Source organism: Lacerta agilis, chromosome 2, assembly GCF_009819535.1.
Source record: "Lacerta agilis isolate rLacAgi1 chromosome 2, rLacAgi1.pri, whole genome shotgun sequence".
Lineage (NCBI taxonomy): Eukaryota > Metazoa > Chordata > Lepidosauria > Squamata > Lacertidae > Lacerta > Lacerta agilis.
The window spans coordinates 72,755,005-73,331,720 of NC_046313.1; the positions used below are offsets into that span (position 1 = coordinate 72,755,005).

Sequence of the window (576,716 nt, forward strand, 5' to 3'; positions counted from 1 at the left end):
AGGAAATGCTTTCCTTTCCCTATTTATAACCCTCTTTTTGTTGTTGATGTGGTTGCGCTAGTTTTCTATTTAACTTCAATCTACTAGATGCCAGTTTTATACTATGTAGCCTTTGCTTCTTCTTTCCTTCAGTTTTGTCTCTACTCAGATATACACAAGTAGAAATCTCACATCATGATGGGCAGAGAACAAGCATAAGGCCAAGCTCCTAAATGTATAGTATTGGGCAATTCCAACCATCTAGAACAGAAGACCTTTCAACAGGAGTGTATTGATTGGATCTACCATTTATGAATGATTCAAAGCCGCTTTTGGTTATGATTTAGATATATGGTGGCCTCTAGTGGTGATACACATGTGCACACCCTATGGGGAAACCAGTGTGGTATCAGTCCATAGGGCAGTGTTTTTCAACCACTGTTCCGCGGCACACTAGTGTGCCGCGAGATGTTGCCTGGTGTGCCGTGGGAAAAATTGAAAAATTCAAGATAATTACTTTATATATAGTCAGTATAGGCACAGAGTTAAATTTTTTAACATTTTCTAATGGTGGTGTGCCTCGTGATTTTTTTCATGAAACAAGTGTGCCTTTGCCCAAAAAAGGTTGAAAAACACTGCCATAGGGCATTTACAAACAATCTTCAACAGCATGTCACAAATGCAGCACTTCTGCTTTTTCCTGAAGTCCCTGTTCTGTTGCATTTATATGATACAAGGTTCTGCGTGTAAGAGATAGAAGCCTCTTTTTGCTGGGGCAGAGAATAGCACTAATGAACATGTATCTAGCAGGTTTTTTTTGCTGGCTGTCTTATGTTGTTTAGATTAAATACCATCAGTCTATTTACCAGTAATTATTTTGCATTAATATGCTGTTCACAACTCTGGGGACCTGTGGGGACCTGTATATAAATAAAACATAACATAGCATTGATGTTTTCTAAAAATCTGACTAGCTGGACACTCCCACAGAAGTGACAGGGAGAAGCCAGCCTCCAAAACTTAAAATTAGAATACTGTACATTGATGATTTACAAAACTGTGAGGCTGTGCTGCAGTAGCTTTACAACTGCTCACCACTTTTTAAATAAAATGGATGTGCTGCAATCTACCAATGCCTTTAGCGAGACATACTGAGTTTATACCTTCAGTAATTTAGGCTGTAATCCTATCTCTACTTTTCTGGCCACAAGACCTATTGAATTCAATAGGACCTACTTCTGAGCACACACATTTAGGCTCACACAGTTAGCTATTAATGTACACACTGTACTTTTAAAGAAACACATTCCTCCCCCGCCCACCAAAATAATAATAATAATAATAATAATAATAATAATAATAATAATAATGACAGCATTTTGCTAAGAGTTGCTAGTAACTCTGTGAGGGATAAACTACAGTGCCCTAGAGGAGAAGAATGTGCTTTGAATGTGCTCAGGTTTACAGCAGGTGAGGGTGGCTTGTCCAAAATTGTCTTGTGCGCCCAATGGAGAATCTGATGGGCCAAGATTGGCAAGTGGGCATCAGGTTCCCCACTCCTAGTATTGTGTGTATGTAGCTACCTGTATTGTGTTGAACCAAAGGTGAACTGTTACGGAAGCTCTGCAGATAACGTCTTGGTAGTCAAGATAACGCCACAATTTATTGGTAGTTGTTGTAGCAGTGAGCTCATATATGCTTCTATTCACTTGCTTTGATATAGGTTAATTGGCTGGCTTTGATGTTATCCTTATCTAGGGACTTAGGGTGCTGTGCTTTGAACCTTGAAAGGGGAACAACTATCTGTAAGATTTGGGTATTTGCCAGCTATGCCCTCTTCTGGTCAGGCGGCATGATGGGAAGTCCTGGCCAAAGTGACATAGGCTGCTTTGTGGATAAAAAATATATGAATGTTCACTGCGGGGAGCACAAGCCATCTCCTTGCTGCAATGTCCATCCCCCATCTGTTAAGTCTGGCTGTTCTGCTGTAAGTCTACACCTTTCTTTAATAAAGCACTAGAACAGATTAGTCTGATGTTTTTGACATTCCTGTTTGGTATCCCTGCACCCAACCATTCCCACAAGCCCTTCTTTCAGCCTGCGGTATAGAAAATGCATCTACATTATGTAATTAATTGCTTAATTGCTGCTTGTCACCCTGCTGTTGCAGGTACAGGAATACTGTCTCCCCTCTCTCCCAGCAATCCTATATGTTTGAATGGTGCCTAGTAAGAAAATGTGGCCATAAACATACCCATTTATTTTTAAATGGGTGTTCTTTAAAATGTTATTTAAAAACTTCCCTGTTAAAAACAAAAGTCTATGCAGCAAACAGCTTTCCTTTCTCGGCCTTGTATTGGCTGCAATTTTGCCCTGTTGTGCGCTTGAATTATTCACTGGTACTCGTGTTTCAGAGTTCAGTCATTCCTTCAGTTCAGCTGCTTGTGCATACTTCAGACAAACTGCTTGACTAAAACGAATCAAGATGTTCCTGTACCTGTTTTGTGAGAGCAGTTATTGTTGATCTCCAGGAGAGGAGTGCAAAAATATGGAGGACATGAGTGCGCTCACATGCAATTGCCTCGAGTCTCTTTGGATAGCATTAAAGGAAACACATATCAGAGGAGAGACAAAGGTGCAGAGAACAGGCATGGGGAACCTCCAGGCTTTTCTATCTGGCCCCCAGGTCTCTCTACTGGCCCTGTACCATCCTAAGCACCACCTCTCACCAGCCCTGCCTGGCTGGAAGATAAGGAGGAATGCATGTGCAGAAACTAGATTACTGCAGAAGGGGAACATTCACATTTAATGCTGTGCCTGATGACGCTGCCCACCATGGGGATGTGGCCTAAAGAGAAGAAGAAGAAGAAGAAGAAGAAGAAGAAGAAGAAGAAGAAGAAGAAGAAGAAGAAGAAGAAGAAGAAGAAGAATTTGGATTTGATATCCCGCTTTTCACTACCCGAAGGAGTCTCAAAGCGGCTAACATTCTCCTTTCCCTTCCTCCCCCACAACAAACACTCTGTGAGGTAAGTGGGGCTGAGAGACTTCAGAGAAGTGTGACTAGCCCAAGGTCACCCAGCAGCTGCATGTGGAGGAGTGGAGACACGAACCCGGTTCCCCAGATTACGAGTCTACCACTCTTAACCACTACACCACACTGGCTCTCAGAGTTCCTCACCCTAGTGTGATTTCTTTCATTTTTGGCCAGTGCAGCTTGTTCTGCAAAGTAAGCAAAGCTGCACCTGCCAAAAGTCCATCTTGTACACCAAGCATATCCAACATGGTGCCCTCCAGATGTTGTTGAGCTCCAGCTCCCATCGTCCCTGACAATCAGCCATTATGGTTGAGGTTGATGAGAGTTGTAACCCAGTCACATCTGGAGGTTTGTGATGGCTATTGCTCTGCACCAGGTGTTTTAAAGATAGACAAGCCTTCTTCTTCTTTGCATCTTCTATCCATTCTGCTTACCCTACAAAGTGGGAATAAGGCACTATATTCTAGGTTAGATCTTGGGGTTGCCAAGTCCCCATCCCCCCCCCCGCTCCTTCAGCTTTAACAGCATTAAATATTAACAACAGGTGATGATGCTCCAGTTTCGCTTGCTGATCTCTGCAGAGGTTGCTGCTGTTAATTGCACAACAGCAGTTCCATCCGAGGTCCCCACCTCTCTGTTAGTTGGCAGCCTTGAATCCCTTACACTGTTTGGATAATAAAGGCAGTGTCACTAAACAGTGAGAAGGCAGCCAGAAGGTAGGAGGCTTGTGAAGCAATTCCACAAGCACCAAAAGCAGCCAAGAGGAAATTGGCAGGGTTTGCTAGGCTGCAGGTGGGGCTTATTTAATCAGGTAACATGGGTCATGCTCAGTAAGCTTATAAAGGCAGCAGCTGAGGAGTGTATACATGATATTTAACACAGGATGCTACAAAGTAAGCTATGCATTTCTGTGGAAGTTGCGGTTATAAATTTAAGGGTGAACAAAACATCCACAATCAGAGCAATTGCAACAAAACAGTGACCTATCTGGGCACGGGAGAGACAATAACCTGACTTTTTTAAGCTTGCAAGGGGAAAGTCATACATGTCAGTTTATTGTGAGGGCCATGCGCAAGGGGAAAGTCACTTTGCTGGAGCAGTTAAAAAGAAGAACAGCTGGGAATAGAGGAGGGGCTATGCATCCAGCTGCTGCTTCTGCTTCTCCATTTAAATTCCCTTTTATTTAAAAATTGCATCAATAACAGACATTGACATGTATTATTTGCTATTATTACTAATTAGGTTATTCCAAAGGAGCTGAAGGTTGCAAGCACCAACATGTTGAAACAGTACAATTTAAAGTTGAATAAAAAAAACTTAAAGAATTGAAAACTATTAAAAACATTTAACATATGTGGTTACACTCTTAGCATAGAGAAGTTAGCTAAGCAGGTGGAATCTTAACTACAACACTGTCACCAAGTGCAGAGTTTTGCTTCTCTGCAATAAGAGTGATGTTTCACCATTCATGAATCATGGCCTGGAAATAACTAACTGATCCCGCTAGTAAAGGTAAAGGACCTCTGGGTGGTTAAGCCCAGTCAAAGGTGACTATGGGGTGCGGCACTCATCTCGCTTTTCAGGCCAAGGCAGCCGGCGTTTGTCCACAGACCGCTTTCCAGGTCATGTGGCCAGCATAACTAAACCGCTTCCAGCGTACGGAGAACCATGACAAGTGCCAGAGCACACAAAAATGCCATTTACCTTCCCACCACAGTGGTACCTATTTATCTATTTGCACTGGTATGCTTTCGAACTGCTAGGTTGGCAGAAGCTGGGACAGAGCAATGGGTGCTCGACCCGTTGTGTGGATTCAAACTGTTGACCTTCTGATCAGCAACCCCGAGAGGCTCAGTGGTTTAGACCACAGCACCACCCATGTCCCCAGGTCCTGCTAGAAGGACTTCCACTATGGCAATGGGGCTTTCCTCTTCTCATACACCCTGCTAAATTGTGTCAGGGTGATATTGGCTGGGAGAACCTCACAGAACAGCACGAGGGGGAAGACTGTTCTGTTTGGAGACCAGAAGCACTTGTGCTAGCAGAATGTTTGTAACAGTGAGATGTTGAATTCCTTCCTCCCTATAGGATTTATTCATTGGTGTGGGATCTTTCCTGCTGATTCTATAATGTAGGAAAGGCTTATATATCACTGATGAGGGACATTTTGGAGTCTGAAGGCTGCATTCCATCATGAACAACCTTCTGGGGACCTCATGCCAGTGGTGGGTGGAGCAACCAGCGTGACATTTACTTTTGTACGTTAACACTTGAGGTTTCTAGTACAGTATAAGCCATGGGTAGGCAAACTAAGGCCCGGGGGCCAGATTCGGCCCAATCGCCTTCTAAATCCGGCCCACAGACAGTTCAGGAATCAGCGTGTTTTTACATGAGTAGAATGTGTGCTTTTATTTTAAATGCATCTCTGGGTTATTTGTGGGGCATAGGAATTCGTTCAACCCCCCCCCCCCAAAAAATAGTCCGGCCCCCCACAAGGTCTGAAAATGTTTGCTGACCACTGTACACAGCCACACACCCCACACAAGAGGCATTATCACAGCTCAGGCCAATTCCAGACAGGCAAAAGCACTCAAGGAGGGTGCGCAGCAGGACCACTGCAGGGTGTAGGCTAGTGATGGCGGATATGAACTGGGAAGAGGTGTTGCCTGGGAAGCCCCCCCCCCTCTTCCAGGGCCAGATGAAGAGGCCTGGAAGTCTGAATCTGGCCCTTAGGCCTGATGTTTCCTCCCTCTGTTTTATAGCAACAGGTAGGTAGCTGTGTTGGTCTGCCATAGTCAAAACAAAATAAAAAATAAAAAATTCCTTCCAGTAGCACCTTAGAGACCAACTAAGTTCATACCAAGAACAAACTTAGTTGGTCTCTAAGGTGCTACTGGAAGGAATTTTTTTTATTTTTTATTTTATTTTGTTTTGTTTTATAGCAGTGCATCTGCTACAGCTTTAGGCCTCGTTCTGCGAAACAGCAGGTGAGATGGTAAACCTATTTTCTGGTTGTACTACTTCAGACTCCAGACTCACATGATTTAATTTATTTAAGACATAGGAATTTCATGCACACAGAAAATCAAAATGTCAAGGGGGAAGGGTTAGTGTTCTCTGACTTGATACTGTTTTTCTGTCCTAGGATTTTGTTTTCTGCTATGTGAATCTGAAACGAAACAAGTCAGATCTGAAAACTAAGCAAGCCTTGATATGTTGATATGTGAGGGTCAGGCTGGATGTGACTACTTTTTGAATCATGTCTTTGTGACTGTACAAATTTATTTCCTTACAAAGAGCAGCTGGGGGAGTCCTGGTCCCTACTGGGACTGTGCTGTGTGGTGGTGGGTTCTTTTCTGACCCAATTCTTTTTAAAATTGCAGCAAATAACCAATTTTCAATGGGTGATTTTCAATGGAAAAATAACATAGGGGAGTTTTAGACACCTCCCAATATAAACTTGGGGAGGGGGCCTCACCACTAAAAAGGGGAAAAAACAAACAGAGATATAGCCAGTAAGCAAAAAATGTTTACAACACATTTAGAGCAGCAATCCTCCATAATGTTACATTATGGTTCTTCATTTTCTTCTTCATAGTTTTACCAATTGTGAAATGAATCACTGCTGGCATGTACGTTGTTTCTCAACTTGGGGAAACAGGCTAGAAAAATAACCACAGGGGGAAGGCAGTAGGTTGTGGTAGAAAGGAGGGGCTTGGTTGAACTACAAGCAAAGCTTTGACTTCTGGGCTTGGAAAATGGAAAGTCGTTTAGTTCAGTGTTTTTCAACCACTGTTCCGTGGCACACTAGTGTGCCGCGAGATGTTGCCTGGTGTGCCGTGGGGAAAATTGTTTATTTGATTCCTATTCAAGAGAATTACTTTATATTATAGTCAATATAGGCACAGAGTTAAATTTTTTAACATTTTCTAATGGTGGTGTGCCTCGTGATTTTTTTCATGAAACAAGTGTGCCTTTGCCCAAAAAAGGTTGAAAAACACTGGTTTAGTTTGCAGTGAGTCATTCCTTGCTTTTTCCTTTCCAGGCCAGCAGGCATCTGTTAATTATCTCTAACACGTTCTTTGACTGCTGCTTGAAAAATGGTTATCATGTTAATCAAATAGAATGAATTATATTTGAAGCTTTAACATTATTTTTACAGGGCAGTGTTGTTACTGGCCTTTATTTCTTTGGTCAATTTTATAATTAAACAGAGGAGTTATCAGATATAATACCGTTAATGATTCTATCTTCTTAATTAATTTTATATAACAAAATAAAAAAAAAACTTTCAAGACTGGCCACTGGATAATTTCTCTCTTCCTATCACCTCCTCCTGTATATGGGTTATCATTCCTGATGAAGAGAAGCTTGCATTTTAAAGCAACAAATTGCCTCCCTCACTACACATACATAGCTACATTTGAAGGCTGTGCGCACACCATGCATTTAAAGCACATGGCTGCCCTCCAAAGAAACCTCAGAAGTGTAGTTTACCCCTCACATAGCTAAGATTCCCCGCACCCTTAACAAACTAGTTCCCAGATTCTTTTGAGGGTGTCAGGTGTGTGCATGCTGCAATGTATGGTGTGTGCATTGAGTGAGGGAGCAATAGCTGCCTGGAATAATCAACACCCTTTCTCAACCCAGTGGCAGGAAAACAGTAGTGTTCAGGCACTACACTTTGCAACCCAGGAAGGGGAATATCCCACCCTGCTGCATGTGTGCATGCTGGTTCCCCATCCCAATCTACAAAAAGCAACAATGCAATTCCTTAAAAAAAAAAAAGCAAGCAAGCTGGGAATCTGCATATCGTGGCTCATTTGGGTATCCAGCATTTGTAAGGAATTTTCTACTATTTGTAGAAAGGAGATATGGAGCAAAGGGAACAGGCACTAATCTCATTCGTTTTTTGTGAAAAACTAGCCTGATTAGACTTCTCAGTGTTTCCAGATAATAAATGAGTCATAGCAATTACTGACATTTAGGAAAGCAGATCACATGTTAATGAAGCTGAAGCCTAGAGTTGAAATGCCCACTGTCTGTACCGAAGAGACTTTTGGGTTTGGTTTATAATCTGTTAAGCTAATCTTCCCTATTGAAGAAGTGATTGCTGCCCCATAGAAAACAATTACGGTGCCCAGGAATTTAGCTAGCTGTGACCGGGCAGAAGTGTTTCAGTTCATAAACAAAAAGGTAATGACAAAAACAAGAGTTTTCAACTTTCCTACTCATTTCAGATATTAAATAAGATTGTAGCATTAAAAAAATCACTCTGCTATTACCGAAATCACATATAAAGCCCATCATTGTTATATCATATTGTAGGTGGTGGATCTGTGGTTCAGGGATCATTGATCCTGAACAGTAACATATTTTACTATGTGAAGGGGTGGGGGGGGTGGGACTTGAATAGTGCTTGACAACCCTGAAGTGTATTCCATTGTTGTTATCCTGCTGGGTTGGGTTGTTTTATGGAAATACAGTGTGTTGGGGGGTTGCTGTGAAGTTACTTGCAGCAGCAGCTCAATTACGTAAATGCTGGGTGGGATGAAACAACTGAGGACTTCAAGAGTTGTCTGGATGGCAGGTCTACCTGAAGAAAAAAAAAAGATAGCAAGTCTATCCATCAAGAAGTAATGGAAAGGTGGACCTGCAATGAAAGTGTCTCAGAGTCCACACCTACACAGGCATCACCACTGCTAGACTAGATGCACGAAGAGAGCGTGTGAACGTGGTCACATGAAGGAAACGTCACCATCTGTTTCCTCACTGCAAAGTTTTTTATTTATTGTAAACCGCTCCCACTGCCATTGCAATTGGCATGCCCTTCCGTTTCTGCTTCGCTTCAGTAATGAGGAGGTGTGGCCTGCAGCAGTGTGCAATTTATTGTGAGGGAACAAAGGAGGAAATGCAGCAATATATTCTTAAGTTTAGCATGTAGTAACAAGGCTAAGAAATGTGGCATCCTGCCACAAACGTCATTTTGCTAGCATAGAAGCTCATGTTGAAAAAGGAAACGATTCCAATGAACAATAAATAGCTAATTAATTTTCCACATTGGGGGGGGGGGCGGCGGAAAGGTGCTGCATTTCCAAACAAAATGGCTTTGATGAGGAAAAAACTGGCAGGACCTCCAAGAGACCATGGCATCTTTCCTTCTGATCATTGTTGTGGAATCCTACCAACTTCTACACATTTACAGAAATAAGAAAGACAGATAAATGGGTTAGGCTGCAGTCCCTGGGAGGGATCACTAGGACTAGAGGATCCTTTGGGCCTCCCTTTCTGCGGACAGTGAGGCCCATCCTGAAAAAGAGAGACTCAATGTCTTATGCTTCACCCATCAGGAGGCTGCCCCTCTTGACTCACCGAAAAGGATGTGCTGCTGCAGCATGCCACACCCCCAACACACACCTTGGAATGAAGGACACACCTCAACTCAACACCAACACCTGAAGCTGGACTAGTTTATATCTTTCCTGCTGGCAATAAAACTGTGTTTAAGGAAAGAAAAATCAGAAAGGGGGAGGTTAGGAGCCACACTCCTTTTGAATTGCTCTGCCCATGTGCAATGTAGGATTATATCCAGGGCTGTAAGCCATTAAATCAGTGTTTTTCAACCTTTTTTGGGCAAAGGCACACTTGTTTCATGAAAAAAATCATGAGGCACACCACCATTAGAAAATGTTAAAAAAATTAACTCTGTGCCTATATTGACTATATATAAAGTAATTCTCTTGAATTTTTCAATTTTTCCCACGGCACACCAGGCAACATCTCGCGGCACACTAGTGTGCCGCGGAACAGTGGTTGAAAAACACTGCATTAAATAAACTGTAATCAGTTACAATAATCATACGACTGATGAATAGATTACATTAAAGTTGCTTTCTGTCCGTTCTCTGTTTGCCTTTCTCCAAACTGCCATTTCTTTGCAAACACTTCTTGATGACCAACAAGAGGAAGGAAAAACAAGCCCAAAGAACAGGGACAGGCCATTTCCTCGCCATCCGTTGAGAGCCAACATCCTGTTCCTGTTCTCCATACCAAAATAAAGCGGTATTGCACCGCTTTATTTTGAGATAACCTGCAAGCAACCTGCATAAATTAAGCACACATTGAATTCTAAGGAATTCATATTTCAGTAGAATAAAATAAATTCTAAGAAATAAAAGCTCCAAAAACACAATTAATAATCATCCACCATCTTGCATAGCATATTACAATTGCTCCAGCAGGCAGACAAATCATAAAATAGTTCACCAAGATCCTCAACAATTTAAAAGCAGCCAAAAGGGGAGAAAGTTTGGGAACCACTGTGTCCAAGTTATCTCCTTTGCCTGCTAGCACTTGCCAGTGTCATATTTAGCCCCAGGCCCCTATTTGGTTGTCCAAGATGCTGATGTGATACCTGGTCACCTGTGATTTGTGTGTGTGTCCAAGAAAAGCGGGATTATGTGATAGGATCCAGAATCATCACACAGCTTTGAATCAAATGTGGGCTACAGAAGGGCTAAACATGATGCCTTCTTGTCAGTGTTACTTCAACACAAGTGGGATAACAATAAAGTAGTCCATGATGATGATGATGATGATATATTATTTCTACCCCACTTATCTGGCTGGGTTTTCCCAGCCACATGAAGAATGATTTCTTGCCATTGGTCAGATACAGACATCCTGCACAAACTGGGATTAAGGAGCAGAACTTTCTGGTCAGAGGACATTCCTTCCAAGGCCCATCTCAGCCCTGGGAGCTCCAGTAATTGATTTGTTTTGTTTTTAAAGGAAAACAAAACAAAACAAAACAACAACAGGGGTGGTTGTAAGGAAGAAGTTCGTTGTTAGACCTGGATCTTGGGACTTTTAGGTTGCAGTCCTACACAGCAGGTATGGAGAACCTGTGTTCTTGAACTTCGGCTCCCATCAGCCCCAGAGTCCCCAGACAGCACCCCCAATGCTCAGGGATGATGGGCAAGGTGCAACATCTGGAGGGCGACAGGTTGCCCCCCCCCTCCCGCTATACACGATTTACACGAAAGTAAATCTCACCGAAGACAGTGGGGCTTCCTTCCCGGGAAGCAGGCACAGAATAGTACTGTTAATCCCAGAGGTGTGGGAACACACCTCTAAATTGGGCGGCGCTGGGAGGATGGAGAGGCTCTGCACATGCTCTGGGGCTTCTTCATTCATGGCCCTCGGGGAAATTACCGCCTCGTAGGGCAGAGCCAGCCTGAAGCAGAAGCAGGAGGGAGGTGCCGGCAAAAGGACGGCTGCCGCTGCGGAACTCCCATTTCGCTCAGGCGCTCGCAGGGACAACTGGAGCAAAAGCAGCAGCGGGAGGGGGCGGGAGGAGGCGTGGCCGTGGCTTTTCGCTTTCGGGCAACGCGAGCCACTCATTTGTGAGGCGTCCCGGTGGGTCGGTGGCTGCTGCTCGCTGGCTGACTGAGGGGAGGAGGAGGATGGCCTGCGCCCGGAGCCCTTTCCTGACCTCCTGTGCCTTCCTCGCGCTCTTTCTCCTGCTGCCTGGCGGTGAGTGACGCGCTACGAAGTTGAGGGGGACTTCTCTGAGACCCAGGAGGAGGAGGAGGAGGAGGAGGAGGGAAGGGCTCCCTGTCTGCCTGGCGTCAACAATGGTGGGAAGGGAAGAGGGACGAGGAGCGGCGAGCTGCCCCGGGAGAGGTTCCTTCGAGGGGTCAGCAGCGGGGAGGCGCAGAAGCGGCCGGCTCTACATTTCAGTAATCAAGAACTAGCTGGTGGCGGCTCGGCGGTGCTCTGCGCATCCGCTATGGATGGCAAGTGGGTGGGGGGGGGAGGCTAAGTAAGGCGCCCTTCTCGGACACTGGACAACTTCTCAGAAAGGGGGTGCATTGAGCAGACATCCAGGGCTGTCGAGGGGAGGAAGAAGCTGGCGCTCCCTCTGTCACACACAGACCTGTTTTCTTTCTCATGTTTGATTAAGGGGCGTTCTCAGTTGGTTGGGCTTCGTCGAGGCCCCACTCGTGGCTCATCATCATGCGTGTATGTGTCTGAATCTCCCGGTTTTTGTTTTCTTAAAACCTCCGAGGCCTCTTTTGTGAGCTTGTTGTCAGCTGTCACTGCCATCGGCCTCACCAAAACCCGCTTTTCGTTCCCAGACTGGCGGCGGGGGGGGGGGGAGCGGTTAACACCCGATTGTCTACGACTAGGTCTTGCTGCGTTTTAGAATTGCGTGTCTGCACCTCAAGATCTTTATAAATAAGACTTATTGTCATAAATAAAAGACAGCTACGGTTTGAACATTAGCAGTAGTTTTAGACAAATGTGTTTTTGTTGTTTGTGTGTGTGTTTTTTTTTCGAAAACCGCCCATTCCACTCTGGCTTAAAGCTATTTGGGGGATAATATAAAGCGTTGGAAGTAAAAGAATATATGTTCCCTACAATTATCTGCCCCAGGCCTATAAAATAGGGAGGGCAAGACACAAATGTTGGAGGTAGGAGGCTTTTGTGTTCCAGTACTGAGACCAAAGTAATCTGCTGTATTTCACTTTATGACAGGGTTGCCCTTGTTAGGAGAGGTGCAGTAGATTTTGAAGCAGGCAACTGAAATCCTAGGAATGGAGTAGAGGGGACTTGGGCAACAATGGTGAGGCAGGCAAGGTTAGACTAGAGTGGTTCACACAAGCTCATTATAGAAGAGGAGGAAGCACTTCTTCTTCTTCTTCAATGGTTGAGGAAGAAGTTACTTGACCAAGAGGTGTTTCACACCAAATTATTAATACAGTTGCTTAAAGTTACACTCTAAATTTAGGCAGTGTGAAGAAGATGAGCAACAGGTACCAATGTACAGGGTGACTTCCAGTAAAAGGGAGATGAATGTATTTGGCTGGATTCAGGTAGGTAGCCGTGTTGATCTGACGCAGTCGAAATAAATAATTAAAAATTGTCCAGTAGCACCTTAGAGACCATCTAAGTTTGTTCTGGGTATAAGCTTTTGTGTGCACATGAAAGCTGAAACCCAGAAAACTTAGTTGGTCTCTAAGGTGCTACTGGACAATTTTTTTAATTTATTTTTTATGTATTTGGCTAGAGGCACTTAAAAGCTAAAGCAGAAATGTGTAACTTGTGGTCCTAAGCTAAACACAGCTGATCAGAGGCTCAGTAAACTTCCTGCTTTTTTGTATAACTTCTACTACACAAAGAAAGCACACATAGTACAACCCAAAGTATAATTAGTATAAGTCAAAGCATGCTGTGCCTTGTTACCCCCCAAAGGCCTTCCTGAGGGGCCAGGCTTTGCATTTCTGGTGTCACCATCTGTCTGCCTTTGTAGGCACTGGGGAACCTTTGGCCTTCCAGATGCTTTTGGACTCCAACCCCCATAAGCCCTAGCCATCATGCTCAATGGTCAGGGTTGATGGGACTTGCAGTTCAGCTACACCTCGAAGGCCAAAGGTTTTCCAGCCCTACCATACACACCCTCCCACTAAAACCACCGGACATTTGTTGCCAGGAACTTCAAAAGCAAGGGAGTTGGTGAGTACCTGGCAAGTCTCAGGGGCATGGTTGGGGGCCTGCATTCAGCTCACCAGGGCCCCAAATAATGCAGGCCTGTGCTAAACATTTTGCTATGCGGAGAACAGAGGGAAGGAAGAGAAAAGGGTGGCAGATGCGGCCATACAGTAGTTAAACATCCATGGGCTTTGTTGCAGTTTTGAGATGAAGAATGGCATGGACACATGTTACATATGCTACTTCATACGTACAGTGGTACCTTGGGTTACAAACACTTCGGGTTACAAACTCCGCTAACCCGGAAGTAGTACCTCGGGTTGTGAACTTTGCCCCAGGATGAGAACAGAAATCATGCGGCGGCGGGAAGCCCCATTAGCGAAAGTGTGCCTCAGGTTAAGAATTGTTTTGGGTTAAGAACAGACCTTCGGAATGAATTAAGTTCATAACCCAAGGTACCACTGTATAAAATGTACATATGCCAATCTAGGCTGTCTTTCAGATGTAAAGCTGCTCTGTGAGCAAAGGGTGGGTTTGTTTGTTTGTTGTCTTTGTCCATGGAGTTTTCTTGGCAGGGATACTGGAGTGGCTTGCCAGTTCCTCCTCCAGGTGTTTGTTTGTTTGTTTGTTTGTTTTAAAAGGTGGGGTGCGAAGGCACAGGAGATTAGAGGCCCGGAGGGTTTCATGGAAAAGATTGAAAGAAGATAGCTGCAAAGTAGGATTTTCTGCTTTGTGGTGTCCATGATAGTGGGAAGCCACCCTTTCTAGCTTTCCCAGCACATTTGATGGAGCACCTCCCACTTTTCTTATATACTTCCCCATCCATGATTTATGTTGTTCCCAACACAGCTTTTTATAACACAGGAAATTTCCATTATAGAGGAATTGAGGCTATGAAAGGAGAAGTTGATGAGCTTGTGGGAGCGCAGCATAAAGGAAAGAACTTTATTTTTGTTTAAAAGGTTTACATGGACTTTTGCTGCAGGGGCAAATACACACTTTAAACCTGAGGCTGATGCCTAAGGGCTTAAGGAGTAGTTGTCGGTGTTTGAACAAATCAAAACCAGGGTCTATGATCTGAAAACAGAGATGATGTGTGTACTTTTGTAACCCAATTAAATATTTAATAAAAACAATTTAAAAATAAGAAGTGTTGAAAGTGAAGGGCATGAAAACAGTTACAGCAACAAAGGTATTTGTATTTAAAAGATTTATGGTCTGTGTTTCTGTTTGTTTTTTTTAAGTGCTTAAGGCAGCTTAGGATAAAAGTTAAGCAATAACTCACCACAGAAAAATAAACATTAGAAAGCTATGAAATGGAGAGAAAATAACAGCTATATATAAGGAAACGTGTTTGATTTGTGGGAGCATTAGAACATGGAGTAACTTTCCTGTAGAAGTGGAGAGAGAGGCTGAAAACTTTTACAATTCTCAGATAATATTATGCTACTAAATAAAAAAATATATTTGTCAGTAGATGTTGCAGGATGGGCTAAGGCTATAATTCTGTATTCATTTACCTGGAAGCAAGTCCCATTGCACAGTGTATTCAAGTGCACTATAAATAATGCAAAAGTCAAGATAAAGTACATTCTTGGTGGAGGGTCTACAGAGCCACTGGAACAGTGTGTGGGGTGGGGTAGGACAGGGCAGTTTGTTTCATCTGTTTGTTGTGATGAAGCAATATGCTTAGTGTTACATTGAATTCCCCCCACTGTTTATTTGTGCTACCTTTGCTCGCACTACCCCCCCATAAAAAGGGCCTGCAGTTTTTAAAATTTGTTTCAGGAATGAAAAATTGTATCATGTCAATTCCAAGGTTGCAAGACTGTTTGTCTTCATATGACTGTGCTTTATACTGCATAAACTTGACTGTAAAACTTGCAAAGTTTGTAGCCTTTTAGGACGGTGTCACTAATCTCTGACCTTGGCTGCTTACTGGAATCATTTTTACATTTTTTTCTAGACCATTCTTGAAGCTATTTAATGCCACAGGCCTCTGAGCCTATATCTGTGACAACACTATCTAATTCTTAATATATAATTTCCCTTTTGTGGGACGACTTCCACATTTTAAGCCTTAGTTTGTGAGGCTGTGAAAAGTGATACCAGATGGAATATGGCCGCAGCTCAGGGGCACAGAGCATAGGTTCAATGTAGGGTTTGATCCCCGGCATCTCCATGCAGAGCTCTGAACAGCCTGTAACCTGGAGAGTGGCTGCCACTCAGTATAGAAGGGAGTGAAAGGCCTCCCTTTCCTTCCAATACACCTACGCTCCTAGAGATTAAAACTGCATGAGTGATATGAGATCATTTCACTGTGAAAATATTTCTTCAGTTGATAAAGGAATGTTCATCAACACCCATGAAACTATCCTGAGCAGCCTATTTGATCTTTTATATGGTACTTTATAACTGGAAATACTATGATGGACTTCTATGGCATTTTAGCGACTAAGTTGGAGTCGTAATCTTAGGCAGAAATGCATGACAAGGCTGTTCAGTTGTGCACTGTGGTGGAGCGTGTCCAAACACAGGTCAGGGGCCCAGGGGCACGCCCTGAGGGAGCCGGGGCACAAGTGGAGCTGGCTGTGGCTCACCTCGCATTCTAACTCTCTCTCTTGCACAGCCTCTCCTCCCTTCCCCCCAGTCAGGCTTGACCCAGGGGGGTGGAGGTGCTGCAGCTGGGCATGTTGCACACCCACAGCTTCTCTCCGCTGTGGAGGAGCTGCATGTGGCACATCCCCACCCAGGAGAGTGGCGACAGCTCTCTGCCACTGACTCTCCACTTTGCCCTGGGTCAGATGTGACCCGGAAGTGGAGCTCCACAGAAGGAAGCTGCCTCCGCAGCTCCAGAGCCAGGGTCTGATGGGAACCTGTTGTGGGGGCTCCTGGTTGTGCCTCCTCCAGAAAATGTGCCCGGGGCAACGTGCTCCTACGCTACGACACTGGTTGTGCAGAGTGGTCTCTGGCCTATGACACTCCTCCTTTAGTCCTAATCTGAAAGTTTTACTGTAGCCAGTACATAATGCAGCATTGCTGGTCTCTTTACCATGATTAACATCAGTACAGAAATAACGTTCACTACCCCAGTATTAATATTGATCAAGGAAGGGGAATAACCACAGGAGAGGGTAGCATGTAAGCCTGCAGCTCACTTCTGATCTCCTAGCTATGGCTAGAGGACCAATAGTGTAAGGCCTTCTATTTGCAGTGTGTTGAATGTTTGGTTGGGGATTTGTGTATTTATTTATTTATTTATTATATTTCTGTACCACTTAATACAATAACACCTCCAAGTGGCTTATATAAAACTGACAAAAATGCTACTTCCTAAAAACCAAACAAATTAAAGCTAAAAATAGAGCACAACCATATGTCACAGATAAAACTGTACAAAAAAATAAGTAAGAGTAAGAGACCATGAAAGCTTGGGTAAACACATGCATCTTAAAGAGGCATTTAAAAGCCATTACTGTCTCTGCTTCACAGATTGCCCAAGGTGGGTGCTACCATGGAGACAGTGACAATCTGCTGTTTGCGGAATGGCCAGCAGGGTCTCCTTGGAAGATCTTAAAAGTTCAGCTGGATCTGTACTGCAGGAGGCAGTCAAGAGCTTTAAATGGCAGCGGCAAAACCTTGAAGTTGGCTTGCTAGTTAGTAATCAGGCAGTGCAGATTTTGAATGCCCTGTGTTATATGTGTAAAGCTGGTTGTTCCACTAAGCACCGTGGCAGATGCATTTTGCACCAGCTGCAGCTTCTGAACCACTGTATTCCCACATGAAGTGCACTACAGTAGCCTAATCACGAGGATAGCAGTGTGTTTGGGCCAATGTAGCAAGACCATCCCTGTCCAATAATGGCTGTACAGTAGTTGGTATGCCAACATTTGCAAAGTTGGTAATACAGGGTAGGTGCTCAAAGCCACTGAGATCACCTGGACCTTTTGTGACAGTGGTGGATCTAACAATACCCCTGAACCATGCATATGTTGCTTCAGAGTGAGTGCAACCCCTACAGGCTACACAACACAGTTTCCAGACTTGGCAACCACCCACCCACAGGGTCTGTTGTACCACGATTTACTGGTCCTCATTTAACCTATGACTTCATCTAGGCACCAGTTTAGGAAACACACAGCCTCTCCTGATTCAAGTGTTGCAGAAAAAATAGAACTGGGTGCCACTTGCATTCTGATGACACCATGTCACACGTCCTAATGAGCACTCCCTGTGGCTTTGTATAAAAAAAACAACACTTGGCCAAAACTGTGCTCTTTGGGACCCTACAGATCAGTTGCCAGTATTTTTACTTAGAAATAAGTTTCATTATATTCAATGGAGCTTATTCTGTAGTACAGGGCCCCCCAACCTTTTGGGGATTTGTAGGTACATACTGAATTCTGAAAAAAAACACCAGTCACAAAATGGCTATTATGCAGCATTTGCATGATTTTCACATAGGTTGTCCCCTAGCCACCATCAACTTGCAGATTACATCTGTCTTTCATGGAATAAATTGTAAAACAATCACTTATCCAAGACTTCCCAGTGCCACCATGCCGAAAGAACATCCATCCAGGTCATTGTCCTCATTGATTTTTACAAGGCATCTCCCCTCCAAGCCACCATCAAATTAAAAGAGGGGCTTATGAAGGTAGTCAAGAATGGGATCACAAGTTGAACCTACGCAATGAATTGAACCCACACAATAGGTTTGACATGTGCCCCAACCCCATGCTCCCCACAGGGAAAAATACTGTGGGGTGGGTGGGTGTGAAATAGATCACAGAGGGAAGGAAAGCAAAGCCACAGGTGTCGATGTACTTTTGCCTCACTGAGTTATTTAGTTGGGGAGAGTTGCAGAACTGCTCCCCAGCTAGTCAACCCACTTTCTGTGGGGCAGATCCCTAAGAAGATTTCCAACCCCTCCCCACAGAGCTGGGTGGAAGTATGATGGCTTTGCTGCTGCTGCTAAAAACAAGGAATGCCTCCATCTTCTGTCCCCCCCCTTCAAAATAAGAAAGCCTATGGGTCTTGCTCCTTTGCCAAAAACAGTTTCCTCTGTTTCATCTCCCCCCACCCTTTTCCCCGCATGGCACCCATAGTCACTTGCATTTCACACCCACACATTTCCCATTTCCCATTTCACAAACCACACCCATCATAGCTCATTGTATCCTTTACTCTGGCCAGAATTTCTAAGGGAAGGGAGGAATTCCAATCAGAGAGAAAGAAGTAAGTAAGGAGAGAAGAGCAGATGAGAGAAGAGATGAAGAAAGCCTCTGGTCAACCAGCCAGTTTTTGTTTCTGTGGGTTCAGGTTTTCTCATGGATGCCAGGGAAAGCCTTACTGGGTGCATATGTACCCACAAGGACCGTATGGTGGGGGGAGGGGACACCACCCAGCTGTAGTGATTACTTTTGGAGGATTGCACCCTTGGGATACCTCTCTTTGGGAGCCACCAAAGCTTTCAATGTGCCTCCCTGTCGGAAGTAAAATGCATGTTTTAGTGAAACTATTTCTCTTTTCTTAAGCATCCTGGGTTCAAAATGATACGTGATGGACTGTAGGAAGGGTTTAACTTGCTCCTGCCAATTGCTCTCTGAATCGAACCCCTGGCTCCCCACTTTGAATATTTAATTGATGATGGTGATGATGATATTGAGACAGACCAAGCTTCATCAGCTAATGTATCTGCTGCTATAATAGGAATATAAGAAGTTGCCTTATACCAGATCAGACCATTGATCCCTCTAGCTCAGAACTGCTGGCACTGACTAGCAGTGGATCTCCAGAGTTCCAGGCAGGGGATCTCTTCCAGCCCTACCTGGAGATTCCTGGGACTGAACCTGGAGACTCCTGTATGGCATGTGTTCAGCCACTGAGTTATGGCCCTATTCCTCCATGGCTGCAATCTTTAGAAAGATATTCAGAGCCTCAGGTTCTTCATGAAATGGGCAGAGTCAAGATGTTATAGTACCTTCTAATCAGCTTGTATCTAATGTGAAATTCCATGTCTAGCATAATTGTACCTATGTTGTTTTCAACTACAGGCTCACCCAGACTCCCTTTTGCACCAAGTTTTAAAGCTCTGTGTCGAAGCAGCGCTTTAAAATTTTGCTCTGGCATTTTTCATGGGAAGACTCTCATTTTAATGCTGTATCAGAGCAAATGGTGTTCCATGGAAAACCCAATTGCCGTTTTCTCTAATTCAATGGTGAAATATTGGACCCCCCAAACCCCACATTCAAACATAGAGCTTGTGGCACAAAAGGCAATCTGGGTGAGCCCTCCTTCACATAGCTCTGAGAGTCAAGCAAGGAAGAACTTTGATTAAAAAGCTCCCCATCTTCAAATGCACAGGAAATAAAGCAGTGCTGTGGTCTGCTTCCTTCCTCCTCATGTACAGGAAGTGTGTTAAAAGGCAGCAGCTTGAGAAAAGGGGAATGGGGGGAAAGTAGCAACTTTTATTTCCTCCATGCAGGCAGCATCTCCTAAGTGTTCAGTGCTGTCTTCCTGGTCTACAAGAAAAACAGCCTGGATTAGACTAAGAATTTATTAAGAGACCTTTGTATGTCAGGAGGAATTAGGAGACAATTGAGGATGCTGCCATTGTGTTTTGAAGTGATAATTTATATTTTTCCTCCTGTGCTTTTCTGTATGGCTTATCAGATCTATAGCAGCTCATTGGCCCATGCAGTGTTTTAGTCTGTTCCTTTAAATTGACAGCATTTCCTTAGGACTCATAGTTGGAATCCAGTGATCTGTACCCCCACCCCCACCTGCTCTGCATAAAGCAACTTTTGTGCAGAGAAACAACAAGATGTTGTAAAAGCAAAGTACAAAAATCTGGCCCATTTGGGACTTAATGTCATTTAACAGACCAGGATAACAGGCCAGAATTTGATTATCTGAACCAGATCAAAGCATTCAATTCAGAGCCTAATTAGACATTTTGTTAAGCATGTGCTTGCATTCAACATGTAATTTTCAGAAATGCTAATAGCATCCCCTGGTGGGCTGATAATTGGGATCGCAGTGGGAAAAGTGTCCTCAGTGTCATGTCTACTTTAGCCCTTATAAAGGATTTAGAGTCCTCTCCAAAGTATGCAAACACTATGGGCGCAATCTCTAGAAATGCAGGCTTGTTGAATGTTGTTATAAAAGGCAGAAGGTTGTTATAAAAGCATGTGTACCCACTACGGGAAACAACTGAAAATAAATAAATGTTTATGTCTGGCCTTGGCATAATTAGCTGTTCAGGGCAGCTAACACAATCAGTACAAAAATCATTAAGCAATAAGACTTACTGCCAGGCAACTGTGTGAAGGACAGTTGCCTAAAAACCATAGATAACAAACCCCAGATTACTTCAGTATCAATAGCAAACTATGACTGTTTGGATGGGCTCCCTCCTTGAAGTCTGAAAGGCCCGCAAAAATCTTCTTCAGGGAGTGAAAATCATTGGGGCAGTATTGCAAAGTTTCTGTGCCTGCTGGCCACTGCTCTTGACTTCTCTAGAAGAAGGTTAGAGCTGTAGTAGACAATCTTCAGAAGTGGGGGGACCAGCACATGGGAGGGGCAGCCAAACCAAATGTGCATGTGTTTGTTAAACATGCACTTGTCAGTATGGGTGGGAAGTTTGTTTACTCATTGGAGTGCAACCACTACCTCCCCCCCCCCCAAACAAGCAAGATCACTTCCAGTATTGGAGCTGGACTGGGGAGGGAATCAAAGCAGTAGGGTGTTGAGGGGTTACGGTAGTTTTGCTCCGGTCCTCCATGCACCCTTGCACACCTGTGAATATTCAGACTGACAGATACATGTTAAACAAACACAGAGATGTCTGACTTGGTCCTTGAATATGCAGTTCCCAGGCCATGAATACTTTTAAATATTGTAATCAGTGCGTTCAACTAAGCCTGGAAAATAACTGGCAGCTGATGTAGGTTTGAATTAAACATTGCTAATTATAGTTGTCTTGCTAGTTTGCTTTACAGCGTTTAATCAACTTGTATCAACTTGTGGAAAGCAAATCTATTTTTGAGTTTCATTTCAATTAAGTTTGAAATAAGCAGGAAGAAACCAATGTGCAGTGGTGGACCCTTCAGAAGGCTTAGAGCTCCTGCTTATCACAACAATAATGGAGTGGGGGAACTTTTTTTCGAGTTTGAGGCTAATGCTGCAATCCTGAACAGACTTACCGTAGTAGAAAGTAAGGCTGATTCTTTACTGCTTGGCATGTTTCCAAGTAAATATATTGAGTATCTTGCTGTGAGGTTCAATCTCTTGAATTACCCAGTTTATGTCTGGCTGTGATATTAGACTGGATGAAGGCCGATTAGCTGAAGACAGAGGTATCATGGGTGAGTGTATTATCTGCCCAGAGAAGTGGTCTTATCCTGTGCTTGATGAGATAAGACTCCCAGTTCCTCCAAGAAAAAGGTTTTCACATTGTGGGATGGCCCTTGATCTATCTATCTTATTAGAAGCATGGGTTGCCTCTGTAGTATAGAGTTTCTTGTACCAGCTAAGGCTTATGGACCAGTGGACATCTTACCTGGACAGAGGGAGCCTGGCTTCAATTAACCATGCTCTAGTAATCTCAAGGTTAGACTAATACAGTGCACTCTGTTTGAGGTTGCCTTTGCAGATTTTCAAAGTTCAGTTAGTGGATTACTCACTGGGCCAGGCCCAATTCAAAATTCTGACTTTGACCTTGGTGGCAGGTGGCACTGTACATCAAGATGCAGATAGCCTTCTGTAGGTGCCCCTACCATCTGAGGTGACTTTGGTAAGCCACCAGGAACTAAGGAACCTTTTCAGTGCTTGCATCCTAATTATGGAGTGCTCACTTCAGGTTCAGAGCATTCTGCCTGGCACTTAACTTGTTATGTTGGACATACGACAGAACCTTTGAAATGTAATTTTAGACCTGTTTGTTGCTTTTACCTGTTTTTTGAGATCTTGCTGCCTTTTAGGTTAATTGTGAGTTTTTAATAATTGTTTGGATCTGTTTTATTTGTAGTTTAATTCTGCCCTAGGAATTTATATTGAAGTGTGATATAAAAATATATAAAATAAAATAGCCATATTATGTTGAGTTCTTCAGGCCAATGTATTTTGGGACTATCCAGAAGTACCACTTCAGCCTGATACCTTGGAAGATATTTTATTTCTCACAATGTTTAAAAACTGATGATACGGGTTTAAATTTTTTTTCAACTGATGATTCAGATTAACAAAAATGCTTGGATCCAGTGAGCAGACTCCCATTCTTGGGATGCTGTCACTGTCAGAAGAAGGTGAAATGTTTTTGTTTTGTTTTGTTTGCAAAATCCTTCTTCCTGTTGGACCTCCTGAAAAACTGCAAGGAGGTTGGGCAATGGGCAGCCCTCCAGAACAGTGTGAGAGATGATGCAGGGGATGCAGGAGGAAAGGAGAAATCAATGACAGTTACATTCTTTCCCCGCTCCCACTTATACCAGTGGGAGTTTCCACTGGATTGAAAACTTTTCAATGAATGGAAGGAGCCCTTCCTTTTGTGGAAGAACAAGTCTGGATTCAAGCCAAAGACTTGTGATATCATGATTGCTCCTCCAGAAGAGCCAACAGCTGCTTTGGGGAAATTATGTGGTGGAAAAAGGCAAGGTTGGATTAGCCACCTCCATTGACACCATTGTTCTCCAGTTCTGGAGCCCCATACAGCAGTTTTTTAAAACAACAACCATGAGACCTGATCACAGATCTCCCACATCATTTTTGTTTGTGCCCTTGACTCAAATTACAGCAGTAACCTGGGAGATGCATCACACACAGAGAGAGACTGCGAGACAGAGAGAGAGAGAGAATACTCAAGGGCTGTCTCAGACACCACACTTTAAGGGCAGAATATAAATGTTTAAGTAATAAATAGTGTTTTTCTGCTCTAGCCGATAATCAAAGCAGGAGAAGGCTGAACTGGTGATGCAGACAAGAACTACATTCAGAAGTTTCTTTTAGCTGCCCAACCCAAGGAGGTGGTACCGGTAGCAGCCATTTTTGGGCACCTAGCTGTTTATGGAGATAGCAGTTCTTTTGTAACAGATTGTTTCTTTCACGATGGATTGTAGAAAAATGTAAGCCATGTAAAACACATAACGCTTGGCAGCTCTCTTCCCCCATATACATTTAACTCACGGGTTTTCATAGATGCTCATAAATACTACTTTCAATAACCTTTTCCTTCTGAATGAGATCATTCTGTTCCTTCCAATGATGTACTATTTAGGGTTGCAATTATGCAGGAGTCAGAAGCTTGTGCGTGTTGGTATATGATTTCCAGGAGATCCAAATAAAAAGAGGCTATGCTGATTTGTAGTGAGTATGTTGTGGAACATGTGTAGTGCAATGACTTGTTTGTTTTACTTTATTTTCAGGTTTCTGTGAAGACTGCATAGCATACACCAATTTTTATGGAATTCTGAAACCAGCAGTATCTTGTCCAGCATTCTGCTGTGGAAGTTGCAACAACCGATATTGCTGCTCAGAGATCATGCATAGATTGAATAAATATGAGCAACTTGAATGTGATCCAGAAAGGTATGACTGGAGACTCAGATCACTGTGAAAGTTTTGCTTGACACTTTGCAGATGAAATTGCTCATATTGACTTGGATGGCACAGTTAAAATTGAGTTCAGTTATGTTCCCCTCATACCTGCGTTTTCTTTCGTTAGGGATAATTTTCAATTTTGTCGACAAAAATCTTTGAAGCGTAATATAGTCTTCAGGTCCTTACCTATCTTGGTTTATAAAAGAGACCAGGTCTTGTGTGCCTGCAAGGGTCTTGAGGATTGAATTGCCTTCATATAGGGAAATGTGGTCCCACCCAAGTTTAAGATGGCTGTGCTAAAGCCATTTTTTTTAAAAAATCCTCCCTTGACCCAACAATGTTAGATAATGATAGTCCAGTGTAAAATGCTCAGTCTTTGGAAAGCTGCTTGAGCACATTTTTGCCATTTCAGTATTTAGGTTCTTGGATGAAATGGATTATCCAGTCATATTTCATTCCGACTTCAGAATGGGGCCAAGAGGATTTGGGTTGCCTTATTTGACAATCTGTGCCAAAAGAATATATTTTTTGCTGGGGGGAGGGGGGTTGAGAATGCATCCCTACCAGTTCTACTGGTCCTCATAGCAGCTTTTTAAATTAAAAAACAACAACTCATTATTGATAATGGTATATTTCTAGACCATCTGTCAGAGATAGGTCTTTAGGGCATCATTTTACAATGTGTCCTTTTTGGGAGGTGGTCTGGGAGGACTTCTGCTCAACATATTGGCCATTGCCCTATGGCAGCCTTCTCAGCCCAGGCAGCTGGTGGTGGGTGGTGTGTTGAGAGACACATTCACCGGCCTCCTCCTCCTCATGCAGACAGACACAGAGTCTTCCTCCCACTCCATTATCAGCCATGCACACTGCCACCCATGCACTCGCCCCCTGCCTTCTCAGCACACGGAAATGGAGAGGTTTAAACTTCCCTTCCCAGACCATGGGAGATCCCATCATGTGCCTCCTACTCTCCAGTTAATTGGTGCTGGGAACAAATAAAGGAGCCATGAGCTCCTCAGCTTTTCCCAGAACCACTGAGCTACAGAGGGAAAAGCTGCACAGTGTGATTCCAATGACCCACTGCATGTCTCCCCGCTGCCTAGAAGTCTGGTTCTGGCAGTCTTGCTTTGTTGTTGTTCAGTCGTTCAGTCGTGTCCGACTCTTCGTGACCCCATGGACCAGAGCACGCCAGGCACGCCTATCCTTCACTGCCTCTCGCAGTTTGGCCAAACTCAGCAGTCTTGCTACCCTCAGGGTTTATAAATTGAAGCTTAATCCAGACAATAGGTTCTCTTGGTGGCAGGGTTAGCCTCTCCTGATGCACGGTTTCTGCTTGTTCCTGAAGGATTAGCGCTCACTTTGAATTTTAAGGTTTGGAGTTTGAGGGGAGTCCTGGACCTGACCTTGCTGCTGTGGCCAAGGGGGATTTGACCCAGTGCCAACTGCTTCCATTTCTGGTGAGGCCAGACCAAATCATAGTGACACATGCTTGGTTACAGCAAGACTGTAGACTACTGTACATGGCCTTTGAAGGTTCCATTTGGTTCAGAATGCAGCAACTCTAGTGCACAGAGGAACAGAGCTTCAGGCGTATATTGCACCCATTTTAGAACATTTGCATTGCTTATTACAAACACAGCTCCAGACACAATTCAAAATGTTACAGTATTACTTATAAAGCCCTAAATGGCTTGGGTCCAGGGTACCTGAAGTACTGTCTCCTCCCATGTAATTTCCCCACACGCTTAAGATCTGAGGAGAAGGATGCCCTCCCCTCTGTCAGGTTGCGCGTGGCTGCTAGGTTGTTTGGAATGTGTGAGAGCCTTTTTTGTGGCAGCATACCAGCTGCAGATTTCTCTCCTGTGGAAGGTTTGCTTGGCTTTCTCTCTCCTAATTTTCTACCACCAGATGAATAATATTCTATTTAGGCAAACCTTTTATGGGCCTGTTAAGTGTCTTACTGTGATGTTTTAGTTACCTGGCTTGATGCTTGACTTAACATGGTGTTGGGGGTTAGAGATAAATGTAAACAATCTTGTTTTGTTTTGCATTTAGGGATAAATTTTTGTATACATGGGGTGCTTCAGCATTTAAAGGTGCATCTTAAACACAGTGGCTTGAATCCTAAGTGAATGGAAGGAGGTTCACAGGAAAAAGGTTATTTGCTCAATTTAGGGTCATGCCCATTCTCCCTGCAGTTCCCTGGGCCCAATTCCACTTTGCTCAGGAGGTCCCCTAACCCTTCACAGATGTTTGAGAGGCAATGGAGGGAGGAAAGGATTGGGAACTTTCACTTAGGCTCCCAGCTAATTATCTCTATTTTCAATGGAAAAAGCTCCCCTTTATGGCTGAGAAGCACTGTTCTCCATGTATGACTTCCCTGCACTAGATATTAATGCAGCCTGAATAACATTGTAAAGAATAGTTGCATGGGATGAAATGATTGCTAAACATTAAAGGTCTTATTTTATACTACAGGTCAGATCTAGCTTTCACGCTCAACTCAGACATGCACAAATCGGACGACTTTGGCTTCGACTCTCAACCCGGGTAAATAAATGGTTTTATGTACACACATTTAACTAACGTGATATCTGTGATACATGCAATTGTATGTGAAAGTCCTTGTATTCTTATCATTCTTTTCTTTGGCGATCACTTGTAGCCGAGTAAGATTGTCTTCCATAAACATGGTTTTAACAATGAGTCCGTAAGTGACTGTGGAGGCCAATTCTGGATCCACACGTCGTTCCACAGTGGGGACATTGGTTTCTGGGTGGGAGTTGATCACGGTGTGGATTTCCCAAATCCACAAAATTCTTATCATATGTTACACTAGAAAGCCCTGCTTTATGGCATATGTAAAAAGCTGTGTTCACAGGGTGCAAGTTTATGGAGTTTCAATATACCTGTAGCCACAATTAGAAATCTTAAGACTACTTGTTGTGGAATACTCTCTTTAAATTCATGTAGTATGATGCTGGTATAAGTTGGTGGTCATGAACTCTGTTTCATGTAAATGACAGTCTTGTGATTTAATGAACCAGTTTTGTGTCGGCATTTGTCTACCAAGCTCTTAGACCTCTTCTGATATATTGCAAAGTGTCATGACTGCTCTTCACTGTTGTCTTTTTCTGTTGAAGGTGAAAACAAAGTCCTGGAGTGGGGAAAACCCTTACAATAAGTGATATTTCATGCTGAGAAGCGAACTTTTTACAAGCCATAACTATTTCTTGTTGAGTGTTAGTTTCATGCTTTCAAGAACAGCAAAGTGGCAATTTCCTCCCATATTAAAATGAACATATGAAATATGTTCATTGGATGAATGTATATCTATGTTGTGAGTAGAGCTCAGGAAGTGATGGATGACTGAACTACTGGTTAGCAAATAGGGAAGCTCACAAACACCTGTGGCAGAAGGCAATCCTCGTTTTGCATGGGGGTTAAGTTCTGGACCCACACATGCATCAGCAGGGCCCATGTAAACTGTTCCGCCCCGCCCCCATTCCACCCCTTGAGTGACATTTTATTGTCACTTCTGGGTTTGGCACCATGCACATGTACGCGATCGCACTTCAGTCAGATGTGTGTCCATTGGTCTTTGCCTGTAGTAATCTTTGATCTAATTGAGATATAGCATAAAGCACATTTCTCATTGTAAACTCCTCATGTAGGCATTTGGGGGCAAGTGATCCTCCACAGCTGTACTGAGGAGGCACTGCTTATTAATACCCACTGAAGGGGGAGGCCCCACCACAGTGTGTGCCTTGTGGTATCTCACCCCCACACTGCCAAATGCATGTTGCTCAAGCGTCTTGAGCTTTCATTCAATCCCATTGGGAAGACAAGGAACCTGCAGTTATTGTGAGAGGAGGTGCCCTTTATCCTTGGTGGCTGCATATGGTGACAGCTTGTTATTACCCCCTGCATCTGATCTGTGATCTTGCAAGGCAGAAATGACCATGAGCTGTGGCATTGGTTGGAGTGGAGTGCCTGGCCCTTGGCAGCAGAGAGCTTACCTGCATGTTGGGAGAAGTACTTCTCCTTTAAGGAGGACTCTACATCCTGCTGTGGATTGTGCAAGGGGGAAGAGGGCCAGAGCAGGATAGTTCAGCTAGGGCACAGTACTCGTACAGGGCAAGTGGCGTAAGGAGATACAGAGGCAGGCGTGGCACTTGGGCATGAACAGCATGTGTTTTCCCTTCCCTTGCTTACCTGTGTGGTGTGCTCTGTCCTGGTACCCTCAGTTGTTGGACTGGAGTGTGATGTTGGCTGCTTCTGCCTGGGGTCCTAACATGACGTAGCTGTTCAGGCTTTGAGACAAGAAATGACATGCTCCCTTGTGTGCCATATGGCCTGCCAATTTGCGTAAGGTACTTCCTTTGTGAGGATACTGTCATTTCCCCTTCTTCTCCCTCACCAGAGCAACCTTGTGAGCTCTTAAATGTACACAACATGAATGAGTCCAGAGAGAGATAAGATCCCATGCTGAACACCTTGTTATCTGAATAGTGGTCTCCCTGTGTGAGTTTTACTGTTTATACTGGTGGTCTGCTATGATAAGGTGATGATTCAGTCATAGCAACATGTCCAGGGTAGGCTTCAGTGTGTGTGTGGGGGGGTGACTCTCTTGAATTTTGTTCAAGTTCCTCTGGAGGGAAATTTCCTGGGAGAAACTGGAGGCAGTAATGCTTCTGAATACCAGTTCCTGGAAAACACAGGAGGGAAGGGTGCTTTAGCGCTTGAATTCTGCTTGATGGTTTTCTACAGTTCAGTGACTGTAAGCTCAAGATGCTGGGATAGAAGGGCCATTGGCCTGATCTAGCAGCAGCTTCTTGTGTTATTAATTAAAATGTACAGGTATATTTTATTATGAACCTTTTCATAATATTCCAAAACAGGATAAAAAAATTACCTTTGTAAATCTGTTTGTAAGTTTCAGTGGTGCTATTATAGACTCTGCTATCTTTTTATACTAATATAGGCTTAGGGGTGCTTTTCTTCTTCTTCCAGGATATTGCAATATATAATTTATAATATATAATTTAGCCATGACCAGTAAAGTGTTTCTAAATCAACCTCTAGGACGCTGCCTTCCAAATAGTTTAGTATTAATACTTTGGGATCTATTTAACAATAGATAACCAGTCATTTCTGAGATAAGATTTCAAATGGTATTCCAATAAATTTGAATTACTGGGTAACTCCAAAATACATGCAAACATTCTGCATGGTAACTATCACACTTCCAGCATTTATCCTGGGGGTATTGGATATATTGCAAGCCTAAGAGGGGTAAAATACCACTGGTACTGGATCTTAGAGAAAATTTCCTATAAAGTTACAGATATAATCCATGGTGGTATTTTGCCCCATAACCATTTCCATTTTAGTCATGTCAGCTCTTGTTGGAACTTGTTCACCCAACACAAAGATCCCAACTTTCTTATCCAATTCCATGATTATTAAGGACATTTTGCAAATTAAGCCTTTGCCTTGATCTGATATTAGTAAGATTGCAAATGCTGTATTTCCTTAATAAGCATGATAACGTCTCTGTTACTTGAAAATATTGTTATAGTTGTGGTTGAAAGTCAGTCATCAGATTAATAACTTCCATATATGATATCTTGCCTGGTTATTTATTTATTTTTATTGAAGCCATTTCTGCTTGGGACCATGGTGACACTTCCAGTTTTAAGTTTTTATTTTTAGTTAGCCAGTCATCTTAATGCAGGCATGGCCAAACTTGGCCCTCCAGATGTTTTGGGACTACAACTCCCATCATCCTTAACTAACAGGACCAGTGGTCAGGGATGATGGGAATTGTAGTCCCAAAACATCTGGAGGGCCAAGTTTGGCCATGCCTGCCTTAATGATATATGTATTTTTATTTTTAAAATGGCATTTTTTGTTTTAACATTGTGTACCACCCTGATAATAGATGCTATGGTGGTATAGAAATACTTTTATAAATTAAATCAATAAATATAACATTTCTTTATATATCATAGCATTTCTTTCCACACTTCACCATTAGGTCCAAGGACAGATTACAACAGTATAATAATTTAATTTTAAAACTAGATAAAATAATGTTAATAATATGGTAATGCAATTTAAACAAGAAGCCAAACAATTGTCCAGTTTAAATTTTGTGTGTAATCTCAGCTGTCAAAGACCAGGGTAAAGAGGGGTGTCTTCAGCATCTAATAGCATCTGTAGAGTAAATAGGCTAGATGTAGCTTTTTGGGGACAGAATTTCACAATCTGAGGGCAGGCAAGGAGAATATGGTTACATTTTAGAATTGCTGGTTTTCCACTTACACAAAAAGATTGAACAGAATGCGTTGAAGCCATTGGGCAATTTGGATGACTCAATCATGCCTTATATTTCTCTGTGGTTCAGGGTGGAAAAGCAATGCTCTGTACCTTTAAGAAGGCTTTTTTGAGCAAAAGTAGGTGTGACCAAGGAAGCCTGCTATGCTTTCCTGCTGATGTCACTGACAACGAAACAGCACATATCCACCAGGCTTCAGTACATCTGCAAGAAAGCAGCCAGTTTCGTTTCTGAGTGAAAAGAAAGTAGAGCACATGAGAGAGAGACAGAGAAAGAATTTGGGTTAAAAACCTTTGCTGAGAACAAAAATGGGGTAAGCTTGGCTTGTTCTGTCTGCAAGCATATTGTCTCATGTTAAAAATGGGCAAGCATTGGGGATATCCTACATAGCTTATGTAATTGCAGAATGTACAGGGATGGTGCCTATCAATTAATCCTTCTTTTAAGGTTTTAGCCAGTCATATGTAAAAGCAAGTAACTTCATGGGAGCAGTGAGGTATGCACATTGACTTCCAAAAGAGATAAATTCAACCTGTGTAATTCTTACAGTATTCTTATCCATTGAGCATGTAAGGCAGATGTATTAACTGAACGGAAATAATGAATCACTCCTTAGCAGCTTGTTACTTCCCCTTCTCTCTCTAAAAAAAAAAAAATCTGTTTGGAATTGATTTTACTGAAGCATTCATGGAACTTTTCGCTGAAGCTGATGCAGTTCGCTGAAATGAAACACTGTTTAAATAAAAAAAGAAAATGTAATTTTAATCCTTCATGCAGGAAGTTGTTTCTGCTTTACTGTTCAAACATTACAACTTTTGAACTACTTTACTTAGATAAAACTGAAATGTTTTGAATGGCAAAAACCATTTAACTTTGTTGTAGTAATGAATCTAAACACAGGAGCATTTATATATGTTTAGATACGCAATAAAGCAGGTTAATAAACACAGATTGCATCATCTTAAAAGTAATAGTAGCAATAATAAATTTATTCTTCTTGTTAATAGTAAATAAATTTTATCTGAAAGGTTTTGAAAGGCAAACTGTGGGGGCCTGCAGTAGAAACTTTTTAGTGGTAGCTCCAAAACTGTAGATTGATTTCCCTGCTGAGGGGCCTACAGTGTTGCCAAAACATTATAGTCTTTGGGGGGGGGGGCAAGTAAAGCTGTACTTCTTCCACCAGGCTTTTGGAGGTGAGAAGGTGTAGTTAATTGAGGTCAGCCTATGGTACCTGTTGTTACCTTAACATTGTTTTTGGTTTTATTTTAATGTTATTTATTTATTATTTTCATAACTCTTTACAAAAAGTGTCTCAAAGTGACATGCAGCAAATTAAAGGTGCAATAAAAACAGCGGAGAGCCATGCATGGTGCTAAAAGTGGCCATCATCCACAAATAACCAGGAAAACTAGGGAAATATCCCACACAACCAAAAGATGAACATCGAGAACAGGCCAGAAAATCAAACCATGCCAAGGTCCAAATTCCCCAAGAGAATAGGATGGTCTTTGCCTGGCACCTACAAGCTGACAGTGTTGGTGCCAGATGAGCCTCCCTGGACTCCCAAAGCCATATGGGGCTCAAGTTTCTCACAGCAAGTAAAAACTGATCCCCCCCCCCGCCACTTCCTGTATTATACCAAAAGTGGGGAAAGGCAGTTTTTGTTCCACTGTGTGTTGACGCTGCATTTAATTTAGTGTTTAAATCGGCTTTAGAAATAAATATTGGCGTGTGTTCAGCATTTTGTACACCGCCCTATGATTGCACGGTGAAGAAGGTGGCGCAGAAGTTTAAATAAGTAAATAATTTTGATGGGATAAATAGTGCCGTTGCAGTTATTTCCTACTTGTGGGCAGTTATTTCCCAACGGGCATCTGATTGGGAACAGAAGGCTGGGCTAGATAGGTCTTAGGTCTGAGCCAGCAGTGCTCTTCTTAGGTTCTGAAGTCCCAGCCTCCATTCCTTAAACCTTGTTCTTTTCTTAAACAAAAAAAATGTGCATTACATTTATATTGCAGTAGTTTGTAGGAAGGCATCCTAAGGGTAGAATTATATGAACCATGTTAATGAATTGAATAACATAAATAAAATAGCAGCTGGAGGAGCGGAGGACAAAGGGTGAAGAAGAAGGAGCTGTTAAGTGGCGGGGGCCCTCTTCCCATCCTTTGGACCCCCTGGGAAACTCAACAAACCCCCTGCACCTGGAACTGGGTGTTGAGAGTGCAGTTGATTGCTCATAAAAAACAAGTCTAGAATGAGAGACTAGGGTGATGTCCACTCTTTCCAGTGGACCTCTTCTCATTTTGAGACTTTTGTGGGTGAGCTGAGAGTTTGTTTGGACCTTGGGTGAGAACCCAGAGGCTGAAAGGAGGAAGGAAGGAAGGAAGGAAGGAAGGAAGGAAGGAAGGAAGGAAGGAAGGGGGGGGGAATGAATTGAGATAGCTAGATGATTGATAGATACTGCTATTAATGTAACATTTTTATACGTAGCTGTGTATTTGTGTAATATTTTGTTTTAAGTTATCAGTGACTTCTTTAGTTTTCTGTACGCTGCTTAAAGATATTTTAAATATATGAAGCGGTATAGAAATTAAAAAATCAAATCAAAAATGTGCAGATATTTTTGTAATGGAGAGACTGCTGGCAAGCTAATATTACATGTGGCTGCATTGCAACATATAGTATGGCTCACAGGACACTTCCAAACGGGTTCTTCACCAACCACTGCAATGTCAGTCTGGAAAAGGACAGCAAGATACATTTTTTGAAATAAATGCTTCCTAATATAGTGGTTTGATACTTTGGTGCCTGTTCCCCAGCATACTGATCCTTATTCTCCATCTGGTCGAACAATGTATTTCCCATGTAGATTATTGCCAATTAAAACTTGGATTGAGAGTGGTGATCATCTGCAAAAAAAACAAACCACTTTGGGCACTGGACACAACCCAGCCTCCGGGTTCTGCATGCAAAAGGCAATGTACAAACACTTGTGTGCATCAGTGGAACTAGCATGTGGTAACACCAGAGCCCACTTTTGGTCTCCAAAAATTAGTACACTCCTGGAGCCCCTCTACTGCAATTTATACCAAACCAGGTACATAGCACCAGAGCAGGCCAAGGCATTGCTATATCGCAGGACCTCCATGTTATGTCAGCTTTAAGTGCCTAGTGTTGGAAAAGGGAGCAAGTGGGAGCCCACAAACTCTTATCAGAGTTTTTGCAGGACCAGATGCCTTTGGGTCTATGAGCTCTAAGCATGTGGTAATCTTGCGTGGGGTATGAGAAACGCATTTGCTGAAGGATTTCCTGCCCATCGTGCTGCAGAGCTGCACCATGCCCTGTAACTGAAAAATACACCCAGTAGCTGCCCCGCAACTATTCTGCAAGTCACCCAGAGTGGCCGGGGCAACCCAGTCAGGTGTGTGGGGTACAAATAAAAACAATGTTGTTCTGCTGTAATTACAACACATTTTGTAATAAACTCAATTCTTACGTAAGTCTGTACTGTTGCAAATGAAAGTACAGTAGGCCACTATAATTCAGTGTGGGAGTGGAGCTGAGCATAGGCCACCTAGAGAGCTAATAGCTTGACTTGTGAGGGCTCATGTATTGTGGAAAGATAGCCAAACTTCCTCCAGTTGTTGCAGCATGCCCCTACCCCTCTTTAAGAAGTAAGTCCCATTGATTTAAATAAGTCTCTCAAATTAGTGTGCTCAGCAGTGCTGTCCAAGGAATACGTGGCTGTTTTCTGATGCCCAGGATCCAAAGTTCAAATTGCTAAACTATGCATGGAACATGCATAGCTTGAGGCTCCTAGCATTACAGGTGCATTTTAAAAAGATTATCCAGTTCTGCGATTGATATAAAATGTGTACAGAATAACAATTCTGCCTTACTCCCAGGTAAGTGGGGTTAGGATTGCAGCCATAGTCATTTGCATTTTAGAGTCAGGCTTTAGAAAGCTGCCTTTAAACCCAGTCATACTGTCCATCCGTGTAGCTCACCATTGTTTGAACTGACTTTCAGGGGCTCTCCATTTTCCCCCAGACAGAAATCTCTCTCACCTCTGCCTGGAGGAGGTGGTGGGTCTCACATTATGGAGTGCAGCATAGACTGTTGACTTGTCTCTTGGTGGTGGGTGGGATGCTAAGTTAACATGTTGCCAGAGTTGCACCTAGCGGTTGGTGAAACTGACCCCCCCCAACCGGGGGCACAAAAATCACCTATCAGACTATGGAGTATATGATGCATATGTGTGTGGCGATGTACTGCCGCTATTGTGGCGGGATCAAACATGGTAGAAACTCCCTGTCCTTCTTGTACAGCAGCACAAATGTGATTGTTACCTTGGGGGGAGGGGGGGTGCGCACAAATATAGCTTTTTGCCAGGGAGGCCAATACAGCTCCTTGCCAACGGCACAAGGGACTCCAAGTCTGCTTCTGCACATTGCAGCTGCTGTCTTCAGGTAAAACAATCTATGAAACATAAATAATTCACTGTCATTGTCAAATGCATCTCATTTGTTTAAAAAAAACACCAAACTTAATGGGTCTGATTCTCAGTTCAAAACTAATAAAGTTATTTCCCCACATACGTGTTATGTAATGGCAATCTGTTCCTTTGTATGTGGGGGGGGGCGCGGATATTAAGTTATGTCATAAACACCTTTCTGCACAATCCTGATTAAACCTATTCCTGGGAACTGCTACGTCCAGCAATGTTCCAGGAAATACTGCAGAATATCAACAAGCAATTCACCAAGTCAGGAATAGATTCAGCCTTTAATACTGAATAGAACGCAACTGTATGGCCAGAGGATATCAGTCCTGATCACTTTCTACTGATGCTATAAAGAATAAAATGATCACATGCAACTATTTAAGTATCCACAACCGGTAACTGTGGCTTCATGGACATTACCCATCTTTACTTTATTCAGTTTAGTTACCTGCCCACAGGGCTGGCCCAGCAGTGCAAGCACCTCATGCAGAAGCTTAGGGTAGCAAATTTAGACGGCTCAGAAAGGCAACGCTAGACTATATTCTGGGAGAGAACAACACCAAAGACCAAGAGCAAGGCAGTATAGGAGAAACTGAGCACACTGGCAGCCACTGGGGGAAGAATTTTTGGTTTGTGTCCCTGGTACAGGGGAGAGGGGCAAGGAATGCATTCTACCAAAGGCAGAAGCAGAAAGCAAGGGAAAGTGGGGAAGAGTTCTCCTTATTGTGTACAAAGGAAAAGGAGTGTGCAAAGCGTTTTGCTTCAGCTGTGTGATCCCATTAATTATCAGCACTGCCTTCCCACCCACACCAGCTGAAGCAAAATTCTTTTTTTAAAAAAACCTGCACGTTTGATGCAAAGACACCTTTAAGTACTCATGATTATTTGATATGTTTTGTATAAATATGAACCTTTTATTCCACTATGGAATATATTTTATGCTTTTAAAAAAGCTTATTATGACTATTATTTTATTGTCTTGTATTTATTACTCCTCTTGCTATAATTTACTTACTTACTTACCTACCTTGATGTTTTGTTTATTTATTATGTTTTTAAAGGAAAAATGGATGTTAAATAAAGGATGGACATGGTCTTAACAAAAAAAAAAGTATTTTAATGTTGGCATGGTTTGGCCTGAAGCTTCACTCTCTTGGGCCTCAGATGGGGGTTTGTTGTTGTTCAGTCGTTCAGTCGTGTCCGACTCTTCATGACCCCATGGACCAGAGCACGCCAGGCACACCTATCCTTCACTGCCTCTCGCAGTTTGGCCAAACTCATGTTAGTAGCTTCGAGAACACTGTCCAACCATCTCATCCTCTGTCGTCCCCTTCTCCTTGTGCCCTTCATCTTTCCTAACATCAGGGTCTTTTCTAGGGAGTCTTCTCTTCTCGTGAGGTGGCCAAAGTACTGGAGCCTCAACTTCAGGATCTGTCCTTCTAGTGAGCACTCAGGGCTGATTTCTTTGAGAATGGATAGGTTTGATCGTCTTGCAGTCCATGGGACTCTCAAGAGTCTCCTCCAGCACCATAATTCAAAAGATGGGGGTTTACCCAATCCTATTAACTAGAGGTGCTTGGTATTAAGCCTTGGCAAAATATGTACTTCACAATTCAGCTGTAGCTTCTCTTTATATAAATGTGGTTATGAGATGCTGAGACTGACCTGATTTACTGACCAGAGTCATGCTGTCCTCCAGCATGTTCTGCAAATGGGGGGGGGGTGGCATTTGGGATCTGTGCAGCCTCTTCTCTTCCTTTGCAATGGGCTATAACAGCAGTAGAGGACAGTTGCTTTTTCCTGTTCACCATACCCTAAGAATAAATCCCCAGATCCTAGATTTCTTCCTCAGGCTCTTTAAGGAGCTTGTGCAGCAAAGAGACAATCAAACTGGAATGCCGGCTCTCCAATGAGACTGAGTATACCTGATGAGCTTCCAGAAAGAAAACAACAGAGTGGGTACACTAATATCACCAGAGACAAGGGAGAAACAGGTTCTTGAAAAACTGCCTATTAAAAAATGGTGGCATTTTTCTGGGAATCCATTTCTTCCTTCTCTGTATGAGCTTTCAAAACTCACCACCGAAGAGCAATTATATGATGACTAACCCCATAATGCACTGTCTGTTTCTCAACTTTGTCAAACCCATTATCCCTTTTGGCTAACGTAAAAAAACATACTCCCTTCAAACCTGGCTCCCCTAATTATATTATTTGAATTTTAAAAAGTATTGAAATACTGTGACATATATATACAAGGTTTTTTTTTGGAAACATGAACACACCGTGAAATCTTCATATGCCATTCTGGGGAGGGGGTGCCCCACTGGTTGAGATGTTGTAATGTATGCATTGTCAACTAGACATCTAGCGTGTGGCCCCTGTAAGAGAAGCAGCTATGATCCAGGAGGTCAGTTCCTAAACTACTGACTCAGGGCTGTTGCCTGGCTGGAGAGGTCGGTTGCTGCTTGTGCAAGCTCCCAGGCTTTATCAGAAATAATGTTTGTTTGACCGCTAACTCTGCTTGTAGCTGAAGACAATAGACACTCAACCTCATTTCCTGCCGCTGTCTCTTCCACCTGGGGACAACTTTCCTCAGCTCCTCCCCTACAGCTTGAACAAAACAACCACAACCACATCCCTTCTTTCCCCTCACAGTTTTAATAACAGTGCTGCTGCCTGGAGATAGAGTGGGTGGGTGGTAGTCTGCTGTTGGTGATGTTGGCTAATGGCCATCTGGTACAGTGGTCTCATTGAACCTGAGATCTGAGTATCATATGCATGTATAAGAAATACACCTACCAGTATATATTCTCTGGCTCCTCATCGGATCATATAATTTTTTTTTCAACTTTTAGAAATAACATCCATATATTTTGACCAAGTTTCCTCATCTAGAATTTGATGATGATGATGATGATGATGGCGGTTTAGGGCAGGGGCCATTTGGCAATGTTGCATACTTGATGGGCAGTAGTAGATTAAAGAACCACTGCATTAGCCTCTAAAATCAGCACCTTAAAGTGAAGAAATAGCTGATTCAGCTTGCATTACAAACGCTGTTACAAGGACTGTGTTTAAGGTGGCCTCCAATAAGTGTGATTCTCCCTCCCTGCCCTTGGTTGCACAAGACGTTTCATTTTGTGGTGGTGTTGCCAGTTCATGGAAGAGTCCATATCGTGCTGCAGCACTTGGCTGCTCATGTACAGTAAATTGTCTCTAAATTTTGCATAACACCAGTAAGCTCTTGCTTTTCACATTTAAGGAAAGGAACACTCAATGAATGCAAGCCATGGGTGTTTCTCCCCATCCCTATTTTGGTATGAGCTTCAGGAATTAGTCAGTACAGTACTGAAGTTGTCAGATGGCTTGCTGCTGCAGTCTCCAAGTCTTTTGCACTCTGTAAAATATTTTGGGTGTGCCTTCAGTTTTCTCATCATGCAGTGGAAAGATTATCACTGTAGCTGACAATAATGTAGTTTACCCACCAGTGTATTAAACCTAAGTGCATTGGCTGAATGTTGTTGAACACAAACTTTTTTTAGCCTGGTTGGCCTGATGTTTGGCAGAAGCATGGAGCAGAATATAAACATGCAACTGAAGATGTAGTATCACTGTGAAAGCTTTAAATCAGGGGTCCCCAAACTAAGGTCCGGGGGACGGATTCGGCCCAATCGCTTTCTAAATCCGGCCCACAGACGGTCCAGGAATCAGCGTGATTTTACATGAGTAGAATGTGTCCTTTTATTTAAAATGCATCTCTGGGTTATTTGTGAGGAATTCGTTCATTATTATTTTTTTCAAAATATAGTCTGGCCCCCCACAAGGTCTGAGGGACAGTGGACTGAAAAAGTTTGCTGACCCCTACCTTAAATGCTTCATTTTGTTTCATTGTGGCCATTTTGTTTCCACCTCATTGGAGCTTTTTATTGTTGTTGGATTCGTTTTAAATAATAGAAGGAAGTTAAAAATGGAGGTTTGATATGTAAAACTCTATCATGGATTCTTCTTAATGTGGGGGAAATGTAATTTTTTTGCCCTTATGAGTAAGAAAATAATTTGAATGTGCTTGGGCAATTCCTGCTAAAATAATAGAAGCCAGAGATAACTGAACTAGATTCCTAGGGCTGGACTGAATTAATTGGTCCCACAAGTGGAAGTTGGGACAACTGGATTTTACCCCTCCTCCCCTCCCCCCATGTGTCCCCTAGATTGGCTCGGGTGGGTCAGAATAATGCCCAGAACAGTACTTGGGAGAAGGAGAGGGGAGATTATTCCATCCAGCAAGCAGAAATGCTTTTGCTGATGAAGCTATCGTGATATCACTATGTTGAAACCCTTCCCTAGTGGTTATAATTAGGCCTTGGTGTGCTCCTTCCCCTAACCCAGTGTTTTTCAACCACTGTTCCGCGGCACACTAGTGTGCCGCGAGATGTTGCCTGGTGTGCCTTGGGAAAAATTCCAGCCAGAATATCAGCTTTGTGTTCAGCCAAACAGGCCCTGGTTGCACACTGAATAAAGTATTTTATAATTTTTCATATTTCTGTTTACTTACTATTTCATAATAAAGTAATTATAAAATACTTTCTTTGTGTTTATTTGATTCCTATTCAAGAGAATTACTTTATATATAGTCAATATAGGCACAGAGTTAAATTTTTTAAACATTTTCTAATGGTGGTGTGCCTCGTGATTTTTTTCATGAAACAAGTGTGCCTTTGCCCAAAAAAGGTTGAAAAACACTGCCCTAACCAATGACTAGAAAACCCAGAATGATTTGTGCAAAACGGTCAACACTAAAAAAACAAATAAATTATGAAAAGTTGCTCAGTGCACGTGATTTATGAATGCTGCTTGGTCACTGAAGGTTGCCCAATTTGGATTTTGCCTGGTGCAGCTTCTCTTTTCATCTAAATCTCTCCTCAAGATCAACTTCTTTTACCATTCTCTACCCTAACTTTTAACTCAAGGGTGAGGAACTTTTCCCTCCTGTCAGTGTCATCATTGCCTCAGTGGTTACAGAAAGGTGGTGATAAAGGTGGAGTAAATACCACGCTGCTTTAAGTTTAGCTGTGGTATGCCTCTGGTTAGAATTCCTAATGCTGTGCAATTCTACTAAGATGAAAGCTTTACTGGGTTTTATGAGGTTAGTCTCAAATAACTACAGAGGATTTAAAAACAACAACAACAACAGCCAGTACAGCTATTGTTCTGGAAAGCAAATGAAAGTAATTACTTTTTGACTTCAGGATGCTACACACCCACACACTTATGGCAGAAGCCTACTAATTTTTTTCTTGGACAGGTGGGGGAAATACTTCTTTTTTCCAAGCCATACAAACAGGAGGAGAAGTAAAAAAGAAAAAGAAAAAAGAAATCAGTTTATTTTTATCAAAACGAAATTGTTCTGAAATGGCATATACTAAGGGGAGGAGCACTTTGAAAAACCAGGGGGGGGGACAGAAAAGGAAGTGGAAGGGGAAAATGGATGAGATGGAAGAATGGGGAAGCTTCAGGAGCTGTGTTAGAAACTGAGGTATGTCTAGGCACACTTTTTATAACAAGAATACAAAGCTGAAAATGAATGAACTGCAGCTAAAATATGGTGTTCCTTTTTTTTTTTTTACCTGGTCTAGTCCTTCCCCTGCCCACCCCCCTAATATTATTAAGAGTGTCTCTTCTCCAGTCTTCAGAGAGTAATTGGAAGTGAGGGGGCAGAAAAAGATCCTTCTTTCCTTCCACTCTGCAGTTTTAATCTGAAATCTTAGGCACAGCACTGCACCCAGAGCTCAGAAACTGCTCACGCCAATGAAATCCCCTATCACAAATGCGCCTAGAACAATGGGAGTTTCAAACACTGTTCAGGAGGTGTCAAGGGCCACATAAAAGGTGACCAGGGGACACCGACCCACCTGCATTGTAGTCTTTACCCATCCCTTCAACTGTGGATTGTAAGACCTCTGAGCAGGAACCATGTTACCTTAGTGTGCTCAGCACACTATCAGTACTAAACAAATGCCAAACAGTCGTGTCTTGTGGCCTGGTCTAATGATCACCCTATGCATAGTAGGTTCAGCACAGAAAAGGAGCAGAGCTAAATATTTGTCCTTGGCAAGTGTTGGTTAATGCATACTGCTAAAGATTGATGGTGTTTGGAAGCCAAGTGAGTTGTGCACTCAGGGACGGTCACCTTGCTGACATACATACATGAAGCCATGTGCATGCAAGTGTGACCAAGCACCCCAACACAGTGTGTACCTGCTCATCCACTCATTAACAACAACAACAACAACAACAACAACAACAACAACAACAACAACAATTTATTATTTATACCCTGCCTATCTGGCTGGGTTTCCCCAGCCACTCTGGGCGGCTTCCAACAAAAGATTACAAATACATTAAAACTTCAGTCATTAAAAACTTCTTTAAACAGGGCTGCCTTCAGATGTCTTCTAAACGTCAGATAGTTGTTTATTTCTTTGACATCTGATGGGAGGGCGTTCCACAGGGGGGCGCCACTACTGAGAAGGCCCTCTGCCTGGTTCCCTGTAACCTCACTTCTCACAGTGAGGGAACCGCTAGAAGGCCTTCGGCACTGGACCTCAGTGTCCAGGCTGAATGATGGGGGTGGAGACGCTCCTTCAGGTATACTGATACACATGATGCATATATATGCCTCTCTGCTGCTTGTTCTTTCTTCAGTATGACTATGCCTCTTCGTGAAAGAACGCTTCTAGATCGTAGTACTGAATTTTTATCCCTCATTTTTTTTATTTGACGGTAATCCATATGATAAACCTCTAAGGGAAATTGCATGTTTGCGCACTGAATGTTATTTTTATGCATTTCCCCCTAAATATAACAAATTAGACCAAGTATTTGATGAACAAAGGATAACAGTGTGATTTATCAGTGTTTTCAGTTATAACTGAAGATTGCCTACAGTTTTGATAGACACCTTAGTTTTCAAATGTGTCTTTTCCTCTTACAGTGGGACTGTCATAGCTGTTGGAGTTTCCATATTCGTACTGTTTGTGGTGACCATCATTTTCTGCTTCACCTGTTCATGCTGCTGCCTGTACAAAGCATGCCGAAGGCAACCACGGCGTAAGTATCACCTATGGTTTACTTTTTACCTTCTCTTAGTAAAAAAAAGAAAGAATGTTGTTCTAACAAGAAATTATTCATGACTCATAAACTTTTTTTATAAAAAAAAAATAGTGCTGTCTAGTGCCATGCGTAATTTTGGGGTGTAGCTGCAGAAAGCAATTCATGTTATTTAGACACATCTGAGATCAAGAGCCTGTTTACCTCAGCAGCATTTTGGACTTGGAGGCCAACAAACAGTTACAGCAGGAATTGTCTAAATATCTGAACAACCAAATAGCCATGATTTTGTAAAGTGAATCAAATATGTAGGTTGAGTTCAGCTAAACTGTAGTATGTTCAGAACATTTTCTGCAAGCACAGCTGAACTTCCTCTCCCCTCCCCTCCAATCTGCTCTGGGGTTTCCTCAACCCCTGGAGCAGATTTGGGGTGGTGTGTGGCAGGGGGTGCAAAAGGAGGATAAGTTCTGATGTGCTTGCAGAAGTCATTCCACATGCGCAGTGACTTAGCGGGATTCAACCCTGTGTAGTGTCTGTTTGTGACTCTTAGGAGGACTAAGATATTCGTGTGTGAGGGGAGGGTAAGCTTCATCATCGGAATAGCTTTAGAATGCAGTTGGTGGCAGTTGAGTTTACAAAAAAATGGGAAAAAAAGGGAGCAAAGGGATTGTTTAGAAATATAATCATCTTCCTTCGTGTGCTGATTGCTTCCCTGGCACTCTTCCAATGTCTTACAGCTGTCGTGACCACAACTACAGCCACAACTGTGGTGCAGGTGCCATATCCTCAGCAGCCTGGGATGCCACCACAAGGTTACCCTGTAGGGATGTATCAAGGATATAATCCCCTGCCAGTGCAACCGCATCAGGGGATGCCAGCAGCACCCTACCCAACGCAGTACCCTCCACCTTACCCCACACAGCCTGCAGGACCACCACCCTACCATGAAACCATGGCAGGTAAGGAGAGAACCTGTTGAGAAGCACGGGGGTGCTTTGTATTGCACCCCACGCTGCAAGAGTTGGGGTGTCTCTGGGTGTTTTTATCTTGAAGTGGAGCAGACACAAGGTTTCTGAGAGGACGTGAACCATTAATATGCTCATTCTACTTCTTAGCTTATTTTTTTCTAGTTCTTTGCTATTTCATCAAGGTTTCCACCAGCCAAGTTCTCATTCCATGCTCACAAGATTTCTTGACAGGAGGGCAACAATGTGCCCCTTGAGGTGCTATTTAATATCTTAGATTGGTGATCCTTGGTTGGGGCTTGTATACTTACTGTATTGTGCTATGGTTGGCTGCAGAGTTAATTGAAATCTTATCCTTTTATGTGGCTGAGACAGTGAGGGGGCGGGGGGGGCAATTATCTTAGATTCTCTGCTGACTTCTATAAAAAGTGATCTTTATTATTGCAAAACTTTCCTGGCATTATATTACACCAAATTTCCTGGTGATGTTGACCTCTGAGCAAACTTAGGATCCTAACTAAAGCACGTTTCTGTACCATTAAACTGCCAAGTTTGTCAGTTTTTGCCTGTTGTACTGGTGGCGTCAAATATGCTAGCATAATGCCACACTGGAGCAACTGTGGCCAGTGGTAGAGGAAGGGGAGCGTGGGGGATGCAGTCCACCCTGGGTGTCATCGTCGAGGGTGTGTGTGACAAAAGGTGTTTTTTATTTTTAAAAAATGGGCACACAAAACTTTTTAGGAGTGACATGGTGGCTTAGGCGCCTGCAGGTTCCACACTGCCGTTATAACGGCAGCGTGGGACTTACGCCTGCTTACTGCCTCTCCCTCAGCTGCCCTACAGGGGGAGGCGGCGGAGAGGCTCCTAGCGTTGGAGAGGCTTGCCCCGCCCCCTCCCCATGGGTGGCTCAACCCTCCCCCAAATGTACAATCCTGTCCTCACTTTATAGTTTGGTCAGGAGTCTAATCGCACTGAGCAGCATACCTGTATAGTCACTCAGCTTTGGGTTACCCTGAAAAGTATGTAAGGACAGAGTCAGTTTTGTCGTAAGAGACCCTTCCTTGAACTTCCATTCTGTTTAAGAGAGATGTTCTCCTTTAAAGGAAAATAACTTTTAAAAGCCTTGATACAATCTGCTTTGAAGATTTTGCTGATGAGGCTGGAAGTCCTTCTTGAGCTCGCAAATAAGTAGATTCTCTTGAGAGTGCTCATAATCAGCCTGGGAAAAAAGCATAGTATTTATAAAATATATATTTAAAATGTTGTCTTGTTTTACAGCTGGAGCTCCTGCGGTTCAGCCACCTTATAACCCAGCATACATGGATCCTCCAAAGCATTAACTTCAAATGGATTTACTGCTCTGTATCTGTGCAGAAGCCTTTTCAAACAGAATCTGTACTTTGGCATACTTTCTTAAAATACTACTCTGGTGCAGGTGGGGTAGAAACCCTGACAGTGTTTGCTTTTTAATGCCTTGAACACCACAAGAAAAAAAAAAGATCTGTCATCTGGATTTGTTTTCCTATATCTGATTTTAAAATTGTTGACACTTTCTTAAAAAGAAAAAGACAACTTCAGAGTAGGAGTCATGGATATGCCATACAATAATTTGAAGTCTAGTGAAAGGGAGTGGTTGACAAGACGAGTAGCAACAAGCGTCTGCTACCATGATTTTGCCAGTAATTGTTAATGCTTATAATATGAGAGGTGTACCACAACAAAATCAGTGTAAAACTGGATATACTTTTTCCAGTCAACTATTACAAAGTAAGAACTAATGAAAAGAAGTAAGAGAAATAGTATTGAGTAGAATGTTTTGGGTTTTTTGGCAAGAGATAGTGTAAGTTGTTAAAGAAAACTTTTCTGTATTTGTGCAGCAATTGCATAGTCATTTGCTTCATTATGCTTTCCCAGTTTTAATTTCAAGCATGTCAGTTTCATAGGTAACTTTCCTTTGTCTAATACTCCAGTTTCCTTTGCTCTAAAAAAAACAACCACCACCAAAAGAAGAGTATTTACTGTACCACTGCATGAACATGGTTGAATGAGATTATTGATCATCTTAATAACATGTCAGACCTGCAGTACAATGTTAGGCTTAGTAGAAGAGCTGGATATAAATACATAAATATTGTATTCTCCTGTTCTGGTCCTAATGCTCCTGTTGAGAGTGCCAGCCAACCATGCTTTCCTCCATGTGTAAGGAAGCTTAGGCATTCCACCCTGCCTCTCCTTTTCATTATTATTCCTGTCTGGCAGTTCAACATTCCGTGGGTACCGAGCATGCTCATAAGGAAGACCCTACAGCATCAGACCAAAGCCTTGTCTAGCACAGCATTTTGTTTTCTGTAATGCCATATGGGAAGCCCACAAGCCACAGTAGTATTCTTCCACTCGTGATAGTGCAGGAACTGGTATTCTGAGGTATACTGTCTCTGATGCTGGAGGTAATATAGCCAACATGACTAGTTGCCTGTTATTTTCTGTATAAATCTTTCTAATGCCCCTGCAGAACCATTTATTTTCTTTATTTGAAGCTGCTTAACAGTGCAGTCCTCTCCATGCATACTTGGAAGTAAGTCTCCTGGAGAGTAATGGGCTTTTCACTCCCAGGTAGCATAGCATTGCACCTTAAATAGACTAACAGAAATTTGCTACCAGCTCTTGACATTTAATGGATGCCTGTGCCTGTCTGCATCTATCCATGTACCAAAATTATCACAAACCACTGTCAGAATTGCTTTCGCTGTGAAGGAGAAATGTGAAGAGGAGGCAACCTGTTTTTCATTGTGGATTGCTCCTATGTAGTTATAATTTGGAGTCCCTGCATTTCTCTATGTGAGCAACCAATGCTTTGAGGAATACTACGGTGATCTTTATGCCTTCTTAAACATCTTTATATAGTTCTTTCTGTCGCATTTTCCTATTCAAGAATTTTCTGGTTAAATGACTAAGGTTGCATCTATCCTCCTGTATAATTACATTTCACAAAACTTTTAGCAGCTACCTTGTAATCAAAAAGATGTAATTTAGGACATATCACTTTCTGAAGACTTCTGTTGCTCGCCTTCATTTCTAGCATGAATATGCACTCTCCCTTAAAATATATCTGGAAAGTACAAGGTGAAGCAGGAAAAGTATACTGCACACACACACACAAAATATTCTAACCAAATTACTACTGAAGCCAGGGATGCAGTAAGTGTGAATAAAAAGGGAGACTGAGCTATAGAATAAGATATAGCCCTCATACTATATGATAGAAAAACTTCAATCACTTTGGCTAGTTCAGTATGAGGGTTTAGGAGTTCAGAGTACCAAAATCATCACAAACCACTGTCAGAATTGCTTTCGCTTTGAAGGAGAAATGTGAAGAGGATGCAACCTGTTTTTCATTGCAGATTGCTCCTATGTACCGGTAGTTATAAGTTGGAGTCCCTGCATTTCTCTATGTGAGCAACCAATGCTTTGAGGAGTGCTACTGTGGTCTTTGTGCCTTCTTAAACATCTTTATATAGTTCTTTCTGTTGCATTTTCCTATTCAAGAATTTTCTGGTAAAATGACTAAGGCTGCAATCATGTACCCTTAAACTAGGAGTAAGCCCCATTGAACTCAATAGGACTTGCTTTTGAGGGAATGTGCATAGGATTGCAATGTGGATCATGTTATGTAGGCATAGACCTCTCTCTTCATGAGATTGCATATGGTCTACATTCTACTAATGTAAAATGAAAAGTTTTAGAAGCTAGCATTGACTACATTTCTTTTCCATGACTTGTAATGGGGAAAAGACCTGTCATGTGGTGATTATTGGGGATGTAGGAAGGCTATATAGATATTGATTTCCATGTGCTGTGTTAAGCTCTACTTTTTGTTTCTAGAGGTATAGTAACAAACTGCTGAAAAGTGTGTCTCTCTCTACCTCCTTCAGGAAAAGCATCAGAGTTATCTCAATTCACCATAGTGCCAGCATGGATTGAAACCCTGTCCACACTTCCACATTGTATCACAAAGCATAGCTCTGTCAACTGCCATTACTTTGCCATGGCCATGAGACAGTATCTTGTGTGTTTATAACCTTCCTCCCCAGTATTAGGTAGAATTTGGTGGGAGTGAGGGTTAGGAAGAAACTGTATATGATCATTAAAAGGTATCAACATTCCTGTTCCATTGTGATCTGTGAAATTTCAGCTCACATGGTCACATGACACCAGTGATGAGCAGAATTCGAGTGTTTGCTTACATATAACAAGTATTTCATTATTTGCAATCCTGCTGTTACATGAGTCTTGTTTAACTCAATAGTGCTTATATGTGAGTATCTGAAGGGGAAATTGTGGCCTGTGAAATACTGTGTGTGTTATATATGTCAATTTAATAAAAAAAAATTGTTTACTGAAGCAGAAGGGAAATTGAATTTCAGCTTCATATTGTAGATTTTCAGTGTTTACTTTTTTATTGTGAACTTTGGAAGTGCCTTTCACAGACTTTTCAAACTGCATTATTGTAGTCGGTGTACTATATATCAATATACAATGCAATTCTTTTTGATATTCTTTTTTTTAAAAAAAATAATAATCCTGATTTGTATGTTGCTTATAGTAAACAAGACAATTCAAAAGGATTGGCATGTTTGCAGCTTTTTATAATAAATATATTGTCAAAACGTACCCACTTTGCATTATTTGTTGAATTCTGCTAGTATTAGAAAAATGGTGTTCGACTCCCTGTATGTAAAAGACAGTGGTTCTGACCCAGAGAAAATTAATTGCACTAACTGAAAAGATTCCAAACCCAAACAGTGACAATATGAATGGAGTAAGGGCTGTCCCCCTGCTTGTTCTGCTGGCTATGCTCCTGCTATCTAAACTCGCTTTCACTTTCCAAAGCCCATTTCTGAAGCCACTGCTCTCTTCTATTCTGCACCCCTGCTTTGCACCCATTTTTACATTCCCGCCATCTCCATGCCTTGTCTCCCCCCTTTATGCATCCCCACCATCCCTGCTTTACTCAAACTTCTGCTTCAAACACAACTTCTCATTCCCTTGGTGTTGTGTAACCTGCCTTCTCTTTTAATCCCCAACCCTGTACTAGCTTCATGCAAAACCAGGAATGTGATGCGGTGCTATAAACACTCCAATAGAGGTTGCATGGTGAAAGCCTTACATTTTTTCCATATAAGAAGATACAGCTCTCAAAGCATCGCACAACCCTAATGTGTTTGCAGATTATTTTGGGTGCCAAACCACTGGGGCAGTCTGTGATAGTGAATTAGGGGCCAGAGGAGCCCTGCTGGGCCCCAAAGCTTTATGCCAAAGGTTTGCAATGTTCTGTCCCCAAGATGTTGTTGGACTCCCAACTCCTGTCAGCTCCAGCCAACATAGCCAATGCGGATTTGGAGCTCAGCAACGTCTGAAGGGCATCATGTTGGCTACTCTGCTTTATGCAATACAAGCTGTCTTTGGGTGGCAAGAGAGACTTGGAAATACTAGGTTCCCATCTAAATTAAACACAAAATAACAAAAGATCGAAGGCGAGGTATGGAGCACTGTGGTAAAGAGGGAGTCAAGCTAAGGGTGGAACAACCTAGGTCAGATTTCATGAAGTCTGAACATTGAGAGCTTAGAGAACTCTGACGGGCTCGGTCACCTATGAAGGCTTTGTCTAAAGCAGGCATGGCCAAAATTGGCCCTCCAGATGTTTTAGGACTACAATTCCCAACATCCCTGACCACTCATCCTGTTAGCTTGGGGTGATGGGAGTTGTAGTCCCAAAATATCTGGAGGGACAAGTTTGGCCATGTCTGGTCTAAAGCAAAGAGGGATACTGATCTAGAGTTCTGTGGGGGCAGGGGGTGGTGGTATAAACTTATCATTGGGTCTGTTGTTGTTCAGTCGTTCAGATCATTGAGTAAGTTTCCACTAAAGGTGATGAGTGAAATGAACAGTGTGCAAATAGAGCATAAGTTTTTAGTGAGAGGTTCTAATTCATAAAAAATAGCTAGTGTGACTGCTAGTGGCAGCAGTGCCTCAAACAGAGCTTCCTCCAGGGATCTAAGTACAGTAGATCAAGTTCTGTCTGGATTGACATGTTTAGGTTAGAGGTCAAGCATGAGGAAGGCATTAGCGTTCTTGCTTTCACTATGGTAAATATGCCTTGTGAAAGTATCTCATCGATCAACCTAACTTGGGGAACCTTTGCTGGACAATGGGCCAAATCTTTATCTCCCCACCCTTGGCAGACCTACAATATGAGCAGTGCTGTGTTGTTTCGAAAGCCCTTGTGCAAACATGTCCATGCTGCTCTTTAAACCTCTTTAAATCCAGAGGTTCAAACAGCAGTGCTGGGAGTGGAGGGAAGCAGTTTCCATTGAAACTACTGCTAATATGGAGTTTTTTTCCACACTCCCACGACCCATCACTTTAAGCTCCTGCTATTCATGTCACAAGGCAAATCTAAAAAAAAAAAAACTGGGGAACACTGGCCTGCGAGCGCTCCAGTTGAAGAACAGCCTTTAACAAAGGTATCATGGACTTTGAAGACACTCAAACTCAGAACGCAAGGGAGAAACGTGCTAAGAGGAAGGCGCGCTTGGCAAATCCACACCGTGATCAACTCCCGCCAGGGAACCAATATCCCCACTATGGAAGGATGTGTGGGTCCAGAATTGGCCTCCACGGTCACTTACGAACTCTGTTAAAACCGTATATAAGGAAGACAATCTTACTCAGCTACGAGTGATTGCCGAAGAAGAAGATGATTCATGTCACACATCTGGTAATTAATTAATTAATATAATAATTTTTTTATTTATACCCCTCCCTTCCCAGTTCAGAAACCCGGGCTCAGGGCAACTAACAACAAATTTAAAACACTTAATTGAAATAAAACATTCCCCACTTATGTTCTAAAGTTAAGTCAGCAAATACAAATTACAACCTTGCCAGTGTGGTGTAGTGGTTAAGAGTGGTAGACTCGTAATCTGGTGAACTGGGTTCACGTCTCCGCTCTTCCACATGCAGCTGCTGGGTGACCTTGAGCTAGTCACACTTCTTTGAAGTCTCTCAGCCCCACTCACCTCACAGAGTGTTTGTTGTGGGGGAGGAAGGGAAAGGAGAATGTTAGCTGCTTTGAGACTCCTTTGGGTAGTGATAAAGCGGGATATCAAATCCAAAACTCCTCCTCCTCCTTTATGCCTAAGCTTTAGGCTTGGGGGCCTCCCAAGGCGACATGGAACTTTCCAGAGTCTAGATTCTAGGAAATACTTAAAACGACTGCAAGACTCTGTAACGCTTTCCTCAACCACTTGAGCTTTTTAGCATTTTTTTTTTAATGGTGTGGGAATTATAGTTTAGCCAGGCGCTGGCATACCACGCCTCTCTGTTTAGATAAGGATAATTAATATATAAGTGTTGGCATACCACACTGGATTGGGTGAGATGCAGAGCTTCATTTGGCATACCATTTGGCTCTGTGGGCATTGTGGGCACCAAGTTGGGAAACACATGTTTAGGCAGAGCAGGAGAACAAAGGAATAGGTGGAAAAGTACTGGAGATCATGAGGTGTTTAGAGGAGGGGGTGAGTGAGAGAGCTGTAAGCATGCATCAAGTCACGTACGCAATGAAGATGTCACATGGGTGTAACCAAAGGAGCAACTTCCATATTTGGTATCAGAAGGCACACCATTCCTTATTTGGTCTTTGGAGTTCTCTGTGTATGTTAATGGTTAACTTAGCTGTGAAGTTTTCAATAAATGGGAGCCTCATGCCTGGCTCGAGGCCTTCCCTTCATTCTCACCCTTCTGTTCGACGCGTCGTCATTTTACCACAACAACATCTGGTGAATCCCGACGCGATCAAGCTTCTACTCACACATTAAGGCAGGCATAGCCTTAAGATCTACCGGTATCAGCTACGGCTCACAGTGAGTATGGGGTCAGGCATAACAGTTCAGGAAAACAAGCATGTGCAGGATTTACAGGATATCCTGGAGAGTTTTGGTCAGGCAGAAGTTAATTTTGAGGATTTAGAGCTTTTGATTAAGGAAATCAAAAATCAGTGTCCGTGGTTCGCAGAGAAAGAATCTCTAGACTTACAGAGCTGGGAAAGAGTGGGACAACAGCTTTTGTGCAAACCACGGGCTCCCATATCTATTATTGCGTTATGGAAGAAGTGCAGGGATGCAATTGAGAATTTGGATTGTACTTATAGCAAGGCGCCATCCCCATCCGATTCTTTGCTCCCAGAAAAAGGGGCCTCTCCCCCTTCGCTCTCAGATTTGCAAGCGTTAAAGCTGCAGAGAGATTCTTTGCTCACAGGAGAGGGGAAAATCACCCCTCCTCCTGTGTCATTAGTCTCCGAGGCAACAGTTTTGCCAGCTAGTTCTCCGGTAGTTTCCCTGCCCAAAAAAGAAACATTAGGAGCAATTAGGATGGGTTTCCGAAAAGAACAGTTGAAAGGGACTCTTACTGCTGAAGAACTTGAAGCAGGATTGCATGCTTTTCCTGTTTCCCAGGTTGTGGATGCCCAAGGGCAAATTCAATATCAATGGGCTCCTATACCTTATCAGATTATGAGAGAGCTGAGGAAAAGTTTAGTGGAAACAGGCTTGCGTTCTTCATTTACTCAGGGGTTGCTAGAGAGTGTGAGCACCTCTTATAATTTGGTACCTCAGGATTGGAAGGATCTTTTCAGGATGCTTCTCACTCCTGCACAATATGTGATTTGGGATTCAGAATTTCAACGAGAAGCTTTGCAGGCAGGCAATAGTTCTGGAGGATTATATCTTCCAGATCAGTTGTATGGTGCAGGGAATTTTCTCACAATAGCACAGCAGGCTGCTGGTATTCCAGAAGTCGCCTATCCTGTTATCTCTCGATGTGTGCTTAAGGCTTTACGCAGGGTTCCAGCATCTGGGAAGCCTGCTAAGTCATTTGCTACAATTAAGCAGGGGGCTTCAGAATCTTTTGCAGATTTTGTGGATAGGTTACAGGAGGCTATTCATCGCCAAGTAGATAACCCTGAGGCTAGTGGAGAGTTGATGAAGAAGTTAGCCTTTGAGCAAGCTAATGCTGATTGTCGCCGTGCACTGCAGTCTGTGACTGCACGTGGGGACTATCAGCTAGCAGATATGCTGAGAGCATGCTCAGACATTGGCACAAATGTTTTCCAAATGGAAGCATTGGCAGCAGCTCTGCGCAGGGGTGGCTTTAACAGACCCACAGGTAATTGCCACAACTGTGGTCGTGGGGGGCATTTTCGAGCACAATGCAGATTTCCTGGAGGGGGCGCTCACAAGAACAATGAGGCAGGAGGTCAGAGTGTTAAGCCAAAAACAGTCTGTCCAAAATGTAAGAAAGGCTTTCACTGGGCTAATAAATGTCGCAGTACTACAGAGGCTTTAAACTGAGAAGCGGGCCAGCAGCAAGCCCAGGAGAAATTGCTGTCGCCTCTGATATTTCTAAGACGAAGGCAGCGACACAAGGTAGTGCAGGTATAGATTTGATTAATCAGGAGGATAAATTTGTTGCCTTTCCAGGGGTTGTGATTCTTATGCCATCCCAGTTAAAGGGACCCCTGCCAGAACATACTGTAGGGCTGGTTCTCCCTCGATCCTCTGCTGGAAAAAAAGGAATTTTTGTAATTCCTGGCGTGGTTGATGCAGACTATGAGGGGGTTATCATGATTCAATTTGAAACAAATCTTCCAATGACTCTGAAACAGGGAGAGTCATTTGCACAATTAGTTATCCTGCCCTATGTACTTCCAGCAGGGGGGGAATCTGTGATGCGGGGAACAGGCGGTTTTGGGTCTACAGACTGTTCACGTTCCTTGCATCCTGGCATTTTGGCTGTGATTGAGGGTATTAAAGAATCAAAACCTAAACGCACATATTTGTTGGATGGCAGGTCCTTTGAAGGTGTTTTAGACTCCGGAGCTGATATCTCAGTGATCAGGAGCGACCAGTGGCCCTCAGACTGGCCCACAACAGAGTCACCTTCAGTTTGGGGTGTCGGAGGAGCTCAGGCAGCGCGCTCCAGTACAAGGTGGCTCACGGTAACAGCTTTTGATGGAACTCACTCCGCTCAGCTGAAGCCAGTAATCCTTCCCATTCATGTTAATCTATGGGGGAGGGATTTGATGAAGCAATTCCATGCTAGGCTAGTTATAGATGATTGAGAATCATGAGTTTTTCTAAACCCACTGCCTTGCCTCTGGTATGGCTTTCCACAAGTCCCATATGGGTGGAGCAATGGCCATTGACACAGGAAAAACAGTTAATTCTTAAGGAATTAGTGAAAGAACAGCTGATTGCCAACCATGTTCAACCTTCTGCTAGCCCTTTCAATACACCTGTTTTTGTAATACGTAAGCGATCGGGCAAGTGGAGGCTTTTACATGACCTTAGGGCAATTAATGCAATTATTCAACCCATGGGTGCATTACAATGTGGTCTGCCTAATCCTAATTTAATTCCACGCAGTTTTCAGGTAATGGTGGTAGATCTAAAGGATTGCTTTTTTACCATTCCATTGTGTGAAAAGGACAGGCCTTTCTTTGCTTTTTCTATACCTGCTCAAAACCATATTGAACCTGCAGAACGTTATGAATGGAAGGTTTTACCACAAGGCATGATTAACAGTCCTACAATTTGCCAGTATTTTGTAGCTCAGGCTTTGAAACCATTCAGACAGCGCCACCCAGAGGCCTATCTGGTGCATTACATGGATGATATATTGGTCGCAGCACCATGCATTGCACCTGAATGGCTGACAGAGTTATCAAAGGATTTATCTGATTTCGGACTGCAGATTGCTCCTGAAAAAATTCAGATGCAGGAGCCATTTTTATATTTGGGCCATAAATTATTGCAGACATATTCTCAACCACAAATTCCGCAAATTAAGATATCAGATACCATGTCTTATGTACAACTACAGCAAGTCTTAGGTTCTATCAATTGGCTTCGCCCTTACGTGGGTCTGCCCACAAGCATGCTCACACCTTTATTTGGAGCTTTAAAATGTAGAAAGGATCCATCTGAACTGATTACCTTAACCTCAGAGCAACAGGCAGTATTTCACAGAGTAAATGATGCCTTAAAATTAGTATGGGTAGATAGATGCCAGGATGGAGTCCCACTGTCTTTGATTCTTATTTCTACAGCAAAAATACCTACAGCAGTTGTAGCTCAGGAAATACCAGGGCATGGTAAGAAAAAGGCATCTTTGTTAATTTTGGAATGGATTAATCTGCCACATACACCAGGACCTACTGTCAGCAGCTTAGCACAGATGTTTGCTGAACTGGTGTTCAAAGGCAGAGAGAGAAGCAGGGTTCTGTTTGGTTTAGATTTAATTAATATAGTGATTCCTCTGCCATTACGGGATTGGGAACGCATGGTTAGTCTCTCTGTGCAGTTGCAAGCAGCTTTAACTGATTATGTGGGGAAGATTTCTTATCATATTCCATCAGATCCCCGTCTGCTTGCTTTTCATCAAATTCCTGTTTCAGTTTATTCTGTAATTTCACAGCATCCTTTGAGAGATGCTCCTACAATTTTTACGGACGGAGGTCCACAATGGGGTGCAGCAGTCTGGTTGAAGCAAGGAAAATGGGTGACTAAAATCACTCCACCACAGAAATCAGCTCAACGTTCAGAATTAGCTGCAGTGATTTTAGCACTTCAGAACTTCCCAATGCAGGATATTAACATCATCTCAGATAGCCAATATGTGTGTCAACTTGTTGTTTCCCTTCCAGGTGCCTATGTTACACCAAAATTAGATGACAATCTATTAAGTTTGTTCCTCACACTGCAACAGTTATTGCAAAGTCGCACCTGTCAACTCTACATTGCACATGTTAGGTCACATCAGTCTTTCCCTGGTCTTCTGTCTGAAGGCAATGCCCAGGCTGACATGGCAACAAGGCAGCAGATATATGATGTTACGCCTTGGGAAAGTCACGCTATGTTTCATCAAAATGCGAAAGCTTTGGCACAACAATTTCGGCTTCCTTTAGAACATGCAAAAGCTATTTTGCAACAGTGCCCTCAATGTTCTCAAATTGCACCATCGCCCTCTACTGGTGTAAATCCCAGAGGGTTGAAAGCTAATGAAATCTGGCAAATGGATGTTACACAATACTCTGCTTTTGCACCTTGGAATCATCTCCATGTAACAGTTGATACGCATTCTCACTACATTTGGGCGACTCCTCAGAGAGGAGAGGCCACAAAGCATGTTATTAACCATTGTATAAGAACAATTGCTGTCATGGGTCGTCCCCAAATTCTAAAGACAGACAATGCACCTGCATACTGTAGCCGTGATTTTGCAGAGTTTTGTACACAATGGCAAATCCAGCATCGTTTTGGTATAGCATATAATTCGACTGGACAGGCTATAATTGAGAGAACGCATAGGACATTAAAAACAGCTCTTGACAAACATAAACAAAAAGGGGGGAATCCAGTTAGCCTTCCTGCAAAACAGGAATGGCTGAATAAAGTCTTGTTTACATTGAATCATTTAAACATCACAAATTTGTCAACTCCAATTGAAAATCATTTTGGTCAGAAAGTGAGTTTCCCCCAGCCACAAGTCAGGTATAGGGTATTGCCTAACCCTGTTTGGCTAGGGCCTGCCCCCCTTTTGACATGGGGGCGGGGCTATGCTGCTGTGCTTTCTCCTTCAGGTCCAGTTTGGGTTCCAGCTCGCTGTGTAAGGCCTTGGAAAGATGGATTGGCGTCAGGGTCTGCAGGATCCAAGGTTTCACCTGACGCCCAGCCTGGCAGCACTGCAGATCCAGGACTCACACCCAGACCAGATGCTCAACCTGGCTGCACTACAACTCCATGATCCCCAGAGAGATCGAAATCGTGTGCCACTACAACATCATCGTGTCACCTGGGGACAAATTAAGGCCCTCTCGTCCCAAGCTGTGGAATTACTAAAAAGCCAAAATGTTGCACCAACACCAGACAATTTGTTGATGGCAGCTTTCACTTGTTTAACCACTAACTCGTTGCAGACACAGGAACATAGTTATGCACGTCATCAGTAATGTGTCAACACGTTTATAGAAGACACTACGCCTCCGTTGAGGAACAAGTTACTTTTGTTGAACATTTGACAGACATTAAGCTATTGAGCCCTCACTTTCTGAGAGACTGAGAAGTATTCTTATTATTGCTATTGTTGAAATTGTTTGAAAAGTTTACATAGTTTGATACAAGGTTTATATGTTTATATGTTTTATATGAGAAGGTTTACAAAGTTAATGCAATTGTTGCACAAGTTTTGCCTCATGACATACATATTATGCCCATAAAAGCGGCACTCCTTACCCTCTCACAGAAGTGACTTTCCACGTCTGACACAGATATGCTGACACCCTTGCTCATCTAACGAATTTGGCCTTTTGCATTTAATAAATTAAAAAGGGGGAGATGTGGGAATTATAGTTTAGCCAGGCGCTGGCATACCACGCCTCTCTGTTTAGATAAGGATAATTAATATATAAGTGTTGGCATACCACACTGGATTGGGTGAGATGCAGAGCTTCATTTGGCTCTGTGGGCATTGTGGGCACCAAGTTGGGAAACACATGTTTAGGCAGAGCAGGAGAACAAAGGAATAGGTGGAAAAGTACTGGAGATCATGAGGTGTTTAGAGGAGGGGGTGAGTGAGAGAGCTGTAAGCATGCATCAAGTCACGTACGCAATGAAGATGTCACATGGGTGTAACCAAAGGAGCAACTTCCATATTTGGTATCAGAAGGCACACCATTCCTTATTTGGTCTTTGGAGTTCTCTGTGTATGTTAATGGTTAACTTAGCTGTGAAGTTTTCAATAAATGGGAGCCTCATGCCTGGCTCGAGGCCTTCCCTTCATTCTCACCCTTCTGTTCGACGCGTCGTCATTTTACCACAACAACATAATGGAAAGGAAAATGGCTGTTTTTACCCACCTTCACCTCTCTGGAATTTTAGGCCTTTCCCCCAATGAATAATTGGCTTCTTCACATGTATTCCAGTGTACTCCAACATTTAGACTTCTTACACAATTTTTAAAATTTATTTTATCCTTTTAACTTTTTACATTGTGCAGAATGACTTGTAAAAAAACAAAGGAAAAAAATCACAGCCCTTGAAGACACCAACGAAATAATAACAGCAAGAATACCAAAATAACATTACAGTGGTACCTCTGGTTACGAACGGGATCCGTTCCAGAGCCCCGTTCGTAACCTGAAAGTTCGGCATCCTGAAGCGCCGCGTCTGCGCATGTGCACGATGTGATTCGCCGCTTCTGCACATGATGTCATTTTGCGCGTCTGCGCATGTGCAAACCGCCAAAACCAGAAGTAACCGATTCCGGTACTTACAGGTTCGGCGCGTTCGTAACCCATGACTAACACAACACGCAGCGTTCGTAACACGAGGTATGACTGTAATTTATTATCCACCCTTCACCCTAAGATCCCAGAGCAGGTTACAGCATTGAAACATAGTATTAAAAACAGTTTAAAACAACTTAATAGCCATAAAAATAAAGTGCATCCTAAGAACATAAACCTCAAACCTCAGCATTCTCCAAAAACAGCATAATGAAGGTGCCAGAAGCATCTTTGTGGGAAGGGAGTTCCACAGCTTAGGGGCCACCACAAAGAATGCCTTCCCTGAACCTCTAAGGGTGGAGGAACTACCAAGAGGACCTTCTCTGCTGATCTCAGCACACAAGAGGCTCTGTACAAAAGGAGACAGATATTTGGAACCTGAATCATTTAAGGTTTTAAACACCAATGTGAGCACCCTGAATTGGGCAAGGAAACAAACTGGCAACCAATGCCGCTGTTTTAAAATAGGGGTTATAGAAGATCTAGGGTCGCGGGTGGCGCTGTGGGTTAAACCACAGAGCCTAGGGCTTGTCAATCAGAAGCTCGGCGGTTCGAATCCCTGCGACAGGGTGAGATCCCGTTGCTCGGTCCCAGCTCCTGCCAACCTAGCAGTTTGAAAGCAGGTCAAAGTGCAAGTAGATAAATAGGTACCGCTCCGGTGGGAAGGTAAACGGCGTTTCCGTGCACTGCCTTGGTTCACCAGAAGCGGCTTAGTCATGCTGGCCACATGACCCGGAAGCTATCTGTGGGGAAGCTCCCTCAGCCAGTAAAGCGAGATGAGCGCTGCAACCCAAGAGTCGTCTGCGACTGGACCTAACAGTCAGGGGTACCTTTACCTTTATAGAAGATCTAAATGGAGGGAGAAAATAAGAACCAGAGCTGGTGGAAACACATTTTTGCAGCTTGCAGCTTGCAACTTACAATACACAAAATCCAATGTATATTTCTTAAATTAAACAGGGTATTTAACTGCAACCCACATGACTACTAGCCCAAGAAACAGAATCAAAATACCCTTAACACTCTTAATTTCATCAGGAATTATGAAAAAATTATCAGTACTTCTATTGTTTAGTGGAATATAATTATTATCTGCTGGTTTACCATCTTCTGCAAAAGGCCAGCGTGAAGTAGCTGCTGCTACCCTTTGCCGTGATTGCATTTGTAAGTGACTGGAGTGGAGTGGTTGAATGTTCCCAGGTGTTTTTGAAAAGGAAGCATATCTCTTATTTTCCTTGTACATGGCTCTAATGGAATTAAACGGCATTGCATTTGAATCCATCCAGCACATAAGATCGTTGGCACGCTGTTGAAAGATGTTTATTAGCGCAATGACATCTCCTTCTGCATTGTGACTGTTCGGAGGATATTCTCTGTAGAATTTAAAATACAAGTCACGAAGAGCATATTTTTTCCTGCTGCCAGGTGCGCTAGGTTGGTATGCAAACTGCTGAAGCTGGTTGTTCTCGCTGTCCAAGGCTTTCATGGCTTTAATAGTATCTGCACAATAGATTTCGTCAAGGGCTAAGTGACCCAGCGCAGAGAGTTCAGCTTTCAGCAAAGGAAAATCATAACCATAGCCGTTGTGTGCTACCAAACAGATTGGTGGGTGCTGCCGTCTTAAGAAGGCTGCAATCATGTGCAAAAGATGCAAGTTAAAGGTTTGCTTTCTGTTCATGGCAAACGCTTCATTTGTCAGTCCTGTAATGGAACTTGCCGCCGGGGTGAATGGCTTGTCTGGGTTAATGCAAACGGACAGCTTATCTGCTAAACGTGGTAAGAGAGGTTTTGGGCAAGGATTGCCGTATTGAGGATTCTCCAAGGAATGTCTAGGCACAGCAAACAGGCACATTTCTGCAATTTTAGGCTGCGAGGGTGGTAAGCCTGTTGCTTCCAGGTCCATAAAAACAAATGTCTCAATGGGTTTGGAGGGAGTCACAGATGTTGGCCACATTTTCAGGTCTAGGAGGAAGAAAGAACAGTGAAAATTTGGGAAAGGCACAAGTTGGCCAGTGCAATGTATAGACCTCATGTTAATACTATGCCATAGTTACCCTTCCTTTCACCCTCTCAGTGTGGCCAAAAATGCTTTAATAAATGAAGCAGACACACAGCGGCAAGCCGCAGATACACGGGAATAAGTCCCATGCTCAGGTCATTCGGGGCTACACTACCGACGCCATTGCACCGCTTCGCAAAGGAGCTGAGCTTCATAAAATCAGAATCCTTGGAAGGACCTCCTGCAATGCAGCAATCACAGCTAAGGAAGGCTGCATGAACCTTCCTACTGGGGGGCAAGAAGGACTCTGTCACACCGATGTAGGGGTTTGTATGGGCTGCGGGCACCAAGCGCCCACTCTACCCTCGAACTAGACCGGAGAGGTTTCTTCTCGACCTTGGAGGGAAGTCCGTGTTTTCTCCTGAGCCAGACCTCCGGGCGCCTCAAGGGCAGGTGGCTCCACAGCGAAGAGTCGCGAGGGCGCCCTGTCTGGAAAGAGCCGCGCGCCCCTTTCTCCTCCCGGGAGCTGAGTAACGCGACAGAGGCCCGAGTTCGTCTTCCTGTGGCTGAGGGCCAGGAAGCGATCAAAGCGGTTCCCAACCCCATGTTAAGCATGGCCGCATTCGCCGTGTAAATGCTTGGGAATCCTGTCTATGAACCCAAGAAAATGGCGCCGTCCTCCTGCAGGGGCCACTGGCGTGAAAGGGAGACGATGTGCCCGCATTGCCGCGTTTTGGGTTGCGCAAACGGCCCTCTCAGAGGAGGGAAATGTTAGGACTGCCAAGCTCGACTCCCACCCCTTTCCCTTCACGACCGCGCCTTATTACTACCTTAACCCCTAAATTCAAGAACAGCAGCGGGACCAAACGGCATTTCCCTTTCCGTTTTGCAAGCGGTCGGACTCGGAGCCTCCCGTTTAAAATACATACTGGAGTAGAATGGCGCGCAGGCAGCCTTCCGCGATGTAGACCTTCTCTCCCGTCCAGCGCCTCCTTCACCCCTTTATGATTTTTATTTTATTTTGATCTGCCATTAGGCGTTGGAAAGCCGCTCCCAAAGTTCCGGATGAAACCGAAAGCTCAAGTTCAGCTCCTCCCTGGCCACAGTATTGCCAAATCAGGATCTCACAAAGCTTTGGAGCTCGTGGAAAAAGAACCATGTTTAAATCTGTGCGTGTTACTGCAGCATCTAGCTTTGCCAGGGTACCGTACTGTTTATAACCTGTTTTGGCTTGGAAAAAAAGAATCAGCAATAACTGTCACTGAATTCTTTGGGGGGGAAACTGCAAGAGGAAAGCAAGTAGGTTGTTCTCAAATCCACAGACAAAATAACTAGCTACAAATACTTTATACAGATAACAAAAAGGGGCTTACATTCAAGGTAAGAGTAATAAGAGAGCAATTGTAGAACCTGCCCAAACTTTATAAGCAGCAGTCACCAGCCAAGCAGGCTTTCAATGACACTGAGACCACTTGTTAGTTGATTGTGGCTCATGCTAATAGCAAAAGGATAACAGGGGACAGAAATGGGAATGGTTTGCTCCCGTTCCACATTTAAAATTTTGTAAGCATATATAGGTCAATTATTTTCATTATGGCTATAATATATAACTGGCAGAGCATTAGAATGAGTCGTGTTATTCAATCAATTCTGTTTTAAAAAGCCTATTTTTTCAGCTTGGTGAAGACTTTTACAATTCAGATACTGAGGTAGCCCTGTCATTTTTCATATGCATTAGGTTAAATATTTTGCTCCCGCTTATTTAAATAAAGGTTAACTGTATGCATTTCTCTGTCCTCACATCTCACAGAAGCATATTTGTTTCTGTTCAGTAGCTAGAGCTTTAGACCTACTACTGGGAAAATCAGAAATAATACGGACATCATAACAAAACAAGTACCTGTTCTCTAAGTTGCAATCCTATGATTTTGGTATTGCCCACTGCAAGCAGAAGCACTTAAAACACTAATTAAATTGATTCTGCTGTAACATGCTTACACAACTTTAAAACTGATTTCACTACTAAGTGCTGGAAGCACAGATGTTATTAAATACACATGTGAGGTCTTGTTTTTAGTGACTCAGTCCCTGACGTAGCATAATTCCTAGAAGGGTAACTCAATACACTCCTATAATTCCCAGACACTTTCCCCCCCTTACAGCTAGACAATTCTTACTTGTGAACAGCACCACTTTGAAACTGATCAAGAATGAGGGCGGCTCCCTCTTGAAATGCAATACTTTAAAGATTTATTTCAGTCGAAGGCAGAAATATTAGAACCAGGCACTCAGGAAGTATGAGATATACTGCTGCATTTCTAGTGGAGAAGTTTATGAAAGAGACCTAGGCAAACTGGGGCAAGGTACTTCTAGGAGATTCGGTGTATGCATTTAAAAGCCTAAGATGAGATCACTGCATGGCAGAAGCAGGACTCTGGCATTCTAACTCCTATGTGCTTAGAACTCTGTGATGGAGAGCAGGGACAAGTGCTCTAGCGCTGCTTCCTCATTTATTGGATACTGTTTCCATGCGCTGCTCTGGTTTTGGTGTTCTGTTGCGCCAGAAGCGGCTTAGTCATGCTGGCCACATGACCCGGAAAACCTGTCTGCGGACAAACACTGGCTCCCTCGGCCTGCAAAGCGAGATGAACGCTGCAACCCCAGAGTCGTCTGCAACTGGACTTAACTGTTCGGGGTCCTTTACCTTTACCGTATGCGCTACTGAGGAGAGCCTGTTCTGTTCACTGAGGCCCTCCATGCTATTTAGAAGCCTAGAAAATCCTGGCTCCGACCCTGCCCTGTTACAGAGTTAAAAACAGGGAAGGAGGATGTACCTGCAGCCAGTCACCTTAAAGCAGATTCTGCAGTGAGAAATACCTTCACAGGTATGCAACATAAGGCTAAAAGTGTCAGAAAGGGTGAGTGCAAAAGTGTGCAGAGCAAGGGATGGGATATTTTACACAGACATGCAAAATCAGAGGTAACTACACCCTCTGCACACACCCTTCTCCCCATCCTAGCAAGTGAGAAGGATTATCACCATTCATGTTCCACACAAACTGAAGCAAGGGCTTATGGAGGGACATGGTCAGGGGGGTCCTGAGGACAAAGCAGAGAGGCTTGGAGGGATGCATTCCCACTTCTGACAAACAGTTCAATCCTATGCTAGTCAATTTAGAATGAAGACCCACTGACTTTAACGAAACTCATGCCCTTGTGAAACATTTATAGGGTTGCAGCCACAGACAGGAAGTTGATTGTATGTTTTAGGAACACAAGCATTCTTCTGAAAATACAGTAAAATACATATTTAAACAGGTTCCCACAATATTCAGTGATCTAAGGAGAACAACATTTGAAGAGCAAAGCAGTCCTTCCCATAAACACAGAAACAGCTTTTTAGATTTTATTTTTAATATCAGATCCATAAGCCACCAGTGTTATATTACAATATATTAGGCTGCAAATTCAGTGAGTAAAGCAGTTAAAAAAAAAAAAAACCAACATACTGCTTCCATTGGAATAGTTCCTGGTTACTGGACACTTGGGACAAGTTTATTATATCCAAATTTGCCTTTTCTAGAAAGTAAACCAATATATTCTTGAACCAAGATTAGCTGCAGTCAATTTCTTGATCCTCAACTTCTGGTTCCAATGGGTACAGTTCATCCAATGCAAGTTCTGAGGGGGGGAAACATGTATCTTATGAGTGAAAGAATTTCCCGGTGGACACCAACTCCCATCATCCTTGACCCATTAGCCATGCTGGCTGGGGCTGATGGGAACTAGGGTCCAGCAACATCTGGGGTGCCAAGGTTTCTCATCCCTGCCTTATAGTGCGGTAAAGAGAAATGGAGGAAAATGTGGACCCTTGTAAAGACTCCCAATTTCCATTAGCCACAACCCATCAGCCACTGTGACCAATGGTCGGAGATGGTGGATGTTGTAGTCCAGAAACATCTGAACAGCCACAGCCTCCTCACCCCTTGTGCTGACAAACCCTGTTCTAGCCCAATGCCTTTGGCACTGACTACAAGCAACTCTTCAAGGTCATAGGTCTTTCCCAGCCCTGGTGCCTCAGGTACTTTTAATGGGAGTAATAGTGTTTAACGTTGCACTACTATTGATCTACAGTTCTTTGTCTAAATTATTCCCAGAGGACCTTATTGTTGCTTCTTCTCTGGCATAGTAACAGCTTTCCTAGTACCATTCCTCGTGTGAAACCCAGGCAGCCATCTTTTTCAAATAGCTAATATTTAGATACTGGCCACATTCCTATGTTGTACTAATCCATGGTTTAGCAGTGCATTCCTGACTTGCAGGAAACTTTGGACTTGTACACTTCCCTCCTCCTTCCTTTATGCACAGCTTGGAGGAATTTAGAAGCTCTCAATTGCACTTTGCATAACGATGATTTATTGAGTTGTCTGGACTGATAAGCTGTGTTAACAGAAACATGTTTAAACCATGTTTTTTTTTGAAGATGACTTGTTTAAATGAACCGTAATTAAGTTTAACCACAGTTCTGAGTCTAGACAACTAAACAAGCTGTGGTTAGCCAAAGGCAGAAGCACATGCTTCTGAACTCCTCTTCCCAGCCATGTTGGAGGAGTGGGTAGTGTGTGGACCCAAGACTTACTGCAGCTTCTTCCTGCTCATGCACATCATGCTAAGCCAGATCCTAAACGTAGAAGCTGCATTATGGCAACTCAGACTGTTGATCCATCCAGCTCAGTATTCCCAAACTTGGGTCTCCAGCTGTTTTTTTTTAGGACTACAATTCCCATCATCTCTGACCACTGGTCCTGCTAGCTAGCGATGATGGGAGTTGGAGTCCAAAAACAGCTGGAGACCCAAGGTTGGGAAACCCTGGGCTAGAAGATATATATATCAGTGCTCAGGGCTCAGCAGCAGATTCACATGCTCAACTACAGCAAAGTGTAAAGTAATGAAGTGGAGTATTAACATTAAAATATGGTCACAATTCATCAAGGAATATAGCTGCAAACTGCAGAGAGGCAATGCTAAAACTGGTCCCAGAATACCATGTACTTCACTTGTATTGCTACGGCATATTTATCTTCCTACCCTATTATTACTACTACAGGAATTGGTAACAGCACAACCCACTGTGCCAATCCAATTCAAAACTGTAATGTGCGCATGCAAAGTGAATGTTTCTCCTTTGCTAGAACCAATGAATTTAAACGCGGCCTTAGATTCATTGGTTCTAGCAAAGGAGAAACATTCACTTTGCATACGCAGTAAATTGGCATGATGTCCAGTGATCAGTACTGAAGTCAGTGAATAATAAAAAAGCTAGGAATCTTAAAGCTGCAAGCCTGTGCACACCTGCTTGAAGACAAGTCCCACTGAACTTGGTACTCAGGTTTACTTCTGAGAAAACATGCACGGCTGCAGGTTACTTTTAATGATATCAATATTCACTAAGATACACATATTTCACGCCAGCAGCCTCACCTTCACAGGCTTTCAGATCTGGAACTTTTCTGAGGATGGCTCTGACACCAGGCATGACGTGATCATATTGATGAAGCACTTCCAGGCAATGTTCATGGAAGAGTTTATCCCTTTGAGACAAACTGTGTAAGAGCAAAACAGTGTCCCGTAAAAACCGAACAACTTGCTTTCCACGCACATCAAACAAGTTTCCTTCCACCCTTCTGACCGTCAGCCATTGTCTATGCATCATTATAATAAGAGCCTTCACTACCTGTAGGAGAAAGCACAACACAGTTCTCAAACATGGCTTCTCCACTGCTGCCATTTTGCAAAGAGAAACTCATGGAGGATAAGGCTATCAATGGCTACTTGCCATGTTGCCTATGTTCTACCGCCACTATCGGAGGCAGCATGCCTCTGGGTACTAGCTGCTGGGAATCCCAAGTGGGGAGAGTGCTGTTGCACTTAGGTCCTGGCTTGCGGGCTTCCCATACGTACCCAGTTGGTCACTGTGAAAACAGGATGCTGGACTATGAGGGCCCTTTGGCCTGATCAAGCAGTGCTCTTATATTCCTATGGAAGTGTACTCATAGAATTAATGAATTGTAGAGTTGGAAGGGACTCTGAGGGTCATCTAATCCAACCCCCTGCAATGCAGGAATCTCAGCTAAAGCATCCATAACTCTGCTTAAAAGCCTCCAAGAAAAGAGAGTCTACTACCTCCAGAGGAAGTGTATTCCACTGTCAAACAGCTCTTACCATCAGAATGTTCTTCCTGATGTTCAGTCAGAATATCCTTTCTATTAACTTGAATCCATTGGTTCGAGTTCTACCCTCCAGAGCAGGAGAAAACAAGCTTTGCTCCATCTTCCATGTGACAGCCCTTAAGATATTTAAAGATGGCTCTCATATATTCTCTCACTCTCCTCTTTCCCAGGCTAAACATACCCAGCTCCCTCAACCATTCCTCATAAGGCTTGGTTTCCAGACCCTTGATCATCTTGATGCAGTACAGAAAAGTAAAACTGTTATTATAAATATTAATGATTCCTAAATCACATGCTATAACAGGAAAGTGTTCCTTTCTAGTAAGATTACACTGATAATGCATCATGGATGGGTTAATTTTTCACATTTAAAATAAATACAGACAAACTTGCTGAAACCGGAATTATGCCGTAAAGGCCTCATTGCATTCAGTGGGTTACCTCAGAGTTGCACTGGCAGTCTGTTCCAACCAGTGAAACAGAGTTGCTGCAGCACTGCGCACACTTGGTCAGCAAGCGAACAGTCTAAGACAAAACGAAACAAAAACCAAAGAACAGACTATGTAGGTGTCAAGATGAAGCAGGGGAGGGGAGGAAGCAAATGTCCTTAAATTATCAGACTCACAGTGCACTCTCAAACTAAGCCTCATTAAATTCAACAGGATGTAAGGAAGTCTGCAATCCTCTGCACGTGTACAGTCGTACCTTGGTTATCGAACTTAATCTGTTCCGGGAGTCCGTTCAACTCCTGAAACCATTCAAAAACCAAGGCACAGCTTCCAATTGGCTGCAGGAGCTGCCTGCACTCAAGCAGAAGCTGCGTCGGAAGTTCGGCTTCCGGGAAAACATTCGCAAACCAGGGTTTGCTGAGTTCGGGAGCCGATTTGTTTGACAACTAAGCCGTTCGAGAACCAAGGTATGACTGTACCTGGGGAAAAACCTTCAAAGCAATGTGCATTGGACCGACTTTAGTATCAGTTTTAATACGCTCATTCAATAGCAAATTAACCAGGGGTAGCTCCAGGTTAGAGGAGGCCCTGCCTGTTAGGCTTCCCACCTGTTTCTGAGTGGTCTCCACTCAACACATCACCCCATAACTGCCCCCTTTCCTCCCATGGCTGGATACGCACAACACAAACCCCACTTCAGTAATTCTGGGCACACATTCCCTCCTCTTTTCCTAACTGGGGTTGGACTTGGCAGGCAGCAGGAGAGGCAGCAGGCTGGGGTGCCCAGCGGTGACAATCCCCGAGGTGCCAGAGGGAGTGCCTGGCTTCTACTGCTTGCTGCCTGCAGCAAGAAGGTATCTGACTTCCTCGCTGCTGGTTTCCACAAAAAAAACCTTCTTCAGGTATGCACATTTAGGGTTAACAAAACCTGCCAAGGAAGCTTGTGGGGCTCAGCACTAAGCCGCAATCCCCCCCATCAGCATTTCCTGTTAAATTAAGAAATTGAACCTTTATTCCAAACTCACACTTTTAATACCACACAGAGATGCACACCCTTTTACCTCTTGTTCCAACTGCAGCCAACACATCTCGGACGCTGACTTATCTGGTCGTGATGTAATATACGTGTACAGTGCCAAGAGGAGACAGGTTTCTATAAAAAGAAATGTGTAGTAATAAAAGTGTTTCTATGTTATCCATTAGTAATGCTAATGCACTGCCTTAAAAAAGTACAAAGTTATTTTGAATAGAAGCTCCCTGGGCCTTTTCATATAAAAACTTAAGTAGCATTAAAAACCACACTTCAAATCCATTTCAAAAGTGCCTCCTAAAAAGAAGAAGAAGAGAAGAAGAGTTTGGATTTGATATCCCGCTTTTCACTACCCGAAGGAGTCTCAAAGCGGCTAACATTCTCCTTTCCCTTCCTCCCCCACAACAAACACTCTGTGAGGTGAGTGGGGCTGAGAGACTTCAAAGAAGTGTGACTAGCCCAAGGTCACCCAGCAGCTGCATGTGGAGGAGCGGAGACACGAACCCGGTTCCCCAGATTACGAGTCTACCTCTCTTAACCACTACACCACACTGGCAATGGGAAGGAGCAATGGGAAGGGAAAGGAGGAATTAACATAAAGGACCAAGACTGAATCCTCTAAAATAACCTTGAAAGAATGTGTCAGGTGGTGATTTGCACTACCTACTTCAGGCATGGGCAAACTTGGCCCTCCAGATGTTTTAGGACTACAACTCCCATCATCCCTGACCACTGATCCTGTTAGCTAGGGTTGATGGGAGTTGTAGTCCCAAAACATCTGGAGGGCCAAGTTTGCCTATGCCTGACCTACTTCATTTGGATGAGCTCTTCTCCTTTGTGCCTGTTCATCTTCTTACTCCACCCTCAAAAAACTTCTCACTTCCTCAAATAATTAACTGTGGGTAAAAAAAAGGATCTGAGGTGGGCCAGCAACTCCTGCTGTAAACAGCACAGCACAAAGGTGACAATTCCCACAGCATTCTTCATGGGTAGCGCCCACCACCTCTCAACACTTCTAAATTGCACATTCTTTCTCTCTCTCTCTCTCTCTCTCTCTCTCTCTGCTGAGGGGAAAAGAAAAAAAGAGTTCAGCCAGTCTTCCTGAACTCCAGTGTAGTACCAGGCTTGGCAACCAACAGAGTGATCCAGCAGCTGATCGCTGGGTCTGGATGCTACCACGATGCCCAAAAAGGACCAGAACCTCAGATCACAAGACACTTATCATGCAGAATCTTTGGCCTATTTAAAGAGCCCAAGGGAAACCACAAAGCAGAAAACAAAATTATGATGGTGGCTCACAGCACCAAACTGTACACTGCATTTGTGCAAATTCTTAGACTTTTTTGGCAGTTCACCTATACATCTGGGGAGAATGCTAGTTATTTTATAGCTACTACAGGCCACCAGAGCCACTGGTTGTTGACACCGGATGTAAAACTCACAGGTACATGTCAGCAACTGCCAACATTTCTTCTTGTAAGCTAGCCCTTCTATTTTTTTCACTTCTTTGAAAGTCTGCTTTAACTGAGGCGCTGGAATGTTAATGGATAGCAAAATATTTAAATGCAGAAGTTCAAGAATGCAGAAGTCTTGAGGCAAGTAATACAGTTTTTTTCAGGCTGTAAGCTTAAAACACACAAAAAATCTGTTGAAATAAACTAGTTAATTTCAGTTTTCACTCCAGCCTTACAAAGTCAATGTTTCGTAAAAGCACTAGGATAGTGAAGGTTTTCTCCCTCTCACCTGAACAAGAACAAAACTGAGCAGCCAGCTCCAAGTGCTGAGCAAATAAAGTTAATAACTGAACAGTCAGATGGACAGCAAACAAGGGAGAGTCGGAAGACAGGCAGCGGAGGAGAGTCTGTGTTTGTCTGTTCAACAAATGCTGAAAGCTTAATAGAAAAATAAAATACAAATTAGAGTAGAGGCAATAATTATTGCAGATAGTACATACTGTTAGAAAATGTCTTGAAGGGTCAAATAATGCTATGCATATTTACTCAGAAGTAAGTCCTACTGTATTCAAGTATGTATGTTTAGGATTACAAAAGTAAGTTTTTTTCCAGAAAGGCAAGATTATTATTAGGAATCAGAACAGGAAAAGTTTGTAGCAGCATATAAAATGTATATATGGTTACATTTTCTTTCTATTATGCATTTAATTTGCATATGGATAATGCACATAAGACTTGAAAGAAATTTTCAGGCAAGAATTGGACACCTCTTAGGAATGTATTCTGCACAAGAACAGTTGTTTTCTAGAGTATTCAGTGATACATAATTGTTATTTGCTTGCATAATTTATATGCATTTCAGCTGGAAATATGCAGGGGTTTCTCAGGGATTGTGCCCCTCCCCTCCAATTCTTCATACTTGCTTAACAATTAGCCTTTCTAATTGTCTTTCTGTAATGAATGGCAGCCTTTTTATATGTAGTGTGTGTGTGTGTGTGTGTGTGTGTTTGCAAGACCTATCCTAATGGCATCCTTTATTCATTTGTTTGTGGGAGGGGGGTTATTGTTTCGTTTTTGTTTTAACTATTTATTTTGTGCTTTTATCTTGTGAACTGCCCTGAGATCTTCGGATGAACGGCAGTATATAAATTTAACTAACAACAACAACAACAACAATGAATTTGAATCTTAGATCAAGGCAGGAAGGAAATAGATGTTTAGAAAAGACATTTCGCTCAAGTTGTATTTTACCTTATAAGTAAATCAACCGTTGACTTTTCAGCTAATTTCACCAGAACTCTGAGACACTGATTCATGATTCCATGTCTTTGGTACGCTGCTGCTGTAGCACATGAAGCCAAGAGCTGCAGCACCTTTTTAAATAGAGGATGTTGGGACTGGTCCACATTAGCAGTATTTAGGTCTGGATTGGGCTCCTGAAGAACGACTCTGCACTGCTTACTGCAAGCAGCCTCATCCTTCTGCAGAATTTCTGGAGCTCCCAAACCACAATCCGGTTTCATGGTAAGGGAGAGCAGTGTATAAAGAACATCCCAGCTATAGGATACCAAATAATAAAGAATGCCCAGGGACACAAGTGCAAACTCTTCCAGGGTAGACAGATTATCATCTACACTTGATGCCACACTTGAGGAGGTCCTGGAAGAGCAAGCGGATTGGTTCCCAGAAGAGCTTCCCGTCTTCATCATTAGGAGGAGGGCTTGGTGGTATGCACCAATATGATGTTCAAGGAGAGGAAGAAGATGTATTGCTCCAGGAATTTTATAGCGCTTAAGGTGGGATATTCTTCGCTCAGTTTCTTCTGAGTTTTCTGCCAATGAGCCTTCATCCACAGCAATCAAATTCAATCCCGTTAAGGCAAGCTTCTGAGCGATTCTCAGTGATGTTTCTTCTTCCTCAGAGCTTGCACTCCTGTTGCTGATGCTTCCTGTAGATCCTCTACGCAAACAGGCGCAGAAAAAATAAATTGCTTAGTATCTTTACCCACTGCAGTTTGCAAGGCTTACAAAGAGCAAGGTCAACCTTTTCTTAATCTAACGTTTCCCCAAGAGCAGATGCCTTCTAACTCTACAATTCTATGATTCAATAATGATCCCAGGGCAGATTACAGCATAAAACATCAACATGAAACACGGGTTTCTCTGCTTGATGAGCTTTTTGGGTCAGCACAGGACGGCAGCAGGCATTACTAAAAATTACATTCTAAGTATCACAAATTGCTAAAAACATACGTATCGAAAGAACTCGACTGCACAGAAGGTCCAGACTGAGCATCAGTGTTACAGCTAAGAAGATAGCAGAGACCTAGTGATGATTCAGGAACGAAAGGCTGTTTCAGCAATGCACTGATTAAAATGGAACCTGCAACAATATAAAAATCCAGTGTTCAAGATGGACATTGCAACAGGAGTGTAAAACTGCCAAGCAGATGTTTTTGCAAACATGGTGCAAAAAGAAAACCAACAGTATTTGCATTTGCTATATATTCCATGCCTTGATATAAGCGACTTATGGTATGAGAAGAGTACCACTTGGACACATACACAGAAAGATGAGCACACACGTACAGCCGTTTCTACATGCCACAGTAAGCTGTAAACCATGGTTTACTGGACACAAGCCAACCAGGCACACTCAGCTCCTACCCACTCATACTGGGAAGAAATAAAACACACACACCTAGACTCACAGCATGACACCCAAACTAGGGATCATATTTGTATATGCTCCCATATTTGTATGAGCTTGGATGTCATGCTTAACCAGCGATCATGGTTTGTTTCCTCCCAGTGCAAGCAAGGAGGAGTGAAGTAAATGTAACTCATTCGTGCCAATGCCATTATGTTCTCCCTTCTATTTGGAAAGAGAACCAAGTCCATAAATTCTGACTACGATAAAGAGGGCAGTTTGCCAGGAATTACATTTTAAAGCAAGCTATATTGCCCTTATCTCTTGTTTTTGCTCTCAGGGGTAGAAAATCTGTAGCCATTAAGAGGTAATTAGGCTACCCCTCCTATCACCCCCAGCCAATGTGACTGGGGAGATGAGGGGAGCTGTTGCTCAGCAACCCCAATAAAGGAAAGAGATAAACCTCAAGATGGGTATAAAAATAAGGCTAATGTTGCATTTCAGATAGAGCTGTGTGTGCGTGTGAGAAATACTCACTGCTTAGTCTACTTTCAGAAGACAGCACAGTTCCCACACAAAAGAAAACCAAATTCAGTCACCCTCATACCTATTTATTGCAACCAATACTGCAGTTGCACTTACAAAACAGCAGGTGCAAGGAAGACAATGTGACTCTTGCCAGACAATCATAAGCGTAACCAGTTGCAGAATGGAAAGAACAGACATCTTCAACATCTATTTTTGGACCAAGTTTGCATACGGCGACATCTGCAGCTGGAGAGAGTCCTAGCCCACATTATGGGAACCCCAAATTCACAATCAGAGTAGTTTACTTGAAATCCACTGCTTAGAAACTACGGTGTTAAGTGGCACATACATTGTTGAAACAAATAAATATTGGCCCTTTTATATTTGGCTTCATCCATCAGAAGAATGGTCAGGGAGGGTTTGGTCAAACAGACACTTTTGAAGCTGCCACAAAGGTAATTCACTCCCAAGTACCATCAACCAGCTATGAGTCTGGTAAGTATAACAACGTTGGCTAGATTAGCTGTGAAACATTAACAAGAATTAATATTTAATGTAGCTTAGAAACTCATTATGGTTAAACTGTCAGTCTTGTTTGTTTATTCCCATTCATACATTAAAGGTTATTGATAAGGTTGCTTCGGCATTATCTGTGGCTCAGAATACTTGCAATTCATAAAAGCAGTGCCAATTTTCTGCCTGGTTTATAACTCAAAAGGGTTTGGGGGCAGCTGGCATTCTGGGAAACAGGGACAAACTCAAAGAGGACTTAGAAACTTATTGCAGGGACTTCACTGCTTAACAACTCATAGCAGTATTTTGGGGCTGCTATTATCATTATGGAGTCATATTTTATGCTTTCAAATATAAGTTGCCAACCCCAGTCCTAAGAAATGTATGCAACTGAAGTATTTCTTAGCTGAAATTACCTTTTCTTTGAGGAAAGATATTAAAACGTGTTTCTTGCTTCACAAGCTCATTTTCTTGGTTAGGCATCTTACTGTCTGGAAAGAAATCTTTGTAGTAATTCAAGCAGTCATATTCAATTCCTTTTTTACTTTTTTCCCTATCTATACTGCCTTGTATCATGAGACAATAGCACTGTTGTTGATGTTTCATTTTCATGCTTTAACTGTAGCAAACAGAGATACATACAGTATATTTAAGTGGGTTAAAAATGTATTTTGCTACATCAGTAAAACAGTAGGGGCTCATAACCATTCCATAGGCTAGATGTAGAATAAGTAAATGTATTTGCATGGTTAGGTTATTTGAAGCCAGCATAAACTGAGAACTTCAATACTAAGGGTACCATTTAAGAACCTGGATCTGGGTTCAAATCCAGTCACTTGTAAACTGACAGGTTAATTTCTGCTTCTGTGGTTTCAGTAGCAGTATGACCTGGATATATTAATAGGTGATCATGCTTATCTCTGTGTTGTGAAAGCTTTACTTTGAATTAAGGTAAACCAGTGCTGTTAAAGGCAGAAGAGCAACCCAGGCCAGTTTTATTGAGAAGAAGTATGTGGATTAGTAATTAACAGTAAACCATACAGTGTAAATACAACAGATTGTGCCAAGCATCCATCTCTAACTTTCTTTTGCCAGCAATCATGTCCAAAGGCCTTAAAAAACTGACACCCTTCAATTAAATTAAACTAAACAATCATGAAGAAACCACACAGATCCCTCTGCACCGAACAGCAAGTTGGATTTCCAAACTTAGAAGCCTTGTCAACTAGCTCATTGCTTTCAATTCCAACACATCTAGAAACCTAGTAAAAATGGCATGATACTCCTGAGTGAACAGCCTCCAGCTGGGGGGAAATTATAGAAAGCAAAGGGAGCAAACTGAAGCTCAGTAAATGTAAGTCTAACAATGAACTGCAGGAATCAATAGATTTTTGTGCCCAAGCTCAATCATTTAATTTAGCTTAACAGAACGTTTGCACATATTTTTGCATTAAACCCAGACAATACAGGTGGAGGTTTATTTTAATAGTTTGGTGCCCTATGGTAGACAAACACCACTCACAGGTAGTCTATGGACTTGGAACTATCAGTAAACAGCAGTAGGCCCTCTGCCAGTGTAACCAGAGGCAGAAGACCCAGGACTTGTTCAGCTGTTCTGCATGGCAGTGCTGACTCTGACTGCTGCTGCACATCTTCCATCCATTTTTGCAGGACCTGCTTGAAGCCAAACTCTATTTTTGCTCAGGTGAGTGACCAGGGTGACATCACGGCAAGATGTACAACGGTCAAATATAACTAACTAAGAATTTACATACCCTTAATAAATGGCAATGCTTGGACACACAACTGTGTTCTGGAGAATGATGGTTTAGGCGAAACCTCGGATCGAAAAGAATCTTTAGTGGGGAAGCTTTTTTTCTCCTGAGTACCTTCTTCGGTTTTTGAAATGTTACGAGGGCTCTTCTTTGGACTAAATGGTTAAATAAAATATCTGAATCAGTTGCAAAATATTATTTTAAATGATTAGGTTATTATTTACATTTGTAAAATGCTCCTTATCCAGGAGAATCCAAGGTCAGAGGAAATAACAACAAAGTACAGTAATTGAAAAATAATTCAAAACCGCTCAGGAGCAACGTGTAAAACGAACATAACAATTCACTTACCTCCCCTAAATACTTGTGTGAATCATTAGAAAATGAAGAACACTTGAATGGGAGAATATGCAGGATAAATTTATTCTATATCAACTAAAATAATTTTCTACAGAATACTGGATGCATGATCCGTAGTGTGTAATATTTTTTCTCATGTTATCTGTCCTCGTCCATAGAAACCCTATTGGATATTACTGCATATATTTTATGCAAGAGAGAGTTCCACAAATGGGTGGGCCAGCACAAGAAAGGCCCTATTCTGGGTTACGTTGACCAAAGGGACCACGAAGCAGGCCTTCCATGCAGATTGCTAGGCCCAACCTGGCAGATATGGATAGAAGGGCACCATCAAGGCCTTGGGTCTCAAGATATATAGTGGTCAACACCTTGAATCGGGCCTGATAGCAAATAGGCAGCCAGTGCAGTTTGCATAGGAACAGTGTCAAGTAGGTTTATTAGTTTATTCTCCAATTATACAATAAACATTAGTTTATTCTCCAATTATAGACTGGAAGATTTTGCAAATTAAAGACAACCTTGTTTTAAGAATTATGCTGTGTGTTCAATGACAAGTCTCTGCACAACAGCTTGCAAGATGAAAGCAGCAGTGCAATTAATTACATTCAGCTATAACAAGGATGAATGCTCAAACTCCTGGTTGGCCCAACTGCCTGGAATTCAGTGGACAGAATTTCATCTTCTTACATCATACCTGGTATATGGCATTGAAGGAGTAACAGGTTTAACTCTTTCACAGTTTGAAAACTTCATTCTCAGCTCATTCATTTCTGCATCTCTGAACTGCAGCTCAGACTTCAGAGACTCCAACTGAAAGAATAAACTTGACATTAGAAACCCAGTGAAAGAACACACACGAAATATAAAAATATCCAACCTTGTAGAAAAACGTGAAGCAGCAAAGAAGAAATTTGCACACCTCATGTTTGTTCATGTTTTCTTCCCAGTTGCATCTAAATCGGTATGCTAGCAAATCGTTATGCCAGTAAAACTGAGTATTGTGTGGTACACAGCACTTTGTGGGTGGGTGCTATACAATGGGCCACCAGCACACTCAAACAAATACCACACGGCTTTTACAGACACAAGATACAACAAAAACGCAAGCCCTTTATTGCATGCATATTGCTTTGTACTTCAGGAAAACAGGATTGGTTCAGAAACAGAGATTTAACAACATTGCCATGGAAAGTTTTTTTTAAATTGTAAATTATAAATTTCAATTAGGAAAGCTGAGTGTTTAAGAATCCAATCCTTTCTTTGTGAAAACATGAGCGATTGGGATAGAGCGTAACAAGAGCTTTGCTAGTGAATTATAGACACCACACTTGCCGTCCATTAGCATCACAACCAGAAATGACAGGGCAGATTTCTCTAATAGAGGTATTTAAACTTAATTCTCAAATGGCATTATTCATCAGTTTAAAATGAAATGTACATTCCTTTTTTTTAATCCCTTTCTAGAAACATAAATTGTAAAAAGAACAGAATTAACAAGAATAAGCCCCTATGTGTACAAAACAAGCCACTAATAATTTTGACAAAACGTAGCTCATTAATTCCTTAATTCAATAGCAGTAATAAAAATATCAAAGATGACATGTACTTCCATCTTTTTAATGTTCTTCTATTTAGCATAGCACTAAAAGTCCTTAAATTTTTGCTTAAAGGGGGGGGGGAGAAAAGGAGGGAAAGATTAAAAAGAACCTTCAAAAAAGGTTTTGTTATGGCACCCCCCCCTAAATTAAATAGTACCTTTCTGGAAAATTCCTTTTCTTTTTCACTTATAATTTGAGCTTTCTCCATTTCCAGTAGTGTGTATGATTTTCGCTGTTCCTCCGCAGTGGATTCCATCTGCTGCATTGAATCCCGTAAAATTTTGATTTCTCCATTTTTAATTAGGATTTCATCCTTCATTTCCTTCAGCTGCAAATTCGCAAACATGATGCAAGCAGAAGAATTGTATGCATTTTGCAAGCTTTATTTCACATACCCACCCCCGCAGTAAAACCATTGCTCCCATTAAGATTAAGAACGTGATGCCAGACACCACCATGTTAAGAAGAGTGGTAGACATCAGACTTCTCACCCCTGGTTCACTTAATCACTGAGGTTTTGCAACAAGCATTTTGTTTAAAAAGTCTGTACAAGCTATCAGAGCTAGGTCCAGCTTCCACATACATCTGCCTCACTGCCCCAGTGCTCAAACAACTCTCTAAATTCCGTAAGAAACAGTAACTGCTGAGCGAGAAAATGAATCAGCCACTTGTCATCCTTATTTATTAGCATAGACAACTATAGGTCCTCCCCCCAATCCCCCTGTAGAGGCATTTCCCCCACAAGATCCAAATCTTGGGTCCACAACTTCAGCACCGGCATATGCCACAGAGCATGGCTGCCTTAAGACCAGAACTCTTTCAGAAAACAAAACAAACCTTTTTCTCGGCTTCCTCATATTGTGCTTGAAGTCTCTCAAGTCTAAATTGGTCTTTTGATGAAGTTTCTTCTGCGCTACTTCCTGTTTACAGAAAGAAACTTGTGAATTGTGATCTCAGGATTTGACCTAAACAATTCAATTCTTTTGTGACTGAGGGTACAGATTAACGATCTAGATCTACGTATGAAGATTTCGGTATAAAACTTGTTCCATGGGATTTTTGCTCCATGGGATCTTCCAAAACAACTAAGCAGTATAAATTCCATAGAGCTTGGCATTTAATTCTGCTTGCACCCCAGTACTCAGAAAAAGAAGACACCATGGCAACCTGTACGATCTGTGTACCAGAACTTTCAGTATTCAGTCTGCTACATGGACTGAAGTAGAATCAACAGTTTTCATGGTGTAAAAAGATCTAAATGTCCAGAAACCACACATCCAATTCTATAGTGCAATCCTAAACATTTCTACCAAGAAAATAAATTCTTCTAATGACCCTAAAGCTGCAACCCTCTTCACACTCCCCTGGAAGCACGTCCCACAGCTCAATGGGATTTACTTTTGTGCACATGTGCACACAATTGAACTCATGGCTCAGGGTCCCTTCTATGATTCTATGACATGCCTATACTGCCAGCACAAATGAGGACCAGAATACACTTTGTTACATAGCACCAGACTGTACCTCTGAGACCTGAAATTCTTAACTGCACTGTCCAAACATTGTGGGTAGGAGATGGGATGGGGAGGGAGGGAGGGAGGGATAAAATACCTAAAGCATATTTGTTGCAGTTTCTTTCCAAATGCTTATGTAAGAAGATGCTAACTTCTTCCTACTGATGCAAATTTGAAACAGCATTTAGACTGCACATACCAAACTGCCCTGTAGATCTGGAGGAAATATTCGATTGCTTAATATGATCAGATGTTTTGATGGTGCTATTTGGATGGGAAGACAGCTCCACATTCTGCTTAGGTTTCACTGTGTTCGCATTTAAAGAAGTGTTTTGTGTCAATGCCTGGGAAGCAATAATATCTATTTCCTCCAAATCATCTGCTGTAAAGTCATCATTGTCCCCAAAGGGATCCTCCAGTTCTTTATGCTCAGTTCCAGTATGACTTTTGTAACGCTTGCTTGGTGGAAAGCCATCTTCACAGTTTCCAGTATTCTTTTGGCTTGTAGCTCTCTGGAGAGATAATGGTGAAGTGGTAACTTTTGCCTGATCCACACCATACAATATGGAGCTGTTTCTCTTCTTATTCCCAAATAAATGGTTCACTGACATTCTGCGTTAGAAATTAGTCTGGCAAGTAAGGGAAATATAAAATGTTTTAAAGTCAACCTGATTTAAAAGCACCAAATTCTGCATAAAAATGATTAAAAAAAACAAAAACCAACTTCCTATCCAAGTGTCAAAATCCAAGAGGAATGAGACAGATCAGCAAGGGGCCGCTGTTCAAACTAGCTTTGAGTATTATTGGCTTCTCTCTCACTAATCAGCATTTATTCCCTACAACAGGTACTCTTACAGCCCAGCTGTATGCATGCTTACTTGGAAATAAGTCCCAATATATTTTCTGGTCCTTACTCATAGCTAGATGTACAAATGACTTGAGTTTACACCTGCTTGTTAGTATGCCCAATGATATGTTAAGCTCACAAAAGCATCCAAGGAAAGATTCTGGTATTTATACAGAATCAGCATCACTACAAACATTTTAAAGCAGGTGTAAAACATTTAAACCCGAGCAACAACTTGCATGTGGATCAGCCTTTCTACTGATTCTAGTGATTTCATAACCTATGGGGTTAGAGTCTTAATTTCAAAAGAATATAAGCAGACATTTAACTTTGTAACCACAAGGTTTTCTTAGCTTTCTTTTAAGAACACTTTGCCTTCTGCACTACAGAGAAAAGTATGAAGGCAGAACTGAGATACAATTTTCTTAAATTTATGAACTGTGAAATTGTGAACTGGAACCCACTGTGTACATTGAAAGGGCCCTACATATGGGTTGGTGACAGAAGAGAGTAAATACTCAGGCACTTTATTACCCAAGTCCACACATGCTTACCCCAAAGCAAGCCCACTGTACAAAGTACACAATATCTCAGACTCTAAAGCCCTCACATTCATAAACTCATCTCTAGCTCAGTTACAGTTACAGGTGGGTAGCCGTGTTGGTCTGCCATAGTCAAAACAAAATCGAAAATTCTTTCTAGTAGCACCTTAGAGACCAACTGAGTTTGTTCCTGGTATGAGCTTTCGTGTGCATGCACACTTCTTCAGATACACTGAAACAGAAGTCACCAGATCCTTAAATATAGTGGGGGAGTGGGGAGGGGTATTACTCAGAAGGGTGGTGGGAATGGGTGATAGAGTCGTCAACAGGCTTTCCACACTTATCAGCCTATCACCCATTCCCACCACCCTTCTGAGTAATACCCCTCCCCACTCCCCCACTATATTTAAGGATCTGGTGACTTCTGTTTCAGTGTATCTGAAGAAGTGTGCATGCACACGAAAGCTCATACCAGGAACAAACTCAGTTGGTCTCTAAGGTGCTACTAGAAAGAATTTTCGATTTTGTCTAGCTCAGTTAGTAGAGTTTCAAGGTACACCCTGAGGGTCATCTAGTCCAACCCTCTGCAACGGAGGAATCTCATCCCATCCAATATGAAACCATATTGAACCCTGCTTAGCTTTGCAAATGTGCTAGCAGTTTTATCACTGTACCACAGTCTACCATATCCTTTTAGCATCCCAATCACCTACCCCATAACTTCAGAGGAAACGACACACGATGTATATATTAGATATGTTGGAAGCCTTCCTCCCACGTTCCTATTTGGTCATGTAGCGTATCACCTGCCAAAAAAAAAAAAAAAAAAAAGCTTATGGCGCAATAAACTAGCTACCTGTAGATGCCTCTGACTTGCCCCCAACAAAAGCACGCAGCTATCCTTCTGCAATGTGTCACTTGAAAATGTGAATTATCTTAACTTACACGCTTGTCTAATATAGCAGCCTGTGTTGCAGAAGATGAGGCATTGGGGAGGGTGCAGAAAATCACCGACAGACCTAATAGTATTCAGAAACAGCATTGCCATCAACCCCGCACCTCCTCCGCCGCAGAAGACACGTGGAGCAGCCCCCCTGATCCGGCGATGCCTTCACCTGCAGCCGGGAATGCAAACTCACCGAATCTGCCAAAGGCGACCTTCCGGGGTATAAACTGGCCGCGCGCACCATCAAGGCGCACAGAAAAGAAAGTAGCCCCCGCCCACCCGGGAAGCGCCTCGGCGGGCCCTTCTCTCCCGCTTGCAAACAGAAGGCTCCACCTCCTGCCCCGGCCAACCAATCAAGGGCCGACTCCGTGCGGCCGGCGACAACAACGTCCAGTCAGCTCAACGGAGGAAAAAACGCAGAGCTCCAAATGAAGGCAAATGCAGAATTGCAAGGACCTCGGCAATTGGCCAATTGGGACTTTCCTGTCTCTGCGGATTGGCCAGAGGCCCAAAGCCGGATGTCCGGGTTGCTTCTGACGCTTTGGCAATCCCTAGTTCACTCCGGTAAAAGGGGCATATTCGTCCCCGCCTTCCAAAACAACAATTTTTTTAAAAAAGTAGAAGCAAATAATGAACAGAAGCACATGCTTGTTTCAAACTCGAGCTTCATTTTGTGCGAAGAAGTTATTCACATATTTAATTTACATTTTTAAGATTGTATGAAAACACACACCAGCTAAGCTGAATGTGTATGGCTTTTATTAAAGTATTTGCTTGTACTGTATTCCTATTCAGAGTATTTTTTTTTATTCCGCCTTTTAATTCTGATATTTTGCAAGGCTACTTTCAATCTAAGCAATAGTAAAACTCCCCACATTATTACAATGTGCTGAAGCAGTATCTGACAACCCTCTTCCAGTCACGTTGTGCTCCTACTACTCTCAGCTAGGGACTACGGAGATACTGTAGTTGAAACAAAATAAAAAATAAAAAAAATTCCTTCCAGTAGCACCTTAGAGACCAACTAAGTTTGCTATTGGTATGAGGTTTCGTGTGCATACACACTTCTTAGTTGTTGTTCTTTAGTCGTTTAGTTGTGCCCGACTCTTCGTGACCCCATGGACCAAAGCACGCCAGGCACTCCTGTCTTCCACTGCCTCCCGCAATTTGGTCAGACTCATGTTGGTAGCTTCGAGAACACTGTCCAACCATCGTCCTCCGTCGCCCCCTTCTTGTGCCCTCAATCTTTTCCCAACATCAAGGTCTTTTTCAGGGAGTCTTCTCATGAGGTGGCCTAAGTATTGGAGCCTCAGCTTCAGGATCTGTCCTTCCAGTGAGCACTATGGAGATACTGAATAATTTAACAAGGGTCCTTTACCACCCTACGAACAAATTTGTCATAAGCTTTTGTAGACTCAAATCCACTTCATCAGATCTGTGTTACTGAGTGTGCTATTTAATCTATGAAAGGGTGATTCTCTGACTGCACAAAGATCTTAGCAAACTACTGAATCAGGCCATTGGTTCACATTGCTCAAACTTCATATAGTTTACAGTAAAGTTTTCAGACAGCCCTACTGAGATTCCAGCGATTCAACCTGGGCCCACAGAGCTGTGGCATTTCTCTTGTCCTGCTCCCCACATTCTGATTATGAATCTCCTGTACGATGCCTAGAAGCCTACAACAACTTGTGGACACTGAATTAATTGCTGTTGCCTCATTAACATCTTCAGGTGCTTTGCAGAGCTATAAATATCCCTCAGTAATGTCACTCAATTCTGAAGAGGATTCACTCCACTCAGTGAATGAACCTGGTGTATAAAGAAAAACTACCAGCTCTCCATTGGTTACATAAAATATGGAGTATCTGTTTTTTAAGTCCTCTTCCAAACACAAGAGTTCCAAGACATGCAGGTGGGTCATAGCTCTACAGCAAACTGCCGCTTGCTCAAAGGTATGTAATTGTCAAGTGGGCAAGAGGCAGGAGATATAGACAGGTTGCAAGTCTGATCCTGTATCAGGCAAAACAAGAATAATATGTCAGGGACAGAAGGCACAGTAATTATTTATAAATTGTAGAGTTAGGGGAATTAGGGGAATAGCAGTATATTTGCACTGGCCATCCTTGGCTGTGGTAATAATCCCTTCAGAAGTTGCCTGCATCAACTTTCTGTTGAAAATGACAGTTCTGTCTCTTCAACTATATTATATCTGACACAATGACCTAGTCCACTTAGAACATCAATAACATTTGTACTTCCCATCACACTATTTATAGCTATCTTAAACTGAAAATACTTTGCAGGCTTCCCTCTTCCATTAGCTGCATATAATAAATATATCATGAGGTAATTATTTCACCTTCCTTTTGTGATGAGAAACCAAGATAGATCTGGACAGAAAATGAGCTGACTTTCAAGTATATACGAGGGTCTTTTACATTGGGGTGACTAACCCACAGTCCACCAAGAAATTTTGGGAGGCCCTTGAGAATCCCAGCATAATTCTGTAGCTTCTTCTTTTTTACAAACAGTGGGTTGTGCGTATGGGTGTGCGTATATGTCCTACTCCGGGTAGATCCATTGAAATTAATGGAACTAAGTAAGCCACATCCATTAAATGCAATAGGTCTCCTCTGGCGATTCCCTCCACAATTACTTTCATTGGGCTTCTTCAAGTGCCTTTGGGCCCTTTTTAGAAGCCAACTGGGGTTTCCAATCTCTCCCTTCCAATCTTTTTTACTTCTGTAGCTTCCTCTGGGTGCTATTAATAAAATTTGTTGAGGGTGTCCTAAAGAACAGAAACCACAGCTCTGCAGAACAAAAATGGGCACATAGATTTGAAGTTCAGCCTTCTCAGTCCTCTAGGAATTTATGAGCTGTTCAGCTGCGTAAGGAACCGTGTACATTTCCCAGTGCTAACACATTATGAAATGCCACAGCCTTGTGTGAGAGTGCCAACATTCCTCATGCAGTATCAGAATAAATGCCTCATTCAAAATACTCGGCAACTGCAGCTTCTACTGTCGTGCCATGTATTTGTGAATTACTATCTGTGAGTCACACTTCCTTCGGTCACGCTCCAAGTAGCACAAGATGTACATCAGCCTAAATAAAGTTTATACACTTGATGATGAAGCCTGCTGTGTAATCAATTTCTCTTATCCAGTAAACCTTGGTAACAGTAATGGATTATTTATTGAATGAACAAACCAAAGGACATAGTAATATGTTATTATTCTAATAATATTTGGCAAATATCCTAAGTGTATTGAATGCTTTAGGTACATTATGTCAATAATCCTGAGTAGAGGGGTGGCATTTCTGTGGTGGATCAGATCAGGTGTGCCTAGTCACTTAAAGCAGGCTGCCAAGACCTCAGCAAAACCAATTATCTTGAAAGGACACTTGTTTTCAAACTTCCAAAAGTGTCACTTCTTCCTCTTGTACACCACCACTGCTAGCAGGCTGGAGTGCTCTCTTCCTGTTTCTAAGCACCTGCAACCTGCTAGCAATGGCAATGTACAAGAGACCCCTCTCCTCCCAGCCCAGCACTGCAATGAGAAGTAATATCACTATAACCACTGTATTATCTTTATTCACAGACTGTACCACAAAAACGACAAATCTTATACTACTATGAAAGCCACTATGGTACAACAATATGGATCCCTATGAATTCACTTGTTTATACAGGTTTCTCTACCCGCTCCTGCAAACCACACCCACATTACACAAAAGCGACAGATCTGGTGAGCTGCCTTGGGACAGAAACAGATCTGGAGCACTGATCCTCACGGGAGTTTCTAGACTTTCACACAGGCCCTGCCACCACAAAAAAAAAACCCCGAGGTGACATGACACTAAAAACATGGTGATCCATGGTTATCTCTTGCTGGTGGATGGGGGGAGGGGTGAATAACGAAAATTCAAGAGACTCTTTGACTTACTACATCCCCTTTTACCCAGACCTTACTTCATTCATCTTGTGAACCGCCCCGCATGTATAAGGCGGAATACAAATTTAATAAATAATAACGAGCCTCTTCCTTCGCTTTTACTCCACAGCAGTCTCCTCTTAGGACACACAGTATGACCCGATAACAATGAGAATAACTTCAGATAATAGGCGTCTTTGCAGCACTCCTGTAAAGCCTCCTGTGCTCGGATTAGTCATGTTGCCCCCGCCCGGCCGCCTTCGCTCCCTCCCTTTTCCCGCCTCCTGGGAGCTTCTAATAAGTCACATCCCGCAGCGGGCGCCCGCGCCCCTCCCCTGTGGCTCCGGAGGCGCCACGCTCCTCCCTTGCCAGCGATTTCCAGGCACCGCAAACCAGACCCACCATCCCCAAAAGGATCGGCAGTCTCCCCCCTCCCCCTTCCAGCCTCTCCGCTCCCTCATCCCACCCCCGCCAGCGGCTGACTAGAGAGGCGCCGGCAGACTGACGCAAGGAACAAATAAACTGGCCCCTTCCGCGCTTCTCCCATTGGTAGAAAACCAGGCCCGCCCCATCCCAAACTTTTCCTGCTGCGCGGAGTTGCGGGGGGGGGGGCGGGTATCATGGAAGAGTGCGCGCGGGGGAGGGGAGGGGGAAGGAGAGACTCCGTCAACTGCCACCTTCCACCGACTTCCTCGTTGTCTGCCGGCCAATCAGGAGGCTGAAATGTCCGCTCGTTGCCCAATCCGGAGGGGCGGCTCGGCGTCGGCGACGCGGAACGCCCGGTTTCTGTGATGTAGCGGCTCTGGGGGCGCCGCGTCATTGGCTGCCTGGTGTCCCGGCCCCTCCCGCTGAGTGTGGCGGCGGTGGGTGGGGGGGAGAAAGGCCGCCTCTCGTCTGTGCGTCTCGATCTGTTTACTCCTCGCGCAGCTGCAGCAGCGCTGAGTGGGTGGCGGCAGCAGCAGCAAGGAGAGTCGGCGGCGCGGATCGGCACCTCGCAGCACCCACCGCTTACCTCCCTCATCTCCTCCGCAGCCTCCCGCCGCAACGAAGCCAATCCCCCACCCCATCCCCCCCCTCGCGTACACACACACACACACAGTGTGGGGAAAGATAAGAATCGAGTGAGGCCGTGAGGGAACTGTGGAGGGCCATGAAGACGGAGATCTCGTCAGCTGCGGGCTTCATCACCCGCCTCCTCCGGACACCCGGCGGCATCGGCGACGAGGAGCTGCGCTGCTTTAGCGAGTCCCTCCAGGAGGCGCTGCGAGGTGAGGCAGCGGAGGATAGGGGCGCCCCCATGACTCCCAAACCTTCCCCCCCTCCCCTCCCAGCGCCGTTGTTGTTGTTGACGACGACGACGACGATGGGGGAGTTGAAGAAAAAAGAGCCCCGAGAACCCCTCAGTCGTCGCATACGGGGGGTAGGGGAGTCGATGCCTCCCTCCTGCCATAAAGAGGAAGCCACCCCCCAAAAAAGAAATAAATCCCCCCCCAACGAACAGAGCAGCCTCTCGTCGCTTCTCTCCCCCCCCCATACCCGGGTTGGATTTAGAAACATCTTTTCCCAACTCCTAACTGTCCCTAATATGGGATTCTTACGAACCACTTTTCTTTTCGCCTTTCCCCCCTCCCCCCCAAAAAACCCCACTTCTCAACGGTTAAGGAGCTTAAATTCGCCTCAGTTTGAGCCTCTCCGACTTGGAGGGGGAGGCTGGCGACCTGTCTCCTTGGCAGCCCTCCTTTACTTTCAGTGATAACACTACTGACGTCCTCCTTATTTGTGTTTCTAAACAGTCTTCTTCCCCCCCCCCTCCTTTTGTCGTTTTCTCCTCTACTCTGTTTTGAATCCCTGTTCACGCAAGACTGCTGAAGGACGGGGACTGTGTGCCAGAGGCTGTAACTCTTCTTTCTCTTTCCTTTGTTCCCCCCACCCTCTGCAGACCATTATAAGCACCACTGGTTCCCCCTGATGCCTTCCAGAGGCTCAGGATACCGCTGCATTAGGATCAATCACAAGATGGACCCCTTGATAGGAAAGGCAGCGGGTATGATCGGACTAAGCCATGAGAGACTCTTCCAGCTCCTGCCCAGCGAATTAACTCTTTGGATCGACCCCTTTGAGGTGTCCTATCGCATCGGAGAAGATGGGTCGATCTGTGTCCTCTATGAAGGCCCTCAGCCAGCAGTGAAGAATGCCAAAGCTCTTGAGAACATGAGCAGCTGTAAAGAGGAGTGGAGAATTGGCAGAGCCAGCCCTTCCAAAAACTACAACATGATGACAGTTTCCAGTTAAAAAAATTAACATTCCCTGTACAATGATGTATGTATGTATCCCGCTTTGATAATGAAGTTAGATGATGTAATTGATATGTTGATTTTCACCCCATAGTCATTAAAGTTGTAGTAGTACTGCCAAATTCTTTGTTTTGTGGCCAAGGGCTAATGTATAAAAACAGTTCTTTAACTGTGTACTTTTTCTGGATTGTATACTGTAAATGAAATTGTACAGTCAAGATGATTGTTTTACAGATTTATATTTTGGAAAAAAATCCTTGGCTATTTGTAATAAAAATGAAATTAATTTAAATCTTTTTTTAAAAACAATGGCTTTTAGTTCGCAGTAGCTACGGTATCCCTTACCACCTCTGCATTTATTAAGCAATAATTGGAGGGGGGTATAGGGAGGAGGCAATGTGGGTGGTAGGAATTAGAAACTCTGACCAACTGGAATTTTTAAACCTCTCTAGTGACTTGGCAGCACAGACTATTTCAGGATCATAAACACAGCTGAACAGAACAAATATGAATTGTCTAATGTAAATATCCAGGCCAGCTGTTTATTCCCAAACAGCTGTCATGCATGGAATCAAATTTCTTGGAAGTAAAGTTCTAGAAATTTACTCCATAGTTCTTTCCCAGTTGTCCAGGAAAATACCTTTTTTAACATCTATTTACACCAATAAATATTAGATAAAAACAGGTCAGTTAAAACAGAAACATATTTTGGTTTATATAACAACACAGTGAAATAATCTAATGTGTACAGTATGTACATTACAGAATGTACAGTAATTGTTGTTAAAGCTTTTCTAGAATATTCTGAATCTAGGACTCTGCTGCCCTAAATGCAAATTATTGTCTTGATCCCAAACACCTTTTGTGGAAGTTCCAATCATTTCAGTAGGAGTTATTTTCATATAAAGATTTTGGGATTAGGGTGCAAATTTAATGTTAGCATGCTGCTTCATGTTTTAAAACATTTTAATCTGTTGACTACTAACTCCCCTTTTTATTTTCTATTTAAACATGTTTGTCATTCACTAAACATTAAACACCACTCAAAGTTACCCTAAGTCTTTCTGCCCTGCCCCAACAGTCTCCAAAGCCAATAACTGATCCAAAACACTACCTTAGATATGCCTAAGGCCTTTTGGTCAAGCTAAGTGGAATTCTTAGTAGTTTCTGAAAGAGAGCAATGTAGACTATTAGCACATCAATAAACCTAGCAAAATATCACATTAGCATGGTAAAAGAGAAAGTTAAGGGGGCAAGTCTGGGCAAATTCAAAGTGATACTTCCAACTTGGCTGAAAAGGTAGTGGGAGTAGGAAAACTGTTTTAAGTTTAACATTCGGATTACAGCAGTCTTTCTCAACCTTGGGTTCCCAGATGCGGTTGCACTACCACTCCCATCATTCCTGATTGCTGCCCCTGCTGGCTATGAATGATGGGAGTTGTAGTCCATCAACATCTAGGAACCCAAGGTTGAGAAAGGCTGGATTACAGGAATGTAATGCCTGTTTTAAGTAAGAGTTACTTCTAATAAAAGCTATTTTTAAAACTTTGGATGTAACATTTCGAAATACATAATGGATAAAGTCTGCTTCTGAATAATATATTTCAAGAGATTGGCTCAATTATCTCTTGTTAGCTGACAAAGCCCAGTGAATTCAGTAGGGGTTTTTAGTAGGAAGACTTTGGACTGCAACTTCAGTTAACAATTCTGTGCATTGATAACAAAACAAAACTTAACTGAAAATCATTTTATTTTTATTTAGTTAACACTGCTTATTTTTATTGTATTGTAATGATTTTTGGTTCTTTCCAATGAACCGAGTCGCATGAAAGTTACAGTGAGGAGCAAACGCTGGAGAGAAAACAGAAAAATAATCCTAATACATCTTTTGTTTTCAGACAGGTAAACCTCAATCTAACTGGAGATCAAAGAAAGGGAGCTGGGGGGACCTCTATTACTGTTAGCAGGCAGGTCTGGTTCTGGAGTTGGGTGGCCTAACTGTGTGTGTGGGGGTGCTATCAAAGCCACATTTAAAAATAACCCACATGGAGCATCAAATTTAGAACATTGATGTTTCTCAACCAGAGGGTTGGAGGAACAAAGATTCTGTTACATTAAAAGGCAGTCATGGCTTCCTCGCATACCAGTGTTGGGAGCAATAGCCCACAGCAGCCCATGTAGATGCTGGAAGGTTTATAAAGAGTAGGTGCTAGGAGAGATGGGGAGGAACAATCTATTCAACTGCAAAAGCCCTAACAGTATCCACCAGGCTTTGGCCAACGTCACTCACAAGAAAATCTCACCCTTCAGGCACCTGTAACAGTCTCTGGATTGCTTGGCATTGGTGCCATACATGTCCTTCAACCATTCATGAAAGAAGTCCTCATCCTTTAGCACTAGGAACTGCCCCAGAACCACATAAGCCTTGTCAAAGTTTGTCTTCCAGCTTCTAAGTACATCTCCAATGCCAGCTGAAGTACCAACAGACTTGTCCCCCCATGGCGGGTGGGTGACAAAGTCCTGATGCTTCTCTCTGGTGGTCATAATGCCTGCAGCTCTAACTGCTTTCTCACCTCAGTTGTCGCTCCTGCGCCACCGCCACCCCCCCCATTCATTTTAGGCTTCTGAATAAATGTTAGTGAGTGGCCTAGGTTGGAAACATTTCTTGTTGGAGCATATTTCCAAGATAATGCTTTAAGCTGTGAGCCTTGTTTTTTATATACTTAAAACCAAGAATATTGATTGGCAGTAACGTTTTTCTATTAGATACGGGTATTATACATTGAAAATCAATAAATTTGAATTTTAAGTAACAAAGGCAATCTTCTGATACCAAGACTGAACATTTTACAATTACTTCCCAAATGCTTTCTTATACTCTCAAAGACAGATCCATGAATGATAAGACCTTGTTCTACCATTACTGATAGAAGTAGTGTGGTTCAGAATATCAACTGGAAACAGCAGGATTAGAGAAGCCCTACTTGTGGTCTTACCATAGGCATCTGTTGGCCACTGTGAGAACAGGATGCTGAACTAGATGGATCATTGGCCAAATTCAGGAGACTGTTTTTAACGTTCCTTGGCAAAATGATTTCTGATGTGAGTTACAAAGCAACAGTTCTGTTATTGTACGTAAGGAGAGCTGGATTATTACCTAATTAATAGGTAACACTCTTCTACTGTATTTGAAACACTCTTCTACTGTATTTAGAAGTAAGTTACATCAAATTCAGTGGAAAAGTTCCATTGGCAGCTGAAGAGTCACAAAAAATTATGGGTGGAGTTCAACATAGTGCGAAGGCAGCCTTTCTGTTAGCGCAAGGATATCTCCTTGTGCCACAAATACCCCCCCTCCCGTGTGCCGCCGAAATACGTTCTAGGAGTTCCCCATACCCTCTGAAGCAGAATTGGAGACCATGCAAGATGTGTGCAGGGGAGGCAGAGGAGGGGAAATTCCTGTTGTGCAAGTGAAAATTGTTCCACTTAGACATTTAGTTAGTTGACTACCGTCTTGTGTTTGTAATATTTACTACCAGTATGTTGTAAATGTGCATGTAAAAGGTACACATGCTATCAATGGGAGATAACCAAATGGGAGATAACCAGCATTAGTCATACTAACAGAAGACTCGTTACAATCAATGGACAAATTGGATTTCATCCTATATGTGTACAAAGAATTTCACTTCATAATATGTATGAGTTTTGAGGAAGTTCTGTCAAATTTATAAGAATATATAACCTTAAGACTGGTCTTAACTAGGGTTTGAAATATATACCTGTACATATGTTACACAGCAGTATGGAATTCCATATGATCATCATTTATGTTTGATTTTAGCCTTGAGACACCAAAAAGTGCTATGTATTACAATGTACTTCCTTAAGTGTAAGACTTTTTTCTGAATTAGATAGCTACCCGGTATTTGTCTTCAAACGTTATGTGTTGTATTGCAATGTTCTATATTAGTTCCTTCGTACTGCAATCCTCTCAGAGTAAGTCCCATTGAATATAGTGATGCTCTTAGTAAATATGTATAGGATTGCACTATCAGTATAATTTCTCTGCTAGTGTTATTGTAGATATAGTTCTAGTAAAATCACACTTTTAAAAAGCTAATGTAGTATAATTATTATAAGCTACTTCATTAAGCCAACTCAGGTTTGTTTAATACACACAAGGGTTGGGGGGAAGATTTGGTACAATGACATATTTAAATCTACCTATCTACTTATATAAAAACTTGCATGAAACTACAGAAACAAAAACAAGATCAATTCTGACAGAAATGATTTTGTGAAAAAAAATATGTGAAAATAAGTGATGGTAATACTTACAACATAATTATTAGTCTTTGTGATCTATCTTGTAAGATCTACACCAAAAACCAGAGAAATGCTGTAATTTTAATATTTATTGGGTGACACCCACTTACGACTGTCCACTGAAAAAAAGAATCTGCCAGCAGAACAAGGTCAGTTTCCAAACAAGGCCATTTCTGACAATACTCTTCCTGCCCTCTGCAGCACCCTGATGCATCTAAAAGCCTGTCCAGATATCTAGAATTTTGATGTGTGTTTTAATCTGTTTTAAGATTATTGCTGATTACATTTTTAAAAATGCTTTAAATAGTTGTTTTTAACAATAATTTTACTGTTTTCTTTTTTGCAAACTGCTTGAGGTCCCCCCCCCCAATCAATCAATACAGACATTGTATGAAATAATGATAAATAAAACAGTTCCAGAGGGCTAGGGATGAAATGGGGTGTGAGTGGGTGTGAGTGTCACAAAAAAAACTAGACCAAACAATCAGCATGGAAAAAGCTGGAGATGTTTTACATATGATGGAAAGTAACAAGGATGTGGATGTTTGTGTGTTTTTAAAACAGCAACTCTGCTAGAATATAAATCCCAACATATTCCAGGGGTGTCTACTGTACCATTAGTATCTGCTGCCGTAGATGTTTTGTTTTTTATTGCTGCTCTTTTTGCTTCTACCATACTGACGATAAAATAATTTGGAAGTTCCACAATATAACTGGATGCTGGATGCGAGTAGCTCTTTTGCAATTGAAAATGACTGGCTTGACATGACTAAGGATTACACAGGAAGAAACGCTAGATCTCAAAAGGCAAAAGCAGAAAGGGCGGGGGGGCACTCAGTCAACAGAAACTATGAATTATCTTTTTTTCTGCAATAACCTGTTTGTTTGGGTTTTTTAAGTCATATTTGGGTAGATCCTAATGCAGTTGTTGGAATTCCATGGAAAATAACTGCATGCAATTCAAAACATGGAACGCTCAGCTGTACGACAAACCAAGTTACCGTAATATCTCTGTATTAGGTAGTCTGAGTCTCTTGGTAGCAGCTTTGTTCTTTGCCAAGGCTGGCATCAGGGGTAAGCATCATTTGAGACCTGTCAAGGTGCACAGCCCTGCAAGGGTACCACGGCTGACCCCCCAAGCCTCCTGCTTCTCTTCCTCCTTGCTGTGCTTTCACTGCCTGTTCACCTGCCTTTCCTGAGCATGCAAGAGGGAGGAGATAAGGCAGCATCTTCCAGTTGCCCTGTGCTTTCCCTTTCTCCCCAATCTGCCCAGGGGCAGAGTGCTAGTAAACAGGCGCTGTGGGCTTCATTGAGGAGATGGCCTCTCAAGGCTCCTCAAAACTTGGAGCCAATACCATTCTCTACAGTCCATGCATCATTCTTCCTGTTTCAGGACTAGGTTACACCTATTTCTCATTCTCATTTACTATAAAATAGATTTCCAGAAAGCAGGTGTAAGTTCCAGAAAGTGCTTTTGACTTCTGCCTTCTCCTTGTCCCTACAGAGACACAAATAGCTTCCTGAACTCACCCTAACAACACAATGCTGTGATTACCTGTTTTGATGTCCAAACCTCAGCTAATGCAGCAGGACTTTTTAATTGATAACTTTTGAGAATTTTTTTTTTTAAACACTTGGTAGCACTGAATTAAGCCAGTCTTTCACATTAACTTGTGGTGGATGTGCCATGGAGAAGGGTATGACTATAGAGACTAAGTTTCTCCTACCTAACAGTATTTATTGCTCACTGGGGGCCTTGCCCTGAGTGCATTGTAGTTGGCCATTTGATTGACCAGGACACAGGATTGGGCTTTCTCCATAGTGGTGGAGACTGTGGAATTCCCTCCTCTGAGCTTTCTGATTGGTCCCCTAACTATTGGCATTAAGATGGAATATTAATACCTTTTTGTTCTGTTACATCTTTGTTATTCCCTTTTTGGTTGTTTTATGCTTCTGCTTTAGCCTGTCAATTTTTTGTTTCTGTTCTTGGATATTATTTTATTATTGAGTGTATATTGTAGGTTGTTTAAAATTATGTTGTGAGCTACACTGAGGGCCTTTGGAATGAAAGGCAGGTAAAAATATTAAATAAATACATAAACAAATAAACAGTATAAACAAGCTCTATGTATTTAAAGCGTTCTCTGTTGTGACTCTGTTGTGACCACTCGAAAAAGTGAACTTTAAATGTACACTATATGCAGAGATGCCCACACAACAGAGTTGGCCAGAGTTTTTAGCAAAGAAACAGGCTACTATATGATCAGTCATAATAATGGCTGTTATCCTCATATCCACTGTTCCTAATTGATATGCCAATCATGTCCAGCATAACAGCAGGGCTGTTATGTTCTCATGTTATCTATATATGGTGACACGGGTGAAATTCTGCAAATTCAGCATTATATTGGCAGGAAAAAATAGCACTATGACAGCAAGGGACAAATTGTGAAATTAAATGGAATACAACAAGAGTGACTGGTGCATGAACACATTTCTGAGATTTTGTCTGAGGGCCTAATAAGGCCATCCTTGTTTGTGAAATAAATAAAACACAACAAAAAGTACACAAACAAATCGAACAATTCCCATACAAATCATAGATCTAAAATAAATATACAAAAAATAATATCAATAACAGCAACAAACCCCCAACAAAAAAACCCAAACAATACCCCAGCCCAAAAGTCTCTTCCACAGCCTCAGCTTTTGTAGCTGGAGTCAGTCAGGACCCCACCCTCCCTGGCCAAGTGGAAAAAGGGCTACAAGGCAGGGAGTACCGGTAGGTCTTCCATGATTCCCAGCCAATATGGCAACACTCCCACATGACTAGACAGCATCTTGACATTTTCTTAAAGTTAGTCATCAGAGCTGTATCAGTCACTTTGTTGTATTTGTGTCTCATGGGGGAAACATGTTTAAAACTGAGTCATTTGCTAACACCTTTAACCAATCCTGGGGATGGTTGGAGTTGCTGATTAAAAACTACTACTGGGGTGCCTGTCCTTACAACAAACAGAAGATAGTTAGCAGTCCCTCCCTCACCTACCCTGCTCACAAACACATCTAGCTTCCAAATTCTGGCTTGTTTGGGAGCCGTTAACTATAGTTCCCACACATAATTGAGGAGCGCTTAACTACAGTATACTGTAGCTTTCTTTTTTTTAATGTATTTTTATTAAAGATTTTGTTGATTCTTAACTATGGCTTTCTGATTCATTTCCCTGCTTGCATAAAGGGAGCAGCCAAGCAGGAGCAGAGTGTGTTTGAGTGTGTGTGTGTGTGTCTGCGCTTGCATGCGGCAGAATTTGATCATGAGAACTGAAACAGAGCACAAGCTTTATAAAAGTACAGTATTCACCTACTTACCTGCCTTCCATTATAGTCCCTATAAAGTAAATCTAAATCCCATTATCTTTCTTAACAGGAATAAAACCAAAATTAGTATTGGTCAGTCATGTTGGATAACGGTCTATCCTAAACGCAGGACTGGTTTCAAATCCTCTAGAGTTCCATTCCTAGCTCTGTTTATTCAAACCACAGATACAGCCTTAGGTTTAAAGATTCTGACCTGCCAGAGCTCATTGGAGTTCTGTGTACAGCTGATTGTTACCAAGTGATTGCAAGTACCGGTAAATCCTGGCATGTGATGCACATATGTTGTTTGCTTGAGGTGAAACAGAGGCTCCATTAATGGAAACACTTATTGTGTAAGATGGATTTCTGCTGTACATTAGTATTTTATTATTTGTACCGAAATATGCAGACTGTGAGATGCTTTGCACGAACAGACATGGAATAAAATACAGGAAGTGTGTTTAAATGAGCATTTAAACGTTGCAAAAAACACACTGAAACAAGATAATAATGCAAAGCATGTTCGATAAAAGCGTTATGGGTTTGGATAAGGGTGGTAGAATTTTTAGAGTCTACTCACCACCTCTAAATTTGACCTGAATTTGTGAATTTCAGCAGCAGCATTAAACATACTATTTTACAAAACAGCTGCCTTATCATTGTAACCCAAAGTCTCTTGTGGTTTGTCCTCCTGTTTTTATCCTCTAATGTGTTTGTCTTTACTGCAGCTGCATCTGTTCCTGGGCTGATGAAATATTACTGAAAAGAGCAGTGAGGCCCAGACCCTTTTTTCAATTGCTGCGTTGAATGATTGTTCTGTTGAGCAGAACGTCCCCCACTTGGTACATGTGCTAGACTAATTATATTGAATATGACTGCATTGACTGCAGCGTGTGCACTTCACCAGCCCAGTGACCTAAATAAAAGTCTTTACGCATCTGTGTCCTTTATTCCCTTTGTATTACTTCCATTTTAGTTTTATTTGCAAAGTGTATGATTTGTTTCCTATAGTGTCTGAAGAAAATCTCTTTTAAAGGACCTCCTTGTATATATTACAGTACTCACAACCATTTTTCTACCATTCTGAAAGTCCTTGATTGAGACATTAAGCTGTTTTGTATCAATATACTATATGCTTTTGGCTACAATTCTATACACTCTCACTTGGGAATAAGTCTAATGGACTTAACTTCTTTACAGTCATACACTGTATATAGGATTGCACTGGTAGTCTTGCCTTGTAGAATCCCAAATTTGCAGAATCCCAAATAGTCTTGTATAACCCCAAATTTAGAAAAATGTAAATCCGATTTTCATTATGTTCTGTTAGGACAGGAAAGGTGTGTCAAATTAAGGGAGGGAAGAAAGAGTTTGTTATCACTAATAACATCAAAATGGACCCCATGGTTTCCAGCTTCTTGTTTCTTGTGCTATTATATTGCATGTATGCACTAAATTTCACATTCCCTGGTGCTTGGAAATGTTAACATTTATGCAGAGGGGTACCTAGGCTCCCTTGCGCCCTTGGAAAGGAGCTGCATGGGCACCCTCCCATCTGTCTGCAGATGGGCAGACAGGCTCCTAGCCACTCTGAGTCAGCATGGAGCGGTATGGTTTTTGTGCTCCCCTGGGCCTGTGCCCTTAGTGGTGGCCAACATAGCCAAGCCTTAGGTACGCCTTGTATTTATGCCACAAAAGCACTACCCGTGGAAATACATGTGTATACTTCCCAACAAATGGGTAGCAAATGCACATTATTGTACAAAAATCGATTGTGCGGAAAGGATTCTGGTTTCAGGAATAGGTTCAGTTATATAGGGTAACTAAGGTGGGAATCCTATTCCCACTTATCTGAGACCAATCCCCGTTGAAATCAGTGAGTAGATATGCATAGGACTGAACTGTAAATAATTGGAAAACGTGTGAAAAAGGTTGCTCCTCCAATGCTTGCTTTCCATTTATGCAGAGCTATTTTTCACGGAGCAAAATTTCTTGCTTCACTTTGCACTTAAATATATTGTGTTATGCAATAAGGCCTATACAGCAGTTGGAATTTCTAGGAGGTGGGGGAAGAGGATTTGCCATCATTGCCCTCCCCAGCATTTCCCCTTTTGCTGGTGTTGGTCTACTTTGGAGGAGAGGAAAAAGGCACCTGTAAGTCATCTAGCCTGGTGAGAAGATCCTTCCCCTGAGGCTCCTTTGACATGTGCTAGCAGTTGGAACTTTATCATTTGTTAATTTTCTTGCTGCGTTCCCTGCTTATGTATTAATTTATTTAAAAAATATATTTTTATTCATTTTATAAGATACAAAACATATAAAATAAATACAAAAACAGACACAACACAAACCACTCTTATATAATCCTCACATTTTTTTCTTTAACATCTTAGGGCAACTTCCCCCGACCTCTCCTTTCTGGGTTTCATTTCCATTCTTCTTTAAGTTTCAAAGATTAACCAAATATCCATTATCTTATTCAATTGCTTATTAGTTCCTTATCCATTGTAAATTCCCTAGATCATTTATTTAAACCATTTATACCCAATTTTATACCAGAAACCTATAGTTACTTCCCTAGGATTTTAAAAATTTACACATTACAATATTTTTTCAAATAAATTTTAATTTCCCCCCAATCTTCCTACACCGTTTCCTCACTGTGGTCACACAGTCTCGCTGTCAGTTCGGCAAGTTTCATAAAATCTATCATTTTCATTTGCCATTCTTCTACCGTTGGTATTTCATGGCTTTTCCAGTTCTTGCTGCTGATGTGGCATACAAAAAGAAAGTATTATCCTTTTTGGGAATTTCCTCCCCTATGATTCCCAAGAGAAAGGCTTCTGGTTTGTTTAAGAAGGTGTCTTTTAACACCTTTTTCATTTCATTATAAATCCTTTCCCAGAAGTCTTATGTATTTAAGTCCAGATTATTTATTTTGTAATACTGAATTTATGCTATGTTTGCTAAATGATTTTTCTCCTATCTGAATTTATTGATATGTGTTGTAAACTGACTTCTAGGCCTCCACCCCAATGCTTTGTACTTTGATAAGATAAGCAATTTTTTAAAGCTGCTTTGGGCACAGCTCAAAGTGGAAAGGTGGCATATTAAAAAACCTCAGCCAATCAGTTAGCCTGGTGTAAGATCCCATAGGCCATATCATTTAGCCAGTAGGAAGCCAGTATGTAAAAAATGATGTAACCTTTTTTAAAATTGAAGCAGGATATTGTTTTCAATTTAATCAAATGGCTTTCTTGAAAGAAAAAGGAAACAATGGATGGCATATCAGATGTCTGTACTTCTACCCAGTGAAAAACATCAAGCGAAGGACCATGAAAGATGCCAGTATGTACAACACACTGAAAATAAAGAACTTTTAATCAGCATGAAAAGAAAACATAGTAATAAACAGTGAGAATTATGTCACAGCAAGGAGTCTTAGGGTTCAGCAATTACTGATCTGCTTTGTGCATTATTCTTGATTGCCAATTCACAGAAATCATTTTTGTCAGTAGCATTTTGAAAGAAGGTGGTGAATAAAAAAAGCAATAAAATTACCATCATGTAGGCTGATAGTGAGAAGCTGAATCTTGCCACCACTCCATAAAGAACGAAAGGGATGTAGCTCTGATTTCATGACAAATACTGGTATTCTCATTGTTCTCTACGAAGAACAATTTCCTGGTTCCTCTGTGATGTGGCACGGGAATAAAACCAGGCATCTAATTTTATCAATAAATCTCTCCCCGCCCCCTCTTTCTTCTTTTACTCTTAGTAAAATTTCTTTAAGCAATTTTAACTGTACAGTATGCATTTATTTTTTCACACACACTTTATTTTTAAGCGCACGTGCAGGAAAATGAACGTTACAGCTCCTCATTCTATGAATAGTTACTATTTCTTTTATGGAACAAGACTGGGTTTCCTTTTCTCTGAATTCTTTTTAAATATAGTGTTCAAACTGTTCAGAAAATTACTATTATAAATGTGCTGTGGGTCAATTGGGGGCAGAGCCAAGCAAAATGTTTGGAAGTTCAAACATGTCTTTGGGACTTTTAGGCTAAAGCATCCACAATACATATTCTGTGAACCACCCTGAGATCTTATGACGAAGGGTGGGTTTAGAAAGAAACAAACAAAACACACACACACACAACAACAAAAAACATTTCCCTTTTTCTGTTTTACCAAAGGCAGTTTGGTAAGAATCACAATCACTATGATTTATGCATAGATTAACAGCTTCATCCTGGCAACAGTCTGCTTTATTATGGCCTTTATTGAGCCCCCTTCATCCTATCCAATCACAAGTTGCTTATAAAATCTCAAATGATTATTTCCACACAAAGCTTATTATTGACTACAGCACTGCTTGGTTCATTTCACAAGTGGGTGTCAGATGTATCTTGAGGCCAGCCACATCACCACTCCAATGGAAAGGCTACGAAAAAATAAAGCCCTGGGGGCTTACAGCCATAGCGAACCCATGACCCCACTTTGTGTTCCCTTGCGAAGACATCAGAAATGGGAATGGGCTACTGGCCAGGGATGGGAATCTGCTAGCCATTGCAATACCAGAGACACAACTAAAACAGTCACAGCTTTTCTGGAACAATCCCTGTGGTGGAATGAGTGCTGACAGAAGCATGCTGCCAACATTGGTCCCAGCAAAGTTGTGTGAGAGAGAAGCAACAGGAACGGTTTTCCTTGTCTGAGTGATGCATGGGAGCCCTGAGAGGGAAAAGGTGAGAACTATGTGAGAGGCCATGGTGGCTGGTCCCCACTGGGATTGGGAGGGCGGAAGGAAGGCCAGCAGTAGGTGGGGCCAGACCCAGTCACAGGCAAAGCTAGCTGATTCTAGTTGCTGTCTCCATCCTGCTCCCTGCTGAGTTCTACAATGGCAATACTGACATTGAGAAGCCGAAAGCTGACAGACAATGCTACCATGTTGACTGAATGGAAGTAAAAAAGCAGAAAAGTCGAGGCTGTGGTAGTATAGTTAGTATAACTGACCCCTGAGGGAGCATAGAATTCTGACTGTGCTTGCAGCTCTTCCACAGTTTCTCAAAAGCAGCTCCATATCAACAGCCCTGCTGCATCAGACCCAAGCCCCAATCTAGTCCAGCATCCTCACAGGAGCTAACTCCTATGGGCCAAGGGGTCTTCAGCCCCCCCAATAAAATCTTTGAGGGGGCCAGACCCCCCAAAGTTGTCGAGTATTGCCATTCAAATGGTGTGCATGCACTGCATCATGTGATCGATTATGTGGGACAGGGCTTACCTGCACCCCCCCATATTTTATTCAAGTTGGCACCCCTGGGCATCCTGTTCTCACAGAGGCCAACCAGATGCCCAGGGGAAGCTTGCAAATGCAGAGGCATAGCATGGTGGGGAGGCCTACCAGGACGATTACCCCAAGCGCAAAAAAATTAGGGATGTGCTTCTGCAGCTGCCTCCCCAACTGGAGGTGCTTTCCGTCCCACCCACCTGCCTCATCTGAGCAGCATGCCGAGCAGGAGTTGTTGAGAGGATGGTCCCTTGTATCTATCTCTTGGCTGCAGGGTGTCCCCACATGCAGCGGTGGCAGCGCCCCAAACCATGGAGGTGCACACGCATGTCCTGCCACTGCTCCACAGCTCCCTCCAGCAGCAGAAGCAGCAGCAGCACTGCATGAAGTTGCTGGTTGGTTGGCACAATACTTTCCTTGCTCTGGGCACTGGAAACCCATGCTATAACACTGAGCAAGCGGGAACTGTGTGTAACAGCGACCTCCCCACCTGTGATTCCCAGTAACTGGTATTTGGAGATATACTGCATGAACACAGGACATTGCTTTATATTGAATCAGACAATTGATCCATCTAGCACAGTATTGTTTACATGGGCAGCAGCTCACCAGGAATTCCGATAAGCATCTTTCCCAGCCCTGCCTGCAGATGCCAAGGCTAGCCATTTGCACGCAAAGGATGTGCAGTACCGCTGGACTTTGGCCCCTCCAAATTCTACTCCCTCTCCCCGTCTCAGTCAGCAGGGACAATGGTCATAGCTGATGGAAGCTGTAATCCAACAACCTCTGGATGGCCACAGGTTTCCCATCTGTGTTTTGAAGACTCCAACAGCTTCTATGAGAAGAGGCACTCACCAAGATATGCTGAACCCTTTGTCTTTTTGAGCTTTATTTCCAATCAATATCATTTACAGTGAGAATATTACCTTAGTCAATTGGACAGCCTTAGCCAAAATGTTGCCCCCCATTTGTTTTGGACTGTATCTCCCACCAGCCCCATATAGCCCAATTACAAACAATAAAACTAGATATCTTACATATAATTTGAACCAGATGCTCAACACCCGAATAGCTGACATGTTGCTTGCACAATGTTGTACACTATTAAGTTTTCTGTGTGCACAAAGCGCAAATGGAACTGCTATTACGGACAGAATTTTTTTAAAAATCAAGGTTTTTCATGTTTTATGGTTTCAAACTTCAGAACCTGTTCAAAATCCATGATTCTAGCAAATAGTAATGATGATCTACTTCTGAGAACAATGCCAGCATACCCCAGGAAATTTCAAAGCTCCAGCCCCATCTCTTTTGCACTTAAATAACATGTAAATAACATGCCCTTAAGCAAGTAACCATGAGAGGAGGAAGCTGAAAAACATTTTATAAAAGAGGCCCAATATTATTTCAACCACTAGGTGGTGCAGTTTAATACTAAACCTACGCCTGAGTTGGGGGCTGCCGGAATATTGACACCTCTCTCATGCCCACCCACATATCCCATGTAAGAAAATGCTTTTCTTACTAGTATCTTCTACTAAATACACAAACTACAAATAAAAAATGATTTGTCAAAACACAGAAAGGGGGAGTGTGTGTGTGTGTGTGTACATAAAAATGTGTTTGTTTGTTTGTTTGTGTACATAATAAACAATGAATAATTAGTGCATAGGAAAAACAACTTCGAAGGATGCTAAACTATTACTTAAACTGTTTACAGCAAAATATGTGGGCAGATATTTTGTTTTTTAAACATGCAGAGGTGGGTGGAAGAATGAACTGAGTGACATTATGTTTAAGCAATGCAAAATTTTCCTCATTTTACCAGTTTACTATTAATTTAACAGACAGAATCATTACTACACTTCTTTGGAAATAAGTGCTACTGAACTTACTTCACACTAAATGTGGATAGGGTTGAGCTGCATGTAGTAGATCTCTTTTCTGCATTGTGTCAAATGGGCTTGTTTCTAGACATGGATGTAATTTGTCAACATACTTGGTAAACCCAGAATTCTATTTACAAATGCAATATCTCTCATATCACTGTTATCACAAATAGTTTTAGTTTCAAGTAGGAACACAACTTGAGTCTTTTTCCATGCAATTGTATTCACAAAACACAGAGTCCTTGATAAGAGCATACACATCCTGACTCATTGTGTGGCTCAGGATTAGACCAGAACTTGATGTTAAAAGTTGGTTTCTGGCTGCCGCCACCACCTATGTTTCTCCTTCCTCTTCTTTTTTAACATTTCATAATGTCATGTGTGACACAACATCATAGATTTTTCCTCGTCCTCCAAGCCACAACTAATGAGAATTGAGGAAAGCTGTGGAAAATTGTCATTAAGGATGCAGTTCATGCTCGTTGAACATTTTAAACATTTCAAAATAATGCTGCTACATTATGGTGAACATGCATATTGTAGCAGGTTGTCTTATTTCTGTGTTGTGTACATGGCATAATGGATTTTTATATATGAAAAATAGCAGTAGTGGCACACACACACACAAATGCTGTTCCAGAAAGCATGAAGAGTTCAGTAGTTAGAATGTCCCACAGGTTAAAAATTAAAATTCAAACAAAGCAATCCCTTTACCTAGGCATGCTACAACCCTTCTCTCCCTTACCATTTATTTTATGGGCACCAATTTTCTTTTATATAGATTATATATAATAATGCAATCCCCTACGGCAGACTGAATGGTATAGCCCCAGTATGGCTGTACTGTGTTTATTGCTGAACATGTACATTTGTCTTAAGACAGACAAGAAAGAGGTTATATAGATTATATATAATAATGCAATCCCCTACGGCACACTGAATGGTATAGCCCCAGTATGGCTGTACAGTGTTTATTGCTGAACATGTACATTTGTCTTAAGACAGACAAGAAAGAGGTGGAGGGAATGATAAAAATTAAATATCTGAAGTGGGGTGGTGGAGGAAATAATGTGACAGGTACAGGCATAATGCTTGCATGAAGCATTAGAAACAAAAAGAGTAATAAGAGGATTTGAGAGAGAAGACCTTGCAACAGTAGCTGACAACTTTAAATACAAAATGGATGAAGAGACAATGAAGTGTAGCGTGTGATGTGATTAAAAGGAACAGGTGAAAATGTCAATATTTCATACAGACAAACTGAATTGAATTAAAATGGGAAGTACTGCAGTAAGGAAAGCTAGAAAGGAGGAAGTAAGTACTGGTATAACACGGCACATATGACCAGACTACAGGCAAAAAGGAGCATTCAGAAGGAGCAAAAAGGTCGCTCTACGAGATGTCATGTCATGAGTCAACTATTTCCACACAAAAAGATAAGGAATGTGGAAGTTAAAGAATATCCTCCAAGTGGCAGAGAAGAGTGGGTAAGAAAGGACATGAGCAAAAGGATCATTAGGGCTTCCATTTTGACTGTTTTGGTCTAAAAAGACAGTATTGTAACACCATTCATGGTTACCATGACACTGGGGTGTATGTGAGCATTCTGCACCAGTCTAGCAGTACTGCCAGAATATGGGATTCGGACAGCAAATAGAGAGTAAGAAAGAGGTGCTAGATAGTCACAGCTGGGGATTTGAACTTGAACCAGTTTATGATGTACCACTTTCTAAGCAGCCTTGACATGTTAGGTGAAACTCTGCTACCACTTTCCAGGACCTGCTGGAGGAATGGTTGGCAAGACTGGGTGGTGGACAAGGATTAAAATCAGATTTGGAAACCGTCAGCATAAGTAGGGTTGCTTTCCTGTCGGATTTTCTGGACTTGGTGAATAAAGAGAGGCTAACAGGGCATGAGCGAAACACAGTAACATTTGTACACACTTACACAGCAATCCAACTCCACCCCTCTTGCCTTTCTTTTTTTTAATGTATTTTTTTTATTAAAGATTTATTGGTTTACAAAAGTATGTGCAATGTCTCTTTTTTCAAGTTACATTTTATACAGATCAGTTTCATTTGTTGAGACATTAGTGTTACAGTAGGAAGAAAAGGAGGGAAGAAGTGGAGGGGGCCATGGTGGGTGGGGTCGGGTGGCGATGTTTCTATTTTACTTAATGTTGTATGTGTGGGGTTTTGTGTCAGCGTCGCTTGCGCAGGTTCTCTTTACTATTCGCTTGTGTTCCTTTGGTGGTGAGAGAGGTTGGGGTTGGACTAGGGTGTGGTTGTTTGTTTGTGATGGGCTGTGGTGAACTTTGTTTTCATGTTTGAGTGGGGTGTGTGTGTATACATATTGATTTGTATACTGTTGGTGGATTCTTGTTGTTGTCTTGTTGGGCTGTGTATGTGATAAAGAGGAGCCATACCGGGGTGAAGGCATCTTCTTCTATTTGTCCCTGTGTCAGTTTCAGTTTATTGGTCAATTTTTCTAATAAGGCTGTTTCCCATACTATTTGGTACCATTGGTCCCTCTTGCCTTTCTTTAGATGTGATTGTTTAGATGTGTTTGAACATGTGGGCTTGCCACTGTCACTAGCACTCTGGGCTTGAGTTAATAAGGGAGGTACAGTTAACAAGAAGCTGTGAAAGAGAATAAAATGGGTAAGTTCAGCTTCGTCCTTAGTTTTCTTCTAGAAACACACAGTAAAGCATGCTGACATGTATCTCCTATACTCAAAATATCAATCTAATTGAAGTTTTAAAAGCTTTCCAGCCTGAGGACAACTGAGATGTGGGGTGAAGAGCCAATGTATTTTTTGTTTTTGTTTTTTTGTTTTACAGGTCCAGTGCTTTCCACATCAGGAATATAAGACACAAACATGGCAAAGTAACACTAACACAATTTGTAAGCATTTTACCACCCCTTTATTACAAGGAGGACATTTTGGTTATAAAATAGGTTAGGAAAAAAATGTGTTCTACAGATCCTCTGAGAAGCAAACTAAACATTTTAGGGACTAGTGTTCTGTGGTTCTTCTGCTGCAAATATTGAATTTATCTGAGACAGTTCATTGTTTGTAGATAAGCCTTATGAAATTCTTTCACATAGGTAGATTGGAGATGCAATAAAATCTAAACATTATCTAAACTGCAGATTCCCGTTTATCAGAGGGACTTCTTTAACAATCTTCGGCTCAATATCATAGTACCCAAGGAAGCAAAGTACCTTGGGTTGGGCTATTGACCCTGGGAAGGTTGTGACTATTCTGTTTACTCTGCTTGATGCAAAGTAGGGTATATTCCTCTGCAAGCAATGTATGGTATGAGAAGCTACAGAACCCATACAGATAAAAGGAGTTTGAACTGATAATTTAACTTACCGTAATGTCAAGGATGTACAAAGGTTTGCTGTGTGTGCTGCTAAATTCCTAAGGTTTACGCATCTTTCTGAAGATCTCTTTCTCAGTCTCAGAATTACCGTAAGTTTCCTGCTTTTATCTGTCTTTATAATACTATTTTATTTGTTTTGTTGCCTGCTTAAAAGTAATCAGCGATAGTTGTATCTTAGGAAGGGAATGACCAAACCTATTTTGGTAGTGGGAGGACGCACAACAAGAAAACCAAAAGGCTCTCTTCTCACAAGGAAACTGACCCAATCATTTTGCTTTTTACTATTTCAGGAAGTAGGCAAGTGCTGGTTTATGGGTAACAACACTAAATTCCCCGGAAACACAGCTCTGAAAATCCTGACTCACATTTCAAAGCATTGTGCTGGTCTCCTGCTCAGCTGATTGAAGACTACTGTGAATGTAAAGAAACATCTTCACTCTGAGAAAGATTATTGTGTGTGTAAATGTCATTGGCAGCATTAGGATTTATATAGATGCACGTATGTTTCAGAGCCTTAATTCATATTAGTCACTTTGGGAGTGTTCTGACTTTAATATTCAATAAATCTCATTTCTAGATACACAGTGTCCCTTGAGCAGCAATGTGATCAGAACTGTACATTCCTGAACCTTTTGGAGCCAATTCATTTAAGACTAAATCACAAAGTGGCACATTACATCAGCTGACTGCAGGTTTTATTACCCCATTCTGTAATATAACCCAAGGGGTCCAGCATTCTTTAGAAACAATCAGCTCTTTTAAAAATAGAAACATACAAGTCATTGATGTGGTGCCAAAAATATCCAGCCTTAGTTCGTGACACAAACACCATTCACTGCATTAAATTATTTCCCCTCAACAACAAAACAAAGAAAGAATACACTGGCTTCCTTTATGCCATCATTTTTTTTAAAAAAAAAGATGGCTTGCATCTCTCTTGCAAAATATAACAACAGCGAGAACAACAACAACAACAACAACAATAACACGTTTTCTTAATTAGCCTTAAGTTCCCCCAAATTTAATGTTTAAAACATTTAAATCATGAACGGCTGTAGTGCACAGGCCATTTTCTGAAAGGTTGCCTCATCAAGGCATTCAGACATCCGGCCAAGTTGGGTGAAGATTATGTTATGGCTATGTAAAACTAAATTATCAAACAATATTGCCAACAATGTCAACCTGGATTCTGCTACACCTGCAGAGTCAACAACTACAGTGAAATTAAAAATGTGCAGCAGAGAAGCCATGGTAGATCAAAATGGGTGACTCTGTGCCATTTAAGTGCAAACTGCTTGGAATTTTGTGCTAGGTTTCCCTCATGCTAAATGAGAACCTGGTGTATTGAGTTATGATAATATTATGAATTTACAGGGTGCCAGGTTCCCTTAAAAACCTGGGTCTAGTAGGTATCAGAATTTAATCAATGCTTTGAGTATTCACCTGGTGACAGACACTGGATTTAGCAAAGTATTAAAATACAGGAAGAACCAGCTTCCTGTGTTCAGGAATTGCCCAGGAGATTACCGGTAGCCATTAACCAAATACAAAGGAAAGATAATTGACCATTAGGAAAGTCAAAAAGAGGGGACCCTCCCCCAGCTCTGAGTTTCTTAGCAGGGCAAAGGCCAGAGTTTTGAAGGAGAGCAGTTACTTAGGATTGCAGTTGGCTGGGATGTGAACTCAGGGGAAAAGGTGACAGTCTGCTAAATGCAACAAGCTGGAAGCAGAGAAAGAGCCGTGGCTGGTGCCTGTTTAAATCCAAGGGTGCTGTGGCTATGGGAGAAGCAGAACTCTCTTGGAGTGTTAATGCTGTGAGCCCCTCCATCACAGGCCCAGGTTGCATATATGTGTAAATAAACCATATGACATAAAGACACCCCAAGCTCTGAGCGGTGTGAGATTCTAGGCATACAGGCACCATGGGTCTGTGTTTCCTTTTGGAAAATGAGGGGGGCATGACTACACTCCAGCCAGAAGGCATTTACGTATAGTCTAGCTGGATGTAAAAGAGGGTTGCTGAATGAAAGGTGAGCAGCTAGGTAAGAGATGGAGGGAAGTTGAGAAGAGAGGGTAGGGGGAAGGCAATTCAAAAAGCCAGGCACCACAAGGAACTAGTAGAGAGTGATGCAAGAGACAGGAGATTTGGCTAGGCCCTAGGGAAACATGAGGAAGTTAGAATAAAAGGAGAGTGGAAAGGAACAAGGGCAAGGGAGGAAGGGAACTACTGGCCCGAGGAGCCAAGGATTAGGCACTTATCAGAAGCCATCAGGGCTGTCCCTCAAGAAATCAAGGTTTGACATTTGCTGAGTTCTCTAAGTTGCAATGCCTTCATCTGGAATTTTTGATCCAAGTGGCAAGACCTCCACTCCATCTTCCAACTAGGGAGCTTATCCTTAGGAGTTGCAGATCCTTACCATTACAGAACTATTGGACTGAAAATATTTCCTGAGGAGTTCCCAAGTGCTGTAACTCAAGTTAAATCATAGAATTATACAGTTGGAAGGGAATCTTTTGCTCAAAGAGATTAATAGTCTCATGCTCTACCAAATGAGCTATCCCAGCAGTTATATTACTATTACATTGTATTTTAGTTCTGTTTTGTTGTGCCCTGGCTTTGGGCTCATTGTGAGGAAGGGTGAGATGGAAATATTTTCAAATAAATGACAAAATAAGGTAAATGGCAAAATAAATAAAGCAGTAGTCTTAAAATAATTTAAAGTCTTTGACAAATGCACGTTTCAGAACATTTCACACTCGTATGCACGCAAACTTCATGCAAATAATTTACTAAGCTGTTGCTGGAGTCAGGTCTAAAAGCATGACAACATACCATTATTCCCAAGTTTCAACATTACATTGCATTCTCCATTCCAGGAAGTGAGTCACAATGCATAGATTTATAGATCTAGGAAAGGGCAGCAGTTGTGTAACATTTTCCTCTAGAACAAACACTTGACCTCATCTCCAGAAACCTGTAGCTTTTAGCCCAAGGTCTGTGTTTGAACAAGTTAAAACTATAAAACTATTCTTTTGGAAGTTTTCACAAACCTTTTTTGTTTTTGCGACCCTACACAATTTGGTGGCATGATCAAGCTTGGTCACTTTACTGCTCACCTTCCAGTCATTTATGAACATGTTAAAGGCACAGGTCCCAAAACTGATCATTTGGGAACCCCACTGCTTACACTCCCCCATTGTGCTAACTGTCCATTTATCCCCACTCTCTCCTTCTTCTTCCTTGTCCTCTTATGGATCATTAACCAGTTCTCTTTATTTATTCCATGACTATTAAGCATATTCATGAATCTTTGGGAAGGGACCTTATCGAAAGCTTTTTGAAAGTCTAACTACACAGTGTCTACTGAATCACCCCTATCCATATGTTTAATGAAACAAAATGTTAGTTAAGACAGGATTTACCATTAAATGGCATCCTATCCATATGCTTAATGACACAAAAGGTTAGTTAAGACAGGATTTACCATTGTTGTTGTTCAGTCGTTCAGTCGTGTCCGACTCTTCGTGACCCCATGGACCAGAGCACGCCAGGCACGCCTATCCTTCACTGCCTCTCGCAGTTTGGCCAAACTCATGTTAGTAGCTTCGAGAACACTGTCCAACCATCGCATCCTCTGTCATCCCCTTCTCCTTGTGCCCTCCATCTTTCCCAACATCAGGGTCTTTTCTAGGGAGTCTTCTCTTCTCAATAGGTGGCCAAAGTACTGGAGCCTCAACTTCAGGATCTGTCCTTCTAGTGAGCACTCAGGGCCGATTTCCTTGAGAATGGATAGGTTTGATCTTCTTGCAGTCCATGGGACTCTCAAGAGTCTCCTCCAGCACCATAATTCAAAAGCATCAATTCTTCGGCGATCAGCCTTCTTGATGGTCCAGCTCTCACTTCCGTACATTACTACTGGGAAAACCATAGCTTTAACTATACGGACCTTTGTCGGCAAGGTGATGTCTTTGCTTTTTAAGATGCTATCTAGGTTTGTAGATTAAATGGATTTACCATTAAATGGCATTTAATCTATGTTTCTGGTTACAGTTTACTGTGGCATCTCAAACCTGCCTTGCTAGAGCAAAGCTAAAAACTAATTTTCTACAGGTTTAACACTCGTTTCAGCTCCTGAGCTGTAAGTTACCTATATTGGCTCTGGCTATAGGAGTTGCTTGCCTCTTTTGGATCTAACTCTTAGCACACAATGCCTTTGCTGTGTGCTTGTTAGTTTTAGCAAATGCTTTCCCACCCCTACCTGGATATGCCTAGAACTGAACATGGAACTTTCTACATGCGAGGTGCTTAGTCTGTCACTAAACTACAGCACCTCCCTTAAACAGTTAATACTGCAGGTGGGGGAATCCTTTTTTTTTTTATTCGCCTATGGAAAGCCTCAATGCCAAAGGAAAACTAGGAACACAGAGAGCTGCCTTATACAAAGTCAGAACATTGGTTCATCTTGCTAAGTAGTGTTCACATTAGCACAACAGGGAGGGCCTTTCTCCTAAGTAGTAGTCTTTCATTTGCAGAGAGTGTTTATGGAAAAACATTCTTCACTTCTCCAGTGCAGGAACTGCAGCTTGAATCGATACAGTCCACTCTGCCACCTCAAAATCTGTGACGCCATTGTTGTATGTATGCAACAGCCATCACATATAGCACAGCTGGGGAAAAGATCTCTTAAGGCATCATAGCACTGCTGCTGGAGTCAACAATATTGATAGACCAAATGTCTGATTTTGCCTAAGGCTGCTTAATATGCTCCTAAATGCTGTAAGCCAGGACTGCAGGAAGCTGCCCTACACCAGTCAGAAACATTGTCCATCCAAATGAGTACTATCTTACCCTGACCAGCAGCAACTGTTCATGGTTTCAACCAGGTCTTTCACAGCCCTACCTGGAGGGTACCAAACTGGCATCTGAGGGCAGGGGCCTCTGAAATGTGGGCTGGAAGCCTTTTAAATATGCAAATGACTTAAAAAAATATTATTTAAACTAGTGTGCAACTGGATATTTTAATTTCGTTTTAAACACGTTATTACACATTCCAAGCCTGCAGGGTAGGTGGCAGAAGATTTATTTAAATAAATGAATATAATAGCGAGCAGACAGTCCTGTCTACCTCCGATTCTAATCAAAGCCAGTGTCTGTCATACTATCCTAAGATGTAGGCCATATTGTTAAATATATATATTGGTTCATCTATATATGAAGAGGCGACCATTTTGCAGTCAATTCCTGAAGCCGGTTTAGAAGGAACGGCGTCCTCTGAACAAACCGCCAAAACCAGCTTGCCGCCACTCTCCCTTATTATATCATGCACGCACACCTGTGAACCACGCTAAGGCTCCTGCGCATGCCCAGGGTCTTTCCGGTCAACGGTGACGAACCTCTCTCTTCCCGAACTTGCCAGAAATAAAGATGGCGCTTGCTACAGCCGTAGCCTTGCGGGAAGAATAGGAGCTGAGGCTGCAGCCCAAATTAAATATGGCCGGTTAAGGAAGTCCCTCCCCTCATACAAACCTATACAGTATATTATTTTCTCGGGTGGGTGACCTCCGCGTGCCCCAAGGCGGAAGGTGGAACTTCCTGTTCCGATCCGGGCGAGGACGCTAGTGTGGGCTGGGAAACAACCAGGTGGTCGGCTTCGTTGAGCGCGTTGTCCGGAGAGGCTGCGCCTCATCTCTGTGTAGGGACTTGTGGGCGGGAGGCCGCGCGCGCAGTGGGACGGGGTGAAAACGGAGGCCGGAGCTGAGGGAGAAGAAGCGGCGAGAAGCAGCAGCAGCAGCAGCAGCAGCAGCAGCAGGAGGCGACGACGACCTCCCGCTCGCCCTGCCGGAAACCAAAACGGAGGGGCCATTGGCTGGGGGATGGAAGCGGAGAAAATGGATGAGAATGAATGGCGATACCACGGGGAAGGCAACAAGAGCCTCGTCGTCTCCCACAGACAGGTAAAAGAAAAAAGAAAAAAAGGCGCCAGCTGCCTCTTGTCTCGCGCGCGTCCGAGGTTAGCTGCCAACCGCTCTCCTGAGTCTCGTGCTTAACGGTTTGAGGTTTTTCCCCCCTTTTTTCCTTTTTAACCCCCTCCCCACCTCCGCCTTCCATCCTTAACGGAAATTTTGGCCGGTCAGTTAGAGGGGGGCGGGGAAGGAGGGAACTGAAGGCCCGTCAGTTCCTTCCGCTTCACCTCTTCAGGGCTCCCTCCGCTGCTCCCCGCTTCCCTTGCCTCGGAAGAGGTGCCCGGGGGAGGCGGGGAGGGGAGGGAGGACACCCCCTCGGAAAGCTGGCCTTTCTCCTACATCAGCGGGTGAGCGAAGTGGTCCAACAGCCTCTCCTCCGCCTCTCGCTCCCCTCAGAAGCACAACGGTAGTCAAATCAGACGCTTCTTATTTCTCTCTTCTGCTGTGACACTTTTTTGGGGGGACGGGACACAAAACATTTTAATACCGTTTCCGTTAAGCGAACGGACTTTGAAAGAAGTTGGTATCTTAAAGTATAACAAGAAAAAACTGTGTAGAGACAACGAACTGTAATCGCAGTTGATCAGCAAATCAGATCTTCGTTTTTTTGTGGGGAGGGGAGTAAGTTTTTGAAACTCCCCTAATGTATAGGGAAACTCACTGTGTACATGAAAGATACATAGCTGAAGGCTCCATCCCTGCCAAAATGGGTGCCATCCCCGATTTGTGTGCCGGAGAAGCATCATATTATTGGATGCCTATGGTCCTTCATACTGTGCATTAATGTGTGTTGCCTTGTGATAATTCAAGCTGAGTGACTTTCTTTGTCAGTGCTGAAAAAGGGCTGGGGGTGGGGGGTGGGGAGAAAGAGTATTAAAAGCAAGTTATCTTAAAGCTGACTGAAAAGGGTCTGAGTCATGGTTGTGGAGCAGATCTCACACCTCTGACAAAATAAGCGCAGAATGGCTATGATGTCTTGGGAGGAAGGCTATTCACTGCACCATGGCAGGAGGAAAAATTCCAAAATGGTGCAGGTCACTATCTAAAAGTGCTGGTGTGTTTGACACAAATGTCTTCTTTCTTGACACATCAAATGTAGTACATTTTATCAAATGGCAGACTTGCTTTCTATTAAGGTGTAATCTAATGAAAGCTCTGTGCTATTGTTTCATCTATTGATGCCCTCCTCCTCCAGTGACAGCTAATGTAGTATAGACCAGGAGACTCATATTAGAATCCGTGCTCAACCACAAAGCTTGCTCTCAGTCTAACTTAATCTCACAAGGTGGTTATGAGGATAAAATGTGAAGGGGGTATGTGGTTCTTGGAGTGGAATAAAAATGTACATGTGATTATTAATAATATAGCATTATGGTACCTTTTTGTGACCAACCAAGAATGTCACAAAAACATGACAGGCTTTCAAGTTCTCCAGAACTTTTCCTCGGGCAAAATTTTGCACAAAGCAGGGGAAAGGGTGATGAGGAAAAGGAAGCAACTTGAAAGAAATTAGGCTGATGCAGCCATGAGGTCACTTTATAGACGTGGTTTCAAGATTAATATTGCAGGATGAAACTGTCCCTCACATGTGCTGCTGTGATATATATACTTAGGGTTCTGGGAGAAAGAAGCAATGGCTGCTTTCCATCTCTGAGAAATTGAAGTCTGGCTTGTAACTTCAGGTTGATAAATAAGAATCTAAGCATCCTTTGTCTCCCATAACCGTCTGTTTTAGTGCTCCTAAAAGAAAGTTGAACGATGCTATTGCTGTCTTGATACTGAATATATTTGGTGTGTACTGGGTTTTAGGGGGAGGGGTAGTACCTCCTCTCATCATGCTTCTTTTGGAGTAGTTTGTTCACCTTTGGTCCCCACCCTGCACTCAGCTCTCACCAGTGGCTCCTAGATGCTGCCTGCTCAGCATGTGACAGCAACTATACCTGAGGAAACGGCTTTGACTAGTGAACTAAACCAGGTGAGGGTAGCTAATGGATCTCAAAACCTTGGTGACTTAGGAACTTCTCCTGTATACAGACACGTTCCAGCAGATTGAGTGGATGAAACCAATAGCGGGCCCAATGGCCAAGAAGGTGGTTTCTGCATGTGCTGTAGAGGGAAGTGAGGGACAGATGGGGCTCATCAATATGGGAAGGTATCCCATCTAGGAGAAGGAAAACTGATCCTAAATTTCCTCTGCCTTGAGGGATATTTTCTGGAGAAGAAATCTGGAGTGGAGTCCTTAAGGCGATTAGATGGTTTCTTGTACACCTTCTGGCAGTGGGACGTGGGTGGCGCTGTGGGTTAAACCACAGAGCCTAGGGCTTGCTGATCAGAAGGTGGGCGGTTCGAATCCCCGTGACGGGGTGAGCGCCTGTTGCTCGCTCCCAGCTTCTGCCAACCTAGCAGTTCGAAAGCACATCAAAAGTGCAAGTAGATAAATAGGTACTGCTCTGGCATTAGGGTAAACGGCATTTCCGTGTGCTGCTCTGGTTCGCCAGAAGTGGCTTTGTCATGCTGGCCACATGACCTGGAAGCTGTACACCGGCTCCCTTGGCCAGTAATGCGAGATGAGTGCCGCAACCCCAGAGTCGGACATGATTGGACCTAATGGTCAGGGGTCCCTTTACCTTTACCTTACACCTGGCAACTCCTGCAGCCAAGCTGGTGCCAAACATATTGCTCTGCTTTCCTTTGGACCACATCATTGAGGCCGAGAGGGAAGTATTGTTGTCTGTGCAGCCCAGGATTTCCATACACACTGTCTAGGCTTGTGCCCCAAGGTCACACTGGTGCTGCTTCAGCAGCATTTTGACTTCACCCCCAGAGGTGTACCCCATTGTCTCTTGAAACAGACGGATGCCAACAACTGAATATATTTACCTGCTTGTTAAAGAATTAGAAATGTGATTTGTGCAAGTAATTGATCCCTGAAACATGGGTCCAGTGCAAATGTAACTGCCCAATTGCCTAATCCTTCCCTCATCTCTTTCTCTTTCAAAGCTAATTGTGGTTAGCATTACAACTAAATTGGCATTTTCAATTTTCATTGTTGTCAACAAATCAGTTATTTTTTTTTTTAAATCATGGTTGCAAACTGTGGTTTGGGTTTACTGTGGTTAGCATTAGGTTTATTGTAAATGTAATGCTCATCATAGTTTGCTCAAAAAACAAAGGAGGGGAAATACCTGCGTGAGAGGAGATAAATTCATGTGCCTGCATTGGGGATGGGGAACCTTTGGTCCATGGGCCTAATTTGGCTTGCCAAGCCTGTCCACATGGTCCACTACTAGGCAGTTTTGGCCAAACCATGTTTTCCCTATGCCTGGCATGTTTGATATCAGATGTGGGGCTTGGACAAAAGGGACTGATGTTTGCAAAGCCCTTTGTGCAGTGCCTCTGAGTAACTATTTTAGTTATTTTTTGCTCCTCCATTGGCAGGGGTAGAAAAAAGGAAACAGGTGTGTGAATAATTGTATATTTGCACAGTATGCCCTGAAATATTTTGTCCCTTGCTGATCCTGTTCTTCTTCTCTTTGTAACAGAGCTTGAACATGCACACGGAAAAGGTCTGAGCAGGTTCTGCTGCTTTTTCCTTTTGTGTTCAAAGTTTATTGATCTGCCCAGTGCTGTTCTCACCCAAGTCTCGGTGTATATAATATGCTGAGCTAGTTTTGGTGCAGTGCTTGATGTTCAGCATAGTTGCACCTCTCTGTTCCCAGCATTTGGATAAGCTGAAGAAGCTAGTTACTAGGATATGAAGCTCATATCTTTTTCTGTGGTGCCAAGATACATGCATATGATACCTAAATACAGTTGGATTTTCAGTTAACCAAAGTAATAGTAACAGAGCTGAAAATACACTACTTCGTGGTAGCTTAGCATAACCAAATGCATGTTCACACATAATGGTGCATATCTGTGTCCTTGTCAATTTCAGCATTAGCTGAACAGCAGTGTGTACTAAAATCTGACATACAACAGGACATTTGGAGTAGTAAGGAATTCAGTGATTATTGTGTGTGGAAATAATGCTAAGCCATGAAGTTCAGTTTGTGCAACTCTGCTGTGCAGACAACTTTTCAGTGTCAAAGCTAGAACTTGGGGCTTGTTATCAGCTTCCTGAATATGGTTTGTTCAGGAGAAATAAAGTGTGAATGCTGTCTTTACAGCCTATCACAGAAAGTACTTAGGCACTTCTCTTAAGCAACTGGTTACATAAATATTGTGAGAACTGTGTGTTGCTTGCTGGAACATGCATAAGACTGCATGTAAGAACTTATAGCCCAGCTACTTCCACAACGTGGTTAATATAAGCACAATACAGGTAAACAGTTGGTATTTATTTTTGACTAGTGAACTCATGATAAAACTGAAGTAGCTCAGTTCCCTTATGCTGACCAACAAATATTTCCTCCTTAATTGCCTGACAGAACAATGGGACTTGCAAAAGCATTATTGTATTCCATTTTGGAAAATAATTTTTTTGAACTGGGGCTGGGGTTTCATATTAGAGGAGCTGCACAGTTTTCTTAATCCAGTTATATTCACATGTTTCCAATACATTGTTAGACACAGAATTCAATTGTTAAATCTGTCTTTTTCAAAAGCAGATCACACTAAATCTCAGAAAGAAATCTTCCTTTCACTTTGATGTTGAAAATAGATGTTCACTTAATTTATAGTATTGTGACTATATGGTAGCTACAGCTTTCTGACAAACTCCTATTTACTTCAATAATTTGAAAAATCCTTTTTTAGTAAGATGAACCTAAGGAAAATGTGAGGCATGTGCCAGTAAGCTTACAATAATAGAAATATTCAGGCAAGCATTTTACTTCCATGTAAGCAAATATGCAAGGGAGAGTTCCTGTGTTTTGCCAAGCCCTGCCTCCCTCAGTGCATCACTTTCACCCTGTTTACAGCCTTGTTTGTGGAGGGCTGTAATCATGTTGAAAGTTATACAGATTTTTGACTTGATCAGTGTCATTGTAACCACATATAATGTAGAAGCAACTGATACTAATCTTATTAAAATCTTGAGTCTGTTGTTAACCCTATAAATTATTTTTCAGAACCAAATTGCCCTGTAGTACTACATAGTACTAGTCAGAGCCCAATACCATTCATTAAATGCTCATTTTTGCCCTTGTTATTTTGGAAACAAGGACAGTATAATAAACTTAAGTTTCCCCAGAGACCATATGTAATGAATTAAGAAGCAACTTCTCTTCTTGCTGAGAGACAATTTGATGCTGTTTGGTAAATGGGCACCAGAGCTTGAATATATAAACTACTTCAATTGCTTTTACCCAATGTCTAGGCTTGCTGATTAAATGTTCACAGAACAGGTGGTCTTGAGCATTGCCAGAATTAGTGTTCCCAAGTTAAGGACAAATTCTTTTTGGTGCTTAAAGCTAAGTTAACACTCCCTTTTATTTTAAGGGGTGCTGCAGTAGAAATGAGTATGAGGGATGTATGTTGTGAAGTCTGCTTTGAGATTTCCAAGGGAGCAACATCATGTGCCTCATTGTAATAGTTCTACACACAAATAGAACATTTTGAAAAGAGGGCTTCATTACATACGCAGCCACTGCTTGAAGATGTTGAGAAACACAAATTGAAGTAGTAGTCTTATTGGACAAGCATATTATCCATTTGTTTGGATCTCTACGATGCGGTGGAAAAACCCATTTCAAACTTGGTCATCAGAAGTACCAATAGCATGTCCCCTCTTCCACACCACCAGAATGATTAGTCTTATAAATCTTGAAAAACCAAGCTCAACTTATCATGTTTTGTATTGCATTCTTGGCACAATGTTAGCAAGGGAACAATACACACAGCCCTGCTGGTTTGAATAAAATCTGGATTATCAGCAGTATGGTAAACATTTTAACTAGCTGACTACAGATGTGGCTTTGAAAAATCACCCTATTTGGCTGTAAGAAACAGAAGAATACTGTGTATTTTGTTCTTGCACTTTTCAGAGTAAATAAGAAAGCAAGTTAGAAAAATAGTTTAAACCTAAAAATTCTTGAAAAACCTGGAATATCAGCAGAATGTTACTTAGTTGTACAAATTTTAGTCTTAGGTTTTTTTTTTTATTAAAAAAACTTGATTTGATTTCAAACCTGGCAAATTCAGTGCCATTTTACTGCAAACAAAGTGAGGAAATCTTTGCTTCCTGTAGCTTTCAAGGAAGTATTGCACATATGCAAGCAAAGGACATAAGGTAAATGAGTTTGAAATAACAAAATTCACTTGTAGTGCCTATTTGTGAAATATTTCTATAAGAGCGTTTAGTTAGTTTCAGTAACAGCTGACAAACTGTAAGTTTATGAATAGTTGTGTTTACTGTGTCTCCTTAAGGAGAAAAGCTGTAAAATAGATGTGCATGCAACCTCTGTTGCTATAAACTAAGCATAGAGGGATACATTATTTCTAAAATACCACTCATGTATTTTACAATCATGTAGTTCAATTTGTATAAAAATTCATAAGATAACATGTCAACAGACAATAGAAAGATAAAAGCAGATTAAAAAACACACAAAATTAGTATTAACTTAAATAATAGCTGTCTGAAACACAGGTAGTTATAAAACTCCCTCTTACAAATGTTTAGATATTTCTTTTTTTGGTCTTCAGGCTAAATACATGTACCCCATGTACGGATTTTCATCTTTTTATTGATTCTAGGATAGTCGTTTCTGTTTTCTTGCACTGAAGACAGGGCAGATGTTGAGCTTAATCAAAGCAGGCACATTCTGATTTTTGAGACAGTCTTTAACATCTGCTCATATTTGCTGTGTAGCAATATTTGCAGAAAATAACCTCTAGGGCCTACCTGATCTCAAACCTATCATAGGGAAGATCTATCCTGGTGGCTAGGGGAAAAGGAATGGCAAACTACAGAGATTCCAGGGAAAGTGCATTCAAAAGGAGGAGAATACAGCAGGTCTTTAGGAGCAGGAGCCCTGTGATTCCTATTGCCTGGTATCCAAACAACTCATTTATCACTGACTTCACTCAGTGGTTATAATATCTGAGAAACAGGAGGAGCCAGATTGCCTTATTTCACAGAAATTGTTACAAGTACCTGCACATTTTGCTTTATAACATTCTTTCTTGGAGTGCTAGACATTTTTTTTTTAATGAAAGTTCATAGTCTCTAGGGCCTCTGGCTAGAGGACCAGTGAAGGCCTTTGTGAGTACCAGGTTGACAATTTCCAATCTAAATGGACTGCTGATCTGATCCAGTAAAATCAATTGATATGTTTTGTTTGTCACCTGTCGCATTGATAACTAAATAAGAATGCACAGAATACTGAGAAAATGTATGCTTGCTTCCCCTAGAAGCAGGGGCACTGCTAAGTACTTAAAGGATTAAGGAACAGGCTTACAACACAAATTTGCAAATTAAGATAGTGGATGGCTGGGATCTTATGGGCACTGCACTTTGCATTGAGCCTAGCTGCCATGTAAACAAAGTAAAAAAATAAAAAATAAAAAGGTAGGAAAGGGCAGGAATCCTGAGGCCTGCCACATACAACAGTGCCCCTGCCTAAAAGGTAAAGTGGTTTACTTGTGCAAATTATTTTACTGCAATGGGTTGGTATAGCTTGTTTTCCAAATTACAAATCTATATTAATTCACTCACTTTTTAAATTAAATTTCAGCGTTGTGTGGTACTACGTTTTTTGAAGTTTCCCCCAAATCGAGACAAGGTGAGACCATTATCATTTGTTATTCCCTTTTATCCTTCTTGTTTCCCACCAAAGAAATTCCAGCTAGTTCTAGTTTAAAAACGAGAATGAATTTTCATTCCCACTTTCTGTGAGCTCAAGGAGGCCTCAGCATTATTTTTTTTAAACCTACAGCAGCTTGATTAAAACATTATCTGAGATCTAAGGATTTGCAATCCTTTGATAAGCTGGACTTTTAACCAATTATTAGACTGGGATATTGTCAGATCTTGATAAACGTGCTTTTTTGATGATCTTGAATGAAAAGCACTGTACAATATTAACTATTCATATGAATTATTTCATTGTAATAAGCAAAAATGGCTCTAGTAAAAGAAACAAAGTCAATGCATATTAGTATTGCAGAAGACTTAGGATTTTAGAACACAGTTTGATAATAGGTTAGATCCCCCTGTGGAGAAGTATCTTTGCTAACCGGATTTTGAAAATCAAGTTTTGCATATGGGAGCAGTAGTAGAAAAACTTGCTGTTTATAATGGCTTGATTCTCACATCACATTAACCCATAGTTTAAAAATATGGTTTGAAATGAACATGCAGCATGCTGTTTTATGTTGTAAACCTCCCTATGATCTTTGGATGAGGGGTGGTATATAAATTTAATAAATAATAATAAATAATGCTGGAGTACACTGCTAAAAAGCCATCATTGTGCCTTTCTCCCACTTCTGCTGTTGCCACTCCACAGGGACACAAGCCAGTGTGTGGCTTGTTGTGACAAAGACCTGGCCGAAGGCAGCTTGCCTCTCTGCAGCGTCAGGAGCTCAGCCACATGGCATTGATGAGCAGGCCTGTAGTGGGGACACCTGGTTGCGCCCCTTCAGAATTTTGTGCCCAGAGCAATTGCCCCTATGGCCTTGCCACGTCACTGCATACAGCAAGAACATTTAAGCAAAGTGTCACTTCTGCCATTTAAATTCATTTCTGACTAATATGACATGTGAAACAGACCCTTTTGTTCTTTAGCTTATGGTGGGTGTTGTGGACTTTGCACATTTAAAGTAATTTTTTTCAGAGGTTGTTTCTAAGTGGATTTAACTGTTATCTAGTAATGCTGCATAATCTGTGTGTTTCAACAGCAATTTATAATTTGTTTTTTAGACACCAGAAGAAATCTTTCAGCATCTTCAGAACATAGTATACTTTGGCAAACACATAATGAAGCAGTTTTTTGGGGAGAAGTATGTTCACCATGGGGTAACTATTATTTCTTGTTTCATTTAGTGTTCTCCTACTGTTGTGTTTTCATTAATTTCTGTAGCCAAGCTGGTTGGTTTGGTTTTTGTATGAAGGAACATTGCATTAAATCTCCATATTTAACTTGCTTTTAGATTGCTCATATAGAACATAGAGCAGTGGACAAAATGTCTATTATGTATCTCTAGGATTAGTTGTGCTCCCCTTTCCAGCAGAGACTGAGCTGTAGAGTAGCAACAGGAGTGTGTGTGGGTTTCCTGTGACTCTATTGAATGTTCAGTTTTAATTCTGCTACTGAAATTTTAAAATACCCTAATTCTGATAGGTTATCCTTCAGTTGAGTGAGGAATGCAGTAAATCTTTACTCCTTTTTTAAAAAAGGTCCTAAAATGTGTAAGTGAAAAGGATCTCTGAAGAAAAATGTAACTTGTATACTACTTCCATATGAAAATTTAAACTGTTGCATATGAAGAATCCCAAAGCTCTATATTTGAAGGAAAAGAGGACCCCCCCATTAGCACGATGCTACCTTTATACCAGACTACTGTTTCTAACAAGGAGAACTCTTCTTTGATGTGTATGTTCTTAATGTATTTTAATTTTTTGTATTGTCTGATTCCCTGGGCTCCTTTTATGAAAAAGGGCAGGATGAATGGATAGCTACAAAGCTGACCTATCAGAAAAACTGCCGTACTCTTACAGGGCCATTTTCTATGCTTCAGTATCAATTGATCAAAAAATTTAAAACTATTCTGGTTGATTGCTGCTTAGATATAAAAAAACAAATATACAACGCCTACTTAAATATTCAGCAGTAACCTGAATATTCCCAAGAAGTGCATATTGCTTAAGATGGGAGTCTCATTTGAGTTCAGTGGAAAGCCTAATCAGCCCGGTGGAGCGCTGGGGACTTTCCACTTAATTTATTCTCCTGAATTCCAGCTGGAGTGTTTAATGCTAATGATTAATGACTTAAGGGCTGTTTGCTCCTGACTGATAAACTTAAAACATGAAGACATTTTTTCAGTCACTTTTGTCACAATTACGGTTTTATAAGAATAGTTGGGCAAGATTGCCAGACAAAACTATTTTTTTCCACCATAGGAATGTCATGTAATTTTTTTGTCTATTTTTATTCCACCTTTCCACCTAAAGGATCCTCAAAGTGGCTCTGTTTCAAGTCAGTGCTCTTTCACTTTGTTGCAACTGTGCAATTTGTTGTGTAAAATAATGTTTCTTTTTTTCTTTAGGAGGTTGTGCAGCTGTCTTTGGACTTTCTGAAGCAGCTTTGTTTAAAGATCCAGTCAGAGAGGCCAGGTAAGGAATTAAAATAATGGCATGATTACTTGCAAAAAATATGGAATGTGCCTTATCTGAAATCTACTTTTTTAAAATACAAAATTGCAAAATGTGTCATACACTTCAATCAGTATTGGAAATGCTTTCTTGCTTGCCTGAAAGAATTGAATTGCCTCCAAGTGAGCAAGCAAGAGAGCCATGTGTGTACCCTCTGCAATTTTGGGGGTAGTGTGTGAGAGTTTTTACTTTTCCTATTTCCTGAAAGGCTAAAAGGGGCTGTTATGTATCCTTAATTCTGGAGGCAGAGTATAGGGGTTGATTTTCTGACCACCCTCCCTCCTTGGAGACAGAGAAACATCTTTGTGCACTGCTTTGGAATGGAGCACCGGAATTCTGAAGACTGTACTGCTGACTGTGAGACTCTTTCCTGGAAGGGAAGGGTGAAGAGAATATGTCACATGCTGCCTCCAAAAGTGAGACGTATTCTGGCTAGATAGATTCCCCCAGTTATTTTTTTGCAAGTGTGTGAGCTCTGTGTTGTCATTTGAGTCTTTCTTATGCACCGGCGGCATAAATGAAATTTGGATGGATTCTGCCCACCTGATTCTCATATTGCCTACTAGTTTCATCTTGTCCAAGGATTTTTGTTAAGGGTCAAAACAGTTTTTGTTCCTGAATAACCCTACAAAAATGATTTTTTTTTCTTTGTCTGTGAAATTAATAAAGGTAGGTGCTGCCCTCAATTACCTGTCTACAGATGCATCTAAGTTAAGCATGACCTGAATAATTCCCTGTATGCATTGCCTCTCTCCATCCATACCTCCAACGGAATGTTTGGAGTTGAGTTTCTGTTTGGTAGCAGGTGTAACCATCTGTTTAACTTGCTGTTAAATTGGGCACTAGTACTTTACTAAAGGAGTGTTTCAATTATGGTGTATATTTGCATTTGGATTAAATTTTTTGGCAGTGAAGCTTGTGCTGGTTAATAGTTTAAGGTGGTGTTTCTGAAAAGTTAGCCATGCAAACATGTTATGTCACCAAGATGATAAAGAATATAATCCCTCTTTCAAAATAAACTTGTCCTCATTAGGGATAAAAAAATAGTACAATGGCCTATTGTTTTGGTAAAGCTGGCGCATTTTGTATTTGGATGCAAAATGATACACAACCCAAGGCCTTGCTAAGAGGGAGAAAATTTGCTTAATATTTGAATGTTAGGTCACTTGGTCCTGGTGAAATTCCAGTTCCTGTGATTAATGGAGCCTAATTTATTTGATCATATAATCCTGTTGGATGAATTATTCACTTCTCTTCTTAGATCTAACAATATTGTGCAGTGTTGCTGGCTCAGATAAATTCTGTTCTAGGTGTCACGCCTATTAAGTTAGCCATTTTCTGCAGCATGGTGCAGATTCTTCTGTGGCCAGGTAAATTTACAGGCTTGCGTTTCTCAAGCAGCTACTTCACAACCAGTGCATAAAATGACAATAGCTTTTCTGCAAAGGTTTCAAAGATGTGCTGGTATTCATGCATATAGTTTCAGCAAACCAAATTCTCTAACTTTGGGAAGCATTTGCAAAAGGAAAGTTAAAACTATGCATGTCGAATGTTATAAAACACTCTGGCTAGAAAATAGTTTATGCTCTATTTATAACTGCACTTGACTGAACTTTTCTCTGGCATTTATGTTGCTTTGGAGAAGGGACACAAAACAAAGTTATTGACCTCTTGTAGTAAACTACATGGAGGCTTTTGACAGAATAATGTTGCCTGCAATTTTATTCTACCCTTCCTTCCTCCAAAGAACTCAGAGCAGCACTTGTAGCTTCAACAATTACTCTGAGGTAGGTTAAAGCTGTTTGTTCCTCATAGTCAGCAAGGACTTAATGTGGGTTTCCCATGTTGAAGTACAGAAGCTTAGTTGTGGTACCGCATTGATTCTTTGGTCAGTTTAAAAGATTTGCTGAACTGCCTCTGGCCTTACTGTCCTGTAGTCACTGGTGGAGGAAGGTTCCTCGCTACCCGGGGTGGCGAAGGGAGCGGTGGCGCGTGGGAGTGGCGAGAGGGGCTGCCGCTTGTCACCCCCACGCGCCGCCGTTCTCTCCGTTGCCTCGGGAGCAGCAGCACCGCACACACCGTGCGCTGCTCTTCCTGGGGCGACAGAGCGAGCGGCGGCGCATGGGGGCGACAAGTGGCGGCCCCTCCCGCCACTCCCCACGCACTGCCCGTCACCCCGGGAGCAGCAGCGCTGCACGGACGGGGTGCTCGCTCGGCCGTGCGCTGCTGCTCCCGGGGTGACGGAGGGAGCAGCGGCGCGTGGGAGTGGCGAGAGGGACCGCCGCTTGTCACCCCCCCTGTCACCTGGGGCATACTGCCCCTACCGCCCCACTAGCGACGCCCCTGCCTGTAGTTAATGTAGTTCTTTCTAAGTAGTGGTTGCTTTTGCAGCGTCTTGTTAATAGATTATGCTTTTAGTCTAAAGATTGTATATAATTCTGGACTTCAAAGAGATCTTTCTGTGTTTGTGGAAAATTTTACAAAATAGTTTCCAGTTGTGCAAATAACTTAATGGCAGTCCTGTTTTATTAGTGCATAGCTGGTAAAAATCAGAACCTCTTAGATGTTGTATGATGCAAACATTTTTAGTAAGTGTAATCACACTAGCTAAGTGCTTTGAAAATGCGGGGTTTGCTGGACCATTTAAGCAACGGAACCATGCCTCAAGGTTGTTGGTCCTGCTTCACACACATGACTTCCTCTGGAATAAAGCCACAAAATACAGTTTGTCATTGCATTTGAAGTGTCCTGCTAGCTTACTGTGGCTGTCCAATTGTCTGTGCACAACAGAGTTGGTGCTACATCATGCTTGATGTAGCAGGGTTTTTTTTTTTGCCTGAATGACTGTGGCACCTTGTGTCTCCCACTACATGTTTTTGGGTCTGCCTTTCTTGCACTTACTTCAGGAGACATGAGTAAAGAGTGATACTTAATTTTGCTTCTGAAGAAGATGGGATTGGGAGAGAATGGCTTTTTCTAAAAGTATTTTTGAATTGAAGAGGCAGGTTGTTTGGGTGAAATGCAAAGTGTTCTTGCTCTTGTATAGGTGAATAGCATGCTTGGAGATCCCTTTTACTCAAGTTTTTAAATGTTTGGCTTGACTGTGCGGGTTCACAAAAGCCACATCAAAGTTGTTTTCTGCTTAAACTCTCAAACATTTGGTGTAGTTCTTCTGTTGGTCTGTATTATTACACTTATAGGGACACTTCCTTTGAAGTCTAGAGTAGCTTACACTTGGGCTCTAAGGTAGCTTCACATCCAAGTACTGACTATACTTTTAAAGGCACGCTTATGTTAAGCAGTGGAACAACATTGTGTGATTTCAGTATATTCACGAAGGTAAATGAAGCAGGAGTATCTCCTGCATGCAGGCGAAGCAGTGTAATGTGGGTTCCTGTCTGTTTTCTATTATTGCATTTCATGGTGGATACAGATGCGGAAGAGACTATTTCTGGAAAAATCTTCTACAGTGTAATGTAAGATAACATTTCCTCTTAAAGGTGGTAAACTGATGGCTGTGAGTTTATTTGTATTGCCCATAACACTTCAGCACTGAACATGGATGCAAACAGTTATTTCTTTTTATCCACAGAGTCTCGCTGTGATAAAGACATGGATGCTCTTAGTGGTTATGCTATGTGCCTTCCTAACCTTACTAGGCTACATGTTGTTGAACATCGACCAATACTTTGTGTAGAGATTAAGGTGAGTCTGTCAGGATTTTAAAAGCAAAAAACAAAACAAAAACAAAAAACAAACCCCTCAACTTTGAACAGCCCCATTTGCCTGGCAGCTGGTCTGTCAATTTTAAATTCTTGGAGCCATTTAAAAGGCCTGTTCTTGTATACTCACTTTGTGTTTAGTAATAACTAGTTGCAGAGAGTATGAGCCCCTGTTTCTTCGGTCTTGCCACCCCTTCAACTCCTTATGGAGCTACCGTATTTTGTCACTCCATAGGGTGCACCGGACCATAGGGCGCACCTCGTTTTTAGAGGAGGAAACAAGGAATTTTTTTTCCTGGTTTTCCTCCTCTAAAAGCCCTTTTTTTGCAAAGGGAAAAGCCCTGTTTCTTTTAGGATCAGCTCAAAATTTTGCAGCTTTTTTTTTGCAAAGGGAAAAGCCCTGGTTTTTTGAGAATCAGCTCAAAATTTTGCAGCATTTTTTGCAAAGGGAAAAGCCCTGGTTTTTTTGAGGATCAGCTTAGATTTCTGCAGCTTTTTTGGCAAAGGGGGAAAAGCAAAGCTTCTTTTGCAAGGGGGAAAAGCAACGAGGAAAAGCCCTGTTTTTATGGGGTTCAACTCACATTTCTGCAGATCCTTAAGGGAGCCGTTTCTACAGTTTCCAGACAGATAATCTAATCAGCCAGTCACATGTCGTTGGGGAAACAAACAACCTCCCTCTGCAGCACATTCAACAATGGAGGCCTGGGCAAGGGGGCGGGACCAAAAGGGAGCCAGGGACTCTTATCTCTCTCCCGATCTCTTGCTGATCAGCTGCTGAGTGGTGTCCTTTCAACACCCCCTTTTCTCTTTGTAAAAAAAAAAAAAAAGCACAACCTGCTTTTGGCCCCTGGGCAATTCGGCTCCAGGGACCACCATTCACTCCATAAGACACACAGATATTTCCCCTTACTTTTTAGGAGGAAAAAAGTGCGTCTTATGGAGCGAAAAATACGGTATTTTGCTGGAAATCATGGGCCCCAAAGTACTGTGAATGTGAACAGTCTGAATTCTGTGTCACCATTAGAGGTACAGTGAAGAGGTGATTTGATATAATAGGTGAAATGTTTTATGCCAGCCAGTTGTTTAACTTCGTATAAATATTTGAACCTGTACAATTAGAAGCTTAGAGCAAAAATAATAATTAAAAAATAATAGACTGTTTTCCCTCATGCTGAGAGTTGCTCTTGTCACAAAGGAGATAGGAACAGACAACAGGACTACAGAGAATGATTTTGGATTTCTATTTGATAATGCAAAAGACATGTATAAATGACCTCTTCTCATATGTTAATTTTTTGGCATTTATGCAAATTTAAATTATTTACAAACCTGAAAACTGAACAGTTAACACATAACTCTTTCTAAAAACCACCAGTTATGCATTGGATTGATTAAATGTTAGTTTAATTGATATGTTTTACAAGTATTGAGGGAGATACTGCTTTGGGATGTATCAGAAATCATTAATGTATCCCTTCTCTCTATTAATCACAGAGCATGAAGAGAAATAATCCTGATGCTCACATGTATCTGGGGTGGTGTGAATATATACACTTCTACCAAATCTTATTTATGGAGAAAGGCTAGATCCAGAGAGAAAGACACTTCAAATGTTGTTTTAGACCCCCTCCCCCAATAGTGACTTCTAAATACAAAGTGTGCTAATAATTTTAATATATTTAAATATTTATTCTTGCAGCCCAAATGTGGCTTCCTCCCTTTCTCCAGTTATGTTTCACAGGAGATAAAGCACAAAGTATGTCGTTACTGCATGCATCAACATCTAAAGGTAATGTCTTATCTACAATATTTTTTTTTCCTCTCCCCCCCTTTGCTTAGTAAAGTGATAGAACTAACATTCCATCTTGGGCACAGTCCACCAAACAAGAACTATTGAAATTGTGCCTATTGCTTGCTTTACTGAAACATATTTTAAGGAGATTAGTACTTGCATATAATTTTGTTTTGTCTAAGGAATAAATAGAGCACCATTCTTAGTTGAGCATTTTTGGGTGTAATTTGTAATTGAAAACTGGGATATCTCAGAGCATGAGACTCTTAATCTCAGGGTTGTGGGTTCAAGTCCCATGTTGGGTGAAAATTCCTGCATTGCACTGGGTTGGTCTAGATTACCCTTGTGGCATCTTCCAACTCTACACTTCTATGATTCTGTGAATGCCTTATGATAAAAATATATGAAAAAACTCATATAAACTTAATATGTCTTCAAAAAGCATTAATGTAACTTCTTATGTTCCTTGACCTATTGTTTTCATTGAGAAACATTTAGATTTATGTGGAGGAGAATTTCCACATCAGCATGGAACTTTCTGCACCTGCAAAAATGCTCTACATTACAGTGAAACTAGAGGGGAAATGCTTTTGTTAGAGAAAACAAAAGACAATCAATCAATCAATTCTTTGTTACGGTCACTGACCAGCACAATAAATTGCATTACAAACAAAAGACAAGTAACTGGTAGCTGATCAAATCTTAACATTTAACAGGTGATTTTACATGACAAATAACATGTGGACATCACTGAAGTTTAAATTTCATGAGCTACTTGTATAATTGAGATCCTAAAGGTTCTACGGTGTAATGTTTGTTGCAGATGTTTTCTATAAATATGTGAATACATAGTTGGGATCTCCCCTTGTACTCATAGATAATGTGTTTTAACAGGTAGCAAAAGGAAAGTGGAAACGGCAAAGTAAATATTGTCCTCTGGATCTCTTCTCAGGGTGAGAGCTGTTACGTTTTTATTAATGGTTTGTGTTTGGTTTGTGTCACTACCGTTAATACTACTTATTTACTGCTACTTTATTTATTTATTTTTAATTTCTAGACTGCTTTATATTTTTAATAAAAATCTTTTCAAGTTTGTGTAGGGCCAGGAGCTGTGGGTGCTGAATGAAAGGCAAGGACAGTATTCCTAGTTTGAGACTCTTCTCTGTTAGACAAAAAAGGTTGGGTTCTGATGGACATATCAAAGGGGCAAGTAATGTGGCAGTGGCAGTTACGGGCAAGTGTAAATGTGGCTTCAGAAAGACCTTGCTGAAGAAGGAGGTCTTGAAGATGATGCCCAAGCATTAGAAGCAGGTTTCTTGAGAATAAAGGTTAGGAAGGAAATAATGAGTACAGATTAGAGGCAGCAAGAATGTTTCAGTGTTTGCCTGGTCATATTTCTTCATTTTAAATAGTCCAATGTGGTTTTCCTTTTAGAAATAAACAGCGAATGCACTTTGCTTTGAGAAGTCTGCTACAGGAAGCACAGAATAACTTAAAAATATTTAAGGTAAGGTGCACTGAAAATTGCAATATGTTTTTGTTCTTCACCATGTCTGTTGAGCCTTATATCCTCCTGTTAGTATGCTTGACTGGGTGACCAGCTGCTAGTCCCACAGACTTAAATACAACAAGGTCAGTCTTTACTGGATAAAAATTGGATACATACTGATACTTATAGAAACAAAGTTATTTATTTATTTCATTTCCTAAAATATTTATGTCCTTTATGTGTAGTTGAAAGTGAGAAAAATCTGTAGAGATAGGCAAGGAAATGGAGGAAGTGTAAATGTGGTTATGTAAAGTTGAATTGAAGTGTGAAACTACTGCCTGTTGCTGTCAAAGAGGACATAGAGGCTTAATTTTTTATCTTAGTACTAAGTATCACTGTACCAATATTTGCAATGTCAGCTACAAAGATCATATGATGAGAAAGATCTGTTATCATATGACTTCAGGTGACTGACCGGTTGGTGTGTTTTACTCAAAATGATCTTATTAGCCAAATTCAAAGGCCTGGTGGGACTAATTAGACCTGAGAGCTGAAGGTTCCCCTGCTGTACTAAGACATATTTTAGCATTTGGCATACATACTTTTGAGATGTGCTATGAGGAGGTGTTTGGAAGTGTTTGCTTCTTGTTTAGATTGACTGCAACTTGCCATGTCTAAACATGGTCCAACTGGTTTAATCTTTGTTATAGTTAGCTAAAATGAGCCTGCTTCAAACCATGTTTTATAAAGCTGTTTTGTTTCAGTTAACCATAGTCAAGATTAACCACAGTTTAGGGTTCAGGCAACTTGTAAACTGTGGTTAATGTAAAATGAAAGAAGTTGCTGATTTCATGACTGAATAGCTATGCAATGTGATCCCAAGGGTTGTTCACTCAGCCTTATTATTGCAGTGCCAGCTATAGATAAGCATGGCATCTCAGCACAACCACTGACTGTCCTCCCAAGTCTCTTTGGTTTATGTGTTGGATATTTTGGTGAATCCTACCACAAAATACACCATGGGAGGAATGCAGTGTCATAATCTTCTGATTGCTCTGTCAGTGCAAGCATTTCAGCTAGCCAGATGGAATGGTTTTCCATCTCCCCCACCCTGCACACTGTTCTGGAGGTTATCCCAACCTCCAGAGCCATTTTGGGGGGGGGGGTGTATTGGGGAGGAGAGGGTAAACATCCATTGTGCAAGCGTATGTCCTAATTAGGTGAATCCTGCCTGCTTTCTCATTTTTTACCCCTGTATTAGCCAAATTCAACAGGATCTTTCCTTCCTAGTGGCATTCAGATAAGGTGTGTGGTGAACATAAGGAATTGTTGTATAAAGGAAGTCTTTATCTTGCACTTAACCTCATTATAAACCAAAATAGCAAACTTGACTAGTTGCACACCAGTACATGGCTGTACATACTGTGTTTTAAAAGTGCAGAGTCTGCTCCTTGAAAAGCTTAATTCTAGAAAATATAAAAGTTCATAAGCAAATGTATGTGTTTTGCATTGCTTGTTCCAATTAAAAATCAAAATGGAACAGTGAGAATTCTGAAATCTGCACCTGCATGGCACAGTTGTAGATTAATGGCATAGAGCCCTGTCTCCCTCTGCTGACTGACTTTAGTTTTTGATGGTACTGTTTGTAATTTGATCTGTTCAGTGGTGAGCCTGTATGTTATCAAATAATGTTTTGAACAAACCTTGCCTTTAATAATTTGTTAATATGCTTTGTACCGATTTATCAGATAATTCTGAAGAAAGCAAAACGAGAGGAAAAAGGCTTGCTTGCTAAATATACATGGCTAAACTAATTCACTGATGTCAGTGGGTGTCTATCTAATTGTTTTTAAGTTGTGTTCTGTGTTAATAACTTTTTTTGTTTAAGTATCTTTTTTCCTGTCTGAGGCTAAGCTTCTCCCTCATGACTTATAATCAGTAGTATCCCACTTATCAATTGAATCAGCTCCTTGTTTTAACTTAGGTTTGTATTTTGGCCTTTCCCCAGGGATCTCAGACTGGAACTATGCTTGGCAGTAGTCCTAGGTCTGAGAAACCAGGTTGCTGCTTAGCTCTTGAAAAAGTGGCAGGGGAGACTGAAATTTGGAAGAGGAAAGCAGCAGCATGGCTTCTTAATCTCTAGCTAAGGTTTGCAGATGTGTTTGCCCCTTCCTTTGCCTGCTGCTTTCCCTTGCCAGATCACACCTTTCTCCTGCCACACTTCAATCTGGCTACCCAGATTGTTCCCAGACTTGATCTGCTGTTGTACATTTAGTTCAGAACCTGACAATATCTATATGAGGTAGGAGAAGCTGAGAGATTGTCCCCTTATGCAAGGTTATTTAGTGGGTTTCACAGCTGAGCAGGATTCAGTCCTTAGCTTCCCACTTTGAAACCCAGTTTCCAAGCCACTAAAGCACAGGACATACAAGCATGCAGTATCTGTTACTCCATACATTTTGCTAATATGAAAAAGTAAAATTTTAGAGGTATGACTTCTTTTTCCTTCCTGTTACAGAATGGTGAACTAATTTATGGTTGCAAAGATAATGAGGACTCTCTCTCTGATTTGAATGAACTTGCTTGCCATCTGAAGCCTTTTTTCTTTCCTTCAAATGGCCTGGTCAATGGAACTCATTGTACACGGACAGTTCTGAAAGAATTAATCCATGTAATAACAATGGCTCTACTGAGTAGCACAGATGCCTGCAAAGCAGGTGATATGAAGACAGTTCCCTCCTCACAAGGAAGGAGTTTCTGTGAAGCTAGTTCTTTCAGTAAAGAAATAGCAAGAAATGGTAAGCAATTTTTGAGTTTCATCTGCCCACCTAGAATTCAAATGATAAAATACTGTACAGCAAGATATGCATTGCTGTCAGTGTGGTTGCCACTGGGTTGAACTGTAAGTAATCTCTGTCTAATCTTGGTTTTCTGGCTTCCCAATAATGTACTTAGCTTTTAAATCAGAAAATCTGCTATGCTTCCGACCTTAATACTTGTCAGGAAAGCATTCAAGTATGAGTCTAGATGCATATTGCAGAGTTTTCAAGAGATTTTTCAGTGTAGAAAACTTAAAGCTAATTATGGGCATCTCACTTCTTCAGACATGTAGAACTTGCATATTTTGTTTCTCTAGGCCCATGCTGTTGCTTTTAGAGCTGTAGTTAATAGAATATTTCAGTAGCTTCTGCACTTCCCCTTCTTGCCATGGACTGCTTGAAAATTGAGGAGGGCGGGATTCAACTAATGAGTCCTGACAGCAGAAGGACTTCTGCTTGTGCATTGGGGCTTTACCCCTCTCCTCCCACGGTGCCTCCCTAAATTATCTCATGTGGGTGTAGGAAAACCTCCAGAACAGCATGTGGTGGGAAATGAGGAGTGCTTGCCCTAATGAGATGATCAACATAGTGCAACATTGAAATGTTGAGAAATAAAAGTGGTAATAAAAATACAATAAAAAATCAATATGAATACTGAATGCACTGTACGTGCTGTTCACAATTGCTGCTCCTGCTGTTCTTCATGGCCACACTTGTAGACCACCTGAATAAAGCTTGCAGACCATTGATGGTCTGTGGACCATAGTTTGGGAACCCCTGGAATATTGCATTAAAAATCTGTAAGGGAAATCTGCACTGTGTAAAATGTGCCTTTTATACAACACTTAGATTTGCAAAGATGTGCATGATTAAAAATCAATTAAATCAGTTTGGTGCAATTTTTCTTCTTCTGAATAACTTGAGGGTGGGGAACTAGGTATTTTCAAAATGTGCTAAGATAATATTTCTTAGGATTGACTCTCTCAAATATTGTACAACTTGAGGCCTTTACATTTAAAAATATATGCCATTTGCAATAGCATTAGCATATCACCACAAATCTTCCCTCAGTATTGGGAGCAGTTTCTCTGTCTCTTTGGAAATGTCCTTTCTAACTAGAGCTGAACATTGAATTACAGTGCTTCATTGTTTCCTTTTTTGAATTGGGGGTACAAATCTGGCTTTTGTTTTGAAATACGTAAATTGGCCATGGTTAATCTCCCCTGCTCCATAATTTTGCTTTTGTTAGTTGTAAGCAGAGAGGTTTGTATATATATTTTTTGTCAAACCAGTTTTGAAAACATACTTTCCTTTCAGGCAAAAATAAAATGGAGACCTCTGGCTTGCCCAAAGAATGTCTCCTCTACAAAACACTCCAGGTTCAGATGCTGGATATGCTGGATATTGAGGGTGTATATCCTTTGTACAACAGAGTGGAGCAATACTTGGAAGAGTTTCCCAAAGAGAGGTAAGATTTCATGGTACCTGTTTTTAACTTGGCAAGTGGAATGGAGTAGAGCTTAGTAAAGCTGCACTGAGCAATGTGGAAGATTGTTGTCAAAGGCTCATTAAGGTTTCTTTAAAATTCGGAGTGCCTGTTCAGCTATTCTAGGATTATCTTCACCATGATACTGGGGATTAGGCCTTGCGGGAAGATGTTGCATTTATTTGACCCTTCAGATCTACCAGTTTAAGAAAACACAGTGATGTCATTCTATGTACAGCTCTGAGTTGTAATATACGGCTTAGCTTAGCGTCTTGAGTAAAGAAGGTGGTCTGTAATATTACAACCTCTGCATAAATCCAGAAGTTATACTGCAGAAATTATCCAGTTTACTGACCCAAATGCCACACTACCAATATTGTTGACAACTGCCCTTTCTTTCATACTACATTGGATAAGTTACAGGTAGGTAGTCGTGTTGGTCTGTCATAGTTGAAACAAAATAAAAATTAAAAAAATCCTTCAGTAGCACCTTAGAGACCAACTAAGTTTGTTCTTGGTATGAGCTTTCGTGTGCATGCACACTTCTTCAGATACACTGAAACAGAAGTCACCAGATCCTTATATATAGTGAGAGGGTGGGGAGGGGTATTACTCAGAAGGGTGGTGGGAATGGGTGATTGGCTGATAGGTGAGGTAAACCTGTTGATGACTGTTAATGACTGCAATTGGTCTTACAGGAAAAAGCAAGGGGTGAGATGGCTAAAAATAGCTTTGTCATGTATAATGAGATAAGAATCCAATGTCTCTATTCAGACCAGGTCTCTCCATGGTTTTAAATTTGGTAATAAGTTGCAATTCAGCAACTTCTCTTTCCAGTCTATTTATGAAATTCCTTTGTAATAAGACAGCTACTTTGAGATCTTGTATAGAATGTATTGTGACTCCTGTCTTATGGTACCAGAGCCTGCAATAAACCCAGATGCCAACTTTGCTACCACATACTCCCAGACAACACCATTACTGGCCCCAACAACATCAAGCATACCACCTCAGGACTATTTAATTGCTAATCTTCTAACAGTGTGTATGCCATCAAATGCCAACAGTGCCCTTCAGCTCTCTATATTGGACAAACAGGCCAAACCCTACGCCCAAGGATAAATGGACACAAATATGACATCAGGAATCACAAGACAGAGAAACCAGTAGGAGAACACTTCAATCTCCCAGGACATTCTGAGACAGTAAAAAGAGAGACCGTAATGGACTGGTTCACAAAAAAATTCACACTCCTCCTCTCTTGAGAGGAGGATCTACCAACAATATTGCAGTGTGGCATTTGAGTTAGTGAAATATGGATTATTTTTGCAGTTCTGGAATACAATATTTGGACTGAGGCAGTGGTTGTAATATTTTCTTCTGCCAAACAATGGGTATCTGATAAACAAGCCAACTTCAAACTGCGGATGGTGATTTCAACTAATCGTTGCTTATTTTAAACCAGGATTCTTTGTTCACTCACAACACTAAGCTCAGTTTCTTTGAACCTGAAATTAAACTCAGTAGAAGTAGACATTGTTCAGGTTCACCCACATAGCACTACATCCAGGGGTGGGGGAACCTCTGCTTCCAGACAACTCCCATTATCCCTGACCATTGGCCATGTTGGCTTGGGGTGATGGGAGTTGGAAGTTGAACACCATCTGGAGGGCCATAGGCTCCTCACTTCTGGGGACCTAAACCAAGGTTTAATATTAAGTGCAACCAGTGGATTCTGCTCACATTAGGAATGAAGGAGAGAGACTTCTGCATTGTTAGGGACTTGCTTCTTTCTAAGTGAGTCAGTGGAGACAAAATAACCAAGTGTTGCTAAGTATTTATATACTGGATTTTTTATTTTTTAAAAAGAATACATGAAGCATGAACCTTTAGAGAAATGGATTGACAAGTTGTTCTGGACTATGAAGAGCATCTTGCAGCAGCACAAAAACCCTTTAAAATGGACATGACAGACTAAACGGAACCCTGAACAGAAGCACTTTGCTCTGCAACATTTTCATTTCAGGATCTATTCCAAAAACAAAATACTAGAATGTTACTTTGGAGATACCTTGTTTTTGCAATGTTAGTTCCATGGCTCATCTCTTGTGATTTTAGACAAAGGTCACTAGAGGGTGCAACAGCCTCACTTGTTAAAAACACAGTATTTTTTGAGCAGCTAGATGTACCGTAAGAAAACAGCAGTGGAAACACATTCAGTGCAATTGTTTAATGATACACAAATATAGTATAATCTGCAATACAGTTATGTAATTCTAGATTTTAGATTGTTCTCTAAATGTTTTTTTTTTTTTTTAAAGGAATGTGCTACAGATAGATGGGCCTTATAATGAATCATTCTATGAGAAGCTACTAGATATCTCAACTGAAGATGATGGAACAGTAGCATATGCACTGACAAAGGCAAGGAGCTGAAGTTCCTTATTAAGTATTAGTAGATGCCATTTTCAGTTAATTATTATACTCGCGTATGTTCTGAACAATTGCTGAAGACGAGAGAGGCTAGGACCTATCATAACAGAAGATCTACATCTAAGTCCTAATGCCATCTTCTCTGTTGGGAGCAGGGGAAGATGGGGGTTCCTGCTGCAGGCGGCCTCCCTACCTTCCAGGCCACCTAGTACCAACTACCCTGTGAAGAAGATACAAGGAGGAGACCGAGACGACACCAGATGCCTGCTCCAGACACACTCATTTTGTTTGGTTTTTTACGTATCAATTTGCATTTCATAAAAGTTGTAAGCTGTTCTGAGGACTCCAGTTGAAAAGGAGGGTATACTTCTAGTAAATAAATACAATTCTGAACATAAGGGCAATGTAGGAAAGTCGTGATATGCCAGATCAGGCTGTTAGTTCATCTGTTCCATTACTGTCTCATCTGACTGGTGGTTATCTCCAGAGTATCAGGCAGGAGTCTTCCCTGTTACCGGCTGCTACCTTATTCCTTTATTGAAGATGCCAGGGATTGAACCTGCATCTTTCAGTATGCATAGCATGTGGTCTACCACCAAGTTATGATCTTTCTAGATTGAACATAGATTCAACCTGGCAGTGAGAAGGAACATCTCTTTGGAAGCCTCTTTATGAGGCCTCCTTCCCCAGGACTTAGGATAACCCGAGGCAGCTGGTACTTGTGAAATGTAGTTCCCCAAGGCATCTGTGCCCATGGTATGAACTAGAATTCCAAGGCCTTCTGATGGGTAAGGTATAGTGGTAGCATTCCAGGTACCAGAGAATGATTCATTTGCTCAGTCCAAGCTGGAGGAAAACAAATCATGCTTAGTTCATAATACAGATGAGGTAAGTACAATTTTTGGTGACCCCACTAATTAGTATGCAAATTCTTAATGCGCTCCAATTCAGTTTGTATTAGCAATACAAGTCCTTTGCCTCTGAAACACATGTTCAAAGGGAACAGGAAATGGTTTCTTTCTTTTAGTAAGTAAAATGCTGGTGTTAATCGCCACCACCCAATCATTTCACTCTGCATTAGAAGTGGAACAGGGCTTCATCTGACCTTCCCACATATTGGGACTGATGCGATTGACGCAACCTGAGTGCTTTCTCCCACATTGCCCTTGAACCAATGAAGCTATCCACTTATGTGGCTTGAATTCTTTATGTGCTTACGTGACTCAGAAGTGATGGACCACTCAAGGGAGCAGCATCATTTGTGTGCTATATAAATAGAGACTAACATTCTAATTGGACACTCCTGTGGCAGGAAGTGGAAGGCAATTTTGAGCAATCCCCCACACTACCCCTGCAGTCTGCACTACCTCTCACATTGTTCCAGGGAATACTCTGACTCTCCAGAGCTTGTTTTCATTTAGCATAGGGTGCTGCAGGTGGGAGGAATTGGTGTCAAAATTGCCCCTTTGTGTCATTGGAGCCTCCAGTTAGCAAAGCTCTGCCAAAGGTAAGTCTGGAGCCAGCACAATGAAACCTAAACATGTTAAAGCTCTAATAAGGCTCCAGGAGTATGTACTGCTTTAATTTTTTATGTTTTATGACTTGGTTTTATTAGCAGCTTTGAGGGAAAGTGGTGTATTAATGTTGAGAATAAAATTGTCTGCTAAATGTGTTGGCTGATATTTCTCTGCTGGTTTTTATTGTATGCTCCAACATGTGGCTCAGTAGAACAGAGGTAGGGTGTAATGTGTCAATTAATTGGTTACTTGACTACTTGGAGTATGCTGAAATATTCCATGAAGTCAATGTACCTGTGTGGCCTACCATTGGCATAATTTAACAACAGCATGAATACAATCCGATTTTTGCTTCATCAAATTCCCAGCCATATACAAATGTACAGGATGTGTAGAGGACCATAAGACCCATTCATGTGGGTAAGGGGCAGCCTCTTGCATCCATGCCAGAGTTGGTGTCTGACCAGGGGAAGGCTTGCATGCATAGGTCTCTCTATATGTATATGTTTCCATGCAGACTGCATGGAAGCCTACACATTGGCTTCATCTGCTTAATGTATGGATGTAGGGGCTACGGCCAGCAGCATGCCCTGCTTCCTAATAACTATTTAGATTCCCCTTCCATGATTAATACAAGAAATGGACTCTCATACCCCAGATAATATATGGGTACAATTAACAGTGGCCAGCAGCTGTTTTCTGGTGTCATATCAACTGGCAAAATGGAAATGGAGGTCAAGATTTATACTGTAGTTTTGCCACACAATATCTTACACAGGTGCAATTGTGTGGCAGACTATAAGAGGCTCGCTTGCATTTGTGATTCGCTGAGTCAGCATTATAATTCTTAAGTAATTGTCTGTTAGATGAGCCCTGTCTTAATTTTGTTGCAGGTCAGCAGTACAGAGTTGCAATGACAGCAAAGGACTGCTCCATTATGATTGCCCTTTCACCTTGTCCAGCAGGATGAATGGTAAGATTATCTAGAATGTTATGCATGCTTCTTGAAGGTTCTCTGTCTGCACTCTTCAGAATGATCAGTATACATTGAAGTTAACGCTGCTTGGTTCAAATTTTATTGTCCATTGATCATAATTGAAGCTCCAAACCCTATTCAACTAAAGCATGCAAAAGTGATGGTGCCTATGACAGCCTTAATTGAAAACCTAGTTATATACTTTGTTAGATGTCTAAATAGTACACATAGCTTGGTCAAGAGGCTGGTGACATATTACCGTATTTTTCGCTCCATAAGACACACTTTTTTCCTCCTAAAAAGTAAGGGGAAATATCTGTGCGTCTTATGCAGCGAATGGTGGTCCCTGGGGCTGAATTGCCCAGGGGCCAAAAGAGGATCATGCTTTTTATTTTACAAAGAGAAAAGGGGGGGTTGAAAGGACCCTGCTCAGCAGCTGATCAGCAAGAGATCCGGAGAGAGATAAGAGTCCCCAGCTGCTTTTCAGCCCCGCCCTCCTTTGTTGAATGTGCTGCAGAGGGAGGTTGTTTGTTTCCCCAGCGACATGTGACTGGCTGATTAGATTATCTGTCTGGAAACTAGAAAAGGCTCCCTTTCCTTAAGAAGCTGCAGAAATGTGAGTTCAACCCCATAAAAATGGGGCTTTTCCTCTTTGCTTTCCCCCTTTGGAAAAGGAGCTGCAAAACTTTTATCTGATCCTCAAAAACCAGGGCTTTTCCCTTTGCAAAAAAAGCTGCAAACTTTAGCTGATCCTCAAGAAACCAGGGCTTTTCCCTTTGCAAAAAAGCTGCAAAACCTTTAGCTGATCCTCAAAAAAACAGGTCTTTTAGAGCAGGAAACCAGAAAATATTTTTTTTCTTGTTTCCTCCTCTAAAAATGAGGTGCGCCCTATGGTCTGGTGTGCCCTATAGAGCAAAAAATACGGTAGAATGCTTGGGATGATACCCATATGTACTGGCCGATGGGCACTTCTTCCCTTGGGGGGAGCTCTTTCATTTTGCCCCTTGCTCTGTCAGCATTGGCCAGTCATTGATTAAGTATGTCTGCTACATTCTCACTCACTTTGCAACAGTTCTGAATGTCTCTAGAAAGGCTCTGGTTTTAATTTAAAACATAATTATGGTAGTCACATTGAAATTTATATATTCAGTTAGGGAAACAGTTGAAACATATAAATAGGGTTTTTTTTCTGGAAAACCTTGTGTGCACATCTACCAACCACTTAAAGAACTTTACTCAACTAAAATTACCAGCATAGCTTCTGCTGCTCCTATGCCAGTAAGGGAACAATGGTAAAGTGTTTGTCCCATGAGGATGGAGTCTCATATTGTAGTTAGCAACTGCACAGATGCACCTTCCAAGGACTAGCCATTAATGCTGGTTTCTATCTGCAGTGTCAGGGGCACATAAATGAACGGAATACTTGACACATTCCTGTACTGGTATGGTAACACCAGAATGAATGACTTTACTTATCAAGGAATCTTAGAGAAATGCCTCATGGGACCACAGCTATATCATTTACATATCAGAATAAAATTTGTGTAACAGGACATACTGCTATATTAACTTCTATGCAGATCTTTATTTCTTCATAATTAAGACCTAAATGTCTTGGTTTAGGGAAAGGATTACTAATACTATATATTCTCCCTGTGTTATAACTGATGCAATATAATCTGGTGAAAACGGTGACTTAAATTTAAGTACTGGTAAGCAGATTGCTAACATCTCAGTGCAGTTCATTTTTACAGCAGTGTTGGTGGTATAACAATTTAGGGATGCTTGGCATAAACTGAGGTGGAAAATGATCAACATGATCAACTAAATTTTCATTCCACCACATTTTGGACTGGAAAAGCTGTATCTTATTTAAGACCACAGCTACTTCAAAAATGCAGCATCAGCTGAAGCTGGTCATGATTAGGTAATGGAAAACTTTTTCATGTGTAGAAGATTTTAAAAGTCCATTGATGTCAGAATTTTTTCTTGGTGCAAGAAGTACTTTTCTTTTTAAATTCAAACTGCAGTGCAGTGCAGAGGCCACTGGTTCTAAACTTCTAAATCAAGATTCCCTTTTCCATCTCCGTCTTGGACCTAGACCTTAAGCCATATGAAAGCATTCACCATCAGTACAAACTTGATAGGAAGATAGTAAACTTCTATTTGAAGAACACACAGGCCAAAGACGACTCGGTGATGTCAAATCTCTTGAAAGAAAATGAAGACTGCACACTACTTCTCCATAAAATGTAACTGGCTAAATATTTATCAAACACAGAATGGGAATGATTAAGTTATGTTGGTTTCTATTTTCAGTTGTGCTTTAAATTTATCTGCCTTTCAGAAACACAGAATACCACTCAGACTACCTTGAAGGAATGTATTTATGGTAAAAGAGTTAGACATATGCACCCTACAACCCTTAGTAAACTGGTTGCTGGGAAAGTAGTTAAGTTTGAATCAATGACTACTATATGAAGCAGAGAAATATCTTAATTTAATTCTTCAATGCAGGGAACCAGTGTTCCTTATGAGGTTTGCAGATGAAATTTTGCAAACCATAGTATGTGAATTGCTGAATAGCACTTGCTCAAATTAATTGTAAAAGTGAACCAGCTACCATTTAAAACAGTATTGAGCTGGAGAGTGGATATATGGTGCTTGCCTAGGTTTTCAGCTTGAATCTTAATATTTTTCAGGTCTTGTGACAAATACGACAGTTTGGTTGTCCCAAAAATGGTATTGTAGTGGCCATTCTCAAAAAGTGATTGGAATACATGCGAGTAACACTTACAAAACAAAGGACATTTAATGATACAGAGAAAACAGCCTTATCAACTAAACTAGCTCTTCCTTACTCAAATAGGTGTTGCTTTTAATAGTTCACTAGAACGATTTAATTATGAAGAAGCTCTTTCGAATGGTCCAGTGTTAGCACAATTATATTCAACTATTGTTTTTTTCAGATATTCTTAACTCCATGTAAAAGAACTATACATGTGCCTCATTTATATGCAGAAACCTTCCAGTACAGCAAGCCATCCTGTGTTTTGCTGCTGTGGGAACATTTGTGAAGTTAAATAGTGGCTTTTATTATCCTGCCCATGAGTGATAGGTTTTGTACTTAATATTTTGTTGATTTCCCCCTTTCACATTAAACACCTGCAACTCTCCCAGAGCTGGGTAAAATAAAGTCATTCCTAATTGAGATGTTCCTTAAAGTGAACTCTATGAATTAGAAACTTACCTCACATTAAATAGTTATTAGTTAGCAAAGAGCATTTTCTCTAGAAGTGCCTGTGCATGATTATTACTGTCTCTTGCCCTATATTGCATACAGAAAATAGGAAATAAGCCTCAGGTTTGGCAGGCTGCAGGGCTCAACTGTTCAGACTCTTTTCCCACTGTGCTGTGCAATGGCAATAGGCTTATCTTATTGTATTGGAATATTACTATTCTTATTCTGGCTGTGTGACTTGAGCCTCTGAATTCAAAATGCTGGAAAGGCAAGTCATGTAATGGGCTTTTTGTAGAACAGGAGAAACTTTCATAGGGGTTGCCTGGTGGCAAGTGGATGAATGCTATCTGTGAGAAACCCAGATTTTAAGCTGCTTTGGCCATTCAAAAATTAGTATCTGTATTTAACTGTAGGCATTTATGTTCTAACTGACGTTTTGTGTGTGTCATCAGTGATCCAGTTTATTCATTGTTTTTAAGGTACAGTATCTATCACTAAAAATCTAAAAGAATACTCTTGCCATTACCAATTAAGCTGCTACAGTTAACATTAAATATAATGGTAACATCTCAAAACTTGTATAATTTGAATACTTGTTCTCATTTACATAGAATTTAATTATGTTTGTGTCTCTAGTTATTCATTCCCATTACTTCTAAAAACTGTCTTGTGATAGCTGTTCAGCTTAATTATAAGATGTGGTTATATAGAGGTCACAGACCTCAATTCACAGGATGTCAAGTAGCCCAACTGCAGGTTAAGGCATTTGTCTAGAATAAGACTTATAACTGGGTTGAAGTTAGTAAAACTGCCATGCCTAATGGTTGGTTACAATCAGTACTTAAATTTGTTAGCTGACGGAAGTGTCAGGTAATATCTTATATCAGGTTTCCTCTTGATATGTAAAGGTTCTGCAAGGAAGACTGTCATTCCCATATTCCTGAAGCAATAAGCAAAACAAGGCCATGGCACAAATAGATGTGCAGCAATACTAATTTGATTTTGCATATTCTGATCAGAACTAACTGATCAGAAGTAGGTAAAATTCTACATTTATTATCTAGGGCCAGGAAGTCAAGTGAGATAAATTGCTGTTTAAGGTGTTTGCTTGAGGACTAGGTTTCCACCTTTTGAGAACAGCTGCAAAGCTTGCTTTTACACAAATACTGTTGCGGCACTCAAAAAGAGCAGGGAGACCTTTGAAATGGTTGTGCTACTTAACTTGGAAAGCAAAAAACAGCAAGTACGTGGGATAAGTTGTATGTGGGTCAATAATCTTGACCTTGCTATTTTCATTATAAGCAATCCTGGGACTAAAGATATATAGCTTACATTTTGTAAATTATAAGTTATGCCTTCTGATCCATTGTAAATTAAAATACCACAAATCTGTTTTATGAAAGGTTTGATAAACCTGGTTTTGCCTTTAATCACTGATTGAGGAAAGAAGTAGTTGCGATATTGAGTGAAGTTTTTTGCATCTTGAAACTTCCTTTCATTTAACTTTCCAGTGTCATTTCTAAGAATCTGTTACATATACAGCTGTGAACAGAAACTGTCACTTTTTATAGACTTGAGTTTACCAGGTTGATCTGAAGAAGTTCTAGGAAATGCTATGGAAGGGGGGGGGGAACCACTTTGATTCAGAAAGTTCCAATTTTTAAAAATAAAATTCACTTATCTATTTGGCATTTTGTATTTAAAATGGCTGTATTTATTTGTCATGACAATTTATATATATATATGTGCCATAATTGTACAGATAGCATGTTTTATGGGTTTGATTTCTAAATGAAAAATAACTTAATGTTTATATTCAATAAACTATAGATGCATATTTTATTGTCCTGGTATTCATTTATCATTGCAAAGTGACTTGATCAGTGTTTCAATGCATGCTTGTATTCCAAGCACATGCAGTAGACTTCTGAAGCAGTATGGAGCATCTGATGCAAAGTTGTTAGCTTCCACTACTGTAAGAGAAGAAGAAAAAATGGAGTTAACAATTCACTTTAAATACTAATAATGACTTGAAATGGTCTAGCATTACAATTTTGAATGAGGTCCAGAATTTATGCATTCATCTGTATTTAGGAAGAAAATACCTTTTTACATTAGCAGTATACAACCCATTTCTACCTCTGTGTCATTAGGATTTGTACTGCTTCTCAGGTGTGGATAAACTAAGCCTGGGTATGTACTTTCAGTTGCCCTCCTGGATTACCTATAAGGGGAGGTAGTTGGTGGGAGTGCATTCTTGTTAGTTCCCTAGAAGTCTGAAGTTTTTGATTATGCTGGTTATGCTACCTTTGCAAACTGGGAGATGGGCTTGGGAGTATATTTTGATTTGGTGGCTTGGATACTTTCTTGAAGGGAGGCTCCCTAAAGAAAAGAGGGGACACTAGAACTATCAGTTCCACCCCAACTTCACAGGCTTTAGGTACACTAAATATACAGCTGAAACTTGAAAAATTAGAATATTGTGGAAAAGTCCATTTATTTAAGCATTTGTTTTCATTAGCTACTGGAGTTTAACATATGAGATAGACTCATGACATGCAAAGCGAGATATGTCAAGCCTTTATTTGTTATAATTGTGATGATTATGGTGTACAGCTGATGAAAACCCCAAAGTTGAAATGGTTAATTTGGGGTTCTCATCAGCTGTACGCCATAATCATCACAATTATAACAAATAAAGGCTTGACATATCTCGCTTTGCATGTCATGAGTCTATCTCATGTATTAGTTTCACCTTTTAAGTTGAATTACTGAAAGAAATGAACCTTTCCACAATATTCTATTTTTTCAAGTTTCACCTGTATATAGCCTGCTCTCAACATCTTGCATGTCTATCACTGTATATCTTTGTCCTGTTCTAAGCTTTGCTAGTTTTAAATACATTTTGCCTCCACACTCAAGAATGTGGCTTGAGTGTAAGATAATAAATAGGTGAACTAGGTACTCCCTACGAAGTTGCATAGCAGCCTCACAGGGTGAATCCATCCCTGGCTTCTGTATACTACCCCATGATGGTTTAAATTTTAATTTCCTGATAATGATTTTCGGTGCAAAGTTTGCAGTCCAAAATGTATGTAGGGAGCAGGCTACTGTACATTAGTTATCTAATGGATAACTAATAGGATACATGCCATATCATAATTATCTAATTATAACTTGCAAACTGTTGCAAACATTTAATATTTATAATTTGTATTGCCTCTGTGGCTTTGCCAAACTGCCTGAGGAGCAACACTGCCAGAAGAAAAAGGAAAATGAGGTGTTGAAGACAGGAATTCTTGGGCATCTGACTAAAGAAAATGGTACAGTGGCTGAAAATCAGTGGCAGGTCTAAAGAAATTGAGTGGAGAAAAGATGATCTCCCTGTCCCTTCCACTTTCCTATCATTTCCTCACTGCAATGGGGATGAAGGAAACCCATCCCCCCACTGATCTACATGGGCTGTGGGTGGGTGTTCTTGCTTTAGGGTCTGGCTCCACGCACAGCTAAAATGCAGCCCCCTAAAGCTATCCAGCCTGAAAAGGGGTCATAACCTGGTTAGATGCTGAACGGGCTACTGCTTAACACAAGCAAAATTAGGTGAGTTACTTTTTTATATAAATAACATAATGTATAATGGAAATTGCAAATATTAATAGCCAAGTTGTAATAAGGGGCAACCATAAACTCTTGAAATGTGTGTTCATTGTTTGCCACCTCTGAAATTTCTTGTCAGATTGGCTAGTCTCTGTGTCATAGAGATCCACTCCTTCAATACAGGAGATTTATAATTAATATTTTTGCTCTTCTGGATAAATTCCAAACAAACTGGATACTTAGAGTGGTGCTGTGGGTTAAACCACAGAGCCTAGGGCTTGCTGATCAGAAGGTCAGCAGTTCGAATCCCATGCGACGGGGTGAGATCCCATTGCTCGGTCCCACCTCCTGCCCACCTAGCAGTCGAAAGCACGTCAAAATGCAAGTAGATAAATAGGTACCGCTCCGGTGGGAAGGTAAATGGCGTTTCTGTGTGCTGCTGTGGTTCGCCAGAAGCGGCTTTGTCATGCTGGCCACATGACCCGGAAGCTGTATGCCGGCTCCCTCGGCCAGTAGCGTGAGATGAGCGCCGCAACCCCAGAGTCTGACACGACTGGACCTAATGGTCAGGGGTCCCTTTACCTTTACTCAATACCAATATTCAAGCATTTCTAAATTTGGGGACAATTCAACCAAAATATGGAGAAAATCAGCTATTGATTGAAAGTAGTTAAACCCTGTAGTTCTTGGATTCCTGTTTATGTAGGAAGTTTGGCAAGATGAAGAGAATCTACGCTGAGTGAATTGAAAACTTGCAGCCCAGTATCTCTCTCCCCCCCCCCCCATTAGTTGTAAGTTGACAGATAATGAATGGGACAATTATCCTTTACAATTCTTTATTAAAAATCAGAATTTCAAAAGGGGCTTCAGGTCTCCAGCCTTACATTCTCAGTTGAAAATACTGAAACTGAGAGAAGTAAACTGGTTATTTGGTGGCTTAAAGAATTTCCTTCTTGGACTACCTCCATAAACTGTGTAGTAGTATTATAGTGGATCCAGTGGAGATTACTCCCCTTAAACAAGGAAGTCACAAATGAAGCAGTAGTCAAGGCTTCATGCCATCTACTATTACAGCTGTATTTTGAACTGATAGCCTTCAGGGAATAACAAGGGCCAAGAAGCAGTAGGAAAGTAGCAGAACATCACATACCAATTGAACTAGCCAGCAAAGTCTTTGTCTGTAGGCATTTAATAAACAGATACAGATTTTGTTGAACTACATATTATATGCAAGTATGACATACTAAACCCACTGGGGACTTCATTAAACTAAACTAAGCTAACCTCAGCAAGCTGCAGCTTGGGGCAGAGAAACAGGAGGAAGGGTGTGTGTATGTTACTTACTAATCACCATAATTGTCTCCAAGATGCTTTTTCTTTGCAGAGAAAAGTCCAAATAAGTTGCTTTTTATTTAAAACAAAGCAAACTTGAGGACTTTATTATTATTGTTATGTATTGTGTAGTTTGTCCTTAAGTGCTGCCAAAAGAATACTGTTATCAAGACAATGAATGTTTTGCAGGATGTACTTTCAGGAATGCAAAGCAAGAAGACTTTCAAAGAGAGAATGAAGCTGGAATTACATGGTTGGAACAAGGGAAGAAATACTTTATACTGTGTAAGCATACCTGACATTGGTATTTTGTTAAGGAGATCCAAGACTGGTGTAACTTTTCCTTCTTCATCTACATATATCTTCCAAACAATCATTAACTCAAGTCTATAAAAGGCAAATGATACTAAATGTCAGAGCTTCAGAGGTCAAATTCTGTATTGCAAAAAACTTCTGTGCAGTTAGCAAATACACACTAGTAGGCGTATACTGCAGCTGCAGAATTTCTGATGCTAAGGAAGAATGTTATTTTTGCTCTTTAAGTCTTTTTCAGCCTTTTCTCTTTGGGCTGCTGATTTCAGAGGCAGGAAAACCCTACAGTTACCCCTTCAAGAGACATGCTTGGTACCAATTGTGTAGTTGCTAAACACACTTTTGTACACCAGGACTACCACCTCTGCCAGATCCTTCTAAGGCACATTAATGCTGGGCAAGGTCAGTTGCAATGATAGCAATTTCCTGTTCCAAGACTTACCTACTTATTGTAATTTATTCAGGTAAAGGAAGGTTGGCTCATAGGAGAAGTGCACTATGAAATATGGAAGGGCACTTACAATGACTGTGCAAAGTAATGAAGGGTGCCTACTTTCTGGTACTAGACTTTTATCATGGCCTTGATGCCTTTATAAGAAATGCTAGAATCGTAAATCCACTTTGAGGATTTCGACATCTTTTTAGCTAAGACTAGGAACCAAATCATTAATTTACTTTAAATGCTGACTCCACCTGAAGCAGGTAAAGGTACGGAACTAACCTTAGTCTGCATTTTGAAGCAATGCATTTTGCAGATTCTAAAGAGATATTATTTTGAGAAATCTTTCTTGCTAAAATATGTGTCCCTGCTCAATCAATAATATTTCTATTGGCATCGGTTTCAAATACAGCAAATAGTGCCATCATGTTTCAATATTGTGAACCTTAGAAAAGCTACCACCACTTTTCCATTATGTCAGTTTCAATGCAGTTGCTGCCTTGGCCTCCTTTGGAAGGAAGGAAAGGCTGTAAATAGAATAAATAAACGAATTCCACTTATAATTTATAACTATGACCATTCATCAACAACTTTCATTAATGTGTATCATAAAGCTTCCTTACCCAGGAAGGTTAGCACTTCTTAAGATCATGTAATCACCAGATGATCCTTCGGGAAGTACTACAACATCAGGATACTTGTTCTATAAAATGTAAAAAAAGAACAATACTATAGCCAGTCTGTAAAGATATCAATAGGTACAATTATACTGATAAGCCAAATATTAGTTATAGCCTCCCCCACAAAACGAAGTATACATAAGTTGAGATTCAGTATGAAGTAATATTGCGTAGACTCTGGGCACTGATTATGGTCCAACAATTGTGATTTTCAGATAATTATACGAAGAGTCGGACACGACTGAACAACAACAACAATGTTCTGAACAATTGCTGAAGACAAAGAGGCTAGGGCCTATCATAGCAGAAGATCTACATCTAAGTCCTAATGCCATCTCTGTTGGGAGGCAGGGGAAGATGAGGTTCCTGCTGCAGGCGGCCTCCCTACCTTCCAGGCCACCTATAGTACCAACTACCCTGTGAGAAGATACAAGGAGGAGACCGAGACGACACCAGATGCCTGCTCCAGACACACTCATTTTGTTTGGCTTTTTACATATCAATTTGCATTTCATAAAAGTTGTAAGAACAGTTTACATCTAGTAAATAAATACAATTCTGAACATAAGGACAATGTAGGAAAGTTGTGATATGCTATTTGTTCATCTATTCATTTACTGTCTCATCTGACTGGTGGTTTATCTCCAGAGTATCAGGCAGGAGTCTTCCCTGTTACCGGCTGCTACCTTATTCCTTTTATTGAAGATGCCAGGGATTGAACCTGCATCTTTCAGTATGCATAGCATGTGGTCTACCACCAAGTTATGATCTTTCTAGATTGAACATAGATTCAACCTGGCAGTGAGAAGGAACATCTCTTTGGAAGCCTTTTTATGAGGTCCCCCTCCCCAGGATGATCTGAAGCAGCAGGTACTTGTGAAATGTAGTTCCCCAAGGCATCTGTGCCCATGGTTTGAACTAGAATTTCAAGGCCTTCTGATGGGTAAGGTGTAGTATGCACTGATGATGATCCAACAATTGTGATTGCACAAAAGACCACTTGAAGAAAAATTATTATGGGTTGGAAATAATGAGACAAGGTGATATTTTGCCATTGCCTCGTGCAACCCTCTAGTATGTCCTCCCCACAACCATCTGTAGCAGATTTTGGTTGGGCATTGGGGGCTGTAGGGAAATTGGCAAAAATGGCCTCCCCACTCTTCCTCCAACAGAGTTGTTCAGTTACTGGATTTCCACGCTCACCAAGTCTGGATTTAATGATATAAAAATAAGATTACAGTACGACAGAATGGCTGCGAATAGTTTGCTCATAAGATCTACAGACATAAAAAATTGACTTATTTATTTTTGTAAGTAAAAGAGGAGTGGGGAGATGTAAATGGACAGAGGAGGGAAATAAGGACTTTAAAAAATATACATAGATGATCAATAACATTCTAATAACAAACAAACAACACCTAATTTTATTTAGGATTAGTTCTAATCTTTGGCTTGCAACTCTGAATTGCCACAAATGCATTTGGTCTTTTAACTGACACTTACCATCCAAAACCATTCAGTTCAAAAACGATATGTACATTCTGTCTATTGACAACCCGTCAAAAAATCCCAGACACACAGATTTAGCTTTCTGAAATATTTTTATTTACTAAAATAGTGTATAATCTCATTAAAATCTATCTAAAAATCAAAATTTTGAACTAAAGGAAAACCATTAATGCATTAAACTGTCCATGGAGGTGCTGGTTAATTCTGTGTCCAGGGCAGTTGTCTACCAGCTCCATCTGGTACGCAGGCCGAGACCCTACCTGCTCACATACTGTCTCGCCAGAGTGGTGCATGCTCTAGTTATCTCCCGCTTGGACTACTCTATGTAGAGCAATGTGCGCCACATGTGGCTACATTTGAAGGCAACCCAGAAACTACAACTACCGGTAATCCAGAATGCAGCAGCGAGACTGGTGACTGGGAGTGGCTGCTGAGGCCACATAACATCGGTCTTGAAAGACCTACATTGGCTCCCAGTATGTTTCCGAGCACAATTCAAAGTGTTTGTGCTGACCTTTAAAGCCCTAAACGGCCTCGGCCCAGTATACCTGAAGGAGCATCTTCACCCACATCTTTCTGCCCGGACACTGAGGTCCAGCTCCGAGGGCCTTCTGGCAGTTCCCTCACTGTGAGAAGTGAGGTTGCAGGGAACCAGGCAGAGGGCCTTCTCGGTAGTGGCGTCCGCCATGTGGAACGCCCTCCCACCAGATGTCAAGGAAATAAACAACTATCTGACTTTTAGAAGACATCTGAAGGCAGTCCTGTTTAGGGAAGTTTTTAATGTTTGATGTTGTTGCTTTTTTATTAATATTCTCTTGGGAGCTGCCCAGAGTGGGCGGGGTATGTATGTATGTATGTATGTATAAATAAATAAATATTACCACACACCCACATTCACTGGAAAAAAAAACGTGCAAGTACAGCAGACACTGCTATGATAAAAAACTTTCCATTATTCTTTATTTTGTGTCCAAGTAAGAGGAAGCAACTACTTCTACAGGGAACTTTATATGAGTGTCATGAAAAGAATTCTGTATAACTACTTGTAGTGATTTTTATGGTAACAGCTCTGAACAATTAGTCTCTATACCAAGGCCAAATACCTGTGATCATATAGAAAAGCCTAGAATGCAGGTTGTGTGTAAAATCTCTTATTCACTCACACACACTCACATACAGAGATATTTTAGTCTGAGAACTTTCCATACATAATAGTTTTCTTACAGTTCAGTTATCTGTGTCTCTATAAAGTTTGTAAGATGCACAAATATGCCTTATTACCCCGTCAGTTACCCGAAACCCTTTCATCCCTTGTATGTGTATTAGATCACTTTCAGTTTACCATGCTTGCAGAGTACTTTGAATTGCATCCCCTTTTTTAACACTTTACAGTACTTGGATTTATATCCTGATCATATAAACAAACAAATATAAACAAACAAACAAACAAACAAACAAACAGAAGTGATCACTGGAGCTATTATTCCTGAGTAATTGCTGCATTAATAAGCATGATCTAAGCTGAAGATCCTCAAATTGCTATCTAATTTTTTTAAAAAAACACCCAACTCACATTAAAAACAAACCACTTTCTTCCTGCTTGATATTTGGCTGGTATACAGAGCAAGAAATCTTGTGAAATGTGAAAAGAAACTAGTTTAAATTAGTTTACACAGATCAAAGCGGGAAGAGAATAAATGGTAGTGATAAAGGGTCAGGATGTTTCTTTGAAGTGCACTGGAGACAAATCATTTTGCAAGATCCTATCTACATCTGGCAAACAGAAATGGCTACCACATGCTCCCTTTTATTGTTGCTTGGGAATACAATACATTAAACTCAGTGTAATGTGTGGACCTTGCTGCTGGAATCCATATGAACAAGAAAAACAAAAGATCTTGCACTGAACTGAGTAGTGACAAGAGATTTATTACAGAAAAAGACAGGTAATTAGTTTGGTATTTTACTACAGTGAGAAAAGCATGGAAGATGGGCTTTTATTATACAAAATTATGATGCTCAGCACCTAGGCCCAGGGAAGTCCACCCTACCCCTTCCCAATAAAACACAGCAAACTGCAGTATGCATATGATTTTGTGACATATTCAAATTGTGGTTACCTAAGTCAGAATAATTGGGTCATGATCTAGGGGTGTTTATGTACTGGACTTTTCTTTTTAGTTTCCTCCTCGGCAGAGTCTTCTATAGAACCCCCGGTGTTTGGAGTTTGCTTACAGAAACTTCCACTGATAATGCAAACTATTTTGCAAAGGCTGTAGGCAAATAAAATGCTAGACTTCCTCAAACAGTGACTATAAAAAGAAGGGTTTTCTCAAATGTTTTCCAACCTTAACTTGAATGGTCAGCAACTGAGCTGGCAAAGGAAGATGAAGGGCAGACAGAGAAAGGGAACCCACAATGGTTTTCTCATGGTTATTTTCAGAAATCTCATTCCAGTACGGAACAAACTGGATGATGGTTAAAGAAAAGAACAAGGATCAAAGGAAGTAAAGAAGGGATAGCATTTTTCTTTGGCTTGTATCTCAGTAGTCAACCACTGAATAAGTCTTGCTGCATCAAGTCCTGTTGGACCAAGCTGTTTTTTTTTATCTTGTATTCTGTGAACTTCCCTGAGATCTTTTGACGAAGGGCTGTATATTTTTCCAACCGTGGCCCCCTTCAGACCTTGTTTCCTTCCTGTGCCCCCACCCCAATGCTATCTGAGGTTCTACCACCCTAACAAAAGCCTGCCCCCTAACAAAAATCCTGGCTACACCCATGCCCCCTCCCAGTCATACGGTAGAAAGGTAGCTATTTAAATGTTTTCTTTGTAAATCATGACTGGTAGCCACTGGTAGCCTTATCCTTCATGGATTTGTCTAAATCTTTTTAAAAGCCATTCAGGTTGATATATATCATAACATATCATAGAGTGAATTCCATAGTAACAGTGCACTGTATTTCCTGTTATCTGTCCTGAAACTTCCAACGTACAGCTTCACTGGATGACCTCAGCTTCTGCTATCATGAGACAGAAAACTTCTATCTACCTTTTCCACAGCATTCCTTATTGTCTGTTTTCATTTCTTTTGTCAAAGTTTGTATTTCTTTTTATTCTCTACATTTAGACAAAACTTCAGTTTTTTAAAGGAAGCCTTCTTGTGCCCAGATAGCTTCCTTTACTCTTTGTGGCCCTGGTCTGCACTATACGTTCTAGCTGAGTAGAGTATCTAGCAAGCATTACTGAGAAATCTGACCTGCTTTGCTTTCCCTTTCAGCTTCCTTTTTACTAATCCCATCACTTTTGGGAAGTTTCCTTTTCTGAACTCAAAAGTTACTGGACTTCCTTGGCAATTTCCCCACATAAATATGTGTTGAATTTGATAGCACTGGGGTCATTATTAGTTTAATAGCACTTACATCTCACACCAAGTACTGGGCATAAGCCATAAATAACTAAAAACCTAGCTACAGCTTTCAGACATTGGTTACTTTGGATGATTTTTGCAACTTCAACTTGCTTGACATGTTCCTAAGACAAAGGAAATGGATTCCCCAACAAAAATATCTAGAATATTCACAAGACATTTTTCAACAGAGACAGAGATTCACATGCTGACAACCTCCGTTCTTAGTAGTCCTGGATAAAAAATAAATAAATAAATGATTGTGTTAGGATTTCCTCACAGGAAGGAACTGAAAAACTTTCACATCCAAGGTGAAAAGCAATCACTCATCTTTGAATGTTTCTACACCTTTGGGAGATAACAAAGAAATATCTGTAGTCCGCATTTGATGGAACAGGATTGAAGATTTCCAATAAGACATATGTTTCAGTTTAGCACACACACACAAATAAACCCAGCTGTGGTATGCATATTTGTTCCAAACAACTTTTGAAACTGTCAGTTTTGAGAGAGATCCTGCCCTTTTAAGGTTTGCATAGAAGGGAGGCTTCTATGATGTCCATCTTTATCCATCACTGCAAGTTGATGGGAAGACCTGTACCTAGTGAAGTTCTCCTGTTAGCATAGAAAAAAATGATTCTGAGAGAAGATATAACAGTCATTGCAACACTGTAGTTGGAAAAGACACCCCTAGCAGTCTATGCTATGAATATCAGAATGCTTTTCGGTCTCGGCCTGGACAACCTACCCAAAGCTTGTTCCAGATCTCATGTAACTGTCCTCAATTTCTTGTTCTCTTTCAGAAGATGCCATATGGTCTGCAGTAGCTGCATATTGATGTGACACCTATCTCTTCTACCTTCCACCAGCTGCTTCCAAGACAATAATACTATCGAGCAACAACTAATTTAACTTATTGCTAATTTAACTTATTAGGCTCTGGCTCCTAAACTCCTGGATGCTCTAGGAACACCTAGCTATAAATATAATGTTCTAAACATTTTGCTAGTGGCAGGAGAAAGCATTTTGAGGCAGTGTATATTAGTTTCTCACTCACCCAAACTGAAAGCCTAAAACTGATTTCCAGTAATTAGATCACAATGCTTTTAAGCTTGATGTGGGACATGTGGTTGGGTGTCCTTCCTCTTATATAGACTGCTGACAGCGAATAGCCGAGTAGTAACTTATCATGGTGTACACACAAGGGATATCTGGTAAGCATGCACTCTTCTGGAAAGTGGAGACTCATCTCGTGTCAGTACAATAGAGATGACTGGTGGTCACATATAGTGTGGTCAATTATCATTTGGTAAATGGTCACCTATATTCACCCCACCCCTCAGCAGATGCAGAACAACCAGAAGAAAGGAGATGGAGAAGAATCATCAACAGAGACTGCAGCTGTCATATGTGTGAATGCATGCAGGCCTCTGTTGAACAACTCCATTTATAGGTAGGTGAGAACACTTTCCTAATCCCTTTCAATCGCATTGATTTTACAGTGGATTGGCTTTTGCTTAAAACAGAGGTGGTTAACCTTTGGCTTGCCAGATGTTGCTGGGCTCATGCTGGCTGGGGCTGATGGGAGTTTGAGTCTAGTAACAACTGGATGGCCAAGATTAGCCTCCCCTAAATTAAAGGGAAATTTTCCATCCAATAAATCTGTGACCTAACTAAATAAAGGAGAAATGGGAAGCTAAACTTTAAAAACAACACTGTGAATGCTACACTATCCGTGAAAAATATGTTTCTCTAGTTTCAGTGCAGTTTCAAGGACTTTTTAAAGGGTAGGCAACAGATTCATTCTACAACTCAGCTGGGTTAAAAAAAGTGCATGTCAAACACCTCAGAATGTACACCCTATTTGTTATTGGAGCAGATGAGGAAATGGAAAGTATTTTTGGTTGAACCAAACACTTCGCTTCATTTGAAAATCCATTATTTTTCCAGGATCTGGTTATACTTTGTAGCAAGTTAAGAGTTTAAATGGATGTTCCTGAGACTTTAGAAACATTAAGTAACTGCCCTGTCGGGAATTGTTTTCCAAGTCTCACAAGCACTGTCAGCTACAACGGATGCCAAAACCAAACTGACTGAGTAAGAAATTTAGTTTGTACTTGCCACTTGATTTTTTATTTTTTATTACCTTTGTGCCTCTCCCACTCCCAACATAAAAGTTGTGTAAAATGTAGAATCTATTGAGTTGGAGATTTTTGCATAATTGTAACATAATCCCAGGGTATATTCTGAAGATGAGCAAGGAGGATAGAAAAACACCTGGAATTTAAATGTACAGTTTGGGTCCTTGGTGATGTGATTGGGAAATCACAGCACATTGGGTTCCTTGATGGAAGAAAGGCCAGATAAAAATGTAGTAATTTTTTTTGAAAGTATATTTATTTCATAAATTTTTTTACACCAGGTTTATATTCACCCAACTCTTTGCTGGATTATGGTCAATATCTATGGGAAGCTGTATATCGCCAACTATCGCCCAGTCTCAAATCTACCATTCTTGGGCAAGGTGATTGAGCGGGTGGTTGCTGAACAACTCCAAGCACGCCTGGAGGATGCGGACCATTTGGATCCCTTCCAATTGGGATTCAGGCCTCATAATCGGACTGAAACTGCCTTGGTTGCGCTGGTCGATGATCTCTGGCGGGCTAGGGGCAAAGGTGAGAGCTGTTTCCTAGTTCTGCTGGATCTCTCAGCGGCCTTTGACACCATTGACCATAACATCCTTCTGGACCGGCTAGAGGGGTTGGGAGCTGGGGGCACTGTTATACAGTGGTTCCGCTCCTTCCTCTTGGGCCATGTTCAGAAAGTGGTGGTGGGGGATGAGTGTTCAGACCCCTGGGCTCTCACTTGTGGGGTGCCTCAGGGTTCCGTCCTCTCCCCCATGGGTGTGGGGGATTCCCTGGTCCTGAATGGGGTAACTGTGCCCCTGAAGGACCAGGTGCGCAGCCTGGGAGTCATTTTGGACTCACAGCTGTCCATGGAGTTCAGGTTAATTCTGTGTCCAGGGCGGCTATCTACCAGCTCCATCTGGTACGCAGGCTGAGACCCTACCTGCCCGCAGACTGTCTCGCCAGAGTGTTACATACTCTAGTTATCTCCCGCTTGGACTACTGCAATGCGCTCTATGTGGGGCTACCTTTGAAGGTGACCCGGAAATTGCAATTAATCCAGAACACGGCAGCTAGACTGGTGACTGGGAATGGCCGCTGGGACCACGTAACACCGGTCCTGAAAGATCTACATTGGCTCCCAGTACATTTCAAAGTGTTGGTGCTGACCTTTAAAGTCTTAAACAGCCTCAGTCCTGTATATCTGAAGGAGCGTCTCCACCCCCATCGTTCAGCCCGGACACTGAGATCCAGCGCCGAGGGCCTTCTGTCGGTTCCCTCACTGCGAGATGCGGGCAGAGGGCCTTCTCGGTAGTGGCGCCCGCCCTGTGGAATGCCCTACAACTACCTGACATTCAGAAAATACCTGAAGGCAGCCCTGTTTAGGGAAGTTTTTAATCTGTGATATTTTAAATGTATTTTAATATTTGATGGAAGCCAATAAATAAATAAATAAATAAATAATATTAATAATAATTTTTATTTTCAGCACAGAAAATCTCATCAGAAAGTGGATGGAACAGCGAAGTGATAGTGCAAAATGACTTCTTAATTCCTATAGTGCTATGCTCTGAAAAAGTTAAAGGTCTATTAATGGCTTTTTCAGGTCACACCCCTTCACCACAATTTAGCATTTTGTAATAGGAATGCTGTGTGATTATTTGCAGTCCATGTGCTATTGCTGTTGGCATGACATATTAGAATCAAAGCAAAGCAATCTGAAATTTGACTACTTAAGCTCTGTACCACAAATTTTAATTTAACATGTCGCAACAAATGTAGCTACTGAAACAGCAAGAAAGAAACAGCACACATAGGGTTTGTGTGACGTTTACTGGAAAAAGTGATGGATTAAGACTTAAACCTCAAGGACTTTTAAATTAAAATCATCTGAACAAAGAATGTAAATTAAAAAACATTAATGTTATAGCTTAAATACAATTAACATAGTCAGCAGTTTTTCATAGAGCAGACTAGAGGATTGTTTAGTATACAGCACATGGAAAATATTAAATGCAGACACCACCACCATCGAGAATTTTATAAGCTACAGAAAGTAACACATCTACAGACACAATTCCTTTTAATTTCCAGAGGGGAAGCTGTGTTAGTTTGTTGCAAAAACAACAATGTCTTTTGGCACCTCGAGGATTAACAAAATAATTTAATATAACATAAACGTTTACGGTCTAGAGTCCCCTATATCAGATGAATGGAGGGCAACCCTCATATTACCTGCAACTGAAGGGTGACCCTTCATGCACAATCAATTATGCCCTATTTAGATTTGTTAGTTTTCAAGGTATCACAAGACTCTCCATTATTTATTTATTTAATGGAAAGCCAGAGTATGAAATTCTATAACCCATTCTATTAACTTGCTGTTTCCTCAACTTTGAAACACAGTGTTGGCAGTAGGTTACCTTACTATCTCACAGGTGCAACAAATGTGCAAAGGTGACAGTCCTCAGAGCCAAGGCTTTCCTGCCCATGGAACATCCAATGAGGCTGGACTCACTGAAAAGGGTTAACTGTAAATAATCTGAAGTAGGCATTGCTTGTTGGATTAAAAACCAGACATTATAGGTTCATTAATCCTGGTTGGTTATCTTAATTTCAACAGCTGTTCCATGCCTAGTATTCTTCTGCTTCATAATTAAGACTGGTGTGTTCCACTGCATTACCAGATTCCAGAAGCGTGGCTGTATTAGGCTGTTGTAGATTAAAATTGATAGTTTTTGTGAGCTAGAGCATGGTTCGTCTGATAGATAACTTCAAAAAGATCTATTAGCCTAGGTCAGGGGTCAGCAAGGTTTACCGGCCATTGGCCGGATCACTCCCAAGGAGATCATCCGTGGGCCTGAGTGGTGCAGCGCGACACCGGAAATTGTGTCTGCACATGTCCGCGGTGCCAGAAATTGCATCTTGCGCATGCCCAGACACCGAAAACCGCACCTGCGCAGAAGTGATTTTTGGTGTCTGGACATGTGCAGACATGATTTTCAGTATCTGCACGTGTGCAGATGCAATTTCTGGTGCTGCTTGGCGAGTCCCTGCACCGTGCTGCGTCGGTTTAGAGCAGCGCGTGGGGAACTCGCTGAGTGGGCGGCTCGTGGGCCAGTAAAATGGTCTTTGTGGGCTGCATCCGGCCCATGGGCCGCACGTTGCCTCCCCTGGCCTAGGTCAGTTTAAATGTCAGTTTAAATGCTAATTAGTCGCAAGAATGTACAAAATATAGCTGTATTGGGGGGTGGGGGTGGAAGAAGAATTAAGATCCAATTTGTGGTGGGGAAGAGTTAAGATACTGGTGCCAAGAAGTTTAGAATTTTGTTCATGTCTTTTTCCATGCTCTTGGGACAAACGCAAATGACAGTAATTACACAGTTTACTGACTCAGAAAAATCCCTTGGTAATAATTGTGGTTTTTTTAAATTATATATAACAATACATTAGTATTATTTGGAGGGAAATATACTATATCATCAGCCAAGGTTCCATCTGCTATTATAAAAGGTTTTTTTAAAAAAGGACTCTTTCTCAGGAAGGAAGGCCACTTCCCCAAGGAGTTACCTGGTAATTCCCCCCCCCTTGTCTCACCAGCCATTGTTATACTATCGTAACTGATGTGGCAAACTGTGCACACATAATCTGCTTAAAAACAGCCTATTTGTGAGATAACACCCTCACCTGGAAACATCCCTTATATCCTCATTGCAAATATGCTTGGATTCACTAGGCAAGATTGTCACTGAGGAGTTGGTGAACAGAACTGAGCAAACAATCATTCTCTGTATAATTCACTGCTTTAAAAGGACAAGGAAAATGAGAGTAGTCCTTCCTTTCATACTCTTAATAGAAATAAGGCACCCTATACTGTAGTCAGGGCTTGAAGTTACTTGTATCTTCCACAGTGGTAAATATAACAAAACTTTCTCAAAAGGGCTGTCACATGATGTCTTTCCAACTGAAAGATACTTTTGACTTATTTTGACACCAAGTGTATTAATGCAGAAGATAATAAATGACAGAAATAACTGAAAGAGATACTATTGTTGCACAAGTTGCCTAACAACCAAAACGGAGATATGACACAGGAATGCTTTTCAATGCTCTTAGTGCAGCACTTCAGTGTGCCCTGAGACTGGGTATAATAGTCAACATCTTGGTATGAAACTATTCTAAAATGTTGTTTATGTACACATTCCTGTTCAAGGCTTAAGTGCACTGGACAAAAGGCGGGTTCCCCCCAACCCAAAATGAGATGCTGTAGGCAGCTTTTAAATAGCTGCAGAAACACTCTGCCAAATTTACTTAAGAAGATTGTACTATGACATGTACTGAAACTTTAGATTTTGTGGGACACAACGCTGTTCTATGGAACATTTTAAAAAGTAGTAATGCTTTTTAAAGACTGGCAAATTAGAAGTGGTTCAGAAGAGAGCTTGGAATATGTGGGGTAGGCTTAGTTTAGTTCTAGAGCAAACTATTTATCAGGAGGCTTACTTTGGTCAGAATCGAGTATATACTTCCAGAGTTACATTACTTCTGGTAAATGAGCCACCACAGCCACTAGAGGGCCATGAAAATTTGTGTGCCAGGCCTTTTAGACTCATCTTCCCATAGAACTTTGGTTCCCATGAAACCAAAGGGAAGCATAGGTTGCCAGATGTGAAATATATTGGTATTATTTTCAGCTCTCCTACCCCACTATTAGGATATGTTTGTTATCTAAAATACATAAAAGGATGTTGGAAAGCAGATTGGAGAACAATTGTCCACTAGGAATATGGATATTAAAAACTCAGTTTTGGGGCTTTGTTGTTGTTGTTGTTTAGTCGTTTAGTCGTGTCCGACTCTTGGTGACCCCATGGACCAGAGCACGCCAGGCACTCCTGTCTTCCACTGCCTCCTGCACTTTGGTCAGACTCATGTTGGTAGCTTTGAGAACACTGTCTAACCATCTCATCCTGAACAACTGAACAACAAACAAGATACAATACTGAAATGAACTAATATAAATGTTCTTACTGTTTACTGAGAAAGTTTTGAAATAATTACTATATTGAGTTTATTAAGCCCTAATCTATTTTTTTTTATTCTGTTTTGGGGACAATCTAGCTACTAACACCAAAGAGAGAGAGAGAGAGAGAGAGAGAGAGAGAGAGAGGGAGAGAGAGTATAGTTTTTAAATGTCTATAATTATACAAATTATATTCTACTTTTTCCCTCCACAAAGGAATTGCTCAAAGTGGCTTACAAATATAAAAGCAATCATAAAAGCACAACTATTAAAACACATTTGAGATGCTGATATTGCTTTCATAGCAATACTTTGGCATATTCTAGAATCGTAAATGCTATTTTTTTGGCTAAAAGAAACTTCAACATTTCTTCAAGAAGCTTTATGAGGCTTGTAGAGCTTATTTTCTTGTTGTTAAAGAGTGTTCAGGTACCTTTTACATTATGCACACATGCCTTAATATTGGAGGGAATTGCTATCAAGGCTAACTCAAACCACATCTGAAGTTACAGATAGTCTGGATGCAAGTCACTGCACTTCTGAATATTATGTGTAACATAATGCTATAAAATTTTCTTGATAAAAAGCTTGGGTAAATTAAAATAATTACCTCAACACTTGGTATTCTGTGTTAGATCCTGCCTTTATGCAACAGATATTGTCTAAAAAGCCCAAGTTAACACTAACATCATTGTCGTGAAAGAAACAAGAACAGCTTTTAGGCTTGAGCAGTTTTTTCAGGAATGCAACCCATTTTCTTTTTGTCCCAAAGAAGATATTTGTGATATGAGAGAGTTTCATTACTTTGTTTTCCCCCAACTCATACAAATGAATTCCAACTCCCTCTCTCTTTTCTTTTTAGTCCCAGGGTTTCATCTGGTAATTTAGTATCACAGGCACTTCACTTTGTATATCTCTTCAGGTTGTTTTACATAGAGCAAAGTAATTAAACAATGTTTTCTCTGTATGCACTTTTGATGATGATCACAAAAACGTACAACAGTCTTATTAACTAATGTGGTGGGTACTGCCGAGATTATTATTTTTTAGATTAGGCATCAGACAGAAATGGAAAATTCCTGAGTTATGGTGAGGATGCCATCATGAAAACAATCAAGTGACCCAGTCTTACATTTGGATGTGTTGCCCAGAGACTTTGAAATCCCTGATCAACAATAAATATCACATCACATATATAATATACTCATATCACCAAAAGGTTCCAATCTTGCTTTGGATGCAGAGCTGCCAGTTGGGATTAGGAAGAGTTGGGGGACTATCTCAAAAAGGCTGAGACAACCAGTAAAATGCCCTGTTTAGTCTGAATATCTGGAGTACAGGTATGGTGAAGAAGGAAAGTATATAGAGAGAACACTTCCCAGCATGTGATTCCCCTTGTTCACAACGCCAGTGTAGGCTTGGGTACTGCATGCCCTGCAAGCAGAAATAACCTGCATGTGGAACTCTGGCCCAGTTGGCCCAGACTTCTGTAGTGAGATTCTAGAGAAGAGACCTTGCCATTTCCTGCTCTGGTTCTGTGCTATGACAAGAAACGTGGGCTTCATATACACGTTTGCCTCTGGAGGCTGAATGAAGATGCCAGTGACACAATGTCCCACAATCCCAATGAAGGCCTCTGCCCTCTGCCATTCTTGCCTATGGCTCAAGGAGTGGCTCATGGTAAGAGTACAAACTCATCATGTAATGCCACCTTTCACAAACACAAGAAGGATATTACAAATTTAAGTGCAAATATTCTGAATAAGTTGAAGGGAGAATTAATACTTTATTGATTATTTCACTATGGGTTGGAGTCTAAATTTATTATCATGGGCTGAATGGAGTTCTACTCATCCCAGCACCACCTCCCATGCTGCTCTGGGATGGTTCAGGGGGGCATTTTTATTTTATCTAAGCAATTTTATCACAAAATCTTCAAAGATTGGGGACAGGGAGGGTTGAGTTTCAAATATGCTGTTATGAAAGAGGAAACAGAGTTTTTGAGAAGCTCAGGGATCAAAGATGAGGATTGGTTAGATGAGGTTTTCAGAACTTTCTTGCTGGGATAAGTGGGCAATATCACCATGTGAAAAATATCAGAAAGCCATAAATTAGCTATTAAATTTCTGTACTTCTTTGAGTTCTATTGAATCTTTGTCTAAAGAAAACAAATTATTCCTCATATGTATGCACTAGACAGTGTCATGTTGAGCTTGAAGAGTCTTACTTTACAACTGAATGTTCACATGCTATGACTACATATGTTTCCTATTTATTCATTGATGAAATGAAAATCTGACTAAAGTGCTTTATTTGATGTTTAGTGTTAAATCAAAAGCATATTCAATGTACTAAACCAAGGTAGAATATGCTTCAAAAACAATTTGAAAACCTGTGCGAAATTTCTGATTCATGTAGAAGTCAGTGTCAGAATATGAATTATATATATTGGATGTGGCAGAGTAGATACGATTTATGTCCTGACACTTCTACATTTTCAACCCAAGGGTTGCATTCCCCTATGAGCAACTTTTCAGGGGCCAAATGCCAGTGGTGAACATGGCCAGAGGCAAAAGTGGGTGAGGCAACTGATGCAACTCTTTTGTTTGAACAAAAGGCTACATTTCAGCCATGAAAAAGCCAGAGGCTTCTACACTCCCTCCCTATATCTCTCCATCTTCCATCCAGGCATTATCACAGTTCAAGTAGACATTCCAGTCAGGCAAAAGCACTCAAGGAGGATGCAGAGCAAAGTCAGTGAGGAACTGTGGCTTGCGAAAGAGGTGTAGCCTAGGAAAGTTCCCAAGAATATGGTAGAAAAGTCTGGAGGAATGCATTTGCCTACCCACCTTCTAGGCCTTAAGTTCCCTGCATAATTATAGCCAGTTCCAGAGCATAATTATAGCCATTTTGGGTGGATGCTACAGACATCTGATTCTATTGCAAATAGAAAATAGTGTTGGTGGCATCCATTTGTCTCAGGAGACAAAGGAGGAGTGCACCTTAGGGGGTGAAAATGGAATCCTGCAAACTGTTCAGTTGGGAAAATTTATATTGTTGGAATGGGAGATTCTGTATCGGTTACTGTTCCAGAAACAGCAAAATCCCCCAAAATAAATAGCTGTTCCCCATGTGTTTCTGGAGGGTAGTGAAAATGATTACTTTAATATTTGCATTATTTTTTTTGAAAAAAACAATTGATAATAGAAGTAAATGTGAAACATTTTATCACATGCAGTAACCAGATCCAATATAACAGTGCAATGTTTTACACATCTATTCAGAAGTAAGCACCACTGAGAACAATGATACTTATTCCCAGGTGGTTTCATGTCCTATTTGTGGGTTTCTCATAGACATCTGATTGGTCACTTTGGGAATCTAAATACTGGACAAGATGGCCTAGACTACAGTATATAGAACTGTAGTCTAAAATAATCATGTACGCACTTACTGGGAATAAATTCCATTTATATCAATGGGTCTTAATTATAAACAAACATGCATATGTTTGTACTGTATTTTTTAAAGCATATAAATATTGAAATTATATATTTGTTAATATAAATATATAAATACAAGTGGGGCCTGCAACAAAATGTTACAGTATGGAGTGTTTCTGTTCAGAGTTGCAGCAACTCTATTCCATTCCTTCTCCAATGCAGTTTGCTGTCCACCCAGCTTTACAGTCAACATTACATGGCCATTTATGCCCAGCCCTCATTAGACTGCTTTTGGTCCTGCTCTTAGGGTCGTCTCCTAAAGTTTGCACTTCTGCAAACCTTGGGGCTCTCCCAAGCCTAGTGATACCTACCTCCTGTGAATGGGTGCTGACATTTTGGCTACATAAGCAATGGTACTCACAGCCAGAATACTGCAAATAGAGGTAATGATATCCATGATTGTAAAAGAGTAATTCATAGGGCAAACAACAAATGACTGTAATGGGAGAAGTTGTTTTTAGTTAAAAGACTTCCTTCCAATAGCATAGTTGTTGTTTTTTAAAGGATTTCAAATGGAGTCCTAATTTTAGCTTATTTGAAGACCATGCAGCGTGACATACAGGTTAGAGACAGAGTAAAAGGTGATTCTGTGGGATATATTTATTCTGAATGTATTTATTAAAGAATGTAAGCAAAATAGTCTTTTATGAAGTGAAAGATGTCCGGCTCTTCATGTTTTTGTATCTGCTCAAAAACCTGAGTCATCTGAATTCAGACTGAAAATAACACGATTCATTTTCTCCTTCGCCATACTCCAGTCCAGCTGTTTTCAGTTTATTTCACTTGAACCAAGAAGGTTGTTTGCAAGCTCAAAACTTGTGTCTGTAAAATTACCAGCCCATTTTCCCCTCCTAAGTCGGTAGGAACTAGAGAACCTCTTGTACACCAATGAAATCCAACCAAAAAATGATTCATGACAAGTTGAAATATATATCATCCTATCCAGCATAAACAGATTCCTTACTACTCCAGAAACCATACTAATTTAGAAACCTAATCTGTATTATTTTCCTAACTTGGACTAAACAGTATGTCTACAGTAATGTAATAGGATTCTTTATGCTTAAATGACACTGCATTATGTACCTTAGAAAAACATTTGCTTTGAATACAGCCTCCTTAAACAGTAACCACATATGTATAAGTATAGGATATTTTAGGTATTGTTGTAAACCTAAATGAAGTAGGAACAAAATGGATTCAGGCAATGACCACACAATGAAAGGCCAGCAACTTATAATTGCGCTGGGTTTGTCTTACACTATGGAATTATGAAGAAGTAAACATGATAAAGCATTCTCTGATGTGGATGCCCCAGCAAACTATGGCCCAGTCCTATAAGCCGCTGTGCAAAATCAGTTCATAGAACCCAGCCCAAGGATTGTAGCACCAACCAAAGGCAGACTTAAATTCTGCTGGGAATTTCTATTTCATACCACAGATGAACTCTGGCATATGTGAAATGTGCATTAAGTAAATTTTAACTGCAAGGATGAAGCATGCCTTTCCTTAACAATGGAAAAGCCACAGCTTATCTGCCCCACCCCAAAAAAATTAAGAGCAAGGAACAAGACTTCTAGACAGGGTTGAGCTCCAGCAACTTTTTCTCTTAGAAACTGTACATCAGGCTACAGGAACAGAGCTGCCATCTTAAATTCAATATGAGTAATGAAGTCAAGTAGGAGGGTGAAGATTACAGAAAACAACACAAAAAATATATTCTTTTAATGAAAATGAAAACCAGTATTTATTTAAGAGTCCCGATGCATTTCAAACCAAAACATTTCTTCAGAGCTGTTCATTGCAATTCACATGTCCAGAAAGCAGATCTGTCTTTTGACAACCTGAACTCCACTGAAGAAACATGCTGGGACTCTTGAAAAAACATTGGCTTACACCATTTTGAATTTCCCCTTTCATCCTTGTCCTTAAAATTAATCCCAATTCTTGTAAAATAACATTTCTTTGCACCCTGCTGTGCCACTGTTTTTCCTTTAGGCCCTGTATGGCACAGTTGTGCTGTAATACTACGCCACATATTGACATGTGATCATCAAGCTGTTCTCTGATTTCTAACAGCCACAAAACAATTCTACAACAGAATGGCACACATATTCTACCTATTTTTGAGACCTTCAAGCACAACCATTTTAAAAGGATTGTTCCCATTTGTAGAAATACTTCAGTTCTCTTGTTTTGCAAAGAGAGCAAGTGTTAGCAGGCATGGCACAGATTCTAAGATAACATATGCATGCTGCTATTATTCAATTGGCTAATAAAAGAGATAGCTGAAAGTAAGGAAAAGGTTAATTGTTTGCTGTACATGGGATGGTAGTCAATGAATACTCTAATTTCATTGTGTGTTTTGGCTTTAAAAATTAAAATGGTAGAGTGGGATTGATTGTAAAACCAAGCAGAATGAGCACGTATCTATTCAAGGATATCATCACCTTTGTTTGTTATTTTATGTTGCTACTGTTTGTGGGGGCTGAATAGTGGTACTCCACAATGAGCATCTGGCGCAGAAAGGAAGTGCGTGTGGAGTTTATCCCAGTCCCTTTGTGATGGCTGGAGCTTAGGTGACAGCAGCCTTGGTGGATCAGGGCATATTTGTATGCCAGCTGTGTATTTTAATGGTTTGAGCATAGTGAATGATTCTTGAGTTCATAGTGTGTGGAGATGGGTGAATGTAATAATCTTTACCTTACTTTTTAGCTGCTGTGTTGACAGTGTTATTTTATCATCTATAATTATTTATAATTGTTTTAAGGATGTTTGTTAATTATGCACAGTGCTATTTTTCTATAAAATAGAACTCACCATGAACACCTCCCTTGTTCTCTAAGAATAGCAATGGTGCCAACCTGAGAGGTGCTCTAACTGAATTTCAGTGAGTTCTGGCTGAAAAAAAGCTTTGATTATATAGGTGGTGACCATTTTAGGCAAATCCAATTGATGCACAGGTCCTTTCGAACCCAGAAGAAGGTGGAATGGGGAGGAACATACTTATATGAGCTCTCTGCCAATGTGTGTGGGGGCCAAGTATCTAAGATGTGGTGTAACTAAGATGTTATGTTACATTGCTGCTGTTTATCATTTGTAAGACACCTTGGAATACATTGTATGGAAAGTGGCAGAGAAATACAATAAACCAACCATATTGTATCAGTCAATCATGAACACAGGTCAGCACAGCTTAAAGGCCAAGAGTCAATTACTCCCCCCAATTTTTCTGTTTTATGCTACTTCCAAAGGAATTCTAATATTCATTGTGTTCCTTTTTCACTGTTAGTAAGAACATCCAATTCATCAAATGTGGTAGTGGGAACAGAATAATGCCTCATCACTGCTTTTGTAGCTTCTCTGCCATGAGCCAGAAGTTCATGGCTGAGTTACCTCCAGTTTTTTCATCACAATGCAGCCAGCTCTATTGAATGGCCTAGCTATGCTCAACGCCCCTTTGCTGGTGTGGAGTCCTACAGACTGAATGGCTTGTGTGTTGCTGCTGCTCAAGTTAAAAAAAAGGAGTGGAGATAAGGAGGAACCTGCTGAGAAAGGAGGCTCCAGAGGGCCCTGTGGATGAATAGCAGAAAAGGAGAACAATAAACAGGTTGCAGTGTTTTCTTGACAGACAAACAAACAGCACAGGATAGAAGAGATAGGAAAGGATAGGAAATTATAGACTCATAGAATCATAGAGTTGGAAGAGACCACAAGGGCCATCCAGTCCAACCCCCTGCCAAGCAGGAAACACCATCAAAACATTCCTGACAGATGGCTGTCAAGCCTCTGCTTAAAGATCTCCAAAGAAGGAGACTCACCACACTCCCTGGCAGCAAATTCCACTGTTGAACAGCTCTTACTGTCAGGAAGTTCTTCCTAATGTTTAGGTGGAATCTTCTTTCTTGTAGTTTGAATCCATTGCTCCGTGTCCGCTTCTCTGGAGCAGCAGAAAACAACCTTTCTCCCTCCTCTATATGACATCCTTTTATATATTTGAACATGGCTATCATATCACCCCTTAACCTTCTCTTCTCCAGGCTAAACATACCCAGCTCCCTAAGCCGTTCCTCATAAGGCATCGTTTCCAGGCCTTTGACCATTTTGGTTGCCCTCCTCTGGACACGTTCCAGCTTGTCAGTATCCTTCTTGAACTGTGGTGCCCAGAACGGGACACAGTATTCCAGGTGAGGTCTGACCAGAGCGGAATACAGTGGTACTATTACTTCCCTTGATCTAGATGCTATACTCCTATTGATGCAGCCCAGAATTGCATTGGCTTTTTAAGCTGCTGCATCCCACTGTTGACTCATGTCAAGTTTATGGTCTACCAAGACTCCTAGATCCTTTTCACATGTACTGCTCTCAAGCCAGGTGTCACCCATCCTGTATTTGTGCCTTTCATTTTTATTTTTGCCCAAGTGTAGTACTTTACATTCTCCCTGTTAAAATTCATCTTGTTTGCCTTGGCCCAGTTCTCTAATTTGTTAAGGTCATTTTGACGTGTGATCCTGTCCTCTGGGGTATTAGCTACCCCTCCCAATTTGGTGTCATTTGCAAACTTGATCAGGCTGCCCTCAAGCCCATCAGAGTGGTTCAGAAAGAGAATATTTTTATGGGGTGAACATAGAAAAAGAGTGTTAAAGGAGAATGCAATTTTTTTTTAAGCAAACCAATGTGGTGCTTTGGATATAGCAAAAATATAAACATTGCCTTCAGTGTGATCTGAGCTTTGTACCCTGCTTTAATTTAACAGAACCAATACTTAATGCCATAAAGTGGGAATTTTTCCTTTTCTAATTGACACTCATTATTCTGTGGCTTCTGGGAATCACTGGGCATGGCTCACTCCACCTGACTGGTTCCCCTGTTTTAATGTTTTTTTTTGCAGTCTTCCAGAACATATCAATACATAAATCTTGCTTCTTTGTGGCATTATTTTGGCTCCAATCTTAATGACATTCAGCCATGAGAAGGAATGACATTAGCTCTCAAAGCAGCATTTTAAAAATTCATTTTGCAGTAGAATTTTGAGGGGTTGCCTCTTCTTCCTCCTTGTTTGTGCTTCATGCTGTTGCCTTCCTTTCCTTCCCTCTTATATTTCACTGGCTCCCAAGTCAATAGCTGGTTAATCTTGTATGGTTTTATAACATTCATGTATGGAAATGTTGCAAAATCATATAAGATTATCCAGCAATTGGTGCATGTTCCATTTGCTATCAGTCAGAGATTCTATTTTGATATAGTTTTAATTCTTGCATACATGTGTTAAAGAAATATATGCAGTGCATTTAGACATTGATTTTTTTTGTTTACTTGCCTTCAAGCTGGGTATCATCTTTGCAATGTAACACCCAAGAAGCTGTCTAGCACTTAAGGAGATTGCAAAATATTATTATTGTAATTTGCTAAATCTCTGAAGATGTGTTTTAAGCCCTTCTCAAATGCATGTACTTCCTTTTTTAAAAAGTCAGGATGACTATACAGCACTAAATCATTATTTGGAATGGTCTAAGCAGACATGTTTTATGATCTCACATCTTAAGTATTGTTTGTTTGATTCAGATCCTTTGGCAATGAAGAACTGGGTGGAAAATTATTAAAATATGCTCCAAGGAATGGCTTGATTTATAATGCGGCTTTTCCTTTTATTTAATAAAACTTTTTGGAGTTTAAAACATAGCCATTAAAATATATTAATTTTCATTAATGAATTTCTATATAAAACTGACATTTTTACACACACACACACACACACACACACACACAGTTGTTTATATATATATAATTTTAAAAAAATCTTAATATATTCTTAATATATTATTATATTATAAATTCTTAATATATTATTACTTAATATTTCAAACACATTAATTTTTTTAGCACAGATCTTCCTTGCCTAATTAACAAAATGATTTTTTTAATTCATGCATCCCAAATGTCTCCAAAACAAAAGTGAAAAAACCCACTTTTGGTTGTTTGAACCATAATTCAAGGCAGTATCAGATATATATTGGAGTATGTGTGTGGAGGTTTTCATTCTTATTTCAGAACTACCGGTATTAAAAAAGAAACTTTTCAGTGAATTGCTTTAAAATGAGGGGGGCAGGGAATCACATTTGCTGAACATTTCTTATTATCCATTTCAATCCAGACATCATGTGAATCTTGGTTATACATGTGTTCCAGGAATGCAATCATATTTTCCTAGCATTCAAATTGTAGTAATTGTCTCTGTGGACAACTAGTAACAGCATCATAATGCTGACTGTTGTTTGGAACAGTGTTGTACAAGTGCCACGGGGACTTACTGAATTGTTCCTCTGATATCACTGATAACTTTCAAGGTGTTTTGCCACCCTGCCACCAGAAGGGATTTTCACGGGAGCTGAAAGAGCCAAAGACAAGGGGTTGTATCCAACAAAGTCACTGTGTAAGAGGAATGTTTCCTTGCACAATTAAATTTCCCCTCCTCTCCTGCCCTGCCCTCCCAAATCTGCTACCTCAACCCTCCAGAGCAGATATTTTTTACTAGGTTGCTGATAGTCTAACATGTCTGTGTGCTGCCAGAGCTTCCTTTGGCTGTTATGAGTGTTTGTTTGTTTGCTTAGTTTTATGGTGTAATATAATTAATTTTAATAGTGTTGCAAGTTACTTGGAGACTTTTGTGAAATAAGTGACTAACAAGAGTAATAAATAGTAATAGACAACAACAACAACACCACCACCACACTTTCAGCTCTTGTGCAAAACCCATTTCAGTACAGTGGTACCTTGGTTTTCGAACTTAATCCATTCCGGGAGTCCGTTCGACTCCTGAAATGGTCTGAAAACTAAGGCACGGCTTCCGATTGGCTGCAGGAGCTTCCTGCACTCAATCTGAAGTCGTGGAAGCTGCGGAGGGCGTTTGGCTTCTGAAAAACGTTTGCAAACTGGAACACTCACTTCTGGGTTTGCGGCGTTTGGGAGTGAAGCTGTTCAAGTACCAAGGTACCACTGTACATTGAAATGAACGTCCATATTTGTGATTACAATAAAAATCAATTGTACTGTTGAACAAGCCTAGATTCACTGGCTAGCAGCATATTGACTACAGCATATTGACTACATGTTATGCTTGTACTTAAATCTGTATATCAGACAGAGGACCAGATCTAGGTCACAAGCTTATATGCTGACAGACCATAGCAGCTATGGTTAATCACTGTCTGGGGTCAAAGGAGCAGGGGACACAGACTTGCTGACAAAGGGAAGGGCAAAAGTTAAGTACTGTACTGTAATGTAAAATACTTCTTCATGCATTTGTATCCATGCCCTTCTCCTAAGGAACACAAAGTAGCATACATCTAGTTTCCAGGCCAAATGCTGGTTAGCTTCAGAGATGGAATTTCCAGAGCATGTTCTGGGACTTGCTGTTCTTGATAAACTGTCAGAGTAACTTTGTATTTAGTTATGGAATTCTCCCTACAGTCAGAATATTGAAGGACTATTTTTATCCTTTCTTCTTCAACCTGTTTTTCTATTACTGGTACTTATTTTCAACATTCCTGCAGCTCTAGAAATTTTCATTCAACTACCGGAAAATGGTTTCTGCTTTCTGCCATTGGTATTAACATGTGCTCATATTCTTTGCATCACTGAACTATTTCTAGCCGGATAGCTAGACAAGGAGATAACTGATCTGCCAACATGTCTTTTAAAAAAGCAAAGCAGAGCAAAGCAACATGAATATTGGGCTTGGACAGTCTTTTGCACATACCAAACACTAAAAACATATGCTACTCCTGGATTCATAAAAAACAGAACTTAATTCCAAGGGCAGGAAAATTACTCATTTTTATATACTCTGCATCCATATTTTTTTTTTATAAACCACAAGGGTGGAAAGGTACTTTACAACTGCAATTTCTATCAGACATTCATCTGTTCATGTTCTGACATCACAGTCCTTGGTACTTATAATACAAACAAAACACCAGGCCAATAGTTCAGATTGTATTCTCATTGACTGGTGTATAAGTAAATAAAAATAATGTCCATGCTTATTGGAATTATAATGAAATTCTATAAATATAGATGAGATCAGAATTGGCCCACTATTCTAACTTACTGCAACTTACAATTCTTGAAACTAGATCTGCTTAACAATACCATCTGAAGTGAGATAAAATCCCCTAACTAGTTAAAACTAATTTTCTCCTTCAGAAATCGGGGTAACTGAAAGGGAGGTGCAAAATTAACTTCCCGGGGCAGTTAAAGCCACTCTTTCCCTATGAGCTAAGAACTAGGGGGATTGAATGGCCCACCTTGGATTTGTGAGGCTGTCTGCATCCCTAGTACCCACATCATCCCAATTTGATTTGGGAAGAAGGAAGATCAGGGGAAAATGCTGCTTTGTGCTAACAATAGTCCCCTGTTTTAGGAGACCAGAGACGTCCTACTCATCTATACTATGTTGGATAAATAACTCAATCCACAATATTTTCCTGCATCAGGAAGCTGCCCATAAGGATCTCTGTGTCAAACAGGTTAGTTTGGGGGTGAAGGGGTACAAGGTAGACTGAGTTCAGAAGGGGCTAAATTCAGAATGTCTGAGAGGCATTACACATCCAACATCCAGAAAGGCATTATGTTTTCAGCTACCTATAATGTGGAAGTAAATGAGTTGTCTTCAGTTTTTGGAAGAGCAGCAATATTTATTTATTTATTTCACAGGATAGCTGCTCCTTATGTTGCTCTTATGTTTATTATGACATTTTATTATTATTTTGCTATTTTTTGTGAACTCGGTTTCCTATTTTATTTATCTAAGATTTGTACTCTAAAAATTACTTAGGAGCCTTACTGGATGGAAAGGCAATATGCATGTTTTAGTTAGAATAATGCAAGATAAGTATTCCGGATTCCTTTGATGAGAATGTATAGTTCACAGGAAGTAAATCAAGCCTAGCTCTACCAGACGTCAGACTGAATTTGTTATTATTTAAAAATTTATTAACATTCTGCTTTCAGTTTATAGTGCTAAGCAGTATAAATTGAAAGAAAGAAAAAAGATTAAAGCAGTTGAGACTATTTTGTGAGGAGTATTTTGGCCTAGTACATTCTTAACTTTAACCTCCACCCACTCCCAACTGACTGATAAATTTCATTTTTTTTAAAAGGTACCCAGAATTTATTTTATCCATAGAAATATTTTCCAGTTTACAATGTAAGAGGCTTTATGAGAAGTTGCCCAGAAAAACTAAACTGCATAGTCTCTTCTAAAATACTGAACTAAACTTCACTTGAGTTTATCAAATAAATATGTCCTTCAGATTCCACCAGTTGTGCTGTCAGCTTTCTAAATTCTAGAAATCCTCACCCATAATATATTTGTGATTGGGCAATAATGATCATACAATCAAAGCTTTCTATCATAACATGTGTAAGCCTATTTTTCAGGTACTGAGTTCGAGAGAAAAAATGGATCTGAATAGCAGCCATCTGAAAAGTCACAAGACATGGTCTGGCCCTCCAGGCAAGAGAGAGAACCTGTATATGTAGTGATATGTCCTTTCCAGGAGGAATTTTTCCATCATGAGCATCTATCTGAGGGACAAGATGGAACTAAAGGCTGGAGAAGATAGTTAAGACAATTTCTCAAAAGACAGTCCAGGGAGATGTGGCAGAAGATTAGCAGTTCTGATGGGAATAAGAAAACAAGGAAAAGCTTGTAAGAAAGGTGAGCAAACCAAGGGGAAGAGTTTTTGTGTTGCACAAAGTCTGCTAAAACATGGATGAGGTTTGAGGGTATAATCACAGTGGGATGGGGTGAAGAAAGGCAAACCAATAAACGTGATTTAGGTTCTAGGAGCTGTTAACAAAAGCAGTGGCTCAGGGAGTTCTATCCCTCACTTCTCCATACTCCATTTTCCTTCCTCAGCCTAAATATCCTATTTATCTATTTGTATCCCATCTAACTGGTATTCAGTTAGTAATTAGCAACTGTTATTCAGAGGCATACCACCTCCAAAAATGCAGTTCATATATAGTCATGGTTAGCAGCCAGGATAACTTGATAATCTGGCTCCCTCACCCTGAAAGCAGAGATGAGCACCCCACCCCACAGTCAAATTCAACTGGATTTAACTGTCCAGGGATCCTTTATCATCCATTAATTTACCTAAACGCTTTCAAAGTCATCCAAGCTGGTGGCCATCACTACATCTAGTAGGAGTGAACTTCATGGTTTAACTACCGGTATGTGCTGTGTGAGGAAGTATTTCCTTTTGTCTGCCTTAAATCCTTCAACATTCAGTTTTCACTGGATGCCCCTGACATCTAGTATTATGAATGAGAAAAATATTTCTCTTATCTAATTACACACAATGTATAGTTTTATACACCTCTATCATGTTACATCTTACTTTTCTACTAAACTAAAAAGTCCCAAATGTTGCAGCCTTTCTTCATAGTAGAGTTGTTGTTGTTTAGTCGTTTAGTTGTGTCCGACTCTTCGTGACCCCATGGACCAGAGCACGCCAGGCACTCCTGTCTTCCACTGCCTCCCGCAGTTTGGTCAGACTCATGTTGGTAGCTTCAAGAACACTGTCCAACCATCTCATCCTCTGTCGCCCCCTTCTCCTTGTGCCCTCCATCTTTCCCAACATCAGGATCTTTTCCAGGGAGTCTTCTCTTCTCATGAGGAGTTGTTTTACCCCTATTATTATAAATTTTCAAATATTCAGATAATAACTAGACTAATATGAAATAATGTGACTGTAAAGATGTTAAACCTTAAATGGAATCATGCCTCTATCCAATAGAAAAGCCTCTTTTAACTCAGTCTATGTAAATGAAATACCAATTTGAACCTTCTCCAATAAGGCTCTTTACACTCCAATAAGGCTCTTTACACTCAAATATAGGCCCATGGAGGAATCAAAAAAAGAAAATCCCTTTCAAAAGCTGATGTAGGTCAAGGTCCAAAGACGTTCCTGGGTGTCCACCAATGTTCTCCACAAACCTAGACTTTCCTAAATTTCCTATCTGTCTAAAGCTTCTCATGCTGTATAAAAAGTTAAGCATTAATGGACTATGTTAATGCTTAATGGACAATGTTAATGTTGTGGTCCCAAAAGGAGATTCCAATACCTTGCCCATGTAACCCTTTTGATCATATCAATTACAGGTTAGTATCAAATAGCAATACACATTATTTTTCCACAACACGGAATGTGTCACAACTTGAATGTGAGCTCTAGACATGTCTTCGTAATCAAGTTTGACATTGTCTTCAAAAACTGTTTTGAAGTATTCCAGCTCAAGGTGATGCTGACATTGCACAGATACACTTGTGGAAAACGGAACAAAACCTTTCTTGTCCCACTTTAAATATGCCTAGTTTCATGTAAACTGAAGTAATAACGAAACCATGCTGACATTTACTTTGCAAGGAAAAATAGGGCTAAAGAAACTTGTTAAAATAAGGATGAACATTTCAGACATATTTTATACATTAAGAGAACACAAATGTGACCAAACTATTTTTTAAGTCAGTGAATCATCTTTTTATGTCTTGCCAGCTGGGCAAGCTAACAAAAACACAGCCAATGTGGCATGGTGTGGAAGACCTCAGACCTCTAATGGGAAAGTTGGGAAACTTAGGTACAAATCCCAGCACAACCATAAAGCTCAGATTAGGTCAGTCACAATTTGTCACCCTAGCCTATCTCATAGGGCTATTGAGGGAATAAAATAAGAGCAGACTTGCTGCCCTAGTTGCTTGAAGGACTGGAAGGAAATAAATCTAACAAACCAAAATACATAGCAACTGCATTGATAAAAAATAAATATAAAACAGTTATGATTTCCTTCCTTCAGGATTCCCAAGGGTGACTGAACAACCAGCACATCAAGCTCCTCACTTTTAAAAGGACACTACATAACATTTACAAATATAGTGAATACAAAAACGAATGCCAACATTTCTTACAGCTTAAGTACTAGACTTTGCAGTCATTGAGATTATTATGAATATATCAATAGTCTTTAATTAAAGCATCCCAACTGAAAATTAGTATTTTCCCAGAGCCATAGGCTCAAATATATTTTCTAAATATATATTTTTTGTAAACTAAGTCATGCTGCAGTTCCTGTGGCTGACAGTACTCAGTTACACAAACTGCAGTTTGACAACAGCGGGCAGAGTGAGTGAGCAAAGCAGGCAACTTGCAACATGAGTGAAAGTACAAGCAAATGACTGGGCAGGCAGGCAGGAGGCCCAGGCAGGCCTTCCCATGTTTCCCTTTTGTTGTTGCAGCCACTACCACAACCACCCGCATATCCACTTGTTTGCTTGCTCTCCAACTTTGTCACTGCTGCTGTTATTACCATGGAAGCAGGAAGTCCTTCTCCACTTCCTCTGTTGCAGGAAGGAAATGGGTTGGTGGGGATTGGGCAGTTTGGGTGTGGAGTTAAAGGCCTGTGAAAGTACATGACTTTGTGGGGGGGGGGTAAAGGGAAGGAGTGGGAGTAGGCAGGGTCAGAGGGCAAGGGTGATAGCCCCTAGTGGACCTAAGGAATAATGGAATAATGAATTATTGCCTCGCTGATTGCATTTTCCTATGAAAAACTAAATACTGATCACTTGATGTCTCTGGTGATATTCTAATAAATCTGAATAAGGATTTATTACTACTGCAATACAAAATTGGTTTTAAAATTACACAGTTATTGCTGAAGCAATAATAAAAAAATATAAGACAATAATGTTTACCCATTTAAACTATTGATATGACTCAAGGCTTTCACATCAGACTCATTAGATTTAAATGTTGTCAATGAACTCAGATTATTCATAAACAGATGTGTTGAAAACATAAGCCCCACTGAGTTAAATGGGGCTTACTTCCAGGTAGGCAGATTGCAGCCAAAGGTTGCAATCCTAAAGGTATTTTCAATTGAATATAGTGGAACTAACCGTTGAGTATTCCTATAACTGTTAAGTTATATTTGTTCAAAGGGGACATACTCTCAGGAAAAGAACTATGAATAATGGAATATATATTCACTGTCTAGCTTATTGTTTATTCTTTTATTATGTAATCCCTGGAATGTTTTGGTGTCAAAGGCTGAATGCTTGTAAAATAAAACAAACAAAACACCATTTTTTAAAATAAGAAAATGCTGAAATGGATACAGGTATAATAATGATCCCATGAAAAATAACTCTGAAAATACAACATCATTGGAAACACATACAACTAAGATTTATTCAGCCAAATAATTGCTTCGGTTTAGGCAGTTAATAACTTCAAATTATAGTAAGTTTTAGAGAAAATAATGTTTATAATGCTTATAAATACAATGAAGACAACTGTCTGACAGAGAGCAGCAGCAGAAACAGAACTTATCTAGCAGATATTCTGAGATGTATGGCTAGGATCCAAGGCCTGCTGATGCTCATGTGAGAGGTTTGTCTGAGTTCAGTGAAGTTGACATTTTCATGGAACATCAGCTGTCAACCTTCCTTTTTTGTGCATTGGGAAACGGCCATAGCTGTCAACCTTCCCTTTTTTTGCAGTGGGAAATGGCGCTGGAATAAGGGAATTTCCCGCAAAAAAAGGGAAAGTTGACATCTATGCGATCAGACCCATTTACCATATCAGAATCTCTTTTTGACATTCCTCTTGGTTTCAAAAGTCATTTGCCATGTTATTGGTGTGTGTGTGTGTATGTATGTATGTATGTATGTGTGTTGTTGTTGAAGAGAAGTCTGGGATCACAGAATTAATTTCATATTTTTACAAATAATATTGTCCAATAACACTTAAAAATCACTACTCCTAAGGTTCATCCTTTCACTCACACACACACACACACACACACACACACACACCCCACTTCCATTGAATACATCTGTTTCTAATATTACAGAATGTCTTTCTGTGTTTGTTCCCCCCACAATTCTTCTATATTTATGGTTGTAAAGGCATTAGAGACGACTCATTAAACAAAAGAATGCAACTACTCATGGTTTCATATATGTAGTCTACTGTGCCAAGCCACTTCTTTGTGCATTTTGCTGACTATTATAAAAATAAATTGGTATGGGTTTGAACTCCCATATGGAGCAACGGGTAATTTTCTCCAATAACATAAGAAGAGCCTGCTGGATCAGGTCAGTGGCCCTGTTTCAGACAACCAGATGCCTATGGGAAGCCTGCAAGGAGGACCAAGCACAAGAACAATCTGATCTACTGAGGTTTCTAACAACTTGTATTCAGCAGCGTACTGCCTCCAACCACTAGGCAGAGCACAGCTGATAACCTTTAGCGCCATGCATTTGTTTAATGCCATCTACATTGGTGGTCATTGCTGCCTCCTGTGGGAGTGAATTCTGGAGTTCAACTATGGCAAATGCAGTAGCAGTAGTGGATGAGATCAAAATCAGCTGATTTTAATCTGATTTATTTGGCTTCAGAGTTCGTTATTTATTTATTTATCAATCAAAATATATACCAATATACCATGAAAATATAAAAGCAGATTTCAAAAATATCTGTATATAATCACATAATAATTTAAAACCAGAAACTACCAACTAGCCCTTATGGAAAGATCTATTCTTAACTGACAGTGCAAGTTGTGCTAGTTGTTGCCTTTTAGCCACTGGTGCAGTTTTAGAGTCAGTTTTCTGTTGATCCCACAATTGCCTGATTTATTGTGGGCAGGCATACACATCCTAGAGTTTTTAAGCTCACTTAATGAGCATGAGTTGGGCTAAATGGTAGGACTATGGCAAAAAAGATCAGTCATGATTCTGTAGCACGTGTGAAAATAGCATGATGGAAGTGAAAGGGGGCATCCATATGAACTGTTAATCTCACCATTCTTTCCAGTTATTGTTCTTTCCAGGTTTGTTTTGTTTGTTTTTGCAGGAGTGGGGGAGTGATAATTCATGCACACAGAGCCCTAGCCAGCAGGGTCAATGGTCAAGGCTACTGAGAGTTTAACAGCAGCTGGAGGATCACAGGTTCCCAGCTCTATATGACTGGCAATTTGTGCGGAGGAACTGGCTTATACAGAAACTTAGCTGTCTGGTGAAGGGACTTGTGCCACCCCTCCGCCAAGCTATTTCAGTGTTGGCCTCAGTGTGTGTATGAGCTGCGCCTAAGATTCCTGCAGAGGCTCATTTAGTCCTCCTGGATTTTTTTTTTTTAATGTTCAACATATCTGTTAAGCTGCTCAACAGTAAGTGCTATTAAATATTAAACACCTTTCCACTTTGGGAGTTGTTTTAAAATAGACAGTAAAAAATAATAGGATGGTGGGGGGGGGATGTACTCAGTACATACAAAGGTTTACAAGCAGACCTCAGTGAGATGGCTGGTGTAAACACTTATAACAAATTTAAATGTATTTCTAAGAATGTTTCAGATGCAGAAAAACCATATGGGTTTGAGGCACTTTCCTGGACCAAGAAACAGAGAGCATAACTCAATTTTTTTATACAAGAACACAACATTTTCACCAAACACAGGTATGTGGTGGGGTAAATAAAGCATGTTGAGTATAACCTTTACTGCTGGTTCATAACTTTATGATTTCCTGGGTTTTTCCTTTTCTTTTGTAAAAAGTACCAGTATTAGAATTATAACATTCCATTGGTTATACAATTATCTGAAATCAGCAATCAGACAAACTCCCTACCATATTAAGCTTCTAGTCAGAGAATTTAAAGGCCTCACTAAGTTTCATCAGTACTTACCCACATGAAATTGTTCTAGGTACAGAGCCATTTCCCCCCAAAGTAACAAATGGCACCTTATCTATCATAGCTTGATACTTTAAGAGCCAAGGAAGAGGAGGAGAAAACTTTCCTAGCAATTAAATGCACTTTTCTCCTTCTTTTATCTTGTGTTAAAGAATTTTCCCCTGTGAAGAGGTAGCTGTTTGGACTCTAGCTGCTGGACAAAGTGCTTTGAAGGCAAACTGTTTCTTCCAATCCCCCCAGTGAGACTCTGACTGGTTGTCTGGCAATGACAGGGAGCCTCGGATGCAAAGGAACAATTAGAAGTGCTCTTTAAGCTCCCTATGTCAGGTGTGGGACTGGTGGGCATGGTGTGAGGGAAATGGCCTTGTATGCCAAACTGGGACTCATACCGGGCCCAATTAGAAGCAGTGATGGGCTGGGTGTGGGACCAATAAACAGAAGGTGAATCCTGAGAAGACAGAGCTGTTAATGTGTCCTGGGTTCTCATGTATGGGAGATGGGGAGACAGCCTGCCATGGATAAGGTTGAACTCCACTGATAGGAGATCTGTCACTTACGGGTGTTTCTGCATTTAACACTCACTGGAGGCTCTGGTGACTTTTTTGGGGGAGGGGGGTTTGCATTTTTCCAGCTATGGCTGGATCACCAGCTATGGCTCCTTTGCAACAGAAATGACTTGGTCACTGAGCTCCATGCTCTGGTGGTATCTAGACTAGATTATTGAAATGCACTTTGTGTGGAGCTGCCCCTGAAGATAACTCTGAAACTTCAATCAGCTGAAAATGAAGTGACCAGATTACTGACGAGGGTTTTGTTTAGATCTTATACAACCCCTATTTTAAAACAGCTGCACTGGTTTCCAGGCCCAATTCATGGTGGTCATGTTAGTGACTCCAGTCCCAAATACCTGAAAGACCACCTTCTTCCTTACAGACCCTCTTGGGTGTTAACATCAGCAGAGGGGCCCCGAGTGGTTGTTCCGCTACCCTCAGAAGCTTGAAGAGTGGTTTCATAGCATATAGTAGTATCCTGTGTGGCTGCCTGCAGTGGCATAGCTATCCACTTGGGTGCCCAGTGTGGCGTGCACGTCCTGCAGCAGGGGGCGGGGCGAGCCGCCATGGGGGTGGGGCACACTGCGTGGAGCCTCTCCGCCGCCTCCCCCTCAGCTGTAGGGCAGCTGAGGGAGAGGCGGTGGGGCAGACGCAAGCCCTACGCTGCCGTTTCAGGCAGCATGGAGCCTGCAGGCACCCAAGCCACCACGTCACTCCCAGGAGAGAGGCGTGGCTTGGGCACACTGCAGGCCCTGTGGTAAGTGCTGGCCCCTGTGTTGTGGTGCCCAGTGCCAGCCGCGTTTCGTTAACATTTGTTGACTGAACTAAAAAGTTTCATGAGCCCAATTAATATATATTTTTTAGAACTCATATTTTTGTCATTTTGTTACCTCCCCTCAGTGATCAAACCCGGGGCAGCCCGCACCCCCTTCCTCTGCCACTGGCTGCCTGGCATCTTCATTAAACAGCTTTTGGCAAATGTGGAAGGCATATCCCTTTACTCTGGCTTCTGCCACCTAAATGTATATTTTTAGGACCCACCTTATTTCTGTGATTGCAAAGTTTTAAACTGTTTTAACATTGAGTTTTAATTGTTGTCACCCACCCTGGGACCTTAGGGTGAAGGGTGTGTAATTAATAATATTGATGATGATGATGATGATGATGATGATGACAACAGTAATGATAGCAATGCCTGCAGACTGAAATTTCCCCTCTGACATAATACGAGTTTGCTACATATCATTGCGTTTAGGATTGCTCATTAAGGATAAATGATCACATAAAACAGACCTAAAGTGAAGCACACCTCAACCTTCACAATATTATAGAATGACACTTTTTTCCTAATATGTCACTGCCTTTCAAGTTCTAAGCATCTATTATGGCAAATTAAATGATGTGACTTCAAACAAAGGATTGCTCAAAGGTTTTGTTCGGTTAGATGTTTTTTAGCATTTTTGAAACTGTGATACACTAAGAAACATACGCCAAACAATGGGAGACTTCACCCCTTTGGCACAAAGAGAACTTGTGAGTAATATATACTTTCCTTTTTTGGTTAAAAATCCACTGTAGCTTCTACAGAGCTATGTGCAAGTGTCATATTTCAGGACCTAGTTACTCTTTAATGGCAAGACAAGCAGAAATGCTAAGATTTCTGTTGTGACTAAATCTATTACTTCAAACAAAGCAAAAGTGGAATTTGTATTCTGAATAAAGCCTGCAGCACAGAGGGGAAAATGAGATACAGTGTTAGCAGAGAAACTTGGTCATTACGTAAGGAAATAATGAGTTCTTGGGGTGCTTCTACTGGAAATTTAAAATGTATGTAACCTGTAAAATATAATAAACCTACAATGAACTAATACTAAAGTGTTTATAAATCAGGATTAAAATACCTGCAAATGATTATAAAGTTTGAAAATAGCCCTGTTTTCTTTTCCTTATGTAAGCATATTGTTAAAGGAACGCTTCCAGTTGTGCCTTGTCAGCCTAAGGACCTAAAGTATTGTGCTGCTTTTCATTTTCTCTAAGTGAAGTTTGCACAATTCTCAATAGCTGTATTAGCAGAATCTTTGCACACAGGGCAGAACAGTGCCTTGTCCCCAGGGAAAGAAACTATTTCAGACCCTAAGGAGTCATCTTACATGTTTCAACATAATTCTACTGTTGCTTTCTTTATTTTAAAGGCAGCCGAAGTTTCTTTCTTTTGCAGCTGGAGATTAAATAACAGCAAGCAGAATCTACTGTTAGATTAGATTACCAGGTAATATATTGCATTTATATTTTAAATTATTGCTTAACGAATGGTAGATTCATGTGATATATATGTAAAACTTTGCTTAACAATTTGAGGTTTAAAGTATGATGTACTTGCATATGATAGAACAAATGTCAAATATATTTGCAGAAAGTACTATGTTTTTAACATCATTAATTTTAATAAGCATGAATGCCACCAATAACAGAGTTATATAGTAAAAGAAAATGCAATGTGGAGTACTGTTTATCCATTTTTATGAATAATAGTACTGTGTTGGCAATGTTTTAATTGCTATGTAGCTAAATTCAAAGCTGTGAAAATATGACATGATAATTAATAACTCCTTGTTCCTAGATACATTGCGTAAAAGTCCTACTTTTACTCTTTGAACAGTAGTTCATTGGAATATCAAATGGAATGTTTATGCAATTTAGCTTAGTCTAAGTACCTTTAATGAAGATCAGTTGAAGAAATTAACCATTTCCATTGCCTTGCTGATAAAAATGTACTAACTATAAAGAATGACCAGAACTCATAATGCAATATTATGGTACCTGGGAAAATATATTTTTCTCAACTGCATTTAGTGCCATTGTGAAGGATGTATTTGTGCAATGCTGGCCAAATCAGAAGTTACTTCTTGAATGTGGTATGACAGAGAACAAATAATAGAATTATAGAATTGTAGAGTTGGAAGGGATCCCCAGAGTCATCTAGTCCAACCCTGTGTAATGCAGGAACTTCAAAAAAATCCTATGCGTAACATGCTCCCAGTCACTGTTGCATACTCCATTCCCTACTGCTAGGCAAGAAGCAAAGTCTGATTCAGCTGATCACATGTTCATCCCCATAAAACACACACCAGGACAATGAAGAATTGCTATTGCCTTCTTACAGATTTTATGTAAGGTTAGTTGGCATGTTATCAAATCTGCTCGTGTCTATACGCACATATATGTGAATACATGTTCACAGAGGTATCAATTTGGGGATCTTTACAGCAGTCAGTTGCAGAACCCAGGAGTTACTCAATAGAAACAATTACATTAGAAATGCCCAAACTTCCTTCCATGCCCATAGGAATTAGCAGGAACCAACCAATCTGAATACAAATGAATATAAAATATTTATTTCAAAAATGCCTTCGTGGATTGAAGAGCAAGCACAGAGATATAAAAAAGCAAAACAAAACAAAAAATAAAAAAATCTTTCCAGTAGCACCTTAGAGACCAACTAAGTTTATTCTTGGTATGAGCTTTCGTGTGCATGCACACTTCTTCAGATACTGTTTCAGTGTATCTGAAGAAGTGTGCATGCACACGAAAGCTCATACCAAGAACAAACTTAATTGGTCTCTAAGGTGCTACTGGAAGGATTTTTTTTTTTTACTATGGCAGACAAACATGGCTACCTACCTGTATAAAAAAGCAAGATGGTTAGTTGCTACACATTATACAAACTACCTGAGTCCATATTGCTAGGCCTGTAAGCATAAAGATTCCTACTACACAGATAGTCACTACATTATATGATGTGAAGATGGATGAATTATAGAACTGTAGAGTTGCAAGGGCCCCCAAGGGCCATCCAGTGCAACCCCCTGCAATGCAGGAATCACAGCTAAAGGAAGCTGGTAAAATGTGGGTTGAACGAGGTAACTGATAGGTGGATTTACAGTTGGTTGACTGACTGAACCCAAAGAGTACTCATTAATGGTTCCTCGTCATCATGGACAAATCCTATATTTGTGCATCTGATTATTTCTGCCTAAGTGTACAACTTTACATTTGTCCCTATTTAAATTCTTTTTATAAGTTGTGGCTTAGTTTTCCAGTCTGTTAAGGTCATCTTGAATCCTGATTATATTTTCTGAGGTATTAGCTACCCTTCCCAGTTTGGTGACATCTGCAAATTTGATAAGCATCCCCTCAATTTCTTCATCAAAGTCATTTATAAAGATGTTGAACAACATCAGGTCCAGGACAGAACCCTGAGGCTCGCCACTTGTCACTTTTTTTCCAGGATGAGGAGGAACCATTGGTGAACACTCTTTGGGTTCAGTGAATAAACCAGCTACAAATCCCCCTTGTCTAGCACCTTGTCAAATTTTACCAGGTTCTCTGCAAGAACATCATAGGGGACTTTGTCAAAAGTCTTACTGAAATCAAGATACATTACAGACATAGCATTTCCCTGATCCACCAAGCTTGTAACTCTATCACAGAAGAAAAAAGAAAAGAAAGAAGATTAGTCTGGCATGATTTGTTTTTGAGAAACCCATGCTTGCTTTTAGCAAACACAGTACCCTTTTCCAGCTCCTCACAGACTGACTGACTATCTGTTCTAAGACCTTTCCTGGTATGAACAAGGTCCCAGGCAGAATTGTAGTGGAGGCATCACCACCATCAATTTCAGTGAGTCTGTTGTGAGTATGAATAACATTGGATATAACCTACAGATTTTAACGAGTCTACCCTGAGTGTGATTTAGTTGGATACGTCCCATATAGTATGTCCTACACTGAAAACAGTCTTTAGGAAAGTTTTTAATCTGTGACATTTTAATGTATTTTAATATTTGTTGGAAGCCGCCCAGAGTGGCTGGGGAAACCCAGCCAGATGGACGGGGTACAAATAATAATAAATTATTATTATTATTATTATTATTATTATTATTATTATTATTATTATTAAAACAACAAAATGCCCCTTGAGAATCTTGGCAATAAAGAATCATGAAAATAATAGATCAGTGCTCCATCCCACATCTTCAGATATTTTAGACTAGAACACATCCTTGGCACTTGGTTACACATCTCACTGCCCAGTTTAAACTATAGAAAGCTGATCAAAAAACAGTGGGCATTAATAATCACTGCAGCAGCAGGGTACAAACATAATGCACTTCAGAGAATTATTACCATTTTCTACAGTAGGCTACTATATCCTACAGTTCCATTAATCTCCAAAACTCATTTTTTGTGTTTTCTATAGGATACAACACTAGAAGGAGAAAATGCAAAAAGCAGCACTATTCTGTTATATTCTGCTTGTTTCTCTGTGCATTGCTGTTGTTCAGAATGAACGCAATGTAATGCGTAGGAGGGCAAGGAGGAGAATGCGCTATAGAGGGTTAAGAAAGAGCTCCTCAGGAAATCATAGACCAAACAAGCAACAAGAAATCAAATTCCCAGTCTTTATTACTCCAATACCAAGCATTCCACTTATTAATATTGATGGTGATATCACTGAAGTATTTGACTCTCTGATTGGTCAGGGTGGACAAGAATCCAGTTACAATATTTTACCAGGTAAGCAGAGAACATTTACATTTTTATTATCCTAACTAAAATGCCAATCCTATACTCGCTCACTTATATACATGTATCTGAACTAAAAAGGACTTATTTCTGAGTAGAAATGCAAAGGTTTGTACTATTATCCACCTATATATATTTACCAAACATATCAATTGCTTCCCAGAATTCTGCAAACCATGTATGTACTTTGCCTGCTATAGAGAAGTTACAGAAGCTGAGCACCCTGTGCAATGCACTTCTACAACTAAGCAAGGGGGACATGAGTGGCACTGTGGTTTAAACCACTAGGCCTCTTGGGCTTGCCAATTGGAAGGTTGGCAGTTTGAATCCGTGCAATGGAGTGAGCTCCTGTTGCTCTGTCCCAGCTTCTGCCAACCTAGCAGTTCAAAAGCATACCAGTGCAAGTACCGGTAGATAAATAGTTACCACTATGGCGGAAGCTAAATGGCATTTCCGTGTCATCTGTCACTCATCACGGTCTTCCGTGTTCCAGTAGCGGTTTAGTCATGCTGGCCACATGACCCAGAAAGCTGTTTATGGACAAATGCCAGCTCCCTTGGCCTGAAGCAAGATGAGCACTGCACCCCATAGTCGCCTTTGACTGGACTTAACCATCCAAGGGTCCTTTACCTTTTTACCTTTTACAACTAAGCACACTCATTTCTCAAGACTGGGTTCTCTTCAATTAATTTTATACCACTGTTCATACAAACATATTCCAAGGTAGCTCATGATCAGAAACAATAAATTAACTATTTCAAATCTTCCTGTCAGAAATCATCAGATGATGTAATAATACATGGTTTCTCCTTTCCCCATTGATTCTTGTCTTTTTAAAACTGGAATTTTACCCAAAAGCTGAGCTAAAACCACTAGACATTTTAGTTGGAATATTGGATCTGTACCATATTTCCAAAGGTTGAAGGCTTTTGAGATATCTGCCAATGATTTAAACCACAAGGTATTTTTCTAGTCTAGTATTTAGAATACAAGTTAAGGTCAGATTTGGAAAGAAGCCTATTTAACAACAGATCCTATAATCAATCATATGTCCATATTATTATTATTTTTAAAAGATCATAAGCATCTCTGGCTTTAGCAGAACTCCACATCTTTCTTTCTTAAAATCTTCTTTTGTGGTTTCTTTTCATGATTCACATTTTAATGATATATATGTAGTGTGTAGACTACAAGCAAGCTTTTTCAATTGAACTAGCGATACTCTCTGTTCCATTACCCCTCTTCCTAGCCTAGTCCTACAATGAGAATTCTTTGATGGTGGCTTAGCGATTAGCAAGCCTTAACACTGCACTGTGGAAACCATCAGTGACCCCTGCAACTAGCTTTCCTACTTCTGTCTGATGGTTATAAGGATGTCTTGCATGTAAGGGCTGGTACCTGATCCTTAACTATAATTAAGGCATGGTGGCTAACCTTTGGTCTTTCATATGTTGCTAGACTATGAATCTCCTGATTGTTGGCATCTGCCTGTCTCGAGAGACAATGGAGTGTGCCTCTGGAGGTGAAGTCAAACTGCTGGAGAATCACAGTGCTTGCTGTGGCTGCAGAGGCCAGAAACACTCCAAATCCCTAGCACATGTAAGGCCGTACTAGGGAATTGGAGACCCACAACAGCTGGAGAACAACTGATTAACAACTCCAGCTCTAAACTGGACAAAATAGGTGTACCGAAAGGTAGCAAGTAACTTCTGAGACACATGTCTGATATATGAAAACAACCAAGCAAGCTTTGTTAGGGTTGTCAACTATTACCATATGCATTGTCCTAACCTTGTATTTCTCAACTGTTGGATGAGGATTAACATCAGGTGCTTGGAAAGTAGTGCATTTCCTTTTAGATTTTTAGGAATGACCACTACCCACCCTGTTTTGAATGGCAAAACTGATTATGCTCCTGTAAAATGCTTTCTACTGTAGTACATGAAACCCAGGCTACCAGGATTGCAAACTATACCAAATAAACAAGAAAAAAACCACAGTAACATCAGTAAAAACAATCTAAACACTAGACATATTAAAGAAGCAGAAAAAGCAGAACCATGAAATTCTGCAAAAGCTTGCTGAAATAAAACTTTTCATTCACTATTTGGAGGGTGGAGTTGCTAATTTCTGTTGGCATATTGTGGATCTCTCTTGAGTTTAGCTAGCTTTTCTAGACTAAGGACTTGGATTGTTGATCAACAGAGGTTAACAGGCAGTGTAGAAGGCCAAGTACCAGTAAGTCTATTTCTGTAGTAGAGTATACTCTGACAAACATTTACACTAATTTAAAATTTAGGTGATCAAAAACTAAGCCTACATGTAAATCTCAATAATGTAATAAGACCAATTAACTGTAGAGGGTAGAGCTACAGATTTAGAGAAACTATCTATGTGATAACAAACCACCTTACAATGTTAAATAGAACTTATTTTGATATAAAATAATGCAATTCATGTTTGGTAATCAAACCACCTGGATAGACAGGTGGCTACAACCACACAATCTTTTTGTCAACTATATCTAAATGAAAAAAAATTCTATATTAAAGTTATTAACAAAAAAGTATAATTTACTTGGCTCTGCCAAGACAGAACATGACCCCTCAACTACTTCATCCAATTCTTTATTATTTCTTTCTTTAATTTATAATAGTCCTTCTTCTAAGAGCTGAATGCAGTTTACATGGTACTTTACACATAAACATTTACTCTTGTTGTGTGCTAGGGTGAGAAATAGTGGCTAGCTTGAGGTTATCCAGTGAGCTTCATGGCTGAGTGCGGATTTGATCATGGGTCTCCATGAGACCTAGTCTGACCCCACACTCTATCTCCCATGTTGGATACACACCAAAGATAGTGTGTAGCATCCTTCTTGTCAATGCACAGTTGTTTTCAACATTGATTTGGCTGGGGAGTCTTTGCTCATGCATACACTAGAGCCCCCACAGAGATTTGTATGAAGTTGGGTATCTGGAAAACCAATCCACCAAATGTTTTAATTTACCAATACATTTTATACCATTTTTAAAACTTGCTTTTGGTTTCCATTTATCAGGAAAGGAAGAACGCTGTTTTGCAAATGGGATGATTATGTATGATAAGTCTGTATGGTCTCCTAAACCCTGTGTTACGTGCCTCTGCTCAAAAGGAAAGGTGTTGTGTGATGAAACCTTGTGCCATCCTCTGACGTGTCACAATACCAAGATACCTGAAGGAGAGTGTTGCCCAGTGTGTATGGATATTGGTACAGTATATAGATTTTTTTGCATACTTCAGACACACAGTATATATACAGGATACAATTTAGTGTAAGTAATGTAATCCTTTGAATATGTGCAACTGCTAAAGGGCAATGAAATTAGGAATTATTCACTAACCTTTTAGTATTTGCATAGATTGTGGTAGGCTGTATATGTACACAGACATTTCCACTGGGGATATCTATAGCTGTCCTGATTGTCCATGATGATGGTGGCATCTTTTTTGCCCCTGTCAGTCAGCAACCAGGCCAATACAGACACTCTTACCCATATGGAAGTGTCAGCAGACATGAACAACAAATCTGCATAAACTTAACTGAGCCACAAGCCCATGAACAGATGTGCCTGCTTTCCTCCTCCCTCTCTCCAGTGACGAAACAAACCACAAAGCAGCTGACTTAACGTTATTATCTGAATCAGGATTTGTGGTTTGTTTCTCCCAAGCAAACATTGATCAGGATGCCTAGAATAAACCTTGGCTTGGTTTATCTTGGTTTGCTTAGAGGGAAATAAACCATGGGCACTGGTTCTGATGTAATACTACATCACCCACTCTGTGCTTGCGTTTTCCTACTGGAGGAAGTGAGAAGCAAAGCAGGAAAGCTCAGGTTGCATGCAGTAGCACATAGCTCATGCATAAACTAATTTCCTAATAGCTTATGAAACAAAATAATAATAATTTTTTTTTCTTCCAGCAGCACCTTAGAGACCAACTAAGTAGTTCTTGGTATGAGCTTTCGCGTGCATGCACACTTCTTCAGATACACTGAAACAGAAGATACACTGAAACTTCTGTTTCAGTGTATCTGAAGAAGTGCGCATGCACACGAAAGCTCATACCAAGAACTATTTAGTTGGTGCCTAAGGTGCTGCTGGAAGAAATTTTATTTTATTTTATTTTGTTTCGAATACAGCAGACCAACACGACTACCTACCTATAACTGGAACTAATAGTTTATGGTTTAGTAATGTGTCCAAACATTGCCACTGTGTAAGCACATGATGCCATTAAATCAAAGGTGGGAAACAAAGCAGGATAATCTACATTTTGCATTTGAATTTTTCCTTCATAATTTTGAGTTAGTAACTGGAAAATTATATAGCCATTGGCACTACTGTTGAACAGGTCAATCACCTGCAACCTAAATGCTACCTTACCCTCAGATATTGAACTGAATTACATCATCTTCTAGATGACTAAGTTCTTGGGCCAGTTTAGCTGTCATTATGGCAAAGGTCTTCATCTTTCCCAACTTTTTTTGTTTGCAGTCACAAGTTGCACTCACTTGAATGTAGCTCAACATATTATACTTCACAAATACCACCATTTAGGAAAAATCCCATTATTGAATTTGTGAGTCACAACATAATCATCCAATCCATTAATTCAACATCCTTGTCTAAAATTTATATATTCAAACAAGGAACAAATATATGATAAGATTTTGTAAAAATAATAATAAAAAATCTTGTTTAAGACTTCAATATTAATTTCATAAGCTAACAACTAGTTCAAAGATTTAAGATAGGATTTCAAGACTCAGAACTAAAAAGTGTTTAGGTAAAATTACCACCTTAACTCAGTCTGTATATATGTATGTGCGTAAACATACAAAAAAACCCACCAGCAAAACCAGTGTAAGTTTCTTATCTTAGAGATTTTATGCACAATACTGTATTTTATTAATATTCTTAACTATAATAGAATAATTATTCTCTTCAAGCACATATATATTAATGCTTGCTACTAAAAACTGTGTTATCATTTTTCTTTATATTGGTATCGACTGTCCACTTTCAACACCATGACATCCTTGCATTCAGAGCTAAGTACTATTTCACTAGGTGACACATCTGAATTTTCTGGTGATAATCTAGAGCCCAATGACCATACTGATCCAGTCTTGTACAACATACAAACACAAGATCAAAATGCTGAAAAGAAGGGAAAACAACTTGAAAAGAAAGAAATTACTATAAAAGATAAAGAGAACCAGCAAAGAAGAAAAAGCCATGAACAGAAGGAAAAACACACAAAGGATCAAAGGGAAGATGAGAAGATGAGAGCAGCAGAAGAAAGGAGAAGAGCATATGAAGAAGAAGAGTTAAGAATAGAAAAAGGACTCAAGAAAGAGGAAGAAGAAAATGAAGAAGAAAGTGAACAACCTGAAGGAAGTGAGGAAGAAGAAAAAGAGGAGGAAGATGTTTTGCGTGGTGATGTATTCAGAATGCCGCCTCGTTTCCCTATTCCTGAGCCTTCTACTGAAGTGCCTACTTTGCCAACCGGATGCTCCATCCTGGACAACACAGTAAGCTGTGTTAATGCCAAACTCAAACAAATACCACCAATCATGGATGCAGAGCTTACAACCATAGAGCTTGTAGGTAAGGAAAAAACTGACCTGTTTATTATAATAAATTTCAAATGCATCCCACATTAATGTTAGCTCTGCTATTTCTATTTGCACCAGACAACTAATGTCCAATGTTCTCATTGTAAAAATTGGAGGAGGGAAGCGACAATGTGATGTAAGTTTTGATATTCCTTGCTTGGCTATATCAAAATCCTTGCTTTGTTGGTTTATGAAGAAGCAATATGGACACACAGTAATGTTTACTTGACACCAAGAATTGTACTAAGCATCTGTGTGATAAAACCATAAGCAAAATGGAAAATGATTAAGAAATGGAAGTGAGTCTTAAAATTCCTATTGCTATTACACACCTTTCCTTTTCCTAGGTAATACTATAACTTCCATCCCAGATGAAGCTTTTAATGGGATTCCCAATTTGGAAAGGATTGATCTTCGTAGAAATAATATCACATCATCTGGCATAGGTCCACGGGCATTTAAAGTAAGAAAATCTAGGGTTTTTTTAAAATTCTTTGTGTGTGTGTCAATGTATAGCAATGGCTGTTTTGCTGAAATTGTTTGTCAAAGAATCCATGAGAATACATTAATGTATACTCTGTAACACTTCACAAATGCAATCAATAATGAAATCATTGACAGAAGAAAGTGAAAATTACTGCTTTCACAGGTTAGGGAAGTGAGAATTAGTGACTTCAATTTAATTTTAAATTCCCCACGTGCTAGTGTAGCCAACGCAGGCCACATAATATCCATAAAGCACACATGAACCTAAAGCAAGCAGTGCTAGAAAAAATATTTTAAAACTTAAAAATCAAAGTTAATTCGATTTCTCAATTTGTATCTTCCCCAACACAGATATTGAAGAATCTGCAACGTTTATATTTGGATGGAAATGCACTAGTACATATTCCGATTGGTTTGCCATCAACTTTAGAAGAACTTAAAATAAACGAAAACCAACTACATGCAATTGATGAATACAGCTTTGAAGGTATATTATAACTATGAATGCAGATGACTAAGGTAATAAAAGCTTACAAATTCATGGCAAGAAAAAAAGTAGGTGGAACAACAACTTCCATACTATTTAAAAATGCATCCTACAATTTTTTTGTTTAGTAACTACAAATAAGAATACTTTTTAACACTACAATTGAATAAACACTAAAATGAATAAGAATACATTTTAACACTATAATTGTATAGACATTCTTGTACTTGGTGACAGCTCATAAATGACAAATGTGATATGTGTCATGCAAATTGATAATGGTAGTGCATTTCCAGTACTTACACGCTTTACAAGAGGGACAACCACCCTCTACTCAGATGCAAAAGAATGTAGCTGTAGCTTTGATTTTTACCCAGTAATCTGCCTAGAGGAAAATTCTAGGTTACATGCTCTTTTTAATTCCACCTACTCTAGAAATGTATGTAAGCTGCCTTAGGATGGCTTTTCCTGAAATTTAGTCTAAAAATACTGGAAGTCAATACATTAATTATTTATTACATAAAATATATAATGCTGGTTGTAAGAAAAACCTCAAAACAAAGTTTACAAAAATAAATTGTGTACTGGTGTTGCTAAAACATGTAAATTACCTGGTTCAGAATGTGAATTGATCTAGCTCTTAATGCTGAAAAGCAATATGAACAGAACATCATTTCACTCAAAATTTGTTTATAGCTTGGAATGCAAAATAATACACATTATGTTCATTATGCTAACTGAAAATTGTTCAAAATATCTTTTTTCTTAAGACCAAATATCTGGTTAGTTTTAAAAGTCTGTTGCCAATGACTCATTTGCAATATCCAGATGCCACCTTTGTGAAATTAAGTACCTTCTGGGGGCATCCTAAAGTGCTGCTTTTGGATGAACCTCCCCTGGCCTAAGAAGGACTGCAGAAGCTCCGGGAAGACCTGAGGCTCCCCTGTTTCTCACAATAGGAGATAGAAATGGGAAAAGGAGATGAGAGATCCTCCTTATGAAGGATAGGAACTTTTATTTGAATCATAGCACAAAGGGTAAAAAATAAGTTTGGTTATCAGACTCAGAACAAGGCACAGTTATATTTTCAATGCATGTGGTTTCTACTTGAAAGCTGGAATAAAAAAATAGTGTATTCTATCATTCTTGTGTATTATATTTATTCCTAATTTATTGAAATTTACTATAATCATAGTTGTGTCTTAGTGAACCAATAACAAACAAGTGTGGAAAATTATAAATTGTATTCAAATAAACATGAAGTTCTCCTGCTATTATTAAATAACATTAGGATTAAAATTTCTCTCTGATATTCTGGAGGCATAGGTCAATGAGAAGAGAAATTGGTTAGAATATGAAATACCAATATTCAGATTCTTTGTTTGCCCTGAATCTTACTGGATGAGCACAAACCACTTCACCATGATTGCTTTATTTTCTAAAGGTTTAGAAAAGTTGGTGACACTGGAATTAGAAGGCAATAAACTCAATGAAGCTAATGTTAGTCCACTAGCCTTTCAACCTTTGAAGAGCCTGTCTTATTTGCGCCTTGGACGGAATAAATTTAGGACCATTCCACAGCGCCTTCCCAATTCTATTGAGGTAAGGTTTTTTAAAATAAAAAAGATGATCTGTTTCCTTTTCCATAGTAGTCAGGACTCCTCTAGGTCAGTGTTTTTCAACCTGTTGCCTGGTGTGCCGTGGGAAAAACTGTGTTTATTTGATTCCTATTCAAGAGAATTACTTTATATATAGTCAATATAGGCACAGAGTTAATTTTTTTAACATTTTCTAATGGTGGTGTGCCTCGTGATTTTTTTCATAAAACAAGTGTGCCCTTGCCCAAAAAAGGTTGAAAAACACTGCTCTAGGTGACCTATCCTGATTTGCTTGCACAAGGCTTACTGTTAGGTTTAGCATTCTGTAAGGTTCTCAGTTAGTTGCTCATGAGTAAGCAGCTAGGACTCCGCTGTTTCCTTTAAAGATTTTATTGTGCAATGTACAGTGCAGAGCTAAAAAGTTCGTGTCTGTATCAAGCGGTGTCAGAATCCGGGAATGGCCCCTTCCGGTTCTGACCCCAACAAAAGTGTTTCGGTATACGAAAACCCTGCCTTCCATCCTTTCTCTTCACCCCACGACGTCTTTGGGGCGACGGAAATTGCGTTCCCCCTGTATCGCCCTCGGGACTGTGGGAGTGCTGGGTCTCTCTTGCATCCCCAGAGCCTCTACTCCCTTTCCCCTGTGAACTCTCCCCCTCCTGGCTGGACGTCTTGCCACCCCTTTCGCTACCAGAGGAGGAGCTGCTGGCAAGGTGGGACTGGGGCTCTCTGTAGCATCCGGAGAGCCCTTCCACCACCTTGCGCTGTATCGGGGACAATTCCCTGAAACATTCCTTATGATTTGTTTGTGAGGCAGGTATATGACAATCAACATTCACTGAAGAAGTGTGCATGCACACGAAAGCTCATACCAAGAACTAACTTAGTTGGTCTCTAAGATGCTACTGGAAAGAATTTTTCATTTTGTTTTAACATTCATCCTGATATGCTTGTGGGGTATTAATATGTTGTCCTGCTAATCACTTGTTTGTTCCATGCTTTTAAATGCATTTTCTACCACTTTCCTAATAGCAAAACCTCATTTTTTAAAAGTGAATTTATTGCACCAAAGCAACAGAGAATGGCATGTGCAAGAATCTCATATCCCCCATCCCCCCCATGGCACAAAATACTGTGAGATTGGAGACAACCTTAAGCTTTGATCATGGGCATGCTTATTCATTAGTAATTGCCAATAATTTCAAAAGCAATGAGTCAGGATTGCAGTCCAAGGGCAGGTTTAGGGACATGGGGAAAATAGATGCAGTACTCAATCACACAACCTGTGCAACATATGAAGGGGGAACTTGGGCTTCTCCCCCTTTCATTTGGAACTAATGCCTCTTAACTAACTTTGTCTGGAAAGTACTTATTGAAAAATAAGTACGGTAAAGCAGCTTTACGCCACATATTCTACATTTTAAAATAACCACTTTAATGTATTATACAATACGCTTTTAACCTATTTCCTTCTTTTACCATGCATTATAAATAGGAATTATATCTTGATAATAACCAAATTGAAGAAATTACAGAAGTTTGCTTTAATCATACCAGAAATATAAACACAATTGTTCTGAGGCACAACAAATTAGAAGAAAGCAGAATAGCTCCTTTGGCGTGGATCAATCATGAGTAAGTGTAAACTTTGTGTTATTTTCCAATCACAACATTTAATTAATTTAAGTATAGAATAAAGAAGTTGTACTACATAGAAGATGGAGGTTCCACAAATGTTTTTCTTGGCATATTAACCAACAACTATTTGTTGGTATACAAAGAGAACTTGGAAGAGAATAGTGTGGTCTTCTTATTGTGCTTCCTTTTGGAGAAGGCAGAGCAGTGAGAGACACGCAAGCTGCTTCTGCTTCCTGTAGAAAGCTCAGGGCAATTTGAAACTAACTCCAATGTCCCCCCCCCCCCCGCCCCAGTCTACTAGCACAGTACAGGGTACTAGGGTATTTTTCATCACTTTGCACAGAGCTTTGGAGGAAGATGGCTACAGTGCAAATACATTTCTCAATTATTGATGTGATGTGGGATATAAGTTAACTTCACAAAAGACTCTTTCAAACATGATGGAAGGACTTTGTGTATTTCCTTCTAACATCCAAAGTGAGAAAAAATACTGATTTGGGGGTTGTGCTGGCTCTTCCTTGATTTTGCACAGAATTTCTGGAGAACAGAACAAGTCCCTTACACTGTTCTATCTTCAGGACAATTTTATTTCCAGACCCTTTCTCTTCAGATTGTTCTGCTCTTAGTGAACTACTAGGGAGTAGAGAGGGCTAACAATGATCATGCTAGCAACATGGCAAATGAATTTGTAGACCTCTGACCCAGAAAACTGTCACCTTAAAAAAAATCAAACTCTTCCATACTTCCCAGGAGAGCTTATTTCTGGATTCTGACAACATATACCACGCAGGTGTCTAGTTTAAGCAAAATTATAAACACCAGAAGCATCTTCCTCTGAAGAGAGACATATTTTAATCCTGAACTCTTGTGTGTTTTTTATTCTTGGTGTTAATGAGATATTTTATTCACTGTAATCAGGTTACATTCTACCAATCTATCTCAGTAGATAGTAGAATCCCCATGTCTGGAGGAAAATGTCCAATTAAAGGATGTGGCTATTAAGTAAACATTATGCTAATATGTTACCTTTTAAAGTAGAAAACTAAAGTACTATAATAATAATAATAATAATAATAATTTATTATTTATACCCCGCCCATCTGGCCGGGTCTCCCAGCCACTCTGGGCGGCTCCAACAAATATCAAAATACAATACAGAGTCACAAATTAAAAACTTCCCTAAACAGGGCTGCCTTTAGGTGTTTTCTGAATGTCAGGTAGTTGTTTATTCCCTTGACTTCTGACGGGAGGGCGTTCCACAGGGCGGGCGCCACTACCGAGAAGGCCCTCTGCCTGGTTCCCTGTAGTTTTGCTACTCGCAGTGAGGGAACCGCCAGAAGGCCCTCGGCGCTGGATCTCAGTGTCCGGGCTGAATGATGGGGGTGGAGACGCTCCTTCAGGTATACGGGACCGGAGGCCGTTTAGGGCTTTAAAGGTCAACACCAACACTTTGAATTGTGCTCGGAAACGTACTGGGAGCCAATGCAGATCTCTCAGGACCGGTGTTATGTGGTCCCGGCGGCCACTCCCAGTCACCAGTCTAGCTGCCGCATTCTGGATTAATTGCAGTTTCCGGGTCACCTTCAAAGGTAGCCCCACGTAGAGCGCATTGCAGTAGTCCAAGCGGGAGATAACCAGAGCATGCACCACTCTGCCAAGACAGTCTGCGGGCAGGTAGGGTCTCAGCCTGCGTACCAGATGGAGCTGGTAGACAGCCGCCCTGGACACAGAATTAACCTGCGCTTCCATGGACAGCTGTGAGTCCAAAATGACTCCCAGGCTGCGCACCTGGTCCTTCAGGGGCACAGTTACCCCATTCAGGACCAGGGAGTCCCCCACACCCGCCCGCCTCCTGTCCCCCAAAAACAGTACTTCTGTCTTGTCAGGATTCAACCTCAATCTGTTAGCCGCCATCCATCCTCCAACAGCCTCCAGGCACTCACACAGGACCTTCACCGCCTTCACTGGTTCTGGTTTAAAAGAGAGGTAGAGCTGGGTGTCATCTGCATATTGATGAACACCCAACCCAAACCCCCTGATGATCTCTCCCAGCGGCTTCATATAGATATTAAAAAGCATGGGGGAGAGGACAGAACCCTGAGGCACCCCACAAGTGAGAGCCCAGGGGTCTGAACACTCATCCCCCACCACCACTTTCTGAACACGGCCCAGGGAGAAAGAGCGGAACCACTGTATAACAGTGCCCCCAGCTCCCAACCCCTCTAGCCGGTCCAGAAGGATGTTATGATCGATGGTGTCAAAGGCCGCTGAGAGATCCAGCAGAACCAGGAAACAGCTCTCACCTTTGTCCCTAGCCCGCCGGAGATCATCAACCAGCGCGACCAAGGCAGTTTCAGTCCCATGATGAGGCCTGAATCCTGATTGGAAGGGATCCAAATGGTCCGCATCTTCCAGGCGTGCTTGGAGTTGTTCAGCAACCACCCGCTCAATCACCTTGCCCAAGAATGGTAAATTTGAGACTGGGCGATAGTTGGCCATATTGGCCGGGTCTAGAGATGTTTTTTTAAGAAGCGGTTTAATGACGCCTCTTTCAGCGGGTCTGGAAAGATTCCCTCGCAGAGGGAAGCATTCACCACCGCGCAGAGGCCATCGCCCAGCCCTTCCCGGCTAGCTTTTATAAGCCAGGATGGGCAAGGATCTAGGAGACAGGTGGTCGGTTTCACTCGTCCAAGCAGCCTGTCCACATCCTCGGAGTGTAACAGATTGGGAATTGATCCCATGAAACATGACTAGACAGGGCTCTAGCACTCTCCCGCCCCGGCCCTGCTCCCACGGTGGAGTCTACCTCCTTCTGAATCTGAGCGACTTTATCTGCAAAAAACTGCAAAAGCATTGCAGGAGATCTTGGGGTCCCATACGAGACCCCGGTGACAAAGGTGTTCTGCTAGGTTGCGAACCACCTGGAAGAGTCTCCTGCTGCTGTTTTCTGCAGATGCAATAGAAACAGCGAAGAAGGTCCTCTTCGCTGTCGCCATTGCCACTTGGTAGGCTCGAAGTTGAGCTCTAGCCCGTGTCCGGGTCTGATTCAGAATGAGTTTTCCTCCGCCACCGGCGCTCTAGCCGTCTCAGCGACTGTTTCATCGCCCTCAGCTCCGGGGAAAACCACGAGCTGTCCGGCTCCATGCAATCGGAAGAGGACGCTTCGGAGCCAGACAGTCAATAGCCCTGGTTAACTCCGCATTCCAGCGGGCCACCAGGGAATCAACTGAAAGGCCATCAACATGGGATAATGCATCACCTACCACTCTCTGGAAACCAATTGGATCCATTAAGTAGCGGGGGCGGACCATCTGAATCGGTCCCACCTCCCTGCAGAGGGGAAGGGTCGCAGAGAAGACCAGTTGCACCAGGAAGTGATCTGACCATGGCACTTCTTTTGTTTCACTTTTACTTAGTGTCAGATCACCAACATCCATAGAGGTAAACACCAGGTCTAAGGCATGTCCGCGGCTATGAGTTGGACCAGACTTATTCAGGGACAGCCCCATGGAGGCCATGCTTTCCACGAAGTCCCGAGCGGCCCCTTGTAAGGTCGTGTCGGCATGGATGTTAAAATCCCCTAAGACAACCAGACTAGGTGTCTCCAGGAGCATATCCGCCACGACCTGAAGCAGCTCGGGCAGGGAATCCTTGGTGCAGCGGGGAGGTCGGTACACCAGAAGGAATCCTGTACTGCCCCTATTGCCCAACTTCCAGAACATGCACTCAGAAAAAACTGGGTCTTCCCAATAGGACGCCTGGTGCAAACTATGACTTCCTAAAAATCACTGCAACCCCCCCTCCCCCGCCCAGATGGCCTGGGTTGCTGTGCGCAAGAGAAACCTGGTGGACAAGCAGCGGCAAGGACAGGCCCATCTGCTTCATCCAACCAAGTCTCTGTTACACATGCCAGGGTCAAAATCCTCCATCCACAATCAAGTCGTGGATGGCAGTGGTTTTGTTAATCATTGACCTGGCATTACACAGCAACACTTTCAGGTCATGTGGGTATACTAGTTAAGACAGTCAGGAAGAGAGCACACAGGTAGCATTTATTTATTTAGAATACTTTTTTACTGCTTTTCGTGCAAAAATTCCTCTGATCATATACAACAGAGATTCATACAATCCAACAATAAAACTACTGACCAATTAAAACATTCAATCAAAGCACACAGGCCGGGACTCTGGATGGAGATGGATAATACTATCATCCTGGCAATAATATATATTGCTTCTTCTTCAAAGGCAAATGCATTTGAACACTTGAGATTTCTGATGTGTCAAGTATTACAATTGTATTAAAAAAAAATTTGACTAGTGAGATAACTGAGAGTGCGGAGAGTGCTTTAACTGCAAAAGAGTACTTTAGCACAGATGTCCTGAACTAATGGAAGAGAGGAAAATTAAACAGAAGGTTTGGCCTATGGATGTGACCATAGTTATTATTCTTTTCTTATACAGACTTGAGCAATCTGTCAGAATCCTGGATAGCGACAGTTATGTAAACATGTTTTGACAAAAGCTATGGGAAAAGAGGTAGGTGGTAGGGAAAAAGTTCTCTTTAGTGTGAATTGTTCTGGAGAGCTGGGATATGCCCTTTGACTTTTTACAGGTCCTGCCTTTTATTAATTAGTGCAGAGTAGAATGTACTGCAGGCTGAAAACTACCAGTTGCTATAACAAAGAAGAGCTGCTGTCAGGTAACCCAAATAATTCACCATTTCTCCTTATAGCCTGCTAACTCTTTATGGCTAGAAAGCAGGATGGCAAGCCCATCCATGCCTTGTAACATGTAAAAATGCCTGTGGCGGGTTAGGAAAGATAGAAAGAAGTACAGCCAGTGTGGTCTAAGTGGTTAAAGCAGTCTTTCTTATCTTGGGGTCCCCAGATGTGGTTAGACCAGTGTTTTTCAACCACTGTTCCGCGGCACACTAGTGTGGCCGCGAGATGTTGCCTGGTGTGCCGTGGGAAAATTGAAAAATTCAAGAGAATTACTTTATATATAGTCAATATAGGCCACAGAGTTAAATTTTTTAACATTTTCTAATGGTGGTGTGCCTCGTGATTTTTTCATGAAACAAGTTGTGCCTTTGCCCAAAAAAGGTTGAAAAACACTGGGTTAGACGACAACTCCAACCACCCCTGACCACTTGTCCTGCAAACAAGAAATGATGGGAGTTGGATGGGAGATGGAGTTTAGAGCAGAACAAACATATGGTACAAATATTCCCCAAATGGTTTCCAGAAAAATAGATAAGACTGTATGCTTCCAATCTTCCTGAACTCTTAAAATGCATGTTATGTATGAAGGCAAAATTAGTTACTTTATCCTCTTACTTTTTAATATCTTTTCACTTTATTTTAGGAACCTGGAATCTATTGATCTTTCTTACAATAATTATATCATGTTCCCTCTTATCTGCCAAAGTCATTGGTGCACCTTGTGCTTATAAGCAACCAAATTGACAGAATTCCAGGATTTGTATTTGGACACATGAGGCCAGGGCTGGAATATCTGTACCTTTCATTTAACAAACTTGATGAGGGAATTGATCCTGTGTCATTCTATGGGGCATATCACTCTCTAAGAAGTCTTCTTAGATCACAACCAACTGAAGTCTGTACCACTTGGAATTGCAGAAATGAGATCCTTAAATTTTCTGAGGCTCAACAATAACAAAATAAGGTAAATAAATCACACCTTAATTGTAAATTCAGTAATGTTAAAACAGAATACCGGCTTTCTATTATAAATGTTCAAACACAGCAAATCATGTTTATGGAATTTTTGCTTACTTCTTTAACTGAACCTTTGAGGCCATGGTGAACCACTAGTGCAAGACATTGTTGATTCAATAGGTCATACTGATCCCAATAGTTGGGATGCCACATTTTAGGTGGTCCTGTTTCACTTCCAGACCAATAGTCACTCGAACTCTGAAGCCCCCTACTAGATGACTTTGTGGAAGACTGATTTTATGAACCACAATTAACCCTGATGGCAAGATTGAATATCCACATTCAGATGCAGTATAGCTCTGAATTGCAGATGCTGAGGGAAAAGCCATGAGGAGGGATGTGGCCTTTCTACTCTGTTTACCCTGGATGGGTACTGAGGGAAACAAATGCTGAACTAGATGGGCCTTTGATCAAATATGGCAAGGCTCTTCTTTTGTTCTAACTGGTTGTTGCTGAGCAGTAGTCATCTGAAAATTCCACAGTGAAGTGTAAATAAGCATACCACATTATTCAGACCAAACTTTCCTTAACAATCTAAGGATGGTGCCTGACATGCACTTAGGACATTAAAAATTACAGTGGTTGAACACCAGACTACATCAGAAAGAAAATAGTGTGCTCCCACTAAGTCTTTTTTCATTTTCTTTTCCATATGAAGATGGCAAACAGCAGTAGGAAATGCTTAGATACATTCTTCACAAAGCCCACAATATAGAAGATCCTTGAATAAATAACTGCATATATTAGATTTATATCACCTTATTTCCAAACAGGTTTACATGGCCTGAACATGTAAAAGCAACATGGTATGAGGATAGCAGCATTCCCATTTATCAGCAACATTTGGTATTCAGAAAGTGAGAGGTTGTCTAACCCTCAAAAGCAATGTCTACAACCCTGGTGCAGGCAGATGTTGTGTAGCAAGGATAGGAAGTATGTGGTACTCTCATTAATAAAAATAGTGTCTAAATTTTAGCCCAGTATTAAGAAATAACAAATGCGAAGGTTGACCAAGTTTTCTAAATGAGTGAACCAAATTTCCTGTTCTGAGGATTTTCTGCAATGCTGCATTAGGTTTCTAAATGTGACCAGACATCAAGACGTGTACACAAACAGAACACATGTATGTTGTAGAGGTACATACTGTGTTCATGTTTTTAGTAGTGTGTGCTATGTGTACAAATGACAAATGCTTGATAGTGGCTTATAATATGCCTAAGCAGAATATCTGGGGGCCCATAAAATGAAAAATTCTGGATACAGCTCTGTGGTTTTTCCACATTTTTTACAATAGTTTCCATCTTGAAAATGAGTTGCTAAAAGGAAATTTGCTAGCAAAATGTAATAGTTAATTCCCTTTAACTATTTCATATATGGTTTTACAGAACAGTCCCTACAGAGCGCATCTGTAGGAGTAGTCGGATGGGAGGAGACGGATAATGAGGAGAGGAGGAGAGGAAGATGATGACAGTGAAGAGAATCATGATTATGAAGATTCACAATTAGAACACCTTCATCTTGAATATAATTACATCAATACAAGGGAACTTTCACCATATGCTTTTTCATGTGTCAGATCATATTCTAGTGTGATTCTGAAACCTCAGAAGAGCAAATAAAAGAACTGTTTTTGCATGTAAATACTATAATTAGAATATTTGTTCTCCACAAGCAAGAAACCCAAAGCACAAATTATAAAAGGTGCCTCAGCCCTATATTTAACAGTATTATTTATTATTAATGAAGGGTAAGGTGTAATTGTAGGAATATCTTTCGGAAGCTGGCTGTGTACATGCCTAGAAATATTATGCTTGCAGCCTATTTTTCACTCCAAGTAAGATAAATATTGCATACCAATGTGATAAGTGAGTACAAGAAATATTATTGAACTTTATTAACCTTCTTATTTTCCTCAAAAAGTTGACTTGGTAAATATTTTCAATGCAATGAATTATAACCCTACAGACAGGGGAGGGCCGTGTGTGTTTGGAACTGCATTTCAAATTAAGAAAATACTGTAAAATGCACATATAAATTAAGACAGTACCAAATGTAGAACATTTGGGGCCTCTGCATACATGGCATTAATGCTAACCTGTGCTGTAGGTTGCTCATGGGAACTGCAATTTAAAACAAACAAACAATGAAATACAAAACAATACAGCACACAACTCATTATATGAGTAACACATCTCACTAAGCCGTGTTACTGAAAAGCTCAAGGAGCAAGGAAGTCTTGGTGGGAGTAGTTGCAAGCACAGTCTGACTATTCCTTTAAGGAGTGAAGGAGGCATGAACCAGAGCTGGGAGAGGGACTTTCATTAATACAGTGACAGCTGTGCCTGAGAACGTAGCAATAGTCTACTATAATACCACAATAAGGGAGAACATGTGCTTTACAGATGCAGAAGGTCCCAGTTTCAATCATTGGCATCTTTTGGTAGAGCTGGGCATGTACCATGTCTGAAGAGCTGCTGCTAGTCCATGTAGACAGTACTGAGTTACATGGACTTATTTAGCACAAGGCAGCTTCCTCTGTTCTAGGAGAATATGCGATGGCATTTAGTTCATGCAAAAATACCTGCTTGAAAACAGGCACATGTTCCAAAGCAGAAGGACACTAGCAATAAGCTCCAAAGCAGGGAAAGCAGTGGCTCCATAATATACAAGCATAGAAAACCTGTAGCAAAGGAATGGCATAGTCTGCCCTAGTCCCTCTTGAGACCAGATTGCCTGGGAGCAGGATAAAAATTCTTTCAAAATAATAGGGAGAGTTGCCTCTATCATAGTTGCTTACCACCCACACTTCTCATAGTACAACTGTCATCTATTACCTCCACTTGCAGACAATGTTGTGAGCATGTCAAATAGATTACGCTCAGAGCAAACTTAGAAACCGTGCAACACTTTGCAGATTTAAAATTATATCAAATACCATGAGGAAATGACATGTTGCTTATTGATAGGATCTTAAAAAGGATAGAATTGACAAGTGACCTTAAGAACATATGAATCTGCCTTATACAGTACTGTGTTGTGTAGCCTACTGTTGCTTGTTCAGACTAGCAAAGGCTCTCCAACCTGAGATACTTTTAACTGAAGGTGGCATATGCTAAGCATATGATACACCCCTGAGCTACAGCCTCTTCACTGTTTGATGCATCCTGATCATTATGTGGTGTGATAAAGAAGCAGAGGATAGAGAAGCTTTCTTCATATACAGTAGATGTATGGTATTTGAGGCATAATCAAAAGCTATGCAACTTGAATTTATCATCAAAGGGCAATGCAAGCTGATGTTTTTGTCATCCACTAATGATATGCAATTTTTGCTTGCATCATTAGCAAATTAAAAGGCAAAATTCCTCACAGAAAGTAATTCCATGCTAGTTCACATGGCAGTATTAAAGCTTTCCTGGAACTGTGAACACTAACAAAGATTTCAAAGAAATAGAATAAGTACTACAAAAAATCATTTTGACTGCACTCATAGTTGCCTGAGGCAATCCAAAGTATGTTCAATGAAAACAAGATAAATTGGAAAATCCACCTCCTAACAAATCTGTGTTAATTGAGGTGGTGACAAGAATGAATTACATGCCTGAGATGTAGCGGCTGGATGGCTTTCCCTAATAATTCACATTCCAGATAATAACTTGAAACCATGGAAAGCAGACATAGGATGACACAGTTGTTCCACTGTAAACATTCTTAGTTCCAGCTGCGGAAGCCGCTGCTGAAATCATCATGTGTACATGTTCTAAAAAGATTTTGATAGACAACAGCTTTTTCTAAATTTGGAGGCTTTTTCCACAATCATGAACTGAATGGCTGTTGTCCCTGAAAAGAAGAGGTGACTCTAGAGTCTGATCACAAAATGTATAACATGCCACCATCCCTTTTTTTCAATAACATGCTCTCACTATTCAAAGAGCCACTAAGAACTGAGGGAAATTAAAACAAGGTGTAGGAGCAGGAACTCTGATTTTACACTACTCCCTGCCAGCTAGCATTTTGCATTACCTGATTGCTACATTATGCAGCAGGGATACTTTGCCAGACTTTATGACACGTGATATTTTACTACAAAATACACTAGCAAAACACACCAGTCCAAAAGTAACCAATGGTTATCAACCCAGGAATCTGACAATGTTATAAGGCGGGAAATAAAATGTTTTGTATACTTGCTTACGATACAATAAGATTTGTGACCTTTTCTCTCTCTATTTGTGCCTTGAAGCATCTTTGTGGTCAAAAATATGACTCAATATCTGCTAATATGTAATCCTCTTGAGAAATATTTTTTTTACCCCTAATCTGAATTATTAGATCACTACTGTGGCTCTCCAGTTGTTGCTAGACTGCAACTCCCATCATTCCTGACCATTCGCCATGCTAGTTGGGGCTGATGGGAGTTCAACAACATTTGGAAAACAACAGGCTCCTCACCCCAGATCTAAAGTAAAAGGAAAGGTGCCTTGGTAAGTGATATATTTTGGTCTTTTTGTAATTCTTACAACGTTTCCAAGTTATCATATGAAGATTTTATTATTTCTCAAATCTCTTACATGTTATGCACTTTTACAGAATGGTATAAGATTGCTCAAATATTACATACTGTATAATGTGTTTTCCAGGAAACATACATGCAGCAGGTAGCATTTTCATTTGCCAATAACTTGCATAATACATGTGCTTGCAATTATGTGGATCTATATATATGCACACAGACACACATATATACACACAGATGTATATTTGGTAAGATAAATAACATAAAAAATCTAATCAAATGATAACGTATTTTTTAGCTTGAATACCATTGTTTGATAGCAATTTTCATACTATAAGGAATATTAGTAATTATAACTGTTTTAATACTATAATAAAGTATTTTCAAAATACATATTGTCTTCATATTGGTTAGTACAATTACTTGAGCACTGTACTAATAGCAGCTGGATAATGGGAAGATTTGGAACCACAGCCTAGCTTGAATAATTTGAATAATTGGGATGAATAGGCACTAAAGGGGAACTGGTGATGAGGGTTACTAGAGTATATAATGCTAAAATCTAGAGTACTGAGGGAAAGTTAGGGTATTAGTAATGATCAGAGATATTTGCAACCAGATTACGGGAATGGAAAAGGAATTTGGCAGCATGGAAATGTAACTGTAATAGAAAAATCAATTATCTGTAAGATGTCAACTGCACATCTTTCACGGATATTGTCTTTTCAGCATAAGCAAACAAACGTTCCATTCTGATGAAAGTATAAGTTCAGAAAAAAATTCCATGGTCTCCTTTGTAATTCTTCCATCACTTCTATTTACCTTACCATTTGCCAGACATTTCTCTCATATTTGGTGAACTGTATTGGTATTAGGGGCGGGGTGGCACTGTGGGTTAAACCACAGAGCCGCGACGGGGTGAGCTCCTGTTGCTTGGTCCCAGCTCCTGCCCACCTAGCAGTTCAAAAGCACATCAAAGTGCAAGTAGATAAATAGGTACCGCTCGGTGGGAAGGTAAACGGCATTTCTGTGTGCTGCTCTGGTTCGCCAGAAGCGGCTTTGTCATGCTGGCCACATGACCCAGAAGCTGTACACCAGCTCCTTCGGCCAGTAACGCGAGATGAGCGCTGCAACCCCAGAGTCGGACACGACTGGACATAATGGTCAGGGGCCCCTTTACTGGTATGGTATTATATGGATTGGCTACTGCAGTGGTAGCCAAAGTGGTGCCATCAGATGTTCCCATCCCTATTGGCCTTGCTGGTGGAGGCTGATGGGAAATGTAGTCTGACAACATGTAGAGGAGATCAGGTTGGCTACCCCTGAGCTACTATGTCTCATGAAACTATCATGTACAACTATGTCTCATGAAAATATCATTGTACAACATTCCAGTGCTGGGTACAGTACACAGTAATGGAAAATAAAGCCTGTTCTTTCTGGAACAGAGGTTGTTTAAAAAAGTGAAGGATGTATGATCTCAGTGTTTATTCCTTCAAATCCCATGTCAAATTGCCCAAGACAGTTAAGTGGCTTGTGATTACAGCAGTCATCCTTGGCAATTTTTATTTCATGACTTGAAGAATATACTGAAATTATATGAAAGGTTAGGAGACCTAGACAGCATCTTAAAAAGCAGAGACATCACCTTGCCGACAAAGGTCCGTATAATTAAAGCTATGGTTTTCCCAGTAGTGATGTATGCACCATAAAGAAGGCTGATTGCCAAAGAATTGATGCTTTTGAATTATGGTGCTGGAGGAGACTCTTGAGAGTCCCATGGACTGCAAGAAGATCAAACCTATCCATTCTGAAGGAACTCAGCCCTGAGTGCTCACTGGAAGGACAGATCCTGAAGCTGAGGATCCAATACTTTGGGCACCTCATGAGAAGAGAAGACTCGCTGGAAAAGTCCCTGATGTTGGGAAAGATGGAGGGTACAAGGAGAAGGGGACGACAGAGGACGAGATAGTTGGATAGTGTTCTCGAAGCTACCAACATGAGTCTGACCAAACTGCGGGAGGCAGTGGAAGACAGGAGTGCCTGGCGTGCTCTGGTCCATTGGGTCACGAAGAGCCGGACACGACTAAATGACTAAACAACAGGAGACCTTTATTTTCAATATTACTGGTTGTGCTTCACTCACCATTATATGATCTATAATTCTTTAGTCTTTCCATCCCAGTCTAGGGAGGTTGTAATAGGTCTGAGCCATTGCTTTAGGCCAGTGATAGATAGTTAGAACATTACAGAAGTGTTCTTTGCAGTAAGGCTACTGACCTAATGACTGGGTGGTACTGTGACTTGATATGGCTGCATTTCCCTTAAAAAAATCAGCTTCACAATTTTGGGGTGGTTTCTGATGCTCAAGAGGCAGCTGTCCATTAGCACATATTTTTCAGTTTTTGCTGGTGCATCAAATGTGCTAACTCCAGGAGCAGTCAAACCTGGCCTACAGTCATAAACACACTAATTACATTTAGACTGGACTACTATAATTATGCCTTATGGCTTATGTAGAGCTGCCACTGAAAATTGTTCAAAAAGTTCCATTAGTGACAAATGCTGTTGCTAAAATTTTGACTGGTGGTACATTTCAGGACCTTCTCGGTGCTTTGCAGTGTGTACTAACATGCTGCTTATTCACAGTAAGCCATGGTTTGTTTCAGACTATGTTTTACCATGATGGGTGAATGGGGCTGTGGACCTCACTGCATGAGAAGGTTAGGTTATCTTCTACTTTGCAAGTGTTCTATTGTCATTTAAAAACTTTTATTGTCCAGCATGTTTTTAATTATTTTTCTGCTTAAACATTTTTCCAGTTTGGGCTTCCTTGCTATTTATTAGTTCTGTAGAGTTTATTGCATTTTAAAATTGTTTTTATATTTTGCTAGTTGTTTTGGGGCATCTCCATGTTTGAGCTGAAAAGTTGGATACTAAACCCTAAATAGATAAACAAACAAACAAACAAACAAAAAAACAGATTCCACTCTGTACATGGGGCTGAGTTCTTCCACTGATGAAAATTAGAAACCTGAGTGCCTTATAAAGAAAGAATGAATGATTGTATCCCAGTTTAATCTAAGAACTGAGAAACCAAATAAAAAAAATGGATGGTAAAATAAGGTCCAGAAACGGCACCCAATGATTCTGCTTACTTCATTTTTTCGTACTACTTTATGCATGTGATTTTGAATCGCTCCCTATAATTATGTTTGGTAATTCTCCCACGGAAATATAAATATTTACAATTCTGGTGAAAGAACAAATGCAGAATAAATTACTAGTTTATTCTATAGTCCACATACCTCCTAATCAAATGACATTTTAGATTTTTGTTTTAGAGGAGGTAAGTATCTGGTTTATAAGTTAAGCATTATTGTTGTATATGTTAGATAAAAGTCAGATATAATCAACTGCATGGTTTCAAGGAGGAGCCAAGTTTTAAAAAGAGTATTATTTAGCTCATGTATGTATGCATGCTCAGTGACCAACACCCTAATGGCTTAGTCTTCATGCTGGTCAACAAAAAGGAAACGAAAATAAAAGTAACATAGACTCTTTGCTTTCAAGAATCATATAATTGTTAGCTTTTGCTTTTTAGACATCTTTTATAAAGCAATGGGTATTTTTTTCCAGGCCACGCAAGCATAAAATATAAACAAGCACTCCATTAAATTACAAAAATGCTACCCAAAAATGTTGTCCAAATACCAACATTATTTGATACTTCTGGGAAGGGAGTGGAAGAGGACATAACAAATGCAGCTACAGTACACCATGTGAACATTTCCTGCAACCAATGAATGACATAAACCAAGCCTGTATTCTGGAAACTTTTGATGATCTGCTCCGATAAGATTCATCCCACTTACTTGTTAATCAAAAGAACTGTGGTTCTAAGTAAAGGCAACTGAATGTTTCCGTGGGGCAGTGCTCTCCCCCAGGGGGTACTCAAGGGTATGCAGCACCAGCACCTCTTTTTGTTGTTGTTAAAAAGTGTGACACTTACTGTAACAACTTCATGGTGAGTGCCGGCACCTATTAATCTAGAAACAAAGCACTGCTATGAGGGTTGCATTCTGGGTCAACATTCACATTGGTGGAGCACACATAAGCCTGCCCCATCCTCATTCTTCCCTCTTGTGGGTCCAGAAAAGGACCCACATGTTGGCGGCCACATATCAATTAGACATGTCTAAAATAGTCGCCACGTGTACTACTGCTTTGAGACCTAGATGGTGAAAAGTGGGATATAAAATTTAAAAATAAAATAAATGACAGAGACACTAATCAAACTTCTTGATACTAATTGTGACGGTAGGACAAGCCAGAACCTACCTATCTGGAACATCCTCTATAAATCTGGTTGTCAAATTATGAAATTCTGCCAAAAAAAAACATGTTCCAGCTCTTTGCTTTTCATTTTTCCTACGACTTACAATAAAAGTTTACATTTATTGAGCGAGTTAGCCTTTCCCCCTTTGATATTTGGCCAATGGGGCTTCAATCTTCAATAAGCTTTCTTTTTATTTTTAAAAATGCAAGCTTATCTAAAAACTTTACTCTTCCCAAGGCTACCTGTGATCCTCATAGCAGAATGCAATTTTCCTTGGCCCGAATTCAAGATTGTATTCACTTCATCACAATGGTGCTCTACTAGTCATAACCTGTACTCTTACTATTGTTTCAGTAATTCTGTGATGGCATTACACCTCTCACACTTGTAGATATGTGGTTTACTTCTCCAGTCCGTTCTTGCATTCATTGTATGACAGAAAATAGTCTCTAGGGAACACCGGCATTTGATATATTGTTTTCTGTTTATTGATATTTCAGTTTGTCCTAACTATTATCAACACCAATATAACTTACCTTAGTACACTAAATATACAGTTGCAATTGAAATTATTCAACCCCCTTTGCAAATCAGGTTTATTATCAAAATCAAACAAAAGCAATTGAAATAGCTCAACATAATGGATGCTTCAAGTGGTTTCTCCATTTTTTTCTGTTTGCAGAAGCTCTAGCCCAAGTATGTTGCACAAACTACATCTCAATATCTTTTCATGGATTACTAAAGATTATATACTACAGCCTCTATCTTTCTTGTTCACAATTTTTCTCATACTGGAATTTAGCCCTCAATATATCAATTTTACAAGTTCCTACATGAGAGTTCACTACTACATTTTCTCCTTTTGCTCGTTCATGATTCTTTCTAAACCTCACTGTACGTCTCACAAATCATGCCTGGCCTTCTTGCTGGAACTGCACGCTGTTAACTTCCTGACTTCTATGTTTTGTATTGTTTAAAAATCACAATAACAGCTTATGCTGTGAGAAAGGACTGACAACTAATGAATGAAACACCAAATCAAAATGCTAGACAGCACTGAGTCATGGCCAGTACACAAAACAATCAAGCGCAAGCATAGCTTGCTTTCAGTAACATTTTCAAATTTCAAGTAGCTATATTTATCATCTGGGTGCAAAACTTTAGAAAAATGTATTCTGCGGTTGAGTGTACAGCTTTTTTTCTGGTTCTCTAACCTAACATACCAGCATATTTTAATACAATCGTCATCCGTCCAACACTTTAAAAAAAGCATTGAATTTACAATGCAAACACAAAAAAAGTTACAGAGAATGAGCTAAAACTTCTAAACAAGGTTTAAGTATGTATTAATAGATAAAAGGGTAAAAAAGCTTCTGTACAGTATTTGTGGTTATGCAAATGTTTACGTAAGTATTTTTTCTTTTGACATCTGGTGAAAGATCAAAAAATAACTACAGTTCTGAAAGAATGGATTTTCCATAGCCAAGCAACATAAACAATGTACAGCTTTTTAAAATAAGCCAGACTGAACTGAAGTAAAAACATATCACTAGAAAACTACGGTATGTCATATTAAATCATCTTGGCCCAATTCAAAAATGAGAATTGGTACTTTCAGGATCTAGTATCATCACAAAACAATGGGGCGAAATCAGCAAAAAATGGCTTGTAAGATGTTCATATGGAAATATCATTTTTAAAATGTAATATGAGTATTTAAAGAAAAGGGATGAAAAGAAACTTGAGATTTTAAAATTTATGTACTAATGCTAATCATATTGCAATAGGTCAGGAACCCCAAATATGGCTATTTATAGACACCGACTGACATATTACTATTGCATAATATAATGGCATTTTTGTATTACACCAAAGTCCAATTGGGGCATACTCTGTCATAATGTCAACTATTTTAAAGCAGTGCTATTATTCTGAATTGATTTGCTAGAAAATTGCATTTTGATTAGTTTAAGTATTATGTTGATTTAACTAGAATCAGCTGTTGTTGTAATAAGTTTTTTTAAAAGTCTTAATATACACAAGGTTTGCTCACTATTATTAGTCTGATTATTGCTTTACTCAAGATATGTAACTTCTCTGCTAAGCCCTTAAAATCATTCAAATTATGGAAGAGACACTTGTTATCTGATTATTTTCCCCAAATGTGACTTCTGTTACTCTACTATAGTAATGTTTGCTGAAATGATTACCCACTGGGCCAATTGTTGCAGGATCTGCCAATAAGACCTGTTGTGCTGGTTGCGACCTGATGGAGGTGAATCAGCCATGGCTGGAAGAATTAACTGTGGCAACTGGGAACAGACAGGAAAACTCATAAGATCTCAGAATCTCATACTGTATTTGAGTGGAAATAAAGAAAGACTGAAAAGGAAAGGACTCACTGTGCAGCTACCAAAGCAGGGCTTTGCCTCAGGAAGGAGGATGAGGATCACAAGTGCAGCTAAACCTTGTCACTTACTATGACAGATGGCCCAGGTAAAGCAAAGTTTGATGGTACAATACAGGCAAAACTCAGTATGCTGAGCTAGAGCTTCACTCTGATTGGCTGTGGGTATGGCTAGCCAGAAAGGGGTAGAGACAACACTTCGAGAGGGAAAGGGAAAGAAAGGTTTGGTTCCTAGCAATGGATTTCATAACAGCATAACCTCTGAGCTGTATAAAATCCTGCCTGAGGGAATATTTCCATCCAGAGAAGCCAGACTCTGAGTGGAGAGTTAGCTTGAAAGATAGTGTTTATTATCTTTCAAGGGTATACAGCAGGGGTCGCCAAACTTACCCGGCCTCGGGCCGGTTCCTCCAGCACGCACTATTTCCGGCGCACTTTCGCGGAGCACCAAAAATAGCTTGTGCGCACACATCATTTCTGGCGGACTTTTGGGTCTGTGGAGGCCGTGCGCATGCGCACAAGCTATTCTGGTGCTCCGCTGACCCGGAAGTATGCCGGAAATGACACTTGCGCGTGTGCGCACAAGCTATTTCCGGCGCTCTGCCGACCCAAAAGTGGGCAGCTGCGCCGCACCGGTAACAGTGGGCGGTGGGGGGCGCTGTGGGCTGGAAAACTGGGTACTGCGGGCCGTATCTGGCCCGCGGGCCTTAGTTTGGGTAAGCCTGGTATACAGACATGTGACGAACAGGGAAGCTCAATTTTGGGAGCAGAGAAGGTGGAGTTGTGAGGGAATACTCTATGTCAGTGGTTCCCAACTAGCTAATTATTGAGGACCCCCTATTTTTCAAAAGCCAAGCCACAGACCCCCTACTTTTGAAAATTTTGATCACTCTATGGTAGTACCTGTGCAAAGCAATTTTTTGAAGAAGATGAGCAAAGGATTTTAGATATACTAAAAAACAGACCATAAAAGTTGTGATATTACCACAAATTGCCTATCCCCAGACAGTAGGAAAAACTTGTCTCCATTGCTCCACTACAACTGAATAAAAAAAGCAATTGTGTCCCTAACTTGTAAGTGTTCTATATCCAGAAGGCTTTTTATATGAGAGAGTATTCCTTATCGAGATGGTACAACTTAGCAAAACTAAGGGCCAGGCTTAGATTTTGCATAGTTGCACTTTTTTAGTTTTGTTTTTTTAAAATAAAGGCACACTCTGCATCTATTCTGGGCTGAGTCATGTACCCAAGAGACAACATTTCTGAGGTGGGGACAATATAGTGAACACACTACCACAAGGCTAGCTCAATTGCTTCAGGCTTTCTGGTTCCCCATATTGGTGGTAAAAATCTGCCTCAAGTAGGAGGAAAGGTGCAGGTTCAGATTCACCTACTTTTCTCTTTCCTGCATCCTGGGATGGGAGAATTACATAAATTCATGGAGATTACAGCTATCAATGGCTAGCAGTCATGATGGACTACCACAGCATCAGTGTCTCTCTTTTTTTTTTTACTATCAATGCTGTTATGTTACCATTTATGTTATCTAAATATGGATAATGCTTTGTCATTCTAAGATGCTATTAAGTGCAGAGAAGTCTTATTTTAAGACACACCTGTACAAACTACCCTGCTGTTAAATTTTCTAGTGAGTAGATTGTCCCCATAAAAGGAACTTTCCCAGTAAACTCATTGGGACAGCCACATGGAATTATCTTCCTTGAAAGGCTCAACATGCATTCTACTCTTGTTTGGTGTACTTCGTGTTCCCTGGGCATCTGAATGGATTCTTGACTATTTCTCAGAACATAACATAACAAGAGCCCTGTTGTATCAGTTCAAGGTCCTTTTAATCCCATGGCTAATCAGATGCCATTGGGAAGCACATAATGAATCTCCATTCTTTTCAATTTGGAGAACAGGGATCATGTATGGGAGAGGGTTGTTGTATCCATTCCCTGCTTACGAGTTATGAGAGCGGGAAAAGACCTTTCCCTCCTGTTTCATAATGTGCTTTTTAAAGTTCAAGCTATAAAATACATTTGTTATGTGGCATGGGAAATTACTATTTTAGAAACATAAGCTGAAGTTCCTTTGAGTGTTCGGACTTTGTTGACCAGTTTGTAGGATCTTGGGCAGTGTGTTTCCAATCAATTTGCTGGAGCATGCTGAAAAATCATAGTATGCTGGCCTCTTCAAACAATCCAGTTCAGTTGGATGTCCTACTTTTATGTTGACTAAGAATGTGTGTGTAAATGGAGTGGTGGTCTTTTCCTCTCTCTGCCTGGCAATCATTAGGTCAGGTAAGGGACTGTATTTGGTGCAAAACTTTAACTAGATGCATTTTGGGAGAAGGGTGTGTCAGCAAACTCACTATGCACCCCAGTGGGCACCTTGCTTGAGAGCCACTGTCATAGCTCTCTCTCTATATGATCATCCTGTAAACCAATACATAGCTGTTTATTTAAATACCTCTGCCTTCAGCTCTACTGATATTCCTTTAAATATAACCAACATAGAATAATTTATTTAATGTTAGGTTGTCCTGGGTAGAAAGATGTCTTCCTTTATGTAAGAAATGGCACACTGCAGAAATTTTATGAGGTGTGTACTTGCACATCAGAAATGGACTTGAATGAACCATATGGGGCTTGCACTGGCTTTGTGCCATGCATTATTAAGCTTCAAATTTAACCACATCTTCTGCTTAGACGTCTAGAATTAAGCTAGAAGTTTTGGCTGTGATACAAGCAGTGATGAAAAACACATGAGTAGTAACAAGTTTTCTTAACATCATTCTTCAGTGCTCAGATAGACTAATCTACAGCAGCAGTTTATTCAAGTATCACCCAGAGTGCCAGAAGGAACGGGAACTTTAAAGCGATTTTTTTTTTTACCCTTTTATTATTTATTGTTCATTTTACAGGCTTGAATCTGAGTTCTATATAGTAAGGAACTGGATACAAATTTCTCAGGTGGATTTTTATCTTTAGAAGAACTTGACAAACCAGAAAGGTATGTTTTGGTTTTTTGTTGTTGTTTTTTTAAAAAAAGTTTTCTCATTGTAACTTAACAATGTGCTTTTATCATTACTAATGTAAGCTAATTGACAACTGTTCAGTATTTTAAAGGATATATTAGATGATTGTACACTGTAGTAGAAATGCTTTTATGTTGTGAACTGTATGAAGAAGAAAAACAGGAAACCTGTACCTTTTGAACTGGTCTAGCATAGCACAGTTATATTTATCTAGGAAAATAGAATCCTATACAGTTTTATAGACATTTAATGACTTTTAAAAATTTAGCAATGTTTCCAGGCATTCAGAATCTGATATTTACAAAAAAGCAAAACAAACTAGAAGAAACTCACTGCCAAATAATTGTTTACAAAAAACATGGAAGCAGTACTGTATAAAGTGCCTCTTCTTTGATGTTTTGAACAGATGAATATAGTTAATTCCCCTCCAAGACATAGCAAGTCTCTGCATTTAAAAAATGTTTTACTTCCAATATTATACAGTAAACATTTCTGCAATGCTTCACCTTTATGCTGTAGATATTATAAACACAAAAGAGCTTAAAATGAATCAATTTCTCTGGGAGAATGTATGAAAGTAGATGCTATGTTTATAACTAACTCACTGCTCAGGATTCCTCTTTTCCTTCTATGGTTTCTGTTTTTGTGCAATGATTGGGGGTTACTAGCGAACACAAGAATTTCCCATGGCTCTCCACAAGGATTTAAATTATTTAGAGACAAGGTTGTGTGGGCACCCTGGAATTTTTAAGCACTTTTTAAATCTGCCTTTTAACCATTTAGAATACACTCCAGTGTCAGCTCTTGAAAACAAGTACCAAATATTTTAATATTATGGAACTATGGAACTATCATTTTGCCACTAGACAACTAAATGGTGTTCACTGCAGGTTTGCATACAACCCAATGATTGTTTTTACATTCCATTCTATAATTGATTATTTTAATATAATTGAGATGCTTTCCATCCTAGTACTTTTTATTATTTTGACTGCACCTTAAATAGTGCATTATTGCACATGAGTTACCTACTAATATCCTGACAGGCAGCATTTTAAAAATACTATATAAGGAAGAGCACTGACTGCTGCACCAAGAATTAATGTGGAAAAAGCACCTGTGTTCTAATCCTAATCTATTGAATAATTTTATTTATAAATATTATTAATTGGTGTGGCACCCTACCATTTATGCAGAAAGAAATTTATCAGAAAGTTTAGGGTATTGACTTGATAGTAAGTCACCTAGGCTGCAATCCTATCAGAACTTGCCTATAAGCAAGTTCCACATCTACTTCTTAGCATAGAAATGTGCCCTCAGTTTCTCATATTTTCCACATATAAAAGTTAATTTGCCTTTATAAAGGGGTCATTGTAGTTTTTCTTTGTACATGTAAACCAGTAGCTTTAGAAGTGCTTTTTAACTGTATACATACATTGTTAAAGCAAGAGCAAATCAAGAGTGTGTATTATTTGGCAAAAGTTAGACAGAAAACATATTCTGACTTCTTTTTATGTTTCATATATACTTGAAGCACACACACCCAATGTCTCAAATCAATCTAACTCAACTTTCTGATTCAAAGTTAATTATTGAAGTTACAACATACTTCTGGCCAAATTGGCAGCATGAAACAATGTTTCCCCCCCTTCTCTAAAATAATGATTTCCTGTGCCAAAATAAAATACTTAGGAAGTTTTTCCCATAAGACCAGTGGGCTTAATTAGGAGTTTTCCTAATGTTAAGACAGTATGTCAACAGCACAGTTTAACAGCATACAAAAGCTCTGAGGTCAGGGTACTTTCCCCCTATTACAGATGTTAATAATATAGTTAGGTTTCAGTGTTATTTCACTCACCAATTACTTGGTTCAAAGGAATGCCATGAGTTTTTTTGCATTTCCATCAGCCATTCAGGTTTTGTGTTTGGAGTTTATCATACTGTTAGGGCCGCAATACACATTATAACTCACATTTAGCTTTTAGACCATAATATATTTTTATATATTTTAAGTATACACCTAAAAATGTAAATGCTGATTTACTCATTGGGAATTGTGTCTGGCTGCAGTTTGCATCTTCATTATATGTGAAATTACTCTAACAGAAATGGGAAGAAATTATTGCTTTGAGGAGAAAACTGAACAATAGTAACAGAGGCCACGGAGTTTTATAGCAAGGAAGGAGAGGTATGGACAGAAGTTTCCTTCACACAGCATACATAGGGAGGGAACTCCATATAATAAAGTAGCAATGCTGCTGTCCCTGCCTCCAACATCAGGTGTTGCATCTTTTCTGGTTAAAACTTTGTGTATCCTAAAGTATGGGGACCTTTTCAGACAATCTGGCCACAGCAATGACTGCACAGTCTGTTTATTTAATTGCTTGCACTTCTTATTTGTGCAACTGTTAAAGAAACAGTAAGAAGAAAGTCATACAGACCAACAGATTTGTTTTAAACATTATTGAAGGCTGCTCTGTTTTGCTGCAAGGGTGCTTAAGTATATAGAATGGCACAGAATAGTTCCTTCAGAGAGGGGGGGAGGAGAAATGTATCCACGGATTCATTATAAAAATCACTTAATAAAGTTGTATCCAACAAAGTAAACTTTGTGAATGAAGGCTATGTTGCAATAAATGTGCCAGCCTTTAAAATGCCACAAGATTCTTTGTTGCTATAAGTGCTATGAATATGGAACAATAAGATAGTCATTTCTTTGAATTAGTTAATTCCAAAATTCCAAAGAATGAGAGTGTAATTGTGTACACACCCTCAGAGGGGCAAATGGAAGCAGTTCATGGAGAGGTATGAGAGTTTCGGTAGCTCAAAAAGTTCCCTTCCCTTGGTGATTTCACTTTACTGATTCAGCAAGAGCCCTGGACTTCTTCAGACAATTTAATACTGTACAGTACTGTCAAGTAACAAAGCACTAGTTTTAATCTTCATGCACTATATGACTGGCTGCAAATTTCAAATAATTCTACACCTCACAGTGTCATATTGGCCTTGTTCTCATGTAATATTAAGACAAACCATGGCATACAAGTATGAGCAACCCAGGGTTAAAAATGCAGCTGTGTTGCTCCTGCCACAGTCATGCTGGTGCTGTGCTATCTGGAGCTAAGTCATGGCTACCTTGAGCAAACCATAACCCAGCTCACAATTTGCCTACCCCAAACAAGCCACAAGCAATAAATAAGAACAAACATTGGTTGCAGCAAGACGAGCCACAAACCTGAGTTTGTCTGTAATGTATAGCCCTAGATAGAATGATAGCTGCAGGACCAGGGAGGAGCAAAGTGGCTTCAATATTTGCTCTGGATAACTGAACACTTGTTTGTTCTTGCTAAGCCAAAGTTTGACAGGTTGGAACATTGGATATTAACATGCAAATAATGCAACACAATACAGTCAATACCTCCTGTCCAAGGAGCTGTTCCTGAGAAGTAGGAATGAAACCTGAGCCACTTTATGTGCACATTGGCTGAAACTCTCTAAAGCCATTAGGGCAAACTCAAGGTCTTTGTAGTATTTTTTTTCCAAACCCAGGCTATGAGGCCATGAGTTCATCGAAGCATCTAAATAGGCCCCATTAAGGAAAACTTACATCCTGGGCAAATGCATTTTTATGGCCTGTAACAGTGAAACACTTCATATTGGAAGTACAAACTTCTAAGAAGAAGTTCCAGACAACAGCATACAAAGAAAGGAAATGCATAAACAAATTACAAACTAGCTTGTATTTTTTACTAGGAGTGTGTTCTCTGAAGATATGAGAGAATATGTGCTTCTCCTCCTCTTGGCCTTGTGCTCTGCTAAACCTTTTATAAGCCCTTCATACTTCACCTTCAAGAACATGATGCTCATGGATATGGAAGACCTTGATGACGACGATGACGACGATGACAAAGATGACGATGACAGAGATGATGACAATTCTCTTTTTCCAACTAGGGCACCCATAATACCCTTTGATTTATTTCCTGTATGCCCCTTTGGATGTCAATGCTACTTGAGAGTTGTACACTGTTCAGATTTGGGTAAGAATAAATCTGTGCTTTATTTTCATTGGATCTATGTTGTTTATTTGTAATACCCACACACTTTTTTGAAATGGCACAATCTGAAGGTGGTAATAGGTTCTCTCTAGAGCCTATGAACTCTAAGAGGATTTCCCAGAAATCGAGTTCAATAAAAGCCTATTCAGTAAATTAATATGTTAACCAGAATTATTTCAACAGCTGCCATCACCAAGGTACTGTATTAGGGTTATTTGGACACCTCAAAAATAAACACAAGCCTCGGGAAAGAACTGCTTTGCCATCTGTTACTTTCTTGTGTATCTCTAGCATAGCTTTAGATTAATCTTCTGCCTAATTAGACATAAAGTCATTTTTAAAAAGCATAACCATGCCACCAGAACAGTCTTTTTGTAAGAGTTCAGTGGGATCTCATCTGTTCAATTTATCAGATGCTACCTTGCCCATGTTGAACTCTCTGATAAAGTGAAACCTGATTCCAGGTTTCTAAATAGAGCTTCATCTGTTACTCAAACAAAGGAGAAGGGGGCACAATCAGCATTAGATTTGACTGATAGTTGGAAGGGGTGATAGCCAACCAATTCATATTTAGAGTAGACCCAGCAATATCAATGGGTCTACTCTGAGTAACATTGGCTATAACCAAAAGTTGGAATTAATGGTTACAAAACATTTTAATTTATTGCAAAACTGAAACAAACATTTCAGCATAATACAAACAAATGGAGATTAAAGGGTCTTTTGTTTGTAGATGAATATTTATTTTTTATTTCTAATTAATAGGTTTGACCTCAATACCAAAGAATATTCCCTTTGATACTCGCATGATAGACCTTCAAAATAACAAAATAAAAGAGGTCAAGGAGAATGATCTTAAAGGACTCACATCGCTACATGTAAGTTTGCTTTCTAGCATTCCTAATATTTGTCTCTATCAAGGACTATGGCAATCAATCATATGTCAAGTTGGTGTTTTCTACCCTGATATCCATTAACATAAAATGTATGGAAAGCAATGTGGGAAAAGATCAATAACACTTACGGGAAAAGTCAGTTATTTGTTATCTAAAGCACAGAAAAAAACACTTTCCATAAACAAAGTTGATCAATATTCCTTGTTTATTGTTTACCTAAACTATAATAAACAATACAACCTTCAGTTCACCATTAACTGACAGATCTTGGGTTGAATTCACCTAAAGAGTCCTGCCAGTAGAAGCATGTGCAAGGACTTTCACTAGTGCAATGGGGCTTACACTCTCTTCTCCCACTATGTTCCCCTAAAATTGGCTCGGAGGGCGGGGTCAGGAGAACCCCCAGAACAAAGAGGAAAGAGAGGGGGGATCGTTCTACCTGGCAAGCTGAAATTCTTGCACTGACGGAAAGACTGTCGTAGCCCATGTTGAATTCCTCACCTTATGTCAGAGAGCAGGTGTCTTTATATGCCAAAGTAAAGAAAATCTCACACATTTTTTGTATAAACTTTCCCGCGTCTTGGATTCCAGCTGAATGGCCAGCTGAACCCCCAACTAACAGAAAGTTCTTGGCCATATAAGAAATACCGGTACATTTTGTTTAGCCTAGCACTTGAATTATAAATAAATTGACTACAGTCTTTTAAGACAAATGAACATTTCATAGCTTAATGTAAAATCCTGTTGTTTACTGACAGCCAGTAGCAAAATATTGTGCCTAGCCAACACACAGCCTTCTGTTTAAATCAAACAGCACACATGTTTTTTTGAAATCTCACTTGACAGGACTGGGGAACTTTTTCCAGCCTAAGGGCTATATTCCTTATTGAGCAACTGCTAGACACATGCCAGTGATGGACATGTTTTACAAAGCCCTCTTGCAGCTGTGGTTATTGTTTCAAATGTCTGAGATTGGTACTGGAATCAGAAAAAGAAATGGAAAAAAACCACCACATTTTTAGGGTGGCAATTCTGCCAGACCAAGAAAGGTCTGTCCATAAGCACAGATTTCAGCCTTCAATTCTCTAGGAAAAGGGTCAAAGTTCCTCTTCCTAATCTGCCTCAAGTTCTTGGGAATAGTCATGCCAGGAGACTATTAGGTCTCCTGATTGAAGTTTCAGCCGCGTGAAACTTCAGTCTTACCTGATGCTCAAGGGGGAGGGCAGACATAAAGCAGTTCTGATTCAGGTTAGTTAATGTCCAGTTCTACTGGAATTTACTTAGAAGTTGTGATTTTTCTATCGCCACTGCAAAAAAGGAAGGGGGACGTAGGCACTATTTATGGTCAACCTGCTTTGACTAAGCCATTCACACAAACTTGCGTTTGAGAGGGAGAGTAACACTGGGAGTAGAGCTAGCACATGATGTCCATGAAGTTTGATATAGAATTTACTTTGGTGGCAAATGAATTGCCATTCCACCCTGTCAAATATTTTATAAACACCAAGCGACAACAGAGCTACATGGCATTTAATGCTACCGCTGTGGTGTATAGCATTCAGTGTTCTAATTACAAGATCTGCCAGCTGATTGGTAAGAGATGCACAGATGCACACACTGTGGTCTCATGGTTCAGGAGGGCTGTTGGGTGGTACAGATCCAGAGAAACTGGATCCTTTCCCATCTTAAGTACCACAATAAATATGGACCATAACCGGGATTCTGGGAAAGCACTGCCCTGCATAATTTCACTAAGCAGCATCAGCAGTTGTGGGACTGTTCCAAAATACCTTGCAAAATTCAGCTCTAAAGCTATCCATGGCATAAGACTTCTCTCACAATCAAACACAGTTGGGATACAACCTACGTTTTGAAAGTACATCTAAGTGAAACTAAATGTTAATTCTTATTTCCCATTCTTAAGTACTGATTCCACTCCCTCTTGTTACTTGTTACTCCTTCAAATCTAAACACACACACACACATACAGCCATAGCTGTCAACCCTCCCTGCTGTTTCCCAATGCTATAATAAGGGAACTTCCCGCAAAAAATGGAAAAGGTTGACAGCTATGACACACACACGTTTCATTTTGGAGCTTTCTGACGGTAGATGGTATTTTTGAATTCAAATGTGCAAAATACATATATGCAGTTTTTAAAAATACGACATCTTCTAAATGTGAGACGTAAAATAAAATAAATATTCTAACTTCATCTTTTCACATTTTGCCTAGGCACTTGCATTGAACAACAACAAAATAACCAAGATACACCCCAAAGCCTTTCAATCAACAAAAAAGTTACGGCGTCTCTACTTGTCCCATAATCATTTAACTGAGATTCCAGCAAATCTACCAAACAGTTTAGCTGAGATAAGAATTCATGATAATAAAGTGAAAAAGATACACAAAGAAGCATTTAAAGGAATGAAGGCTTTACATGTGTTAGGTAAGTGGTTTTTTTATTTTTATAAATCAAGCTGTTGCATAACACCAGGGGGAAAGTAAACTACAGTATTATTTCATTCATCAGCAATGTGATAGAAATCAGGGATTAAATGAGCCCTAGATGAAAGGAAGGCTCAGAAACAGAGCTGAGACAGAGCTGTCTGCATGCAAATGCAGCCATGGGGTTTCTGCTGAACAAATGGTTCCCAAATAATAGATTATTTTTTCTTAGCCCAAGCTTTGTAGGTAGAATTCTGATTCCTTTTTGACTGCCTATTATCTTCTACTCTACCCAGCAAATGCAAACAAAATAGTTGCTTTATAGAGCTGAGAAAAAACAAACCATCACCTGCACATGGGAGTGAATTGTGTGGGAATGATTTATTTTTCTGGCTACAGTTCACACAGAAACAAGGCAGACAACCCAAGTTACTGCGTGGTTCACTCATACATCCCTACCCCATCTGAGCAAACTGTTTGAATTTGTGTGTATTAGACCTTGTCCCAGCTGGCTGAGTTTTTCCTACTATGCTCTCCTGCTCTGTGTTACATGCCTAAGTGGTCAAACTCCCATCTGCACCAGGATGACAAATACTGAGATCATATTCCTAAGTGTGGGTGATCCTAATTTTCAGATGACTAGTTTGTTTTTATTCTTTAAATAAGATGTTTTAGAGAGGTGATTCACTTTGGGCAAGTAAGGTCAAGAAAAGTGTCTTGCCAGGTTACTTAAACATTTTAGAAATATGACAAACTGAATGTAAGGGGATAGTACAACTGCATTCCACCCTCACTGTGGAAGATTCTGTCATTTCCCAATGGAACAAACTGAGGAGCTGATATATTGCATTGTTTTCTTATAAGAATGTTTGAGGAAAGGTTTGTCAGCTAAAATAAAAAGTGTGAATTTCACCCTGGCACCCTATCTCCTCCATCCCTTAAAAAAAATAAAATCCAGGAAGGTGCCCTTCCTTATCACAGTCATATGGAGACAGGTTCTGTTTACTCCATGATGGGAGGCACACTGTACATAACCAAACATTATTTTATTTATTACATGTATATACCACTTTTATCTTCCAAGGATCTCATTAATGTGTACATGGTTCTCCTCCCTGCCCCATTTCATCCTCACAACAACCCTTTGAGGTAAGTTGGGCTAAGAGATGGTGACTGGCCGAAGGTCACCCAGTGAAATTAATGGCTGAGTGAGGATTCAAACCCTGCCTCCTCCCGGGTCCTAGTCCAGCACTCTAACCATTTTGCCACACTGGAACTGAACCATAGCTTTGAAAATAGATTGTGCTGTTTTGGAGGTTCCTGGTTTAAAATAAACTCTCACACTGGATAATTAAAAACATAAGCAGAACCCTGCTGGATCCATAGACAAGTGCTATTTAGACCAGCATCCTGTTTCCCACAGTGGGCAACCAGATGCCTATGGGAAATCCACAAGCATGACATAAGGGAAAACAACTGGTATTCAAAACAAAATAAAAAATAAAAAAAAACAAAAAACCCTTCAAGTAGCACCTTGGAGACCAACTAAGTTTGTTCTTGGTATGAACTTTCGTGTGCACGCACATGGTATCTGAATGCACATGCACATGGTATCTTGGTAGCTCATACCAAGAACAAACTTAGTTGGTCTCTAAGGTGCTACTAGAAGGATATATATATACACACACACACACATCCTTCCAGTAGCACTACATATATGTGTGTGTGTGTGTGTGTGTGTAGAGTTTTGACTATGGCAGACCAACATGGCTACCTGTAACTGGAACTGGTATTCAGATGCATGCTGCTGCCTAAGGGGATTGCAGCTTAAGGCTACAAAAGCAGACTTAAGGTGCAGACTTACATGTCTATGCAGAAGTTTCAAAGAGTAAGATAGCATATGTCATGATCTTGAGGAGATACAGCAGAGAGTATAAAGGACATTGACTACTCGAATTTGGCAGAAAAGTAAACTGAATCCTGAAGAAGTGTGCATGCACACGAAAGCTCATACCAAGAAAAAACTTAATTGGTCTCTAAGGTGCTACTGGAAGGAATTTTTTTATTTTTTATTTTGTTTCGACTACGGCAGACCAACACAGCTACCTACCTGTAAGTGAATCCTGAGAGTGAGGTACATTTCTATTGGACCCTTTTCTGCCTCAACACTAGGTTGCGCTGCATAACTCATCATAATGAGCTTCACCAACAACAGAATTAGTGAACAGACTTACATGTCTATTCCAAATTCCAAGGAGTAAGATAGCATATAGTCATCAAGCCTAGCAGCCAATGACAACCTTATTCTCCATGAATTTGGCGAATCCCCCTTTAAAGCCATGTAAGTTGGTGGGTATCACATCTTGTGGAAATTAATTATTTTCATCTTTGATAAATGTTTGCTTTATGAAAGGTTGACTGAAGTTTTTGAAAGAATTGTATGCAACTAGGAGCAAGTGTTCCCTGACTTTTTAGAAGCTTTGATGTGCATTGTTTTGGTTTTTGGTTGTATTCTCCTTAAAAACAATGCACGACTTCAATAATTTCTGCCATGTGACATGGCTTAATTTCTAAGCAAAGAAACACTGGAGCTCAACTTTGTCTGGGAGTCATGCCTTCATATGGAAGCCACAACCCATACCTATAAGTATGAAGAGAACATTTTAAATTTCTGAATGAAGGAAATCGTGCTACACATGTTTAAAGACATTCTTTCATTTCTTAATGCTGTACAAGCCCCGGTTGAGGAAAGGTGTCTTAAAAACTACAGCCTCACGAGCCACAACTGTTATTCTTTTGGCAGAGATGAGTGCAAATCCTATTGATAATGAAGGAATAGAACCTGGGGCCTTTGAAGGTGTGACAGTCTATCATATAAGAATTGCAGAAGCTAAATTAACCTCTGTTCCTAAAGGTATGATCTTTTTTATTTTTAAATCAAGTTTTTGATCTTACATTTTCTCATGTACATTGCTTTCTAATTTTGAGTTTGGTATTATGCTGATTGAATGAAAAATAATGGTATACTTTTTTAATTACAATGCATAATAAACATCTATAGTAATCCCCTCTTTTCAAAACATCTATAGTAATCCCCTCTTTTCAAAAATGAGATCTGAAAGCACTAACACACACAGGATTCAGAAGCCTATAGACACACCAGGGATCACCCATAGAATGGCTAAAATATGCAGTTATCTGGGCAGATAGCAAAAAACTAGGGAGCACAAATTTAAAGGATGTACATTTTTATCTTAAGTGCCTTAAAATTCTGAGAAATCCCAGAAGTAGGTGTTTCCTGAGGGTCACTACTGTAGCTACTCAAATGACTTTTTATCTAGGAAACCTGATCATTTTGAAATACAGATAAACTGATAATACATTATCTCCTTTCATGACTCAGGTTCATAGAGGTGTCACTGCACAGTGGCAGAGGGTAAAGCTGTAGAGTATCCAAGTCCCAGACAGAGGACTTGTCTGTCTTGTTGGACAAGCAACAGCAAAAAGCTGTTATCTTGGGATCAAAACCTGGGGCAATGTATTGTGGGAACTGGGGGCAAGACTAAGGCAAAACTAAGGCTAACCAGCAGGCAATCTGAAACATTGCTTCAGTGCTTGTTTGAAGCCAGCTGACAACTGAAATACTCCTTTAGAATGGTACATGTTGTTAAAGGCCATCCTGGCAGCCAGTCTTATTAAAGAGCCAGAATTCTCATTTTGAAGTGTACACTGACTCTAGGATTAGCACAGTGGTGAAGGCATGATGCCCAGAGCTGGGCCACCTTCCAGGAAGAAGTAATCAATATTCTCAGGAGAAGTCAATGAGGAAGTATGGTCTGTTTATGTTACTCTTCCTCTTTAAGCAAGGAAGAAACCTCAGCAACCACTTCTTGAGATGGTCTAGGCGGGAGACCACCTCCTACCTTTCCCAGGCTCTTGATGTCCCAGGAGTTCTCTTTTGCTGTTGAAATATCTAGTAATGAGCCAGTGATTCATACTCACTATGTAGTCACTAAAGAGGCAAACTTCTCTGACATTATAAAGACAACTTGAAGGAATTCATAGAACTCTACAGAAAATAATTTCCTAAACTAGTTATAACAACTTAGTGAGGGAAGAGAACTACTAGCTCCTTGTACCATTTTTGGGAAATATTTGCCTTCTAAATAAAAACTTTTGGGGAAAGCAAGAAATCCTTTCATGACATGCCATAAAACACAGGAAATCAGCCTGAATTGAAATCCTCTTTCCTTCCCAGTTCCTGAATGAACATGAGTAACCACACAACTTATGCATGTTTACCCCAAAGTAAGTCCCATTGAGTTTAGCAAAGTTTACTCCCAGTTACTAACTGTAGGATTGTAGCCTTAGGTGATCCTAAACCCACCTAACTTTTTATTGAAAAAACTCAGTGTCATAATGCAATGTAGCATAAAATGTTAATGAAAAAACATTACTTCTCCTTTCTGATTAAAAATTAATATTGGCAGGCAAACAAGTGTGAACAAACATTTTGTTTAATTTACCAACAAATGACCAGAAAAAACATGAATGCATACACTAGAAAAATATTAGCATGCTAAAAAGAGTAGGGAAAGAAAACTATTAGTTGGTATTTTCATACTAGTGTTGCCAGAAGTAATAGCACTGGATATTTAATATTTTCCTAAGCCACCATGGAAATTAGAAGCATGCTTGAGGTCATGGTACTGCACAAAAAATGATAACTAAATATAATAAACAGAAAGCTCTTGGAATCTAGAAGTACTCAATGCTTTCCATCTCTAATTTTAAAGCACACCACAGAAACAACTTTTGGCTATTCCCTGAATACAGAGGCCAACAGTTCTGAAGTATGGGTGGCTGCTTAGATTTAACTTGGAAAGCTATTCTGCAGATCAGCATGAAAAGAACACAACAAGGATACTATTATGCTTACAATTTCCATAGCCTATGCTATCATAATATCCTTGACAAATATAAAATTGCAACTCCTACATCCTTTGGAAAAATCCTACATGCGGTGATGATTATCACATATTTTTATTAGAAAAAAAATTAACTTGCTCATCAGCTGCTGAGAAATTGCACATAATGTCTGTATCTGGTTTTGTCCATTCTAGGAAGTACTAGGGCAAACTCAAAAGTCTAAAAAAAGATACATACTAAAATTATAGCATTACCTGTATGAATAAAGTGGGTTATGTGGGTATAAGGCGCTATGGTGCAAGATGCTGTCTGCAATGTCATGCCTGTATGCATGTAAAGCCACCCATAGACCTACTTTATAACCCTAGGACTAAGGAAATCCTATTCCTGCATCCCAGATTCTTCAAAATAGGATCTCAACAGGCAAGAATCAACATATTGTTGTTGTTATTTAGTCATTTAGTCGTGTCCGACTCTTCGTGACACCATGGACCAGAGCACGCCAGGCACTCCTGTCTTCCACTGCCTCCCGCAGTTTGGTCAGACTCATGTTGGTAGCTTCAAGAACACTGTCCAACCATCTTGTCCTCTGTCGTCCCCTTCTCCTTGTGCCCTCCATCTTTCCCAACATCAGAGTCTTTTCAAGAGAGTCTTCTCTTCTCATGAGGTGGCCAAAGTATTGGAGACTCAGCTTCAGGATCTGTCCTTCCAGTTAGCACTCAGGCCTGATTTCCTTAAGAATGGATAGGTTTGATCTTCTTGCAGTCCACGGGACACTCAAGAGTCTCCTCCAGCACCATAATTCAAAAGCATCAATTCTTCGGCGATCAGCCTTCTTTATGGTCCAGCTCTCACTTCCATACATCACTACTGGGAAAACCATAGCTTTAACTACACGGACCTTTGTTGGCAAGGTGATGCCTCTGCTTTTTAAGATGCTGTCTAGGTTTGTCATTGCTTTTCTCCCAAGAAGCAGGCGTCTTTTAATTTTGTGACTACTGTCACCATCTGCAGTGATCATGGAACCCAAGAAAGTAAAACCTCTCACTGCCTCCATTTCTTCCCCTTCTATTTGCCAGGAGGTGATGGGACCAGTGGCCATGATCTTATTTTTTTTTATGTTGAGCTTCAGACCATATTTTGCGCTCTCCTCTTTCACCCTCATTCAACATACAGGGAGATATATTTTCCATTTACCATCCTTAGTAAACTTAGGCTTGGCACTCTCACCCTAGCTTACCTTCAGATTGCTGTTGTGATAAAGTAAGATAAATTAGAACTATGGATGCAATATTACTCATTTATTTGTGAATGTTAAATCAAAACTATTTTACAAAAAATTGTTGCCAATTAATTTGGTAGCTATTTTAAACAAATCATGTATGATTTTTAATACAAAAACCATGAGTGTTTTAGAGGATTCACACAGGATGAAGTGTCTCTTCTAAGATGCATACTGACTGCTACACATGCCGGAAACATCTTTTTCTAAATAAGTGCTTTTCTTCCAAAACTACTATTTTAGTGAATGGAAATACAGCAATCCTAACTGGGTGAAGTGATGGACTATCCTACGACTTGCAAAGCCCTGCTGGCTTATGGTGGTTAGGTCAGGAGGTGAAAGAATGCCTATTTTTATTTTGTTTCCAAGACTGCCTCTGATCCTCTGTTTCAGAGTCTACCACCATCAAATCTTTCTGCTGATGTATATGTGACCTCCAGAGCATATTACACACACACACACACACACCAGCCCTGTGGAGAAGTATGATTGCCCCATTTTACCCCTTCTAGCCAGCAGATCTAGGGGTTAGGATTGCTCTCCAAGTCACTTATTTTAATTAATTGATAGTATGCATTTCTACTTAGAAGTAAATCCCACTGTGTTCAAAACAGTCCATAGAAAATGTACATAGGATTGCTGTTCAACAGTACAAGCCTATATATGTCTATTCAAAAGCAAGTACAGGATGGGTGACACCTGGCTTGAGAGCAGTACATGTGAAAAGGATCTAGGAGTCTTGGTAGACCACAAACTTGACATGAGTCAACAGTGTGATGCAGCAGCTAAAAAAGCCAATGCAATTCTGGGCTGCATCAATAAGAGTATAGTGTCTAGATCAAGGGAGGTAATAGTACCACTATATTCTGCTCTGGTCAGACCTCACCTGGAATACTGTGTCCAGTTCTGGGCACCACACTTCAAGAAGGATACTGACTGGGCACCACAGTTCAAGAAGGATACTGACAATGGTCAAAGGCCTGGAAACAATGCCTTATGAGGAACGGCTTAGGGAGCTGGGTATGTTTAGCCTGGAGAAGAGAAGGTTAAGGGGTGATATGATAGCCATGTTCAAATATATAAAAGGATGTCATATAGAGGAGGGTGAAAGGTTGTTTTCTGCTGCTCCAGAGAAGCGGACACGGGGCAATGGATTCAAACTACAAAAAAGAAGATTCCACCTAAACATTAGGAAGAACTTCCTGACAGCGACAGCTGTTCGGCAGTGGAATTTGCTACCAAGGAGTGTGGTGGAGTCTCCTTCTTTGGAGGTCTTTAAGCAGAGGCTTGACAGCCATCTGTCAGGAATGCTTTGATGGTGCTTCCTGCTTGGCAGGATGTTGGACTGGATGGCCCTTGTGGTCTCTTCCAACTCTATGATTCTATGATTCTATAAGTCCCATGGAGTTCAATCATGTTTACTCCCGGACTATAGTTTTGCAGTATAAAACTTAAGCAATCATTTGAACAAGATTTTTTTTAAAAACCCACCCTAATAATAATTTGACCTAGGCCTTTTATCTAATAGTAGGAAAGGGAATGACAGCATAGAAAAATTCTAGAAACTTGTTGCAGCAATTTCTGCACAATATTATTTACAATAGTGAGACTTTTTCTATCAGTTGCATTAAAAATAACCTCCTAATGCTAAAGGCAGAAGTCCTACAAATGAAACAGAACAAACTATTTTCCTCAACACAATTAATACATTGCTTCTTGAAACTCTTTGTGTCCAGCTTAAACACTTAATGTGTGTTTCTCCCTAATAGGATTGCCTTCCAGTCTATTGGAACTTCATGTAGATGACAACAAAATTTCTGCAATAGAACTCGAGGATTTTATTCGTTATAAAAACCTTCAAAGGTAACACTTAATATGGAAAATTCTTTCCAAACATTTGATATTATGTAAACATTTCAGGATTTTCTCATTTTTAAAACTATGAGGAATGGCGCACTGATTGAAACAACCAATATTTCCTAAAAAAAATATTAAGGGCACTTTGAGGTGGAACATTTCTCAAGTGATTCAGTGTGCCTGGCATCTGATCAATTATGTAGGAACGGGGCTAGTCCTTCGGTTCATTCAAGTGGCATTTAACATAGTCAAAAAGCTGACGTCATAGTCCAAGAAACAGGTCACAGCAAGCTGTTAAATTTCCACACAGCACTTTAGCCATTTCAGCTTCTATATGGGCATTGCTTAAGGAAGGGTGTAATCCATTTGATTCACTCAAATTAATTTAAACCTTGCTTTTTTTACTTCACTAAGATATGGACAGTATTTTGATTATATTAGTCTCTGAACTAAAGTGCCTAATCTTTATCTTGTAAGACTCACCACACATAAAGTCCTTAAGAGCTATTGCTAAGGGAAAAAACCCAGCACTGACCATGAACTTGTTTTGCTGTTTAATTTAATTAAATTGAAAAATATGAAGAGCAAATGGGAACTTGAGCCAAAGTATGGTGAGTAAGAGACAGCTTCAGCACAACTGAGAGAAAAAAGGAAGATTAATGACCTGGTGAATAGTAGTTCTCATTATTTGTTTCATCAAGTAATTTCAGAAGACAGTGCCCAGTGCAACTGATTATAGGAAGACAGGTTTACCTATCTTGAGAAAATAATAAAATGATTGGGGGGGGGGGTGTTGGAAGAAAACTCAGGGCAATGGCTACAATTCAGAGGGCTATACAGTACGTTCACAGAGTACAGAAACTGTTGTTTGAAAGAAACAAGTCAAGAAACCTGTGTACATAACCAAGCCTTATGATCTCAAACAGAATTGCCAGTTTAGGTTGCACATGAGGTCAGCTAGAGATTTGGATTACTTCCAGATGAGTATTGTTGCAAAAGAGAGAGCAGCTGGCTGAAAATAAGACATTTTTTTCTGTCCAGGGAGCAGCATAAGGAAGGCTGAGTTGCTATAGAGAAGGGAGGGGATGGAAGAAGCCTTAGAAAAATCCACTGTCCTTTCAAAAAACTGGATGTCTTATCAGAATGATTAGTTATTAGGACTCCTTCTGTTATAGGCATCAGATTAGACAGCCTATATATAATTCTACCTCTGTAATTAGCTCTTGCTTCAACTGAATATGAGATTTGAATCAGATGCTAAGTATAGATTCTTAACAGAATAAAGACTAATGATGAAAACAGAAAACAGTCAATATCCACTACAATGCTCTGAAACATACTTTTGTATACTTTCTAACTGGGTTTCTCTTTGCTGGAGGTATCAGCATCAAGGTACTACTTATTAGTTCTGCAAGTGCCCCTCTTTTCTCTAAATTCTCTGTACACTGCACAGGATTGAAGGAAGGGTAGGTCACTGGCAACCAAATCATGGGTTTGGCTAGTAAGTCAAGACTTCTTAACCACTGTTTCTATATGTTCATTTCTCTATACAGTATGTTAAATGGTTTCTTAGTGTTATCTTAAACCATATTGTCTCAGGTACTCTTTTTTAACATTTATCTTTAGGTTGGGGCTAGGAAACAACAGAATCAAAGATGTGGAAAATGGCAGTTTTGCCAATATGCCAAATATACGAGAAATCCATCTAGAGAAGAACAAACTAAAAAAAGTGCCTTCTGGTTTTCCAGATCTGAAGTATCTGCAGGTAATACACAATGCAGCACTTTTAAAATATTATTCTCTTCACATTTTCGTCCTACGTATTCAGTGTATTGTCAATCTATACAATAAATGTATTTTTTAAAATGTGTTGGATTCAGTTATTAAGCCCACAGATGGGGGCAGGAAAACCTAACTTTCTGCTCTACACAAAAAAGGAGCCTTTGCCCAAATTTCACTCTCCCTTCACCCCCCACTTAGCAGGGTCTTCTGACTCTTGGGGGGATGTCATTTTCAGGGGGCTCTAGGGACTGGCAGGGAGAAGGATGACAACTTCACTTTCCACCTGTCCCCAACTGTGTACACGTATCTGGATCCAGCCAAATATATTTTATGTTTTTTTTTATTTTTAAAAATGGTCAAGATGTGGGTTTAATGTAAGTATGCACTCATGTGCAGCAATTACTAAAAACTAAGAGTTAAGTCCCAGTGTAAATGCAATACTGCCTGACTGCCTGACATGGATACATGATCAGGAATAGAAGAAAAGTTTACAAACTCTTCCATTTTCCCCATCTCAAACTGGTATATCCACCCCCTTTTAATTCAAAAACTATCCAAAACTATTATTATTATCACCACTGATAAATCTGCACTTGTGTTTTCATTATCATAGTGACTCTGGCAACCCAATTTCCCCCAATTTTTACCTTTTGTCCTCAAAAAGCATATCTAAGAAGTATCAATATAAACCTCACTTTCCCCTTTGAATTTTAGATGCAAATATCTAAGGCTGCAATCTATACACTCTTACCTAGGATTAGCACATATTTCAAATCTTCACATGCAATTTAATGTAGTCATGGGATATGTCAAATATTTATTTTTTCTTTCTGTCCTCTTACAGGTTGTCTTTCTTCATTCTAACAGTATTTCAAAAGTGGGAGTGAATGATTTTTGCCCAACAGGAGGAAGGCTGAAGAAGACATTATATAGCGGCATAAGTTTATTCAACAATCCTGTTAAATACTGGGATATCCAGCCTGGAACATTTCGCTGCATATTAAATAGAAACAGTGTGCAGATTGGAAATTATGGAAAATAAAGGTGTATATTCAAAACATCATTCAAATTGCAATGTTAAAACCAGAAATATAATACTTGAAATCTGTTGAAGATGGACAACTTTATACTGTCCAATTGCTTTATAAAATACTAATGTAATATCCCATAAAATTCTTATCTTACGTTAAATTTATATATCTTCCAGAATAAAAGGCCTCCTGAACTCCTGAAGTGGAAACTTATCATTAGGTGTTTCCTATCATTGTTGTCTAAGCTATGTTTATAGACTTTTTTCTTAGCAGAAAATAATGCAAAGATTTGAAACATTTTTTTGATTAACCTATATTTTTTCTGTATTGAAAATGTATCCTGTAAAGGTATTTATCAGATTTCAAGGGGGAATTGTGAACTTTTAAGTTAACAAAAGTAAACTAAACTGGCTAAGAAGACATTTTAAAAGGTACTGTAGTATTAATTTGTTGGTAAAATACATCAGGTCAGGTTAGATAATATGTATATCTTTGTAGTAAGCTGAAAGGCAAGATTGATACCATACACTTACAAGCCTCAAAGCCTTTAGTATTTATTCATGTAGTTTCTCCCGAAAACTATATATTCTGTTGGTAACAAAGGTGTATGTATGCTAAATATTAACAATGTAGAAATCCTGTAACTTTTTTTCTTTTTGTTTTTAAAGGAATGATAAAATTATCTGCAGGCCAGTACAAATACACCATTGTTATATACTGTAAAAATAATTACTCAAGCTGGCAGTTTGGGGCACAGTTAAAAGACTTGCAGTCATAGGGGCCTAGTGCTCTGTTGCAAAGGGATTTTTTAAAACAAATGGACAGGGATTCCAAACATGTGCAGCATACCAAACTTAGTTTACAGAGGGAAAAGGAGTAGCCCCTGTGTGCACAGAGCTGTGTGTGTACACCACAGCCACTGGATCACTGTCATTGTATGCTGACCTTGTATTCCATATTACATCTTGAGTACTGTTAGCTTTGCTGAATCCATATAATGCAAAATGTGTTTGATCATGATTGAATAACTAATGATGGGACTCTATAAAAGTGGCTATCTTGACTATAGATTTAATGTTGTTCCTATAAACAGGAAGTTGAGAATTTAAAATTTCTAAATGGTGTCCATTAAAATGCTAGATTGAAACCTTTAATATTGTCATGCTGTTTCCTATTCAGTTTAACTAAAATAGTAATATTAAAAATATAAAACTACTTATTGTAAACTTTGCAGCCTGATTCTTGGCATGTTTTATCCAGAAGCCTGTCCAATAGATTTCAGTATGAGTTAATTTCTAGTATGAATGTCTAAGATTCCTATATTAGATTTTGAAATTTTACTGATTTCTCATAATCTTATTTATTTACTGTAGACTGTATCCAACTAAGTTAGAATAAAGCCACTGAAATCAATAGCCTTGATTAACTTAAATCTATTGTACAATTCATTTATATTAATACTTTTATCTAGCCTTTTGGCCTAATACCAGTATTTCTTCCAAGAGCATTTTTTATGATATGCTGCTGTGGGACAGGTGGGGAAAAAACTTTCCTTTCTGTGTACCTCCTTCACTTTATGTAGCAAATCCTGTGTGTGGTTTGCCTCCTTGCACTCATGGTGTTGTTACTCTCTTTACAATAATTTAAATATATGGCCCTTCCTATCAGTCTCATTGACAAGGAGAACAGGTGAGGTTCCTACAGACTGAAGGTGGGCAAATGTTGTTCTCATCTTTAAAAAAGGGGGGGGGGAGAGACCCAGGTAACTACCAACCAGCGAGCTTGACATGGATACCAGAGAAAGTCCAAAACAGAAAATTCAACAGTTGGTCTGTGAGCATTTAGAAAATGATGCTGTGATTACTAAGACCCAGCATGGGTTTCTCAAAAATAAGTCATGCCAAACAAATCTGATTTCTTTTTTTGATGGAATTACAAACTTGGTGGATCACAGAAATGCTGTGGACAAAGTGTATCTTGATTTCAGTAAGTCCCCCATGATATTCTTGTGAGGAAGGTGGCAAAATGTGGGTTGAACAAGGTAACTGTTAGGTGGATTTTTAGCTTGACTGACTGAACCCAAAGAGTACTCATTAATGATTCCTCACAATCCTGGAAAAAAGAGACAAGTGGGTGCCGTAGGGTTCTGTCCTGGGTCTATTGTTGTTCAGTCTTTATAAATGACTTGGATGAAGGAATTGAGGGGATGCTCATCAAATTTGCCAATGACACCAAACTGGGAAGGGTAGCTAATGCCACAGAAGACAGAATCAGAATTCAAAATGATATTAACAGATTGGAGAACTGGTCACAAGCTAAAAAAAAAAAGGAATTTCAATAGGGACAAATGTAGGGTTCTGCACTTAGGTAGGAAGAACTAGATGCACAAATATGGGATGGGAGACACCTGGCTTACTAGCAGTACATGTGAAAACAATCTAGGGGTCTTGGTGGACCACAAGCTTAACATGAGTCAACAGTGTGATGCAGCAGCAAAAAAACCACAATGCTATTCTAGGCTGCATCAACAGAAGTATAAGGTCCAAATCAAGGGAAGTAATAGTACTACTCTATTCTGCCTTGGTCAGACCACACTTGGAATACTGTGTCAAATTTAGGGCACCACAATTTAATAAGGATGTTGACAAGATGAAACGTGTGCAGGAGGGCAACCAAGATGATCAAGGGTCTGGAACAGGCATAGGCAAACTCGGGCCTCCAGACATTTTGGGATTACAACTCCCATCATCCCAAGCTAACAGGACCAGTGGTCAGGGATGGTGGGAGTTGTAGTCCCAAAACATCTGGAGGCCCGAGTTTGCCTATGCCTGGTCTGGAAACTAAGCCTTATAAGAAACACTTGAAGGAACTGGGCATGTTTGGTCTGGAAAAGAGGAAGCTGAGAGGAGATATGGTAGCCATCTTCAAATATCTAAAGGGCTGTCACATGGAAGAGGGAGCATGCTTGTTTTCTCCTGCTCTTGAGGATAGGAATCGAGGCAATGGCTTCAAGTTACATGAAAGATTTGCCAATTGCCAGACCTTCTGTCACTCCTGATTTCATGTGTGTTTTCCTTGTTTTCGTTTTATTTCCTTTTTACCTTGAGCAACAGCTGGGTAGCCTAGAAGTAGTGTAGGCTGCTACCTGCCCCACCTTCTTGCTTTCCATTCCCCGGAATGCCTCTGAGCCCCACAATGCTCAAGGAAATTCTTCATAGGGAATGAAAAATGGAAAGAATGAGGGTGGAATAGCCTGTCTCCAAAACTCTTCAGAAACAAAAAATGAAAAGGGAATCTGCCATAAATGTGTGTTCTGCTTGGTTGCTTTGGATTCACTTTTTTGCCCACATTTTTGTTTGGTTGTTTGGGAGTGAATTGTTTTGCCTGCTTTTGGGGGGTTGTGTGTGTGTTGGCTGTTCTTTGGCAAGTGTTGGCTGCTTTTGTTTTGCTTAGTTGCTTTGTATGTGTGCATGTTGACTGCTTTGTTATTGCCTGCTTTGTTTTCAGGAGTCATTCTTCGCCTGTTTTGAGATGTGAGTCTGTTTGTGTTGCCTGTATTTTCTTTGTTTTTGCTATGTGTTTTGCTAGTTTCAGCATCACGAGTTTTCCCTCTTTGAAATAGGTATAGAGTGGTGCCTGTGACAGTTTCTTAGATTTCCAAATGTGTTCTAGCAATACACTAAAAGTATTTCAAAATATTGCAAATTTTACTCTGATTGGTACCAATTATTATTATTTATCCATCCTTCATCCAAAGATCACAGGGAGGTTTACAACATAAAATAATAGCAGCAACACAATCAAATAAATGAAAGTTTATCTGGATTTACTTCTACTTTTTGCATTTTGTTTTTACTGTTCAAAAACTGTGGGCTCCATTTGCATGGACCATGCAACTTAAGAGATATAAAACAGCTACAACCAAGATGATCAAGGGTCTGAAAAACCAAGCTTTATGAGTAATGGTTGAAGGAGCTGGGTATGTTTAGTCTAGAAAAGGGGAGACTGAGAGGTGATATGATAGCCATCGTCAAATATCTCAAGGGCTGTCACATGGAAGAGAGAACAAGCTTGTTTTCTCCTGTTCTGGAGGGTAGGAATCGAGGCAATGGCTTAAAGTTACAAGAAACGAGATTCTGACAAAACATCAGGAAAAACTTTCTGACAGTAAGAGCTGTTTAGCAGTGGAACAGAGTCCCATGAGAGGTGGTGGACTCTACTTCCTTGGAGGTTTTTAAGCAGAGGTTGGATGGCTATCTGTGTCATGGATGCTAAAGCAGAGATGCCTGCATTGAGGGGATTGGACTAGATGACCCTTGGGGTCCCTTCTAACTCTGCAACTCTATGATTCTAAGTATGTATTTAACCCCTGTGTGGACAAACCCTATGTGCATGCCAACTGAAGACTACAGTTGATGCATCTGAAGATTTGGATTACAGTCCACAAAAGCTTGCATCATAGCTGGTTGGTCTTGAAGACATCTGTTGTTTGATTACAGATTAAGCCAAATTTTAATTATTATGTACAACATACTGCAGGATTCTAATTACCCTAACATAATCTGGAGAACCAAAAATTTCCATGAAACAGTAGCTGGTACGGATATCTCTCTGCATTTATTTTTATATGGTAACTTTTAAGATGTTTTACAGTTAGCTGAATTCCTGCGTGCACAGCATTCCTACATATTTTTATTTTGCAGGAAACTCAGGAATGTTGTAAGAATTTAATCAAACAATTACAATGTACATAAATTTTTCTGATACCAAGCATCTGAGTAATGTTACAGCAAACACTTCCTTCAGTTGCTGTGCTCTTGTCCTTTGCTGAACTAGTGTCCTTACCAGTGAGTTAGAGTAGTTGCAGCATGCCAATATATTCTGAAGTGAATGATAAGAATCCAGCTTTTAAAATAATTCCTTCAGCCCACACTTAATGCCATGAGCACACTGCTTTGTGACTAGTTTCCTGCTTCTGATTTATATATGAAAATAAAATGTTATCATAGTACTTCCAGGATTGCCATATAGGCTTAACACTAAACCACCAAGACAGAACTTGCACATGAGAATAAAGTGGTGGCTGTAAAGGTAAGAATAAGCTATACTGTGCTCCATGACAGGGAAGGCAAGCCATACAGGCAACTCTAGGCAGGAATGCAAGAGAAGGGAATTTAAAATGGATTTTTCAGGTACACCAGAATGAGACAAAAACTTACGGCTGGGTCTAAGTTGGCACATGCTCAATGTTATTGGAATGCAGAAGGAACAAAGAATGCTCAGGGTTTGGTGTTTGTTTGTTTTTTACAATTAGCATCAAACCACAGTTTGCAACTATGACTACAAGTAGGTTTGAACATTGTTTTCAGTAACTACTGTTACTGAAATTGCTTGTGCAAAATTAATGACAACCATGTTGTTGTTGTTCAGTCGTTCAGTCGTGTCCGACTCTTCGTGACCCCATGGACCAGAGCACGCCAGGCACGCTTATCCTTCACTGCCTCTCCCAGTTTGGCCAAACTCATGTTAGTAGCTTCGAGAACACTGTCCAACCATCTCATCCTCTGACGTCCCCTTCTCCTTGTGCCCTCCATCTTTCCCAACATCAGGGTCTTTTCTAGGGAGTCTTCTCTTCTCATGAGGTGGCCAAAGTACTGGAGCCTCAACTTCAGGATCTGTCCTTCTAGTGAGCACTCAGGGCTGATTTCTTTGAGAATGGATAGGTTTGATCTTCTTGCAGTCCATGGGACTCTCAAGAGTCTCCTCCAGCACCATAATTCAAAAGCATCAATTCTTCGTTGATCAGCCTTCTTTATGGTCCAGCTCTCACTTCCGTACATTACTACTGGGAAAACCATAGCTTTAACTATACGGACCTTTGTCGGCAAGGTGATGTCTTTGCTTTTTAAGATGCTGTCTAGGTTTGTCATTGCTTTTCTCCCAAGAAGCAGGCGTCTTCTAATTTCATGACTGCTGTCACCATCTGCAGTGATCATGGAACCCAAGAAAGTGAAATCTCTCACTGCCTCCATTTCTTCCCCTTCTATTTGCCAGGAGGTGATGGGACCAGTGGCCATGATCTTAGTTTTTTTGATGTTGAGCTTCAGACCATATTTTGCGCTCTCTTCTTTCACCCTCATTAAAAGGTTCTTTAATTCCTCCTCACTTTCTGCCATCAAGGTAGTATCATCAGCATATCTGAGGTTGTTGATATTTTTTCCGGCAATCTTAATTCCGGCTCGGGAGTCATCCAGTTCAGCCTTTCGCATGATGAATTCTGCATATAAGTTAAATAAGCAGGGAGACAATATACAGCCTTGTCGTACTCCTTTCCCAATTTTGAACCAATCAGTTGTTCCATATCCAGTTCTAACTGTAGCTTCTTGTCCCACATAGAGATTTCTCAGGAGACAAATGAGGTGATCCGGCACTCCCATTTCTTTAAGAACTTGCCATAGTTTGCTGTGGTCGACACAGTCAAATGCTTTTGCATAGTCAATGAAGCAGAAGTAGATGTTTTTCTGGAACTCTCTAGCTTTCTCCATAATCCAGCACATGTTTGCAATTTGGTCTCTGGTTCCTCTGCCCCTTCGAAATCCAGCTTGCACTTCTGGGAGTTCTCGGTCCACATACTGCTTAAGCCTGCCTTGTAGAATTTTAAGCATAACCTTGCTAGCGTGTGAAATGAGTGCAATTGTGCGGTAGTTGGAGCATTCTTTGGCACTGCCCTTCTTTGGGATTGGGATGTAGACTGATCTTCTCCAATCCTCTGGCCACTGCTGAGTTTTCCAAACTTGCTGGCATATTGAGTGTAGCACCTTAACAGCATCCTCTTTTAAAATTTTAAATAGTTCAGCTGGAATATCATGACTTCCACTGGCCTTGTTGTTAGCAAGGCTTTCTAAGGCCCATTTGACTTCACTCTCCAGGATGTCTGGCTCAAGGTCAGCAACCACATTACCTGGGGTGTATGAGACCTCCATATATTTCTGGTATAATTCCTCTGTGTATTCTTGCCACCTCTTCTTGATGTCTTCTGCTTCTGTTAGGTCCTTTCCACTTTTGTCCTTAATTGTGGTAATCTTTGTACGAAATGTTCCTTTCATATCTCCAATTTTCTTGAACAAATCTCTGGTTTTCCCCATTCTGTTATTTTCCTCTATTTCTTTGCATTGCTCGTTTAGAAAGGCCCTCTTGTCTCTCCTTGCTATTCTTTGGAAATCTGCATTCAATTTCCTGTATCTTTCACGATCTCCCTCGCATTTTGCTTGTCTTCTCTCCCCCGCTATTTGTAAGGCCTCATTGGACAGCCACTTTGCTTTCTTGCATTTCTTTTTCATTGGGATGGTTTTCGTTGCTGTCTCCTGTATAATGTTACGAGCCTCCATCCACAGTTCTTCAGGTACTCTATCCACCAAATCTAAATCCTTGAACCTGTTCTTCACTTCAACTGTGTATTCATAAGGAATTTGATTTAGATTGTATCTTACTGGCCCAGTGGTTTTTCCTACTTTTTCAGTTTAAGCTGGAATTTTGCTATAAGAAGCTGATGATCTGAGCCACAGTCAGCTCCAGGTCTTGTTTTTGCTGAGTGTATAGAGCTTCTCCATCTTTGGCTGCAGAGAATATAATCAATCTGATTTCGGTGTTGCCCATCTGGTGATGTCCATGTGTAGAGTCGTCTCTTGTGTTGTTGGAAAAGAGTGTTTGTGATGACCAGCTTGTTCTCTTGACAGAACTCTATTAGCCTTTGCCCTGCTTCATTTTGATCTCCAAGGCCAAACTTGCCAGTTGTTCCTTTTATCTCTTGACTCCCTACTTTAGCATTCCAATCCCCTATAATGAGAAGAACATCCTTCTTTGGTGTCATTTCTATAAGGTGTTGTAAGTCTTCATAGAATTGGTCAATTTCAGTTTCTTCAGCACTGGAAGTTGGTGCATAAACTTGGATTACTGTGATGTTAAAAGGTCTGCCTTGGATTCGTATCGAGATCATTCTATCATTTTTGAAATTGCATCCCAGTACAGCTTTCGCCACTCTTTTGTTGACTATGAGGGCCACTCCATTTCTTTTACGGGATTCCTGCCCACAGTAGTAGATATGATAGTCATCCGAACTGAATTCGCCCATTCCTGTCCATTTTAGTTCACTGATGCCTAGGATGTCAATGTTTATTCTTGCCATCTCATTTTTTACCACATCCAGCTTACCAAGGTTCATGGTTCTTACATTCCAGGTTCCTATGCAATACTTTTCTTTACAGCATTGGACTTTCCTTTCGCTTCCAGGCATATCCGCAACTGAGCGTCCTTTCGGCTTTGGCCCAGCCGCTTCATCAGCTCTGGATCTACTTGTACTTGTCCTCCGCTCTTCCCCAGTAGCATGTTGGACGCCTTCCGACCTGAGGGGCTCATCTTCCAGCGTCATATCTTTTATATGCCTGTTGTCTTTGTCCATGGAGTTTTCTTGGCAGGGATACTGGAGTGGCTTGCCAGTTCCTTCTCCAGGTGGATCACGTTTGGTCCAAACTCTCCACTATGACTTGTCCATCTTGACCTGTCCATAGCTTCCCTGAGCAATTCAAGCCCCTTCGCCACGACAAGGCAGTGATCCATGAAGGGGATGACAACCATACTTATCTCCAAAACTGTAATGGAGGGAGTGTGCCTGCACAAGAAAAGCCATGTGCGCACGGGTGGGGTACCTATCTCCTAACTATGGTCATGTTGGTAAGTATTATGTCTGCACTAAACTTGGGAAACTATGACTTCTACTTAATATCACCCATACTTATTATAAACAAATCAGGACAGAATTTTGTATCATTAATGACTCTGCTACTTATTCTAGACAAAACAATTTCACATCAGCACAGAAGGTATAAGAGGAATATATCAATGTGATTGTATACAAGGTGGACCCGGAAAACAAAACTAATTTTTGTGGTATCTCATCACCAAAGAAGAGGGACAATGATTTTTGCCCCTCCCTCTTCACTTCCAGTGGTACTCTGTCATCTGATCCAACTAAGGAGATATACACATGGAAACACATTTTCTAATATACTTTAAAAGAACTGGGGAGGCGGGGGGGGGAGAAGAATTGTGCTCAGAGAATACCTTAGGGTACAGGTTTTCCAAGGCCAATAACTCCATGTCCCACAATTCCTTAAACTGGAATGGGGCAGTTTTCCTCCTTACAGTTTGTAAGGATCTTTTAGTGTGGGGTGGGGAACTAGTCTCAGAAGAGGCATGTCAGGGGAGCTTCCTCCACAACTGTTTGAACTTCAGGATCATCCACCTCAAGGATGGGAAACCTTAGGCCTGGGGCCTAAACATAACCCCTCAGGACTCTCCCTTCCAGGCCCTGCTCTGAGCCCTACTCAAGTGCTTTTGGCTGGCTGGAATGGGTCCTTGAACTGTGTGATAATGCCTCTTGCTTTTGTGGATGGAGGATAGAGGTGTAGGTGGGTGGGTGGAAGACTCTAGTTTTTGCATGGCTGCAATGTAGCCTGCTGCACAAAGGTAAGAGTCCATGTTTTGAATAGTGTTGATATTGGGTCATAAAAACTTTGACCCAAGTAGTGCTGCTGGCCGGCACTGCAATCAATCACCTTTACGATCGTCTCCGACATCAATGGCGCCCAGGCACACTTCTGCTGCGTCCCGAGCGTTCTCCAATTGCAGAGTTAAGCACAGCGTCGCGATGGCTTTTTAGGTCTGCTTCTCCGTGGCGTCGTGAAATAACTTGACAGACGCCAGTGCTACTAAACTAAACTAGGCTTTATTTAGTAGCACACACACACAAGTCCTACAGACTTGAGCTGCATGCTTGCAGCAAGCTCACATTCAGCAGTAACACAAAGCAATAAGGCAGAATGAATGCAGAGAAGGGGAAAGTGAAACCAAACCTCCCCTTTTCTAGACAAAGGAAAAGTGCCCGTATTACAGTGGGCAAGGCTAAACTCCCAGGATCAGAACGCCTCTTGCATCATTAACTCTAAGATGCCCAGAAAACCTGACACCCCCTCTCGTTCGCAATCCTGGGTAGACATATATACATTTCATTCAACATTTAACCCATCACAGAAAACTTCGTGTTTCTGGAAACTCAAGGGCTTTGTGAATCCATCGGCAAGATTCATTTCGCTAGGACAATATTTCAGCTTGACCACATTTGTCCTAACGCTCTCATGCACATTTTTGAACCGAATATCCAGGTGTTTGGTTCGTGCGTTGAATTGACCAGATTCCGCCAACTTCAGGCATGGCTGGTTATCCTCCCATATGGTGATGGGTAGGTAACACTTCTCACACACTTCCTGCACTAGGCACTTGTAGAATTCAAGCTCTCGACACATTTCTGAAAGAGCACTGAACTCTGCCTCAGTTGACGATAGAGCAATTAAACTCTGCTTTTTTGACCTCCAGCCAATTACAGAACCTCCAAATTTTACCACTATTCCAGAAATTGACTTTCTGTCTGAGCCGCAAGCCCAATCAGCATCTACCCAACATTGAAGCTGTTCATCACCTTGGGCTGTCAGTGTGAGGCTAAACTCTTTGGTCTCTTGCAAATATCTAAGGACTCTTTTGACCCCATTCCATGCCATCACACTGGGCTTTGCTGCCTCTTGGCTCAGCAGATTAACTGCAAATGCAATATCGGGCCTGCTCCACTGCGAGAGATAGAGCAGGCTTCCCAGAGCAGATTGATATACCTCTTGGTTCTCAAACTCTCTTTTTTCAACAGACTGGTTATCAGTTACAAAACTCGTTTCCATTGGTGTCCTTGCACCTTTGCAGTCTGCCATATTGAATTTCCTGAGCAACTGATCAATCTTTGCGCTCTGGTTCAACACAAAACTGCCATTTTGGTCTCTGTGAATCTGAACCCCTAGATACATGTTCACAGGACCCAACTCCTTGAGTTTGAAGTGCTGCCTCAGCTTACTTGCAAACTCCTGCACCTGTTTGTTTGTGTTGGCCACTAGAACAATGTCGTCGACAAAGATCAGGGCCAATTCTTGTTGCTGACCTTTCCCTTTTATGTACAAACAGTTGTCCGCATGGTTTTTCCTAAAGCCTAGCTTCTCCAGCGCTTGGTCGAGACACTGATTCCAGTTTCTCGCGGACTGTTTGAGACCATAAATGGAGCGGTGTAGCCTCCATACCAGACCTGGCCTGTCGCCCTCAAAACCCGGAGGAGGTAGCATATAAATTTCCTCCTGCAGCGGTGCATTTAAGTAGGCGACATCAATATCAAAATGAGCAGCTTCTGCGCCTCTCTGCGCTGCTACAGCAAGAAGCAATCTCATTGTTTCACTACGGGACGTGGGTGCATAGACTTGTGAGTAATGCACTCCTGGCCTCTGGCTGAAACCTCTTGCCACCAATCTAGCCTTATATTGTGGCTCTCCACTTGCAGTGGGTTTCAATCTATAGACCCAGCGACAGCTCACAGCTTGCTGTCCAGCTGGCAGAGTTGTCAGCGTGAAAACTCCAAGAGATTTCATGGCACTAAGTTCTTTCTCCATTGCTTGTTGCCACTTGCGGGATTCTGCCTGAGGTAATCTCTGCAGCTCAGCGAAGCTTTCCGGTTCGCAGTGAGCAAAACCAGCCCAAACATTAGTGGCTTGGAACTTGTCAGGAGGTTTCCCCTTGGTAGTGCGCTTGGAACGCCGTGGCACCACCGGTGACTCGCCACCTGACCCAGACGTGCTGGACTCAGCCTGGAAGTCCCTGGCATCTGGTGAACCACCAAGCGACCTACTGCGCTTGCTATGTCCCCCTGGACTGGGCTTCCCAGTTGGGGACCTAGGAGACCTACCTCGCTTGCCTCTCCTAGCTGCTTCTGGAGATGTGGGTGCACTCCTTGGTTCTGTCTTCACCTGTCTCTTTGGGATTGCCCCCTCTGACACTGCACCCTGGTCGTGTTCGGGAATGCGGCCCGAAACACCAGCAGGTTGACCACCTTCTGCACCACTGGCAGGTGTAACTGGCTGATCTTCATAGTCAAGATCGCTGAACGGATCTGTGAGCACCTCAGGATTTCCATGAATCCTTTTCCAGCCTTGCTGCTCACAAAACTCAGCGCTCCTACTGATTATGACTCGTGAACGATCGCCATCTGGGAAAGCAAATCTCCATGCTTTCGAACCTGTCTCGTAGCCACAGAAAATCAACTTTTGTGATCTTGGACTGCCCTTTCTACGTAAATGTTTGGGGATAAGAACCCAAGCTTCTGCCCCGAAAGTCCGAAAATAGTGGACCTTGGGCTTCTTTCCATAAAGTAGAAAGTAGGGCGTGGTCCCTATCACGGAACTGTATGTCCTGTTAAGAGTGTGGCAGACAGTTCTCCAGGCTTCAGCCCAATAGCATCTTGGCAAGCCTGAGTCAAACAAGAGAGCATCTACTGCCTCCTGCATTGTTCTATTCCTCCTCTCAGAAACACCATTCTCTTGAGGAGAATAAGGAGCAGTTTTTCTATGCTTGATACCTTTGGCACGAAAGAAATCCTGCAGCTTAGATGCAGTAAATTCTGTGCCTCGGTCTGTCTGAAACGCTTTCACGCGGGTTCCAAATTCCACCTCTACTGCTTTCACCCATTCTATAATCTCCTTCGCTGTTTGCCCCTTGTCTTTGAGCGTGAAAATCCAACCTGCTCGACTAAAATCATCAGTGAGACAAAGAACATAACGAGAATTACCCATGCTTGGCACCCCCATTGGACCACAGAGATCCGCATGCACAAGCTCGAAAGCTTGCTTGGTCACCCTATCAGACGATGGGTAGCTGCAAGAATGCACTTTGGCTCTTTTACAAGCTCTACAGTCTAGAAACTTGGAGCACTCCTTCATTTTACAACCATCAGTGCACTCTACCTGCTTGCGCACGTATTTCCAATTCACGTGCGAGAATCTGCGATGCCATAAATGCAAACACTGATCATGCGTGGGTAAGTTGGCATACTGAGCTTGAGTCTCCTCAGAGATGCCATTACTTGTTTCAGCACCCTGCGCCCTCTCTGTGGCGCTGTTGTCAGTTTCCAGCATATACACCCCATCATGGCCTTTCACCTGGACCAATTGTTTCCCATCTTTGGAGATGGTGCATACCTGGTTCCCAAAACTGACCAGATAACCTGCATTGTCTAAAGCTGAAACAGAAAGTAAACCAAATTTCATACCATCTAAAACATACACATCAATATCACCATTAAGACAAGGCATGAACATAACACCAGTTTTGGTAACAGGTCTTGTGGTTGAATCAGCCAGAGTGACTGCAGTTGCATCTTGGATCGGCCTGCAGTTCCGCAACTGGCTGCTAGGTGGCGCTAGATGTCTCCCCGCACCACTGTCGATAAACCAACGCAGCTTGGGGGTAGCAACTGTCTTTCCAACCAAAGCATATGCAGCTGCTTTGCAGTGGGCTCCAGCCCCTCCTCTGCTTGCTCTGGAAGGTCCTCTTCTCCCACGACGTGGTCTTCCTTTCATCTCCCGGTTGCCATGGAAACCATATTTGAAGTCAGCCTGATCGCAGTCTGCCTGAAGATGTTTATCAGAATTGCACAGATAACAACGCTTAGCTGCAAAAGCTTTAACAGAGCTCTCAGCGTTTTCTCCACTCCTGGGCTTAGGCAAAAAGCAACCCCCCTTAACAGCTTTCCCTTTCTCTCTCTGCCTCCGGTCCTGTTCGTCCTGCAGCCTCCCAGTAACATAGTCCAGATTCAACTGGCTTGCAGGCATGGACTCCAGCGTTAGGGAAAGAGTCTCATAACTGGGATCTAGTGAGCTCAAAAGGATATAGACCTTTTGTTCCTCTGAAAAAGGAACATTCAGCTGTCTCAACTTGTTGAAGAGTGCCAGCATTTTGGCCACATGTTGACGCACACAGCCTCCTTCTTGCAAACGTAACTCAAACAGCTGTCTAGTTGTATGAAGTTTGGCACCAGCTGACGTTCTTTGAAATACACGCTTAAGACACTCCCAAATTTGGTGGGCATTAGTGGCAGCGTCTATGTGCACCATCAGCTCTTCCTCTATGCCCATGACTATGTGAGCAGTAGCCCTCTGGTCTTTCTTAAGTGCTGCAGCAGCTTCAGCAGCAGGGGCTTGAACTGGTGGGCTCTGAGTACAAGTCCAAAGATCTTTAGCAATCAGAAATATCTCCATTTTCTTGGCCCAATCTTGCCAATTCCTCCCATCCAACCTTGGAAAAGGTGGCACGAAACTCTCATGGGACTGCGCCATCTCCCCCCTGGGGCTTGAGGTAACTCACGTGGCTGCAAACTCAGCACTCGCCTCTCAGCTCCCAGCTCCGGAAAACGGCTTCTCTTCACCAGCGAGGTTTCCCTGCTTTGTGCCTCAAAAGCATGGCCCAAAACAGTCCTCCAGCTGGGCTATCGGCTGCCGGCCCCGCAGACATGCAGACCTCCCGTCCTGGCAATCAATCTCCTCAGGACGCCTCGCCATCAAAGCGTAGCTCCTTGGCAATAAAGCAATTAAGCCATTAAGCCATAACCTGTTTTGAATAGTGTTGATATTGGGTCATAAAAACTTTGACCCAAGTAGTGCTGCTGGCCGGCACTGCAATCAATCACCTTTACGATCGTCTCCGACATCAATGGCGCCCAGGCACACTTCTGCTGCGTCCCGAGCGTTCTCCAATTGCAGAGTTAAGCACAGCGTCGCGATGGCTTTTTAGGTCTGCTTCTCCGTGGCGTCGTGAAATAACTTGACAGACGCCAGTGCTACTAAACTAAACTAGGCTTTATTTAGTAGCACACACACACAAGTCCTACAGACTTGAGCTGCATGCTTGCAGCAAGCTCACATTCAGCAGTAACACAAAGCAATAAGGCAGAATGAATGCAGAGAAGGGGAAAGTGAAACCAAACCTCCCCTTTTCTAGACAAAGGAAAAGTGCCCGTATTACAGTGGGCAAGGCTAAACTCCCAGGATCAGAACGCCTCTTGCATCATTAACTCTAAGATGCCCAGAAAACCTGACAGTCCACATTAATTGCTCTACTCACTTCTTGCTCTGACACTACCCCCCTTTTTTGTCTCTGACCCTGCCCAGAAATAGCCTTTATAGCATGCAGGAAGGTTGTCCATGAGCATGTGCAGTTCTCAAGTTTAAAAATATTCTCCATCCCTAATTTAAGGGATCCTTTGCAGTGAAGAAATTGAGAATATGCACCTAAGGACCACTGATTCAAAAGAAACCAGTAACCAAGTGCTATTGCTCTTCTGCCTTGATGCAGCAAGTGCAGGCTTACACTTGCCTGCTTCTCTATTCTGTCAACCTAATAGCCAGAGTGTACCTTTACTGTGGAATCCCCAACCTGTCTTTTTCTCTGTTTTGGTGTCCCAGAATGTCTGCATGTGGGGCAACCACTTACACGTCACATCATACATGTTATTTCCCCCCATAATCTAGTAATATATTCAAGACAAAGGCTTTTATGTTCAATTTTTGTTGTTGTTTGTTTCTAATTTTGGTGAACACAGGATAGGAAGACATCCTTCTGAGATGTGAGGTGCACTTATTTGATCCACAAATGTTGTAAAAAACCACCACAAAAATAAAGGCTACTCTTTTCTAGTTCTAGTTCTTTAGTGTAACAGCACCACCTAACTGTAGAATAATAAGCAAAGTCACAATTCCTGCACTTTTAGACCTAATTATGGACTTACAGTAAATAAAAGCAGAAATAAACCAAACATCTACAGTATATGTATATGGATCTTAATGGCAACTTCCTAACATTGCTGTGACTCAGTTAACAGAATGTCAACCAACTGTTTGGTTCATTTTTCTGAATCTATTCCTGCTGTCAGTTTTCAGAATAATGGAGAACTGATTGTTCCTGTTAAGTAAATAACTGCAGTGCACTCAAAACTAGAAGCAGTGCCATGTACTGCCTCAAAGCAGCCTTCCAGTCTGCCATTCACCTACTGGTAGTTACTGGCACATCCATTTGCACAAATAGTACTTTGTGACCTGGTGCCTCAGATTGGCAGAGGCAGAAATACAAAACAGTAGGCTCAATGTGCAACCTTTTTTTTTTTTTTTGTATGCAACCTTAAAGGGGCTATTTCTAAATTCCAAAAAGCAAATGGTGAAGGTGCTTGGTTTTTCTGTACACCATTAGTTTCTGCAAGGGTCCTCCAATAGTATAGTAGAACATAGGGAGTGGGGTCTGACAATGACAGTTGGGTACAAGGCTTTTCTTCACAAATGTAGTAATGCAACTAATCAAACAGTGGCTCTGTATCTCTTATTTTAAAGAACTTTGCAAATATTTCATAGACTCATTTGCTTCTTTAATTACATTCACAACATTCTGAACATGAGAAAAATGTTCATCATATCAATCTGACAACTACAGATGTAACCTACAGAGGCACAGCAAGCTGTCTTATACCCAATCAGATCATTGTTCCACCTAGGTAAAAAAGGTAAAAGTAAAGGACCCCTGGACGGTTAAGTCCAAAGGTGACTATGGGGTTGCAGCACTCATCTCACTTTCAGGCTGAGGGAGTCAGCGTTTGTCCACAGAAGCTTTCCGGGTCATGTAGCCAGCATGACCAAATCGCTTCTGGCGCAACAGAACACCATGATGGAAACCAGAGTGCACAGAAATGCTCCGTCTACCTCATCATTGTCTACGCTGACTTGCAGCAGTTATCCAAGGTTTCAGAGTCTTTCCCATCCCTCCCTGGAGAGAACCTGGTACTTTTGTCCCTTGTCCACAAGCCTCTTGCACTTGCAATAGACTGATGTCCCCCTGGGGTTCATATATAATATCTCATTGGCTTAGCAATAACTTCTGATACTGTGGTAGACTTATCTTGCTCCCACTGGATGAAGAACATGAACAGAGATTATGATTTCTACCAGAACCTTTAATACTTAAATTGGTACAGTACATAAGCAAAGCAAAGTTCAAATGTACAACACTTGGCTAGGCAAGCTAAGATGCAGATCCAGCAAGCAACATGCCCCCTGATATCCCATTATATGGGAATGGGGTGGGCACAACTTAGGGAGCAAGTGGGCCTGTTTCTTAGACTAGGCAAGCAAATGGACACTCCTTCAGGAAGGTTGGGCCTGACCAATCTACTTATGTCTGAGCTGGCGTCCCCATGACCTAGGTGATGGAGGAGGCATCAGCAATTTCTCCAGATCAGATGAGATGGGTGATTCCTCTTTAGGGATTGAACCAAAGGTGGACTCGGGTAGCTCTGGAGGCAAGTTGATCTCATAAGCAGAGTGTCCAAGTCAGACCCTGTTGACTCCAGAGACAGAACAGAGACCACACATCTGAGAAATGGGCAGGGAAACAGGCAACGAGATAGGACGGAGAGGAATTCCCCCACTAGGACTTTCCCCTGTATCCTCTTCAACCTTCCCCCCAAAAACTGTGGCAAAAAGTCAGTCCAATCCCACTTGGATCCAGGAGGTGAACCCATAAGGCTGTTTCAGGCAATCCATGCCCACCTCTCCCACACCTATGCCACACGTCAGGTTGGGTTTGGCAGAAAGAGGATTTGCAAGGACTGCCAATTGGCAGTGCCTACAAAGCCCCTTGTGCAACACTTCCCAAGCACCCAACAACCAGCTGATTGTCAGGTGCTTAGAAGTGTTGAGCACAGAACTTGCAACACTTTGAACACTACTTTCCAAAAACTCAACAACCAACTGACTGTTGGGTGTTTGTGAAGCGCTGCACACAGGGTTGAGCAAGCCCTTTAAATTATCTCTTTCCAACTTTGCAGGTCAACTCTGACAAGTGTCAGTCACCTGGTATCATTGATAATACCACCTATCAAAGTAGGCCCACAAAGGGGGAGGGGCAAGCAAAGGGATAAAGATCTGGCCTGCTGGGCCATAAAGCTTTGCAATCTTAGTCTACATTGACCAACAGCAGCTCTCTGGTGTTTCAGACAATTTTTTTCAAGCCCAGAGATTAAATTTGGGCAGTTCTCCATATAAAGCATGGAGTTTATCACTAAGTTTGGCCCTATCCCTATAGCACTATGGCGGTGCTATGTTAACACTGTCCAACCATCTCGTCCTCTGTCGTCCCCTTCTCCTTGTGCCCTCCATCTTTCCCAACATCAGGGTCTTTTCCAGGGGGTCTTCTCATGAGGTGGCCAAAGTATTGGAGCCTCAGCTTCAGGATCTGTTTGTATTGTCTTGAGATGTTTGTATTGTCATATAAAATGCATTCAGAAATTGTTTAAGTCAAAAACTGATCCTTAATACTTATGCACTAACCTGTATAAATGTTTAATTAATATGCTTTTATCTGCGAATTATTTTAATGTATTTTATAACTTTTTCACATTTAATAAACATAATTTAAAATACAATTTAACTAGTCCCTCAGGTCTGAATTATGATGTATTTTTATCTTCTTTTGCTCTTCTGCTTACTGCAAAAATAAAAAACTCAGTCACACCATAGGATGGCAGTCTAATCCCACTATATCAAGGACTTCTTAAAAAAAGAAAAGAAAAAAAGAATGGAATGCAAATAAACAAGTTTCTGAAAAATGAAGGATACTGTTTAGGTGCAAATATCACATTCTTTTACAAAGCAGTTTGATATATTAGAATAAACTTCCACACTACAGAGGATCCTGGTCCACATGAAGTAGCTCTCCTTCTGTGTATCCTACAGCTTCATTTTAAATTATATTATTCCATATAGCATTAGCTAAAGATTGATGATGAAGTAATTTCTACAGAAATGTGCTTTATCCAGTTAATCCAGTACCTAAACACATTTACTAGGGAGTAAACCCACTGGAGACAGCGGGGCTTGCTTCGAATGAGCCTCAGAAATAACTGGAAGACAGTGCAGTTCTAGAAGGACTCATGTAACACACTCCTATCAGCTCATATCTGCCAATAAACAAGCAAGCTCATCCTGAACCAACTGACCTGGCTCCCATTCATGGGCACAGTGTGACGACCCTGGCTCAATTATTCCTGATAACTTTATTCCAAAAATCACTAAGTGGCTTAAACGTACATCAGGTTACACATGACACAGTTCAGGAGTTCAAAGCAGAGCTCTAAGAAACATAGCTAGGCAAAAGCTAAGACATTGTCTCAACACATGACACATACCCTTTGCCTTCCTTTTGAAGAGCAGAGGGGGCGCAGTCATTTGCAAATTTTGGGTCCAAAGCAACAGAATTAGGCAAGCAAGTGGTCACTCCGGGTCCCACAGCAGTGTCACGCCAGCATCTGGCTGTGCATTTTCATCCCATTCCTCCCCTCTCTCTTCCTATTCCTGCCAAGGAGTCTCCATGAGGCTCATGATACCTACTGAACATGAGGCTCATGATACCTACTGAACTTCCAAATAGACTGCTCACATAACTTCTTGATTATTCTACTATAGCAGTGAGCATTTGGGGGGCAGCTTCATCCTTAGCCAACCCTCTGAGGGCCACAGGCAACCCATATTGTTGTTCTCTCGTACACATCCTTCCTCCTTAGCTGATCCATGCATATCATCTGAAGATAGGGGTTATCACCCTCTCAATGATCAAATCATTTAGCTGATGATCAGGCAAGAAGCAATTTGCACACACTCCAACAAGGGGGTTTGCTGACTATGTGGTATAGGAGTGAATATTCATTATATTCATCTTGTGTATATACTTCTCTGGGACATCCCTGCTGTACATGTCTATAAAGCAATGGCATTGAATGCACCTGCCATACCGTTCAGGATGGCTGGGGAATATTTTCTTTATTTATATTCCTAGTCTCCCTTACCCATAACATTGATTATATTTTAGTTTTTATAGGCCTTTGAAAACAGTGGTCTCAAATGCAAAGGGTTATTGTTTGTACTATATGCTGGTAATTATCATAAGTGCTGGGATATTCCTATGTGTGAGGTGTGGTTTTCAGTTTGGCAGCAACACCTCCAGGCCATGCTGGTTAGTGCTAATGTGAGTTGTGATTAAAAACATCTAGAGGGCAACAGGTTGGGAAAGACTAAGCTAGATGGTACACAAGGTGATGGCATGGGAGAAAATAGTGGCTGATCATAATGCTAAAAAATCTGCATCTGGTGAGGTGGCCGACATTCAAATTGGGACCCTTTATGTGCTATATAGGCACAATATTAGATTGCAACAAGGACTGAAAGCAACAAATCACATAAGAACAGCTGACTCCCTATCTCCAGAAACATTTCAACACTCACCAGAACACTGGCTCATAGCATTCCATCAGCTAAAATGCCCCCCTCCTCCAGTTAAACAAAACCATCTACCATCTACCCTCCTGAAGAATTTTGGAGGCTTACACATTATTTTGTGATAGGTTGGTTGGTCAAATAACGACATTGTCAGAATACCACTTTTTTCTTTAAAAACAATCTAAACATATAATGTGATAATAAAGCCAGTTATAGAAATCAGGGCTTAGGGGTACTGAAAGTGCAATTCCAATCTTTCAGGAAAAGGCTAGGCAGCTTTCTGGTGGTTCCTGTTAAGGGTATAGTTTAGTACTCTTCGTGATTTCCTACCTTTTAAAAAGGATCAAAGACCTTGCAGTTCATGCAAAGAAGAAATTGAAGGTATATGGAGCTGCTTTAGATTAGATGATTAGGGAAGACAATGTATATCTGGGTTTGTGCTCTTCCCCACAAAAGAAAACCCAAATGAAGATACAACAAGAAAAGCTGTCCTTCTCTGAATCACAACTTATTTGTTGTAAGATGAAATAAAAAAATGCCAACATTATTTCTTCAACGTAAAGAAGGCCAAGGAATATCTCCAACAGTCTGTTGCAGTTATTTCCAGCACCATCAAGGACTTATGTTTTTCTTTTTGGCTATTTTCTCTTGGTTTAGTGATAAATCTACCTATTCCTGACTAATGTAAAATAATTTTATAGTGAAATGTCATATTTTGTTTATTGCAATAGTAGGGTTATTGGCAGGATTCCTACCACCCACAAAGAATCAACCTATGGAACGATTACTTATTATGCCAAGAGAAATTCTGCAAGTAATTTTTATTGAGAACTTATGAATGCACTGTAAACTGGATACAAAATGATAAAACTTCTATAGGTCAAAATGAAAAGCACAGCTCATCCTCCCACAATAAGAATGGAGAAAATGAGTCAAGGACCTTCTTATTCTTCGAAGAGGAGTAAAACAAACCATACCCAGAACCAGCAATTTCTTTGAGGTTTTCAAAGTATGGGTAGAGATCAGGAAGGATCTGGCCAATATGAGAAGTATGAAAAAGATGCACATCAACTTCCGGCGGCGACGCCATCGCCGGGTGGTCGAAGGCTGCTTCGGGTCCGAAGCGCCTTGTCCATCCCGGGGGTTAGGAGCCGCGCTACCGCAGCGCGCGGCTCCGGTTGGGGTGCGGGAAGAGCGTCCCGCACCCTGGGCTCCCCGGCTGCGCCCGCGGAGGCTCTGAACCCTTCCCTTGCCCCCCCTGTAAAGGGGGAGTGGGGGTGAAGGGCAAACGGAGCCGGGCTTCGGGGACATGCCCCAACCGGGATGCAAATGCGGCGACAGAGCCCGCGGTGAGCGTCCAAGTTCTACCTGTGAAGAACGGAGCTAAAAGAACCCGGTGGTCGTGAGTAAAGAATTTGATTAGAAATCGTGCTTTTGGAACGATCCGGGGGGAAGGAGAATGGCAGCCTGCCCTCCCTCCCTTCGAGCTCAAGAATCTAACCAATTTGAGTGATTGCTGCTACAGAACTGGTTATAATGTATTTAAAATTGACACAGGAGACTGGCAAACTTTTCTTTTGGGAAGTTAACTAGAGGAAAATATCTCTTTTTAAAGTTGCGGTATTTGCGCTCCAGCTCAAGAAAATGGCGATGAACAAAGAGGGGAGTAGAAATATGACACCCGCTTCCTCCTCCTCTGCCAGTATGCTGGGTTTCGTCCTTGAACTGGCACTGAACTCTGGACTAACGGACGAACAGAGACTCACTGCCTTGAAGGTGGAACTGCTTTATAGAAAAGTCAAAGTCTTGTGTGGGGGTCTGAAATGGAACCAATTGCCCACAGAGGAGGCTTATAAAACTTTTGATACTTTAGAAGAAAGCCTTGCCAAAGAGCTGAGAGGATGGATGCAAAGATGGAGTGAAATGAATGAGCTACTTCGGAGAAGAAATTCGCCTTTTGGGGGTGGCAGCCCCAAGGCGACGTTAAGATTTCGTATATCCAGTCCCCGAGGTGTGAGCTCGGGGGCCAGGGACATAGAATTAAGGTATTTACAAGAAGAAAAGGAATGTTACAAAGAACCGAAGAAGCTGAGAGATGATGAGAGGGACACCTCTGAACTCGCGGCAAGGAGAGGTTTGGACTGTGCCTGGATCTGTGGACGCTTGGAGAGGGAAGAGATATGGAAGTTCAGTGCCGATGCCATCAGGAGAAGAATAATGGACAGAGGGGGTGTGGGGTGAAGTATTAAGTAAAACTGTAAGCAGCCTGATATGGTAAATTGAAATCGGAGGGTGAATACTGTCAACAACACTTTGTTATATTCTTTATTTGAACATGAAAGGAGATATTTCAAGTTTTTACGTTACTAGCAGCAACCTTAAGGATAGAAGAGATAGATTAGATGCGAATGATTTGCGAAGATCTATGAGGTGGAGTATAAGCAAAGTGAATTTAAGTGGATTAAGTTTATGGATTTAGAAGATTAAATGGTGAGGTATTATTTTGATGATGCATTTTTAGTAAATGTTGAAGATATAATTGAATGTAATTATACAATTGAAGTTAATGTTTTTTTTTTTTGTAGGAGAAATGGTTATAAAATAGATCAAGGATACAAACTCGAAGGTGAAAAGGCAGGGGAAGTCAAAAGTCAAGATATGGAATTAGAAAAAAAATTTTTTCTAGAAAGATGCAATAAGAAAGCTTGACATTGTATGTATTTGTTTTATCTGTTTTGCATTTGTTTAATTGTAGGTGTGGGTGTGGGTATATGTTTGTTACAGAAAAATGCCAATAAATTCTTATAAAAAAAAAAAAAAAGAAAAAGATGCACATCTTACATTTTTGCCATCGTACATCAAAAAATCCCATGCTAGTACACAAAGGATGCTGCTGCATACTGCCAAAGGATACTGCTGAAATGTACTTAGAACAAGCCTAACTTGAACAACAAAATCGTTTGCTGGTTTATATTTTTTCACAAGTAAATTAGCTATTTATTGGAGAAGATCAGCAGTAGCACAGTATATAGCATGCCAGATTTTTAGGGGCCTTATCATGCTACTGCTGGAAAATATGCAGCCAGAAACATTTGTTGTAATACTAAAATTGATGGCAATGACTTACGTTTATATCACAATATCTCATTATGACACAGAATGTTTAAATTTAAGCTATAAATGCTCCCTAACGCCACTTGAATAAGTTCCTTTGCAACTCTATCCAACAAGAGATAAAAGCTATTAAAAAAACTGCTGCTACCATTGGCTGATCTAACTAAATGAGGTGAGGTTGCAAAAGTTACAAGTGATGCAAACAGTGAACTACTGTTCAGCAGGAAGAGATCTGCACCCTAATAGTTTCACCTATTATATGCTCTCTTGTTTGAAATTGATGTTCTAGAGCTATTTCATTTGGGCATTAGGTCTGGTTTTGAAACAGAAGCTGTCTTGGTCACCCTGTGGGATGACAGAAGTAGTGCAACCCTGATGATTCCCCAGAGGCTTTTAGTACCACCAGCTATGGTATTCTTCTAGACATGCAATCTGGAACAGAGGATTGGATGGTACTGTATTTCATTGCAGTGGTTCCACTTCTACTACATTTCATGAAGGTGGTGCTGGACTATTACAGCTTTCCCCTCACTATTCAATGTCTACACAAAAGCAGAGAAAATTAATCTGGGGTGTGGCTGAGATGCGTCAAATTTACCGGTAAATCTAGAGAAGACGAAGGTACTGTTCATGAGTAATTCAACTGCTCATTAAATGGTTCTCAAATTAAATAGTTTTGAATGGGCTTACACTCCCCTAAAAGAGCAGGTTTGTAGTTTGGTGGTTCTCTTAGCTTTTAGCTTTTTCACTTGCAGCACAGGTAGCCATGGTGACAGAGAGTGCCTTTTATCAGGTTTGGTGGATAAATAAACTAGTGTTGCAAAGTTATCAGTGCTCTAGTAACCTCCCAGGTGGATTACTACAATGAGTAATCTGTGGGCTGCCTTTGAAAATGCTCTGGAAAAGAAATTTCAGTTACAGCCCCGCTCCCAAATGACAAGATTATTAATAGGAACTGGTATATATCAGCACATGATGTCAGTGCTTGGTTATATGCACTGGTTTCCAATCTATTTCTAGGCCCAATTCAAATGCTGTTATTAACCATTAAAACCCTAAATGGCTTGGAGACAGAATACCAGAAGAATTGGCTCCTTCCATATATACCTCCCCAGACCTTAAAAATCTTCACCACAAGCCATTCTCATAGTTCCTCTTCCTAATGAGTTGAGGCAGTTAGGAAAGGACATTTTCAGTAGTTGCTCTCATTTCAAATGTTAATTTTACTGCTGGTTTTCATTGTTTTATTGCTCTCATGTTGCTTATGATGGTTTCATACTGACTTTTGTGCTTCTATAGTTTTTCTGTATTGTTTTTAGTTGTGATTGTATTGGTATCATTATAAATTTGTGAATTGTCCAGAGAACATGTTTAATTGGGCAGTAGATAAAAAAGCAATAAAGAATACAATACAATGCAGTGTCCTATTGAACACAATGGGATTTACTTTTGAGTAGAAATTTATAAGATTGCATGGTAAATCTGTAATAAATGTAATAAATATGAGAAATTGTTCTTTGATTTCCTCCTGCTTTTCTAATTAATGCAAACATTGATAGCTGCTGTTCAGTTTTTAAACAAATTGTTGAGTATTATTTTCCTAGCTAATAAAAGTCACCAGAAAAATGCAAGTGCAAAAGAAGCAGATAATTCAATAAGTGTTTTTAATCTCTTCTCTTTTAAAACTATTATTGTACATACTCTTAAGAAATATGGTTACTCAGTGGAAAGAGACTGAGAAGACTTTTTGTGTTTAGTAAAACTTAAGAATATGCTTTCTATTTGTTTCTGGGAAGACTCTAGGTTTCAGAACAAAGCTGCTAACAAGAAACATATGGGAAAGTTTTGCAGTGAACAACTGGCTTCAGCTCCAAATGCCACGTATCACATTCCAGTGTCTCAGACAATCTGGGAAGAAGCTTGTAACATTTACCTTACTTGTTCAATCACACAACAGTGCACATACCATGTCAATTTTTAAAAAAGATTATTATGCAGAACCACTAAAAAATTAACAAACTTCTAAACTGACAAAGCTGGAAATACTACTCAGATATTCAATTTGAAGTAACTAGCTGGCCAACATAAATCTTCAAAAATATTCAATAAAAAATAGCTCAGCTACATGAGCTGCCAGGAGCCAGACTTGCTGCAGTTTGTTTACAAAATATGAATGTATCAGTACAAATGTGACTTAAGAGTTTTTAACTATATAGTTTCTGGGAAATAAGGATAGGCTATCATTCCCTGCTTTTTACTTGACACCAAGTTAATACAGAATATTCTTAAGAAGCATTCTAGGGAAAATGTTCTTATTTTAGCTCACAATCAGGCTCCAATTAAACATGATAATACCTTCTTCTTCTTTTTTTATTAAAGATTTTCTTGGTTTACAGAAGTGTGTGCAATGTCTCTTAATATTTTTCCATGTAACATTTTTACAGATCAATTTTGGTTGTTGAGACATTAGGGAGAGAAGGGGGAAAGAGGTGGGTGGGATGGGGGGAGGGTGGGCTGGGGAGGTGATGTTTCTATTTTCCATAATATATGTAGGATTTGGTGTCAGCGTCGTTTGTGTTGGTTCTCTGTTGTTTGCTTGTGTTTCTATGGCTGTGAGAGGTCGGGATTGGCGTAGGGTGTGATTGTTCATTTGCGGTTGGCTGTGGTGATCTTTGGTTTCCTGTGTGAGTGGGGTGGGTGGGTGGGTGTTTTGGATCAGGTTAGCCATATTGATTTGTATGCTGTCGGTAGATTTTGTCATTATCTTGTTGGGCTGTGTGTGTGATGAAGGGGGACCATACGGGGGTGAAGGTGTCTTCTTCTGTTTGTCCCCATGCTAGTTTTAGGTTGCTGGTTAATTTTTCTAGTAGGGCTGTTTCCCGTACTACTTGGTACCATTGGTCCATGCTTACTCCTGACAGGTCTTTCCAGTGTCTGGTTATGATGTTTCTGGCTGCTGAGAGCAGATGGATTATGAGTTCCTTGTGTTGTAAGTGGGCATTATTGTCTTGGAAGATGTTTAGTAAAGCCAGTTCTGGGGTGGTTTCTAGCACTTGTTTGGTTATTTTGCTTATTTCTCGTATGGTTGTTGTCCAGAATGTTTGGATTTTGGGGCACTCCCACCACATATGGAAGTATGTGCCCATGGAGGTGCATACTCTCCAGCATTTTGGTGAGGTTCCTGGGTGTATTTGTGCTAATTTTCTTGGTGTTAGATACCACCTGTAGGTTAGTTTTAGGGTGAGTTCCCTTCTTTTTGTTGAAATGGATTTAAAGGGGGGTTTAGACCACATTCTAGTCCATTGGGTGGGGTTGATTTCGTATCTTATGTCGTCCTCCCATTGTCTTTTGATTGTGTCTAGGGGGTTTGTGGGATTCTTTAGTAGTATTTTGTATATTGCGGATACTATTCCTTTGCCGTGTCCCTTGTCATTAGGATGAGGTTTTCAGAGGTTGTCAGGGGTCTAGTTGCTGTTGATTTTACTGTTGGGTTGTTTAAGAAGGCATGTAATTGGTGTTGTGCTAACCAGGGCATTTGGGTGTCTTCTAATTTGTCCTGTATTTCTTGTGTTGATAAGGGTGTGTTATTTTTGTAAAAATCTATTAGGCAATGCAGGCCTTTGGATTGGCAGGTTTTTGTTTGGAGGTTTTGTGCTGCATGGTGGAATAGTGGGTGGTATGCCAGGGGAATTAGTGGGGATGGGGTTGGGGATAATTTGCCTATTTCTTTCTAGTAGCACCTTAGAGACCAACTGAGTCAGTTGGTCTCTAAGGTGCTACTAGAAAGAATTTTCGATTTTGTTTTGACTATGGCAGACCAACACGGCTACCCACCTGTAACTTGCCTATTTCTGTTTTCCATGCTTTGAACATGGTTTGTGTGTACCTGTTAAGTGTTGTGGGGATTTTTCTTAGTTTGTTTGGGAGGAGTGGGTATGCTGTGGTGCAGATATTTTCAATTGTGTTCCTTTCTAGATGTATCCTTCTTTTGTAGTTTCTGTAACTGAGCATATCAAGTGAGTGTGGGAAAAGTCTCTTCCAAAACTCCAGCTAACTAAGGAAAATGTATACACCCATAAAGCATAGCTTCTCAGTTTAATTCTGTCGAACTGCATTATTTCTAGTTTTTAACATTTAGTGTGATGGACACACATTTCCAATAGTAATACCTGTTTCAAGCAATTATCTCCCCACCCACTAAATCCTTGTTAACTAAAAAGATTAACTTTTTCTCATTTAAATGTGTGCATACCAGCAAAACACAGGTCTTGTTCACAACTGTTTACTCTTGCTGCTAATTGTGTTCAATAACCATCACACTCCAACAGAGTACCCTTAAAATCTTTTTTTTAAAAAAATTATATATACAATAAGAGGTATAGCATCCTGGTTCATACATGCTTTCATCAAATTCCTTCTATACCATCATTGTCCAAGTGACATGCTGTCTGTGCCTCTGAGAAGTACAGTCAAGATGACAGCCACTGATTCTATTCAGGAGCCATGTATGTTTCATAAAAAGGTCAATCTCCATGTATTGATGAGCATGAAGGCAGATGTTACCATCATACATCCACTAAGAATGCTTAGCCTTGGAAGATTATATCTTGAACCATTTCTACCCAGCTTCCTGATTCAGATACTGAAATAGCTTTTGTCACCCTGATTGATGACTTGTATTAGGAGAAGGACATGGGGACTAAGACTATGCTAATTTTTCTTGCTCTCTCAGCAGCTTTAGATAACATAACCTATAGTATCTTTCTAGAATAACTTTGTGGATTGGGAGTTAAAGGCATGACACTACAGCGTTCCTGCAGCACCCTACAGTTCCTACCCATTAGACTAGTTCCAGAAAATAGCAGTGGAAGTTCCTTGGAAGTTGTGCCATGGCGCCCTGCAGGGATCCATTTTGTTCCCTATGATATTTAACCTCTATATGAAACCTTTCAGGGAGGTTATAAGGGGGTTTGGGGTGAGGCTTCCCCAGTATGTTGGTCACCCCCAGCGCTCTCTTCCCTTTCTATTGAAATCAGGTGAAGCTCTACAGGTGCTTAATTGATATCTAGAAGCACTGGACTGAATGAGAGCATATAAACTGACACTGAATTCCAACACAAAAAGTGTTGTAGATTTGCAGTTCTTGGGAGCAGGCTATTCTGGATGCATTCCCCACAAAGGAGTAGATGTGTAGACTGAGGGTATTTCTTCATTCTAACTTTTCAGTGAATGCCCAGGTGACTACAGTGGCATGGAATGCCTATTTCAGCTGCAGATCAAAGGCAGTCACTCCTGGACAGGTATAGCCTGGCCACAGAAATCCATATCCTTGTAATTTCCCAGCTAGACTATTGTAATTAATTTTATGAGGGGTTGTCCTTGAAGATGGTTCATAGAGTGGAACAAGTACAAAATGCAGCTGCAAAGGTGTTATATGATGTCATACAGCCATATACTTGCACTGGCTGACTTTTCATCACAGAGCTCAATTCAAGGTGCTGCCTTTGATGTGTAAAGCCCTAAACAGCTTAGGACATTGCCACCTAATAAATTATAATGAATTATTTGCTTCATAATCTTATATTTGATGAATTTTATAGTTATGATAGGCAGGATAGAAATGCTAAATAAACAAATAATTCTTTTAAATTATTTTTTTTAATTTATTAAATTATTTTGTGTATCTGAAGAAGTGTGCATGCACACGAAAGCTCATACCAAGAACAAACTTAGTTGGTCTCTAAGGTGCTACTGGAAGGAATTTTTTATTTTATTTTATTTTAAATATAAACATGATTGATGACACCAACATTTCCCAGAGAGATATTTATATAGGGCACACACTGTTTGATCACAAGAAGAGGTTTCCTGTTATTGATATATTTATTGTTATGATGTAGAAGTTTATAAATAAATGAATGAATTAATAAATTATTGCTACTTTGTGATAAATTCAAAATACTGTGAATCTGTAGAGTTAGCATTTATCACAAAATGTAAGAATATCACTAGTTTGTCATTTGTTGCTTTGAAGACTTTCCCAACTCCTACTAAAAATGGCCAGTTAAAAAAAAGCGTATTACTCAGCATATCACAGATTTGCTACTTTCAAACTTTTGCTCTTACTTTTTTATTTCAGCATTTGAACTAATAAAATCAGATAGAGATATCTGAAACATGATGTTCTTATGTTAACTACAAGTGTTTTGTTTACTATGTGAATAACAAACCCTACACCAAAGGATAAATGGACATAAATCTGATATCAGGAATCACAAGACAGAGAAAACAGTAAGAGAACACTTCAGTCTCCCAGGAAATTCTATACAAGATCTCAAAGTAGCTGTCTTAATACAAAGGAATTTCAGAAATAGACTGGAAAGAGAAGTTGCTGAATTGCAACACATTACCAAACTTAAAACCATGGAGAGACCTGGTCTGAACAAAGCCATTGGATTCTTCTCATTATACATGACAAAGCTATCTTTAGCCATCTCACCCCTTGCTTTTTCATTTTAGACTAATTGCAGTTAACAGTCGTCAACAGGTTTTCCACACCCATCAGCCCATCACCCATTCCCACCACCCTTCTGAGTAATACCCCTCCTCACTCTCTCACTATATATAAGGGTCTGGTGACTTCTGTTTCAGTGTATCTGAAGAAGTGTGCATGCACACGAAAGCTCATTCTTGCCTCTCAAACCCTCCCTGTGACACAATCAATTAGGCTGGTTCATACCTGGAGCCTAATGAAGCCAATTGGTTGACACAATTCTACAGGGGAAATTCTATTATGAAAATGTTTGCACAGCAACCCCTAAATTCCATACCCTCCTGTACAAAAGTATGCATAACTGAATGTATAACAGTATGTATAAGTTTCATATTCTTGGTGTCTCTATTCCTGCATCCATTTCCCTCCCCTTTCTATGTAATCTTCCCTGTTTTATGTATGGATTGCAAATCTCTTGAGACAGGGACATATCCATATATATTAACATGTTGTGCATATAGTTTGAGCTACGGTATATAAAATTAGAATTATTCATGCTAATGGTTAACCTATGGATAGTATAAATGAACTATGAAATACAAGGCTAACCTCAGGAATAGACATGGTAGTTCCTAGACATCCATATCTACTTTGCCATCAGGACATCACTAAAGAGTACAGATGGTGAAAACCCCATGTTCTATATGGCCAAACGAAACACAGAGCCTATTTGAAGACCTAAAACACTGTTTTAGTAGCACCGTAAGAAGTTGTTCCATCTGCTCAGTGTCATCCAGAGGAGCTCTTTCAGGTGACTAGCAGGCTATTCAGTCTGGTCATGTTGGACTGTCCACCCAGAGTTAAAACTGCCAAGAGCCTGCTGTGATAAGCTACATCCTTTCCAGCTTGAACAGTAATTAATACAGAGTCTATGCCAGAAAGATCATTAGCTACCTCTTGTTGTGTTTATCTGGATCAGTTTCAGTCTTTTTCTCTCCAGTGCTGGCAGGTTGCTTAGTATGAGCAAACATAAGCAGCTAGATAGACAAAAGTTTGCTGTCAGAGGAGGCAACAACAGCTCTGTTATAGGGAGTGGGACCTAAATGTGAGTAACATCTTCTGGATACACTGTTATTGTTCAAAGCATGTTTAACAGAGTGATCCGATACATGTCTACTTAGAAGTAAAGTCCCAATGAGTGCAATGGATCCTACTCCCAAGAAAGTGGGCCTATGATTGCAGCTTTAATTTGTGACATAAATAGACTAGGAAGACTAGGAAAATTAGAAGAGCACGTGAAGATTTCTGGAAATCTTGTGAGTATGCAGCATTTACTCTGTAGTTCCATTTCTACCTAATAAGGTGGTCCCAATAAAGAGTTGAGCCATTAACCCGTGTCTATTGTACTGAATTATGCTGAGATGTTTAACAATAGGGTTGTATTTTTGTGTTTTGCCTTCAAGTAAAGATGGTCCACCCAAGCTAACTAAATAATCTCTGACCAATCCGAAAGATTAACAACTGGTAAGAAATAGATAAGTCTGCATTATCTGGGAAACTCTCAAGCATCATTTCTCAAACTTGGGTTCCCAAATGCTTGACTAAGTTCCATCATCCCTGGCCACTGCCATACCAAGATGATAGAGGTTGTAATCACTGGGAAAGAGTGCTTTAGAGTTAAATTGCAAACAGATGTTAACCACCTTCTTCAATGAAGGAGAAGAGGGACAGTTAAAAGCAGAAAATATCACCAGCACTCAAACAGATTTTATATGGTGGGTAGTAATGACATGTATAGGATCACAGTGTTAAACATGCTTTGAACCATTTGTGTATCCAGAAGATGTTAGTCACATTTAGGTCCCACTGAAATCAATATAAAAAGTGAGTCGTGACTAATTTATTTCAACAATGATTATAATCCAATGAAATGAATTGCTGAAATGCATTTAGCTTGATGTGGTGGTAGATTATGACAGTGTGTTACAATGGAGCAATCAATCCAGGTGTGAGTCATAGACTAGTCAGGAATCACAAATCAGAAGGAATCAAGTGATGTTCATGCTTGTACCAGCTGTAAGATTTAGCTTATAACAAGAATGTCAAATAGTTAGCAATGTAAATATGTTGATATAATTTAAGTGTCCTAAAAAGGAGAGAATGGTAATATACTTAACTGGACTTTCAGGCAGTAAACAAACTGAATGGACACAAGAATTGGCACTGACAAAAAAACAAACAGAGTTGGATGGATCATGCTAAAAATAATCTTGAGCCACCCCTTCATGTGAAGGAAATTCCTGCCACACCTCAAACCAAACATTAGAGAAAGCAGGCTAAAGCCATATAATTTCACTAGGGTAAAAGTATACTCTTATTTGAATAAACTATTTTGTGCAACAAGCAGCATTTTAAGCTTCTCCGGAGGATTTTTGCAGTAAATTACATTTCATCAAGTACTCATATTCTGAACTAGATACTTCTTATATGGTGACTATGGATTTTAAGGGAAGCACCATCTGACACTTTTTAAAGCTTGCTGCATATTCATTGGCTGAAAACTACCAAATAATTTTGAGGTAGGAAATTATTTGTTTTATTATTGGCAATGTGCTTCAGATTATTATACGACCTTGTTAACCAATTATCATGCTCATTGATTATATACATTTGGTGTATATCCAGTGTCATTTCATCTAATGATATTTGTCATGTAGTTTTATCCTTGGAAGCATCCAGTGATACTCAGTGATACATACAATCTTTTGCTCAAATGTATACGGTTAGACATATTTATGTATAAATATAAATAAATTACTCTGATTATTCACTAAATTCAGGAATTAACATTTGGTGATCTCTTAAAATGTTCTTGACCATGTTACATAGATATAACAGAAAACAGAACTCTGGCAACCGGAAAATTATGTAATATTGCATAATCCCCAATAAACAGTTAACAGTCTGATCCTATGTTTCACTACCCCCCCCCCCAAAAAAAAACATTCCATCTTTTGCCAGTCTACTTTGCTGAAATATTTCCCCTGCTCTGAGGAAATGGTGATCTCAGTTCTACTGTGCCTATGTAAAAAAAATGGGGGGGGGGAGGATCAATGCTTTTGGGATACAAGAAGGTAGTTCAGGTAGTGGTGAGGTTGATGCAACCCCATTCTATCAGTGCTGGCAAAATGTTGTGCCAGCATTTTATTACATCTTGGTGGGTTGGAAAGGCATGCTGAGTGGAGCTGTTTGTTTGTTTGTTTGTTTGTTTGTTTGTTTGTTTGTTTGTTTATTTAAGTTATATAAAACCTTTTCCTCCAAGGAAGCCATTTTATCTTCACAGCAACCCTGTGAGATACCGGTAAGTTAGGCTGAGCGATAATGACCAACTCAAGGTGACCCAGTGAGCTTCATGGCTGAATTGGAATTTGAAGCCTGGTCTCCCCGATACACCACACTGGCTATGTTTCACTAGACTAGCACCCCAGATGCTGTTTTAGTTGCAAAGTTGCATGACCTTGTCTTCATTACTGCCACTTATGTGAGGATCAAGTTATTAGTCTGTTATTCAGGAGTAAGAGTAAGTTGATTGAAGTAAATAATACTTTTGACCTATTCAATCAATGTGACACAACTTTCAGTTGTTTTTCACAAACTAATATAATCACTTCATTAACAAAAATGAATTCAACATCAGAAGAATTGAATAGCAAATTAGGAAGCATGAGAACTGGGAAATATATGTCAACATTTAAAAGCTAATATTGTACAGCCAAATCAAGATAAGGAAAATATGAGATATGAGGAAGCTGGGCTTGAAACAAGGGAGAGTGTAGGCAAACGGCCACCATAGTACCAAAGCTTGAGAAGAAAGAAGTATCGTCTTCTTTTTGTACACAAAAAGTAAGTTTTTTACCTCATTCTCTTCATTTTTGGAAGGGAAGGTATTTAAAGTGAAGTGGAAAAGACAAAGGGGAATGTTGCTAAGGAGAAAAGAGAATACAGCCTTAAAGAAGAGTCCCTTGGGAGCTGTGGTATATTGGATTTGTATGAAGAATGTAAGGCAGAGTGTTGTGTGACTATATTACAAAAAAGTTGTTTAATATGCTCAGAAGGATTCCACTAATAATGGTATCACAAAACGTTGTAAGATCAGAGCCCTAGTAAATGCTATAGAAGTCTAGACAGCTTCTTTATAAAGAAATAATAATACAGATTGTTTAGATTAGGATATCAATTTTCTCAAGTCACCTCAACAGCTGAATTAGGAAATATTTTTTTCGTTTTTAGCATTTGAGCTAGTACAGTAGACATTTACTTTGAAGACAGAATACAGTAAAATAAATATAGCTGTGATCCCAATATTGTCTTTAAATTGTTTTTTAAAAAATATGTTTACTTATTTTGATTTAATATTTTATCTTTTAATGTTGGAAGGGTACTAGTAGTTTTTCATGCATTATTGATATTTAGACAAAAAGCATGCTTTGTGATATTTGCCAATGAAAACAACTAACTGCACAATATTGTAGTTTTATATTTTTAACTCATAAAAACTTCTCAGCTTGACTTTAAATATACTGTATTCTGAATTAGACTATCTAAGCATATTTCATAATACTGGTCCTATTGCAATATCAGATTACCAGTATATTCCTGTTTCTTGGACCATTTTATTTTTGTGTAATGTCTCCTCTTGAATCAACTGGAAACTGAACATTACTTTTTTGCTCTATTTACAAGTAGCAAGGCATTAAATTTCTAGTGTCAGGGACATCAATTCAGCAGTGGCTGGATATCACTTTATGGGACAGGTTCAGCTATAGAAAAAAGAAAACCATAATTATGTTACATAATTTTCCGGTTGCCAGAGTTCTGTTTTCTGTTATATCTATGTAACATGGTCAAGATTATGTCCGTGCTCTACTACCTCTAGGTTACATTATAGCAATGCATTATACATACGGTTGCCTCTGAAGACAGTTCAGAAACTTCAGCTGGTGCAGAATTTGGCAGTCAGGTTTCTCACTGGGGCAAAATAGTTTGAGCATATTACACCAATCCTGGCCTGGCTGCACTGGCTGCCAATTCGTTTCCATGCCCAATTCAAAGTGCTGGTTTTGACCTATAAAGCCTTAAATGGCTGAGGACCACAATACATCAAGGACCATCTCTCCCATCTGAACCGACACAGACCCTTAGATCATCATCTGAGGCCCTTCTTCAACCAATTGTTTCCTCACTTCCTGCTTTTCATCCACTACTTAATCTGATCTACTTCCTTTAATCACCCTGACATTCAGCCATCAAAAACACACAACTTTTCTAACTTAAGCATTCTGTTAAATTTCACCACATTCCCATAGTTTCATTAGCCAGTTTTCCTCTTCACTCCAAGTATTTTAACAATTGTGCACATTCATAATTACATTTTATAGCTATGTACTTTGGGCATTGATAAACAAGTAGTAAAGGAACCCAAGAAAACATAAATATTTCCCTGGACCTCTGTTTCCTTTATCCACTCTTTCCACAGATGCCTCTCTCAGATTAAGCAATGGGTGAGCAGCAGGAAACTTCAGTATATATTCTGACCCACCACTGCCCCTGAACTCTCTGACCTAAGCTTCAATAGTTCCTGGGATCTCTTCCAAATCATTTTCTAATCCTCAACCTATTACTTCTGTCACTATAGCTGGAGTGAAATTTTAATCCAAACCCACAACTTTCCCTTACACCACAGAAGCTAAACTATGAATATTCCTTTACTTGCCATCACTTTAATGTTTGGGAAGGGAAATAACAAACATTTTATGTCAACAAATCCTCTCCTCATACTGCAAGGGCAAGGTACCTGAAAGAAAGTGGCCAACAGAAGCAAAGGAGTGATTCGCAAGAACAGGCAATTAAAATGTCAAATTGATGCACTTTTGACTACATTTTGATTTATTTATGTTTGCTGTGAAGAGTTCATGTATTATCATCAACAGTTCTTAGGTTTGCAGTTGAGCTCTGGATTATCTGGAAGACTTGAAAATAGTTGCTAGTTAAGAGACAGCAGATCTCTTTAATACTTAGCTAAAAGTAGTTGAAAAACATTTCAACTATTTTATAATAATTTACCAAGAAATGTTCTGATTCAAACCATACACAGTATTTTAGCCCCAAGTCTAAAGTATGTTTTTAGTCTCAAAACCGTACAATGTTTAATTCTCAGACAAAACAATATTAAAAAATGACAACATAATTTTGCCAATTGCACAACAGTCTTATTAATACATTTTGTTTTGTTTTGTTTTGTTTCCACAGGATATCAGATCAGAACTTGAATATGGGAATCCTGGGTCAACTGTTAACTATCACTCTCCTCTTTGAAGTCTCAGTGTTCTGCCAATATGACTATGAGGATGACTATGATAATGAAATGGATAATGAATATCCATCCATTTTTCATCATATTCCTAGCATAGAATACGCCATTCCTTATCCCAGCACACCTGCTCAGTGTGCCAAAGAATGCTTTTGCCCACCAACTTTCCCACTAACAATGTACTGTGATAATCGTAAACTTCAGACTATACCAAGAATTCCCAGTCACATCCAACAACTCTATCTACAGAATAACGACATTGAAGCTGTGCCTGTGGAATCCTTTGTTAATGCTACTGCCCTGAAAGAAATTAACCTCAGCCACAACAAAATTAAGTCTCACATGATTGACACAGGTGTCTTTGGCAAGCTTTCAAATCTAGCACAACTCCATTTAGAACACAATCTGCTGGAAGAAATTCCATCCCCTCTACCTAGAAGCTTAGAACGATTGCTCCTGGGTTTCAATCAGATTTCCAGGTTGCCCAGTAAAGACCTAGAAGGTTTAATAAACGTGACTATGCTTGACCTCTGCAATAACCACCTTGAAGATTCTCAACTGAAACAAACACATTTTTCAAAGATGAAAAACCTAATGCAGATCAACCTCTGCAGCAACAGACTTCAATCAATGCCTCCAGATCTACCATTTTCACTTATGCATCTTTCCCTTGAAAATAATTCAATTTCTCTCATTCCAGATAATTATTTCCAGAAACTTCCAAAGCTTACTGCTCTAAGAATGACACACAACAATCTGCATGAAGTTCCTTATAATGCTTTTAACCTTTCTAATCTTGTGGAACTCAATCTTGGGCACAATAAACTGAAGCAAGTATTCTACATTCCAAGAACCCTGCAGCATTTGTACATAGAAGACAATGACATGGAAGGTTGGTTGAATTACTATTTTAAAGAGTTATTTCTGTAATGTTATCCTTTGTTTTCAAAGATCTAGTCTCTGTAAAGTTAATATTAGTTTTTAATCATTCGTCATACTGTTAGCTATGTATGGTGAAAGAGAAGTTAAAGCATAAAAGGTGGAATATCTACCCTATTCTTCTAAAATATTTTTCTAGGAAGTTAGAGCAAGGCAATGTAATATGAAAAAATGTAAACAAATAAATTAAAATTTAGTGCTAAGAGGAAGGCATTTTGGCAAACCCTCACTATGATCAACTCCTGCCCGGAAACCTATGTCCCCACTGTGGAAGGACGTGTGGATCCAGAATTGGCCTCCACAGTCACTTATGGACTCACGGTTAAGACTGTGTTCATGGAAGACAATATTACTTGGCTATGAATGATTGCCAAAGAAGAAGAAATTTCCTATATGCAGTAAACAAAATAAATAAGTGGATATATGTAGACCAATACAAGTTTCTCATGGTCTCTCAGACTGTTGTGTAAGACTAAGGTAGATGGGTAGAATGAAACAAATGAGAAAGTGGAAAACTTCATAGTTTTAAAAATAAAGTATGAACTGAAAACCACAGTCTTTCCAGCACATCTGGTTTCTGTCTTTGGTTGAGTTGATTAAAGCTAAAGTTTGAGTGGGTAAAGCTGAAGTCAAATTATTATTATTATTATTATTATTATTATTATTATTATTATTATTATTTGCACTCACTAGTTGCTTCTTCTTTACAAAAGTAAATAAAAATCATGACAAGACAGAAGTAATATTAGTAAAGAAATGTGATTCTTTGTGAAAGATAACCCAGTGATTACTAGCAAGCCTATCTAACCCTATCAGACCAAGCATATAGCTTAGTTCTCCTGAACCTAGTTTTAGTCCTATATAAGCAGGGGTCTTTAATAAAATACTTCATCCAATACACTAGCTGGAGCTCATCTTTTGATGGGCCTCAGATCATATTCAGCCAAAATTGTAGCTATTGCAGGAGATTACAGGGTTGTTAAAGGTGCACGTGTTGAGGTTTAGGTCTACATGTATCAAATAGGACATTTTTTTCTCTCTTTCAAATAGGACATTTTTTCATGTATGAGTTGCCTTGCGTCAAGGTAAAAAGATTACCGGTAGTAGTAAGAAAGAGGTACTTTTTGCTAGTATTGCTGAGGCTCCCCCAGAAGAATTTCACCAATGTTCCTTCTGTTGTTTTAAAAGAAATGTATTTGTTCAGGCTCAAGTAGAAATAACTTGAATGGCATGTACATGATGGATCAGGTGAGGACATAGGAGGATGGCACAGACTTCCCATTTCTTGCAATGTCTCCATGTGCTTCCATCTGCAACATTGACAGGGGTAATGACTCTATTGGTATCTGCAGGGATCCACCAGATGTGGATAGATACTACATCTGTGATCAGACTGTATCCAGCAGCTGTCTAAGCTATTTTAAAGCTGCTTTTTAGTATTCATTGAGAATTTTAATTATTATTGGATTGTTGTATGGATGTTCTAATATTGTCTAGCAACTAGAGTGAAAGATGGCATCTTATTGTCAGCATATGTGAGAAAGATTTGATTTTATCTTATTTTATGTGAAAGTTTTAATATACATTTGAGACAATACTATACTGCAGCAAAGACACAGGGGAAAAGAAAAAAATATTACTTTATCATCACCCACATAGCAAGTTGCAAACCTCACACCCTTTATGACATCTGTTTGAGGTTATTTCTGCATGGGTTGTAATGAAGAAAGCAACATGCCATGTGAGTTGTCATGATTGCAAGGTAAGACTCCACTCAGCCAACCCTGGTGGTAAATGCTATTGCGTGAAAAATGAAAGGGAGGGGGGGGGAGCAGCAGTCCATATACCTTATTATTCTACAAGCTTTGTCACCTGCTTAGCAGATACCCATTATTCCCAAATTGATTCAGCTCAGACTCCATGCAAAACCATAGTTTGCACCAGTCATAGTTGAAAATCTAAAGTACATTTTGACCTCTAAGACACAACCAACCATGGTCTAGCACTGCTTAATTGCTTTCATTTAACATCTTAGCATTCTGTCTCATAATAGCACTCTTACATCCATGGTGCAATCTCTTTCATTACTACAAGCTCCAGTTATACAATGTTAGTTCTTAGTTAAATCGCAGGTGGGAGCAGGGAGTCACAAAAGCTTGAAAGCAAAGGTTGCTACAATACATAATATTAAAAACCTCACAGAATTAGATGTTATACTTCTTAAAAAACAAACAAAGAAGTTACAGTGTGATTCTATACATATCTACTGAGAATTAAATCCCACCAAGTTCAACAGGGGTTACTCCTAGGAAAGTGGATACATAATTGTAGCTTTATATTGTTAAAGTGAATACCGTAAGTGGTTTCATCTTAACTAGTCTGGCATAACTAATCATACAATTCTATACATTTCTACTCGGAGGTAAACATCACTGACATCAATGGGACTTGTATAATGTATCAATGTATAAGAATCCACTCTCAGCAGTAAAAGTATATTTTGACTACAGATAACAAGAAGGGAAAAATCAGCTCCTTTAAAAACATTCATTGGTTGGATTATATTGAGTACCATTTTTGCTTCTATGATAGCAAATCAGCATTTTAGAATTAATAGTTCCACCTTTTTAACACATTGCTTTATCTTTTTACAGTAATCAATGTTACCTTAATGTGCCCTACTATTGATCCACTGAACCTCAATCACTTAACCTACTTACGAGTGGAACACAACAAGCTCACCACTCCGATAAGTACATATGCCTTCTTCTGCTTTCCACATATACGCAGTATTTATTATGGTGAACAAAAAATTGGTGCCAACCAGCAAACACAGCTGAGAACGCCAGTGTTCCAAAGATATTTAACACCAGAAGAGTATGAAGAAGCAGAAGATCACGAAGAACAAGATCATGATCATAATCAAAGGGAAAGGGATGATGATTACTTTGACCCTTATGTATATTAAGAGGTTATAAGGTATAGTAGTATTATGACAATATATTTTCTTATAAATAGAGAAAATACCCATTTAAAAAGCAAACAAAATCATTTTGAAAATGCAAAATATTTGTGAGACCTGTGAAACAGGTCTGCATATTTTAGCATTTATTTATCAAATTTCAATCTACAATGAAAAAGTACTTCCCATATTTTCAAACCATACAATGTTGGAACAGAAAAAGATTCTAAATATCTTACCTGCCCAATTAGAAACTTTCAACTATATATACAAACACACAGTATCAACTTTGCTTGTGTGATATATTTCTAGCTACAGATATCATTGAACTTACTGTCTGCATTATGGAATAATGACATTTTCCTAGGTATGCCATATATAGTACAAGTTAAAAGCACGGTCACAATCCTAGGGAGGCCAGTGTAAAAGTCATCACTGATGTAAAAGGATCTGGACTGGAATTTAAGAAAATGTTAGGATTCCATTATGAGAACCAGCTACAATCAAATAATTAAAAGTCCACAATTACAACAGGTTTGGCCAGAATTCAAATTTTGCTGAATTATAATTAACATTTTTTGTTGTTGTTTTGAACCAGGATCTGTTGCAAATGGAAGAGGCTTTTCTGGGGTTTGCTGGTGGCTCATCCACGAAGTGCTAAACCATAGACTTTCACAATGGTTTAGCATGACATGTGAACCAACCCAGCATTCCCTCTTTGTACATAACTTTGTAACAGACAAGTAATTATGCAAACCTGATGCTTGTCAGCAACACACATAGATTTAATTATATAAGCACCTAGATTATAACTATGTAATGTTTAGTTAGCTATATATCTAAGCATTTACAAATAAATGTACAATATACTTTAAAATGTAACAGATCTCTTCTAGCAGATTATCTAAATAAAGTTATCAGTAAAAACATGCACTGAAAATGTGACATTTTTTATTCATTTTGCCCCCCCATGGGGAAGCTTTATTCTGTTTTTCTAAATAAATTCTGTTTCTGACACTGCAGCGAAATACTCGAGAAGCAATACCATTTCTGAAGAAGAGGTTGCTCAGCATTTAACAGATGTTTTGTATTCTTAGGGATTACTTTTAATATATTAACATTCCAATGTAATACATATTCAGTTTCCTTTCTTTTATTGCTTTCTAAGGCTCTGAATTGCAAAAACAAAAAGATATCCAATAGGAAAAACTACCAATAGATGTAGTTCAGAGTTAATAACAAAGTTCATTTTAGCTATACCAGACTATGCATTTACATTGAGATATTAAAGAAATAGTGATCTACCTACCTAAATATCTTCCATTCCAGAGAAAAGGTCATAGATGCATTGGAACAACCGTATTTTTCTTAGTACAGTTACTCGGGAAGTAGTGACATATCATAATGTGCTGCTACTTCCAGGGCTGTTTTTCAGTAAACATGGCAAGCATCACACCTTCTAGCTGCTCCAAACAGCTAAAATTGGGTTTTATTAAGAAAAAAGGGCCAGGAAGCCTTCAGGCCACCTTATTTTTAAAAAACCAAGTAGGAAAAGATCAGGTCCCTGGGCTTCTAATCTATTTTGCATATATACATTACAGTCAAAGCATGTTTTGTCAGATGTGGTCACAGGAAGTTTGCTACAAAGTGTGGAGTGAACTGAAGTCCTTTCCTCTACCTTTGACCAGCTCCTTTGCCTGTGCCGGCATAACCCATCTTTTGTGGTGCTGCATCACTTAGTATTGACCAATTCACACTGCACATGGCAACAGTATTTTTTGAAAAAATGTCATGCCTTTATTAAAAAATAACAATCCAGTAAGACATGTGAAATAGAATGAATTTTAAAAAGAGAAAAAGGAAAGTACAAAATACAGGGTTCACAACTATTACCTCGTAACTTTAAGTACATTCCTAAGAGATTTCAAAGTATTTGACTTACATACTCTAGGGTGCACTGTGCTGAACACTGCAATATCAGCAAATGTTGAGTGGATACACTATTCCCATGGAGTGGATTCAGTATTTAAGGTGGCGGGTGGGGGGGACAGTAGTCCAACAATGCAGGAAGAACACCAAAGTGGTTCCCTTCTCATTATACAGACCACTACAATTAGTGTCCCATAATTCAGAGTATTTGGTGTCCCATTGTTACGCCTGTATGCCTTGACCCAATAAGACCAGAAGAAAGATTCAGGCAGCAAAGTTTCCAAAAGCAAAGTTTCTTTATTGCAATAAGGTGCATTCAGTAAGCAAAAGGCAAATGCACACCCCACCTCCTGTGGGGCAAGCTTAAGTACTCTCTATGACATAGTAAAGCTCCTCCTAAATCCCTCCTCCTGGCCTATCAGAACTAATATTATAATACTGCGTTAGCAAATCAGAACATTTCCTTTGTCCGGCTGCCTTTGGCTGTTTCAAGCTGCTTTAGCCGCCAGGAGGTGCTATATGCTATTATTTCAGTGCCTAAATGCCTAGCCGTTGACCCCCAACTGCACCTGGGACCTTATTTTGGCTTCTGCTGATGTTCACAGGAAATGGCTCGGTCATGGGGTTGAGTTGTGGTTAGCTCTTTCCCTGAAACCAGACTTCCTCTTGAAAAGAGGAAGTCTGTGGTCGGCCGTTTACTGGCATTCTGCTGATTTGCTAAGTTTATCTAAGAAGCTGCAATGTAAGGATTTTAGCTGGCAAAGTTGAAGCAAAGTTCAAGCAAAGTTGAATCTCTAAAATGGAGTGGGGGCATCTCCGAAATGGGGTTCAGGGGCTCGTATCTTGGTGCCTCATTTCCCCCCTTTCAATCGAGAGGAGCAGCTTGTTCTGCTTCCTCTTCAGATTGACCTACTGAGATTTCCTCTATAACTTGATCCATCCAGTGTTCAAACACCCCTATAGGGTCTTCAAAATGTTCATCAGGTTCCCATGTATCATCATCTGGTGAATAACCTTTCCATCGTACTTTGTATAGTATTTTACTATCTGTGGTTTTCATGTCCAGGATCTTCTCCACTTCAAAGACATCCGTATCATATTCGTTGATACCTCTGCCGCTTTCCACCATCCCTTCTCCTCCTGCAGCCACCTTCTCCTCAGCCCCACTCACAACAGCTGCCATGTATGAGGCGAACGTTGTAATGGTGTCCTTCTCCAGTCAGTCCCTTGGACTGTAAGCAGTTGCGTGGCAACCACAGGTATATTTGGTAAGCCTGCGGTTCCTGTACATAAAAGGACTTCCCACCCCCCTTTGGTGACTCTGGGTGGCGTGTCCCCTGGTGTGAAAGCTTCAAATCTCCTTGTGACTACACTGGAGAAAGTCGAATAAGAGCCAGTGCCTCACCCCAAGTTCATTCCTCGAGGACTAAATTCTGGTTTACTGTTACAGCTGAATATGGCCCATATTTCTTATGGAGGGTGATGACATTTACTGGAGGACTGGAAGGGACTAATGAAATTAGTGTGAGAAGAATAGGATCAGTGAATATTTTACCTATTCTGACTTCTTGAGAGCAGTTGCAATGTAGCAAATAGTCAGGAATAACTTTCTAACAGTAAGAACTGTTTGGCTGTAGAATGGACTCCCTATTCTCTTTTCCAGTGAAAATACACCCATAGGTATAAAAGACTAGGCCCTCCCCCTCTGGTTCCCAACTATATACACGCAAGGGAATAGAAAGGGATATTGTTACTTTGACAAAGTCAATTTCAAGGGGTCAACAGGATTTTCCCTTCCAATTTCCCGTCCAATCCCAACAGCCTAGACCAACATTGTTCACACCTCTAACACTCCCAATCTATAGAGTTATGCCCTGTCTAACAACTGGTCGACAAACCACTAATAACAATGTCCTTCTGACCAATTTTTCTGATGTGGTTCTGCTGGAGATGGTCTCCGTTGCATAAACTGGAGGTTTCCGGTGGCCCGTGCGTCGAGTGACAGCGTCCAGTGTGCCACAGCAGGGGCTACTTCAATTCGGTCTCCCGTGCGCTGGGCGTCCTTGCCGGTCAGACGCAGCAGGGGAGACTGGTGCACCGTGCGTTGAGTACCTACTCCTGGCTAGGCACAGCAGGGTGTCGACTCCAGGGGGTCACCTCGGCCTTTCACCGCCGTTGGGGTGGATAGGAGAACCGTGTATGGACCGTGTAAGAAGGTTGCGCTTCCACTCCTTTACCCACAAGCTATAGCCAGGCTGGAACTGATGGACTGGCTCAGCAAAGCTGCACGGTGTTTGCTCGAGGGCCCACCTGCTGAGGGAACAACAACTCACAGACACAGAGAGACAGACAGACAGATAGAGAGATTATTTGTTTGTGGAAGGTGATATGCTCTTCCACCTGTCCAGTCCAGCTGGTTTTTCACGAACAAATGGAGGTGGCCTCCCATACAGGAGCTCAAATGGTGACAGTTCAAGTCTCTTGGTGGGGGCGCTTCGAATTCGGAACAGAGCTATAGGGAGGACATCTGTCCACTTCAGTCCGGTCTCTTGGGTTAATTTGGCCAATTGGATTTTCAAAGTCCGGTTCATCCTTTCAGTTTTTCCCGAACCCTGTGGCCTATAGGCAGAGTGCAGTCTCCACTTTATCTGAAGTTTCTTGCACACTTCCTGCACTACCTGATCGATAAAGGCTGGTCCATTATCACTCCCTATACTCCTGGGCAGTCCGAACCTGGGTATTAGTTCGGTTAGAAGTTTCTTAGTTACTTCCCTGGCTTTTTCAGTCCGTGGTGGGAACGCCTCTACCCATCCGGTCAGCGTACAAACAAACACTAGCAGATATTTGCAAGTCCTTGCAGGTGGCAACTCAGTAAAATCCACAATCAGATTCTCCATAGGGCTGTATCCCACATGTTGTACACCCGGTGGGGGTTGCATTCCTTGCTTGGGGTTGTTTTTGGCACAAAGGATACACCTCTGGGAGATAGCAGCAGTTAATTGTGAGAGGTTAGGCACATACAATTTTCTCCCGAGATGTTCCCTAGCAGCGGTGCCACCCAAGTGTGTGGACTCATGGTAGTTTCTCACAATTTTGCTGGCCAAGTGTTGGGGCACGAACACTCGGTTGTCTGGGAGGAGTAGCCATCCATCTTGCAGTCGGGCTCCCTCCTGTTGTGCCCATTCTTGCTCTTCAGGAGAATAGTGAGGTTCCAAGTCTTCAGTGGATATTTCTGGGATGAGTGCAGCCACGGTTGAAGGTGGTGATTGCATAGCTGCTTCTCGGGCAGCCTTGTCTGCCTTATGGTTGCCTCTGGTGACCAAATCCTTGCCTCGCCCATGTCCTTTGCAATGCATTACAGCAATCCTCTCAGGGGCCCACACCGCCTCTAATAGACTTTCCACTTCTTGTCCATACTTCAAGGCTTTTCCATGGGCTCCTATCAGACCTCTTTCCTTCCATAGAGCTCCATGCGCATGCAGGGTTAAGAAGGCATACTTTGAATCTGTATATATACATTCGCCTTACATCCAGCTGCCAATTGCAGGGCTCTAGTGAGTGCAATTATTTCGGCCTTCTGGGCAGAGGTTCCCGGTTGCAGAGCTTCTGCCTCTACAATCTCATCGTTGGTCACCACAGCATACCCAGCCCTCCTAACGCCATTGGATACAAAGCTGCTCCCATCTGTGTAATATACAACATCAGGCTCTTTCAGGGGTTCATCTTTCAAGTCTGGTCTGCTAGAATAGACTTCGTCCATCACCTGGAGACAATCATGGTGTTCTATTTCCTCGTCGTCTGGTAGGGGCATCAGGGTGGCGGGGTTAAGGGTATTCACCACTCTTAGGTGCACTCTTGGGTTTTCACACAGCAGGCCCTGGTATTGGGCCATTCGGGGGTTTGTCAGCCAGTAGCTCCCTTTGTACTCCATGAGGGTGAGAACAGCATGGGGTACATTTACATACATTTCTTGGCCAAAGGTGAATTTATCTGCTTCTGTCACCAAGGCTGCAGTGGCTGCCACGCCATTCAGCTCATGCACATACAGTTGGAAGGGTTTCTCTGGATTTGGCAATCCTGGGGCTGGGGTCTCCATTAGGCATCTTTTAATAGTCTCAGAGGCCTTTTGTTGTTCTGGTCCCCACACAAGGGGTCTTCCTTCACTCCTCCTGTACTATCATTCAGGGATTCTGGTAAAACACTGAAGCCAGGTATTTAGCACCACCCTGCATTTCCCTAGGAAGTCCCACAACTGCTTCCTAGTGGTGGGCTCTCTTATGAGACATATGGCTTCTTTCCTCTGTGATGTGATATATTGAAGCCTAAATACTTGATTTCCTTCAGATACAATTTATGCCTTTCTCTGAGAGGCTTTGTATCCTGTCTCCCATAACAAGTATAACAGTTCTTCTGTAACTTCTTTTCCTTTTCTTCCAAGTTTTGGCCATCTTTACCAATTTTTTTTTTTAAAATCCTTGTGGCCAGAATCAAAGGGGTTTGAGTAAGCCAAGATTCAATAATCAGTTCAAGTGTTTCTGGGCTCCTTCTGCCGCCCATCGTGGCAGGAAAGTGAGAGTAGTGTTTTACTGAGACTGGCATAGCCTAGGACCTTACATTAAGAATTATATGCAGGATATTTTTGGCCAACTCTGGGGATTATCTTCAGCCCACACCCCTGGTGGAGCTTGGAGAGTTTCAGGTATTTATTCTGTCACTTTTCCCAAGAGTAAATGGATGGGATTTTGTGATCAAGGCTGCCAAAAGTTCCTAAGAGTATTCTCTAGGCGCCATTAGTGACAATATGCTGGTCACTCGTGGAAATAGCTGCATTTCTGGTCCTTTGGGGACAAAATAATTTGTGCCTGTACCTTGAGGGGACGTCTCTTTCCAGTGAGGGCACTGGGTATTTGGGCATATACAGGAACTGATGGGTGAGGTGGCATCCTTCAATTTGACATTCCAAATGCCTCCCTGAACAAATCACTTGTGGCTCCCACAATGTTCACTGATTCTAGGCTTTTGGATTGTACAGGCGTGGTTATAACAGAATACTGGGCTCCCAGCGAAATATCTCTGGTTGGTCCCTCTGGGGTATCTTCCTCCAAGCCCTCTTCCTCTTTGTCCTCTTCCTCTTCCTTCTCCTCTATTCTGGGACCATTCTCACTTCCAGTGTGTCTCCCTTTTCTACATATGACACACTGCTTCCTTCCTAGCAACTGACCTTTTCACCGGCCTCTTCCTCGGGTCAGACCCCTCTGGCCTCACCCGGGTCACCAGTCCTAGGACGCTTGTTGCTTGGCCTTTCATCCTTACATACTCCTTCAATGCCTCTTCTACTGCTTTCTTCCAAGCGGCTGACCTCTTCACCGGCCTCTATCCCGGGCCTCTGGGCCCCTCTGGCCCTCCCGAGTCGCCGGTCCTCCTTGGGCCAAAGCTGCCGCCATAACTGCCGCCTTCTCCTTCATCCACTTCCTCTTTTCCTTCTTCTCCTCCTCCCCTCTATAGTCATACACTCGCTGGGCAATTGCCATCAATTCACTCCGGGACTTTCCTTGAAACCCATCCTGCTTTTGTATCTTTGTCCTTATATCTTTAGTGGATTGTGCGATAAATGAGCTATTGACCATCGCCGCATACTCGGGGAGGTCGGGGTCAAATGGAGTCCAGATTCTATAGGCTTCCATTAACCGTTCCAGAAAATCTCCAGGGCTCTCATCTGCCTTCTGGGTCACAGCCGAGACCTTGGACAGGTCTGTTGGCTTCCTAGCTGCCCTTCGAATACCTTGTAGGAGAGTTTCCCTATATGCTTTCAGGGCGTTTCGGTCTCCATCATTGTTTGCGTTCCATTTGGGATCAGACGATGGATATCGAGTGGGCCAATCTGTTTCTAACACTCTCTGTTCCTTCAAGTGTTCTAATGCTTGTTGATCTATCCTCCTTCTTTCCTCTGTGGTAAAAAGGGTATTCAGCAACTGCTGGCAATCTGGCCAGGTTGGTTCGTGGGCAGCGAAGATAGATGCCATTAAATCCACCATAGCTTTAGGTTTTTCACTAAAGGGTGGTGTGTGTACCTTCCAATTCATCAAATCTGTGGTGGTAAAGGGAACATACTGCATGGTGTACGTCCGAGGTGGGGGTCCACCATCGACTAAAGGTGCATCAGGTGGGGGTGGATTGTCCCATACCACCCGAAGGGGGGCAATTAGGTCTTCTGGTGGTGCTTCCTTGCACCTTTTTGCATAGTCTTTCAGTGCCTGATTACGGGCCCTGCTGTAGGCTGCCGCTGCACTTTTATGCTTAGGATTGGAGGACCTGTACCGGCTTATCCTTTCCCTTAATTCTCTGAGGTCTGGGTATATTTCTTCCAGGGTTTGGGTGTTAGGGACCTTCACCCTATTCCCCTGTCCCCCTTCTGCCCCAGCCGGTGGGTCTGCGTTCTGAGGCTGTTGTACTAGGGGCGCATAAGGGGGTGGCCGCGGAACCATAAGCTCCTCTTCTTGACTGTCCAGTACTGGCGGGTGTTTTGCTAACTTCTGTACACTGCAGATCTTAGCCCTTGGTGGCAATTTTCTGCACCCTCGCAGCCAAGGGGGATTATGGTCTGCAGCATCCTTCCACGTTGAGATATATGGGATCTGGTCTGGATGATTGTCAATTATAGTCCGCCATAAGGGATTAATGAGATTCTCATCAAAGCTTCCCTCGGAGGGCCAGCCTGTACCCTGTGTTGGCCAGTCTACTTCACACAGGGATCGTAGGCGTTCTTTCCTCAACGGGAATCCCCAATCGTCGCCCTCTGTGGCTTCCTTCCAATGGTCCAGAAAACACTGGAGGGGAGTCCCTTTGCTGGACCCTCCTCCCATCCTGGGCTGCTGAGGTACTCCGCTCCTACCAGGGTACAATCACACACCTTTCTCCACGTCCTGTCAGTGGCCAGGTGAGCTCTCGCTACCTGAAACCGCACCTCGGGACCACACGTCGCTTGGCTAGTGGCACTAACGCCCCGGCCTCTCATGCATACACACAATCACTGGAGTACCTTATTCACACACCACACACATATACCTCCCAAAGTTTTCCCCCTTTTGTCCTTTCTTGCCTACCTACACATATCTATGTATCTACCTGCCCTACCTGTCCTACCTGCCCTACCTGCCCTACCTCTGCGTATATGGGTTCGCCAGAGGACCCCTTACCTGCTGGCTAATACCATACGCTGGGGAGAGATCAAGTCCCCCTTCCTCTAATTAATATAGAGGGTCAGTACTCACCAAAAGCCGGCTGTCTTCCCTGTCTCCCCGGTTCTTTGTCCGTTGCCACTCCTTGCAGGGCGGAGGGGGGTCAAGATGCCTTCTGATCCCTTCCAACTCTTAAGACTGAGGTGGTGCGCGCAAGGTCACAGGGCTGTTGACCAACACCTGCCGCCCTACCTGGAGGCAAGGGGGCTGCCTCTGGTCGAGGGCTTAAGGCCCGATCCGAGTCCTTGACGGCACCAGAAATGTTACGCCTGTATGCCTTGACCCAATAAGACCAGAAGAAAGATTCAGGCAGCAAAGTTTCCAAAAGCAAAGTTTCTTTATTGCAATAAGGTGCATTCAGTAAGCAAAAGGCAAATGCACACCCCACCTCCTGTGGGGCAAGCTTAAGTACTCTCTATGACATAGTAAAGCTCCTCCTAAATCCCTCCTCCTGGCCTATCAGAACTAATATTATAATACTGCGTTAGCAAATCAGAACATTTCCTTTGTCCGGCTGCCTTTGGCTGTTTCAAGCTGCTTTAGCCGCCAGGAGGTGCTATATGCTATTATTTCAGTGCCTAAATGCCTAGCCGTTGACCCCCAACTGCACCTGGGACCTTATTTTGGCTTCTGCTGATGTTCACAGGAAATGGCTCGGTCATGGGGTTGAGTTGTGGTTAGCTCTTTCCCTGAAACCAGACTTCCTCTTGAAAAGAGGAAGTCTGTGGTCGGCCGTTTACTGGCATTCTGCTGATTTGCTAAGTTTATCTAAGAAGCTGCAATGTAAGGATTTTAGCTGGCAAAGTTGAAGCAAAGTTCAAGCAAAGTTGAATCTCTAAAATGGAGTGGGGGCATCTCCGAAATGGGGTTCAGGGGCTCGTATCTTGGTGCCTCACCATATTTAGTGTATTTTTTTAGGAGGATAAGCAGAAAAAATGCTTCCTTCTCTTCCTTTTAGGAGGCAGTGGCCTGCTGCAGTGTCTCACTGTGAAAAGTGAGGTTAAAGGCAACCAGGCAGAGGGCCTTCTCAGTAGTGGTGCTTGCCCTGTTGAATGCCCTCCCATCAGATGTCAAGGAAATAAGCAACTATCCTTCTTTTAAAAGACATCAGAAGGCAGCCCAGTTTACGGAAGTTTTTAATGCTTAATGCTGTATTGTGTTTTTACTATTCGATTGGGAGCCGCCCAGAGTGGCTGGGGAAACCCAGCCAGATAGGCGGGTTATAAATAAAAAATTATAATAATAATATTATATTTCCTTGTGATTTACCAGTGAAGCCAATCTGGATCAGAGCACAGGTCAGTCTAGTACAGCATTCTACATCTAGCAACTACCAATGAGATGCCTCCAGGAAGCTCACAAGGGAAGCTCACAAGGTAGCAGCCCTCCCTTGCTGTTAGCATTTTGTAATCGTCACTATTTTAACCTGAAGGGTGAAATATTATTAACCATCAGTTATGAAGCACCTACATTTTAAAAACAGCTAAAAGGTGTGTGGGGGGGGTCTGTCCCTGCCTGCAGGTATGCAAATTAAAAGACATGACACAAAAAGGATGGGGAAAGAAGTCTCAGACAAGCAAACTGAGGGCTCAATTTCTTAGTCACATAGCTGTTGTTATGACAACCAGTATAAATGCAAACAGTTCAGGGAAGGAAGGAGCCAAATGGCACCTGGTCTTTCAGCCAAGCAACAGCTGCATCTTTCCATGTCTCAACTATGAAACTGGAAACAAGATGCTAAGAGGGCAAAAAAGCTACAGGCCGAGAAGACTGATCTACAAGTAGACAACATGTGGTGCTCCATATACTTTTGAACTCCAACTCCCATTAGCATTGCCAACAGTAAGAAATAAAGGCAGGAGTTGTAGACCCAAAACATATGAAGAACACCACAGTGGTTACTCTGTAGATTAATACAGTGTTTCCCAAATTTTCAATAAAATTAGAGCCACATTATACACTTATTTTTAAAGTGCGTAAGAATGATACAAGGAGGTATTTAGGTTTATTGCGCATGAGCATCTACAACATACTGCACCACACAGAGGTGGTATATACTGTCAGATGAATTCTCTGTACACTAGTTGATGGAAATCACAAATGAGGAGAGGACTATTGTATTCAGATCCTGCTTGTGGGCTTCACATCAGCATCTAGCTGGCTAGCGTGGGAATTGGATGCTGGATCTGAGTGGGCCTTTGGCCTGCTCCAGCCACAGCACAGCAGCAACTAGATTTTACTGCACCATACAAATAAAAATAACTTATTTCAAAAACAGGATAATTCTTTTGTCAGAAATCTGTTTCACCCCCCAGAGAAGCCCAGCCCCTGTGTATTTTAAGCATCACTGAGCTGCGTGCAATTTGAAGGAGGCAAACCCAGAGATCACTGACTTCAGCAGACACACAACTGAGAACTTCCTTCCAGTGGCTAAAAATTCTAATGTTTCTCTATAACAGCAATGACTGAATTATACCAATACAGTTCAGAGATGTGGCAGACACCCTCATTATGACTACACCATACTAGCACAGAGCTTTCCAAACTGTGTGTTATGACACATTAGTATGTTGGCTGCATCGTGTAAGTGTGTCATGCGAATGCTCCCCATGCTCCTCCCAAGACTGGTTAGTTTAACCCCCGGGTTGCTAGTAAAACTGTGTGGTGAAATGATGTATGTCTAAAAAGTGTGTCACCAACATGAAAAGTTTGGAAAGCTCTGTATTAGCAGTTCTGTTACAGTATACTCATTTGTCCTGGCATACACTTTGGAAATTACTGAGATAATAAATGCATGTCTACAGGAGTAACAGAGATGAAGAGAGGCCTTGGCCCCTTACCTATACAGTTAAACAAACTGAGAAAATGACTGGGGAGTTCTTTGCCTTATAGGCAGAGCCTTATTAAAATCACAATTTGCATCCAAATTTGAGGGGATGAGCTTTCCAGTTCAATTTACAGTCTACCTGCCAACATACAAAGAAATAAAATCTCAGAGGATCATATAATAAAAAGAGTCAAAAGAGCAACAAGAGTTATCTGAGCAACAACAGGTTCAATTTTACTTTTCTTCTTAAACACCACAGGTTGCAATCAAAGCAGTGCTCCTGTAAAGTGAATGCTCTATCCTCTCCTCCCCTACACAGTTGTCTGCCCATCCAAAAGCATATCCCAAGGGTCAAAAAGTTTCAGGAATGGCCTGCAATGTTGGGTGGGTGAATTGTGCAAGAGCTGCCTCCACTGATTCCTTACACCCACTCCTGACAACTCTCTCTTCCCACCCCACTGTCAGTCCTTTCCCCAGGAGTGGCTTTTGGAGGAGGATAACGCTTGAGTGAACACTGCTCTGGCTGCAACCTATCATGTTTATCTTGGACGGTCTATATATTAGCTTGAGTTGTAAAAGTGGCATAAAAGTGAGAGAAATTGTCATCCGTCACTGAATTTAAGAGAAAATGAAACCAATGATAGGAATAGTTGGACTAAAAAACTTTAAAATTCTTCTGGTGCCTCAGTATTAATATTGACAGGACACATAGTATTTTAATATAACATGCCCTGATTTTCAGTTTTGCTACCATTATTTTCCATCTGCACAGTGAATTCAGGGGAAAAATTTATGTTCAGAATGGATCAAGTTTCAAATGAAGACTGTAAACCAGCAGATGTACTTAAAGCAAAGCTTCCAACTCCAACTGAGATGGCGTTCCACAGCAAACAGCTGGTGTCTGAACTCTGGCTTTTCTTGGAGCAATAAACATTCTACAACAGCATAGCTTTGGGCTTACAAAACTAATCCAAATGAAAATATTCTCAGCTGATGCATCTTCTATTTGGAGTCCCAGCTAAAAGTAACATACCAAACCACAGACAAGTTTCAGCAGTGATGCCTTTCAACAATAAATGCTGTTTGTACATTTAGGTTCTGTTTATCTTCGCTGGCTGTGTATAAAATGGAAAGGTTTCTCCTCTTTTAAGAGGTATGAAACATTGGAAGCATTTTTCATATCAAGACATGAATCTGAATTATTTTTCAATGAAATGTAATTTTTCTGCCATATGTCATTTTCATATGCAAATCTGCTTCTATTACAAACTGTATTCTCAGTGAATATACATCACACTGTTTTCTATAATGAGCTATTAAGGTTGGAATGCTCTCAAGATTTTCAAAACCTACAACCAACTAAATTGCAAACTAAAAGCTTGAATTTCCTCTGTGTGTATCTTGAGTTGCAAGTTTTAACTGCACAAAAAAGTGGAATGCATATGCCTAAACTGAAACGGAAGTCAGCTCCTTTGTCTTCCATTAAATGCTAAACTAAATGAGAAGCATATGACTTTGCTTAAGTCTTTATTGCATGAAACTGCAGTTGGTCCAGTTAAAGCTTTGAACGATAAGAGCAACTATATTAGCATATTAAGTTGAATCTTTTCCAATTTATTAGGAGAGCCGGACTGATTTATCATTTTGCATCCAAGACTGCATGCTGACCCAGCCTTATTTACCCTGCAGAAGGTGCTTTTAAAGTTTGACAGTTTTTGTAGTAGTATCATTTCAGACTGCTGAAAATAATCTCACTCTTGTCTAGCCATTTGGAATTAATGCAGAGAAAACCTTATTGAAACAGTCACACAAGAGATCTCAATCAGTGAAAACGGTAGGTGTTATCTTCCAAGAAGTTATCTTATCAGTTTTAACAAGTTATTGTAAAAGTTTATTATATACTAGATCACATATGTTAAAAGTTATAGTATTTTTCTTCAATTGTATGCATGCTATTTTTTATATTTAAATACATTGTTATTACTTTGTTGCATATTTCAAAGTTTAGCTTGCTCTACAAAATAGTCCTTAAGACAATGAAAAATATTCTTTTCAGTCCCAGGCTGGGCTCAGCCCTGTTCCTTTTAACTATTTCATCACCATACATACAAAATCTAAAACAATGTTTTGTATGTATTTCTATCAGCACTTAACTCACAAAACAAATCTGCAATGTATCAAATTTGTACTTCTATTTTTCTAAATGTACATTGTCAACTTTTTAACATTGGAAATATTAATAGAAAGAAAGCTAAGAGTTAATCATTTTTCCACGTTCCTTAAGCATTAGAAATCACTGCCAACTAGACCTCTACGCTTTAAATATTGTTTTGAGAGATTGCTTTTTTATTTCCAGTCACAAAGAAATCATTCTGCTTAGTCCTTCCAGCTCAATTCAAGCCTCAGCCTCTCAAAATGAAGACGTTGCAGAAATTTGGTCTCTTCTTTTATTTTTTGTTGCCCTTCGTGAAGTTGGCACCACCTAAACACTCAGCCACATTTTATGACCCTGGTTTGGCTGCTCTTGAAGAGACGATATTTAAGCAAAGTTATGAAGACATAATATTTAAGGAGGATTATGAAGACAAACCACAGGATGCAGTAAAAAATCAGGTATTTGACAAGTTCTGTGTTTATGCATGCAAGCATGTTCCATGGGTAATTATGAAAACAAGTGGAAAAAATAAGGATAATGTAAAGTTAGCCAAAATAAAATCATAATATAGTTACACACAATTGTTTTATTTTGTTCCTTTATCATAGTGGAACTGTTTGGGCACATAGGAATGAGCAATGTGACATACCTATGTGGGCCACAAACAATGGGTGTGAGCCCATGTTTGCCTTAATGCATGACTTTCCTCCTCTTTTACCAATTATCTGTGTCATTGTCATAAAGAGTGACCATTCTGCATTTATACACAAAAAATCAAGTGTGGTTCATTGATCTACCAGAACTCATTTTCTGGTCTAGACAAGTCTTAGGCTTATCCCAACCCCCCAATCCCTTTTGTATAAAATAGGTTTAACAGTGGCTATTTTATGAGAGCAACATTCATAAATACTGTAAGGAACTTTGTCCACTATATAAATGATAAACAGCTATACAGTACAATCCTCAATTTATTCAAACCAAAACAGAGCATTGTACTTTAACAAGCCTTATAAACTGCCACTACATTTAATGCATTCACAATGTGCTGCCCTATTCAATAGTATTAAATACCTGCCCTGTGACCATTCAGTGATGAGCAGGCTACAAGTAAAAATAATCAATAAATCAGTATTTGAAATTATATTGTCTAGAATGTAGTACACATATGCAGAAAACCTATGGTGGATCAAAGCCTCATAACATGATGTTCAGAGCCAATGCCAAAAAGAAATAATAGGTTTTAGCATTTATGTTGTTGTTGTTGCGGTTGGGCATGTGACAAAGCTGGATCCAAAAGCACGCCCATAGTGCCTACTTGCTCTTTCAAGGGAAGTGCAACTCATCCAGGGCAGCAGTATTCATAGAATCATAGAATTGGAAGGGACCCTGATGATCATCTAGCCCAACCCCCTGTAATACATATGGGTGTCAAACCTGAAACTGTGGCGTTTTTAGCACCATGCTCTAACCAACTGTCACAGATGGTGGCAATTTAGTTATTACATTATCTGCAAATGTATTAAGTTCTTAAGTGTTTATTCCTTAAAGATGTCTATTTACTATTTTTAAAATTGTTTACCTAAAAAGGATAAAGTGTAACATTTTAAGTATAGTAAACTCTGCTTTGCACCAGTAGATGGCGCTTCAGTAAGATGAACTTCAGTTTACAGTATGTATCATGTGAATTTGTTTTATGCAAAACTAGTCCATGTAACGTAAGCTGCGTTTAATGATGTTTTAGGTTGCTATATCCCACCCTTGGTCCTTAAGTGAAGGTTGAGTAATACATTTAATAGTAAAAAGAAGAAGTGAGAAAGGGTTTAAAGAAGGGCAGTCAAAGTGATTAGAGTACTAAATGAGGAGAAGCTAATGTTTCACTTAAAAGAGAACCAAATAACAGGGGTGATGTCAAGGAACTGTCCCCGGTTCAGTGCAGGGTGGTGGAAGGGCTCTTGGGATGCTACAGAGAGCCCCGGCCCCACCTGACAAGCAGCACCTTCTCTTCCAGCGGAGGAAGCAGCGATGTCTCCAGTGGGGAGGGGCAGGCAGCTCCGGGTCTGGAGAGCAAAGGTTCTGGGGATGTTGGAGAGACCCTGCACTCCCCTTGCTCAGGGGGCGAGGAGGGAGAAATGCCATTTCCGGTGCCCCAAGTGCGCAGAGGGGTGAAACGTAAGGAAGGGAGGCGGAGATTTCGGATACCAAAATTCTTATTTTGGGGTCACTGCCGGAAGGGGCCACTCCCGGATTCTGCGAGTGACTGATACAAACATGTACTTGTAGCTCTGCACTGTAAATAGTATGCACAATAAACCTGTAAAAAGACAGGTCGGAGTCTTGCCTGGTTACTTGCAAGCAACCCCACAGACCTTACAGGTTACAACTGAAGCATATTAAAATAAAGACAAATTGCTTTTCTATTCATAATACTAAAACAGGATATGAACAACAAAATTAACTCAATGAACATTTAAGTGCATAAAAGACTTAAGCTCTTCTCATATATTCCATACATTTTTCCTGAATTTTTGCAAGTAGCACAATAGTTTGTCACCTCATATTTTAATACCACTTATGAATTTCTTGTCTTTTAATTCATGAACAGGAACAGCATCAAAGCAGCAATACCCAAACTTGGTGGCACATTTGCATACCTTGAGGGGGACTGGGTTATGATTTATAATTATTTATAAAACAGCCTGAAGGAAAAAAGACCCAGTAGAACAAAACCCTGCTCACAAGTTTACAGTAAATTAAATTAAGTCACCTTGTTGGATCCCTCCACCATTCCATGTCCCTTCAAAACATGACTACATAAGGAAAACCCTGCAGAAGATCTAGCTTGTCCAACATTCTATTCTCCAGTGGCCAACAAGATGCCTATGGGGAGCTTACAACAACTGGTTTTCAGAGGCATGCTGCTCTCAATGCTGGGGTAACATAGCCATTTCAATTAGTACCCCTTGGAGCCAGGAAGCTCCCATATGGCATTTGTTCCCCTGCAGCCCCATTGCCAATCTATGGGCAGTGACATCCTCCTGAGGAAATGCATACTAGGATTTCCTCCTATGTAACTGAAGGCACAAAAAATACCAGAAACATCACTGTTGTACAGAAATAGCTGTAACTATCCATAGTCATGCTGCTCTGAGATTTTTAAATAAGGCAACTCCCAATTTACACAGGGATTACATTCCAAGACACTGCGTGTTTAAGTGAATTCACATATATTAGAGTTACAGGTAGGTAGCCGTGTTGGTCTGCTGTAGTCAAAAAAAAAAAAATCCTTCCAGTAGCACCTTAGAGACCAACTAAGTTTGTTCTTGGTATGAGCTTTTGTGTGCATGCACACTTCTTCAGATACACTGAAACAGAAGTGTCAGAAACAACACTGAAAAAGCCGGCAAACACCCCATTCCTTTTTGTGATGTTTTGGGTCACTTCCAGGTTCAGTGTGATACACATGTACACAGTCACACACACATCAGTCACACCTAAAATGGCCACTGCCTCTATTAATTAGTTTATAAATGTTTCATATACTTAAATAATAAATGAAAATCAGAGGACCCAGCTGATGTGGTGGGGGGTGATCCTGCTTGACAACTGAGCAATATGGAGTTGCAAAAAGGATGGTCAGCTCACCAGTAGTTGTCTCAACTATAATGCTGATGATATGGAGCAAAACAACAATCAGTAGTTTGTCCAGCTTCAAAGTGTTATTGTGGTATCCGAGAGGCTTTTATTCCCTCATTTCATTTTCCCAGCAGATCCCAGGAAAGGATTCCAAAATTCCAAAATTCTGATGGAACTACCAAGAGGGGCCCCCTCTGCTAATCTTAACACTGGGGAGTGTCTGTAGGGAATGAGGAGGCCTTTCAGATATTTGAGGCCTAAATTGTTTAGGGCCTTAAATATTAGCGGAAGCACCTTAAATTGGGCCCAGAAAAGAATTAGCAACAATGCAGCTGTTTTAGAACACGGGTTATATATGAGTAGTAAAGGCAGCCCCAGCCAGTAATCTGGCTGTTGCATTTTGAACCAGTACAAGTTTCTAAGTCATCTTAAAGGGCAGCTCCTGAGTGCACTGTAATAATCCAACCTGGAAGTTATCAGAGTACTGAGTACTGTGGCCAAGTCATCTCTGTCCAAACGAGGCCATAGCTGGCAAACAAGCCATAGCTGGAAACAGGCATTCCTAGCCACAGGGGCCACTTAGGCCTCAAGTAACAGTGCTGAAGCCAGGAGTACCCCCAAGCTATCAACCTGCTCCTTCCAGTGGAGTGCAATCCTGTCTGGAACAAGCCATGTTCACCTCTTGGACTCAAGAAATTGGAACATACAACACCTTTGCTGGCCCACATCCAGCCTGTCACTGCCTCCATACACCATCCCACTTCTAATTAGTCTGAGTGTTCATTGCAATTCAGAATTGCTAGCCATGGTTTGATCCCAGTTACAGGGAGCATTAAACCCACAACCTCCCAGTTCAGTCATCACAGCAAACTACCAGCCAGGTTATCTTGTATTAAGCTGGGTGTGCCAGGGAAAGAAGCTCACACACAGTGCATGCGTGATCTAATAAATCATGGTTGTTGGGCTAGGAACATGACATCTGATCTGCCCACTAGCAAATGGAAATAACAAAGTATTGCTTAATTTAACTGTCTGTATTCAACATGAGGTGTCACATGAAGTTACCCTATCCCAGAAGTACTGCTGAATGTTAGATTTTGGTGTGGTTTTTTTAAAAAACTAGATTGTTTCCAGTGCTCCAGTTAATGTTCCAGACAATGTGATTTATTAACTTTTAAAGGTTTTACCACCACTATTGAAAAATAATATATTAATCCCTGCATGTGTTTTTTATAACTTCCTACATATAAGGAAAGCAATGATATGCTCCTTTTCCATGAAAATGAACTGCAAGTGCAGAGAGATGAAGAGATACTTAGTGAGGGATCAACAAATTTAACAGGTAAGTTTTTATCACATTACAGTATAATATCAAGCTTAAAACAAACAAACAAAATAGTTACCATAAATGTGAGAAAGTATGCACACTGACATAAGCATCAGAATTCAACTTGCCACTTGCTTGGAGCAAGTAATGATTGCCCTGAATGAACCACAAAGTGCAAGATGCACTGGTCTCCCCTTCTCCCCTATTTCTATTGCTTCTAGTCAGAGAAGCATGTTATGGCAACTGTGTGCACACTCACATACTCCAGGCTTTAAAAATTGTACTATTTTTATAAGCCTAGACAGCAAGCACATGCTCACAGATACCACAGAATTGCATTTTCCCAAACAAAAAAATGATGCCAGAGAAAGCAGAAAGCTCAGCAACAGATCTGACTTTTCCACTAGTGTTAGTGCTGAGAATATGTGATCAATCAGTGTTGGGTCTAGCTGCTTCAGAATCATGACTAAGTTTTCTCAGTGCCAGAAGAACAAGGCATGGAGAACAAAAATACATGGTACCTCGAGTTACAAATGCCTCAGGTTACAAACTCCGCTAACCTAGAAGAGTTACCTTGAGTTGAGAACTTTGCCCTAGGATGAGAACGGAAATCATGTGCCGGCGGCACAGCAGCAGCAAGAGGCCCCATTAGCGAAAGCACGCCTCTAGTTAAGAACAGTTTCAGGTTAAGAACGGACCTCTGGAACGAATTAAGTTCGTAACTAGAAGTACCACTGTAGGCAACAGTGAAGTGAGTAAATTCCTCTCCTTGAAAACAAATGAGGAGGATTGAACCCATTTGTCAAATCAAATTTCATTCCAATATCCTAAGGTTTGAGATATTACAATTAAAGCAAAGGAAAGGAAAATAAAGACTATTTCTCATGATCTGACTATTAAACTTGGAATTCTAGTTAACCTACATTTGTTATCCTTTCATCTATCTGTATTTTTCAACCCATACAACAATAAGGAATGGAGTTGAAAACATTTTATAAAGAATACATACACTATCTCAAATTTACAAGATATGGTAAGTTTCTATGCTTCAGAAATCTAAATTCTAAAATTTACTAGGTCAAGTCTGTTTGAATAAAGTGCTATGTTGACTGACACTAAATTCAAAGCTGTCAGAAGGCCTCATGTGACATTTATAACAAAGAGTAAAAAAAGTTTCCATATTCTAATGTCTGCAAAATGCATGTAACACAATTTGAATGTAGCATTTACACCCCATAATGTGTGCCACTAGGACTGAGAGACAATCAATCGTCCAACATTCCACTTACATAGAAACAAAATTATCTTATTTCAGATTTGGCTACTTGTCTGCTGTGTGTTTGTTTAAGTGGTTCAGTTTACTGTGAAGAAACAGATATTGAAAGTGTTCCAGCTCTGCCAAAAGAAACTGGCTATCTTTATGCACGTTTCAACAAAATTAAGAAGGTGAAAGTATCTGATTTTGCTGAAATTCGTAAGTATATACTTGATTTAAAACTACATACTTCTTGACTATACTAAAAGTTTGAGCAAAGCATTAAAAATACATTTCATTACCTTTATATTCATGTCCATATACTACTACTGCATATACTACTACTACTGAAGGTGAATTACATCTCATTCATAAAATTTTAATTGCAACCATCTATATTAGTAAACAAATAAACACTGACCAAGATCACTATATTCCTTTTAAGTTCATTTAATTTATTATTCTTATTTTTAAAACTTATTTTTTCAGATAAATAACCACAGGTATTGTATGAATCACCATCTTGGAAGAAGCAATCCTTTCCCACACAAGGGACTATCTCTTTACAAGATTGCTGTGGCCACAAAGTCAGACCTAGATAACAACTAAGAAAGAACATTTTAATCTTCATCAGTACCATTTTCTTCATTTTCATATACATGTATGGTTAATTAAGTATTTAATTGATTAATTAATTAATTAATATTTCTTCATCAATGACAACCCCAGAAATAAGATAAAACAGCATAGTACTATCCTTGAACAATGCCCACTGAATGCAAAAGGATTAATCCTAGAACTCCTTTCTGCAAGTTGAACACAGTGCTACTCTAGGAGGAAGACCAAAAAAGAATACATGCTCATAGACTAGCAGAACAACATTGTTTAAGCAAGCAGGGAGCAGACACTGGGTACCCTTGAGCAGCCTGATCAAATGTCAAAATCTCAGCAAAAAGGGATAAAAAAATAAAGTACCGGTAGCTTTAGTGCTGCGGTTTAAACCTTCCTACTGAGCCCAGCACCCAGCTCCTGAGAGGGCTGCAGAGCAATCATTTGATAAGTGGTGAAAAGGAGATAACACCACTTATCAAATAACCTGAGGAGGTGAGCCTGTTTGTGCACTTTTATACTGAGTGTGGTGGTGGGGGGCTTCTCTTTCCTGACAGCCCACGGGCACAAAGGAATGAATGCTCTCTTCCACTAGTCTGCTCACTTAGCTGCATGCAATTCCTGGTCATCTGTGGTTACCACGCTAGTGCTTAAAAGGATGAATTAGACATTTACAATTGGTGCTGCCACTGTAAAGGAAGAACATGGGAGGACATTGAAGGCAAGCTTAATTTTTCTCCTTGTGATAGTTTTCAGATAAACTATCAACCCAGGACTCCATAACCAGGCTGCTATGCAGCTTTACTAGGGATTTAACAGGTGATTGCTTATGAAAAGCATCAGAGCCTATCTTTTCTTTCTTTCTTCTTTTTTAGCCACACTGAAAAGAATAGATTTGACTGGAAATATGATACAAGATATTGAAGATGGAACCTTTGCAAAACTAGTATTATTAGAAGAACTTTCACTCGGTGATAATAGACTTGCCAAGCTTCCAGCTTTGCCTCCAAAGCTAACTTCACTGAAAGCAAACAATAACTTTATTAAAAGCAGAGGAATTAAAGCAAATGCTTTCAAGGTAATAAAATTTATTATTACAATTGATTCTTATGTCGTGCTAAGCCAAACCATGGCTTAGTGCAACATGTATGCTCCATGAGAGGACATCCTGGCCACTTGGCTCCTCCTCAGTGTTTTGCTGCTGTGCTACAGTGAGCCGTGGCCTGGTGTGTGCACGTCGTCTGAACCCAGTCTTGTGGTTTAGCTCTTCAGACTATCTAAGAACTATACCCAATATTTGTCCTATAGTTTATAGTTTATGCTTTGGGAAGCTTTTCTACTTCTTCAATACAATATTGCATGGGATCCCAATCCAAAGGACCATAAAACTAGTTTTGCATCCCCAAGAGGGCTGTCAGCTTGTTTCTTAACACAGCAGCCCACCATGCTACATAGCATCGCACCATTTTTTGCTCAAAATATCCAAAAACAAGTTGTTAATTCATTAATTTTGGCATGCTGAATGGCTTGTATATACCCAGTGAAATCTTTGATTCTCTTCCATGCTCCTCTCTCCCCATCTACAGCATCTATCATATTGATGTTGGTCCAAAAGTACTGAAGGAGATCACTTTTTTTAAAAAAATGTGGGGTTTTTTTAGATTAAGTAATATATTTATTTTTACTACAGGCTTCAAACATCTTTTAATGCAACTAAATAGCCCAATCCCTATGAACAGATTATCCAATTAAGTAACCAATTATCTTGTTTAAACTGCTTGTAAAACAGTTTCTTTAACCCTCCTTTTCTGTTTCTCTTTTACAGAAGCTGACCAACTTGTCATTTCTCGACCTAGGACACAATTTACTCGAGTCTGTCCCACTTAACTTGCCAGAGAGCCTGCGTACTCTGAATCTTCAGGTCTGAAAACATTTCGTTGCTGTTGCACAAAGAAATGTGTGTGTGTGTGTGTGTGTGTGTGTGTGTGCTTACGTGCGCGTACATACACATACTACCAATGGCCCAAGAGAACTCAGCTTTACATTTTTTTTTGCTTAATTTTTGTATTTTAAAATACTTTAGCAGAAAGGTGGTTTATAAATTAAGTTAATACATAAAATAAAACAGAAGCTGTGCACTGCAAGCCTAAGCAAGGGAAACAGTAACCTGCCCAATAAAGAATACTGTTCTCTGGTAACTTACAGATTCTTCTGAAGGGATATGTTACTGTAGGGACTCCCATTTGTAATCTATAGGAATCTTCAAGTTTTATTTTTCTTCATGTAAAGAAGAAATTTTCAGGGCAGAATACCATGCAATAGACAAACAATGTTGTATAGGAAGAGCCTTGAAGAAGCCAAACATTAGTGTAAGGAGTTTGGAAAAACCATGACCTATATAAAATGTACATATTTATAACAAAAATCATCATAGTGCTGTAGAGAAAAGTATTGGATAGGATATGAATGAAAGAAAACAGGAAACTAGTACAATATATCTTTTAACTACCGGTAGCATTGGATCTTCAGATTTTTCAAGTTCACTGTTTTGATTTGCAGTTCAACAACATAACCAGCATCACAGATGAAACATTCTGCAAAGGGAACAATCAGACCCGTTACGTTCGGCAACGAATGGATATCATAAGAATGGATGGCAACCCAGTTGTCTTGGGAAAGTATCCCAATGCTTTTATGTGCCTGAGAACCTTGCCTATAGGCACATACTTTTAATTATTAACAAAACTGAAAATGGTAAAAAGTAGGTAAAGATTACCATTTTATCACTGTTTCAATTTGTCTTTCCATGTTAGTATATTCACATATGTATATTCAACACTTTTAGCCGTTATAACTTCTACCTTAACTTGGCGAAATTGCACCTTCTGATTTAATAAGCCTGAGCCTTTTTTATTTCTAGAACTTAGACTCAAATATAAAACCAGTAACATATTCTTTTTTCAAGGGACCCAATCTACAGGCAATGCCCCATCTATGTGCATTCAATATGTGCACGACCATGTATATGCGCATCATGCTGAACCCGGAAGTGGCCCAAAAACATCACAAAAAGAGGCAGAACGGGGCGGCGGAAAACAGGGTGTTTGCAGGCTTTTCTTTTCAACTGTGTTTCAAATATACACTATTTCACTGACACATGCAGTACCTCGGAACATAACCCCCACGTAAATGGGGGCTTGCCTGTATACCAAAAGAATAAAGAATTTTTTTAAAAAATGCTTTAACACTGTGTGGGGAATAATCAGCTGATGTAGAGATAAGGGGTAGCATTCTCATGTGACCAGTATAATGTGTTTTATATAGGAAACACATAATGCACAACATGGGAGAAATGAGACAGACTTTGCTGAAGCAGAATAAACGTTTGTTATTTTCTAGCAAACATAAAGTAGCTGAATTTAAGACACCAGTTTTTTGTCTAATGGCAAATTGGACACAATATATTGGAGATAAAATGGAGGCAACAAACAGCTTTTCATCTTTAATCAGTAACAGAACTACAAATAGATCTGAGGATGTTTCCCATTGTTTAAAGTTGGCTTCTGAATCTTGGCTTGTTGGGAAATCATTAATCACAATTCCCAGTTTGCCTTTAAAGCCAACTTCTTAGTTTGCTTCTCCACTCACAGAAAGGGAAGTGTGAAGAGATAGCAAAGGGTCTGGGTTAAGGTGCATGAACCTCATACATATCCTAGCTTATTAAGCCAAGATTTCATCATGTGAATGAGACCAGTCAGATTGAGTTGTTTAGATTTCTGAATCAGAAATAGTCAGCACCTGAAACTCATGCTTTGCAATATTAATATTGCTTAAAAGATACCATGCAACATAGTCTATGCATTGACCACTGTTACCAAGAAACTATTACCGGTACTCACTTTCTGAAAAACCCTGAAGAATATTAATAACTGAAAAATTCATAATGCACCTTATTGACACTCTTTAAGCTCTGTCAGTATATTTAGAAGGGAAATGCATCCATTTTGGTAATATTAAGTACAATCCTATACAATTCAAATAGGTATTTACAGACAACCACAATCTTATGCACAATTCTAAGTTAGTCCTATTGAGCTCTGTGGAATTTGATTCTACCCTGCATAGTTCTTTGCAGTAAGAATAAGCAATAACTGTGAATTTTTATTGTATTTAATATATCACTCTCCTCAAGCCACCACATGACTATTTTTAGATTGTGGTATATGTGTTGTGATCAGCCAGAGTTTAAACCCTTATCTCAAAACAGAAGTCATTTGGGCTGGTTTGAATATAATTGTCCAACTTTGTGCATGTCAGCTGAAGACTTCTTTATCAGTAAATTCTGATCTGTGATCTCTTTTTTTCATACCAGATGTTCTTTTCTGATTTAATTATTCACTAGCATTGAAGATTTTTACAGCTATTAAGCTCTGCTCTAGCTATGCTGCTTTAATTGTACTATGTATCCAATCTCATTTACATGGCAAAATCTTTAGAGATTACTGTTTGTTGTTAGTTTGTGTGTGTTACCTATTGACTAAAACTCTAACATGTCTAATAATACAAATCATCAGAAAGAAAAAGTAAGATAGAGGACATACTTCACTATTCCTTTGTAAGTAAATGGTCTTCTATGACTGGGCAAAAATGGTAATACATCTTTGGCAAAATATGTGGTTGGGCAATGGCACCAAACCTCACTTCCATTGTATTACCTCAACTCTTTCCCTGTTTGAGCACTTTCAATCTCCACCTACAGCCAGGTAGATTGAAAGTTTATTTGATCAGAGCATCTTCCTCACTCTTATGTTCCATGATTTGCCACTCCTTCTACTACATCCTATGACAGACAAATTGAACTCTTTATTTGCTCTCCACTAAAGCCTTCTCCCCTTCCCTCAATAGGCATATTGGGGGATCCTCAAATTGTTGTGACCCAGTCCCCAGTTCTCTTCTATGCCAATTCCAGAGTTACCAGACTCTGAATCTGTGACTAACAGTTCAGACTTACAGATTCGTCTTGTCAGCCTACCAACCACACAATGCTCTTGACTCTCCCAGAACCTCAACAGAAAAGTTTCAACTCAGCAGTCCACACAACCATAAAACATTATTTTTGAGGAACTGAGATTTCTAAAATAGCACAGAACCAAACAACCATGAATTTATATTTCCCCCAAAACTTGCAGTACCATTAAATTAACTCATATTTCAAAAACCAATGTCATTCAGTTTTCTTTTGTTCCATAATGCAACTGGTTAACAGAGAAAAAGGAAGGTTTGAAAGAAAACATAACTTTTCAAAACACTACCTTGAAATGGGTCAAAGTGCGTTTCCGATGATCATAGCACTCAGTGAAATAGGAGAGGCATTTGAAGAACAGCAAGAGATTCCCACTCTCTTCAACTCTAGAAAACAACATTATGCCATTAAAAAAAATATTTTCTCACACACACACACATATATCTTTAGAACATCATTAGATTATCTTTAGGCTCTCTGTTGGAAAGAACTTGCTAAAGCTGTTCAAACCAAATACCACATCATTTTATGTATCTACTGTTTAGGGTGATTTGTTTTACTGTTTTAAACAGATCTTGAGATGCTTAGTCCTGATTTGGATACAGTGCTAATCCATAGTTTGTTTAGTTTAACTATAATTTGTTTGTACATCTCAAACCATAGTTTGGGGCCAGCAAACCAGTACTGTAGATTACAGTTTGGAGTTGCTTTGTAAAACTCCATTTGCATTAACTGTGGTTTGTAATTACATCTGTGTTCCATATCCTGATTTAATTCTAGTTTGTTGCATTGCTCCACGAATGTTGCACACTCGACTACACAGACACAAGTGAAGAGTTGCTGAAAACTAATCTGCTTGCTTGGTTAAGAAACTGTTACTGACACTTTCACAAACCTCACACACCCTATTCACTCTGGCTGGCAGCTCCATTCCCTACCATCTCATGACTGTCAAGCTTCCGACAGCAATGATGGAGTGGGAAGGCAGGGAAGAGACCACAGGCACTTTTACTTATATCTAACAAGGAATACATATCAAAAGCACACATTTGCAAGCCCTACCATCACCAACAAACTCTGGGCAGGATTAATCTAACGAGTCCCATCAGCAACTCCTGAAATTGATTAAGGTGAACAAAAAAGAAAATGCTTCTGAAGTTCTCCAGCCATGTGAGAGATGGGAACATATAAGCCCAAGGGTCACTGCAAATTGTGCAAGTCACGCTAAACCACTGTTTACAGTCACATGAAAATGAAGCCATTAAAAGAAAATTGTAACTTCACACATGCAAAAAACAACAACTTATGAACCACAAGCTACATGTGATAACTTTTAATGATGTTGAACAAGGAAATGTTTCAGAATAGTTGGATTCTACATTAAGTCTTACCCCACCCCCCAAAAAGGGTTTTTAGAGTACCAAAGCATGATTACATTTTTGCACCCAGACCGGAGTGGGAGGGTCGGAAGCAGTGACCCTTCCAGTTAAGGCAAAGAATGCTTCATGTTTTACCCTCCTCCACTACCTACAATTGTAAGAGTCTTTCAGTGCTTAATTGGATCCAGATGTGATTTAATACTCACTTCTGGCACACTACTGATGGACTCAAATTTCAGTTGGACTGGTAGGCAAAAGCCAAGTTTAAATGCTTCATACTGCATCAAGAAAGCAGCTTTTGAAATAATTACATAACAAGTTAGTTGTGTGATGATGATATAACAATCAAATCTAGCATGAAAGCCAAACACTCGCTTATAAGGTTTTTTTTGGGAGGGGGACTCTTTCCCATCATTATTTGGGTGAATGTGTCACGTCAATTATGTTAGGCAAGAGCTGGTATGCCAAAGTAAACCCAGTCTGGTTTGCTAAATATCAATGGGCACTATATACATATGAAAACTGTTACTGCATAAAATAAACACGGTAAATCACTTTGTGTAACCCATACAACAGATTATACTAAACATTGGATGCCACTTTTTATGTTGCTCTCAGAAATGGGCAGAACTTCTGAGATGCCACTGCCTATTTCCACAGATGAAGGGAAAGAGTCAACTGTACTGCAACCGGCAGAGAAATTCAAGATCAGTTAGGCTCTGGGAAATACCACATGCTGAAATTCCTGACAAGAAAACCTACATTTATGTACTGCAAAGATCCTGAGCTTATTTTTTTCATTTATCTTTACCTTGTTTTTGCAGCCGAGCATGTTTCTAAAGGATCTAAACAGTTAAAAAAATAAAAATAGCCATATTGAGGGTTTTGTGTTTGCTTTTGACTTCCATTTGGTTTGCTTTGAAAGGGAAAGGAGGGGGGAACTATGAGCTGTAAATATTATTTATTCCAAGCCTGCTGTTGTTACTGGGTGAGGGGGAGAGAAAGCCTTCCTCAGGTGTATTTTGAGTGGCAATTCTCAAAGGCAAGGGATGCTGTAGTGACTTCCTTCACTTTGAGAATTGCTTCTAGAAACATGCCCATAGTGATTCCCCACAATTCACTGGACCAGGACTAAATCATATTTCTGACACTTGATTTCCCTACACAAACTTCCTCTTTGACTGTCACTACCCCCATTTCTCCTGCCAACCTAGCAGTTCGAAAGCACGTCAAAGTACAAGTAGATAAATACCAGAAGCGGCTTACTCATGCTGGCCACATGACTCGGAAGCTGTCTGTGGACAAACGCTGGCTCCCTCAGCCAGTAAAGCGAGATGAGCGCTGCAACCCCAGAGTCGTCCATGACTGGACTTTACCCCCATTTCTGCAGTTATTTTAAAGGGGAAGGAGAGAAGAGTTTAAAAACTCACATGATAAGTTCTCTAACCTACATATCTTACATATAAAGTATTTGTGAGTGTGGTAGCAATTCAGCTTCAGGTACTTTTAGGGGAAACTATCTGGACACATTCCAGTCTGGGTTCAGGCCTGGTTTTGTCCCAGACTTGGCCTTGGTTGCCCTGACTAATGACCTTTTCTCAAGTAGAGATAGGGAACTAAAATCCTGCTGCTCCTGTTATAGGTCTCAGCAGCCTTTCATATCACTGACCATGGTATCCTCCTGGACCATCTCTGTGAGTTGGGGATTGGAGGCACTGTTTTATGGCTGTTTTGCTCTTACATATTATTGTTTATCTAATTTCTTATGTGCCCTTCACCTATAAGTTTCCAGGGTGCATTTCAACAATTTAAAAATACATCATCATCATCATCATTATTAAGTTTACAGTTTTCCAATAATCACATGTAAATCAATACATACTCAGTTTGACTTCTCTCCTCCCCTTAAACATCAGTTTAAAACAAATCACAGTCAACAAACAGGGTGGATACTGAAAATATGTGTCTCAGCTGTCAAAGGCCAAGATAAAAAGGTGCCCCTTCAGCATACGGCAGATACATACTTGCATGACATGTCTCAGAGAATAGCATTGGGAAACTATGTGTCTATAATCTGGCAACATAGTTGCAGGGTACCACAAAGCACTCTTAAAAAGAATTCCAGGGTTGTTTAGCATCAGTATGAAGCCATTGGGAGCAGTCACTGGGAAGTCTGGTGTACAATGTCATCACTGTGCTGATGCCACCAAGACTGTTTCTCCATTAAAACTGAGTCAGGAGCGGCTGGGCACAAGCTGAACCAGTGCCTGGCAGCAGTGGTGGGCTGGACAAGGGCTGATAGACTGAAGCTAAACCTAAGGCAAGAGACACTGCGGGTGAGTGATTCCCAAATCCCAGATTGGCGCACCTTTAGAATAAGGTAGTTGATTATCAAATATAAAAGCTGTATTATCTTGTATAACCATATATGCCAGCAATTTAATTAAGATAGCAATTATATACCACATGTGGGTGAGGGACATCAAGCCCAGGGGCTGAATGTAGCCCTCCCTATCCCACTCTCCCTAGGCCATACATCCTCACCCCAGGCCAAGTCAGTCACTTGGTGTGAAATGCTTTTGCCTGGCTGGAATGTGTCCTTTGACTGTGATAGTGCCTTTTGGTTACCTGAATGGATAAGTGTATAGACACACCGCTGGAATGCAGTCTGCTAAACTATGAGCCACATCTGTTAATGCTGGCCCCACCAACCACTGACATATGGCCCCTGGAAAATTACCCTCAAGGGAATAAAAGTTACCCCTTGGGCAAAAAAGGATTCATTGCCTTACTTTACCATGTAGCTGAATGTCTCACTGAACTCAGTGGGACTTGGAACATACTTTATGTTGTGTGTACTGACATTGTCCAAAGCAAAGATATTCCTCTATATATTAGTAGAAGTCTTACCTTGATACAAGCTTGCTGAAATCCAAATATTCGTCAGATTCTATCACAATGCTAAGGTCCGTAACAATAGCCGAAACACTTTTGTTACACTGGTTCAGGGAAAAAAAGGTTTTAGGTAATAGATTAAATAAGTAGAAAATACTCAAATGCAGGACTAAAATATTATCAAATTACATTTTTTTCCTATATATAGTACATAATAAATCAAAGAAAGGGGACCATTAAGAGAAACTGCAATATGGCAGAAATTTGGATGTCTTATGTTGATCTCTGCATGAGTTAAGGCTACTTCAAATTCTCTTCAACATTAGGGAAAACTAAGATCTGAAGGCACATGAGTCAGTCATGCTGCTGATGCCAAGGAGGCCAAGAATAGGGTTTTCTACTTCTGTAGTAATACAGAAGGTGTCAAACTTGCACCATAGTGCTGGCTTACCCTTCTACCACTGTAGGGTGTGCATTTGACAAGTGTTAAACTACTCTTGGAAGATCTGGCAATGATTACTGCTGTTTCCTCTGGGATGCTTTTAAGAGATGGTATTTTTGGTGCAGGGCTAGAATGTATCCTTCCAAGTTGGGAAGAATTTTTGATCTACTTTGACTTTATTTTGTGAAGAACCATGGAACAGCCACTTCTTTTAGAAACATAGGAAGCAGCCCTATACTGAATCAGACTACTATTCCACTGGTTCAGTATACTCTACTCTGACTGGCAGCAGCTCTTCAGGGTTTCAGATGGGGGGCCTTTCTATTCCTGTCAGGAGTTGAATCTGGGGCCCTCTGAATGCAAAGTGGATACTCTGAGACAAAGGAACAGCAGTAGCTTGCTACCTACCAATACAAAACCAGTACCCAAGTTAACATTACCACAGAAGTAAACAACTGCTCTCTGAAAAGCTTCCATGTGCACTCTGAAGAGCAAAACTTAGCAAGGGTGAAATGTTTTAGGCAAACTAAAATCTTCAGAAGCTGAAGTTACATATTTATATCCAGGTGCCATCTTGTGGTTGAAAGAGAAAATGACAAATGCAATGTCCCAGTTGTTGAGGAAAAGCAATTTTATTTTAGATTTATATCCCCAAAGCAGCGCAAAGCATTCATGAGCTACCACAAGTCCATTCTTAAAAATATAGAGTAACTGAAGCCATACAAACAAATGGACATTTTAGGAGATAAGTGAACAAGTTAAAAAATTACTGACTTACATATGCCTCCTGTAGTGAGGAAGAAGAAGAAGAAGAGTTTGGATTTGATATCCCGCTTTATCACTACGCGAAGGAGTCTCAAAGCGGCTAACATTCTCCTTTCCCTTCCCTTCCCTTCCTCCCCTACAACAAAGGTGAGTGGGGCTGAGAGACTTCAAAGAAGTGTGACTAGCCCAAGGTCACCCAGCAGCTGCATGTGGAGGAGCGGAGGAGCGGAGACGCGAACCCCGTTCCCCAGATTACGGGTCTACCGCTCTTAACCACTACACCACACAGAGATCAGTCCCATGGAACCAGAAGCAGGTCTCTCTCTCTCCCTCTCTCACACACACACATTTATATCCCACTTTTCCTCCAAGGCTAAGACAGGAGACACTATTATAGTACAATCTGATTGTACTATTCTAAAAGAAAGACATCTCTGGTAGAACCTAAAATTGGGAATCATTTTGGTATTAAGGTATTAATTTATGATAGTGTTGTTGTTGTTGATGATGATGATGATGATGATGATATGGTATTATTCAAATATGATGTTTGAATAAGTCTCTCAAAATAAATGTACCTATGGAATATTGCCATTATTCTTCTAAAGTTTTGTTGCCTTCTCTGCATCTTCTACTCTGCGATAAGTAGTGTTGTAAATAACTTGTGCAAAGGAATTTCTATCCCATAGTAGGCAAAATGATCAGCACTGAGGTATGCATCAAAAGTGAGGAAGCAGGGAAGGGCCACAGCTCAGTGGTCGAGCATCTGCATTGCATGCAGACAGTTCTGGGTTTAATTTCAAGCATTACAAAGAGTAAAAAAAAATGGAAAAAATATAGATCATATGAAGTGGATCTCCTTGCACACTAAGATTCACAATCTGCATGTCTCCAGAATCTCATCTATCTCACTATGGGCAAGTTCCATGGGATAACTGGGGAGTGGGGTTTGTTCTGTTCATTAAGCAACTCCACTTTTTGAATATAAATAGTGATAGCCACCATGACTTTAAAAGCTTATTAGACAAATTCAGAAAGGATAAGGCCAGCGGTCAGCAAACTTTTTCAGCAGGGGGCCAGTCCACTTTCCCTCAGACCTTGTGGGAGGCCAGACGATATTTTGGGGGAGAAATTGATGCAAGAGCACCATGAGCTCCAGCGGCTGCTTACCTGTGTCTTGAGAGTGGCAGGGGCTGGCGGCGGCAGGACAATGAGCAGCGTGCGAAAGGGCTCCGGAGAGGGGCTGCTTAAAATGGTGGCCGCTCAAGTGCTGCTGCTGCTGCTGCTGGCACCAACAAAACCCAGCCCCCTTCCTCTGCTAGGCAGGGTGGGGAGAAGCCAGGAGGAGGGAGGTAGGAGGTGCCACCGCAGCATGAGGAAAAGGGAAAGAATGTGTGCGCTGGTGATCCATGTGACGATTCCTGGACCGTCAGCGGGCCAGATCCAGAAGGCAATTGGGCCTTATCTGGACCACAGACTTCAGTTTGCCTACCCATGGATAAGGCTATCAAGAGCTGCTAGCCATGATGGTCATGAGATATTACAATCTTCTAGAACTGATTATGCTAAAACACTTGAGCAAGATTCTTTAGATGAGCTTAGATATCACATACTTTAAAAACTAAAGGTTTGGGGGGTTTTATTTGACCTCTTGTTTCAGGCTATTGTTTCCACAACATGTGGAGAACACACTAAAACACCCATACAGCTGGTTTCCAGGGATGTCAAATACACGTGTAACAGCAACATGCAAACAGTCAACCATTTTCACGCCCTTCACTTTGCTGCACTTCTACCCCCTTTCATTTTACTTAAGGAAAACCTATTACTTCTTTTTACTTTCCTTCATTCTCTGATCCTGGCAAGACACAAATAGTAATTCATGGAATTACCACGTAAATGGAAAAGTCTTAGGGAAAGACCAACAGATTACATCAACTCAACCATGCTGCAGTTTGCCACTTATAACGGACATCATGTGAACAATTTTTGGTGTTTTAATTTTCACAGAAAAATTACTTCATTTCAGCAGACAACCTAAAGCTACAGACAGTATTATCATACAATTCCACTGTACGAAAGATCTACAGGTGGATAACTAGGGATAGCTGAATGCCCTCCCAGAAGGTACATCTTCTGCTTACATTGTGATATTTTTAGCACAAGGTGAAGTTTTATTTATTTATTTTCCAAGTCTTTTTAATTTTTAGAATTGTAGAGTTAGAAGGGACCATGAGGGACATCTAGTTCAACCTCCTGCAATGCAGGAATCTCAGTTAAAGCATCCATGACAGATAGCCATCCAATCTCTGCTTTGAAACCTTCAAGGAAGGAGAGTCCACCACCTTCGGGGGAGGGAGGTTTCGTTCCACTGTTGAACAGCTATGCCATCAGAAAATTCTTCCTGATGTTTAGTTGAAATCTCCTTTCCTGTAACTTGAACCCATTAGTTTGGATTCAACCCTCTGGAGCAGGAGAAAACAAGCTTGCTCCATCCTCCACGTGACCCTTGATCATCTTGGTCTCCCTGGAATAAATTTTACCTTCATGCCAATGTAAGACTAGCCAGTTTCCTTCTTTAATCAGGATTTGATATTAGAGTCTGGAATCGGTTAACAAATCTAGGTTAAGTGGGGACACTATCTAATCTTAATAATAATAAGCATTAATGTATCTCTTAAGTACAATTAAATGTAGGAGATAACTTCACTCTAGAGGAAGAATGTTACCCCACAGCCTAGCATTGACTATCTAATCACAGTTTAAAAAGCACCAGCATTACAACTGAAATGCCCCACTGAGGGCAGATGTTTGTTGTAAGGCAAATGCTGCACATGACAGACTACTAACCAATGTCAAGCAGGATTATCACAGCTACAGTTGCAGAGATAAATTACAGGAAAGTGCTATTTTGTGCTGTATTTAAATAGTAAGTGTAAAAAATAACTACAGTTGCTAGGTAAATTACAATTTGGTGTTTCTCTATCAGAAACCTAGGATGTCATATAAGCAGAGGCTCCTGTTTTAATGACTATTTCTTATAGTATGTAGCTTTATAGTATATTTCAGAGCAGAAGAATAATAATCTACAATACTCACCTTGTTCATGCATCACAATCAACCATAGTTAATAGTTTACCATGAATGAGCAGATGGCTTCCGATTCAGCTCCCCTAGCAGGAGCAGAAACAGCAAACAGCAATCCTTGGTTTAGTGTTATATTCAAAATCAGCCCAAAATCAGCCAGAAATCATGGTTTGCAATTCCCACTCATGCGGGGGGTGGGGAGTTGAAGCAGAAGCCATTTGCATGCTCACAGTGATACATTATCTCAGTGCTACTGAGATATGTGAACAAGGTGAGTATGACAGACCTTAGATCTACATTATAAAATAAAAAATAAAAGTCTGAATTTCAGTGCTAGTTTATGAAACACTGATGTACTTATATTTTTCTAAAGGTGAACCAATTTTTCAATAAAAAAAACAAATGGTGAATCTATAGTAATTTATATTTTGATGCTCGTGATTTTTCATTATGAAAAGATGAAAAATGCTGCCATCTACTGGCAATTTAGACTTACTTACCTTGTTCTAACTCAACCCTCCCATCACATTCCATTTAGGTTACAACCCTATACACCAGTGGTTTTCAACCAGTGTGTCATGGCACCCTGGGTGCCTTGAATGATGGTCAGGAGTGCCATGGACAACACTGGCCTCTATCCCTCTTTCCTTCCCTCCCTCCTCTGATGGCCTATCCTGTCTCTGCTTCCCAAAGGTTTGAACAGCTGTTTATTGCAGCAGCCCTGGCTATAAGCTACTCAGGTGAATGTTGCCTCTGGACAGCAGCAGCAATTCCTCCTGGGAGGACTCCCAAGGAGAGAGGAGAGGACGCTGAGGGAACACTTCACAAGGGAGGGTGTTCAAAAAAGGGTGAGAGGCTGCCAGCTTTGCAGGCAACGGGTGACCTAACTGGGCTCTTGAGCCCTAGGGGTGCCACAGAAAGAATGCAGTTGGTTATGGGAGCCATGGACTCAAAAGTTTGGAAACCTCTGCTATAGACACTGAAATAAGCAGCTGAACTCAATGGAGCCTACTTCTGAATAGGCAAACAAAGGATTGTGCTCTTAAATGGAACAAGTTACAGTTACAAAAATCTTTCATGTGTTTCTAGATTAAATACACATAAAAACTCAGGGGTGTAATATTTACTCAGAGAAGACCCATTGAAATTAATGATCATGTCTAGCTTAGGTTCATTAATTTCAATAGTAAAAGTTAGTTGAATACAACCCTCAGTGCTATTCATTGCATTCTATCAGAAGGAGAGATGGGATGGCACCAGTTAAATTTGGCTCTTCTCCTTCAAACTGACTTCCATGCAAGTTGGTTAGTGTTACAAAACTTTGTAACTGTAAGAACTGGTGCTAGAGGTTTCCCTCATTTTCTTCTTTCCTCTTCTTTCCTTTTTCATTTTGTATCATTTTACATAGTTGGCCTGAGGGTGAGTGCTGCCATATCTGTTAGTGACCATATATAAGCCACTCTGGATGCCTTTTCAGCTGAAGAGTATTTAAATTAAATACTGTAATGAGCTTTCTTTTTAGTAACACACACGTGTACACACCAAATACTAATCATTAGCAAGGAAAAGTGATGTTATATCTTTCATGCTGAAGGAAAATGCTACTAGGCTTTCTAGAAAAGTAGTTACCAAAAGCATCAAAGTGACGCTGTGACCAAATATAGATGGTTGCCAAAGAAAAATCAGACTTCCTAATATATACCTGTTTGATATGAATGTCTTCTTCCTTTGCCTGATTTTCTTCTGTGAGTTGAAATTCCAACTGAAAGGACATTGAATGGCAATTTCCTGATAGCCTGTATTTGTGTGTAGTTCTAGTTCCACCTACCACAAGTAAACAAAAAGAGACCTTTATTAAGGTACTGATATCTGTTTACAGTGGTACCTCAGGTTAAGAACTAAATTCATTCTGGAGATCCGTTCTTAACCTGAAACTGTTCTTAACCTGAGCTACCACTTTAACTAATGGGGCCTCCCGCTGCCGCCCCAGTTGGAGGAACTTGTGGACCCTCCAGGTGTTGCTTGTTCTGAACTGCCATCTTCCCTGACTATACTGGCTGGGGATGATGGGACCTGGGAGACCAGAAAACATTTAGAGGACCCCTATAGCGTGAAGTAGCCACATTCATTCCAAACCACACCAAGGAACAATCTGTACTGACAACGGACTCACAGTGAGTTCCCCAATCAATGAAATGGCTAAGATCAAGTCAAGGTTATGCCTAGCCACATGTGCTGGGCCAACAATGTACTGAGACAGCCTGTCATTGTCATGGAGGCCATGATATCTAGAGCCCAACAGCTTGGGGCAGCCTTAGTATGAATACTGAAGTTCCCCATGACCAAGTTTTGAAGAAGCTATTCAACATAATTTTGGAGACTACTCCCACCAGCTTGGTCAGGGAGATTGTAGTACACTGGGATGAACAGTACATTAACAACATCTCTGATCTGTCTCTCTGGCCCAACAACACATACAATCCCTTGAACCCAGACAATGCACATCAGTCTCCACCTAGAAAAGGGGATGAAATTTTTATACACTATGGTGAACCCCTCCCCACCATTCATCTCTCTGACATGGAATGATGTTGCACCAAATACACAGGTGAACACACCTGGGTTAGCAAATGGCTACCAAGCTCATCTGTCCAAGTCTGTTATACATACCAAGTCAGCTTGGTGATAGATGTTGTATTCTGGGCAGATCTGGCATTAGTCAGCACCACCAGTATAACCAGGGTGTTGGCCTGACCAGTATCCCCCGATTCTAAAATACATAAGGAAAACCAGAAAGGGGCAGGCTTTCATTTAACTATCCCTCTTCCTCTCCTCTGCAAACTTTCACTCATCTCCACACCTCCACCTATCTGCTATCATGAGGATATGCAGTCCCAATACATCTTATGTAGAATTAAAGACTATACAGAAAACGGAAACTACAACTTGAGGATTGGGACAACAGGTCACTCATAGAAACCCCAGATGAAGGATCTCTTCAAATATGATAAGGTATGACATATGACAGAAATTTACAGAAATTAAGAATGGGTGAGACATAAAGAGTCAAAATACTTACTTTTCTCCACAGGTTTTCTAGAACAATGTGTGAAGCAAATGCCTGTAAATTTCATCATGAAGAAGAGATCAGACTCTAAGAAGTCAAGCTGAGTTTTCAAGTCTGCAGAAAATTCATAGTGCCTTAAGTCTTCTTGAGATTTTCCTTTAAATGATTTCCTGATAGAAAAAACTTCAGCTGTCAGCAAGAAAATGAGAATCCTACTACCAGCATTGACATACTGGCAAATAGCCTAGTTTTTGTGTAAAGTATTTCAATACACATCTCCCTAGGATTGTTTTACATAGCACTAGACTTACTTTGCACTGGACTGGCTCAAACCTAATGAACTTGGTCCAATAAGCCATATTTTATTCAATTAATAATGAACTGTGTACCCAGACACTCCCTTCTCTCTTCCTCTCCTTACAAGTTTGGCTTTAGCACCTGTATCCTAGATTATTAAATCTAGGAATTCCAACAAATCAGAATATCCTGGTTTCATATTCTGTTTTTTGTGAATCTCATCTGTATTTCTCATCTGGGAAGTCGCAAGAAACAGTGGCTTAAGAAGCCTACAGGAACACAAGTTGTTCTTGTTGCAATAAGCCATGAATGAAGATCATTATGTTAAAAATGAGCAAATTGATCATTTTAGTTTTAAATCTAACAAATATAATTTGGCAGGTTGTACACAACAGTACTCAAGCCCACCTGTTCTTTACACTGTTGTTAATATTTATTTTCCTTTTCTAACTGATACCATGCAAAAGCACATCCACTGTTGAAACAAAAGGTCATTTCCAGTTTCAAAGCACTAGCTTCCTAATCATTGCATGTACTGGCTGCCACTAAGATATCTGTAACAGATGCCCTTTTACATTTGAATAATAGAAAAAAGTTCAGTTTTACATTGCCTGCATATAGGATAAAGATAATTTTCTATATTACTGTCCAAGCCAAACTCAGAACCCTTCAAGGATCAGTCTCAAACTGCACATTATTCAGTTGACTTTACATATGAATAAACATGGATTGGGCTAATTTAATAAATAGATATATTTACATACATAGCCTTCATTATCTCCCCATCAGAATAAGCAAAAGATCCATGTAGACTACATTCATATTCTTCTGTTAACATCTTAATTTCTTCTTCCAAAGACTGGATTTCATTTTCATAAATCTTAATATCATTATTATTCATTTTTCACACCCCAGGCTTCCTATAGAAAAGAGAATGAAAACAGCAGTTTGGTAAGTAATGGGTTCCCCCCCAAAAATAATTGCATTGAAATTAAGGTTAAATTCTCAAACTTAAGTGGAAAAAGTAACATTTATTCATTGGCTTTCTTATCAGACATTCTGGTAATCACCCCTAAAAGCTTTTTAAGGTTGGTATGATTTTAATTGTTTATCTCTTAATATCTTAATGAAGAAATTAATTTGAAGTGAATTTGAATTTTGGGGTACAATCCATGTACCTAGCTCATCTTAGTTGACAGAAGCAAGAATGAGATTCAGCTTAACTATTCCAGAAGTTTATAATATGCGGTTAGATTGCCTGAACCAAATGTAAGATGTCCTGAATACCCTCAAGATCATTGGGTATATTCTGTGGGGCGCTGGCATTAGATACAGTGCTGTGATCTGAGAGTCTAAAATACCAAACCACACATGCCAAGTGCATTTCTTTATTGTCAGTCTTTGCAAACTTGTCCTTTTTTATTTTATCCCCCCCCCCAAAGTATCATGAAGGTAGAAACAGGGCAAAGGAGAGAGCAAAATGTGCTTTTCAACATATGCACGCATATACGGTACGTCTAATGGGGGCAGAGGTGGGCTTCCTTTATGACCACCAAATGCAAGCCCTATTAAGGGTACCAGGCTTCACTAGCGTTTTCATCCCGAAGGGTTTTTCTTATGCGGTGCTTTGCCATCAAGGCATTTGTTATGTACTGAGGCATTACAGTACACTAACACCACCGTCCCTGCCATCAACATTGAGGGAGTCTTTTGAGGCGGGGGCAAGAAATATTTGCTGACGGAGAGCTTGGATGAGGCGGAATGAAGCGGTCCTCTCAGGCGGCAGAAATGCAAGAGGCGGCCCCGCCACCCGACCCTGGAGAAGCTCCGCTTTGCCGCTGGGGAGGCCAGCATGGAAGCTCCCTCCCCTGCTGCAGGGGCAAAATATTTCCCTCAGGGGCAAAAATGTCTCACACAGGCCGACCCCGGCGAAGCAGGCGCCTCAACTGTGGGGCCATTTGGCATGGAGACCCGCCGCGACTACGAAGGGTGGGGAGGGCCAGGTGACAGGGAACGGCACATGCTCAGAGGCACTCTCGCCAAAGGCAACAGGGGCCCCTGTCGTCCAACACAGCTTCTTCGGCGACTCCCGACAACTCTCCCCTGGCCCCACTGCCCCGAGGCTGACGGAAGCGCGGCAACGTACCCCTCACGCCGCAGCAGAGAACTGCCCTGGCTCGAGCTCCTCCGACCGGGCGTTAGATCTGAACTACCCGCCAAACAAAGCGCGTCTCAGACGCTACCATCGCTTAAAATATGAGGAGGGAGGGAGATAAAGAGGCTAGTAAGCTTCGTCATAACCCTGGGGTTGGGTTAGGTCTCACCACACCCCGCCACGACTCTTTAGAAGAGCCTTGCCGCGAACAGAAAAAAAAATTCTGCGGAAGAGCCCATAGCCCTCTTTTTTACACACTCCCCTACCCTCCCTTTCTCCCTCTTCAGGATGTCAGATAGTTCAGTCCAGAAGTCTGCCGAGTATACTTGTCCGGCTGGGAAACAGTGAGCTTGTATGGCACGTAGAGATAGAAAAAGGTGTAGAGCGGTGCAGAGCTCTAAAACGGGAACACGCGCGCAGCATCTGCTTTGGGCTGTTGGGAGAGGATTGGAGGGAGCGGTTCAGGTGGCCGTTTTCTATGGCTGGTACCCAAGCTGTGTTTTGTATAGATTTTTTTACTGAGTCAGGTGGGAAAACGTCCACAGCTACAAAAGGACAAAACGGGTACCTTTCAGCGCCCTTCCATTACCAACCTTCCCCCCCCCTTTCTACATCAAGAGCTACTTAGCAAAGTGATGGTCACTGCAGCGTCCTAACTCCACGGACCTGAGACGATTAAGCCCCATTGAATTCATTAGGCGCCTACATCTGATAAGACATGGTCAGAACTGCACTTAATAACACTGAGCTATACATTTCAGAGCCATGACAAGCTTATTTTCAGCCTTGCTCCCCTCTACCACCTCGGGAAAAACAACACCGACTGCAGGGTCGTTACGAAGAGCTGCTCTAGAGCAGTGTTCCCCAACCTTGGGCCTCCAGCTGCTTTTGGCCTACAACTCCCATCATCCCTGACCACTGGCCTTGCTAGCTAGGGATGATGGGAGCTGTAGTCCAAAAACAGCCGGAGGCCCAAGGTTGGGGAACACTGCTCTAGAGGATGGCCATGTAAGCCTCTCTATCTGGCCGGGGTGAGAGGAGGCAGGCAGGCAGGCAGGCAGGCACGGTTCCCCTTTATCACAGCTACACGGAAGTCGTTTGCCGCAACCCAGCTCCCCTCCCCCACAGAAATTTGTTTCTCTACTTCTTTCGGTGAGAGTGGATGCAATGTGTTTAGTAGCGGCGCGGAACGCGATGCTGTGGAGCGCGCGGCGGAAGTGGATCGAAGGGGAAAGGTGAGCGAAGAGCACCCAGTGGAGACCACGCTGTGAGTAGCGCTGGGTGGCGGCGGGGGGAGAGGGACTCTGACGTCCCAGTGTGGACCCCGAAGTTGCAGGTCCTCCGCGGGTGAGCCCTGAAGCCCCTTCCTTCTCAGTCGGGATTGTTCGTCCTGGGCGTGGGGGAAAGGCAGCGGATCTCTTTATATCCCTTTTTTCACTGGTCTTGATTCCCACTCAGAGCCTGGTGGCTGTAGGGGAGGGAAAGTAGCGCAGGGAGAATCTAGAATTGTGGGGTAGGGTCCCCGAGGGTCATCTCTTCCAACCCCATGCAATGGAGGAATCTCAGCTAAAGTATCCATGACAGATACTTACATGGTCATCCAAACTGTTTGAAAATCCCCAAGGAAGGAGAGCCCACTACTTTACGAGGGAGTCTGTTCCACTGCCGAACAGCTCTTACTGTCAGAAAGTTCTTCCTGATGTTTAGTTGGAATATCCTTTCTTCGATCCACTCGTCGGGTGCAAGAGAAAACAAGCTGTCTCCATGTGACAGCCCTTTAACTATTTGCAGGTGGCTATCATATCTCCTCTCAGTCTCCTCAGGCGGTGGTGATGGGGTCACCTGCAGACTAGCCCTGAACTTTTTAGCCCTGTTGGTTTCAGCGTAGTTTACTTGAAAGTGCGTTTAAAAGTATTGTATGTACTGCAGTTTGATTCTGATAAGCACGTATGCAAAGGATTGCAGGAGAAGTAGGGTTTAGGTTGCAATGGGGTTCAACATGCTTGAGGTTTTTTAAGTTCTTAAGTGAAACAGTGACAGCTGTGTTGTGCTTCTCTTTTCCTTTAACCTGTGCTAAATGGATCAAAACATTAGAATGAGTTGTGTGTTACCCTTCTAAAACTAGAAGTGTATCCCTTTGAGGGGAAGCCACTTCAAAGCAGGCTCGGTGGCTTGCAGTTGGGATTTTAAACTTCTAAGCCTTTGAGCTTCTTAAGCCCTTTGAGCACTGTTCAGTATGTGCCTGTATTTATCTTAAAATTTTAATTTGCTTTATACTTTGCTTTTCAAATTGTCAAGGCAGGCAGATATTGCTTTCTCCAGTGAGAGTGTCCCATGAGTGGAGTTCCGCTCATGGGAACTCTGGATCCAGCTCCTAACAACAACAAGAACAACAACAAGAACAACATCAATGAAAATAGAGTCCACAAACTGAACAAAACAGCATTGAAGGTGGTTTGTTTCCTATCCTTGGTCTGGATGTGCTCTCCTTAATTGATTTCATCTTAAAAACCCTTTTGATGATAAAATATACATTTCTAGTGTTAAATGTTTGTTATTTTACAGAAAAGTTAAAACTGAAAAGACCCATGGTAGACCAGGACGTATGCTGAATTTCTGAATATGGAGGAAGCACCAGTTATAAAGAGACTATATGTTGGTGGTCTTGGCCATACAATTTCTGAAACTGAACTGCAGGAAAGATTTGGCAAGTTTGGAAATGTGACAGAGACAGAAATTGTGACCCGGAAAGATGAAAAAGGTAATACAGTGGAACCTCGTGTTACGTACTACCCTCCTTACGAATGCTTCGGGTTACGAGCTCCACTAACCCGGAAGTAGATGCTCCCGGTTGCGAACTTTGCTCCGGGATGCAAGCTGAACTCATGTGCTGGCGGCGCAGCATCAGCGGGAGGCGCCGTTAGTGAAAGTGTGCCTCATGTTTAGAATGTTTTTGGGTTACAAATGGACCCCCGGAACGAATTCAGTTCGTAACCGGAGGTACCATTGTATGTTTAAACTCTTTGAAGTTTAAACTCTTTAAAGTCACAACTGATCTGCAATAACAGCTCTTATGCTGCAGTTTTTTAATTGTGCCTTTTTGGAGTAAACATAGTCTCATTCTTCAACAGGGAACCCTACAAAGACATTTGCCTATATAAACATCACCCTTTCAGAAAAAGAATTTAAAAAATGTAAGTACATGACCTATAGGTGTATTTTTTGGCAGTGCAGTGTTCTATGTTTTAAATATCTGCCAGATGCCAGAAGCAAAACCATGACACTCACTGAAATCTGTGGCTGAAATTTACAACTATTTCAACTCTTAACTTGTCTGTTCACCTTTAATCAATGTGTTTTGCTTAATTTTTTGGCAAACCACTTGTAAAAATGCAAGTACCTGTGTGTATCCTTATAATACAGATAACTCTACTATCATCCCACAGGTAGCTACTATTGGAGCACTTTGAAACAAACTTTTGAATAAAAACAATTACACATCTTATTCATAGACACCTACCGTTTGTGGCATTTGTCTATCCTTATGATCATAATTGCACTGAATTCCTTACTGATGTGTTCTCTTTCTATCAGTATCAGTCGCCAAGCATTCAAGTTTTTCCTCTGTCACCTACTCCTCTAAAACTTCTCTAACCTTGACTATCAAAACAAAATAAAAAATCCTTCCAGTAGCACCTTAGGGACCAACTAAGTGCATGCACACGAAAGCTCATACCAAGAACAAACTTAGTTGGTCTCTAAGGTGCTACTGGAAGGATTTTTTTTAATTTTTATTTTGTTTTGACTATGGCAGACCAACACGGCTACCTACCGGGTACCTGTAACTTGACTGTCAAGCTATCCTTCCATTCTTTCCCATCATTCAGGTGCAAGAATCTTGCCAGTGTGGCTGATCTTGCCAGTGTGGCTTCAACCTATGTTCTGCAGTTCCCATATTCACCTTGTCTCTACTAGACCAGCCTGGAGCTCTCCTGATGTTGTTGGACTCCAACTTCTACCAGCCCTAGCCAGCACAGGCAGTGGTCAGGGTTGATGGGAGTTGTGGTCCAACACATTTGGGGGGCTCCAGGTTGGGGGAGGCTGTGCTAGATCACATTGGCTCTTGCTTGTTTCCTTGATCAATGGTACTTGAAATAAGTTCTGCCCCGGGCTCCTTTGTGAGGAAGGGTGGGATAGAAATTAAATAATGAAACTAATACTTTAAAACAAGGGTGGTGGGCCTTTGGCCCTCTAGATATTGATGGACCACACAATTGCCATCATCCAAATTGTTTGGGGTGAGTGGGGCTGATGCAAGTTGTAGTCCAGCCATGCCTGGTTCCCCACCCCTGCTTAGAAGTTGTTGAAGAGAATTGCTTAGCATAATGGATGAATTAATAATTCTGTTTCTATTTCTTTTTGAAAAGGTGTATCTGTTTTAAATAAGACAAAATGGAAAGGTGGGACGCTACAAATAGAATTGGCCAAAGAGAGCTTTTTGCACAGGTAATAATTAGTATTTTACAGACAAATTTCAGTGAAAATGTTGGATGAGGCATCAAATGATTTTCATTATTCTCACAACAGAAATGAATAATGTGTTGAATTCCCCCCCCCCCTGGTAGATGCTGATTACCGGTAATTGGTATTGGGGATGCACTATAACGTAGAATGTGATCATTCATTTGTGTGGAGGGAGGAATTTGCATGAACTGAAACTAGTAGGATGTTTACAGTGTCTGTAAGTAGAAGCAACCAGCATGAAAGTTCACAAAGATCTTTGTTCTGTTTTCTTTTATCTGGAAAACTGTAATTGTATGCTGCCATGTAGACTGGCACGAGAGCGTCAAGAGGCAAGTATAAAGAAGGAAAAGCCAGGCAAAAATGGCATGACAGATGTCCTAGAATCTATGAAGAAATCTGGATTTACAGATTTTCATGTGAAAGCAGTACCAGGAACAGAAGTACCAAATCACAAGGTATGGTGAATTCAGTGGAATACATAAGATTTGAATGCCTAGATAGGGATAACCAACGTGATGCCCTCCAGATGTTCATGGACTACAATATCTGGAGGGCTTCCCCAAACATAGACAGCTGTTTATAGTCTACCATTTTATTTAAATACTGCTTTGTAATTGTATTAATTTCCCCCCAAAATAATGGTGTATTTTCTTTCCCTTTTAATAGGACTGGGTTGTTGGCAAATTTGGCAGAGTTTTACCAATCCTCCATCTTAAAGGTCAACACAGAAGCAAAATATCCTTTTCTAAAGGCCGGGTAGATCTTAAATGGAGGCAGGTTATCATTACCTGGTTATTAACACTGTCTGCAATGTGATAATCCAACTGTGCCATATATCTTCTTGTCTAGAATAAAAGAAGCCAAACAAGAACAATCCATTGAAATATTTAATCCATAGTAATGGTAATGAATAGTTTTAAGAATGTGACAAACAGTTTTTAGAAACCCTTTTTATAAACATATAGCATATGTGCACTCTTCTAATATGTGTGTTCCCAGGCATTCTTACAATGGAGTCATAGTGACACATTAATAAGCCTTTACTTTCCTGCCAGATAGTGTTGCAAACCTGTTTATAATTATTTATCTGCAGTATAGTGTGGGTTATTTGTTCTGCTAATATCATTATGTGATGTACCTTCTCAGCTAGAAAAAGAGGTGCCAGAACTCACCATGAACACCTCCCTTGTTCTCTTATAATGGCAATGGCAGTAGTGGGTTGCACTTGAAGGCCTTGTGGTTTATTTCATTTCTCCAACTCTCTGGAAGGAGAGTTGAATGGCAAAGAAAACAGTGTTAAATTTTGGTTTTGATATGCCACATTCCTCTATAGGTCACTAGAATAGAATAGAATATATCTTCATTGTCATTGTCCCCTTGCGGGAAACAACAAAATTCCTCACAACGAAATTCCTCACCATATTCCTCTATTGACAGCTAACACAATTGCAGCTACCTGCTTTAGCTTTCCTTTTTGGAATGCTGCCTTATTCTAAATTAAAACCCTTAGTCCACCTAGCTCAGTATGGTCCGCACTGACTGGCAGCAGTTCTCCAGTGTTTCAGACTGGGATCTTTTCAAGCCTACCTGTTAATTCCAGGGGTTGAACCTATCATTGAGCCACAGCCCTTATTAACACACGCACACACACATATGGCTCTGTTTGGAACTTGAGTTTTTTGGCTCAAGAGAGTGATTTGTTTTTCCTTAATTCAGGCAATTACATCATAAAATATGACCCCTCCAAATATTGTCACAATCTTAAAAAACTGGATCAAGACCTTACAGAGATGGTTCCTATTTCCAAGCTCACGTGGCATTTGGAGGAAGGCGATGACAGCATGAGCAAGAAACGGCAAGGGCACTTTCCTGCATATAAGCCACCTAAAAAGAAAATGAAAATGCAGGACAGGGACAGTGTGAGCCGGACAGAATTGCATTCATATGGCCAGTTTTCATCCAAAACAACAAGCATGGCTGCAGGCAAACTAGTTCAAAGCCACACACCCAAAACCAAAAAGCAAAGTAAAGAGCACTCAGCGCATCAGAAGCTTGGAACTGTTTCAACACCTTGCAGGAATAGAAACCGTCTGTCTGAAAGTGATATTGATTCCGAAGAAGAAATTCGAGCCATAATAGAAAGGGAGAGAGAAGTGCGTCAAGATAATCCTGATACCAAACAGGAAGAGAATATGGAAGTTGTCAGAGAGGATTTCGAGCTGAAATATCGCACTCATTGGTCCTTACAGGAAGCACAAGATGCCAAGCAAGCGCACACCGGGTGTAATGGAGTGCTGAGGACTACTGACAATCAGTCTGGTTATGATTCGGCCGACACTGATGAAATTATAGCTGTAACTAGAACACCAAATAATGAGAAGAAGGAAGCTCCAAAGGAATCTAAGGCAGACACGCAGGGAAAGGATGACAAGCCTAAGATGCATGCTACAAATCCCGGATCTTCTGTCTCAAGTGGTTTAATATTGGATAAACCAAAAAGGGGGGGAAGAGCAAAGCCTGAGAAAGCATCAGATTCTAAGGCTGCTGCTCAACAGAACAGCATCAGTAATAAGTGCAAGGCTGGGGAGAGTGAAAGTTCCGATTCATATCTTGACACAAGTGAGCCTGAAGGGGATGAAGATTATGAAACCATGATGCAGGGTTGTTACCGGCTAGATCTTACATTAGAAGAATTAGAAAGATTAGCCAGTGAAAATACCAAAACTATAGATAAAGATACTGCAAGTAACCAAAATGACACTCCGTGTAAAAGTACTGAATTTCCAGTTAACAGTACCGGCAATATTGCAAAGAAACCCAAAGAGATCACTACCCGGAAAAAAGGCATTTCTCCTGAAGAGATAATTTCTGCCATTTTAGAAGGAGGAAGTTCTGATGAAGAGAATGTGAAGAGAAAGAAGTTGAATTTGAAAGTTCCGCCTTTCAGAGGAATAGGGTCATTAAGTCAAGAGCTGACTAAGGGTGAGTTGGGCACACAGGCCAGTCAAGATAACCAGACTTCTTCCGGCCTTGTTGACCTGGAAGCTTCCAAAAGTGTTTCACAGTGCTCCAGCTCTGCAAGCAAAAAAGTTAACTGCAAATCGTTAAAAGAAAGTAGCACGGACTCTCTCAGAGGAGCTTGTATTCTAAAACCAGGGGAAGATTCTGACTACAGTAAACTCTGTGCAAAAAGTAGTGAGGTGGAAAGCAGTGGTGTGAGTGTTCTATCTGAAAGAAAGAACTTGAAAAATCTGAAATCTCTTTGCAATGAAACAAAGATAGAGACGAGCGTTAAAGGTTCCAGTTTTGCACACTGTAAGAACATAAGAAGCCAAGAGCCCGTCCTGGATTCTGCCAAAGCTACAAGCATGTCTGATAAAAAGGAAAAACAGCTACAGGATAATGAAAAAAGGTTGACTGCTCTACAGGAGAGGCAAAAAGAACGAGAACTGCAGAAGAAACTTATTCAGGGAGCGTTAACCAGTCTGGTAGTTTTTATGTTTATATTTTGATTATGATGGGAGAAGTTATGATATAATTGGGGTGGAACTTGGGAAGGGGGATAGTGGTTGAAAAATGATTCCTGCAAGTGGTCATAAAACCTTGAATTTCACAATTTAATTATTATGCCTTAGATTGAAAAACAAAAAGAAATAATCATATTAGTAAATAATAAGAAACAAAATCTGCCACTACTAGGGAGCTGCCATTGAAAAAAATAAATCAATGGTATTTGACACAGAGAAAGTTATCCATGATAAACCGTAATCTTTCCCCTATATGTTGGAGAAGCTGTGGCATGGTCAGTAGGTATAAGTGTTTTAGAAACTGATATGCCAGGAGGTCAGTGAGATCACTGATCAATGGATACAGCCATCTCTGACTTGTTAATGATTAATGTAAAGGATAAATCCTCCCCCCCCCCCCGTAAATACTGTACAGTGGTACCTTGGTTTACAACCATAATCCGTTCTGGAGGTCCATTTGTAAACCAAAACAGGTTGTAACCCAAGGTGCGCTTTCGCCAATGGGGCCTCCCCCCAAAAATTGTTTGTAATAAAAAAAATGGGTTGTAATCCAAAAAAAGTTTGCAAACCGGGACACGCACTTGCGGGTTTGACGTGTTTGTAATCCAAAACGTACGCAAACCAGACTGTTTGCAAACCAAGGTTCCACCATATACACACTCTCAACTGTGGACCTTTTGAGTTATTTCTTCATTTTGAAACCCAGTAAAGAAAAACCCTGCAGAGAAAACCCTGTAAAGAAAAATATAAATGAGAATGAAAGTACTGTATTGGCTTGAATATAAGCCTCACTTTTTTCCCAATTTCCAACCATGAAAAGTTAAAGTTTGGCTTAAATTTGCAACCTTACAAAAATAGGCTTTTACGATATCGCTGCTGAAACAGAAATACGGCAAAATGGAACAAAAAAATGTTTTATTGCCGATTTGCAAGCTTGAGACTTTCATTTGCCATTTGCAGGTATGAGTGCCTGCGGAATTGTATCAACTGAATAGCGATTTTAGCAATAGTATGGTAACTTTTGCGGGCTTGCAAGATCAAAGGCTTAAATTGGCTGGGAGTTACAGTTCTACCAACTGCAGCGATTTTCAGCATGTAACCCAATTTTAAGAGAGCGGCTTATATTCGGGTATTTTATCATCCTCCTCCCCCCCCCTAAATTTTAAAGGTACAGCTTATTTGCGGGTGTGGCTTATATTTGGGTCAATACGGTGTTCACATTATCAGTATGTATAGTTGTTGAGCTGTCTTAAACTTGTTAACTTACACATTGCATCTGTTTTGTTTTATTTTTGATTTGTCTCTTCAGAAAAGAATATATTTATTCCTCTATTAAATGTCACTGTGCTAGATTCTCTTGGAGGTTAGGTGGACATCTAATCTGATAGCTCAACTGTCCCTGTTCCTTGTTCAACAGTGCTCACATTTCGCACCTCAGCACCACTTCAGATTAAGTCCAGAGTCACCACCACTCTGGTTGGCTCCATGTCCAACTGCTCTAGATATGTGCAAGTTTTTCTTTTGTTCCCCTGTTGAATATTTTGTGTACTGCTGATGTTTCATCTTCCTAATTATTCACTCTCTGGTTTTGTAGGAAACTCAGTCAGCAAATAAACAGAAGCACATAGTATTTGATTCCGAGGATGAAGCTGAAAGTAAAGATGAAGTACAAGAGAGCACGAAAGGAGGGTCTTCAGGGCAGCTGCTGGGAAAAGTGAGAGGACTACAGAATTCAACTGTATTCAAAGTGATTGCTATAAAATTTTAAACATGCATTTTGCATGGCCGACTGGAGAGAAAAATAAGTATACACATGTCTGGGGTTGGTTTTTTTTTAAAGAAAAATGAATGCTTCCCACTACTTTCACCCCCCGTCCCAGACAAAATTTAATGAATTTTTCTGAGATACACATCTAGAGTAACAACAATAAATTCTTAAGGGTGATTAATGAGTACAGGTAACCTAGTAGATATTGAACCCAAATGAATAGACATGGTAAAATGTATTGACACTTTCCACTATCCTGAGTAGGAATAGGCAAACTTTCTACAGTTCACCTTGGAATAACTCAAATTACAGGAGTGTTTCAGGGGGGGAATCAGAAGAACATCAGTAAATTTTCTGAATCAATCCAAGGGCTTGGAAGCAGAGGCTTTCTACCTGACTCTTTTAATGGGTAAAGGGTGGTAAGGGGCAAAATCTGAGTTGGGGAGGGCACACAATTATTTGCCATTGTAATTTCTTCCCGCTCACCCCTGGAAAAACTAGGGGAACACTTGCTAAAGCATTAGGAATTGTTTTTAGAATTAACTGATTAAGATCCCGTACTTGTTACTCTGCCCAAGGAATTTACTACTAAAACCTCTGGAAAGTTGTTTGAGAGCAGTGATGATGAATCGGAAACAACAGATGAAGAAGATGACAGATTCAAAATCAAACCTCAGTTTGAGGGTAAAGCTGGAGAGAAGGTTAGTAAATCTACTTAATGCATTTTTCTTTTAGCTTCCTCGTGTATTCCTATAATGGAACTTTATCCTAAGCATATTCTGAAACAGTTCCAAAATGCGAATGTATACAAAGGGCTTCCAATCAGCCCTTTATAGGTATAAATATTGTTCTTTTCATAACTTTTTATCCTAAGAAATAACAATATTTTCCTGACATTCTAATATGTCTCTGACAATAAATGGCATTTCTCTCCCTTCATGTCTGCTAATCTGCCTCATCTCTGCTGTAACGGGATGCTTATGAACACTTCATTTAGCTTGCACATAACACTATGCCCAAACTTTTGGCTTAGCATGGGCAAGCAAACAGTGCAGTGCATGTTTAGAAAATCATTCCACTTCATTCTCCCCCTGGTTCTGCTGCTGCCACACTACTGAGAGATAAGCTATGGTTTGGTTTAGTGTTGCATGCAAACTCAGGCTTGCTTCAAATCTTAAGCTGGTTTGTTCTTGCTTTACCACTGGTGGGTTTTTTTTGGGGGGGGGGGACAAACCACAAGCCCTGTTTTGGATGTAACACTAAGCCAAACTGCAGCTTAGTTCCCCATAGCACAGCAGTAGTAGGTAAGAGGGAGAAGTGAAGCAACCACAGTTTTAAAAAATGTGCACCAGAGCACTTGCTTATTCATGCTAAGTCATAATATGGCTTAGTGTTAATACAAGCCAGGCCTGCCTCTCTCTCTCTCTCTCTCTCTCTGTATGTGTGTGTGTGTACACACAGAATAACAGTTATCATTATAACCACATAGCAATTATTGAAGGTAGAATGAACATCTGCTGTAAACCAGTAAGAATGAATACCAACTTTCTGTTTGCTGTTGTTTCAGCTTATGCATTTACAGTCACGATTTGGAACAGATGAAAGATTTCGTATGGATGCTCGTTTCCTTGAAAGTGACAGTGAACAAGAAGGTTAGGTGCTTTCCTATTGATTGCTCTAGAGAAAACTTCATTGAAACAATTTTATATTCTGTAACCTTGTGATATTTATTGTTCCTTCTTTACTACTGCTCACCTTAAATGGTTTAAAAGGCAATTAACAAACACTGTGTCTGTGGCCATAGTGATATGGATAAAGGGAAAAGGAATATACTACAATTGTATAGGAATAGTCTTCACTGCCACCTGCAATCCTTTGGAAACTTGCCATGTCTGACAGAATATCAATAGATCTACATCTACACCATGGGCCAGCAAACTTTTTCAGCAGGGGGCCGGTCCACTGTCCCTCAGACCTTGTGGGGGGCCGGACTATATTTTTTTTTGGGGGGGGGGGAAATGAAAGAATTCCTATGCCCAACAAATAACCCAGAGATCCATTTTAAATAAAAGCACACATTCTACTCAGGTAAAAACACCAGGCAGGCCCCATAAATAATCCAGAGATGCATTTTAAATAAAAGGGCACATTCTACTCGTGTAAAAACACACTGATTCCCAGATCCTGCCCCTGCGCCTTAGTTTGCCTACCCATGATCTACACATTTGGAAGGCAATTTTTTAAGGCTATCATAAGATCATAGATTGCCATGATGTAATAACAGTCTCTTGGGGCTGGGCAATAACATTGGCTTGTCAATGATTTGTTAATTCAGACAGCTAGGTTAAACCGTGGATTGCACGGCAGTTTCACACCATTTAATATCATACCATTTGGCAGCCCACTGCATAGGTTCAGATGTTAAAAACAAACAAACCATGGTTTGGTGTGATGTTTGAATTCAACCAATATAATTTGGTGGCGCTGGCAACGAAGGCTATTCAAAGGCTCCTTTAATTGTTGTTCCTTTTTCTCCACTTAGATGAATCAAAAGTGGAAATAGATGAAGAGGAGGAGCTCACTTTAGAAAAAAAGAGAAATCTTGACATCTTGAAAAATCTTCTGAATATTGGTGCAGAACTTTCGAAACCTCGCAAGCAGACAGCAAATGCTAAGAAGTTCAAGTATGGGTATTTCTTTTATCAGATGAACTAAGGCTTGTTCTACACATACAGGAGAATGAAATGTTGGGGTGTACTACACATTTTCAGATTGCTGATGGTTCACATTAATAACTCCCTGAATGCAGAAGGCTATCACAGCAGACCAAGGCCTGAGTAGAACCCTTCAGCCTAAGATTTTCTGTTTATAGGAAGCTTTCTGTATAAGGAAGCGAAGTGAAAAACATACATTTTCCCAGCTTAGAATAGAACTACTGCTTTCTGCTGCTAAAGAGTGGCTTTTTTCTTCCTATGGAATGTGATTTTAACATTAACTCACTAAAATAACACAAATTTCTCCTATTTGTTAATGTTTTGTAGCCATCTTTGAGGTTGGTTATTATTAATTACTTTTATCAGTTGTTATATACAATAAAAAGTCTTGAAGTGACTAAGCAATATAAAATGCTACACATAAAAGCAATTTAAAACAAAAAAGAAACAATGAATATAAAATGTATAAAATGCTCATCCAGCAACAAATTAACAAGTCTTACCCACCTCACTCAAAGGATGATCATAGGAGGCAATTAATCCAAGGCCTGAGTAAACAAAAATGTCTTATCTTGGCATCTAAAGACTGACAATCTCATGCCTTTTTAAGTGATACCATTTTCTGTGTACCATTATGCATTACAGAAATAGTACAATATCAGGAGTTCAGTCATTGCAACAGAGCTAAATAGCTGTATCTAAGAATACTACTACTTTTATGAAGGTTAAAAGTTCATACCGTGTTTGTTTCAGGAATATAGGCTAAAAGTCTGCCTGTATTCCACTTGGTTGTAAACTGGTGCCTAATCCTTTTGGATTGGAGCAATCAAATCAAGAATTGGGGTTGTTGAAGGGAAATAGAAAGGGGGAGAATGATCAGATGCAGGTTAGGAAGGGGGCAGGAAGAAGGAATGTTGGGAGTCAAAAGAATAAGAAAATGAAGGAGGTGGGAAATACAGGAACAAATAACAGAAGGAAACAATGAAAAGTGAAAACAGGCCCCAAGTGTACAAAGAAGTCAGCAAAAGAAGGGGAAGAGAATATACATAAAGGTGGAACTCACACAAGCACACCTGCACCTTTTGTGGGATGTAAGCACAGAGCAGCCAAACACAACACTCCTAGAGAGGACATGAAGGTAACTCAGTCCTCCAGGCTTAACTTCCTGTTTACCTGGACTGAGTTACAGGAACCAGAAGTAGGTGTGGTCTTACCTGGGAACAACATCCCAAAGATCACTCTCCATTTTGCCTCATCCTTTGAAGAAGCAGCATGCTCTCTCTCAGCCTGCAGCTGAGAGAAGCAGAGGTGAAGCCTGTTCCCTCATGGAAGCAGCTTCACTGCATGTAAATACATTTATCTAAGTTTGTCTGCCTCCTTGAAGCATGTACTGTAACTCATGGATGTCTGTAAGTAAACTCCTTTTATATCTTATAATCAGTATTGTGTCTTTCTACTTTTAAGAGGGAACAAGGGGAATATACCAGGAATATAGCTGGCTTAAGCAAGCCTATGCAAACGTTTTTCTGCTGTGTTTTAAAAGGGAATGTAAACTCTGCTAAGTTTGGAGCTTGCTCACACAAGCTGGGATTGAGATATATAAATAATATATACTCATCCACACTCCTAAACATTCCCACACCTTTTCCTCTCACACATTTTCCAAAGAGTCACCGGGTGTTTTTGGAGAATTCAGGTCAGTCTCCACAGCTCTCTGGGCACTTGCTGTAGGTGAGAGAGACCTTGCAGATAGACATGCCTTTGATACATCAAACTGAGGCCTTGGAATTCTTCATATATTCAAAGTCCATGTTGGCATCTTCAGCCAAAATTACATCATAAATCATAGCATGAAAAATATCCTGAGGTGACATTACAGGAAAGATAAATAAGTCAGCATCAAACCATTACAGCTTTGTGTTTAGCCTCCGGCTGGTCTTAGAAAAACAGCTAAATGTTGGTCTGATGTTAGCAAGAGGATTCCCCCCTCCCCCCCAGTACAGTGGTACCTTGGGTTAAGAACTTAATTCGTTCTGGGGGTCCGTTCTTAACCTGAAACGGTTCTTAACCTGAAGCACCACTTTAGCTAATGCGACCTCCTGCTGCCACTGCGCCGCCAGAGCAAGATTTCTGTTCTTATCCTGAAGCAAAGTTCTTAACTTGAAGCGTTATTTCTGGGTTAGCGGAGTTTGTAACCTGAACCATATGTAACCTGAAGCGTATGTAACCTGAGGTACCAGTGTATAGGATCATAGATTTATGCACATGTACTTTTAGAAAAGAGAGGAGACATACTTTAGTCCTAAGTGAATGCCCCAAGTGTACTATGCAGGACTCTCAAGCAGTGCATGTAAGAGCATATTTTGGCATATATCCAATTCATCTCTGCTAGAACTGCCATAGATCATTGTACAATAAAACAAGCAAGATCTGGTTTTAGCAACAAAAATGTTTATAAATAAATATTGTCATATAATGGGATCTCGGAGCCATTGGAGGAATTTTAAACTTTGCTCATGACATCTTGATTTACTTAGCCGTTTTCTTTTATAGAGATATGAACACCCTACGCTATGACCCTACAAGGGAAGATCATGCTGTATTTGAAAAGAAGCCAGAAAACACTGAGAAAGAAAGGTAATTTATTCCACCAACTGCTCATTGCTAGGAATCTGCTAACTTTACAGAAGGTGCTGGATAGACTAGCTGTGATATGAGAGCTGTCGCTTGCTAGTGAACTAGGCCTTACAGAAACATCAGACTCCTGTTTTAGATCTTAGAGAGCGACAGTGATATATATAAAAAACCAAGACTGGCCAGCCATCAAATGCTGAAATGGAGCAATGTGCTGCTTCTAAAGATGGGGCATGACTTATGTCAAGTCCCTTGCTATATGAAAACACAGCCAAAGTTAGAGAAGCAATAGTACCAGACTGAGGGCTTTTGCACACTGAATGTTCCAAAGTAAATGGGTTGAGAAAAATGCTGCATTCCTATTTACCCTGCTGTAGGCTCTTGACAATATATAAATCACCTGTATATTATTAATCTGTTAAATATGAGACACTAAAATGCACTCACACTTAATTCCTACAGTAAAGCTAAAAGGAAGAAGCAGAAGGAGGAAGCTCAGAAACTGCCCGAGGTGTCTAAAGAAATCTTTTATGATGTCACTGTGGATTTGAAAGAGATACTTGGATCTACAAAGTGTGATGAGAAAACAGAACAAATACCTTGGGATAAACATGAGGATGTGGAAGAAGCAACTCCAGCTGAGGCAGAGACATTCATATTCAGTACTGGAACTGACAGAGAAGAGGAAACCAGCGGTTTCAGATTTTCCTTTTTTGGTGCTGAAGAGGAGAAGCCACCAATGAAAGAAGGTACCAATGCCTGTTCTAAGGCTGCAACTTCAGCATGCAAGCAGAGTGTTACTTAGCTCATGTTCATGGCCTCATAACTTTTGAGAGTTGACAACCATAGAGCACTTCATCCAAGGCTTCCCTTTATGGCGACTTAGGGATTTGAGATCATTCCAAACACTGTGACTCATCTTTTTGATGGGGATGAATCATTAGGAACCTGTTACACCAGTATTGCAGCATCTGCTTGAGCTACCTGTTTCTTTCTAGGCATAATGCAAGGAGCTAGTGATTACCTCTAGAGCCCTTAACTGTCTGAGCATAGCATAACCAAGAGACTGTACCCATCCCTGTGTTTCATTGTGGGTCATTCCACGCCAAATCACCTGGTGCCATGTGCTCTCACAACTCAGATTTTCTTCACACACACACACACAAAATAATTATGTGTAAATACCTATGAGATAACCTTTTTTGGTCCAAAATTGGATTGTTGGTTGCCCGTAACCTGTGAGGTGATACACTGTAAGTCCACTAAAATACACCCGTAGAGAGTAAGATAGCTTCTGCGTGCCCACAATCCCATATGTGTATTTGCAACTCTCGTGTTGGTCAGCATTCTGAGCATGACTCCTCTGCATGTTGCAGAGAAAGGGTGGGGTGGGATAGCTTGGGAATGATTTCTTTCAGGTGGAAGTTTCTATGTTGGACTGCTTTCTTCATAAGCTGTCATCCTCTGTCCTTTCAGAACCCTATGTAATTGAAACAATAAAGGCTTCAAGGGTTGCATGGCAAGAGGATCCACGTTTTCAGGACAGTAGTTCAGAAGATGATGAGACAGAAGAAGTTGAAAGAGAAGATGTCGAAGAAGTGTAGGTGGTCCTTACAAATGATATTTATTGAGAATCCGTAAAGCAGTTGGCTATATAGGTCCCAAATATCCGACATTCCCTAGACCACTCACAGCCAAGCTTCTCAACCCCTGTCTAATCTGTGGTGGTTTGCCCCTTCCACCGCATCCCTTTGTGCCATATGCAGGCCCTTCTTGAAACATCTCAATGTTCAGGAAAGGAGGGCAGGGCAAGGTTTAAAAATGTTGCATGTTGCTTTTAAGAATGTATACTTGTTCCTCAAGTTGAATGTGCTATTCATGTGTTCCTTTTGGGGACTAATGATGTTCTTGTTCATTTTTTAGGTCTCCAGCTCTACCACAGACTAATATTAGATTTTTCTTCTTCTCCCGAGATGATGATAGATTAAAAGGTAGGTACAAAGGAAAAGGAAAACAGAAGTCCCCCCCCCCTTAGACCCTTTACTGAACCAAATAAAGAATTGGAAATGAGAAACTTCATGGTTGGCATGCAGACCTATTTTCCGCAGTCTATTTAACAATCTGAAGTTCCCGAGGACTCATATTTTGTCTTTAACTTGGAATTGGTGCCCATTGTGTCAGGGTAGATGTTAAAGTGTTAGGCCATAAATCTCAAGATGGTCTTTGCTAATGCTTTCTGAGATCCTCCTTTGGCTTGTCACTTGCATACCCAAAGAGTTTCTCTTTCCCATTTTCTGTTTATTAAGGTTCATATATATTATGATGTCATCTTCCTTTCTGCTGACCATATTTTGAACTTTATTTCAAGATAAAGTGTTGTGTTATTGGGTATGAACAGGAAAAAGGGCAGGGGGCCGAATTGGAGGGTTCAGCATCAGGTGCACCCTTAATATAGCCATCTGAGGAGGAGATACAACTCAAGTTTTTAATATATCTTTTTAATTTGTTTCAGTGGAGCAGCCTGTGAGCCTTTACCTTACACGGTGAATGGGCAGGCTTTGAAAATTAGGCTCATTGTGCTCACAATGGCAAGTGTGAGGAGGCACCAGCCCTCCTCCCATATTTGAAGTTGTAGAAGTGAGCAGGGATGCCTGCCACTCCAAAATTGGGAGGGAGGCCGGAAGTGATTTGGTAGCACCTGCAGCAGCGTCATAGATGCACCAGGCCAAACCAGCACCCCTTGCCAAAGGCAGCCTTTCCTACAATGGCGCAAGAAAGGCTGGCAGGCGGGGCATGCTTAGATGGCACTGGGCCCAGTAGTAGCCAAGCTGGCACACGCCCATCTCTGCCAGTCTTTCCCCTGGGAAGGGCTGAGGGTGGGTTGGACACTTTTGATGGAAGGGAGCCAGTGACTCATGCCCCCTGGCATGCTCACTGCCTGCCTTTCCCTCAGGAACAGCCAGCAGGAGAGTGTAGCGACCACTGACTGAACTCATGCATGGCCCCTTCAAACAGCTGCTTCTGACACATCTTGCTCCCATCAGTCCTTCCCTTGGAAAAGGCTTGCCTTAGATGCTACTGTGTGAAGGTGCTCAGAGAAGGCCTGGAAGAAAAGGAGGAGCTATTGGAGGCTGGGGTAGGGTGTAGGGGTGGTGAAGGGCAGCTGGATAGTTCAGTAACCAGCAAAACTACCGTAAAATTATAGACCCCTAAAAACATGGATCGTTATGCCATGCTTTCAATGCACATGGTTCTTCCTTGTTTATGCTCTTCTAAACTTCTGATTTTTTTAAAGCTGCTTTTCACATGCCTGTCAAAGAACATTAAAGTATGTTATTTGGCAGTAAAAGTTAGCTTGATTAGCACTGAATTCATATGATTTGATTTTAAAACAATATGCTTTAGCTTGGGCAGGAATTGCCCTTCCCCCCTCCCCAGACAGTACTTACAGGATGGTGTTAGATTGCGATCTCTCCTCCCTGGTGTTTTTAGTATGTTTTGTTGCTGACAACATGGTTTTTAAAGAACAAGCGCAGTTTTGGGAACGCCATATGGCTGAGAACAGCATGTGATTCTCTCAGGCTGTGGACAGCACAGATAACCTTTTGTCATTTACAAGTATGTAATTCATGCTTAACGTAGCAGGCAATGGGGTGGGAGGGAGGAAAATAGGCCACAGCAGCATGTGAGTAAGTAAACACTATCATGGCTTCAGCTATCAAAGCCATCAAGCATTTCATCTCAGGCAGGAGTTGGGATCGCTGTCTTACAGTGATAACTTCCTCCCTTCATACTCCTGCTGAATGCAAGATATTTAAAAGAAAATACTGGAGTTCTTCTTTGTGCCTGTTGTAGAGGGTCCAAAGCTGTTCTGTAAATCTTCTAACCTTGATGAAGACAGAGATGATTGGGAAAGTCGACGCCAAACATTACTTGAGGTATGTTATCTGAAGAGATTATTGGTCTGATTTAGAGATACTTGTGGAAATAACAAGACTCCTGAACCCTTTTTTGTAAAGTTATTTTCACAAGCTTGGTCATGCAGATCACGTTAACTGCACGCAACTAAAATATGCAGTTGAACTATGACCAATTCATTCAGGGGCAGGAAACCTGTCCCTGTTGTTGGTGTCAAACAACATGACTAATGGGCATGGATTATGGGAGTTGTAGTCTGTTAACACTGTAGGTTTCCCAGCCATGCCCTAGTTCATTGTATATCTGTACTATATTCATGGTTATTATAACTAAAAGGGACGGCGGGTTGAATCTAATGATTTGTGCAAGCAGAGAGGAAAGTTCCTCTCCCTCTCCTCTCTTCTCCTCTCCTCCCACCCCAAAATGTGCTACAAATATTTGGGGGAACCCATGGAGTACATTTGAGAGGGCGGAAGTGCAGGGGCAAGCAAGGGGAGGAAAGGGAGGGGAATTCAATTGCACAAGAAGGGCAGGGCTTCAGACAAAGCTCGAGGGCTAGTGGAAAGGGTTTCAGGGGCAAACTAGGTCCCCTAGGCTCCAGGTCAGCTTGCCAGGTCCTTGGCCGCTACTGTACCAATATACATCTGTCAAAATAATCATGGTCACAAAACCCTTCTAGGACTACAATGGACCCAGAAAGGTACCTTATCTTAGTGCAATTTAAACAGAGGTGCTGAATAGCTGTGGTGGATGCCTATCCTAATTTAACCAGGGACAGAATAAACTTGCATAATTCCTACTAATACTTTACAAACAGTTGTCTCTCCCTGTCTGTTGTGGAGCAGGCCAGCTGGTAAAACTGACAATATTTAAAATGTTAACTTAGAATAACGAACTTGAAATATTTTCAGGATTGTCGGAAGAAACATAAAGATGCAAGAAGAAAAGTTAAAGCAAAACACTGAATACAGCGGCCCTGCGAAACAACAGTGATACAAAAAACACTGGGTGTTCAAAACTGGGATAATGGAAGACGTCTCAAGAAATACTTCTGTGGGTTATTTGAAAATTGGTGCTGAACACAAAGTGCCGTGAAATCTGGGCCTTGCACAGGTTGGGCATCTACTTTATGAAAAGTAGCTTTCTGGTTTGAGAAGAACCATAAGCTGTAGGCAGATCTCCTTTGATTATCCTGCATTCATTTACTTACCTAGTTGCAATAATAAAGTAATCCAGAATAAAATATCAACTGGACTATAAGGGTGGAGTCCTACTATGCCTACCACCATTTTTTTGGATATAAGACTCTATGCCACAAATACTGTATATTCTGGCGTATAAGACTACTTTTTAATCCAGGAAAATCTTCTCAAAAGTCAGGGGCCGTCTTATAGGCCGGGTAGAGAATCTGCGGTCGAGTATATCTCAAACTCTATATTTTAACTGGAAAAGTTGGGGGTCGTCTTATACGCCCAGTCTTATACGCCGAAAAATATGGTACTTGGAAGCGGGGTTTTTTTATATATCATGCATAGCAGAGGGTTGGACTAGATGACCCTCGGGGTTCATCCAGCTCTACAATTCTATGTACACCAGAAAGTAACATTTGGGAGAGCAGATAGATGTCAGTGTGAATTGATACACCTTCCTAAAACATGTAAGTGTAAGAAACTGGCTAAGGAGCAAATACACAAAGGTCTTAAACCTCTGCAATGTTAGATACTACATTTAAAGTACAAGTGCAATTAAAGTGGTGGAGAAGAATAGGACAAAGGTATTCAATTCAAACTGTACTGGGAGCATGTGCTGTTTTCTGATGTGTTCCATTACTTTACAGGGAGTGAGCCCCCTCCCCCAAAACTTGGTGTGACTTCCTTGGGATAAACATATTTCGGACTGGCCTACTATATTGCAGTCCAAAACTATTTAAATGTGAGCATTTTCATTGATGGTAGTGGTGGGTTGATCACATTTTTAGGCTGAAATCAGTTTCATTGTGTTGGATAAGCAGCTCCCAACTGAAAATAATGCTAAATTCTTTGCTGTCTTGCCACAATGGCTGTTTTCACATAAGGAAACTTTTAGTTTCTGTTGTAAAATAAAACTGTAAATTATATTTTTTCCCAAAATGAAAATTGTATCAGTAACGTCAAATATGTAAATAATTGTATTTCTAAATAATAAAAATTGATAATTTAAAGCATGTGCCTATAACTAGTCATCTCATTGGATCTGTGTGGATGTGCTGTTTTGAGTAATGAACCACCCTGCACAGGAGTTTTCTTCCCCCCAAACATTAATCCATGGCAAAATTAACATCATCATCACCATCATTTTATTTGCATGCCGCCTTTCCATAGTTAAAACAATGCTCAAGGCGGTTTACAACATGACAAGAATTACATAATTACCAACATAACAAAAGTCATAAGCAATAAATAAAACACATCAAAAAGTACACAACCAAATGGAAAACAATTTCCGCATAAATCATAAAATCTAAAACTAAGAATACAGCATTAATATCAACCACAGTTTAAAATGACATAGATAAAAAATAAAAGCAATTAAAAAAAACAAATAATAAATAATAAAATGCTATGGCAGAAGGAGGTGCACAGTATGGAAGATAGCAAATGCTATTTGCATTTAAACTAGGTGTGTCCTTGCTTACATGCAATATTAGTGCGATTTTTCATGTGGTTGAATGCTTTCAGTGTGAAGAAAGGGTAGCTGCTCAGCCATCAAGGAGACGGCATCGGAGCTAAACATTTAAAGATGACAGGACTGGTCCACCCATGAGGCAAGGTGTGGAGGCCATCTTACGCAGCAGGATCTATAGGGGCAGAAGAGCCGAATGTTGATCTTTATTTTCCCCCCTCCCCTTGTTTCTGATGTAGAACTTCACTCATCCCTTCTTTTCTGGCAGGGAGAGGGGCACCATGTTGTGATTTGCCTCGGGTGCCAAAATAACTTGGGCCGGACATGGAAGACAGGAAGGTCAAAGTTCTCAAACTGTAAACAATGGAGAAGGGTAGGGGGTGGCTGAAGGCTAAAACCATGGAAAGGAAGAGTTGAAAATCCAGTTGAAAATAAGCTTGAAAACCCAGTGGTGGCATATCGTGACTCCTCAGAAGGCAAAGTCCATTGGATGATCTTTAAGAAGTGGGCACACATTTTTTCACTTCCTGTTCAGAGCTATTTTCTAGAAATAGTAGGCATATTGTACTTATCATGTCCTGCAGCTTAGAAGTAGTTAAATGGCTGAAGAGCAATTTTCAGCATGGTACTCTTTCTTTCATCAAGTTCTCCATGGGCATTTTAAAAACAAAATGCTAATGCGTAGAATACAGTTCTACACAAACAAGCAGAAGGAAGCTGTGAACTGCTGTTCTTCCCCCAAGCCAAGAAGGGGGACTTTTAGCAGTGCTTAGTCTTGTTTCCTTTACACTCAGCTTGTCTTTTCATCCAAACTTGGGATTATGGTTTTTCACTAATGTCAGTTTTTAACCAGGCAGCTTCAGAACACACGGTTTGAAATTGGATTAAAAAACTGACCATAGTTAGTAAATCCTACATTCGGATGAAATGACAAGTCTAGTTGCAATGAGAAGGGCAAAATATATTTAACATTTTTTGTAGAGTAGGTCAAGATACAATTGTGCCAATAAAGAAAGAAATTGCAGTTTTGTCTTCCCTAATTTTCAGTGTTTGTGAGTCTTGCTATAGAAAAAGAACACTTCATAAATTCTAACAAAATAACAGTTTCAAAGCAGATAATGATGGCTATCTTGGACAAAAATCAAACATTATGGTAACTCTTATCATGAATAATAAATTGTACTCCAGCTGCCTTTCTAAGCACTTGGTTTGGGGGGGATTTGTTCCTGAGGCTATTCTTATTAACCAAATATGTGAAAATTCTCAAATATCCCTTACAGAGTATGGTTATAAAGCACAGTATGGTTCCCTGAAAAAAAGAACCAATGGTAATTTTAATGACCGGTAGATAATACAAAGTGAGACAGCTAAGAAGTAACGATTGTCACTTAATAAACTCCAGTTTGTGAAACCAAGATAATCTGCCATGCCGGCACACTCCCCTGTTTTATCTCTTCCTTTGTGTGCCAGCTTTGGTTTGGGATTGTGGATCATTTAAACCAAAGTTTACAGGTTTGAGTACAGTGGGAAACTATGGTTTATATGCAAACAATGTTCAATGCCAAAGCCCATATGTGAGGGGAACAGGATGTGGCACCATATGGACATCCTTCCTATCCCTGGGTTAGTAAAGCATGGTTTAGTATAGCCAATATAGCCTAGTATCTAAAAAGCTTAATTTTCTTCAGCCATATTAATTTTCATTTTTTTAATGGTCATTAAGTAAGGAAAAGTAGCTTACACCAGTTTATTCTTCAGAGAGCGCTATACTGTATTGCTAATTCACTTCCAACATGGAATGGGAGGCTCGGAGAGGCATATGGCTCACAATTGCCAAACCATCATCTGTTGCTTTCTAACAGATTGATAAAAGACTTGTTTTTAGTTCCCTCCAAAGTGACAGTGGAAGTGTATGAATTCATTTGCTTCTCTTACAAGCTCCCATCTACCCAGCAGCTGCATCATGCAAAAAATCTTGGGTCATGGCTGAATGGTATATGGACCAGGAGGATTTCACACTGCGTGAGAAATCACTGTTATATTTACTGACATTTGGCACTGTCAAAGTGGGTAAAGAATTGTATTTAGGTATTTCTCACCCTGTTCCAAGCACTCATTCTTGCATAAGTGCTGTAAAATAAACTAGGCTACAAGATAGTAATTTGTGCAAGGCCTCATAAGCTGTGTGCCTGATATATTCAGATCCTCGCTATCTGATTTTACTGTGTTTTCTGTTCTAGCTTTGTTTTCCTACTCTTCAATCCCCATGGTGCAGAAAGAAGAAAATAAAGAAAGAGAGGAATTAAGAGGATCTGCTTCTCCCCCCACCCACTTTTTAAATAGCATTTATCTAGCATCCAACTTATTCCCCCCCCCCCCAACCACATGTGCACACCATATAAATAAGCTACTTTTATTTATGGGCATAGTACAGGATGTAAATACACCTGTTTAGATACAACTGTGGGTGTTCATATATGGCAGACGTCCCCAATCTGGTATCTTCCAGATCTCTTAGACTGCAACTCCCATCAACCCTAGCCAGCACAGATGAAGACTGTAGTCCAAAACAGCTGGGAGGATGCCAGGTTAGAGAAGGTTGATATATGGTATTTTTCTAGTGATGCAGAAGGTTGGCCTATTTTACATAGGGTTGTGTGAGCTATGCTTATTTTTCCCCTCCAGATGGTGTCATAGAGCAGGTTTTAGAAGCCAAACTGAAATGTTGTTGTTGTGTTAAAGAACAGCAATGATCTCAATGTCCTACAGCACACCATAGGCGTATTTTTACTGCCATAAACCTAATACTCTTCAGGCAGTCTTTTTTTAAAAAATTTACTTTTAGATGTTGCCAGCCCCTGCAGAGATGGCTCAAGCATGAAACCCTCTGGTAGATTTAAGTCAGCTCCTCATTGGAGCACCATGTTGCAGAATTTATAGCTCTCAGTTTTCAATTATCCATGCATTGAATTCAAAGTGAGCTATATGATCAAAGAAAATTCTGCCTAAAGACACATTTTGTCCACTGGAAAATCATGTTACAGTTGCAGAATAATCAAAACACTTTCTATCTGCTGTTTTAAAATTTTGAGTTGGTGAAGAAAGTCTGACTTCCCTTTTTCACTATACAGAGGTCTTTGCTCTCTCTTGTGCAATTATACAGTTGTTGCAAAAGCCCCCAACACACAGTCAGCAGTCTACCAAAAGCATAAAATGTTCCCAAAAAAATGGTTCGCCTGCACCACATTTTAGATGGTTTGCTTCTAAAACAAACAAATTCATTATGACTTACTTTCAGCTTCATTGATGTGTGTTGGTGTGAGTGTCTGTAGGAGCTTGGAAGATGGATGGCAGTTAATGGATTGAGGATGAATCCACACAAGACAGAAGTACTGTTTCTGGGGGATGGGGTGGGCAGGTGTGGGGGACTCCCCAGTCCTGAATGGAGTAACTGTGCCCCTAAAGGGCCAGGTGCACAGCCTGGGGGGTCATTTTGGAATCACAGCTGTCTATGGAAATACAAGTCAATTCTGTGTTCAGTGCAGCTGTCTACCAGCTCCACCTAGTGCAATGGCTGAGACCCTACCTTTCTGGGCACTGTCCCACCAGAGTGGTATATTCCTTTGTTATCTCCCACTTGGACTACTGTAAGGCTGTGTGGCTACTCCGTGTCACTCGGAAAGCAGCTAGACTGGTGACTGGGAGTGGCCACCGGGACAATATAATACCAGTCCTAAACTATCTACATTGGCTTCCAGTACACTTCCGAGCAAAATTCAAAGTGTTGATACTGATCCTTAAAGCCCTAAACAGCCTCAGCCCTGTATACTTGAAGGAGTGTGTCTACCTGCATAGTTCAGCCCGGACACTGAGTTCCAGCTCCAAGGGCCTTCTGGTAGTTCCCTCACTGCAAGAAGTGAGGTTACAGGGAACCAAGTAGAGGGCCTTCTCAGTAGTGGCACCCATCCTATGGAACGCCCTCCCGTCAGATGTCAAGGAAATAAACAACTATCTGACTTTTAGAAGACATCTGAAGGCAGCCATGTATAGGGAAACTTTTAATTTTTGATGTTTTATTGTGGTTTTAATATTTTGTTGGGAGCCGCCCAGAGTGGCTGGGGCAACCTAGTCAGATGGACAGATTATTATTATTATTATTATTATTATTATTATTATTATTATTATTATTTTATTTTGTAGTCGCAATGACTAAATTGCAGCTCTCTTGAAGAGCAAAGTCATTTAAAAGGTTTGCCATCTTGACCCTTCTAATCTTTTAAGACTAATGCATGTATTATCCGAGTTGATTGGATACTCACCAAGTTGATAATAGTTTTGCTTAACCATGATTTGTTTGCCACATATGTTTGCTAAGCTACCAAGACATAAGGCTAGAGAAGCTGGGAAATAAACCAAGCTTTTGTGAAATAAGCCTTGGCTTGTTTGCTAGTCTGTAAAACAACTCGTGGTTTGTTGCACAAACCAGAGTTAAAACAAACCATTGTTTATTGTTATCTATTCTCTTTGATTTCCTCCTCCTGATGATGATGATGATGATGATGATGATGATGATGTTGATGATGGATTGGAGCATGACTTGGTTCCATTGGCATTGGTAAAGGGTTGGGCAGCAATTTTCATCAATCCCTCTTTTCCCTTACAGCTCCTTGTTCCTCTATAATAAAACTCAGTGGAACAGTCTGGGAGGCAATGCTGGAACTGAAGGGAGAATCAGCAAAAATGACAACCCCATCCCCTTCCTCCAGTAGGAAGCCTCCACTGGATCCCAGTTTCTTCTCTGAAAAGAAGCTCTTCTACTCTCAGAGTTGCAAGGCTGGATTTAACCCACAGTCTTTTATTGTATGAACAAGTAGTATGCTCTGGTTTGTGACTTCTGAAACTGAAGTCAATGGGTTAGGTTTTAAGTGTGGGATAGGATTATATTTCCTGTTTCTTTTTATATCCCTGTTTTGGTTCTGGTTTCCTAAATAAGTCTTCCTACTGAACAGTTCTTGTTTTGGCTGCAAACTCCTCAAAACTAATGCCAATTTTTACATGGACTCTGCAAGATGTAAACAGAATTAGATGCATGGTGCTTACAAAGAGCTATATTGAAGTTATCCTTCCCATAACTCTGTAAAGTAGGCCACCGCCCCCCTTTAATAAAAGGAGGGGGGCTGAAGCTGAGACAACTACCTGGATTTTCCACATATGCAGAAGACTGACTCTGTCCTTATCACTGGGCACTAAAAGCCAGTCTAAACAAACAAGGCTGCTGTCATCTCTAATATCTGAGCAGGTTTGAGCTCAAGCAACCTAAAAGAGGGGGGAGTGATTAAATAGCTTCTTAATTCTTTTTTAAAACTTCTGCCATCGTTTGAAAACAGTGAGCAGGGAGGTGGACTAAAAGGGAATAAATTGCCTGTTTGGAACTTCTCCTCCTTCTATTCCTCAGCTGCTTCATATGAAATAGAGAAAGGATGCAAAGCCCTCAGATAGTCCAGAGTTGTTGTTGTTCAGTTGTTCAGTCATATCCGACTCTTCGTGACCCCATGGACCAGAGCACGCCAGGCACGCCTATCTTTCACTGCCTCCCGCAGTTTGGCCAAACTCATGCTAGTCACTTTGAGAACACTGTCCAACCATCTCATCCTCTGTCGTCCCCTTCTCCTTGTGCCCTCCATCTTTCCCAACATCAGGGTCTTTTCTAGGGAGTCTTCTCTTCTCATGAGAAGTCCAGAGTACATTTCCATAATATATTTCACTCCTGAAACTATTTGTTCTCTTCAGCATGGTGTTCCAGTTTCAATATAGTAATTTAGAAGCAAACAAGCAAACACCAATATATGTACAACATTCACCATCAGCCGAACTTGTTGTTGTTGTTTAGTCGTTTAGTCGTGTCCGACTCTTCGTGACCCCATGGACCAGAGCATGCCAGGCACCCCTATCCTTCACTGCCTCCCGCAGTTTGGCCAAACTCATGTTGGTAGCTTCGAGAACACTGTCCATCCATCTCATCCTCTGTCATCCCCTTCTCCTTGTGCCCTCCATCTTTCCCAACATCAGGTTCTTTTCCAGGGAGTCTTCTCTTCTCATGAGGTGGCCGAACTTAGCCTTCTCTAACTTGCTCATAATGTTCTATTCATCTTAAAGATAGATTAGTATGTATCAGCATGGGCTCTGTAGAATAGGAGGGGGACATGGAAATGGGTGATGGCCCATGTGCAAGGGAAAGTTGCAAAAAGGATGAAGGAGAAGGTAGGAAAAAGGGGGGCAAAGGTGATAAAGGTGTCTGTGTCTATGCAAAAGAGACTTCACAATAGGAGAGATGATAAGGCATGGAAATAGGGGTGATCTATGTGCAAGGGAGAATTGAGAAAAGCGGGGGGGGGAATAAAGGTGAAAACTGGGGTGCAAAGGAGGTTGCCAAAAAGGAGGGATTTGGAAACATTGGAATGGGGTTGAAGATGAAAGGGTCAAGAATGGGGGGGGGGGGGTGGCAGCTGCATAAAAGGGTGCTTAGTAGTTGCAATGTGTGGGAGAAGGAAGATGCAGGAGGTTACCATGGAGGTGGTTTGTGTGCTAGGAGGAGTTGCACAAAATGAGGGGGAAGGCATGGGCATGGCATGAAGGTGAAAATGGGTGCAAAGAGGCTTTATAAATGGTGCTGGGAACATGGGAAGTGAGCTCTGTAGTTGTGTGGAGTGGGAAGGGAAAGCTCAGTGGCATGGCAGCGGGGGTTGACAACTGAAGCAACAGGGACACAACCCCTTGTTTTTTTCATGCAAGTAAAGTGTGTAAAAGTAGAGAAAGTGGACAGAGAGGGGTTTTTTTTTTACCTCCTCTGCTCAAATAATACTAGAAGACAAGGCCATTCAATGAAGCCATTCAATGGAAGTCTTGCTTCACACAGCACATAGGTAAACTATGAAATTCACTACCCTATATTTAGTATTAGATTTAGTGGCAGAGTTTGCTTTAGAAAGGAACTGGACAGATTCATGAAGGACAAGGCTATCAATGGCTACTAGTCACGCAGCTCAGGCATGAGTGGCAGTATGTCTCTGAACACCAGTTGCTAGGAACCACAAATGGCGAGAGTGCCCTTATGCTCTTGTCCTGCATGTGAGGACTGGATGCTGGACTCGATGGGTCTAATTCAGCAGGTCTCCTGTTCTGAAGCACTCTGCACTTTCAGCTTGCTTTTAATTGCCAGGACTGAGTAGATGGAGCACACTTAAAACCCACTCTCTAAATGTTAATGGTGTACAGCTAGAGAGCATAAAAAAGAAATAATTTGACCAGAGTGTGAGGAAAAGGGAAGGCCTTCTTTTCCTGTTAAAACGAACCTGTGAAGTGATTACTCTCTCAATGTTTGGTTAGAATTTGCCAGCCAAAGTCCTAGCAAAGAGCCAAGCTTCCACCTCTTAGGTTATTTTCCCACTCCCACTTTCCATAAAGCCACTGCCCTGCCCTAAGAGCTAATTTTCAAATGCAGCTCATAGCAACAGGCTTCACAGTCTCCAAATGGTTGGAAGGGAGAGGAGAGAGAGAGAGAGAGAGAGAGTTCAAAAGACCCTGTGTATGTACATAGTATTCTTCAGCTCCTTGCTTGTTATTGGTCTGAATATACTACACTCCCCTCTTTCCTCGCCCAGTGTGATCTGTGCTCGCAACTCACTGCCTGGATCTGGGCCAGCTGGAACACACCTTCTTTTTCACACATACCCAGACCCAGGAGCCAGCTCTGGCCTACAGGGTGGAAACTTGATGCTCTTGTCAGTGCAGCCACAACTTGACTTGCTGGGACTGGAGCAGAGGAGGAGGAGGAGGAGGAGCAGCCAAAGGCTTCCAGTGCCCTTCACGCAGAAGTAGTGGGGATGTGACAATAGGGGCAGGACCAGTGGGGAAGCCCCACTTTGCCCCTCACACCATCGTACATCATGTGAGAGTGAGCACCCAAACATGGCTTGTATCGTTTGCAGTAAGTTTAAGAGCTATATAAGATATGTAGGTCATCATTCACCAGCTTTAAGAGTGATCAGACTGTCAAGGCCTCGCCCATAGATTACGGTAAGTGCAGTCTCCTTGGGGTAGGAAGAATGCAACTATTAATTACACAACTATTAATATTACCTCATCAGTGTGCATTGCACATGAAAGAAAAAGAGCACAGGTTCCTTCCTTGTGAAGCTTGAACTCTGAATGTTGAGAGTGGAGAGAAACAGCAAAATTAGTGAGAGAGAGGCAAGGATAACAAGGCCTTAAAATGCACTGCTATGTCAATTTGAGACAACATAAGAGGAACGGTCCAGTTAAAACAATATACAGTATGAAGAGAGGTAGAATAGAATCTATAAATATTGTTGAGCCACTAAAAGATCCTTGCACTGTGTTCAGTACAGGAGCTGAGTAAATCTAAATTTCTCTTGCCCTTCCCATTCCCCACCCCCAGTCGGTTCCTGTAGCAATTCCAGTTCATCTAGTCCTGTCTTCTACAAACAATTTTGTATGAAAGGAATGCAGGAAGTTCAGTTAAAAATTAAACCGCCAGCATAAGCTCTAGATTGTAGTTGCACAATAAGAATGCTTGTATTCATGGAGTAGCATCTGAAGCCTTCTTGAAACAAAACAAAACAACAACACCCTAAACTACGAGGAAGCAGAAATTAAGAATTTGCGCTATTGTTTATTAATGCACATTACTGTTTAAAGAGAGGGGTCTTTGTTAGATCGTGGATACATTGCATGCCATGCAGACATGAATGAAAATGCTGGTTCTGGCTTTTTCTTTTCTTTTCTTTTTAAATCACAGATAAAAAAAAAGCTTGATTAAACTAATAATAATCCAGTAGCAGGGTTAAAGCATCCTACTGAATAACAGGCAGAGCAATTCTTGCCCTTTTTGCAAATTGCAACATTATAATACTGTGGCTGTTAGAACTCAGGACTGGCTGGAAAAGGCAGTGAAATATTTGCTGAACATTTGGATTCTGCCTCTCTGCTTCTTATAAAAACACTTGTCTTCTTCAAACTAGCCAGTACGAAGGAAGCAGCAGGAATGTGTTCAAGCCTCTGGGATTCAATAGCACTTCTCCCACATATGTGTCATTCAGAACAGGGAGGGCAGATTTTTAAAAAACAAAACTAACTCCTACTTTCAAGAGTGCTGCTGAGCTGCACACAGCTTGTGCTATGGCTACTTGCTGATTTCATCTGACTACACTCTTTGATTGGAGCAGCCTTCCCTCGATCTCTTTCCCCCCCCCCCCGGCTTAAAACTAAACTAATCTAAACTAAAATAATGATCAAACAATCCCCCTCTCTATTATTTTAAGTGGAGTTTTGATCTGATAAATACATGAGCCACACTTCTTGGTTGATTTAGAAACAAAGCAAGGCAGGAGAAGATTATACAACTTTAACACAAAAGATTTGCAGCTTCAAGGCTTTGCCTGACAAAAGGCTTTTTCTGGCAAAAGTGTAAAGCAAATGTTTTTTTTTGTTTTTTAAAGAAGAAACCCTTAAGGATAGAGCAAATTGCAATTGGTTCCAAGCCATGTTGAAAGCTTTGCAGTGCCACACTGCTGAAGAAAGGAAGCACATGCATTAGCCTACTGGTAGTTTTGTTGCAATTACATCCTGTGGTCAAGAGTCTAAACTTGTCCTATGCAGCAACAGCTCTCCCAGTTGATTAAAAAAGAAAAGGCAACTGGAAATCTCTGAGGCACTAATTTCCCCTCTTTATTTTTAGTCATCTTAGTCATCAGCACACACACCCATTCAATGAAAAGACATGCAATCTGGGCCACAAACCCATGAATAAGCTAGGAAAAAAGGGAGTCCCTTCAAGCCAATGCATGCCTTGATTCCATGGGCACAAAGCAGCTGGAAATGGGTGACCATTAGGGCAGGTGACAACAATACAGTATTGAAATCTGTTAAAAACAAATTATAGTCAAGAGAATAAGGTAGGTGATATATATGAGGTGATTTTTTTGTTGGGGGGGGGGGGTGCCAGATCCCTCCAATCAAGCTTTCTAATTTCGGGAAACAGCCAAGCTAGCTTCCTGGTGAAACGATGGGGGATTAAGGGGCTCAGTGCAAGACAGCAAATGTTTTCCCTTTTGTTCTTCTGTCTCTTTCAGACCAAGAGAACAGAACAGCCTCCATAGACTTAGACTGCTTTAGAACTCCTCCTCCATCTTTTTTAAGAGGTGTAGTTTTGATCAGAGCAGCGACATAATGGGCAAATGAACCTCTCATCATACATCTACTTCAGCACCCGTCGGTTGCATTGTATTGGTGTGTTTACTTTTTAAATTGATATTTCATTTGTGCTGAAACAACTTTCCTTCTACCAGTATATTTTCAAAACGTATAACTGAAATATTCACACAATTGCATTTAAAACCACAAATTTCAACATGCATTTAAAATAAAAATAAAAATGCTGCGTTTCCAGTCAGTGCCATTTTAGCAGCCTGGGTTGTGAAGTTTGGGAGATTTAGCTGGGTAGGGTTGCTGAACTTTTAATTAGAAACTAACACTTTTTACCCTACCTTTGGTGGTTTTGGTGGATCCAAGGACAAAATTCAATGCAAAAGCTGTATTCCGCTGCATGTTCACCTAAGATGTCCAGACAAAACTCAGTGGGGAGGATTGGCCTTGCCCATGGCTCTTCTGGCAACTGTTCCAAAAGCAAAGAAAACGACCAATCCATTTTGTTGTTTTGTTCTGGGAGGCTGGCAACTCTGCTAGGCGGCTGTTCCTCAGAATTCTAAATAAGCAGTGAAAGGTTCACCCATGTGCAGAAAAGAGAAGAACATGGATGAGTCATCCAAAAAAGAATCCAAATATTATCCAGTGGTTCTGCCTAATTTTCCAGGTACAATTTTCAGCATGACAAAAATCTGGAAAAACCTACATGCTTGTATCTAGGCTACAGCAGAGAGGGGGCGTGTAGATTACCATTACAGTGGTACCTCGGGTTACAAACGCTTCAGGTTACAGACTCTGCTAACCTGGAAGCAGTACCTTGGGTTACGAACTTTGCCCCAGGGTGAGAACGGAAACCGCGCGCCAGCGGTACGGCAGCAACAGGAGGCCCCATTAGCGAAAGCATGCCTCTGGTTAAGAACAGTTTCAGGTTAAGAATGTACCTCCACAATGAATTAAGTTTGTAAACCAAAGTACCACTGTGTTTCTGAAAAACAAATGGGGTGTGGGTGAGGCCTGGGGAAGACATTTCCAGTTAAATTAGTAGGGCTTCCATGTACCAGTAGATATGCTTGGCATTGTGACACCAGGAGGCATTTTGGGAAAATGCCAGTTGTGATGCCTTGTCCTCGAGGGTCCACCACAGTCTGTTGCTGGTTTTTCTTCTGTCAAACTTTGAAGGCTCCCCCTTGTAAGAATAAAGTCTCTGTGGAGTGGAGTTGTTCCCTGTGGCCTTTTTTTGTAGAAAGCGGCAGTCAAGGAAGCTTTCTTCTCCAGGGCACACATCTCTGCAGCAATGCAGTCTGAATATTTGTGGGTTTATCGATGGCTCAGAAATATTGGGGCTGACATACTTAGGGAAACTGGTGATGATGCAAGCTATCCACCTACTCGCTGCCTTTATAAATCTATGGGGGAAGGTGAAAATTATCACTAAAGAAATGTCTGTTGCATATCAGTATTTATGACAAGGGTTTGGGGAACCTCCAGCCTAGTGGACTCTTCCCAAGACATGCCACCTCACTGCCTCCACTTTGTGCCCCCTACAAATGCTTTTGCTGGACTGGAATGTGACTTCGAACTTTGACCACCTGTCTTGTTTGCCTGGATGGAACCTGGAGAGCCGTGTGTGTAGAAAGCTACTGTACAAAGTTAAGGGTTGGATGGATACACAGAATACCTTTAATGCACACCAGATGCCCATTTAAAGCACATAACTTCTCTCAATGGATCCTCACAGTTTTCCCCTCACAGAGTTACAGTTCTCTGCATCCTTAACAAACTACAGTTCCCAGGATTCTTTGGGGGAGGTTGTGTGCTTTAAATGGGCATTGACTATAATTTAAATGTGTTGTGTGGATCTGTCCTTAGTTAGCATTGTCACACGTTGTCGCTCTCCCACTTCATAACCTCCAACATCCCACTGATCAACATCCCGCTAGTTTTTGGGTCCCGAACTCTCATGGGATCCATCTGACTCGCCCCAGAATACCGGACCAAAAGATGGGACACTTTGGGATCCAGTCAGAAGCTGGGATGGCTTCTGTAATTCTGGGGTGTCCCGCTCAAATTGGGACAGTTGAGGGGTTTGAATTTTTGCCCTGCCCAATTTTGCCTCTGATTCCACCCAGTACTGGCATGTGCCCCCCAGAAGTTTGCTCATGAGAGAATAATAATACCTTTATTGTCAATGTACAACCTGTGTACAATGAAATTAACCAAGCCTCCCCCCCCCACAAACACTCAATCTCATTGCACTCTGTGTGCTTGTCACACAACACACCAACCCCGAAAGTCAGTTGCACTATATTATTTTCCGTTCAACAGCCTAACAGCCCACGGATAGAAACTGTTTTTTTTTTTTTTTTTTTTTTTTTTTTTTGCTTGTTGGTACGACTGATTATACTTCTATATCTCCTGCCCGAGGGTAGAAGATTACAAAGGTGCTGGCTAGGGTGTGAATCGTCCCTGAGAATTTTTCTCACTCTCCTAAGGCATCGATCCCTTGCAATGTCATCTAGCTGGGATAGCATGTGCTATGTTCACCACCCTCTGTAAAGACTTTCTGTCTGTGGCTGTGATACAATATGAGAGGGCATTTTCTATTGTGGACCGGTAGAAGCAAGTCATCAATTGTTGTTTAACATTGTTCTTTCACAAGACCCTGAGGAAATGGAGTCTCTGTTGGCCTTCAGGCTACAAAAACATTCCCAATATAAGGGAATGTTCTCTACTGGCTATAGAGTGCTGCCCTAGAGGGACCTTTGGGCCACCACCCCAGCCAGACTCTTCTAATGTCCTTCTTTTCGACATGCTCATCTTCAGTAGAAGAATGCACTCTAAGAATGTGCCTTTTTCACCTAATTATCCCTTGTAACAGACTGCCTGCTAAACAAAACAGCAGAGCCTGTTGTTTTTGCAGAGGCTTTGCATTTCAAGGTTAAAAGACCTCCTGCTTCAATCACAGGTCTGTTTGCATTTGTTTAAGGAAAGTCACCTGGCCAAGGGGTTTAAAGTGACAGCATGCTGCTTGAGAATAAAACATTTAAGAAGCAAAATGCTGGGCTGTTTCTTTTCATTACTCAAAGCCTTTAAATAAACCCACCCAGCCATTTCCTGAACACCACTGCTTGCGTCAGGCCTCCACAATTCTGTTCACTGCTCACAGACATTTGAGGGTTGTTTCTTACATTGTTAAATTATTTGAAAGTTCATGTTATATGTTTTCAGTTGCTATCACACAGTAAGGAGCTTATGAGTATGGCTTGAACCTGCCCTCAGGGGCGTAGCAAGGGGGGCGGGCCACCCTGGGTTCCATAATGGAGGGGGTGACAAATTATGAAGGAAAAATTATTTCTGGGGGGGGAAATGGAATTATTTTTTTTAAAATGCCTGCTCTGAAGGTCTTATCTTACTATACTAGGGATTATATAGCTATACTAGTGGGTATCAAGCCCTTTAAATAAATGGGTGCTAGAATCCACATCCATTCCTTCCCCGCTTGTTGCCTGGCAACTGGGGAGCGCAAGCCGCACTATGTGTTACTTCCACGGGTCTCCACCCCCGTTCTGTGCCCCCCTTTTAGAGCCCAGGCTGACCTCCCCGATCACGTCATGCAGGTATCGGAAGGGGGGCTTGCTGAGAAGGCGCTCCGTGAGGGGCGGCTTCCGGATCACTCGCCCCAGCAGCTCCTGCGTGTGATGGACCATGGAGCCCTGCATGGCCACTGCCCCCGCAGCCCAGCCCAGGAGAGGCGCAAAGCGGAGGAGGCCCCGGCAGGCTCCCGGCACACCCCGCGCTCGCTATGCGGGGCGCGCGCCCTCCAGCCTCTCCTCACCGTTGCTACCCAACTCTGCGGCCCTAGCAACAGAAGGCCGCTCCCCCCACCGGCACCGGCACCTTCCCACCCCTGCAGCCCAGCGCGCAGACTGACCGCGCTCTCCCTCCGCTGCGGGGGAGGTGGGTGGGGAGGAGAAGGGGAAGAGGCTGCTGCCTCCACCACCCATTGGGCCTATCCTGCCCTCTCAGCCCAGCCCCTTCCCACCCCTGCAGCCCAGTGTGCAGACTGACCGCGCTCTCCCTCCGCTGCGGGGGAGGTGTGTGGGGAGAAGGGGAAGCGGCTTCTGCCTCCACCGCCCATTGTGCCTATCCTGCCCCCTCAGCCCGGCCCCCCACCAGCCCCGGCCCCTTCCCACCCCTGCAGCCTAGCATGCAGACTGACCGCGCTCTCCCTCCGCCGCAGGGGAGGTGGGTGGGGAGGAGAAGGGGAAGTGGCTTCTGCCTCTGCCACCCTTCCTTCCTCCCTCCCTCCCACCTTCTCCTCGTGCCGACCTTTCCCGAAGTGTCTCTGCGTTCAAAGTCCCAATGGCTGTCTGTGGGGCATATATATGAAATTTCATGCATATCGGTTAATATCTTGACCCTCCTCCACCAAAATAGCTGTTCACTTGGCTGTTTTCCTATGTCATAAAGGCTGAAATTTCAGTTCAGAGAATATTTTACTGTTCCCAACCCTAACCCTGTGGAAAGCCATCTAATTAGACTTAATTTGATTTTGAGATGTTTTTAGGAGGTAATATAATTATTGTTTGATTTTTATACCAATGTTATAATGTTATGTATCTGATGTTAGCCACCCTGAGCCTGACTTTGGCCGGGGAGGGTGGCATATAAATAAAAGTTTTTTATTATTATTACTTGTTATTATTCCTTTGTAAGAAAATATGAAATAATGTAAAACCATTTTTTTGCGGGGGGGGGGGATCAATGGGGCGGTTGATAAGAAATTTTCCATACCAGGTACCACCTGACCTTCCCATGCCTGGGGGGGGGGCGGGGTGACAAAAATAAAATTGCCCCCGGGTACCAATTTACCTTGCTACACCCCTGCCTGCCCTGGTGTTTCTGTATAACAGCAATACACTGGTATCCATTCTCTTGCATATTGTATGGGAATAAAACAAGACCGGCATAGCGTAGTTGGGGCACCCAAGTATTCAAATCCTGAGTTGGTCCTCTCAACATAATGAGATTAGTTCCTAAAGTCATAAAACGGCTAAAAATATTTAGTTCTTCATCAAGTGTTCTGTTGCTAAACCACTAGAGAAAAGTACGACCATAATTCTCAGCATTTGCATACAGTGGTACCTCTGGTTACGAACTTAATTCGTTCCAGGGGTCCGTTTGTAACCCGAAACTGTTCTTAACGTGAGGTGCACTTTTGCTAATGGCGCCTCCCGGTGCTGCAGCGCCACGGGTGTGCAACTTCCGCTCGCATCCTGGGGCAAAGTTCGCAACAAGGGGCATCTACTTCCGGGTTAGTGGAGCTCGTAACCCGAAGCATTCGTAAGGAGGGCAGTACATAACACAAGGTTCCACTGTATACGAAAAGCAAGCTTTTTTTTATGTAGGCAAATTTTACTTCCAATCAATATGTTCAGGATCATGCTAAGGGGTAGACTGTTAACTAAATAAATGGCAATGTAGCCTTTGCCCAAAGTCAAAGGCTGTGTCTTCCAATGTGTATAGGGATTTCATGAGGCAGACTCAAACCAAACCAAATAGAAAATTCTTTTCAGTAGCACCTTAGAGACCAACTGTGTTTGTTCTTGGTATGAGCTTTCATGTGCATGCACACTTCTTCAGATGTGTGTATCTGAAGAAGTGTGCATGTACACGAAAGCTCATACCAAGAACAAACACAGTTGGTCTCTAAGGTGCTACTGAAAAGAATTTTCTGTTTTGTTTCGACTATGGCAGACCAACACGGCTACCCACCTGTAACTCAAACCAAACCAGTACCTCTTTGGGGAGCCAATCAGTCTTAATGCAAATCTAACTGTGTAGAGCATGAAGTAGAAACAAATTTCCAAACATATCAAATTAATTTAAAAAAAGCAAAATCAGTACCTCATTGTAGAATTGCACAATCAAAAATCTCTCAAGAATTATCCCAGAGAAAAACCACACACACTTTGTAATATTTTTTGGGATTCTTCATTCATAATCCCTGTGCTCATTTCCTTTTTGTGGTATCAATTGATACAGCTTTCTACCAGTTCTGGGCATAAAAACATTACCTACAATCAATAAATTCACCACCACAGCTTCCGGGGGGGGGGGTGAGTTTTTGTTTCTTAAAAAGTGAGGGGAGAACACAATGTATAACTGCCACAACGGCATCCCATGAGCCACTATGAGAACAGGATGCTGGAATAGATGGTTGTCAGGTCTGATGCAGCAGGGCTCGTCTTGCATGCCTTGTGGCAACACCTAGTTCATAAACAGATTACATTTACAAATATGTTAGGGTTATGTTGGTACCAGAAGCTGGAGTTAGCTCATCTAGTGGTTTAACATTTTGTAAAAATTTAATCTGCGTTAACTCAAGTGCATTTACCTTGGAAGTCTTTAATGCATCAGGTCACTAAAAGCACAAGGCCTTTGTCCTTCCAGCTCATAGAAATAGTTGCATCCTGTGTGCACTTTGAAAATTTTGACTGGGGCACTTGTGTTGGAACTAATTTGACCCAGACTGTCTGGAAATGGTGTTGTCAGGGCAGGACATTAGGGCAGAAGTCCAGGAGGAGCAAGAGGAACCCCTCCTCCAAATGCAGCAGGGTTGGTTTGCCACATTTTAAAGTAAGTGAAGTAAGCAAAGTAATGTACATTACTGTTTTCAGAATACCTTCCCAGCTCAAAAACAGTCAGTTCAGAGTTTTACATTGCCTGACTGCACCCCTGCTGTCTAGGAAAGTAGATATATAGATAACCTTGTTCCGCTATAGATATCTTCCATTTGTAGTTCGGCTTCCTTTCATGAAAATTATCCTGTAAACTTACGTCGATGCAATAGCTTTGTTATTGTGTTTTACAAAACTGTGGAGTTCCTGAGAGCAGGAATAGCCCAGAAAAAGCTTTTGTACCATTTATCTAACTTTCCATATAAAAAACATTGAGAAAATCCTTTTGCTAAAACGTTTTGAAAAATAGATTGAATTTGCCATAGCTCACCATTGCTATCTATTGTCACATTTGCATAATGCATTTTACAACACACTTTAAAGGTTTTATTTGCAGCTGTATAGCTGAGTCCATAATAATGAGCACCCTCCTTGGGAGGTCTGGAGGGTGGCAATTCAATAAACCTTTTGAGTCAAGATCTTTCCCAATCATCATCCATACTGGAATTGTTTAAAACAAGTCTTTACTGTTTTGTCTCTTATTTGCCACCCTGAGAGGAAGGACAGAATATATACTAACTAACTAACTAACTAACTAACTAACTAACTAAATAAATAAATAAATAAATAAATAAATAAGATTTAATTTTTGCATGTTGCGGGCATTCTGGGCAAGCCATGGCAGAGACATTATTTTCATGTTTCTGGCACTGACCTTGGGCAATGAAACTGTGATGAGAAATGCAGCCTTAGGATCCATAGAGGAAAGGAAGACTAGAGGGAGGCTATCCAAAGCAGCCTGCCCAGGTGCCTCTCAGCAGGGAGCCAGGCATGGAAGCAGCAAGCCTTGTTTAATCAGCCAACAGGGTTTGTAAACACAGTAGCCCAGCCAACTTTGGGGCTTTCCTGTGTGCCTATTCTACAAATTGCCCATCTTACTCCCTTACTCTTCCAAATTCCCTGCAGTTTTGGCCATCGTGTAATTTCCCTCATCACAAAACAGATGTACCGTTAATTTTTCTTGGTTTAAGGATACCAACGGCAGCTCGCCCAGTGTTTTGTTCTATCTATCTATCTATCTATCTATCTATCTATCTATCTATCTATCTATCATCTATCTATCATCTATCTATCTACTTACTTTGTTTAAAAGAATATTCTCACTCCTATGGAAGATGGTAGCAGCACACAGCAGGGTGGGGCAGGCAAATCTAAGGAGGTGGTATGTATAAAGGCACATATGCCTGTGCCAGCTTTTCAGTATGAATGCTGGCAGCTGAGAAAGCTCAGCCTAGGAGATGGGTTGCCACCTGGCAGATTCACTAATTGCCCTATCACTGTTGCATAGTTCAGGACAGCTGCCAGTTCTGGCACTGAGAACCCCAGGAAATTTCGCCAGCTGGTGCCTGTCTGTACACAGGAACACAGGAATCTGCCTTCTACTTCTTCAAGTCAAAACTTCTCACTCAGTGCATCGCCTACACTGACTGGTGTTAGATCTCTAGGGTTTAAAACATCTTTGCCAGCCCTACCTAAAAAAGACTTTTGAGGGACTGAACCTGGGGCAAGGCATGCTAACACTGAGCTGAGGCTCTTCATTCACCTTTGCCACTTATGGCTACCTGTCCCCCGCCCCGCCCCCCCCCCGGCCACAGAGCACGTGCTGGTATCATTAATACTGTATATGGATGCTGGCCAGGTGGAAAACAGGCTGCTTCTTGCAGCAGCCAAACAGTTGCCCTATACTAGTCTCTTCAGCATACCGCCTGCAAGCAGATCTGAGGGTGCTTTCCTGGAACAGAGTCAGAGCACAGTTATGTGCATGGGGATAGCCCGGGGGGGGGGGGACAGGGGGCAGCTCCCCCCCCATCAACTAAAGCAATAGAAATACTTAACTAACTGACCATTCATGTCGGTCCTGGCTCCCTTAACAAAAGTCCTGCTCCCCCCCAAAAATCCTGGCTACTCCCGTGGGTTATGTGAATTACATGTGATGCAAAGAAAGTGGATAGGGAGAAGTTTTCTCTTTCTCTCATAACACTAGAAGTCAGGGACAACCAAGGAATATGAATGTTGGAAGATTCAGGATAGGCAACAGAAAAGGCTTCTGCATGCAGCAGCACATAGTTAAGTTATGCAATTCACTCTCACAAGATGCAGCTTAGACAAATTCTTGGAGAATAAGGCTATCAATGGCTACTAGTCATGACAACTGCGTGTATACCAGTTTCTGAGGAGCAACAGTGGGAGAGATATCCTGATCTTGTAACTGAAATAGCAGCCTAAGCATAGCAATTTTCCATTATATGCTGCAGTTCCTAAAATGCTTAACTCACAGACAGCATCAGAAACCAGAAGTAACACCAACCTACTGTATATCTCAATCATAATAACGGAAGAAAATGGAGTATAGCCAGGGCTAGAGGCTGCAAATGAGTGTAATGAGTGTTATGGAATAAAGCAAGAGTAAAAGAAGAATCAAGTTCACTGCATTTTGTGGGGTGGGGGTGCCTAATTGCCACTTAAACACATCTGCTACGGTAATGAGAAACTATTAAACTTAACAGCAACACTTAATGAAGATGAGACAATTAGACAAGTGCAAAATACCCCTTACCTTTATGGCAAATACTAAAGCGCGTTACATCTACATTAGTTTGTTGCTTCTGTGGCAAAAGCCATAATGGATTAAATAGAAGAACAATTAAATGATAAAATAAAAATCCTGTTGGAATACTGTATTGCATGAGTTCCTTTTCTCTCCCTCCCCCACCCTTTCTTTCTCCCCTTTAACCTATACATTCATTATAGTTAGCATGTCGCAGGTTGCTAGGTTATGTGGGCACAGCTTGCCTGGTAAAAAGATTTTTCATAATGCCTGCATGATTGTTTGAATGAGGAGCACTTTCCATGAACAATGAGATTTTGCTAGGCTGAGTAATTTCCTGCTGTCATAAAGTTCTATGTGCACCAAGAGGTTGTATATAGACTCGGATTTTGGAAGCCTGAGATACCGGTACATACAACTCCTGGCGAATGAGGGAGATCTGTCCCAATGTACTCTTGATATGGGTTGAGCTTCTATCAATCCATTTTGTCGTCTTAAAAATCTCAAGAGAATCATTTTATAAAATACGGTGAACTCCTCTAGACCTCAATAGACATCAATAGAAGTTAACATGTATTTCTCAGGGAGGCAATTTGTCAGTCTGTTTACAGAGACACTAAATTTTAATGGTAGTTGTTACATTTCTGTTACAGTCATCTCTATTTATTGTCCTGTAACTTCAGACTCATTTCTAAAGCACATCCTGCAGGGAGAGATATGTGCCAAATTGTGAAAATGTAGAGAGTACTCATGGAAATAGAATGTCACAATTATGCTCACATCCCCCTACATTTAGGGCCAATAAATACATGTCCTTGCATTATCTTTATTCCTCTTCTTTTTCAGATGGCCTTCAATACTGGGACTATGGTGGTTTGTGAGGGAGAATGTAGCCCTAACACAGTCGCTATGAAAATTGGTCCCACTGAAGGTGAACGTTGTATTTTTGGTTACAGGTAGGTAGCCGTGTTGGTCTGCCATAGTCAAAACAAAATAAAAAATAAAAAAAATTCTTCCAGTAGCACCTTAAAGACCAACTAAGTTTGTTCTTGGTATGAGCTTTCGTGTGCATGCACACTTCTTCAGATACACATGCATGCACACGAAAGCTCATACCAAGAACAAACTTAGTTGGTCTTTAAGGTGCTACATGTGCATGCATGTGTATCTGAAGAAGTGTGCATACACATGAAAGCTCATACAAAGAACAAACTTAGTTGTATTTTTGGTTTACCTCCTTGGGTTTCACTGAATACAATGCACCTTTAAAAACAAAAACAGTTGAACTTAAATAAGTGCAATAAGGATTCTTTTGTTGCTTATTTTCAATAAAACATTTTATGTCTGTGAAGTAACAGTACTTACATGTAATAAGGAATTATTATTAATTGCAAGTATTAGAAAAGTTTTCTGGGGTTTATTGTGGTCTGCACTGTTTTTCTCCTGCTACATCTTGTGGATGTCCAATGAAGCTGAACATTGAAAGATTCAGGAGAGACAAAAGAAAGCACTTCTGCACAAAGCACATAGCTAAACTATAGAATTTGCTACCACAACATGGGATTGTGGCCACCAACTTGGATGGTATTAAAAGAGAATTAAGCAAATCCACAAAGGATATGTCTATCAATGGCTACTAAGATGGCCAAGATACCAGGGATGCGGGTGGTGCTGTGGTTTAAACCACTGAGCCTCTTGGGCTTGCCGATGAGAAGGTCGGCGGTTCGAATCCCCGTGACGGAGTGAGCTCCCATTGCTCTGTTCCAGCTCCTGCCAACCTAGCAGTTTGAAAGCACGCCAGTGCAAGTAGATAAATAGGTATCGCTGCAACAGGAAGGTAAACAGCATTTCTGTGCGCTCTGGTTTCTGTCACAGTGTTTTGTTGTGCCAGAAGTGATTTAGTCATGCTGGCCACATGACCCGGAAAGCTGTGGACAAATGCCGGCTCCCTCAGCCTGAAAGCAAGATAAGCGCCGCAACACCATAGTCGCCTTTGACTGGACTTAATCGTGCAGGGGTCCTTTACCTTTTTACCTTAAGATGGCTATGTTCTACCAGCACTGTTGGGGGCAGTGTGCCTCTGAGTACTAGTTGCTAGAAATCACAAAAGTGGAAAAGTACTGTTGCACTCCAGTTCTGCTTCCCACATTTATTTACCTGGCCAGAATGCTGGACTAGATGAGCCATTGGCAGACTCTTGTTTTCCTATATTACTTCCTATATTGAATTTTTTAATATGCTCTGATGTTGGACTCAGTGGGCTACAAATTTTGACGTTACATTGTTTTGAATATCATTTAATTTTGTGTGGGGCGAAGGTTTATTTTCCCAGGGCATTTAAATTTAAAAGGGCTTTTAAAAGCTGGACAGATTTTGCAGACAATTCTTGAGCGTGGTTTTACATCAGGTGTAAAAATATGTGTGGTCAAAAATAGCTTGGTTCACTGAGTTCTGCATACTGCAGTAAGTCCTGCGAAGTCATGGATCTCTAAAAATAGATGATGAGTTAAACGGTTCAGGGGGTCTGTGCAAAGCTACCAGACTGCCCTAGATGATGAAAGTGTAATACTCTGTTTCAAGCTGTGACCAATGCAAGCTGCTACATTTGGACATACCAGCTGAGGTCTATCTAACTTCACCTTTGCCATTTCAAAACAAAATACAGATATAAGGCTTGAGTGCTACTGTTGAAGATGGAGGCTTCTTAGCTTTAAAGCTACAGTTAGGTAAAGGTAAAGGGACCCCTGACCATTAGGTCCAGTCGTGTCCGACTCTGGGATTGCAGTGCTCATCTCGCGTTACTGGCCGAGGGAGCCAGCGTACAGCTTCCGGGTCATGTGGCCAGCATGACTAAGCCGCTTCTCGCCGGAGTGGTACCTATTTATCTACTTGCACTTTTGATGTGCTTTCGAACTGCTAGGTGGGCAGGAGCTGGGACTGAGCAACGGGAGCTCACCCCATCGCAGGGATTCGAACCGCCAACCTTCTGATCAGCAAGCCCTAGGCTCTGTGGTTTAATGCACAGCGCCACCTGCGTCTACTTCACCTTTGCCATTTCAAAGCAAAAGACAGATATAAGGCTTGAGTGCTACTGTTGAAGACGGAGGCTTCTTGGCTTTAAAGCTACAGTTATGCCAGAGCAGAATCAGTTGATTAAAGGTTGATTTTAATTATTTTTCAACACATGCTACAGGACAAAAGGCTTTACTTATTTATGTATACTAGGAATGTCTTCTACAAATGATGGTAGGTCACAATTAAAATAATATTAAAAACCAACGTCATAACATACCAATATAACCCAATTTGATAAAAGTGCTTAAATCTACTGCAAAAACTGTGCATAAAAAGGCCCGGGCAAATGAAGAAGTTGTAACCTGGTGCCAAAGAATCACAATACATGAAGCATTATATATGCAATATACTTCATTAATCGTGGACACCCCTGATCTATACTAAGACTGCACTGTGAATAATATGGTGTACCCTCAAAGCTTCTGTTTGCCCTGGAAAGGAAACAAGTTTTTCCCCTCCTGAGGCATATAACAGCTTGGGGGGGTGGGGAACCAGTTCTAGTTTAGAAAACAACATAGGGTGGAAGGGTTAAAACACACTCCCCAGGCTGCAATCCTGCTTTAGACTGGAGGTCCTGTTGCTACTATAACCAACAAAACGAAACAAAAACATGGCCATGCACATAGCACATCATCTAGTTTTGTGCCGAAATCCTACTGTTTTATGCAAGTAACCCTTGGGAGAATAATCCAGAGCTGGGATGACCCTACAGAGCAGGCCTTGTCTCTGTGTCCCTAGCCTTGGGAGATCAGGAACCCAAGGAAGGGCTTTTGAAGGTGGTCTAAATCACAGGTTCCCAAACTGTGGTCCATGCGCTTCACTCAGGTGTTCCACTATGTATCTGTGGATTTGTGGTTGAAAATGGAAGACAGCACATCCAATGTGCTGAATAGTCATTTTGATTTTTAATTCTATTTTATTGTTTCTTTTATTTCATATTTTTCATTTTATTGCCATTTGGGTTTTATTGTCAGGAGCCAGCATCTATGGGGACATGGAAAAGTGGGGCTCTCATGTCTAGCTCTGTCTCTACCCTACTTTTAGCCCTTAGGCATTCAGGTAAATGTCTGACTGAAGCTTGTGCCTGGTAGAGTACAGGATGCTCACATCCCCAAACACCAGCTAGGGAATCTGCAGCAACCTTCTGCACCGTCTGAAGCTTCTGAATGAATGTCAAGGGCAGCCCCCTTAATTTTACAAGTCAGGTTGCATTAATCAAATCTGGAATTTAGTGTAATGTGGTCCAGCATGTCTAAGAGAGGAAAACAGTGATGGGGCTGCATATTCACCCTGGGAACCTACATTGTGCCTTCTACTGAGTTAGATCATTGGCCTATCCAACTCAATATTGTCTAATCAACACTGACCAGCTGACCAGGGTTGTAGGCGGAAGTCTTTCCCAGACCTACCTGCAGAGACTAGGGAAAGATGGAGAATCTGTGGCTCTCTGAATGTTGTTGGACTTCAACTCCCATCAGCCCAGCTACCAATTGTCAGGTATGATGGAAACTGTAGCTCAACAACATATGGAGGACTACGTTAGTCACCCATGCCCTACAACACATGTTGCTGACTTAATGCAATATATCTATTAGCCAGATGGACGGGCTATAAATATTTAGAAAGTTGTTGTTGTTGTTGTTGTTGTTGTTGTTGTTGTTGTTGTTGTTGTTGTTGTTATTTTGTTTCCTTTTTCTGAATGGTCAAGGAAATCAGAATGACTTTATCAACTGCAGCTCCTTTCTGAGAAAGCAGCTTTCTGCAAAATCCATCCTTATTTTTCTCATATTTCAAGTAAACTTCCTCTACCTAGATCGGTTGAGTAAACCCAACCCATAAAATAAAAAGGAAACAATGAACTGTAGCATAGTAGGTTAAAATGTGTAACTTTTGGAGGCAAACTGTTACTAAGGAATATACATGTTTTAGACTGTGTGTGTGTGTGTGTGTGTGTGTGTGTGGAGGATTTTGGTAGACCACAATATTATGCAAAAACGGCAGGATCAAAAATAAAACATTGTTCCAAGCAATAGTGTACAGAACTAGCTGAAAGAATAACAACAACAGTAACAATCTCATTAGACGAATACCAGCAGATTGACATCTGATTGTTTTGGAGTTTAAAAAAAAACTTTTGCAACAAGCCTGGGAAATATTAAGGTGACGGGTATTAGGCAGCAGCATTGCTGAGCTGATAGCAGATTGTGCTACAGATTAAAACCATAGATAGCTGCATTTCTGACACTTGCCAAGACCAGCCTTACAGTGAGGCAAATTTTAGGAGCAGTTTGTGGTAAATATTTGCAATAGGTGGTACATTCGCTGCTGTGGATTATCCTGTTGCACAAGACTGTGATCCTGATAATGGACAGTAACAATGACTTCACCCACTCACCCAGGGCAAGTGTGAAGAAAGATCGCATCTGGTTAAGCCAAGTGTTGGGTAGCTACTTTTTAACTCTTGCTACTTTTGTCAGGAGGGGAAGCGGGGGTAAAATCCTGTCAATTTGTGTCAAGAGATTCCGGTCATATATTTTTGTGCTTTTATATTGCATATTGTGTTTTCCTATTGTAAACCATCCTGTGATCTTTGGATGAACTGTGGTATAGAAATTTAATTTATTATTATTATTATTATTATTATTATTATTATTATTATTATTAATACTCGGGGAGCAGAGAATAACAGGCAGTGATAGCAAGGACCCAGGAGGCTCCAGATAATGACAGGGGGGCTCTGTCAGGGGCGGAAGAAGGGGGCGGTGGGGGTGGTCCACACTGGGTGTCATCACTGAAGGGGGGGTGACATTCGGCGCGCCTCCCACTCATGACTCCCAAGCCTACCCTGAGCCATCAGGGGAAGGGGTGGAGCTTCCCCCTTTGTTTTCACAGCTCGGGGGAGGCTTAGGAGCCGGGAGAGTGCAGTGCGCTGTTGCCCCCTGCTCCTGGGCTGCTTCCGGGGGGGGGGAGCCTCCCACGAGCTGTCGAAAGGAGCTGTCAACCCTCCCTGCTGTTCACCACTGCCATAATAAGGAAACTTCCCTCAAAAAAGGGAAGTTTGTGCAACAGGGAAGGGGTATGCTTAGGTTCATTAGATTTAGATAACTGTGCTGAAAATGCCATACATTGTTTATGAAATTTATATTCCACCCTTCCTCCCAAAGGAGCCTAGGGCAGCAAACACGAAAGTGATCTGGCCACACAATACGATTAAAAACCAAATGAGACAAAAGTATATTTTAAAAATTTAAAGATACCTAAACACACATGCCTCAAAAGTTGCAAAACCTAATTTCCTAATCTAAAGTCATTTAAATTATTGATTTAGCACTATTTCCCAAATCCCAGCGACTGTTGTTCTTAGCTTTTAAGAAACAGTAGGGAGAGTGACAGGCATGAACAGGCATAGGTGAAGCTCCTGCCCACACAAGGCTTCCCACAGGGCCGGCCCAGCATGTTTTGCTGCTGAGAGAAAATGGAAGGTGCCGCCTCCTCTCCTGCCACCTCTGCCACTGCCCCCAAGAAAAAGGTGGGGGGAAGGAGGCCGGCTAGGGGTAGGGAAGCAATGGCATGGAGAAAGAAGAGGAGGAGGGGGGAGTCAGCAGCAGCATGGAGAATGCATTGGTGAATTGGTGTCAGGGGTGGGAGCGGCAAGCAGCACACCACTTGTGGGCCTAGATCTGCTGCTTCTCCCAATGGTCCTATGCCTGTCACACTGAGGCAACTGCTTCACCTTGCCTCATGGGTGGGCTGGCCCTGCTTCCTGAGCACATATCTGAAATTCAAAGTGTTGTAGCATATAGCATACTTTTCTTTTTCTAAGCGATAACTCAGGCAATCACAATAGTATACAGGGCTTGCTGCACAAATGTAAGGCCACTTCTGTTTAGAACGGGTAAGTGGCACTTTGATATTTATTTAATCATCCAGTTTGCAATCTAGTGGGTGTCCAAACAACTACTTCACAGTTCATTAAAAAACTACAAAAGGGGGCACAATATAGAGCGCTATTACATTTATTAAAGAAACCCAAAAAGTAGACTTTCACTGATAGCTGTCTACTCCAGTGAAATTCCATAATATGTACCATTTCAAGCACTGTAGCGCTCTTGCATCTTGCTGCCATTTATGGTCTACATTTGAGTGCGTTTTATTAGAAAACTGCTACCTCACAATGCTGTAACCTATTATGATAGTAAAGGGATGTGGGTGGGTGTTTAACTCCTGCAGTTCCAGGAGAGGAAGAAGCAGCAACTAGTATCCCAATGGATTGAACTCTTCACTAGGTAATCCTTGGTGGCTGCCTGAGACAGCAACCGCACTTCCCACAGCAAAAAAACAGGAATTTCACAACTAAGTTGCTAATGCTCAGCTGTGTGCTATACGACTTATTTTATAAATATGGGACACATCTACAAAGTTTGCTCAGTTTATTTTGTGCTCTCCCCTTCCACCATTGCACGGAACTTCTGTGGAACTGCATGGAATTTGCCTGAATCAAACCATGCACATTGCAAAAGGGAGTTATGGAAAAGCAGGGGGAACTCTGGCCACCACCCACATACATAAGGCAAAGTACTTTGCATATCTCTTAGGTGCACACTTCTTAATGCTGGAAAAGTGGCAGCCTGCCAATCAGAACTAGATATACGCTGCCCACACTGCAAGGTATGTATAAAAAGGCTCAAGTTACACTGATACATGGCAATATCTCATGTGCTTTTGTGCTCAGGTTATCCTATGTGGAATAGGTCATGTAAACTAAAGTTTCAGAATCAATGGCTCCACTGTTACTTTCCCTGCTGCTTGTCAAACACTCTTGCTTGCCATGCAGGAAACCACGCCAATGCCAGGAGAGTTCAGGGAATGCTCATAGACTGTTGTGTGCCCGAGAGAGAGAAGTGTGCTAATCTTTAGCAACACTTAGGACATTTTAAGTTTCCACCTTCCTGTCCTAACTCCAAGCTCCCAGAACTAGCAAACACCTCCTCTTGCACATTTTGGCAAGCGATGACCGCTATTGCTTTTTTAACTTCCAACTCTAGTTTACCAACTCCAGTTGCCCTGGTGACCAAAACGTTTCCCATCAAGAGACTGAAGGGGGGGGGAATCAAGTAACCATACATTTTATTGGAAAAATATTTTTCCCCCCCTGCAACAAACAAGTAGTATTTGAAAGCACACTAAACAAATAACAAGAGGTTTCTTAAAATCTGACACCTCTTCCATGTGCCAGCAAGCTGCTACAACTTGGAAGGGTGGGAACTGGCTTGTAGGAACTGGATGTTTGTGATCTATTTATTCCTCTCTGCAGCACGTCCAAGTGTTCCCTCGTATGTGCTTCCTTGCTGATCATATGAGCAAACTACTACAGTAGTTGAGCTGAGAGATCTTGTTTCTCCCTCTAGTGTTCAAAGCTGGATCTTGGAGTGCCAGGTAATTTTCGTCCCTCCATTTTATCAGGAGTGTTCATGGTGGGGAAAAATGGCCGAATGAGAATATTTCAATTTTGAATTGTATTGCTTCTTCTCCAGTAGAGGATAATCGCTGTGGGACTTTTGTAAAGGTGGCTGTGTTCCTTTATCCTCTGGAGGCTCTCAAATCCCTCCCACCACCTTTGTTCCTCACTCTGTCTTGCCTACTGCCTTGTTGAGTCAGACATAATGCTGGCTTACTTGTATTCCTTTCCTCACACTGTGGCACCAACATGCAAACCACACTTTGGGTGTCTCCTGTTGTAATGTTTTGCTTCTAAGAGGCAGGCAGTCAAGCTGGTCTATATACCCCTTTGCCACTTTTTTATTTTTAATGGTGGACTGGGCACTTGTGCTACTTCCTTCCCATTATGACAGCCCAATGATTTCGTGATGTCTCTTATTTAAATATCTGCCCATTATTCAGCACAGATCAGCAGAAAAATGAGTTCACCTAATTTTGGAGCTGCCTGTTTCACAGAATGAGTACTGGAAGGCTTCCAGATCCCCTTCCCTCCTTCCACGACACTGGCTCTGTCTTCCCCTCTCCCATTGCATCTTCCCACCTCCCACAGAAAAAGAGGTGGGGGGAAAAATCACAAGTCACATCTCATTTCCTTTTATTATAAAAAGTGTACTTTATTTACAGTCATAATCATAGAATTTTGCATATCAATTGGCCTGGCCCCACTTGACAAAAACGCAAAGGGGTAGCAGGGAAGTTTTTTTTTTTTTTTTTTAATGCCCCAATACAGAGCATCTTTCTCTTTTAACTCCCTTCTCCATCCATTCCCAAAATTAACTAGGAGTTGAAGGCATGTGGGATGTAGCTGCATTCTTCCTGATTATGCCATCATAAAAAACACACACAAATGTTATGAGAACACAATGTGTCTTACATAAATACTGTTATCTCTTTTGACCACATAATTTTTGTTCTTTGCATCTGAGCAGCTTCTCTGAGCATATTCTATAAAAATGACAAATTCAGCCAGAGCGCTAAAACAAATCTGGGTTTAGTTACCATATCCTTCCCCCTGCCCACCCCCAGTCAAAATCTAAAATTTCCCTCCTCAGGGCCAGACAGACATATTTTGGCACCTGAGGTGAACCACAAAATGGCGCCCCCCCCCCACTTCTAGGGAAGAAGTGAGGGAACTGTAGGGGAATGAAGATCTGCATCTGTGGATGCTGTTGCTTGAAGAAATTGCCTCACCTTGCCTGGGGGGGGGGCCTGGCCCTGCCTCTCCCAATTATAATCTTTAATAATAATGGTGTGTCCAAAGGGTCTGGTTAACACCATTGACCAGAGTTGTTGCAGTTTCCTTGGGCAGGAAATAAAAATGAGGATCCAATAGGATCTACGACAGACCGGAGTGTCACCACATGGGGGGACAGAGATGGCTATTTGCCCACATACAACAGGGGCAAGTGTGGGAAACAAAATCCAACAAATCCTACTATCTTCACAGGTTGCCACCTTAGCAAGTGTTTATCCACACGCCTTTGTGGTAAGTTGTGACTGTTGACCATTGGTCCAGTTTTGGGGGGGGGCAGTCAAGTAAGAGATTGGGGAGTTTTCAATACACTGAAGCATACATTCATACCACCACAACCCACCCCAGCTACCCAGGCGGTGTGGCTCCCGAGATCCACTCGGACGAAAGGGGATGAAAAAGAGAGCGTAACGGGATGACATTTAGCCCGGCCACACCCCTAACGAAAGAAAAGAAAAGAAAAGAAAAGAAAAGCCCAGGCAGGTCAGGCGATGCTGCTACAAAACTCGTGAAAGTCCCTTTCCATGAAGATCTCGCTCTCGATGACATCGTCCTCGGAGGGAAAGTACTGCAAGCTCTCCTCTTGCAGCGCGCCCTCCAGGGATTCTCCGAAGAAGCGCAGCCCGGGCGCCTGCGGCGGGAGGCCGCCGTCGTCGGGGGGCGGCAGCAGTGCCGCCGCCGTCGGGGCCCGGGAGGGCGAGGGCGACCCGTCGGCGCTCGGGCAGTCCATGAGCGCCCCGCGCGCGTTCTCCAGCACGCCCAGGTACGAGTCCATGTCGAGAGGGTCCATCTCGCAGTCCGAGCCGCCGCTCTCGGTGCCCACCGAGTCCGAGCGGAGGTGCATGAGCTGGTACTTCTCGCGCATCAGGAACTGGTTGGTGTTGCGCGGCGCCCGCATGCCCGGCGCCCGCTTGCCCATCATGTTGACCGGGCGCAGAGACAGCAGCACCCGCGGCCGCGTGGGCCGGTAGCAGCGGGGCCAGACCTTGGCTTGCTGCTGCTGGTGGTGGTGTTGGTAATAGTGCTGGCGTCCGTGCGCCCTCGAGGAACTGGGGTTCCTGCCCCGCCTCCGGTGGTGCCAGCTGGGCCTGCCGCGGCCGAAGACCCTGCGCGGCTGCCCCCTCTCCTTCAGCGGCTGCACGCGGGAGAACGCCCCTTCTGGCACCTCTTCGCCTCTCCCGGCCTGGGGGGGATCCCAGAAGCGGACCCCCTTGCCACACATCAGCAGCTCTTGCCTTCTCAGCATAGCCAAGGACACTCCTCTCGCATACTCCCGGGGCAGCTGCCAAGCAACCCCCCCAAAAGCAGCAGCCCTCCTCTCTTCCTTCTTTCCCCCCCTCTCGCTGCTTCCTTCTCGGGTCGGTTTCTCCAGACGCCCTTCAAACCTCCAGATCCCCACACTGGGCTATCCTCGCCTAGGTTCTACCTTTTCACAATCCGCTCCGTTTTTTTCTTGACCAGAGCCTTTTTGCAGCGCATAGCCCAGCCGATAGGCTGCAGGCTGAGGGGCAGCTTGACCACCTCGAAGGCTATCTGCTGCTGCTGCTGCTGCTGCTGCTGCTCAGAGCGGGTGATCTCGCTCCGGAGCTGCTAGGTGGGTCCGGGGGTGTTTTGCTCAAGTCCAAGACCCCCTTTCTCTACAGGAACTGGATTTTGGTGCCTGAGACGGTTGGGAAAGGAGAAGGGGTGAGGAGGAGTGAAGCGCCACTGGGCAGTGCCTACAAGTTCCGCTCAGCTCAAAGCGCTCAAAAAAGAAAGCACATACCGAACTCTCCCTACTCGTTTCAGCCTCTCTGTGTTTGAACGCTTTGCCTCGCCCACTTATATATATAGTTTGGAACAATCCAATAGCGGCCACTGTAGAGGGGGTGAGCCGTTCCCCACAATTATCTACACAAATATTCCCAGAAATATTTCCAGAGCCTTAACTGGAGGGAAACAAATAAAATGCAAAAATCAGACAATCTGAGGGGAGGAGGGAAGATGCTGCTGTGAGGTTCCTTTCCCCATTTTTTTTTTGTGTGTGTTTGTGTGAGGGTGTATATCTATATCTATGTTGGTTTGGTCCAAATCGCAAGGCAAGTTATTTTCTCCTGAGCTCCTTATGCACAAACCGTACTTACGGTTGCGTTTTCTTCCGAGAGCCGCGTCTTCGAGGTCTCTTCCGTAAAGTGCTTAGCTGTCGGTAGAAGCGCGAGCGAGTGGGGTAGGCGCGTAAAATGGCTCAAAGTGGGTCGCTGAACCCGGCAGACGCGAAAGGAGTGTGGCGGCCCGAGAAAGTTCACGTCCGCATCTCGGTAGCGGAGAGATAGAGCCGTCAGAAAGCACAAGTCTGCGGTTCCACGCCTAGGACGGAAGGCTGCAAAGCGCATTTTCAGTGACATTCAAGGCTCGCATAATATACATATATATATATCTACAGTACTCAGTTGCTTCTTAACTCCTTCTTGCCTCTTAGCCTCATATCAATGGACCTCTCCACCACCCACCTAACCCCCATGTCAGCTGTCAGACGGTTCCGCCATCCTGTCTCCTTGCCAGGGCAGAGAAAATGGTGGACTGTGTTCCTCGAAGGTGGACATATTTGTTTGGACGTTTCCACTTGCACCCCGATTTGGAAGCAAACCCCTTTTAGTTCAGCGGAGCTGACAAGGAAACATGTTTAGGGATTGAGGGGAGACCGATCTGCTCTCTTTCCAGAAACATGAAGCAGCCCCGGCGGGGAAGCAGCTTCCACAGGTGCTTCCTGAAATTATTTCAGTGAAATACATAGTGTTTCCCTCACCAATGAAACATTTTCTCATAAACTGTCAGGCTAAGACTGCAAACCTATATGCGCACTTGCTAGAAGCCAGGGTAAACCTCACTGAACACAACAGATATTTCTTCTGCGTAAACAAGACGCTGAGATTGGACGGCACGGGGTACATTTTCGGGGGCAGCTCAGTTTAAGAAAAGTGATCAGTGCTGCTCATCTATCATCGCTAAGGTCAGGTTAATGTTACTTTTTAATAATGCGTGTTGTTGTTCTTATTCTTAAAATGACTGCTATATATAGTACAGTACTGTGTAGTAAATTCCTTGCAATGGCGGCGGGTGGCAACGAGAAGCCGTAGAAGATGGATGGTGTAGCAGGAGGAAGAGGATGGGTCAAACGTTTCCCTATTTACAAGAGTGCAGCAGCGCCAGCGCGAATCCAAGGGGACGCGCGCGCAGCCAGCTCTTCAGGCCTTGTTTATAATCGTCACGTGGAGCAGTTCTTGCACACACCCACCCCGAGAAGATGAGTAAACAAACAGAGCTGTCTCACTAAGAGACTTCAAAAATAGGAGTTTATGCTTTGTTGTGTTCCTTTAATGTGGATTAATTTTATTATTTTGCAGGTGTTGCAGTGGGATGGGAGGGTCTTGATGATGATTATGATGATTTAGATTCGCCACTTTTTGCTGGGTGCACTGAACGCACACCTTGTTTCTTAATGGTAAATGACTACTTTTAAATCTTGGGCATTGCACTTATGGAAAGCAGGAGGACCATAATAGCTGCAGGGGATATGTGAGAATCTGGCTCACTATCCTAATTATTCGGTCGTCCTCGTCCCCACTTTTTTTTTTTTTAAGGAAAACTATCTCATTACAAATTGATATATGGCAAAATGTGAAGTTTATATGCTACCCACTGGCTCTCAGCCAAACTCTAGTTGTCTTAAATGTCCCTTAGGGCTCTTCCAGATGTTTTTTGTGTAGCTCTATAGCTGCTGGGGTTTTTTCCAGACTTATCCACGTACTTCCACATGTCATTATCATTCCATCGCTATTCTGGAACACTGCATTCACCAAACCAATTTTAATTCAATTGCAAAAGATCTGGCATTTGTAAAATATCCAAAATAGTTCTGAAATGTTTGCATTGTGGGGAAGTTTTGTGCAATTGCCCACATTTTGCATAGCTGATTCGTGTGTGTAGTTTGAGCAGCTCTGTTTTGCCCCTTCCCCTCCACCAGACTTTTTGCACAGGAAGTTATATGTAGCTCAGACCAAAACAGTGAACTGGAGAAGTTATTGCCATCTGATCTCCTAATCTCCATCATGAACAGAATGCTGGAATAGCAAGGATTAAACCCCACACCCCATCCAAAGGACTATCAGTACCTTGTGCACATGCTCATAACTCATTTACTGGTTGGAAGGGCAAATATTTACTTATAATTATCACGATTCGTAAGAGTGTTAGTGTTAGTGGTAGGTTATTGGTAGGTTAGTGGAGGAGCAGGGACCCCCCAAATCTGTGGGTGCCATATTTTTCATTCTAGATTCTTGGGTGCTGGGGTTTAATCAGAGCTTTGACAATTAAGGTAAGCTGACAGGCTGAGCTTGTTTTTCTGCAAGATAGAGGGGCAGAGGGAGATGGTGGCCCTGCCATTACCGCATCACAAAAGCCACCTAGAAGACAAAAGACCCTGCAAGGGCAACATGAGCGTGATGTCACACAGGGGGGGAAATTGTCCTTTTACGCAGAGGGGCAAGGTGTTCTGGGAACAAGGAGGGGGAATGTAGGAAAAAACTCCATGTGGCACTGGCTAGAGGAGGCTGCACTGTGAGACTGTAGGCCATGATTGCCTACTACTTTGGCCCCAAGCTTGCTGAAGCTGTGAGAGGCAATGAGGGACACTCTTTGAACATAATGTTCTGCACCCCTTCCATTGAAGGCATCAATTGTAAATATGTAGGAATAAACCATATTTCTAAGACTCTGCAGAATCCGCTGTGCCTTGGTTTTCCAACAGAAACCCAACCTTGGGTGAGTGCCTGGAACCCCCTGGCATCCAGCTACTGCTCGGCAGAGATTGGCCGCGGTGTGCAGCTATGGGCTAGATTCCAGTAACTGGCCTGAACAATGACTTCCGTTAGTGTAATGGGACTCCCCCACTCTCTTCCCTCCGTGCCCCTGCACTCCCACCCCCAATACATTGTCTCAAGGGTGTGCTTGGGAGAACCCTCAGAACATGCAGGGGAATGAGAGGGGAGAGAGTTGGTCAGGCAAGCAGAAATTCTTGTGCTTTCGGAAACTTTAGCATGATGTCAAATTCCTCCCTACATTTCCACAGGAGGCTAGACGCTAGACGAAAATAATTCGTTCTGCGAAATTTTTTGTCTAGCGGGTTTTTCGTCTTGCGGAGCGGCAATGACAGCCGCGCTCCGCAAAACGGAAAAAAAAGACGAATTTTTTTCGTCTTGCGAGGCAGCCCCATAGACTTTTTCGTCTAGCGGGGCAGCCTTCTGCTAGACGAATGCCTTCGTCTAGCGAGTTTTTCGTCTAGCGAGGCATTCGTCTAGCGGGGCACCACTGTATATGAATGGATTTTGCTTCACATTCCAGAGTCTTGCTAGTCCTCATATTGATGACAATAAAAACATTTGTTTGTGTGTGTAATACACTGCTCAGTTGGCTGAGCAATGGCACGGGTGTTTGTAATGATGTATGATATACAAATATGGTTAATGTGATAAAATCCTATTCTTTGGCATTGGTTGGATTAGACGATCTCCTGGTCCTCTCTTTTTCTCTTCCATGTGAATATTTCAAATAAAGTCACAGGGATAACTTATATCACCACAGGGAGTCCAAAATACATTCACCAGCTGAATAATTCTGAGAGGCCTAGGTTAAGACCAGGCATAGGCAAACTCGGGCCCTCCAGATGTTTGGGACTACAATTCTCATCATCCCAAGCTAACAGGACCAGTGGTCAGGGATGATGGGAATTGTAGTCCCAAACATCTGGAGGGCCCGAGTTTGCCTATGCCTGGTTAAGACAGTACCCTTCACATATTTTTTCATGTGAGGAAGAAGTGTTTTGCCTGAAGCAAAACAGAAGGCAGTGTCATGGATATAACTCAAGACACCTTGACTCACCCCACTGGTTCACATTGCCACCTCATCCTGTTTCTTCACCTGGTGAAGAACTACAAATATGAACTACAATACAAAGCATGACTTATTACCAATCAGCCACCATTGACTAAAAAAAAGAAAAAGAACAATTTTCAGAGGAAAGGATCATCTACTGAGAAGAGCCTGTCATTTGTCTAATCCAGGCACCCGCAACCCGCAACCTGCGGCCCTCTGGATGTTTTGGCCTACAACTTCCATGATCCCTAGCTAACAGGACCAGTGATCAGGGATGAAGGGAACTGTAGTCCAAAACATCTGGAGGGCTGAAGGTTGGGGATGCCTGGTCTAATCTGTGGAGTGGCAGTAGAAAATGAGAATCAGAATTGTGTGGTGGTTTAGCATCTGTTCAGATCTCTGATGAAAAGTATGTGTATTCATTTAGAATCAAAATGTGTCTGACGTACCAATTGCAATTAAATTAACCAAATGCTGTCGCTTATGGAACCAAAACAACCACAGCCACATACATGGAACCATCAGCAGCTAATTGATTGTAACCACCTAGTTTGCAGAAGTGCACAACATCTTTGGAAGAAACCCTCAGGAGGGGATTGAAATGAATTGTGACTATTGATGTGTACACTACTTCTCAAATCAGTGGTGGGAGTGCACTGGATGTCGGTACATGGGAGTGTGTACACAGCCTTGGTGCAATCTGAATGTGGGTTCTTGAATGGGAATCAAAACCAGTCTCACCTTTTAATTTGCAATATTAACAATGGAGCACATTGCAGGGCTGCCATAAGCACCTTTCTCAACATTACTCTCCAACCTATAATCAGGGTATAGCAGTGAAGTATACTGCAAGGCTGTTTGTAGACTACTCTCTGCAATGTGCAGATAAAAGGATCTCTGCCTTTCAAGCCTTTTTCATGTCCTCTTTCCAACAGTCCACACATTCACTTAGCAGTCATATTTATAAATCAAGTGTGGAAAAGCCAAGTGATGCACATAGCTGTGTGCACCTAGATTTAGCCTGGGAAAGGCACTCTGCATACTCATATCCCTGCTTTGTTGTTTTGTAACCTCTGAGACAGACACCTGGCATTCAGCATTCCAGGGCTAAGCTTTGATGTCAGACCTGTAACTGTCATCTAAGCTATGAATAAACCATGTGTGTATTTTGTCACATGGAAAGTAGTGGGATGAGAAAAGGTGATGTCATTGCTTACCTTGTGAATGTATATTTGCATAGACTTTGTAACAGCTGCAGATCAAGAAGTTTGTACTGAAACCTCATATTCATTCCCTAAGGTCAGGATAGCCACTGTGGCACTCTCCAGATGTTGCTGGTCTACAATCAGGGGCGAATGAAGGCGTGACACCCGGGGCAGGGCGTCGCTACGTAGGGCACATGTGCACCGTCGCTATGTACGATGCATGTGCCGTACATAGCGACGCTGCACATTTGCTGTACATTTGCCACTCCAGCGCCATATGGACAGTGCTGGGATCCTCTGCTCGCGGCTGCAGCCACGAACGGAGGATCCTCTACATGCGGCTGTAGCAACGACGGAGGGATCCCACCGCCATCTATACGGTGCTGGAGCACCGGTGCCGGCAAACCGCTATGTACAGTGCATGTGCAGACGTCGTTATGTACAGCGCATGCGTGCGACGCCACACATGCGCTGTACATAGCGGTTTGCTGCCGGTGCCGGGATCCTCTGCTCGTGGCTGCAACCGCAAACGGAGGATCCTCCACATGCGGCTGTGGTGGTGCAATGGCTGCTCACGCCACCACAGTGGGGCGAGCCCCCACGGGGTGCCTTCTTGTCAACCCCCCAGCCAGTGCTGTCAAGTATCCCGTTTCCCCCGGGATTCTCCCTTATTTCAAGCAGTTTCCCGCTGCTCTCCCTTATTTTTTATTTCCTTTAAATTTCCCGTTTTTAATGGAAGCAGCTCCTCCCTTGCTGGCCAGGGACTGGGTGGGAAGACCTCGCTTACTTGGAGAGAAAAGCCTCAGCCCTCAAAGCAAGTGGGAGCCTTTTCCTGCACTTACAGGGGGGTGTATTCCTCCCCCTGCATCAGCCCCTATCCGTTGCCGCCGAGCCCCTCAGCCGCCCAATAGGGTTAGCTGGCAGGCAGAGCCTGGCTGCCTTTGAGCAGCTGCTGCTTCCTGTCCTGTTTTGATGGGATCAGAGAAGAAGACGATGGGGCTCCATCGTGCGGAGCACATGGCTGCCCTCCTCTTTGCTCCGCTCTGAGCCTGAGCCCGCTTGGAGTATACATTGCTGCTCCGGCCACTTTTGCTTCTGGCTCTGCCCACCACTGACATGTGACTGTCCCCGGGATAGGTGAGACTGCTGATCCCTTATTTTCAAATCCGAAACTTGACAGCTATGCCCCAGACATGGCACCCAGCGTGCACTTCCCCCCACACCCCCGTTGTGACGCCACTGTCTACAACTCTTTTCATTCCTGACCATTACTCATGCTGGCTGGGGCTGATGGGTGTTGGAGTCCACCATGTTGGATACCCCTGTCCTAAGAAGTGTCTGTGTTAAAAATGCTGGGAAGCTTTTGGGTCTTCACACACCCTCCCAACCCACTCATTTTATCCTAAATATGCCAAGGGTACAATACACTCTCATAAACTTCAAGCCTGATATTTCCCCCCTGCTCACTCTTTTCTTTTCTTTTTAAATCTGCCTGGACAAGGAAAATTAAATTAAAATACACATTTAATAACATTCCTGGGGGAAAGGCTGGGCTTAATTTGGGGGCAGGGTTCTATCAGGAAAACTGCTTCTTAATATTAGAGTGGAGCCTGCAAAAATGTGAGTAAAAAGGTGCATCTGAGCATGTTCAGAGAACCATTCCTTCACCCTTGAGTAACCACACCCTGTGCCTAGTCTAAATACTCATGGCTGGCTTACCACATTTTAAAGTGAGTGAAACAGTGTACATTACCAACTACCGAGTTGGGAGCAAGGGCAATACAGTCTTGAGTCTAAGCCTCCTTAACTGCCCCACTGTATGTACTCTGAATTAAGGAGTAGGTCTTCCAGGACTAATTACGTGACATATATTCAGACTTTGGTGTCTCCCCTTTCAACAAATTAACCACTGGGAGTGTATTTTTCCTTGAAACTTTCCAATAGATTGCAAAGTCATAAGGCTTAACATTAATATTGCTCACAGTACTTGAGACTTTAATGGGGGATGCAGAATCATCAGACTCAGCTGATTTGGAGAAATTATCCTAGAGTACCTAACTATAGGAATTTAGGGAAACACTGTGTTCATAATTGTCTGCCTTAGGGCTGGCTCATATGTCACAGAAAGGCCCATATGATTCAGCTTGACTGCCTGAAGCAATGCATGTGTACTAAGCACTCTTCACCTATGCAGCAGTGACTTCCTAGCGCTGATTCTTGCAGCAGCAGAACATTTTTCAGCCACCATACAGGTAAGATCGTGTGGCATCCAGAAACAACTATGCTCATCTGCTAAGATTTTTCATGTAATGGTGTACTGTACCCAAACAAATATAATTTGTTTTAAAACGTTTAATCCGTGGTGTTTGACAACTTTCTTTGCTGCTCATGTGATGATCATATTGGCCCACATCGCCCTGTCCCTCCACTGGGAGTCCCTTGGGACTGCATATCTTCCGGAGAGTGGTGGGTGCTGCTTGTAGTCTGAAACACAGAATAACTCTAACTTAAACATACGTGTTTGACGTTTATGGTTTGCACAGAATGTGAATCCTAGTTTGGTGTCATCTGCAGATTTGATAAGCATCTCCTCAAGTCCTTCATCCAATACATTTATAAAAATTGTTGAATGACAACAGGCCCAGGACAGAGCCCTGCGTCACCTCACTTGTCAACTTTTTTTTACAGGATTATGAGGAACCATTAGTGAGCACTCTTTGGGTTCGATTAGTTTTAACCAGCTGCAAATCCACCTAACAGCAGTGCTTTTTTCTGGAGGTACTCAAAGTTACGCAGTACCGGTGTCTTTCCCCCCCTAAATGTCAAAAGTGTGGCACTTACTGTAACAACTTCATAGTGAGTTCTGGGACCTTTTGTTCTAAAAAAAGCACTGCCTAACAGTAACCTTGTCCAGCGCATATTTTGTGTCTTTGAACTCTGATGATTCTTCTTGCTTGTCTGGAAAGAAGACAGAGGGGTGTGTGTGTCTGTAGAAACTAGCCTATAAGGGCACATTTACATTAATACTGTTCCACACACTTCTGCCTCTTGCTCCACTCACCATTGGTATGTGACCCTGTGGGATAAATCAGCCTCATATAACCAAATGCTTAATTCTAATGAATGCATAAAGCAGTTAAAACCATAGAGTAAGCTGTCCTGCCAGGCTTAGCTAGGTCACACACCCTCACCTTGGGAGGTAGTATTACCAAACTCTCTTCTTCCACAATGTGAACCCTAACAGTAAGGAGGTCTACAATGCATGCTCTGAGCTTAGATTGTGTGGCTTAAGCAAGCCATCTTTGTGTTTCATACAATTAATTTAGAAACATTTACCACTTTGGAACTAACCTAGGTTTTGCTGCCTGTCTTTTCTTGTTGCTGTATGGAATAGCACATGAATCTGACATTTGAAAAGTTTGTAAGTAAACAATTTCTAACCTACCAAATGTGTGGTCTCTTTCTATGCTAAGGGAAGTGGGGAATTTTGCAAGCAACATAGAAGGGCTATTTTAAAGGTCTAACAGTCTATATTTCCACACTTTATTTTGCTGCATGTTTTGTGATTTTAAATCTCTGCTGGGGCTCTCTCACAAAAAAAGTACTAACCCAAAACCTTGATCTAAGCATCAGGGAATTCTTCTATTTTACCATATCTAGTATTTATTATATTAACCAAATACAAAAACCCAACAGCTCCCAGAATAAAATGTGGCCCTTTGGTTGAAAAATGTTCCTCACCCCTGGCCTATACAAATTGTCAGTGCTTTTCACTAACTTTGAAATATTTATGAAAACAGATTTTTATAACTGAATCCAGAACTTGGATAAAAATGAATATATGAAAAGTCCTTCTCAAGCGGATGTCTATAGGACTGTAACAGTACAGTATTGAATGATTACCCAGTGAGGGAAAATATTGCCCTCTAGTGGTCTTTCACTCAAAGCTGATTGGCATAGTATTAAGGTACCAGGGTGTGCCTGAAAGCATAGAGTGAAGCTGTAAATGTATGCATGCTTTAACTCTGTTTTATAGCTGCGCTGTAAAATGCTTTACAAATCTCTGCAAGTACTGCATTAATGAATGTAAGTGCTGGTATTTTATTAAGAGAAACCCTGTGCTCAGGTTTTCTGCATAGCCTCACTTCTAGAACTTGGGCAGTTACAGTTTTAGTGCATGCCATCTCCAGGCTATTGCATTTTGCTTTCGGTGTATGATCAGCACCTTCAATTTCTTCTTGTTAAATGGCAGAAGAAATATTTTCCTAACAAACCACAGGATTTTGTTGGAATTAAGATAACTACATTCTATGTATGGAGGAATACTGAACCAGAAACAGAAAGGAGGCAATGTTTTTATTCTGCCCAATTGGCTGTTAGAACTAGGTGAATATTTACAAATCACGTGGGACTCTCACTTCCAGAGTCAAGACTGATGGAACCAGGTACCTTGGTGAGGTACGGTATGTTTGCACCTTACTTTTAAAATTACTATACTTTACTACTGACATTAATGTGAGGGGTAAAGAACTGCATTTCATACTCTCCCCTGAAATTATAGTAGTAACAGAAGCCACTGTACTATAGAGGGAAAAATTCTGGACCTTGATCCAAGATGACTTGTGTTCCTCATTTGAGAAGTGCACTGTTTAAGCCTAACCTACCTGTCAGGTTTACTTTAAAGGTAAAGTTAGATAATCCCACCTTCTAAGGAATACTGGATTATTTTCATTTAAAATTGAAGAATTTATGGAGGGTGAGGTATGTAGTAGATACTGTTGTGCCTTTCTGCTTTGATATAGGCTGAGAAAAATATGCCACTTTTAATATTCCTTTGCATTAATTATGTCAATGCTGCTTTTGAAAGTAGACACTTTACCCTGAGGAGCTGCCAATGTGTTGTGAGCTCCAACTGTCACAATTCCTGACAACTGCCATAGTTGGCTGGGGCTGCCGCTATAGTTGGCAACATTGTGCAGGGCACCACAATGCCTATTCTTCATTTACCCCAACTATTTCCCCCTAGGAAGGCAGAAATAGCTACAAAATACTTTACCTGCTTTACCTCAGCAATTGTTCCCCAGAAAAAAACTAATGTACTGTAGTTCCAAAGTGGTTCACTCCCTTTTAGGCAGTATAGGGAAAACAGCAGCAAACCCTGAAAGATAATCTAGAAATAAGTAAACACTGAACACTGATGAAGCCTGAGCCAGAAGGATTGTTTCTTGATTACTTACAGCAGCAAAATGCTGCTGTGAACACACCCTAGATTACAAACAGGCCATGCTGGTGTTCAAATTACATAAAAGACAAAACAGCAAATGAAACACATGTTGATGGAAATTTAATATCAGTGATAAAAAGAAGAAATAATGTTTGTACATCTCTGCCTATTTTATTTTATTTTGCCTATAGACAGCATCTGTTCCTCCATATAAATTTTCAGTATTTCATCTCTCCACATCCCCGCCCCGATGAATCACAATGCAGGCAGCCACTAGCCTGTACTAATCTCACTGTTAGCAAACGTCCCGCTGGGGCAAGTTGTGAGACTGACCCCCCCAGGTAGGGACGAAGCCTGGGTGCACTCTGAACTGAGCACCTACCAGCACTTTGAACTGAGCACAGAAACCAATTGGCAGTCTGTACAGTTGAGGTTAGATTGGAGTTATATGCTCAAACTGTCTTGACCTTGTGAGCAACCTGACCACTGCCTTTTGCGCCAGCGGACACAGCTTCACATATAACGTGCTGCAATAATCTAACCTAGAGGTTACCAAAGCACAGGCAGCAGAAGTCAGGCTATCCCCGTCCAGATAGGGGCACAGCTGGGCCACCAACCAATCTGATGGAAAGAAGTCCGTTCCACAGGGCCACCTGAGCCTCAAGCGACAGGAATGGATCCAGCAGTACCCAATCTTCAAAGGCAGTATAACCCCATCAAGAGCGGGCAACCTCCCATCCATCTGGTCTAGGAAACCACCCACTAACAGTGCCTTGCTAAGCTTGCTTCAGTAATGGAGAGCCAATAAATTGAAGTTCAGTCCATATAAGATTGAGCTTCAGTTTATTGGCTCTCCACTGCATCCACTGCCACACCTGCAGATGTAAAGAAGTAGAACATTCTGTCATCATCATATTGCCAACAATGTTCTCAAAATTCATGGGTAACCCTATTCAGTGGTTTCATGTAGATGTTGAACAGCACTGGAGATAAAATCATACCCCGAGGAACCCCACAAAGAAGGCTCCATGGGGCCGAAGAGCACTCTCCAAGCATCACCCTCTGGAAACAACCATCCAAGTAGGACCGGAACCACCACAAAATGGTGCCACCCACCCACAACTCAGTTATGTATAAGAAATTTATATATAAGAAAGCATACCGAGTGACTTAACAGCATAGCAAGAGATCATTTTGAAATCCAGAGATTTTAAACTGCAACAGAGGAAGACTGCAATGTAAACTACTGACATTGCAATTGATCAGTTCTGTATCACTTATGGACTGAATCAGCAGAGATTTTTAAAATCACACTTCATATGTTGATTGGCTTACAAATGCCACAATTTCTTTATTTTTATTTTTTTAAAAAATAATTTCTATATACCGGTAGAAACAATCCTTTAGTTATTCCCATTATCCCATAAAAAACCCCAAGTACGTCCACTTGTTATTAGTAGGTAATAACAAAACTTTAATTCGGTAGCTGCCAATTAAAAAAGTGTCGTTTCACATAATTTCTGTATTATTATTCAACAACTTTTTTTTTTTTAAATAATGTTAGTTTTCTTCTGTGGCGATCACTTGTAGCAGAGTAAGATTGTCTTCCAGAAACACGGTTTTAAAAGTGAGTCTGTAAGTGACTGTGGAGGCCAATTCTGAATCCACATGTCCTTCCACAGTGGGGACATAGGTTTCTGGACGGGAGTTGATCATGGCGAGGGGTTGCCAGACATGCCTTCCTCTTAGCGCGTTTTCATCCTGAATTCGAGCGTCTTCAAAACCCATGGGCATAGCCAGGATTTTTGTTGGGGGGCGGGGGAGGCAGAACCTCAGCTTCCTATGTATTTTATTTTTTATTGATTTGGGTGGGGGCAGCTGCCCTTCCCTGTCCCCCCCCCCCCAACTTGGCTACGTCCATGAGTGGTGTAAATTTTTTATGAAACAATGTGTAGGTGCAGTCCCACCCGTGAGCTTATCATTAGTATTATCAGTTTGCATTTTTCTGTTGCTAACTGCCCGTAGGATCTTCCAATGAAGGGCGGTACACAAATTTAATAGATAGATAGATAGATAGCAGTATTATTTGCAATATATATCATACATCCTCGCCATCTATGTCTTGCATAAAACAATCTGGGTTGACGACGGAGAGCCTTGCAGGGCCCTGCAGCTATGAAAGCAGCCCCACGCTGCACTGAGAGCCGATCTAGTTCCTTCATAGACATTCAAGGCCCTTCTTTTAGGCGCTTCCCCCCGGCTTCGCTCCATTCGCCCTCCGTCCGCCCTTCGCAGGCAGCGCAAGAGAACTCGCAAGCCAAGTAGGACGTGCGCGCCCTGCTAACACTTTCTTATCTCTATTCTTCAACCGCTACGCGCCTCCCTTCCCCTTCCCCCGAAACCACGGCCAGGATTTATGGTTGCCCGGAAACCCTCCGGGCCCAATGGGAGGCCGCCTTATTTGCAGCCTGTGCACGGAGCGCCCTGAGAGGCTGTTGCGAGTGGGCGTGCCGCGCCTTGCTGTTGCCCCTCCTCCTCCCTCTAAACTTCCTGTCATGCTTTCCCTCAGGTTGCATCATTTCTAGCCGGTTGGCTGCTGGGCCTACAGCCGGGTGAGTCCGTTGAGCTGGAAGGGCAGGTGCGTTTCGGGGTGGGGGGTGGGGAGGGAAGCGGGTTGCGAGGTGGAGGTGGCAGGGAAGAAGGGGGTTCATTCCTCGCACTTCCCGCCCCACCTGCCGTTGTTAGTGAGCCTGGCTCAGTGGCTCCCCGCCGCTCCCGGGGTTGACAGCTGTGGGTGTGATTCTGCCGAGGGCGGGGAGCGAGTGAGAGTTTCTAAAAAAGCCCCCGATATTTCCTGCCTCAGGATACTTTGAGGATGGATTGAGCCCAATCTTGGGTGGTCACTATTTAATCTCATGTTTTAAGGGAGCAGCAAAAGAGGCTGATTCCCCATGTTAAAAGTGCTGTAGTATCTAATCGCCAGCAAATTTGCCGAATAAACGCTGGTGTACTTTTAAAAAGCTTTCGTCTTCTTGTGTTCCTCACGTGGCTTAATTTTGCTTGTTCCTTAAAGAAATGTTACGTTTTTAAACATCTTGATATTAAGGTTCAAAATGGAGCTTTTGTGCTTAAGCTGATCCTTGGCCTAAGCATGCATTCATTCATTCATTCATTCATTGTGTGTGTGTGTGTGTGTGTCGCTCCTCCCTTTACCTGGGTTTATGAAGTTTAAAATGAACTTAAGGATGACTAGAAACGCTTTGCTCTTATTTCCCCTCTCCCCACAGTAGCTTTCCCTTAAGGGTTGCTCTGCATTGTCTCCTAACAAGAACATACTGTACTCATTAGGAGGAAGAGATGGGTTCATATGTATGGGTTGATATGTATGTGTCTATGATAGTGAAGTGTATGTGTAACAATTCACATTTATGTAGTTCAGAGTCTTCAAAGCCCATTGCATATAATTAGTAATAATTATAGCAATGCTGTAAGAGAGAGTAATACAAATTTCATATACAGGTAGGTAGCCGTGTTGGTCTGCTATAGTCAGAACAAAATAAATTTTAAAAAAATCCTTCCAGTAGTACCTTAGACACCAACTAAGTTTGTTTTTGGTATGAGCTTTCGTGTGCATGCACACTTCTTCAGAGTTCAGGAGGAAGGAGAATGGGGCAGAGAGAGTTTTTTTCAGATGCTTTTTAATGAACTCATACCATCTGTATGTGTAGAGTTAAACCTGCTCTTTTAGCAATTAACTTCCAGTCAATGAAAGGCTTGTCACCTCTGTTAATTAAACCCTAAAGTTATAGCTATCTAGTAAAAAATATATTATAAACATAATCAGATGGTACTAGTAGCATGAAATATACTATACTTCGAAGCCTTACATTTGTACCAAAGCACAAATATATTCTTGAGTATAGACACAAGCCTGACTTTATAGTAAATGAGCAAAACTACACAGATTCACTATCCGGATGAGAACAGGGAGACAACAGAATTAATAAGTAGTTCATGACTTTGTTTTTGTTGCCATTTTGTGAAACAATGGAGTGTTCCTCCAGAGGTGAAATCAGACCATTGGAGAATTGCAGCATCTGCTGTGACTGCAGAGACCAATAACTTGTAACTGCTGCCTCCTGTGTTATTTCACAAGCCTGGGCAGTGTGTATGGAGGTCCCAAGCTGCCCAGACGACAAGACCCCCCTCTCGGCCTCACTGATGTGGTCCAGAGGAAATTAGAATGATACATTTGGTAACTGCTTGGCTGTAGGAGTTGCCAGAAGGAGGTGTACAAGACAGTATTCAATCATCTTAGGGACTCCACTCTGGATTTGTGTAGTGTTTACTCCTTAGCCTTTTTCTCTCTCTAAGATATCCCACAAGGCAGCGGAGGTTTAGGACCAGCGTTTTCCTTCTCCTAGATGGGCTACCTTACCAGGTTGATGAGCCCCGTCTGCCCCTCACTTCACTCTACAGCACGTGCAGAAATCATTTTCTTGGCCGTTGGATCCATTATTTGCCTCATCCACTCAATCCACCAGAGCCTGTCTTCACATGCAGGGGAAGTTCATAACTCACTGAGGGTTTGAGACCCATCAGCTACCCTCACCTGGTTTAGCCAGCCAGTTAACACTATTTCCTGGGATGTGGCATGCTGACAGCTTCTGGGAGCCACAGGTGAGAGCTGAGTGCAGGGTGGGACTAATGGTTGACAAACTACCCCAGAAAGAGCATGCACAATGTATCCCTCACCAGAGGTACTTCCCTCCCCTAACACCCCATACACCCCAGTTGATGTCAACTACTTAGCTTAAGGCCTTGAAAAGTTGTCCACACAACTGCCTACTTCTGAATGATAATCTGTTTGTAACTTGTGTGATAATTGCATCATGAGGGCAGAGCTTCAGCCAGGGAGACAATATGTACATCTTGTTGGATATCTGTCTTCTCTGTCTCCTGCATATGCTTCTAGGTATTTATTCCCTGGCATTGTGGGTGTAACTTAGTAGAAAATTTGTCAATATTGAATTACAGTTGCATCACATTAATAGCCAGCCAGTATTTGTGTTAATCACCAACTCATCCCCTCCCCCTTCCTCCTTTGAATCCACTGCCTTGTACAGAGAATTTGATAGAGGGATGGAGACAGTCTTTTATTTTATGCCGAGATGGGCAACATGCAGAATCTGTGTCAGTGCCTTGCTGCATCTGCCTGTTCTAAAGTCCAGCAGAAACTGAGTGACCCCTTTCCCCAAGTTTCCAAGGACTTGGAAGAGTAGTATGGTTGGTTTCTTGTATCTCTTGTATGCACACGAAAGCTCATACCAAGAACAAACTTAGTTGGTCTCTAAGGTGCTACTGGAAGGAATTTTTTTATTTTTTATTTTGTTTTGACATTTATCAATGCAATCTTGCTGGCAATTGAAATACTTCCACAAGTTCTCTCATTAAAACAAATATGATTTTGTGGAAATATGAGACATCCAAGAAGCTGTGCGTTGTTTGCGCTGTTTCATATTTCACATTTTAGTGGAAAACCGAACAAGTTGTGTTTTGTTGCTTTTTGGAGATGGATAAATGCCAGGAGGTGTTCCTAAATGTGTGTGCTTGGAATAGCTGTGGCTGCAGTGGATATCCTGTGATGCAGTTCTGAGGTATAGTTTAGTATGCCACCCATTCATGAACACGTATGAAACTTTTTAAAGTTTGGGCAGGTGGATTTAAAGAACATAGTGTACAAATATAATTTTTCAGTTTTCAGAGGTTAGCTGTTTTTGATGCCCATCTCCTGGGCTTTTGTAGTCCATCCATGTAGTATGTATCTAGTATTTCTGACTAGGACTTTTGTCTCTACCTGCAGAAGTGTCCATAGGAATAGTTCCAGCTTTTGACAGATTCGTTGGGTGAATCCTGCCTACAACTTAGAAATTACACTCATTAATAACTTCTTTGTTTCCTGTAGGTTTGAAGGCCACTCTCCTATTGATAGGAATCCTCAAACCACGTTCTTTCCCACTGGATGTTATTCTCTTTAAAAGTAGTGAGTAACATAGCATTTTCAAAAAAATGTTGAATTGCTTTATTATATGCACAGATACATTATTGCAAAGTTCAGAGATGTGTATGTATATGGAGAGAGACTAAAATAAATATGACCTGCTGGAACCTTCCCACTGACAAAGAAGTTTATACCTGTAAGGTTGTTAAAAAAGGAGCCATTTGGAATGATCATGCTTTACTGCTAAAATATTTCTTGAAGATTAAAAAGTCCTTTTACATCAAATGAAACACTTTGTGGCATCAATTATCTGTCAAAGATGTGAAAGTGGTTTAAAGTGATGTGAATCCATGCCTTGGCTTTAGTTCTTCATCCTCCCCCCACCCCCGAACCCTGTCCTGCCCATCGAAGAGTGCAGATCTTTAATAACAATAGAACAATTAGAATCTTTTCTATGCACACATATCTGGGAATCAATTTATTTTTATTTGGTTGATAAATCATTTGCTTCTTTCTTTTCAATCTGAAGGCTTTCAGAATAACTTACAATTTTGAAAAAAGAGACAATGCATGCACTTTTGTAAATCAAGAAAATCTTCAATAAATATTATTTTTAAAAAAATGAAAAACAAAGAATAACTTACAATTAAAACATAACATCAGTAATAACATTAAGATAGCTGGATCATTTAAAAGAAGCAAAGCTCCAATGAAATTCATCTAAACAGATCTAAAACAATTGCCACTGAAAGGCCCAGGCAAATAAAATAATTCTTTACCAGGCAGTGAAATTACATTATGGTTGGTGTTAGGCAAGCCTGCTTGGGGAGCATTCTGCAGCTGGGGTGCTACAATAACCACCAACCATCTTCACTCATGATATCTGAACTTGAACTCTGAGAAAGGGCCACTGTGGAGGATGTTAGAACATGCTCAGATTCATGCAGGAGCCAGTGGGACTTGCTTTTGAGGAATTCTGCACAGGGCTATGCTTTAAAAGGTAGCATGCTGTGGTAAGCTTAAATATGTGCCCTGTGGTTGCTGGACACTGTTATCTCCATACAGTGCTTCAGTTAGTAAAAGAGGGCAAAAAATAATACTCTGACTTACGCATGGAGTCTGATACTTTAGCAGCCTCCATAGCCCTGTCATTGTTACATTGTATAGGTATTGTAAGCAGAATTCTTTCTAGCTTTATGAATGTTGAATATAGCAGGGTGGATAGAAATCAATGATTAAAAAAATAAAAAAATAAGATTTTTAAAAATTTAAATTGGATTTTTAAAATAAAATGCTTTTGGAGGAAAAATCTTAAGATAGTTTTCTATTTAAGTTGCATTATAGTCCAAAGGCTATTCATCATGAAAGAAGAATTTGTTTTATATTTTTCATGTGTGCTAAAACTCAGTCTAAGTTTTTTTAAAAAACTGTTTAACCACATCAGTTAACAAACATGGATACATATGCTATAATGTTATTGTTTTAGTTAAACAAATTGTTTAAATTGTTATTAAGGTAATGATTATTTTTCTCCTTCCAATAAAGTACAGCAGAAAAGTTGTCCAAATATAAACAGTTAACGTATTAAACCTTAGAATAATGTCATAATTATCTGTCTATGTATTTCTAATAGTATAACCAAATCAGTAATTTTTGATATAACTGTAAAAACTACTCTGAAAATTTATTATTCCAAAAATGAAACATTCATCTGGTTGTAAATATTAAGATTATACTAGCCAGAATGAGTCTTTCTGTAAAACAAATGATTTAAATCAAGTCTTACTGACTAGTGATTTAAATCGTGATTTAAATCAAACCCACCCTGCCTACTGGAATATCTAATTTATTTTAAAATGACAAATTCTAACCTGATCCACTAAGCAGCATAGGGACACTGAGGGACAAATCAAACAACTGCAACAGAGGGGCAGTAGATGGGGGCATATAGAAAGTTGCATTTAAATCTATGCCTTGATTGTTCACTATCCATATCATGTGTGCACCTGCAAAGCTAGGATGACCTCTACTTTTTATTCTGTCAAGCTTGATAAATTTCTTTGCTCATTAGACTTTTGTCAGATGCTGTCCCATCCTTCACACCTCATGAAGTTGTAATCTTAAGTTTCCTTACTAAGGAATAAGTGAGTACAGTGAACACTGATTGAGTGAACATTGAACACAGTGGGTGGAATTCAGTGTTGCGTTAATCATTCTGTTAGTGCAAACGTTTCTGCTTGCCAGAGGTGGAACAGTCTCTCATCTCCTTCCCCCATGCGCTGTTCTGCAGGTTATTCTGACCGTTCACTGTGGATGTGCGGGAAATTTAAGAGTTGCTGAGGGGAGCCCCATTGCACTAGTGGGAGTCCTTGTGCTGCCTTCCAATAGTGCACTGGGTTAGTTGAATCTGGCCCAGTGGCTGCATTCATACATAGCATTAAACTGTGGTTTCATGCTATGTGCACAAGTAGGAAGAAGCCAATGTTTCTTCTCCCTGCTCTTCCTGGGAGGGATGACGGAAGACTTCAGTAGAGTTTAGTTTCACTTTCCATGAAATTTGGCTAACTGTTATGTACAAACCAGATATTGTGGTTTATAAAGCTGGCTGGTTTAACCAGAGTTTGCTTGATCTCTGGCTCATATATCACAAGAAACCAGGTTTCTTCAGGGGAAACTCAGCTGCAGTTTTAGTCTTGGCCCTGTGGGAGAAGCAGAAGTTTAAGCCCAAGCAAATCTCATGGCTTCTTGTTGTTCATGTACATAGAGCAGGGCCGTCTTTAGCATATCCGGCGCCGTGGCGCGAAGAGCCCTCAGGCGTGGGGCTGGAGGAGGTGGGCAGCGGCTGGAGGGCAGCTCCTCCGGCGGGGAAGAGGTGGAGGCTGGACGCGGCGGCTCCCGGGTCAGCTGGCTGCTTTGCGCTGTGGTGGCCACAGCAGGCGGAGGCTCCTGGTGTGGCCCTGCATGGCGGAGGAGGGCGATGAGTGATGCTGGGAGTTGCCATGTCCAGCCTCCACCTCTTCCCTGGCGCCCTCCAGAACTTGGCGCCCTGTGCCACTAGCCTCTATGGGTAAGATGCCCCTGACATAGAGCAGAGCATGTAGCATTATGTGCTCATAGAATCAGGGAGACTTATTTCTGCTTCAACACTCATAGGATTGCCCTGCAAATAGCTCTTGGAGAGCCAGTGTGGTGTAGTGGTTAAGAGGGGTAGACTCGTAATCTGGTGAACCGGGTTCATGTCTCCACTCCTCCACATGCAGCTGTTGGGTGACCTTGGGCTAGTCACACTTCTTTGAAGTCTCTCAGCCCCACTCACCTTACAGAATATTTGTTGTGGGAGAGGAAGGGAAAGGAGAATAATAGCCACTTTGAGACTCCTTCAGGTAGTGATAAAGCAGGAAATCAAATCCAAACTCCTCCTCCTCCTCCTCCTCCTCCTCCTCCTCCTTCTTCGAGTCCAACAAATGTTGTACAAGTAGAGAAAACTACTTTTAAATGACCTTTTGAATTCTTATCAAGGTACAGGCAACTCTCCGTTTGTACAGAGCTTGCTTTCTGGATCAGTGTGTGCATCAGCGGTCACACGTGTCTTGGTCATGCGCAAAATGGTTATTCCCTGGATGTGCTGGAATGTAGCAATGCAATCCTGACTTCTCAACAAAGTTGCTATATGAAATGATACCTAGGCATTGCTGTGTAACATGGTCTCTGGGGGAAAACTGGTCTTAGCTTTGTGTATTACCTTGTTTCATGTAGGAAAATCATGGTTCAGCAAGTTGCAGAAAACATAAACTTTCCACAGGAGGAAGAAAAAATATTGCAGCTTTGGGGCAAGCTTAATTGCTTTCAAGAATGCCTAAAACAGTCAAAAAATAGACCGAGGTAAGATATATTTTTGCTCTTCGTTGTTCCTGCAAATGGGTAACAGCTGGTTTTTGTTTTGTTTTGATGTTTGAGATGAATCAAACTTTGGAGAAAGATATATGTTAGTGCAGGGCAATAGCTGACTGATCATTTGACTCATGTAATCCTAAGAGTAAAAATATGCATACTTGCATAAAACATGGCATTTTGAAAACTTCTATAAATGATCTAGTTCACTGCTCACTTGACTTATAAAGTGTTATAACTTAAGAACTATAGAAGATAAAGCTGTTTATTCTTTTTCCTGTGTAAGAGATATTTTTGTTTCTTAATACGTCTGGTTTATTTTCTTAATCTGTGTTTTTAATTTTTTTTTAAATATAGGTTTACATTTTATGATGGACCTCCTTTTGCCACAGGACTTCCTCATTATGGACACATACTTGCAGGAACCATTAAAGACATAGTAACTAGATTTGCTCATCAGAGTGGATTTCATGTGGACAGAAGATTTGGTTGGGATTGCCATGGTTTGCCAGTGGTATGTTGAATGTTTTCTCTTGTGTCTTCCCTAGATATAGTTGTTAGTACTTCATTCCTAACCTTTTGCTGTCCTGATGGAGAACTCCATGTGAGGTGTTTTTTTGTTTTACATTTGCAAAGGCTAATTTTTTACTTTGAGATTGCTTGAGTCATAGATAGAATTCAAAGACATGATTTTGATCATTGTTTTATTTGTTGGAAATAATAAAAATTCTCATTTTCTTTTTTATGAGCTTATTTTTTTGAATTCCTTCATGAATACTTTCCCTAACTTCTTAAATATGTCCTGTTCATTGATCAGGATTTCAGAGTGTTATCCTGGTATCACATGTATACCATGGAGTTAATTGTAAAGTAGTAATTTTAAAATATCAGGCTCATGTTTAGTAAATTTGAGTACTGGTAAGCGACTTATACTCAAGATGTAAAAAGTAAATTACAGTGCCCAGGGCATAGCTGAGACCTGGTTTTTATTGCAACTTTCAATTCAGCATCATGGTCTTTTGGGTGGTCTTTTGGGCTGTGAAATCAAATATTGCTGATTTTGAAGCTATTCCTGCTGTGTGGGACTTATGCACTAAGAGGAGTTTTGCCTTATTGTTTGGCACAAAGCTATAGGCCAAGTACCACAGATCCTCTTGGTTGATGGGCTTCAGAAAGTTCTCTGTTATAGTTAACAAAGCTACCGTTATACCAGTGTAACCTATTCTGAGCACCATAATGCATTTCAGGAGTATGAAATTGATAAAACACTGGGCATCAAAGGACCAGAAGATGTTGCAAAAATGGGAATTGCAGAATACAACAAGAGTTGCAGAGGAATTGTGATGAGGTACTCCCAAGAATGGAAAGTAAGTGCAATATAGATATATATTTACCCTCTTTCTCCAGAGCAATGGTTACAAAACATCAAACATGTTGGTATGCAGGTCCCCTTTCTTCCTTTTCATTCTATATGCATGTATTTATTGACTGGGATTTGAAAAACTAGGTATGGCTAAGAGTTGAACTGTAGTCTCTCTCTCAATATTATATCACAAATTACTTTTAAAATTCTGTTTTGTTTCCAAAGTGGGCCATGTGATTTGGTGGGATGCTGTTCAGAAAACACAAATGTGAAGCCCTATTGGGCACGCAGAACCTAATTGCATGATTTAAATCCTAGCTGTTAAAAAGAGATCTGCCAATCTCTCTTGATGGATATTCTTGTTTAAAATCTGTTTATTGAGGAAGGTGTATATCTTTTAGCAATCAAAGAAGTAAAGGGTAGTGGCCATGAATAACTATAACCATGAATAATTATAGGGTTCACTAAGCTGTTACAGAGTCACAATTTAATGTATTTGCAGATCAGTGTTACAAGGCTTGGACGGTGGATTGACTTTGACAATGACTATAAAACTTTGTATCCAGAGTTCATGGAGACTGTGTGGTAAGTTTACTTTGGTTTTCTCTCCATTCACCATAAGCCCTGCCTCCCCTTCCACAGACTATCATTCCTGACAGGCTTTTTGCCAGTTGATTCATTTATTTGAGACTCCTGGCACCATGGAACTGAGTTTATTATAATTAATGGCGGTCTGTAATATTTTTTTAATGGCTTGTTGTTTTTTACTGTTATGGAGGTCTTTTTAAATAACTTGTAAGCTGACTTGGGCACTTCTTAAATAGAAAGGCAGAAAGTATGTGTAGGTTTCATGCTGTATGGTTACTGAAATCTTGGTTTTTGTTGAGATTGTCCTGGGCACTAGGAAACCAATTATGCTACAGGTCAGGGGCTGTGATTTTGCTGATCCTGTGAAAAGACAGTGCCCTGCTGTACTGCACCAGGTGAATGAAGCACTGTCATTTGATATTGTGTAGCCTGAGAAATGTAATGCTACATGAGATTCTGCTTATTAGAGGCTGAACAATAGAGCAGTGTAAAAACAGTCCTGATGTACCAAAACATCTTTATGTGGTCTCTGTCACTGCAGGATAATGAGAACAGTGTGAAAGTGAAGTAGAAAGATTTCTGAATTTGAGTGTCAGCTTTCAATATCTGAACTTTTTATGTGTTTCAGGCAGTGTGTTAAATTCCTTTATGACTTGTACTAGGATACTGTTGCAATTGACCTTGAATGTTTCCTCTGTGAGCCCAGCAGTGTGTAAGCATTATCTCTTTCCAATCTAGTTCAGAGTTTTGCTTCCAATTATGACCAGTTGATGCTGGGAAGCTTAGAAACAAGCAGAGCTTGAAGGTGGCAACCTTTACCTGTTTGTGGTCTGCAGCATCTGATCTTCGGAAGCACACTGCCTCTGAACTTGGAGGTTGCATTTTACTGTTACGGCTAATAGTTATGAATTTGTGCTTTGGTGGAAGAGCTCCCTCCTCTGCATCTTCATCCTCCATGCACCTCTGTTCTGCACACTTTATTTTCATATTAAATATGTCCATCTCTGTTCTCCATGCACACCCCACCCGTCATTAGATGCTTGAGTACCATCAGGGAAGAAGGTGGGCTAGACATAAATATATAATAATAATTGTATTCTCAGTTGGAAGGTCCCCTTTAAGCTACCCCACACAGCTACTTTGCAATTTCATCTTGAAATGAAAGGTGGTATAAGTTCTTTTTAATAATAAATAATCTGATCCATATTTGCTCCCTACACTTGTCGGAGACTGGCAGGGCTCTAAAGAGTGTGTAGTGGAAGCAGGGGACCAGGGGACTGACCCAGGAGGAGGGGACTAGCAGTTTATGGGGTTTGATGCCACTTGCAAGGCAGAAGCCAGGACAGGGGGAGGAGGGAGAGTCAGGGCAGTCTGAGATGGAAGAAGGCATGCAGGATGTGGCGGAAGAAGCAGGGGGCTATTCAGCTGACATATGGGTCAGTAGACTCCCTATCTTCCCTTCCCCACTGTCTCCTAGAACCAGGAGGGGCTTGAAGCAGGAAGTGCAGCAATGACTTCCATGCAGGAGAACTCTCAGTTTGCAGGTGTGCAACCTGGCTGGGGAAGGTATATAAGCTGGAGGAGGGGAGGGGTCTAACTTTTGATGCAACTGCTCCCCAGAGCTCAGATCTGTGGGGGACAGTTGCTTAGCGGCTAGAGGCGTGTGCGTGTGCGTGTGCATGCAGGCATACAGAGCACCGTGGGAGTTGCTGCATATGCTTCTTTTATCAATAAAGACTTAATTATCAGACGTGAGTCTTCCCTAGCTGGAGTGGGCCTAGACAATACTGCATGACTTTATTTCCACATTGTCCTGTGGGGCTCATTCCAAGTTTAGCACTTACCTTGTCTACACAGGAGTGAGAAGCAACCATACTCATGTGTGGGAGAAAAAAATAAAAGGGAACATCCGGGAACATCCAGGAACATCAGTTTAGGGGGTAGCTAACCTGCTCCCTGCCCTGGTTACCCGAGTTGTTATTTCAAGCCTTCCACTATCAATATACAGCCTAACCCAATCCTAGATTCTTTTTCATTATGATGCTAAAAAACTGTTACATAATGCAGATGCCAGCTGTTCAAAGGTGGAAAAGTCAAAAATAGAACTATGTATTCCTGATTTCTAGCCTTGCCTAAAGTAGTCTTGCTTTGCAGTGATTCTGAACACTAAAATTACTAAGCAAACTATGCAAATGGTTTTTAGATGATATATTAGGAAAGCAGTCTCACTGGTCTTGTAATGCTCTCTCCAATATTTTCTTGAAGTGCTGGTTAAGTTGTATCTTATTGCAGTAGGCAGCCTTTCACATTTTTACTTGCCCACTCAACATGGAAAACACCAGTCTGACTCCCTACCTTGCAGCTGCAGGTGATTGGTCCTAAATTTGTGCAGTGATCTCTGCTTTCCCCCCAGCTCCGAGTTTGGGAGGAAGGTTGGTAGTTGCTTAGCCATGCAGGGCCAACCAGGCAAGCTTGCTGCATTAGGGTTAGGGTCTGAAAAAACTCTTCTGCTGTAAATAGAATTGTATCTAGATAGCTGAAATTCATGTAAAGTAATAATAATCTGCCTACACTGATGGTGAAGGGACAGTAATGCAAGACTACTGTAACTGTAGAGGTATATGTGCCTGACATTTCTAGCAAGTTTCCGCACTATGCTAGGTGCCTTAACTTGTTTTCAGAGTTAATATGATGAACTATGACTAATAAGTGGAAAAATTATCTTTAGCAGGCTTGCTATGAAGCAGATCTCTGTGATAGACACTTTTGAACTCCTAAAGGCAATAAGTCTTTAAAGCAGATTAGTTACAATATAAAAATACTTGATAGTTTGGTAACCTTATGTCTGAGCTGAAGAGCCTTGCTTTCCACAAATGTCCTTGATTGTTTTCTTATGTAAACCATGTCACCTAGTCCACATATCCAGTAGTCCTGTACACCAAATGTTGGCTTGGGTCTCTTCACTGGGTTCCAGCTTGATGGTAAGAGCTGTTAGACAGAGGAGTAGATTCTCCTTCACCAGAGTTTTTTTAAGCAGAGGTTGGATGGCAATCTGTAACGGATGCTTTAGTTGAGATTCCTGCCTTGGTTGAACTCGATGATCCTCAGGTTCCCTTCCAACTCTACAATTCTGTAGAAATTAAGAAAATGCTAAAGAATACCTACCCCTGCCAATTGCAGTTCTCTAGTATATATCTAATATGCACTTCAAAAAGATTATTGAGTCTCTACAACAGGGTTGTAATTACTGATGCCTATTTTAATTCTCTGGCATGGAAATGGTCACAAATACAACAAATAAATGAAATACTGAACCAGTTCGTACATAATGCTAAGCCAAACAGTGGCTTAGCCTGTGTGGGTTTGTGGAGAGGAACAGGAACACTCCTCTTCTGCCCCTTTTGCTGTTGTGCTACTTGGGGTTGACCCATTGTTTGGTGTAGCATGTTGTCCACATCTGGGCTTGTGATTTGTCTTGCTCCAGGCAAATCAAGAACTGTAAAAAGGTTTGTTTTTTGGTTTACGGCTTAATGTTTGTCTTGAGGAGACAAACTGTGGGTCTGTGATTTGGACAGCATGCTAAATTTAACCGTGGCTTAGCTTTGGGTAGCTTGGAGGCAGGAGGACTGGGCAAGGAGTGCTCGGCTGTAGCCTCATCTCTGGAATCCTGCCTTCTTGCAAGTTAGCACCAAGGCATGATTCAGTTTAACAGTACGTGACATGTGAGCCATTGCTGGATCACTTGAAAGTTATTAATGTTACATTTTCTCTCTGAAAGATAGACATCTTGTAAATTCAGCTTTTTCTTGTACTTGCAGAATTGAACTGTCTCATTCTAATGGCAACACAAACATTTGTGAGCTGTAAAAATGAAAGATGGTGCGGGAAAAGGAAGAACACTTTCCCTGCACTTGGAAAAAATTCCACAAGAGGGAACCGTTGACTTGATTTTGGCTTAGCAGTTCAGTCATTTGGTGCTGCAGCTCCTGAATTTTGTGTGTGCATGACATTTATATCTATTTCTTCAGAGTGGATTTCCCTCACTAGTAATAGTTACTAGTTTTTTTCCCCTTTGGAATATAGAAATAAAATATAGCAACTTCGTATTTTAAAAATGTGCATTACTGTGTCTACTCTAATAATAATACAGTATCAAACCAAAAGCTCATCTAGGCCAGAATTCTGTTCTTAGAATGTCCAACCAGATCTCTGTGGGAAATTCACAAGCAGCATGTGAGCACAAGGCACTCTTCTGTTTGTGTTCCTCAGCATCTGGTATTCACAGGTATACAGGTATTCCACAGTTTTTAGCTATGCACTGTGTTAGGCCCAGCCCACCCATGAAGTGGGATGAAGCTGCCACCTGGCATCAGTGCCAATTTCCACCAAAATATTAGGCAATTTCAGTGATTTCTGGCCAGAAATCAGTCCTGATACTGGCACTGCTTCCCTTCTAGTGGCCGAGGCAGCAGGGTGGGTGGTGTAGCAGGACGGCAAAGTATTAAAGTCAGTATACCAAATGAGAGCATGACAAGTTACAGAGTTAGCCAGGATGAATAGTGAATAGGCTCCAGGGTTAATAAAGCAAATACATTTTATAATTTATTCTAGGGTGACATAGCATCCTATAAACTCCCCTCCTGCCTTGTTAAGGGGGACTTCTGATTGTAAGATGAGAAGCGTTTCTGTGATGATTTCTCTAGGTGCTTGCAACATCTGTATTGTTTGACGTTAGAAATCTCTACAGATGCTATAGCAACTTAAGACAGATAGCTTGAGTATTCATTACTTTTTTAAAATTGTATTCCAATGCAGTTGCTGCTCTATGTTCTGTGCTTTAAGCTCATGATAAGATACTGAAGGGCAAAATGCTTTAAAAAAGAAGACGACGAATAAGTTATTTACAGTAAACTCACCCAGGAGGAAAGTAGTTCTGGACAGAAGTTCTGTGCCTTCTTCCTACATGTGGTCAATTGACTTCTCTCACTATTATAATCTTTGAAAATAAAACCAACTTGTTCTGTTTGTTTGTTTAAATTGCTATTTATTTATATATTTATTTATTCACTTAGGTGGGTTTTCAAGCAGCTTTATGACAAAGGACTGGTATACCGAGGAGTTAAAGTCATGCCTTTTTCAACAGCATGTAACACACCCCTTTCTAACTTCGAGTCTCACCAGAATTATAAGGTATGTAGGCTTGTTATGTTATTGTGTTTCTTTTTTTAATTGTCAGCCTGATCTAAAGCTGAATTAATATTTTAGATTCCTTTGCAGTGCTGCTGTTACCACTGGACCAAGTGGCATAAGTCCATCTGCCACCATACATATGTCCAGGATGCCATAGACCAGGGGCCTCCTAATGACTGTTAGTGGCAGCAGGCTATAGCGTGCTAGAAAGCATTGCTCCACATACCTGAAGCAGTACCCTGTAGCTGCTCTGATGCCCCCCGTGGCTCTGCAGCCTAACAGGTAGCATCTGAACAAAATAAAAAATAAAAAAAATCTTCCAGTAGCACCTTAGAGACCAACTAAGTTTGTTTTTGGTATGAACTTTCCTGTGCATTCACACTTCTTCAGATCTGAGTGGCTCAGCTCATTGCCATTCTTTTTGCACTCTGAGGAAGTTACAGAGTTAAAGCAAAGCAGTGGCAGGCAGCTTTAGGCTTCCACAAACAACCTGGCCTGGTCAAGCTGGCTGCTGCGCCAACTATGTCTGAAATTGTGGTGGTGGTAAGGCTGGGCAGCAAGTGCAGGTATGAGAGTGGAGGGATAGATAACAACAAGAAGGCAGGCAAGGTGCATATGTATGCAAAGGTTGGGGCAACCACAGCACCAAGGTTGCAGAGAGCAGCACCAGGGTTGGGGAGAGCTGCACAAGACAGTTTGCTTGGTGCCCCCTTAAACCTGGCACTTCCTGTGGTGCTCTGTCTCATATTCTTGGGTGGTCTAAATAACTGAGCTTCTTAGGCTTGCTGATTGGAAGGTTGGTGGTTCAAATCTGTGTGAGGGGGTGAGCTCCCATTGCTCCGTTCCAGCTTCCGCCAAGCTAGCAGTTCAAAAGCACACCAGTGCAAGTAGGTAAATAGATACTGCTATGGCGGGAAGGTAAATGACATTTCCATGCGCTCTGGCTTCTGTCACGGTCCTCCGGGTACTAGTAGCGGTTTAGTCATGTTGGCCACATGACCCAGAAAGCTGTCTGTGGACAAACGCCAGCTTCCTTGGCCTGAAAAGCGAGATGAGCGCCACACCCCATAGTTGCTTTTGACTGGACTTAACCTTCCAGGGGTCCTTTACCTTTTTACCTTGTATATTGGCTAATTTTGGTGACTGCTTGTACAGAACATTATAGCATCTTGCTCCAGTTGCATACTGGGCTCTTGTGAATTGTCCATCCAATCTGCACAGTCTTCAATAGATTCTTCAATAGATAGAGAGCCAGTGTGGTGTAGTGGTTAAGAGCGGTAGACTCATAATCTGGGGAACCAGGTTCGCGTCTCCGCTCTTCCACATGCAGCTGCTGGGTGACCTTGGGCTAGTCACACTTCTTTGAAGTCTCTCAGCCCCACTCACCTCACAGAGTGTTTGTTGTGGGGGAGGAAGGGAAAGGAGAATGTTAGCCGCTTTGAGACTCCTTTGGGTAGTGATAAAGCGGGATATCAAATCCAAACTCCTCCTCCTCCTCCGTCTTGTAGTATGTTGAGTATGATGTGGATTTTGTGCTATATTTCTGTGGCCTGATGATGTGGAAATGCTTTCCTCCAGGTGTCACTGACACCCGAGGTGGTGGATGGTGACCTAAAAGAGAGACTCTTTGGTAGACAACTATTTGTTGACGAGTATTATAAGAAATATCAACTTGAGCTGCTGCTTCTAACCCATAATTTTTTTTAACCTGCTTGGGATCCAATAACTTTTTATTTTGGCCAGCTTTTAGGGAATTAAGGTTACTGGCACCCTGATTGTATGTGTGTGTAGTTGGAATTTTGAAGATGCTGCTGATTAGATTTTGAATAGTTGCTTTTTTCTAAACAGCTGATTATTTTTAAATGTCAGCGCCTACCCCCAAAATGTGATGTTTTTAGGATTTTGTAATGCTGCAACAAATCCTGAACCTGAAGGATAGTGTAGACTAAACAAAGTAAATCTGCAAAATGGTATTAATTTCTCTTCCATATAGTGAGCAGCACATTATATGAGCTTCAGAGTAAACATAGGAATTGAGAGTTCTCTGTTACACTCTACTGAATAAAATGTGTTATACTATCACTGGTTTTCCTGCAGTGTTCTGGAGTGTTTCAGTTTTTTGGAGTGTATACTGTCAAAACTCAGAATTCTGAAAACAGGCTTCAGCTAACTTTTAAGAGAACAAAAAATAACCTTAGTGGTTCTTTTCTTTTTCCATTCTGTATGTGAATTCAAGAACTACAAAAACAAGTTATTTAACAACAAAAAAGAGTGATGTTCTTAAGCTTCCTGGGGTCCTCTGAAATGCGTATTAAACTGAACACAAAGTGCACAAATGGCTCTTCCCTTGTTCTAACACAAAGCTTGTATTCCTGAGAAGTAAGCTTATTTTAGAAGGCAGTGGAGAAAGTAAAATAGCTCACCAGTATTCTGCAGCTGAAGTGTTGTTCATCCTGCAAAATGCCAATAAAAGTTCAGTGAAAATTGCTCAACTATATTTAGTATTTGTTGAAACAGTGAAGGTGGCTGGCAGCATACAACATTGCTCAGAGACGGAACAGAATTGCTAGCAGTTATATAATAACAATGGGGAAAGCATGCTTGTGTCTTGGCTGCTGAGTGAGCTTCATGCTCACTGAGTGAACTCCCTCTGGAGTAATTCTTAGTTCTAACATAAATAGTGGCAAACACTAATGGAATTACGGTACCAGAGTTTACTCAGGGTGTGAAGAAGGAACCAGGGAGAGATGGCAGTGCAAAAATTAATATATTGCAAGGTCTTCTGATGCTGTGCCTTTGAAGATGGCTATCCAGACTGTCAAAAGTGCTAGAAGAAATGGGAGGTAGGGATGGAAGCTTCTCCAGCTAAACAGTTTTTAATCTGGGACTCAAACAAATCATTGACACTCTATCCTAACTCTTACCTGAGTCCTGTGAGCCTGAACACTGTATAACTTGGCAAACAACTGAACGTCGGAAATGAAAATGTTGTAAGAAAACCAAGGGGGCATGAGGGAAGAGGGAGGCAGAAGGGGGTAGACTGTGCTGTTTTATTGTAATCATGTGAATACCCTAATAGGTTATAGGTAAAAGTACAGTACAGTGCTCTTGGATTCATGTCAACCCTAAACTCAAGACTTGTAGAATTTGAAGCAGCTCCATACAGATAAACAAAAATAGTTGTTTAATTTGAAGCTACAAATTAGCTCCATGCTTATCCGGAGTGTACCTCTGCTGTACCTCTCTGTACAATAGCCATATTGTTTGTATCTAGCTATATTGCTTGTTTTGGTTAATCTAGGTAATGGTGTTTTGCTTCCGGTCTCCATTTAAATAGTTAAAAATAAATATAAACAGTATTCAGATAAAAATCTGAATAGGTTGTTATTTTTTTAAACGGGGCTATTTATTAACAATCCAGTAGCCTATGGAGAAGATTGTTTTAAGAAAGTTACTTGTTGCCATAGCCGTTGATAAATGAATCATGCTCTGTAATGAGTATTAAGAATATTTTTGGCCATAAACGTTTGCTTTAATTATTTGCTCCTTTGTGCATAAAAAGGTTAACTTTTTCCACGTCGCTTCTAACTTTTCTAATCCTGTATTTGAGGATGTCCAAGACCCTTCAGTCATTGTTACCTTTCCATTGGAAGAAGATGAAGGCATCTCTCTAGTTGCTTGGACGACAACCCCTTGGACTCTCCCTAGCAACCTGGCCCTCTGTGTCAACCCAGACTTGCAATATGTGAAGGTGGAAGGCAAGTGCAAAATATGCTATGCCGTACAGTTAGTGCTTTCTTTGAGTGGTTTCACATGCATGCTTACTTGCAAGTATGTCCCAGTTGGTTCAGTGGGGCTTGATCCCAGGTGAGCATGCATAGGATTGTCGTCATGGTTTTGCAAACGACAACTTTTGTAACCAACCCATACAACATGTTTCTCCATCCTGTCCACCTGTATGTACTGCTGTGTTCTAGAACAGCGTGTACATTGAGTTGACTTGCCTGGCAGCAGCAGGAGTTGTTTCATTCAGTCAGATACGCAAGTGGCTTACTGCAAAGCTGATGTAACTTTTCACTTTTGTTCTGTCATCTTAATAAAAACAAAAAACCTGAAAGTAACTTCATGCTGTTGTCATAATAAATCTCAGGAAGGCAGCATAATGGTGAGAGTACAATGGTTACATAAAGTGCTTCACTCCAAACTCCTGTAGCTTTTGTTTAATTTATTATGATTTATCTAATTGGTTTGCCCTCTGATTTACCTACCCATGATGATTCAAGCTGCCTTCTAATGCTAAAAGGATAATTGGAAAATTTCCTTGTAAGGGAATCTCTGGTGCGTCTTCTGCTGAGCTCTGTGCTGCAGGCTAGGACAGTCCCCTTCCAATAAAGATATCATTTCCAGTCACAGCTAACCATGGGGAGCAACAGGAGTGGTACAGCTTCTTTTCAAGCATGGGTCTCTCTTGGCCCACAAAATAAGCAAAAATATGCCTGAGATGAACTCTGCACAGTCAACAGCCATTACCTAACTTGGTACATCAGTTTGCCTGGGCTGAACCCTGTAATCTGTTTTCAGTGTCCAGGCTTATCCCTGGAAAGCATGGATTAAGAATATGTTAGATGCTCTTGAGGAGGTGCAGAGTGCATTCCCCTCACTAGGGATGGGGACCCTTTGGCCCATGGGGCTAATTAGGCCTGATAGTGATTTCAATTTGCCCCACCAGGCTGCCCATCTGCCCCACACCTGACTTCATACATTGATGCCAGGTGGAGGTGTGCCTGCGAAGAATCTGGAGCCTTAAGTTGCACATACGTATGCATATCATGTAGAGCTGTATTGATTCAATCACAGAGTTGCAAATGAAACTTCCAGAGGTATCTCCTCAGCTCAGATGAAGCAGTTTCTGAAATTAGTATCTTCCACTCTTTGTTGCTCATCACTTACATCCTCTGCAAATTTGGCCTCAGTAGTAAATTGGGCCTGGCCTAGTCACTCCCTAGAAATTTTGATTTGATGGTTCTCGAATTTAAAGCAATATTCTGAACAAAGCCATAATGGTGGAAAGATTTGCTTCCTCCCAAATTAGCACACATCTATTCTTCACTACTGCTACGCTGCTTTACTCAAGGCTTTTTGAAAGCCTTTGCAAGATTTTCTCAGTCTTGCAGCTCATTCCAGCAGGTAGACACCAGGTAGAATAGATGTGTGATAATTTGGGAGGAATTGCAGTGTTCCACAAAGATGGGAGGAGTTTTATCTGTATGAAATACGGGGTTCTTCCCTTCTCTCTACAACTCCAGCAATTGTTTCATGAAATTTCCCCCCCACAAATTTTATTAACCATATAGCAGTACCAAAAATATTTGATACAAAAGGAAAAGAAATGTTAGAAAAATACATAAACCAGCCTTGTAAATAAGCCCATAAAAGTTGCTAGTGTACATATTCTCAGGAGGACCTAAGAGTGCCACCTTCCTACAGCAGCCAACTGCATTTCTATATTGGGTGTAGAGAAGGGGTTTTTACTCCTCCTGACAGCCTGCTTGGTTTCTCTGCTGTGCACAGAGAAGGGATGGAATACTGCTGTGGTCTTCTGCCAGCCTGCTCCTTGCCTGCCTGCAATCCCTTGTTGCTCTAGTTACCAGGTGAATGCTGAAATGCAAGGCTAATACAAATCTATATAACAAATTGCAAGATAGCAGCTGAAGGCATATTTTTTCCAACTACATAAAGTCGTTAGAATCTCCCACTTAACTTTTGACCATTAAAATAATTTTTTTTTTATTATTGCACATATCCCACCTGTCCTTCACGGAGCTAAGACATTCATGGTTCTTCAACATTTTATGTTTGCAAGACCTGCCCAAGGAAGGTTCGGCTGAGAGCTTTCTGTAAGAGTTCAGCAATTGAATATTAACATCCGTGGATTTCCTCCCCAGATAAAAATACAGGGAAGATTTTCATTTTGATGGAAGCTCGACTGGCATCCCTGTACAAATCTGAAAGTGAATATGCAATACTTGACAGGCAAGTAGATAAATTAGTACATACATTCTAAATTCCACATTCTATAAATAATTGCCTTGCAAGGTAAGAGAAAAGAAGAATTGTTGTTTTTTCTTAGTCTGATGCCATAATATATGAAATTGCTTGTATGTACGGCAGTCTCTCAAAAGAGCTGGTATCTGCCATTGAAGATTGCATTGGATTTGAAGTTTCATCTGTAGTAAGCAGTGACTTTATTTTATGCAGCTTTTTATTGATAATGTTAGAGTGTGAACTTGCTTTTGAAAAGTAGGGTTCTCCAAGTCTCAATCAGACTCAGACAATAGCATTCTGGATCTCTTTTATGGTCTTATTGTCACAACTGTTTTAAAATCAAGGCTTTTAAAGTGCCATCCACAAAACCATCGAAGTCACTGGCAAAGTTCCCATTTGTTTTAAAGAACTAGGATTGCACAATTTTGTGTCTGCCCCAGTTCTGTTAAGGCCATCAAATATAAAAAAACCACACATCAAATGACCAAAGATGATAGAATTTTGTTAAGATTTGCAACTGTCACAAACTCTGAAGAATACTTTCCTAAGAGTGTTCTTTTGTCATTCACTGCCTTTCCTGCTGCAATGTTCTCAAGCATCTACAAAGTGAAGCTGATTTCATTTTCCAGATATAAGAAAAAGTCTTACCTGAAATATATAGAACAGCAGAGCTTTATCACAGAATCATAGAGTTTGAAGGGATCCCAAGGGTCATCTAGTCCAGCTTCCTTCCAGCCAGTTTCTAGGAGGTTGAGGAATGATTTGCCGGAATGTAAACCACCCCCACCCACACAAAACTATGTAGATTTGCAGCTTCTAGTCCATGAAAGCTTATACCGTAATAAATTTGTTGGTTGTTAAGGTACCACAAAACTTAGTTGTATTTGCTGCAACACAGACACGTGGCTGTCCCTCTTTTAAAAAGTGTAGATGTGCCAAGTATTCCTACTCATCAGGTCCATTGGCTGAAGAGGCTTAGCTTCCAGTGCCTTGCTGCTGGTGGAGAAAGGTTTAGCTAGCAGGGTGGGCACTTCACTGTGGAGGCCCCTGTGGAAAACTCAGTAGGCTTAACACTTCTGCCAGTAGAGTTCCTGTGAGCAGTAGCCCTGAAATAGGGCATTTGAGGTGAAGGTAGGACAGAGAGGATTGGATCCAAGGCCCATTCATTCTTTGAGGAGGCCTGTGAAGTGGGCCCTTGCTTCTCACCAGCACAAGCAGTTCCCAGCCACTGAAACCAATGGGAAATTTTGAAGAAAAGATGTAGGAGGAAACGTCCTGCTGTGTTGCCACAAACTGGTAGGACTTAGGAAGTGGTAGTAGACCTACCACCTTGCACCCTCTAGACCCCCTAGGCCTGCTCAGTTAGTGTCTTTCTTGGAGTTCCAATAAGTTTTTATATCATTGTAACTTGCTGATGGATATTCTGTTGCCTGTTGCTTTGGTGTTTATGCAGTACTTCCATGCAGTTTTATTTTTATGTATATTTTAATGTCTTGTTTTATTATGTTGCGTATGGCTCCTATGGCAGAAAAGCTGTTTATAAATATTGTACATAAACAAAACTTCTTAACTACTGTTAATTTTGGGGGGAAATGTGTTTCAGGTTTCCTGGTGTTACTCTTAAAGGCAAGAAATATAAACCTCTTTTCAAGTATTTTATCAAGGTGAGCAGTATGTGTCTTTATTATTATTATTATTATTATTATTATTATTATTATTATTATTATACTTATTTATCTCCTACCTTTTTCCTGGGACTCAAGGTAGCTTACACAAATTAAAAGAACACAGATAAAATAAAGAAAATAGAAACATAAAATATAATAGTTAAAAAGTAATTAAATTCTAATAAAATTAAAACTATATAAAAACAAATCCTTTCAGATTTGATGCTTTAACTCCATACTTTTCTCAAATGGTGTCAGTATTGTTCAGGATTATAAAAGTAATGGAAAAATAAACCCTTTTGATCCATGAAGGATCAATTTATGCAGATGAGTTTGGGGAGGGAATGTGGGATCTTATGACCCAGTCTCTTAATTAATGAGACTCAAATTTACTGTGTTTTGCAACAGAACAGTGTTGTACTGGGAGTATCAGTCTTTGCCCAGGGCTTCCCCTGATGGGACTCATTAGTTGAATCCCATCCAATAACTCTTGGCTTCATTAAGATATGAAGGTTGTAATCCTATACACATTTGCTTGGGAGTAAGTTCCATTCAACTCTGCATAATTTACTCTTGAGTAGATATGTATAGGCTTGCTGTGTAAAATACATTTAGAGTTGCTTTATGTGCTTTGCTTCCCTTTGTGGAACAATAGAGGGTTGTGTCCAAATAATAATTGGAGCAGATCCATTGAAATCTGTGAACAGTGACTAACTTAAGTTTATTGATTTCAGTGGAACTACTCAGTTCAGTGCACCATGATCTTCGCATTGACAGCTTTAGGACCTTTTTAATCATCCCGAGTCCTTACCGCATCTTCTCATGAATATTCCCATGCCTTGTTTGAGATGAAGGATCAGGGAAATTGTGGGTTTATCATATGCAAATGTATGCATGCCATCTTTGCATGTCGGTTCTATGTGCTGTGTCATGTGTGCATGCAAAGACCCACATTCCACCCTGATTAGAAATGGCTATTTTTGATCTGAATTGTCCCTCAGTTCTGGAGGGTGTCTCATAGATATCTAATAGAATAATAGAGTTGGAAGGTACCCTGAGGATCATCTAGTCCAACCCCATGGAATGCAGGAATATGCAGCTGTCCCTTATGGGGATCGAACCTGCAACCTTGGCATTGTCAGCAACTCACTCTAACCAGCTGAGCTATCCAGGAAGCTTTTGTTTGGTATTCATACTGCTGATCTCTCTCTATGTCAGTTTATGTAGCTCATGTTTGTAGCGGTTGGTTTTATGAACAAATTCATATGTAACCATTACTAGAATGCTTGAACAATGTTTCTGGCTTGTCATATTTTCCATGCCAATGTTTTGTACATTTTTTTTTATAAAAAACCCACTATATCTCTTTTATGCTAGTGCAAAGAAAATGGTGCCTTTACTGTAGTGACTGACAACTACGTGAAGGAAGAAGAAGGTACTGGGGTTGTACATCAAGCTCCTTACTTTGGCGCTGTAAGTTTAAAGTCACTTATGTGCTTTTATGTCAAATATGTTTTGATCTTGTCTTAACTCGTTTAATTGAGAAATTCAGATTCTTTTTTGATCCAGCAACTTGTCAGGAGCACACTGTACACATATTCTAATGACAATGAGTACATTCTTGTTACCTACCAATTTCCATTTGCTCCTGACACAATGCAGAAACAGCATCATAATTGTATTGGAACTCTTTGGTGCAGTACATCTTTTTTGAAAAGAAGATAGCCTAATCGTAAGCAGGCTGTGTGTCCACTGCATTAAAAAAATTAACTCTCAAGGTGACTGCTGCCTTAGTTCAGCCATGGTTTGTCTTAGCATATTGTCTGAATTTGGGCTCATGATTTAGCTCTCTCCAAACTTTTATAGCAGACACACAGACACACAGCTTACTCATAGTTACTCCAAACTAAATACGAACTTTGTCCAAGGTTTGTTTTATGGTTTATGGATTGCATTTTGTTTGGGAGAATTAAACCACAAACCTGGGCTTGGACAGTGTGTTAATCCAAACCATGGCTTAACTCAGCACAGCAGCAGAACAATAAGTGGGGCACAGCAAAGTGGCTGCATGTTCTACTCTGCAAATCTGGATGGTACTGATCCATGGTTTGACATAGTGCAATGTGCAAACCACGAGAGAGCATTCTAGAAGCATTAAAAGGGGAACATGCAAACCTGAGACTCATTCAATGCTCATTCGCAGAATGCTGAACCATGGTTTGCTCTCAACAGATGCCAACAAAAAGACACGTGTTGAAACTCTCTAATCTGAGAACTTGAGATGATATTATTATTATTATTATTATTATTATTATTATTATTATTATTATTTGCAATTTCTTCAAGAATGGCAAAATGCTCAGGCAGTTTGATGTGATCATGGGCCCATTGTGTGGGAAGCTGCCTCCTACCAAGTCAAATCATCTAGCTCTGTATTGTCTACACTGCCTTGTAGTGGCTTTCCAGGGTTTCAGATGGGAGTTTTTCTTCCAGGCCTACCTGGAAATGCCTAAGATTGAACCTGGTACAGTCAAACCTCAGTTCCAGAATGGCTCCATTTTGGAATGTTTCTGCCCCCAAACACCAAAAACCCGGAAGTAAATGCTCTGGATTGTGAACATTTTTCGGAAGTCAAATGTTTTTAGGAAGCCGAACATCTGATGCGGCTTCTGCTTGAGTGCAGGAAGCTCTTGCAACTAATCAGAAGCCACGCCTCGGTTGTCGAACATTTCGGAAGCTGAATGGGCTTCTGGAATGGATTACGTTCGACAACCGAGGTTTGACTGTACCTTCTGTGAACAATCACATGCTGTACCATTGATCTACAACCCTGCCCTAGTCACTATTACCCACCACACCCACTCCAAAACATGGGAAACTGCAAATTAAGGTGACTAAATCTTGCAAGTCTTGGGACTGGCTCATATCATGTAAAATCTCTTGATTACTCATTATTTGATTTGCAACTGTATCTGCATTTGATTGGAAAGTATTTGTCTCCTGAGGTAGTGTGCAGAATGTGGTGCTTCTTTCTGTGGTGTTTGATCATTTACACATGTGGGTAACCAGTTGATGCTGCAACCATGAAGTGAAAAACATGTGTGAATGAACCAATCCTCAATGTGACAAGATACTTTATAACGCAAGAAGCAAAGTATTTCACAGTGTGAAGAAAAAACTTATCAGGTTCCTGTTGAAGTTGGGGTATCTAGGGAATCCAGCAGAATTTTGAAATTCAGAATGCTGCCTTAGAAATCAAAAGACACACATTTGAATATTTAACTTTGTTTTTCTCACATAGGATGACTACAGAGTCTGTATGGATTTTAATATCATTCGGAAAGATTCAGTACCAGTTTGTCCTGTTGATGCCTCGGGCTGTTTCACAGCAGAAGTGACAGACTTTGCTGGACAATATGTGAAGGTTGGTTGTCTGAAGGAAGCTAGAAAAACTCAGTGTCAAACATTATTCAGAGACTGAAGAGATGTGTGTGCTTTGTTTCCTACTGCTGCTTTTTGCCATAAATTTTGTCAGTGGTATTGTTTGTGAAAACGGTGAAAATTCCAGATGAACCATTTCCACTCCAGCACTTCTTCATTCAGATCTTTGCTCACTTCTGTCTAAACAAGCTATAATCAGAAGCCTGGGTCTGTTCTTGGCTTACCACTCATGGTCTGTTTGGAGGAAGAAACATTGAGTCCAGTTTCAAACATCATAGCAAGTCAGTCTCTAGCTTGTTTCCTGGCAGCACAGCAGGAGTGTGGAAGGAGCAAAGTCAGCACTGTATTAGCTGTTCTTTCACGTTAAACCATAGTTTTAACTATGGTTTAACATTACATAAAAACCAGCTCAGCATCTGTGCTAAATGCCAGATACGTTATTAATCTCATGCTACATTGGAACTGGCTGTTAGCTTGTAACTTCTCTCTTTTTTTCTTTCCTGAAGCTGCCACCCACCTGGAGAAATTCTTTGTATGGGTTATCATTATTCTAAAATAATATTTTGCTTTACTTAGGATGCAGATAAGAACATCATCAGATTCCTAAAAGAACAAGGAAGACTGGTCCATACCAGCTCTTATAAGCACAGCTATCCTTTTTGTTGGAGGTACGGAGAAGAATTAACATACTATTTAAAGGAAGCATTTTGATTGGTAACTTATTTGTGAAAAATATGTCCTGTTTAGATTGTCTTTTATTTGCTAGACACTAAGACTAATCTATGCAGTTAAAACAAAATCGAAAATTCTTTCTAGTAGCACCTTAGAGACCAACTGAGTTTGTTCCTGGTATGAGCTTTCGTGTGCATGCACACTTCTTCAGATACACTGAAACAGAAGTCACCAGATCCTTAAATATAGTGGGGGAGTGGGGAGGGGTATTACTCAGAAGGGTGGTGGGAATGGGTGATAGGCTGATAAGTGTGGAAAACCTGTTGACGACTCTAAACGGCTGCAATTAGTCTTGCAGGGAAAGGCAAGGGGTGAGATGGCTAAAGATGGCTTTGTTATGTATAATGAGATAAGAATCCAATGTCTTTGTTCAAACCAGGTTTCTCCATGGTTTTAAGTTTGGTGATTAGTTGCAATTCAGCCACTTCTCTTTCCAGTCTATTTCTGAAATTTCTTTGTATTAAGACAGCTACTTTGAGATCTTTTATAGAATGTCCTGGGAGATTGAAGTGTTCTCCTACTGGTTTCTCTGTCTTGTGATTCCTGATATCAGATTTATGTCCATTTATCCTTTGGCGTAGGGTTTGGCCTGTTTGTCCAATATAGAGAGCTGAAGGGCACTGTTGGCATTTGATTGCATACACAATGTTGGAAGATGAGCAATTAAATAGTCCTGAGATGGTGTGTTTGATGTTGTTGGGACCAGTAATGGTGTTATCTGGGTTTATGTGGCAGCAAAGTTGGCATCTGGGTTTATTGCAGGCTCTGGTACCAGTGTCCATGTTGAGTCCTGTTTTTGTATTATTGTGGGTGAGGAGCTGTTTGAGATTGGGTGGCTGTTTGTATGCGATGAAGGGTCTTCCTCCCAGAGCTTGAGAAAGAGAACTGTCATTGTCTAGGAGAGGTTGTAGATCTCTGATGATGCGTTGTACTGTTTTAACTTGGGAGCTGTATGTGATGACTAGTGGTGTTCTGTTATTTTCTTTTTTGGGTCTGTCTTGCAGCAAGTTCTCTCTGGGTATCAGTCTGGCTCTGTCGATCTGTTGTTTAACTTCATCAGGTGGATATTTTAGTTCTAAAAAGGTTTGCTGTAGATCTCTTAGGTGAGAGTCTCTGTCTGTAGAGTTGGAACAGATGCGGCTGTAACGTAGGGCCTGGCTATATACAATGGATTGTTTGGTATGTTTGGGATGGTAGCTAGAAGCATGTAGATATGTTTGTCGGTCAGTTGGTTTGCGGTATAAGGTGGTGTCTATGTGTCCATCCTGTATTTTTATAGTCGTGTCCAAAAAGTGTATTTCTTCCATAGATTGGTTCATAGTTAGGTTGATGGTGGGGTGAAAGTCATTGAATGTCTTGTGGAAGGTGTCCAGGGTCTGTTGACCATGTGTCCAGATAATAAAAATATCATCAATGTAACGCAGGTACAAGAGAGGTTTGAGTGGGTAGGAGTTTAGGAAACGTTGTTCTAAATCTGCCATGAAGATGTTGGCATACTGTGGGGCCATGCGGGTGCCCATTGCTGTGCCGTTGATCTGAAGGAACAGGTCCTCACCAAATTTGAAGTTGTTGTGGGTAAGGACAAAATTTGGTGAGGACCTGTTCCTTCAGATCAACGGCACAGCAATGGGCACCCGCATGGCCCCACAGTATGCCAACATCTTCATGGCAGATTTAGAACAACGTTTCCTAAACTCCTACCCACTCAAACCTCTCTTGTACCTGCGTTACATTGATGATATTTTTATTATCTGGACACATGGTCAACAGACCCTGGACACCTTCCACAAGACATTCAATGACTTTCACCCCACCATCAACCTAACTATGAACCAATCTATGGAAGAAATACACTTTTTGGACACGACTATAAAAATACAGGATGGACACATAGACACCACCTTATACCGCAAACCAACTGACCGACAAACATATCTACATGCTTCTAGCTACCATCCCAAACATACCAAACAATCCATTGTATATAGCCAGGCCCTACGTTACAGCCGCATCTGTTCCAACTCTACAGACAGAGACTCTCACCTAAGAGATCTACAGCAAACCTTTTTAGAACTAAAATATCCACCTGATGAAGTTAAACAACAGATCGACAGAGCCAGACTGATACCCAGAGAGAACTTGCTGCAAGACAGACCCAAAAAAGAAAATAACAGAACACCACTAGTCATCACATACAGCTCCCAAGTTAAAACAGTACAACGCATCATCAGAGATCTACAACCTCTCCTAGACAATGACAGTTCTCTTTCTCAAGCTCTGGGAGGAAGACCCTTCATCGCATACAAACAGCCACCCAATCTCAAACAGCTCCTCACCCACAATAATACAAAAACAGGACTCAACATGGACACTGGTACCAGAGCCTGCAATAAACCCAGATGCCAACTTTGCTGCCACATAAACCCGGATAACACCATTACTGGTCCCAACAACATCAAACACACCATCTCAGGACTATTTAATTGCTCATCTTCCAACATTGTGTATGCAATCAAATGCCAACAGTGCCCTTCAGCTCTCTATATTGGACAAACAGGCCAAACCCTACGCCAAAGGATAAATGGACATAAATCTGATATCAGGAATCACAAGACAGAGAAACCAGTAGGAGAACACTTCAATCTCCCAGGACATTCTATAAAAGATCTCAAAGTAGCTGTCTTAATACAAAGAAATTTCAGAAATAGACTGGAAAGAGAAGTGGCTGAATTGCAACTAATCACCAAACTTAAAACCATGGAGAAACCTGGTTTGAACAAAGACATTGGATTCTTATCTCATTATACATAACAAAGCCATCTTTAGCCATCTCACCCCTTGCCTTTCCCTGCAAGACTAATTGCAGCCGTTTAGAGTCGTCAACAGGTTTTCCACACTTATCAGCCTATCACCCATTCCCACCACCCTTCTGAGTAATACCCCTCCCCACTCCCCCACTATATTTAAGGATCTGGTGACTTCTGTTTCAGTGTATCTGAAGAAGTGTGCATGCACACGAAAGCTCATACCAGGAACAAACTCAGTTGGTCTCTAAGGTGCTACTAGAAAGAATTTTCGATTTTGTTTTGACTATGGCAGACCAACACGGCTACCCACCTGTAACTGGAACTATGCAGTTAAGTCAGTTGTATTAAAAGCTCTCTTTGTATCTGTAAGTAGATCTCACCTCTGGCACACTGTGTGTATAATTTATCACAACTTTTAGTGAAAGATTACCGTAACTATATGTCAAATTGGGCAGAGGCTGCTTTTTAGAATGGAAGCTGCCTTTGCCGACTTACCCTGAGTCACCCATGCCCATTGCAGTTTCCCTCTTTTACAGACCACATGTTTTGCGAGGGTCCCACTCAGTGGGGAGGAGGGAGGCAGGTATTTCCTTTTCCTCTTCTGCTTTTTTATTGCACTGTATTGGCTACAACCCATAGTGACACAATTTATTCACAAATAACTGCAGAAGGTTCTCATTTCAGTTGCCTGGCCACAGTTGTTCATGCCCTTATAATCTCGTGGCTGGACCGTTGTAATGTGCTCTATGTAGGTGCACTCTTGAAGATGGTTCAGAACATGAGTGTCTGCAGGGGCAGGGGAGAAACAGTTGCCTCCCCTGAATGAGCAAAAATCCTGTTTCCCAGCTTTGATTTTTAAAAAAATGTTCTACAGTCATACCTCGGGTTGCGCTCACTGGGGGTTGTGTTTTCAGGAAGTGAACGCGCCAAACCTGGAAGTACCGGAACGGGTTACTTCCAGGTTTCAGTGCTCGCACATGCGCAGAAGCGCCAAATCGCAACCCGCGTGTGTGCAGATGCAGTCCTGCGGGTTGCGAACGTGCCTCCCGCACAGAACGCATTCGCAACCAGAGCGTCCACTGTATAGTACTTGTAGAAACTGAAATATGAGAAACTAACTTGCTATCCTCTTTCACTATTTTACCTTGTCTCCCCCTCCCCACAAGAAAAAGATTCTGTGAATGCCCATGTGTCAGGGAACTGCCATCAGGTCTGTTGGGATACAGAGAGCCTCCCTGACCATTGGGCAGCTGTTCCTCTTCCAGTGCGGGAGGCAGCAACACCTCAAGTGGGGAGAAACGGGGAGGGGCTGGTTTGGCGGGAAGAGGGCTCAGCGATGCTGCGGAGAGCCCCAGCGCCTCACCCAGCCAGGAGAGGCAAACACGCAGTCTGGAGGGAGGAGGGCTTGGTGATGCTACTCAGAGCCCCAACACCGACTCCCGTTCGGCTGGATAAGAGGGAGGCACGCCACTTGCCTCACCCCAATTGCGCAGAGGGGTTAAGTGCAAGGAGAGCAGGAGGAGACTTGGGGTGCCAAAGCTATTTTGCTGGGGAAGGAGCCGGAAGGGGCCACTCCCGGATTCTTCTAGTGATTGAGATGGACATGAACTTTGTTGCTCTGCACTGTAAATAGGTGGGCTGCTGCGTCGTTACTCATGAGACACTACCCCACGGCTCTTACAGCATGGTTCAGAAACGGTATGCAGTGCAAAATTCAGCTGCAAAAGTTAAATAGTGTGTGCGCCAGATTTTTCTCCCATTGCAGCAATTCTGCGAGAGCTGCACTAGCTGCTGTTATAACTCGACTTTCGTTAATATGTCCAGTGGTGGCATAGTTTTCAGAAAAATAAAAGTTCTGGCTCAGAGGAATTTAGCAGTAGGTGTATAAATATAAGCTGTGTTATATAGTTCAAACCAATTAAATCTCATGTATCAATTTATTTTGCCCTTTGAAATTGCAAAAAGAGTATCAAAATTCTTCCTGTGAAGTTATAGATCTTTTAAAGCTAGTTTGGATTTGTATTCAAGTGTAATCTGTCTATATTCTCTAAGACCTTTAAAAAGAAGAATTAATCAATCTTGTTGAATCTCCCTTATTCCCAAAATTCTATAATTGGCTAGGCCTGGGAGACATTTTTTCATAGCAAAAGACTAGTTGTGTGTGTGTGTGTGTGTGTGTGTGTGTGCAGTCCTTTAAACTTCTAAACTTTTAGGGAGAGCTGTAGAAAGTGAAATAATTGCCCCAAACTGGTTTGGCATAGTAGTATTGTATCAATCACTTTTGCTCAGTTTTAATTATGTTTTCCACGTGCTGAACTGAACAGAGTTATATTTGTTAATAGCAAAATGTTTTGAGATATGATGTCAGTTGGTACATTGGGATCTGGCCCATATGTAATGCTTGCTTCCTGCAAACTCTGGTTTGGATATTAGAAACATGCCTTTGGAATGTATGTATCTTCTCTTCCTTTTCCCTTCCATATCTAGCACACATTTTACCTTTGTCAGCCCTAGCTGCAGTTTAGTATTTGTTCTACACTGCTAATAACAAGGCTCTCTCTTAATCAGGCTATGCAATTCTTCATGCCCTGGTTTCAAATTCTGGTTGATATGTAACTCTGCTTAGCATTTGCAGGGAACCATTATTATGCCTGTACAAGGCAAGGGATAAATGATGAAACTAAGCTTCTTTACATATATAGCTTTGGTACTTTTGTTCTGTTTAGAATTTCAGTATGCTGACAAGAGAGATTGCCAGCCTTCTTGAAAACCATTAGCTTTAGATTACGTAGAATTACATGTTTGTATTGAAAGGAGGCAGATAATATTTTCGCTTTTGTTGTATGGGGTTTCAAAAGCAAGTTGTCTCTTTCTCCTCTTCATTCAGTTTAGTATGCGCTATACATTGAATTTAAATTCTTTCTTGGTGTTGAGAAATGCATTTTAGCTTTTCAGCAGCTTATGTCTGAACAGATTAGCAAATAGCCCATGGCATCTTAAAGTATTGCAGAGTCTGAATGCAGGCACAGTCCCTGTGTTGTCTTTAATATAAGAGGTTAATAGTGAAAACTGAGTTTAGGAATAGGAAGCTGCTTTACACTGGGTCAGAGAATTTCTCCATCTATCCCAGTATTGTTTACAGCAGGCATAGGCAAACTCGGTCCTCCAGATGTTTTGAGACTACAATTCCCATCATCCCTGACTACTGGTACTGTTAGCTAGGGATGATGGGAGTTGTAGTCCCAAAAATCTGGAGGGCCAAGTTTGCCTATGCCTGGTTTACAGGGACTGGCAGCAGCTCTGCAGGGTTTCAGACAGGGTTCCTTTCCAATCCTCCCTGGAGATGCCAAGGATCCCAAAAAAATCCCTAGTTCAATAACTAGGGATCTTTTGCACACAAAGCATGTTCTCTGCCACTGAGCTATGGCCCTTCTTCTTAAATGTATTATTAAACCTTTTTAATTTTATGTGTGTATGGGGCAGAGGAAACCTTTCAGAAGCTTTAAGGAAGAACATTTAAAGGAAGATGAATCTATACTTTTGCAAGGTGTCCTCTATGATTCTCCTTGATGCATGATTCAGTAACTGTATTCTTAAGTTCCTTGCCAGGTGGGTTTTAAATAAAAGACTTCCCACTTCTTATGGACTAAATTGGAATCCTCATGTATTCATGTACTCAGATAGCTTTCCTTTTCCCCTGGGTAATATATTGGAGTTCTATATTAGTCGCCATTTCAGTGAGACTCTGGAGGCAAGGGGCACAGTCATGCTGTACGTGGAAATCAATGGGAATTTTGCTACTGAATTTTAGAGGGGTAACTTGTGAAGCTGGTGCAACAAGTATTGCAGAATAGCTAAAGAGCATGCCTAATTTTCTTTTCATATCATTTATTTTAGGTCGGATACTCCTCTAATATACAAAGCTGTGCCAAGCTGGTTTGTCCGTGTGGAGCACATGGTGGAGAAGTTGCTGGAAAATAATGCCCAGTGCTACTGGTAATCTCCTCAGTTACTCTTTTACTTCATAGTTTCATTATTGTCTTGCAGCTATTTCTCCCCCACTTCTGTTTTAGTAAGGAACTCTGTCGCTGTGTAGCTGACATCCCCTACTTGAATTTAAGCTGGAAAAAGGTTTATTGAACTTAAGCCAGACTGTAAAGAAAGATTTCTGCAGTCAATCCCACCGAATTTAACCACAGTTTGTTTTTACCTATGGCTTAAGTTGATGTGTGAACTGATCCAGTAGCCAAGTACACTTGGACGGGAAGATTACTTTTAATTTCTCTGAGGACCATACTAGAAATTCCAGTTGCATTGAGTCCATTAGTATTGTTGCATGAAGCTGTTGATGCTCACATAGCTACTATCCATGCAGCATTCCTGTATCTTCTCTAACATTTGGTTGTCTGTTTTTCTAATGAGGTGTAGACGTTTGCCAGTAAAGTCTTGAGCATTTCTGACATTTGCTTTGATTGAACAAGGAGTCTGAATTCCAACTATTGTGTCAGTAGATGGAGATCTCTTGCTCCAAATGCTGCTTCTTTCTTTTGATGTCTCTACCTATCGGCCAAGGGCACGTGTGTGCTGCCAGTGAACTTGGTCTTTGGTCTTAGTCTTACTGGGCTTCAATTACGAGTCAATCTTTGGCAGCCCTTTTGTGTTGGAATAATCTTTTCCACCTCTTCTACAACTCATGATGCAATGGAAATAAAGACGTGTACCATTTATGAAGGGTGACAGAAAGTAATGTATACAATTGGGCGTTTTAACAGATAGATATTCTTGCAGTCTGCGACTTACATAATGGGGTAAACGTCTGAGAGTGTCAGAGCTCTCTTCCCTTAAGATTTGGGAGCCTGATAAATATAGTAGTATTTAAGGGGCAAATTGCTTTTTTTGCTGCTATTGTTTCTTGGGGAAAAGCTAAAAGAAAGAGCCTAAAAATGTATGTGTTGGTTTCTCTGCAATACTGTTAACATGAATAATTTTTCATAGTCATATTCTTTTCATGGAAGCTAAATTTAAGTAGGGCCTTTATGTAAGTTTCCATAAACGCTTCCAGTGTGACTTTCTGGCTTGGTGTAAGCAAATGCATGGTTCACATTTTTATAAAGGCTCCATAGCAAGCAAGTGCAATCTTTGGTACTCAGTGCTGAGAGCTGCTAATGACCTTACGGGAAAATAGTTGTAAGCTTGAAGTATTTGTCTTCTATGTTAATTGTTGTCTGCTGCAAGCTTTTACTGTCTTGAAAATATACACTGAAAATATGCAAATGATAGTGCATGATTCTCTGAAAGAAAATTATGTCTCTGTGGAAAAGGTGGCAATTGAGCTTTTAATTAACTGGCTTCTAGGATTTCATTCTTACGGGATTGTATTAGGCAATAAACATTTCAACTGCCTTTCCCAAAATGGTGCACTCCAGATGTTATTGGACTCAAACTCTCCTCAGGAAATGCTCAGAGTCCAACAACATTGGGGAGGGCTGGTTTATAGTGCACCTTTTTCATTTATTTTGGCTGTCATTTGATTTCTGCTTATTCCTTTTAGTACACATTTAAAGTCACATAACAGGTGGTACAATGCTGAAAGTCATAATAGCAATAGATTTGTGAGAAGTGTACAAAGATTTAAGTTGTCTGCAGCTGTGTTTTTCCAAAAGAGCTTAATTAAATCCATGCATGTCAGAATGAAATAGGAACCTTTTCACCAAAAAATTGTTGGTGTTTGTGGGGTTGGACAGAATTTTTAGCTGGGTAGTTCTTTTGTCCTCTTTGAAGGTGTCTTAGATTTTTGTCTGCTAGCCCTCGAGAGAGGAATGTCCAACGTAGGACAGTTTGGAATTTAGCTGTCATTATTAGTATGGTTAACACATCTTGTCTAATTGTTGGGATATCTTCATTATTCAAGCTGTTTAGTGATGCTAAACTCTCACCTTGATTTTGAATATAATAATTTTTCAATATGAACCCAAATATCTAACAGAAAGAGCTTGGTGCTCAACATCATTTCCCAGCATTCCTTGGCATTGTTTGAACAGTTTTGTTGATAGTTTATTTCACATTGCACACAGCATAAACAATGTTTTCTGGTATTGAGAGAGGACTAGATTCTGGTTTGATATTAGGCCCGTTACTTGCTATCAGGTTTTCAAAGTCTGTTATAGTAGCCTGCTGAGCTGCTCTCTTTTGAAGTTGAAGCTGTATGATAAATTTGCATGTGTAGGTATCAGAGTACGGTGCCATGTTATATGTAAATGCTTTGGTTCAGTATTGGTACTTATTGAAGGGTGCAAAAATGTCTGCAGATCTATCTGATTTAGTGCCATGAAAAGGTCCAGTGATATTCTCTATTTTTCCCCAATGGGGTTGTTGAGGGATTTACAGAATTTTAAAACTAGGGATGATAAAAGAGGGGATGCCTTTATAGCATCCTTTGGAATTGGTATGATGCTTGCACTGCCTTTAGAATCCTTGCTGGCTGCTAGGACTAGATTTCTCATAGGAATACTTCCTACTCCTTATAGGCACTGCTTCTGATGAACTAGATTAAATGTGGTTTGACTAATTTTATAACCTAATTGAATTTCTAATTTGTTTTTAATGAGAGAACTTAATACTAATGTATTTTGGAACTTGCATATTTTAAGAACCTAGCAACAGTTTATCTTAATTTTGACAAATGATCCTGCTGTATCTTCCAAGGAATGAATAAACAAAAGGAAGTGGTTGTAACTGATAATAAAACGGCACCGTGGTGCGCTGTAAAACCTTTCTGGTGAAACCCTATTTTAAATGTGTCAATTTACTATCTAAAATCCGGAAGGTTTTAGATGTGGGAGAAGTGTGGCAAATCAGAATACAGGACCAAAGATATCTGAGGAAATCACTATGCTCACTTCACCTGTTTGTTTGTATCCTGTGAAATGTCTAATACATCTACTGCAGGGATAGGGAACTCTAGATGTTGTTGGACTATAGCTCCCATCATCGCTGACTGGGAGTGGCCGCTGATACCATATAACACTGGTCTTGAAAGACCTACATTGGCTCCCAATACGTTTCTGAGCACAATTCAGAGTGTTGGTGCTGACCTTTAAAGCCCCAAACGGCCTTGGCCCAGTATACTTGAAGGAGCGTCTCCACCCCCATCGTTCTGCCCGGACACTGAGATCCAGCGCCAAGGGCCTTCTGGCGGTTCCCTCACTGCGAGAAGTGAGGTTACAGGGAACCAGGCAGAGGGTCTTTTCTGTAGTGGCACCAGCCCTGTGGAATGCCCTCCCGTCAGATGTCAAGGAAATAAACAACTATCCAACTTTTAGAAGACATCTGAAGGCAGCCCTGTTTAGGGAAGTTTTTAATGTTTGAAGTTTTATTCTGTTTTTAATGTTCTGTTGAAAGCCTCCCAGAGTGGCTGGGGAAACCCAGCCAGATGGGTGGGGTAGAGTTCTTCTTCTTCTTCTTCTTCTTCTTCTTCTTCTTCTTCTTCTTCTTCTTCTTCACCATGCTCATTGGGGCTCATTGGTAGTTGCAGTCTAACAACATCTGGAGGATTACAGGTTCCCTGTCCCGGAGCAACTGCCATGAGCTTGATTGGTAATTAACTAGAAAATAAATAATAAAAATTGCTGTGTTCAGAAGTGCTCTGATCCTTTCAAACTTGATCGTTGGGAATGAGCCACATGTGTGTGTGTTCCCTCCTCCTTCTGTATTCCCGGATTAATAGAACCAATCACTTTATTTCAGCTTTAAGCTCATATAAAACAAAACTAAGACAAATATACACACACAGTTAAAATTTAAAAATAATGACAATAAAAGCCTTAATAAAGATACAAAATTAAATATGGGAATTATAAGGAAATTTCACTTTCCAAACAGCAGTCCATTACGTCGCTTATATGTCAGAACAGAAGTTAAAAATTTCGCCATTTGAAGAGTTGCATACTGATCTGTATCTTGCAATAAGAAAGCAAGATAAAAGTCTGCTGGATGCCCAGGCCATTTATGGATTAATGGTAACAATAAGTTCTTCCAAACAGCACAATATAAAGGACATATAAGCACTATGTGTTGAAGTGTTTCGATCGATCTATTATCACAGGAACATAAAACCGAGACTTGACCCCTAGAAAATCTTTGAAAAAGGGTGTTTGAAGGGAAAGCATTGAAACGCGCTTTGATAAAAGCAAAATGATGACTAGCAATAGAGAGAGATGATAGGTAAGATGCCACATGAGTTGGTGGAATGATGCCCAACTGACGCGGGGAACATAGCCCCCCACCAAGCATAAGATTACGCTGCCACTCTATGTCGTCCAATCTTTGATTAATAATTTTCCTTGCTAAGGTAAGATCATAGTCCAAGACTTCTATGGGCGAGATTCTAATAGATAAAAGTTTAGCATGTATCTTACTGGCCCAAGGGCTATTAAACTCATCGTGCCAGAGGCATTGGGCTATATAATAGTTAGGTAATCTAAACCAAAGTGTTAGCCAATAACTAAAGACATATTTCCACAGAAGTGTCTCTAGGGAAGGCATTCTCAGTTCAACACGAATAGCCGCGTTACTCACACAGGAAGGGACTTTCAAGAGACACCGTAAAAAATGATTTTGTATGATCTCAAGAGGAGAAAGATTTGCCAGGGCAGCCCAAAGTGGAGCCGCATAAGTGAGTGTGGCAATTACCCTCACTTGGTACACCTTCAACCCTGAGGGCACATGCAAGGCACCATCCGTAAAGTAAAATTGAAGAAGTGCATAGGACACGGCTTTCGCTTTTTTAAGGAGAGATTGAATCTGTGCCTTCCATCTCATATTTTGTTGAAATAAAATGCCTAAGTATTGAAATTTAGAAACTTGTTCCACAACTACACCATCCAGCTTCCATATGTATTGTTTCCAGCTTCTAGAGAAGATCATTATTTTGGTTTTAGAATGATTAATGGTTAAATGTTGATTTGACAGTACGAAGCAAAACTCTTCATTGCTCTATTTAGGCCTACTCTAGAGTAGGAAAGAATTACTGCATCTTCTGCGTACAAAAGCAGCGGGCATCGATGATTAATAGAACACTTTCTGGTTAATTTGGCAAACTAGTTTGGAAACTCATCAATGGATGTTGTGGTAAACAAAAACAGCAAGGAGGTGGGAGTGCTTTGGGGCATGGTTGAAAAGTCCCACTGTGGGCCGTTTTGTAAGTTCAGAAATGTAGAAAATGTAATTTCAGAATTAAAACAGGAACTTTTATTTCGTGACTCAAGAAATTGTATGTATGGGATAGATATGTTTGGGGGAGGAGGCCAGTGATACAAGTTTGTGTCGGGTCTAAAAGACTGCACTTGGGCCTTGAGCTGTACCCCCTCTCCTCTTGATTTAGAATAAAGCAACTGTTCTGGAAGGCTAGTTAATTCATGTGTAAGGGTGACTTTGTTTATTTCATACAGTCAACTAAGTTTTGCATTTATTTTTTAATATAATATTTGTGATGGTTAAATAACAAATGACCTTGTTCAATGTAGGCCATTGTGCAAAAGAATAACTTGCTTGAAGGAAACTCCATCATGTCGTATTAAAGTTGAGTGTGTGTAAAAGTGCACACTCAGATTTGAGGCCTAATTTAACTCTGTTATTGTATTAGTAAAATGTCTTGTCATTTTGATGAGGGACAAAAGGAACCTTTATCATCTCTCTACTTACCCAAAGGTAAGATTGCTAAACATCAGACACAATAAATACTGTAAGAGCACCACATTTTCTTTCTGTGCAGCCTTCCCTTGGTGCCTTTGCTGCACCAGCAAAGGGAGGGGTGGGAAAAAGAAAAGTCTTACCTGTGACTCTCTGTAGTAGCAAAGCTGGCAGGCCCACTGCAAGTTGGGATTGCTGTTGATGTAACTGTTACAGCAAATAGGAGAGGCAAACCTAGAGAGTGCAGGGTCAGCTTACCTCTGTTCCGCCTCACCTCAGCTCTTAGTAATAATGAAAAATGTTCCCAGATGCTCAGTTTTTCAATTAAAGGAAAAAGATATGTGTGTCCATAAGCTACATTGCCTGCATTGTTCCACTTTTGGATCTCTTGTTAGCATCTATTCACGGTTTAAGTAGCTTTTATCTGTTTTAAGCTACAGGTGCCACCTGCCAGCATCTTGTAGCTGAAAGCTATTGTAAAGGTTGCAAAGTTCATTTTCCACATTAGCGAATTGTTCAAATGCTCTTCTTTTATCTTAATTCAGTTTTCCACTTGGGTCTCTTTAGGTCAGCACAAAGTGTATAAGTGTAATAAATTGAGGCTCTAGCACTTTCAAAGGCACTTAGATTCTTTCAAAGCAAGGAAATTCATGCGATTGGAAAGCTAAATTGCTGAGTTCTAAAAAATTTTTTTTCCAATAGTTGTGCTGGAAATTTGACTTACATTTCCTGAAAACAAAAAGTAACTTAAAACTTCATAGAAAAGTCACAGAATGAGACCTATTGCCCAAATATTAAGCAGCAAGCACAAAACATACTCTGCTGGGTTTATATACAGTGACAGTCAGCAGAAGTATTTTGTTTATGTTTAGGGTGTTCATTTTGGAGGATAACTTAGGGACCAAGTTATTTCCTGGCATCCTATTATTGTGAGATAGCATGTGGGAAATATGAAGCAAGGATGAAAGAGGTGCAAATGCCCAAGGTTGTGGAAGCCTGGGTTGTAGGATGATATAGCAGCAACATGGTGTAAAGAACCTGAATCTCATATCTCTTCTGAAAGTGCATTGCAATTTGGTGAACCAAAGGAGGCACATGAAACAATGCTCTCCAAAACACTAGATCAGCATAAACTTGTTTGCATCTAAAATTATTTTGAGTGTAGGTAATATCTTGGTTCACATGTTACAGAAAAGCAAGGTTTATTGTTACCGGTACATGAGTGAGCCACAGTGACCTTCAGTCTCCTCCTTTCCATATACGAGGGGTGAGCCAGAAACGTTTACTTTTATAGCAAACTACAAAATTGGAAATCGGAGAAAAGTGTGTTGATTTCTGATCACTGTTGTGACCTTTTATTTATGACTAAATGGTCCAGAGAAGTAAACAAAGTACACACTATCAAAATTACAATATTCCAACATAGGGGTCTATATATGCCTAACAAGTTCTCTTGATTTTGTTTATTGTAAGTAAGATTTTCTTTTTAAAACTTAGGGTTCCTGACTTTGTGAGAGAGAAGCGTTTTGGAAATTGGTTGAGAGAGGCACGTGATTGGGCAATTTCACGAAATCGATACTGGGGGACGCCAATCCCATTGTGGGTCAGTGACGATTTTGAAGAGGTGAGTAAAAATAATTTAAGTCAAGATAGCTACATTTTATTTTATTTACTGTGATTGTGCTTAGAGTGCAATTGTAGATCAGATCAACTAGTAAAAAGGTGTGATCCTCAATGGCTTAAGGCTTCCATTGCCATTTTGGGAAGATTACTAATTGACTGCTTCATGCTTCGGCTGCTTTCCCCTGCCACTGCTAAAATGGAGGCATTGCTGGATTTTACTGCAATTCAGAATGGTGACATGTCTTAATGATGCTCAGTTACCGGTAGCTAGGCACCACAAAACTTGCAAAAAAGTATATTGTGAATGAACACAGTAGGTATAAGACACTTCTCTGGGGTACATCTGTTTCTGGAATGCATGCGATCCTGCTGTCATGGTAATTCTGGGAGACAGTTTTACTTTCGAGATTGCTGGTGTGTCAAAAGCATTGAACGATTCTTCCATCAATATCTGTAGCTTGTTTTTTAAAAAGCATTTCCCCCCCATATTTAGAGTTGGCATACTTATTTAAAACTTGCTAGTTAAAACTTTTTCCATCTTTTTTCTATTTGCTATTGTCAAAAACAATCAATCTGCTGATGAAATCCAATGGACACCTTTTAAAAAGTTCTAACTAGGGAAGGAAAAGTTTTGTCTGATTTCAAAATGACTCCCATTTATAAGAAGTTGTTTAATTGGTATTGCAATCCAAAAAGTAGTCTTAACACAAAAGAACCTTGGTTCCCAGAAGTAATGTAGGAGATAATAGAAGGGATCTAATGTACCTCAAATAACATTACAAATAATAAATGTGTGTTACAACTGGCACTATGAATGTTGTGATGCAAAAGGACTGTCTGGCATTTTGTACTTGGGCTGAATACAGTTATTAATGTTTTAATCTGCTGTTTTGGATAACAACAAAAACTAAAATTAGGTCTTTTGTTGCATTACTAAAACCTTAAGTAAAATCACAATTTGGTTTGAGGCCTTGCACAGATGCCTAAGTTGCATTCAACTCCACCTAGTATAAAGAATTAGTTGGGAAAGTTAACATTCAGCGACATCTATCGACCGCCGTCGTCTTCTCCTGATTATCAACCTGCATACAAATACCTACTTGAGAATTAGGTTAGATAATAAGGGGTTAGTTTCCAATCCGGTTGCCACCACTAGGGGGGGTAAGACAGGGCTGTTTGCTTGCCCCTGCCCTGTTCAATTTTTATATTAAATCGCTAGTGGCTCATATGGCCAATGCTGTTTTCCATCCCCCAAAACTAGCAGGTCGAGCTTTGAATGTCCTCCTGTATGCAGACGATGCCGCCCTTTTAGCTATCTCCCCCATTGGGCTGAGGAGGATGCTTTGAGCACTTCATGAATACGAGATCCAACATGAGCTCCAACTTAATTATGCCAAGACCAAAATAATGGTCTTTGCTGCTCGACCGAAACTCCATTCGTGGTCGATTAATTGTATTCCTCTAGAACAGGTTAGTTGCTTCAAATACCTGGGCCAGGTAGTGCGATCAAACAGGTCTTTCCTGGCACACAGAAAATACATAGCCACAAATGCATCTAAAGCAGCCTTGCTGATTAGATCCCTGTATGCCAAGAAACAGGCACAAACAGTGGAAGTTGCCCTGAGACTTCCAAATGAAAGTCCTTCCACTACTACTGGTGGGCATTGCTTTGGGTTCACGTAGAGACTTTGTAAGATTGGAATCTATCCAATCGCAATTCCTCTGGGCCATTCTCAGGATCCCCCCTCCTGTTGCGGGTGTGGTCATGAGACTAGAGACCGGCTGCCAAGCCTTTAGGTATGTGGCCCTGAAAACGAAATTATGGCTATGGCTCAAGTTATGCTTTAGACCGGTGGGTTTGGCCCCTCTGATACTGAGGGGTAATTTTAAATCACCATGGTAAGGGGAGGTGGTGGAGGAAGTGCAGAAGTGTGGACTGTCCTACCTTTATATAGAGTCCATGACATATAGACATGCTAAAGCGATGATCGCTCAGAGATTGGGGGATATCGCCAGACACGAGGACATAGCCCGCGTGAAACCTGGGATGTTTCTGGGGGAGCAGGTATATCGGGCTGCACCAGCCCGTTACCTGGCGGATATCCACTATGTGGAATACCGCAGACTTCTCACTGCGGCCAGACTGAACGTTCTTGACTCGGTGGTTTTGAGGGGAAGATTTAGAGGAATTCCATATGATCAGAGAACGTGCCATTGTGCTTTAGGAGAGGTAGAATCCACAGAACACATTCTACTCAGTTGTCCCTTTTATAACGATTTAAGGCAATATCTCATAGCCCCATATTTATCTCAGTTTAGCTCTCGATTAAGAGAAAGGCAGGTAGCATATCTGCTGAATAAGCCCACTGGGAAAATAACCTTATCTGTGGCTAAATTCCTCTTCCTGGCACTCAAGTGTCGGAAGCGCAAAATTGAATGTCTCGATGTGGGTTATCTGTACGAGGTTTACTAGTGCTATCCTATTTTAATTGTGTATCCCTCTGATGTTTTTTTTTTAGTTCTATAATTTTGCATTGAGAAATGTTTTTTCTTTCTTTTTGACTATCGGTCGAATAAAGGATATGTATGTATGTACATCCAAAAGGTTAAAAGCTTATTTAGTGGAGTCATGGGGCGGGGGCGGGGGAAGATATCCGCTTGGTGACAGTGGTGAAGTTAAGGAGAAAGTGTGTTGGTTTGGGTAGTTTGTTTGCCTCCATTTCTTCTTACAGTACTTGCCATTGCCTGTGCTATCACAAGATTAGCACCTGTGATATTTACAAACACATGGAATATGAAGTGATTCAGCTTTGCTAAAACCAATTTACAAATATTTCAAACAGCTGCTGGGCTTCATAGCATTCAATTAGTATAAGAGGTTTAGAAGTGTAGTATCAACTGACTTTTCCAGTTGCATGCTTCAGCTATGAACTATTTTCATTAACAAATCCTATTTGATATACTGTATTGGACTTAACAGGTGGTCTGTGTTGGGTCTGTAGCAGAACTGGAATTGCTGTCAGGAGTGAAAGTGACTGATCTCCACAGAGAAAGGTAAGTGATTGTAACAAAAGCAGGCCAGGATCTGTTGTAGCTCAGAAATAGCTCTGCTCATTTGTGGATCTTGAATCCATTTCAGAAATGCTACCCTGATTTTAGAGTCTAGAAACTGGTTGCTTGTCCAAACCAGAAAGGACTATCAGCCAATTCTCTGGAGATGGTCCTGCTGCTGTGCTACACCTTAAGTTACAGAATATCTTTTTTCGATACTTTCCCACCTCAGTTTCCCCTAGCTCCTGAATGAGAGCAAATCCAGGAGTTTAATTTTCAACCTGGTGGCGAGATACTACCAACTAGTTTATGACACTGTTTAGAGCAGGGATGGATAAATTGTGAATCTTTAAGATCTTGATTAATAGCCAGCATACCTAGTGGACAGGGATGGTGAGTTACAGTACAACCTTATCTGGAGAACCACAGGATTCCCACCACTGGCTTACTGAGTTCAGTCTGGTTACCTTCGGTTCAATCTGGTTTCTCGTGTGTACCTATATATATAAGTTCTGGAGTTTCTCCCAACCCTTCTGTAGCTGCAGCTTAAGCAGAGATTGGAACAGGCTTTTGGCCATTTATCTGTACAACCCCCACAAAAAACTCCTGTATAGTAACAGTTTATTAATGGAACCCCATAATATGTTGCTTTAGCTGACAGATTCAGACTCTGGACTGATGTGGATTGTATAAGGTTCTTCTGCAAAAGCATTTCTGATGTGGTTTGAAATGCAGTGTTTTATTGGGAAGCATAGGCTATTTCTAGTGTTAGTTGACAATCATTCTTTGGAAACTGACATGGAGAGATATGTGGGACATTAGGGTAGCTTTCAGCAATTTGTATTTGTTAGCAATAATTTAAGTATATTGTATTTGTGCTAAATTAGTGAAACCCTTTCAGTTCTGAATTATTTTGGAAAATCTATGTAAGCAACTTGAATATGTTAGATATAGAAGTTTGGAATTGACATCTGTTTCTGTAATTGGTTTCCTTAAGACTAATTTCCAACTTGTAGAGTGGAAATTCAGTGTTTAAACTGTTGCTGGATTATTTTCCCTTTAGCGTTGATTATATAACCATCCCCTCACGTTGCGGCAAAGGTGTATTACATCGTGTTTCAGAAGTGTTTGACTGCTGGTTTGAGAGTGGGAGCATGCCTTATGCCCAAGTCCATTACCCATTTGAGAACAAAAGAGAATTTGAAGATGCGTTTCCTGCTGACTTCATTGCTGAAGGCATTGACCAAACCAGAGGATGGTAATTCTTTGTTATTAGTCTGTACAGGGTTTTACAGCTGCAGAGCACTGGGAAATCTGGATAACTTTAAAGCAGTACTTGAAATATAATTTGGCTCATGTTTGTATAGTGAGCACTGAACTAACGAAGTTTCATAGACAGAGATTTGTAAAGAAAGAAAGAAAGAAAGAAAGAAAGAAAGAAAGAAAGAAAGAAAGTTGTTATTGAATGATTTCTGTGAAATGTGTGTTGGAACCCACTAGCGGGTCACAGCCTAATCCAAGGTGGGTTGCAAACAGGAGCACTACTGCCATGCAAATATATGGTAAAAGATTAAGAAAAGGGCCCCCAAATCCATGTTTGGGTTAAAAGTGGCTCTTGGGTCTGAAAGGGTTGAAGATACCTGCAGAAGCTGATTGAATAGGTAGGTGGCTACAGAAGACCCATGGCAAAAGGCAGTAATATGGAAATTAAAATTGCTTCACCACCTACCTAACAAAAAATGTGACCTGGAATCCAGAGAGAAAAGAACCTGACTAACAATACTTGATGAAAGACTTGGCCATAGGAAACCTGGCTACAAAACTTGTAATAAGCGAATAACTTTTAGGTATTATTTCCTGGTCAAGGCAAGCCTGAATGTATTTTGTGGGGTGGGGGTGGGGGAAACCAGCAAATGGTATCTACATAGTACCTTGCTCTTTACAAAATGAGACAAGTTGGCCCATTCTGATACAGCCCAACAGAGAATTACATGGTGGTCTAACTCACTGTAATTCATGAATACTAGACAGAAAAGCCCAGAGAAATTTGCATTTGATTTTCAGGTAGCCTCAAATCAAGGCAACTTTCAGGGCCACATCTGCTTAGTTTCAGCAGTAGAACTGCATTGTATGTTTTCATAACCTTACACCCTCATTTTAGCTGATAAAAACAGTAAGGAAAAGCTGGATTATTTCAGTTGTTGATTTCTCTCACTGAGGGTAAAGAGCTAGGTGTCATTTCTTTTACTTTTGGCTTTCCTTTTTCCAAATATTGTATTTGGTTAGCTAGTTTGTTCTTAATGTCTGGATCTGTGCCCCCAGCCCCCCAGGACACCCCCAACTATTATTTGATTACCAGAGTAGTGGAACTCTTGACAGCAATGGGCATTCCAAAAAGACACAGAACGCAGAAAAGTCTTTAGCAGAGATTTACCAAGGCTTACAGCTTACAGTTCATTGCCAGATCCCCAGCAAGGTACAACTTGGCTCCTGTTAGGGCAAAAATCCAGTTTCAGCATAAAAAGTACACCACATAAATATAAAATGTAAAAAATGAAAGCAAAGAATAGAAGTCAGTAGAAGAAATGAGAGTGAGAAACTGTGCACTGACTAGCAGATATACCCTTCCCAGTGGCCTTGGCACTAAGGTAAGACTCAGCCTGTAAGCATGCAGCTGTGCTGTGAGAAGAATGGAAAGTTACAGATGCGCTACAATATTCTAGCATGTTCCGGCTTTTACTGGCAACTTCTGCACACACAAAACTTCACTCCATTACATGGAGTTAACTTTCCAGTGATGTAGATAACTTCTTTTAGGAACTATTATACATGGGAAAACAAAATTTAAATTTCTAACGAGCCTCGTAATCCCAGTGCAATTCTGTTCCTTTACTGAGTACTATAATCAAGTCCCAAGTGAAAGATGAAGGTTTGTGTGTATATATATATATTTGTGTATATATATTTGTGTGTGTGCAGGCTTACACACCTCTACCCTGAAGTGACTGTAGGACTGTGTTAAGCAACATTTACAAATGTGATGTACACAATGCTACAGAGTCACATTATGAAAGAAAGGTTCTGCATCATTATGTCACTCAGTCTTCTTTAACGCAGGAATATTCCTTTCGACACTGTAGCTTTGGAAGGAGGACTGCTTTGTTTGATAATGTAGTTTGTTACAAGATTAGAAGCTAGCAATAGGGGGGAAATAATATGTGAAGATTTTCCAGAAGATCTGCATAATAAAATGACACTTTTGGATAACTATCACCATGTATTTCTTATTAATGTCCCCGGGGTTTGAAATCTGCTAAAAGGAGTCAATTAAAATTTGAAGGCATATAAGGGCTTGAAAGTGTGCTATTTTAGCATTAACCTAGAATCAGCTGCTAACTATCAATTTGTTTTTCAGGTTTTACACGTTGCTCGTGTTGTCCACAGCTCTTTTTGGGAAGCCCCCTTTCAAGAATGTAATTGTAAATGGCCTAGTTCTTGCCAGGCAAGTAATATTGTTAATACCATATCTTGCTCTTTCCTGAGGTTCTGCTTGAAATGTAGTTCTAAGCTGCAAATATTTCTGTGTAATCCTTCATTGAATAACCAACCTTAGCTGAATGACAATTACTTTACACTGAAGGCCCAATCCCTTCCAAAACGATACAAGTATATATATCGTTGGGAGTGGGTCGAATAAAGTAAAAAGCTCATTATCACCCAAGACATAAATATGGCTAGAAAAGAACTATGGTCGTTTCTCCACCTGTTCCATTGTTCTTCACTTTGCAATAAGGCTGTCATGGAAGTAAATATAATTTGCTCTGAGGGGACTGGCACTTTTTATCATAAAAATGGTAGACTGATTTCCCAAGAGTATTTGTATTAATTTTGAGAACTTTACCAGCAATGCATCCTTTGTCATAGTTTCCATCGTTAATCTTTTCTAGTGATGGGCAAAAGATGAGCAAAAGGAAGAAGAATTACCCGGATCCAGTAAACATTGTAAATTCTTATGGGGCTGATGCTCTAAGGTAGGATCCTGCTATTGTCCCCATCCCCCCGTCCCCGTTTCTATTAATGTTTGTGGGTGGGTCCTCTGCTTAGGTATATCCAGTCAAAATTTGGCTTTTGCTACTTGCTTTGGCTGGTGCAGCTACTGCTGTTCATGCAGTAGCAATGTGTGTGTGTGTGTGCGCGCGCTTCTTCTCAGAACTTTGTACAACTTTTAGAAAGAACAAAAGAAGGTAGATACAATTGCAGAACAACTGTATACGTCTTGAACAAAAATACTTTCATAATATGCAAAAGGGGGGAGGAAGTGCTGTGAGGCATCTCAATGGAATGGTGAAGTTGTCCAGATTGTAAAAGCTTCCCCAAAGCTTTTGGTTCACCACTGGTATAAACAGAATGCTAGACCGAATGAAGAATAATGGATTGTCCAGTACTGCAAGCAACGTACAAGGCAGGCCTCGCATCACCGTCAGCTCCCTTTAATTTCCACATTGAAATATCTGTGTGAATGTGTGGATGGGAGCAAAATACTGAAAAATCTTAAAAATACTGAAAAACATTATAGCAAGGATGATTGGATTGGTGGAGTGAGACACTGGATAGGATGAAACCCCATTAGGCTGGTTCATATGATCTCACCAGCATTTTGCGTCTCCGGGGCTCCTGATTATACATGTGTGGGTGTCGTCTTGTGCATAGTCCTTAAGCCTGGGGATTGACTGTGTGTTGTAAGTGGCAAATTGATTGCACAGCTTGGGTGTCTATGTGTGGGAATTTTCATTCGTAGGCTGTGTATCCCATCTCTAGGCTTTCCAGGTCCACACAGCATTATATGATTAATTTCTTCCAGGAGTTGGTAGGCTCTAAACCAAATATATAGCCAATTGTATTCTGGGTGCCTTGAAGAACTTGAGCACTTTTTGGTGTGCATATGGTTTGAATTATTAGCTGTATTTGTTCACCTTAAAGAACATTGTCTTTCTAAAATATATATCTGGCAAGATAAAATATTGTATGTCAGACTTGAGTAAATTTTATTTTCTTTACCTAAATGAAAATCCCCAGCTCTCAAGAGCATTCATTGCTGTCCTCATTTTTCCAGCAAGATAAATCTGTTTTTGCTTGCTGCCTGCCTGATATGTGTACACTAAAAGTCTTATTTATACATACTCCCACACACAATGCAAAGTAGTGCTTGCTAGGTTCATTTAAGGAGAGAGCTCCAGTTCAGATGTCTGAACTTATTTGAAGTGTTTGATGTCAAGCACTTGTGTTCTGTTTATAGAATAAACTACTTCTGACTTTCTTGTGGGTTTTTTCTTTTTTACTGAGCTAATTTAGCTTCTGTGGAAGAAGTTTTTCCCTTCCCATATATGCAAATTTTGATTAAGTACTGCAGAAATATCCTCTGCAGCTTACTGATAAATGTGGTATTTTTGAACAGCTGCACATTTAAACTGCTTAAGGAAGGGAAGAACTCTAAATGAGAGTAACAAGTACTGAGTGAGTTTATTAGTGGCCTTCTTTTCTCTTTTGGTTCCTTGGCTAAAACTTTGCCTATTAGGGATAAGGAATCTGTGGTTCTCCAGGTGACATTGGACTACAGTTCCCATCAGCCCATCCATTGGGCGAACCACCTGAGACTCATTAGAGTGGGAGTTCAACAGCATCTGAGGGTAACAGATTCCCTAGTCGTGGTCCCCATCCCAGTTCTCACATTATTGCTTTGCATGGAAAGTTATCACTTGGTGGGGCAATAAGAATGTAAGAATTTTGCTCTGTTTGTTAGTCTTGGAGATCAAATCAAAATTGAATGGGGAAAATCTCTCTTCGTTTGAATATTTTCAAGTTTGATATTTTTGGAGGATTATCTCAGAGTTAAAAAAATGAATTATGCACATTAGCGGATATATACTTTCAAAAATATATATAGCTGAAGTGTGACATGGAATCAGAACATGAAAAAGGGTACAAGGTTAGATGAACTCGGAACATAGGTAAAAATATTCCAGTGGATGTCTGGGAAGAATTGTGGAACAGTCTCTTGAAGCCCATTCTCTTGGAATACAGCTGCATGGGAAAAAACAACATTATAAAAATGCGCAGGTGGTAAACAAAATAAGCAGCTACATGTTTGAAATCTCAGGGCAGAAAATGACAACTTTCATTACATGTGATAGGAAAATTAAGAAACAGCCTTGGCTTTGTTCAGTGTGGTGCAAGAGCAAAAAGGAGCAAAGTGACTGCAAACTCCTCTCCAAAGAACTGCACACTTGTAGTAGTAATGTACGGAAGTGAGAGCTGGACCATAAAGAAGGCTGATCGCCGAAGAATTGATGCTTTTGAATTATGTTGCTGGAGGAGACTCTTGAGAGTCCCATGGACTGCAAGAAGATCAAACCTATCCATTCTCAAAGAAATCAGCCCTGAGTGCTCACTAGAAGGACAGATCCTGAAGTTGAGGCTCCAGTACTTTGGCCACCTCATGAGAAGAGAAGACTCCCTAGAAAAGACCCTGATGTTGGGGAAGATGGAGGGCACAAGGAGAAGGGGACGACAGAGGATGAGATGGTTGGACAGTGTTCTCGAAGCTACTAACATGAGTTTGGCCAAACTGCGAGAGGCAGTGAAGGATAGGCGTGCCTGGCATGCTCTGGTCCATGGGGTCACGAAGAGTCGGACACGACTGAACGACTGAACAACAACAGCAGTCCTGGCAAGCCATAGTTTGGCTTACCGTGTCATGCAAACTAGGCCACTAACTACAAACCCTGTATCCCTGTTTTAGGTAGTTTTAACCATATTCTTTAGCTTTGGCTGCAATCTTATGCATGCTTTCCTAGGAATAAGCCCAGTGGGACTTCTATCCAACTATACATACATAGGGTTGCATTGTCCAAAAGCCATCTTGTCATATGGAAATGTGAAATGATGGGTTATGGTAATTTGAGCACAGTTCTTTAGAAAGGTTTGCTTTCTAAAGATCTATTCAGCAGCCTAATAGAGTAAGAAGAATGGACATAGAAAATATCCAGCTAAATTGGACTAATTCAACAAATGGAAATGCCTTTTTATGTAGTTGCAGAATTTTGGGGGTGGGTTGGGGGTTACACCTCTGCTAATACTGCCAATTAGAATTGCCATTTCAGCAGTGTGAGTTGTATCTTAGCAACATCTATAGATTTCCTGGCACTGAATAAAGTATTAGGACTTCAACGTTATTTTGGGTGCTGGGTGGAGGATTGTTGAAATTTAAATTGTGTGTATTAAAAAAGGATCTGGTGTGTTTTCTTAAAAGCCATGTCCAAATTTTCATTACTCTGCTCTGTTTGTGTGTGTGTGCTGCTGTAGGCTGTACCTTATCAATTCTCCTGTTGTGAGAGCCGAAAACTTGAGATTTAAAGAAGAAGGTGTGAGAGATGTGCTGAAGGATGTCTTCTTGCCCTGGTACAATGCATATCGCTTTCTCATTCAGAATGTTGTCATTCTTCAACTTAAGGTACAAAGCTTTGCACTGCCAAAGAAAGTTGTTTCTCTAGTCATTACTGTATTATGCTTATCAATATAGGATCTCTAGTCACACGGTGTGCTGCCAACATATGTATTTATTCTTCATGATATCTGTCCTGCTCATCTGATCAAATGGGCTCTCAAGATGGCTCAGGCAACATGTGTTGCTGCAGTCAGTTGTGGTTGTAGTTTATCATTCTTGCATTTTGTTGGAACCAGAGATGTAGAGCTTATAGTGTCAGACCATCACTGGGAAGACCCACATTCAAATCCCTACTCTGCCATGAAGATAATGTGCTGACCTTGATTCTTAATGCCATCATCTATTTTATTTTAAATTTAATGGGGGAAACCTTTATTTGGAGGGGTGGGGGAGAGCATCGGCCTTGCACACAGAAGCTTCCAAGTTCAATACTTGGCATCTCCAGGTAAGGCTGGGAATGTCACCTGTCTGAAAACGTGGAGAACCATTTCCGGTCAATGTAGATACAGTGGTACCCCGCAAGACGAATGCCTTGCACAACGAAAAACTCGCAAAACGAAAGGGTTTTGCGAGTTTTTAGTTGACTCGCGAGACGAATTCGTCTATGGCCGTGCTTTGCCAGACGAATTTGTCTTGTGCAGTACCACTGTAAGCCGGCATCGGACTGTGCCGCGTTTTAAAGCTGCAGCGAGCGAACAGCAGCGCTGCTGTTCGGCTGCTGCAGCCTTAAAACGCGGTGCGGCGCGGCGCGGCGCGGTGCCTGTCGGAAGGGGTGCCGGCCGATCACGCCCGCCATCTTGGGTGGACATGCGCAGTCGACCCAAGATGCCGGGCGCGATTGGCTGGCACCCCTTCCGACCGGAGCCGCGCCGCGCCACATTTTAAAGCTGCAGCGGCCGAACAGCAGCGCTGCTGTTCGCCCGCTGCAGCTTTAAAACGCGGTGCGGCGCCATAGCTGTAAAGTCTTACCTTTTGGCTCCGGTCGGAAGGGGTGCCGGGCGATCGCGCCCGCCATCTTGGGTGGACTGCGCATGTCCACCCAAGATGGCGGACGCGATCGCCCGGCACCCCTTCTGACTGGCGCCCCCGGACTTCCCCCCCCATAGGAACGCATTAATTAAATTTTAATGCGTTCCTATGGGAAACGGTGCCTCGCAAGACGAAATTTCCGCAAGACGAAAAGTCTTGCGGAACGAATTAATTTTGTCTTGCGAGGCACCACTGTACACAATTCTGACCTAAATAGACTAATGCTCTGATTTGGTATAAGGAAGCTTCCTGCTTTTTTGTGAAACTGAACTGTCTCTCTCCCTAACCTATTTTACATGATTCTTTTGGAGGACAAATGTGAGCAGAGGTTCAGAAGAATTGTTTATACCACCCTGAGCGTCTTAGAAGCTGAGGTTAAAAGTTTAAAAATGATAAAGAAGGAGGAAGGGGAAGGAAACTCAAACTCAAGTAGCCCAAGTCAGCATTAATTATGCAGTTTGAGAGTGTAGTCGCAGACAAAAAAAATGTAGGCTGCAATTTATGCCCACTTACCCCAGCGTTAGTCTAAGAATCTGATTTAGAGCTCACTTGTGTTGAGGAGTTGTTCAGTTTATTGGTGCACCAGTGGCTTCTGAAATGCTAATTTACAAGAGTAATTGTAAGTAAAGTTAGAAAATTCTGATGCCAGAAATTTCTGATTTGATGGCACTGTATTTGTATGTCTTACCCTTTTTATGAAGACCAGTTTAGATTCCTAAACTGCTAGTTTAATGGCAGCCATTACTATTCTAGGTTGGGGGACAGTGCTCTCAGGAAAGCAGAATGGGAATGGAATGGAATATTTGATAAACATTTATTTCCTCTTCCCTGTTTCAAATGTGAAATGTTTAGGTTAAGAATGTATATTCTTCATTTAACATGTTCCAAAGTCTATAGTCCTCATTGACTAGAAAGATTTCATTTTATCCAGTGAGATTTAATAAATCTGTAAGCCTCCTGTAATATATATTCTACATAAAAAGTGGTAAAAAAGTAATACTTTATTTAGGATTGTGTTTCATTCGCTGGATTCCAAGAATAGCAGTATATCTCTTCTATGACTGCATTGTAGCATACATAAGATTAAATGATCGCTAGTCATTGATATCAGCTTATTTGAAGCAGTTCATAACTTTTACAAAGTGCACTTGGCAACCTGAGGGAAGACTTCTGACTTGTCAGCGATGCAAATTTCAAAACTCTTCTGGTCAGTCAGTACTTAAATCTTAATCTGTTCTCTCAGCAACTGTTTCTAAATGGTTGCCTTTCAAATAATTTACTTGAAGAGAGAACACGGGTCCTTTGAAGATTGGTTCTTTGGTAAGGAAAGTCTCAACAGATACATTATCTTAGTGAATACACTATGTTTCCGATGGGAAATTGATAACTTGAAGAGCTTATAATTACTCACCTCTCATGATACATGAGCTTTTCAAACCACCATGGAGCCCTTGCTATTAGAAGCAATAAAGGCAGCAGACTTCAATAAATAGTAATGGAAATTGGTTTACATTTTTAGCAGTCACCTCTGTAAGGAGAGCTTTGGAGCTGCATAATTAATCAGCTATTTCTGAGGGTCCCCAGACAATGTTCCTAATACTGTTCTTCAAACTGCCCTAATATTTTACATACTCTGAACTTAGTTTTGGTGCCACTGTATTGTTCTTGTGGTCTTCAGTTCCTGTGAGATGTATTTGCTGTCATAGGCCCTGAGTGGGGAGGGCTGGAACCCCCAAGGTAGAGGATACTAGAGAGCGTTCTAGTGGTGGTGAGTTTCCCTCGCCGTGTACCTGCAACTTGAGGCATTAGCTCCTTTTTCTTAGTTGTAGGAAGCTTGTTCTGGCTTGCCACTAACTCTGCCTCTGAAGTTGTCAGAAACCACATATAGTGCTGCCTGTCCCAGGGAGGTTGCTGCCTCACCTGTCCTGCCTGCCTCTTATGAGGCAGTGGCGCCCCCTCCATCGCCTAGACCATGGAGATGCCAGCACAAGCATGAACAAGCATTGCCCACTCTAAGGACCAGAACCATTTGCTGCGCTAAGTTATCCACACCCCATTCCCTGGCATTTCAGTGGGGTATTGTTGGATCTGTGCCTTTGCTTGTGTAGTTGTGGGCAGCACCTGCTGTGCCTTTGAACCACATTACTTCATTTTGTCTGTGCATCGCACTGATTGGAGCATTAACCACAACCTGGGTTAAGAGTTCTTCATCAAATGGGAGCCCAGGACATTTGCATAACTAAGTTGTGCTGGTAATTGCACAAATAGGAAGCTCTCCCCTCGCTTAAGTTATAGCAATATGGCTCAACTGTTTGAGTATCTGTGGGTGGTTATATATAGTATTAAGGTGAATGGTGCCATAAAGAGGGGCTCTGACCACTCCCTCATTTCATGCAAGGAGCAAGCAGTAAATCCTGGCAAATGTCTCTACATTGCATTTAACCTTTTAAGCTTGCTTTGAAATTACCGTCTGCTAAACTATTTATAAAATGTTATTATGTACCATAGTACTAAAGTGAAGTGCTTTGTACCCAGCTAATGGGAGCAAAGTCCAAATGAGAGGTCCTCAAATGAGAACCCAGAAAGCAGCTATTTTTTGACTGAAGCACTTTTCAAATTATCCTACCTTATTAAAGCAATTGAAACTATTGCTATGTGATACACTTGCCAAGAAATTTGAACTGATGGTATCATCCTGAAAACTACTACCTTCTCAGTGCAGCATGATAAGTTGAACAGACTCTCGGAGTGGCATTCACCCCAGATGGCTTTTTCACTGAAAGAGAATAAATCTGCAAATAGCTGCTGTGTTTGCCTGCATGAGAACATGTCTAATGAATGAATAACATTTGCAACTGACTTCTTGAATGACCCAAGAACTGCAGGAGTTCTCTTTTCATTTGACATTGTTGCACAGTCAGAGGCATACTGGTTCAATACTGGTCTGTACTACTGTGGTAAACCAACTGGAATTGGAAGAATTAGGGTGTGATCCTGCAGCTGACATAAGTGCAGCTCTGCTGGTGAAGAGGAAAACCTGATGACAGGATGGCACTTATATCACCACAGTCCCTGGTAGGCATGCGGAACGCTCTGCAGGCATGTTCGGCCCACTCGTTATGTTCTGCCAGATGCGTGAGCCAAGCAGAGTGTTCTGGGATGGTGAGGCTGTGGACTTGTAAGATCCTCAGCCCCCGCACTCCCCTGACATGCCCCTAAACAGATCCCAAAACTACATCACCCCCTGAGTTGGCTTAGTTAATATCTTCCTTTTGCAGTAAGTAGAAGGGCAAGTGTGAGGAGAAAACAAGGGGAAAGAAATAGAAAAAATGCTCCCCAACCACCTATAATGATGTTATGGTTACCCCAACGTCAGATTCTTTCCCACCTCCACAACATATTGCTCTGGCTCAAGTTAAATCTCTTTTTCCACCTCCATATTCATAGGAAGATGGCAAGGAATTCCTTTACAATGAGAATACAGTTAAAGAAAGCAACAATATCATGGATAAATGGATTCTTTCCTTTGCACAGTCACTCATTCAGTTCTTCAAAGCAGAAATGGCAGGTGTGTATGATTCCTCAAATTTCAGGATTCTAATTACATTCATGTTGGTGCTGCAAGATTATACAGTAGAAATATACTGATTTCTGTATCCGTGGTTGTATTTACTTTTTGTGGGTTGTTTGATGTGGATTCATCAAAATTACTGAGCCCTAGTTAGTTATGCCTATTCATTTCACTGCATCTACTTAGAGTAGGACTAACTTTGGATACAACCCAATGTTTGTTTATAGATTTGAACATTTTTGCTCTCTTAACATGAGTTTGAATCTAAGGTTTGAAAAGGGCTTTCTTAACTATGGATAACATGAATAAGGGACTCATAGTCAAATCCATTCTTTATGGTGATACATTTTAAATGTTATTAAGGTATTGTCATAGGCTCCAGCTGGTTTTTATATCTTCTAAGATTTTGGTAAGAAAAAGAGACTGAAGCCAAAAGGTTAATGGGACATTACAGCTTGCTATTTTCCCTCTCACTTTCAGCCTACAGACTGTACACAGTAGTTCCTCGTCTCGTTAAGTTTGTAGACATTCTTACCAACTGGTATGTCAGAATGAATCGCAGGAGGTTAAAGGTATGTGACTTCTGTTTCCAGGGTGTATACATGAGAGGTGGAAGTAGTTTGCTCCTGAGTTAATTCAGGTTCCCTTTAAAGCTGACTACCTTCTTGATTTGTGTGTTGAAGATCAATACCATTTTGTGTAATTATTGGCCTAATCTCTCTTACGTCTATGACTACTTCTTGAGTAGGGTGAAAATGGAACAGATGACTGCATTATGGCCTTAGAAACCTTATTCAGCGTTCTTCACTCCATGTGCAGACTTATGGTAAGAATTAACTACGGTACAGTCATTTATCTGGGATGCGGGTGGCGCTGTGGTCTAAACCACTGAGCCTCTTGGGCTTGCCAATCAAATCTGGGTGAGCTCCCGTTGCTCTGTCCCAGCTCCTGCCAACCTAGCAGTTTGAAAGCACATCAGTGCGAGTAGATAAATAGGTACTGCTGTGGCGGGAAGGTAAACGTCATTCCTGTGTGCTCTGGCTTCCATCACGGTGTTCCATTGCACCAGAAGTGGTTTAGTCATGCTGGCCACATGACCCAGAAAGCTGTCTGTGAACTAACGCCGGCTCTCTCGGTCTGAAGCAAAATGAGTGCCGCACCCAGTGCTAGATTTATGTATAAGCTAAACAAGCTATAGCTTAGGGCTACACTCTCTTGGGGGCCCCCAAAAAAATTAAAGGGAAAAACCCACTGGATGTACATTTCCAAAATAAAAGATAAAAAACAAATAAAATAAAACCTACATACAGCAACAGTGTTTTGTGTTGTGATGTAAGTAATGGGCCCCACCTGCTAGCCTGCTCTCTAAAATATCACATATAAAGGGCCCCATTACCTTCAGTAACTTAGGGCCTCATCAAACCTAAATCTGGCCCTGACCGCACCCGATAGTCACCTTTGACTGGACTTAACTGTCAGGGTTCTTTTACCTTTTATCTTACCTTACAATCATCCTCTTACAGATTTAGGTACAGAAGCGTTGCTTTTTGATATAGTCCAATGAAGGTCATGACACTCAGCTTGTAACACAGAGAGGGTTCTTGCCAGGGCTGCATGTGTGTTATGATTCTGCAGGAGCACATAATGTGGAACTGGGGCACAATCCAGCTCTCTGACAAGTCTCTGATTTAATTAAGGGAAGGAGAGTGGGGGGCAAGTTTCTTTAGTTAGGAAGAAATGCTTGGCCGTGTCTGGTGAAATCTCAGTAGTCAGAAGGCTTGGAAGGTTCGCTGTGTCCTGGCATGGCAGGACAAGGACTAAGATGGTGCTTGTTAAGATTTCTGACTTGAATGCTATTCACTTTCTTTCATTCCTCTGTTCTGTGAGGGTATCTAGAGAGCTTATGAGATATAGGTTGCCTTCCTGGTCTCTGAAATGAGCTATTCTCTTTGCTGAATACCTATCTGTAAAGAGGCCAGGTAAGAAGCACAGCCATCAGGTGGTATTAAACCTGATGTAATTTGGTTCTTTTGATTAGCCAGAGGAAGTTGTTCAACTGGAAATAGTTTCCTGATGGAACTCTGCAGTAACAGAGAATATCTGGGGCTATATCCAACAGAATTCTGTGCATACAACAAAACTTCCTGTTCTCTCTAGCCCTCTACATACTCTTAAGACTAGCTCTGAAGAGTTGGAGGATCCTCTGGAGCAGATTTGCACTGGCGTATGGGAGGAGAGGAAACGGAAGTCTTCTTGTATAAGTGAAACTCTGCTTGTGCAGTGTTGGGTACAACCTATGAGTTTTAGCAATTTATAATTCATTTATAATTACTTCAAATTATAGAATAGCCAAGTAATGAAAAATTGTCATTCCAGGCACCTTATACTCCATTCATCACTGAACTGATGTACCAGAATTTGAAGACTCTTATTGATCCTGCCTGCATTCAGGAGAAGAACACAGATAGCATTCACTACCTCATGGTTCCTCAAGTTCGGTGAGCAACTCAGTCAATGGTAGTGGATGCCCAAGTTTAAGGTTTTATGGGTCAAAGCCAGCACTTTGAATTGGACTCTGAAACGAATTGGCAGCCAGTGCAGTCAGGCCAGGATCAGTGTAGTAAACTCAAACTGTCTTGTCCCAGTGAGTAACCTGGCTGGCAAATTGTGCACTAGCTGTAGTTTCTGAACCGTCTTCTGAGGCAGCCCTCTCTTTTATGCTTTATCTATAAGGCAAAATATTAGAGTTCTTAAAACATGTTTTTTCCAAATTCATTTGTAAAACTGCTGTAGAATCTGCAACTTTATTAAATACCCATACCTGATGCTGAATTGTAGACTGAAGTGGATGGTTGAAGATACTGTGGTTCCATAGAAAACCAGTTCTGATAAATACTGGAAAGGAGTAGATGAAAACATTTTACAAGGTGTAAGCAACAGCCAGGGAAAAGGTTTTAGTGATCAATACAATTGAAGGAAGCTGATCTGTTTTGTTTTGTTTTGCTTTGTTTTTGTTTGAGGAAGAAAATGTGTTTATATATTGAAACAAAAAAAAAAAAAATCCTTCCAGTAGCACCTTAGAGACCAACTAAGTTTGTTCTTGGTATGAGATTTCGTGTGCAGGCACACTTCTTCTTCACTATATATAAGGGTCTGGTGACTTCTGTTTCAGTGTATCTGAAGAAGTATCACGAAAGCTCATACCAAGAACAAACTTAGTTGGTCTCTAAGGTGCTACTAGAAGGAATTTTTTATTTTTTATTTTGTTTAGACTACGGCAGACCAACATGGCTACCTACCTGTGACTGTTTATATATTGGTTTTTTGATGTTCTGACCATGTTGCAGTTTGCAGTTTAGCAGAAGCCCCAACACTTGTTTTCTGGATATGGTTGGCAAATAGGTTTGGATATGCTTTGAATATTTCTTGTTTTCACCCGGGGGAGCTGTTTTTGGTATCTCATTCAATTGCATTGTCATTAATCAAGAGAGCTAAAATCATTTTCTCTTGTGATACAATCCAAACAGTTTAGTGGTATATGAGTTAAATCTCTTCTATCAAAGCTGGTGGATTTTGCAGGGTATAAATGTTCTTTTGTTTGCAGCACAGAAGGTACATTGTCATTACAAATGCCCTTGAACTAGTACTTTGAAAGGCACATTAGAAATATGTTCAGTTATTTATAGGAATCTAACTTAATTTTTTTTAGTCCCAGGTGCCACCTTGTTCTGTCCAATTAATGATGCCAAAGATAAATGTGATTTGTGAATGTAAATTACATTTAAAAAATACTGCAACTTGACTTGCTTTGTTAGAGAGTTTATTTGTTTTTAATAGCTAGTCTCTAGTGAAGCAGTTTTTCCACCTCCCAAAAGCTTTGTAGTAATTACTGAGTCTGTTAACGGGTTGGGATACCATTTCCCCTTGTTTCTGTACTATATAATGGACTTGCCCATGATGGAAAGCAGTCAGACTGCACATGCCATGGTTGTCAGGCTAAAGGTTTAAATTTTATTTTGCTTTCCTTTGGGCAGCTTTTAAGTAGTTAAGTTTATCATTTTTACTGTCTCCATTGTTGAAATGAGAATGTGTCCAGTTTCCTGAATTCGCTTACAAACTAGCTGTTCAGTATTTGCTTTATGTGTATACTGAGGGAATTTCAGTGTGTTTCTATCCTGCCTTACTGCACATAGTTTCAAGGCTTTAAGGTTAAATAATTTAATATAAAAACTATTAAAATATATTTTAGTATAAAACAATAAGAAGATAGACCCAACATAATTAAGCATGAGCATCGGTTAAGGCAAAGTTAATGCATTAAAGCAGCACTAGAATCTGTAGCATTTATCTTTCCACCCAGTCCCTAAAAAAGTGGATCTTGGGTTCATGGTCCAGGGGTTGAAGGTCCAATCATTGGCTCATTCATCTGGCTTCAGCAGAGAGTCTCCTCAGAAGTTCTCAAGGAATGAGCAGGTTCTAGGTCCATATTTTGGTAACCTTACACCAGGCAGGGGTGGGGAATGTTGGACGCTAGGGCTGAATATGGCCCTCTAGGCCTCTCTGTCTAGCTCTCAGTACTCTCCATAGGCCACACCACCCTCCCCATCTCAGGTACTTTCCTCATGTCTGGAATGTGTTCTTGAACTTTGAATTGTGGCAATGCTTCTTGCTTGCCATGATGGAGAGATGTGTGTGGATGTAGAAACCTCCTCCTTTTGTATGGCTAGAATGTATTGGATACTGTACAAAGGAAAGTGTTGCATCCATTGCACTGTATCACTTTTTTTGCCTCTGGCCCAATCCACCACTGGCAGGAAGGCGCTAGAAGACTGGCTTTGAGGTGAGGCTGCCTTTCAGACTGCAAAATGTTCCTCACTCCTATCTTACACTTTAAACTTTGGGGAACAAAAGATTATCAAGCAAATGAAGATGGCTTTGTCATCTCACTGTGAGTTCTGAAATAAGCCGTATAGGTACCAGCTGCTTTACAGAACTTGGATTGATTAGAATCTCATAATTCTATTTCCTGTCCGGCTGTGTGGAATTTTGAATAGCAAGCAAGTCCCATTTTCATACATCCAAACTTTTATTTTAAGGCTCGTCCATAATTTGTTTCTTTTGTGTGTGTAAGTCACCGTTCCAGTCTGCTTCTCATCTTCATTTTTGGATAGTTTTATTTGCTAGACAGATCAATAATTTTCTAATTTAAGTTATGGTTAATGAATGGAATAAGAGGCATTGGACCATCTCATAAATATGATGGATTTTTTTCCGTATTGTGTGGCTGAGTGACCAATAAAAGCATTGATTGCCAATGAAAGGCTATTCATATTTCAGTGGTCAGGCTTAACCTCCAGAATTTTTACTGGTTGCAATTCCTTTTAATATTTAGCAACTTAGTTACTAGAATATTACTTATTTACCCTCCATGTGACATAAAGTTCTTCGTAATAAGTAAAAAAAAATATTGAAATGCAAAATAAAACATAAAACCGTTAAAAAGCGGGGGAGGGTGATGCTACATAAATAACGCAAACCATAACTTGCCACACACTGAAAATCCAAACAGACTTAAAAGGAAAACACAGCCCCAAGGCCCAGATTTTACCAATTTCAAAGGCAATCTACCGTGGACAGGCTATTCCATAACTGGAGTGCCCATACTAAAAGGGCCCTCTTCCTGATGACTGCCCACCTTGCGTCATTTGATGGGCACACTGAGCAGGACTGCCAAAGAGTATCAAGCTTTGGGTAGATACATATGGGAGGAGAGGTGGTACCAATCTGTCTAGGGATTTAAAAATTAAAACTCGCATGGACTTGGGAGCCCAGTGCAGCTGACAAAACCCTGTTGTAATATGGCCCAGTCCTGGCTAATCATCTTGCAGCCCTGTTCTGGACAAGCTGCTGTTTCTGAACTGCTTTTAACAAGAGTATCAGAAGCAAACTGGCAATAAAGTGATAAAACAACCATTAAGCTATGTCTTAAAAGCTTGAGATAATGAAAAAAATATTCACTTAGCACCTAGAAGCTGCTGGTACAGTAGGGCAGAACCTTCCGCCTGACACCGACATCATTGCTGCTTACCAGAGTGGGGGCAGGGCAGCAGTGTAGATGCCCTGGCAGGGTCACTGGATTGGCACAGCTGCTGTGTTAGCAGAGCTCTAACCTCAGCACTGCTCACACTGTCCTGGTAAGTGGCAGTGATTACATTTTCAGGAGGGCAGCTCTGTGACATCACCCCACCCCTCCAGCTACTCCTAGTTTGTCCTAATAATTTAATGGAATAGGTTAGGCAGAAAGAGAATTGACTTGCTCTAGTTTATAATTTTCACGGGTGAGCAGGAAGATTCGAACCCAGTCTCCATAGTCCATATCCACCACGGTGCACTGACTCTCAAATTGGCATTTGTGTTTGGTGCAGTCTTTAAGATGGTCAAAAATGCTGCTTCTGGCAATTCTGCCATACAAGAGGGTCCCAGCAAAGGGCTTTTTCTTTTCAGCCAGGTTTTAAAGGTAGGTTATTATTTTTAAAGGGGTTAGCTTCATATGTAAAACAAGTTTTAATTTCCCCCCCTTTTGAATCTAGAGAGGATCTGATTGACAGAAATATAGAAAGTGCCGTTTCCCGAATGCAATCTGTTGTTGAGCTTGGGCGGGTAATCAGAGACAGGAAAACCATTCCAGTAAAGGTAAGATGTTTTTTAATTTCTCTTACATCAATATCCCATAAGCACTTATTGGTTGTGACAGAGAAATGCATAGGTAAATCAATGAATTCCAGAAAATGAACTATAAGTATATCTGTTAAATAGCCATGGTTTAAATAGCCATTTTGCAATAGATCTTGGATAACTTTTTCCAGACTGATGATATTGAATTTAATTTCAGTATCCACTGAAAGAGGTGGTAGTTATTCATCAGGATCCTCAGGCGCTGGAAGATATCAAGTCCTTGGAAAAGTATATACTTGAGGTAAGATAGAAGAGCAGAAGGCATTGCTGCTAGAACTTAACTTCTTATCGGTTTTTATTCAGATTGATGCCACGTTTTTTGCCTTGCAAGTCAGTCAACATAACAGCACACCATGATCCAGCCTGCACAGGAGAGTGGCAGATGTGGATATTGCCCTTGCAACTTCGTTGAGAACGTTTTTGCTTAAAATTAGGTGCCGCTTTGCCACCCTGGGTTCCTTGGTGGTGGGAATATAAATTCAGTTAAAAATAAAACAGAGTGGGTTGTATCCAACCAAGCTGCCCTGTTAGGCAAGAACTTCCACCCACTGGTGGAGGAAGGGGTGTGTGGTGGGTGCGGTCTGCCCTGGGTGTCATCCCTGAGGCGGGTGACATTGCCGCCCCGCCCCCCTGGGACGCTCACCTTGCCCCTGTGGGCAGCTAGCCCTGTCCCTGGGTGCACAGCATGTGCGCTGCTCCGGGTGCCGGAGCAGCTAGCTCCGCCTCTGCTTCCACCTGCACAAGGGGACTGCTTCCCCATCTATACTGGGGTTTTTATCAATCCTCCAAAGCAGATTTGGAGCAAGGAGTGGGAAGAAGAGAGGGAGGGAGAAGACCACCCATTTGGCAGGTGGAAGTCCTTGTGTGTTGGGATGAGTTTGTTGGATATATCTTTCACACACATACACATACCTTATGACTCAGCCTTTGGATTTCATTTGACACAGGACTACTCTTGTGTGCTGCTTTATATTGGCTTGGCTTTGGACTCCCCTTGTTATTGCTTAATGCTGTCCTGTCTTGGACATGAGCCTGCAGTGGACTCTTGTGTGTTGTCTTACTCCAGTCAAGCTCAGGCACAGAGAACTAACTCATTTGGTGTAGGAGAAAGTATCAAGATCTAAGTGTAGGCAGGGGTTAATCAAACACATGCTTGCTTGAAAAAAAAGATGTTATTACTGAGGACTCTTGATTACATATGAGGACTGCAAGGACCAAACTCAGCAGAGGATAAATTGTGACATCTGTAGATTATGTATAATACAGTTGACTTTTGGCCACATATTTTTCAGAGATAAATACTTCATGATCATTGATCATTCACAAAATCATGAAAAAGGATTGTATTGCAGCATCGCAGCATCATTTTTCATTATGCCTTTCTGAAGAAGCTGCCCTCCTAAAACCGTCTCATTCCACTAAGCTAATTTCAAAAGGGCAGTTTTGGATTTTGGTGCAAAATAAGTTTTTTTTTAAAAAAGCTGTTGGTATGGATGTGGTGGCTTTCCTTGAGTTTCCTGGTGAAATGGGACAAGGTGGAGAACCTAAGTAACACTCCTGCTCTGTGGCTGCTTATGGGTGTCTGTGGACCTGCTTCCACCTGCGTCCTTTTGGAGTGTGGCTGATGGAAACGCAAGAGGATCCACTCGCTTGTTGTGTAAAACCTTGTTGCTGTCAGTTCTTTGTGATTCTAATACCAATTGCGAAAGCACAGTTCATTTAGCAGTAAGTGGAAGGAAGATTAGTATGTGGATTTTCCTGTTGAAAAAAAGAAGAGAAAAAAAGAAATGAGATGGAAAGAAAGCGCATAAAATGTTTTGATTGTTTTGTACTAGTAAATTGCTTTCAGCTAAGCATTGCTTCAGAGGGCTGATAGTGAACTGTTCTGATCTGGAAATGGAGCCAATTTTATCCTTTATTTTAGAGATTAAAGTGTGGCTTGCCAGACAAAGTGACCCCTTGTGTGGTTTCGTGTATCGGATTCTTAGAGCTCAATGCCTCATAAAAGACATGGAACTCTTTATAATATTGTGTGTACATTTGTTTGGCCAGACAAAAGGTCTCCCAGGCTTCCTAAGAAGAAGAGCAACACGGCAGAAGTATGCTAAAAAAGCTTTCAGATGCAAAATAGGAAAGGTGGTTTATTTTATCAGACCATCTCCTGTTTGGTTTGTACAATTTTATTTAACACCAATGTTGCATTAGATGGAATTAAACAGTAGATAGTTCTTAGTTACTGAAAAGTGTTCACTATTTAGGAAAATATTAGTTTGGGATTAGTTCAAGGAGGAAAAGAGGCCTGTCTTAATTCTTAAGATTTAGTGTCAGGAGTATAACGTATTCCTGGACACCGCAGAGTTAGACGCAGACTTTTCTGGAAGCTTCTGGCTGTTGTGAAATTGACTAGACAGCTCAACGCAGGAACTCAGCAACTCACTGGATAACTATATACAGTATTTATTGATTGAAGCAACTAGTATCCATAAGTTACTATTTACAGACTTTACAAAATAAAAGAAACAAAACATAAAATCTTTCCTCTCTGTCTCTCTCTCTCTACACTGACCACGTTCTCCACACACTAACAACTCACCACAAAGCTCTCACACAGAGCTCAGTTCTTTAAGAACTCATTGACCAATCACAGGTTGTTGCTAAGGGTCTGAGAGAGAGCAGATCTGGGCTTTCTGCCAACTAGTAATTGCTTGGAGATAGACAGCTGAAATTCTGCACGTATGCAACTCTGAAATCTCTAACATTAATAACAAGAGCCAAGGACAAGGGCTGAATGGAATAGGGGCAATCTCAAAGGTTTTATGGGTTATGGAGTGAGGAAACCTTGAGTAGAGTAGGACTGGGGTCTTTCGAAGGTGTAAGGTGGAAACTCAGGGGTGGGAATAGGTAAGGATGTTTGGACAATAATTTGGTGGGAGAACTTTTTCTTATTTAATTGCATGGATGGAAGCTCTATTTAACTTGTATAGCAAAGTATTTTTGTATAGCCTAACAATCTAAAATGATTTAATCATAGTACTGTTCAAACTTTAAGCACACATACATCAAAACTGCAGACAGCTGTTTTTTGTTTGTCCTACTCTCTGTAATATTTTGCCGTTCAGCCTGTAAAATGGTTTGTTAATCATGACTTCAAGTGATGATTATTTTTAAAATTATTTATTTTCATTTTATTACTTTTTTTTTTGGAAATGCACAGGAACTTAATGTCCGTCAAGTGACATTATCAACTGAGAAAGATAAATATGGAATCCGCCTAAGAGCAGAACCTGATCACATGGTGCTTGGGAAGCGTCTGAAAGGTGCTTTTAAATCTGTTATGGCTGCTGTGAAGGAATTGAAAAGTGAGCAGTTGGAAGAATTCCAGAAGACTGGTTAGTATCAGTGGAGTATGTGTAGTTTGTCAGAAAAGTGTGATGGGGTTGACCTTGGAAACGGACACAAAATAATTTTTATTTTCAGGTATGCAAACCGATCCATTTAGCTGCTTGGGTTTCTTTTCTAGTCTAAAAGCAAAAAATAGGCAGAGATTTAAAAGCTATTTCTCTTGTTAGTATATTGTCAAATGTTTATAGGTTCCATAAACATATTGGCAAATAACTGCAAAGAGGAGAAAGGTTAAATCAATTCTGCAAAATGAGGAAATGTTCAGGGAAGCGCTTAGTCAGGGGTCTAAATGTCTATAAAAGAATCCAAACTACCTTGAGTGGAAAATGTTTTTATAGTTCTCATATTTTGCTTTCAGTGTTCTTTGGATGGTCTAAGCTTTCAGAACCTGGAATACTTTGTTCCAGTTATTCTGCCAGAGACTGAAGAGTTGGAAACTGGATTTTCAAAGTTACTGAGGGAATTTTGACAGGCGGGAGACCCCACCCTCCTGTCAATTTCTTATAAACATCTGGCCCTTGGAGCAAAAATGTTTGTTCTAAACACAAGAAAGTCAGAGAAATACATGGATATGGATGTTGTCATTCAGACAAAAGACAGAAAGCATCAGTACATCAAAATGTTGACTAATTGCACATTTTTGAAAGCTTGGAATGCTTGCTTAATATGAAATAGGTAATTCTCTGGTTTAAATGAATCAGGCACCATTGTTGTAGAAGGACATGAACTGCATGAAGAAGATCTCCGTCTGATGTACACCTTTAACCAGACTGAAGGAGGATCTGTCCAATTTGAAGCACATTCTGATTCTCAGGTATTGAATATAGTGATCAGTGACAATGATGGGAAATCCAGATGTTCATGTTGCTAGCACTAGTTGCTGTGGATCAGTGCCTCTGCAATATAGAACCTATATTTTGGCATATCTGCTCGAGATGGCAGGAAACAGTGATCCAAAGAGTTGCTTAGGCTCGTGCAAGGATTTATAACTAACCCAGGGGAATATTTGACATAGAACAGTTGGCTTCTGTTCCGTATCATAAATGGACATAATCGTATTATAGCAGTTGCAGGAAGTGTAGAACTGAGCAGATAAATTGAAGAAGAGCAGAACAAAAAATGGCTGGAATTTGGAGAAGGAGCTGTGTCATTAGCAGCAATAGCTTAAATGAGGAGGAGCGCTTTGCAAGTCTAAGCAATGACATCCTCAGATAAGTGTCCTCCATAACTGCAGGAAGTTACTGTTTTTTCTGATCCTGTGGCTGGCTATTTCACTTTCAAGTAGCTATGCCCAGCTAAAATCTAAATACCTGCAGTTTGCTTAGCACCCCATCACTACCACCACAACCTGTATTGTCACTTCTGACACCAGGGCAAAAAGTTAAGCCCACCAGGCATGGGGTTGTCCTAGTGTGCCCCATTGTGCATGTCTCTAGCAGTATATATATTGTAACACTTCAAAAGAACAACAAAGATTGAGTTAATAGTAACTAGCTCTAACTTGTGAAACACAGTTTCTCTTGTCTCAATCCACATGAACATGCCCATGATTGTTGTTATAAAAGAATGTATATATAGCACCTGCCTTTTTTCTGGCCAGGTTTTGGTTCTCCTGGATGTTACTCCTGATCAGTCTATGGTCGATGAAGGCGTTGCACGCGAAGTAATAAATCGCATCCAGAAACTTCGGAAGAAGGTTAGTAAATTGGGGTAATGAAGCACAAGAGCAGTCTCCCCTGCTGTATTCAGAAGCATGCTGCCTCTGACCATGGAGGCAGAGCACAGTTGTTGTGGCTAGAACAGGATAGCCTTCTCCACCATGAATTTGTCTAAGCCTCTTTTAAAGCCATCCAAGTTGATGGCCATCACTGCCTCCTGTGGAAGCAAATTCTATAATTCAAATAGGTGCCGTGTTATGAAGTACCTTCTGTTGTCTGTCCGGAATCCTCTAGCATTCAGCTTCACTGAATGTCCACAAATTTTAGTGTTATGAGAGAGGCAGAAAAACGTTTTTCTACCCACTTTGACTGATAGCATGCCCACTCACTGTTGGGCCTGGTGTCACTACCCACAATGCTTCTGTGGAGGAGTCTACCTCTTTGGGGATTTCTGGCTTGTTGAATTCAACGCTTTTTTTGATGTATAGAGTGACACCACCTCAAGTCTGTTGTTCCCTGTCCTATCGAATTTAGATTCAGAGATAAACTCGTGTCCTACCAGTTCTCTCCATTCCATCAGGTTTTTATTATGCCCAGTAAATGAATGCCGTCCTCTTAAGACCAAGCACTCCAGTTTGCGCATCTTGACATGGAGGCTTTCTGGCATTAGCGTATAAACACTTACAAACCGTGACTCTCTTCAAGTATATTTGGCGATTGTGTGTTGGCCTGCGGTGCTTTGGCCTCTCTCAGTTGTTATCCTGTGTGCCTGCACTCACAATGTCTAGATTTATGCATGAAGAACAGATGGCTATAAAAGGAGACTAGAAAAGATGATTTTAAAAATGAGCATGACATAGGTAATTGTGTGTGAAGGTGACTTCTCATTTTATTAAGATAACAAGAACTATAAATGCCATTGCTCAATCAACTGCAGATTCCTCCAGAACAGAATTGTGTTCATTTGGTTAATATTTTTTAAATCTGGGGACAGTATTTGTTGGTCAGTTCTACTTTTTGTTTGCATTCTTAAATAGAAAAAGTAACTGCTCATTGCAGAATACCTTTATTTTTGTTTTTCTTGGTGAAATCTTTTTTATTTTGAAGAAAAATGTTTTGTAGAGTGCCATTGGACTTTGGCTAAGACATACTAACATGTGATGTGCAATTAGATGCTTTTCTGCTTGCCTGAATATTTGCTATAATTATGCTTGACTTTTTAAATGTGTGTTTTGTTCTGATTATGCCAAAAAACAGATTTTACTTTTTGGTTGCAAATATTTGGCTATAGGTAATCTTTATTGCTCACTCAATTGGGTTGCTGATTTTGTTACAGCGCAATCTTGTTCCGACGGATGAGATTACAGTGTATTACCGTGCTCATCCAGAAGGTGATTATCTTGATACTGTTATTAAGGAGCATACAGATTTCATTTTTGCAACAATAAAGGCTGCCTTGAAGCCATACCCAGTGCCTACCTCAAAGGAAGTGCTTATTCAAGAGAAAACCCAGGTAAAAACAAGCAAGAATTTCTTTGGAAAATATTCACCTCACCCCATTATCTGAATAATGCATTGCCTCACATTAAATGTTTATTGGACCAGACTCGGTATATCCATTTCAGATGTTCATATTATATGACAAGCTTTAAGTTCAGGAAGTCACAGAAATCATCCAAGTGGTTTCAAAACTGGTCAGCATGGACTTACATACCCAGCACTAAAAACGCTCTTGGTTTTCTGCATTTCAGCTAATCATCTGTACCATATGAAATTAAAACTCAGAAATGCATGTTGTAGGTTACCTTTTTGATTGTATCTACTGATTTCAAGTAAAGCAAATTAATTCCAATGACGCTCAGGAGTCTCTTTTAATGCAGACTTGATAGGCCTTAATCCACAGGGGTAGTATCTGTTGAAATGTTTCTTAAGAGCTACATTACTGTGCTTATTTTAGCCACTGCCGACATAAAAAGTGCTTTCTCAACTCCCAGAGTTTATCATGTGGGTGTCACCTGTAAGCTGGGTATTTCACAGGAACACCATGTTTTGCAGATGCCTCCTTTATGAGAGCAAAGAATTGTGTAAATGTAGCAATATGTATTATTGGGCATAGGTTATGGCTTATAAATACCGGTAGCACATCTCCCCATGCAGAAAATGCCAGCTCCATTACTCTTCCAAGTTAAGTCTTTTGCTTGGCCAGTTGGATATATTTTACTCACCTGAATATAGAGTGAATGCATCTGGGTAGCACAGTATAGAAGTGTGAAAAGACCATAGATTATTTTTTCCTTTTACATCAAATAGTAGATTGTTTAAAAATAGAACAATGCATGTCTTGAAATTATTTGAAAGATAAAAGGTAGTCTGTGAAGTTGCCTATTTCTTTTAAGTTACACAATGAACTTAAACTGCACAACGTAACTGTTATTTTGTGTACCTTAAAGGAAGTAGTCATTTACTTTTCTGGTAATCTATGAAGTTGCCTAACAGAAATGTAAATGTCTTTGTCTATTGATATGACCTTGGTAGATAGAAAGCTAAACTAAGCCCCCAGAATATAATCCCTGTATTACTTCATTAGCAAATAACTTGGAAACATAGGAAAATAGTAGTGTATAGTCATTTAATAATTTGTTCATACAGTTAAAATGAGGCAAATCTGCAAGATGTTGGTGACAGTCCCATTCATTGTGATGAATACAGATTTAAATGTAATTTAGTAAGAATAATAGTTTAATGCAAGATACTGAGCAACAATGTGTGCAGTTCTGGGACAGCCAGGAAAAGCAAATTCTACGTTAATTTTACTGGTGTATGTACAGATGGTTGATCTAAATGGAATAGATGAGTCTTGCAATTTTGTCATATTTTCATTTTCTCAGGTCAAAAGCTCTTTAGTTGCTTAGGCTGCAATACTGTTTCAATTAAGCCTAAAAACCTTAAACCAGGCATAGGCAAACTCGGCCCTCCAGATGTTTTGGGACTACAACTCCCATCATCCCTGACCACTGGTCCTGTTAGCTAGGGATGATGGGAGTTGTAGTCCCAAAACATCTGGAGGGCGAGTTTGCCTATGCCTACCTTAAACAACCTACTACCTTCTGAAAAATAAAGCTATATATGAAAAAGGGGGAAAGTCCGAAGCAGTCCCAAAACCTTGCTTTAGAACAAATACTGATGCAAATCAGGGTGCAATGAATATTAATGAAACTGCAAAAATCCCAAACAACTACCTCATTTTTTGGTGACTTTCCCCTGTCCTTTCAGCCTCTCATGCTCCATTCCATGTTGCTGAAGACAGGGTTCCCTGGCTATCTATGAGACTGTGGGGAAAATAAGGACAAGAAACCCTACTTCCATTTAGTAATGGAATGGTAATTTTTCTGTCAAAGGATTCAAACAAAATTAATTTCCTCTGGTTTTAACATCTTTAAAATGCTAATCTTCAGCAAAATACTATGCAGTCTTTAAAGGCATTTTTACAGGTTTAAGTCTACAGGTTTCAGTCCTATGTGCACCCAGATAAATGAAAATATAACGTTTTGGGGGGAATGGGCCTTAACACTTGCATGGTAGCTGTGAAGGTTTTTGTATGTGTAGCTTTGCACCCACACTTTCTTACTATTCAGAATTCTTAATTCAGCTTTGAAATGCGACAGTTTCCTGGTGGCTAATGGGTAGTAACAATTGCCCCCTAGTGGCCAACATTAGCAGACCCAGAAATGGCATTTCATAATGTTATCCGCATGTGCTGCTGTGACTCCTTTCCGTCTTCCTCTGATTGGGGGAGAGGCTCTTTTTCTGCATTTAACTTTTTTGCAGTCTTAAAACTTTTTTTTGCTGGCTTATAAATTGCAAATATTATATTTTTAAGGTCACCAGGGTTGCATCTGCTAACATACTGTACTGTATTGCAGTCTTTTATTATGAAGCAGCGTTAAATTACACCTATTGTCACTATCATCCCTGCAGCATTTCCAAGTTGTAATAATTCTGAGGGGAAATAGTTTGAGTGTCTCCTCTTAGAGTATTAATTTTAAGAAAATGTAACTCTTGTTTGTTTAGCTGAAGGGATCAGAACTGGAGATTACACTAGCCAAAGGTGCTCTGAATCATCGCATTGAGCCAGCATGTGCTTATGTCAATCTGAACATCTCTGTGAATGGGAGAGAGCAAGGTAGGAATTCCTTAAACTATTTCTGAAAGTTACTGTCATTTGTCTTCTTTGAAACTGCTGCATCAAAAATCAAAAACTGCTTTTAAAAAAATGTTATGGCAAGGACCCAAAGGGTAGCTCACACAAAGGGTTTGAATATCCTTAATAAGACTTCTTCCTTTTGAAGGCTTGACCCCTGTGCCAGATCGCAAGCAGCTTTTGGAAGCTGTTTCCATTTCTCATGTGCCTTGTTATGTGCAGTGGAGAGCAACCGTTCAAGAAAAATCAGTTTCAACCTCCTTTGACTCCGTTGAATTAGTTTTACATATGTTTTAATCCTGACAATTTTCTTTTAAAAATCAATTTAAATATTTTTAACAAAGTCAACCTTGAGAAATGTGTTTAGGCATCTTAACTATTTGAACCATTGTGTTTGGTTATTTAGTGTCAATTTTAAAGGTTTTGTTTTTTTAAAACCCCTGATATAATTGAAATGAAGTTATAATTCCTGGATGAGATGAAAGAATTGTACAATCGAAGTAACTTGCTTGGTAAATGTATTCACCCAATAGGTGTGTATTCACAGCCGGGGGGGGGGGCGGCTTTTTCAGCCTGAGAGCCTTGTTCTTTTGTGGGGAACCTCTGAGGGCCTCGTGCCAAGGATGGGAGGCAACGATGGGTGCAGCAATGGATGTGGTTTTTGCCTTTGTACAGTAGCCTACATTCCAGCCAGGCAAAATCAATTGAGGGACATATGGAGAAGGAATGGGAAGGGGAAATGGCATGGGAGAGTCCCAAGAGCCACAGTATAGGTGTAACAGTATTGACAACAATTTGATTAAACAAAATTGGTTTCTTACAATTGCTGCTTTGTGCTTCTCTTTCCAGCTGGTACGGTGTTGCTGGAAAATCCCAAAGGAGATAATACATTAGACTTCGCCAAACTTGTTAACACCATTTCATGCATTTTTGGTCTTGAAAATTCAAAGTTAGCGGTTTTCAATGGAAAAACAGGTGGGTAGTGGTTAAGTGTGATGGGGGCTCATGTGCAAGCAGCACACACTTCTCACAGTCTGGGTGTGTTTGCATGTTTTGGGGAAACTATTATTACTGCAGTTTTATAGCACAGGTGACACTTGCTTTAAAATTAAAATCTCATTGGAAGTATGCCTAGTCTTGGACCTGTGTTTTACTTTACTTTTTGACAAGAAGTTTATACACTGTTGAAACTGGTTATAAACAACTCCAGAATTGTATTTTAAAAAGTCCTGCTGAAGGCTGCTTCTGTAGTAAATTTGCTCAATTTCAGATGGAATGTTCAGGAGAGTGCTTTTTGACTCCTTATTTGGCTTCTTAAACCCAGAAGAACAAGTTGTGATAGCATTTCAAACTCTGATATATTCAGAACGTATGTGGTTTGCATTCTAAAGCCGTCATAAAGCCATTTCTCTGCTGTTGCCTCTTTGAAGTGTTTTGTCATACGGAGGTTTGAAGATCTCCAGACTTGTATATACAGAACAATTTTGTTAAAATACACTTTAGGTTTTAACTTGTTCCTCTCTTAAACAGGTAGACAATAATTTTGACACATAAAACTTCCCAGCAACAAGAAACAGAACATGACTGATGCAATAAAAAGTAACAAAAGGATCTAAGTAAAAAACTTACACTATGTTCATATTGTGTTGCGTGACCATTGTTACCCTTTAAAAGTATTTTTTATTTATTTAAAGAAACTGCTGATCCTATAGCAACACATGGAAAGCACATAGACTCTGTGGAGGTTTCCTGAGCCCCCTTGTTGCTGGTGTCCTAGCTGTCAACTTTTTCTTCTTTTTAAAAAAGAATTTAAGAGAAATTGAATACGCCATAGCAAACAGTTTCACACTAGTACTTTGCTTAAAGGCTTTCATGCACCTTTCAGAAACATGTTTTTGAGTATACTTTGCATAGCAAAGTATTGGGTTCCATGATCACTGCAGATGGTGACAGCAGTCACGAAATTAGAAGACGCCTGCTTCTTGGGAGAAAAGCAATGACAAACCTAGACAGCATCTTAAAAAGCAAAGACATCACCTTGCCGACAAAGGTCCGTATAGTTAAAGCTATGGTTTTCCCAGTAGTAATGTACGGAAGTGAGAGCTGGACCATCAAGAAGGCTGATCACCGAAGAATTGATGCTTTTGAATTATGGTGCTGGAGGAGACTCTTGAGAGTCCCATGGACTGCAAGAAGATCAAACCTATCCATTCTTAAAGAAATCAGCCCTGAGTGCTCACTGGAAGGACAGATCCTGAAGTTGAGGCTCCAGTACTTTGGCCACCTCATGAGAAGAGAAGACTCCCTGGAAAAGACCCTGATGTTGGGAAAGATGGAGGGCACAAGGAGAAGGGGACGACAGAGGATGAGATGGTTGGACAGTGTTCTCGAAGCTACTAACATGAGTTTGGCCAAACTGCGAGAGGCAGTGAAGGATAGGTGTGCCTGGCGTGCTCTGGTCCATGGGGTCACGAAGAGTCGGACACGACTGAACAACTGAACAACAACAACAACAACAGTGTCACACTTTACAGAAGTTTTATACTGCTCACACATACTTATCTCATCGGTTTTGTTTGGTAGCTTTTACCATGGATATTAAGAAGAAGATGAAACAGCAGTTAGGGGTGAGCCTGAGTGAGGGGAGCTATTAACAAAACATTTCTCCACTGTAAAAAGTGCTTTCCTTCTCAGTGACGTATGTAGGTGGCTGCTTCTTGGTAAGCCCTTTGTATTCTGATTGTGGTGGTAGAAATACTCCATTGTGAGCCTGTTCTTACAAGCCTGATTGGCTGCAGCTTCCTCACCCTTCAAATTTGCCTTCTTCCTAGCAACGGTAATGATGCAGCCAATCAGATTTTGTCTATGTGATGACAGCCAAAGCTAACTCACAGTGAAAGCAGTGCCTAGTTGTATTTGGGGAGAGATCTATTGATTGTGCAAAAACCTGCCCAATATTTAGTTTATCTCCTTACTATATAAAACTAAATTGTGGTCTGCACCGGATGTTGGCAGTTTTAGCTTATACATATGCATTGTAAATATAGGGTTTAGGAAACAGGACAGTTAATAGAATGATTCCACATTTTTTCTGCTTTGTGTTTAATAACCTAATGTTGTAAACAGAGAAAGCTATACATGAAAAAGATGAAACGGTCAGGTAACAGGAAAGCACTTTTCATTTTTTAAACTGTTAATTAAAGTGATTTCTTGTTTGCCTGGATCATCTTGAGCTGTATTGTTCTCTCTGCTGTGTCAAGATGCATGGTGCCATTATCTTTGGAGTAGAAAACAAACCTTGCACAAAGAGCAATGTGCTCATCAAGCCACATGAGCACGAAGCAATACAGCTGAATCTGCTGTATCATCACTTAGTGATGAGGGTCATTGGGAAGGTTTATCTCTGGTCCACTCAGCATTTTGAACCAAATGTTCAGCTATAGCACCTTTGCTGAATATTGAGCTCATATTCCAAATTATGTATCTGCTTATGTGGTTTTGCTTGGCAGACAAAGAGAGGCAGACTAATTTCCATGTCTTAGAATGTGCTTTTTCTAAATATAAAAGTATGGACAAATAAATTTTGCTCCACATACTTCCACACAGCTATAGAAAGATTATTTTTTTGTAATTAATGCACTTGCTTTAAAATGCAGCTCTGTAAGATTCTGTAACACCTCTTATTTTATATTTATTCAAATAAGTTGAAGATCTATTCAGCTGATTTGAACTTAAAATTATCCTTTCTGTATTGTCACTCATATATGTGTGTGTGCATATGTATATATATTAACAAGTTAATTTCAGAGTGTTTGGAATACTTGCGATTTATGTTCACACAGGATGGCACCAATAACACCTTCTCCAAAATGTCATATCAGGCATGAGAGGGCAAAAGGTGTGGGAATTGCTTTTTGAGTGGTGTGTATTGACAGATCCCCAACCCAATCAGATAATGTGTAGATTGTCTGAGTTGTGTAAATCCTAATATGGCATTTCTTGCAATTCATTGACTGATAATGATTGGGTGTGCCATCCTTATTTGCAGGTAAAATTATTCAAGCACTAGACATTTAGTCTGATGCTGTCAGAATTTCCGCCTTCTGCAGATGAGAAAAGCAAATAAATCCTTTTGTGTAATACTTCTTAATGCAATAAATGCATTCATAAATGTCTTCCCCATTGTTAGCAGTCTGCATTGTCCTTCTAGACAGCACACTTTTTAAAAAAATCAAAAGGGGCAAAATAAGCAAGAAGGCTCTGTTAGAGACTTCTTTGGGAGGCAGGGTGGAAGATAACTTTAATAAATAATTAACTTTAAAAAATGGTTTCTAGAAAGATTTCAGGACAGCATTCATGTGGTCCCCCCTCCCAGAATCTTGTGTGATAGGTTAGGCTGGACAGTAATGATAGACTTGCATGGAAATCTTAAGTTTTGTTTTAACCCACCTGAACAATTTGGTGTCCTCAGCAAACCCAACTATCTCACTGCTCACCCCTATTTCTAGATAATTCACGAACATTTCTGAAAGCACAGGTCCCAATATGGATCTTTGGAAAACTACACCCTCCATTAGAAGAAATGTCCATTTATTCCTACCCTCTGCTTCCTGTTCCTGTTCCTTGTCCTATGGATCAGTAGCTTCCAAACTTACTTAGGAGTCTTGGGTGCGGTACTTTATCAAAAGCTTTTTGAAAGTCTAAAGTGCACAGTGCCAATAGGATCACCTCTATCTATATGCTTGTTGACCCTCTCACTAAGATTTTAGAATTCTTTTGAACGAGACTTCTCCTTGCAGAAATAGTCTTGACACCCTGGTAACATAAGAATGGCCCAGACTTTGCAATGTAGGACATCCCTATCTATGCACATCAATCCAGTCCAAAGATGCTTTCTAATCTTTATTCTCTTTATGTCATATACATTGGGGATGGCAAAACTGTGGCTTTGCGGATGTTTCTAGACTAGAAGTCTCATCATCCCTGATCATTGGCTACGCTGGCTGGGGCTGACATGAGGTGGAGTTCAACAGCACCTAATGTCTACTGCACTATAAATATTCCCAGCAAGTGAATACAAATAATCAAACAAAAATGTTTCCAGTTCAAGGATGTGTATCTGTGAACTCCATACACACTGCCCAGGCTTGCGCCCTGGAGAGGTCACTTCGGTGCTGCTAACACAGCAAAAACAATACAGGAGGTAGGTGTTACAAGTTACTGGTATCTGCAGCCACAGCAGGTGCTGTGATTCTTCAGCAGTTTGACTTCACTCCCGGAGGCACACTCCATTTGTCCCTCGAGACAGATGGATGCCAACAATCTGTGAACTGCATCTGAAAGCAAACTTACTGTAAGCAGTATCAGGTGATAACTGGGAGAGTTGTTGCATGTTGGTTTGCTTATAGCAGCCGGGTTTTTCTTTTCAGAACTGAAAAACCAAACAGACTTGCTGAGTCTCAGTGGAAAGATGCTTCATGTAACTGCGGGGTCAGTGCCAGCCTTGAACAGCCTTGATGGCTTCCTCTGTCAGTATATCAATTTACAACTAGTGAATGCAAAACCACAAGGTAATTATACTGATCATATGATACGAGATCAAATTATTTATTGCAACTTAAATCTTGGGCCTTGTTTGAAATCTAGCTAAAGGCATGGCTGCTTCCTGTTTCCAGTTGCTGTGGTTACATATGCCCCCATCACACGATTAAATAGGCACAGGTCATGCTGTTTCTGCCTCTCCCCAAACAGTAATACGATTAAGGTTTTGACATGCTGGAGTTTCTTTTGAGAGAGGGAAGGTAAAGAACTGAAGTGATATTGCGGGGGAAGGCAATAGTAAGTTGGATCCTGGGCTTTTCATAGGACATATGAAGACAAAACGAAATTATCTCTAGAGTTGAGAATAGAATTAACAAGACCAGCTCAAGGATGTACTGGAGAGCAGCTGTTTGGGATGTGTGCAAAACAGAGGCATTTACTCGACAATCCCATTGCATGTACTCATAAACTTCCCATGTCCTGAGCAAGTTCAGTTATCACCTTGATCTTGTTCTCACAAATTCTGTAGATGTTGTACATTTATGCTAGACATATTGTATTGCCATATCATTGTAGTTTTAATATAAAAGCATTGCAAGATCCTTTCTTAACACTAGGCAGCCAACTTCCAGCCTTGCTCAGGGTGTGAATTATGAATGATAGTGCATCCCCATACAATCCCATGTGTTTAATGGGGCTTACTCCTGGGTAAGTGCACATGGGATTGCAGCCTGAGGCTGGCATCAGTTTTCTAGGAGGGTGTAGGAGAATTGCATGACTGTGAGACATAAGGAAAACTTACATTTCTTTTTCGCTGCTGAGAATCATCATAACCTGTTTCCTGCAGAGTGTCTGAATGGATTGGTGGGAACTCTTCTAATGGAAAACCCGGTTGGTCAAAATGGACTCACATATCAAGGGCTTCTGCATGAAACAGGGAAAGTGTTTGGACTCAGAAGCAGGCGGCTAAAATTGTTCCTGGATGAAGCGCTAACAGAAGGTAAGCAGAGGGAATTGTCCTTATGCAACTCACATTTACATTGCTTCATGCTGTGATAAGTCTCATACTGCTCTTAGTGTCTCTTGTTGTGTTTTTAATAAAAAAACTCCTAGATACTTTAATAAAATCAGTGTTAGAAACAAAAAACAAAACAAACAAAACAAACAAACCCCAGCACGGTAGAGAGAAGGCTCAGCTACAACCTTTTTCCATGATGTAAATGTCCAATGTTCACAGAAAGATTTTGTGCAGAGGAGCAGTCAATCATGTGAGCCCCTACTAGTGTTTCAGACAGTACTGTCTTCACACATCTTTTACGTACACTGGCCTAGTTCTCATTGGGGTGATAGACCAATCTGTTAAGGCAGAGGTTTTCAACCTTTTTGAGTGCATGCCTCCCTTGACCAACTACAGTCTTTCTTCAGCAACCCTGTGGGTTACCTTGTAAAAACTTGTGTTGTTTCATCATACCCTGCAATCCTAACCATCCCTACTCATAAGTAAGCCCTACTGAATTCCCGCCCCCAGCAAAGTACGGGGCTGGGGTTGGATCAAGTCACTTGTGGCCAAAGCAAGAAGTGACAAGTCCTTACCTATTAAATTGTCCACTGGTATCTCACCATTAAATGAAGTATTTAACAGAATCCCAGTATGGGAAAACTAGAACCTTAAAGCAGAGTTGCCGACACAACAGCTGTTAGACCAAGCACCAGCAGCGAAGCTTAGAATTCCCTGTGGGAAGTGTGTCTTACAAATGTTCACAGCTTCCCATTTGCAGCCCAATCCTATGTGGGTTTATAAAAATTAAGTCCCACTGAGCCCAACCAGACTTACTGCCTAGACAGTTATGAATACAGTGGTACCTCGGGTTAAGAACTTAATTCGTTCTGGAGGTCCATTCTTAACCTGAAACTGTTTTTAACCTGAGGTACCACTTTAGCTAATGGGGCCTCCCGCTGCTGCCGTGCCACCACTGCACAATTTCTGTTCTCATCCTGGAGCAAAGTTCTTAACCTGAGGTACTACTTCTGGGTTAGCGGAGTCTGTAACCTGAGGTACCACTGTACACCATTAGATTGGCAGCGTCCTCCCCCACTTCTCCCACCAGCCCTTACAAACCAGGTTTGCAGGTCACCCATCTCTCTTTCATGACAAGTGAAGGTTTGCTGAACCTCAGTGTGCCAACTCCAGGACACCTCAAGAGAAGTGGAGTGTGCCACTTGTTTGGGTCCTTCCCCACCCCCTAACACCTTTGCCTTAGTGCCAGCATTAGAAATAAGTAGGAACCCTGCAAGTTCTCCATGCCTGGGGATCCAGAGCTATTTCTCCACATGGTTCGCTTCACCCTGCCCTGTGCCATCATGTTTTCTCTCTGTTCACCATGGTTCCATCACTACCCCACGAGGACTGGTCCTGATTCCAAGCTAGAGCCGCCCCAGAAACTCAACAGACTATAACCCTGAGTTCAAGGAGGGAGCCTGGCTTGCTGTGGCTACTGCAAACCAATCAGGCAAGCCATGCTAGTTTGACTTGACCAATCCAGTTACTGCTGCTTACTTCCGGTTTAACAGCCCCCCCCCCCCCAATAATCAACCACTCACCCCTTCTTCCTTTGCATATGGCATGTAGAGAGCAAGGGGGCAGAACAAGGCATGGCTCTGCGTGGCAGGGAAGAGTGTGAAATGACAAGCCTTTTGACCAGTAAATGACAAAGGCAGTTGCATGGTAGGTGGTACCACCTGAGTAACAGCAGTGTCAACCAATTGGAAAGAAGGATAGTTTCTCTCCCATATCACCACAGCAGCAGTCCTTATGAGGCCTGTCAGGCCCCTGTCCTAATGAAAACAAAATTAAGATCTGAAAATACAACAGGTGTTCCAGGCTCCCTTAAGGTTTGCAACCCTAGTGGTATTGTGGAGACTGTTTTCTCAAATAAAGTGGTTACTGTATGCTTATTTAAACACGTAAAAGCATCTGAAATTGAGACATTTTATCTCATTAAACTTAAAGCATTTGAGAAAGGCATAAACAAAACACAGCAACTTGTGTAAATGGAAAATGAGGCAGTACTTGAAATCTTGATGACCTGAGAAAACGTGAGAGGAATTGAATATTGCATTTTAATGCTAGAACAAAGTTGATTTTCATCTTCTGTCAGTGTTGCAGAGCAGAAAAAAGTTATTACAGTAAATGTTCCATGAAGATTGTCTGACAATTATCTCAGTAAAATGACTGACTTGGTAAAATAACTGACAAACACTATGATGTATAGTAATTAGATATTGTCCGCTAGAAATATGTGTATATCTCATTCAAGAAAATATCCCATTCTTTTTTTTTTATTCTACTACTACTTGAGGAACTTTTGCTGCAATTAAGCATGTCAGTTAACTCAATCAGGAACATGACGTGAACTTCTTTTAAAGTGTGCTGTACATTTAGTAACAAGCACTTTAAAAAGTAAAATGCATTTGTCTTAACAGTAAGAGCTATTGATTTATCATATTGATGAGTGTGTGGATATTAAAATCTAGCATTAAATTGGCAGTGGTTATTTTGAGAATACTGCCAGTGATCTTGTTTGCATGACGTGGGAAGCCAGACTGTGGCTTGGTTTTGTTCTTTGCTGCAGCTCATTGTTAGGGAGATGAGCCATGAACCTGGGTTTGGACTGCATGCTAAGCCAAACCTTGGAATAAAAAGGGCGGCGGGGGGGGGGGAGCAAAGTAGTTGCAAGCTTGTCTCCAGGAATCATTGTTTCATTTGCAAACCAGGCCACTGTTAGACATAACTTTATATTTATTCATTTACTTGAAGTCTCATGAAAAACATTTTGTAATGAACCATACTGTAGTCCTCAGAAACTTATGGACATGTCTAGGGGAGAAATTGTTGTTGGCTTCAAGCAGGGTTTATGGATAAAATGGAATGGCGGAGCATTTGAATGATCCTTCGCAATGATGGCACAGATGGATGTTGGTAACAATCATAACAGTCATAGATGTAACTCTGGTAACTGCTGCTTGCCCCTACTTCAGCTGTCAAGCTGGATCAAGAGATTACTTCCCCATTTCCCGATATACAGTATAAGGTATGGTACTTTGCAGTCACAGAGAACCTGAGTCAGGGATGAGGTGATGTCTTGCTCTATGTCAAGCTTTTCATGAAGTCAAGCAGCATGAATCTTGCTGCCTCTGTCATTTGTGTTCCAGGCACAAACTAAGAGAGAAAGAAAGACTTTTGACACATCATGATATATATGCATGATCTGGGATTCTATTGTTAAATGTGCAAGGGCTTCTGAATGCATAGGTTATGGGGTGGGACCAATAAGTGCAGTCTTATCCCACTCTATCTTCACTGTACAGATGATGTTTGTTTGAACAGAGCATGTCATTTTGCTCCAAGCATCGAAGGAGGTTGGACCAGTGAGTGAAATTCCTGCTGTTTGTGCCTTTCTCCAAGGCCCAGCATGAAATGAGGCTTACCCCCATCTCATCCCCTATGTTCTTTGCATATATTAGAAAATTCAAGGGACTTTGGTGCTAATTATAGCCAGTCTTTTATAGCATCAGCAGTTTTGTTAACAGTTTGAGGTTTGACAGGAGATTTACAACAATTGCAGCATCATAGTTAATGAAAACAGCATATGTCTTGAAATTTGCATTGCAAAATAGGTTGGGGGGAATGAGTTGGGTGTGAAATTCAGGCTCTTATCACAACTACATGGTTCCACTGATTTTATTTTTTATTTTTTTTCCAGTTTGTGCAGAGGCATAAATTGTCCAGTTCAACTGAGAAACAATGGCACCTTATCTATCCTGGCATAAGATTTGTTGTAAATTGATAAATATCTGCATACCAAATGAGTGAGATACGGACTTCTATAGGTGGAGAGGAGGGTGTGGGACAGCAAACATTTATCAGCTCGGGAATTTAAATGCTAATGGTATTCATGTGGCAGTCTGGTTGTATGAATCTTCTATTACAGTCAGATGGTGATTTCTAATCCTCTGAACATGATACTCCAGAGACAGGTTTAAAAGATGATAAATCTTATCTGACACAAACTGTACTTGGTAGGACACCATGCTCTCCTTTCTGGCATGAGGCTAGCAAATTAATTTTTCAAAACCTGTGAGACCGCAGAAATAACAAAAAGAAAGTTGCGCCACTTGTTTCTAGGGCCCAAAAGAGAGAGGGGGGGATCTACTTGTTGGTCTAGTGCTGAGAAGGTCCAGGTTCTGACTTGTGGCCCTTATGAAGGCATGAACTCATGAAAAGGGATGAATGGAAGCTTGCCCCATACCTGGTAACAACATTAACATCTGTAGGAAGCTCTGGTGGTGCTGGAGGACTAGATTTTCCTGTCTCTGGCATGCGAGTTGGAGCTATATGCTGTGTTGGACCTAATATGCTCTTCACCACAGATATCTTTCTGTGCTGCTGGTTATGATAACAGAAGAAGCCGAGTGATGTAATTTATCTGTTTATAGATGCTGTGTCTACCCAAGGTGACAGAACTCATTAAAGCATGGTGAAACCAATGTCAGGATGGCCAGCTTTGCTTTATGAAGCAATTGTGCACATATTGCAATGCGAATCATTTGCGGCTATGATTTGTTTGCTGCAGGCTTATCTTGCGTACTGGCATATTGCTAACTACACTCTTTAAATAAGTAAATTCAGAGGCAGGTTTTATGCTTTTACCTTCTGTATCTTTCAGTTCATTTTCTATCAGTTTCAGTTGGCCTGTTCTTTAAGGCTGGGCTATATCAGCTTTTCAACCTCACAGTGTATCACCAAGCAAAACATCACGGTCTGGTGATATATCGCAGTGTTGAAAAAACAAGCTGCATTGGCCTCAGCCCCCCCCCCACCCCCAGCTGAGTGTTAAACTGCCCCTGCCCCCCAGTTGAGCGAGCCCCATGCCTCTCTGGCTCCTGGGTCAGGTATCGGGGCTCGCTCAGCTAGGGGAGCAGGAGCAGTTTAAAGAAGCTAAGGGTAGACTAAGCTGTATCAGCCCTGCAATACAGCTTGCTCCTCCCTCTGTGGTATGAGGGGTAGAGCGATGGCAGTTTCACCTGGCAGTATATCTCAGGTGAAACAGCTCCTCCTCCTGAGTACCTCTGCTACCAAGAGCCCGATGTTGAAAGCGGTACTGGTAGTAGAGGGACTTGGGAGTGGTGGCGGTTTCACCCGCAATATACCACCGGCTGAAGCTGCCATCACGTTCTCTCAATACATCGCCTAGGCCTACTGTTATTTGAGTCACCACCTGAATTATTTCCATAACACAAATTGAAAAACATTAAAACTTCAAGTATAATATTTGAGGGAACAAGTGATATATTTGAAGTGGCATATTGTTTAGCTTTCTAAGAGGATTCCTAATTTTCATTTTTGGACTACAAAATGGAGATGAGCTTTAGCTTATAGATCTCATTTAATTTTTCAGGTAAATGAGCAGCCTACTGCAAAATTTAGGTTGGGTCTTAAGCACACTGAGGTGCAACTCTACAGCTGGCCAAAGGCCAGATGAGGCTCCATAGGAAGTGCTGTGAGTTCCACAGCTGCCATGAGGACTGGCAACGTTGCCATGGAAAGTAACCACATCAGCCAGCCCATTCAATCCACATAATCCCTTCTATTCAGAGGTTACCAATGGGGTAAACAGACTCAATGTTTCAGCTCATATGCTGTTAAGGTGACACATGTATCAGGCCTATAACTGATCCAAGTGGATGCACCTGTTTGCTGTCTGGGTTTACCAGTACATCTATCTTGTAGATTCCTGGTGACGCTTTCAGAGTAGCTTGATGTCAATGTTAAGATAAAAGGACTTGCTGTGACCTAGGCATGTGTCTCTGACACCAGAGCAGAATTGGAAAGGTAGGGAACATTAATATAAAACCTGTTAAGAAGTCCTCATTTTGATTTTGTTTGGCACCTAACAAATAAATTGTAACTCTTGTTCTAGATGATTGAAAATCTAATTCCATATTTCCCATATTCCATATTTTTCTTCAATATGATAAAGCTTCATTAAGAAAATAACTCTTACTGTGTTGTAATACAAAAAGCTGATTTTTTAAAATAAAAAATGTATGTTATGTGAGATGGATTGTTTTTATGCCCTGTGTATGTTGCGACCCAGCCTGGCACCATTGGGTCATCAACGGTAGGATGCAAAATTTAAAAATAATGTTCAACATTCTCTTTTCTTTCAGAGATTACAAGGAATACCTCCATGAAAACTTTAAATACGAAGACGGTGTATGTTCATGCTGCACCAACAACAGCTGAATGTTGAACACTTTGGACTTTTTCACGGAGCAATCTGATTAGCAATTGGGATCGAATCCCCAAAGTGTTTAGGGTGATTTGAACAACAGGAGCGCTACATGGAATGTGTTTCTATCAGTGCATGTGTAATATGCTGCTTTAGGTTAAAATACAGTGATTTTTTCATTATGTTACGAGATATTTAAAAGCTATGCAGAGTAATACCCAGTCTCAAATACTCAGAAGGATCTATGCAGTTGCCTGAAAGAAATTGAGATGAGTACCTCAGTATTGCTGTTCTGTCTGTTCTTTATAGAGAGGCTATCTTCAGTTTTTCAAATGTTTCTGTTTCTGCATCATTCATACTACACTATGTTGGCTTGAACCCTAATTAAATAAGAGTAACCTGGTGTATTTTCAGCAATGCTGATAGGCTATTCATGAAGTATGTATTGACACACATTCTCTAATATCCATGATTTTGAACAATAAATTGCTTTATCTAGATGGCTGTATTACTTGATTTAATGGTTAACTAAAGAAACACTACTTGTCTTAAAGAGGAGTGTTGGAGGGCCATGGATACCAAGACTGCAGCTAGGTAAATATTGTTTGGTTGGTTTTGTTTATTTTTTGCCAAGTAGGTTTGATAGAATTTAGTGTGCTTTGCTTTTGCTGATTTTTAAAAAATGCTTTCACTTTGTGAATATTTCTTGGTTCTGAAGATGGAGCAAAACAAAAATTTTTTTGATTGGCATCGTGAATTCAGAGCCAGGGGATTGGTGGTGGAATGACTATGCATGGTCAGAAGGAAAAGAGGGAGCGGACTCAGAGGAGGAGGTGCCAGAAGCTGAAGAGGCAACAGGGTTTATTGAGCAGGAAGAGGCTGGGGCAGAGAGCAGTTCCAGACTCAGAAGCAGAAGAGGAGGGGACCCAAGAGGCAGCAATGGGGCAGGCAGGCTGCTGAAGAAGCCAGGGAAGTTTCCCCTCCTGCTGTGACCAGCTCTCCTCCCTGCTGGTCTCCCAGAATATGTGGAGAAATGAAGAGGGTGGAGCAAATGGAAGCAAGATGAAGGTACCATAGGCTGTTGGGGAAGGAAACCAGGGGAGGATCCTTAGAGAGTGGAGGGGAGGCAAGGACCTCCAGTCCTTGCAGCTGCCTCATCGGGGCAAGACATACTGGGAAGAGTTGCTGTGATCATTAGGCCTGCACTGTTTTGGCTGCTTTGAATAAAGAATTCACTAACATTGGTGGTTTTTTTATTGCTTATCTACTCCGGGCTCTAGCTCCTTACAGAGATCGCCCTGCTGGGTGTTGCAGCAGGCTGGTGGGATGGGGCAGCTATGGTTGGAAAGGACACAGGGGGCTGCAGTCTTGTCTGCTAACCCAATGAGTCTGATGGGCTGCAGCTGTGGATAGGAGTGGAGGCAGGTGGGGAGAATTTAAAGGAGAGGGAGAGCTGTGGTTGGGGAAAACAGACAGGCAACAAGCAACAGAGGAAGCGAAGCCACAAACTTGCCCTAGGCCTCTTTCCCCTGAAGCTAGTATGTTTCTTGGGTGGAGCGTTGTCTGTCCAGTGTCCACCCCTGCAGATCAGCCTAGCCCAAAGGCTTTCAAGAGGAGGCTGGCAGCAACAAATAGGAAGGTCGCTTCAGCAGGACAACAAATGGAAGGTATGTTTATTGCTTATTTAGCCACAGAGGCCAACTGCTCTCCTGTTATTCAGTCTGTTTACTGTATTTTTCGCTCCATAAGATGCACCTGGCCATAAGACGCACCTAGTTTTTAGAGCAGGAAAACAAAAAACAAAAAAATTCTGAATCACAGCAAGGCGCAACTTCCATCCTAAGCCTCTGCAGGGATCACTCTCATCCCATGGAGGCTTGTGAGGCTCTCCTCCTCCCCAAGCAGCACAGGCCCCTTTTCCAGCCTCCTCCTCTCCATCCCTTTCACCCATACTCCTCAGGCGATGTCGGCAATTTCTCCCCTTCGTTGCTGCCTCTCCTTTGGATTAATGGCAAACTTATTTTGCTGTAATGACCAGGATTTCTGAAATACAGCAACCCCACATGCCTATAGACTGCCATTTTATTAACTTTGCGATTTAATAAACCCATGAACATGAAACTGATAAGGTGTGGAACACATTTTAACTTTTTAAAAGAAATTTATTACACGCTATTTTTTATTTATTTAAAAAGCTCCATTAGCCATACACATGCTATTCAGATGAGGCAGAACTGTTGTACATTGAATATGGCTTCAAAGTAATGCTGGGTTGGAATTACCAGGGTTACCAGCGGCAAAAGATAATCCGTAACAAAACCCTTTACTGACTCAAAGTACATATGATGCTGCTACTTGCCAAAAATAGACTTTACCCTGCAGAACAGAATACCTTAAATGGAGCAAATCCTTCAATTTACATCCTGTATAAAATACATCCAAAACTGGCTCCCTAGATTTTTACCTAAGATAAGTAGCTGGTATGCTCTGCAATGAAAAATAAACCCCCAAACATCCGTTTAATTTTATTCTCTGTGTCCACAGGTTTTTATTATTATTCTGATGGCTTCAGTGAGAAGCAAAATGCTAATGCTATATGAAACATTAATTTACTCTGAGAGCAATATTCTTTCTGAATTTCGACATGTTGGAGGACAGGCTAGCACAGAAGGAACCTGTTTATGCTGAACAATCCCTTGCCAGCCAGATTCTGGGTGTTATACTATAAATAGTGGTAGCATATAGGGGACCTGAGGCAGGGCCTCTCCCCTTCCGGAGATGGGAGCAAGGAATGGGGATGTGTTCAAATAAATGTGAGTGCTATTAGCACTGTTCTTTTAACATAGAAATACCAACAATGCCCTTGGTCCTTTATACAAAATGTAAGCCACTAGGGGCCACTTCAAACATGGGAACCTGCTGCTTATTTTTCTCTCAATGTATATAAATACACTGGTTATGATCATGGGGAAGAAAACTCACACATGTTCCCAATGACTAGGAAAAGTCCCTTCCCAAGGCTGCTGGAAGTTGTATTTTCAAAAATGTGGAATCACCCACCAGAGGGTTTTTGTTTTGTCCCAGAATACCCAAGTGTAACCTGCATAGCATCTATGAGAGGAAATTCAGAAAATTGGACCCATAATGAAAAGTGATAATATAAGTAATAATAATAATCCACTCCTGGCAGATGTGGGCTCTACATCTGAGCCACGGGGGACTATGACTCCCCTAAAGACCCCCGTGACAGGGATGTATTGTGGGCATCCCTGTAGATTCTTGCTTAGTAGATTTTGCAGTCAATGTGATGCTTGCAAGCCACCTTGAAGATCTTATGGATGAAAGGCAAGCTGAAATCTTTTAGATAAATATTGGAAGTTTGCTGACTTCTGAACCAGGTCCAGAACTGATGGCTATAGATCTCTGGTGGCTTGCAGAGAGTGTTTGTTGCTGTGTGTATTTTACACCCATGTTCAGAGACTTAAATTTGATGGCCCACTTGACAAGGCATTGTGAGAAAAGATGAGTAGGATGCCAGAAGATCTCTCCCACCTATATATCATAAATGGTTCACTTTGGTGGGGGTGAGGTGAGGGCAGGGCTGTAGCTAGGGCGTGGTGAGGTGGGTCCCACCAGGAGCGCAGGCGAGGGGGCGCAAAATCGGCTAAAAATATGTACATAAATATGTCTATAAATAAAAATATTGATTATTGCCTCATAAGAAAAGGTTTTAAATAGAGGATGAATTGAATGGGTGGAGGGGGGTTGGAGGAGAGGTGGAAAGAAGAGCAAATTTGTCCGCGACTAGGGGGTGCAATCTGGATGGTTCTGCCAGGGGTGCAAGATCACCTAGCTACGGCTCTGGGTGGGGGCATAGTGTGTGTGTGTGTGTGTGTGTGTGTGTGTGTGTGTGTGTTCTGACTTGCTACAACCTTTTAAATGTCACCTGTTTCCTTATTCCATGTAGTGAATTTTGTATTCATATTATATATGTATGGGAGGCAAATGTTCCAACCTTCAGATGGAGCTGGAAGGTGCTTCTCCTCTCATTTCAGTTGCTATGCTAATTGAGAGCAATGCAAGGCTGAGAGGCTATCATTTCAAGTGACAGCGCTGCACAAGAGCTCATCTTTCAAGGAAGCCAAAGGCTCTCTTTCTTGTCAAGAAGCATCTTCTGCTAGCAATCCGAAAGAGGCTCCGTGGGTTAAGCTAAACTCACCCCATAGTTCTCAGGTACAACACACTACAAAAGGAAACCTTTTAAGAAGCCATTCTGCTTGGTTCTGGGGCTGCTATGCTGAAAGATGCAACAAAGGAACCAGCTTCTCTTCTTTGTGCTGCTTTTTAGTTGCTAGCCATCCAAAGAAATGCCTTTTCTTCTCATGTGTCACACAAGTGCAGGGAACAACCACTTACCTGGGTTTCTCAATTAACATTTTACAAAGCAAGGGTAAAAATATTAACATGGATAAGTGTTGCAAGTCATCTACTGTTGCAAGGTTCAGCTGCTTCTGGGTCTGAAAGCAATGTAGACCATTTCTTTCTACTCAGATGAGAGCTTATCCATTTCTTTTTTTCAAGAACTTGCATTTATTTACATCCACAAAAAGCAACCCAATATTATATTCAGAGCATCTCCTTCCCCCAACAGAAAAATAAGGGTGCTGGCCTGGGCTATCCACAGGAACATATCCCCCCCCCCCACCTGCAAGGCTTGCTTCTCAAAGCTCCACTGACACAAACCAGCTCATGTCTCCTCTTCACTCAGCAACATGTTGGGTATCCCTTTAGTTATGGGAAACTCACGCTTCCAGTCCAAATTCATTCTCCCATATATACTGTTGTGGTTAGAGATCTCAGAGAAGACTCTACCTATACAGACAAATCAAGATCTCACAGCAAATGAAACTGATCTGCAGAAAACACAACTTGAAAAAAGACACAATGCATGTACAGTGGTACCTCGGGTTAAGAACTTAATTTGTTCCGGAGGTCCGCTCTTAACCTTCTGTTCTCATCCTGAAGCAAAGTTCTTAATCCGAGGTACTATTTCTGGATTAGCAGAGTCTGTAACCTGAAGCGTCTCTAGCCCACTGTATTTTTGTAAATTAAGAAATCTTTAATAAAAATATATTTTTTTGAAAAAAGATTTCAACTTAAAATGTAAACCCTGTTTTGAACTGGCATTTCTCCAAAGTTGCATTCTTATAGCTATATTAGAAGAAATACTAATAAATTATGTTAGATATTTTTATTTCTTTCCTCATTTTTAGGTTTTCTTCCCTGCTCACGCCTTCCAGGAAAGAATACAATTATCTTATCTCCTGGGTTCTCCTGAAATGTGCCAAAGCCTTTTTTCCTCCCCACCCCTTCTCCTTAACTTAACCTACTTTTTATTTTTTTTGTCAGTGCCCTCCATGTGTTCACCTAGATTAGGACTGAAAATAGTTACTTGAACTGCCCTGAGATTCTTTAGGATTTACGCGCTTCAATTAACCTCCTCTCAAGAGGTGTGTGTTGTGTGAATCAGCTCTCTTGCCCCATTGCTGCCACTTCCATTTTGGACATGATTCTTTCTCTCTCTCTCTCCTTCTCTCTCCACCCCCCTCTCCCCGTTGCAGAAAATACTTCAAGCACCAGGCATGCCCTTGTTGTTGTAAGCGTTTTTTGCTTCCACTCCTGGCAGCAATCCCATGACCTTTTCTGTTCACTTTTTAACTGATGCAATAATACAGCATCCCATCCTTCTCATCTCATTGAAATATAAACTGCATCCAGCAGCCTGGCAGAGCTGAACTCTGCTGAACAAGCCCTTTGCTCCTGATGGAAGAGCATTAGGCACTGAGGGAGGGCAGGGAGGAACGAAATAACTTTGGCTATTGGACCTCTCTGAATTATGCAGCAAGAGGAAAGAAGTGGGGGCATAGCCCACGGATGATGAGGTCGTTACAGGGGGCAGGGGAGAGACTGGTAGGGCATGGGCTCAATGAAAGGACAGTTCCACATGGTGTGCCCACTCCATCCTCCTCTTTAGGCATCCAGATTTTAAAGTTAGTCCTGATCTTGGGCTAAGTGGTCTGATAGTTGTAGCTCACCATGAAGTTGTCACAGTAATATAAGTCACAGAGAGACTTGGGGCAGCACTGGACAGATGCCTGTTGAATACAGAGGTGCAAAAAACTACGGCAAGCTGCCTCCTCTGGTTCTGGTGCAGGTCAGATAAATGCACCTTCGCCTCTCTTGTTCTTAGATTTAGGCAAATGGCTTGGGCAGCTCGGAAGGACCTTTGCACACTTTAGTAAAAATTTATCTTCAAACACATTTTTGTATACAGTTTTAACTGGTTGTGGTGTTCGTACAAAGCCCCCAATCGTTTCATGGACTATTGACCTGTACACCACTACTTTATTCTTCCGCTGCCGCCAATTTTGGGATGACGACGACAACCCAGGGCTCCCCAGTGAAGTACTGAGTCTCAGTCAGGTAGAGTTAACAATGAAGATTAAAGTTTGTTTCAAACACAAACAAGTTTTTAAAATATATTCAAAATGCTGTCACTCTATTCCCTCTCAGCCTTGTCCCTGTCTCTAACTCACTCTGACTCCTCTATCTCCCATCCCAAAAGAACTAACCAAACTAACTTTCAAAACCTCTGGGCTGAGCCTCAAAATCAGGTAGGCTTCACCTCCGGGCTTTCTTACTGGTCAACCTATTAACCCTTTCTCTCCCCAATACAAACGTATCCCCAAAGAATAGGCAAATGCCACACTGATGTACACATTTTTTGCAAGCAATTGTCACTATTTATTCTTAAATTTTTGTGATTTACTACAAAGCGTTTTGTCTGAAAGTGACTTACAATCGTAAAAAGCAAACGATACCAACATCAAAATTCATCAAAAGATTTAAAAAACACTATTAACTAAAAATGCTCATCCTGAAATAATAAAAAGGTGAATGACCCCTGGATGGTTAGGTCCAGTCAAAGACGACTATAGGGTGCAGCGCTGACCTCACTTTAGGGCCCTGCAGTAACATAAAAGTCACACATCCCAAACCATCCAAGTAAAAGAAGAACACCAACATATTGGGTGTTCCACTAAAACTTCCCCTAAAACAATGCATTTTTGTATGTTATGTTCAATATTAATTTTTATGGGCACCTTCCCTAAATATATGCATGTTTGTGAACATTTTTTGCTTGAAGAACATAACTTGCAAAATTCAGATAAATGTGACTTTCAAAGGAAGGTTGTGTTTGAATTCTCATCACTGGCGGAGGAAGAGGAGTGCGGGGGGAGCACACTGCCCCCGGCAGCGCGATCCCGGTGGGGTGCCATTGCGGCTGCCCCCCACCCAGGCTGGGTGCCACGCCCCCATAGGTGGTGTGCCACGCCCCCAGGATGGGGGCCAGCCCAGCCCCCACCTGCTCTCCGTCCCCTAGTGCCGGAGCATGAAGCTCCGCTACTGATTCTCATATCATTTTGGTAAGTGAAAGTTTGATAGATTCTCCATTAAATGCGAATTGAACTGAATTTCTCCTCTAATCGTAACATAAATTGAGCTGGACCCTGTCTGTTCCCTCTCTTTCAAAACATGTCTACCCAAAAATCTCCAGTGAGCAATAGGAAAGCTAGGGTATTGTGCCTGAATAATCCACTTTTTTTGTATGCATTTACCTATATAGAGAAACTGAGGAGTGAATCAGTAGGATGTAAAATTATTTTCAAAGTGGACAGATAGGAGTCAGGCCTTCTTATTCCAGTCCTCTTCACCCTGTGCCCAGGCTGAGTATTTGTGAAAGAGAACATTCAGATGAGCAAAACAAACAAGGTGTTTATTAGTGTTTAAAATACTGGAATAGTTAGGTGACTGATTTCTTCCACCCATCCTCTAAGTTACCTCTTATACTAAGCAACTTTTACAAAGAAACTCAACTATCCTGAGTTTTGTTTGCCGCTGTTCTATGTTTAATGGCACTTGAGTTTCATTGTAAGAGTTACTTGGTATAAGAGGTAGTGGGGTGTGTGTGTGTGTGTGTGAGAGAGAGATACACACATACAACTTTTCACAATGACAGAGCAGAAAGAAAACCCACATACTTTTCATTTTGGATTCCTCTTAAGTCATTAATTATATAGGTTAATGCTTAACATTGACAAAAAGGCATTTAACCAGTTGTAGGCTTTGGTGTGGTGTAAAAATGGTCTAACTTTTTAAAAAAATTCTAACCTTTTTCTTATAAAGGTTTCTTATCATCACTTTTTGAATAATGGAAAATAAAATAAAATGAATAAACAAATAAATAAATAAGGAAACAACTTTAACATAGTGATCTATCTTTAGTGCTAATTTTATTCTTCAGCTGTGCTGTGACTGAAGAGGGTGCGCCTCCAGTTATCTTAGGTTTCTCCTCCATTAAAAATGTTTGCATAACCAATATAATTACAGTGTTTATGTAACTAGTGTGGGGGGAGGGGGGAGAATCTCATTTTAGTGTGCTATGGTTGCAATTATTCTCAATCTTCCTCTGCCCAGGATCCTAATTAGGGGTCATGGGTGTCTGCAGAAGATAAGAATTGAAATTCCTTGAAGGTGTAATTAATGATCAAATAAAATAATATCTAGATACTTATTTCTATTAAGCCTCTGTTGTGGAGATCAGGGAATTCTGTAGAACTTGCCCTAGTTTTTCACTTTCTTCTCAGTTTTCTCACTGGTTTAAATTACAGCTATAAAAATCTTATACAAAGTAAGCTCTGAGAGACTCTATACGCATAACTTAAACAGCAGCATACAAGTATCTACAGAGCACACATTTTTAGGCTAATAATTTTCAATCATTAGCAGGACCCACAACTTGCATATCAAACACAATGAGAAATCACTTTCAGGGAAGGAGGACCTGGCTGCAACTTGTATTAAGCAACTATTGGTAAAGCTTAAATGCCCTTGTTAACAGCCAGTGTTAGTTAAGCAATTGCCAATTATTACTGTATGCATTTAATTTCCTTCTAACCCAGTGGCAGAACTTGGGGTCTCAAATTTCAGTGGCAACACCAAAATTCGGTGCCCACCCTTCCTCTTGCCTTCCATTCTATATCATAGTTACTGCGCCTCTGCAGCGTGTCCAGTGAGACCCAGCCAATCGTGCTCCCCTAAATCTGCCTCTGTTCTCACCTCACTGTCTACATACCCCCAACAATTACATATGCCATTATAAAATTTGTTATCCTTTAAGGTGCGATTAAACATTCTAGCTTTTGGGGAGGGAAGCAAAGAAAATGCATTTAAAAGGTCTTTGGAACGCATATCGTTAACACCAGCAAACAAGATCACCTGCACAGGTCTACTTGTCTGGCACAGAAGCCAATATGGCAGAAGAGGGAAGCAATCTAGCACAAATGAGGAGTGGTGGCACCAGCACAAAGCAGGGAGTTGCTTTATTGTGGTAAAATGCTTATTGTTTAGGTCACATTGGAAAACCACCAGAGCAATGTCTGTTTTCTGATTGACACAGGGTGACAGAGGAAAATCCTCTGTCCACTCTGCTTTAAAATTCCAGTTGATGGAAGCACTGCACACGCAAAGGTTGCTGCTTCCATTTTCTTCTCTGCCGTATGATGTGATCTCACAAAACTAGCTAATGTTACAGTGTCAGTACTTCTCCTCCTCTCGGGTTGCTGTTGATGACCAGCGCTGCAGAAGGTAATTATCATGGGAAGAAATCTTTCCATTGTTCAGTGCTAGTTTTTCTTTCACCAATTGCATAATGCCGAGGATCAAATGGCTATTGCCATGACAGGCACTTGCGTCTCTTCAACTGCTCCTCTTAACAAACTCCTCCCATATGATGCTCCGGGTTCCCCAACCCTGTTCCCAACCAATATAGAGCATGCTGGACCACAGTGCCACTTCTCTTGACACTTCATATATAGTATGAGGACCATCAGCCACTTAGGCTTTGTGCACACCATACATTCAAAGCAAAAGCAGCATCTATATCTGTATCTTCCTATTAAGTCTTAGAATATTGCCTCCACATTTTGCTTTGTGACTTTCTTTGCAGATTTATGGTTTACTCACTTTTTAAAATGAAAGCTAAGAGTCTAGGTCCTTTAATGGGGGGGGGTCAAGTGGGGGAGAGAATGAATGTAAATATGAGCTATATTTTTTATTTTTTGAGATTCAACTGTCAAACAGACTTAATTCACTTTCAGTTCACCTAGCAATTATGGGAACTGCTTACAGGTGTAAGATTTCTTTAACTAGTTCAGTGCACTTCATTGAAATGGACTTGTTCATTCCAAGCACTCAATGTGGTTGAAATTCTTTTTGATCAAATGCTCATGCTTGCATTTTGTTAGTATGATTTGTATTCATGATTCCTTTGCACATGTTTCTAATGCATTAGGCTTAAGCAAGACAAAACCAAACTAGAATAGAGCAAATTAAAAACACAGATTTGTTAGGAAGACTTCCTCAAGTTTAACACAACTGAATCAAAATTTTCCGTCTTTCTTGCTTGTGGATGAAGACTCAGAGAGATACTGCAGCATATTTATTAACGCTCTTCCTCATTTGTTCCACCTGCTCCTCTTGTGTAAATTGCTTGTGCATATTCCATTTTGGCAGTCTGTCCAGCTTGAGAAGCTGTTATTGTACTGCAAACGTATTTATTTTTATATAGGCATTTCTATCCTGCCCTTGCAGTGTCTTATGCACTACACAGGATAACTCACAACAAAGCAAGACTACAATATCATATAGAATAATGCATTCAAGAAAAATACACTAAAATATAAACAAAGTTAGGAGCTGAGGGGTCAGCACCATGTTTTGAAAAGACATTGGTGCTCAGCAAGCAAAAGCCTTCCAAATTAAATATGTCTTCACCAGCTAGCAAAAGACAACAGGATGAGGTGTTTCACAATGTTGGTGCAGGCACTGAAAAGTCACTGTCTCTTGACATTGTCAACTGCGCATGCACCCTTGGTTTACCATGTTAGCATGATGAGAAGGCTGCAGTCACATAAATTACAATGAAGGTTATGTATTATAGTTGGAAAGTGATTTAGGGATGTTTTACTTGGTTACTGCCCAGATTGGTAGCTTTCCAATTTCTTTGGAAGTTTCTATGAGTGTTTGTGACATCAATGATGGAGTGGCTAGAATAATAAGCTTGGTTCTGACGCCAAGTAGTAGCTTGTATTACTCCTCAAGCTGACATTTTAAAACATTATCTTGTGAATTTACAGTTTAAATACCTAACCCTGTTTCCAGTGCAGCCAAGTAGTACATCTCTTCTATTAATCAGAACTTTCAAATTATTTGCAGCTACCAGCTCTCTTCCCCTCCATCACAATTTTATTCTTTTCCATAAAAAAAACTCCAAAATCCATTGTTGAGTAATACCTTTATTGGGAACAGCCAAAATGTTTCAAAAGTGTGACAAGCTTTTCAGCTCTCTAGAACTTTTAATCAGACAAGACGTCCCACAAAGCATCAAGTGTGAAGGGGATGAGGAAAAATGAAAAACAAAAAGGACAAAAATTAAGCTGGTGTAGCAGCCATGAACATAGCTTGCAAAGGCCAAATCTGTGCTATACATTAAAAGCAGTATCATACCACTTCAAATATTTATTGTTGTTGTTGTTGTTCAGTCGTTCAGTGGTGTCCGACTCTTCGTGACCCCATGGACCAGAGCACGCCAGGCACGCCTATCCTTCACTGCCTCTTGCAGTTTGGCCAAACTCATGTTAGTAGCTTCGAGAACACTGTCCAACCATCTCATCCTCTGTCGTCCCTTCTCCTTGTGCCTCCATAATTTCCCCCAAAGAATCCTGAGAGTTGTTTGGAAACCCCAATGTCATGAGTCCCAAAGAAGCATTGTGAGGGGGCTGGTTGGGATGCTAGGAACTCTATGAGGGATAAACTGCAGTACCCAGAATTCTTTGAGAGAATGTTCTAAATGTGCTTTAAATGCATAATGTGTACACAACCAGAGTAAGTTTAGTTCAAAATTACAGGGGGAAATGGAGGGAACACAAGGCTGCTGTTTTTAATCCCCGTTCTTTGCAAAGAGAGGCCTGAAGGCTTTATCAATTATACCCAGGTCAACAACAATGGTTGTCAGGGACGGTATGCATAGGGATCCCAGAAAGCAGGTGTGTGTGGTGGGGGAAACTAGTAAAGTGGCTGGTTTATCAGCTTGGGTACTTTCAGGGAATACGAGGTAAGTGGCAATTCTGTAAAATGGTCTGATTGAACAGCCATTACATTCAGTGCTACATCTGGGGGGGACATCAGCACGAACTAAACCTGCAGATACAAATTCAGATCCTGTAAAATATATGTTTTATATGTGGTTTTAGTTCCTTAGACTATTATCTACTCAGAGCCTTTGGGAAAGGGTCACATACAGCTGAAAATAAAGCAGATGAGGATGGGTGTATAGAAAATCACATCTGAAAAGCAAACAGAATCCTAATTTTTGCAAGTTTTGATAGCCTGGATTTAATGTGTGAAATTTTTGTGGGTCATATTGAGAAAAGATCAGATAAAAAGGGTGGTGATTTGAGTATTGGGTGGTGATTTGTTTTCTGAGAGCTGATGCTCCAGTTTATAAATGATTTCTACTGTTATATTTTTGTATAGTCATGTAACAGTGAGATTAAAGATTACCTGCCACTTCTTGTTTGCATTTTCTTGTTAAAATACACCAGTACCACATCCTTTATCTTATCAAGTGTTCTGACACAGCTATTAATAAGTCTTCAGGGTTTCTTAAGGATCTGAGTCTATAGTGCACCAAAGAAGTCACAAGCTTGCTGCTCGTTTTTCTTACTAGCATCTCCTTCCTCAGCACACTGAGTTGGATCCAGACTTAGGCTCCCACTGGTCAGAGCATATCGTGAGTGGATGTTCCCACCAGCAGAGTGGAGGGCCCCCTTGAACAGCGTGGGAGCTGGCACTATAGACTGTTGAGGGAGTGGGGAATTGGCAAAAGTTCCCTTCTCCATCAGTGATGTGTGGTCCATGGACTAGTGGAACCATGCTAGTTCCTTCTCTCTCTCTCTCTCTCTCTCTCTCTCTCTCTCTCTCTCTCTCTCTGTGTGTGTGTGTTTTGAAAGCATTGTGTTTTAGTAAAATAAACCCCCAACCCCAATCTGCCAGAACCTGAAGGATCAGCAGCTTCATGCAACAACCAATAACAACAGAATCATAGAAAGAGAGATGATGAAGAAAGGGGTGTGTGTGTTAATTTTTTTTAAAATTTGGGGGGGGGGGCGGGAATCCACCCTTCCACCCTGGGTTGTCTTTTTCAGAAAACAAAGCCAAGCCAAACTTTTCTTCTTTTTGCAAGCTGCTATGAACTGGCAAATTGACTGTCCGGGGATGCTATGGACTCTCCTTCATTGAAGGTTTTTAGGCAGGGATGCTTGAGTGGAGATTCCTGCCTTGCAGGCAGTTGGACTAGATGACCTTTGGGGTCCTCAACTCTACATACAGCCCTGTTTCCCAATGAAAAATTTCCCTGCACGCCACTGTTCTCCACTCTTTGAGGGGCAGCCAGCAGTGTTCTGTAGACAGAAAGGGCTGTTAAGTCTTCAGAAGCCAGAGCCTGGATCAAGTCCTCATATTCATAAGAATTCACCCTGATCCAGCTAGAGAGAGCAACACATGTCAATAATTTTCTAGACTTTAGAGTTTGATATGATATGGAGTGCATATCTACTTGTGAGGCCACCAATGGCTGGTGTACTGGGACCTTCAATAATTTGTCAATTTGTTCAATTATTTGGAATACTTATATCCCACTTTATACCCCAAAGAGGCTTACAAGAGATTTGCACAATACAATCACATTCAAGTGTTAGCATCAGGAACAGAAATAATGCTGTCCATATAGTACCAAGGTTACACAGCATTTCCTGTCCTTGTTCTTGGTCCTGCCTGGTTTCACCCTTTGACCACTAGGTAGCAATTCCTCTGAGACAAGGGAGTAAGACTGAGCAGATAGAAATTGCTCAGCTCATGACGAAGGCAAGTCTTCCCTTGCTGGCAGCTGGCCGTTGCCAGATCAAGAGTTCTGACAGAGGAGTTTGGTTCACAATTTTTCTACACTTAAATAAGACATACCATCTGATAGCCACGAACAGCTCTAAAAAATATTCAAATCACCAGAAATATGTCAAAATGTGTCTTTATTAATAGCTGCATCCTTCATCTGATAGGATGAAGGATGCTTGTTTTGTTATATCTAAACAGGATAATATAAATGAGAAGTGACAGGTAATATTCAATCCCCACTGTTGCATTGTTATATGTGATATAAAACATTTCTTCTCTCTCTGCCTCTAACTCAGTTGGTCTCTAAGGTGCTACTAGAAAGAATTTTCGATTTTGTTTTGACTATGGCAGACCAACACGGCTACCCACCTGTAACTTCTCTCTCTGTGTTGGTCTGTCTGTCTTTGCACAACTTTGCTCCATCTAGGACTGGCGTTGTGAGGTGACCTTTCCCAGGCAGCGCCAGGATTGTGGGTTGGGGAATAGTATGAAATTTTGAAGTGTTGGTCTTTTTCAACCTTGGGCCCCCAGATGTTGTTGGACTACACTACAACTTCCATCATCCTTGGGGAGCAGGACCCGTAGTCAGGGATGATGACAGTTGTGGTCCAACAACAGATGGGGATCTGAGATTGAGAAAGGTTGGCCTAATTTGTGTGTCATGGGGTGGGAATGCACCATTTGGGTTGTGCTTCAGGTAGCAAAATGTCTTGGGCTGGTCCTACAGTCACCTGGTCCTACAGTCCCCTGGTCCCTGTGTCCTGTGTGAGTGACCCTTCCTACAGTCCCCTGGTCCCTGTGCCCTGCAAAAAAAAACAAGCCAAGGACTAGAAGTAACTGAATTAAGACTCTTCCTCTGTCTAATCCTGACTCCATTTCCCACTGCTTCCTCTCTTATTTTCCTGGTGTTCCTGTTCCTTAGATTGCCAGCCCCTTGTAGGAGACAGTGATCTTCTCATTCTTTGTACAGCATCATGCACATGATGGACAGTGCTATATAAATGAACAACAACAAAATCTATAGGCCACAACTGCGCCCATACATTTAAAGTAGGATCATACCACTTAAAACAGCCATTGCCTATTGTTACCAGGTAGATGCCTTCATCGTACTCTTTTTGGCACCTGCTAAGTACTCTTCTGTTTAGGCAAGCCAGATTTTTAGAAAGTTGGCATAGTAGTTTATTGTTATTTTAACTTTTTTAAATTTTAAATTATTGGTGTTAACATTCTTGCTGGTATTGTTTTTTGTTTTACATTTTTTGCAAACTGCTTTGAGAGTTTTTTTTTTTACAATCAAGTGGTGGATAATTTTTTTTGAAATAAATAAAATAAAAAATCTTCCCCTAAAGAAGTGTAATTTGTTAAAGATGCTGAGAGTTGTTAGGAGCCCCTATTTCCTTCAGAGACCTACAATCTTCAGAGTGGTTTTAATGGTCAAGCCCTCTTCCTAGAGAAACTCCCCTAGGAAGAGGGGAATATGGGTCTCCTAACAACTCTCAGCGCACTTAACTTCACTCCCCAGGATTCTCTGTGGGAAGCCATGACTGCTTAAAACTACTTTAAACGTAGTGTAGCATGGTGTAGTGGTTAAAAGCGGTGGACTTGTAATCTGGTGAACCGGGTTCGATTCCCTGCTCCTCCACATGCAGCTGCTGGGTAACCTTGGGCGAGTCACTTCTCTGAAGTCTCTCAGCCTCACTCACCTCACAGAGTGTTTGTTATGGGGGAGGAAGGGAAAGGAGATTGTTAGCTGCTTTGAGACTCCTTAAAAGGGGAGTGAAAGGCGGGATATCAAGTCCAAACTCTTCTTCTTCTAGTGCAGATGGGGATTGGAGTCTGTGTTGATTCATAATATAGCAGTGAACAGACAAACAAAAGCCAATATAATGTCCAAGTTTGAGGCTTCCCATAGGCACCTGGGAGTTACGAAGCTGGCCTAGACAAGTTTTTGGGCAGATATACCAAAGCTCTTCTTAACAGAACAGTGTTTCATTCTGCAACATTCACAATACAATTTCTCCAAAATGTACTTCTGCATTTGCCTGCATGGGCAGAAGAAATCCTCCTCTTAACTAAAATTCTAAAATTAGAATGTTTACATTTACAAACTCCTTTAAAGAAAAGAAAAATGAATTGCATGACTTTGGGAGCATTAGATAAAACTGAGGCAACTTGTATTCATTAATTGGTGGTGGTATTTTTTTTTTTTAACACACTGGCAAAGTGATTTCACATGATTTGGCTCCTTTTAATCAGCATATTACTTGTCTGTTACCTGATGCTCCAACTCATCCATAATGTTGGCTGCATGCCATGGCCAATCACTCTTCAGTGCATTGGCATAATTCTATGTGTGATGAGGAACGGCATTGTACAGATGGAGCACAGGCAATATATTTTCTCTTACACGTTTCTCTCAGTTGGCCTTGGATCTTCATGTAGTGTGAGAAACCTGTTGGGAAGTAGGCTTGTTTGGCTCACAGCAACCATTTTAGGAAGTCTGAGCTTTGATTAATTGGATTGCAGTGTCCTTCAACCCAGCTTTATATTTTCTCTCTAATAGCAGTTACTGAATTCTAATTGCCAAGGACTTTTTTTTCTCCCCCCCCCCTGTCTTTCCTAGAAAGCCTGTCCACTGTTAATGATGGTTTAAGGTCTTGATTAGTAACGCATAAGGTTATAACTGTCTAGGTGAATTGCCACCCTGGGTTTCTTTAGGAAAAGGGGACTATAAAATATATAAATACATATAGATATACGTAAAGTGTTGAGAATTAACAGCAGAATCCTCTTTTTATCTGCTAAAGTAAGCGTGTACTGGATTGAAAGCTTAAATAACTTAGATGTAGAGATGAGGCAATTATGAGCCATCAATTTATTTTAGTAAACAATTATGTATAATAGGGATGTTTGGGTTGTTAGTTTGGTACCCACAAGTGCTAACACCACCATTTCAGTGTAAAAGTGAAAGTGTTATTCTGTCCATTCTGTAGACTCTCCCAATTAATTGTTCATGCAGCTTCCAAAATTTAAACTGTATGCAGTTAAACTGCCCCCTGGTGCTCTTTAGTGCATGGTCCTGCCCGTAATACTGAGGATGGAGAAAACTTTTCAGGGCAAGTGTCTTCATAAGCTGTGATTCTCTGAATAATTAAGTACCTTTGCTTTGGGAATTATTAAGTACCTTTTTGAGAGAGAAAGTGGAGCGTAGCACTCAATTCTGGGCTGTGAAAATTGGGGCCCCCAAATGTGGAATGGACCATTGGTCTCCATGGGGTTGCAAGACTTTTGCACAAGACAGCTAGGAGAAAGAAAGTAAGGGTTCATAGTATCTTCAAAATTGCAGAATACAGTCAAGTTTTTTTTAATCTAGCCTGTTTTCACTGTAGTACCTCTGTACTATTTCCCCAAGAAGCTCAGGACTGCACACACTGGGTTTCTAATTTAATTCTCATTCAGCAGTGAGGTATGTCAGACTGCAAGACTGTGTAAGTCTTCTGTTGCTTTCTTTGAAGGCTTGTTACCTGTCCTTTTAAACAAAACTGTTACAGACTGAAAAAAAACCCACATCATATTTGCCACCATTCTTCCTTTGGTGGATAATAAGAACCTTGTTTCATAAAAGTTTTATGGTGCTGGATTTGAATAGTGGTTCCTTCAGACCGTACTTGTCCTATGATATTTTTGTAAGGTCAACAGAAGTGCTTTGTACAATATGCTGCTGCCTTTAGTTTGCTTTGTCTCCATTTTATGAGTGAAGAATTCACCCTCACACTGTTTTGAAGATCTCATTAGCAAAAAGTTTAAAGAGAAAACAGGGCAACGTTTTCACATACATCATGGCCTCTATACTGAGGAATCGGTAAGTTTGAGCCGTCAGCCAGAGTATAATTTGATTTTTTTTCCTAATTCACATTCCACTGCAGTTATAATTAAAAAGAATATTAATCTGCACAAAGTACATGTACTTCAACACCCTTATTACTGCAGAACTTTGCAATAATTATGGAGTAACTTTAATCAGAAACTTTATGTTAATCCATGCTGGTGCAGCTCATTAAAATAATATGAACATGCAGTCTTTGAAAGTTCACAGTACATTTGTATTTGTGTTGCTTTGTTCTGTTTGCAAAATGAAGCTGGTCTGCCTTATCAGTACAATGCTGTCCTGTGCAATAAATAAACCGTTTTCCCCAATACGGTATCTGGCAAAGAGCTACACAGCTGGAGTCTGTTCCTTCCCTTTCTTGTCTTACATAACAGAATGTACAAGTAGGTTCAGTTCCCCTGTTTGTTTCCATCTTACAAAATTTATCTACCTACCTATCTCTGAACAGGCTCCCCCAACACTTGTCTCAAATCTCTGTATTTGATGCAAGAGAATTTGTTTTTAAAAACTCACATTAAATGTTGAAAATTATTTTCTTTTTAACTTCTCTCCCCCGCCCCAAAAAATCCAAAATTAGATTTGAAGCTTAGAAAGTACATACCAAACCATGGGACACACGGCTGCTACTTCAACAATCCTGGAAGCATTTCATAGGGGAAACCAACAAATGTAATCTGTGTGCCATCAATAATTCCTTACCAATTGTCCTCTGTATAACCATACAGTGCAGATAATTACGTTGGGGGAGACAGAGAAACCTGCAGATGTAATCAATCAGAATTTGGGCCAAAATATTATGAGCCATGTTTACAACTCCTAGCAGTAGTTATAAGCTACTGATTTTGAACTAAGTTCAGCTTAAGGCCTTTTATATGATATGTAGACATCCAAGCTGAGTCCTTTCTCTGGCATAGGATGGTAGTAATGTTGACACCTCTCTGCCATTAGTAATAAATATCATGCATTGTGTGTGGTGATGCACTGCCACAAAATTCAGTAGAATCTAATGGTCTGCTGGTGAAGTAAGTGTATGCCCCTAGCTGTGGTACTTGAAAAATCCGTGCCTTTTCATTTGGAAACTATTACTGAATGATACGCTCTTAGGTTATCACATCCATCATATTATTGCCCTACTCACTACATAAGGAAAACAGACTTTCTTAGTCCACGAGGTCCACACTATGTATATATCTATGCTACCCTATAAAACTGCTGAGAAAGTTAAAAAGCCACTGCTTCAGACATTTACTCCCTGCTTCTCATAGTAACCCATTCCATTCTCTGTCTCTGAAAGATTCTCCCATCATCAGTCAGGGAGGATCAAGGGAAGCAAGAGGACTAAATAAGATTTTAATCTGTGACTCAACTAATAGCTCCTTAAAACCCTACAGACCATTTGCCCTTCAAGTTCTCTCCAATGCCTTGGAGAACATTTTTCCAAGTCCCTGATTGCCAGGAGCATCCTTGATTGGAACCTAATGTTAAACTATCACTTTGTCCCTCATCACTTTCCCACCATTGCCCGTTTTCACTCTCTCTCTCTCTCATTGCTCCTGGCTGCTGGGGGGTGGGGTGGTAAAAATCCTTCAAACGTTTTCCTACTGTGATTGGGGATGCATATCTTGTTGCCAACATAACATTCTTGTTTTGCAATAGGCATTTATTCTAGTTCCATAAAGCCCAGTGTACCAGGCATGGGTGCCTATGAACCTGTCAGTCCCCCGTAGTTTATTTCATCTTTCTCACAGATCCCCATAGATTGCCTTATCTCATCTTCAGGGAATGCATGAGTGGCAGAATGGTATGCACCCACTAGTCCCCATGCCCACAGCAGCTACAAATTCAGCATCAGAGTTGAATTTCAGTCATGGAAATGTAAAGTTATTACGGTGTGGATCACTGTGGCCAAAGCTCTAAGAATGGCCATAGCTGCTGAACTAGCTGAAGCTGGAAAAAGGTGCTCCATGTCACTAGGGCTATCTGGGCCCTTCGTGACAGCTGAGTCGAGGCAATACTGGATATGATCTAAATACTGGATATGATCTAAATCAGGGGTCTCCAAACTAAAGCCTGGGGGTCAGATGCGGCCCAATCACCTTCTAAATCTGGCCCGTGGGTGGTCCGGGAATCAGCGTGTTTTTATATGAGTAGAATGTGTCCTTTTATTTAAAATGCATCTCTGGGTTATTTGTGGGGCATAGGAATCCATTCATATTTTTTTTCAAAATATAGTCCGCCCCCCCCCCCACAAGGTCTGAGGGACAGTGGACCAGCCTCCTGCTGAAAAAGTTTGCTGACCCCTGATCTAAATTGCATGAATACAATTACTGCATTTTTTTTTAAAAAAATGTAAGTAACAGTATTGAAGAGCCTGAGAAGTCACGCCCCCACAACATGATTAAAATACCTCCCAAACGTGCTGTTTGAAGTGGTAGGGAACAGAGCCTCCAGTTGCCTCCAACTGCATTTCTTTAGTCTGCATTGTCCACAATAAAATTGATGTTTTGAACCACTTTGCCATCCATAGTAGTAGCTGCAGCAACATCTAATTTGCCCAAAGCCAATCTGGGTTTCAGTAATAGTAATGTTCTTTTTTTTAAATAATGTTGATATGAGTTGCAAGATCATAATTTTTTAAGGAAAGCACTCCTGGTCAGAGGTTGAAAAAGCGAGTGCTAAATTACATTAACAGAGCTGTTTATTTGAATTGTAACTTTGCTTCAGTATGATTTAGATTCTTCCAGAGAAGCCTATTAACCTTCTCTTTTGGTCCCCTGGCACAATTCTGCCAAGGTTATTCCTTTACTTGCAGTCTTTTGTGAAATGAAATTTACTCTGTGCCCTGTTGCTGCCTAATCTTTTTCGGACATGAGGGATTCATTCTTGAGATGCTTATTGGGAGCTTTTTTGTAATGGGGTTCTGTAGGAAACAGTGAGTTTAAAATACAATGAACATCTCCAGCAACTTTGCATTTGAAAAGCAATATAGTTGGAAAAGTTAGAGTGAAAAACTATTGTTATACCAAGCTGAAGCATTGTCATCTTTAGCCAAGCGGCACAGGAACAAAGATGCTACATTCACCCTGGCGACATGCCAGTATTTCCCTGGTTTTGTATGGATGGAAATTGGAAGCATACCTTACTACTGCACCAGAAAACGTTAGAAGTTCCCAGTCTCCTCCTACGACAATGTGCAGGCATCCTCTTAGCTACTTTGAAGTAGACCCGTTAATATTTTCATCAGCTTGCCTGCCCTCATCTTTGCCCGACCAATAAGAGATCAAGAATAAGTCTGTGCTTTCTGGGCAATGGATGATGCTTCTGGGATTCTCTGAGAATTAAAGGACGATTCCAGTGATAGTATGAGTTATATCAGGGAACCCCAGTGTGGTCTTGCTTCCTCCCTTAGGATATTGTTGCTGTCTTACATTGACAGAAAGAAGGACAAATATGGCATGCGGCCTCCTCTTTCCACTGGACATAGCCAGTTTCAACTCTTCTTGTAGAACACAGGGATCAGCAAACTTTTTCAGCAGGGGGCCTTATGGGAGGCTGGACTATATTTTGAGGGGAGGTGGAAATGAACAAATTCCTATGCCCCACAAATAACCCAGAGATGCATTCTAAATAAAAGCACACATTCTACTCATGTAAAAACACCAGGCAGTCCCCACAAATAACCCAGAGAAGAATTTTAAATAAAAGGGCACATTCTACTCATGTAAAAACACGCTGATTCACGGACTGTCCGGGGGCCATATTTAGAAGGCAATTGGGCCGGATCCGGCCCCCTTAGCTTGCCTACCCATGCCTTAGCACATAGTTTGGGAATCACCTCTGCAATTGTAATTTCTATATAACGTTTACTGGGGCAAAGATTTTGTCTTCATTGTTCTGATGTTTGTCCTATAAATGTCTGTCAAACCTTGTTACAGCTGCTTCCTTAATTGGTGCCCTTCTAGAAAGAAACATTGTCCCAAGCAAGAAAACGACTGTCATTTAGAATGTGTTGATTTATGCGTGTTCTCCTAGGATCAACCCTTAAGTGCCTTCAGTCTATTGAATCACATGTTCTGTAGCTGTCGCATATGGACCATTTCCTGAAGTTAGATTATACCTCAAGCAGTATGTCTGCATCTAGGTAGTTAACAGTAGTTTAAAGAAGGGGACAGCATGGGTATTTTAATTTGCAGACCAATTGGATGGGGTATGTTGATTTCAAAATATGTTATTTTACAAGTATGCTAGCCATGTAGCAGCTTTGGTTTCCTTTAGTAAAGTTAGTGTAGGCCAGATTCTCAGGTTTTCAAAGATGCCTGTGCTTAAGGAAAATTCAAGCAGCCTTAGTTTACTTTATAACCTTGATACACACATTCAAGAACACTGAGATCCAGTTCCGATCTCACTGCGAGAAGTGATGTTACAAGGAACCAGGCAGAAGGCCTTCTCGGACGTGGCGCCCACACTGTAGAATTCCCTCCCATCATATGTCATGGAAATAAACAACTATTTGACTTTTAGAAGACACCTGAAGGCAGCCCCTTATAGGGAAGTTTTTTTTTAAACATTTGATGTTTTCTTGTACTTTTAATATATTGGGAACCACCCACAGTGCCTGGAGCAACCGAGTCGGAGGGGTGGCATATCATTATCATTATCATTTGATGCAGACACCATGAGTTGATAAAACATTTCGCCCAAGGCCTATCAGGCCATTTGGATTCTCCGTAAAGCACACCCCTCCCCAGGCCGCAGTGTGGGTGGTTTTCCCACACAGGGTACCAAGTCAAGGTAGCACAAAACTGAGAAGATCTATAATTGAGAAGATCCATTTTGGGGCACCAAATTTTGGCCTCACTCATATTGCCAAAGTTTGCCCCTGCCAGGACACTTTCACTACTCCTTCACTCTGCCTGACTGGAATGTGTCCGTGAACCGCGATAACTCCGCTTAATTTCCTTGCCCCCCTCTGACCATTGACATTTGATGCCACCAAAAGTTTTCCTGCTGCAGAATATGGTTCTCAGGCTGAAATGTTTCTACCTGCTTTCTATTTACTGGTTTTTTTTGGTAGAGTTTACCCTGTTCCCCAACAGCTTGGTTATTTCATAAAAGTTACTTTAGTATTTTTTCCATAAAGTAGAAACAATTTATTCATGCTGCTTAGTACTTTGAAGAGTCACCCTGAAGCATTTAGCAGAAAGTGCTGGCTTATTTGGTTGCTTGAAAATCTACTGCTGTATACTTGTAAAGCCAAAGGTTTTGTTCATGAACTTTGTGCACATTCATAAATTGTGCATAGTGGTGTTTTTTTCCTTCTTCCCCAGAGTTGTGAATCAGTTCTGGAAAGCATAAAAACCTTCTCCCAATGTTCATTTATATCATTGTACATGAAACTGGATAAAGGAGAAAGCAAATCTAGCTATGAGTGTCCAGTACATTTCTTTAAAAAGAAATAAATATGACTGCCTTTCTCTTGGGCTCAGTTTTCTGTGTTGCAAATCATCAGAACAAGGATTGTTCTGGACTTTTCCACCTAGTGTGGCATTTCTATGTAACTTTTTTTTTATATATTCTTGCACAGCTCCTGAATCAGTGCTTTTTGGTGCAAGATCATCAACTTTTATGTCAGGTTTAACAAATTGTCTCAGCATGAGGCTGCTTGCCAAGGAGGTGCCAGATTTATTTTAGAGAGAAATCAATCAGTAATTTTTAGTTCCTCTTATCTCTCTATCTGGGATCATTGCCCCAGCAAGGTCATCAGCTAGGTTACAATTTAGGTTGTGTTGATGTTTGGTTACACCAGGTGGCTGGTAAAGTCCACCTTACAGTTGTAAGTTGTAAGTTGTACTGATTCTGTTTCAAGGGCATTGAGGGTCACACGGTGTGCTTATATACGCTTGCTGCAGTGATAGTTGGCTCTAGATGTATTGGCTTTGCCTTGTATTGATGCTGAATCAGAGTTGATGCAGAATGAGGAGAGAGTTCTATGAAATATTTTTCAGGATCCCAATACAGTATAAGCAAATAATCTAATAGTCAGACAACATGATTTTGTTTTTGTTAGTGAAAATCATACGTTTACAGAGTTTCTGCTCATTTCCCACTGCAACCCTCAACCCCTACTAACAATAAAATATTAATGTAAGAAAAGAACAATGTGCACCTGATTGATTAATAGGTCAAATTATGAATATGTCTCAAAGATACTATACAGAAGGTAATAATTATGCTATATTTGCCTAGATGATTAGTAAGGGGAGTCAAAATTTGTTCAGCGCACCATCACCAAAGAAAGGTGGAAACTTTAATGCCAAATTGTCCGGTATAGGAACCTTTAGCCAGAATAAATTTTAATATAATATACCTGAAACTGGATTTAGAATCAATATTTTCTAGGCTTCAGAGTATTTAGTGCTGGCTACTTGTAAAATAAAATCAATGATTTTATTTAAATTAACTCGTCACTTCTATTAATTTGGTGTGAGGAAATGCTTTCTTAAATAGTAAACTGCATGGATCTCTGATGTAGGAGGTGTATAATAAAAGCACCAGAGAAGAGAGTCTGTACCTTACAGGACTGAATGTTTCCACAGGTGTTGCCAGAAGGTGGGAGATAAGGCAAATGGTCCCCAGAAGTAGCTCGCCCCCATCACTGGACTTCTTTGGTTACTTGAAGGAAAGGCACATGTTGCGTACAGATTATAAACAAATCATAAACTGGAAAGAAAAATAAGCCTATGTGTGTTTGCTTGAAAGCTTACTTCCAAAAAAATATGTTCAGGATGTGGGTATTAAAATAGCATGGTCCCACCAAATGCACTTTTGTCGTTTGCGCTCCCTTAATTTTTTTATTGGTTTTGTCACTTGAGATTCCCATGTCTTTCTTAGATGGATTTAGATGGGAGAGAATGAAAAAGAGCTGTGCTGGGAAATGAGGCCCCCGCATTTTAACTTCTGAAAGGCTACTCTCTCCTTTCCCTTCACCTTCCTGATTGCTCCAGATGATTAGAGAAAGGGGGGGGGAGAGAGAGAGATTGTTTGTAGTCATAGGGACTAAGGCATTGTGCCATTAAACAACATAGCCTTGTTTAGCATCTCAAACCCTCTGCTAAATATATAATGTCCCACATGCAACCTCAGTACTGTATTGGTATGTAGATGTAGAGAAATGTGCAGATGTATAGAAGGTGACCCAGAGACCTTCATGTTAATTGGTTGGGATCTACAGGGCTCCTATGTTGTGAACCAATTATTCCATGAAGTCTCACAATCATTTTGGATGATATGTGTGTCTGTAACTGAAAACATAAGAGGATCCCTGCTGGATCCTTCTATGCCCAGTATCCTGCTCTCACAGTAACCAAACAGATACCCGTGGGAAGCTCACAAGCAGGACATGAGTGCAACAACACCCTCCCCACTTGTGTTTCCCAGCAATTCATATTCATTTACATACTATCTCTGACACTGAAACATAGCCACTGAAAACCTTATTCTCCATTGGTCTAAACCCATACTAAAACCATCTAATTTGGTCGCCATCACTGCATTTTGTGGTAGCAAATTCCATAGTTTGACCATGCACTGTGCGAAGAAATACTTGATTTTGTCTGTCCTGAATCTTCTAATATCTTCACTGAATGGCCCCAAGTTCTAGTATTATGAGGGAGACTTTCTTTACACCATGCATATTTTTATACAGGCAAGTTGCACCTTACACTTACTATACTTACACAATTGCAGCTTCATAGAAGGGGACGACACAGAGGATGAGATGGTTGGACAGTGTTCTCAAAGCTACTAACACGAGTTTGACCAAACTGCGGGAGGCAGTGGAAGACAGGAGTGCCTGGCGTGCTTTGGTCCATGGGGTCACGAAAAGTCAGACATGACTAAATGATTAAACAACAACAAAAGTGTTGTCAAAAATAAGTGATTTCTAATTTAAAAAAAAAAATGCTGTGAAAATTCCATGTGCAAGGGAAAAGGGGGGCAGGAGAGTGGGAAAGAATTGGGCCATCAATCCCAGCAGTCTTTGTGGGAGTGTTTGGGCGTGGTTGGGGAATTGAAGAGAGAGCGGAGGAGGAAGCAGTGAACTTTGGAGGTAGTTGGAGAGGGACAGATTTGCAGAGGAGTTTGGAGAGACATTGAAGGAGGTTGGAGTGTGGAGGAGGTGGTTTGAGATGGTGATCAGAGGAGGCTGGAGAGACTTGCAGAAGAGTTTGGAGAGACCATACAAGGAAATGCTTGATGAGCTCAAGAGACAACAGCGGCAGCTGCCAATTACCACGTTTCTCACAAAAAAGCCACCAGTAGCAGCACCAGATGTGCCCATGCAACCTGCCTCTGGATCTGAACCACAGCACACCCAAGCACTTCTTTTGGCGATTGGTCAATCACCCTTGTCCTCTTATCCTCTTGTCCCCTGAAGCTTCATCCAGTGATGAAGAGGAGAAGGAAGACTCAGAGCCACATTCATCCCTCATAGTAAGTACAGTGGGTTTTTAAAATGGCTTTTGTTGGTTTCATTCAGGCTTTACACTATTTTCCCTATACACATGATGACCGGGAACATACCTCCCGTGTAAGATGTGAGTTACCTGTATATCTCTATTACTACATTTTTTTCTAAATTCAAAGGGAAATTGCTTCAGCCCTTGATCATTTGGGTTGCCCTTTTAAAAAAATACTTTCCAGGTTTGCAATGTGCTTTTGAAGCAAGGTGACCAGAACTGTACGACCAGAACTATACACAGTATTCCAAGTGCAGTCTCACCATATATTTGCATTATGACATTGGCAGTTTTTTATTCAACCCCTTTCTTAATCATCCCCAACACAGAATTCACCCTTTGCACAGCTGCTTGGCACTGGTCTAGCTCCATGTGTGGTATGACTTGCCATAAGGAAGCTTCCTATGTCCCCAAATTATTATGATTATTTGTTAATGGATTTATGTGACAAATTTGTATACTGCCTCTACCAAATGGTGTTACTTTATTGCAGAGACAAATAAAAAGTAATTTAAAAAGTAAAAAATAATAGTATTAACCTGGGCGATGCAGTTCTTTGCTATTTAAAATGCAGATCTCACAAATGAACATTCACTGGATGCATGCTTGCTAATTCTCCTGGTCTCTACTTGTCCTCCTATGAAGCCATTGGGTAGAATCTGGGACAAGGAAGCAGGGAATGGAGAGAGAGAGAGAGAGAGAGAGAGAGATCCTGTATTTCTTTCCATTCACACTATCCCACCTGCATGACAAAATAGCACTGCCATCCTGATAGACCTATTAAATCTGTGATCAAAAGATGATCTCCAAACCATCCTAAATATCTTCACAGATGCTTATGAAAAGCTTGGCCTATCACTCAACATCCAAAAAAACCAAAGTGATGCACCAACAAGCACAAAACAAATCCAACTCAATGGTGCAATGTTGGAAAGTGTCAATCACTTCTCCTACCTGGGCAGTTATCTTTCCACAAGGGCTGACACTGATGCTGAAATCCAGCATTGCCTGAGCTCTGAGAGTGCAGCTTTCTCTCGACTGAAGCACAGAGTGTTTGAGGATTGGGACATTTTCAGGGAAACCAAAATGCTTCTTTACAAAGCTGTTGTGCTACCAACCTTACTGTATACTTATGAAACATGGACCACTTACAAATGCCATCTCCAACTAAAGATTCCATCAATGGTGTCTTTGTAATTTTTTACATATCACTTGGGAAGACAGGCAGACTAATGCCAGTGTACTGGAAGAAGCAAAGATCACCAGTGTCGAAGCAATGATTCTTCAACATCAACTTCGTTGGACTGATTATGATGTTTGGATGCCTGATTATTGTCTTCCAAAGCAACCACTCTATTCCAAACTTTAAAATTAAAAGCGTAATGCTGGTGGTCAACAAAAGAGGTTTAAAGACTCTCTCAAGACAAATCTTTAAAAATGTAGTATAAACACCAACAACTGGGAAACACTGGCCTGCGAGCGCTCCCATTGGAGAACAGCCTTTACTAAAGGAGTCATGGACTTTGAAGACTCTCAAACTCAGCACATTTCTCCCTTTCGTCCTAAGAGGAAGGCACGTTTGGCAAACCGTCACCACGATCATCTCGGAAACCTATGTCCCCACTGTGGAAGGACGTGTGGATCCAGAAGTGGCCTCCACAGTCACTTACAGACTCACTTTTAAGACCGTGTTGATTGAAAACAATCTTACTTGGCTACAAGTGATCGCCAAAGAAGATTAAACCTGTGCCAGTCATGAATGACATCATGGAGCTGTGCAATTATGCCGTAACCAGTAGATACATCTTATTAGCATTTAAACTGAGAGTATCAGGGGTGGAGACAGGGGGAAAATATTGTCGATCATCTCTTTTCCCAGGAAATGACAGGCTACTCACTATGGAATCATGACATACACTCATATCCAGCAATCTTGCCTTTCCTTTCTGGCTCCCCAAATGGAATGTGCAGCAGTAACTAGGTCAAGCAGGCCAGGATAATAATAGACACTGGTGAAGTTACAGCAACAAAAATTGTTTTCAGCATAAAATGCTTATTACTGTTCTTATTTCACATCTTTGTTTGGGAAGAAGATGGTTTTAACAAAAAGCAAGCAGATGAATGGACAAACGACACATAATGTTAAGCACATAATGTAGTTTGGTGTTACATGCATAATTTGTTCCTGTGTATAATTATTTTAACTAGAGGGAGTACTTACAAAGGGAAGATCAGGACCAGGGCTAGCAAATGATATGTGTAGAGGGGGGGCTAGCTCTTTCCTACCACACAATGATCCCAATCAAAATGGTACCTCCAGCAGCTGCCCTGGAATGGAGGCTTACCTCCTGGAGCTAAAAGCAAGTTTTGGGGGTTGTGGTGTTTTTTGTTGGGACTGCGGTGTGGGTGGGTCACACAAAAGGGTTAAACTCCTCCTCTCCATGCACTGTGGTACAGATCCCGAGTGGCCCCCTTGCCACCACTGCTGCTGCTTACAGTTCTAAAAATGGTACACACAATGCCAAAATATACATTTAATATCACTTGTACTTTAGCCTTAAGCTGCTGGTATGACCGGAAGTCAAACTGAAACACCCCAAGTCCTTTGCTTTTCTTACTTTCCTAAAAAATAATAATCATAATGGAGCAAACAGAACAGAATGCATCAAATTGAAATATACTTTAAATATCTCAGACACTGCCTATTCCACCCACTCTTTTAGTGCTTAATTTTTAAGATGAATTGTGCTGGAGCTGTCTATAAATACTTCCTCCTGTAATGGAAGTCACCAACCTTAATTGGTGAAAAATACACAGCACTGACAGTAAAACACTCTGCACAAGCTACTCTTTATTATTGCTGCACCCAAGCAACAGAAAGCAAGATTAGGAGCTTTGTATTGGGAAGATCTAGCAATCTAGCACATGTTAAGCTGCCAAGTGTGATTTAGTGTTTGATGGTATTTTTCTGCAACTAATAAGTAATATATTCCTGCCTACTTTCACCATTGTTAACTTATGGAATATTTGTTCCTGCTTTTAACTGCCAGAATATCTATCATCATCATCATCATCATCATCATCATCATCATCATCATTATAGATTTTCTTAATTTATAAAAGTGTGTGCAATGTCTCTCTCTTATTTTTTATTTTCCATGTATCATTTTTACAAATCAGTTTTGGTTGTTGAGACATTAGGGAGAGAAGGGGAAAAGAGGTGGGTGGGATGGGGGGATGGGTGAGGTGGAGAGACGATGTTTCTAATATATGTAGGGTTTGGTGTCAGCGTTGTTTGTGTAGGTTCTCTGTTGTTCGCTTGTGTTTCTTTGGCGGTGAGAGAGGTCGGGATTGGTGTAGGGTGTGATTGTTCATTTGTGGTTGGCTGTGGTGATCTTTGGTTTCCTGTGTGAGTGGGGTGGGTGGGTGTTTTGGATCAGGTTAGCCATATTGGTTTGTATGCTGTCGGTAGGTTTTTGTCATTATCTTGTTGGGCTGTGTGTGTGATGAAGGGGAACCATACTGGGGTGAAGGTGTCTTCTTCTGTTTGTCCCCGTGTTAGTTTCAGGTTACTGGTTAGTTTTTCTAGTAGGGCTGTTTCCCATACTACTTGGTACCATTGGTCCATGCTTACTCCTGACAGGTCTTTCCAGTGTCTGGTTATGATGTTTCTGGTTGCTGAGAGTAGGTGGATTATGAGTTCTTTGTGTTGTAAGTGGCCATTATTGTCTTGGAAGATGTTTAGTAAGGCCAATTCTGGGGTGGTTTCTAGCACTTGTTTGGTTATTTTACATATTTCTTGTATGGTTAACTGCCAGAATCTTTAAGCAGTCACAAAATTTGGTCTCAAATACATTTTTAAAAATGACACATTTTAATTACTACTACGCTGAGCTCTAGGAATACTTTTCTCCCACTGCCACTCTATGTTATCTACATACACAACAGTCCTGTGATATAGGTTAGGCAGAGACCAAGGTCACCCAGTGAACATCATAGGAGATCTGAATTGGAGTTTCCCTAGTCCTGGACTGACCCTGTAACCACGACAACATACCGACTCTCAGTTGACTGGTTCTCACATTGCTAGTTATAGAGAAAGTAGCTAATTTGGGCTGATGTTATGGCACTTGGGATCACTGCATCCCCCAGTGACATGCAACATGCAAGGGTATCATGAGGCTTCATCTTGCTTTCCTCTTCTTTCTGACTTGAGTTAAATGGATAGATGCTTGCGGTTCTGTATCAAGATAAACACCTGCTCCTAAATAAACCTTAGGAATAATGTTACAGCAAGGTATGACCTGCCTTACTGCATCCAAATAGTTGTGACATTTCTCCTGGACATGCAATATTGCTAGGTCTTTCTTCAAAAACCACGTTTGGAGCAAAGGGATGCTAGGGCCTAATATGTACCCTGAGAACTGCCTAAAAGCAGCACCCTGTCCCTGTGACTACTTCTCCCAGTCACAGGTGCTGCCTACGTTAACATGAGGGGATAGCGCTCTCTCTGTACATGCTCAGAGGAACACTCGTTGCTACCTCGAAGCCTTGAGATTGGGTGCTGTGCTGGGTGCTAAATTCCGGCGAGCCCTTGCTTGCTGCTTCTGTTTCCCCGACCACCTGCGCCTCATCCCGCCTCTCCTGGAGGAGGAGGCTGCCTCGGCGTTTCCCCCGAGGAGAGCGCTAGCCCGCTCGTTTCGTGGCAGGGTTCCCTTTCCCCCTCCCCCGCCTGCCCGCCCTCCGTCCCGGCTTTTCCACACAGCCCAAGACTGGCGGGGGAATGCCAGAGCGCAGGAAGACGAGCGCGGCAGCAGGGGGAGAGCTTGGAGCAGCTGCAAAAGCGCCGCGCGCGCGGTTGGTGGAATCCCCGCGCGCTGCCGCTGCCGCCGCTTCTGCCGCTGCCTGTGAGGAAAAGAGCGGCTCCCTTTTATCCTCTCTGAGGTGACTTAGCAACAGCTGCTGCTGCTGCAGCAGCAAGCATCCGCGCGCCCTCCCGCCTCAGCTAGTCAGCGCCAGCAGCGGCGGCGGCTTGACTTCTGAGGCGCGCTTTCTCTCATCAGTTGCCACCTCAGGTAAGACGAAGGGAACTTCCCGCGCTGCCTCTGTCTGCTCGTCACACTGTGAAGCATTCTTTTCTTTCTTTCTTTTAATGGTGTGTGTGTGCTTTCATCATGTTTGTGTGTTGTTCTCCAACGGGACCTTTTCCTCCAGCTTCCCATCCTCCTGTTACAGGTGCTTCTGGCTGGCGGCTTCTTTTTGCCGCAGGTTATTTCCGCCCCCCACCAACCCCCGAAAGGTGCTCCTGCCGGGCTTTGTCATAAGGTGACCTTGAGCTGCTAGGTGGGCTTTTCAGGCGGTGGGGCCGGGATTCGCAGTGCGACTCTGGCGGGGTGGCCCGGCCAAGTGAAGGGCACAGGGGAAGGACTCTGGACTTGGTCCGGGGAGGCTGGAGAGGAGGCGAAGATGCCTGGGAAGGGCGCTCTGGATCAGCCTGCAGCCAGCACGACCCGAGCTCTGCTGGGAAGCTGCTCTCTGGGAGACCCAGGCTATCCTCCTCAGGATGCTGACCTGGGGGTGGGGGGGTCCTCAGAAACCAGTGGGGCTTGCTTCTGAATAAGCAGGAATAGGAACGAAGGGTGTAAACCTCTGAAGTCTAGGGATGGATGTGGGGGGAGATGTGGTTAAATTTATGCAACAAATTTGTGTGTGTGTGTTTAAAGGAAAAAGCCAAGCGCCTCAGACCATGTTGCACAAGGAGAAATGGTAAGGGACCTTTCATGTCATTGGGCGACTAGAACAATATTCCGCTGTGGAAACACTCTGGAAGGGCAAGGATGCAATTCCCCTTGAGAAAATGCCTTTGGATGGATACACCAGCAGAGCTGTAGCTAATTCAAGGCTGCCCTTAATTTTATAAGCACAAACTGGATTGATAATGGCAGGGTTCTTCTAGGGAAGGGAATTTCCAGATGGCAACATCTCCCCGGCCCGGTTTTTGAATGGATTGTTGTTACTTTAAGGCAATTTGTGAGCCTGGCAAATAAAGGCATTTCAGGAGCTTAACCTTAGTAGCTGATCAAGCGGCATTAGAGCAAAACAATTTAGAAATATTTTTAAAGAATCGTTAAGAGTTTTACAGGCTGCCATTCTTCGATGGGAGTAAGAGAAGCAAGCGCACAGTTATTGCAGGCTGGGACTATCTCTTGCTCGCAAGGTCAAGAACAAAGTAAAACTTTGTCATGGAAACATAATGTTCTGTTCCCTGTTTCTCAGTGCAACTGTATGCAATAAACAAAGAATGTAAAAGTGGCTAATGAGGCATCAAAACAGCATATTGCATTGCAGCTTAGTTCACTTCTGCAGTAAGTAAACCTGGCACTGCCTTTCAGTGTGGTATAGTGGACCAAGGTGAGCTCATTTCAAATCTCTCTATCCAGCCAGAAAACTCTTCAAGTGACCTGTCTCTTCCTCTCATTTACCACAGGGTTGTTGTGGAGATAAAATTAATTTGAATTACTTGGAGGATGTGGGGATAGTTTTGTAAGCATTTTGTAAGCAACAGTATTGTCTTGCATTGACAAATCAGTAACCAAATTGGAAATCCACACATATTCTCACCTTTTCCAGTGACACATCTTATTCTCTGTGACTCTGTGTTCAAAATACTGCTCTGCCAATAAAGGAATGTCTTTTAATGGATATTGAACTTTGGAAAGAACTGTGATAATACTTGCCTTGTATAGAAAAATTGTAATAAAAGTGTACTTTTTAATTAGTAGTTGCAGAACTGGAACTGTTGCCCCCCCCCATTATATGCATATAATGTATATTCTTATTTTGAGAAATGAGTGGATTGCATTTTAGGCATTCCCCTCCTTAATGCAGCATTTGGTTTTCAATATATAAATATACTGTGTTCTATATCAATACTTAAAAGTTTTGTTTTAAAGGCCTGTATAAATTACTCTTTACATACAGTTTATAAAGGACTACATCTATGCTATCCATTATTTTTGAATTCTAGTAAAATATCTTGCTGGAACTAACACTCACGACCTGAGCTTTATTTTTCAAGGATAGTATTCATTCAAGAATAATCTGTGCAAATGTGGACTTTTATATCAAACCTGGCCTAACTTCTCTAGGCTCCATTGGAAGAAAGTGGTATCTATGTGTAGAAGCACAACCAGCTCCCTTTCCCCTCTAGCTACACAATGATTAGTCCTTTTGAAGGAAGGATGGCTGCTTAAGATGGTGACAGGAACATAGGAATCTGCCTTATACTATGTCAGACCAATGGTCCATCTAGCTCAGTATTGTCTACAGTTACATAGGATCATAGAATTGTAGAGTTGGAAGGGAGGGACCCTGAGGGTCATTTTGTCTAACCCACAGCAAGGCAGGAAACCCAACTAGCTCCTGGATTTCAGCTGGGGTGTCTTTCCTAGTCCTACCTGGAAATGTCAGGAATTGAATCTGTGACCCACTTGCAAAGTAGATGCTCTACCACTGAGCTATGTCCCTTCCCTTCCCTGCTGCATCCTGCCTAGGGAGAAAATGATGTCTAGAGATAGTTGGCCCCTCTTTCACTGAGCTGAAACAAGGGCTGAACATAGACAAGCAACTAATAACTTCAGATATATGGAGAAGTGTGCACGTTTCCTAACTGTATTTATAGCAGTACAGGCAACAATTAATAATTTTGAACTATTTTGTGGTTGAGGGCTGAACATAGACAATCAACTAATAACTTCAGATATATGGAGAGGTGTGCACGTTTCCTAACTGTATTTATAGCAGTACAGGCAACAATTAATAATTTTGAACTATTTTGTGGTTTCTATTGTTTCTGACTAGTTGTGTTCATCTCTTGCTATGATGTAAAGGTATTACATTTTGTCACTACTTTCAATTTTGCTGTTAATGGAAGTCTATGGTCTTAAAAGTCCACTGATAATGTTGTATGTATCATATTCTATATCCTTTATGCAATATTTATAGACAATTTTCTTTCTTATGCACAACTGGATGTTGCTATTTCGTTTTTAGAGTAGTTGTGCCTCTTCTATGCACATGTGCTCACTACTTCAACAAGAGGAAGAAGAGAACCTCTCCAGTGCAAATTCCATTACATATTAAAATCAAGATTAATAACCAATTTATGTGCCCTTATTATAAAACAGAATAACTAGTGGGACTTCACACATCACAATATAGGGTTGTATCCAATGAAATAATTGCATTTGGGTGTGTTTGTGGAGAGGAGTGGACTAAGAGAGAAAGGGGAAGTTCTGTTGTGCTCTCAGAAGTTGTTACATGTGCACAGTTATTTAGTTATTTAGTATAAAAATACGCTAACACAGAAATAAAAGGTAACAAAACCAGAATATCTCACAAATGGTGTGTGTGTGTGTGTGTGTGTGTGTAAAGAGACACAAAACTTGATATTGTGAAATTTGAAAAGAATGGAAAAAACATCCAGTCATGAAATTCTGTTGCTTGGAGGAATATCTTCAGTGTTGTTATTCATGGATCACTAATATAGACCACCCAAACTTTACCAAAATTTAGAATGCATTGCAGAAAAATAATAATAATCACCTCACCTTTATCTTAGTACCAATAACCAAGCATTTACATGGTAGAAAATCCTATTACATGGTTAGCTGGTCCATTCATAGTCTCACCAAATATCTGTATTCAAATTATGGTGAATTTTCAAAATTTGAAATCTAGATTTTGTAAGTTGACATCAACATTCAACTCTTGAATTTCAGAATAAAAAAAATGACACCAATGTTCAAAATCTTCCTGTTTTGCTTAGTTCAATGAGTAAATGTCATGTATAAAGATTACTAAATTATTTTGCAAGTCATCTATCATATACCGTACTCTCACATATCGATTGCTACTGCATGTCATATGTCAGACAGTGTAAAATCTTGGCAACTACACATTGGATAATGACAAATGTTAACTGTGACTGTAGGCCAGCTGTCAAACACCGCCAAATCTTACTGCTACATGTTAGATTTCTTTCAAATGTGATTGCTGGTGCCTGCTACCTAAAAAGATTGGACTAGAGTGCAGAAATCTTTAGGTGGGAAATGATGGTGTGGAATAATTGAAAACTGGAGAATATTCACCACTGGAATTAATCAGAGGAGAACTTTGAAGTTTGTTTGTTTTTAAATTGTTTCCTCTCTGAATTTATGCAAGAGTTGTGTTGGTATTCACCAAACGTTTCCTGTTAGCACAAGGATCCACCACTTGTGTAATAAGGTTCCCCTCCTGCATCTCCTTCCCCCTGTACTCTCCCAAAATCTGCTGTGGAGGTTTGGGGGAATCCCAAGAACAGATTTGGGGAGCATGTGGGAGGGGATGAGAGGGAGGAAAGTCTCACTGTGCTAGCAGTAATCCTTGTGCTAATGGGACCTGGAGTTAGTGATATGTTGAATACAACCCTTGGTACTGGCAAGAACTCGAACTTAGGTTGGATCCATATTGAACATGGATACCTTCAAATGAGACTGCTTGACTGACTGTAGCTTTGTAAGTGTTTACTGGAATTGTATCTTTGCTAATGATTAATGATAAACAGGCTTTTTGTATATTGTGCTTTAATGGCCATTAAAACATTGTTCATTAAAACTTTAAAGGCTTACTTCCATTTAATTCACATAGCTTTGAAATTATGATTGATATTATTATGCATTGATATAAAATGGCTGTTTCTTCTGGAGCTGATATTCAGAATGTTAATATTTTATTTGAAGGCAAAGACTATTTCACATTCATAATTCACTCACTGCAAATAAGATGTTATTTTGCAATGAATCTCATTCTCGGCATGATTCATATGCCTTTTAATTATAGCACCAACTCATAATCCCAACAGAGTTCGATGAAAAATAAAAATGGCAAAGCATTTTGCACATTAAAGGTGTTATGAACAATAAGTGATAATACTCTATTCTGTAGTGCTGAGAAATGTTCAGACATCATACTGATACTGCATTGGTGAAGCATCACATGTGTAGTTGCATATATATTTCAGTTGACTGTCACAGTGTCACATAACTCTGCTACTACTATCAGCTACATTAGCTACCATTAAAAAAGTGTACCAGAGCTGCACAGTGCAACAGCATGGCACATATTTGGACAGAAAATGAATGGATAGGCGGCCAAGCCTGCAGACGGATCATTTACATTCTAAAGTCATATTAGCTTTTATAAGGCAAGCTTCATTGCCACAACCTTATATTGGGATTTCAAATTATAAGAAGCAGAACAAGCCTTGTCATTGTATCTATGTTATGTGGTATGCCACATGAAGCAACACTTCAGTGAGTTTGGGATACTCAACTCCACAGTGCTGCAAATATTTTATTGATTCATTTCTGTTTTAGCCTACCCCATTTCAAGAGACTGGGGTGACCAGTCTTAGCAGGTCAGAACCCTTGAGAGCTCACCTGGCATATGACTAGGCAGGCAATTGCAGTTCATCAAGTGATAAAAATACAGCCCATCCCATAAGTTGGGAGACCTTCTATGAAAAGTTGTGAGATATAAATGGGGAGGAAACCCACAGAACCTAGGGCAGCTCACAAGTTACAGAGCCAGACTGAACTCCCTCATCTTAATCTCTGCTTCCTCTCCGAGGAATCTTAGTCTTAAAAGTATAGTATTGTAGTCTGAGGTTTTGCAACCCAAGTTTCCTGTCCAGTTAAGTCTGATGAGATGGAGATAGAAGTTATGGGTGGGTATGGTCCAGGCACCCTGCCTGTGAGGTCTCTGCTAATGGGTTCTGAGGTGGTGTTGGAGACAGCCTTGGAGGTGGTTACTGGTTTTTCTGACAGAAGTACATACCTAGGAACACCTCTGAACTCTCTTGCATCCATCCATTGATGAAGATGACATAGGACAATTGTTATACATTCCAACAGTGTAATGTGGAATGTATATACACCATCAGCTGCAAAAAAATAGTATCCCCCCCTTTACTGCTATTGTTGGCAGTCATAATAAAGGTAAAGCTTCACCCCTTCTAGATAGTTATGCTCCTGCAGTTCATCTTCACTACTGTTTCATTGGAATAATAGTGGCAGCATGCAGGAACTCAAGACTACTTTGCAAGAATTCCAAACCATGGCTTCTTTCATGTGAATTCCCCATTAATCAACTATGTTCAACCCTACATAGCACTGTTTCTAAAATTTGTGTTAATAATAGAATGTTGTTGGTTTTTTGGCTTTGCCACTGGTATTAAATATAAATTATGGAGCACTGGGAAATGGTTGGCATACAAGTTCTGATGATATTGTGGCTGGCTCTTGTATTAGGGCTCTCGTAGCTTGATACAGGATGCTGCTTAGTTAGTGCAGTTGAATACAGAATAAACTCTTAGGTAAAGGTAAAGGTAAAGGTAAAGGTAAAGGTAAAGGTAAAGGTATCCCTGACCATTAGGTCCAGTCGCAGACGACTCTGGGGTTGCAGCACTCATCTCGCTCTATAGGCCAAGGGAGCCGGCGTACAGCTTCCGGGTCATGTGGCCAGCATGACTAAGCCACTTCTGGCGAACCAGAGCAGTGCACGGAAACGCCGTTTACCTTCCTGCTGGAGCGGTACCTATTTATCTACTTGCACTTTGATGTGCTTTCGAACTGCTAGGTTGGCAGGAGTTGGGACCAAGCAATGGGAGCTCACCCCCTTGCAGGGATTCAAACCGCCGACCTTCTGATTGGCAAGCCCTAGGCTCTGTGGTTTAACCCACAGCACCACTCATTTCCCCGAATCTTAATCTTAAACTCTTAAGATTGTGCAATCCAAGCTGCTGAATTAGAGATTGAATGGGTTGTTCTGTTTGTACAAGGACTTTCACATGCACAGTGGGACCCCCGTCTTATCCCTGCCACACACTCCCTGTTTTTGGTTTCCCCCCAGCCCTCTGGAGCAGATTTTTGGGGCTTCAGAGAATAAGGAAGTTCCATTGCCCAAGCAGAGGATTTTGTTGGATATAGCCTTATGTGACTGCATTGCAGGATCTGTTTATGCATGTGACTTCCTATCCGACTAGGCATAAGTAAAGAATCCTGCTTCCACATTTATATAGCAACATTCTAATCATTAGGGTTGTATGTGAGGGTAAAAAAGATGGATGGGGAACTTGTGGCTTTCTTGCTGCTGTTTGACTGCAACTCTCATCATCCGTGATCCTTTGCCATTCTGGCTGGTGCTGATAGGAGTTGGAGGGCAATTGCAACTGGAGGGTCACAGCTTTGCCACCTCTGGTTTTTCTCTATTGATGGAGTTCTCAAAATGTATTTAAAAAATGAATCCAATGACGCAGATAATAGAAAATGAGTTTGAGGGCACCAAGTTAGTGGATTTGTCAGCGTTGCTTATTTCCTGTAGAAGAAATATTATCCTGTTCATTTTTGCCTGAACCTGTAATGTTCATCTCATATGTTTTCCTTGAATGTTCACTGTTAACATTTATTGCTCCCAAGCTGAAATGATCATAAAGCATTTCCAGAGAAGGACAGTTCCTTTGCTGTTCTCTCTTGACTCTTGTGATGGAACTTGCTCTCAGTTTAAACAGTATCATTAAAATATGTTTGCATTTAATGTTTAATGTTTTTTTTTAAAAATATATACAGTAGTTGGTTCAATATTTTTGTTTCGATTTCAGAAATTTTCTGGCTTTGTTGCTGCAAGATTTTGTTTTGAAATTTGTTATGTTCCAGGGGAATATAAGGCAGCATTACAGTAAAACAGGGGTGCCCAGGTAAGCTCCGCCCTACATCAATGATCACATGACGCGACACGTGCACACCATTTGAATGGCAATGCCCACCAGTACAAAGTGGAAGAGTTTTTACATTGGTTAGGCTATTCTTCCATATGCTGTTAAAATAAGTAGTAGTGTTAGCAGAAAATTGTGAGCAGTAAAATGTGTATTACAAGTAAGACGTGCACACTAGCATGATTTGCAAACAACAACAACAACAACCAAGCAAATGTGAGAAGATGCTTTTTCTAAGCAGTGTTTTGGATAGAAATCACTAAACGGATAAGACATGATGAATTTCAGGAAAATGTCCAGAGCAGTTCTTTTTCATTAATGCTGCCACAGTTGTGCCATCTTTTCTCTAGAGGAGTCACCAAGTCACCTTATTCACTTTCAGATGGCTTTTGATGGTGTTGGGACCTCTTTTGTGTTGATGATTCTAATTATATTGTGCACTGTTCTGAGCTCCCTAATTGGAAGAAGAGTGGTATAAAAATACAATAAAAAGGAAAATAAAAATATTTCCACAAGTATTTGAAGAGTCCTGGGTGTGAGGGTAAACTTATGCTGTTTGCTGGCCTTATTGTATTTTCCCTTCATTTTAAAAAAAAGTGTTTAGATTTTTAGACTGGTCTTGCGCGTCACGTAGAGTATTTAATCTTGCATGTTACCTAGAGTATTTAATAGAAAGATGATTATCAAATTTTGAAATTAAACAAATGAATTAAAAAGCAATATAGTTAAATTATATTGCCACTAAATGTGGTTTTCACAGTGCAAAAATCAAGGTGCATCCTGTATTTCAGACATATATATATATATGTGTGTGTGTGTGTGTGTGTGTGTGTGTGTAGGCATGCATTTTCCAAAGTTGGATATATACATCTTACATTTTCTTTTAATCACCTCATATGTCAAGATTCCCAGTCCATCCCTCCATGACATCCTGGTTGATCTTTATTAGGCTGCATATCGGTTTACTCCACCCAGTTTCATTCTACATAAGATTTTAGTTGTTGTAAACTGCTGCTCACAAGTCTATCTCTACTTGGAAGTTTATTTGACTATTATACCTTTTTAGATACTCTCCAAAGTGTTCCAATTCCTCCCTTATTCATGTCTCATATTGATTTCTTATCTTTGCCGTCATAGTAGCAAACTCTGTGTACTCTATCAGCTTATTTTGCTACTGTTATTTTGTTGGGATTTCTTTCTCTTTCCATCTTTGTGCATACATATTCTAGCTGCTCTAGTCGCACAGAGGAAGAGAGGGAGACAAATGTCACCATTTGTTATACCTAGTGGAAAGGCCTGTTTTTTTGGGGGGGGGGATGTAAACCTAATCATCTTTTTAAGTGTCACATAAATCATTTCCCAATATTACTTCAGAAAATAAAATTTAAGGTCCAGTATGTTTTGCTTTATTTGGGTTTTAGGTGTACAAATACTAAAGCTAGCAAGAAAAGGTTTCGTTGCAGGAAGGAATTCTGTAGATGGATGGAGATGGAAGGTATTAGAGGGAGGTGCTACAGCAGGGGTCCCCAAACTAAGTCCCGTGGGCCACATAAGGCCCAAGGGACTTATTTATCCGGCCCGCGGTGACCGCTGCCGCCTGCTGCCACTACCTGCTCTTACCGGCGCTGTGCTGTGTGGCTGCCCACTTCCGGGTCGGAGGAGCACCAGAAATAGCTTGTGCGCATGTGCAAGCATTATTTCCAGTGCACATCCGGGTAGGAGGAAGCCCGTGCACATGTGCACAAGCTATTTCCGGTGCTCCTCTGACCTGGAAGTGTGCTGGAAATAGCGTGTGTGCACGCATATGGGCATGCATTCCCCCACCCTCTGGCCTGCTGCACAATCGGTGTTGGAGACACCGGCCCGAGGCATGGTAAGTTTGCTGACCCCTGTGCTACAGGATAGCTTGATGGGTCAGGCAAATACAAAAGGAGAGATAATAGATTTGGTACATACACACATGATGGGGAAGAGCAACAGCTCAGTACTACTGCTGAACTACTTCCTATGTTCTCCAGGAAAACTTTCCCTAAATTTAGGAATGCCTGGTTTAATTGATTTTTAAGTGTCATCGCCTCACATTTAATCAAAAACCAATTAAATCTTGGCAAAGCCTCAGCAACAGTGGCAAATCTTTTATTGACTCACAGCAGAAATAAGGATCATTAGATAATGCATGCTTACTCTGTGGATGCTGAATTTATTTCTGAATTATAACTCAGAAATAGTACATCCCTGGCAGTTCAATTATCCAAATAATTGTGTCTGTTCCATTTTACCATCACTGTTGCATGTGGAGGACTGTATAGCCATATTTCCTGTAAAACCACTTACTTATTAAAGAATAACCACATTTTGGAACAAAGCTAAGAGAGGCTAGGGAACCCATCTTTCTTTCTACTTGCGTGTTATTTATTTTACTTTTATATTGCATTCTTTAACCCCCTCCCCATGACTTCCCTTGCAAGGCAAAAATAGAAGTACCGGTAATTAAAAAAAAGGCAGAAATGTTAAAAACAGAAAAAGGAGAGACACACACTACTGCAGCAGCAGCAAAGTAAAATTATGCATAAATAAAAAGAAAGTACCAGCTCCATCACCCAGCAGGAATGTTAAAGCCATGTTTAAACCTGGCAATGGAAAGCCTGTGGAGATTAGCTACCGTAAGCAGCAAAGTACTCCACAGTTTAAATACTTACCACCGATATGTAGCCTCTTACCCTTATAGCTCTCATAGCAGTAAAGCATGTTTACCTGTAAGTTTTTCCTAACAGGCCAAATGGAGGTTTTCCTTGGTTCCAATAGTTTGTGTGTGATGGTGGGGGAAGGGTTAAATCCCTGCTCCCCCAGCACCACGATCTTGATCAAAACAGATCCACATTTTTTTGTTTTCATTTTAGACAATGGTTAAAGGAAACAGGAGACCTGATGGTGACACATCTCAAATTCATTTGTCCAGGGCCCTTAGAAAAAGCCCCCTTTAAGACAATCATTTTGATGGGTCCTTTTGCATGAGGAAATCCTCATGACGTCTGTCTTGGTTTCAGTTTCCTGCTTGTACCAGGAACTCAAAGGTTCTTTTCATGGTGCTGGGAACTAGTATTAGTAAAACAGCTTGTCATCTTAGTATGTGTGGTTATTGTATCATGATAAGTATAAAGAATTGTGCGCCCCTAACAATTTTGGGCCTGTGGCAACTGTCCCTATCCCCCGACCCCTACTCCACTGTCCTAACCCAATCCAGAAACTGCACAGGAAATCTACTAGTAATGCTAGTTTTACTGGATATGTTACAGATAATCTTACAATCTGCTGTAATTGTCTCCTACCCCATGTTTATATGTGGTATGTATATTGTTGCACACCATTCCAATCTCCAAGCGGTGTGAGATTCCAGAGGTTCCAGGCGCTTACCCAGGGTTCATGTGTCCATTTGAATGAGGGACAGCGGAGACTGTGGTGTCTTTTTGATATACAGTGGTGCCCCGCTAGACGAAAATAATCTGTCCTGCGAAAATTTTCGTCTAGCGGGTTTTTCATCTAGCGAAGCGGCAATGCAAGCCGCGTTTTCGCTAGACGAAAAAAAAGACAAAATTTTTTCGTCTTGCGAGGCAGCCCTATAGACTTTTTCATCTTGCGGGGCTGCCTTCCACTAGACGAATGCCTTCATCTAGCAAGTTTTTCGTCTAGCGAGGCATTCGTCTAGCGGGGCACCACTGTATGATTTATTTGCACATATATGCAACATGAGCGTACGATGGAGGGGATCACAGCATTAGCACTCCAAAGGGTTTTCGTTTCCTCCATAGCTGCAGCCTTGGTTTGCAGCAGAAATCTGGGAGAAGTGTACCTAATTAGCCACTTTATTTATTTTCTTCAATTTCACTGCAATTTACTCATTTTATTTTCTCAATTATTTGAACTAAAAAGTTATTAAAAACAAGGTAAAAGCAGCAAACCAATGCAATAAAAACAATCCAACAAAAAACAAACAAACAAACAAACAAACAAACAAACAAATAGTGTCAGGATTCTCAATACTTATCAATAAACAGATATCAATATCAGAGGTAAGGCATAACAAAAAATATATTTACTTGTTTTTGTCAAGGTCAAATGAACACCCTGGCATTTCACAACATAGAAGTCCTTTGTTTCTAATTGATGGTAATTTTGCATGAGTTTCTTTGTCATTTCAGATGAATATGCAAACTCATCCATTATATGACTTGTATAAATGTAGAGGTATACAGATAAATAAAAAAGCAGTTAATTTTAAAATGCAGTAGTTCAGTTTGGGGACAAAGCTGAGCCTCAATAAGGCCTCATCTTCTGCAAAATAATATTTTTTAGCTATTTAACAGTGTTAGCCAGAAAACTCAGCATAATATTCTGCAAATATTTGTATAAAATTGTCAGTTACTGTTAATAGAAATGTGTGCCCTCTATTTTTGTTTTACACAACTTAAGCCACATTGCAATATGGAGAACTTTAAAGTTTGGGGGCAGAATATTGCTGAAATGGCCTGCTTTCATATTGTTGGCATGAATGGAGGAGATAATCCTTCAATTTGAGGGAAAAAAAATAGAATCATGTGTGCTTGAAACAGGATTTTTGATGTGCAAAATCAATGGTTGAGAAACCCCTAGAACCTTTTAGTTACCAGGAGATAGCTGAGCTTTTGAGCAAGCCACTGAGTATAATTAAGGTCCCAAAATAAGACTTTTAGAAAACACTCTCACACACAAGCTAATTTTTGCATCCTTTAATAGCAGTCCTCTTTATCAGATCTCCAGCACAATTTTCTCTGGAATATAATTGAACTGATCTGGTCAAATTGTTTGGTTTAAATATAGCCCATAGCAATTCATGTAAAGCCAGCCAGTGAATATTTTTCTGGAGGAAAAATATCCTCTCCTACTCCAAGGCACAAAGGAAGGTTTTCTTTCTTTCTTTCTTTCTTTCTTTCTTTCTTTCTTTCTTTCTTTCTTTCTTTCTTTCTTTCTTTCTTTCTTTCTTTCTTTCTTTCCCTCCCTCCCTCCCTCCCTCCCTCCCTCCCTCCCCTCCAGTTAAGAAGGTATATGTTTTATTTATATATCTAAAAATTTGCAATATGCTTCTTTTTATTTGGCAATGCAATGGTAAATAAGAAAACAATGCATTATAGGCTTGGTTCAGACATAAGAAACCATGGTTTGACTGTATGAGGAAAAGCTTTGTGCTCATGCACTCCTTTTTTTCACATTTCAATTAACTGATTCCTGTTTAGTTAAGCCATATATTCATAAGGCAAGAGTCGATTGCACCAGGGGCCAGTATTTGGAATTCTGTTGGACTGGATGGCCCTTCTGGTCTGTTCCAACTCTATGATTCTATGAGTTTTGCATTAGTATTAGTTACAGGTAATGTGGGTTCATATAATGTATCAAGTGGACCTATGTAAAATTTTAAACTGAGCTCCACCAGTGGTGAAAAGCACCAACTTTGTTCGTCATTGGAGGTGGAGGGAATTGTGCCAAAAGGAGTGGGTAAAAGTGTTCACTCGTTCATGTTGAGGGCAGTGTGGTGATGATTGTTGTCTGCCTTGATTGGCTTTGTCTGCCTTCAAGGATGCCAACTATGGTCTTGCTTGGCTTTGTTTGCTTTCAAGGAAGGTACATATTATGGTGACATCATCACATTCATTATGTGTTCCCTGACTGGCTATGATCATCTGAGAAAGGAGAAAGCAGCTCATCAAAAATAGAGAGGGGAACAATGGCAGTGAACAACTAAAAAGAGATACATAATAAGGATGATGAGAGGGGTGGTTTCTGAAAAGCAATGCTTTCACCCTGATAAACAATATGGTGGAAACAATCTTGGCGCTATGACTAATGTTTGGTCTGTACCATGGCCTTTTTTTTGGGGGGGGAGGGCACACGGGGGAAAGAATCCTATTGTGCAAAGACAGCGCTTGTTAGGTGAATCCCACCCAAAGGTTCTTTAAAAATTCTTAAGCCATTAAAGCAAAACTTTTCAGCACAACCGTGAGCATGTTCACTGAGAAGCTAGTCTCAATGTGTACAATGGGGTGTACTTGCACGTGTAAATGTGCATAGGATTTCATCCCTAAGCATTGATGTAAGCAGAGTAAAGATTGCACTCTTGATATGTTGGTGTCTGAGGCTGGATTGCAGCACAGGATGTTATGTAGCATCACTCAGCTCATTCAACACAATATTCCAGGTTTTAATGTTGAGAATCACATTACACTGCATATATCTAAACTGATTGACCACTACTCCTTAGTGTATAGTGTGTGTGTGTGTGTGAATTCAATTATAAAGCTAACTGTATCAGCTTCATATATTATGGGGTGGAAGCAAGTACATTCTAAACTTATACTTTTAATAAGCTCAAATAATTTTTCCACCAACCCACCTAGTGAAATGAAAGTGAATAACAGGGGTTATTCACTTACATTTCCTCTGCTCTGTTCAGACATGGCCTGTGCTTTAAAGCTCCATGTCCAAGCACTCTTCCTCCCCCCGTGCTTTCCCTGGAAAAGCCACTCTTTAAAGTTCATTTGGAGCAAACAGCAATCAGTGGAAAACCCGAATTGATGTTTGCTCCGATTGAGCACCAAAGAGTGAATTTTTCTGAGGAAAGCTCTGGGACAAAATATCCCACTTTTAAGCATGGACCTGTGCCTTCAAAGAGCAAGGCAAAAGGTACGTGTGCATAATGCCACAGTAGGACGATAGGTCTACTGAGATAGAATATATGTAATATTTATTTGACCTCATTAGGTTCCTCTTTAGAAAATGTGCATCATTTGAATAGCTGTTTCATCAAACATTCTACCCCGTGTAAATTCAAATATTGAACAAAAATAGATACAAGGTTTATGAAATTGTATATAAGTCGAAGTCTAATATGCTGCAAGGACTGACGCAAGCCAAATGCATATTTATGTAGACTAAATCACACATAATTCAATGGAATTTACTCCCTAGTAACACAGTTACTATGGAGTAACCACCATTCAACACAATGAGATTTATTCTTTTTGCATGTAGCACATTGCACTGTTTTTTGTATGATGAATCAGTTGTGTGAATTTGCCCTCTGAGCAGTTTGGAACAGGCCCAAATAATGTGAGGAAATGCTGCACTGCAATCTAACTGCAGTTGTAGGAATTACATTCACTTCAGGCAGAGGGCAGGGCTGCCCTGGGCGGGAAGAAAGAGGGAGCATAGTAGAGCGCAACGAGTCTTTATTTCATTATATAAATATATTTAAAATGCCTTACTTGTCCACGTCTAATCTTGCCCCTTTCTAAAATTTATTTATTGGTGTGTGTGTTTCTTTTTGTAAATCTATCAAAGAATAAAGTAAAATAAAAATGGGATTAAGTGGTTTTCTCTGGACGGTGGAGTGTGTGTGCCCCATGCCCTGTTGGTGTAATGGTGATGGGAATGTTATGTGGTGGAGAAGGAGACAAAAAATGGGTGGTCAAGGAGGGTCAGTTGGGGGAAGTGAGAATTGTCCCTATTTTCATCTGAGGAATTGTCGGGGTATGGTTGCTGGAGCTCCTCGTGCACGGCCTTGGATTGGTTATGCACGAGGTACCAGTTGCGGGGAAAGTGGCCAGCGTTCCGCGTGCTTTTGAGCACGGTCGCCGGCCAAGCCTCACAGTCTGAAGGATGATGAGTAAGCCAATTGAAGACTCTGATGGTGTGTGAGTTCCTAGTTGCCTTCTTTAAAGAAACGTTGCCTCGTGAAATAAAATTTGTACCCTGACTCTGAATAGGCGGACCGATTTACAGAAAATTAAAATTTTACTTTACTCCCCCGTTAACCCCAAAGGAAGACAGACACCGGTAGTATCTTTAGTGGCTTCGGCAGAACCCGCGTAGGCTCGTCCCCTAAGCTAAGTTCTCCTAAACTTAAAGACCCTGCGCGCCCAATCTTCCGCGAGGCTAACTAAATAAACTAAAACCGAAATATCTTCCGCGGGCCTAACCCTAGGCTAACCTAAAGAAAACCTAACTAAGGCTAAACCGAATGATCTTCCGCGATCTAACTCTAACTAAAGAAAAACCCATCCAACCCGTCCAGCCCGCTCCTAGCCCCTTAAACTAAACTTGACTTCAACTAAAACCCAACTAAAAAGAACATAAGAAGAACGTGCGATCTCGTGCTACTCTCCTACCTAAGCGGGGTGCCTCTGCCTTTTATTAAGGAACAAACGTGACATCATCATAAGTACTTTAACCAATAAAATCACTGTTGCTGCCCTCCAAAAAGGCGGGAAGCAAGTTTAACGCTCATTAACAACTTTGAACATGACCGGATCTACAAAATAAAGGCGGATTAATCTTGTAAGTGAATCACACTATTCATTCATGCTTTCACTTTCACTTTTGCGCGCAATTATACCAAAAGTAGACCTTAAAAAAACCATAAAATAACCAATAAAATATGAATCCATGGCGGATCCATGAAACGTATTCCGACATATCATCTTTCTTTTTTTGTTTTAAATTAAATTATTTTTGATTTAGTTATATAAAAAAAAAGAAGGTTAGAGATATCATAAGCATTTATCTAACACAAACATTACCATTTGTTTTGATATAAACCTCGACATGAAAAGGCAGAGCGTCAACAGTGCCAACAGTGTCCACATCAAAACTGTGATATAAACACTGGCAACACTATCAACATCCATCCCCCCCATAAGAGGAAATACTTGTACAATAATGTAACAATAAAGTCATGAAAATAACAAACCACTAGCCAAACATAAAAAGTGATCGATCCGATACACTGTAAACCTTTTTAGGTATATAAATACTTCAATATGTAGTGTAACACAACAAATCATCTTATAAGCATATATACTTTCGCGTGCAGCGTAAAACAACAAATTACTCCCCAAACACAAGAGAGGACCTGATGCAGGTCCAAAATTAAAAATAACGGATAACGACTGCCCAAACATAAGAGAGGTCCCGATCCGGGACCCAAAATTAAAGTATAACTAGAGCTGGGGCTACATGGCCTACCCAGACCCCTCCCCCATTTTTTTTTAATTTTTTATTTGGAAAACTTAAGTAAAATGGATAAGGCAACATAAAGGGTGTGTGGCACTGAGGCTACAGAATCGAGGGAACTTTCAGGAAGACAGATTCTGGACTTACCACAGCGACCACAGGTAACGGGGAACTAGGGTCCGATTCCAGAAAGGGGATTTAAGGCACCTACGTACAAGTGGTTTGCGCCACAAGAGGGGATTTAAGCTACCTACATAAAGGTGTCCCAGCCAGGATGAGGATTTAAACCATCTACACAAGGGTTTCCAGCGAAACGATATTAGATTTCAGGAAACAGAGTGAAGGGAAAAGCTGGGAACCTGGTTTACTGCCAAAGGTAGCATATAGAGGGGGAATCTTTAAAATAAATAGGGGTACCAAAAGGGTAGGACGCCACCAGACTTGACATATATATCTTGAACAAATCCGAGAATGACCAATTCTTTGACCAAAGGAAATATAAATGTTACCACATTTTGAACTACAACTTTTGCAAGCACAACGTGGAGATTTAGGATTATTGAAATAAAACATATATATATAAATATATCTATGACTAGAACTGCACAAAGATGATGCTTTGACCTTACATAAACATTTCCATATCATCAAAATTGTGACGCTCTAAATGGAAACCATTTCAGAAAAGCTTTGCATATATAAACATCCATATCATTAATTATCAAGCTATAAGGAAAACACATGTAACATGCGAGGCGGATATTTCAAGAAGCATACAAAGGCAAATATGCAATTTTTACAAGTACAAGACAGGTTTAGAACTGCAAAATGGTGTTGGAGAGGAGGATGAAGACGATGAATGAGTTGCCGGTCGTCTTCTTCTCCGACTACACATGACCATGTAGAAGAAATAGTCCTGGAACTCAGGAAAAGTTCATGGAGCTCAGGAAAGTACTGAAACATCGAGCTCTGAAGAAACAACGATACCTGTAGAAGAAAGGAGGTTAAGCAAGCAAATCAAGGTGATCTGCTAGTGAGTGCAGGTATGGGAATAACTGGAACAAATCTAGGCAGCCAGGAACCAAGGGGCTGCCCAGAGGCAAACAAAAGGCCTAGGCAGTAGGAGGGTAAGGCAAACTGCCCAGAACTCAACTGGTGCTGTTAGTTGAGCACTTTTGAAGAATTGCTGCATTTGACAGGAAGTTGAGAAGTTAGCGAGTAGCTAACAACCAGAGTTAGACATCACGGCTTGTGATGAAAAGGGAGCATCGAATTTCACGCAAAGTTTGTCCAGCGTGTTTCTTAAGTGAAGAATGGAATTGAACACACAAACAAGGTGTGGAAGTAGGGGTTTTTTCCGCAGAAGTAAGGACAGTCCTCCGCTGAGAGGATTAAGCAACAAGGGGTTGTCGTTGAAGATGCAGGCTGGCAAGTACCACGCAGGGTTACATGACTTGACCTTCAGGTGAAGAGTTCCTTGCGGAAGACAGTACTTCTGAGCACAAGGAGGAACCGTCTGAAGAGCCTGTAGTAGAGTTCTTGGTTGATGCAGGAAAAGATACTCCAGAAGAATACCTGGGGAGATGCGGAGCATATTTGCAACCAGGTAGAGAGCAACAGAAAGCAGGTGAAAAGGGTTTGCGGTTTTGGTTGGAAACAGGTATGCTGCAAGAAGTGATGGCAGCAAATTATAGGCACGGTGAGTACCATTCAAAACCGGCCAACAGAATGCCCATGCAAAAGACAGCACGGAACATAGCAAGGAACATCCCATGGTTGGCGATTGGATCATTAGAGCAGGGGAAAACTTGAACGACATGAGAGTGCTTGAAGAATCTGCTGAATAGAACTTGTAGACAGGAGAATTCACCTTACCAAGCAGTGAAACTTTCCAGGGGGACTTTGCAATAGGCTTTCTGCAAAGAACAGTTTTAAGACTATCAAGGGAACGCTCTAAGATCAATGACTGTGGAGCTTTATCCATGAGGTACTGATGGAGAGTAAGGGGTTGCATGCGATCCTGGTGTAGTAGCTCTTTGATTAGGGCCTCTGCTGCAGCGAGCTTTTCTGACGTCAGCGCCCATTGGTCGACCCATACAGGGGGTCCTTCCTTCCAGGTGAGTGGAAGAGCATGTACTGGCGCTGATGCAAAGGCCCACATCAAAAATGTGTATGGACAACAGTTCTTGCCTTAGACAATAAGTCTCTACCCCAAAGGGTGATAGGCACATCCATAACAAGTGGACGGAGCTGCACCATGGAGCCTGAGTCTGACTGGAAGGTAATCGGATGCACGCTCTGGTGGGCGGGTTCGAAACCTCCGACTCCAAAGACTTCCTGGGTGACAGTCGTTGCCCACTGGTCAGGCCAATCCTTTCTGGCGATCACTGTGACATCTGCGCCTGTATCAAGAAGACCCTTGATCTTTCGTCCACCCATTTCTAAGACGAGATGAGGGCGTTCTTCTGTAATCTTGATTAGCGCCATTGCTGCCTGAGGAGGCAAAGAGTCTACAGGAGCTGTAGGTGTAGAAGTAAGCAAATAGAGTCTGGCAATTTCCAAACCTTTTGTTAGGACACAAGGAACAGTTGAAAATCCTGGAATCAGCAACTGCGATGAATCTGTGATTCGAACTAGGCCTGCAGTCAGTGTGACTGTGGCAGGGAGGCGATCCATCCTAGGCAGAATAAGGCAAATTGAGGTGTCTGGGAATGGACCACGAATGGATGTTGGCAATTGCTGAGCAAACCATGGATTTGAAAAATAACAGTCCTCTGTTAAGAAGAGTGGTATACCTGGGACAGAAGATTCTTCTTGTTCTTCATTGGCAGTGTCTGAAGACATCTTTTTGGCTTCGGGTTTTTTGCACTGTTGAAGTTGGCAACTCTGAAGCTGCTTGGCGTTGAGTTGGCAAACTTGAGGTTCTTCCGTTGGTAAGAGTTGCTGATGCTGTTGAACCTGTTGACATTCAGGCAGTTGTGCATCAAACTGGCAGGATGGAACTTCCTCTTTGACGCGAGGCAGTGATTGTGGCGGGCTGAGCTTAAAAGCTGGAGGTGACACAAAGGTGTGGACATTGTTAACTGGAGTGATGTTTAAGCTTCCACAAGAGGGAGCTGGCTCACTCACTTGTATTCTTTGGCCACATGGAAAGTGATCATCAGCTGGGCTGCAACTTGAACACTGCTGTTTCATCAAGGGCAAATGTCCTTCGATGACAGATTGACCTTGACTCAATGGTGAGTAAAGCTCAGGTGCTGCGAGGTTGACCTCAGTAGGATGTTTTCTCAATGTAGAGGGCAATTCTGCGATCAGAGACTTGACTGTGATTGCTTGCTGTGAAGCAGGGTTGACATCAGCAGGAACTGAAGGGCGGTCAGCAGAAGGTGAACTGAATGCTGTGTTCTCTACTGGAACCCTTTGAATAGGTAAGGCAGATGATGAAACCTCTGGAACCTGAATGCTTGATGAGGTCACATCTTTTCTCTGGACATCTGAAGAGTAGATATCTCTCTGGATCACTCTTTTTTCCTGATGACCTGGATAAGGAGTAGCGTTGTTCACCTTTCTGGGATGGTTGACCTTCATGATGTTCTTGAACTTGCACCCTATTGTTTTACCGGGGCCGGGGCGCGGCCCGCAGAACCGTTTCCCTGAACTGGAGATGAGGTAGGTGATGTGTTTTGTGGATTCAAGCGACAATCATTTGCCCAATGAAATCCTTTCTGACAGATGGGACATCTCTCTGGCGGCTTGGCAGAAGGCCTTGGCGTTGTTGTGCACTGCGACCGGAAATGCCCATCGCCTCCACACCCATAGCACTTCTTGACTGGCGTAGAGCTGTCTTGACGTGGCATCTGTACCGCAGCTGCCAAGAGCTGTGCTTTGTAGGAGTGGGTACCGACATTCTGGCAGACGCGTAGCATCTCAGTCAATGTGGCATCTGGACGAGCTGCAACTGCTGTTAGGGCATTCTTGCAGTCATCATTGGCATTCTCAAAGGCAAGTTGTTTCGTCAGCATGTTTCTGGCATGACGATCTTCTATCTGGCGTTCCACTGCAACAATCAGGCGATCCACGAAGTCCCCATAAGGTTCTTTTGGACCTTGCCTAACTGCAGCGAATCCTGATACTGAGCTAGCATCTGTGCGATTGGGTAGTCTGCGCCAAGCTTTGACTACAATGTCTGCTATGGTGACAAGTGCAGCATCAGGTATGGCTAGCTGTTGATTGAGATTGGAGTAATGTCCTGATCCTGTGAGCATATCTTCTGTGGCAAGTGGCGTTGCACGTCTGGCTGCTACTTCTTTCCACTCTTGCAGGCACAGAAGAGCATCTGTAGGTGACAGGAAGGTACGAAGAATCAACTTCCAATCAGATGGCAGAAGTCTACTAGTGGACAGTCCTTCAAGTAAACTTCTAGTGTAAGGAGCTTGAAGTCCATTTTCGCGTATGGCTTTTCGCAGTTCACGTAGTGTTTCAAAAGGAATGGCTTGATATCTTGCAGGTTGTCCTCCATTGGCACGAATCACTGGAAAGATGTGCATTGGATCAGCACTAAAATCTATTTGTCCCAAAGCTGCTTCTAAAGCTTGAGTTCTGCAGATGGGTTGCATTGCTGTTGGATCTGTAGGTGGCATCAGTGAGTTTAAATCTTCTTGATGCTTTCCAAATGATGGGCCACTAGATGGCGCTAAAGAGTCTTTGACATCTGGATGCCTTGAAGATGGCTGACTATGAAGACAAGATGGCTGACTTGAAGTTGGACGAAGACAAGATGGCTGACTTGAAGTTGGATGAAGACAAGATGGCTGACTTGAAGTTGGAGCATAAGGTTGTTGGCTCTGTACTGCAAGTCCTGGCATCTGGATCATCATTGTTTGGCTTTGCTCTTGTCTTGGAATCTGCATTGGCATTGGAGGTGCTGAAGGGTTGGTAAATTGCTGTTGTGCTGCTTGCATTGAAGCTTGGATTGCTGTTGATTGGAAATCAGCTTGCTGCAAAACTGGAGCTGCTGGCTTGAGCGCGGCCTGCAGGGCAGCAGGGTTTGCTGGCAAAAAGGCTGCTTGCTGCTGCTGCTGCTGGATCGCTGGCAAAAGCGCGGCTTGCGATGGAGGAAGCGGGACCGTTGCTTGGAGCGAGGTCCGCGGCTGCTGCTGACTTGAGATTGCTGGCTGGTAAAAGGCCTGCGATGACTGCTGAGCGACTGGCGGTGGGGCAGTTCGCGGCGGGGCTTGAAAGGCCGACGGCGTCTGCTGCACCGGCACAGGCGGCAATGAATCTGGCAATGACAAATTGGACAAGGGCGAGTGCGTGTACGACAACGGGGCCTGAACTGGCTGCTGCGAGGGGGCCGAAAATGGCACAACCGCAAGCGGCAGCACAGGGGCACTATTAAAAGCAGTATTTCCTAAATTCACTGTTCCATTAAGCAAAACATTTCTTGGAGCGATTTGTTGAAAGCAGTTTCTTACTTTGCTCCATACTAATTGTACAGGAATTCCGATTTTCGGGTTGGCCATAAATTCTAACCCGATCCTTTCCCATGAGGCTAAATCTTTCGTTCCCTCCTTAGGGACCCAGGGACAAATTTCCCCAATGGTTTTAACTAAAAGCTCTACTTCTGATTCAGAGACAGGGTGACCATTTCTTTTCAAAAGGTACAATAAGTCTTCACAAAATTTTACTTGAGCAGTTGAGAGTGAGGAGCCCATTTTTTAAACACTTTTCCAAAACTTTTCCTCCCCCACCCGTAGGCTTCTACTAGGGGACACCGGTTCTACCCGTAGGCTTTGACCGAAAAACCTGGCACCCGTAGGCTTTAGCCAGAAAACCTCCGCCCCCACCCGTGGGCTTCTACTAGGGGCTACCGGCCCTACCCGTAGGCTTTGACCGAAAAACCTGGCACCCGTAGGCTTTAGCCAGAAAACCTTTCCCTCCCACCCGTAGGCTTTTCGGGAGACACCGGCCCTACCCGTAGGCTTTGACCGAAAACCCTGGCACCCGTAGGCTTTAGCCAGAAAACCTTTCCCTCCCACCCGTAGGCTTTTTCGGGAGACACCGGCCCTACCCGTAGGCTTTGACCGAAAACCCTGGCACCCGTAGGCTTTTGCCAGACCCTTCCCACCCGTAGGCTTTAGGGAAGACCTTACTCTGCCCGTAGGCTTACACTAAACTCCTTGCCGCTCTACCCGGGGACCCCTTGGGGCAAAAATACACGCGGGCGGCTTCTATTTACAACACTTTGGGCAAGCGGTGGATTCGCGCTACTGCAGCGAAATCCTGGATAAACCGGGCCGTTATACCTCACCTCTCAATGTCTGTTTCCGAGCCACTTCCGATATGTTGCCTTTAACCGGAGTCTTCGTGGAAGCGATTTTTGACTACGCTTTGCCTCAGAGAGGGCACCACTTGTCGGGGTATGGTTGCTGGAGCTCCTCGTGCACGGCCTTGGATTGGTTATGCACGAGGTACCAGTTGCGGGGAAAGTGGCCAGCGTTCCGCGTGCTTTTGAGCACGGTCGCCGGCCAAGCCTCACAGTCTGAAGGATGATGAGTAAGCCAATTGAAGACTCTGATGGTGTGTGAGTTCCTAGTTGCCTTCTTTAAAGAAACGTTGCCTCGTGAAATAAAATTTGTACCCTGACTCTGAATAGGCGGACCGATTTACAGAAAATTAAAATTTTACTTTACTCCCCCGTTAACCCCAAAGGAAGACAGACACCGGTAGTATCTTTAGTGGCTTCGGCAGAACCCGCGTAGGCTCGTCCCCTAAGCTAAGTTCTCCTAAACTTAAAGACCCTGCGCGCCCAATCTTCCGCGAGGCTAACTAAATAAACTAAAACCGAAATATCTTCCGCGGGCCTAACCCTAGGCTAACCTAAAGAAAACCTAACTAAGGCTAAACCGAATGATCTTCCGCGATCTAACTCTAACTAAAGAAAAACCCATCCAACCCGTCCAGCCCGCTCCTAGCCCCTTAAACTAAACTTGACTTCAACTAAAACCCAACTAAAAAGAACATAAGAAGAACGTGCGATCTCGTGCTACTCTCCTACCTAAGCGGGGTGCCTCTGCCTTTTATTAAGGAACAAACGTGACATCATCATAAGTACTTTAACCAATAAAATCACTGTTGCTGCCCTCCAAAAAGGCGGGAAGCAAGTTTAATGCTCATTAACAACTTTGAACATGACCGGATCTACAAAATAAAGGCGGATTAATCTTGTAAGTGAATCACACTATTCATTCATGCTTTCACTTTCACTTTTGCGCGCAATTATACCAAAAGTAGACCTTAAAAAAACCATAAAATAACCAATAAAATATGAATCCATGGCGGATCCGTGAAACGTATTCCGACAAGGAATGTTGGAGGGCCATGAGGCACACACATTCAAGACTGAACCTCCGGTTAATAGGCTCAAAATTTTAAATAGTGAAGGTTTGTTTATGAACACGAAGACTAATTGAAGTAATTTTAGCATTCATGTTTAGAATTATATATATATTGTAAAATACTTCTTAATTTTTTACCAGATGAAGTGCTGCATCTTTTAGCTTTATGGAGTGAACAAAGTCAGAGGCATTTCTAACCTATATATAGCATATGCAAGAAACAGGAGAGGGAGATCCATACCCAAGGATTTCCCTCTTGTTAAGTGGCAATCTAAGTTTTTTGTTTTCATCACAGATGTGACCTGTGTGCACAAGCCTATTTTAGCCTTAATCGTTAAAGAAGAGGAATGTGTACAGAGTGCTAAATTGCCAAACATAGAGTATGGACAGCTTTAGTAAATGAAAATGATTCCCTTTATAGAAAAAGTAATCATTAACACTATACTCTACATTTTCTGAAAAGTCAAATTTCATTAGACACCAAGAAATGTCTGATTTAAAGGCTTAAGATTATCAAATAAACCATGCCTGATTTTTAAACATTGGGATATTAGTATGAGAAAAGTCTTCATGTAAATCTGAATGAAAGAATTTCAAAGCTACTCCTGAGGAAGGTTGTTTTTTTTTTTTTAAAGGAGGGGGAGAACCTCCGTTTGGATTTGAAGCAAACAAAAATGTTTTGGTGAAATAGGATTAGTTCTTAAATCTCAAGAAAGCTTGTGGAGTCATGCAAAATAGAAAAGAGAGGTTTAGCCTGCATAGAAACAGAATCACATGAGCAAAATATTCAGACTTTCATTCATGTGATGCTTGGTTGTTGTTGGCAACAAATCTTTAAGAGGAAAAAAAAGTGCAGCATTTTTTTTTAATAGCTCAGAGGTTCAGTTTGCTTGGCACTTTGTGGTGCATAAAATGTAACCATTGTCGGGTGGGTAAGGAAAGCTTAAAATCGAAACATGGTAAAAGTGAATTTGATTCAGTCTTGTCCTTTCTTTTTTAGAATGTGTAGTCATTTTCATTAAAACGTGTAGCATCAGGCCATAAATACATCAAGTACACAGAAAGGGAAGAACTTTAGGAATGATCATGTAAAAATATATGCTGCTAGGGACACACATAAAAAGCAGTTGAAAGTGTATAAGAAATCACAAAACAGTTTCATTTTCTTATTGGCAATTCCCACTTTTATTTTCTGAGAGTTTCTATGGATGAGCAGTAGTATGGTGTAGTTGTAGGGAGGAGACTAGAAGCTCCTGCTAAACTGTGGTTTGAGAAAGCAGGTTAGTTTTGCCCAAGTTGGGCATGCAAGGAAAGGAGACAGGTGATAATAGAAATTGGAGGTGTGTGGCTTGTTCCATGGTTCATATAAGGCCAATATGGTTACATATGGACCAGGCCAATAAGTTGATTTGAAACATGCTAGCTACTAGTTATTGTCTGATATTTTCACAAGGAGAGTTGTTGGGAAGAAAACCTCTCTTTAAAGTGTCTCCATCCTGTGTTGGAAATGATAGCTTTTTCTCAGAGTTGTAGGAGGCATTACTGACCACTGTTTTTTCTAAACAGCTTCTGGGAATATGATTGAACAGTGGCATCAAAACAATAAAGAAATAATAGAGCACCTTATTTTCACAGGTGTTTCAGGGTTCCAAGGCAACATAGGGACATTTTTTTCTGTCTTTGTGCACTGTAGAAAACAATATTTCTAACATACAACCTACAGATGACTTTTAAAACAAACAAACAAACAAACAAACAAACAAACTGCAGACTGTCTTCAGAGCTACTTGGAAATGCTGTCCTCCTACTCTGGGATTCTAAGTGGTTGTTTCGATTGATGTTTTGTTTTCTTTCTTTTGATGCCATTTTAAAAATACTATTATTTGTATTTTATACCTGTTAGTTACCAAAAGCACTATTTGTCAGAAATGCAGGATATAATAAATGCTATATATATATATATATATATATATATATATATATATATATATATATATAAAACAAAACAATAACCTCAGATTTGTAGTTGAAAATTCATGTTAAGTGGTGCTGCCTTGGAGCTGGTTCAGAAACTTCAGCATGTGAAAAACATGATGACTATGACGTCTGGTGCAGTTTATAAAGAGCACATAACACTGATTTTGAAAGGATTGTGCTGGCTGCTGATTTGATACTGAGTCAAATTCAAGGTTTTTATGCTAACCTATAAAATCCTATATACCCCAGGGCATAGTATACACCTTCCTGTACATTAATATCTATGGGGGAAGCCTTTCTAGAGGCACTGCAGCAACCTGATGGAGAATTTTGGTTGTGGTACCTCAGTGGTAAATCTTCTTCCCATTTGAAATAAGATAGGTGCCAGCTTAAGACATACCTTTTCACCCAGGTGCTTACTGGATATTAGTGCCTGTGCCTGTCTGTTATTATTTTAATAATAATAATAATAATAATAATAATAACAATAACAATAATAAAATTATTTCTACCCCGCCCTTCCCAATCCAAAAACCAGGCTCAGGGCGGCTAACAACAAATATAAGACAATGATTAAAACAACTTTAAAAACAGCTAAAAAACAGCATAAAAAAACCAAACATCAGTGGGATCACCAGGGCTAACTGGCCAGGTTAGTCATGCTAGGCCAGTAGGGAGACCAGCAAATTTTGATATATTTATTCCTGCTGTTTTATTATATATGTCGTATTTTCACTTTTTATGTAACCTGCTCCAGGATTGCTACTGTAATGAAAAGTAGATAATAAATATATTAATTAATGAACAAATTAAATGAAATTGGATGCTGATTGAAAGGCTGCTCATACATGAACACTCCTTTTCGTTCTATTGAAAATAAATTATGGGTGTCAGGTCAAGCTCAAAAAAAAAAATCATTTATCTGCTAAATTCTTTTATTTGTAATTTTATTTGTATCATTTTAAATCCTTATAAACCACACTGGAATTAATTGTAATGATGGGCAAAATAAGGAGGGGGGGTTTTAAAGTAAATAAATAAAATTAAACTCTGGTTGGGATTAAGAAGTGGGTCCTAAGGAACGGACCACCACAAAATTCTCCCCAAATCCCAGATGGGGACTGTGTGACGACATCAATGCTTGAAATAATGCAGAGTGCTCCTAGAAATGAAGTGGGAACATATCCTCTGTGTGCCCCCCACCACCATAACCAAGTCAGGGCCTGAAAGAGAGACTTGTCTTTGGTTTATTGTTTTCTATAACTAGGTCTCTCTTCCCTTTCCTTTCTACTTGATTTGTGTTTTATTCTGTTTCCTACCTGGTTTATGTGTAGTTCTAAAGCTGTTCACGTAGCAGATTCAATATGTTTTCAGCCAGGGATTTCAGTTAAGATGATTAGTTGCTCCACTACAATGCTAGTGGACAAGATTAACACATGTGAATCACTATATGAAATAAGGCTTACGCACATTCATTTTGGGCAAGTGTTAAACTACAAATTATATTCCAGAATGTAGCCTTTCCTTTGTTTCCTCTCAGGACAGAGGATTACATTCAGGCGTGGAATTAAAACACACACAGAGCTCTGCTTGGTATGTGAAAATTGCTTGTTATTGTGCTAACAGAAATAAGAATGCTCCATCGTTTAATATAAACTTTTTAAGAAACTTTAACTGTGCCTTTACAAAAAAAAAATCATCACAGTGAAACAAAAATTTTGAAATATAATTTGTAAAGCACTTCCAGTCTTCTGTTTATAAATACGGAACAATTCATAATGTTGGCGATTTTGAAAAGCTGTACCATTGAAAGCCAGAGTGGGTGACTTTTACATTCTTCTAAAATACACAAACTAAAAATACATTGAGTTACATTTGCTTTTGCTTCCCTTGAAAAATTTACCAAAGCAATGCTATTTTAGCAACAAATTTTCTAAACAACTAAAATTTGACGCAAAATTTACTTTATTTATCAAATTTATTTATATCTTGCCCTTCCTCCCAATGGAGTAGAAATAAAATAAAAACATATTTAAAACTTAAAAACATATGAAAGAAATGAAACGTAATAAAATATAATATTGTTGCATATCACCCCAATCTCCAAGCGGTGCAATATTCCAGACCTTCCTCTTTTTCCAGGGCGTTCTTGCAACACAGACACAGTTTTTCCACCACAGCAAACATGCAAAAAGCACAAATCAACAACATTATTTTTTAATAAAACATAGCCAAGACCTGTGGGAAGGATCCCTGCAGCAAATACGTAAACACTCCCAGAAAGCACAAATCCCTGCCCACTCACTGGATAGGCATCAGTGGAGCATGAGATTGAATAATTGATATAAGGTCCTAGTGTAGATTTTATAATCTCAGACAGTTTGCCTTCTCTGACAAAGGTAGACTGAGAGAAAAGAAACATAGGTTAGAAGCAAGCAGTGGAAACAACTGGCCTCCTGATTCAATTAGTGGTCTACGCAAACCAGGATCCTCTCTCCAACAGCAATGTGTGATAACAGTTTCCATGCACTGAAAAAAATATGCTGAATTATTACCCCCTCATTGGAACTCTCCAGTTGTTCGAATCTACTGTTCTTCATGTTAGGATAGCATACATAAATATCACTTTCATTTTTTAATATAAAAAAACTATTTAGGAACCTAAATATTTTGTAAATATTTTGAGGCTAATAAATTATTGAATAAATTAACTGCTCCAACACCATTGGGGAATAAGGCTGTGAACCAAGAAATTAGAATATGCAGTGCCAGAGCTGGAAGCAATCTGCAGGTGTAGTTATAAAATATGCATGACTTCTTGGCTCATTTCACAAGAATTAGCAACCATTAATATAATTACAGTTTTTAGGATGGTAAAGACCTTGGTTATACTCAAGCCTGGGCCAACCACAGTGCTGTTTGTTTGTTTTTTTTAACCCAAGACACTACCGGTAGAAAACAGTATCTGATAGTCACACTACTTTCATTCAACTCAGTGATACCTCTAATAATACCTACTTTATTTCACACAAGTAATATATTCCTATATCTCTGATTTGCCCACTATCCATTATTATTCCACAACTAGTGCTGTCAGATTTTCTTCTCCCTTCCGGTTCAGCCCCCATCATGGCACAGATACTTCCCCTGAATTCTTTTTGCCATAGTTGCACATCAATGAATGAAAAAAAATGGGGGGGGGGGAGGGGAGTAGACTTGTGTAAAACCAATTGCTGTGGAATGGAATATACTGACAGGAGCCTGTACATAACACCACACACACATTGGAGTGAGCACTTTACTGGCAAAAACAGTATCTGCACAGGAGTGTCAGGCCTAGTGAGCACAGCAACTCGTGTCTGGCAGGTCTTGCCCCCATGAAACAATTGCTGAGACCCCACCTCCCCACATCTGCTTAAGTCCCTTCTCCAGGGTTTCCCCCCAACAATCTGAGACTGCGGCGTGCCTGTGTGAAGCTACCTTCGCCGCCCTCTTCATGCCTTTCCGGGATCTGGGACACAAGGGGGGAAGGGGAGCTTGTCACAGCAGGAGGGGGTAATACCCATGCCTCTTCACCAGCTGGACTCTTCCTTCCTCTTCTGTTTCAGTTTCTGCCTCTGATTCTGGACTTCTCTCTACCACAGACTCCCTCTGCTCACTAAGCCCTGTTACCCCTTAAGTTTCCAATACTTCCTCCTCTCAGTCTTCTATTTTTTCTCCCTCTGACCAGTCATAATTGTTCCATCACCTGGCTCTCAGTCTTCTTCCCCTGGGGGTTCCCCACCTAGTTCCTCCCACCATTCCTCCCCATCCAACCAGACCATAACACATACTAGCCCAAAACATGAATGAATGCTAGCATGGATTGAGGAATGCTCATGCTTACTTAACCATAACTCTTTTTCTGTTTTTGATGAGTTTAGAGGGATTTGCATATGACTCCTAGGTGGTCTACAGCTAGGCAATTTACAGGACCATGTTTGCTCTGTTTCAGATATAGTCCTGTGTTGCATGCCTGTTGACCACTCTCTGAACCATAATAAACATAAATCAGCTTTCAAAAGAAACATGCATCTACTTGTGGTTAGCAATAATTTTTAAAAATATTTTATAATTTATAGGAAACACAAAATAAAGAACAGCAAGTATTAAAAAAGTAGGAAGCATAGACATGAGGCAGGCTTGTAAAAATACAGCCTTTATTTAAAATCCTTCCACAGCTGCCATATCTTTTACAGTCATATAGGGATACACCATGTTGGAGTTAGGCAACGATTCCCACCCCAATAGTGTTGCCAGGTTTTTTTTCTAGCAGAGCTCCAGTGCTGTTTTCCAGCTGCATGTTTTCTGGCATGAAGATGCAATGATGATAATTACTTTACCTGTTGAAATTCTATCTTCTAAAGTGGGTTATGAAGCCCCAAATTTCTAGTGTTTTTAAAGGAGCAACTCATTGCTCCATTTGACAGATGCATTCTTTCCCCTGTATGCAGCTTCATACAACTTTTCAAAATACTCAGGATATTTTCAAAATACTCATTACTGTATACTGTATTACAATATTGTATTCCTTAAGGGTGCAGTTAGTTCTAAGGTAGTTTAAACATGCATCCAGTGCCCTGTTGGGCTCATCCTGGCAAGGCAGAAATGAAGGTGCTCTTGCATTCTATTAAGTAGTGGGTGGACATAGCAGACGACACAGTGATTCTCCAAGCAGCTCTCTTTATTCTCAGGCTGGAACAGAACTGAACTGAAGGGCTCAGCCAGCCTGCTTATATAGTACTCAGTAACATGCAACAGTAACAACTCTCTCTAGCTACCCAATCTGTGAACGGCACTCTCAACCCTTCAATTGCATGTTGTGGACCTGAGTGAAAACTGCAGCCACGGTGGGCAGAGTGAAACTATATACACAACACCCCTAGTGGCCTAGGGTGAGAACTTCAATACAAAACACATTCCTCTGTCCATTTTGCTGGTTTCTTCTTCAAAAACATCTAACAGGAGAGAAATAGATCAGCCCCTGAGCTAATCTAAGCAAATCTCCTTGGTTTAGGGGCATTTGGGGCACTAGGATGACTTTGTACCCTGTACTGCTCCCTCTGACATCAGTTGGACCAAGGGCCTGGAAATTGCTGTGGCAGCAGGGTGCTCTCCTGTGGCTCCTGGGATACTTCCAAGGCGTGTGTGTGTGTGTGTGTGTGTGTGTGTGTGACAGTTTATTGTTTTCGTTTGCTGCTATGTTACACATTTTTATATTGTAAACTGCCCAGTGATCTTCGGATGAAGGGTGGTATAGAAATTTAAACAACAAGTGTTGCGTGAAGCTGTACTGTCTGTTCTGACTTCTAGCCAATCAGTTTCATTGGGATGACCATGAGGTCTAATATTTTGTATGTGAAAGAAAACACTTCTATCTACTTTCTTCACATAATTTGGCATCATTTATGAAATTCACCACTGCTCATCCTTAACGCCAGATCATTTATGAACAACTTAAAAAGCTTTTTCTTAAGAGCAAAAAACATAAAACCAATATAGATATGAATGAGCATTGGTTTTACAGGAGACAGTTGGCCCTGGTGCCAGCACCAGTTTATTAATACAAATGCACAGATTGGTTTCATAGGATCTGCACCTTTCTGGCCCCAGAAATAATGCTGGAGAGTTTACAGGAACACCTGCACTGTTCTTTGGGGACAAGTGGTAGAGGGGCTCATTGACATGGTGGCAAGAACTGCCCATTGTAACCAGTGAATTCTGCAACATTGTCCAATGTCAGTCTCTTGGGTGGGAAGATGGATGGAAATGGTGTGTTGCCCAGCATCTGTTCCTTCTGTTCCCCTAAGAATTAATTCACAGTTCCAACTGAAGGACAGCTGGCAAGTTAGAAATGCTTTTTTTCCATTTTGGAAGAAGGGAGAGAGGAAATATTAGGGTACCTGCATTTTTGCCCAGTGAGACAGATGGGAAAATAGATGAGACTGATGTATCAAGGAACAACAGGACTGTTAGTTATTCTTAGTTATTTGTGCTACGATGTCCTTTGAAGGCACCAGGTCCTGATTTACCATATGAAACTCAATGAGCACAGTCACCAGTTGATACTGTATATTGTGTATTGTGCAGGCAAATAAGGGTTCCTTCAGAAGGAAAGGTATCCTGGAAGGATTTATCGATCAGTGGAGGGTTGATGGAAATATTTACCATCCAAAATAACTGGGTTTTAAAAAATTGTGTGTGTGTGTGTGTGTGTGTGTGTGTGTGTGTTTGTGTGCAGTGGGAATAGAGAACCCTGATTCGGTTTGGTTTTGCTGTGCTTAGTAGTTGCCACCAGGGGGTATTAGAGTTTAATGCAGTCTGAAATCTGAGATGAAGTACTGAAATTTTTCACAACAAATGATCCTAAACTTTTATCACTTCTTGCCTTTGACTACAGTAAAGAGGGCCAGGTTCTTCTGGAATGTATATAGCTTCCATGTTGAAATGATAGCACTTTCAAACTCCTCTCCCATTCACATTTATACATATCACTTGATTTTTTAAATGACTCAATGCTTGATGAGTAGCAGCAGGATGCACAAAACGACTTCATTGAAAGGTAGTGTTTGGAATGTGATGTATTTGATCTATGGTGGCCATTTCATACATGGAAGCCAATTACTGATGCTGCAGACACGTAGCGAGTGATGAACGGACATTGGACTGGTGAACCAACCCTTTATCTGAATATTTCTTAGATGAATAGCCATTTCATATTTTGAAATCATTCTGAAAAACATCATGTTGTATTTGAATGATCATGTAAGAAGAACTTATTTTTCTTATCTATGTTTGAGGCTGGAACAGAATTGGTCATAAAGCTTAGCCTTTGCAATGCTACTGCACCAGCTCTATGCTTTGTGATGTGGGCCAAGTATAACAGACCAGTTCAGCTGCTGTTCAGAAAAGCATGTGAAAGTAATTACTTTCTGCCTCTAGTTGGACACACACAAACACATGGCACTAGCCTACCAATTTTTCTTCTCATACAGCTGGGGGGGGGGGGGAGAGAGAGATTGAAAAACAACAACCCAACTGTTGATGTTTATCCTATAAGCTACTGCCCCTTCCAATTCTTCTGATGCTACATAAAACGAGGGGCAAAACAAGGAAATTAACAGAAAGGAACTGTGATGTGATAGAATAGGGCAGGCATGTCCAACAGGTAGATCATGATCTACTGGTAGATCACTGGATGTCTGTGGTAGATCACTGGTAGATCACTGGCTCCCCACAAAGAAGCTCAGCAACTTTGGCTCCCCTTAAAAAAGCTCTACATCTTTGCCCTGAAGCCCCCAAAACAGGGCTTTCCTTCCTAAAAAAAAAGCTCAACTTTGACCTGAACCCTCCAAAAGGGGGTAGATCACTGCCAGTTTTTAACTCTGTGAGTAGATAGCAGTCTCTTGCAAGTTGGCCACCCCTGGAATAGGGGGACCTTTTTTGAGGCTGAGAGCTACATTCCAGCCTGATGGGGGCCACATACTGGTGTGAGGAACACCAGATGCAAAAATAGGCAGAGAAAAAATACAGTTTTAAACCTTTTTTTTTTTTTTACTGTAGGCTACTTTCTACAGACATCACAACCCTCTATCCTTCATCCAGGCAATCAAGAGGCATTATTAGAGTTCAAGGACACATTCCAGCCTGGCCAGAAACACTCAAGTAGGATTCAAAGGGTTATCTAGTCCAACCCTGCAATGTAGGAATCTCAGCTAAAGCATACATGACATAAGGCCCATGCAACCTCTGCTTAAAATCTTTCGAGGAAGGAGAGCCCACCACCTCCTGAGGGAGTCCGTTCCACTGTTGAATGGCTCTTACCACCAGAAAGTTGTTCCTGATGTTTAGTCAGCTTGCTACCTATTTGGAGATAGGCTGTGATTCCTCAGCATTGTTCATACGTACTGTATTGTGCCAAACTTTTGCAGTATTCAATAGTAATTATATAAAAGTTATAATATTTAGTAATCATGATGAACTGAAGGATATCTGACTTCATAATATTTTAAGGCAGGTGTATACAATAGTTTGAAAACTTATGACGATTGTGCTTTTGCTTTTGTCCATTTATCATGCTTTATTGTTTATTTATGGCTTATGTGTTCATGCTGAGATCTTTAAAGCTGGCCATAAAATGGCAAACTAGGAACTGCTACCCTTAATCCTACCATAGTTTAAATCTTCCCAGAAATAAGTGTAGCACATTCATTAATGTCCTACTATGCACTGCTTTATAACCTGCAGCTTTCAGTTCATTAATATGGAGAGAATGAATCCACACCAGAGAATAGCAGTGATTCTTATCTCCTGCTTAAAAGCATATGCCAGCAAAAATGAAATGAAGCTGTCAAAAGCACAAACTTTAGTGGGTGTTATTCATCTGCATAGAGGACAATACCTCTAAGTGTTTAAAATATGTTTCTGGAAATGCAGAGTCAATTTGTCATGCAAATGAACTCGTTAGGGAAGTCATATTTTTAGAATATTAGAAAAGGCAAACATCTTCCCTCACCTCAAAATGCTCCTTTGCACATAGAAGCATTTGCATAAAGGAATAATTTAACTAATTGGATTTACATTTTTAGTATCCTAGATTTTGTACAACAAGATTTTAAATTCTGTCCTTGGTATTGAAATTATATTATTTCCTTTGGTAAAAGTTTTCTGTTTTTGTGACTGTACCACACCATTGCATCTAAATACTGCCCTTCCAAAGTTCTGCTAAAGCAATGTTTTCCTTCTTAGAGAAGCACAGAGAGGTTCACTTACCCACAGTAGTTTAAACAGAGATGCTGTTGATAATTTCCTGCAGCAAAACAAATGACTTCATTGATGTATGGGAAGCTTCAAGATGGTAGTTCAACAAAACCTTTGCATTCTGAAATGCAGCAAACACTGAAAAAACCATGAACATGTAAACAAATAATGGGATGTCAGGAATAAACTGTTGACTACTTTAACAGAATAAGAAATGTTTCTTCCCCCATCTATTATATCAACATTTATTTAACTGCACTTTTGATGGAGCTAAAATAAACAAAATAAATAAACAAAATTCCCCGCATTGGGCAAAATGTGGAATCCTGCATTGCAGCGGGTTGGACTAGAAGACCCTTGTGATCCAACTCTATGATTCTATAAAAATGTAGCATCTTTGTGGTTTGGAGTACAACTCTAATAGCAGAATTCTATTCAGGTCTACCCCAAAGTAATACCCACTGAATTCATTGAGGGAAGAAATTATAGGATTGCAGCCTAACAGTATTGATTTTATTTGCATTCTGCAGAACACAGATTTCATGTGGAAACAAGACATGACATGTAGATTTAACGTAATGCGCACATGTCTAATTAGAAAGGAAAAGGCTGGTTGCATTTTACATGAGGATTATGGTACTTCGGGGGGATGGGCAATGAAGGTTGTTTCATAGCCTTTGTCTCCCATCTTTTCTGTATTATTACCTGAAAATAAAGATAAATGGTAAAAAAGTAGTCTGGTATATCGCATACATGTTCTTTGTGTCAGCCCGGCATATGAAACTGACGCCTCAGTTCTTTAAAATCTGTACTTGCCAATAAAGTCATTGATTTCAAACTGATTTGTTGCCAAATGAATTTTAGTCTAACTGCCTGTTCCTGTGCTTCATCACTTCTTATTGTCTCCCACAACAGCAGGAGTCCAACTGGTAATGTTACATTACCAGGTAGGCTTACCTCCAGTTCATCATCAGCCTTCAATATTGCTGTATCGGCAAGGATTCGTGGCTTTTGATGCATTGCAGTGGTGTACTGTTCCAATAGGATATGGCTGTGGGAGAAAGAGGCAAAACTATTTATCTGTCTTTTGCTAAACAGTTCTTCCCCAGTTTCTGGATTCAATATTCTGCTTTAGCTGCTGTGTATTTTTACAGCTAAAGCAGGTTGATATGATGGATACTATCTGACTATAATCAACTTTGAGGATCGGATGGGGAATTAATTGCTGAGGAACACTGTTTGCTTAGGAATAAGCAGGAAAAGCCATTTTTTTTTAAAAAAAAGTGTGATCAACCAGTTAATTGGTGTAGATGCAGATAATAAACTAAAATTGCTTAGTAATGCAGCATTTCTGCCTTCTCACATATAGCACTGGCCCATGAACATACCTTGATATGAAGTGCATGGTGATGATGATTGGCAATATAATCCTGTATATAAGCTCAAAGCTCATCTTTGCATTTCAGCTAATGGCTATTTAATTTTTCAAGAATAAAACATTGTTCTATACTTAGCGCCTAACTTTAAATTGAGAAATAGTCGTTATATAAATTCTTTTTAGGTAAATACCATTGACAAGAGGTAAATAAGTTATCTTCAGTTGGAATTGTCATTTGAAAACACCATGTATGATTCATTTATCTGCTATATCGAGTTACTGGAAGATGTGAAATATGCAAATGTTTAATAATGCATACCACTGATATTTAATTCCAAGGGACTTTCCCAATTTGAATCTTGCAGCCATACGTAGCAGTCAGCACAGAAGGCTTGTCATATTTTGCATCTATTAATAAATCAAATAGCCATAGGGGTTACAAACTGTCACCTAATCATTTTGTGTTTGTTCTGCAAACAGAAATTGATATGTATAATCTATGTTCAACATAATTTGTATACCTATCCAACAGAAAATCTTACTAAACAAACTGTTTTATACAGTTTAGATGAAAATATTTTGAAGAGCTGTGATCTAAAGCAGACTATTTGTATTATCATTACAGTTGAATCAACCCTCAATATCACATATTGAAAGGAGGAAAAGAAAAGGAATTGAGAAGTTGATCTTTGGACCTGTTAGTTTTAATAACAATTAATTAAAATATCACTACTTGAGAGCAATAAATTGTATCTTCTTCCCCCGCTTAGGAGACTATAGTCACTAAGGGATCAGCACCCAAATGTGCTTAACACCATTGGGGAGGGGAGCAAGAAAAAAATGGTGAAGTACATTCAAAGTTGGAGGGTCCATCCATACTGTCATTTAATATGGATAATCAGCTTTCTCCATTAATTCTTCACAGGTCCATGTAATGTTCTTTTCCAGATATCTGCCTCGCACACTTGCCTCTGCCTCAATCTGGATTTTCTCATACCTCTTGGATATAATGTGGGTCCATGTGATGAGCAGGAAACTTCGGAGTACAGAAAGCAAAACTAAAAGCCTACAGGCAGGGCCTTATCAATATCAACTTTCTTAAGTGCCTTGTTTACATTAGGTACTTTGTAAATAATAACAGTGCTTTTCAGGGAGTACTCAAGAGTATACAGTACCAGTTCCTCTTTTTGTTGTTAAAAAGTGTGACCCTTCTTACTGTATCAACTTAATGGTGAGTAGGGAACCTACCGTGTTTTTCTAGAAAAAATGCACTGAATAATTTCTCACATGGTTCTGCCCTACACCTGGAAGTAACACACAAGTTATACAGGAAATGTTTCATGTAGGGGGAAGAATTGTCGTTAGGGTTAGTTTAATCTGGACAGTGTGCCAGTTGCCAGTTTGTGAGAGCCAGAGTGGTGTATGCTCTAGTTATCTCCCGCTTGGACTACTGCAATGCGCTCTACGTGGGGCTACCTTTGAAGGTGACCCGGAAACTACAACTAATCCAGAATGCGGCAGCTAGACTGGTGACTGGGGGCGTCTCCACCCCCATCATTCTGCCCGGACACTGAGGTACAACGCCGAGGGCCTTCTGGCAGTTCCCTCACTGCGAGAAGCAAAGCTACAGGGAACCAGGCAGAGGGCCTTCTCGGTAGTGGCGCCCTCCCTGTGGAACGCCCTCCCATCTCATGTCAAAGAGATAAACAACTACCTTACATTCAGAAGACATCTGAAGGCAGCCCTGTTCAGGGAAGTTTTTAATGTTTTCATGTATTTTAATCTCTGTTGGAAGCCGCCCAGAGTGGCTGGGGAAACCCAGCCAGATGGGCGGGGTACAAATAATAATAATAATAATAATAATAATAATAATAATAATAATATAACATGTAAAACTCAAGTCAGCTGGTAAGGACGTTATATGTATTATGAAATATTTGCATGCTTATTTTAGAAAACATTGTGATGTCCCCAAGGTAAAACATCAAATGTGCTAACAGTGCAACAAGTACACCCCATGGGTGTTATTTCTGTAACACAATTTAATTATCCATTTTTTCCGGAAGGATTTGAAAGGAATCCTTGTTTGTGGCAGTGAGAATTGTTCTGCTGTTTTTGAAGGAGTGTTTTTGTTGCAGGACACACACAGTTAATCACAGTTGTCATTTATTGATAAATTATCTGAATATATTTTTTTTAAAGCAATATTTACTGTGGCTTTTATATGTACCACAACTATGGTAAATAAGTAATTGATAGAGTAATTTTTGCATTTTTTGCATTTAAAGCCAAGTGGTCTGAATGAACCAGTATGGTTTCTTTCCCTGTATTTTTTTTTTTAGTTTAGCCAACTTAAAGGGTCAATGAGATGCAATTACATGGAATTTTCAAGATTCTCATATTTTCTTATGAAACTGTTAATATTGTGGCAGTAAATCTTAGTCAGAACCTGCCGAGCTATTAAATGGAATGCTTAAATCAAACACTGATATCTGCTCCACTTCAACTGGTCCTAGCCCCAGATTTTGTCCTCTTCTCTTACAGTATGATTCAACATGTTTATGCAGAAAGAACTTTTAAGCTTAAAGGTATAGTTATTATACATATTATTAGCTAATGTTTTTGGCTAAAAGTCTCACAAATCATTGTTGCATCAAGGGACCCACATTATATCCCAGTATTAATGTAATTACATCAAAATGCTTTCTTTGTGGAAATAGTTGGTGCTTATGCAGTGTGCAGAAGATGGTAGACACCAACATGTTTCTTCTGAAATAAATAATGCTTATATCCTAGCAGTAATAAATAAAACCACCCACAAAGCTGTGATAAATGTGTTAAGTCTTTCAGGTGCCACAGGTCTCTTTGTTGATTTTTCTTCAATGGATAGGTAAAGTGGCTATCCCTCTGGAATTTATCCACAAAACATCTCAAGTGAGACCTTTAGCTTTCGCCATCCACTGAATAATAAATAAGCGTTTTATTTGCCCTTCCAAACTGCTGAATGTCCTCAGACTGGAATCATACCTATATGCACACCTAAAGTCAGTGCTGTTAAAATATAGTTTTCAGATGTCAAGGAAAGCTGGTGACTCCATGAAATTTTAACAAATGTGATACTTGAGAGGCTTTGTAGTTGGGAGCGATCATTTATCAGGCAATGCTTTCAGGCACGTGTTAAATTCTTCAGTAATTAAAAATTCACAGAGGTGAAAAGATACCTTGTAAATATTTTATTTTATTTTTATTTCTTTAAAACAATTTTGAAGGCATTCATATATCTCAAATAAGATTATTAAACTTGGAAGAAACTGTGTGGGATCACTTTTTTTTAAAAAAAGTGATCTAACTTCTCTCCATCGCCATAAAAAAGGAAGAATTACACACTGGTGAATTGGTCTTTCAGCATATGTTTAAAAGTGAGTATGTTCATACAGTGCATTCTTCTATTAAGGTGCAGATCAAATGATAAACTAAAATGCCACGTGAATAGTAATTTGTGATTGTGTGCTTAAGACAATATTTTCACTTTCTGGGAATGGTTGTGTGTGTGTCCAAGTCATAATTTCTTATAGAGTCTGAGAGCACCTGTCAGTCAGTTTTACAGAGCTGTGGTTCCACTTTACACTGAAATGACTCCTTAGGCTTCCCTTTACATCAGTGAGAGAGACCTTCTACTGCACTGTATTTATACTTAAGAGCCTGGGTATGTTGTGATTCGGAAGGGTCAAACAATTACTTCTTGCTGAGCTAAATAACTTTGGGTCCATTTGCTTGGTCAGTGACTCTAGAAAGTGCTCTTTGGGATTATTCACGCTTGTTACCTAGCAAAGTGTTAAATATATAAAAGTTTAATGTGCATAAAATGTTACGTTTGAATGCATAAAATCCCATGCAGAGAGGTTTGCATTAGGCAAGACAGGTTTGTCTCTCGCAAATGTGGCAAGGAGAGGGTTTAAGGCTAATTGATGACTCATCCCAGAAACCCAAGCAGTGATCTTTCACAGCAGGAACAGGAAACATAAGAACTCAGTTTCTTAGTCCTTGGAACCAGCAGCAGGAGATGTTCAGCTTAGCAATCCTGAGCAAGCAAAGATGTTTCTTTAGGATCTCTCTCTCTCTCTGGGCCCAGAGAGAGGAAAGTTTATTGAATGGTATTAAGGACTGAAAAGAAGACAGGACACTATCGCTAGTTTGTTTAAGAGAAATGTGATACGTTATATTTTTGCCAATGTTTATTTTGTAACTATTTTAAGACTGTTTCCCATAAAGCTTTGAAACTCATTCTTTTGTTAGACAGCAAATTCATTTCTGCTCTGCACAAGGTCCAGATCAGGGATTCCACTTGGCAGAAACACTAACACAAAGCAAACTCTAACAAAAGCCTCAAAAATCTCTTGGAGGTGTTTGGCGCATTTTGTAAACAGGAAAGCCTATTTATAAATAACTCTAAGAACAACATTATGACTTTTGGTAAACACAGTCCTAGGTATAGAATCATAGAATCACATCATTATAGAGTTGGAAGAGACCCTGAGGACCATCTAGTCCAACCGCTGCAATGCAGGAATAGGCAGCTGTTCCATATGGGGATCAAACCTGCAACCTTGGCGTTATCAGCACCACACTCTAACCAACTGAGCATGGTGCATAGATCAGCAAACCATAGAACAAACTTTGGATACCTAAGTATACTTTTTAGTGAAACCTCTTGGAAGTGTCCTATGGAGGCAGTCAATGACAAAACACAGAAAACCATAAGGGCACTGATGAAGTTCTATTACAATGCTTGAAATTTCCCTAAATATATTTGGTAGCAAAGTGATTACACAAAATGATCTATGGTGTTGAAATCCAGGGCTTTGATTTGAACTCCATCAAAGTTTTGGAAACTCTGCAGAATTTTTTATTTTATTTTTTGAAACTATGCTCTCTACCATCAGGAATATCAGCAGCTCTTCTTTGTACAGAATCTGAGTTGCCAACAATTAAGACAAGAGTGGGCTATGTTTGGTTAGAGCATATATTCTATGTCAGAAATGCTTTGGTGGTGTTTCCTGCTTGGCAGGGAGTTGGACTGGATGGCCCTTGTGGTCTCTTCCAACTCTATGATTCTATGATATTTTAAAAATTGCTACTATGCCTCTTGAGCAGTTTCCTGAGCTATGCAATATGGAATTGGTTGATTACCAAACCTAGAAAGCAGCTTGTCAATAAGACTATTTTATATTCCAGAACTGAGCTCTGTTTTAACCTTGAATAAGTGTCAACTAAGGGATTAGAATACAGAAGGGGGGAAATGCCTTTATTGAGCTTTCCAAATGATGCCCACTGAAGTCTTGGATGGCTGCTACAATAAGGTCCCATTCACAGACATATTTTTTATCCCCTTATTGCTTTAATGGCTCGACTTATATATGTATAAATATATGCAGTTTATGTTTTTGGTACTACTAGGTATATTAGGCAGATCATACCACCAACTGAAGCCAGGGCCAGTTTAAGACCTTTAGAAACCACAAGCACTTAAAATATTTTGGTGCCCCCATATACAGGTATATCTAAATTAAAATTTAAACAATAAAAAAGCATAAAATATTTTTTTATTTTACACAAGGAAACAAAACCTATAGTAAGAAGGAAAATAATTATAGTGGAAATATACAAAAATAAATGTGTGTGTGTGTGTGTGTGTGTGTGAGAGAGAGAGAGAGAGAGAGAGAGAGAGAGATTGACTCAGCTGCATCATATGTTCCATGGCAAATCTGGCAATGGAAAATTTGTGTGCTTATTTAGCTTAATGGTTAATCCATTCCTGATTTAAACCCAGAATTCCAGGCATCTTTTTCTTATCAACAGATAATGTAATTCAAGGCTTTTCACATAAAACATGCTGCAAGTGCTAAATGTTGAGCTAATATTACTTTTATTTAATTGGATTTTGTTTCACAAAGTTAAACATTTATTATGTGCACCTTTGCTTGACCTTACATTTTCAAGAGTAATTTTAATATATCTGCTCCTTGACTATATTGGTTTAATTTTCAGATCATGAAAACTGCACAGATGTATGATTTTAGGAATGACTGAGTGAATGTATTTTTATTTTTAACTGTGTTCTGTGTGGCAGACTGAATTGCAATTCTTAGTGGCAACTGGTAAGCAGCAGGCAATGGTGAGGACTATACAGTGAGAGATTTTACTTTCTTGGGCTCCATGATCACTGCAGATGGTGACAGCAGCCATGAAATTAGAAGACGCCTGCTTCTTGGGAGAAAAGCAATGACAAACCTAGACAGCATCTTAAAAAGCAGAGACATCACCTTGCCGACAGAGGTCCGTATAGTTAAAGCTATGGTTTTCCCAGTAGTAATATATGGAAGTGGGAGCTGGACCATAAAGAAGGCTGATCGCCGAAGAATTGATGCTTTTGAATTATGGTGCTGGAGGAGACTCTTGAGAGTCCAATGGACTGCAAGAAGATCAAACCTATCCATTCTTAAGGAAATCAGGCCTGAGTGCTCACTGGAAGGACAGATTCTGAAGCTGAGGCTCCAATACTTTGGCCACCTCATGAGAAGAGAAGACTCCCTGGAAAAGACCCTGATTTTGAGATAGATGGAGGGCACAAGGAGAAGGAGACAACAGAGGACGAGATGGTTGGACAGTGTTCTTGAAGCTACCAACATGAGTCTGACCAACTGTGGGAGACAGCGGAAGATAGGAGTGCCTGGCTTGCTCTGGTCCATGGGGTTATGAAGAGTTGGACACAACTAAATGACTAAATGAAAACAAAAAAAAAATACAGTCAGTTGTTGCGGCCCTTGATCAATACCAAGTTCCTGTGATGCTACATCCCACATATGCTTGTATTGGCTGGTCTGGACAGGGGATAACATTTGCATCAGTGCAGGATGCTGTAGGCTGGTGTGCAGATGAAGTCTATTGTCTAGGTTTTCATTGCTCATTGGTTAGGGGTAGAGGCTGGGAATTATGTGAGGGGAATGGGAAAGTGGCAGCAGTCGATGGTAACTTAGGGGCCAGAGTTTCTTGAGTAACGTGTCTTTGTCATTTCAAAAACAACCATGAGTCTTGTGGCATCTTAAAGACTACCAAATTTATTGTGGCACTTATTGAGGAGAAGGGATGCCCTTTATATTCCCTGAGGATATTAAATATGACAAATAGACTTATTAATGCAATAAAGTAAAGAGAGATACATGCTCAGTAATCAACATCGCCATTTACAGTAAATAAGACACTTTAAAGCTGCATCTCGTGGAAAGATGTCACCAAAGTTTGTAATTACTTGGTTCAGAATATGAATTTACCCAGCTCATAAAGCACAGTTCTGTGAATCAAGCATGATATCCTGTAGAAGCTCTTCTCCTGGTTACTTCTCCCCTGGAGTAGGTCCCACGTTGACAGATAGTAAACTGCAATTGTGGTTAAGCCTAAGTGCTTAGTTAAGCAGAAATATAATGGGGCCAGTGGTGCAGTCCTAGGTTTTGTTGCCAAAAAACTCCAATCAGATGTACTACTGTAATTTGTATAGGACCGAGGTGTCAACAAATAATCCAAACATGCTAGGATATCAGGATGGCAATCTAAATACTTGAAATGAGCAGAGCTAATGGATTCTGGACCAATGAAACCCCGTTAGCCTGCAGGATGACGTTTTTATGATGTAGAACAGTCTTTGACTATTTTCCATGTTCTTTGAATTCATATCTATTTAAATTTCTTATCCGCTCTCAGTAATATGTAAACATCTTTCAGCTCCAAGGTTTACTGGAAAAGCTGTGTGATTTTAAACTCTCCTGTAATTGTACATTCACTGCAGCTAACAATACACTTGCCTTGCTTGCTGAGCCAGAGAGATTGCTCAAGCAGCACTTTAACCGTAAATTATAAAACCTTCAGGACAAAGCAACCTTAAAGGAACTTCAAACGCTTGATCAAAACACAGAACAGAGCTAGAAAGGCTGAAATGTATTTTTTATAATAGGCTAACATTTCTTTGTCAATGCCATTCCTCTACCTTTAATAAATACATCTGACAGGTTAAAAGGTATGAGAGCAGATCTCAAATATATTCAATAGATAGTTATTCAGAACCAAAGTCCTAAGGGAGCATTAATGATTTTAATATACAATACCAATTAATAAATACTATGGTCATATTTTATTGTGGAAATGTGGCTGAAATCAGGCCATGTTTTGTATGAAGCTGCCTTATACGGAGTTCTGTCTTTGGTCTGTTTAGCATAGGAATATTGATCTGAATGTAGAATTTGTATTGTACTTCTTATAGTGATTCTATTTCATTGGGATATTTAAACCACTTCAATATTTCTGTTGAAATATGAAGCAGTATATAAAACAAACAATAATGGCAGCAGAAGTCTCAGACAGAGGCATTCCTTAGCACCAGCTGATACTGAATCTGGGGTTGCCTTACACCCTGCTACTGAGCTGGAGCCCCTATCCTGGCATACTTTGACCAAAACCACTTTTCTAGCTTTCAGGCTTCTCGGCCTTTTGGCTAAGATCAAGTGTAGAAATGGCACCAATTCAATAAACATTAAATCCACTTGGATACACGTAGCTGTGTGGTGTTCTTTTTCATGTAGTTTTGAAATAAATTTAATTTAGTAATTAAAATTCACTTTCAAATCCAGTCATTTCTCCTGTGCTCATAGATTTTTCATTAGGATGGTAGACAAAGAGAACTTGGGCTCCAGTCCTATGCACATTTCTGCTCAGCTAAGCTGAATAGAACAAAATGGGTTTACTTCCAAGTGAGCCTGCCTGTGATTGTGCTATGCAACAAATTTATATTTGATTAAATTACTGTTGGTGTAACATATAATTGCTATCTATCTAGTTCATTCACCTAATGAGTCCCTTCAATGCAAGCCCTCAATGAGGGCTTCTGCTTGCACAATGGGGCTTTCCCCCCTCTCCTCTGCCGCTCTACCCCTTGCATCTTTCTTTCTTTCTTTCTTTCTTTCTTTCTTTCTTTCTTTCTTTCTTTCTTTCTTTCTTTCTTTCTTTTCCCCTAACAGGACTCAAGGCAGCTTACAGATAAAAACAAAAATCACTAAAAACATAAAAAACCAATAATTAAAAAGCAATGGAACATTAATATAATTAAAATGATATACATGTATAAAATCTGTTTAAAATATACAAATAATTAAAATAAAAACAGCATGGCACTTGCCCTTTCATTAAAAGCAGTCAATTTCCTAAGCTTGTTGGAACCAAAAGATATTCACTTGCCAAAGGAAGGACAACAAGGAGGGAGACAGCTTAGCTTCTCCAGGCAGAGAGCTCCAGAGTCTGGGAGCAGCCATCAAGATGTGGAGTTAAATGGCAACAATGTGAACATACCCTTAGTGTTTGTCACCTATAGTGCCCTCTTTGAGACCAAAATACTGGTTATAAATATTGTAATTAATTAATTACAGTTAAAAATGGAACAAATTCTTTTTATGGCTGTGAATGAGCTAAAATGTTTCACTTTTCCTCTTTTGTTTACCTTTAGGAATGCTGCCTCTTAGCATTACATAATAGCATTATTTTTTTTTAATAACTGCAAAGCAAAACCTCATCTTAATTCTTTATAAAGTATAAGCAAGCCTATACTAGGCCTTAAGCTTCAATCCTCTACACACCCACCTGGGAGTAAGCGCCATTGAAAATAATTATATTTCAGAGTACAGTACAGGGTACAGGATTGCACTGTTAATTATTACTTTTCAAGACCGCCTTTAATCTTTATTCTTTAATCTAACAGGAGTCATATACCACTGGAACACCATTTTATAGTGAGCTTTCCTTAAAGGATCTTGGAACATAATAAAAACCTGCACAATTGTATTATGAATCTTTCCCCAGAGTCTCTCTGATTTATTAATATCTAAATCCCTTGTCTATAATATTTTATATGGATCTTTGCTAGGCTTCAAGGTGGTAGTCAACTTACATAATTGTGAAATTTGTCCTCTCCCTTTCTTTTTCTTTCTCCTTATTAAGATATATAGTTTTTTGTTAATTCCTGACAAAGTTCTTACATGGCAGCTGAAATTTTCTACTTTAAGCAACTTGCCAACTTTCCCTTTATAGATTGTTCTACTTTAATTGAGAGTGCAGCTCCTTCTGGATACCAGTCACTGGAAACATTCTATTGTATTCAGGTCCCGTTTGCAGACTTCCCATAGTCATCTGGAAGATGGGCCTTTCACCAGATTCAGCAGTTATTTTTATGTTCTTATGATCCCAATAACATGTACTTTGAGTAAACCTGTAAGGTATTCAGCTTGTGCAGAATGTAGCCACCAGGGTTCTGTTGGGTGTAATGTCAGGGTTGAGTCAGATGAGGAGGAGTGGTGGCAAGCCCCCCCTGACAAGGCAGCACCCACAGAGGAATCTGAGGAATTCGTACCTGGGGAAGACTGGTGGCGGCACTCCTCAGAAGAGGAGGAATCCGACAGGGAGGAGGAGGGAAGACCAGAGCTAGAGGAAGAATTGGGTCCAGAAGCAGGTCCCAGTCAGGAGGGGAATCAGCCGATCCCCTCTCCTCCTCCCTTCTCAGCTGTAGAACACCGAACTGAGAAGTGAAGGTGGCAACTAGATACAGCTGTAGCTCATAAGAAGCGTGGGAGTGGACCGGCTTCTTAGGGAAGCTGGCTGGCCCATTCTGCAGCGTCTGCAACTATTGTGCTGGGCACATGGTTGCTTTTGCTCGTCTTGTTCCTGTGCTCCTGGTTTGTTCCTGACTCCTGGCTTGTTCCTGATCGACTTGGTTTGTTCCTGACTCCTGGCTTGTTCCTGACTGACTTGGCTTGTTCCTGACTTGGACTGTCTCTGACTTCGGCTTCTCCTGACCCCAGTACTGATACCTGACTTCAGCTGGCTTCTGACATGGACTGTTTGACCTTGGCTTATCTCACCCTGACTGCTGCGCTTCAGCACGCCAACTTGTTGGTGCCCTAACATGTAACTAGGAGGATGCATATAATATCAGTTCTCAAAGAACTGCACTGGTTGACTATGTGTTACTGGACCCAGTTTAAGTGGTCAATGTTACAGACAAAGCACTAAACAACTCAGGACTTGAAGAAATCATCTTTCCTTTGCCTGTTGGCCTGAACCCTGAGATCAGCAAGGAGTTGCACCTCACTCTTCTGCTGATGGGTGTCACCCATCTGGTGCTATCATTAGACTAACTAGGCAGCTGTTTAGGGCACAGACCTCAGAAGGGCATAGAACTGAATTTTGGGAGCACAGTTTTATACAGAGTAGTTGTTGTAACTTATTTCTGATAATATTTTACTTTTATATTTTGAAGTAATGCATACATTAGAATTGGTTTTTTTAATGTATATATGAAATCATTAGACGTTTTTGAAGTTTGTAGAACATCTAGCCCTTTTTTGAACCTATCCTGAACGAACATTTATGCAGAGTTAAAGATCAAGAAACAATGGTTCACTACCTAGGTAAATATATTCAAAATGATCTTATACAGCTTTCAGCACGTACACTCCCCCCCCTGAAAACTCAGCCAAATACTACTCATTTATTATGGACTGCAATCTGATATTAGTCATATTGAACAAATGACAATGACTATGTTGTGCTGATGCAATCAAACCATCAGATAATGAGATGTCTGAGCCTGAGGTTATCATAAGAGAACATTTCATAGGATTTGTTCCACTAAAGGAGACTACAGATGTCTTTATGATAGAAAGCTTTATTAGACAGCTTGAGCAAATGGAATTACATATTGAGAATCTTCATGGTCAAGGTTATGATTGTGGGAGTAACATGAAAGGCAAAATAATGTACAAAAGAGAGTCCATGTGCACCTGCAATGCACACTCTTTAAACATGGTAGTCAATGATGTCACTAAGTGTTGTCTGTTTATTCAGTGTGATTCAACAGATCCGTAATTATTTCTCTACATTGACTGAGCATTGACGATTTTTAACTAGCCATATATCAGACTTAGGCATAACCGTTAAGCCATTGAGGTGGGAGAGTTGGACGGATGCTTTGAAACCACTAAGATATATTGATGGTATATATGATGCTTTCTTAGAGATTTTTGATTACACAAGACTAAATGGTTTATCTGGAAATACTTCCTGAATTGAAGCTAAGGCATTTGCTGATGAAATTTTTAGCTTGAAGTTTGCAGCATCCCTTGTTGCATGGTACAACATCCTTTTTGAAGTCAATCTTACAAGCAAGCTACAGTCATACCTCGGGTTACGGATGCTTCAGGTTGTGTGTTTTTGGGTTGCGCACCGCGCCAAACCCAGAAGTACCGGAACGGATTACTTCCGGGTTTTAGCGCTCGCGCATGTGCAGATACACTAAATCGTGTTTTGCGCATACACAGAAGCACTGAATCGCGGCCCACGCATGCGCAGACGCGGTGTTGCGGGTTGCGAACACTGTGGGTGTTTGCAACCCGAGCGTCCACTGTATTAGAAAATAAGGGAGCTGATTCAAATTCAGCTACATGCCAATTTCAAGTAACCAAGAATTACTGCTGCGGGAATTACCTTGTGGGCTGCAGGTATGATAAGGGTTTTTAACAAGTTTTGAGAGATCTATCTACTGAGATTGCAAAGGAGCTGGGAATACTACCAAACTTTGAGACAGAACAAGTTGGAAAAAGGAGAAATAAATGGGGGTTTGGGTATGAGACTCAAGAAAAGGAACTGCAAGATCCAAAGCTGAAATTTAAAGTAGTTTTAGACTTGGTCATATTATCTGTTGAAGAAAGATTCCAGCAGCTGCAAAAATATAATTCCCTGTTTGGTTTCCCACATAACACTGGTTTTGAAAGACCTACATTGGCTCCCAGTACGTTTTCAAGCACAATTCAAAGTGTTGCTGCTGACCATTGAAGTCCTAAATGGCCTCGGCCCAGTATACCTGAAGGAGCGTCTCCACCTCCACTGTTCTGCCCAGACACTGAGGTCTAGCGCCAAGGGCCTTCTGGCGGTTCCCTCACTGCGAGAAGCGAAGTTACAGGGAACCAGACAGAGGGCCTTCTCAGTAGTGGCGCCTGCCCTGTGGAATGCTCTCCCATCAGATGTCAAGGAAATAAGCAACTATCTTACTTTTTAAAGACATCTGAAGGCAGCCCTGTTTAGGTAAGTTTTTAAAGACTGATGTTTTAATGTATTTTTAATCTTCTGTTGGAAGCCACCCAGAGTGGTTGGGGAAACCCAGCCAGATTGGGGGGGGGGCAGAAATAAAGTATTTATTTATTTATTTATTTGATATATACAGTATTAAAAAGGAAACTACTGCAATAATTTGGAAAAATCGTTGACACACAATTAAAACAAAGATACTGATGCTGAAGATCTGTGTTGTGAACTTGTAGCAATAGCATGTAGTTAGCTTTGCCTAGGGTGCAAAATAGCCTGGATATGGGATAGGGCTTTCTCTTTGTGATTCTCAAACTATGGAATTCCCTCCCCATGGAGGCATGGGTGATCTCAAGCTTCTGGTATCATGTAAAACAAAACAAAACAAAACAAAACAAAACTGTTCACCTTGACTTTTGGAAGAGGTTGAGTGCAGAGTTTCTTTGTGCAATTATTGACTGCTGCTGAACTATGTAATGCTTTTTATTAAAAAAAATCTTGGTAAGTTATTATTGTTGTTGTTGTTTGCATTATATTTTATTCATAGTATATTGTAACTTTGTGTTTTGAAAGAATAGTTTTTAAACTATCCTTTCCTTTTGTCCAACTGTTATAATTAAAGAACATGGGAACCTAGAATCAGCCAGTAGTAATCATAGTGATACAGACCACAACTGCCCGTGGCTAGCCCAAGTTGTGATTTTCCTGTGCCTGGTTGGCACTGGTGAGCAGAATGAATATTATGGCTATTGGATTAATACCGGTATTAGTTGAAAGAAAAAACACTGATACTGAGATACATTACATTGCAGAAGGGATGTGGGTGGTGCTGTGCTCTAAACCACTGAGCCTAGGGCTTGCCGATCGGAAGGTTGACAGTTCGAATCCCCGCGATGGGGTGAGCTCCCATTGCTCGGTCCCAGCTCCTGCCAACCTAGCAGTTCGAAAGCACATCAAAGTGCAAGTAGATAAATAGGTACCACTCCGGTGGGAAGGTAAATGGCATTTCCGTGCACTGCTCTGGTTTCGCCAGAAGCGGCTTAGTCATGCTGGCCACATGACCCGGAAAAACTATCTGCCGACAAATGCCAGCTCCCTTGGCCAGTAAAACGAGATGAGCGCCGCAACCCCAGAGTCATTTGCGACTGGACTTAACTGTCAGGGGTCCTTTACCTTTTCCTTTACATTACAGAAAGTCAGCCCTGCAACCAAATTTAACCTCATGTTTTTCCCTACCAAATCTTTAGAAACCCAGCATGGAGTAAAAGGGTTTTTATTCTGAGAGTGGGGAAATGGCCATTGTGCCAGAATAATAATACACAGTTACATGAATGTGAATCCCTCTGATTAACTGTGTGAGTAAAGATTGAAGCTGTCCTATACCATACTGTAGCAGGCATATTTTATGTAGCCAAACAGAAGCATAAAAAGCAGACAGCACATCTCATAAATTACTTGAATTTTCATGTTATTTTGTAAGTATGTATACTGCATATACTATATTATATAGTGTAACTCTGGAAGTAAGAGACAGTTACCGGTACTTCCAGAATAACTTTATTTCATCTGGCTGGTATGGTCACTCTTGTTCCAGTGAATCTTTAAAAATACCAAGACATTTTCTTAAATCAAGGTTTCTGCACCATTAAATGTTTCTTGCAGGCATGTTACTTGATACAGAGAAATTATGGAGGTTGTTCTCTGCTGTACTGCTCCCTATCCTTCTTCCCAGTTCCTCTTGCTGTATGTCCTAAATCCTACATTACTTTACAAGTTCAATTATCTCCTCAGCACTTTATATAAGTTCAGACTTTTGAGGCTGTAGGCAGGAAAGACACAAAGCCTGGATGTCCATATAAATTAAGAGAAAAGTATCCAAGTTGTGTAAGCTACATAGATCACTGTAAATCACAGGATTTTAAAGCTGTGCTAAATTCTTAGGGGACTCATGTTATTGGGCTGACAGAATGAGAAGGTGAAAGCCATTCTGTTGCTCCTGTGCTACGGAAGTTGAGCGATGAATCTGTGTAAAATCAAAGCAGTCTGTGAATTTTACCAGGCACAATATTTCTTATCCTACTCCTCTGCTCCAATTTCGGCACGAACAGGGCCGTCTTACCTGTAGGCACTAGGGGTACGGGGCACCCGGGCGCCAGGCTCTCAGGAACGCCAGGCCGAGAGTCCGGGGCCAGAGAGTTGAGTCCGGGAAAGAGCCCGCCTGTCAAACAGAGCCCCGCAATGGGCTCTTCTTCTGCGGGCGGCTCTGCGCAGCAAGTTGGGGGGGGGGCAACCGAGCCAGTGAGATGCTGAGGCGGCCAGCCGGCTCCACCCTCCTGCATGCCTGGGACTAGGCAACCTGGGGGAAGGGTGCCAGGTGGATCTTTGCACCCCAGCGCAGCATATGCTCAAGACAGCCCTGTGCACGAATGCATGAATGTCTCACTGAATTCAGTGGGATTTACTTCCAGTTAAATATGCAGGTGATCAGCCTATGAGTTTTTTGCTGGATCAAGTAAGCCAGATTGATTCGTATACGAAACCCCACACATACACTGCACAAATATAAATTTTACCCCCCTCCTCCCCCATCTTCTTCCTGACCTTATACTGTACTGTACTCAGCACTAATGTCTCATAACGAATGTAACTGATCTGTGGTAAAGACTGTACAACTTTAAAAAAGAGACAAGGCATGTGCTTTTGTAAACCAAGACAATTAATAATAATAACAATAATAATAATAATAAACTAAACTAAACAAAACACAGAGGAACAGCTAATGGAGGGTGTAAAGCAGGGCAGGTATAGGTGTGACATGGGGGAAGTCCTCAGAGCCAGATGGAGAGACCTGCATTTGGGTTCCCCATCTAAAGGATAATAAGCTGCTACGCTCAGTTCTTGGGCAACATTCAACACCTTCTGAACAACATTCTGAATAACATTTGGTTTCTGTTAGGCAGCATTCAACACCTTCTAAACAACTTTCTGAATAATGTTGGGTTTCTGCTTTAATTCTCCATAATTAAGATGTCTTATTTATGGCAATTCTAATCATATTTTATAATCAGGTCTGGGGACATAGCTATTACTATCTTATCAACTTACAGCCCATATATGCAGTATACTGAGGAGGAAATAACCCAACATTGAAAAGTGATGTATAGACATAGAATTAATTATCAAGAGGGAAGTGTTTGCATGAATATGCTTGTTTTCCCCCTTCAATTGGTTTAACTCAGGGATTGGGGACCTATGGTTCTCCAGATGTTACTTGACTAGATCCCTGACTGTGGGGATAATTTGGAGCCTAACAACATCTGGAGGACCACTTAAGAATGAATTAATTAAAACAATGTACATGCTTTAAGCTATCTTTTTTAGATGATTATAATTTTAATTAACTTCACGTACACATTCTTATTCCCCTGTCCCCTTTTCTGGCATCTTAGAGGCCAGAGGAAGAGCAACTTGGTAAGGCAATTCCAGTAATAATACTAAAGGAAAATAACTTCAACTTTATAAAAAGGAAAATATGATCATTAGCATTATCCTTAGTGTCTTACATATCAGCTTTTGAGTTTGCTGAAAATTCAGCTGTGGGAGCTGATAAGCTGTTCTGGCTATAAGCCAAGGAAAGGATCTCTCAAACATTTTTCCATCTGCCCCTACAGTAAACTAAATCTGTACTAGATAAAGGACTTCATTTCCCACAGATTGATTATTTTCATCCTTGGAGAGAAGCAGCCAAGTCCATTAATTATTCCTGTTTCCTATGTCAGTGGAAAAATTGCAACAAGGAAAAATAATCTTTTTTTTTTAAAAAATAATCTCACAATTTCTATTATTTTAGAGGTATGTATTGCTAAGATTGTGTGTATTTTGTTCCATTTATTTCTATTTAATTTAATCTGTGCTGTGTTTTAAAAGATTGGCATCATTTTATACCTTCCATTAACTGCTGACTGCAATCCTATATCCCAGGGATGGCTACACTCTTTAGCCCAAAGGCCACATTCACCACTAGCAAACTGTCTGGCAGTTTTGAAGCCATCAGAGAATAACTTTTTTCTAGGGAAAAAACCAGAAATATGCATTATGTATAACTTGGTTTACCATAGAATTATCATCTCTGGTACAGTGGTACCTCTGGTTACGAACGGGATCCATTCTGGAGCCCCGTTCATAACCTGAAAGGTCCTCAACTTGAAGCGCTGTGCCTGCGCATGTGTGCGACGTGATTCGGCGCTTCTGCGTATGCACGTGACGTCATTTTGCGCATCTGCGCATTTGCAAACCACTGAACCCGGAAGTAACCCGTTCTGGTACTTCTGGGTTCGGCAGGTTCATAACCCGTGACAAATGCAACATGCAGCTTTCGTAACATGAGGTACGACTGTATATTAAAAGTACAGTTTATTCACACAATGATTACAAATTGCATTCATTTTTTATTGCAACAATTGGAGCTGTGAACTGCTAAACTGTAAAAAAAACAACTAGCATCTCTTTGGTTTTGCATCTTTATCAGGAGCTTAATTATAGAAACATAATAGAAAAACAATTATTCATTCTGAAAATTATTTTTATCTTCTCTAGTCTTCCACATTGTCAAAAGGTCATGAAAAGAGTTGAGAAAAAGAGGGGAGGAACAAAACTGAATCAACACTACTTGGAATTTAAACAGTCTCTTTTCAGTTTCTGATTCTTAATATTTGTTATATCAGCTCTATTATGTGTCTGCCGATTCTGCGATACATCAATGGACTTTTAGGTTGTTGTCTTTTGCTGCTCTTACACATTTGGAACTCATTGTGCATCTTACTCTTATATATGATAGAATTATCTATGGATCTTGGCAACCATGTTAACCACAGGATGTCATGTAATTTGAATACAAGTCTGATAACCAGATAGTATGAGTTTACATTTCATTTTATATTTCAAAAAGTGAACATCCAGATGCAAGAGTTGTTGAGCTTTTTAAAATGAAATTCTACACTTCCATACAACCAGATTTTCATTGACATTACAGCATTTTTCGCCTGATGCCCGAATCCAAGCTATGTCCGGACATATGGCAATCCTATTATATAGTTAATTTCTTATAATAATCACCCAGTTAAAGATAATTTGACTATTATTGCACAAACATCTTTAATCAAAATGGTAAAAAATCATTTATTAATATTTACTCATTTAAGTCCATTTATGTGCCACCCAACATCCATAGATCTCTGTGCAGGTACAGTGGTACCTCGCTAGACGAATGCCTCGCTAGACGAAAAAGTCGCTAGACGAAAGGCATTCACTAACGAAAGGGTGACTTGCAAGACAAATTTTCCTATGGGCGTGACTCGCAAGACGAAATCCCCCCCGTCAAACAGCGCTTCCCCCGTTGGTGCTTCGCAAGACGAAATTTTCGCTAAACGACAGCACTCGCAGAACGAATTAATTTCGTCTTGCGAGGCACCACTGTACCAATAAAACTGCACAAAACCAAGCATCACAGTACTGTACATAGTAAGAAGCTGTATGATATAGTTATACAAATAATAATAAAAAGGTTAAGATAAGTGAAATGAACTGTCAGTATAGTTCATGGAGTTAGAAGCTTCAAAACGAAATACAGTACTAGTTCAATAAACATCCACGAGCCTATTTAAGCCATACACTTAGACACAGTAATGAATTTAATTATACTTCAAGGTACTTTTATCTTAAATGTATATGATTCTGTTATAATTTGGCCCCACCAATATATATTATTTTCCACAGTCATCCTAAGTACACTTGAAAATAAGGCCCACTAATATCAATAGGATTTCAAATATATGTATTTAGTATCTGGTGTGCCACTATGCCTATCTCAGTAAGAAATATTAAGAAATTCATAGGAATGACATCACAGGGCTCTTTTATGGAGAAGACTGAGATATTAAATAAATAAATAATCAGACTTTCGTTATAGCAGGAGAGGTACAATAGATTGAATCAAACAGCCCTCTTGGATCTGGATAAAATGGAGATTTCTGGGTCTCTCTCCTAGCTGAGTCCCCACTTGCATACTTTGTTTCATTGAGAAAGGCTGAATGTGTAATTAGTTGCCTCAGTGTTGAGGATCCATCAGAATAGGAGCTATGTCTCCACTCCTTCTCTCTCTCTCCCCATCAACAGGTGAGCATTCCATTTTCAGTCTGAATTTGGTTCCAGCTAAATGGGGGGGGGGAACACATATACATTTATGGAAATGAATTTGCTGGATCCTGTGCTTTTCATAGATACTCATAACTGCGGCTGGGTACATCTCCAAGAGGAAGACGTAAAATCTGTCCAGCTGGAATCTAAATTTCAGGAGCCTGTAATGAGAACGATAATCTGCAGAGAAATTTACAGTAGATGTGCAAATGACCGTCCTATGGATCCATATGACAGACATCAGTTCTTAACAATGAATGAGAGCTGAGTAAATTGGCTTCATAATACAACATTGCCATGTAATTTGTTTGTTTCGTATAGCTCATAATAATGTAGTTTTTGCTCAGTCTAAAACTAATTAACATTTTACCTGGGAGATTTAAGGCTGCAATCCTATAGCCGCTCACCTGGGAGTAAATCCCGTTGAACTCATGTATAGGATTGCACTGTACGTGTATCTGACCAATGCAAAGTAAAATTGGAAAAAATAATGTTACATTGGTTTTTAATGATGCCCTGAAGTAATTCCGTTGTGCTTCTCATTATGAGAGTTTACAGAGGGAAGAAAGGCTATGTCTAACACAGATGAGCAATCACATTATGAGTGCAAACAGCAAAGAATCCTGAGGCATCTTTGAGACTCTTAAGATGTATTGTCACATAAACTTTCATGGACTAGAGCCTTCCTTGTCAGTGGACTCCAGTCCATGAAAGCTTATGCTACAATAAATCTGCTAGTCTTTAAAGTGCCACAAGACTCTTCTCTGTGTTTGCTACAACAGACTAACATGGATACTCCTTTGAAATTCACATTATAAAAATATATTTCAAAGGGTTCACAGGCATGTGCATGCTTGTTTTGGGTTAATTAGAGTATGTATTATTTCATAAATGTATATACTTCATTTAAAAAATAAAATTCTTCCCAAGGCAGATTACAGATTATATATCAGACTAATACAAATACAGTTAAAAATAATGTAAAACAGCAGAATCACTTTAACACAGTATTTATCAGTTACAGGTGGGTAGCCGTGTTGGTCTGCCATAGTCAAAACAAAATAGAAAATTCTTTTCAGTAGCACGTTAGAGACCAACTGTGTTTGTTCTTGGTATGAGCTTTCTGTTTCAGTGTATCTGAAGAAGTGTGCATGCACACGAAAGCTCATACCAAGAACAAACACAGTTGGTCTCTAAGGTGCTACTGAAAAGAATTTTCTATTTTGTTTCGACAGTATTTATCAATATTGTTAATACCATTGAACCCAGTGCAGTACAGCAGAATACAAGAACAGAGCAAATTTTTGGCCTTGTTCAGAGCATCCAGAGTTCGCCCCTGTCCTGAGCTCTGCCTTCATCCCTGTTTCTCTTGCTTTTTTCTAGACCAGGGATGGCCAAACTTGGCCCTACTGATGTTTGGGGACTACAACTCCTATCATCCTTGACCCCTGGTCCTGTTAGCTAGGTATGATGGGCGTTGTAGTCCCAAAACAGCTGGAGGGCCAAGTTTGGCTAATGCTGCTCTAGACCCTCACTGGGTTAGTGGCTTCCTATTGAATTCCGTAATGTCAAGCACCCTTTAATTACTGTTGTGTAATCATGTTCAAGATAGTATAATGGTATATTTTTATCCCTTTTAAACATATGCATATGAGTGATGTGTGGCTTCTAAGATATGTTAGTCTTTGGGAATGTGGGCTTGGCTGTGGTAGTTCTTTAAGATTAATTAATGTTAAAGTCAAGCATGTGATCTGTATGTGGTGGCAGAATCATTAGAAGCTTCTTCCCTGTTGTTTCTTTTTAAAATATGCTTTATCTTCTTGCATTTTAAAGAATTTCACTTTTCTTTTAGATTCCTGTATGTTAGGTCCCCCTCCCCTTCTTGTTTTACTTCTATTAGCTGTGCTGTTTTATTTTGAGCTTACCTGTTTGGTATTGTCCCAAACTTTATGATTTTGTGAGCATTTCCAGTTATATTTTGATCTTGAGTAAAAAATTTTTTTTTACTCGTAGCACTGTTTTGGAAGCATGGTGCTTGTAGTATATAGTATCAAAATAATGTGACGCGCTAAGATTAAGAATGCTGAGTATGAGTAATTGGTGAAATTCGACTCCATTAAAACCAATGGAGGCCTTGCCATTGAAGTCAAAGAGAAATAGACTTTATCCTGTATCCCTTGGTTTGTTATATGGAAAATACATTTAGATTCTGGGCGGGAGTGGAAGGGTACACGGTGTACTGATTTCTGTGTTCAGAAGAAAAACTTAAGGCAAAAAGGGAAATGTTTTCAGTTGTCTCTGCCTACACAGCCTTTCATTTTCATTAAAATTCAGCCAACTCTCTGTGCTTTATGATTTGTATAAATGACTGACTTTAATTTGACCTCCTGGAATGTGAAGTGATTTCAGACATCAGTTAAATGCAAAAGATGTTATCATTACTGAAGTGTATGGGAAGTGGGAATTGACAAAGCATCACGATTGGAGAAACACACCTGCTTGAGCTCTAACATAGCAAGCTGAGGTAGCAGTGGGCATGACAGGTCTCTCCCTTTGCCTTTATAGAGTGTTAAATGAAAATAACTGTAGTTACGGGGAGCTATCTATCTAACATGAAGACAGACATTTATTATCCCCCGAGTAATTATAAGTCTGATTTGGGATATAATTTTAGCAGTAGAGTGTCCTGGATTTTAGATTAAATACATTTTTGTGTGAAGCTCCTCATTCCCAGATTCTTCTTTCAGGGAGCCCTTGAAATGTTTGGCCTTCAGATCAAAATGTTTTAAGAAGCGTCGTCACCTTGAGCAGCAGAAAGAGGGCTGCAGCCAAAAGCTGACACAGCAATACCAAAATGTGAGCACAGAAGAATTGATAGGGTTAGGTGTCTGGCAGAATTTGGGTGGCAGCAGCTAGGAAACTTTTATTAAGGGGTGTGTGTGTGTGTGTGTGTAATCCCACCACAATGCTTGCATTTCATTTTTTTTTTATAAGATTTTTATTATTTTCCAATAAAACAAGAGAAAGACATAACATAACATAAACACCAACATTAACACAATAAAAAACACATTACATAAACACAATCGACAAAGAGAACAATTAGAACAAAACCAAAACCAATACATACCTAAACTGGAACACCAATCTATCTCTTACTACTTAACAAAATCTAGTTTCTGATCTTCTAAAGGGACCTCCCCCGCTTTCCCTCCTCTGCCTTCAATACTAATATACTTTGGTAACATCCATTTTTAACATTACAATTCATTATCCAACCTTTTATACTATCATAAAAACTTAACATCTTATAGTATCATGAAATAATTCTTAAATCAATCTTATACTTCTTTTCACTTAAGCTGCTGCTATTAGTCAGTTACATATCTCTTCACTAATTCAAAATTCCCAAAATCGTAACATCAAAATCTTAAAACTTAACATCAAAATCCTAAAATCTTAACACACTATCTTCAGGGTACCATAAATCCATCCTAATTCAATTTTTATCATTTTCACCCTATTCCCCTTCTCACCATTTTTCTGCTCTCTCCCATGCCCCCCCACCATTCATCTTTACATTCCCCTCTGTTGTCCTTGTTCAGTATCATCTTATAGTTTATAAATCTCCTCCTTGGGCGCCTCAAGAGGCACCAGCTCTCCTCTCCCAGCAACTCCATTTCGCAATTTTGATTTCCTTCCACTTGTGTCTTCAAAAATCTTCTCACCTTCATCTCTGGACTCCCACTCCAGAGACTGAATCTTGTAGCTCCAGTCAAAACATCAGCCCTGTGTCTCTCACTACACCAGGGCCGTCCATTTACCTGGGGTTGCTGAATTAATTCGTCCCATTTCTCCAGCACCTCCCCCAGTTCCCTGGAGAAGTCTGCTTCCAAATTATCAAAATTCTCCCAGATCTGGCTGGTCTCTCCTGCTCCACAACAAATTTCTTTGAAATTACGCCCTAACCAATCCATTTTCCGATTCACAAACTCCAATTGCAGAAGGATTGTTCTTTGTTCCTGGGTAATACCCGGATCTAGAATCAGTTTAAAAGCGAAAGCAAGCATGGTTGGAGAAGACAAAGGGTGTCAAATGTCAGTAATTTTCCATCTTGCGTATTAGTTTTCCAGCGCCATTTTCCCTGAGACAGGGTGCCAAAAATAATTCCAAAAGCCACAGAAGAGATATTTCCAAAATCTTCAATCCCTCAAGTTGGGATTTAATCCATCTTCTCTGTCAAAGTGCTTCGTAGCAACATTGTATCTAGTGATGCAGCTGCAGCCGCTTGAAACTTAATTACCTCCTCTGCACAACAAAGGAGAGGGACGGGCTTCCTTTTAACATCCCTCCCGGTTGCCAATTATTCAAATGTAAATCCAATTAGTCCCGTACTTACAGCAGCCGGGGTTCTTCTTTTTTCTTTGAAGTTAGCAGGAAAAGCTTGGTGCTCAGGTCTGGCAGAATCGCTGCTTTGATCTCCTGGGGGGGTGCATCCGCCTCTCCAGTCCCGTGTCGGAGCTCCGCTCGCTTGATTTCCCCCCCTTACGAGGGTCAATCAAGAGCAGAGACGGCACGTCTGGGACCCACGAGGCCGCGGTCCACAGGACGCTCTTCCCGTGGCTTTAAGGGGCCCTTGGCGCAGACAAGGAGACCCCTAAAACCCCCCGGGGACTGGAGCTGATTCAGCTCCACTCCGCCATTATCCGGCACCAAACCGGAAGCTCCCACAATGCTTGCATTTCAAGCAGTCGCTTCTTGAAAATTCGTGGATTCTTTAAGTCTTGTTAGAAGAAGTATGCACAATTCATGGGTCTCCAAGATGTAAGCAGTCTACTAGCCCATCTGTTTGGGCTTGCCAGATGTTTGACAAATTTTGTAGTTCATGGTAGGCAGTGAAATCAGAAGGGATTGTATTCAACTAGGTTTAACTCAGACCCACTGAAATTAATTGCCCTAAATTAGTAGTGGCTAGTAGTGGCTAGTAGGTGCTGGAGGAGACTCTTGAGAGTCCCATGGACTGCAAAAAGATCAAACATATCCATCCTTAAAGAAATCAGCCCTGAGTGCTCACTGGAAGGGCAGACCCTGAAGTTGAGGCTCCAGTACTTTGGCTACCTCATGAGAAGAGAAGACTCCCTGGAAAAGACCCTGAAGTTGGGAAAGATGGAGGGCACAAGGAGAAGGGGACGACAGAGGATAAGATGGTTGGACAGTGTTCTCGAAGCGACTGGCATGAGTTTGGCCAAACTGCAGGAGGCAATGGAAGATAGGGGTGCCTGGCGTGCTCTGGTCCATGAGGTCAAGAAGAGTCGGACACGACTGAACGACTGAACAGCAACAACAGTAGTGGCTAGTTATCTAATGAGCCTACTCTGAGTAAGATTTACACTGAATGGAGCCCAACAAAAGGCTTTGATAGCGACACTATACATGTCTGATAGTGGTCTGTATATTCAGATTGGTGGGTTATAAATTACAGGCAGCCCCCTGTTTACACGAAGGGTATCATTCAAGACAGAGGTATACATGAAGTTTATAATGCAATATAGATATATTCTCTTTGTGAAACGGGCTTTTTTTAGTGCTTTTGAATGTTTCCTTTTACATAAGGTAAATAAGAGCTGCTCGTTCTCAGATATTGCTTTCATTTTTAGAACAGACAGAGTATATTAATCCTGACACAATTTTGTGTCCAAGCGGGAGTGAACATTGCTTTTAATTATAAATTGATTTTGGATTATTCTGCCCAACCACTTCCAACATTTTAACAACAATAATATATGGAAGAAACCGCAAAAGTTTTTGTGTCCTCTAGCAGACCTTTCTGGTGGAAATAGGATTTATTGCTACCAAATGCTGAAAGAGCTCTGTGTTAATAGCAGACAGTAGAAGTATTATCACTTCGTTAAATTTTGACAGAATGAGCTATGGGTAGGTGTTAGAGGTGTTGATGGTGATTGTTCTTCTGTGAAGAATAAAGGGAATGGTAAATCTGACTGTAAAGCAATGGAATGAGAGATTACTCATTCCACTCACTCAGTAAAAAGCACCCCTAACCCCCCCAAACCCTAAACCAGACTAGGTAGTCTGTAAGCCACTTTACACATTGCATTTTTTTGATATTCAATTATCGCATGTAGAGAAATTCCACCATTCATTCATTCATTCATTCTCTTTCTCACACACTTACCCCCATTCACCACCTGCAGCACCCCATTTATGCCTTATCCATTCACCACAGTCTCTTTCTCACCCACTTTACTCCCATCCCTATCTCTCTGACACACACCTATTCAATTATAGACAATTCTCTCCCTCCTTTTCTATCATTCTTCCCTCTTTCTTCCCCTCCCCTCCCCTCCCCTCCCCAACTGTGACCCACCCATTGAAAATATCCCCCTATCAGATAGTGGAAAATACTAAAATAATTCACCCAGTTGTGACCTAGGATGAATTTCAGACCAATTCAAAATGCTTTGGATTAATGAGAAGATACATGGGACAATGCCCTGTAAAGAGAACCACAACTTTATATAATTTCACTAATTTTAAATGCTATGGCATTAAAAATGATACATCCATTCAGCATACATTACTTCTCTCTTCTGCTGCAATATGTTATTTATTAGTAGTTCACATTGCAAGCCATTTCTAAAGATTCAGGCAACTGGTAAGACAATGCTAAGGCATAGAAAGCTTTAAGGCACAATATTGTCCCCAAACTTCCTATAGTAGCTGGCTCGGTGTCAACAGAAAGGGATGGCTACTATGGAACTTGAAGTGTTTTTTGATTGTTGGAAACGCTTCAAACCAACTTCTGCACGCTAATGGTGTCCAGCAAGCTTCCTTCAGCGCACGTACCTCTCCTGTACGTTCTCCTTGCTTGCTTCACCTGTGCTATCAGCAGAGTTATCTTCTTATCTTCTCTCACGCAGCGGGGTGTGTGTGCATGCCAGCATATTACAGACAACAGAGTCCGGCTTCTTTCTAATCTAGAAGCTTTATTTTACAAGGCATAAATCATTACATTCCGGGAGAGACGCAAGCCATGTTGGTGGCTTCTCCCTTCTCCCCGTTCTCCGGACAACAGAAACAGAAAGTATCACATTACACAGTACAACAGTACACAGAGCATCCGGTGACGCTCTTCCTCCTGTGGGTGGGACAACCAGTTGAGCTTGTTAACTCTAAAAGCTCCAAACCTCTACACCCCCTCTTGTCCCGCACACAGGGGCGTTGTAAGCTTGCAGCTTACCTCACACAAACCCTCACAGAACTCCCCATGACGTTGGAAGCTCAGGGGCTTCGTGAACCCAACCCTCTGGTTCACCTGACCAGGACAGTACTTCAGCTTCTCCAAGCCGGTCTGAACGCACACGTCTCGAAAGAGAACGTCTAGGTGTTTGGGTCTGGCCTTGACTTGTCCAGACTCTGCCGCCAACAAACAGAGTTGGTTGTCCTCCCAAACCATCACGGGCAGGCAACTCTGAACGCAGATCTCTTGGACCAAACACCTATAGAACTCCAGTTCCCTGCAAAGCACCGACAACGCACTGTACCTGGCTTCTGCACGAGAACGAGCAATGAGGCTCTGGCACCGGGACTTCAGCCCGCCTAGAGCTCCTCCACACTGTACAACCATTTCAGACACAGATTTCCTGTCCTCGGAATTTGCCCAACCGCCGTTGCACCAGTGCGTGAGCTGGGGCTCACCGGTAGCTGACAACTCCGGGCAAAACTCCTTAGTCTCCTGCAAACTCTGGAGCACTCTCTCCATGCCATTCCAGGCATGCATGCTGGGATTTGCAGCCACCTTGCTGAACAGATCCACAGCAACTGCTATGTCAGTTTTGCTCAACCGTGAAGGAAACAACAGCCTCCCAGGAGCTGACCTAAACACCTCGGGGCTCTCGAACTCAGAGCGTTCCCCGGTCTGACTGTCCTCACCTAGACACGTCTCCATGGGTGTTCTGACATTAGCACATTCAGACACTCTGCACTTCTTCAACAACTGCACTACCTTGCCAGTCTGATTGAGCAAGACACTCCCGTCTTCGGCTCTGTCTACCTGCACACCTAGGTAAACACCAACAGGGCTTAGGTTCCTGAGCTGGAAAGACTGACCAAGCTCCTCTGCGAACCGTTGCACCTGTCCCCTGGTCTCCACCAGGTAAAGCATGTCCGCACTGGACTGCAGAACTAGCTCCTGCTCTGGACTTACTCCTGCCAGAAACAGGCAGCTATCAGCACAACTCTGGCTGACACCTAGCTTACTCAAAGCTTCTTGCACGCCTGAGGACCAATCTCTGGCTGACTCCTTCAAGCCAGTGATTGCCTCGTGCAAACTCCACACCTGATTTGGCCCGTTGTCCTCGAACCCTGGTGGAGGTACCTCGTACCTCTTCTCATCCAGGTCAGAATCCAAACAGTCATCCAAACCAAAGTGGCTTGCCTCAAAGCTGCTTTGAGTTGCGACCGCTAACAGCATGCGCGTGGTTTCGCTTCTGAGAGAGGGCGCGTCCAGTACCTCGGAACAATGGACCCCCTCCTCCTGAGTGAAACCTCTGGCTACTGACCTAGCCTCGCACTGCAACTCACCAGTTGCTGCCGTCTTGAGTCTGCACACCCAACGACCTTCTGACAGCGTCGTGGTTGTGCACACACCCAAAGACCTCATTGAGCTTACCTGCTCTACCATGGCATCCTGCCATTTCTGGGCCTCACCTTGAGATACCCATTGAACCTTTACAAGGCTTTCCGGTTCACACTGAACCAAACAAGCACTCACGCTAGTGGCCGTGAACCTTTCGGGCAGAATCCCTTCAGTGGATCGTGCAGACTGCTGTGATACCACTTCAGATTCTCCCTCTGCTCCAGTTGCACTGGATTCCACCTGCACGTCCTTGACGTCAGGCATCTGACCTACAGACTTGCTGCGCCTGTGCATCCTAACTGAACCACCCAAGGATGACGTTGGCGCGCCTTTGGGCTCCTGCTTCACTGCCAAAGAACCCCCCTCTTGCACCAGGACGAGACCTGCGCCAGGCTCTCCTGGAGAAGAGTTGCCACACAAAGAGTCGCCAAGCGTGGCCTGCCTCCTAGTCCGTGACATAGGAGTTGTGGGTGCACTCCCAGGCTGCTGCCTTGGAGTCACCACTAGCTGCGCTGCACCCTGGTGATGGCCGGGAACTCGGCCCGAGCCACCAGCAGTTGCCAAAGCCACAGCAATACCCCCTCTTGGGGCTGATCCACCTGGACCACCACCGCCACCAGCAGGTGGCGTATCTGCCTGTCCAGCACTGACAGGACCATCCAAAACATCAGGGCTTCTAGGGATGTGTTCCAATCCATTCTGCTCAAAGAATTCAGCACTCCTGCTGACTAGAACCTGGGTCTGGTCACTATCTGGGCTAACTAACCTCCAGCTACGCAAGCTGGGTTCGTACCCACAGAAAAACACTTTCGGAACCTTGGTACCACCCAGTTCCACCCAGAACCCTTGAGGAAGCTCTGCATCCAAGAGCATGTCTTCTGTGGCAGCATGCAGCATCCTTTGCTGCCTCTCTGCAAGACCACATACCTGTGAAGAAAGCAGGTTAGTCACACTGTGCTTACTCCCCCTCTCACTGAGGACCTGGGAACAGCCTACTCCAGTAGAAACCTGCTGTTCCACTGCAACCAGTGGTGCTGCCTCAGTTGCCTCCTTGAGCAACGCAGACCACATGTGGTGAGAGAAAGCATCAGCCAAACACTCAGAACAACACGCTCCCCCCAGGTTAGCTTCTGGCATCCCTTCAGAAACAGCCACATGAACCAGGGAAAAGGGACGCGTGGTTTCCCTTTCAGACGTGGGGTAGCAGGATGTCGACTCCTCGACCTTGCAAACCCTGCAATCAAGAAAGCTGTTACATGCCCTTAACTTGCACCCTTCAGAGAACTCAGGCTGCTTCAGCACACTGTCCCAGTGGCGACTTGCCAGCCTTTGGTACCACTGACATAAACACAAACGGTGCATGGGCACATTGGCGCACTGAGCAAACATTCCATCAGTGCCACCTCCCCCTGTTCTGGATTGAGACTTCTTAACAGCAAACAGCCCGTCCTGGCTGCCTTTCACGCGTAGAAGCATCTTCTGGCCCCTGCAAGCAGAACAGGTGATAAGCACAAAACAAACAGCAAAAACATTGGACAGAAGGTTTGACATAAACAAACAATACACAGTTATGTCAACAACCAAAGAAAACGCCAGTTCTGTCCCTTGGATCTGTCCCTTGACTGTTAGCAAAAAGTCAAGCGTTTTCTTGCCTCCAACAGTCAGTTCTCCAAACTGCTCTATAGGAGACTCGCAGTTCCTCACATGTCCACCAGGAGGAACGATGACGATGACGATGGCAACCATCACACGCAGCTCACCAGGGTTGGCCTTCGTTGCCACGGCAACTGCACGACAACAGTAGGCATCCTCTTCCGCCTGGGCTGTGGTAGAGCTGTTGCGATTCTCATGGCCAGTACCACACGTCATGTCCTTGGCCTTATCTTCAGCCATGCACGTCAACAAAAGACCAGGTGCAGGCTACGTGCCAAAACACAGATCCACAATCAATGCCTTTACGCTGGCTTCAGACTTGGAAACAGCCCCTCCCTTTCTGGGAGCAAAGCCCACGGCGATCTGGCCCCCCTCCTGCTTTCCATGGCACTGTTGCTTCTCAACAGCCATAAGCCAAGCTAGGGGCGAGCTTTCCAAAGCCACTGCAGCCAGTCCCTCAGCCCCATGAAACTGGGCTAGGGTCTTCTTCCAGGCTTCACAAGCACTGGCCAGACCTTCCTCCTCACAGGCGTTGGCCAAAACATCAACGCTCTCAGGGAACAGTCCTCTGCATTGAAGCTGTGAGGCTGGAGGTGCTTGCAAACAAAAGCTTCCCTCCTCCTTGCTGGGAATGCTATGGCTCCCTCCATCTTGCCCAGGGGTAGCGTACTCACGAATCTGTAGCTTCTCACCCGGCTCCACAGATGGGGGTTTCACCAGAGAGGTACAACTGCTTCTGCAGCCCTCGATCTGGGCCTCCCTGCTGCCTTCCAACCTCTGGCAGCAGGTTTTAGGCTCCTGAGCCATTCAGCAGACTGCTGAATGCTCCTGCTGGCAAAGCAAACTTCCCTGGATGCTCCATCACAGTCCAAACCAGGGAGGCACTTCTCAGCTTGGCACACACGTTCTGGATCCTTGGAACTGTCCCAGAATCAGCCCAGAATCGGGAAAAGCTTGGACCCATAACCTGAAGTGTTTTTTGATTGTTGGAAACGCTTCAAACCAACTTCTGCACGCTAATGGTGTCCAGCAAGCTTCCTTCAGCGCACGTACCTCTCCTGTACGTTCTCCTTGCTTGCTTCACCTGTGCTATCAGCAGAGTTATCTTCTTATCTTCTCTCACGCAGCGGGGTGTGTGTGCATGCCAGCATATTACAGACAACAGAGTCCGGCTTCTTTCTAATCTAGAAGCTTTATTTTACAAGGCATAAATCATTACATTCCGGGAGAGACGCAAGCCATGTTGGTGGCTTCTCCCTTCTCCCCGTTCTCCGGACAACAGAAACAGAAAGTATCACATTACACAGTACAACAGTACACAGAGCATCCGGTGACGCTCTTCCTCCTGTGGGTGGGACAACCAGTTGAGCTTGTTAACTCTAAAAGCTCCAAACCTCTACAGAACTTAGTTTGGTTAAAGGGAAGCATGAGTACAAAAACCGTGTTTCTTAGCAGACTTGTTTTGTTTACAAAGGAAGCAGGCCAACAAAGTGCAGCATAATAACAATCACATAACTCATAGAATCATAGAATCATAGAGTTGGAAGAGACCACAAGGGCCATCCAGACCAACCCCCTGCCAAGCAGGAAACACCATCAAAGCATTCCTGACAGATGGCTGTCAAGCCTCCGCTTAAAGAACTCCAAAGAAGGAGACTCCACCACACTCCTTGGCAGCAAATTCCACTGTCGAACAGCTCTTACTGTCAGGAAGTTCTTCCTAATGTTTAGGTGGAATCTTCTTTCTTGTAATTTGAATCCATTGCTCCGTGTCCACTTCTTTGGAGCAGCAGAAACCAACCTTTCTCCCTCCTCTATATGACATCCTTTTATATATTTGAACATGGCTATCATATCACTCCTTAACCTTCTATTCTCCTTAGTTACCAAAGAATACTGGAAACGGTAGTTAAGGTGCTGAGAATCATTGATATCTCTGGGGTGAACTACAGTTCCCAGGATTCTTTGGGTGTATGTGCTTTAAATGTGTGGTGGGTACACAACCTTTATCTCAGGCTGCATACCCACCATACATATTTGGGTTGGTGCACAAATTCTTTATTAGTTCATATTCTTGGCATCCTATAAAAGTTTTGATGTTATAATCCCTAATTTCCTTGCTCTCACACAGTACCTTATAACTCTCCTTATAACTATAGTTAGCTATAGTTGCTCTGAGGTCTGAATTTACACTTGGCTGCAGCAGCTAGACCAGGTATCTTCAACCTTTTCAGATCCAGGAACCACTTTTAACTCAGACATGCATTTGGGGACATATTTCTTAATCTTTTAGGACATATTTGCATGGTGGTAGTGCTCCTTTTGCGACCCACGATCAGGCCATGACCCACGACTGGGTCCCAACCCATCAGGTGAAGATCAGTGAGGTAGACTACTGGTATATACTGGCTTGCATTATGCTCATCACTTCTCGCTAATGTGAAGTCATAATCTAGTTATATTTTTTACAGCTCATGTGATTAAATTTAAGTTAAACCCAGCCTCACTCAATAAGCAGCAAAACATTTGCTTTGGGTTGGGGTGTATATGTCTAATTTGCACCCTGCTGGCTGAACTGGAACTATAACAAAACATTTAAAAGATTGGCATATAAGTAATATGATCACTCCTAGGTAATCAAAACAGCTGCAATCACAAGGATACTTGGATATACAGAGAGTTGTGCTGATAAGCTATCAGATCAGCTGTTGTTCTTGATAAAATAAAAAACTGTCAGATGGGATTCCAAATTCTTTCCTTTAGCACAGTGTGTGAGCTAGAACAGTGTGTGTGTATTTTGTCACTGATTATTCGCAAGCAATATATCCTGGTGAAATATCAATTTAGAACAAGGCCTGTCATTCTAAGCTTTTATTGAAACTTTGAAATCTGTAATATATCTATGTTTCAGTCAATGTAGATCATTTCTAGCAAAGCATAACTGATATTAATCCCTTCTGTGCTGTGGATTATATACAGGGTATGATTTAAGATCATACGAATTCTTACGCTGGACCTAGAGTCATCTCTGCATACAATTTTGCTTCTATATTGTTGATGAAAAGTTCTATGTCACCTTAAACCCAGTTCAAATACTCAGTTCATTACCTGAAAACCAGACACTTGCTTGGTAGACTTACAATAGCCATCATTTTTCATTCACAGTGTGTGATCTCTCCTCCCCTTCCGTCCCTGATCTGTCATACGGGTTAATAATACTGCCCTATTTTACTATTGCTGGAATTATTGAGATAATGTATGTGAAACTCTTGACACACCTGAAGGTCGTTTTATTGTACTTTTAAAAAATTGTATTTCACAGATATTGCTCCTTACCAGGATGCAGGTACACTGCAGGCAGCCCAGATGCTTCCAGGGGAAGGTAGCCCCCACAACCACTACCCTTTTCTGGCTATGGGAGTGGAGCTGGCTAGGACTGGAGCAAGACCCCCCCCTGCAGCCACAGGGGTCTGGCTTAATGGACTACAGTATAGTGTAAACATAAGTTTTATTTGCACTGGGAAACCCAAAAATTTGTATGATTTGCTTTATTGTGATATTCGCTTTATTGTGGTGGTCTGGACCTGAACCTGCACCATCTCCAAGGTATGCCTGTACTGGCTATTGGATGATATATCCTCCAACTCTATGACAGCAAAATCTGGGACACCAGCTTCCTTGACGTCATCTTCCTGTTTTTGCTTGTGAGAACATGGTGGCCATTTTGGGAGCCATGATTTTATGTTGTAATTTTCTACTGAAAAGAGGACCTTTTCTGGCATGGAACCCCAAAACATGTATGTTGGGTTTCCAAGATTGTGGCCACAGAAAAAGTGCTCTTTTTGGGTGTGTGTGTGTGTGTAAATCATGGTGCAAGATCACGCAAGATCATGGTGCCCAAAATGGCCACCATTCTCTCATGAGAAAAAATGTGATGTCCCATTTTGGGGCGACACTTGCAGGGTATGGAATGAGCCTGCCAAAAGAATTACGATACTTTAACTAAGGGTTGTAATTGAGGAAGTTGTGTAAGACCCAGATGAAAGAAAGCACTTCTTCACACAAAGCACAATTAATTTATGGAATCCACTGTCACAAAATGTGGTGTTGGCCATGAGTTTTGATCCTTTAAAGGGTTAGACCAATTCAAGTGGGTGGACAGATTTAACTTCATGGAAGATATAAAATGCAATCCTATACACAAACCTGGAGGTTGGTCCCATTGACATGAATGGGCCTCATTTCTGAGCATGGTTAACCATTAAAACTAAATGAGCCCATTGTGTTCAGAGAATGTATTTCTGAGAATTAAGATGCTGTGGACATGTTGTTGTTGTAAGAATAAATTAGACCAGAATCAGAAAGCACTTTCTATATGCTGAAAAAATGTATATAGAAAAGATAAATACTGAATTTTAGAATCCTTCCCAGCACTTTGGCGCCCCTCTTGCTTTTCTTTATGTAAAATTCAGAAGACATTATTGTTAAAGTCTTGCTAATATGAAATATAGTTTAGCCTGTAGGCAGATATCTTCTTCAGTACTATATTTAAATACTTTTATTTGAGCTCTCTTCTCTTTCACTCTCATAAAGAATATGAAACAGTATTCCCTGAAGGGACGGGGTTTTTTTTTTGTTTTGTTTTGCCTTTTCATTAACCAGTTTAGTGCACTTAGTCTTTTCGCCTGACTATGTACCACACTTGGCTTGAGTACCAGAGTTTTTGCTAGGCCTTCTGCCAGTGTCAGATAATATGTAATCCAAACTAAGACTGTTGAATGATTGCTTCCCACCGCCATTCCCAGTTTGTCATATGGCTCAAAATCTGGATCTTTTACTGCTCTTTGCCAGCCTCAAAGCACAAGAATCTAGTGTTCAATAGTATCAGATGTATCCTACTGTTAACAGCATTTAAACTACTTAACTAAGTGCTGATATTAAGTTGGCTTCCCTGCTGTGCTTCACTACTGACAGGCTTAGGAAAAAAAGTTTATTTTTAGAAAAGCAATTATTTTACTTTGAAAATGCATAGTGATGAATGAAGGGGAGAAATGTCTTTACTGGTCACAGTGAAAGTAGAGTGACTGCAATTTTCACATATATGTTTTTTTTTGTAGAAATGAAAAATAATAATTGCAAATATATGGCAGGGGAGAAATTCTATGCCCACTTATGTGAGTAGGTTTCATTGAACTCAATAGGATTTGCTTGTACAGGATTGGCCTGTAAATTGTTTATCTTTTTAGAAAGTGTTTGATAGGTTAAACTAATTTGTTTTCAGGATCATTTAAATTCCTGGGAGTTTACCTTAGTGAGGACCTCACTTGGAAAAATCAACATACTTCAGGTGGTCAGAAAGGCCCAACATTTTGTCTGTGTTGCCGTGCCAAGAAGTAAGGGGAATTTTGCCATATGTACAGAAACATAAAAGGGTAAAATGAATGTCTACATCCACCCTTATTATTCTTTGATATTTGCCATCTCCAGGCTGGTGCATGAGAGAGTCCCAGATTTGACTGTCTTCCAGTAGCAGGACGGATTTAGATCTGGTGGTTCTTTGGCAGGCCCAGATCTTCTCCAACCCAAAGTACTGGTACCTCATTTTTTGTCCCTCTGCAGACAACCTTAGATGGTAACATTGCTACTAGTTGTGTTGCCTGGTGTGCTTTCTGCCACTGCCGTGAGGGCTTTCACGGTGGCAGAAGCTTCCTGCAAATAAACAAGGACATCTATTAGATGCTAAACCCCTCCAGAAGTGCAGAGGGTGGCGGCAGGGGGTGGTGGTGGTTAGGACTGCAGTCCTTGTCACACAAAGGTTTCATTGACATTAGCGGGTCATAAATTAGTCACGACTAAACAGACCTATTGACTTTTACTTGGATTTAAGCCAAGCTTCTCACCCTTTATGGAGAAAATCCAATCACCTTATTTCAATTCACTATTCTGTTTTAAAGTAAATTTATGTATGATTTTGAGACTATCTGAACATTGAGCTGATTATCACCAAGTACTTGAGAAAAGACTCTAGGTCATTATCTCAGCTATTAAAAAGATATTTGATTTTTTAAAATTGACTCCCTTCTGCTCATGTTGCCTTTAGAAAGTAATTTGTACCGTACAGAATAGAAGGTTACATTAGAAAGCCCATCCGTTACCTTGGCAAGAATAGATTTCCTGTTGAGCTTAACAAATGTGAGCATTATATTGTTGCGAACAGTGCATTTGGTTGGAACACTGAATGGATTGCTGTAATATCTGCATGTACGGAGTCAAACATTATGGGCCACTTTATTTGTGAAACAGTGACGAATCAAACTCTGATTTGCTTGCTTTTGCAAAGCTTGCTTTTTTCAGAAGTGTATCGGGGACTGGGCCCTTCCATTAAAAACAAACACTTTGTCCAACCTTCTTTCTTTGATTGCATTTGCTTATATTGACAAATAATATTGTGGCATCTGGAAGCTTCTGGGAATTATTTTTATACATGAGTACAGAAAACAAATGGAGGTGCTAGAAGTGTGGAACTTTTTATTCCGAAAGAGGGGAAAGATTTGAAATCAGGGGAGGTTGGTAGAAACACTGGTTAAGCTGCCATACTTCTTCAGGCTTCAAGGCAACATTTGATTTGATAGCAAATTTAGCTTCAAAATCTTTTCTCTCAAAACTTAGCAACTGTGTGTGATTTTTAAGCCAAGGTACATATTACCAGTTGTATGAAGATCAAATAGATTATCTGAAGCTGTTGAAAAGATGAGTGATTTATGATATGCAAAGGATGGGGGCAGTGCAATTAGCTTCCACTTAACAGTACCAGGATAATCATAAAAAATATGTTGCTGCAGCATAAAAGGAAACTGCAATATATCTAGTTCAGTTATGAAAATTAGCTAAATGCCTTTGTAATAAAAATGCTTATATATAAAAGCAAAATGAGGAGTTATTTTTAATGCAAGCCTAATCTTTTCAGAGCTCAAGAGAGCAACGTTAATGGCTTCTAAGGAATGTTATAATTATGGCAGCATTTATTGTAGACTTCAAGATGAATAGCACAACATTAAATGGTTTCAGGAGTCTTTTAAGCAGTCAGCATGGAAATGCAAGCTTAAAAACTACCAATACACATTTTAATCTTCCCCATAAGTCACTGAATGAAAGACATACTAGATATATTTTTTAATGTTTTATTAGTCTTTGTTTCCATATTTGAGTTTCTATTTACACTAATAAAAATTAACTTGTAATAGATTCTGTCTATCAGAGTATTTCTGGAATGAACTGATTTATGCTTTCCCTTCACTCTTCACATAAAATATAATCAGGTGTGAAATATAGCAAACCTTTCAGTAAGTTGTCCCTCTTGGTTGTATTCAAGACATATCTGTTTATTGAAGGCATACCTATATTTTAATATCCAATAATGAAAAGGTCTGTAATCATGCATACTTAATGTTTTATTCAATAATCTTTTAAAAAACTGAAAAGAAAAAACAGCAAACAAATTTATTTCGCAAGCTGTGACTTGAATTAACTTATCATCAGTGATGTAGGATTTTAGCATTTTGTGACCAGTAGGAGGCTGCCTTCAGTAATACAACATTTACATATCATCTACCAGATAGATGGACATGTGAGCAATAGAGCTATTAGTCTTTTTTTTTAAAGGAATGTATCAACACATACATGCATAAATCAGCTTTGCTGGTTGAGATAAGGCTACAGATTTGTGAATGCATTTATTTCAAAGTCCCTTCCTTGATGCTGAGGGAACATTTCAAAAAGTTTGATCTACTAAAAATGTTCTGTCCTTTGCCTGAGGTGCTGCATTCACAACTCTCCCACTGTGAGAAACTAGATGATCTCTCCTACATCCCAGCAGTACTTTCCTCAAGTGCCTGCCAGTGTGTTATCTTTTCCCACTTAAAAGACCACATGCTTCAAAATAGTTCTATTTCTTTCTCCCACTAGACTAGACTCTTTCTGAAACAAAATGGGTAATATGCCTCCAAGTTTATTTCTAGGTCGCTATTTTCTGATCTTATGGCGAGGAAGGAAAAGTTTTCTCATTCTATTTTGCCTTTTCTTTTGGAGAAAATATATTATCTAACCTTTATAATGAGTATTTATATTACACATTAGGAAAACCCCACATGAAATTTCGTATCACAAGCAACAAATTTTAAAATTATTGTCAAGTTATGAGGAAAATGTTGATTTCACTTTGTCTTAGTGGTAGCTTTCTTGCGAGAGATCTGATGAGATTTGGTCTGGGTATTGAGAATTTTATGTCTTCCTCACAGAACTACATTTTTTGTGTTTCCCTGGTAGAGGGTGTAAGTTCTAAATGGGTGATCTGTCATTCACCTATAGCTAGGCCCTATATGCTTACCAGGGTGATCAGATATTAACATGCTGAAGAGAGGAGTTTGCTTTATTTAGCAGAGTTGATGGAGACGTTTTCCTTTTACAATACAATAACTTTCAAAAGCCTGTTGTGATGATACATGTCAGTTTGCAGTCTTTTTCAAGATAAGTTAAACATTTTTCTTTGTGTTCCATGTTTTTTTTTGATAAGTCAGTGTTCCCTGTTAGCAGTGAGTGAACATAAAATAAACAAATAAGTCTAAAAATATATACGCTTAGCTGATGTCAGCCTCTATCAGAATCAGAATTTTGCTGCAGAAAAGAAAAAGCCAAAGGCAGCAGCAATTACAATAATTAGAAATGCTGTTTTAGAATGCTGTTGTGCACTTGCTCTTAACTGCAGCACTGCTGCTTTGATGGCATTGTTCAGTGAAACATATGTCGGAGCTTCACAGGAATAAACATGGAAACAGACTGTCCGAGCTTGTGTTCACATTTTTCATTAGGTCTAACAGTCTGGTTACAGGATTTTCACACTGTCCGTTTCACTTTCTGACATAATAACCATCCTTAGGCACTTCCATACTTTGTGTAACAAACATTTTTGCTGTAGGTATCCTGGTGGTTTTGGAAGCAAATGTATGGCATGCAGACATCTTATAAATCCATTTTGTACCTATAGTGGAGCCCCAGTGACTCATGGTTACTAAGCATTGTGCAGAGGTGGAAAGACATGTAATTTACGTAAAACACATATAAGTAATTCATGCTTTATGAGCTGAATCCATTTGCAGAAGGTGTTTGGATTCAGTGAAGACACCTGCTCATGGAAGGAGTGCCAGACCATTTCCACTAATTTTCCCTGCAGACCTCTGTGCCACTTGAAAATGTGCTGTAGATTTTTGGAATATCCTCTGAAACAGAAAGGAAGTTGGCACAGTGTGTTGCAGTGGAAGAGAGTCAGTGCAAATCATATCCTTTCCTTCCATGACCAGAAGCATCTGCTGAATCTGAGCTTCTGCGTTTTCTGTGGAAGACATTCAAGGCTGGCTCCAGAAGGTGATGAAAACAGGCATTTGAAAAAGGATCTATGGCCACAACCAGGAGCACCTGGTGCTGTGGAGCTGGCTATTAAGTAGTGGGTGGACACAGTGATTCTCCAAGCAGCTCTCTTTATTCTCAGGCTGGAACAGAACTGAACTGAAGGTCTCTGACAGCCTGGTTATATAGTACTCAGTAACATGCAACAGTAACAACTCTCTCTAGTTACCCAATCTGTGAACGGCACTACCAATCCTTCATTTTCATGTGGACCTGAGTGAGAACTGCAGTCACAGTGGGCAGAGTGAAACTATATACACAACACCCCTAGTGGCCTAGGGTGAGAACTTCAATATATAACACTGGCCTACTTGCAGTAGTGTCAATGCCACTTACTAGGATGGTGCAGGGCAGTGTGGGTGCCCCAATGAAGCCTATCCAGTACTCTCAAAGATGTGCTCTCCCTTCCCCAACTTCAGCAACTTCAGAATTCTGGTAAGTGGCAACATCACTGCTCCACAACAAGGTTACACTGGCGAATCTTGGCCCAGCAGTGCTGATATTCTCACTTTGCACTGAGCACATTAAAAGGTCAGAGGCAGAGAGAACTCATAGTTTGAACCATGCTTTTTTCCAAGTCAAGGAGGCGCACCAAGAGCATTTTGCATCAAGACAACCCCAATCTGGGAGTTGGCTTCTGTGGTGGCACACTGGGAATTGCTTCCTCCTTAGTACTGTGGTGTCATCAGAGCATACCTTCCAAAAATAGGGACATCCAACCACACTCTCTAACATTTCTCCAATGAGAATAGCTCAACATCAAAAAAACTAAGATCATAGCCACTGGTCCCATCACCTCCTGGCAAATAGAAGGGGAAGAAATGGAGGCAGTGAGAGATTTTACTTTCTTGGGTTCTATGATCACTGCACATGGTGACAGCAGTCAAGAAATTAAAAGATGCCTGCTTCTTGGGAGAAAAGCAATGACAAACCTAGACAGCATCTTAAAAAGCAGAGACATCACCTTGCTGACAAAGGTCCGTATAGTTAAAGCCATGGTTTTCCCAGTAGTGATGTATGGAAGTGAGAGCTGGACCATAAAGAAGGCTGATCGCCAAAGAATTGATGCTTTTTTTGACTTCCGGCGGCGACGCAATCGCCGGGTGGTCGAGGGCTGCTTCGGGTCCGAAGCGCCCTGTCCATCCCGGGGGTTAGGAGCCGCGCTACCGCAGCGCGCGGCTCCGGTTGGGGTGCGGGAAGAGTGTCCCGCACCCTGGGCTCCCCGGCTGCGCCCGCGGAGGCTCCGAACCCTTCCCTTGCCCCCCCTGTAAAGGGGGAGTGGGGGTGAAGGGACAACGGAGCCGGGCTTACGGGGACATGCCCCAACCGGGATGTAAATGCGGCGGCAAAGCCCGCGGTGAGCGTCTAAGTTCTACCTGTGAAGAACGGAGCTAAAGGAACCCGGTGGTCGTGAGTAAATAATCTTGGCAGAAATCGCGTTTTTGGAACGATCCGGGGGGAAGGAGAAAGGCAGCCTGCCTCCCTCCCTTCGAGCCTAAGAAATTAACCAATTTGAGGGATTGCTGCCACAGAACTGGTTACAAAGTATTTAAAATCGATACATGAGACTGGCAAACTTTTTTCTTGGGAAGCTAATTAGCGGAAAATATCTCCATATAAAGTTGCAGTGTTTGCGCTCCAGCTTAGGAAAATGGCGACGAACAAAGAGACAGGGGAAGAAATATGATACCCATTTCCTCCTCCTCTGCCAGTATGTTGGGTTTCGTCTTTGAACTGGTATTGAACTCTGGACTAACAGATGAACAAAGGCTCACTGCCCTGAATGTGGAATTACTTTATAGAAAAGTCAAAGTCTTGTGTGGGGGTCTGAAATGGAACCAACTGCCCACAGAGGAGGCTTATAAAACTTTTGACACTTTGGAAGAAAGTCTTGCCAAAGAGCTGAGAGGGTGGATGGAAAGATGGAAAGAAATGAGTGAGCTACTTCGGAGAAGAAATTCGCTCTTTGGGGGTGGCAGCCCCAAGGCGATGTCAAGATTTGTTATATCCAGTCCCCGAGGTGTGAGCTCGGGGGCCAGGGACAGAGAATTAAGGTATTTACAAGAAGAAAAGGAATGTTACAAAGAACCGGAGAAGCTGAGAGAGGAAGAGATGGATACCTCGGAGCTCGTGGCAAGGAGAGTTTTGGACTGTGCCCGGATCTGTGGACGTTTGGAGAGGGAAGCTGCAAGGAAGTTCAGTGCTGATGCCATCAGGAGAAGAATAATGGACAGAGGGGGTGTGGGGTGAAGCATTAAGTAAAATCTAAAGCAATCTGTTATGGTATTTTGAAATCGGAGGGTGAACACTGTCAACAATAGTTTGTTTTATTATTTGTTTGAACATGAAAGGAGATATTTCAAGTTTTTATGTTATAAGCAGCAGTTTAAAGGATAGAAGAGATAGATTTGATGAGGATGATTTGTGAGGATTTATGAGGATGTAGTATAAATAAAGTCAATTTAAGTGGTTAAAGTTTATAGATTAAGATGATTAAGATTAAGATGAAGATTAAGATGAATGTTTTACTTTATATATATAATTAAGTTTAATTTTTTAAATGAAGAGGTTAAAAAGTAGATTGTGGATATAAACTCGAAGGTGAAAAGGCAGGGGAAGTCAACTGTCAAGATTGGAAAAAGAAATTTTTTTTTTTTGAGATGTCTAATTAAGAAGAAAAATCATGGCAATTTTTGTATTAGATGTGTAATTGTATTTGTTTTGTATGTGTATAAATGTAGGTGTGGTTAAGGTTGTATGTTGTTATAAGTAAAAATGTCAATAAATTCTTATAAAAAAAAAAAAAGAATTGATGCTTTTGAATTATGGTGCTGGAGGAGACTCTTGAAAGTGGACTGCAAGAAGATCAAACGTATCCATTCTGAAGGAAATCAGCCCTGAGTGCTCACTGGAAGGACTAATCCTGAAGCTGAGGCTCCAATACTTTGGCCACCTCATGCGAAGAGAAGACATCCTGGAAAAGACCCTGGTGCTGGGAAAGATTGAGGGCACAAGGAGAAGGGGACAACAGAAGACGAGATGGTTGGACAGTGTTCTCGAGGCTACCAACATAAGTTTGACCAAACTACGGGAGGCAGTGAAAGACAGGCATGCCTGGCGTGCTCTGGTCCATGGGGTCATGAAGAGTCAGACACGATTGACCGACTGAACAACAACAACAAAGGAAAAGTGGGACATTCTGGGATCAAATCAGAAACCGGGACAGCTTCTGTAAATCCAAGACTGGCCCTGTAAAATAGGGACACTTGGAGGGTCTGCCGGAATCAGCTTCATGTCTGAGGGGACTTTCAGTGGGCTCTGGTGGTATATTTGGTGACGGTGATAAACGGCGGGTGGAGAAACAGCAGCACTCTGAACAGCTTTGGCCAGATGGGTATAGCTGTTACTTTGATTTTCTACATACACGTAGGCCAGTGATCTCTGGGAAATTATTATACAGGCTTTTAAGTGCATTGATTAGGAACATTTTTAAAAGGGCCATGCTCTTTCTGCCTTTGGAAGGACTGACTGATCCTCTTGTTCTCTATTCAAGTTGTTTATTTCTGTATAAAATGTTGGCTTTATCCTGAGTTGTTTTAGCTACTGTTATTTTGTTGTTGCAATCGTACTACATCTTGAGGGTCCCTTATACATGGCAACACAGGATAAAATAAATAAATAAAGGAAATAAAAAACCTCAAATTTTCTTGGAGTTACAAACACCCCATTCAAAAAGAATATACATATTTTTCAATGTGACATCAACAGCAAGAAGAATAGATGGAATATGGGTGCCGAAAGAATTAACAATAAGAATAGAAAAAGTAGAGATCAGGCCTAAAACTTTAACAGATCATAGCCCAGTAGTATTGTTCTAAACAAAAAAGACCAAGTGTTTAACAAAAGATGGAGACTGAACGTCTACTTACTAAATAATGAAAAAATCGCACAAGGAGTGTGTAAATTAATGAAAGAATACTTTGAGTTAAATGACAAAGGGTCATTATTATTAGAAGAAAGGAATGGGAAATTAAAATTAAAGGATTATAATGAAATTAGACCTCATTTGAGTAGTTGGCTGCAGCATTTCCAAATTAATCAGAGGTTCCAAAAAGATAAGAAAATAGGATTCGAAAAAGAAATTTCCAAATTGGGTGAGATATTGTTAGGAAACAATAAGAAATATATAAAAAAATTATACAATTTGTTATTGGAATGGGAAACAAAGGAAGAACAAATAAAGGAAACTGTGTTAAAATGGGGGCAAGATTTGGGAAAAATAATTATGTTAAAAAATGGGAAAATATATGGCAAAGAGATGTTAAATTCACACCAAATTATGATTTACAGGAAAATCTGATGAAAATGCAATATAGATGGCATTTAACACCGGTCAAATTAGCGAAAATTTATAAAGGCACAAATAATGAATGTTGGAGATGCAATAAGGAAATTGGCACATATATTCATATTTGGTGGCATTGTAAAAATATTAAGGGATTCTGGGAAATGTTATATAAGGAATTAAAAAAGATGCTCAAATATTCATTTTAAAAAAATCCGGAGTTATTTTTATTGGGAATGTTGGATGATGACATTCAAGTTAAGGATAGGTGCATACTTATGTATGCAACAGCAGCAGTGAGACTTCTCATAGCAAAAAATTGGAAAGCCCAAAGAGTACCTAATAAAGATGATTGGCAAATAAAAATTATAACCCATTATAATTTGGCAACAAAAATTGGTGAAGTTAAAGGAATAAGTCAAGAAAAAACGGATAAGGATTGGAAGCCATTTAAAGATTATATTATAAGTTATGTGGGAAAAGCTGATCTTTTGGCAGATTTGTGAAGGCTCAAACAAATGAATAAAGGAGAGAATATAAATTATAAATATAGGTATACATACAATCAAAGAAAAAAAATGCAATATAGGAAAGGCTGTAAGCCATCACAGGGTGGTGGGGGGTGGGGAGGAATGGGTTAATTGATTTTCTTACTTTCTTTTCTTGTTTTCTAAATTATGTGATTTCTTGTTTTTTAAGTTATGTAATTTTTGCTTTTAAGTTATGCCTTTTTTGTATTTTCAAATTGTCAATAAAAAATTTAAAAATTCTATGAAAAAAAGACACACAGGCCCTTGACCCAAATACAGTGGTGCCCCGCTAGACGAATGCCTCGCTAGACGAAAAACTCGCTGGACAAACGGCATTCGCTAGCGGAAGGCTGCCTCGCAAGACGAAAAAGTCAATGGGGCTGCCTTGCAAGACGAAAAAAAAATTTCGGCGCGAAAACCTCCGCGCTGCATTGCCGCTTCGCTAGACGAAAAATTCGCTCTACGAAGACACTCATAGAACGAATTCTTTTCGTCTAGCGGGGCACCACTGTATGCTCATTCATATGGATAGATGCAAATAAAGACTTTCAGGGTTCGCAAAACCCCCCCTCCAATTTTCTGGAGAGCTATTCTTTGTACATTGCCCTACAGCAAGATTTTTTTTTTTAAAGCTTGCTTTTAAAATGTTCCTTGTTACTAGTTTTCTATATGGACATTTTTTTAAAAAAAGTGTTGTACATGTTCCAGTTCAGTAAGTTCAGCTAAGCCTTTTCTGGCTTGCTTGTATCTCTTGAGAAGAAGTATGCTGTAATATGCATTTTAATGTTTAGCGTTTCAATGACATTTGTACCATATTTCTTGTACACAGGTATTAAAAATTAGAAGTTGCTGGCTATGTTATATGCAGGATTCTCTCAAAACCTGGGAGTCCAAACAGATTCGTTTTAATTATAGCCATGCAGAAGATTAGCCCTTCATTACAGGTCTTATGAGTATGCTTTGAAGAAAATTAACAGCTCAGAGTTGTCATTTCAGAACTAGAGTTTTAGAAAAGTTGCACAGTTCCCAAAGACCTAAAGTTGCTATTTTCAGAAAACTCTCAGCTGATTCCACTAAAACAACTAGCACAAAAGTCACCCAAGTTAAAAGTCATGCAAGTTAATAGTTGAACTATTTCTGTGTGAGAAATTAATTCTACTTTTTTGGGGCAATGATTTCTTTCATCTCTAGTTTAAATGAAAAGCAGGTTTTGAGGGCAAATTTGCTCTTAATCATTACTATTACCAGGAATGTGAAGGCGTTGGAATTATGTGAAATACATGTAGTAGAAAACAGTAGAAATAAAGTAGCTTTCATAATCTCGGCAATATGCGTACAGCTTCAGGTGTTTTTACAAGCATCCAGAACCTCTTCCTTTTTGATCAGGTTTATAAAGTAGTGACAATCACCACATGTATATGAACATGTCAGTTCCAAATGGGTCATCTCTCTCTAATTGAAATGTTCTCAGTAGCAGGGTCAGCTGGTGATCAGCTACGGAGCACCGTGACCCCAAGTAGTCTGTATCACGTTGTAATACATATCTGCTTGGTCTCTCTTGTTCTCTCTGCCTGTATGAAAATCCCCTTAAATAAATTGCATAGAGTGTGGTGCTGATAATGTGAAGCTCGCAGGTTTGATTCCCCTATGGGACAGCTGCATATTCCTGCATTGCAGGGGGTTGGACTAGATGATCCTCAGGGTCCCTTCCATCTCTACGATTCTATGATTCTACATGGGTTTTCAGAAATTGAGAGCAGACCATTTACATTTACATATTTTCTAGAAAGTAAGGCAGCATTTAGCAGACAGGAGCTTATGAATACTGTAACTAATGCTTTTGAAAGTTCGTCAGTCTGTGGGAGAATTTCAACCTTGCATAAAAGGGCATGAGAAAATTTCAGTTCTATTTGGACCTTCAAAAAAAAAAAAGAGAAATAATAAAGTTTTTAAAATGAGGAACACAACATTCTTTTGCAATTTCTTCCTGTTACCATTGTTTGTAACTGCCATATTAACAGGATAAAAGTATTAGCAGCTGATGACATCCCCCCCCCAACA

The 576,716-nt window shown here is 41.0% G+C and overlaps 12 protein-coding genes and 1 non-coding gene across 19 annotated transcripts; 10 read left to right on the forward strand and 3 right to left on the reverse strand.

Moving 5' to 3' along the window:
• The first annotated feature begins 11,404 nt into the window (after positions 1–11,404).
• Positions 11,405–47,693, forward strand: SHISA5 (shisa family member 5). Its single transcript, XM_033140749.1, has 6 exons — positions 11,405–11,548; positions 23,929–24,091; positions 26,582–26,653; positions 41,942–42,057; positions 42,795–43,016; positions 44,301–47,693. The coding sequence occupies exons 1-6, from the start codon at positions 11,479–11,481 to the stop codon at positions 44,360–44,362; spliced, it is 705 nt and encodes a 234-aa protein (XP_032996640.1). The 5' UTR covers positions 11,405–11,478; the 3' UTR covers positions 44,363–47,693.
• A 10,640-nt stretch (positions 47,694–58,333) lies between these two features.
• On the reverse strand, positions 58,334–60,613 carry LOC117041708 (three-prime repair exonuclease 1-like). Its single transcript, XM_033140750.1, has 2 exons — positions 60,355–60,613; positions 58,334–59,388 (listed from the first exon to the last, which is right to left on the reverse strand). Exon 2 carries the CDS (start codon positions 59,378–59,380, stop codon positions 58,379–58,381), a length of 1,002 nt encoding a protein of 333 aa, XP_032996641.1. The 5' UTR covers positions 59,381–59,388; positions 60,355–60,613; the 3' UTR covers positions 58,334–58,378.
• Positions 60,614–62,817: 2,204 nt separating this feature from the next.
• Positions 62,818–80,077, reverse strand: ATRIP (ATR interacting protein). 2 transcript variants are annotated; one of them, XM_033140751.1, is made up of 15 exons: positions 79,974–80,077; positions 79,628–79,720; positions 77,725–78,154; positions 76,849–76,931; positions 76,169–76,339; positions 75,108–75,223; positions 74,054–74,208; positions 72,695–72,769; positions 70,841–70,970; positions 69,840–70,547; positions 68,878–69,026; positions 67,166–67,257; positions 66,097–66,180; positions 64,907–65,159; positions 62,818–63,106 (listed from the first exon to the last, which is right to left on the reverse strand). In XM_033140751.1, the coding sequence occupies exons 3-15, from the start codon at positions 78,134–78,136 to the stop codon at positions 63,039–63,041; spliced, it is 2,496 nt and encodes an 831-aa protein (XP_032996642.1). In that variant the 5' UTR covers positions 78,137–78,154; positions 79,628–79,720; positions 79,974–80,077; the 3' UTR covers positions 62,818–63,038. The 2 variants fall into 2 exon arrangements, with proteins under 2 accessions (XP_032996642.1, XP_032996643.1); XM_033140752.1 differs by lacking the exons at positions 76,849–76,931; positions 79,628–79,720; positions 79,974–80,077 and having other exon boundaries at positions 77,725–77,964.
• A 4,809-nt stretch (positions 80,078–84,886) lies between these two features.
• On the forward strand, positions 84,887–86,384 carry LOC117041711 (protein BTG1-like). Its single transcript, XM_033140753.1, has 2 exons — positions 84,887–85,066; positions 85,738–86,384. Exons 1-2 carry the CDS (start codon positions 84,949–84,951, stop codon positions 86,088–86,090), a joined length of 471 nt encoding a protein of 156 aa, XP_032996644.1. The 5' UTR covers positions 84,887–84,948; the 3' UTR covers positions 86,091–86,384.
• A 23,472-nt stretch (positions 86,385–109,856) lies between these two features.
• On the forward strand, positions 109,857–140,070 carry IPPK (inositol-pentakisphosphate 2-kinase). Its single transcript, XM_033140758.1, has 13 exons — positions 109,857–110,298; positions 117,987–118,034; positions 119,174–119,269; positions 120,520–120,586; positions 124,218–124,330; positions 126,047–126,136; positions 127,034–127,092; positions 127,574–127,646; positions 130,147–130,426; positions 131,765–131,915; positions 134,255–134,357; positions 136,776–136,856; positions 138,890–140,070. Exons 1-12 carry the CDS (start codon positions 110,218–110,220, stop codon positions 136,851–136,853), a joined length of 1,239 nt encoding a protein of 412 aa, XP_032996649.1. The 5' UTR covers positions 109,857–110,217; the 3' UTR covers positions 136,854–136,856; positions 138,890–140,070.
• A 1,839-nt stretch (positions 140,071–141,909) lies between these two features.
• CENPP (centromere protein P) lies at positions 141,910–312,382 on the reverse strand. The gene is made up of 9 exons (XM_033140764.1): positions 312,297–312,382; positions 310,915–311,070; positions 309,866–310,023; positions 308,489–308,610; positions 302,508–302,596; positions 298,508–298,604; positions 146,404–146,483; positions 145,325–145,416; positions 141,910–142,073 (listed from the first exon to the last, which is right to left on the reverse strand). The coding sequence occupies exons 2-9, from the start codon at positions 311,049–311,051 to the stop codon at positions 141,955–141,957; spliced, it is 894 nt and encodes a 297-aa protein (XP_032996655.1). The 5' UTR covers positions 311,052–311,070; positions 312,297–312,382; the 3' UTR covers positions 141,910–141,954.
• ECM2 (extracellular matrix protein 2) lies at positions 180,298–203,143 on the forward strand. Its single transcript, XM_033140766.1, is given in 13 exon segments — positions 180,298–180,602; positions 183,593–183,909; positions 186,977–187,165; positions 189,006–189,566; positions 189,922–190,037; positions 190,412–190,547; positions 191,992–192,149; positions 193,641–193,780; positions 199,151–199,179; positions 199,182–199,371; positions 199,373–199,471; positions 200,910–200,941; positions 200,974–203,143. Coding segments are annotated over 12 exon segments (2,115 nt in total). The 5' UTR covers positions 180,298–180,602; positions 183,593–183,614; the 3' UTR covers positions 201,144–203,143.
• ASPN (asporin) lies at positions 210,705–233,502 on the forward strand. Of its 3 annotated transcripts, XM_033140760.1 has the most exons (9): positions 210,705–210,875; positions 213,713–213,801; positions 217,580–217,866; positions 218,650–218,762; positions 221,017–221,230; positions 224,033–224,143; positions 229,210–229,303; positions 230,924–231,062; positions 231,924–233,502. In XM_033140760.1, exons 3-9 carry the CDS (start codon positions 217,599–217,601, stop codon positions 232,119–232,121), a joined length of 1,137 nt encoding a protein of 378 aa, XP_032996651.1. In that variant the 5' UTR covers positions 210,705–210,875; positions 213,713–213,801; positions 217,580–217,598; the 3' UTR covers positions 232,122–233,502. The 3 variants fall into 3 exon arrangements, with proteins under 3 accessions (XP_032996651.1, XP_032996652.1, XP_032996650.1); XM_033140761.1 differs by lacking the exon at positions 210,705–210,875 and having other exon boundaries at positions 213,339–213,791; positions 217,578–217,866; XM_033140759.1 differs by lacking the exon at positions 210,705–210,875 and having other exon boundaries at positions 213,340–213,801.
• OMD (osteomodulin) lies at positions 264,261–273,151 on the forward strand. Of its 3 annotated transcripts, XM_033140755.1 has the most exons (4): positions 264,261–264,530; positions 268,261–269,213; positions 271,915–272,239; positions 272,590–273,151. In XM_033140755.1, exons 2-3 carry the CDS (start codon positions 268,283–268,285, stop codon positions 272,226–272,228), a joined length of 1,245 nt encoding a protein of 414 aa, XP_032996646.1. In that variant the 5' UTR covers positions 264,261–264,530; positions 268,261–268,282; the 3' UTR covers positions 272,229–272,239; positions 272,590–273,151. The 3 variants fall into 3 exon arrangements, with proteins under 3 accessions (XP_032996646.1, XP_032996645.1, XP_032996647.1); XM_033140754.1 differs by lacking the exon at positions 272,590–273,151 and having other exon boundaries at positions 271,915–272,332; XM_033140756.1 differs by lacking the exons at positions 264,261–264,530; positions 272,590–273,151 and adding an exon at positions 265,544–265,854 and having other exon boundaries at positions 271,915–272,332.
• OGN (osteoglycin) lies at positions 285,670–299,610 on the forward strand. 2 transcript variants are annotated; one of them, XM_033140763.1, is made up of 7 exons: positions 285,670–286,050; positions 286,597–286,829; positions 291,256–291,346; positions 292,647–292,805; positions 294,071–294,273; positions 295,021–295,116; positions 295,755–299,610. In XM_033140763.1, exons 2-7 carry the CDS (start codon positions 286,632–286,634, stop codon positions 295,926–295,928), a joined length of 921 nt encoding a protein of 306 aa, XP_032996654.1. In that variant the 5' UTR covers positions 285,670–286,050; positions 286,597–286,631; the 3' UTR covers positions 295,929–299,610. The 2 variants fall into 2 exon arrangements, with proteins under 2 accessions (XP_032996654.1, XP_032996653.1); XM_033140762.1 differs by having other exon boundaries at positions 285,677–286,050; positions 286,573–286,829.
• Positions 312,383–313,559: 1,177 nt separating the features above from the next.
• NOL8 (nucleolar protein 8) lies at positions 313,560–332,704 on the forward strand. Its single transcript, XM_033140767.1, has 17 exons — positions 313,560–313,652; positions 314,871–315,066; positions 315,437–315,499; positions 316,733–316,811; positions 317,137–317,284; positions 317,496–317,564; positions 318,554–320,317; positions 321,951–322,070; positions 322,703–322,825; positions 323,692–323,776; positions 324,667–324,808; positions 327,392–327,475; positions 327,935–328,221; positions 328,949–329,072; positions 329,396–329,463; positions 331,328–331,410; positions 332,302–332,704. Exons 2-17 carry the CDS (start codon positions 314,928–314,930, stop codon positions 332,353–332,355), a joined length of 3,432 nt encoding a protein of 1,143 aa, XP_032996658.1. The 5' UTR covers positions 313,560–313,652; positions 314,871–314,927; the 3' UTR covers positions 332,356–332,704.
• Positions 332,705–378,234: 45,530 nt separating this feature from the next.
• IARS1 (isoleucyl-tRNA synthetase 1) lies at positions 378,235–463,250 on the forward strand. Its single transcript, XM_033140768.1, has 35 exons — positions 378,235–378,340; positions 381,694–381,771; positions 385,486–385,611; positions 385,978–386,134; positions 386,868–386,987; positions 387,486–387,568; positions 392,644–392,761; positions 396,372–396,519; positions 398,707–398,794; positions 400,410–400,470; positions 401,851–401,946; positions 403,775–403,897; positions 404,491–404,582; positions 411,351–411,449; positions 418,641–418,767; positions 421,747–421,820; positions 422,881–423,075; positions 425,233–425,319; positions 425,765–425,848; positions 429,180–429,327; positions 433,798–433,918; positions 434,402–434,493; positions 434,670–434,747; positions 436,298–436,419; positions 440,512–440,614; positions 440,814–440,897; positions 443,871–444,045; positions 444,760–444,872; positions 445,659–445,754; positions 447,053–447,229; positions 449,788–449,899; positions 450,767–450,892; positions 455,347–455,487; positions 456,306–456,458; positions 462,689–463,250. The coding sequence occupies exons 3-35, from the start codon at positions 385,493–385,495 to the stop codon at positions 462,769–462,771; spliced, it is 3,795 nt and encodes a 1,264-aa protein (XP_032996659.1). The 5' UTR covers positions 378,235–378,340; positions 381,694–381,771; positions 385,486–385,492; the 3' UTR covers positions 462,772–463,250.
• Positions 382,759–382,891, forward strand: LOC117043080. Its single transcript, XR_004426159.1, has one exon. It is a non-coding gene; the product is annotated as a small nucleolar RNA SNORA84 (small nucleolar RNA).
• Positions 463,251–576,716: the final 113,466 nt, after the last annotated feature.

Coding starts and splice junctions, on each gene's coding strand:
- SHISA5 (XM_033140749.1), top strand. CDS start 11,479: ATGGCCTGCGCCCGGAGCCCTTTCCTGACCTCCTGTGCCTTCCTCGCG. Junction 24,092..26,581: donor CTTGAATGTGATCCAGAAAG/GTATGACTGGAG, acceptor TTTATACTACAG/GTCAGATCTAGCTTTCACGC. Junction 43,017..44,300: donor CTACCATGAAACCATGGCAG/GTAAGGAGAGAA, acceptor CTTGTTTTACAG/CTGGAGCTCCTGCGGTTCAG.
- LOC117041708 (XM_033140750.1), bottom strand. CDS start 59,380: ATGTGGCCAACATCTGTGACTCCCTCCAAACCCATTGAGACATTTGTT.
- ATRIP (XM_033140751.1), bottom strand. CDS start 78,136: ATGTCAGTGAACCATTTATTTGGGAATAAGAAGAGAAACAGCTCCATA. Junction 75,224..76,168: donor AAAAGGAATTTTCCAGAAAG/GTACTATTTAAT, acceptor TTATTCTTTCAG/TTGGAGTCTCTGAAGTCTGA. Junction 70,971..72,694: donor TATCTTTCCTCAAAGAAAAG/GTAATTTCAGCT, acceptor ATATTGTTGCAG/GTTCCATTTTAATCAGTGCA.
- LOC117041711 (XM_033140753.1), top strand. CDS start 84,949: ATGAAGACGGAGATCTCGTCAGCTGCGGGCTTCATCACCCGCCTCCTC. Junction 85,067..85,737: donor CCTCCAGGAGGCGCTGCGAG/GTGAGGCAGCGG, acceptor CACCCTCTGCAG/ACCATTATAAGCACCACTGG.
- IPPK (XM_033140758.1), top strand. CDS start 110,218: ATGGAAGCGGAGAAAATGGATGAGAATGAATGGCGATACCACGGGGAA. Junction 118,035..119,173: donor TTCCCCCAAATCGAGACAAG/GTGAGACCATTA, acceptor TTTGTTTTTTAG/ACACCAGAAGAAATCTTTCA. Junction 126,137..127,033: donor GCATGCATCAACATCTAAAG/GTAATGTCTTAT, acceptor GTGTTTTAACAG/GTAGCAAAAGGAAAGTGGAA.
- ASPN (XM_033140760.1), top strand. CDS start 217,599: ATGAGAGAATATGTGCTTCTCCTCCTCTTGGCCTTGTGCTCTGCTAAA. Junction 218,763..221,016: donor AAGGACTCACATCGCTACAT/GTAAGTTTGCTT, acceptor CATTTTGCCTAG/GCACTTGCATTGAACAACAA. Junction 224,144..229,209: donor ATTAACCTCTGTTCCTAAAG/GTATGATCTTTT, acceptor TCTCCCTAATAG/GATTGCCTTCCAGTCTATTG.
- OMD (XM_033140755.1), top strand. CDS start 268,283: ATGGGAATCCTGGGTCAACTGTTAACTATCACTCTCCTCTTTGAAGTC. Junction 269,214..271,914: donor AGAAGACAATGACATGGAAG/GTTGGTTGAATT, acceptor ATCTTTTTACAG/TAATCAATGTTACCTTAATG.
- OGN (XM_033140763.1), top strand. CDS start 286,632: ATGAAGACGTTGCAGAAATTTGGTCTCTTCTTTTATTTTTTGTTGCCC. Junction 294,274..295,020: donor TTAAAGCAAATGCTTTCAAG/GTAATAAAATTT, acceptor TCTCTTTTACAG/AAGCTGACCAACTTGTCATT. Junction 295,117..295,754: donor TGCGTACTCTGAATCTTCAG/GTCTGAAAACAT, acceptor TTTGATTTGCAG/TTCAACAACATAACCAGCAT.
- CENPP (XM_033140764.1), bottom strand. CDS start 311,051: ATGAATAATAATGATATTAAGATTTATGAAAATGAAATCCAGTCTTTG. Junction 310,024..310,914: donor GGGGAGATAATGAAGGCTAT/GTATGTAAATAT, acceptor TTTTTCTATCAG/GAAATCATTTAAAGGAAAAT. Junction 298,605..302,507: donor TTCAGCAAGCTTGTATCAAG/GTAAGACTTCTA, acceptor GTTGTTTTCTAG/AGTTGAAGAGAGTGGGAATC.
- NOL8 (XM_033140767.1), top strand. CDS start 314,928: ATGGAGGAAGCACCAGTTATAAAGAGACTATATGTTGGTGGTCTTGGC. Junction 317,565..318,553: donor AAGGTCAACACAGAAGCAAA/ATATCCTTTTCT, acceptor TCAGGCAATTAC/ATCATAAAATATGACCCCTC. Junction 328,222..328,948: donor GAAGCCACCAATGAAAGAAG/GTACCAATGCCT, acceptor CTGTCCTTTCAG/AACCCTATGTAATTGAAACA.
- IARS1 (XM_033140768.1), top strand. CDS start 385,493: ATGGTTCAGCAAGTTGCAGAAAACATAAACTTTCCACAGGAGGAAGAA. Junction 425,849..429,179: donor TATGGGGCTGATGCTCTAAG/GTAGGATCCTGC, acceptor GTGCTGCTGTAG/GCTGTACCTTATCAATTCTC. Junction 440,615..440,813: donor GGAAAACCATTCCAGTAAAG/GTAAGATGTTTT, acceptor ATTTAATTTCAG/TATCCACTGAAAGAGGTGGT.